The sequence below is a fragment of the Mesoplodon bidens genome (genome assembly GCF_964165515.1).
Source record: "Mesoplodon bidens genome assembly, chromosome: 10".
In the NCBI taxonomy this organism is placed as follows: Eukaryota; Metazoa; Chordata; class Mammalia; order Artiodactyla; family Ziphiidae; genus Mesoplodon; species Mesoplodon bidens.
In genome coordinates, this window is record NC_138172.1 from 95,563,205 (window position 1) to 96,139,920 (window position 576,716).

At 44.4% G+C, this 576,716-nt stretch overlaps 4 protein-coding genes across 13 annotated transcripts; 3 read left to right on the plus strand and 1 right to left on the minus strand.

The window, feature by feature from the left end:
* Positions 1-223: 223 nt before the first annotated feature.
* Positions 224-110,553, plus strand: GFOD1 (Gfo/Idh/MocA-like oxidoreductase domain containing 1; the record flags this gene model as incomplete). 2 transcript variants are annotated; one of them, XM_081246169.1, is made up of 2 exons in its annotated part: positions 224-560; positions 103,419-110,553. In XM_081246169.1, 2 exons carry the CDS (start codon positions 308-310, stop codon positions 104,336-104,338), a joined length of 1,173 nt encoding a protein of 390 aa, XP_081102295.1. In that variant the 3' UTR covers positions 104,339-110,553. The 2 variants fall into 2 exon arrangements, with proteins under 2 accessions (XP_081102295.1, XP_081102296.1); XM_081246170.1 differs by lacking the exon at positions 224-560 and adding an exon at positions 98,517-98,613.
* A 25,226-nt stretch (positions 110,554-135,779) lies between these two features.
* LOC308623579 (TBC1 domain family member 7) lies at positions 135,780-155,759 on the plus strand. 6 transcript variants are annotated; one of them, XM_081246173.1, is made up of 8 exons: positions 135,780-135,948; positions 137,276-137,432; positions 138,487-138,567; positions 141,987-142,174; positions 146,064-146,201; positions 152,409-152,554; positions 153,806-153,935; positions 154,970-155,759. In XM_081246173.1, the coding sequence occupies exons 2-8, from the start codon at positions 137,321-137,323 to the stop codon at positions 155,054-155,056; spliced, it is 882 nt and encodes a 293-aa protein (XP_081102299.1). In that variant the 5' UTR covers positions 135,780-135,948; positions 137,276-137,320; the 3' UTR covers positions 155,057-155,759. The 6 variants fall into 6 exon arrangements, with proteins under 6 accessions (XP_081102299.1, XP_081102300.1, XP_081102297.1 ...); XM_081246174.1 differs by having other exon boundaries at positions 137,313-137,432; XM_081246171.1 differs by having other exon boundaries at positions 135,780-135,934.
* Positions 155,760-155,839: 80 nt separating this feature from the next.
* Positions 155,840-183,253, plus strand: LOC308623580 (uncharacterized protein). Of its 2 annotated transcripts, XM_081246178.1 has the most exons (9): positions 155,840-156,092; positions 156,359-156,449; positions 162,714-164,562; positions 164,862-165,006; positions 174,711-174,878; positions 179,799-180,194; positions 181,220-181,326; positions 182,028-182,210; positions 183,122-183,253. In XM_081246178.1, the coding sequence occupies exons 4-6, from the start codon at positions 164,951-164,953 to the stop codon at positions 179,932-179,934; spliced, it is 360 nt and encodes a 119-aa protein (XP_081102304.1). In that variant the 5' UTR covers positions 155,840-156,092; positions 156,359-156,449; positions 162,714-164,562; positions 164,862-164,950; the 3' UTR covers positions 179,935-180,194; positions 181,220-181,326; positions 182,028-182,210; positions 183,122-183,253. The 2 variants fall into 2 exon arrangements, with proteins under 2 accessions (XP_081102304.1, XP_081102303.1); XM_081246177.1 differs by lacking the exon at positions 164,862-165,006 and having other exon boundaries at positions 162,714-162,835.
* PHACTR1 (phosphatase and actin regulator 1) lies at positions 176,325-427,285 on the minus strand (the record flags this gene model as incomplete). 3 transcript variants are annotated; one of them, XM_081246166.1, is made up of 13 exons in its annotated part: positions 426,835-427,285; positions 385,806-385,970; positions 290,862-290,942; positions 264,056-264,223; positions 261,750-261,956; positions 245,079-245,400; positions 220,931-221,175; positions 219,021-219,177; positions 192,760-192,815; positions 187,794-187,855; positions 183,463-183,603; positions 179,759-179,835; positions 176,325-178,912 (listed from the first exon to the last, which is right to left on the minus strand). In XM_081246166.1, the coding sequence occupies exons 1-13, from the start codon at positions 427,088-427,090 to the stop codon at positions 178,897-178,899; spliced, it is 1,953 nt and encodes a 650-aa protein (XP_081102292.1). In that variant the 5' UTR covers positions 427,091-427,285. The 3 variants fall into 3 exon arrangements, with proteins under 3 accessions (XP_081102292.1, XP_081102294.1, XP_081102293.1); XM_081246168.1 differs by lacking the exon at positions 261,750-261,956; XM_081246167.1 differs by lacking the exons at positions 176,325-178,912; positions 179,759-179,835; positions 261,750-261,956 and having other exon boundaries at positions 183,190-183,603.
* Between the last annotated feature and the right edge of the window lie 149,431 nt (positions 427,286-576,716).

Below are 576,716 nucleotides of genomic sequence, written 5' to 3' on the forward strand. Positions count from 1 at the left end.
ACGCCGCCTGAGCCCGGGCTCCGCGGGGCTTCGGGGCCTCAGGCACGCCGGGGGGGTTCCCTGCCGCCGCCTCCGGGAAGGACGCGAGCCCCGCGTGGCGGACACTGCAGCAGTCACCGTACTGAGGCGCCCGAGCCTGCTCCGCCTGCGGCTCGGTGCGCTCTGGGCACCCGGGCGCCTGGCCCGGTGCACGGCGGCGGCTGGCGCACCGCGGCGAGCCGGCTGCGGGACTGGCTAGAGGGCTGTGCGTGCGCGTGTTCGACCGGAGATCCGAGCTAAAAGCAGAACCAGGCGGGCCGGAGCAGCCATGCTTCCCGGGGTGGGCGTGTTCGGCACCAGCCTCACGGCCCGTGTCATCATCCCGCTGCTGAAAGACGAGGGCTTCGCGGTGAAGGCGCTCTGGGGCCGCACGCAGGAGGAAGCGGAGGAGCTGGCCAAGGAGATGAGCGTCCCCTTCTACACCAGCCGCATTGACGAGGTGCTGCTGCATCAGGACGTGGACTTGGTGTGCATCAACCTGCCGCCGCCCCTCACCAGGCAGATCGCAGTCAAGACCTTGGGTGAGCGACCCCTCCCCCTCCGCCGCCCCATCCCCAGCCTCGCTCCTTTCATCCCCTGCTGCTTTTCTCCTCTTGCCCTCTCTTCATCCCGGAAGCTTACATGGCATCTACGCCGACTCGGGCACCTGAGATCCCACATCCCACTCGGAGCTTTCTCCTTCCTCATCCCTGGCCTTCCCCACACCTACGTTTCCCTCCTCCCTCCTGGCACCACCTGGGCGCGCTTTCACACGCGCGTGGCGCCCAGGCTGCTGGAGGCGGCGTGTGTTCCGGGGAAGTCGACCAGGCTGAGGAAATTCTTAAGATTGGGGACGGGCTGCTCTGAGGGAGAGAAAACTAAGTCGCCGGCTGAGTGTGCAGTGCCCGAGTGTGTGCGTGCGTGCGTGCGCGCGCGCGCCTGCGAGAGGCGAGTGCGCGCCCAGGAACGCCGGAATAAAGGGCCCACACGTGTCTCGGGTTTTCCTGGGGGCGATCAACTGCCTGACCGTCAGCAGCTGCGGCGCCCTGCTAGGATAGTTTTTTTCTTCCTGCTGGGAGTTAGTTTAGTGGGAGATTATAGAGCTGTGACAGTTAGCTGGAATTATTTCTTCTTCGCTGAAAGCAAGGATGGTGAGCGTGGTTGGATGGGGGCGGGGGATCTATTAGGACGTCTTCGTGGCGGGGAGGGGGGTGGTCATAGGTTAGTAAAGACTAATTTGATAAAAGCAGAGGGAGTTAACTTTCGAGTGCGGCAGCCCAAGAATTGTCTTCCGCGCAGATTTGGAGTAGGATCTTAGAATTTTAGGTGATGAGCGCAGTAGTTCCAGAGGCACGGATGCTTTGTGTGGGGAAAGGCCCCATGCTGCCAGTTTCACGTGGAAGCATGCAGTAGTCCCACCTTAATTCCCCGCAGGAATAGTGCCTAGGCCTGGTGACAGGCAGGTTGGGGGTGAGCTTACCAGCCTTCGCCGTCGGGTTCCCCCACCTAACCCAGGCCGACTGGACCATCTCAGGGCAGAGTATCAGAGTCCCTGCCGTGCCCAGAGGAAGAAGTGCATTTTTTTTTTTTTTTTTTGGTCCATCAGCAGTGCTCACACGAACCAGGAAGGCTGCTCACTCCTTAGGTCCCGAGAAAATGGTATTGCCCATCCTTGAAAGTTGGAATTTTTTGTTGGCCAGGAAAGAGACAAAGCTTAGAAGGCAAAAGAGGTAGAAAGCAAGCACTGGGAAGGAACAGAAACCAAGGGTAGTTTATGCAATCTTAGAATGTTTTATTTTTAAAAACAGGCATGGATTTAGGGTAGGTGACATGTACATATATTTTAATTCTATCTTCCGAGAACTATGACCAGGATGTAGAACTCTTTCTCCCTAGAAAACCACTTTCATCAGGCCAAGATTCCTAAGGAGACCGTCCAAGGCTGTCCGTTTTCATGTTAATTTTATTAAGCTTCTGACTTTTGTTGCCTGTTTTCTGTGGCCTTGAATGGAATGTCATTAGGTTCTCGCCAACATTTCTTTTCTGTTTGATCGAATATATACGTTGGGTAGCTTACCTCTGTGCTCACAGTGGATCTGTGCATTTTCAGTAGATGATCACCGTCTTATAGCATAAATCTGTGAGGGCAATTCATGTAAGATGGGTGCTTCTTGAGCCCCGTCTCTGCTAGAGGGCTTACGACCTATCACATTAGAAAGGCCTTGTTGTCACATTCCCCCCCTCACCGCCCTCCCCCTCGCATCCCCACCCCACCCCAGCCCTCCAGGTCAGACCCACAGAGCAGCCCTAGAGCATGTCTCCTGGAGGGTGGCAATTTGGGAAGCAGGGATGTTCCTGTTTTCTGACCATCTCTGGTACTTAAGCCATGAAAGCATTGGGGGGCTCTGGCTTTGGGAAGTGGCACAAATTATACATTTCTGGATCCTTCTTCTGTTCTTATTTTCAGAAACCCCTATGATTTTTTTTTTCCTTGACAAGACTGAGGTGGTTTACCTTTTCAAAACCAAGTGTCAGAGGCATAAGAAATAGCCTTGGTTTAATCATCATGACTGAGGAATAGGGGTTTGTTCATATTTTCATGCTAAGTCTTGGGGCTTTTTACTTTTTTTAAAATTCCTGATTTCACAGGTGATCAGACTACCTGATTCTGAGGTAGTCTCTGCTTGTAGGAAATGTGGAGGCTTTGGATTTAGATGTGGCTGGACCGTAGGCTTGTTCCAGGCTTCATCTTCAGTGGAAAGTCCCCAGACATGGCTCCTCTTCCCATTGTACCTGCGAGTACCCGGTGGGGCGGTCATCTTGGTGTGCTGTGCCGTCACAGTTAGAGGCTCAACACATACGACACAGGAAGTGAAAAACCCCGAACAGTTATTGGGCCGGTCTGGCCGGTGGAGGTTTGTAGATATTAGTGGTTGCCTAATATGGAAACAAGCCAACCTTGACTAGTCCCGGCCTCGTCGTCCTGTCCTTCTTTGAGTTGCTTGCCTGGCAGTGGTGAGAGACTTGTGGCCCTGGATCCATACTGGTCATGGGCCTGTCCAGGTGAGGGGCTGTGACCAGTATGGAGGCATAAAACTTGCAGTCAGTTGAATCACAACATCCTCCTTTGATTTCTAAAAATTTCCTTGAAATCCCTTCCTAAGCGAACTAGGCATTTCTCTGTTGGAGAGACTTTTCTGCAATGTATAATTTCTACAGCATCCAGGGCTGCCTCTTGTTATGTGCCTACTGTGTGCAACGTGGTAAGTGCTCTATATGAAATGTTTCATTTCTTGACTAAAATAATCCTCGAAGGTAGCTGTTTGCCCCATCTTACAGATGAGGCCGGAGTTGAGTTGCTCAAGGACATGTGTCCCCCCCACCCCCTGCTCCAAGGCATTGCTTCCCCTCCCATCCCCTAAACTTGCTCCTTTTGCACTTCCTTCTCTCAGAGAGTGGCAGCCCAGGTGAGATGGTTGAGGGATCCTTTGTTGTGTGTCTACCCCACTCATGGAATCAGTTCCCAAGTCTGGTTGATGCCAGCCCCTCATCCCTCTTGTATCTGTTCCCTCTTCTGCATCATTGCTTCCTCCGTAGAAGGAGCTAGGCCCTGACTGCATCTGAATTAGGCTTCAGTGTGCCCCTCGCCACCCTTGCGTCTATCCACCTTCCACTCTGCTGCCAGAATTACTTTGAAGAACTGCAAACCTGATCACATTACTGCTCCCCCATTTCATCACTTCTAGGAAAAGCCCCAGCTTCTCGGCATGACAGGCAAGACCTGGCCTCTGACGAGCCTGCCCAGCCTCACGTCCTGCTGGTGGTTCTGGAACCCCACGCACTTCAGCTAAACCAAACTGCAGGCGTTTCCTGGAAAGGCCCTTGTTCCTTCATGTGTCCGTGCCTCTGTCAGGAATACCCTTCTGCCTCGTGTGTGTGATGGATGCCTGTTCATCCAGCCTCAGGCCCAGTGGCATCTCCTCCCGGAATCCTTCCCCTTCCTCAGTCCCGCCCCCACCCCCATACCCTTCTGTGGCCTCAGCACTGCGTGCCTCCATCTTTTCTTACACTTAACTTTAATGCATTTGCTTAAAAAGTAGATTTTATTTAGTTATTATAAATAGGTTATAGATTCACGTGGTACACGTTTCAAGTGCTCTAACGCACTTGAAATAGTACACAGTGAAGAGGAAGTGTTCCCCAGCCCCATCCTTCAACTGGAGGCAATCATGGCTATAAGTTCTTTTGTCTCCTTTTGATGACTTTTCTAAGTATGGACTGGTGAATATGTGTGTTGAGAATTTGAAAAATATTTTTCACACAATTAGTAACATCTTATACTTACTGTTATATACTTTGTTTTCATCGTGCATCAATATGATCTTGAAAATTTGTGTGTATATATACACATAGATGTATATTTAAAACTCAGAATGCAAAAGTATCCTTGCTCCTGTTTTTGGCTGTGTAGTATTTCACTGTATGGGATAAACCAGAATTTACTTAAGCAGCTCCCTATTATTCAACATTTAGCTTGTTTCCAACCTTTTGTTTTTGTTTTATTTTATTTTTTTATACAGCAGGTTCTTATCTATTTTATATGTATTAGTGTATATATGTCAATCCCAATCTCCCAGTTCATCCCACCACGTCCCCTCCCCCTTTCCCCGCTTGGTGTCCATACATTTGTTCTCTACATCCGTCTCTATTTCTGCCTTGCAAACCAGTTCATCTGTACCATTTTTCTAGATTCCACATATATGTGTTAATATACGGTATTTGTTTCTCTCTTTCTGACTTACTTCACTCTGTATGACAGCCTCTAGGTCCATCCACGTCTCTACAAATGACCCGATTTTGTTCCTTTTTATGGCTGAGTAATATTCCATTGTATATATGTACCACATCTTCTTTATCCATTCGTCTGTCGATGGGCATTTAGGTTGCTTCCATGACCTGGCTATTGTAAATAGTGCTGCAATGAATACTGGGGTGCATGTGTCTTTTTGAATTATTGTTTTCTCTGGGTCTATGCCCAGTAGTGGGATTGCTGGGTCATATGGTAATTCTATTTTTAGTTTTTTAAGGAACCTCCATACTGTTCTCCATAGTGGCTGTATCAGCTTACATTCCCACCAACAGTGCAAGAGGGTTCCCTTTTCTCCACGCCCTCTCCAGCATTTATTGTTTGTAGATTTTCTGATGATGCCCATTCTAACTGGTGTGAGGTCATACCTCATTGTAGTTTTGATTTGCATTCCTCTAATAATTAGTGATGTTGAGCAGCTTTTCATGTGCTTCTTGGCCATCTGTATGTCTTCTTTGGAGAAATGTCTATTTAGGTCTTCTGCCCATTTTTTGACTGGGTTGTTTGTTTTTTTTTAATATTGAGCTGCATGAGCTGTTTATATATTTTGGAGATTAATCCTTTGTCCGTTGATTCCTTTGCAAGTGTTTTCTCCTGTTTCCAACCTTTTGCTTATACCAACTTGTAATGACTAATCGAGGGCAGATGTCGTTTTGCACACACGCCAGTGTGCTCGTAGAATGACTCCGTGAACTCTTTATCACAGGTGGTGATCATCTCTTTCATTTGTTTGCTTGTTCTTCTCTTTGTTAGTTGTCTCCCCAGTTAGAATGTAAGTTCTTTGAGGGGTAGAGCCTTTGTCTGCTTGGCTCACCCAGTGGCCTTATCTCCCCTAGACGGTGCCAGGCACTGAGTCACCTCATAGGCACACTATAAATATTTCTTGGATGCCAAATGAATGCTTTTCATCGAATGAATGAATGCCTGGCTTATCAAGAGGGTGTGTCGATCAATACAGAACATTTTTGTCCTGCATGCAATAGCACAGTACCTCTCAAACTTTATTTCGCGGTTGCATTACCTGGGGATCTTGTCAAAATGCAGATTGCAGGATGGGACCTGAGATTCAGAATTTCCATCCAGCTCCCAGGTGGTTTGGATGCTGCCGCAGCCAGACGCAGAGGCGTGGTGGCTATCTGCCTTTGGGAAAAGAAGACATCCACGGCCTTGAGTCGTTCACCTGGCAGGGGAGCTGGGTTAAAATACCTGTTGCCTTTGTGGGTCATGTGGCGACATCTGTTTTCATGGTCCCTGCCCTGGTTTTTGGAGATAGTAGCGCAGGCTCCCTTGGGAAAGTCTCTCTGGGGGATGGATGGCGCTTTGGGGATAGAGAATAAGGCTGCAGAGTTTCATTGAGCCTTGACCTTGCTGCGCACTGATCTTGCCCCGACTTGTTTGGCATCATTAGCTGCAGACTGGGAGCTCTATATCCTTTTCTGCCCTACTTCACAGTGTCAGCAAATTGCCCAAGGTTGAGAAGGGCTGCTGGGACAGGCCTGAGGGAGCGGGAAGGAAACGGGGCCGCACTGGTCATGGTTGCCACACTAGCAGAGATAGGGCTGCAGATAATGAAATTGTGTATTTGGACTTGACAGTCACCATCTGAAACTCCAGCAAACCCTGCATTTCCTGTTCTTCCTTCGAGTCTGTTCTCAATCTATGCCTGTCTGAAGACTGTAGTAAATGTGATTGCATTTTTCTCCAAGTTTCCGCCCCTGAACGTGGAGAGAAATGATGTCGGTCTACTGATTTGGTTTAGAGTTGAGGAAGCTCTGGGGCATTATGTAAATGAAAGAAATGACTCTATTTACTGTTAGGAAAAATCAAGCATCACCAGCCTCATTTTACCTAATTGAAATTAGGCTCAGGTGAGTGATTGTTTTGTTGATGGTGTCTGGCTTTGCAAACGTACAATTCTGCAGAAGTTTATATGGGAGCAGGGAGAAGCCAAATGAAGAAGTTGGACATTTTGATACCTGAAACTGGGGAAGAACAACAAAAAAAGTGAAAGTAAATAGCATGTTTTAAGGGTTTCATTGAGAAAGTAATGTACAGGCAATTCGTTCTATATTTTGATTTGGGGAAATCATGGTCCAGCAAAAAGCATCATGATTTAAGATGTGGTGATACGCAAAACTAACTGGGAAAATTTGGCAGTTTACAACTGTGTGGCTTTGGGAGACGTAATGTCCTTCCTGAGTCTCATTTTTTTTTTTTTTTTTTTTTTTTTTTTTTTGCGGTACGGGGGCCTCTCACCGTTGTGGCCTCTCCCGTTGCGGAGCACAGGCTCCGAACGCTCAGGCCCAGCGGCCATGGCTCACGGGCCCAGCCGCTCTGTGGCATGTGGGATCCTCCCAGACCGGGGCACAAACCCGTGTCCCCTGCATCGGCAGGCGAACTCCCAACCACTGCGCCATCAGGGAAGCCCCCTGAGCCTCATTTTTTTCATCAATAAAATGGAGCTAAAGATACCATCATATAGAGTTGATATGACAATTAAAATGAGGGGGGTAGATAAAGACCTAGTCCATGGCCCCCCCTTAGCTGTCTGCATAGACTCAATAAATGTTCTCCTTCTTCCCACTGTGGTCAGTTATTTAGTCTATTCCAAATGGTGCTTCTGGAGATTTATGTTCCCTCATTTTTCTGATGAGACGATTCCTTTCTGCTAGACTCAGAAAATACAGTTAAAAGTTTTTTTTTATTTTAGAAAGGGAATATGCATAAGCCAAGCTTCAGGTGCTGTCTTTGCTGAAAATCTAGCACTTGCTTCACAGATACGGGATCTAGAAAGTGCTGATGGTGTTACCAGGAGCTCACCATCCTCCTGTGAGGCTTCGTCATCACCGTGGGAAGGATGCAGGGCTGTCTCATGGAGCTCGGGGCAGGGATGTAGCTGGGTCTCAGTAGGTACCGGGAAACCATGAACTCCTGGAATTGTACCATTCTGTTCTCTGCCCCTCTCCATGTGTCGCCTGCATCACCCATCCCTCTTTAGAGCAGCCTCCTCTGCGTCCTGGGCTCGTGTGATGGGCAGAACACCGTCCACATGTAGCTCCCAAACAGAAATAGTACTGGTTCAGCCACCTGAGAAGTGCAGTCCTCGCCTTGCTCCCCACCCCCGGTGTCCCTGCTTGTGTCTGATGTTACCTCCCGGCTCAGTCTTTTTGGAGATGATCTCGCAATGTGGGGGACACTCTCCTGGAGGGCAGTGGAGGTGGAGGGGTTGAGTGGTCATTCTGAGCTGGGCCACACTCCACAAAGATGCTGATTAGGAGAACATAGACTTGGGTGAAGACTTTACAGATGTAGACATTTCTTGATGACGTAGGTTCTTTACCCACTTTGTGGAATACACATTGGGCATCTTGCTGCTCTTCTAATGACCGTAGTAAAACAGCAGAGAGAAAGTATATGTCATGATGAGATGATGCCAGCCTCATTAGGATTATTAAATTTAGGGTGTGCGTATATTGAAAGTTGGTGATGGGAGAGCAGATAAACGTGACCCACTCTGTGGAGTTTAATGGTCATCTGGAGGTTTGCAAGCCTTATTGGGTGCCACCTCCTATGTGGCATGTGCCAGCAGAGGACCACTAGGAGACAGAGACCCTTTGAGTTCAAGTATTAGCTTAGGACCTCTAAGGAGCCAGGAAAGACTGGGGTCCCGGAGGAAGAAGGATTTCTGCTTTCAGGCTGCTTTCCTTCTGGAAACTGTGACGTCAGCTCTTCCTGGGTCTCCAGCCTGCTGGCCTGTCCTGCAAATTGCCAGTCCCCATCGTGGCATGAGCCCCATCATGGCATGAGCCAATTCCTTAAAAATAAACCCCACCCGCCCTCTCTATGTATACATATCCTGTTGGTTCTGTTTCTCTGGAGAATCCTGACGAGTACAGATTTTGGCTGGATCAAGGCCACCTGGCCAGGCAAGCTGGGCCATGAGACACCTGGCAGACGTGTCACACAGACGTGGGCTTGGAGAGACTTGGTGGAGAAGCAGCTCTGGGGAGCTCAGCTGATGGGTGTGGGCCCCTAGGAGAGCACTCAGTGAACACTGTTCTCTAAGCCAGAAGACCTTGGGGGTGGGGGGGTTCTTTTTATTTCAGACTCAAGCCAAAGGGAATGTTGGGAAGAGACTTGGCCACACTCACCGCTGAGAGCCACGCTGACCCCTCGCCCTGATGGTTCTACACCTGTCGACAGGGCTTTGGGGGAGTTCGTCTCTCAGGTTTGGGCAAGTCTGGGATGCCTTGGGGTTTAGACTTTCCTTGAGAATTGTTAATGAGTATGAAAAAACGTGGAAAAATGACTTTACATTAAAATGATATGAACTGTTTTTTAAATTTCCAGTTTCCAACTATAATAGCCCTTAGGCTATTGAGATGCTCTTGTAGTTAGCGTAATATCCATAAACTGAAACTGTAGTTTTGAAGCCCCAAATTAAGTTGCAGCTTTAGCACTGCTTTTTAAAAAAAACAAACAAAAAAACCAGCTTAATTGAGATATGCTTTATATATCGTAAATTCACCCACTGTAAGTGATTTCATGATTTTTAGTGAACTTATATGATTGTGAAACTATCATCACAAAAAGTTTTAGAATACTTCCAACATCTCCAAAAGTTTCCTCATGCTTGTTTTTGGCCAATCCCTGTTCTCACTCCTAGCCCCAGGCAACCACTGACCTGCTTTCTGTTTCTAACATTTTGCCTTTCCTAGCAATTTCGTATAAATGGAGTCATATAATATGTAGTCTTTTAAGTCTGGCTTCTTTCACCTAGCATGTTTTCGATGTTCGTCTGTGTTGTTGCATGTATCAGAAGTTTCTTTTTGTTTGCCAAGTGATATTCCATTGTATGGATAGAACACATTTTGTTTAACCATTCACCATTCAATGGGTATTTGTATTGTTTCCAGTTTTTAAGCTATTGTGAATAATGCTGCTGTGAACATTTGCATACAAGTCTTTTGTAGACCCATGTTTTCATTTCTTTTGAACAGATATCTAGGAGTGAAATTGATGGGTATATAGTATGTATATTGAATTTTTTAAGAAACTGCCAAACTTTTCCAAAGCAGCTGTACCACTTTATGTTCCTACTGGCTAGGTAGGGAATTCTAATTTCTCTACATCATCACCCACACTTGATATTGTCAGTCTTCCTGCTTATAGCCATTATAGATAGTGCATAGGGGTATCTCATTATGATTTTGATTTGCATTTCCTAATGACTAATAAGGTCGGGCACCTTTTCATGTGCTTATTAGCCAGTCGTATATCTTCCTTGGTGAAATGTCTATTCAAATCTCTTGACCATTTTTAAATGGGGTTGTTTGTCATCTCGTTACTGAGTTAGTAGCAATGGTTTTACGATTTTGTTATGTTGTTAAGTTAGGGGTAGGTTTCTGGGGGCTTTTAAAGACTTCTCTCTATTTTTGATTTTGGAACTAGATACAGCTGAACTAATTCTCCAACCCAAGTGAAATCAGCTTTGCCAAATATTCATTGAAATGGTTCACTATTTAAAAGAGCGAGACAGTCATGTGAGCGGATGCTGACACTAGCGCTCCTGCATTGCCCTGGGCCCTGATGAGATACACAACACCCTTTGAGGCACATTCCCAATTTGAAGATTTTCAGAAGTGCTCTAGGACCTTTCAGTTACTTATTTTGTCCAGTGTTTGGAGAGTGTTTCTCTCTCTCTTTTTTTTTTTCCATTTATTTTTCTCTAATGGCCTTTACAGATATGGCCTTTGTTCTTGAGAGAAGATAAGCGTACGCAAGCACACGGCAATGCAACAGAACATATGATTAAGTACAGTATGAATCGTTATACTGCAACGGCAGGAAGTGTTTGCTTAAGGCAGTTGAGTAACCCCAAAATATCAGTATTGGGTTAAGGGTTGGCTACCCGGGTAGCTTGACAGTGCCAGTCTGTAAAGGGTGCTAGAACAAAGGGGAAAAGTAGAGAAAATGTTTGAACAGAATTCTCTTCATAAAAAGTGCTGTGTGGGGCTTCCCTGGTGGCGCAGTGGTTGAGAGTCCGCCTGCCGATGCAGGGGACACGGGTTCGTGCCCCGGTCCGGGAAGATCCCACATGCCGCGGAGCGGCTGGGCCCGTGAGCCACGGCCGCTGGGCCTGCACGTCCGGAGCCTGTGCTCCACAACGGGAGAGGCCACAACAGTGAGAGGCCCGCGTACCGCAAAAAAAAAAAAAAAAAAGTTCTGTGTGGATGGAATGGGAGATGCAACAGAGTGAGAGTTGGAAGGGGCTTCCTCTAATAGGGGGTGAAGTATTGCCTTGTTGTCCTCTAGAAGGGCTGGCCCAGGCTCACTGATGAGCTTTTGTTTTGATGAGAGGGGAGCTTGAGTTTGAGGTTAGAGCTAAAACGCACAGCGCCTGTGAGAAGAGGCCACACCGGTCCCCAGCGCCCGTCCCCTCAGGCAGCCTGGGTCCCTGAGGAGGTGGCCTTGCAGATAATGGATGTTGCCTGAGCTGAGGACGGAGGAATTCCTGAGGGCTGAAGGGTTTGGGAAGAACCTTTGGAGGAGGTGGGGCTTCTACCGGACCAGGGAGTCGGATTTAAATAACTGAAAGGGAGTTGTAGAAGCCTCTGTGATGTAAAATCCTCTTCAGGGAACCACCTGGCTCCATAGCAGCACTCTGAGGAAAAACTACGTTTCCTATAGTCGACCACTATAGGTCATGCTCAGTTGCTGGTTTTGTGCTGTGTCGGACGGTGGGCGTCTTTCTGTTACATGGTCGAGGCCCTTGTGGTCCAAGGGGCCAGGCGGGCTGGGGCTGTGAGTCACCGTGTGAGAAGGGATGAAGGACTCTCCTTGGAGAAGGACACTCAGTGCATGAGAGGTGGACGTGCTTGGCAGCACTAGGAGGTGAGAACTCGTGGAGATGACGACCAGGAAGCTACGGCAGAGGACTCTGCCACGTGGGCGATGGTTTTAGGGAACGGCCCCAGTGGTGGGATGTATAGTTCCTTTTTTTTTTTTTTTTGCGGCACACGGGCCTCTCACTGTTGTGGCCTCTCCCGTTGCGGAGCACAGGCTCCGGATGCGCAGGCTCAGCGGCCCAGCCGCTCCTCGGCATGTGGGATCCTCCCGGACCGGGGCACGAACCCACGTCCCCTGCATCGGCAGGCGGACTCTCAACCACTGCGCCACCAGGGAAGCCCCTATAGTTAGTTACTGACTCGGGACCCAGAGTCAGTTAACGGGGCCTTGCTAGGTGAGCACGCTGGCTGGGCTCTCAGAAGATCCCCACCGTGACACTCTGCGTATCCGTTGCTTGTTTCATAAGGAAAAGTTCTTTCCTTTTCCAGGTTTCCAAAAAAATGTTGCATTTGGTGTCATCTGTAGAAAGTAAAGTGAGGTATCCAGATACTTTGGTCATCAGGGGAAAAGTTGACTAGTTTTAAGAGGCTGCCCCGTCCTGTGGATGGCCTGGCATTGAGTCTTGGCCTTTGCCGCATTCTACGTGGCCGGGAGTCCTCCACTTAACTCTTCTGAGCCTGTGTTTCTTTATGTGTAAAACAGAGATAATAAACATACCTAACTCAGAAGGTTGCAGACATAAACAGGGATTTGTTTAAAGTGAGGGCTCAGAAAGCAGGGGAATCCTGCTTCATCAGGACTTACTATGGTGAACTGTCCATTCATTCTTCCCTTGAACAAATCTCCATTGAGCACCAGCTGTATACCAGGCACTCTCTAGATCTATGCTTTGCAATACAGTAGTGACTAACCATACATGGCTCTGTGAAGTTACATAAATTAAAACTAAATAAAGAATCCGGGTCCTCAGTTGCCCTAGCCACATTCCAAGTGCTCGAAAACCATATGTGGCTAGCTGGAGGCTACCATATTGGACACTGCAGCATAGAACATGTCCATCATTGTAGAAACTTTTATTGGACAGCCCTCATCCCTAGGCTGGGGATTCGGCTGTGAACAAAGCAGCCATTTATGCTTGATGTAAACAGGGATTTTTGAGAAATCCAAACTTTTGGGTGTGTTTCCTTTTTTTTCCAGGATTGGGACGCTGGGGAGTCCATAGTGTGGGTTATTGGAGTCTCATAAGTAATTAGGGGATGTTTAATGACGTGTAGGTACCACTTTCCCTATTTGTAAGTAAGGACTTATTAATAAGAAGGAGAAGTGCTGTGGAAAGTCTCCTAAAATCCCCTTTAAATGTCGGGAATGCACAACCAGATAAGTGATACTATGCCCCACCTTGGGGTCCTCCCAGGGGCTTTGGGTAGCAGGTGGCACAGATGAGGCTGAGTGATGCCAGGTCAGGAATGCAGCTTCTCTCGCTAGAGACGCTTCCTTAGCCTCTGAGCAACCCCCTGAGGTTTTCCTTGCTTTGGGCCAATGTAGAGCCCAAAGCACAGAGAAGCCAAAGGACTTAGAGTCTGCACCCGGGGGTAGTGGGGGAAGGGACTAGATTCAGGCCCCTTCATCCCAAGAGAACCCAAGAGAACACTTCCTGCCCGTTCTGGGGCCTGGGCACGGGGGAGAATACTGCCTTCCTCTCCTCTCCGCGGCCAACACTCTGCAGCTCTGGGGGAAATGAACGTTCTCACTCAATTCCTCCTCTCGCCTCTCCCTCCGGCCTCCCTTCCCGCGAGGGGAAAGGCTGTACAGGCACTCAAGCATGAAGCCTCAGCGAATAGGTAATTACTATTTTGGTAATTATTACTGCTTTTTTTCCCCCTTCAAGTCCCATTAACTTTGTGAAAGCAATACCCATCTGTGTGAGTGTTCCTTAGGGAATCGGGTCTGTGAAATTCCAGCTAATTGGAGCTTGGAGGGAGCGGTGAGTGCCTCTGTGAGGGTGTGAGCGCACACGTGCCTCCGACAGAACGTATCTTGACTGAAGTCAAGGGCAACGTCAGGATTTTAGAAGGCTTGTCATTTAAATTTGTCGCTGGCAGCGCTCTCATCTCCTACAAGACTATGAATAATCGAAAGTGGGTGGTGGAAAATGAGATTTTTTTTTCCCTGCTCTGTCTTTCCTCCTTTTCCAATAGAGCTGGGGCACCAGAGGAGAAAAAAGCAGCAGGTATAAACATTTTGCGGAAAAAAAAACCCCAATGCCACACGATTCTGCTTGTTTGAACTTTTGTTCCTTCCAGCACCACCCACATGGGACATTTGTTTACATGGCACAGTGTTGCTCTCAGGGGGTCCTGGGGACAGGTTTAGAGACCCTGGGGACATAGCCTGTCTGACTTAATATGCACAGCCGTTCACATGGAGGGCACAGAGGCAGCCCGGCTTTCCCCGCGAGGCCTGCGGGTACCACAGTGCCGCGTTTGTCTGTGGACCTGAGACGTAGCCACGGGTGCTGACCCCAGTGCAGTGGGCCGCCATCCACAGCCTGCCCATGGGGGCTTCCACGGGGGATGTGCACCCAAGCACCTGGCATTTGCTTTTCTCCTTTCCAGCCCCTGTGACCCAGGGTGGCACTGCCAGGTGTGCTCATCACCTCCAGGTGCCGGGGGAGCCAGTGGGATTGCAGGGGTCGCCCTCCAACAGGGGTTCCCTGAGTGGGTATTTATCAGTTTTCAAACTAGTTCAACACTTGTATTCACAATCCATTTATTAAGTGCCTACAATGTGTATGGCATTGCTCTTGGTCACTGGGGGTGAGAAGAGGTCAAAGACGTATAAGATATGATAAGTATTCTGAAAAGAGCTTATAATCCATCTAGAACCTACCCATCCCTTTTGGAATGAGAAGAGGAACCAACACTTTATTGAGTACTTCATACCGGGTCCAGAGGCAGGCACAAGTGTCACCTCATTCCCACCTCACAACCAAGCTTCACGGTGGGCATTTAGCGTCTCCATCTTACACGTGCGAAGTTTAATTGGAGACGGGTTAAATGTCACAATCATTGATTCTAAGACACATTTTTTTTCACACTTCAACATCTAAAATAGGGACCTGACTTATAATCGATGTCAGGTCGTAGTTTAATTGGCAGTGGCTTTTCTTTCTTGGTCGTAAGTAAAATCATCATAGGTCTTGGCAGTGGTGGCTTAGATTCTGCGAAACGGTGTTTTGTCAGGTGCACCCAGCTAAGGAGAAGTGGAATCAGAATTCGACGTAGGACTGCCTGACTCCGAAGCTTGCGTTTTTTTCCAGCACAATATGCTGCACAATCCGTGCGCCATATGCACAGAGTCCATAGGGCTTTCGCAGACGTAGTATGAAAAGGGGGAAGTGGTGACTAAATTGGAGCTCACGTCATCTATTCCATCACTGTGGGGACAGTAGCTGGGGAACTGCGTGTGTCAAACAGGATGTTGAGAGATTGAGAAAATGTTGTCTCATTGTCTTCCCTTCTCTACTGATTATAACTCATTGTTGAAAGAGGCCAAAAATAAATGGCATGAGGGAAGGGATGTGGGAACAGATGTATATGTATGACTGATTCACTTTGTTATAAAGCAGAAACTAATAAAAAAAATAAAAAATAAATGGCAAACTCTTGTGTGGACAAGGTGGAAACAGGAGCGAGGTAGTCCTCCCTTGGTGCCGTGTGTTCTGGGCTGAGGGCCATGTTCTCACCTGCAGGAACCCATGGGGGATGTGACTAATGGTTGCAGGCACAGCGGCCTCTTTAGTGTCCTGGAGAACCCTGATAGGAGACTCAGGCCAGCTCCCTCCCCTGCATGGCTGAATTCTGGGAAGTCCCCAAGCACGGGCCTGGGTGTGTTTATTGTTGTCACACTGCCCTCTGGTCAGCTCACTCAGGTATGAAGGGAGGGCTGTTGAATTCCACAGCTGACCTGGATTCAGCAAGCAGTGCCAAGGACCGGGGCAGGGGGAGAAACAGCCAATGTGGCTGCCGCCGTTTGCAAGTCGTAGGCTTGGCCTGCATGGCCCCGTCTGCTTAAACGAGTCTGGTCTCACGATGGGCTTCGACCAAGTCCTTCTCCTGAGCAGCTGGTGTGAAAAGCAGACAGATAGAAGGGAGACGAGCCGGTGACTTGGTGTCTCATGGGAGGCTGTGTGGAATGGTGGACAGAGACACCGTGACATGTCTTGGAGCGACTTATCCCCTAACACCCAAGGGAAACTGAGTCTCAGAGGAGTTGACTGGCTGGTGGGTGTTCACACCGCTAATCGTTGACAGCTGAGTCAGGACGGAACCCGGGTCCCTAGAGCCTGTTCTTTTTACCTTATCAGACATTTAATCACTCGGGGCCTGTGTTTCTCCAACAATGAAAAAAAAATGGGAGGTTGACTTCTGGGAAGCTCTCCTGAGGAAATAACCTCGAATAATAATGATGAAAAAATGCGCACACACAATAGTGTTCAGTGAAGTCTTATTTACGTTATGAAACCCTAGAAACAAACATAAATGTTCCACAGTAGGGAAGCAGTTAGGTAAATATGGTAAATATAGCTGATTAAATGCTAAATAGCCATTGGAATTATGTATAGGAAGACTGTAGCAATATGGGGAATTTTTATGATATAATGGTAGGTAAAGAAAAAGGATACAGAAGTATCTGTATATGATGATGATAGCCTTGTTTAAAACACACAGGCCCAGAAAATTAAAGCCTGGTAGGTCATCAGCCAAAATCCTAACGCTGGTTATCATGGGGCTGTGGGATTATGGATTTTTATTTCTTCTCTAGAGTTTCAGTTTTTAAAAATATTGTCTTAATGGAAAAAAATACATCGATTTCTTTTTTTTTTTTTTTTTCAACAGAAAAAGACAGTAACATGGGAAAAAATGTTTGGTTGGAATGACCCTCTGGTTCTTCTATTCTGAGATCCCTTGAATCTGGGACAGCTGTCTCCAGGCACGTGGAGACGTTTGTGATGTGTAAACATGAGTCCAGCCTTGGCTGAAGGGGAAAGGCAGTCTTCCAGGAGGTGGAAGTGGATGTATGAAGGTATAGAAGCTCTGCTGTTGTTGATAGTGTTGGAAGTGACAGAATATGGGGAGAAGCCATAGGCTCTCGGTTCTAGGGTGATTTCTTTGTAATTCTAACCTTGTGCAGCCAAAGGCCAAACGCTGCTGGAAAGAGCCGGGGCAGCCCCATCCTTTTCTGCTGCTTCCTGACTTTGCCCCGGGGTGGGAAGTGAAGCGCTTATTGGCTTCAGCCCTCCAAAGAAATAATAGGGATGGTGCAGTGGAAATATTTCCAGTTTTCACTTACCCTTTTCTCTGCAGGAAGTTTTCGCTTTAGCCAGACCTGTGCTGGTGTAGCCGGTGAGCAGCTTCAGAACCATTGTTCTGGGAAACGCATCACCGTCTTCTGGAACTCCTTCCTGGGCTTTGGTGGGGATGTGGTGCAGCCAGAGGGTGTTGGCCTGGGGGCTTGGACAGGCCATTCTTATCCCAACAGCACAATTAATTAGCTGTGACCTTGGGTGAGTGACCTCACCTCTCTAGACTTTTCATTACCTTCACTGTAAAATGCAGGCGCTGGAGTCAAGTTTATAAGAGTTCCCACCTGGTAGATCTATTCCAACAATTCGCTTTAAAAGCATGGCACTGATTGGGCAAAGTGATTTGGTTTGGTAAATATTTTTAAGTGCCGTTTCATTACTACCGCTGTCATGGTTGATTACTCTGACCTGTTGTTTTTTAATCTGTTACACAAATACACACAGCTCTCCTTTATACCAGGAAGATAAAGTTTCCCTTTATCTGCAAGGGAGATGTGTTCTGGGGGCGAAGTGGCCCGACTGGTGTGGCTTGGTGGGAAGGCTGTTAGCCTAAGTTGTGTGCGCACCTCTGTGCGTGTGTGTGCACACCTCCCCGTGTACATTGTGCCCTTGATGGTGTGGGTTTCTTTTTTTTCCTTTATTATCACTGCTGAGAGCACATCTGTAGGGGTAGCTGCTACTACCAGCTGTCAAGCTAGTAATTCAGCGGGTTTGGTGTGATTCCTGGGCACAAGTGTATCAGCGCAGTCGGTTGCATTAGCTTTGTCTGCAGGTGCCTCGTGAAGCAGATCGTCCTCCAGGGCACTAAGGGAAGATGGAGTTTTGCCCAAGAAGAACTACTGCGCTGTCAGCAGCAGATCGAAGGCATATTCCCTCCAGGCAACTCCAGGCCAGAACTTGTTCTGGGGACAGTTTATAGGAGGCGGCTATAGAGAATGTCACCCTGTCCTTCATGAGCGGTCGTCTGGGTGCAGCCACTTTTCACGCTGGTGTCCGCCCAGGACGGGCGCCCTCTGCACCTTAGTCACCCTTCCTAAAAGGTAGAGCACATGATGGGAATAAACTGGGTGGAAAATCTGGTGTTACCAATCATAACCCTGGCAGAGGAATTAGTGGGCTTCACCTGGTCGGCGTAAAGATAAGCGCAGAGAGGGTTTGAAAGGAAAATAACTCTGTTTACTCCTCCCATCTTTTCTTTCTGTTATCTCCCAACTCAGATGAAAAATCCGTGCCATATGGGAACACTAAGCAGTGCAATAATATCATCTTGTACCTTCCACAGGAATTACGTAAGCAAAGAATCGGGCTGGGGGAAGATAAAGGCGCCAATAGAGAAAGGATCTGTGTCTACAAAGGACATTTTTGGGTCACCCTAGAGCAGGGTGACTCTGTCTTTCCCAGCATTAATTTTATGCTTGGTTTCAATGTTTGACAGTCATTAAAAATGGGAAGGGTTCCTGAGATGCAGCCTAAACTGAGTGGTTCTTTGTGTTCACAGAGGATCCTGTTGGTGCTTCTTTACAGAGGAGTTGCTTGGTGTCACAACAGTGTCTTGCGTCCGCTGGGCGTTGGATGATCCAGGTTTCGTTTTAAATTTGCTGACAGTGCACATGGATCTTTTTCTCTTTCCTTTACGTTTTTAGGGAGACAGGAAACCTTGCGGGGGGCCGGTTCCTGATGCTAACTCACTTTGCAGCCTGACCGTCTCTTGACTTTTCCGGTCTCAATTCCTCTTATAAAATGAGGGGTTTGTTTTATATGATGGTTCTCAAGCTTGGCTACACAGTAGGAAGCCCTGGGAAGGTTTTCAGCATCCTGGGTGCCCAGCCTGTGTCCCCGACCAATTACATCAGAGCCTCTGATGGTAGCAATTGATATTTTTAAAAGCTCCTCCGGCTTTCCTGGTGGCGCAGTGGTTGAGAGTCCGCCTGCCAATGCAAGGGACATGGGTTCGTGCCCCGGTCTGGGAGGATCCCACATGCCGCGGAGCGGCTGGGCCCGTGAGCCATGGCCGCTGAGCCTGCGCGTCCAGAGCCTGTGCTCCGCAACGGGAGAGGCCACAACAGTGAGAGGCCCGCGTACCGCAAAAAAAAAAAAAAAAAAAGCTCCTCAAAGTTACGGAGCTTTGTTTAAAACAGGGCTTCTCAAACTTTGATGTGATATAAACCACCTGAGCATCTTGTTAAAATGGCAGATTCTGGTTCCCTAGGTCTCGGATGGGGATTCTGCATTTCTGACAAGTTTCCAGGGGATGCTGATGCCACTGGTTCATGGACCAAGCTTTGACAGGATTTAGATTCTAAATCTTAACGATGGTACAAGGCTAGTTAAGAATTATGTTTGCAAAAATGCACACAAGGAGTATACTACAGAAATGTGCACAGAAGAAGCAGCAATTATGTTGGCAGAGGAAATCGGGGGTTGCTGCACAGAGGAGGTGGCATTTGAGAGAATGCCTTGAACAACGAGGAGGGTTTTTTTCTTTGGGGCAGAATATTGAATGTGTATTAGTTCGGGAAACTTCTCTTTCTCCAGAGAAGCAGACCAACAGGATGTGTGTTCGTGTGTTTGTATGCGGTTGCCCCTTGAACAATGTGAGGGTTAGGGGTGCCAACTCTCCACAGAGTTGAAAATCTGCATGTAATGTATAGTCGGCCCCCCATCTCCACAGTTCCTCTGTATCTGCAGCCTGCGTGGATTCAACCAACCGTGGGTTGTGTAGGACTGTAGTATTTACTATTGAAAAAAATCTGCATGTAAGTGCACCCACGCAGTTCTAACCTGTATTGATCAAGGGTCAACTGTATGTGTGTATATATGTAGGTGTGTGTGTATGTATGTATACGAATGAGGGAGAGAGAAAGAGTTAAGAAATTGGTTTATGCAGTTGTAGACATTGGCAAATCTGAAACCGGCAGCGCAGGGCCGCAGGCTGGAGACCCAGAGAAGAGCGAGGTTTGCAGTTCAAGTCTGAAGCCCGTCTGCTGGCAAAGTTCCCTCTTCTTTTTTGTTGTTTTTTTTTTTTTTTTGCGGTACGCGGGCCTCTCACCGTTGTGGCCTCTCCCGTTGCGGAGCACAGGCTCCGGATGCGCAGGATCAGTGGCCATGGCTCACGGGCCCAGCCGCTCCGTGGCATGTGGGGTCCTCCCGGACCGGGGCACGAACCCGCGTCCCCTGCATCGGCAGGCGGACTCTCAACCACTGCGCCACCAGGGAAGCCCCAAAGTTCCCTCTTCTTAAGGGGAGATCAGTCTTTTTCTAGTGAGGGTCTTCAACTGATTAGACGAGGCCCACCCACATTATGGAGCATAGTGCACTTAGAGTCTGCTGATTTAAATGTTAATCTCATCGAAACAATACTTTCACAGAAACATCTAGAATAATGTCTGCTCAAATATCTGGGTATCATTTCCTAGCCAAGTTGATGCATAAAATTAACCCCCTCAACGAGGGAAAGGGTATGCTAGTTTCTTTTGGCCTCTGTGAGCAATAGAGCTGGAGTGGGAGGAACGTGTGGTCCAAGGGAGCAAGAATGACTTCTGGGCATTTCTGAAGCTTTGCTGTTGATCTGACTGACAGTTCTTTGCTCGGCTGTAAATGTAGCAGAGCTGGACTTCACAGGCCACAGAACCGGCGTCGGCTTGGCTGTGGGTCTGTCTGCCCACCCTGCTCTCTGCCCCTGCCCGTGTGCGGGCCCTGGCGCCCAGACAAGTGCCTGGGCCTTCCAGCTTCTTGGCTCGGTGCCCAGGGGAAATGGATTGACACGGAAGAGCACACAGGGTAAATCAGGTCTGGAGGAAAACTCGTGTGTGTTGCTCTGGAGCAGACACTCGACCTCACTCTCTCGTGATTTGAGTCATCCAGAAAAGGGGAAGGTGAGTGGAGATAAAAGCACCCAACTACCTACGGACAAGGAACATGCTGTGGTGCAGAGGGTCTCACTTTTTCTGACCCTGACCCCAGGAAGAAATATATTTTACATCGTGGCCCAGTAGATATAAAACTATAAATATATTGATATGCAGAACATACACGTACTTGTGTGTGTATGTAAATAAAATGGAATCAAATTGAAGAAGTTTTATCACCTGGCACTTCCCCTTATGTCCTCAGCACATGATACTGACATGATATTTTCTATTCTCTGCTGTTGCATTAAGAAGAGAAGCTGGTCTGTCCCACTGACCCAGTTTCACAGTGCTTAATGGATGCATACCTGCGGTGAAGGTGAGACGCAAACCCTGGTGGACTGGAAGAACATGGGGAGTCTCGTGATCGGGAGGGGTGCTGTCCAGTAGAACTTTCTGTGCTGACGGAAACATTCAGTTCTGCGCTGTCCAATGCGGAAGCCACTGGCCCCATGTGGCTCTTGTGTATGTGAGATGCAGCCAGTGCAAATGAGGCACTGAATTTTACATTTTATTCCGTTTTAATAAATTGAAAAAGTCTCCGCCGGTGGCTGGTGGCTCCAGTGGTGGACAGCCCAGATCTGGGGGACTGCCCTGACCCTGCTTCTAACTAGCTCTAGGGCAGTGAGCGCCCACCTTCACCCACACCCCTGCGACACCCACACCCACAGGCTGGCCAGCTCCACCTCTCTGAGTCTTGGTGGTCAGGAAAGCCAGGCTAGATGCTTACTTGGGGCACGTAGTTAATTGAGTGCCCTGCGCGGTGTTACAGATAACGTGCTTTGCATTTGTAAGTGGTCCTTAAGAAACCTTTCCCTTCTCCCCTTTCAGTTGCTTAATTGCTCACCTGTGTGGCTTGGCAGTTTGAAAAGAGAGATGCTTTCTGCTTAATGAAATCTTAGCAGCCCATCTTCACCGACTTGCTGGGCTCCGGGTGGCATTTGCGACCTGAACACGAGGTGCTTTTCTTCCACTGGTTGCTTTCTTGGCTTTCTTCTCGAGTGGAGGAAACCTCTCCCCGGACAGGTGTAACGGCCCAAAGCAAGAGAACTGTGGGAATTGGGGTGCAGAGGTTAACCCTCAGGCTGCCTTCTTTTTTGTTGTATGTGGTTTGCAAAGCTAGTGATTACAGTTGAGGTTTGGTGGACAGAATTTGTTTAGATTCAAGCAGCTGGGATTGGAAAAGACCCTCTACTTCACTGACCTCAGGGCACTGCTAGAAAAGATGAAGGGACCTGGGAAAGGATGGGGGGAGGAGTGATGTCTTCCTCACTCTCCAAAAAGTTCCGGTAATGAAGAGTCAACCTTGACTGAGGTGGGGCTTGGCAGGGCACCTAAGTCGGCTTATTTTACTTTGCAGAAAGCGGTTTCTTCTCCCAGGCAGGTCCCCCCACAGTTGACCAGACTGAAGGTGAACTGAGCGAGCAGCTCAAGCCTGTTGCTCTGTGTTGAGCCCGGATTTGAGCCAAGATGTTCTGCCCGTTCATTTCACCTCCGATGGGAGGGTCAAAAGAGGGACAGAAATTCTCGGAAGAGACCTAACTCGTGACATTCAGAAACTGGGATCAAAAGAACCAGCCCCTGATTGGAATTACACGGTGCAGCCTGCTAGGAGCATTCATCTTGTTTACGTGTTGTTTTCTCTGTGGATAGGTAATTGAGAGGAATTTTAAAAGGGTGCAGTGACAGCAGTGACGATGAGCTGTATCAAATGCCACTACACATAAATGCATCCCTTTTTGTTAAAAGTACAGTATTTGTCGTGTGCCAGGCATCTCACTTAATTCTTACCAGCACATTCTGAGGAAGTGACGGTCTTCATTTATAGATGGAGAAACAGAGAGGTTAGGTAACTTGCCCAATGTTACACAGCTAGGAATTGGCAGACTCAGAACCCAGATCTGCTGCTGCGGCTTTAAGCTTCAGGCCTGACAGGCTGAAGGTGGCCTGCTGGGCCCTAGAACACTGATGACTCAGTGCACCGTGCCTGGTCCCCGCAGATGGTGCCTGAGGCACACGATGGCGTCCGTGGTGAACATCACGCCGGGAGCTGGGAATGCCAGTCCTCCACTCGTTGGCTTTCTTGGTGGAGACTGAGCCTGGCTCGTGTGTTTTCTGGGAAGAGCTGAGTCTGGGGCGAGGTGGAGCGATGGAGCCAGGAGCCTTCTTTCTCTCTGAAGGCGGAGGGAGGGAGCTCCTGGTAAAGGAGAGACTGTACCTCATGCATACCAGACAAAGGGGAAAACAGCAGCACACCCCTAGCAGGTTCAGCTGACAGGAAGCAGCTGCCGAAGGGAGCCGAAGGCAAAGCCAGGGCAGAGTGGCACCGCCCTACTCTGGAGGGTGGAAGGTGTGAGCGGACAGTGGATGGAAAAACATGAGGGGGATTTTTGCATCTATGTTCATCAGTGATATTGGCCTGTAGTTTTCCTTCTTTGTGACATCTTTGTCTGGTTTTGGTATCAGGGTGATGGTGGCCTCGTAGAATGAGTTTGGGAGTGTTCCTCCTGCTGCTATATTTTGGAAAAGTTTGAGAAGGATAGGTGTTAGCTCTTCTCTAAATGTTTGATAGAATTTGCCTGTGAAGCCATCTGGTCCTGGGCTTTTGTTTGTTGGAAGATTTTTTTTTTTTTTTGCGGTACACGGGCCTCTCACTGCTGTGGCCTCTCCCGTTGCAGAGCATAGGCTCTGGACGTGCAGGCTCAGCGGCCGTGGCTCACGGGCCCAGCCGCTCTGCGGCATGTGGGATCTTCCCGGACCGGGGCACGAACCTGTGTCCCCTGCATCGGCAGGCGGACTCTCAACCACTGCGCCACCAGGGAAGCCCTGTTGGAAGATTTTTAATCACAGTTTCAATTTCAGTGCTTGTGATTGGTCTGTTCATATTTTCTATTTCTTCCTGGTTCAGTCTCGGCAGGTTGTGTATTTCTAAGAATTTGTCCATTTCTTCCAGGTTGTCCATTTTATTGGCATAGAGTTGCTTGTAGTAATCTCTCATGATCCATACGACCCAGCAATCCCACTACTGGGCATATACCCTGAGAAAACCATAATTCAAAAAGAGTCATGTACCAAAATGTTCATTGCAGCTCTATTTACAATAGCCAGGATATGGAAGCAACCTAAGTGTCCATCAACAGATGAATGGATAAAGAAGACGTGGCACATATATACAATGGAATATTACTCAGCCATAAAAAGAAATGAAATTGAGTTAGTTGTAGTGAGGTGGATGGACCTAGAGTCTGTCATACAGAGTGAAGTAAGTCAGGAAGAGAAAAACAAATACCGTATTCCATATATATGGAATCTAAGGGAAAAAAAAAAGGTCATGAAGAACCTAGGGGTAAGACAGGAATAAAGACACAGATCTACTAGAGAATGGACTTGAGGATATGGAGAGGGGGAAGGGTAAGATGTGACAAAGTGAGAGAGTGGCATGGACATATATACATTACCAAACGTAAAATAGATAGCTAGTGGGAAGTAGCCGCATAGCACAGGGAGATCAGCTCGGTGCTTTGTGACCACCTAGAGGGGTGGGATAGGGAGGGTGAGAGGGAGATGCAAGAGGGAAGAGATATGGGAACATATGTACATGCATAACTGATTCACTTCGTTATAAAGCAGAAACTAACATAGCATTGTAAAGCAGTTATACTCCAATAAAGATGTTAAAAAAAACAAAAAAAAAAAAGCAAAAAAAAACAAAACACGAGGGGGATGCGGCTTTGGGTCCTTAGCCAACCGAGGATGTGCTGGTGGAATCACAGCTGTTGTGGCTGACTCAGGAGACCCGGGACGTTTCAGATGGCATCGTGGTGAGGGTTTGTGCAGGGCTGGGCCTGTGGGTCCAGCTGCTTCCTGCCCCCTCTGAACTGGGACATCCTCCCTTCTCCCAGCTGCTCTGGCTTAGTGACACAAAGAGATGCCAGCCAGCGGGGCAGGGGGCTTCCCGTCATCATCGCCACGGGAGCAGCATTGATGGGCTGCGGGGACCACCATGTACAAGACACTCGGCCAGTGACTGCAGAGGAGACCCAGAACGTGATGAGATGGACACCCTGCTAACAATCAAGTTGGGAGATCAAAAATAGACATTATCCAACAACAGAACAGAAGAAACCAGAACAAAACAAACTGTCGGAGTCGAAATTTGAACCTGCTATTTGGCCTCTTAGGTTGCTCTGCTGAGCTGTCTCTCAACTTCAAGCATGACAAGTTCAAGGTGACCCTCTGTGCATCAGGTATTTGTGACTCACTGTGTACCTTTGACATCCCCGGAACCCGCAGACATGGGCGTCGCTGGTGCCCACCACCCAGAGGCAGGAAACAGAAACCTAAGGCAGATTCTGGGGCCGGCCAGAGGAGTGATGGAATTCCCTTTTTCTCTCCATCCAATACCGGCCATCTGTGGCCTCGGGGGAGACCCACTGGAATTACTCAAGTTGGGCTCAGCAACGACTCAGCAATGGTTTATTTCGAATCTGTTGGAAACAGAGTGAGTTGGGGTCCCTGCCCCCAAAGAACTCACAGTCCCTCGGCTTGTAGGATGGGATAGGCTGCTGGGCAGGAGTGAAATCATCCCTTTGAACCACTGACCCCCCAGTGTGACCTCCAGGAATCGTGTCTGGAACCTCTGCTGTTGCCTGGATAGAAAATGCTTCTTGCTTTCCACCGAAGGTCGTCATGGAAGGAGCCCAAGCGAATGATGTAAGAGCACTGAGGACAGCACCAGTGAAAGCTCTGTGTTCATTCTTCTCGCGAGAACAGGCCAGCGGCCACTTCCGAAGAACCTAAGTTATAGAGTCCAGTTTAGAACCATGTTGAGGTGTCTTGCTTGCTCTGAATCACATCCAGCTGCAGGCATTTGTTACAGTTGGTTGCTGACACTTAGTGGGAAATACCTGCGCTCCATCAATAATCAATAATGTTCCTGGCATAGGAGAAGTATCAAGTGTAATGTTATCCAGACACAGGCTCTAGTCCCAGCTCTGTCATTCCCCAGGCATGTGACTTTTTTTTTTTCTGCATCCGTTTCTCAAAGTGTTTCTGAGGATCCTGGGTTGGGGGTGGACGAGGGGCTTGTTAAAAATGGAGACCCTTGGCCCCTACTCTGCTGTAATGGGGACTGGCAGATGGGAGGGCCGAACTCCTTGGTTGGCTCTTTGCTGGCGGCAGGTTCTTCATCATCATCTCCAAACACTGACTGAGCACCTGCTACCTGTCGGGCATAGTTTTACATGCGGTAGAACTTTCTAGAGACCGTTCTCCATTTTAGGCTCGGGAAAATGACGGGAATTCCAGGTCCCCTCTCACATCCCTAGCAGGTGCCCATTTGCTTCTGGCAGGTCTGACTCAGGATCCATGGGAGGGAGCATGTTGCGGGCGGTTAAGCCCCCTTGGTCTTTCCCACTTTCCATTCGGGCAGCTGTGTCTCTGGTCTGCACAGCTGTGTGCTGTAGGCAGTGTTGCCCCTCCACCTCGTGGTTATGTTGGAAAGACCCATCTTTGACTTTGCCATGTGGGTCACTAAAGTCACCTATTAGTCATGGGAACAGGGAGGCGTGGGAAGGTTCCCCCATGTGTCCGCAGGCCGAGTACCCCGCACGGTGCTCCCCAAACTCCTTGGCTCGGGTCCCCCAGGGTAGGGGGAGGGGCAGAGCTCAGCACCTTCTGCTGGGACAGTCAAGTCTCTTTGAGGTCTCTTGTCCTTGAAAAATTCATGGGAACTTTTCATTCTATTCAGTAGTGTCCCGGTGATTGAATATGGAAGCTTTTATTCCCAGGAGGCTACCATATGCCTGGTATGTGTGTGTGGGGGGGTGGGGGTAGGGGAGGGGTGCAGGCCCGGGACCTCACATTCTGTTCAGGATTGATCATGGGCAGCAATTGTGCTCTTTCTACATATTTATCTCGAGCCTTGCTTATTCTAGAAAGGATGAGAGGTGGCTGCAATATGTAGTTTAAAAGTTAACGTGTCTTTAAATGGGCAAAAGAAAGCGGAATAAGCCTCCTCTGTTATGGCGCTATTCATTACAGTTTTTTAAAAGCTACAACATCCTATAAGAAGCCTCGCTTCCTCTTGACCATTTGGGATCTTGCTGCAAGGCAGGGAGGTTGCGCTTTGGACCACCCTTGACACCCCTGTCTGTTGTGGCATGAGGGCCTCCCCGGGCTGAGCTATGGGAGTCCCCAGCCTTCAGTCCTGCTCTGCCCAAATCTCGCCTGGCACTGCTTTAGGAGTAAGCAGTAGTCAAGCTAGAAGAATGGTCCTATGGGACTCGCGTGGAATCTTTGGCAATGCTGTCCGCAGAGGGCTGGTCAGGCAGACGTTACACCAGGACCAACTGGGGGATCAGGTGAGGGTGCTTGGGGTAGTCAGCCTCCCTTCCCCCATTAGAGCAGGTTCCAGCGGGAGGGTGTACAAAGATGCGCAGGAAGGCTATGGGGCACTTGGACTTTCTGTGTTCTTCCTGATCTAATGTGGTTCTTTGTGTGGATATCTGTGCTGAATGTGGCTGAGACGTTTCTCTTCTGCACGGGCTTCCTTGGTTCAAACAGGAGGCGAGGCGGCCCGGGCAGGGCACTGCTGATGGGCAGTTAGCAGGGCCTCTGGTTTGCTCCTGTTCTGGCTTAAGGATAGCCCTTTGCCTGCAGTTTCAGAAATTTCCCTGTCAATCTGTGGTGCGGTGTCCTGAGGGTTTTCCCTTTAGAAATAACACGTGTTTGCGTCTCGGGCATTTCCACAACCAAATTCAGACCAGAGACAACGTTGCTTTCCCACACACGGCAGCCCCCCTGCCTGGGACGATTCCCCACAGCTTCTGTGAGCTGGGCCTGGCTTCCTGCTCAGGAAACAAAACCCTGATGGGCGTCTGGAATTACCGAGGTGATTTAACGATAGGAACTTCTGAAAGAAGTAACCCTCAGCGTAAAACTCAGTCCAGATGAGGTCAGAAACCTGACCCCCCGGGCACCTCTCGGGGTGTACCCGCTCACTGCCAAGCTTCCAGAATGCCTGAGGAGGCGCGTGCTTCGGCTTGGATGCTGGCAGGGGCCTGGGGGGAAGGCGGGGGGGGGGATGTGTGTGTGCAGAACCCCCGTGTGACGGGCACACGTGAACAGAGATTCAGATCAGAGGGCCTCACGTGACTAAACCGTAAACTCTGGTGGGAGCCACGGTATCAGATGGTATAAAATCTCACCCAAGCGCGTTTATAATCTACTTGAGGTTTTTCATATCGGGGCAGCCGACTGGAAGTTTGCTGTGAGTGACAGCCAGAGGACGAAGCCGGGTCCTGAGGTCTGAGGTCCCCCTCTCCCCAGCACTGCTCTGGCGTCCTCTGTCCGGGGCCACCTCTGTCTCCCTGCAGCCCCCAGAGGGCCTGGGAGGCATTGGCGTCCGTCCCCGGCTGTCAGCTGTCACCTTGGAATCACCGCAGGCTGCGGTCTGTGGGAGGTGGAGAGCTCAGCAGTGGCCTTGCACAGCGGAGAGGGGAGTGCTGCTCTGCGGGGGTGATGTGGGTGTGACGGCACGTGTGCTCCTGGAAGGGGGCGCGTGCGCTATTCCTCCTGCCAGCGAGCCAGTGGGTAGCATGGAAATGTCTTCTCTGGGTTTCTTTTTGGTTGGTTTTGAAAGATGTAGTCACTGAAAGGCCAGGAAGTAGGATTAGGGGATGTGCCAGTGAGCAAGAAGCCCCGCTAGCGTCCAGCATCTCTCGCTCTCCGGTCCCACAAGCATGCGTCACTGTGTCAGTCACTTTGTTACTGCAGGACTATCCCTGAGAAGGAGACGTCAGCCTTGCTGGCTCCAGCCTCCTCCTTTTAGTAGCCTGATGGGCTTCTAGTAGTCTCCTGAGCCCGCCCTAACAAGGTACCACCAACTGGGCGGCTTAAACAACAGAAATTAATTTTCTCACAGTCCTGGAGGCGGGAAGGCTGAGATTAAGGTGTCGGCAGGGCTGGTTCCTTCTGGGGCCCGGGAGGGAGAATCCATTCCAGGCCTTTCCCCCGGCTTCTGGGGGGTTGCTGGCCATCCTTGACACCCCTTGGCTCGTAGAGCATCCCACGTTCAATGGTGTTCTCCCTGCACGTGTGTCTCTGTGTCTAAATGTCCCCCTTTTTACCAGGACACCAGTCATGTTGGACTAGGGCCCATTCAATTACCCCATTTTAACCTGATGGTCTGCGAAGACCTCCTTTCCCAGTAAAGGCACCTTCACAGGTGCAGGGGGTTGGGACTTCAACATCTTTTGCAGGGAGAGGGGGGACACAGTTCAACCCATAAGAGGGGCAAAAGGGGTTTTGTGCTCACCTTACACGAGAAGCCACGGGAGTGTGAGTTATGGGGTCTGATGGCCTGGGATTGAAAGCTGCCACTAAGTAGCTGCGTGTCTCTGGGCAAGTTGTTGCCTTGTTTCCATACAGTAAATTGGGCAAATTAGAAAAAGATGGTTGACGGATCAAATAAGTTAATACACATAAAGTTCTTTAAACGACACATGGCACATTTAGCTCTCACTTATGTAAGTTGCTTCTGCTATTACCTCTACTATTCACTTGCTTGTTTAAAGTTATGAGCCTTTTGTGTTACCGAAGATGCTTTCAAAAGGGTGAATTGAAAGAGTTACGGATGTTAGCCCCTGAATTTCTAGATTCATACGTCTTCAGATGAGGAAATAATTGTCCCCTCCAGGGAATTTGCTAGGATCCATTGTGCTTTGAATACTGAAAAAAATTCGTCTTTGAAACTAGGTTTATTCACTTAACAGACATTTATTCAAGCCTTGCTATGCACAGAATACTTTGCTATGTGCTAAGGTGGATTTAAAAGAAAAATGACTAGGGTGCTGTCTCTGGGTTCTCAGGAACTTGCAGCCAGTGAGAGAGACATAAAGCAAGGCATTCAGGCAGCAACAGACATCCTGCATGGAGCTGCACCCGGATTAACCCGTGTAATCCGTACAGGGACCTGATGAAGTGGATACAGGGCTACGGTCCCCAATCCTCAATTCTGGGGGAAAAAGAACAAAACCAAAAACCTCAACTCTGAAAACTGAATTTTGTCCTTGCTTTGGTGCAGACTCACTCGATTACAGTACCTGAGCTGAACTGCTGTGAGGCAATTTGTTGTTTAATTATTTTCCCATATCACGTGAACATTCACACGTTTCTCTACAGGAAAGCATGGGGGTGATATGTAACATCCAGCAGACGCACCATATTACCTTTTTAAAACCTGGCATCTGGGGCCAGAGATTTTGGAAAAGGGCTGGTGGGCCTGTACAGCTAGACATGTTATGGACAAGGAACGCTGCGGTTAAACTGTGTGGTCAGGTCTCAAGCTTCGAAGGGATGGAGTCGGCCTGGAGAGCCGCACGGCCTGGCTCCAGGGCCCTGAGCTGGGTCACGCGTGATTCTGAGCTGGAGAATCAGGACTGGGGAAGCGCTGAGGGCTAACGTCTGACCTGATGGGCCCTGCCGTCCCCGGCCCCCATCTCTAGACTCCTTTCATCTGGAACATTCCCACAGCCTTTCTCTATCATAGTGAAGAAGTGAACTCTGCAAGCTTGGGTCAGCTGTTGCTCCCCATATTCCTTAAGCCTGTGTTGCTTGCAGGTCCCAGAAGCAGCTCCGGGAGCAGGCCTACAGGGGCCAGGCTGGTTGAGGTGTGATTCAGGTACACGGTGTCTCCCGGAGCCCCAGACGGAGCTGTGGCTCAGCCTTGGCGAGGGGTCCAACCAGGGGCCTAGGAACCAGGGAGCTTTCTTGTTTCCCATCGGAGCTGCTCTCTGTACCGTTGACTTTGCCTGTTTCCCAATCTGCACGTTAGAAAGCAGCTACCACCGCCCAAACCTGCCTTTATTCCTCGTCCATTTAAGACAGTAGCCAGGCACAGCCAGTCTCTTCAGTCCTACTCACACCTCCACGTGTCTGCTTCCCTTTCATGTGTGAGAATGAAGAATGGGGGAGGTGGGGTCTGTTTAAGAAAACACAGCACGTAGGCGCCCTCCTTCCAGGTGGATTTGATCTGGGATTATTATCAGCGACTTTGGGGGACCATCCCCCTGACCTTGGTCCTTACTGCTCGGGTCTGATGCCGTCTGTTCTGTTGCTGATTCGCATTTCTGCTGCTTTGGGATGACAGTCCCGCCCGTTTGCTTGGGGCCAGGGGGAGCTGCTTGGCCTTGGCTACCCTTGACCCCCAAGCTCCTGGCTTCAAATTGAGCGACCTCTGGAGCTGTCATACCGCCACCGCTTGGAGGGCCTTGCTGATGAAGTCTCAAGACACCTGCCGGTGGGCCCCATGTTGATGTGGATGCACTGGGCTTGAGCTGCGTGCTCCGTGGCCTCTTGTTCACCAGGACTGAACTGCTAGGCACCCCTCCCAGAGCTTAGCAGGCCTGGTCACACAACCAGGCCGCTCCCTGGGCTCAGGCCTCCACATTGCCCATCTGTTTCTCACCTACCCATGTAGGCCCATGGGTCATGGCTGAGGGCCATGGATCAGGGCTGGCTCAGTGTCAGAGGCCGAGAGAGTCTGGCAGAGGAAGAAAGCCTTTCAAATGCAGACTTATTCTGGGCAAGTCACTTACCCTCCCTAAGGGTCTCTTTCCTCATCTGTATCCTGAGGGGAATGAAGCAATGTTCTTCCAGGGCGCTTCTTGTCCTGAGAAATTCTGTGATGCCCATCAGGGACTCTGGCAGGAGTTGCCAAGGCTGCACAAAGAACGGACATCACAGCGGATGGAGAGGAAGGCACGCGCGTGGAAGCGGGCTAGCCCTCAGGCGAGAGCCCTGCTAACGCCAAGGCTGGGAGGCACCTTACAAGGAGCAGCCCGGGCAGCTGTGGTCTGGGATTCACATACCTCGGCCTGAGTCTCCGTTCACTCACTACGCAGGCCTGAGTCTGCTCGGCTTAGAAAGGCCGGCTCGCAAGGCTGACCCTTGGCCGGTGTCTGGGAGCTTGAGTGGGTAAACAGTTCCCTACGCTGAGATAAAACTTTCCCTAAGGAATAATCGTGGCACATTGTGCCTGTTTGTGCAAACAGTATGGTTTATACTGAACACCGGCTTTCCTTCTGGGAGTCTGGAATATTGGCCCGTGCCAGGCAGAGGGTGCCTCTGTGGCCAGCCTCCAATAAGACCCTGGACACTGAGTCTCTGATGGGTTTCCCTGACTGTGGTCACCGTTCGCTGCTGGAGGAATTAAGCACATCCCGTGACACTCCGCAGGGAGAGGACTCTCGGAAACTTGTGCCTGGTTCTCCCAGACTTCACCCCATGTGTCTTTTCCTTTTGCTGGTTTTGCTTCTTATTCGTTCACTGTAGATGTGGGTATAACTATAGGCTGAGTTCTGGGAATCTTCCTACCAATTCACCTCTTTCCAAGCCTGGGGGCAGCCTTGGGGACCCCCATACTCATGGACTTTAAAGTGACTGAAAACAAGTAGAGACAAGCCCGACACTGCAGTGTAGCCCCCCTAGTGCTAACTCATGACACACCGGTTCTGGATTCCTCTACCTGATCTAAGAGGAGCTTCAGCTTAGTTAAAATCTGTAAATATTGCCTCCTTAGCACTAAGGTCCCCTCCAGCCACACGGAGAATCCAGATGTTGCACTATCCATTGAGAGGCCAGATCGTGCATGGTCCAGGTGTAAAAAACCAGCCAGGACCTCCTGGCTCAGCCTGACATTCCAGGGTAAGGAAGGAATTTTCTGAAACAGGATTTGGCTGGCATGGCGGCTTATCAGGGCAACTGTGGCAGCAAGATTCTTCATCAAATGAGGTTATAGACTCTCTAGGGCCAAGTCAGGAAAGCCAGTTAGTCTGATATGTTAGGGAAAATTCCTGGATGGGGGAAGATCATTGGAGAGGAAATGCAAGGTCTTAACCTTAGCATATTTAGACTGTTTATGTGAACTTTGAATGGAAACCACATCGCTTTTCCTGAACGCTTTAGGAAAGCATTCTGTTTAGAATAGAGTTCTGTTCTGGGGAAGTCAGGTCTTGCACTCTTACTGGCAAGAACTGTGAGTCTCTAAGCAAATGGAGGAGGGTATGAACTCTTGTGTTTGGCTGTCATATCTTTCATGGACCGTGAGAATCCACATCACGGATTTTATTCTCTAAGCAGCTCTCTTTTCTGCTTGCAGGTAGCCTGGGTGGTTGAGTATTTGGCCCTCTAAGGGCAGAAGATCACTCGACCACATTTCATATTCCAGCACTTAAAATTAGCCCCGGGGCTTCCCTGGTGACGCAGTGGTTGAAAGTCCACCAGCCGATGCAGGGGACGCGGGTTCGTGCCCCGGTCCGGGAAGATCCCACATGCCGCGGAGCGGCTGGGCCCATGAGCCATGGCCGCTGAGCCTGCGCGTCCGGAGCCTGTGCTCTGCAACGTGAGAGGCCCACGTACTGCAAAAAAAAAAATAAATAAATAAAATAAAATTAGCCCCTGCTTCAGAGATGCTTTTGGCCTGGTCTCTAGAGGCAGCGTTGGAAGTCAGCAGCTGTAGGAACAGAGCATCTCAGGAGGCGCTCCAGGCCTCCGCCCACTGGAGCGTGGTGGCTAGAAGCATGGCTGTCAGAAGCAGTACTTAGAGTCTGTAAATCCCCGGGCAGTTCAGTGGGGTGAGACACTGACTTTACCCGTGTGTGGCGTAAGCACGTTTCTCCTTATCCTTAGAAGAGCGGATTCAAGGCATTGAATCATGCAAAAAGCTTCTGCAAGTGACATGCGAGGAGTAGGCAGATCTTCTCCTCTTGGCTTTGGTGAGGAAGTCTGGGTGTTGCCATGGCATTTGGAAACTTTCATTTTCTTTTCAGAATTGTTCACATGGTCCCTGTTTGGTGGAAGACCAATAAGAACACCCTTTCCTTGGGGCTAAAATGACAAAATGACAAAAAAAGGAAACTGTCGGCCAGTGCTTTTATTGAGCGTCTCCTTTGAGCAGAGAACACGCTATGCCACGTGCCTAACAGGGCTGGGGATGGGCACCGGGGAGACCAGGCTTCTCTCCTTTCCAGGGCTTCCCTTCGGGCTGGGTAAGGGGGCAGCCCTGCAGCTCCTACCATTACCTGGGGGGAATGATTGATGGGCACTTGCAAAGCAAAAGTATAAATTAATGGAAAATACCTGTGTACATGAGCATCTTCCCTTACATAGGATGGCTTGTAGCCAGAGTCAGGTGTGGCCAACTAGAGATGTTATTAAGAAAGAGGTTTTCGAAGGAATCGTTAAAGCCAGACATTTATTCAGAACCATCTCCTTTTTCCTGCCAGGCCAGCTGGCCCTGATCCCTTCCCTGGCTCTGTTCAGGGCACCGTGAGGCCCCCCAGGCTCACACACCGGAGACTTGGAAGTCATTCTAGCTGTGCCTCTCCCTCATGCCCACCTACCAGTCACTCCAGATTTTACCCCCTCCTCTCCTCATTGCTGCCAGTGCTGCCCCAGTTCAGGCCCTCAGCATCATCTTCCCCGAGTTTTTATTTGGAATTAATTTCAAGCTTACAGAAAGATTGTAGAATAATAGTGCAAAGAAGAGCATCAACGCTTCACCCAGATTCACCGACTGTTAACATCCCTTTTGTGTCCTCTTGCCTGTGCTCTCTTTCTCTCTGCACAGACACCCACCCCTCTCATCTTCTTTTTAACCACTTGAGGATAAATTGCATACATCATGGCCCTTAACTTCCTAAATATTTCAGTGTGTATTTCCTAAGAACTGGGGTGTTCTCTTATGTAACCACAATACATTTATCAATACATTTATCAACTTCAGTGACTTTAATTATTGATACAATGCTTTAATCTACCTTCCGTATTCCGGTTCTGCCAGCTGACCTGATAATGTCTTCTATGGCACTTCCTCCTCTAAACAGGATCCAGTCTAGGGTCAGGCACTGTACTGGGTGGTCATGTCTCTTTAGCCAATGTCAATGCCAATGTCTGGAACATGGTCAGGCCTTTCTTTTATGATATGATATTTTAGAAGAATACGGTTTCTTCTTTTTTGTTGTTTTTTGAAATAGAACGTCCCTCATTTGAGGTTCATCTGGGTCTCCTGATGGGTAAATTCAGGTTACACATTCTCAGCAGGATCACGTCTGGAGACGCATGATGCCCATCTGCCCAGCGTTGGCAGTGTTAGTTTTGATCACCTGGTAAAGGCGTGCCCAATTTCTCTTCTGTGTGTGACTGCTTTTTTCCACTGCAACTGAGAAGTGATCTGGGGGAGACTCTTGAAGACCATTTGGCCTACCATCAACATTTCTCCCGGGATCCCGCATCCATCAACGGTGTGGACCTCAACCAGTCTGTGTTATGATGGCTGCAAAATGATGATTTTGTGACTCCAGCGTTACTGTCGTCTTTTGCCTGGATCAATGAAATAGACACCCTCCTGACGGGCAGCCCTGCCTTTATACTCACTCATTCACCCCTTGTCTGTTCTGGTTGCATCACTCCCATGCGTAAGTGCTTCCAGTGGCTTCTCTCACCCTCAGGGTAATCCTCAGGACCTCTTCCTCTTCACCTCCACCTCACCCGCCTTGTCCTTTATCATCTAGGAGTACTCGGCTTGTGATGTTGCCTCAAATGTGTGCTGGGTTATTACTGTTATTTGCTTTCTTGACCAGAATGCCTTTTTCCTGATGACTTTGACTGGCAAACCCCTATGCACTCTTCAGAACCCAGCTGGGGGCTTCCCTGGTGGCGCAGTGGTTGAGAGTCCGCCTGCCGATGCAGGGGACACGGGGTCGTGCCCCGGTCCGGGAGGATCCCACATGCCACGGAGCGGCTGGGCCCGTGAGCCATGGCCGCTGAGCCTGCGCGTCCGGAGCCTGTGCTCCGCAACGGGAGAGGCCACAACAGTGAGAGGCCCGCGTACCGCAAAAACAAAACCAAAAACAACCCAGCTGGGTTTCCCCTCTGGGAGGCCTTCTCCTACACCTTCCCCTTCTCCTCCAAGGCTCAGGTAAGTTTCTCTCCTCTGGGCTCTGTCATAGCACGTATCACAGCGCGCTCCCATCCACTCTCCATCACTGCCCAGACCTGATTCCTCAGGTCTTATTTATTTCTGGAGTCTCAGAGCCATAGTCAGTACCTGACATGGAGGAGGCACTTCCTAAATGTGTCTTGTAATAACGAATCTTTAGGATAGGGTTGGAACATTTCTTAAACATACTGGACCAGAGGATTCATCCTTTCTCTTTTACACACACACACACACCCTCCACATATATTAAATATATTTTATCTTTTATTTTTTTATTTTTTTATTTTATTGCGGTACGCAGGCCTCTCACTGCTGTGGCCTCTCCTGTTGCGGAGCACAGGCTCCGGACGCGCAGGCTCAGCGGCCATGGCTCACGGGCCCAGCCGCTCCGCGGCATGTGGAATCCTCCTGGACCGGGACACGAACCCGTGTCCCCTGCATCGGCAGGCGGACTCTCAACCACTGCGCCACCAGGGAAGCCCTATCTTTTATTTTTTAAAGCATTTTATTGACTTATGACTGACGTGTAAAAATCTGTAATATTTAATGTATACAACTCGATGAGTTTGGGGATAACTATATACCTGTGGAAGGCTTCTCTTTTTGCAGAACATTTTTAAAAGCTGGTGTTCCATAAAACCCCCAATGCTTCAGAATGTGACCTTATTTGGAAATAGGGTCACCCAGTTAAAATGAGGTCATTCAGTGGCCCTTAATCTAGTGTGACTGGTGTCCTTATAAAAAGAGGAACTTTGGAAACACGTACACAGGGAGAGCATCATGTGAGATAAAGGCAGAGATCGGGGGGATATATCTACAAGCCGAGGAAGGCCAGCAGTTGCCCACAAACCCCCAGAAGCCCAGGGAGAGGCAGGGGACAGATCCTCCGTCACGGCCCTTGGAAGGAACCAGCTTCGTTAATATCTTGGTCTCTGACTTCCAGCCCCCCGAACCGTGAGACGGTACATTTCTGTCATTTGAGTCACCCCGGTCTGTAGTACTTAGTGGTGGCAACCCTAGCAAATGCATTCACCCTCCAACCTGAATCTTTGATCTTTTGTAGTGATGGTGAACGAGTGGTTTGTTTACTTTAACATCCAGGAAGGCATAGAGGTTCCAGAAACATCCCTTAAACACTCCCTTCCTGATTAGCAAATTTTTGCCAAAAAACTTTGACACCTAGTGTGGATGGACCCAGAATTTGGGATGCCACCTCTGCTTTGGGCCCCTAGGAGGTAGGGGTCTGGTGAGGATAAGGGCTGGTCAAAAGCAGAAAAGCTCAAATGTGTACCTCCAGCCTCTGAAAGCCCTTTTCACCATCAGCAGACCGGTTAGTGGGATCATGTTGGCCTCTTCCTCTTTCTTAGGACCCCCAGTCCTTGCAAGGCTTGCTGTAACTGGCTGCCACCTGCATAGCTGTGTTTGGGGGTGTGGATGCAGCCTGCACATGTGATTCACAGCCAATCTCAGGGGCGTGTCTGCTGGCACTGCTTGAGAACGTCACTCTGGGATTAACAAGTGGCCACAACAGGCCTGGTTTGACAGTTGCCTGTCATTCACACTCTCCCAGCTTCATCCTCCTCCTCTCCTGGGGCTGCGCAGCCAGGCTTTTCCTCTTTAGTGGTTTTTCCAGAAGGATGGTCCTCCCCACACTGTTGCCTCCAATTTAGAGATCAAGGCTACCAGGTGATAGAACTAATCACCCTACCAGTGGTCCTCAGAGTTCTTACAAATACAGCCTCTATTCTGATGCTTTAGCCTCCTTCTCCTGGGGTGGCCTGGGAGTGCTGGATTTTAGGATTCAGTTTTGGGAGTCATAGGTGAATAGATCTGTGTTTGGAGGTTTTAAAGATGATGTGACATAAATCCTGTTTAATGATACGGATACTTCGAAAGCCTGTCCCGTGTTGTGTCACAGCCCCCGGAGCTGTGGCTTCGTTAACTTTCTGTTCTTGGCCTCATCATTATACTAGGAATGGGGCTGTGCTTGGTAGCAAAGTGGGCAAAGTGGGAGGTTCTAACTCCAGCATGGTGGCTTGTGGTCCCCTCTCCCTCTGCTAGTCTTTTTTGGTCTGCCAGCAATTGAACAGATATTCTCCAACCTTCCCTCTGCCACCCTGTGCATTTCTTTTAATCGAGGCTGCCATACTTGGCTGGGTCCTCGGCGTGATGCTGTATTAAGAGATTAGACCTCACTGTGGTGTCCAGCCCTAGAGGCTTAGGATGGCCACAGGTTGGACGTGTGTACCGTGCAACCCAGCAGGACGGACTGTGCCACACGTGGCCTAAGGCTACTGGCCTCTTAAGGATGAGATGTGCACTTTATTATGTTGGTTTATCCTCTGAGCTGCAGCATTAGGATGTCTCGTATTGAGTACATCTCTTGATTGCAAAGGAATAAGGGAGAAAGCTTTCTTTTGAAAGCAAGCTTGTTAGGAAGAACAGAGCTGCCAGACCCAGCTGTCATTCCTGCTTGTTTTGTGCGCGGAGGAATCTTCTCTCCGCTTCAGACTGTGGTTTTGAGAGGATAGACTCCAGGCATTGCCGAAGGACAAGATCTGCTTGTCTTTGCCTCTGAAAAATGTCAAACGAGTTTGTTTTCCTAAATCATTTGAACTCTATGGTTAATCGGGTAGGAAAGGTGGGTTTGGAGCTGCTGCTTTTAGATTACTATGATCAAATAGGAGATTATGATCAGGCGGTCTTGGATCTCATTGAAATGCATATTAGCTTCTCAATATTCACGTATGAATATAAGAAGTGGTGCTCCATGGACATCAGGAAATCTGGCCCTTTATAGAGACGGGAGTTAGGAAGCATCCGCAGGCTTGGATGGCTGCCAGCCGTCGCCTTTACCAGAATCCTGCTCCCCTCCCCGATCTTCCTCTACTTCACCTTCTGCCAGAGGCTGAACTGCTTCTTTGCCTGTTTAGTGCCCTCGCTGTGTGCGTAAGACAGGATGTCACCGCATTACTGGTGATAAACATGCTGCTCTAGGAGGCCTGTCACTTGTATTATTAATTTAGTTACCTTTTAGGGGGTTCACTCAATAATCAGAGTGATTTTTATAGTGGAGCTGAGAAGATGGAAAGATAAATTCTTTGCACAAAGTATGAAATTGAAGAGGACTCTAAATTCCAGTATTTGCCCCTTTGCCCTTGGGTAAGTGTGTGTCTGTGGGCTGTGCCTGTGATGAGGGCTGCATTTCATTTGAAAGAGACCTATCGTTTGCAGTGATCTCAAGATTTGTTGTTTTCCAGGGAGCTTTTCACCAAAAGTCCCACCAGTTCAGAAACAAGGGAGGTCAAAACACGTAGGGGTGTGGTGGCAACACACCTGCGAGCGGACACAGGAGGAGAGCAGATGCCCGCGCTGGCGCCCATGGACCTGCAGAGCTGGCGGGGGTCTCGGTACATAAGGAAATGAGGGCCCCGAGAGTCTTTAGGTCTTAGGTCGCTTGCCTGAGGTCACAGCTGGTTGAAAACCACAATGGTCGTGAGATAAGCCTCCTGGCTTCACAGCCCAGTAGAGTCTGTGACACCATGGACTTGGCCGGTTCTCAGTGAACAGGGCACAACATGTGAACCCAGGGATGGGCAGTATTGGTCTGGGCTACAGACACATGCCTGCTCACCTCTCTGTCCTAGGAGCTGACATCAAACGTGTAGCTCTCTGATGCTGAGGGCGCCACTGTGGGCCCATCGCTGCCCTCGCCTCTGTAGGGAGGGCTCTCGGAGGAGGACCTAATGCTAAATGCTTATCACGTAACGATATCAACAATGGCCATCGTGGATCGTGGAATGACTTCTTCGCAATGGCCTGATTACTTTCTGATCAGCTGATGCAGTAGTCAGTGTACTGGGCCAAACCGTATTCTTTTTATTCCTGTCCATCTGAAAACCCAAAGGTTTGCAGTGGTTCCCGTCTGTCACGTGGGGAGAAGCAGTAGAGAGGAGAAAAGAGGAGAGAGTGTTTCAAGGGCAGGGCAGGCATACACCCGGGCCATTTCGACAAAGCTGAAGCTTTTTTGGAAGATAACAACATAAGCACTTATTTTAAAGTATTTAAAGGGCTCTTTATTTCTTAAAACAAACTAGGGCTGTTTGGGTAATGACCCAAGGGCTATTTACATAGAAGGCTGTTCTCTGATTTAATAGGAAACAGATCTGGTTTTGATTTTTGAAAACATTTGTCGGTAAAATTGCTGCCAGGAGACCAAACCAGTCCGGGGATGGGAGGAAGTCTGAGCTCTTGGTTTTCTAGAAATGAGGAGAGCTGCCCAGGGGCAGCTCTGAGAGCAGACGTCGAAGACTGATTGAATACAGTCCAGGAGGTGGGCACGGTTCACAGAGAACTCGTGCTAACCCTTCAACTGAAAGACCTGAAACGGCATGGAAGACCTGGACAGCCTGGAATGGTGGAGTTGGTCTTGTTTGGATTTCCTCTAACAGTTATTACTGATTGCTAGCACCTGATGGTCTTCATTTCACCATGGAGTATCGTCTAGGTAAGCAGTTAGGATTGCAGGCTCTGGAATTGGAGAGACTTGGGTTCGTATCCTGCCTCCTCTGCTTACTCACCCTGGTGCTGTGGTTCTCAATCTTGACTGCACGTTAGAATCGCCCAGGAAGCTCTGAAAACTCTGGATGCCCAGGCTGCATCCTAGAGCAGGTGTATAAGCATCTCTGGGAGTGGAAAACAGGCGCGGGTATTTTTTAAAGTATTCGCCCTCTTCCCCCATCGTGGATAACTGTGTTGAGAACCACGGCTCAAGTAAGACCGTGGAGAAGTTTACTAGCTCAGTAGCTGTGTTTCCTTGCCTGTGAAGTGGGGATAACATTATCTAACATATATGGTTCCTGGGAAGATAAAAAGAGAACACATGCAAGCCAGGTGCTGAGCCCAGCGCCCAGGACGTAGTCAGAGCTCAGTAAAGGACAGCCTGCATCACTAGCTCAGCTGTTCTCCTTGCAGAGAGAACTCTTGAAATGCAGATGTGACACTTCTCACATCCACAAAGGAAGGCTCGGATGACAGGTCTTGCACTTATTTGAGACAGACAGACAGGCGCGCTCTAAGCTGGCGCCAGCAGCAGAGGACTGTTGAGCGTCGGAGCCCCTCCTGCACAGGTCTGCACAGGGTGGCCGTGCTGCTGGGGTCTCACTTTCTCAGACCTGCAGGCACACCGAATCCATTGGAAATCGCAGAAACACACGTTCTTTTTTTATTCTCAGTTGTTTAGGCTCTCCCCTCCTCTGCCTCGGCACTGCGATGGCTGCTTAACCAATCCTGCCATGTGCTTGACCAGCAGCGGTCTCCAGAAAGCCAAATGTGAGGAAAGTTTGGGTCCTATATCTCAAATCTTCTGCCTGGCACATCTGGAACAGTTAATTCCCAAGTACTGGGACTGCAGGGATGGGTGTCTCTAGAAGTCAAGAATCCAAATCAGGGCTTCCCTGTTGGCTCAGTGGTTGAGAGTCCGCCTGCCGATGCAGGGGACGCGGGTTCGTGCCCTGGTCCGGGAAGATGCCACGTGCCGCGGAGCGGCTGGGCCCATGAGCCATGGCCCCTGAGCCTGCGCGTCCGGATCCTGTGCTCCGCAACGGGAGAGGCCACAACAGTGAGAGGCCCGCGTACCGCAAAAAAAAAAAAAAAGAATCCAAATCAGCCTCTGTTTCTGTGATGTTGTTCTCACTCAGTGATAGAAAATCACATCTACTTATGTGATGTACTTATTTCTACTTAAGTAAAAATTCCATCTACTTATGGAATAAGTACTTATTTCTACTTAAGTAGACATTCCATCTACTTATGGAATATTAATCTGTGTCTTTATCACCTCCATACATATTAATTATAAAATCAATACATCACGTCTGGGTTAATTCTGCTCTCAGAACATGACCAGCTCCTGCCTTCACCTGAGTACTGGCTCTGACACAGATTCACCGGTTCAGGGGGTTTGACTGGCGCCTGCATGGTACTGAGGTGTGTATGGGAAGCTGCAGGGCCGAGGGCTCCCCCCTCAAGTGAAATACAGGGGACAGCACGTCAGTGAGGCCATGAGGAGTGTGGAGGGCGCGGGCTTCAGGCCTCAGGAAGTCTGGGTAAGGATCCTAGGTCAGAACTGGGCCGCCGAGACTCGGTTTCGTCTCTAAAAGGGTGACCGTGATGCCCATATTGCAGGACGGCCGGTGATACAAATTAGAAACTATATGAATTATATATGTCAGGTCCATAATAAAGGCTCAGTAGTGTAGGCAAATCTATTAATATATATAATAAATGTATATTTCATATATTTTGTTCTAATATATTACTCATTGCAACAAGTCATACATGTTTTTACATTTAAATTTATTATGTCCTATTCATTTTTGAGAAGATGTAATTTTTTTTTTTTTTTTTGCGGTACGCAGGCCTCTCACTGCCGTGGCCTCTCCCGCTGCGGAGCACAGGCTCCGGACGCACAGGCTCAGCGGCCATGGCTCACGGGCCCAGCTGCTCCGCAGCATGTGGGATCTTCCAGGACCGGGGCACGAACCCGCGTCCCCTGCATCGGCAGGTGGACTCTCAACCACTGCGCCACCAGGGAAGCCCCAGAAGATGTACTTTTATATTCATAGGTGGCACTGAATTTTCTCAGAGGCTTGTGAACTGGTCTCGGATGGTTACAAGATACCGTAAAAGTCCGTGTGTGATTGCAAGTGGTTTTCCTTGGGAAGAAGGTCATTGCGTCCTAGTTCCTCGACATTTTCACTGCCTCACCTTCGTGTTGAAATGAACTTTCTTTTCTGCCGCTTCTTATGTGAACACTGTGTGCGCAGTTTCTTTATCCTGGGCTTTAGTGGAACAGGCGCAACGTGGGACAGGAGTGGGGAGGTGCAGGGGTGTCCACCACTGGGAGGTCAGTACTGCATCTACAGGATTCCACTTTGAATGGAGGTGAAAGCTCAACTCATGCCCTTTGACTTGATACCCCATTAATATTTTCCCGATTTACAGATGGAGAAAATAAAGCCACAGAATGCTGATGTGCCCCGCAATTCAGCAATGGTAATAATCAAAGTTAAAAACATGCCCACCCTTCACCCCTACAATTCCACTTCTGGGGATTTATTTAGCTATATTAGCATAATTATTTATTGCAGCATTATAATATTGAATAACTAGAAACACCCTAGAAAGTTACTTTAAGGAACTTCTTTTGTACCTGCTAATAACTCAAGTGAGGATGGGGGGAGGGGAGCGACCAGCATTCCAGGCAGAGGGAACAGCATGTGCAAAGGTAACTTTCTCATGATGCAAGGAAAAGATTTATAGCACCCTTAGCACAACCATCATTTTACAAATCAAGATTACATTCTCCAAGGGCGATCTGTTCCTCTACGTTCAAGTTTAGTCCTTGGTTTTCTTTACCAGCACTGTCCTCCCAGGTAGGTAGATAGAGATTGTAGCCCAAGGCTGCAGGCCCCCAGCCCCTTAGATGAACGGGGAGGGTGGTCATGAGTGTAGCACAGCATGTGCTTGGAGGTGCCCCAGAGAGAAAGCCCTAGAAAGGGGCAGCTCTGAGGTTGCCCTGGGGGGTGTTTGGTTGGAGACATGTGCCCCTCCCTCAGGATGTGTGCGTTTATACAGTGACCTTTTGCTGTTACGAGGGGCCTGTTGAAGTGAATCAGATGCTGGTGAACGTGCGGCAAATTCTCCAGGCCTCTGGATTTCCGGCCACACTTTGCCTTGTTTGTTTGCTTCTGATGTGCACTAGCCTCCAGCCTGCTCTTCCAAGAACCCACTGCACTTCCCTCCGCCCTGTCTTAAGGAATCCCGTCCCGCTTCATCTGCCTAGCTGATTCCCACTGGTCTTTTAAGGTTTGGCTTGAACGTCGCCTCTCTGGGGGATGCTGACTCCTCCCTTTTCTCCCCCAAGCTGAGTTGGGCATTTGACTCCTGTGTTTCCATGGTGCCCTACACTTGTCCTGTGTGATTCTGTGAGGCCGGCTGCCTGTGACTTCCATGCTCTCCCAGGACGTGGTACTTCTCAGGGCTGCACATGCTTCCTCTTGGCGTTCAAGGCCTGGAGTGGCCATACAAGAAGGCTCCAAGGATGCTTGTTGAGTGAATGGTCCGCAGACAAGCAGCTTTAGAAACCAGAGCACGTGGTGCTCTGTGGACTGGAGGGACCCGTACGACCCTAAGGGAGGCATCTGTTCTCTGCTGACCCTCGAGGGAGGGTGAGAAGGAAGCCACAGGCACCTGGGTGAAGGCGGTAGAAACGCACTGAAGAGAGAGAGAAGGTGATGTGTGGTGGAGCTGGGGGCGAGAGAAGTGTAGGCATGGTGTGAAAACTCCCCTGTGCGCTTTCCCCCGTGGAGGCCCTCCAGCAGGTCAGCCCAGGTCTCCGACTGGGGGAGATTTCGTCCCTAGGGAACATTTGGCAGTGTCTGGGGACAGTTTTATTTGTCCCGGCTGGGGAGGTTGACTAGTTAAATGGACCATGGCTTAGCCACATGTTGATTATGTGGACTCGGGCCAGGTGAGTAAGTGTTACATGTTTCTAGTTAACTTGTCCATCTGACCAGTGCTGTTGTGCAGGGAGTGTTTTATGACCAGAGATCCTGAGAGGAAGTGGGTTTGAGGGCACATGGCTGCTTTGTTCGTTGAAGCTTTCTGCCTCTCTCATTATGAGGACCCAGGTTTGGTGGGATAGATGGTTAGAGGGTGGGATGAGGGAGATGCATAGGAGGCACAGCCTGCAAATCCTCTGTGCTGCCCACTCCTGAAACAACCATGGCGGCTCGGTCCCATCATGCACAGGCCTTTGACAGGAGTGGATGCACAAGGGGAACCATCTAGGAGGGTGTCCTGACAAGAGGAAGGTGCTATGGACAGCCTGTTGTGCCCCACCAGAATTCTTATGTTGAAGCCCTAACCGCCATTGTGATGGTTTTTGGAGGTGGGCCCTTTGGGAGGTAATCAGGTTGAGATAGGCCATTAGGGTGGGGCCCCATGATGGGATTAGTGCCCTTCAAAGAAGAGACAGGAGAGGGATGATCTCTCTCCCCTGTGTGAGGATGTAGGGAGAAGGCAGCCATCTGAAAACCAGGAAAAGGGGCCTCGCCAGGAATCCGACCATGCTGGCACCCTAATCTCAGACTTTCAGCCTCCAGAACTGTGAGAAAATAAATGTTTGTCATTTAAGCTACCCAGTGTATGGTTTCTTATAGTAGCAGCCCAAACTGACAGAAGGTGAAGGGACTGGATGGGGACACTTTATGACCCTGCCTTCCCTGAATTTCCCTTTGGCAGAAGTGTCATTGTGGACATGGAAACAGGAGTTCTGCCTTGTCTCCCTCATCTGTTTTCTTCCCAAGATTCTTATTTCTTTTGGACAACATTCAGCCAGGATGAAACCTGGTTAACCGTTGTGTGGCGCTGGCTGTCTTCTGTTTTTGGACTGATCATTGTGGTTGTATCTGTAGCTTGCTGTTTTGACACTGGCTGCTCAGGGTGGGTTCTGAAGCCATCGGGTGTGCAGGGGGGCTCGGCTGGGTCCGAGTCATTGAGGGGTGAAGAGCCTCTCTTCATTGAGCTACGTTAAGAGAGCAGAGAGAGGATGCTACTGGGGGAAACAACTTTTGTCTTGGTGATTGTGCATATTGAGTGTGGAGAGAGCTGCTCTTTCCATGAAATCTGCTATTGGAATGATCAACTGTTTCTGGCAAGCTCTGGGTTTTGAAGGCAGGCAAAAGGGAGGCGGAACCTGGGGGAAAGGAGTTTAATTAGAGGTTCTTAGCTGGCGATGTTCCATACTTGGTGGCAACCTCGGAACGAAATATAAATGGTCATTCAAGTTTGTCTTGAGATGCTGGGTTATTGCTTGGGGATGTTCCCCATTATTAATGATATGCTCTATTCTTAAGGTGCAGTTTGCACATTGCTACTTAGAGTAGGGTCGTATGGAGAAAAGAGTGACTGCAGGGTCTTCTGGTACCACCAGAAAAGTGCCACCAAGCTCTGTGGTTAAAAGGCACGTGGCCCTATTGGTGTGGGTGGGAATCGCCTGGAAGGAGGGCTCTTTCTGTGTAGGACTGGGATTCCAGAAGTCTGGAGTTGAGGCTGGGCAGGTCCATTCGCCATGTGGTTTAGAGGTCTGGCAGCCCACGAGGAGGCAGGAGATGAGGTTAGGACATGTGACTTTAAAGAAAGAGCACAGAGGACGTGAAAGTCTGAACAAGCAACGTGAAAGTGCAGCTGCTCAAGGTGGGGTCGGACCGTGCTCTTCTTGAGTCATAGGAGGATGTGAGCAGACATGTGGAAAGAAAAGGAGGTCTGGCTAAGGGAAGTGGAAAAACTGCTTCAAGTTTCTGAGCCTCAGTTTCCTCTTCCTTGGCTAGACTGGTGAAGATTGGAAACCATGACCAAATAACCTCACCACAGAGTTTGGTCTTCTGACCGTTGTCACCCCCGTCACCACCCCTGGGAACTGAAGGTGTCAGTTCCCTTCTCCAGCTCACTTTCCTTCGTGGAGTAGTTTTTCACACAGTGATTCAAAACAAGCAATGCAAAACCCAACTGCTCCAGTTCAGTCCCAACTCCATCACTTAGTGGTTTGACCTTAGGCGAATGTCTTAACCTCTTTCTCTATGCTTCAGCCTCCTTAAGTATATAAGTTGGGCTGTGAATATTAAACAGGTAAAGCATATACAAGGTTTTAGCGCAATGACCAGAAGTAAGGGTTTGAAAAAGTTGGAAGTTGAGACTCCTTAGGGTGGGGGTATCCTGACGGGAGGGAGGGGTCCTGCTGGAGAGGCAGGAGAAGGTGGGAGGGGGGCGTTTGGTAGCGATCCTGAAAGGAGGAGGTGGAGGTGGGGCGGGCACTCCTGAGACTGGCAAGTGCCCCTGGTTTCCGCCGTCTGGAGGTTGTGCTGGAGGCTGCAAGGCTGATGGGCACAAGGACCACTCCTTCCCCCCTGCTGCCCCACCAATCCTGCAGCACGTGGGCTCCAAGAGCTCCTTTCATTTCCTCTCATTTCTGGTGTCCTCTCTATTGTTCACCGTTTGCCAGTCTCCCTGGGAGCCCTGTATAGGAGCATTGGGAATACGGATAACAATGCAGATAACAACTCGGCAAATCCCTTCCCTCTGCTTGTTCTTGAAGGTCACCATCCCATACTGTGGTTCCCATTCCTTTCAGAATAAACTTATTTTGGTCTGTTACTAAATCCCAGACAGGGCTGTTGGAGTGTGGTGGGCTGGAAAGAGGACCAGGCTGCCGACTGGGGTCTTGGGATTTTGGTCCCAACTTGGCTATGTATTAGCTCCGTAAATTTGTGTTTTCTGGAATCCGATTTCTTATCTGTAGAAGGAGGGTTTGGGTTGGATGATTTTTCAAGCCAACTCTAAACTCTAATAAGTTGTATGAGTTCTTGAAAGCTTGCCTTTTATGACAGAGCTTCTCCAGGAAGCAGCCTTCTCTGTTGCATCTCCCCATGGAAAGGTCAGCTCTTCTTCCTCATCTCCCCTTGCCTTACTGTTGCTCTGAGCAGGATTGAGAATTCACCTGTTGTCTGGGGTCAGGGGCCTCACTTGTTCTCTCTCTGTTCAATAGGAATGATAATGAGGTGGGCTCTCCCAGGGTTGCTGGGAAGACTGAACAAATAGCATGTAATATGTCCAGCATCGTACCAGGCTCTGTAAATATTTGTAGAGTAAATAAGTGAATGAATGAATATAAAGTGAGTGATGGTCCAGTTCAGTGTTTCCCAAACTTTTTTGATGTGAGATAGATGTAGGAGCTACATTTTATATTGCAACTCAATGATTCTGCTTCTCTGTTGCTACATAATGAGTCACCCCAAAATCTAGCAGCTTGAAACAATAACAGTCATGTATTTAGCTCTTGAATCTGTAATTTGGGCAGGGTTGGTAGGGAAGCTCATCTCTGCTCTACGCTGATCATCTGGGTGGCTCTAAAGATGGAGAGAGGCTAGAGTCAGCTGAAGGCTCATTTACTCATTTGTCTGGTAACTGACATGGCTCTTCACTGGGATCTCAGCTGGGCTGTTGGCACAAACACCTGTGTGCGGCTTGGGCTTCCTCACAGCATGGTGGCTGAATTCCAAAAGTGAGCATCCAGAGACAGCGTGAGTCATCTGGAAGCCATATCGCCTTTTATAATTGACCCTTGGAAGTCACATAGCGTCACTTCCATTGCATTTTTTTTTCCTCACTGCGCCAGTTACAAAAACTAACCCAAATCTAAGGGGAGGGTCATAGATTCTACCTCTTCATTGGGAAGTGACAAGATTCTAGAGGAATATGTGAGCTCATAAATATTGCAATCACGTTTGAAAAATACAATTTGCCACACCAATATATACATGGATGTGTATATCTAATATAGGTATGATAGCGTATTCATAGTGACATGTATATTACATACATATAATACATGAATATATAAAATGAATGAACTTATTACACAGGATAGCACTCTATTTTCTGTTCTATTCTTTTGAGAAAGATGCTCTTTACCAACCACTCAGTCCGTTTCATGGCACACTGTTGTGTTGTGCCCTGGTCTGGTTCTTCCAGAAACTCCTGGGCAGAGAGCTGTTTCTAAGAAGCCCAGTGTCTGAGTTATACCCAGGGTCCCCAGGCAGCACCAAAGTTTCTGGCCAAGCTTTTTGTATCAGCAGTACCTGAGTGACTCCAAGATCTTGACCAGCAGGAAACACATACTTTTCTGCCTCTGAGGACCATGAAACTCACCCCTCATAGTCTCTGAAATCTTCGTCCTTTGAATCAAATAGGTAGTCGGGCAGTTTTTGAAACAGCAACAACTGGCGGAATGTCCTGGCTGATGGTGTGTGAAGGAACCAGCTCCCGAACGTAGCCACCCTTTCATGTTGGGGCCACTCAGCCCTTTGACAGTGCCGTGCCTGCCGCACGGGGACCAGCTCTGCCCTGCAGCCTGTTGTGGCGCTTCCCGGCCCGGGCAGCCGAGGCCGGTGACTGGGAGGTGGGGTGTGTCTGGCCGGAGCCTTGCATCCTGCATGGAGGTACCTCTGCCTTTCTTGCTTTCCTGGAATGAACAGATCCCCCACCCGCCTTGATTTCTTCTGGGTCTTTCTGCGCGTTTCATTTGTGAGGCACCCGGGAGCACACCTTTGTAGGTTCATGGCTGGGTTCATGTTCTTAGGATCTTGCCTGGGTTTCTAGTGAGCTACCATCCCACGTTCAGGCACTTTGGTACAAATTAAGAGACTTATTTCCACTTTCTGGATGATCAAAAAGATGGATGTCTCACAAGGTACTTGTGAACCAGGTCAAAGACAAAGCAGGCAGTAAGCTGGACATGGTGGGGTCCCTGGTGGGACCTGAGTAACCGAGTAATCGGAAAGTCCTCCGCTCCCGATGGGAGACGGCGGGCGCGCTGTCAGCTTAGAGCTGGGCTGTGGTGTCACGAGAGGCAAGCATCAAAGAGGAGATAATGGAGAGTTGGGGGAGGCCCGGGGATTCCCTCACAGAAGGTTCTCGGTGCTTCAGTTGGACGTAAAGAGAGAACTCTCTACCCGCTCCTGAGCTTCATGATTTAAACACTTGAGCCTTTTTTTGTTTTCTTTTCTTTTTCTTGAAGCTGTCTTTAACGTGCCGGGTGTGAAAAGCAGGGGGAAGTAAAAAGCCGGCACCGTCTCCCTGGGTGCTGGAGATGAGAAGGTGACAGGAAAATGACAGCGTCAAGTTTGCGTCTCCACTGCTGGCCATGGGCTCCTGCGGCACCTCCTCCCCCTCTGCTTTCACACGCTCCCCACTTCCTCCCCAGCCCCCGGTTTTCACACCGCTCGGTGACGAGTGTCACCCTGGACCAGGGCTCACGTTGTGTCACAAGAGGCACCAAGACCAGAGCAAGGACGTTCAACCCGGCTTGCGAGCCAGAGACGGGACCAGCCGTCTACAGACGCCAGAAGTGGGCTGCGTTCCTTTTTCTAACACCAAGAAGGATGCGGAGTTCAGCACTGACACGTGGTTGACAGAAAGGGCAGTTTGTTTCCACCTGGATCTCCTGTCGGTATGGTGCCCGGGATTCCCAGGCCCGCATGTGTCTGAATGTTGATCGTGTTGCTGTAGGTTTGTACGCTGCCAGGCTTCTGTGATCTGGCCGGCCGGGAGCTGTCATCAGCTTCCCATCAGGGGACTGGTCATTGCTGTCTTTTGGCAGAGTTGACCTCAAAGTTTAGTGGTCCCTTCCCATGCTTAGGGGCTGCAGTGTCCTGAGGCTCATCTGGTGTCCAGTGACCTGCCAAAGACAGAGAGGTGCCCATCGGGGCCCCCGGCATGCCCGAGGTGCACCATCCAAGGGCACTCCCGGCCCAGCCCATGTGGTGGCATCAACCCTCCTTTATTATCGAACATGATGGTGGCATCTGTGAAACGCAGGAGCTCAGACCTGTGTCAACTGGTGTCCCAAAGACATCAGAGGAGTTGGCTAAGAAGCAGTACTTTTAAAAATTGTGTTTTTAACTCTTGCTAGTTCCCTCAGGTCTGTTCTCTCCCTTGAGTCTCCCAGTTGGTAATTTGGATTTCTGCACAGTTATTGGATCTTCTGATGGCCAAGGGCCCTCTCCGCCCCGCCCCCAGCACGCAGGCCCATTTTCTCTTCCAAGGCTTGAGGTGAAGACCCATGGCCTGGGTCCTGGGCAGACTCTGCAAAATGTAATGTCAAGATGATTAAGGCAAACTGGAAAAACTCAGTGTGCTGTGAGCCCCCGTTTACTGTGTGTTCGTTCTGTGGGTTCCCACAACACACGATGTCAGGGCCATTTCCAGCTTGCTTGTGGTTTCAAATATGCTTTCCCAGGGTTTTGCTCATCACAAGCACACAAAGTAAATACTGTTCTCGTGCTGCTTTGCAGAGGAGAAACCTGAGGCCCATAGACAGTAAAGAACGTGCCCCAAGACACAGGGAATAAAAGAAATTGCTGAACTTGAACCCCAGCCTCTGGCTCCAGAGCCATGTTCTCTCCCTGCGGACTCAGCCGCCCTCCCCAGAGCAGGAAAAAGCTGCGGAGAACTTGCCGCCTTCGGTAGGGGGCTCTCTGCCCTCTGCTCTAGCTTAGTTCCAGTCCCCATCTGGCTTGTAAGGTGCTGAGTTGTCCCTTGCCCGGGGTCTGCCGCGTCCATCTACCCAGAGTTCTGGGGAGCTGCTCTCCTGCCTGCTCCAGGCTCTCGTGATGTGCCCTCCTTGGGTGCCTGTAGGACACCAGCAAGATGCTCATTCAGCATGCCAGGGGCAGAAGGCAACTTCCCAGGCTTTGACGGAGCAGGCAGTGCCCCTGGGACCTTGGCAGCTTCAGGAGGCTGGAGAGGAGGTGGCAGTCATTTTACTGGGAGTTGGTAGGTCTGTGTCTCACCCCCAGTTAGAGCTCCCATCCCACCTTGTCACCCAGAGGACACAATAGGGGCTGGGAGAGGATGGACCCAAGGTTGTTGGTGGGACATCGAGCCCCATCCTTGGCTGTTTCTGTGGCTTCCTGCTGCTTGTGTCTTCTGCCTTGTAGGAGCAGGCAGGCTGGACCAGAGGCTTGCCTTGTTGTATGTGGCCTTCTCGGCTCAGAACCCTCACAGGAGGCGCAGTGGAGGCAGGTAGGAGGGAGAGAGCTGGAGACCCAGCCTCAGCCTGACTCACCTGCTTCCCCCATCGGATGGCGCCCATCAAACTTGGTGACAGGTGCCTGTGCCCACAGCTATGTGAGTGGGACATCTCAGACCCTTTTCCTCTTTTCTGGGAAGAAATGGTGAACCATGGCTGTCATTTTCAGCTTAATTTCTAGAAGAACAAATGGAGCCTACTTCTGGTTGGCTTTGTCTTGGCAGGGGCCAGGGTGGGAGCGCTCAGGCCATGTGTACTGGTCAGGAAGATGCATGGAGTGGAGACCCGGAAGCTTTCAAACCTGAATGAGGACTGTGACCCTAGTTTCTGTCTCTGAGTAGCCCCACAAGCTCACAATCTTCAGATGGTTTTTATTCATTTTGAACTTTTCTCCCAGAATTTTTTTGTGGTAAAATATGCATAACATGAAAGTTACCATCTCAACCATTTTAAGTGTACGGTTCAGTGGTATGTATTATGTATGTATGTATTTTTTTGGCTGCGTTGGGTCTTCATTGCTGCACGCGGGCTTTCTCTAGTTGCTGCACGCGGGCTTTCTCTAGTTGCGGCGAGTGGGGGCTACTCTTTGTTGCGGTGCGTGGGCTTCTCATTGCGGTGGCTTCTCTTGTTGCGGAGCACGGGCTCTAGGCATGCGGGCTTCAGTAGTTGCAGCACGCAGGCTCAGTAGTTGTGGCGCATGGGCTTAGTTGCTGTGCAGCACGTGGGATCTTCCCAGACCAGGGCTCGAACCCGTGTCCCCTGCATCGGCAGGCGGACTCTCAACCACTGCGCCACCAGGGAAGCCCTCAGTGGTATTTAATACGTTCATAATGTTGTGCAACCATCACCACCATCCGTCTCCAGAATTCTCATCTTGTAGAACTGAAACTCTGCCCCTATTAAATAAAAACTCTCCATTTCCCTCTCCCTCCAGCCTCTGGCAACTACCAGTCTACTTTACGATTTGGACTACTCTAAGTACCGCATGTAAGTGGAATTATATAATGTCTGTCCTTTTGTGACTGGCTTATTTCACTTAGCATGATGCCCTCCAGGTCCCTCCATGAGGACAACTCATGTTGTAGCATGTGTCAGAATTCCATCTCTCTCTCTTTTTTTTGCAGTACGCGGGCCTCTCACTGCTGTGGCCTCTCCCGTTGCGGAGCACAGGCTCCGGACGCGCAGGCTCAGCGGCCATGGCTCACGGGCCCAGCCGCTCCGCAGCATGTGGGATCTTCCCGGACTGGGGCACGAACCCGTGTCCCCTGCATCGGCAGGCGGACTCTCAACCACTGCGCCACCAGGGAAGCCCCCATCTCTTTTTAAGGCTGAATAATATTTCATTGTGTGTGTGTGTATGTGTATGTATCACATTTTCTTTATCCATTCATCCGTTAATGGGCATTTAGGTTGCTTGCACCTCTTGGCTATTGTGAATAATGCTGCAGTGAACGTGGATGGGTGTGCAGATATCTCTTCAAGACCTGGTTTCCAGTAATTGGGGATATACACCCAGAAGCGGATCGGGCGGGTTTTTGAGCCATTTTCTGCTCCTCTGAATCCTATCTTAGCTCAGGTAGAACATGGGCCTTAGAGTCATGGCCAAGAGCCACGCCCCTGGGGTCAGACTGCCTGCATTTAAATCCTGGCTCTGCCTTTTACTAGTTCTGGGGCCTTTGACAAGTGACTTAATCTTTCCGACCTCAGTTTTCTCATCTGTAAAACGGTGACAATGGTAGTATCTAACTCAGAGGGTTGTGAAGAGGTTTGAATGTGTTAATATGTGTGAAGTCCCAAGAATGCTGCTTGGTTTGGGGTAAATAATATAAGTTTTAGAGCTGCTACAGTTATTATTATCATTACTACTGTTATTAATATTGTAATCTTTATATGAATGTGCTTACAGGTAGTTCCCTAGATTGGATGGTTAAATCCAAAACATTTAAGAAAGGAAAAAAAAAACCTTTGTAAAATTTCAAAATGATGCAAAAATATAAAAGGAAGACATTTTTTAAAGCCCTCTGCATTAATCAAGGGTGATCACAATTTTTTTTGTATTTCCTTCTATACACTTTTATGTTTACAGTTTTATTTATATATATATATATATATATATATATATATATATATATATATATATATATATATATGTTTTTTTGTTTGTTTTTTGTTTCGGTACGTGGGCCTCTCACTGTTGTGGCCTCTCCCGTTGCGGAGCACAAGCTCCGGACGCGCAGGCTCAGCGGCCATGGCTTACAGGCCAGGCTGCTCCGCGGCATGTGGGATCTTCCTGGACCGGGGCACGAACCCGTGTCCCCTGCATCGGCAGGCGGACTCTCAACCACTGCGCCACCAGGGAAGCCCCTACAGTTTTCTTTTTGTTTGTTTTTTACAAAATTGTGATTATACTACTTTTATAATCTTCTCATTAACTGTATGTGGTGGGCATTTTCTTACGGTTTGGAGTGTCCTTTGAAACCTGATTTTAATGGTATTATGATATTCCACCATTCAGATGACATAATGTATTAAGTTTTCTCTTTTGTTCACATCCAAATATATCCCCTATGTATTAGATAGGGTGTTAGGTTTGAAAGGGAACCCCTTGACATCTGGCTTCTCTGTGTAACGAGCATTTAAGATGAACACTGATGCCATCGTTGTCATCATCATCTTCCTGATGTTTGCAAAATCTGTTACAGAACTGAGCACACTCAGGACCAACGGATCCAAGTTATGTGAGGGCAGCTTTCAGCCCAGTGTAGAGACAGAACTTTTGACAGTTGGTTCACAACTCAGCCATGGAGTGGCAACTCTGAACCCATTGTCACTGTAATTATTTAAGCAAAGGGTGAATGACCGTCTGCTGGGGACATTCCTGCTTTGGGTGGGAGGTGGGTCATAAAGGATCTCCAAGGAAGGAGCCATCTCTGAGATACTTTCAGAAGGTCCTTCACGTGAGGCAGTGGAATGGAGCGGGAAGAGAGTGCATCCTGGATCCAAGTGGCTCCAGTCCCAGCTCTGCTACTTACTTATTGAATAACGTTGGCACCTTCAGCATCCTCCTCTGTATGGTAAAGTGGCTCTGACTGCCTTGTCAGGGAGACATGCGACACTTACAAGGAGCAGCTGGACTAGTGCTTTGCACATAACAGGTTCTCAGTAAAGGAACCTGTCCTCTTAGGAGCGTCACTGTCACTGTGAATTTCAGGTGTTGATGGGAATATGTTCTCAACTGAACACTGAGATTTATGTCACTTTCTGTCTGCCAGGTACTATGCTGGGCTCTTTAGATTTATTCTCAGATATAATGCTGCCTGGGGTCTCCTTCCATTATTTTCTTTATGAAGTGAAACAGGCTTTCAAAGGCATTCTCTTGGTTAGTTTTCAGGACTGTTTCAGTAGATCAGCTGTGACGGGTATCGTGGCCCCTCAGACACCACTTCTGTGTGAGAATCACATCTGTTCCCACGCATGTGCTTCATCTGGGAGGATCTGCATTTAAAAGGGCATTAGAGGGGCTTCCCTGGTGGCGCAGTGGTTGAGAGTACGCCCGCCAATGCAGGGGACACGGGATCGTGCCCCAGTCCGGGAGGATCCCACATGCCGCGGAGCGGCTGGGCCCGTGAGCCATGGCCGCTGAGCCTGCGCGTCCGGAGCCTGTGCTCCGCCACAGGAGAGGCCACAACAGTGAGAGGCCCGCGTACCGCAAAAAAAAAAGGGCATTAAATGTAGAGGAAATAGCCAGCTAAAGCAAGCTGGGTGTAAACTAGTTCCTTGGGTAAAACCGCTAATCACACACATTCACACAATTTACCCGGCTAGCTGAATGTCCAGAATTGTCAAACCAGGGTAAGGCGTTCCCACCAGAGCCCCTCCTGCTTTCACTAAGAGAAAAATTCTTGCTAAGAATCCTCGGCCTCTGGTTCCCCTGTAGCTTTCAGGAAAGCCTTTGTTTAAACAAAGGAACCAGCCCACTGGTATCTGGGTGAACACATGCTTCCTATTGAGATGGAAATGATCTGAATCAAAAGGAAGGTGGATTTCTTTATTCTGTCTTTTTCTGTGTTCACATCCACCTGAAACAGCTAGTGACTTACTTGGGAAGGGTCACAGTGTAGATGTGGAAGCACGTCTGCTTTTCGGGAAGTGTCTTCTTCTGTCCAATGGAGGCATTATTTAAACCAGGTCCCAAGCAAGCAGGGAAGCGGGAGGATGAAGGAGGGGATTTATTGGGTAGTGACTGGGGTTGGAGCTGGAGAGGGCATGGCATGGGGACACTAAGCATCACTTGGTAAGCCTCAGCATCCTCCTCGGTGGGCGGGGGGGCGCGGATCTCTTAAGTCCCTTCCAGCTGTGGCGTTCTCCGCACCTGCTGTCTTTTACTCTTCGGAGCACATAGCTGGGTGGTATGAGTTCCATGGGCCTCTGGTTCCACCTGGGGTTTTCACAGCATCACACACCATAAAAGTGAAATTCCTGTTCTTTTTGTTGTCATTAGAACCTAAGGACTGAATCGCAGCCTTAACTGCAGAAGGGTATGATCAGAGGAAAGGAAGATCATGTGCGTGTCTGTATGTGTGCATATGTGTGCATTGTGTATTCACATGTGTTTGTATGTCTGCAAGTGTGTGATTGCCATGTAGGTGAGCAGGTCTGTGTGTGTGAGTGTGTGTGTTCCTGTATTGTGTATATAGAGAGGTGAATGAGGGGGGTCCCAACCAGTCCCTAGTTTTCTGAAAGCCTACTGAGTTGCGTTCTTCCTTCCTTAGAACTGTTTCTCCTCGAAGGAAGTATAGCTTATCATTCCAGAGTTTGCGCCTTGGTGCTCCCCAGAGGAAGAAACCAGTCATTGAAGTATCCATCAAAGGTTTCTGTGTCTGTTTGATTGACAGCTGTGGAGGAAGGCCATACGTGCCCAGCAAACCTTCTGGACTCTCACTGGAGAACCTCCTTAGACAGGAAGGGCTTCTGACCCAATAACCTACATAGTCCCTCCCGTGACGTTCATCTCAGTGAAAGCACAAAACGTGGTAGATGCTAAAAATGCTGATTGAATTACAGAATGGTGTTTTTTGTTTTTCCCCATCTGCCTCTCAGAGGGAAGGCTGAAAAAGACTGATAAAGCAGCAGTTCAGGTAGAAGGAACGGAGCTTGTGGGTGGCGTAGCCTTTTGTGCAGTTGTCAAATACAGGGCTTGGGGTGGTAGGAAAAGAGAGATGGGGCTTTTCTGAAAATACAGGTGGATAGACAGTCTCCTGCTGAAGGGTAATTGTCTATTTTTCTTTTCCTTAGATTTTTATAGGCATGTGACTATACAACAGGGGAAAAAAAGCTTTAAAAAGTATCCATCCGGGCTTCCCTGGTGGTGCAGTGGTTGCGAGTCCACCTGCCGATGCAGGGGATGCGGGTTCGTGCCCCGGTCCGGGAAGATCCCACGTGCCGCGGAGCAGCTGGGCCCGTGAGCCATGGCCACTGAGCTTGCACGTCTGGAGCCTGTGCTCCGCAATGGGAGAAGCCACAGCAGTGAGAGGCCCGCGTACCACAAAAAAAAAAAAAAAAAAAAAGTATCCATCCTACAGTGTACCACACTTTCTTTAATTACTCACGATAAAATGTTATATCTACTCCTTATGGAGCACTCACTGTGTGACAGGCACTGGGCTAAGAATTTTTGTTTTGTTTTTATGGTTTTTTAAAAAAATCTTTATTTTATATTGGAGTATCATTGATTAACAATGTTGTGTTAGTTTCGGGTACAGCAAAGTAATTCAGTTGCACATAAACATGTATCTGTTCTTTTTCAAATTCTTTTCCCATTAGGTTATTACAGAATATTGAGCAGAGTTCCCTGTTGGGCTAAGAATTTTACATGCATTATCAGTCTTATTTTGAGATATTTAGGTTGTTTCCAGCTTTTTCCTATTATCGTGCTGAGATGAGTATCTTTGCAAGTAACTTTCTGCCTGATTTGTGACATCCTGTTTAGAGTGGATTCTTCTAAACACAATTACTGAGCATGGAATTTAAAACAACCACTCTTAAAACACATTGCAGCGTAGCTTTAGTGCCATGTCACGCTCCCACACAGAAGAGGGCGGCCCCTGCCTACTTCTTCCTAGACTTGGAAAATCAGTCCTTTGTTGAAGTTAGAGGCATCAGCCAGCTGCATAAATAGAAGCCCCAGAAGTTAAGATAGACACCTGACCAAGTTTATTCCAGAGACTTAGAAAAAAAGACAGCAGCTCTTTTATTGCGTTTCCATGTGATGCAAATTAGAGGCATCGTATTGGGAAGAGAAAACACATACCTTTGTTCTCATAGAGTTGGGGTGTTTGCAGGAGGGCTCTGGGGTCGTCTTGGTTTATGGCAGCGTCTGGCCGTCCTCTGCTCTTCTCTGCCGCTCTTAACTTCCTCTGCTTTCCACACATAAATTAGCTGTGTCTCAGAATGAGATGGGATAGGATCTTCCACTGAGAGATGCCTCAGAGTCGGGGCTGTGCTTGAGATCTGAGCCCCGGGTGGCCCCGTCCCTCTGGGAAGTCCTCGGCTGATGCCGCTCTCTCAGCCTCCCTGCCAGGCCTCCCTGTAGCGTTCCCCGAGGCTTGGTTGTCACTCTTCAAAAGCAGGGCTACGTGGACAGACGGAAGGGTGTATATTCAGAAACAAATCTATGTAGACAAAGAAACCAGAGGGTCCAACTGGCCTTGGGTTTTCCAGCGAAAGTGGTGTTTTCTCCATCCAGACCAAGTAGAAAGGCGTGGGTTCAGTTCCATGCAAGCCAACAAGTATGTATTAAGTTCCTTCTGTGTGCCTGCTGTTGACCCAGACAGGAAAGCAAACAGACAGACCAAGTCCTGCCCACATGGTGCTCAGAGCTTCCAGTGCGGGGAAGAGAAACACCGAAGGAGTGATTGCGGCCCCGCAGCTGGGGTGAGCGCGCTGTCGGCGGGGTGGGGGGGGGGACAGAGAGTGATGGGGCAGGTGGGGATGCGGGAGGGGCTGGCTCCCCTCAGGTGGCCAGAGAAGGGTCCTCTGACGTGTGAGTAGAGATTTTTAGGAAGCGGTGACCATCTGGGGACATTCACAGGTTGGATGCTCCGGGCGGAGGGAAAGCCAGCACAAAGCGGTTGGAGCGAGTTTGACGTGTTCTGTGATGGGGGGAGGCCAGGGGACCATGAAGGGCTGAGCGGGGGGAGAGTCAGGGCAGGGAGGCACCGTGGACACTCGGGAAGCCACAGCGAGGACTCGGATTCTGTGTTAGATGTACTGCAAAGCCCCCGGAGTGTGGGTAGCAGGATGACAACGTGACCTGATGTTCTGCTTCCCACGGCTGGCTCTGGCTCTGGTTTAGCAGAAGACAGGGGCGGGAAGGAAGGAGAACAGCAGCTCCTGCCACAGTCCGGAGGGTAGGAGATGGTGGCAGGGCAGGGCGTGAGGAGCGGTCCCCAGGAGCACACCGTGTAGGGAGCTCAGACATCATTTGCCTTCACTCCATTCCTTGGGGTAGGGCTCTGAAAGCTGTCCCTCCCCCAGGGAAGAGCGGGAACTTCTAGAACAGTCTGTTCCTCTTTGAAATCCTGCTCTCCAAGCCTCAATCACATCCGCCTCTTTTTGGAAAGATGCTTTCCTCTCAAATGGGCACGAATCTTTCTTTCCAAGTTTTCTTCAACAGGAAATGCAGTAGGAAGTCCAACATGGCAGCCCACACTTGAGCCAGGGCCATCTGTTTCTTTCCGTCCATGCCAAGCCTTCTGCTGGGTGGGAACTTAAGAAAACCCCCCACAAAACCAGGAACCACCTGCCAGAGCTCTGCAACTATACAATCCAGCCAGGAAGCACTGAACAGACAATCGTCAGGATGCATTTTGAATGTCCCATCAGCCTCAGCACCTGTTGGACTTCCTTCTAGGGCTTTGCATTATTGATAAGTTTAGTAAAAAGGGCTGAGAAACATTTCCCAGTATAACAGGAAGGCGCTCACTAGACCCGGGCTCAGGAGACCTTACTTTTCCTTCTACCTCTACTAGATGTGTGCCTGTGAGCATCATCCTTGCTAGGTCTGTTGCTTAATCTTTTTTTTTTTTTTTTTTTTTTTTTTTGGCTACATTGGGTCTTCGTTGCGGCGAGCTGGGGCTACTCTTCGTTGCGGTACGTGGGCTTCTCATTGTGGTGGCTTCTCTCATTGCGGACCATGGGCTCTAGGTGCACAGGCTATAGTAGTTGCAGCACGTGGGCTTGGTAGTTGTGGCTCACGGGCTCTGGAGAGCAGGCTCAGTAGTTGTGGCATGTGGGCTTAGTTGCTCCATGGCATGTGGGATCTTCCCCGACCAGGGCGCAAACCCGTGTCCCCTGCACTGGCAGGCAGATTCTTAACCACTGTACCACCGGGGAAGTCCCCTGTTGCTTAATCTTGAACGTGAGCCCTAAACAGCTTGGTTTCTAAGATGCCGTTCAGCTTTAATGTCTTACAGTTCCAAGGAAGAGTTGAATAAGAAATAAGGAGCAGCAGTGACTGATGAAACCAATATTCTGGGCTTCTAGAGAGAAATTCCAAGTGGTGGTCTGGGTTTGAATTTAGGGCAGACTTCACTGTGCCACTTTTTATGGCCTCCACGTTCATAATTTTCAAGATGTCAGGGGCTGCATGACTTGCCTTGTTCTGTTAAAGGAAGGATGAACACACTGAAGGCTGGAATGAAAAAATAAAGCTTCTTCCATGCAAGGGGAATCATCCAGAGGGCTGCATGTTCTGCAGCAGACTCTAGTTTGATTAGCTGTGTGTCCATCAGACCGTGCGTCTGGGTTGGACTTTTGCATCTCAGAAGAGAAATTAACAAGGGAGGGACAATTACCCGCCCAAGAGATGACTGTTTACTGCAACTCCAGCCTTCATTTTTTGGAAGGCGCATTCCCTATTTTGTTATGATTTATAGTCTTGCCCGTCCCCTGCAGTGGCTTTGGTTTAGACTTTAGAGTAGGGGAGTGGCTGGCTTTTAACAATGACAGCCTTAGTCCAGGTGTGGGGTGGAAGCCAGGTCAAGTAAGTCTGATTGATGCCTTTCTCTCTCCTTACCTACAAGTTAACCCATCCTCCCAGGCTCGGGTATATTCACCCAAGGCATTCACCTTTAGAAAGTCCCTTTCTCTTCTCACTTTGTTTTCGTTTCCTCAGTACACCTGCTGCCTATGGTGGTGTAATTCATCCGTACACTGATGAACGTGGTCCACGTCTTCCCAAATGCAGTCTTACTAAAATGAGTGTGTGTGGTCCCCACTGAGGGTGGATTATACTCTTTCAACTTAATCATTTCCCAGCAGGTTCCCAGTCCAGACGTGCATTATTGTTTCAGTGATGATGTGGCTACTGATGGTGTTATTCATGCTGTGGTTGAAAGAACCCTGTGTCCCAGCAATTCTTTACTGCTGGCTTTTTGAGAAGCTGTCCCTGGGCTGAGGGCTTTGTTGCTGTTTTGAGCCGACATTGTTCCAGGTCTTTGTCTGAAAGGCCGCTTGACGCAATAAGAAGCCTTTCACGCTAATGACGCCATCTGTACTAGCGGCACCGTTGCATTGGTAACAGCACTGGTACTTTGTGTCGTTAGGTTTGTCCCCTGGCTTTGCTCTTGGAGCTGACTTAAATCAACTGGACCATCGAGCAGTGGTCAGGTTGTTTCGGAAATTGTTTCTAGACTCACATTGGCAGTAAGTAAAGCATGGAGTACTAGAGTACACTAGAGTGCAGGATAACCTAGCACGTGCTTCTTACGGAACACACTGTCCTTCAAAGTGCCATGTTTATAGTTGGTGCTCTATAAATAAGTTGACTGAGTTCATCTTGTCCTTTGGTTAAATGAGAATCGTGCCTGGGAGATGATAATGATGATGATGCTGTAGTTGGAGAAGCCAGTGGCCATGTCTGAGCTAGTTTCTTCCCTGAGCCCCATTCATTCTACCAGCAAAGCCTAACTGCTGTCTTTGCTCTTATGTACATCTCAAATCTGTCCACTTCTCTGTCCCTGTCTCCATCACCCTAGTACCCATCATTGCTCTGTTGCTTAGATAACGCAAGTGGAATTCTTAGCACAGAGGCTGGCACATACTGAGTACTCAATAATGGACAGATATAAATGTTTGCTGTGAATAAGCGAAGAAAGTGTAATACATCTACTAACACCTTTCAGAGACTCCCAGTCCCTTAGGATAGAAATCAAACGTCCTTTCGAGGCCGACGGCTCTAGCCCCTGCCCAGCTCTCCCACCTCACCCAGTGACACTTTCCCTTGTGATGGCATGCCAGCCGTACTGACTTTCTGCCATTTTTTGGACCTGCCAAGGTTCCACCCACCCCAGGGCCATCATGTGTGCTCTTCCCTCCACTCAGAGGGCTCGGTCTCTCCTCTCTTGCTTTCTCTCCTCCTTAAGATTTTAGCTTAAATGTCATTTCATGGAGCCCTTCCCTGGTGACACTATCGACAGTAAGTTCCCTCTGGTTATTCTCTGTCACAAACTCCATTTGATTCCTTCCTAGCCCTTCCACGACCTGCAATGATGTCTCTCTCTGTTTACTTGTTTATTGGCTGTCTCCCCAACTAGATTCTAAATTCCAGGAGGGCTGGGACCATGTGTGCCTGGCACATGGTTGATGCTAAAAAAACATGGTCAATGTTTGTTGAATGAATGAATAGAAAACTGAACACTAATCATAATAAACATACAGATAATAATGCTAATGATCGGGTAGGCGAGTGGCCGTCGTGTGCCAAACGCTAAACTGCCTGCTTTGTGCTCATCATCTCATTTAGCCCTTTCCATGGTCCAAAACAGATCTCCATGAGCCATCAAACAAGTCAACTTGCCCAGATATTGAAGCCAAACCCACACAGGTTCCGGTCTGTTACTTGATGCCCTGCAGAGGTGAAGCCAGATCCTCACCACCCCCAGTCCGCCCTGGTCCAGGACTTGGACAGATGCCTCACCTTGAGGAAACATGAGGGTAGGAAGGCACCCCAGATCTGTAGCTACCTTCGGGGCTGCACCACGCCCAGTAGCATCCACGTCCTGAGAGCTGTGTTTTGTGTTCTGAGCTTGGGTGGCCAAGACAAGGTGGGTAGCGGGGAGGAGGTGACTCAGCCATACTGCGTTCATTTCAGAAGAGAGGGTGCCCGCCCTCAGAGGGGATGTCGGTGTTGAAGGGGCTCAGTGGGTGGAAGGGCAGGGCAGACTGGCTGGCAGAGAAAGGTCATGTTCCCTGTGATCAGGCATGTTCTAGAATGATCTCATGAGGAGATTTGTGTGTTCAAGTTCTGGAAAAGGTGGAAGAGGGGAGAGGACTGACTTTTTTTTTTTTTTTTTTTTTGTGGTACGCGGGCCTCTCACTGCTGTGGCCTCTCCCTTTGCGGAGCACAGGCTCCGGACGCGCAGGCTCAGCGGCCATGGCTCACCGGCCCAGCTGCTCCGCGGCATGTGGGATCTTCCCGGACCGGGGCACGAACCCGTGTCCCCTGCATTGGCAGGCGGACCCCCAACCACTGCGCCACCAGGGATACCCGGGACTGACTTTTAAGAGGACATGAGAAAGGGACGGTGTGTGGGTCTAGCCTCTGAGGAATAGTCTATGTGTTCTCACCGAGAAGCACGACAGCCCTGGGGAGTGACCTGAATCCAGGCAGTGAAGAGTGAGTCCTTGCAGCAGGCAGTTGGGCTCATTCCCTGCCGCCAGGTGTTCTGGGACATCGTCGTGATGCCCCTTGGCTTCAGGGTTGACTTCAGTTCCCGGCTTGGACGCTGCAGCTGCTGGTCACCCGCAGGAACAGCAGGCAGCCTTCTGTTCCTAACCACGAGCTGGGGTGACCGTGGCCTTCACTCTGACTTACAGCCTCTTCTGACTAACGCCATATTCATGGCACTCTAGGGCCTTTCCCACCCCCCTTCTTTTTTTCATTGAAGTATAGTTGACTTACAATATTATGTTAATTTCAGGTGTACAGCAAAGTGATTCAGTTATATATATATATATATATGTGCATTTTAAAAAATTCTTTTCCGTTGTAGGTTATTATAAGAGACTGAATATGGTTCCTTGCGCTCTACAGTAAATCCTTGTTGTTTATTTTATACATAGTGGTGTGTATCTGTTAATCCCAAGCTCCTAATTTATCCCTCCCCCACTCCCTTTCCCCTTTGGTTACCATAGCTTATTTTCTTGTCTTGGTTTTCTGTGACTGTGAGTCTGTTTCTGTGTTGTAGATAATCTCCCTCCCTTGTCTTGTTTAAAATTAAAATTGCTTTCTGTTAACGAATCTGTCTTTTACCTTAGACTGAATATCCTGACTCCTGCCATGAGCTGGAGGGAAGCCCTTTAGAAGTCCAGACCCATGGTAGTGACAGCTGACACTTATCAGGCACTTCCTGTGTGCCAGGCACTGTGCAGAGGCTCTTCCTACGACAACCCAGTGATGTGAGTGCTGTTTATCAGTCTCCACTTACAGCTGGAGCTCTGGAGGCCCAGGGGGATCCTGTGAGGGGCCCAAGATCATGCACGTAGCAAGTGGTGGTGCCAGAAGTTGCCCACAGACTCACTCTCTCCAACTCTGTGCTGGACAGCGTGTCCGGCCAGAGACAGCCCTGACGACCCTGAGCCACCAAATACACCACCTGCCCCATTTCAGACCAGCAGCTTGGCTCTTCGGCCTCTCCAGTCTTTGCTGACTAGTTTTGTTTAGTTGGTTGGATGTGCGGCAGGGCTGGGTGACTCTGGCGCTCTCCAAATTCTTAAGCACTGATACCTGTGTCACGCGACGTGGCCCTCCGTCCTGTGTGACCGCCCCGCTATCTCCAGTCATTTCCAAATATGCACATCTTTTCCCCCCATCCAGATGGCAAGATGCTAATGAACAGGGGCCGTGCTTTGTTCTTCTCCCGTGGTCTCCCCAGAGCACGTGGCATATCAGTGGGTGCTTAGAAGTGGTTTAATAACACTTAGCCTGACTAGGGGACAGAGTAACCTCCTGTTAAGTGGCAGCCTTCTACAGGTGGATAAAACTTGCATTGGACTGGTATTAACAAGCCCTTCTCTGTATCACAAACGTGGTTTGCTTTGGCAACCGTAAAGCAGAGGAAAACATCACCTGTAAACTCCAGAACGTGATTTCTGTGATGGTTTTAGGGGCTTAGCCATCTCATGCATTTTCTCTTGGCCTCGTTACAGCAAACATCTTTGTGCTGTGTAATTCCCGAAGGCATTGCTGTTCTCAGTAATCTGTTCAAGAGACAGAACCAGAATGAACTGTGAGATTGAACCTGGTTCGCTCAGCAGAGTCTTGGGGGCTGATCTGCCATGTTGTTTGTTTGCTTCTGCTGTGGGTTGGGTCACACACGTGCTACTTTGAGGGGAGCACAGGCTGCTTGCCGTGCCAGGCAGTGGTAGCTGGTGTGGCCCTGGTGGGCGGGGGCAGTGCATGCTTCAGAGCGGTGCTTCCTCCCACTCCCAGTTTGGCCAAAGAATCCTCAGACATTCTTTTCAGGTTTCCTCACCCTTGGCTTACTTTAGATGAGGAGAATAAAGAGCTCAGTTCCAGCCATGTGGGAGCTCCCTGCCTTTCTGGACTGCATGCCCCTGTGGGTACCTTCGATTAGAAAAAGATTGTATTCGTTTTTCGTGGACCAGACCTCCTCTTCTGATGACCTTGGCTGAGGAATGCATGCTTGTCACTCCTCATCACCCTTGGCGACTCTGCCTGGGCTCACGTACCGTGGTGGCAGGAGACAGTGGAGACCCGTAACAGCTAAAGAATCCCTAGCAAGTGGTGACCCACGCCGCCTATCCCCAGACAGATTTGTGAGACTGAAAGGTCACCTCTGCCCCTTTCTCCTGCTGCCCGAGAGAGTGTGAAAGGGTCAGGGCACTGCGGGCAAATGCTCCACCCAATCCTGTGGCCAGCAACCTTACAAGAGAAAGAGAACGCCAGGTGACAGCAAAGCAACCTTACAAGAGAAAGAGAACGCCAGATCATAGTCTCGGGCGCAGACCTTCTGGAGGGTGGGATGGCCAAGGCTAACTTGATGACCGAGCAAGGGGGGCCATCAGCCTGGGTGTGCTCAGTGCTCTGGTACAACTTCTTTCCCAGTTCCGATGTCCCTGGGCTTCTTGCGTGTACAGTGGGTGGCACCGAGACTGCCTGGAAGACTGTGAAAGGTGCTGAGCAAACAGCATTGCGTGCTTGTTGTCATAGCAACCCTGTCACATTCCCCAGACGCTACGCTCTCTGAAGCAGACAGGAACCCAGGGGCTCCTCAGATGAGGATTTGGTGATGGCCTTGCTCAGGGGAGCCCCCTTCACCCCTTCACTGTTGCAACTTCCATGCTTCAAAGAAGGGAGGCAGAGATGCTCAGAGGATGCAGGGCCCTGGACTGTGTGAGCCCAGAAGGGGAGGCAAGATGAGGGGGGTAGAAAGCAGACCCGTTCTCACTGATTCTGTAGCAAAAGGCTGATTCTCTCACACAAGGGTGAGCACCACTGGGCTAAGACTAACAGGAAGTGGGGAGGGGGCGGATGTCAAAAACGTTTTATAACTGATACCACCAATCAGATGTGACACTGGCTCTACTTCCACACGGGGTCACGCCGGCTGAACGTGTTTTAGTTTGCTGGGGATGCCGTAACAAAGTACCACAGACCGGGTGGCTTCCACGACAAAATTTATTTCCTCACGTTCTGGAGGCTAGAGGTCTGAGATCAAGGTGTTGGCAGGGTTGGTTTCTTCTGAGGCCTCTCCCTTGGCCTGTAGATGGCCGCCTTTTCCCTGTGTCTTCACGTGGTCCTTTCCTTCTATACACATCTGTGTCCTAATCTCTCCTTCTTATAAGGACACTAGTCATACTGGATTAGGGCCCACCCTCGTGATTCCTTTACCTCAATGACCTCTTGAAAGACCCTCTCTCCAAGTACAGTCACATTCTGAGGTACTGGGGGTAAGGACTTCAACATATGAATGTCCAGGGACACAATTTAGCCCCTAACACTTATTAAGGGCTCAGTGGTAGTAATGGTCCTCACGGCCCTTCCTGTGTCCTGGAACTGTGCTCAGCGCTCTGCATGGGCCAACTCCTCTGATTCCTGCAGTAGCTCTAAGGTAGCTATGAATATTCCTCCCATTTTACAGATGAGGAAACAGAGGCACAAGGAACTTGAGAAAGCAGCAGAGCCAGAACTGGGCATCCTGGTTCCAAAGCCCATGTGCTGAGCCTCTGTACGCAGCCTCGGAAGCAAAGGCTTAGCCCAGGTCTCTCACCGGAGGCTGAGCTAGTGCCAGGTGAGGAGACGTCTAATCTCAATTCGTTGAGAGAAGAAAATGCCGATGTGCTCTTTTACCCTCAGGCCTGGTTCCTGTCACAGGCTGGGAGGACAGGTCTTCCTATTGGGGAGTCGACCACTGACCTCTGTGTGGGGGGCAGGATGTCTCCCAGGTGACACTCCGTCCCTGCATCTGAGGAGAACGGGCCGCCCGTTGCAACGGGATAAGAACGGACAGCTGGAGCCTCTCTGGGTCCTCCCCTCGTAGTGGAGGAGGCTGGCCAACAGCCAGAGGTTTGATTCCTTCAGGGCCTGGAGCCGCTATTTTCACAGCTGGCGTCTCTGACTTAAGGTGTCCCCTTGCCTGGAACCTTCCTTCTGGCAGTGCTGGGGGGCAAGGACAGTGGCCAACAGGGCTACCCGTGAACTTGGCTCTTTGTAGGGCCCTGGCTGTTCCTGAGCTGGAGGCTTTATCCTACACCTGGGTACGAGGCCCTGGTTACTTTGAAAGCATTTCCCACTGTCTCCTTGAGGTTAAACTGCTTCGCTGTGTGAATAATGATGTGCCCTCCGCTGCCCAGACAGAGCATGAGGGGTGGGGTTAGGGGTAGATAAGGTTTTGGTTTTCAGCGTCAGGGTTGCCAGATGTGTCTTTTTCTCCCACCCCCCACCCTTCCTCCCTCACTCTTTCTCTTCTCTTTTTCATCTTTCATCCAAACTGGTCAGACCTCCGTTGGTCTATCCTGGGAGTCCCCTGGTACGAATTCTGAGCTTTCACATTGTTCCCTGCTTTTCTTCTGCCAGCATACTCAGTGATAGCAACCTCCCTTCCACCTTCCTTGTTACTGTCAGAACTTACCAGCACTAGGTAGATGCTCCCTTCTGAAGAGGTCAGATAATCTACGCAAATGCAGCGTGAGCCAGCTGCGGTGTTAAAGCCAGGCCCTGGGCTTCCAGAAAACTGAGTCCGGAGCAGGCCACCCTATCTCAACTGATGGCATCTCTCCAGAGGGCCAAGGAAAACAGTTCAAATCTCTTAGGGCTTGGGGTTTTATTTCCCCATGCTACCTGCCTTTCTGACGTCATTTACCTCAGTTGGCCTTGGACGTTCACCCTGCCTTCAGAATCCTGCCAGGCTTGAAATCTGTATCTTTTCAGAAATTCAGCAGATTCTGTTTCATTTCAGTTTCTTTCTTATCTGTCAAGTTCAAATACTGAAAGGATAGTGTGTGGTAAAGTCCCTTTTAAATGATTTCTTACCTATAAATCTACCCATCTTCCTAACCGTACATGTACATAAAGATATAACTGGATCGCGGTCACCTAACTTAAGGATGGTTGCTTGATGGCTGGTGGGATTTAGAAGGTACACTTTCCTCTCCAGAGTTTTCTGAGTTAAGTAAAAAAGCAAACAAAGGAATATGTGTCATTTCTCTAAAAGGCAATAAAGTCACCCCAAAATAAATGAACATTTAAATGAACAAGTGTATCATCCCAACTGAGATGGCCATTGGGCACCGATGGTCAGGAACACGCTGAAAGTAGGGGGCCCGAGGCCTGTGCCAGCGCCACTCTGTCTCCTGCTTATTAAATCTTTTGCTTGCTTGTGGCAGGATTTTATTTCAACCCACTGGCCTACTTTTCTTCAGGTCCTAAGTTGTTCACCTGAGCTCCTTTTCATGGCCGCTTTCTATTTTCTCCCTGCCAGGTCACATGGGGAGGTTGTCACAGGCAAATGTACATTTTTACTGGAGGAAAAAGTACCAGTAGAAAAAGTACTTTCTCTCCTCACAATTAACAGCGGGTTTTTTTGTGTGTGTGTGTGTGTGTGTTTTTAAGTGAAATGTGCCCCTTATCAAACTTCTACTTCAAGCCATAGGGAGGAACCAGGGGAAGCTTTGGCCTAGCTGCCGGCTGCGTGAGATAAGGTGCATGCTGTACTGTGCAGAAAATGTAATTAGGCACAAGAAGACAATCAACCCTGGGTCCTGCTGGAGGAGGAGAGGAAATTAACCTCTGCCTGCTACAGCTGGGGCCCAAGGTCAGGTTCAATTGTGTTCTGACCAGGCAGCTATTTCCTGAGCTGGAGAGCGAATGTGTCCGTTTCTAATAAACATTCTCCACATGGAGACAAACAGACCCGTGACAGGTCCCGGGCCACTCTCCCTTCTGCGGTGTCGCGTAGGGGAGGGCACGCTTCTCACATACCGTTACCCGATCACGGTTTTCCTGGGAGCGAAGGCAAGTGCTCCCATCCTCTGGGAGCTGACCCAAGAAGAGAGATTCTTTGAACTTCTGCTCTTGGTTTGGGCAATCTTGGAAAGTCGGTTGGAAGGGTGTGAGGAGGGGAGGGGGTTGAGTCGGAGTCACCCTATTTATTTCATCACCAGCTACATTAAACAAAGGGTTTGAGTTTGCAGTTCTCTCCTGATGAAATTCAGTGACTCAGGAAAAGCCATCTGACTAAATCCGGTTGCAACAGTTTATTCTCTGAGCCCCATTTGATCGTAATTTCCCCCCAATTTTCCACTTTCATTTCACTACATAGAACATCATGACTACACAGAAGGTGGGTTTTTTTTGTTTTTTGTTTTTTTAATTTATTTATTTTATTTATTTATTTTTGGCTGTGTTGGGTCTTCGTTGCTGCACGCGGGCTTTCTCTAGTTGCGGCGAGCGGGGGCTACTCTGTTGCGGTGCGTAGGCTTCTCACTGTGGTGGCTTCTCTTGTTGTGGAGCACGGGCTCTAGGCATGCGGGCTTCAGTAGTTGTGGCACGTGGGCTCAGTAGTTGTGGCTCACGGGCTCTAGAGCGCAGGCTCAGTAGATGTGGCACACAGGCTTAGTTGCTCCGCGGCATGTGGGATCTTCCCGGACCAGGGCTCGAACCCGTGTCCCCTGCACTGGCAGACGGATTCTTAACCACTGCGCCACCAGGGAAGTCCCGACACAGAAGGTGTTTATACAAAAACCCAGTCTCTGCTTTGAAGAAGGTTTTGATGCTAAGATAAGCCATTTGAATTTGGCCATCTTGGACAGTTTTCTTGGCCATTGTAACAGGGTGTTTCAAAAGCACTCCAAAGAGACAAGACAAAGGGCTTTGTTTTCTTTTTTTAAAATTAATTAATTACTTTATTTTTGGCTGCATTGGGTCTTCATTGCTGTGCGCGGGCTTTCTCTAGTTGCGGCGAGCGGGGGCTACTCTTCGTTGCGTTGCACGGGCTTCTCATTGTGGTGGCTTCTCTTGTTGCGGAGCACGGGCTCTAGGCACGCGGGCTTCCGTAGTTGTGGCACGTGGGTTCAGTAGTTGTGGCTCACGGGCTCTAGAGCGCAGGCTCAGTAGTTGTGGCTCACGGGCTTCGTTGCTTCGCGGCATGTGGGATCGATCTTCCCGGACCAGGGCTCGAACCCGTATCCCCTGCATTGGCAGGCAGATTCTTAACCACTGCGCCACCAGGGAAGTCCCCAAGGCTTTGTTTTTAATATCATCCTTTATTCAAGTGTCTGGTCATGGAGTGCTGCTCTATTCCAGCCTAGAGTAGGCAGCATATAGAGGGAGGTGGAGACAAAAGAAGGTGATGAGGGCTTCCCTGGTGGCGCAGTGGTTGAGAGTCCACCTGCCAATGCAGGGGACGTGGGTTCGTGCCCCGGTCCGGGAAGATCCCACATGCTGCAGAGCAGCTGGGCCTGTGAGCCATGGCTGCTGAGCCTGTGTGTCCAGAGCCTGTGCTCCACAACGGGAGAGGCCACAGCAGTGAGAGGCCCATGCACCGCAAAAAAAAAAAAAAAGAAGGTGATGAGAAAGATGAATCTCTGTAGCCCAGGAGCATGTAATCTAGTCAGGGATGTAAGATTCTTCATCAGTAAGAGAGGCAGGACGAGCCAGAGGCTGGCTGTCCAGAAGGAGAGCCAAAGAGTGAGTGTATTAGTTCAGGGCTCTCTGGAGAAACAGAACCCATTGGAGATACATCCAGATCTACGTCTATATCTATCTCTCTATAGCTCACAGTATGGTGTAATTAGACAACGCCTTGTCTGTCTCCCCATTGACCGCTGGCAGGATCGCATCTTATACACCACTTTACCTCCAGCGCCTGGCACGGGTCTCAGCACATTATAGATGTAGCACAGACCCTCGGCTGGCCCTCTCCTCCCCCAAATCAGTTCTCCTCTTCTCTAGTGACAGAACCATTAACTTTCAGCTGAACCCATGTTTGCCAAGAATAAAGAAAGAGATGTATCGTAAGGGAATAGGTCATACGACGATGGAGGCCGAGAAGTCCCAAAGCTGTAGTCGGTAAGCTGGAAACCCACTAGAGCCAATGGTGTATGTAGTTCCAGTCCAGGTCCAAAGGCCTGAGAACCAGGGAAGCCAACGGTAAGTTCTAGTCTGAAAGTCAACAGCCTTGAGACTCAAGAAGAGCTGATGTTTCCGTTTTAGTTCAAAGGCAGGAAAAGACTGATAGCTCAGACAGTTGGGCAGCAGGAGGTACCTCTTACTCAGCCTTCAGACCGAGGTCTTCAGTTAATTGGATGAGGTCCACCCACGTTAGGGAGGGCAATCTGCTTACTCTACCTGTTCAAATGTTAATCTCATCCAGAAACACCCTTCCAGATACTGCAGAATAACGTTTGACCTAATGTCAGGGCGCCCTGTGGCCCAGTCACATAAAATAACCATCACAGTGGGGTTCTCTGTTACAGGGGTATCATCCTTTCTTTTTTTCAACAAATAAATCCTAAGCATGTAATTTCAGCTACCATAACCCAGTTCCAAAATAAGTTTCGTTCTCACACAGCAGCCCCTCCAAAAGCAGTCTGACACTCCACACTGCCTAGGCTCCAGGAACCTGTCTTATCACACCAGCATCCCTAGGGTGTTGTCCTTGATGACATGGCCCAAGATGACCTCACCCTGGTCAGTATTCACACAGGAAGAAGGGAGATGGAGAATTGCACCATGGGAACTTTATATTATATATATTATAAAATCACTTCTACTCATATCCTATTAGCTAGAACTTAGTCACATGGCCACACTTAACTGCAAGGGAGACTGGGAAATGTAGTTTTTATTCTTAGCAACTGTGGGTCCAGCTAAAAATGAATGGTTCTGTTACTAGAATCTCTGGGGAGAGGGGAGGGACGGCCAGGGCTCTGAGCTACACCTGTGCTTTGCCGAGACTCATGCTCGGCGTTGAAGATGTAGGAGTGTGTAAGATGCTGTCCTGCCAACGGTCAGTGGGGAGACAGACCATGTTGTGTAATAAGTCCTACCACAGGGGTAAACACAGGCAGCCCAGCTAGAACAGGACTGTCAAAGATGGCTTCCCAGCGAGCTGCCGTAAATCATTTTAAAGGGCAACTGTGTTAGGCCCAGTGGGTTGAGAGTCCATTTGCTTAAACCCCAATTTCAGCTGGACTTGTATTTTTCCCTCTTTGGCAGTCAGAAGTCTGAATTCAGAAGTTGAGGTTCCGATCTTGGTATTTTATGTCGAAAAAAGAGATCCAAAATATCCCAGGAAGCATGAATTAAAAGCACGTAGGATTCCTTCCCTTTTCTCTCTCTCTCCCTTCTGCCTCCCCCAACACCCCCCATTTGTTTAGTCTAGGATTAGGGAATTCTGCAGCCCTAGCAGGAACGCAGGCGTCCTTTCTGTGCATGTGAGGCTCCTGCCAGCTTTGCGGCAAGATGCCCTTTCAAGGGTTTCAGGCTGGGGGCCGGGGGAGGAGTGGTGGGAGCCAGAGCTCTTACATAACTAGGTAAACAAACAGCACGCGGGCGTTCTGTCTCCCATTAGCCGGAGAGGCATTTTATTTCCACTAGAAATGGGAGCAGATGTGAAAGTAATTAGTGTTAGTGGGTTTACAGTGATGTCCCTGGAGCCAGCAAAATCCTGAGGCCAGGTGGCTGTACTTGCCTGGTTTCTTGTTCAGAGAACATTCGTGAGTTATTTCCACCCCTGCCCATCCCACCTCCTGCCAAAAGGACCCAAAATATCACAGTTGGGAGAACATAATATTCCTTGAAGAGCAGAGGCAGAACGCCTGTTCTTGGGAGATAGAGGAGCTGCCTCAGAAGCTGGGGAGGGGAGGTCAGGAGTAGCTGGAAAATCCTCGCCCCAGGACCCTTCGGGCCACCGCTGAGTGGGGGCCTGAGCTTGAAGCAGATTTAAATATTAGGAGTGCTGCTCCCTCAACCCCACCTACTCTTCTTTGCTTTTTCTTCAACCCTGTCCTATCCCACCCCCCATATGCCTGGAGTAGGGAGGATGGAAGTAGAACCCACAGCAGAAAAGGAAGCCCTGAATATCTTCTCCCACTCCTGCACTGGAATCGCATGATCTCAGTTTCACTCCATCTCAAACTTCAACATGACCGTTGTCACCACCGTGACCGCCAAAGCCCCAGAATCTGCCACTTAAATAGTTTCTAATGTCAGTGTTCTTTTCCTGTAGACCCCCACCTCTTCCTCTAAGGTCTTACAGCGCATGGTTTGTCATTGGTTTTCTATATCTGCACCGTCCAGTTCGCAAGCTGCTGGCCAACCGTGGCTATTGAGCACTTGAAATGTAGCCGTTCCAAATTGAGATGTACTCTAAGTGTAAAATACACACCGGATTTCAAGCACTTAGTTTGAAAGAAGAATATAAAATATGGTTTTTTTACTTTTTTCATGTGACTATTAGAAAATTTAAAATTATGCAAGTGACTTGCATTTGTAGCTTGCGTGATACTTCTGTTGGGACAGTGCTGGTCTATGTTACCTTTTAAAATATTTTAGCGCCATATTTTTTTAAGTTATTGAAAATATTAAAAAGAGCCTTAGAACCTTCCAAAATTTTAAGTCTTTTTTAAGAAAAAAAAAAAAAAAGAAGAGGCTCTCCAAACATTTTTAAGAAGAAAGTTGGATAGCCAACAAAGATTTCACAGCATTTGAGAAAGAGGGTAGAAACAGTCATCTTCAGGAACCAGACTAGGATGTAAACAAGTGAGATATGCCTGAGGTTATACAATAAGGAATGGTTGGGCTTGTGGCTCACTGGAAGGAGGTGCCCCATGTAAAGGCATCCAAATTCAAAACTTTGAAATGCCGGTTCCTCCATAAGCAATGTCTTCAGGTGGGATTTGACCCAGAGGACTCCAGCATGCTACTCTTGGGACCTTTGAAACAAACTGTTTTACACTACAGATCCCATGAAAATTACCCATTGTAGAGAATTCACACCAAACTTTGTAAATTGGAATTTCTTTTTTAAATCTGGAAATGGCATTTTACATTTTGCACCCAAGTCCATACATAGGCTTCACTCTGTAGCTTGCATGTTCTTTTACTAAGAACATGGCTAACAATGAACTCACATAGACTGAGTTCATGTTCTGGGAGATGCCAGTGTTGCCTCATATAGTTCTTGTAACAGCCTCATGAGGCTGATTGTATCTTCATTTTCACTGAAACTAAGTGAAGTTAAGCCGCCCACTTGGCCATAACAAGGAAGTGGCAGACTGAGGTTCAAGTCCATGGAGTTTGGATGCCACGGTCGTAACCTACTAACACAAGGTCTCAAAGTTTTACTCCTATGTTTTCTTCTAAAAGTTTTATAATTTTAGCTTTTACACTTAGGACTTTGATTCATTTTGAGTTAATTTTTGCATAGGGCATGAAGTAAAGGTCCAACTTCATTCTTTTGCATATGGATATCCAGTTTCAGACATCACTTGTTGAAAAGACTATTCTTTCCCCATTGAATGGTCTTGGCACCATTGTTGAAAACCAATTAGCCATAAGTGTGAGGGTTTATTTCTGAATTCTCAGTTCTAAATATTTCATTGATCTATTTGTCTATCCTCATGCCAGTACCACACCATCCTGATTACTGTAGCCTTAAGTTTGAAATCATGAGGTGTTCGTCTTCTAACTTTGTTTTCTTTCAAGATTGTTTTTGCTATTCTGGGTGCATTTCCATATGAATTTTAGGGTCAGCTTATCAATTTGTAAAAAAAAAAAGGGGGGGGCATTGGGCAGCTGGAATTTTGATAGAAATTGTGTTGAATCTGTAGATCAACAGATTGGGTAGTATCACATCTTAACAATGTTAGATCTTCTGATCCATGAACATAGGATATCTTTCCAATTACGTAAGTCTTCTCTAATTTCTTTCAGCAATTTTTTTGAGTTTTCAGAGTACAAGTTTTGCATTTCTTAAATATATTTCTAAGTAACGAAAAACCTGAACGACTTTCTGGCCAACCCAATATTTTATCCTTTTTGGTGCTGTTATTAATGGACTTGTTTTCCTAATTTAATTTTCAGATCATTCATTTTTCTGCAAAACTTTAAATATTTAAATACCATCCAAAATACTGATATGACATTCCACGTGTTGTAAATACCTGAGTTAGCATGTGTTCCCTTCCTTTCTCCCTTCCTTCCTCCCTCCCTCTCTTTCCAATTAGCCACCAGGCCACTATTGGACCCATAACAATTAACAGGAATTCCTTGCTCTCATTCCCTACACAACCCAGATTCACATCTCTTTGATTGTCTCTAGAGTGTCTTCTCATGGTTGGCCTTCTCAAACCAGGATCCAAACAAGCCCTCCCCTTAAACCTGGCAATGATATCTTTCAAGTCCTCTTCATTTTCTAATGGCTCCTCTTTTCTCTTTCTCGTGCATTGAGGATTTAAATTTATATAATTCAGGCGCAGTGAGTCTCTGACCTCATACAAAGCTAACATCTACAGTCAGATAATCTTCATTAACTGGAATCAGAATCCTCCTGCTTCATTTCAGATAAAAAAATTTGAAACATGGAATTATTTCCTCTGGCAGTAGGTCCATTGGTCTACACAGTGTATTATGCTGTTGTTAACTCTCCAGGCACCTGCTGAGGAGAAATAATCTCTGCTGAAGATACTGGACACAACACCATTGTTTCCTATCCCCACCGCCCCCATACTTGAGCAACAAAGACTAATTGTTCTAAGGAGTGACAGAGAAGGCTCTCACTCTTCTCAGTTTATTTAATAGGGTGGAGAGCTAGATTCCCCCAGCCCTGCGGGAAAGTTTCTCACTCAGGGCCCCTTGTGTTCCCATTTCTCATCCCTGGCCTCCAGTCATCAGATGTGGTTTTCTCTCTGTTCTTCCAAGACTCTTCCCTCTTCTCATCATTTAAAATGTTTACCTGGAAGCGAGGCACAAGTCTGCAATTAGGGTCAAAGCTGGGCTTACAAGTGGAAAAACCCCTTAAGAGTTTTTCCATGGCGTGTGCCTAAAAAAAAAATCCCACTTTTGTGTTGTTTCCATTGGCAGCAATTCATTCTGACAGAGTGTGCTCTTTTAATCACTATATGCTTGTGGATTACTCTTAACTCATATTGTTCTTGCAGGGGAGGCATTAAAAATACTTCCCCTCCAGGGTGGCCAGGCACCAGCCCATCAGCCCGGAAGCCACCTTACAACTGTAATAGGGTCTTGTCTGTGTAGCTGCCAACCTTCAAGTTGCTGGACCTTGGGGAGGTGGGAAGGTGTCCTGGATGATGGGGAGATGCTCAGAAATCTCAGGGCAGAGGCTATTGACCAACTGATAAATACACGTTTTAATTTTTTTCCACCTCTAATTGGTTGAGTACTGGCTAAATCTTGGCCCCAGCATTGTGGACGTTTCTGCGTAATAGCCTGTGCTGTGTCCATTCTAGAGCTTCCGCCTTCCATCAAATCTTTACTCTCTCCCCAATATATCAGAAGACCAGAGGTCTCTCCTTTTAAAAACAAAAATCAGCATTCTCATGGTTTCATAGATAATAATCCCCTTAGGGTGGAACTCAGCTTCTTAGTGATTACGTGATTTACTGTGGAGGATTTTAGGAGAAAGAGAAACAATGCATTGGCCTCCTCGAAAGGGAACATGCCATCAAAGACATCAGACACCTCTCTCTTTCTCTTTCTCTCTCTCTCTCTTTGTCCCTTTCTGTTTCTCTCTCTCTTTACTTCATGAAGGTATACTTTATATACAATAAAATGCATTCGTTTTATGTGTATAGTTTGATGAGTTTTAATAAATGTATATACCTATGTAACACCACCCCAGTCTCAGGATGTAGAATATTTCCATCATTCCAGAAAGTTTCCTGAGTTTACCTTGGGGTCCATACTCTACCCTCCCAGCCTCAGCCCGGTACCCACTGCTGTGCTTTCTGTCATGATAGCTTACTTTGCCTATTGAACAAATCTCATAGAAATAGAGTCACAGAGTATGGGCCTTTTTCCATCTGGCTTCTTGCACTCAGTGTAGCATGTCTCAGATTTCTCCACATTGCTGCATGTCTCAGCAGCTCATTTATTTTTCTTGCTGAGTAGATTCCATTTTACGGATATACCACAATTCCTTTATCCATTCAGCTGCTAACGGACATTTGGGTTGTTTTCAGTTTGGGGCTTTCATAAATAAAACTGCTATGAACGTTCATGTTTGTTTTTTTTTTTTACGCAGAGGTCTTCTTAGAAGCCCATATGATTTTAAATTTTTATTTATTTATTTATTTATTTATGGCTGTGTTGGGTCTTCATTTCTGTGCGAGGGCTTTCTCTAGTTGTGGCAAGCGGGGGCCACACTTCATCGTGGTGCGTGGGCCTCTCACTATCGCGGCCTCTCTTGTTGCGGAGCACAGGCTCCAGACGTGCAGGCTCAGTAATTGTGGCTCACAGGCCCAGTTGCTCCGCGGCATGTGGGATCCTCCCAGACCAGGGCTCGAACCCGTGTCCCCTGCATTGGCAGACAGATTCTCAACCACTGCGCCACCAGGGAAGCCCCATGTTCAGGGTTTTTTGTTTTTATTTCTCTTCAGTACATTTCTAGGAACGGAGTTGCTCGGCTTTAGGGTCGATATATGTGGGATTTTTTTAAATATCTATTTTAAAAATTTATTTTATTTATATTTATTATTTTTGGCTGCGTTGAGTCTTCGTTGCTGCACGCGGGCTTTCTCTAGTTTCAGCGAGCGGGAGCCACTCTTCGTTGCGGTGCATGGGCTTCTCATTGTGGCGGCTTCTCCCATTGCAGAGCGCAGGCTCAGTAGTTGTGGCACGCAGCCTCAGTAGCTGTGGCGCACGGGCTTAGTTGCTCCGTGGCATGTGGGATCCTCCCAGACCAAGGCTCGAATCTGTGTACCGTGCACTGGCAGGTGGATTCTTAACCACTGTGCCACCAGGGAAGACCTCGATATATGTTTTACATTCTTAAAAATCTGACTGTTTTCCAAAGTGCCTGTATAGCCCTTTTCTTTTAAATGCCCAACATGATTAACTAGCTCGTGTTTTGTGCTAGAAGAAATAAAGAGAATGAGCAGAGTCCACTGGTGTCCGTAGCAGTTTTGTCAATAGAGAGGCTTTTTACAAAGCCCCTGAGCCCCTGAATGGCCCTCGATGGTTCCTGTTCTGGGGTGCTGCTCTGAACCCTGGCTGGCAGGAAAGAGAGAAGGCGCCATTGATTGAGAAGCACAGGAGGGCTAAGTTTTATATATACATAGATAGATAGATATATGTGTGTGTGTATATATATGTATATGTATATATGTGTATATATATATACACATACATACATTCATAACATTATATATAATAGTATATAATGTTACATATACTGTATATTATATATAATACATAATATTATATAACATGTGTTATATATACTGTATATGATATATGGTGTTATATAACATCATATATGTTATATATACTATATATAATATGTATAATAAATATTATATCACATAATTTATCACAGTACAGTAACTAACATGATACAGCTAGTGGCTAGCTGTGCCCGGAGTCAAACACAGCTATGAAGGCTCCAGTGTTGGCACTTTTCCCTAAACCCGGCTTCTCAGACTTTCTTCTGAGTTATTTGTTAAGAAAAGGGAGTACAGACTTAAGGAGACAGAGTATCTGGGGCCATGGCCTATAGTCGGAAATTTCTTCTTTAAAAATTAATGCAGAATTTGTATTTGGTTCCACATGTGTCTGTGTTTATTTTAACATAAAATATACTTAATATAAAAATGTTCACCCCTTGGGACTTCCCTGGTGGTGCAGGGGTTAGGAATCTGCCTGCCAATGCAGGGGATGCGGGTTCGAGCCCTGGTCCGGGAAGATCCCACATGCCGCGGAGCAACTAAGCCCATGCGCCACAACTACTGAGCCTGTGCTCTAGAGCCCGCGAGCCACAGCTACTGAGCCCGTGCGCCACAACTACTGAAACTCACACGCCTGGAGCCCATGCTCTGCAACAAGAGAAGCCACTGCAGTGAGAAGCCCACGCACCGCAAAGAAGAGTAACTCCCGCTCGCCACAACTAGGGAAAGCCTGTGCACAGCAACGAAGACCCAATGCAGCCAAAAATAAAATAAATAAATAAACTTAAAAAGGATTCCCTGTATAAAAAAAAAAAAATGTTCCCCCACCCACCCACCCAATGGTCAAGTCAAAACACTCCAGGGGTATGCACGTGGGCCGGTGTGTCCTGACACGCCCACTGCAGGACACCACTGTCTTCTCACGACTGCTAGGGCTGAATTGCTGTCTGGCCAAGTGTATTTCCTGTTCCCCACCTGCTCTCCTGTTTTGCGTTGGCTTCTGACCTGGCGGATGGGGCAAACATTTGCCCTGCCAGGTGCTGTCGGGGCCCTCGGTCTCTCCCGTGGTCCCCCTCTGGGTTTTATGATATGTTCTGTCTCCCGTCCTTCTGGGTATAGCAGGGGCTGCCCCCAAGATGAGGGAGGGCCTGGGAAGTGAGGAAGTGAAAGGTAGTGACAGTGCAGATGAATTTCTCACAGAGGCTGGCTGTCCTCCGATGGAGAGCAGAGGGACCTGAAGCCAGACACCCCTTTTCCCTTTGAGGCCAGCTTCCGCGGGGCTCCACAGTCCCCAGTCACTGCTGGATTCTCCCCTGAGGAATTCTCCCCTCTCACTGCTGCGAGCTTGCGAAGTGACGGTCATGGGTGCCCTTGTCTTTCCCTGAGCACTTTCCTCACCAGGCCTCTCTGTGCTCTGAAGGTGTGGGTCTTCCAGTGGATCACTGCACTCCTGTGATCACTGCCACCCCAGAACTTTTTCCCTCCTTCTGGGGGGTAAATATCCCTCCCTCTGCCATGAAACATCTGGTGTGTGAGTTTCCTATGGCTGCTGTAATAAATGATGACAGTCCTAGTGGCTTAAAATAATACAGAGTTATTCTCAGAGGTGAGAAATATGAATTCAGGGTGCTGGCAGGGCTGCGCTCCTACTAGAAGCTTCAGGGGAGAATCCTTTTCCTTATGTTTTCTGGCTTCTAGAAGCTGCCTTGGCTGTGTTTCTTGTTGATGATGTTCTCACATCACTCCAACCTCTTGCTTTTGTGACACGTCCCCTGCCACCCATTCTGATCTCTTTCCTCCTTCTGATAAGGACCCTGTGATTACATCAGGCCCACCTGGATAATCCAAACTAATCTCCCACCTCTAGATCCTTAACTTCGTCCTATCTGCCAAGTCCCTTTTGCCATCATATAAGAGAACGTTCACAGATTCTGGGGATTGGGATGTTGACCTTCAACCTACCACCACAGGGGACATGGAATCTTTAGCACCCACTCTTGGGAGAGGCCACCTGTCCTGTAGGGGATAGTGCTGCTGGTACAGCTGGCAGACACTCAGCGTGGCCGTCACGTGGAGAGGCGCATTTGAAAGAGGGTGGCCACTCAGACCAGAGTTCAAATTCTGACCCTCTTGTTGTTGTAGTGAAGTTGTGACCTCTGGCAGGTGAAATATACTACCTCTGAGGCTCCGTTTCCTCATCTGTAAAATGCAGGCGGTAACCTAACTGCAGCAAAGATCAAAGATAAAGCATCGAACACTGTGGCTGCAAAGAGTAGGTGCTCAATAAATGATGCCTATAATTATTTGGAGAATTTCTAGTGAACTACCTAGAAGTGGGACTGATACAGTTCCCCAGCTTAGTTTGCATGTTGGGTGGTTTCATCGATAACGTCTGTGGTTGTGAAAAACATACTAAACATACAGATGCTGTTCCCCAGGCTCCCAAATTCTAAATCCTCTTCTGCAAGTTTGAAAAGGGCAGGCAATGGTGACCTCCTAGGATTACCTTCCTGCGTTCCCTCCGCCTGCCCTTTTCACCCCAGGCTCAGTGACCGGCACGTTTAGTCCCGGGATCAGATCTTTTTGGAATGAATGAACCCCAAGCTGGGCCTGGAATTGTCCCAGCACCCCCCAGACCAGGGATAACACAAGCCAGAGTGGGCGCTCCCAAGGGAAGGCCCCCAGCTTCCCCTGCTCATGGCTGAGGACTCACTCAGGTGGTAGTGATGCTGGCTGGTGTATATGCCCAAGAAGTTTCTTTTCAGTGGGGAGCCAAGCCCAGGGAGCTCAGGAGGGCTTTCCCAGTGACAGTGGCTTCTGGACCCTGTATTGCTCATTTTTGAGTGAGGACTGGCAGCTGGGCACTTTATAAGTTTTCTTTATTTGCTCCTCAGGATATTACTGCCTGCATTGTGCTGATGAGGAAGCTAACCCCCTGAGAGGCTAAGGCTCTTATCTGAGTTCGCACAGCAGCTAAAGGGCAGGCCTGGCTTCTACCCAACTTCTAAGCCAACCAGCCCGTGATGCCGCAATCTCTGAATTTCTGGATAACTCATGAATCTCTTGTATTACAGGAAAGGAAAGACAAGATTCCCCTGTCAGAGGCCAGCCACGATATGAGAGTTTTATCGAGTGATTTATAGGCTCGTTATCGTGTCCCCAGTGCCTCTTGGTAGAGGGCCCTGTCCAAGGCCCAGCTGTCACACTGCTGGATGTGCCCATGACCCTCCCTCCTGAAGCTTAGGCCCCTACCTCCATCCAAAGGACATTGTAAAGGTTTTTTTTTTTTTCCTTTTCAAACAAAAATTGTAATTTTATCTATTCATTTTAAAATCTGTAATGCACTCACTGGGTTGAAAATTCAAAGAGAACAAAAGCAGACATGCTGAAAAGCCCCCCTCCCATTTCTTGCTCTGAGCCACCCATTTCCTACCCAGAGGCACCCAGCGTTACCGGTTATCAGTGTTCCCTTCCAGAGATATTTTACATAAATACAAGCAAATATTACATTTGTTCTTTGCCTTCTATACAGATGGTAATATAGCAGGCGTGTTTTTCTGCCCCTTGCCCTTTTTGTATAACTTTCCATATCACATGTGAAGAGCTTTCTCATTTTTATGTGAAATACAAAATTTACATAGAATCATGAAAAAGATCATGTTTAATGATAAAGTAAATCTTTGAAAAACAGTTTATATACTTATCAGTTAGCTAGCTAGCAAAATACCTATACATTATTCCTTTAAGGAACTGTCCCAGGAAAATAATGTACTATTCTTGTAGAGTCTAAATTAATTGAATAAGTAATGATGCCTACACACACACAAAAGTTGTTTTGAATCAATTTTTAAAAAAATTTTGAAACTCAAGCAGCACGAGTTGGCATTATTATAAAGAAATGCTTCAGTAAGTTTTGGTGTCACCAGATTCCAGAGAAACAAGAGAGGGATGTGTTTTGGGAGAACCCCATTGCTCCACCTGGTTGGAGAGCCTTGATGCCACTGTGTTCCTTCAGGGCTGCATGGGACTGGTCCATGGGGGCCTTTCCGCAAAGATGGTGAGCAAGGGAGTATGGCCACAGAAAGCCCATGTCACTTCTTTTCTTCCCTGGAAAGCTCCCTGACTTCATTTCTCCTATCTATCCACCTCATCTACTTACCCTGTCTCCCCCAATAAGAAATGAGTCAATTATCTGAGAGGACTCAGGGGCAAAACACACTGAAGCAATTTTTTTTTAATTGAAGTGTAATTGATTTACAATGTTGTGTTAGTTTCAGGTGTACAGCACAGTGATTCAGTTATACACACACACACACATATACATATATCCTTTTTCATATTCTTTTCCATTATAATTTATTACAAGATACTGAATACAGTTCCTTGTCCTATATAGTAGGACCTTGTTGTTTACCTGTTTTATATATATAGTAGTTTGTGTCAGCTAATCCCAAGCTCCTAATTTATGCCCCCCTCCCTCCCCTTTGGTAACCATAAATTTGTTCTCTATGTCTGTGAGCCTGTTTCCGTCCTGTAAATAAGTTCATTTGTGCCATATTTTAGATTTCGCATATAAGTGATATCATATGATATTTGTCTTTCTCTGTCTGACTTCGTTTGATGATCTCTAGATCCATCCATGTTGCTGCACATGGCATTATTTCATTCTTTCTGAGTAGTATTCCATTGTGAATATATATACCACATCTTCTTTATCCATTCATCTGTCGATGGACATTTAGGTTGCTTCCATGTCAGAAGAAGCAGTTCGTAATGAGGATGGAAGTACGCTGCATACCTGGTCAGCAGAGTTGTTTTGCCTCCCACCCCCGCCAGCCTCCCATCCCAGAGTTGTTTCTGGTCTAACAAATTTCAGAACCTCAAGTAGTTATCTACAAGACATGAGCAATGGGCCAGCCTGTTCCCCAGCTATCTACTAAAAGTAACTGTTTGTAACCATTTTAAAGAAACTCCACAACATCCCTTGGTACAATAACAACATGACCAACATTACTGTTTATTGAGCACCTACTATGTTCCAGACCCTGTGCTAAGTTTTTAAGATGATTCTTGCAACTCTCCAATGAAGCTGATACTCTTTTTAGCCCCATTTTACAGACGAAGAAGTTGAGGCTTACAGGCGTAAAGTTACTTGTCCAAATAAGTGGTAGAGCTCTGAGGTCAGACTCAGTCCTTGGTCTGGCTCCCCTACGTGTGACCTTCATCAGTATTCTTTGCTGCAGCTTCACCGGTGTCATCAGGAAGCTTCAGCCAAGACGACTGAAATTTAAGTCCAATTGTCATCTTTTGCCTTCAAGGAGACAAACAAAAAAAAAATCTAATGTTCATCATCCTCTGTAAATATAACCCTTTATATCCTTGAAAACCATAATTAAGTATCCTTTCAAACTTCCTTCCTCTGAATTCTTTCCTCCTTCCCCCTTGGGTTAATTTCAAGGAATAAGGATTTATTGAAGATGGTCATTGTGCTAGGCCATTGGAGGACACCAGGAAATAGAGACGGTTCCTGGTTGTTCCAAAGGCTTCACTGGTTGGTTAATAATAGCACTTATTAAGCACTTACTATGCCAGGCACTGTGTCGAGTAGCTTACATGCATTATCTCATTTAATCCTCATCACAGTCTTCTAAGGTAGGTACTATTGTTACCCACATTTTATATAAACTGAAGCCCAGAAGGTTTGGGGGAACCTTGCTTACAGTTATAGAATTCACAGATGGTTGGCAGCTTCAATATTACATGTGAAAATATGGCTAAGAATCCCAGATGTTCTATAATGAAGGTTCAGAAAGATACACCTGATGCAGGCAGCAAATTAGAGATGGAGAGATACCTGAAGCTTGGAGTCCTCAGGACAGGTGTCTCAGAGGAGGCAGCACTTACGCTGGACCTTGGAGGGGGGGTTGGCACAGTGGAGACTGGAGAGGAAGGGAGCAAAGGTCTGAGGGTGGGAAAGTGTACGGTGAGGCTGAACCTGTTTGAACTTGAGGACTTAGCGGAGGGGAAGTAGAGAATCCCTTTAGAGGGATACATCATGGCCAAGGCGTGGGAAGTCTCAAAGGCCATACGATGGGCGATGGCAAAGATTAAGTTTCTAAACAGGAGGGGGCGTGTGTGTGTGTGTGTATGTGTGTGCGATATGCGTATCATTGTTTGGAAAAGACCAATAGTAAGATAGATTGGAAAAGGGATGTTAAACATTTTTAAAAGCCACTGTATTGACACAGTATGGACCTTTAAAAAATTGATTGCATATCAGCAGTTGGCAAAAGGTCCTCTACATGAATTTTGCGGTGAGTCGTTTAGATGCCCAGTTGCTGAGAATTTTTCTAAACAGTTTACCAAACCTCTTTCTTTTCAACTCATTCAACCTAAAGGTGTGTGTGCAGTGGAGGTTGGGCAGCGTGTGCTCTGCAGCGTGTCCTTGAGTGCTTTCGCAGCCCTGGACGGTAGCTTCTAGAAGGACTAATGTGCTCTCCTCCCTTGAGGCCGTGTGGAGGGCCAGCTGCAGCACCGCAGGTAGCCCTGACTTAGCACCAGAGCCCCTCTGGCCCCCCATCTTCTCTCTATGCCCCCCAAATAAATGCAGATTTGTGATTCACTTAGCAAGGTACCGTATAAAGAATATAAATCGTGGATGTTATACTTGGAGCCCCCCTGTGGAACATCTAGTCCAAACACTAGCTGTCTCTCTTCTCTCCAACATGCTTTACTCTAAAGGGGGAAAGGTTGGATCCCTGGGGGATTGTTCCAGTGTCGTCGTTTCCTTGGAGATTCGCGCAATCATTAACGGCTCAAAGAAGTACTATATTAGAGAAACCTTTTGCTGATGGAGAGGGTGCTTGCAACTTGTATTTATTGCGTGTGTGCCTGTGTAACGGTGCTTAACATTGCTTTAAAAACCATCAAGACAGGAACACACAGAAGCATACGGGGCGAGGGTGGTGATTGGCAAGTCGAATCTCTGCTGGGGCAGTGAGGAGTGAGATCTAGGCCGGGGCTGGGGATGGGAAACAGAATTGCAACTAGTTTGCATTTTTAACAAGCACTTCCCAGACTTCTTAACCCTAGAATCCTTTTCTCGTGCATGGCAGGGCGATGAACACCCTGTGGGGCGAGTGTTCCTCAGAAGAGGGGCTTCAGTCCAGCCCCTCACTTTGTGGATAAGGGAGTGCACAGGGGCCGAGTTGGGGCCGGGGCATGGGAACAGGATCCGCAGGAAGTCTCCACTCCCTGGCCCCGGCCTCGTGCCCACAGATACGGATTACTCAACCTCTGATAGCGAGGTGTGTGTGGAGCGGGACACTGCCTGTTAAAAACCACCAGGCAGGGCTTCCCTGGTGGCGCAGTGGTTGGGAGTCCGCCTGCCGATGCGGGGGACACGGGTTCGTGCCCCGGTCTGGGAGGATCCCACATGCCGCGGAGCGGTTGGGCCCGTGAGCCATGGCCGTTGGGCCTGCGCGTCCGGAGCCTGTGCTCCGCAACGGGGGAGGCCGCAACAGTGGGAGGCCCGCATACAGCAAAAAAAAAAAAAAAAAAAACCACCAGGCAGGGGCTTCCCTGGTGGCGCAGTGGTTGAGAGTCCGCCTGCCGATGCAGGGGACGCGGGTTCGTGCCCCGGTCCGGGAGGATCCCACGTGCCGCGGAGCGGCTGGGCCCGTGAGCCGTGGCCGCTGAGCCTGCGCGTCCGGAGCCTGTGCTCCGCAACGGGAGAGGCCACAACAGTGAGAGGCCCGCGTACCAACAACAACAACAACAACAACAAAAAAAACCAACCACCAGGCAGAGCAGCAGGATAAAGGGTGTTTGGAGAGGGGAGCTTTGTGCTGCCAACGCACTGTTGGGGGAGTGGATGATGGCCCTCGAGAGCAGGTTCCGCCAGGTGAATGACTCTTCTGCTGGCTCTGGATAGCAGGGACAGCCCCGTGTCCCCCAAGCGAACAAGGTTCCTCCTCAGTGTGGGCGGAGCCACTACCTCGAGTCAGCTTTCCAGGCAGTGGCCCTAGAACTGCTGATTCATTTGGCGTGTGTCCAGCATAAACACAGCGCAGGTTTGTTTGCCTGGATTTAACAAGGGGGATTGGGGTGAGCTAGAGACTCTCTGGGACATCAATGTAGTGACCCTTTAGGGCCTGGGAATGAAAGGAGAACAGAGGTCCATAAACACAAAGCTGTTGTTTGAAAAAATAAGGTTACTTGTCCAAACTCACTACCCTAAGGTAACCAACCGATAAGGACAGAGGGTCTTAGAAACTGGTGTTTGATGGAAACGAGGTATGAAAAGAAATCTAGAGAAGGGAGCTGCATAGACAGAGCAGGCATGACTGAGGAGGGAATAGTTCATGACTTTATTCTTATATATTATTGTTTATTGTTATATTTGTTATTATTCTGCTCCATGAGTGATTTAACTTTCACAGAGGACATTCTTTAGGCTTAACGCCCGGAAAAAGGGTGAATGGCTGTGTTTCAGGCTCGGTGCTTTACCTGCCCCTCACCCACACTACTCCCCTAACACTTAGCTCTCTTCTCTCACCCTCCCACCCCCTCAACAGAAATTGACCTGCATAAAAAAGGCACGCAGGTGCCTGGGGGGTCCTCTCCTGCCAGTCGTGTCTGGAGATGCTGACACAGGCCTGAGATGAGAACGTCAGCCTCCCTGTGGACCTATACCTCCTCTGCTCTCCCCCCACCCCAACCAGGCAAGTGGCTGCAGCTGTTGCTAAGCAACCAGTTTACTCTGTGCTCTCCTGGTGAGCAGATACAGAAGCAGCCCTGCAACTCCTGCTGGAGAGTTCCAGCTGGGAGATACCCAAGGGCTGGACTTGAACTCTGCTGCTGCCCACCGCCTCTGACCCTCCCCTCTGTGCTGAGGGGCCCGTCTTCCCAGAGGTGTGGGTTTGCCTTTCGAGACTAGAAAAACTAATCTAGATCATTGACATGATCATAGATTCAGCTTAAATGAAACAGAATTTCAGAAGTTTAAAGTGATGTATACCTAAAGTTTATATCTCCATGTGTCCTTAAAACCCTTAAGAGGCAGTTGATTGTGTTACTTTGCATCAGAAAGCTCAGAAAATTTTATTTATTCTCTAAGGTCGGGAAGGTGCCCTACAGGTCTCTGCCCCCTAGCTGGTGGGACCTGTGAGCTTGGAGTATCAGTAGCCCCTGTATCACTCACACCTTGCTGGACCTCTGTGGATCTTTAAGGGCTTCTGCAGGCCAGGTTCAGACTTCTATTGTAAATTGTGAACAGGTACTAAAAAGTATCTACAGCAAGCCAAGAACTATGCCAAGGGGAAACCAAAGTATTGACCAGTATAAGATGGCTCCTGCCTTTAAAGAACTTCTAATCATGGGTTAGGGGAGAGAGTACATAGAATGTTCTAGAACAAAGGTTCCCAAACATTCTTCATTCATGGTGCTCTTAATGTCTCAGTAATTTTTTCATGGTGCTCCTAGGCCAAAGGAAAGACCTGGCAATTCCATTTAGTAAGTCCAAATAATAAGATCCAAGTAGTATCCAATAGACATATACAGTTTGTCTCAACAGCATAACAGATACGTGAAAAAATAACACATAAATTGAAGGAATAAAAATATTTGTATTGTATTCTTAAATGATCAGAATGAGTTACACTGGGATATGTGTGCCCATTGGGCACCGCACGACTTCTCAAACCACAGAATCAGATAGAACACACCACCCTCGTTTCCCGTCCTGCCTTGATTAGTTTATTTGCTTTTCATCACAGCAACTGCTGAAAACCGAGATTCACAGAGATGGCGTGTTATCGAAAGGAATGTCGTGCCAGTCTGTATTGAAACTGTGAACTTTTTAGAGCGAGTATCTCCCGCGGCATCCGATAGACGTTGAGTACCACTATGTTTTCCTCAAAAATTAAAAATACACTGCAGTGCCCCTGTGAGTTCGGTATGGGGTCCCTGGATGCCTTGAGTGCCGAGACGTTCAGGCTGGGAACTGTGGTTCTAAAGCACAGAAACTAGTAGTGGAAAATACAAGACCAGGTAGAGGCTGGGCACCCCCTCCCACTGCTTCCCCGGGAGGCCCTTACTAAGTGTTTGTGGGATGAGCGAATAATTACATGAAAATACATGATTACAGCTGGGTTCCTCGGCAGCCATGTTTTACTGCCTGTCAAGTTGTATTTAGAATCGCAATGTACTTTTCAAGGTGAGTCACGGGTATGCAGAGGGAACCAGAATATGTGGGTTTGAATCCCGGCTCTGCCACTTACTAGGATGTGAATTTGGGCACTGACTCTCTAGGGTTTGGCTTCGTGGTTCGTGAAATGGGGATGGCAGTGACTCTCCACGGTGTTGGGAGGATCTGATGAGCGCAGCTGCGCTTTACCGGGTGCTTTGTACCTAGTGCACTCGTCAGTCACTACATGGTAGTTGTTTCCGTAACCCTTCCTCCTGGGGGTGGACATTTAGACTTTCTGCGGTTGAGCATGACACACTTTTCCCAGGAGGAGGGGTTCATGAGAGGTGGGTGGGTGAGGGCTGTCGTGGAGGAGGGACGGGGACAAGCCACATCTGCCTGCCCTCCAGGGCCCTTAAGACACCCGCTCCACTGTGGAACAGAGCAAACCAAGCCTGGGTCTCTGTCCTTGTTCTCTGTTTCTGGCACACCTTTAGGGCTCTGCTGTGTCTAAGATATCTGGACATCTCCCCACAGTTCTGTGCAAGTCTGATGTGTGGCCGCGTGTTCACGAGCCCCAGGCCAGGCTTCTTCCAGCGCTGTGCCTATGTAGAGCCCTCCTCTGGGAGTCAGAGAGAGCCCCTTCCGTGTGGGAGCATCCTCCGGACGTATAAAGAGCCGTTATCACCTGTATGCCTGTATCCCGCCTCCTTCAGGGCCTCACAGTAGTGCTGTGTGGAAGAGAAAGCCATTAAGACTTGACTCAGCCCGTCTCCTCATCTGCACAATGGGGCTGCTTCCCCCTGACATCACCAGGCAGCCCACGAGCTTTCTCGCTTTTCAGGCTTGCAGCTAGCATTGCTCAGGCAAACACAGACCCAGGTACGCCCAGTTTTCTGGGAGTTCCTGCCAGCTAGGTTTTTGCCTTTACAAAGAACCCGCATTGTTTGCAAATTGTTGCCCAAACAAAACAACAACAACAAAACCGCCAAAGCTCGAAGACTCACCCTAGCCAGCACCTGGGCCTTTCAGCCACGGTTGGCTAAATTTGCTGAATCTTCATCTGCTCAGTGCAGGGGATTGTCGTCTGGTCCAGAGATGAAAAACTGCACACTGTCTCTTTAAGAGAAAAGGTTGGGGGAGGGAGGAGGTAGCTGGCTTCTCTGCCACTGCTCCGGGGAGGACGGATCTCTGTGTTCAGTTAGGGGCTTCGTAATGTCCCCCTGCCAACCCCACCCTCCCCGAGTCTTGCCCATTTCTGAGGTTCTGAGTTCTGTGGACAGGGCCCTCATCCTGGTGATGAAGGTAGCACAGATCCGTGCAGATATCAGCTGCAGCCAAGGGTGAGGGGTGGTTCTCAGAAAAGGGATTCCAATCTGCAGCCTCGGTCACTAGCTGAGCTTCAGTTATTTACAGGAACAGCTGATAAGGTGCTCAGCCAAACGTCTCGTGCTGCCTTTGCCCTTCCACCTGCCCGGCCTCGCCTCCTGGGCCACCCCACATAGCCAGTGATGCCAACGGAAGTCCCTGCCGGGGTGTGCCCCATGTCCAGTGACTCAGCACCCCCGCCGGTGCATCTAGCATCCAGCCCGGGGATTCCAGGCAGAGCACGCTGCAGCAGATTTGTTTTTCCGGGGGACTTTTTTGCTACTGCATCTCAGCAGTAACTTCATTCTTGCAATAGGCTTATTCCTTCCAGCAGACTTTCCTAAAAACTATTCACTTCGTATTCTCAGCAGTCCTATCAAGCTGGCAGGGCCAGGTATCAGCCCCGTTTCACAGATGGCTTTTGCACATCGCCTCAGGGGCAAAGCCAGACTTAGAACCCATTTCGATTTCAAGTCTTGGTACCTTAACCACTGCCAAAACCACACACCAGCACACCCACCCCTTGCTGTGATGCACTTACCTCCCTGCCCCTGATCTCTTTTGAATTTTTGTCTCTCTCAGAGCTGACATGAGCTGTTTTTATTTGGATGTGTTATTGAATCCAGCAGACATTCATGAGCACTTTTCATGTGTCAGGACAGTTACCCGTTGTCATTTCATCCTCAAGGCAGCCTTTTGAAGAAGCCGTTATTCTTCCAATTTTATAATAAGGGAACTGAGCTCCCTCAACATCAAATGGCTTGGGTCACACAGTTCCAAATGCCAGAATCAGAACTTCAATCCACGTCCCCCCGACCCCCATTCCACTTCCCTTTCCAATAAATCACGCCGGATCTTGGGCTGCTTTATTTATAGGCCCTCAGTGGTTCCTCTGTGCCCAAATCAATCTTTTCAGAAAGGGGTCCAGAAAGCTTGTAAACCTGTTGTACTAGAGAAGCATTTTAACTGCCAACAACAGAAATTGCCTGGCCGATTTTAGCAGAATGGAATTTTTTGAAAGGACATTAATTCGTCACAGAAATGTTCAGCCGCCTGGGGAAGCAGGCTTGGAAAACAAGAAGAACAAAGAAAGGCTTGGCAGCTGGAATCGGTCCAGATCACACAGAGAAACCCAACCAATGTGGACGGGGACCCTGTTGCTTGCAATGATGCTGGCCCTGGGCTGCAGGTGTCATCATTGGCATCACTGCCACCGCAGCCCTTGGAGACCGATGTCGCTATCCCCACTGCCAGCCTGGACTCACCACCTTTCTGCTTTCTCGGGTTCCAGGCCCAGGCAGTGTCCCTGGTTGGCCAAACCCAGGTGTGCCTTCACTGCAAAGACTGCTGGGAAAGCAACCCCTGGCTTGGCTTCCATAATGGGAGGAAGCTCTGCTTCCCACCAAGATGCCCACACGGGAAATTCCCACATGGAGCAGGGAGATGCGGGTGCTGGGCAGCCCCTGGACATTACAAATCTCCAGCACCCCCTGCCCAGACATACACAAACACCTAGTTAATTCTAGGTTACTTCTCTGTTTCTAATCATCACCACCTTCCCACCGCTCCCTCCCCTCCCCTCGTCACAGATTTGGTCTAACACGTGGAGATGCTGTAGGTGAAGGTGCTTTGGGAAGTGGTTTGTTAATGATCATCCCGACCTGATAATCCACAGCCCTGGATCCGGTTTGCCTCCTGGCTGTGGGAAGGGTTTGCTACTGTTGTCTGGTCACATCAGCAGAAACACTGCACTTCTGTTCCCTTTGCTTCTGGGTGGGGCCAAGATCCCTTGTTTCTATGTGAGGAAGCTTAGAGCATCAGGCCGCTTTCCTTTCCTAGGCAGGTTTCTGGCCACACCGAGGTACTTATTCCCCCAAGGATCATGGTGGGATAGGAGTGTGGCCCCGCTGTCGTTTTCTTGCTGCCACACTGTTTCTTAGGGGTGAAGTATGAGGCAAGGCCATTGCTACCTAGTTCCTTCTGCCAAGGTAGCAGGTGCCTGCGTGCAGGAGGCCGGCCCCTTAAGGGCTTCCTTTATTCAATGTGGGAACGCAGTCACCACCGTGTTTCCGCGGCCACTCTCCTTCCTGATAAAATTCTTCCAGTTGCTCTGGCCAGTTCACTGCCACAGGTGTAGAGCAACGACATCGACCTGTCAGGGACAGCAGTGGCTGTGGTTCTCCCATGTGGAGCCTCCAGCCCTTCTTGGTTTTCAGCTCTTCCCCCTCCAAGCAGTAGCCGGCCTCCGCCTTCCCTCCATCACCTTCCTGAATCACTTCTCAGCTCAGTGCTGGGGTCCAGCGGGGCCCAAAGGGTTTGGGCTTCTTTTATTAACCCGCCTGGTGCTCTGAGGCTCAGTCACCTAACGCTACTCCCACCCTCCCACTGGTAGCAATTCCCTACACGGAAGATGGAAAACAGAGAGCTTTGGGATCACAGAAGTGAATTTGCAGCTGGACCTGTGTATGTCTATGATCTTGGGCAGTCGTGGTCTCTGTCGGCCTCCGTTCGCTCTTCTGGACAAACGGGGATAACGATGCCTGTATGATGCTTAACTGAGCCAACGGGAAGCCTGGGCACCTGGTGGGTTCATAACCATCTCAGCTCCCCTTCCCTTCCTTGTGTTCATTCTAGCGCCCAGAGGCCAAGTCTGCCACCTTCCTGGCCCTGTTCCTATTACCACCGCCTACAGGGAGCCCCGAATTGAGGACACAATCTCCATGGTAATGAGGAGACTAAGAATAGGTCTGAAAAAGCCTAGAGTACCTCACCGAGTCCTGCTTGATGGAGTAAAAACTACTGCAAGAGGGCTTCCCTGGTGGCGCAGTGGTTGAGAGTCTGCCTGCTAAGGCAGGGGACACGGGTTCGAGCCCTGGTCTGGGAGGATCCCACATGCCGCGGAGCAACTAGGCCCGTGAGCCACAACTACTGAGCCTGCGTGTCTGGAGCCTGTGCTCCGCAACAAGAGAGGCCGCGATGGTGAGAGGCCCGTGCACCGCGATGAAGAGTGGCCCCCACTTGCCACAACTAGAGAAAGCCCTCACACAGAAATGAAGACCCAACACAGCAAAAGTAAATCAATTAATTAATAAACTCCTACCCCCAACATCTTAAAAAAAAAAAAAAACTGCAAGAACATAGAAGCAAAGGGAGGTCTGCAAGGGATGTTGACACGTGTCTGAAGCGCTTTACCTGGGAGAATACTCGAGAATCTTCCTCTTGGCAGAGCTTTCTAGGGCTCACAGGCAAATGAAGGGACTGGGCTGGAGTAATTTTAAGATGACCTTCGCCCCCTGCTGTCACTCCTGTGATTAGTTGTATGGCCAAAGGGAGATGGTCCGGGTGGACCTAATCTAATCACAGGCGCCCTTTAAGGACAGAGTTCTCTCCAGCTGCTGGCCAAGGGGGAAGTCAGGGAGATTCCAAGCGTGGGAAGGACTGCCTTGCGCACGATGCTCATACTGTCCCGAAGATGGTGCCACTCCTGAGGGATGCAAGTGCTTCTAGAGGCTGCACAGCCAGCAAGGAAAGCAGCAGGGCACCTCAGGCCTGCAGCCCTAAGGAACTGAATTCTGCAGACAACCTTATGAGCTGGGAAGCACATTCTTTTCGGCGGGAGCCTTGTGGAAGCCTGAGCAGAGATCCAGCTGTGCCCACCTGGATTTCTGATCTAGAAAAGTGGAAGGTAATGGGTGTTGTGTTAAGCTGCCACATTCATGGTGGTTTGTTAGGGTAGCAGTAGAAAACCGATATAGGCAAGCAATAGGGATGGGTAGGGACTGTGGTCTACAGAGGCCACTATTCAGCTCCAGCTGACTGCTGTTGTGCGGGAGGCTCTGGAGGAAGAAACCCAATACTTCTGGATCTTTGTCTTTTTTAAAAGAGGCTGGACTGTGTGAAGTATAGTGATCAAAAAAACCCCACAAAACACCTGCTCGGTGAATATACTTATGATCCCTTCACTAAAGCATAACCCCTCTTGAATGAAAAGAGTTTCCTACTTTTTTTTTTGTTTTGAGAAGTTGCCTAGTTTTAAGTCTTGTCTTGCATTCATATTATGTGTACAGTGAGGACAGTGCTTCTCTGAAGCGTGTTAACTTGCGACTGACAGGGACTGAGGTTTTGTCGGGGACTCCGGGGAGCCTTTGGGAGCTACCACGAGTCTCCCACCCTTTGGGATGTGTGATGAGAATTCCCACTCTAAATAGGAAGAGGAAGTACAGGTTTCTTTATTTCTCTGTAGCCATCCTGATCCCCATTCTAAGCTCCATCTTTAGGGGGTAGGTAGGAAATGGAGTCATAGTGCAATCTGGTCATCTCACCAACGCAATCGCTTACATTTTCTTTTAAGCAGCTCGGTCTCTTTTTTTTTTTTTTTTTTTTTGCGTTATGCGGGCCTCTCACTGCTGTGGCCTCTCCCCCTGCGGAGCGCAGGCTCCGGACGCACAGGCTCAGCGGCCATGGCTCACGGGCCCAGCCGCTCCGCGGCATGTGGGATCCTCCCGGACCGGGGCACGAACCCGCGTCCCCCGCATCGGCAGGCGGACTCTCAACCACTGCGCCACCAGGGAAGCCCTGGTCTCTTTTGATGAGTCTGGTGGCCCAGTTGTTCAGTACTCTACCCTTTGCCCACCTCTGCTGCAGAAGGTGGCGGCTTCTATGGGGAAAGTGAGGCTTGCGTGACTGGCTGTGTTCCCTGGATCCAGGTGGTGCCTCTGACTCTGGCTTGTCCAGGTGTGCGGTGGTAGTGCAGGCCGCTCCCCAGAATAAAGACCACTGAGGTGTGGTAGGTGTCATTTGGCTATTTGGGACCAAGAAAGAGGGACTGATGGTCCTGGCCATTTTCCTCTGTCCCCAGTCCTGATCATTGCAGCCACTGCATCCAGCCCCAGACCTCTGTCCTCCAAGGGGCCCTCCCACCACCTCCCTGCCCCTCTCGACACTTGGCTCTGTATGGGCCACCTCTAGGCACGGAGGTTGGGAAGCTGGCTGCCACATACCCACTGCTGTTTCTAAACCTCTCCTCTTGGTTTCCCTGGGCTAGACGTGGCGAGCTTTTCTTTTCTCTCCTGGGGATGCCTAGGCTGGGAGTAGCTGGTTAGAAACTTCCCAACATTATATCCTCAACCTCAATCTGTATGAGCCATAGCGGTGGAGATGTGTGCGATCGACCGATAAGGAAACCGCAAATGAAAAGTGTTTCAGGAGTGCCGTCCCTGTTATGGGTGTTACAGGCTCAATGATTAGATGATACTCCTATACATGAAACCATCTGAGAAAATCTAGCTACCGACAGGGATTCCTGTGCAAAAGGAGGGCTCTGATGACAGGCGCAAGTAGTGGAGGAAAGTCCATAAAAAGGGTTGGTGGGATGGGGACTGGCCTTTAAGGGAGGGTTGTATACAGAAAAGCACTTGAACATCTCAATCAGTTCAAGATCAAGTCCTGTTCATGTTAGCCGTGCTGACTTTCTTTGTTCGGCTGTCCCCCCTCTTTCAGAGCCCACAGAGGGCATCCTTGACAAAAGGAGCTGAATATGGGTCACGCTGACCCATTTCCATCTCAGGTTTGAAATTAGAAGTTGCTGTGGGACTGCGGGCGGTCATTCAGCTGAGCGTTGGGCACACCTGCCCACCACTGGCCCAGTTTCTGGTGCTCACCCCAGCCCATTACACCACCTCCTGGGAGCCCTCCTGTGGTGCCGTGGGCATTGCACATGTGTGCATTGACACGTGGGGCTGGCCAGAACGGGAGCATGTGTCTGAGTTCAAATCCCAGCTGTCCTGGCCACTGAGTTTTGTGGCGCCATGGGCAAATAGCTTCCCCTCTCAGAGGCTCGGTTTCCGTGTCTGTGAGATGGGGACAGGGTTAATACCTGCCTTGTGGGGTTGCGTACACACACAAAAATGGAAAGGAATGTAAAATATGCAGCCTCTTCTGGCACAGAGTTGGTGCTCCGTGAGTGGTGTTGATTGCTATTTTAAATTATGTCAGGATTATAGTGAACACATCAGATGAGGGCTGTGAGTCACGAAGTTGTTTGTCAGGAACTGTCATGGAGATTGAAGATGAGGGATTTAATCTCTCCAAAGGGGCTCTCCTCCCATCGTATATGGAAGACGGGCCAGAGGGCAGAGAGCAGGGTTGAGACAGGTCATTTCTGCTGATGCTTTTCTCAGCTGAAAGAAAACGTGTGTGTGTGTGTGTGTGTGTGTGTGTGTTGGGGCCAGGGGGTCAGGGAGCAGGGGAAGGAGATAACAGGGGTGGGATGGGAAGAAAGGAAGGAAGGGACTGAGCTGGACTGAGTGGAGTGTTACAGTGAGGGGCTGAAACTGACCACATGTCCCACGTCTCCGGGAGCAGAGAAGGAACGATGACAAACAGCCCTGTCTGTTCAGATACTTAGTTCTGTTGAAACCAGAGATCTATCTATCTTGGCCTTTAACTTGTTTTTTTCTTCACTCTCAACTGTAGTTTTGCTTGATTTCCTTTGAATGAGAGACACTTTTAAGACTCTAATGATCTTCTTCCTCAGAAAATGAACGTCGGGTTTCACACAATTTTTTTTAAATAGTCCAATTTTAGTGGTTTCTCAGACCCAGGTTAAACACCCTTGTTTTATTTTATTTTATTTTTTGAACAGTGCAAATCTTTTAAAATTCAAATTGCATTTCAAATAAAGGAATTTTTTTAAAACACCCTTGTTTTAGATCATTTTCTAAATGGGACCCAAAGCTTCTGAAGGAAGAGGTGAACTCTTACACGTGCTTCAGAACCCTGCCCAAATGTCACCTCTTCAGCAGAGCTCCCTACCACGCCCAAGTCAGTTGGGCAGCCCCTCCTTTGTGCTCTCATTGTTTATCCTTCTATTAGATCCTATATCTATTAGATCCCATAATCACTCATTTCCTAGTTGGTTTCTTCTACTAAACTGTGAGCTCCTTTTCATCTTCCTTACTCATTTTTTGGGTTCCAGTGCCTAGCACAGAAATGTTGCAGGAGTGGAATATAAAGGAAGATAATGAGTTCCCTGCTTGAAATGCAGGGAAAGCCCTCTCTGCCTTGGGTGAATGGGGTTGGGGGGGGAGCGGAACTAGGAAGCTGTATCTGATGGGACTTCTTGCGGGGCTTGGCCAACCTGCCGGGACAGCGCAAGCCAGCCGCCAGGACCAGCATCCGTTTTGGCTTTCAGAAGATAAGGGGCTGTCAACACAAGTGGAATCGTCGGGAAGAACTGGTGGGAAAGTAGCATCGGCCTCATAGATCGCCACTGTCGATTAGGTGAGGGAGTGTGTAATTGGATTGTGCTGGCAGGAGGGATGCTTTGAAGTTCCAGGCTGATTTTGCTGAGGAATGACTCTGGGTGGCTGGGTGGCATCCATATTTCCAGGTACCACCTACCTGATCAAGGGCAGGGGAGGACAGCAGCTCTTTGGGACAGCAGAGGGCACGTGTCTTTCCCCGGAGGTGTCAGTGGGAAGCCCCTTGCCCTGCTCCTGGGGTCTGTGGGATGGAGTATCAGCCCTCATAAAAGCTCCAGTCTCTGGAAAGAGAGATGGGTGGGTTCTCAGCCACAGCTTGGAGACCCTGAGCTTGGAGGGCATGAGGGGCACAGCTGCCTGAAAGCTACTTTGGGGTCTGTTGCTTGGAAACTCCTTCCCTGTGGCACTGAGTCCTCCGAGGGCCGTGGATATTTGGACTCAGAGAGCACACACTCAGCAGGCTCTGGAGGAAGCAACTTCTCCATCTCCCTCTGAGGGAATCTCAGGAGGGCAGTAAAACTCCTTCTGAAATGAATTCATGTAAAAACGCCTGACAAAGAACAGGCATACTGCCTTGCACATGACACTTTCACCTTCCAGAAATTTCCCATGATCTCATTTTCTCCCCAGCTTCAGCTCCGTGACATAGGTGAGAAGGCATTAACCCCACCATCCTCCGGACAGAGAGCTCTCACTTTATTTGCTGACAAGGGGTTCTTGTCTTGATAAAGTAAGTTCGTTCCAGCCCAGAGGCTCCCCAAAGACCCAACTTACGTTCTTTGTCCTCACGCAAACGGGCAGACGGTGTGCATGGAGGTGGGTTAGGAAGACTCCCCAGGACACGCAGACCAGTCTCCACACGTCCTCTGCCACCCACCAGAGCCACGTTGTACCCCCTTGACAAATGCAGCAAGGTCCCAAGACAGCCATTTCTGGCGCAGCCACAGGCCCCTGGGTGGAGCCAGCTGACCGCGGGGCAGTGGTGTCCCCGGAGGGAGCGGCAGGGTGACCACCGGCTGCCGTAGCCCAGAGAACCAAGAAAGCTCCCGCTGTTCTTCCGCGTCACTGTGAGAGCCAGTGGGCTTTGCTGACACGCTCCAGCTGCTCGGGAAATGTTTGGGGTTTGGCAGAACCTCCAGCTTTTCCTTGGACACTCGGGATGTTCCCCCGGTCCATTTCGCACTGCCTGTGCATTTGGAGTGAAATCAGGTCCGTATGTTTCAAGTCCCTTTGCTTGATTCTCTGCCGCACGATTTTCGCTAAAGTTTTGGATCTCTTGCCTTAGAAGGAAGACACAGCTTGCCACAAGACGATATGAACCCCCAACCTAAAGGGAGTGTGTGTGTGTGTGTGAGAGAGAGAGAGAGAGAGACAGAGAGAGACAGAGACAGAGAGACAGAGAGAGAGAGAGAGACCTGTGGACGCAGGGCAGCGGATATGGCACTGCTGTACTTTTGGCAAAGTTGTACACCCAGAAGTGACAGGGCATAGGCTGTCCTCTTAGGGTTTGCAGAGCAGAGACCAGGGTGGTCATTTTCCTCTTAGGGGTCAGCCATGGCTGCTTTGAGGGCTGGCTCTGCCTTTCCCTGAGCTCTTCAGTTCCTGTCTCCTTGGGAGAATCGACTTATCTTCATAGCAAAGGAATGTCAGAGCCACGGGCTTGGGGAGGATGCCCCTACTTATTATTTCCTTGCCAGCACAAAATGGAGAGGGCTTTTCTCTGAAGAGCCCATTCCAGCACTTTCTCTGGAGGTGGCAAGAAAGGCATGGTGCTGAGACATATGAAAATCATGAAGACACCAAAGACCTATGATATTTCTGGAGAACCAGACCCAAAGCCCAGGCTGACAGGGGCAATTTGGAAGGCAGGGATCTGTCTGCTTTCTTTGGGAAAAATCCCCGCATATATTCAGTGGCATCTGACACACCCGGATTGTGGGCTGTGTCACCCCTCTGTGCAGACAACACAAGCTCCCCTTATATGGCATGTGATTTTAGGGGTGAGGGGAATGCTCTGTGCCACGCTGATGCACCAACACACACACACACACACACACACACTATCCAATGACTGAAAGTCCACAATTAGAATGGTGTTGCTAAGAACACTGGAGTTTCAGGTTCTGGGCATTTTGGAAGGGCAGATTTTGGTGGGGAAAAGTGGACCAAGAGAACCTAAGGATCTTGGTGGTTGGGGGATGGTCCCAGAGAGCGCTTTGCAGAAGCCCTACCAAGAGGTAGCGTTGAGGGAAGATTGCGTAAAACAGAGAAAACAAACTGCTTTATAAATCTGTGAGCAGTCTGCTAGCTCTGCATTTTGGGTTCCTTTGAAGCTGGAAGCATTATCTTATTTTTAACAATACGTTATATGAGCTTCTAGGAGTTATCTTACAACTTACAATGGAATTGCCTGTTCTGCAGGACCCCAGGGGGCCATGCACAAGCTGGGGATGTGGGTAAAGTTTTACGTGTACGTGTGAATTGACCTTCTGAAGAGAGTCCGTAGCCTTCACCAGAATCATGAAGAAGTCCTGCGGAATTGGAACAGGAAGACGTGAGCCTTGGAAGCATCACAAGTTCAGGGTCAGAGGGGCTTTCGTCAGCTCCCTGGGCACAGGAGCTGGGGCAGGTCCGTGAGTTCTGGAACCCGCCTGCCCTCCCGTGGCTTTGGAGGGCCCTTCTGCCATCATGTTAAGTCTTCGTGTCTCCTTTGGACCTAAAAAAGAAAAACAAATGTTTTTCTGACCGTAAAAGTTAGAACTCATAAATTTGGAAAAAGGTAGTGAAGAAAATAAAAATTGGTCTTAATCCTACTAATCAATTAACCACTGTAAACAGTTTGAGGTAGTCCCTTCCAGGTTTTTTTCTTTTGTCCTTTTAAGAGAGAGTTGAGATCATAGGATGTCTATGAATAGAGCCCTTTTCACTTAACATGACCTCATAATCATCTTGCTTGCCATTAAAAAGTCTTTATAAACATCATTTTCAATGGCTGCACAATACACCATTATATGGAAGTATTACAGCCTACTTACCCATTCTTCTATTGGGCATTTGCATTGTTCTTAGCTTTTTGCTTTAATAAATCACGCAGTGACGGCACCTTTGAGCGAGAAGCTGTGCTTACATTTTAGAGGATTTCTTTATGATAGATTCCTAGAAGTCTCGTTTGACTTTGGAAGATGTTGTGTGTTAAGACGTTGCCAAGACCCATCTGTAAAGTGTGGACAGTGCAGAGGACTGTGGGCAGAGAGGTGGTGTCAGGCAGCAACGATCTCTGGCTTCCCGCACACACATCGCATGCCTCTAGGTGCCGTGGGCATAGAGGAGACTTAAGAAAGCAGAAGGGCCAGCCTTGATTCTTGAGGAAGCTGCTGTCAAGTGTGGGACCACAACATACTTAAATAGCCCAAAGGAAGAGATGCCTGTATCTCAGAACCTTGGGGGAGGCAGGCCTGCATTCTTCTGGAAAGGGAGTCTGTAGCTTTCACCAGTATCTTTTCATCTACAGAGCTTCAAAGAATTACCCATGCGATGATTGCTTTGGGTATGTGGAGGGGAGTGAATTATTTTTCTCAATTTATTTTTTCTTTTACTGTTTTATCTGATAGTTCTTAGAATAGAAAAAAACAAGATAAACTCGTTTTTTCATGTGTCATTAATATGACAATAGCGTGTACTCAGAAGATGGCCATCAGGGGTCTTAGTTTTGTGGACCCTGAGATAGGGTATAGGAGAGGCCACAGCCTATACCCAACAGGTGTGAGGCAGATTTTGGCAACATTTGTCACCTGGACCTGTAGTGACCTACCCATCTGTTTACATAGAAATCTCCTTCCGGCATGATCCCGTGTTACATGAGCCTGATGCCGATAGGACCATATTATCAGAACACGATGTCACACAGGTGCACCCGGCACTTTTGGTAACACAAACCACTGTTTCCTCACCCCTCTTCCAGAGCCTCAGTCCTCACCTGGTTACTCAGAGGTAAAGAAGCTTCTTACTGTTCATTCAGGGTCGTCAGGAAAGCCAGCCCAGCTCTGCCAGTGTGGAGGAGGCCAGGAGATGGGGTCGTTGCGTGGCTCCAGGCCTTTCACTCGGGGCTGGAATTCGATGTGCATCTGGAAACTGACAGCCATCGATTGTATTTATTTTCTCCAGTCTGTTCTGGCCACTTCTATTGCTTGGCGAGCTCTTCCGATGGGAAAATGAGAGCACCACATGCCTGTGGCCTTGCCCAGGCATCTCCACTGGACAGACGCCCACAGTTGTAGGACTTCCACGGGACCCTCTTAGCTGGGCTTGCTGGGGGTGTTCATGGATTTTGTCAAGTCAGGTGCCTGCGGTCAGGACAACTGGGATGGGTGTGAGTCTCGTTGCCCCATCTCCCTTGTGGCGCGTCCCTTGTCTGTGGCTGGAGTGTTCAGCTCTCCATAGGAGGGTCTACGTGCAGAACATGACCGGACAGCAGAGAACTCATAGGCAGGCATGTGCCTTGACGCCAAAGCTCCCCAATCTGGCATCCTTCAATCTGGCTTGCTAACAAATTGGTATACTTTTAAAAAAATGATTACTTTATTTTTTTGAGTTCCAACTGGCTGTTTCTCCAGGTTCAGCTGAGTTGTCTTTCTTCCCTGACTCTTAGCTTTATCTTGGAATAAATCCTTTTCTTATTCCCTGTCACTCTTTTATCCTTGGATCTTTTGTTTTCTCTTGACCCAGAACCACTTAGTTTCCTAAAGGGCTTCCGCCTACCTATAACTTAGGCACTCGGTAGAGTCATCGCATAAGCTTAATTCTTATTTGGCCTCAGCTCCATTGCCAAAGGCACCAACGTCCCCACCCTCCCAGGCCAGTGAGACAGATGAGGGTCGAGTCACTGCCCATCCGTCAGATATAAGGACTATCCGCTCTTCCTGTAAGGAACAGGAAAACATTAAACAAACACTTCTGTGAGCACAGCCAACTCTAATCCATAATGCAAAATAAACAAGCAGGAAAACACTCAAAACATAATCCTTGGTGTTTTCTTGCTTGATTATTGCAAGCAATACACAAGCTTGCAGTAAACAAGCTTGCTGGTTGTGGGAGAGACAGCTAAAAGCTTAGACTTTTGAAGTATATGGTTAAGAAATTCCTCCTCATCCTTAATCAGACTCGTGTTGCCGTGATTTCAGCTTATGTATTGAGGTTCTGTCCAGATAAAGACACTGTTCTCTTCTCTACATATGATATTTTTAATAAAAATTATATTTTACAAATAAAATAAAACATATAAAACATTTCACATGTAAGATAACTTTTAATAAAATACATGTAGAATGTGATATTGTACACTTTAATAGAACTTACATTTTGTATTTAAATATTTGAACTTTACAAGTAAAATACATTTGTATATAAACTGTTATAGATTCATATAAATAAAATATTAAATGAAGCATTTGATATTATATTGGCAAACATTTAAAAACTTGCTAAAATATAGACTATTTAAATGTATGAAAATAAATCTTAATATTTAAATCAGTGTGATGGTTTAATACTAAAGTAATTCGACTTAAATATTTATTTTTATTTTTTATTTATTTTTTTTTTTGCGGTACGCGGGCCTCTCACTGTTGTGGCCTCTCCCATTGCGGAGCACAGGCTCCGGACGCGTAGGCTCAGTGGCCATGGCTCACGGGCCCAGCCGCTCCGCGGCATGTGGGATCCTCCCAGACCGGGGCACTGAACCCGTATTCCCCGTGTTCCCTGCATCGGCAGGCGGACTCTCAGCCACTGCGCCACCAGGGAGGCCCTCGACTTAAATATTTAAAGTAACACTGAAATGTATAGAATATGTTATTTTTGTATAAGTAAAAGGTGTTATAAGATGTTTTAAAAGTGTAGTAAGGGTAGCCGGTCGGGTCTGGTTCCCGGTCCCTAAATTACGATCTGGGGGCCACAGCGCCCCCTGTCGCTCGCTCGGCGCCAGCGCCCTGACGTGCTGTTTGTCCTCCCGCCCGCAGGCATCGGCAAGAACGTCATCTGCGACCGCACGGCCACGCCCCTGGACGCCTTCCGCATGATGTCGGCCGCCCACTACTACCCCAAGCTCATGAGCATCATGGGCAACGTGCTGCGCTTCCTGCCGGCCTTCGTGCGCATGAAGCAGCTCATCGAGGAGGGCTACGTGGGCGAGCTGCTGGTGTGCGAGGTGCAGGTGCACGGTGGCAGCCTGCTGGGCAAGAAGTACAACTGGAGCTGCGACGACCTGATGGGCGGAGGCGGCCTGCACTCGGTGGGCACCTACATCATCGACCTGCTCACCTTCCTCACCGGCCAGAAGGCCGTCAAGGTCCACGGGCTGCTCAAGACCTTCGTGAAGCAGACCGACCACATCAAGGGCATCCGCCAGATCACCAGCGACGACTTCTGCACCTTCCAGATGGTGCTGGAGGGCGGCGTGTGCTGCACCGTCACTCTCAACTTCAACGTGCCCGGCGAGTTCAAGCAGGACGTGACCGTGGTGGGCTCAGCCGGGCGCCTGCTGGCGGTGGGCACCGACCTGTACGGGCAGCGCAACAGCGCCCCGGCGCAGGAGCTGCTGGTGCAGGACGCCACGCCCGTCAGCAACTCCCTGCTGCCCGAGAAGGCCTTCAGCGACATCCCCTCGCCCTACCTGCGCGGCACCATCAAGATGATGCAGGCCGTGCGCCAGGCCTTCCAGGACCAGGACGACCGGCGCACGTGGGACGGGCGACCGCTCACCATGGCCGCCACCTTCGATGACTGCCTGTACGCCCTGTGCGTGGTGGACACCATCAAGCGGTCCAGCCAGACGGGCGAGTGGCAGAACATCGCAGTGATGACGGAGGAGCCCGAGCTGAGCCCCGCCTACCTGATCAGCGAGGCCATGCGCCGGAGCCGGATGTCCCTGTACTGTTAGCCCGGACTGGGGACCCAGCGCGACCTAGGGCTCCCGCCTGGGGCCCAGAGAGGGGGAAAGGCTGGGAGAGAGGTGGCCTCGAGGAGTGTAGGGGTGGGGAAGTGGAAAGGCAGGGTAAGAAAATGGCATCTGGGAGGCTGAGCCCGTGTCCGGGTGAGGGGCCCCGAACGAGACTGTTGGGACGGTGACCCGCGGTCCCTGAGGTCATCCCTGCTGGCGTCGGCTGAGACGGAGGCGGTCAGCCGCCTCTGCTGCCCTTTACTGTGAGAAGCCGGGAGGGGTTGCCGGCCTCCGCCCGTCGTCCATCCCCCTCCCCCCCCCCTTGGCCTCCTTGGCAAGCCAAATGCTCCTGCGTGCTCTGAGCCCCGTTTCCAGGGGCGAGCTCGGCTGGCGGGAGTCGGCACATCTTCACGTGCCCACGCAAGCCTGCAGGTGTGTGTGCGGGGGGGCGCCAGTGGCTAAAGAGAAAGTGCAGATTCCAGGAAGCCACTTCAAGTGTCTGAAGGAAAAAGTACTTGGTAGCAAAGTGTACAGCTTTCTGGATGGATTGGGCTTCCTCCCAGGAAGCCCGAGGGAGGGAGTGTCTTCCTAACTGGCTCAGTGCCCTTTTCCTGGCCTGAGGTAGGGTAAGGGAGGGCCAGGAACAGCAAGCAGAGAATCGGGTTCCCTTGAGCCAAAAGGAGAGAGCAGGGGCACAGCCTGCGCTGAAACAGACGAGGCAGAGAAGAAAATATCCCTTCGGGTTTGCCAGCAATTGAAAGCCCATTTCCGGTGGAGGGGAATTGCCTGTAAGGAGGGGTTCGGTACTGGAGCGTCGAGGTTGTCCTTTCACGGGGCCGAGGAGACAGCGGGAAGGAGGTGTGCGTCTGACCACGGCCTCCTGTGCTGTCCTCCAGGACCGGGGGCAGCCTTGCGCCCCAGGGTCGCAGTGGCAATTCCCAGCAGGAGGGAAAGTGAGCCCTGGACCCATCTCTCCTAGCAAGCTGGGGAAGGGTTCTTAGGAGATTCCCCAGCTTTGTAGATTTTAAAAGGGAAGCCTTCAGGTCCACTCAGATATAATCCTCTCCCCTTTAAAAGAAAAAAAAAAATAGTCAAGGCTCTTTTCCTTAGCTTGGACCTTTGCTTTCACGCATCAAAAAATGAAAAATTTTGAATAGGTATTAAACAAAAGGACAGCAAGCAACATAATTTTCAGTGTTTCTAAATGGGGTTTGAGAGCCCTCTGAGGTGTATAGTTCCCGTGGGCTGAAGAAGGCTAATGTAGGAAAAAACATCTTCTTCCTCTTGGTCTCCTGTCTCTCTTGTCTTGTCATCCTCTGCTTACAGGGAGGGCTTTTACTGGAGATGGCAAACTGCAGGCTTGGAGCAGGCAGTGCCAGAAGGGGACAACCAGATACATACACACACACACACACACACACACACGGGTTTATAAATGCTCACTACCACCATTGTCACTAAAATCGCTCTTAAAAATTCAGACCTAGTCTTGAAAGAAAGCCCAAGTCAAATACATTTTGAAAATGGGGAATTATCCTTTTGTTATCTTTTCTTAATCCTTCACCCCACATAGGACATTTGTCGAGCTTGGCTGTGGAGACTGTTACTTGTAAATGTACACAGCGTTTGTTCACAGTCACAGAAATCCAGCCGTTGTCTTTGGCACACAAGTGACATTTAGACATCTTTTCAGATGGCCCCGCAGTGGAACTGGAAGGGAATTTAAGGGGCTGAGAGTGAACCCCAGGCTCTGAGTGGGCAAAGTCCCAAAATGAACCGTGCGATCAGATGCTCCCTCTTTCTTCCTCCCAGGGCCAATACACCATGAATCCCAGGCTGCCCGTGGGTACTGCGTGGCCATGTCCAAACACCACGGGAATGTGGTATTTTCTAGCACGGAGGGGTAGGGATCGCCTCCCTAGAAAGAATTACCCTGCTTCCTGGTCCGTTACTACAATGTGGGAAGGTTAGTGAGCTAAAACTCTCCCTCGTACGATTGGTCCCTGCTCCGTTGACAGAATCAGCCTGCCAGCTTTCCTAGCTACCAGTTCAAAACTAGAGATTTGGTAAAATGGAAGTCTCCCAGTAAGAATTTGAGCAGAGGGCCATGCCATGGACTGTTTTGGTTCAGATTCTCCTAAATTCCCCTCTGGATAAATAGCTTTTGTGGAAACTGAGTGGAATGAATATTTTGTTTTTCTAGTTGGCCCCGAAAGGCTGTGATCAAGGATGTAGAGAAAGGAAACTAGTGACTCTAAGAGTCTCATTTTTCTAAGTCATTTATAATCTAAGTAGGGCTGTTCCTGGGGTTTCAGTCTTGTTTCTGTACTTAAAATACTTGGGACTTCTTTCCCCCCAAAGATCACTGAGCTCCGTGATAAATATTTAGTGTCTAAAACAAAAATTCTCATTTGAGGCTGGGGTATATGGAAAGAATATACATTCTTAAAAAGAAGCATGAAAAATATTTTAGTAAGTGTTCTTAAATTCTGTCTACTGAAATGCATGTAGTAGGTAGATGCAGGAACAAGTGGAAGAAAAGAGAGTTCATTCTCTAAGTGTAAAAACTACAGTCAATGGGTTCTTTAGTGCTCCTTGGGCCCCAGTCCTATCACTTGCAAAGACTTGATTTAGGAGTCACAATATAAAGCTGAAATCTCAAGCTTTCGGCAACATTCTATGAAAGGACTTTGTCCCAGCCCAGCACCCCTAATAGGGCACTGGGTACCGTTGGCTGGGTTTGAGCTCAGATGAAGTCTCTGGAGTAACCCAGCCCTCTCTGCCTTGTTTAATGTGTTTCAAGGACCCAGGGTAATGGAGGCTCCATTTTAGGGTCATCACATTTAATCCCCACTTGCCTGATTTGTTCCCGTCATGGTGAGGGGGGCCTCTGATGCTGAACATTTGGGCTCATGCCACTGGCGGCCTCTGCAGAATGTTCCAAATTCCAAATTCTGAGATGGGGGGTGGGTATAAGTCAGGGTAACCACGAGTGTTTGGGAAGGCTCTGGGCCCATTTGGAAGGGTTGGATTCTCTGAGTTTTTCTCCCGGAGAGTTCATGACGACTCTCAGCTCCCCTACGACTTCTCCCCCCGATGGAGAGGGGCGGCAGGGGACCACAGATCCTCCTTAGCCCACCAGGCAGCAGATACCTCGGGACTCTAAGGGCAGCTTGGCTGACTCCAGCTCAAGGTGAACTTCTCCCAGACCCTTTCTCCATCCTCAGAGAGCCACGCCAGTACTCTCTGTGCCCCCACATTTCTTGATCATCTACTGCGTGCAGGGTATTTTAAGTACGTTATCTCGCTTAACCCATAAAAACAGCCCTGTAGTATTGGGTATTGTCAGTCCCATTTTACAGATGAGAAGATTGAGGCTGAGAGGAAGAGTAACTTGCCCAGAGTCACAAAACTATTCAGTAGAAGTGGGGTCACCTGAATCCAAACCTTTCTTCTCCTCCAAACCACGTTGCCTCCCACGAAGAAAGGTTTGAGCCTCTGCAATTCCTGCCGGGCAGGAAAGCGCTTCTTGCTCGAACCGTATCGGGGTCTGTGGAGCAACAGTGATTAGAGTTCCACGTGACCTGTGTGGGGCGCCCCTCTGCTGCTGTCGACACCTGCCTGTGGAGCAGGATGCCACGTTTGATGTTCTGCCAGAAGGTTCCTTGTAGAGCTGCAAATAGAAGGAGTCGATCTTTCTTCCTCTTCCAAAATGGAAATATCACTCGGCTTCTTCTCAGATCAACTTCCTAAGTTGATTCTGATTGTAAGCGATGCAGCAAGCCACAGAGTCGGGGATCTTCAGAACGTTGACCGATTATTATGGATGGCCTTGGGTTTTGCTTTCACTGAGTATATAACATAGGAAAATGTCTTTTCTCAGGGAGTGGGGCTTTGACAGTTCATTTGTTTGTGACTCAGGCTTTAGCGGTGCGTTGCATTTGTACCTTTAGACTCTCTTAACTCTTCATCTCCTCGTAGCCGCAGCTGTTGAATACGACCTGTGGTCCCAAAGTAGGTTTCTGATTGCATCACTTTTATTCTGGTGGGTTTGGGGCGGGGGAGGAATTCAGCGTTGATAAGGGTACCCTGGGGAGAAAGTAAAGCCCGTTGCATCTGGAGGGACTTCAGAGCCCAATATATTCACTTCCTTTATCTTTACATCCCCAAGAGGTTGAGTGATGACCAAGGTCACACCGCTTCGTCGTGGTAGAGCCAGGACTAAAATCCCAGTTTTCTGACTCTGAGTCTCATCCTGCATCTTCAGAGCTCTCAGACGGGGAGAGGGAGGCCCTGAGAGGTGAAATGACTGGTCTCAGGGTGCAGGGCTAGTTGGTGCAAGAGTTGCCGTTAGAACTCAGACCTGCAACCGACGGTATTCCCTGAGCTGTTGCAGCTGAATCCATTTTTTAAAAACTCAATTGTGTCTTGAATGTACTCAGAAAACTAGCTGTTTAAAATTTCCCCTTGTGACTGTAATGTGAACATTTATCTCTAATTTGTATGCTATTGGCAGGGATGGGGGACATACGTTCAGATGCTCGCCTTTGGGATTTCCTGAGGCCAGCTCTACTTCCGGGCTCTATCCTGCATCTGCGCACAGATCGAGGTCTTGACTAGCTTAGGATTCCTGCCCCACCTACTGCCTCCATCTTTGACCATCCAAATCCTGAGGTTTATAGGGCAGAGGTCACGACACTGGGGAGGTTTTTGTTTTGTTTTGTTTTTAAATCAACTCTCAAGAGCCCTGCCTTTCAATTCCCTTTCGGGGACAGGGAGACGCGTAATGAAATAAAAGCTGTGCTTGTCTGCAGCCCACGGACCCACCCCGGCCTGTAGCATCCTGGGCAGAGAAGCGGGCGGATGGAGAGTACCCCAAGTTTGAGGGGACAGCCCTGAGTTGGGCTTCAGAACTTTTCCCAAGAGGAGTGTAGACCTTCTGTGCTTAAGGGGTGTTGGGCTCAGTGGTCCCATCAGAGTGTGCAGGTGCAGCCAGTAAGTACCGTGTACCTGAGTTCCACACCAGTTAGCACTGAAAGGCAGTGGCCTACTGACTTTTTCTTCCCCATGTCACGGTCACTATTTGCTGGAGCTCTTGAGAGGGGCACCAAGCGTCTGGCTCTGTCAGGCTCCTCAAGTGTTGCACTACTGAATACTCTTGAATCTGTTGCCCCTTTCTGTTTACACCAGCAGTGAGTAGAGAAATAACAAGGCCATATCCCATGCAGTGGCTCCGTGCTTGGCGTGGCAATCATGCTTGCCTGGGTGGTGTGAGCAGGGCCCCCAGACTGACCCAGGTCCAGGTCTCTGCTGTCCCCTGCAGCCATCACAAGGGCTACGTTGTTGAAGGAGCCCCATGGTTTCTCCCCAGGAACTCCATGACTGATCTTTGATTCTAGTCCCAGGCTAAGAAACACAACCCAAGGAAGCGACCTGCCCGCTCCTTTGCTCTCCTTCCCCATCAGGCATCCAACCATATTTAGTATTCTTGCCCTGTGCCTTGCCCAGGAGAGGGAGAAGTTTCTAGTACTTATGGTTTTCTGTTGGTTGCCTGGTGCTTTTACTGTTGTTTTATTTTGTTGTTGTTGTTTTTAACCAAAAATTGCATTTGTTTGGTTGTCAATGTCGAGTACGTGTTTATTGTTCTACAAACATGAGTATATGTATGTATATGTATAAAAACAAACATAACATATAAAAAGTCAAGGCATGTATACTAGATATTTTAAAGAGTTATTTATCAAGGAAAAAAGATGTGTGTTATAAAGTAAACAGAGTCTATATTTTATATATAATGTAGATAGCAAAAAATAGCTTATAAATTATAGAAGGTTTGGGTTTTCTTTTTTTATTATTAAAGCAAAAAAAAAAAAAAAAAGACAATGAACGCACCTGTTCTTAGTGTTTTAAAAGCCAAACTGCTGTGGGAGGTGGCCTTCCCTACCAGGCCCTCGGGCTGTACAGTCTGTGCTCCAGGCCCGGAGCGGATGCCTCGTGTTACCTCTGCAATGCTCAGGGGGCCATGGTTACCATCACCCTGCCAGCTGGCATGTGCCGCTTCAAATGTGGCTTCCTGCTGTCCTCCCCAGTTTGTGTTGGTGGGATAAAGGAATGGAAGTAGCAAATAAAGACTGAAGAGAAGATATAATTGCAGCTGTTTTCCTGTTTATTACACCTGGGTGCTCTCCCTGATGAGTTAGGTAGCTGGCCAGTTTGTGGGATCTGAATTAAGAATGGGGGTGGGAATGATGGTGGTGCATCTGGGGGGGGTGTGCCTAGTGTGTCAGCATCCATGAAACAGAACAATGGAATCCACTGACCTTCTGCTTTTTGAGGGTAGATATGTTGAATATTAGAACTGGAGGTACTTTAGAGCAGTCTGGTTCAAATCCTGGCTCAAATTTTGGAAATGTGGACATGGAGGGGAAATAACCTGCCTAAGGCCACTTGTTGGGGGTGTGTGTGTGTGTGAAAGCCCAGTCCAGACAAATAGACTTTAGATCGGGGAGCACGTTTTAGAATTCTCTATTATATCAGGATCTTAACCTAACACCTCCCACCAAGCCCTATAAGACACGTTCAAACAGGCCTAGTTGCCTCTTTAGAAGAGCATCTTTGCTTATGTCGTTCTTAGCGGTGTTTCAGGGCCACCATCTTGGACTGAGCTCAGCCGAATGTGAGATTTGCATGGATGACGTCTCTCATGGATGGGCCGGTCTTTCCTTTCTACCCTCTGCTGCCTTAGACAACACACAGGTGATTCTCCTGGTCCATGCTTTCCCTTCACTTAAAAACAGTTAAGAATTGGGAAGAAAAATACAAAAGCTGAGATCCCATTGTTGATTCCTTCATGAGCAGATCATGATGTTAGTGCATTCAGAACACAGCCTGTCCATTCAAAGTTGCAGCTAATCTCTGCAGTCACATGGATTATGACCATGCACACATAACATTCTCATACCCTAAGATCGGTTCTGAAGAAGGCCGTGAGAGAGAGTGCTTTGTCAGAGCTGAAAGCCCCACTTGCCCAAATGTAAAATATGGTTGCGATGAGGTCCATTTCTCTAGTTTCTTCCAGCCAAGTGGCCTGCGAGCCAACCCCTGATGGAAGACTCCACGCTCTTGAGCGTCTATGGACATTTTCAATCCAGTTGTTCCTTCACAGATTTGGAATCTGTGATGCTGGTTTCTCTCAATGTAGGCTTATTTCTTGTTACGTAAACTGGGGATTATGCCTTGTCCTACTAAATTACAGGATATGATCACATTGCTTTCGTAGTCTATGAACTGTTGTTTAAAAAGAACAGTTGCAATTACATTGCAAGTCATTCAGGCTGTATCAGTAGTTTACGGGTCAAACGAAGAAGAATCTATGTCTCCTCCTATGCCAATCTACCCCCTCGCCACTCCCACCCCACCACACACATACACATGCGCACACACAGATACACAGGACCATTTTCCGGTTTCACCTTTTTTTTTTTTTTGCGGTATGCGGGCCTCTCACTGTTGTGGCCTCTCCCGTTGCGGAGCACAGGCTCTGGACGCGCAGGCTTAGCGCCCATGGCTCATGGGCCCAGCCGCTCCACGGCATGTGGGATCTTCCCAGACCGGGGCACGAACCCGTGTCCCCTGCATTGGCAGGCGGACTCTCAACCACTGCGCCACCAGGGAAGCCCTTACCTTCTTTTATCTTGTGCATTTTTAGCACCGGTTTTGACAAGTCTGGGTGATACAACGTGAAGGATAAAATGACTGCTACAATTGTTATGAGAATGAAATACACATCTACAAAGTGTGCACAGTTTTGTATACAAACGAAAGAATAATAATTTCACCTCACTCTAAGTTGTATGCTCCCATTTTATCAACACACATTTACCTTAATCTTGCCTGAGCAGAAAAGATCCCTCTGCCTAGGTATTCCTAGGCAGTCCCTACATGCACTTGTCGGTAGCAGTGCCCCCTGCTGGAAGGCTGGCCAGGAAGTGTAGGGGACAGAAATGGAACAGAGGCCACTTCATAGAGCTGAGCCGTGTCACAACCAACTAGACAGCGCGACAGCTTACTTGAGCCAAAACCTCTACAAAGAAGCTGATGCAAAACATTCAAAATTCTCCACCTTGTTCATTCAAGTTCAGGCTTCCTTTTGAATCCTATCTCTGAGTCTCCATCTGCTGGGTAAATTCCTGAGAGATGACTTGAGCTAGGACAGCCTTTGCAGCATTGCTCTGGTCCAACCACAGCTCTACAAGATGAAGTCATATCTAAGTTGGTTGTTGGCTTCCTCCAAAAATATCCTAGCGAAGGGAACACCTTTCTATTCTAATGTTACACAGATTGTGATCACCTTGGGTCAAACCAAACTCTCCCTTTAGCCACAAGTGAAAATCAAAGACTAACTTTAGAAGCAACTTCCTGGGCAATTGCAGATTCATTCCTTTCTTGGTGGATGATTTGTATATTGATGGGGCTCAATCCCAGACTTACCATCTGGGGTGTACATGTACCGAAGTACCATTGTCTCTGACCATCATTGGCCACCGGCACCTTGGAAGCAGGACACCCTGGGGAGGAGGAACCCTAAGAGGGCTGTGAGTGGCTGCAACAGATGTGGAGTTCACATCCACAAAGCACACGAGGCCCTAGGGAGTCCCCAGTCTTGAAACACCCCCTACCCAAGTCACTACCTCCCTTTTAAAGAGCCCTGAGGGGTCTAAATCAGGCCAAAGACAGACCAAAGCTGCTTGAGGCTGTCTTGGGGATGGTGACTCACTCCAGACCCCTCAAAACCAAAGACCAGGGCTTCCCTGGTGGCACAGTGGTTGAGAGTCCGCCTGCCGGTGCAGGGGACACGGGTTCGTGCCCCGGTCCGGGAAGCTCCCACAGGCCGCGGAGCGGCTGGGCCCGTGAGCCATGGCCGCTGAGCCTGCGCGTCCAGAGCCTGTGCTCCGCAGCGGGAGAGGCCACAACAGTGAGAGGCCCGCGTACCACAAAAACAAACAAACAAACAAACAAAAAAACAAAGACCAAGCAGGCATAATAGCTAGTGAAACTACAGGGTGGGGAAGCAAGGCCAGAGCCCCCGCTGTGTTTCTAGGCCTTCTGAGGCTGCTTATCTGGGATGTGGTGGCTAACAGGGATCCTGGAGCATCAGTCACCCTTCAGTGTGCTGGGCTTAGGCATCTGACTTGGCACTCAGGTTTCCCCCATGAAGCAGAAGAGAGAGTCAGCCTGGGACCAGCAGCTGCGTATCTGTACAGCTGTGAGATGCTGACACGCATGTATCACTAAGAAAGAAGTGAGCGGGAAGAGATGGGGAAAAGAAAAGAGGGAACTGGGGTCAAGGCGGGGCAGGGGAGACACACAGCAGAAGCAAGAATGGAAATTCACGCCAAGGGTAAAAAAGAGGTGAAGGGAGAAAACTTGGAGAAAGGGCAGAGGCGTGCATTTGAGTTATGGAAGTTTCTGTAGATAAGTAAATGTTGCATGAGATAACTGAAACACGGTTCCTCTGTGGCCTAATCTGTGCTCTGAGGACAGCTTGAGGGAGGAGGAGGGGAGCGGATGAGAAGGCACGAGGGAGGAATTCTTGTAGAACTTGGCAGAGTCTGGCTGACTCACTTCGGGAGCTGTTCAAAGCGATCCAACTGTCGGCATTTGCTAGAAAAATTTCCATACCAATCTCTGTGTTAAATGAGCACCAGACCCCAAGTGCACCCTGAGCCCATCCTCCTTTCTCGTTGCTTTTCTTATTTGCAATCCCCGCCCCCAAACCTGAAGTTTTCAAGGATTCACCAGCTGCCATTTTGCCCTGTCCTTTAGTCCCCTCCAGGGACTCTTGGACATATTCAGGAATCTTCCAGAGAGCCTTTTTCTTTTTTTCTGCACACACAGAATCTCTCATCCCTCCTCAGCTTTCAGAGACCCTGCCCACCAGGCCATCGCTACAATCTGTTTTCTCCTTTTGCACTAGAGCTTTTCTGAAGAAAGTCCCCCCCGAGGGAGCAGGCCTGGCCCAGCAGGAGCGGATGCTCATCAGTTACATCCAGCCCTGGCTTCTGCTGTCTTGAGTCCCCTGGCTCAGTCCTTGGATCTGTCCTGGGTCTCGTCAGGTTGCCTGTGAAATCCAGGCTCTTCCCTTCCTTCCTTGTTTACAACACCCTCTTGCTTTCATTTCTCCATTCATCCGAGCGGAGGTCATGTGATGAGAGCCTCTCCACCTGTTTTCCTGATCACCCAGCATGTGTTGTATCTGACCCACTTCCTCATCCGGGCCTGGGGAAGCAAAGGCAGACATCTTTCCCTTCTAAGGCTGCATCTCATCCCTTCCCAGCCTGCTCTCGTTCCCCACCTGGAATCTCTCCCTGTCCACTGAACTCTCCCTTCATCCTTCAGCTGGGCCAGAGTATGGATTCAGGGAGTCTTTGAACTTGGATGGAAAGAAAAAACCAAAAACCAAAAAAGTGCATCTTAATTTTCACTAACTCTACCTGAAATTAGCATTTTCTTCAATTGTAGCATTAAGTTACAGTTGGATTAGCAGTATCTGTGACTTTATCACCAGTAAGAATCACATATAGCTTCAGATCTTATCACTGGTTTTACAGATACCTTGAAATATCATTCATACTCATCACTGCTCTACAATTATGGAAATCATTATACTATAACCAGATCTTTTTATTTAATACTGCAGTTAAAAGCCCGTACATTGCCCTATCACAACTTTTAAAAATTTGGGGGGGTAAATATAACAATGTAATTTGTTACTTTATAGTCATATGTGTCTTATTTTATACATTCAAAACAGTATTCCGAGGCTTAAACACATTACTCCAAAAAGGCATCCATCGGCTCCACCAGATTGCCAAAGATATACAAGGCACAAAAAAGTTGAGAACCTCCGAGTATGGCAGAAATAGCCTTAGCATGGTCCTTGCTCTCAACTATAAACTTTTTCCATGGTGATTGAATATGATTTAAATAATGACACAATTAGTTTAAAAGAGATACTCTGAAATCCGAAGACCCCTTCTGGGTGTCCGAACCTACCATGTCTTCCTTTGGAGAAAGTTCTGACTCCAAAGCCCTGTTTCCCAAACAAAGCTGAGCACCGGTACCAAAAGGGCCATCTTAATATAAGCAGATTTTTGGGCTCTGCACTACACCACCTGAATTGATTTGGGAGGTAGCTGGAAATTTTAAAAATGCGAACAACACAGGCATCTATTAAACAGCCCACACTGTACAAAGAGGTATTATACAATGAAAGTTAAAATCCCTTCTATCCCAGACCCTCATTTCCACTTCCTAGAGGCAACTGCCATCCACAATTTGTATCCTCTCCCTGAAATTATCCCAGCATCCACACAAATATTATATATATACCGTACACACTGTGGGGTCTTGCTCTTTTTTTTTGTAATGTATTTTTAACCTCTTTCCACATCAGCATGTAACATTGACCTCATTCTTTTTCATGGCTGTATCGAAAAAAATCTACATGAAAAATTCTAACTGACATTTTTTTAAGCTCTGGAGATAGATGGTGGTAATGATTGCATAATCATGTGAATTTCTGAGGACCACTGAACCATACACTTAAAGATGGTTAAGATGGTAAATTTTATGTTTTGTATATTTTACCACAATTAAAAAAAATGTTAAGCTCCCCAAGTAATTGAGCTGCAGACCCAGCCCCTACCTCCTCCTCCCACCGCCCTTCAGGTCAGCCAGCCTGACATCCTGGAAACCCCTACTCCTTTTTGCCTCTTTGCTGCCATCCAGGGCCCTCTCGTTCATATTTCTTTTCAGGAACAAAAGCTCTCCTTTCCACGGGTGGGTGTTACCAGAATGTAAGTGGCTGAAAGGTTGTTTCCTAAGCCTGTCAGGAGTCAGCAGAAAGCTGCATCACCACTGACGGTCCCAGCTCTGGTGACGACAGAATCCTTTTCAGCTCTGGAATGTCTTTCATCCTTGGTGTTGAAAGCTTTGTGGAAATTGGGCCAGGGCTCATCAAACAATTCAAGCCTGGTCACAAAGAACCCCAAAAGTCTATGCTAATGCCTCCTTGGACTGTTTTTCACTGGCGTTTTGACGTCCTTGGCCCAGCTAAAGGGCTCGGAAAAAGCCCTTTCACCAGTGGCCTGTTCAGATAAGTTAAATCCCCTGAAATTCAGCACCTTGTGGGGTATCCGTAGGGTTTAATGTACTTCCATTGGTCTGTGGACTCTGGAGCAGTTCAGATCAGAGAGAACAGAAGCTAGTCCAGAGTACAGCATCCTGGAACTGTCACCCCAGGCGGATGCTCCCAGAGCCTTGGGCCATCGCGTCACATCAAGTCCATGGGAAGTATTGCCTTGGCTACAGACGGACTCAGGGCACTGAGTCAGACACTTACCTTAGTCACCTGGAAAAGTTACTGTGACACCACATTCTTGCCTCTCCCTGTGAAGGAATCCCTTAAACTCTCAGTTGATTTTTTTTTTTAACTAGCAGAGAGCAAATTTTAATTCTTTTTTTTAATTTTTTTAATTAGTTTCTGCTTTATAACAAAGTGAATCAGTCATACATATACATCTGTTCCCACATCCCTTCCCTCATGCATCTCCCTCCCTCCCACCCTCCCCATCCCACCCCTCCAGGCAGTCACAAAGCACCGAGCTGATCTCCCTGTGCTCTGCGGCTGCTTCCCACTATCTGTCTACCTTACGTTTGGTAGTGTATATATGTCCATGCCTCTCTTTCGCTTTGTCACAGCTTACCCTTCCCCCTCCCCATATCCTCAAGTCCATTCTCAAGTAGGTCTGTGTCTTTATTCCCGTTTTGCCCCTAGGTTCTTCATGACATTTTTTTTTTTTTAAGTGTCCATCATCGGATGAATGGATAAAGAAGATGTGGCACATATATACAATGGAATATTACTCAGCCATAAAAAGAAACGAAACTGAGCTATTTGTAATGAGGTGGATAGACCTAGAGTCTGTCATACAGAGTGAAGTTAGTCAGAAAGAGAAAGACAAATACCGTATGCTAACACATATATACGGAATTAAAAAAAAAAAAAAACTCTCAGTTTTAAAAGCCTCCAGATGTACCTGCCACATTCAAGTAGCTTGGCTCTGGGAGTTTGTCCAAGCCTCATCAGTAGGGTCCTGCCTGTGACTGTGACTGTACTGGAGATAAGGATTTTCCCATGTCCCGTCCCTCCCTGGAGGGTTTTGCCGTGTCATTGCATACATCCGCATTCCAACACTTCACGGAAGGAGGCTTTGGTTTGGTGAGGCGTGGCTCTGAACGTACAAGTTCATTGGAGATTTCTTTTCAGTTTTCGACTTCTTACATAGTTACTAACGGCTGCATTTCTGGAAGGTCTCCTGGTGCAGCCCCTGAACTTCCCCCGCCCCCGCCATTGCCAGCACTGTCTGTCCATCCACTCATGAACTCTATTCCATGTCCCCTCGATCAGATTTTTACCAGCTCACACATCATTTCTTTGAGCCATCGGGACCTTGCCCAGCCCCGGCGTGGTTCATCTTCGGGCTGGATCATCCAGGGAGCCGCAGAGGCCTGGCTGTTCTATTCAGAGAACTGTGGGCGTGATCACACATCCACTGTGTTTTCATTTCACTGCTGCCTTTCCTCTGAGATCAGATTGCTCTCAGACCTCATTCTGTGACTGAGGTCCTGGCAATTACCCTATAAGGTGAAGAAAAGGAGCCAGGACAAGCCCCACAGAGGTCAAAAGGCCCCCAATCTCCTGGCAAGATGGGTTTTTTTAGATAAAGCCCTTGCTCCCGGTAGCTGGCTTCCCTTGATGCCTGATAATAGACCATTTATAGCCTTTTTAGAACTGTTTCCCAAAAGTTAACTAGTTCTAGTCTAGGGTGAGCTTCGGGAGACTTGACTTTCAGCTAAGAAAAGAAATAGAATCAGCATTCAGTTCTGCTTTTTATGTTCTGGACTCCTGGTTGGCAATATTTTCCTGCAGGACACCTGAGAGACGTCACCAGCTACAATGGGAGTTCTGTGCTCTGTGATCCTTTTTGCTTGGAGTTTTAGTCAGAACTGTCTTCTACCCCTCCTGTGGTCCCCAAGTCCATTCTAGGGGGTACAGCCGACTCGGGCTAGGGACAGATGTGTGTATATATATATATATATATATACACATACATACATATATACTTTATATATATTTTACATATATATGAATTTTACATATATACATACATATAACTTTGAAAAGTTACCTGCAGAGCAGCGATTCTCAAAGTGTGTTCCCTGGTTCAGCTGCATCATGCAGGGAGCTTGTTAGAAACACAAATCCTCAGTCCCACCCCAGACCCTGGATACACAGGGCCTAGGCCCAGCGAGCCCTCCCGACCAGTGTGAGGCGCGCTCACTGTATCACGGCCCTAGGTGAGGCTGTCTTCCATCTATCCCCATCAAGAATCACAGTTCTAGACAGTGGCTCTCAGCCCTGGCTGCATCTTAGAATCACCTGGGGAGCATTCGCAAAATAGATACCCTGGCCCCTCCCAGAAGCCCCAGGCTCTGATTTAACTCACCTGCCGGAGGACCCAATCATAACTCTTCAGGTGACTCTGATGGACAGCCAGGGTTCCAGAACTGCTTCTACTGTTCTCTTTGTAGATTTCAGCAGCCTTGTAAGTGATCACCTGTTTGTTCCCCGCTCCCTCCTCCCAGCACAGAAGGAATTTACTGCTTGTAACTCATCACGATCACAGGGAAGACAGAGAGCATTGCCAGAAGGGGAAACTTGGACTTCTAAACCCTGCTCCATCTTATTTCCTGCTGGACTTCAGGAGAATTAAATCCTTGCGTCCTTCTAGGGCTCAGTTGCCTCATCCCTAAAACAGAAACTAGATGAATAATTCCTTCCTTTCTTCAAGTCAGTGAGCTAGTTGATAGTCTCTTGAAGTCTTTTCCAGAAAAAAACAGAAAAATTAATCTTAGATTCTAAGAGCTTTTAAAAGGTCAGAACTGGTCTTCAGCATAGAATTGCTAATATTTGATTTTACTCCCTCCAGGATGGGCAGAAAATACTGTGAGGTGGTCAGTTTTGTGTTTTTGTAGTGTTTACAAATATGAGTTGAGTCTAAAAGGAGTTGGTACTCAGACAAACAGATGCCAAAAAGGAAGCCATTGCAATGGTTTGTATTCTTACTCGGCCCTAGAATGTTCCAGTGGGCACTCAGCAGTGTATCTGGAAGGCAGCCCACTTTCATGTTCATTCTAGTTCCCCCATGTTCATGGACATCTGACTCTTTTCACTTCTACTCAGCCACCCACCTTTCCTCCCAACTTCTCCCCCCATCCCCCGCTTTTTTTTTCTGGCTCTGCAAAAATTTTTACAATAATCCGCCTGTGATGAATCTTCATGGAGCTTGTCCGCCCCCCATGACAACATACACACTCCTGTAAACACAAGTAGAGTGGGCCAGATTGGAGAAAGTGAATCGGTCAAGTGTTTCCTTAATTTTTCTGGTATGTTCACTTTCTGCTTCCCAGAAGACAAGATAGGTTGTTTCCTCTCCTCCCACTCCTGGCCCCAACAGTAAGTGATGCAATTAGGAGGCTGAGAGAAGATGGTAAATGGTTTCCAGGTGATCCTGTATCAACAGTACTATGTAATTAGCCAAGTAAACCTGTAATGTCTAGGAATTCCTTCAGAGAGGAAAAAGAAAAACTAAAAAAGGAACCCAGGGGCTTCCCTGGTGGCGCGGTGGTTGGGAGTCCGCCTGCCGATGCAGGGGACACGGGTTCGTGCCCCGGTCCGCGAAGATCCCACATGCCGCGGAGCGGCTGGGCCCGTGGGCCGTGGCCGCTGAGCCTGTGCGTCCGGAGCCTGTGCTCCGCGGCGGGGGAGGCCGCGGCAGTGAGAGGCCCGCGTACCGCGGGAAAAAAAAAACAAAAAAAAAAAACCCAGGGACGTGGCCAGAACATACAGTCAAGCCTTCCCAGCCATGGCCTGGGTCACCCTGGGGACAGCACAGTTCTGGATGTGTTCAACATATATGAATCCACCTTCCATTCTTTGTCTACATCCTACTCCACTTCTATAATCCAAGAACTTGCCTTTTCCCGAGGAGATGTGCAGGAAGAGGGGACTTGGACAGCCAGCTCCAAACCCCCAACCCCTTTCTAGACCTGAATTTGGGAGACTCAAGGGCAGCTGGCCAAGACCTATAGCCATGCTTTTTTTTAAAATTTATTTTTTATACAGCAGGTTCTTATTAGTTATCTATTTTATACATATTAGTGTATATATGTCTATCCCAATCTCCCAATTCATCACACCACCACCACCACCACCCACTTTCCCCCCTTGGTGTCCATACGTTTCTTCTCTACATCTGTGTCTCTATTTCTGCCCTGCAAACCGGTTCATCTGTACCATTTTTCTAGATTCCACATATATGCATTCATATACAATATTTGTTTTTCTCTTTCTGACTTACTTCTCTCTGTATGACAGTCTCTAGAACCATCCACGAGCCGTACTTTTTACTAAGTGTTCTGATCAAGGTCAGTGACCACTTTTATTCTCTTTTCCATATGCTCCCCTCGCTGCTGAAGAGATCTGTCTTCTGGATCCCAGGTCTGCAGTCCTATCACGCCACCTAGAAGTTTCTCAGGGACGTTGGTAAGGGTTTAGATGTGTAGATTCTACACACTAATTCTGAGCGTTCCTACTGCTTTTATGACTAAAGAGATTTTTTTTTTTTCTAAACCTCTGACCAAATTAGAGATTAAAGGAGGTTTTTTTTTTTTTGAACTTTTTTTTTTTCAGCAGATGTTGGGGATAGGAGTTTATTAATTTTATTTTATTTATTTTTGCTGTGTTGGGTCTTCGTTTCTGTGCGAGGGCTATCTCTAGTTGTGGCAAGCGGGGGCCACTCTTCATCGCGGTGCGCGGGCCTCTCACTATCACGGCCTCTCGTTGCGGAGCACTGGCTCCAGATGAGCAGGCTCAGTAGTTGTGGCTCACGGGCCCAGTTGCTCCGTGGCATGTGGGATTCTCCCAGACCAGGGTGCGAACTCGTGTCCCCTGCATTAGCAGGCAGATTCTCAACCACTGCGCCACCAGGGAAGCCCCTAAAGAGATTTTTGTACATTGTTTATTTTTCTGGTTGCATCTTTGATTCACTTTTTAAAAAACTAATTGAGGGGCTGTTTTAGCTTCTAACTGTTGTTAAATCCTGATGAGACCAAGCTAGCCTCCAAGACAACTTCTCCTTGCTTTGGGGCATATTTGGAATTCTGTATTCATTTGGATATGTTGAGGTGTATAAAACAGAGGCTCAAAATAACAGGTTTAAACAAGGTGAGAGGAGCTTTCTCTCTCTGTAACAGCTGAAGCTGGAATGGTGGGTGTTCTCAGCCAAGTAGTCAGGGCCTGGTTTCTTTACCTGGTTGCTCTATCTTCCCTAGGAAGTTGTCTTTGTCTGGATGGTTCTAGATGGCTCACAACTGTGTCTGCATTCCAGCTGGCAGGAAAAAGGACATGGGAGAACGTGTTCCTTCTCTTTAAGGGCATGACCCAAAGTTTCACACAAATGTCCCCCTCACGTATTTTGGCTAGGGCTTAGCCTACTGATCACACTTACCTACAGGCAAGGCTTAGAAACGCAGCCTTGATTCTGACGGTCCTATTACATTCACACCTGACGTTTTCCCACTCTGACCCACCTAGACCTAATTTCCATGTTGACCCTTGACTTTCGATTTAGGTCACCCCCTAAAGACTTAACTTCAGCTATCTTCCCACTTGTGCTCCAGCTCCTAGCCCGTCTCCCCATCTCAAGAATGTGGTTCCAGTAAATGCTCCACGTTCTCGCCAGATCAGCAATTCTTCCTTTGCTCCCGTACCATTTCATAACCATACGTACATGCTATTTCTTCCTCTGGACTTTACTTCCTTATCACCCCAACCCCAGCTGCCATCACATTTCTTTGCTTTTCTTTGCAGCAAAACTTCTCAAAATAGCCACTGATATGCCCTGTCTCCAATTCTCTCCCATTTTCTCCTAAAACCACTCCAATCAGGCTTTTGCTGTCAATGATCCTGTCAAGGTCATCAACGACCTCCTGTGCTCAATTCTCAGTCTCATTTTTTACTTGATGTATCAGCAGTATTTGATACAACTGATCGATCCCTCCTCGATATACTTTTAAGAATTTTATTTATATATTTGTTTTATGTATTTGGCTGCATTGGGTCTTCGTTGCTGCACGTGGGCTTTCTCTAGTTGCAGTGAGTGGGCGCTACTCTTTGCTGCGGTGCATGGGCTTCTCATTGCAGTGGCTTCTCGTTGACGAGCATGGGCTCTAGGCCCGCGGGCTTCGGTAGTTGTGGCGCGTGGGCTCAGTAGTCATGGCTTGCAGGCTCTAGAGCACAGGCTCAGTAGTTGTGGCGCACGGGCTTAGTTGCTCCACGGCACGTGGGATCTTCTCAGACCAGGGCTCGAACCCGGGTCTCCTGCATTGGCAGGTGGGTTCTTAACCACTGTGCCACCAGGGAAGTCCCTCGATATCCTTTTAAAATTTGGTTTCCAGGAAAATCTCCTGATTTTCTTCTTACCTCACTGATTGCTCTTTCTTGGTCTCTTACGTGAATTCCTCCTTTTCTCTTGACCTTTTGATGCTGAAGGGTCCTCTCTTTCCTTCTCTCCTTCCTCTGCCCACTGCCATGGTGATCTCATGGCTCTTCAGTAGCCTTTATATGCTGACAACTCACAGATTTTTATCTCCTGCCTGGACCTCTCCGCTGATCCCCATCAGTCTGGACCAATCAGGAGACAGACACCACACAGTAATTTGAGCTGGGACAGTTTCATATAATTATCACAGCAGACTGGAGTAATGGAGGGTTGGCTAGCCAGGAATAAAGGTGACTCTGAAGAATACAGGAATAGCAGCCATGGGGAATAGCCATTGCTCCTAGGGCTGAGATAGAGAGCCCAAGGAGGGAACAAATCTGGAAGAGGGGACCCCCATTCACACCCTAGGGCTGAGATCCAGACCTGGTTGGAGAGGGAACAGCTGTGGTTCATGGGATGGTGGAGAAGTTTGCTCAGCTGCTGCTCTGGTGGGACTCGCTGAGAAATGGCCCTTTTGGGTGCTGGGCAAGCTGTCGGCTGCTTGGTGCTGTACCTTGAAACCTGTGGCAAAGCTGCACAAAAGGGTACTGAAGGAAGCCAGCCATGACGGGGTGTCTGGTGCTGCACCTGCCAGGAGCTGGCTTTGGCTGTCAGCCACTGCAAGAGTCAAGCTCTGTAGATGCCATGCACAGTGCAAGTGACTGCCAAGAAGAGTTCCCCAGAGCCAGGAAAAGAAACCCTTTCTTCTTGCAGTGTCCTGCCAGGGCACTCTGCTGAGAAAACTTAATATCATGCCAGAGGGCAAAGTAAAAATGTTTACAGGGTTTAGCTCCATTATCACAGAGCAGGCACCAAAAGGTGGATTTGGAGCTGAGAGGCATTTAACTGACATCTCCAGACTTGTGATCCATCATCTACATGACATTTCCACTTGGATGTCTGATAGACATCTCAGACTTACTTTGTCCAAAACTGAACTAGTGCCCAAATTCTCCTCCCAAACGTCTACCTGCCATCTTCCCCATTCTTGCAGTTGCTCAGGCCCAACTCTCCAGGTCATTGCTGACTCTCATATCCTAGCAAATCCTATTATGTGGATGGACGTCTCTCTGTGTGATACTGGTCAGGTGCTCCTGAATCAAGGCAGAGCTGAGCATTTTCCCCTTTATTTCCTCAAAGAAGGAAAACATCTGCAAGTGAACAAAGGACATTGCATTTTATTACTCTTTTCCTGTAACAAATTCCACTGCTGCATTTAAAAATGTTACTTATGGAGCTTCCCTGGTGGCGCAGTGGTTGAGAGTCCGCCTGCCCATGCAGGGGACATGGGTTCGTGCCCCGGTCTGGGAAGATCCCACATGCCGCGGAGCGGCTGGGCCCGTGAGCCATGGCCGCTGAACCTGTGCGTCCGGAGCCTGTGCTCCGCAACGGGAGAGGCCACAACAGTGAGAGGCCCGCGTACCGCAAAAAAAAAAAAAAAAAAGAAAGTTACTTATGCCTTGACAAGTTCTTTTTTGTTTATGTTTTTGTTCTCCTCTGAGAAATGCCGCTTCTCCTAGAACCTTTCTCCCCCGACATTCCTAGACAGCAACTTTTTGATGCCGAAGCTAGAATAAGGCCAAGGGCTCATCTTTCAACTGAAAATTAGGTATTTTTCATGATAGGTGACTAGGAATAAATCCTTGTGAAAGCCTGGTTATTTCATGGATCTTGGGATCCTTTGCTGTGTCAAATGTACATGCAAAAGATGCTTCAGCAATACCTAAGGGCAGATGTTAAACAAAATGATTCCAGAAACCATCTGTTTCTTTATAATTTTGTGCTTTTCCTGAGTCATTACAAGAAGTGAAGAGGGTCCTGCTCCTTCTTAAGTCTTATCAAGATTTCTCCTTCCCCTTTCTCCCCATCTCCATTGCCCTCTTCCTCTGCTTCCACCTCGTCCCTCTTCGTTTTATATATATATATATATATATATATATATATATTTTGTGTGTGTGTGTGTGTGGTGGGGGGGTGGTACACAGGCCTCTCACTGCCGTGGCCTCTCCCGTTGTGGAGCACAGGCTCCGGACGCACAGGCTCAGCGGCCATGGCTCACGGGCCCAGCCGCTCCGCGGCATGTGGGATCCTCCCGGACCGGGGCACGAACCCATGTCCCCTGCATCAGCAGGCGGACTCTCAACCACTGCGCCACCAGGGAAGCCCTTTGTTCTATTTTGATCATGACCATCAGTGGAGCTGTTGAAGGGTTTACAAGAGTAGCTCCTCCATGTTTTAATCCTTGTGTGGGGTGTTCATTTCCCTGGTAAAAGGAACAGATCTAAAATCCTACAGACTTTTATGTCCGTGTTCTGAACTCCACTGCAGTGCTTCTCATGCAATCTTGTGGCAAAGAACCAGCTTTAAAAAAAAATTCCAATCTGTTGTGGACTTAACTTTTCTCAAATATGATAAATATGAATGACTAGAAAATGAAATTAAAAAGAAACAAATTCAAGCCCTCAATTTTTATTATTAGATTCAATAGGCATAAAACTACTCTCTCGAATTGCTATCAGAGTGTCTAAGGGTGTGCTCTGGATTTCTGTACTTCCTGGGCTGCACACCCATCCCACACAGTCCGTGGACCAGCACTAGTCAGAGGACTGCACTTTAAGTAGCCCTACTCCAGCAATCTTGTTACTACAGCCTTACAGTGTTTGGGTTTATAAGAAAGATCCAAAACACCTGCAAATTCTCCATCTCACCCTAAATCTAAACAACTGACAAAAACTATGCACCAAAGAGCAAACACGCGTGCACACACACATACACACACCAATAACAGTACCACTTCACAGAGAGGTAACATAATGTAGGTTAAGTATGGGAGCCAGCTATCAACCATTTTTACAAGTTGCATCCACTTGAACTCATCTCCTATAAAATGTGGCTGGAAATAATAGCACCAATTGCTTCCATTTGTTAAAACAGTTAACAGGCGTAATATGCATACAGCTCTTAGAACACAAGGCACTCAATACATTTAGCTGGTATTCTTTTTACTTGATAGAATAAAGAGGTCTTTGTTACCTTGCTCAGCATTTCCATCTGCAAGAAGAAGATGGATCTGTGGTCTACCTGACAAGCCAGGGTCCATCTTCCCTTCCCCGGCATCTGGAAATAGCTGCTAGATCTTGGTGGAGGCAGAATCCCAACACCCCCTTAGGCATGAAGTTCTCCCTAGCTCAGTGCGAGGAACATCCCAACCGCCTACCGTTGCTGCCCTCTGCTGCTCCCATTGAGAATTACACCGAGCCGAGTTTCTACTGCGGAAGGCTGGCAACATCTCACCCCGAGTGGAGGGAGTTATCAGCGTGTACTTTGTTCCAGACTTGATTGAAGGTCCTAGAATTTGTTCTTCACGGTGCCTTTAACAGCATAGCTTTGCACTTTCACATGGGCATGCGGTCTATAACTGCTTCTGGACTTCGCCATCAAATGCAGACTTTTGTTGCCTCAAGCTCAGCCTATTTGCAAGGGTATGAGGCCAGTTCTCAAACCTTGCTGACGCCCTCATCTTGATTTTTCATGCCCCATATCCCAGATGTCCAGTCTTGAGTCCCAAGTTAGCTGTGACCTCTCATAGCCTATCAGCCGCCCAAACCCATCCCTCCTTCCCCCTGCACCTCCAGAGAGGCCCTCCTGCCTCCCAGTCTCTTCCCTTTACAGGTCTTTGAGGCCCATGGTTACAGTCTTCCTGATCTGAGTCACCTGTCTGCTGCCCACACTGGGTCCAAGCTCCTTTGACCTTCTCCATCTGACCCTTCCTGCTCTCAAGCCTTATCTCTTGTGATACCCACACAGCTGCCCTAGGCCAAGTTCTATTTCCACATACACATTATCATTTCCTTTGTGGTTAGTGGGTACTGTTTCTTTTGTCAAAAATACCCTCATTTATACAAAAAATGCCTGCTCTTGATCATTACAAAAATAAATATGAAAAAAGCAGCAACTCTTTAGTGATCGTGGAATTAATCTGACAGCGATTAAATGTGTTTAAGCATCTGGCATGTCTCCTAAATTGCACCAGAAGAATCTGGAAGCACTTGGTTTGGCCTCAGAGGCAACGGAAGGAGGGGAAGGGCTCAAGTTCTCAATACTCAGCTCAAATTCTCTTTCCTCCACGGTGTCCTCACCTACCACTCCAGGCAACAGTATCTCAATTTCTATGGCCTTTCTTATGTGCTACTTAGGTTGCCCTTATCAAATGCATTGTTACTTGGGTAAATTTCTTCTTAACTTATTTTTCTGACAAAACTTTTGTTGAAATTTGGTGAGTGAATAAAGAAAATGGTAAGATTAAAAATAATTTTTGGGGCTTCCCTGGTGGTGCAGTGGTAGAGAGTCCGCCTGCCGATGCAGGGGACACGGGTTTGTGCCCCGGTCCGGGAAGATCCCACATGTTGTGGAGCGGCTGGGCCCATGAGCCATGGCCGCCGAGCCTGCGAGTCAGGCTCCGCAACGGGAGAGGCCACAACAGTGAGAGGCCCGTGTACCACAAATAAATAAATGAATAAATAAATAAATAAATAAATAAATAATAATTTTTGGCCCTCTGTCTCCAGTGAAGGTGTGGAATAAGAAGGACAGGTTTGGGCTTCCCTGGTGGCGCAGTGGTTGAGAGTCCGCCTGCCGATGCAGGGGACACGGGTTCGTGCCCCGGTCCGGGAAGATCCCACATGCCGCAGAGCGGCTAGGCCCGTGAGCCATGGCCGCTGAGCCTGTGCGTCCGGAGCCTGCGCTCCGCAAGGGGAGAGGCCACAACAGTGAGAGGCCCGCATAACGCAAAAAAAAAAAAAAAAAAAAAAAAAGAAGGACAGGTTTATCTCCCACCAACTATCTTTTCTGACCACAATGGTATGAAACTAGAAATCAATAATAGGAAGAAAACTGAAAAAAATACACAGATATATGGAAATTAAACAACACACTCCTTAATAAACAACGAGTGGAAGAAGAAATCAAAAGGGAGCTCAAGGAATATTTTGAGGGACTTCCCTGGTGGCGTAGTGGTTAAGAATCTGCCTGCCAATGCAGGGGACACGAGTTCGAGCCCTGGTCCAGGAAGATCCCACATGCGGCAGAGCAACTAAGCTCGTGCACCACAACTACTGAGCCTGCGCTCTAGAGCCTGCGAGCCACAACTACTGAGCCCTCGTGCCACTACTACTGAGCCCTCGTGCCACTACTACTGAAGCCTGTGCACTGAGAGCCTGTGCTCCGCAACAAGAGAAGCCACTGCAATGAGAAGCCCCCACTCATTGCAGATAGAGAAAGCCTGTGGGCAGCAACAAAGACACAATGCAGCCAAAAAAAAAAAAAAAAAAGAAATATCTTGAAACATGTGAAAATAACACAGCATACTAAACCTATGGGATTCAGCAAAAGTAGTTCCAAGACAGAAGTTTATACTGATAAAGGTCTACATCAAAAAAGATCTTAAATAAACAACCTAGTTTTATAGCTAAGGGACTAGAAAAAGAAAAAATAAATAAACCCAAAGTTAGCCGAAGAGCAGAAATAACAGAAATAAGAACAGAAATAAATGAAATAGAGACCAGAAAAAAAATAGAAAGATCAATAAAACTAAGAGCTAGGTTTTTTTTAAAGATAAAGAAAACTGCCAAAACTTTAGCTAGACTAACAAAGAATAAAAGAGAGAAGACACAAATATTATAAAATCAGAAATGAAAGAATATTGTGAACAATTATATGCCAACAAACTGGACAACCTAGAAGAAATGGATAAGTTCCTAGAAATATACAACCTACCAACCTACTGAAGCATGAGGAAATAGAAAATCTGAATTGACCAATAATGAGTAAGGAGATTGAATTAGTAATCAAAAACCTCCCAACAAAGAAAAGCCCAGGATCTGATGACTTTACTAATGAATTCTACCAAACATTAAAAAAAAAAAAACAAGACAAACCAACCCTTCTTAAACTCCTCCAAAATATTTAAGGGGGTGGAACCCTTCCAAATTCATTTTATGAAGCCAGCATTACCCTGATACCAAAGCCAGACAAGGACACTTCAAGAAAAGAAAATTACAGGCCAATGTTCCTGATGAACATAGATGCAAAAATCCTCAACAAAATACTAGGAAACAGAACTCAACAGCACATTAAAAGGATCATTCATTATGATGAAGTCAGATTTATCCCTGGGATGCAAGTATGGTTCAACATACGCAAATCAACAAATGGGTATACTACTTTAACAGAATAAAGCATAAAGATCACAATCATCTCAATAGATACAGAAACAGCATTTGATAAAATTCAACATCATTTCATGATTAAAAAAACTCGCAATAAATTTAGTATGTAAGGAATATACCTCAAGATAGTAAAGGCTGTACAAGACAAACTCATAGCTAACATCATACTCAACAATGAAAAGCTGAAAGCTTTTTCTCTAAGATCAGGAAGAAGACAAGGATGCCAACTCATCCTGCTATTTGTGACAACATGGATGAATCTAGAGGACATTATGCTAAATGAAATAAGCCAAACAGAGGGAAAAAATTGATATGCATAAGATTCTCCACCCAACAACAGCAAGATACATAGTAAGAGTATATCGAACATTTACCGAGATAAACCATTAAATAATTCCCTATAGTTTTAAAAGAATTCAAGTCATAACAGGTATATCATCTGACCACAATGGAATTAAATTAAAAATCAGAAATAGGAGGATCTCTGGAAAATTCCTCAAATATTTGGAAACTAAATAACCTACTTCTAAATAATCCATGGTTCAATGAAGAAATCAAAGGGAATTAGTAAGGATTATGAGCTGAGTTACTTAAATTTGTGGGATGCTGTTAAAGTAATACTCAGGGAGAAATTATAGTAATAAATGCATGTATTATAAAAAAAAGTCTCCAAGCAGTTTCCACCTTAAGAATCTAGAAAAAAAAAGAGCAAAGTAAACTACAGAAAACAGAAGAAAGGTAAGAATAAAAATCAGAATGGAAATCAGTGAAGTAGAAAACAGAAAAATAATAGAGAAAAATCAATAAAACCTAAAACTGGTTCTTTGAGAAGATCAAGTAAATTGATAAACCTTCTGCCAGACCGATCAGGAAAAAAAGAGAGAAGATACAAACTACCAATATCCCTGAGTGAGAGAGGTGATCTCACTATAGGACATGTAACTGCAAATCCCACAGCCACTAAAAGGATAATAAAGATACATTATGGAAAACTTTACGGCAATAAGTTTTAAAACTTAAGTGAAATGGAGAAATTTCTAGAAAGACCTAAACTACCAAAGCTTAATCAAGAAGAAATAGATGTCCTGCATAGCCCTCTATCTTTTAAAGACATTGCATATATAGCTTAAAACCTTCTCACAAAAAAATCTCTAGGCCCGGATGGTTTCCTTAGTGTATCCTACCAAACATTCAAGGAAGAAGTAACACCAGCTGTACACAGACTCTTCCAAAAAATAGAAGTGGAAGAAGGAATACTTCCCAACTTGTTCTATGAGGTCAGCATTAGCCTGATAGTAAAACCAAATAAAGACTTTACAAGAAAAAGAACACTAAAGAACATCATCCCTCATGAAAATAGATGCAAAAATTTATAAACAAAGTTCTAGTAAATCAAATCCAACAATATATAAAAACGGTAGGGCTTCCCTGGTGGCGCAGTGGTTGAGAGTCCGCCTGCCGATGCAGGGGATACGGGTTCGTGCCCCGGTCTGGGAAGATCCCACATGCCGCGGAGCGGTTGGGCCCGTGAGCCATGGCCGTTGGGCCTGCACGTCCGGAGCCTGTGCTCCGCAACGGGAGAGGCCACAGCAGTGAGAGGCCCGCATAACGCAAAAAAAAAAAAAAAAAAAAAAAAAAAAAACGGTAATACATCATGATCAAGTGATGTTTATCCCAGGAACGCATAATTTGTTTACCTTTGAAAATCAGTCCATGTAATTCACCATATTAACAAAGTACTTTTGAAAAACCACGTGATTATCTCCATGCAGAAAAAGCATTTGGCAAATTCTAACATCTTTTCCTGATAAAAATGCCTTTGGGAGATGTGTTTTGCTGGCTCTGAGGTCTGCAGCTTTGGGGTCTCTCTCTACTTTCTCCTACATGTGCCCTGCTTGCTCTCTACTGCTTTTGGAAATTCTTCAGCTACTTTATATTTTTTTCTAGTTCCACTGAAACTGAAATGGAGTTTTCATTTTAACTTTGATGACTTTACCTGCCATCTTGACACTAAAAGGGCCAAAGATTCATGCAAAATATAAAACAGGGCAAAGGCCAAATAATTACCAGTGGCTAATGGATTCATTATTAGCTAAATGACCCCATGTGCGTGAGGCAACCTCTGACCTCTGACCAGAGGTTTCCATATACCAGGACAATATTGGAAGGCTATAATCACATCCACGTAATACATATCCTACCAGTTTTGACAGGTAAAGTAATATTTCCTCCCTCTAACAGGATAGCTCTGTATACAATCATGTATCCTGAAAAAGGGTCATGAAAACACACCACTAGTGCCAAACGATGCAAGTATAAAGTAGGCTTTATTAGAGGGAAAATTTACAAGTAGAAAATAGTGGAGTGTATGCAATCCTTCGGTCCTATTCCACAGCTTAGGCAAGGCATAGAGGGTCCATGCACTGCGGCCAAACATCACAATCAAGGGGAGCCCCTTCCCCTTAATTTTTCACACATTTACAGTGATGGGGCTGGGTGAAGCACAGATCTGCTATGACACTAAGGGAAGCTCCCTGGTCGGAAAGGGGAGACTCTGGGAGCCTGCAGCTGGTATCTGCCTATGATTAGCCAACTCAGACCTGCTGAACAAGTCCTCCACCAAATGACCAAAATGAAGGAGAAAATGAGCCCCTGGGACCACCCAGATTTGTCCCTCTTCAGATGTTTTGGAGGTATGAGTTTATATGTCAGTCACCTGGATTTATATATTCCCCCAATCATGCTTTAATGGACTTTTCTTACTATGTTAATTTTGCTTGCTGCTCAAAATGAAGACAGTTGCCTTAGAGCCATAACCTCACTGGGTCTCCATTGCCTTATGTCTTAAAAAAGGAGGGGCAGGTGGTGGAGGCTGATGGTATTTGATAATTACTATCCTACCACAGGTGAATGTAAGAAGATGTGATGCCATCTTTGTGCTGCTGCTTTCATACCCTGAAATCTAGCTCTCAGCCCCATCCCATTGAATGGAACGGGCTGACCTTTGAGTCCCTTTCAATCTTGAAAGTGAGTTGACTAGCAGGGCAGTTATTCCCATAATTTGACTAAGAATAATTAACTACCAGAGGGTAGTCAGGTTACAGGGTTTTAAGGGGTGAAGGTAGCAAGGGATACATTCAAACAAAGGGCACCTGTGACTTTTAAAATTCTTATTTCAATTCAGTTTCACAACATGTTATTGCCTGCTAAGATTACAATAAGCGCTGTGGAAGAAAGGAAAAGTGGAGGGGAGTATGGGAAGGTTGAGATTCAGGTGATGGGTTTGCCGTTTTAGGTAGGTGGTTGGAGTAGGACTTTGGAGGGAACATTTGTTCAAAATTGAGGTGAGGGAGTAGGCCACGTGGTCCTCTGGGGAAACAGCATTTCAGGCGTAGAGGACAAACATGAGAAGGACCCTGGTATTTGATAAGGTAAGAGGAGGCAGACGAGGCAGACGCTGGTTTTTACTCTGGGTGAAATGGGGAGCCATTGCAGGAGTTTGAGCAGAGGAAGGACATTTTTAAATGGTCACTCTGGCTGCAGTGCTAAGAATCGTCTCCAAGAGACGTATTTCCCATAGAAGCTTCCAAATATTGTCTGTCAGCTCATCAAAAAGCACAGTGAATGACAGTTAAAGGCAACCATGTTCTGTCACCATTTAGCTAATAGCAGCCAATTCACACAGAACCTCACTGTGTCAGGTGCCAGGCATTGCCAAGAACTTTACACATTTTCTCACTTCATCCTTCCAATACCTCTGTGAGATCATCACCACTGTTAGTTCTACTTTAAAGGTAAGAAAAAGGAGATTGTAAAACTTAGCGACTGGTCCAAAGTTTAGATGAAGTAAATGGAATTCTTGAAAGCTAAAACCTGAAAAACTCTACTTGCTAATGTGAAGAAACACTGCCTAAGCAAGGCTTAGAACCCCAGTGCTGAAGAGCTAAAGATGGTGTTTGCGGGGTCGGGGAGAGAAGCACAGATGTTTGCCTTCAACCATCACGCGCTTCTTTATTAAAGTTCCGTGTAGCCGTTACACCACAAACCTACTGACACCGTAACTGGACTGACTTTGGTGTTGTTGATTTCTAAGAGTCTCTCTAGAGCTTGGCCCCTGTGTGGTCTGCTCTGTACACATTTGGGCTCTTAGGGAAGCTGCTCCCATCACTGAACTGACTTCTCTTTAGGTGGTGCTTAGACCATGGGTCAAATCCATTTCACCTGCCTTCACTCATCAAGGTCGTTTTAAGGCTTGCACGTCCTCCAGGTGGCCCGTGGCCTAAGCAATAAAGTAACGGGGATGGGGCGGGCGCACAGCCGTCAGTGCAAGGGTAAGGCCTTAGTGCACGGCTGTCAGTGGTCCCGCTCCTCCAATGGTCAGCATTGCAGTGGTTCTGGTGGTGGCAGTCACCCTGGGTCACAGTCTGTGGGACCCAACCCTGTTTGGGGGGCCTGAGGAGCCTGAGGGCCGGCTGGGTGCCTGGCTCCCTCAGTGATGATGGCGGGGCTGGTTCTGGGGACCTGGCCCTGAAGGTGCTGCTAGCTGAGACCTGCCTTCTCAGCCGAGTCTGGGCACTGGCCAGAGGACCCACACCCGGGTGCTGGACGAATGCACCCGGCCAGGGTACCCGGCCCACGCAGCGACCCCCTCTTCTTAGTCAGGACCTGGGCCTCAGAGGGTGACAGTTGAGACTTAGGACTTTGAACAAGTAAAATGAGGGGTACTGATGTTGCTTTGCTTACGGGTATTTGTTACCTTTAGGAGTATTACACCTTTAGATGAAAAGTTGAATAGAGAATAACATTTGTTTTTATGGAGGTTTATAGGAACATCGTGACCTGACCATGACCTGATCTACGTGGAGAGCTGCAAGATCGAAGGATCGGACACCAAGAAGTTTTCAACAACTAACCACAGCCCTCCCTCACCTTTCCTGTAAAAGGGGTTTTTAAACCACCCGTCTCCTTGCATGGCCCTGCAATAAACCTTTCTCTGCTTCAAACTCTGACATTTCTGTCTTGTTGGGCTCACTGTGCGTTGGGCACACGGACTTGCATTCGGTAACAGTAAGATGTTTGCCCGAGTTGTTTTGCAGGAACTTGGAATCAGCTGTGTCTAGTTTGAGCTGAGCTGGTTATGAGTGGATGGGACCACCGACCCTCCAGCTGGGCATGCGTGAGTGTCTGCTTGGTGATCTTTTGAACGTGCAAAGGCCTGTAGCTTAGTTACACCTGCGTAGAATGACCTTCCCACACCTTTTCCCAATCACCTTTCCCATGACTCATCTCCCTGCTTCTTTATTGTTTAGCCCATAAGTATCCCAAGCCTCATACCTTTCAGGGAAGCTGATTTGAGATGGTTCTCCCTCTCTTTGCTGCAAACCTTGGTGTCTCAGCGTTTGGCTTGCTATGCATTGGACAAAACAAACCTGGCTCGGTAACAGTTCCTCTCAAACCCAAGTGGTTTCAAAACCCACTCATCCTGGTGCTGCTCAGAGGGCGGTCCCTGAGACCAGTGCTGGTCTGTGACAAGGTAAGCAGAGAAAGTGTTTATAAACTTGAATAGCTATTTTAAAGAGTAATTTTGTCTGCTGAGCCTAAAAAGTTGGGGCTTGTATATCTTGTTTTAAAACTTCAGTTTTCAAAGAATTTATCTTTATAGTGTTTTAACTGAGAGGCTGAATATACAGATAGTGGTCGACCATATATGAAAATAGAATGGACCCACAACCTGCCTAGAAAAACAACCCCTCATCCACAAAAACCAGCCTAGGAAGCCAGCCTGACTGCTAGCTGTAGAAACAACCCAGGAAGTGGAACAATAACTACTGTAGTAACTGGCCTGGACTTGATTAGTAACTTACAGCTGCCCTAATTTGTATCCCTGCTTTTCAACTTAGGACCAGCCAGAGAAAGCCACATGTGGCTAACGGGTCACATAGGACACCCGGCTTCTCCTCTACGTGCAGCTTCCCTATGCCAACAGCCTCCGACGAGGGCACACCTGAAGCCTTCCCTTTTTTTCCCCACTATCAACCTTTCCCCTCCTCCGCCTGCCTTTGAGTTTCTGCCAAAATAGAAATGATAGTGGGGCTGACTCTCTCGTACAGCAAATTCTCAATAAGTTGCTTTACACTTCTCATTTGGTTGGTCATTTATTTCCACATACCAGGAGAAAGGAAATAAAAACAAAGCAGGGGTCTGCCACCGCAGACAGATTAAGGAGCACCATCCTGGGGTCCGCAATCACCTCCAGGGTAGGGTTGGGGAAAGCATCCCGGGCACTCACCGCCCGGGACAGCGGGATTAAGGTAGTCGCGAGATTCTCCAGACCAGGAATGAGTAGGGGGAGCAGGGAGACGGGTGCGGGGAATGGGCGGGGAGCTTGAGACGCTAGGTTGACTTGCATCCCGCTATTTCACGTAACTGGGTTGCAGAGTCTGCGACCCCCCATGGCGTGGGGTGGAGCTTCCGCGCATGCTCTCGGCGCACGCGCACTCTCGGCACCGCCCCGTGGAGCGGGGCTGACGTCACGTCCGGTGGACGCCGCGGCTGCTGGGTATTAGCTCCTGGGCGCGGGTGTCCAGTCGTCTCCCTCCGCCCGGCGGGCTCTGGGCGGTCGGCAGGTCAGCGCACCGGGCCGGGTTTCCGCTGCCTCCCCGGACCACTTAGTCTGAGCCCGGGTGTGGTTTCCACTACTAGAGGTGAAGCATAATAGGTAGAGTGGGACCTGGGGTCTTGGATCAGGGTGTGTTTACTTTTCCCGTCAGGTGGGCGCTGCTGGGCAGCAAGGAAAGTTACTTTATTTCCTCCCTGAGGATGCGTTTGCTGTTGCATTGCAGTCAGGATGGTGTCCTTAGACGGCAGCCACCGAAACGCCTTGCAGCTGTTTGGATGCTGCTTTTAAATAGCTTCCACCTTATTTAGTGTTTTAATGCTTTGGAATCCTGCTTTTAAAAACCGTTTGGTCCTAAGAGCTCAGTACCCTGTAGAATTCCTCAGTGTAAACGAATTCTATTCTTCCCTGTGCCCGAATCGTCTCAGTGAATATCCTGTCAATAAGGAAGAACTTGGCTGTCTGGGACTCAACCCTCCCCTAGCCCCTGGGGACATCTCAGAATTTCTAAAACCTGAGGGTTATACTCTGCACCGACGCTTTAAGCGTTTGGGGCCGGCAGTGGTATACTTTTTGGAAAATGCGTTACATCCGTTCTGTTCTTAGAACACAAACCTAATTTGACCTTTTCCTGATGACTTGCCTTCAGTCTTACTGAAGGTTTATTGTGAAAGAACCAGAGACCAGCGAACTTTTTGAGTTCTGATGCCAGATTCTAAGTCGTTATTTTGTCTCCAACTCTGTGGTATTACTTGTCAACCGGCTACGTTCCTGACCCTCTTCTGGTTTATAATTTAATGCTTAATCTGTTGTGGGTTTTGAATTTTGACAATTACATTTGATAGAATTGTGTTTAAAGGAGGAAACTAAGAGGAACTTGGGTTTGTGGAGTTTTTTGTTTTTTTACTCTTTTTATAACTTAGTATTTTGTTTTACAGAATGCCCATTTTAGAAAAGACAGCTAAGCTAAAGAAAAATTAAAATCATCTGGAATCCTGTTGCCTAAAGATAACCATTGTTAACATTTCAGAATACTCTAATTAAAAAAAAATTAAAACAAAACAGTCATCATGTATATTTGGTAATCCCCTTTGCATGACATTTTGTCTGTCTTCCTATTTCAATAACTTTTTTCTTTGAACATGTGTAACGGCTGCAGAATATACCATTGTGCTAGGTTCTCTCCTAAGTAAAATAAGAGTGCTAAGGCATGAACCTTGTGCCATCTGTTACAGCAGCTCAGAGGACTTTTGTTTTATATCTTGGTTTTTGGCCAAGGTGCAAAGGTGAGGTGATGTTAGGGTGTGTAAAAGGGAAGGTTTAATACTGAGTCCTATGCAAGGGCAGGCCATTTATCATAGTGTATCAGATTCATGGAAAAGTTGGAGAAAATCATTAAATTTTTCATCAAATCTTCATTTGTTTTTAGGGTCACTTTTTTCTGCTCCCTATTTTGTCTCTCCGAGAATGAAACATGACTGAGGACTCTCAGAGAAACTTCCGTTCAGTATATTATGAAAAAGTGGGGTTTCGTGGAGTTGAAGAAAAGAAATCATTAGAAATTCTCCTAAAAGATGACTGTCTGGGTGAGTTTTATAAGTTAAATTTACCTTATTGGTTCTCAGTCATTCCCAGATCTTCTGAAATTAAATGTTACCTTTAAAGATGACTAGAGGTATTGGTTGCCTGCCATATTTTTTTAGTGATAAGATGGCAGCAGAATGGTATATTTTGGGAGAAATTAAGGATTTTTCAAGTTTATATTTCACTGAGTCAGAGCCAGACCTTTTTGAAAGGCCTCTTTAGAAGTCAGTAATATTTTTTTCTCTTATTAAACCCATGTATTTTCTCTTCTCAATTTTCAGAGGTGTCATTATAGCTTCTGGGTAAATTTGCAACAACTCTTGCCATGATTTTCTTTTATGGAAATACTGAAACTGCATTATATATTGATATTTTTATTCTAATCCAGTCATAATAAGGTCTGTTTTATCGCTAATTAAAGTAGAATAAACTGAGCCATAGTTAAAAACAGTAGTTTAAATGCATAGAGTGTCTTAAAGTTTCAAAAACATTTCCCACCTGATCTTTGATCCTCACTAGGCAGTCTGTGCTGTAAGTATTATAATTCTCACTTGACAAGTAGGGAAATTGAGGCCCCAGATGGTTGAATGTGGCTTACTGGTGAATGTGGGGATTTGCAGGCTGACTGTGCCACTCACCGGCGATGGAAACTTAGTCAAGTCACTAAACTGCTCTGAGCTTCAGTTTCTGCATTTTTGAAACAATATCTACCCAACAAGCTTGCGATGTAGATAAATGAAATAAGTTCTATAAATAGTAACTACTGATATTATAGTGAATGTAGTAATATATGCAAAATGCATCTCCTACACCGTGAAACACTAATTGTTTTTAAATAGCTAGTTGGAAAAAAAAAACCACATAGCTAGTTGGAACACCTGGGCTGGAAGTCAGTCCGGTGTTACCTTTCCTAGATTTGCTGATTGTATAGCAGCCTGCCTCTGAAGAGATGTCTTACTATACTTTCGGTTTTCAGACGTGAAATGCATCATTACCTATTGTGATCAGCATGAAAAGCATCTAATCGTTTTTTTTTTTTTCTTTTTCTTCCTGTAGATGTTGAGAAACTTTGTACTTTTAGTCAGAGGTTCCCGCTCCCATCCATGTACCGTGCATTGGTCTGGAAGGTGCTTCTAGGTATGATTTCCAAGAGTTGGAAGCTTTATGTTCAAAAATGTTGAATGATGGGATCATTGGCATCTTATCAGTCAGAAAAAGGATTCCTTTAGGCCTTTTACTGAGTACTGGGTCCAACCTCGGGAGCCTGAATCACCAGTCACTTTGGAAGCCCGGAAGAAGGTGACCTTCAGAGGCAGTCCACTGCGTGTCACTCTGAGTGTCAGGTGACATTAGAAGAGACAGTGATGCACCTTTCTGAGACAAGGTGTGGGAAGAGCATTGGGCCGGGAGAAAGGCGAACTGGTCTGGGCTTTACTGTCAGCTTGGTAACCTTCCAGAAGACGCCACTAGGCCTCTTTTTTAAATTTTTTTCCTTTTTTTCTTTCATCTGTAAAATGAGGCTATTGAGCTAAATTAACTCCTAGGGTTTAGCTCTTGATTTGTTAGTCTGCGACTCCCAGCTGTAGAGGTAGAACTTCCTAAGGAGTGCTGTCAGAATCAAAAAAGGAATTAAAGGGTTTTTACTTCCTAGAAGCACAAATGAATAACTTACAGTGAAGAGTGGCTGAAGGAGAAGGAAAAACAGTCTTGCTCAGTTTCTGTGGAAGAAAACGTGTATTAGGTGCCCGAAGTGACTGGCAGTATGCCTTTTGAGCTAAGGATTTTTTTTTCTGTTATTGCTGAGCCTGCTGATGTATAAAATTACCCATCCATTACTACCCTCCTTTTCTTTCTTTAAAAAAAACCAAAAGTTAGGATAATCCTAGAATTCCCTTGTGAGGTAGGTATCAATATTGCAATTTTACCGATGGGGAAAAAGACAAGCTAAAGAATTTGCCTGAGGCCTTATAGCCTGTAAGTGGCAGAGCTAGGATTTGAGCTCAGGCTTGTAGAGCCCATTTGAAGTTAGGTTACATTTATAGACCTTGTTTCCTTTCCAAAATGTACTGTATTTTCAGGACTTGAAAAATCTGGAGTCCCGAATCTGATTATGTAATGTGGAGCCAGCGAGGGAATGCAAGCCATGCTAGAAAGCACTGTGCATTGCCTTTTTTGCTGTGCATCTTGCCAGCCTTTGTACACTTACTTTTCTAATAGGTCACCGTGCAGTTAAAATAGAGAATGTGTGAAAACGACCTCAGTTTTCCCTGAGCATTTAAAAAATCTTAGTGTTTCCAGTGCCCGTCAAAGTAAATGCCTTCCAGGGGTGCCTTTTAGGTGGGAATGTCGATCATATTTATATCTGCTGAGAAAGAGTATGTGTCTTATTAACTGATAATGCCAGTGGATTAGTATGAGATGGACAGGTGTACTTTGCAGCTGAGCGCCAAGGCCTGTCAGGCTGTTCATCACCTCTCTTTTTCGTGGCTTACTTTATCAGGTGAGTCTCCCTTGTTTTTGCCATTAAAGGCACTCGAGGGACTTCCCTGGTGGCGCAGTGGTTAAGAATCCGCCTGCCAATGCAGGGGACATGGGTTCGAGCCCTGGTCTGGGAAGATCCCACATGCTTCAGAGCAACTAAGCCCGTGCGCCACAACAGCTGAGCCCGTGTGCCACAGCTACTGAAGCCTGCGTGCCTAGAGCCCGTGCTCTGCAACGAGAAGCCACTGCAGCGAGAAGCCCGCGCACCGCAATGAAGGGTAGACCCCACTCACCACAACTGGAGAAAGCCCACGCACAGCAATGAAGACCCAAGGCAGCCAATAATTAATTAATTAATTAATTAATTTAAAAAGGCACTCAAGATTTAGAGCTGCCACGCTATGTTGGGAGTTTGGTTCCAGCATTAACCTCCCACCGTGTTAGTCTTCTGAGCTCATCCAAGTTATGTTTCCCAGAATGTTCTTAAGAATACTGGATCTGTGGTAGTTTGCACCAAAGAGAGATCCATAGTCAAGTGTACTAGCTAATAACACTTATACTAGCTTAGTATGTGCCATGTACTTTTAGTGTTTTATGTATGTTAATTTGTTTAGTCAGCATTACAATTGTGTGAGATGGGTATTAATTCTTCCCATTCTTCAGATGGAGAAGCTAAGGCACAGGAAGATCAAGTAAGTTGCTGAGGGTCACCCAGCCTTTAACTGTAGAGCTAGACTTCAGACCTGGGAACTTTGACTCTGGGGCTTGGGCTACGATACGGTTTCACGAAGTTTAATGAGGCTGGGGTAAAGAAGATGTTTTTCTTTATAGCAAAACTTAAAGCCTTAAGTTCATTGTCAGCACTTCCCAAATCTATTTGACTCTGGTACCCTTTTTCTCATGAAGACCCTTGGGCTCATGTTCTGCAGAGAACATTTGGTGAAATGCTTACCCATCCCATTTCCTGCCTCTGGCAGATAAGGAAACAAGTCCCTGGAGAGACATTTGTGAGCATCTTGGTGTTAAGACCTCTGGGACTAGTTGACCAAAGGCCCATCCAGTGCTCTTTCCAGTGTGTTTTCTCCATGCCATTTGTTTGTATTTAAAACAATGTGGTTCTTGCCCCAAAGTCTAATGAGTAGACATCATGTTTAAATATATTAATGAGCATAAAATGGCATTGAAATGTAATATAAGGTCACTTTGGGAGTGAAAATTAGAGATTTTTTTTCCTTCTAAAGAGACTTTAGGACTTTGAGCAAGTTTTAGTTGTTGGGGAAGAAAAGGATTTGACCACTTGGTGGTGGTTCTAAGATGAAGGAGGCTGTGTTGTCAGCTACAGCTCCCTTAAGAAAATACCACAGACTGGGTGGCTTAAATAATTTATATCCTCACAGTTCTGGATGCTGGGAAGTCTAAGATCAAGGTGCTGGCCGATTTTGTTCCTGGTGAAGCATCACCTCCTGGTTTGCTGTGTCCTCACACGGCAGAGAGAGAAACCACGCCAGCTCTGGTGGCTCTTCCTTTTCTTATAAGGGCACTAGCCCTGTTGGATTAGGGCCCCACCTTATGACTTCTTTTAACCTTAATTACCTCCTAAAGGCCCTGTTGCCAAATATAGTCACAATGGGGGGTTAAGGCTTCAACATATGAATTGTGGAGGTTGGGGGATGGGAACAATTCCATATTAGGGGCCAAGCACAGCAACTGGAGATAGGCCTTTAGCAGCTAAGGGTGGCCCAAGGCTGACAACCGTAAACTTGAATTAAATCATTATTGTAATTGGTGTGATTTATCTTGAATTTATGTGGCACATTTATTCAAAGGCTTTATGATGTCATTTAATTTCTCTTTAATATCAATGATGTAATTGCCACTCGAGTATTGATAGTATTTAAAATTTGATTTATAGTGTGAATTTCTAAAAGATAATCTATATGGTAACTAAATATTTGTGTGAGTTCTAGTCTAATTGTGGTAGGCAGCTTTGCACAGGATTCTCTTTCATAGAAGAGGAGTTTGGATTGGTGCCTCAGTATTTTGCCCTCTTTTCCCCCCGCCCCGGGTCTCTATAGGCATCTTGCCTCCACACCATGAGTCCCATGCCCAGGTGATGATGTATCGCAAGGAGCAGTACTCTGATGTCCTTCACGCCCTGGAAGTCATTCGCTTTATCAGTGATGCCACACCTCAGGTTGAAGTCTATCTCTACATGCATCGGCTGGAGTCTGGGAAGTTGCCTCGAAGTCCCTCCTTTCCACTGGTCAGTGGTGCTTTTGTTTGACCCTTGGTTCAACTTTAGACTGCTCCGTCTGCCAGCCTTTGTTTGCATTATGTTTTACCTTAGAAACTTTCAATGGCTCTTCTTTATAGAATAAAAGCAACACATCTTTCCCAGACATTCATAGCCCTGTACCTTTTGACCCAATCTCTCTAATGTTTTAAAATTCTGTTTTGAAGTCATTTTAAAGTTATAGAAAAGTTGCAAGAATACTATCAAGAAATCCCATATACCCTCTCTCCCGGTTCCCTAGTCATTAACATTTTACCACGTTTGCTTTGTCATTTTTCCTATACACGTATACATATTTTTTTTCCAAACCGGTTGAGAATAAGACGTAGACACGGCATCCCGTTCCTTCGGATTCCTGCAGTGTGTACTTGCTAAAGATGAGCACACTCCCCTAGGTGACCATAGCTGTCATCAACACCAAGAAGTTGACACTGATACAGTATTAACATCTAATCTTCAGACTCCATTCCCGTTTGACCAATTGTCCCAATAATGCCCTTTATCTAAACCATAAAAGTTGTGGTTCAGAACTTATCAAACTTTCAACTACTAGTTTTACCATTTGTTGACGATCTAAAAAATTTTTTTTGTTTTAATTCTTCATTTTAAGATAGTAGAAAAAAGTTGCATAAAGAGTCAAGTGTTCCCATATACCTTCACCTAGCATCCTCAAATGTTACATCTTAATTATACTCTGGTTATTTATCCAAACCAGAAAATAAGCAGTGATACAATACTATGAACTAATCTGTAGGTGTTATTGAAATTTTGCTGACTGTCCCACCGATGTTCTTTTTCTGGTCCAGGATCCAATCTGGGATCATGCATTACGTTTACCATGTCTTAGTTGCCTTTAATCTAGAACAGTCCCTCAGTCTTCCTCTGTCTCTCATGACCTTGACAGTTTTAAGAGTACTGGCCAGTAGAACATTTGTCAATTGGGGTTTGTGTGTTTCCTCATGATTAAAATCTAGTTATGCATTTCTGGCAGGAATTCCACAGAAATAGGATACTTATTACTCTTGCTGCTAACATTGATCACTTGGTTAAGGTGGTGTCTGCCAGGTTTCTTCAAGGTAAGGTTGCTGTTTTCCCTTTGTAATTAATAAGTAACTTGGGGGGAGGTACTTTGAGACTGTGTAATTATCAATCCACTGACTGTTGCCTGAAACAGTTTTTCTGTGCTGATTGCCAAATGGTGATCTTCTAACTCCTTCGTTCCTTCTGCATTTATTAGTTGACTTTTCTGTAAGGAAGAGTTTTCCCTTCTCCCTCATTTATGTATATCAGTATGAATTTATAGATTCCTCTTTTATTCAGTGGCCTATAATTCATTACTACCATTATTTTGATGTTAAAATTGTACCATATTTAGCCAGCGGGAGCCCCTTCAAGCTGACTTCTGTGTCTTTTTGACAAGTTCCCATCATTTTGAGCACTTTCTTACTTTCTGGCACAAAAAGATATTCCAGGCTCATTTTGTATTTTCCCTACCCCAGGCTTGGAATCAGGCTTTTTTTTTTTTTTTTTTTTTTTTTTTTTTGGAGTATTATAGTTAGAAACCAAGAACAGGGTGCTAGGTATGTTCATTGTCCCTGGTGTGTCATTGCTTCTAGGCCCTCTCAGCAGACAGCTAGGAAATATACACACACCTATATGTTTATATATCTATTTCTATATTAAAGACCCTGAGTTAATGCCCAAACTGCCAATTCCTTTCTAATATCACAAGTTCATTTTAGCCCTCACCCTTTTTATGTTTGCAACTTCCTTCTCTGGCAGTTACAGCGAGGCTAATGGAAGCCTCTTCTTATTTGTATTTATTTCTTTGCTCGTTCCTCTGTCTGTAACCAACACGGCCGGCCACCTCTCTGGCCCTGGCCTGCAGGCCGCACAGGCCTTGTAGTCACTGGCGGCCTCCTTGGCCCTGACCCCTCCTTGGCCTCAGGCCCACAGGCTCCAGCCTGCTTTATAGATTTCACCTTTGACAAACTGCTCACTCTAGTTACTTGGACTGCTTACTGTTTATAAAGGGAAGAGAGGGGGAGTGGAGGAGGGCAGGCAAAGTAATGACTAGCTCTTGGGCTTTGGCTATTTTAATACAACTTGCAATTCACTCTAAGCATTTTAACTTCTGGCTAAGACAGAGTGAATTGTTCAGAAGAGGGATTTGCCTGAAAACTGCTGTTCTGTAATTTTTTTGGTGGCTGTTGAAGATGGCAGTGTGCCAGCACAGCAGTTTGAACTTGGACTTGTTCTTTCTTTTCGAGGTTGCTTTGGGTCCCATGGTCATCCACTTTGATGAAGTTTATCAAGAGAGAACATTCCTGAAAATAGTTGGAACCCTCAAACTTTAAATTTTATTTCCCATTGGCAGAATGCAGTTAGCTGATAGTACTACACGAGTTCCTAAGCTGTATGTGAAGTTAGGTTAGATTATCCGTTAGCTCAAGAGATCTAGATGATAGGTTATCGTTCCCACCTCATCCCTGTTCAGCTTTCCAGGCTTGAGGTCCAGGCACCTGTACCGTGGCCTCAGGCTGACATGCTGTCCAAGTTATTTTCTGGGCTCAAGTCTCCTTGGTCACCAAGCCCTAGAAGCTGTATTTTCCTTATTTATTTATTTTTTTTCTGGTACGTGGGCCTCTCACTGCTGTGGCCTCTCCCATTGCGGAGCACAGGCTCCGGACGCGCAGGCTCAGCAGCCATGGCTCAAGGGCCCAGCCGCTCCGCGGCATATGGGATCCTCCCGGACCGGGGCACGAACCCATGTGCCCTGCATCGGCAGGCGGACTCTCAACCACTGCGCCACCAGGAAGCCCTTTCCTTATCTTTTAATGAGACTGTGTGACAGTGCTCGGCACAGGGCTGGGCACATAGAACCTGACTTCAGCTGGAGGGCGCTGGTCCTCTTAGCTGTGTCTCAGAGTAACTGGGAGCAGCGTTGAGATGCCAGGTTCAGGAGGAGCCAGCACAGCGCCACGGCCAGGCGGGAGTCCATGAGAGGAGACTTCCTGCCGTTCTTGACATTTTGTAGAATGTTCGTAAGTGGATAGGAGGCCTAAGATGCAATGCTTCTGTTAAAATAGGTATTTTGATTTTAACTTGGGACTTCTTAGGGGAGTAGAAGGAAACTTTTTAGTTTCTTTTCAATGTTAAAAATCCTTCAGCTGTTAAATCCTAGATGAAAATGTAAAGCTTTTGGTGTAAGGTATGGTGTTAGAAAACAGAGTTTTCAAGTGGATTCCAGTTCTTATGAGATTTCTTTCGAAATTTACTTGAGGGTTTGCTTTCATGCTCTGAGTATTGACACAGGGTTTGAGAAATGCCATTCTTAGTCCTAAAATTCTGATTCCAGGGTCATTTTTAGCTTTTTAGGTGCTTAAAGATAGAACAAAAATTTAAAGCTATGTATGAATGCTTTGAAATAAAATGCTTATTTGTCCTTTTGAGGTCATTTAATGTTTGCAAATTATTGACAGAGGTCTCCAGTTGTTTGCTGTTTATCACTTCTGTTTGAAAGGAATTCTCCTCCAGCGCAGAGAATACTTTTGGGTGTAGAGTCAGCCCTTGCTTAGGGTTTGTGTTGACTCTTTGGCCTTAATGTTAGAAGTTGGAAAATCTCTGAATGTTCAGCTTGAAACCTGAGTGTTCGGAAGTGGCGCTGACTCAGATTCCTCTGGTTACTCATCCTCATCTTCACCTTGGTCATCTTTTTGGTGATGGACTGTGCGCTTTTGGTCCCACTTTGATTTATTGCAGGTCCTTCAGAATCTAGGGAGCAAGGCTTCATTATTATTAAAGAATCCTGTATTCCTCTCTTCTGCCTCCCTCTTGAGAGTTATTATTAATCTTGCAGGAACCAGAAGATGAAGTATTTCTTGCCATTGCTAAAGCCATGGAAGAGATGGTGGAAGATAGCATTGACTGTTACTGGCTCACCCGCTGCTTTGTGAACCAACTGAATAACAAGTACCGGGATTTTCTACCCCAGCTGGTGAGGGATGATGTTATGGCTATTTTGGGGTGGGCGTGAGCAATGGTAATGGGGGTCCTCAGGCAATGGCCTTTACCTCCTGGTGCTGATACAGTTATGCGTGGACCCTCTGTGGTGGGCATCAGCAGATGCCTTCTGTAAAAGGCCAGATGGTAAATATTTCCAGCTTGGTGGGCTAGGTGTGTATGTCTCTGTTGCAAGCACACAGCTCTGCTATTGTCACACAGAATACATAAAAGCATGGTTGTGGCTGGATTTGGCCTCTGCAGGCTGTAGCTTGCCCACCCCCCGCTCTGTAGTATTCCTTATCTTGATCCAGAATCCCCTGACTTTAGCTAGAATTACCCATCTGTACTCAGGTTTAAGTTTGGCTGTGTAGAATGGGAAGCCCAAGTAACAGAGGCTTTGTCTTCTTTCACGTAAGCAGAAGTCTGGAGGCAAGGCAGCCCAGGGCTGGTGCCACAGCCACTGTATGGCCAGGGACCCAGGCTCGTGTCCTCCTGTACTAGCCTTCTTAGGTGTGGTCCTTCCTCTCGTGATCCCATGACAAATGCTGGAGCAACAGCCATGACGTCCCTGTTCTAGGCAGGAAGGGAAAAGCAAAGACGAAAGTAAAGGAGGAGAAGTGACAAGCCAGGCCAGCCTGTCCCCCTTTAACAGACTTGCCTTCTGCATGCCTGTTGGCAGGCAGGACTGTGTCACCAGGCCACCCCAGTTTGCGGTGGAGCCTGGGAAATGTGGTTGGTTCGTTTTAGCCGGGCACACTGTGATCTCACATTAGTCGGGACTCTGTGAGGAAGGCAGCCGGTGGTCTGTACACTCTGACTTGGGAATCCGGAGACCAGCGCTTGTGTCATCAGCACAAGCCAGGGGTCCTTTGCCATTTTCTTTGCCCAGTGTTTTCCCTCATTTTATAAAAACAAGTCTTTTTTCTTAAGTCATTGAATTGTTTCACTTGGAAATTCTGTTGAAAGCAGTAACCGTGGTACAGGATGCAGGGTCAGGTGCGGGGCACACGTCAGCCAAGCCCTGGAGATCCATCCCTGCTCTGTGTCCGTTAGGGTGGTCGGCGAGACTCTGCGGCGCTCAGCTTCCCAGGGCACTGAACAGGAGTGTTTTTTATGTACTTGCATTAAGTAAAATTTGATTTTTAGAATTTTGAAATTTAATTCACTTAATTTCAGTAAAATAAAAACATGGCATTGGAGCACATGTAAATGAAATGTTAGCTGCCTAATTAAATCAAGAGGTCCGAATCATACTGTGATTCGCTTTTCTTATTATTGGAGTAAATGCGGTAGCATTTTGATAGTTTGTTTAAAAATTCATTATTTTTAATAACACAAGTAACAGATACATTCTCGAAGTATTAAGTAATCCAGATGGATCCAGTGTTGCCATAGACCTGCACCAGCACCTCCCCTCCTCCACTTTCTAAGACATAGGCATTGTCATCAGCTTGGTGTGTATTTGTCTAGAGTATTTTATGTGCACTGGAATGGATGTGGATGCGAGTGCATTCACATGATCGTGTGTGTGTATGTGTGTATGTATATAACTTATATATATATAATTTTTTAATGTAAGTATTATCATACTGTTCATATGGCCCTACAATCTTTTTTTTTTTTTTTTTTTTTTTTTTGCGGTACGCGGGCCTCTCACCGCTGTGGCCTCTCCCGTTGCGGAGCACAGGCTCCGGACGCTCAGGCTCAGCGGCCATGGCTCACGGGCCCAGCCGCTCCGCGGCACATGGGATCTTCCCAGACCGGGGCACGAACCCGTGTCCCCTGCATCGGCAGGTGGACTCTCAACCGCTGCGCCACCAGGGAAGCCCCACCATTCTTTTTAAAACAATGTCTGGGAGCTTTTCCATGTCAATACACATAGGTAGTTTTCAGTCCTGACTTCCTATGAGTACCACCTGTGAGCTCTTAAAAATGACCAAACCAGTGAAATCAGAATCTTCAGGGATGAGGCCCCCGAATTCCACTTTTTTAAAACTCCAAGTGATTCTGAAATGAGGCTATGATTGAGAGTCGCTCATTTAGAACCACTTTAAAAAATTCTCATGGTATTTTCTGTTAAGAATTGGCCCGAATGTAATGTAAAGGCTCCATGCTGACCGTCCCACTCCGTGTACGCGATGTGTTCCCATGTGTGTATGTGTGCGTGTGTCTCTAGGGTGGGTTACCTATGCAACAAATGCTCAATTGCAAGAGACATATTTAAATTTGTTAACTACCAGGTTACTTACCAGAAGTTGTACCAATTTTGCTTCCCCCAACAGTTTATGAGATTTCCTGTTTTCCACCCCATTGCCAATACTTGATAGTATCACTCTCTTAAAATTTTTCCGATCTGATGGTGAAATGGTAGCCCATTTTAATTTCCATTGCCTCATTTTTGAGTGAAGTTAAGCAGCTTTGGGTATGTTTATTGGTCATCACATTTGTCTACCTTTCTATTCTGTTTCCGTCTTTCCTTTTTTTTTTTTTGGTAAGAATTATTGCTATACGCTGGATATTTATCCTTTGTTAAATAAGTTAAATATTTTCTCTGAAGATATTTCTCCCTGTTGTGTAAAGATGTAAAGATTCGATACCATTGGATTTATCAGTATTTCTTTTGCTGTTTTGTATCTCAGTTAGAAAGCGCTTTCTAATGCCGAGATTTTAAAACAAGTTTTTAAAAAGCTTCTAACTTTTAAAAATATTTGAACATTTCAAAATTTAGTCCTTTAATTGGTGGGGGACTTACCTTTGTGACTGGCATCGGACGCAGACGTGACTGTTCCTTTTGTGGTTACAACTGTAGCACAGCTTCAGCCAGCACCCCACCACCCTCTTCCTCCTTTGCTCTGGTCAGCAGTTTGAGAACATGATTCGTGCCAACCAAGACTAAATTTGCTTTACTGATGAATTATGGCATCTTAACACATCTGTTTTTACAAATGAGGAAACTGAAGCACAGAGCAGTTAAGTAACTTGTCCAAGGCCACACAGTTAATAAGCAGTAGAACTACCACTTACACTGTTGGTCAGTTCATTTTTTTCTTCACAGATTTGTAATATGCCCTCTTTATCATGTACTAGGTTTATATATATATTTATTTATTTCTGGACTCCCTTTTTTTTTTTTTTTTTTTTCTCTATCAAGGTATTTGTCTGTTTCCTGGCCAGTACCATATGACTTACTTTAACTTCCTAGCATATTTTGATAGCTGGCAGGGACATTTCCCTCTTATTGTTCTTTTTCAAAAATGCCTTGAGCTTTTTTTTTTTTTTTTTTTAAAGAAATGAATGTTAGAATCAGCAAGATACTTAATGTCCCTATGTCCCCTGAACCTTAATTTCCCCATCTTCAGAAAAGGGGGTTTATTTTCGCATGTACATTATAGTGCCTAGCACATAGTTTTTTATAGTTGCAAATTTTTTTTTAAAGTTCAGAATGTATAAGAAAAGCTAAATTTCCTTTGTGTTGCTATTTGATTTAGCCATCAAGTGACTTAAACTTTTTTGTGTGTGTGTGACTTAAACTTTTAAAGTCAAGTTTTTAAAACAGTTGTCTTTAGTTAAACCTTGTTTAGTCCAGCTTAAAATTTTTTATTGTTGTATACTAGATCTCTTCTGTCTAGCTTTTTGTTAGTCTCTATAATCTTGTCTGTCATCTTTTCAAATTTTTGTGATTTTACCAAATTTGTTATCACAAAGCATAGGTTGTTTCATAATCCTGGGGAAATGTGCACATGATAGACAGTGACGGGCTTTTGACATCCAAAGAAAAGAATATTTCTGGTGATGATACCTTTATGTTGTAGTGTTCTGATTTATAGTATTACATCACAGCTTTCCTCTCCATACAAGCTTTTGGAAATTCTCTTTGATGAGGCCTCTGATTGCCGAGGAGAATAGAGGCCAGCTTCAGTGGTGTGACGTGGAAGGTCTCTGTTGTTCTCTTCAGATCAGACTGCCTTTAAGCCATCTCAGTCTTAACTGTGTTTAGTCATTAAAGTGAGTGAGTTTTCTTTCCTTGCCATTGATGTAATTTTTAAAAGCTGTCCTACAGAGAGGGTTTTTTTTCTTTTAGTAAACACCATTAGCAGCCTCTTCTTAAGTTTAATATAAATTCCTCTCAAGGTGGTTAAATCTCTTGCCAGGTTTTGCCTTCTGTTGAGGTATGCTTTATTTCCTTAAAAGTAAGTATATGAGAGTCATGGAAATATTGGAAATAACCTAAATGTTTTACAGTAAAATATAAATAAAATCATCACATCTACCATTTCTACCATTTGCTGTATCCTAAAAAATTTCAGGCAGTATAAATGTCATCTTCCACTAAAAAGAAAAAAAAAGCACACATGGATATGTATTTATATTCACCCTCTTAGATTTAGCAGTAGCATCTGATACATGTTTTTCTTCACCCTGCTTTATTATTTTTTTAGCCTAATATATGCTGGGGATTATGCCATAAGCAGTATATAGAGACATTCCTTATTCCTTTTCACAGCTGCGTACCACTTCATCCTAGTTTATTCAACCCATCCTCTATTGTTGGCTAATTGAGATGTTTCCAGTGTCTTGCTGTTTATAACAGGTGAATAGCTTTGTGCCTGTATCTTTGCCAGTATATTTGAGGGATAGATATCCTAGAAATGAATTGACCTAGATCAAGGGGTAAAGGCGTATGTTACTTAGCTAGGTTTTTTTCAAATTCCTCTTTGTAGAGCTCATACCCTTTTGCATCCTCATGATCAACAGATGAGAACACCAGTTTCCCTATAGCCTCGCCAACCTGGTATGTGTTCTTGCCAGCATGATAGGTGAGAAAGGATACCTTACTATAGTTTCAGGTTGCATTTCTTTTATTATAGCCAGGTTGAGCATCTTTTAATATGGGTTAGAGCCATGTGCATTTTTTTCCTATAGAGGTTTTGGCATTTTCCCTTTTTAGAAGCTCTCTTTATTTAGGGATATTTGTCCTTTAAGCTGGACCAGATGTTAATGCGTGGCCCTCTTTGCCTGGCCAAGTCCCGTCCCTTGTTCGTGGGCCAGCTCAAACATCAGCTGTCCTGGGAAACTCTTTCTGGCTTCTTAAGTATATGGGTTAGGATTCCCACCTGGATGTACGCATCGTCTCTGCTTATTCCCATCATAGCATCCCTGCCTTCAAGGCGCTTCCCACCTGGTTGAGAGAGCTGCAAAGAGCTAACTGTAACACACTGTAATCAAGCTATCTTGCCTTTTACTCCCTTCCCTGTATCTGTAGCACAGTGTCTGGCTACAGTGGACATTGTAAGGGTTATGAATTGCCTCTTTGGTAGAAGTACAGCGGTGCAGGTATTTAGTAAAAAAAAAAAAAAAAAAAAATTGCATTTGGCCAGGTGATGTGGGATCTGGTTGTGCCCTTCTGGATAGAGAGTACAGACCTGAGGGTTTGACCTTAGGATCCGTGCTTTGCCAGGGAACCCTGTAAATACAGCAAACCTGTCTGGGATCCAGCCAGCTTTGTTAGCTGCCATCCCAGTCTTCTAGTGTTGGCTGCTGTGTAACCTTACATGGGAGAGGCTGCCAGACGGAACCCCGGAGCATTGTCCCCCTGTGTTATTCCTGTACCTCTCCGGAATTCTTGTGCACATCTTGCTGGGGACAGAGCTCCTCCTGAGGACATCCCTGTTGTCTGACCCCCCCTGCCAAGTGCAGAGTGCACTCCACGTGGGTCAGCGTAGGTGACATCAGTGACTGCTGGGCCCTTTTCATCTCCATTCTTCCTAGTTCCCTGTCCCCGCTTTAGTCCTGCTCTGTTTCTTTGGTCTTACCCTTGCCCTTTCCCTGAACGTATAACCTACTGCCCTAGAGCAGCCAGACGCGGGCCTTTGTTAGCTTCCCAGAGCAACTGAGTTTTGGTTTGGACTTTTGTCTTAGGTTGTCGAATCTGGCTATAGCACAATTAGGACTAACTAGGGTGACTAGCTGTTCCTTTTAGCCTGGGACTGTCCCCGGAAACCCCTTAGTCCTGGACTGTTGGTTCCTCTGGTTAGTGCTGACCTGGGAAACTTATGCCTCACCAGTGACTTACATGAGTCTGAAGCTTTGTCTTGTAGCACTTCCTGCGTTCAGCATGCACACTTTTTCATCACAGGCTGTAAGATCAGGTAACATTATGTCACAGGAACTGAGTAATCGCCTCCTGTTTAATCATTAGCCAAAGGCTTTTGAACAGTACTTGAACATGGAAGATAGCCGACTGCTGAGTCATCTGAAGACGAGTTCTGCAGTGTCCAAACTTCCCTATGATCTCTGGTTCAAGAGGTGCTTCGCCGGGTGCTTGCCTGAATCCAGCTTACAGAGGCAAGTATTTCTTTCAAATACGGACTGCAGGCTCAGAGGCAGAAAAATCCTGTGTCCTTTTTTTTTTTTTTTTAACGTGATCATCTTGGAATATAAATTTGCTTTAGAACAATACAGTAATTTGATGCTGACTTCTCCAGCAGCTAACATAACACATGATTCTGCTTATTATATATACAGTTAGAAACATTAGAAATATCTCATATTAATATAAATATTAAAAATGTTACAACATATAGTTAGAGAAATTGAAGGCCCTCAGTGTGTTCGATGCTGTTCAATATTCTGTGTGAAATAGTCACTAGGGGTTTATGTGGGCTTTTCCAGAAATGGAGCAGGTCCTAGAGAAAATGTGTATTTCTAAAGTAGCTGAAGTCAGTGAGAGACTTGAGACTCAAACTCAGCTCTTCCATCAACTTCAGACGTGTTACGGGCATTTCGGTGTCCTGGATCACCCCATCCACAACTTTGCAGTTGAGGAGAAAGGTAAATGTACAGAGGACATTACAAGACAATGCATTTGGCATGTATAGAATAATACCAACTGTAAGAGTTTATAGGAGTTATCAGAATAGTTATTTTAGAGTCTATTCAATAACTAGCTCCTTCATTAAGGAATTTAAACCACTGGAAAATGAAATTGAATTTATCATTTCATTTGCTGCTTTTGTTGTTCCTTACCATGTAATAATTATATTAACATTACAAAATGTTAGTAAAATCTAAGCTTTGGTTTAGGACTTTCCTGCTGGAAAATGTCAGTTTTGAAACATTAGGGAATTGGCATACTGGTCACTTCCTAGCAGAGCAATTATTGATACTTTCTAGCGATGGTTCCTTTTTTCCTTCCACTGCTGATTGTGTCTGAAATAGATTTCAAATGGCTGATCTGTGTTGTTTTCCTTGATGATGAGCTCTTCTCTGAAGCTCATGAACTCAGCCCTCTGTATCCGCAGATGTGCATCTGCAGATTCAGCTGATCCTGTGCTGTGTTTATAATTTGTGGTTGGTTGAATCCTTGGATGTGGAATCTGCAGATATAGAAGGCTGACTGTACCACCTCATTTTACACAAGGGGCTTGAGCCTCCACGGATCTTGGTATCCACAGCAAGTGAGTCCTGGAACCAATTCCCTGGGGATAGTGAGGGACGACGGTACTTAACATGTAATTTGATTTAATTTTGAAATTTGAGCTGTTTAGATAAACATAAACTTCACACTCGTAATTTGATTATATCTTTATTTTGCAGGGTTTGGGATAAAGTTATAAGTGGATCCTGTAAGATACTAGTTTTTGTAGCTGTGGAAATTCTCTTAACCTTTAAAATAAAAGTAATGGCACTGAACGGTGCAGAGAAGATAACAAAGTTTCTGGAAAACGTAAGTGTACTTTGTTTTATTTTAATTTTGAATCTAGAAAGGAAGTCAGTTTAGCAAGCCAGATTTTTCTATCGCATTCAATTATTTCAGAGACATAGTATATTTTTACGTCATAAGAAACAGTTTTCCCCTGGAAGTTTCAAGTTGGTCTGTGGATTGTAGTGCAATCCTTTGGGGTCAGTGGTCTGAGCAGCAAGTCTTCATGAGTGTATGCGCCTGGGACTGGAGTCTCATCCCCTGATGTGACCACTAGGAGGCTTGTCAAGAAAAGGAAGAGGTGAGATCTTTACTTTAGGGTGACTGATCTTTGTTGCTGGAAAAGGAAACCTGATGTTTTGAGGGGTTTTGTAAGTCCTTTCATTTCTGTTGCTATCTCTGGTAGAATCCCAGTTGGATTTGTTAATGTGCTGAAATGTAAACTTAGAGCATGTTGAAAAGAGTCTAAATGAATCTGTTTTTCCCTGTCTTTGTAACTTAGAATACCCTTAACCAGGCAAGAAGAGGTGGAAGAAAGAGACTTAGGTGTGAGTGAATTTCACTGGACCCCAAATCTATACATTTTAATCAGCCAATGTTAACAATGGAACAGTGGCCCGGTAAATAAGTACTAAGTGAGGGTATGTTGGATCAAAGAACCGTCATCGTTGTAATAATTAGTGGCTCACAGTGCCAGGGCCACTGCTAAGCATTTTTTTGTGAATTACCTCACGTAACTCGGTAAAGAGCCCTGTGAATTGCAGCTATCATTTGCCCCATTTTAGAGACGGGGATCTGAACCCAGGGAGCTCAGATAACCTGCCCAGGAGCCCGCAAGTAGTGGGCAGTGCAGGATTCGACCCTAGGCGGTATGACACGACTGCTCCTTGCTGTGGCCTCAGGTGGCACGTGAAACGGATCCTGGCACTAGCCTCCCGTGCGATCACTTTCTGAAAAATGGTGAAAACTCCAGTGGAAATGAGATTTGTACCAGAGTGAAAATGAGGGAGATACTGAAGTCGGAAACACATTTCAGAGACTGGTTTGCTTGTTCACAGATCCCCCAGGACAGCTCGGATGCGATTGTGAGCAAGGCCGTCGACTTATGGCACAAACACTGCGGGACCCCGGTCCACTCCGCCTGAATATTCCCGACATTGTGGACAGTCTGCCAGGCCTGCCCAGAGGGCTTTTTTGGGACATGATCTACTAAACCGATAATAGGGTTCTCGCGTTGGTGCTCAAAGTGTAATTGTTTTCCCAGCAAAATTTATTTAAGATACCTGGAGTCGCTGTGTTGTGGAATGGCATCTTCTGATTACACAGAACTAGAGTTCAACTCTGAATAGCATTAAAAAAAAAATTTATTTCATTGAAGTATATAGGTGATTTACAGTGTGTTAATTTCTGTACAGCAAAATGATTCAGTTATACATATATATACATTCTTTTTCATATTCCTTTCCGTTATGGTTTATCACAGGGTATTGAATATAGTCCCCTGTGCTTATACAATAGGAACTTGTTCTGAATAGCATTTTAAAAGCGTTGTTTGAAAATAGCTCCCAGCTTGTAAAGCAGTTGAGTCAGGGCGGGTGGGTGCTTCAGTCAGCCGGGTGTAACCAAGCTTGCCCTGCTCCTCTCTGCTTAGCACCAAGCTAGTTACTTTCTAAGGTCTATTTCTGGAATGACGAACAACTTCCTTACGTTGACAACTGGGATTCGGCTTTTGTTGATACAGTACCTGTTGAAATCTAAGCTGACTTTCTAAATCTTCTGAAATCTAAATCTGCTTTCTGAGACTTTGTCTTGCTAAATAGGTTTAAATAAAGGCCTTACATTTTTTTTGCTCTTTGTGCCAGTTGGCGTGAAATATTACTGAACAAAATGTGTCTAAATTTACCTGCTAAGAGAGGACTTGTTGATATTTTGCTGGACTCATGCTTTTTCTTGATGGGCCATTAAACGTTGAGTGAGCATCTGGGGAGGACTCTGCCACCCCGAATAGGAACGGGTGAAAGGGCAGGTTAATAGCTAATGCCCACCCCCCGACCCCGGCCGTGTCATCCCCTGATGGTAACTGTTGGTTGGACAGTTGCAGGCTTTGAGCTGGGCGAGTGAGACGGGGCCCTTTGTTTGAAAGGGATTCATGCAGCTGTCAGACCTGCAGGAGCCCCATTGGTGAGTTGGATTCTCCACGCCCCCATCCCCCTGCCCAAAAAAGAGGAGACATGGAATTATGGAGCTGTCACTCAGAGTTCAGTCCCTGCCTAATGTGTAAAATAGCTGTAGAGAGAGTTCAGAGCACACGGAGTTGCTGCAGCCAGCTGGCCCATGTGTAAAGTAACATATCCAAGAGTATTTAATTTTTTTAAATCAAAAATACACTCATAAGAAAACTTCTTAAAGCAAACTGTGCTTACAGTTAATACTTTACATTTATCCAGTGATCGCCTGTGCCCCGAAGAACTTTGAATCCAGTGGGGGATGTGAGCAAAAGCGCGAGAAGGAGTTCCTGCTGCACTTGTCCGCTACCTAGTGAGTGAACGTGGGGTTTATGTTAAATTCACAGAAGCCATAAGCGCTTGACTTCTATCTAATTTACAAGCCACATACTGTTACAAACCATAAAAGTTTGCACAACTTTTTGGTAAAGATTATAAGGTCAAGTGATGTTAGTGAGTCCCAACTCCAGAAAGAAAAGAATGAAGCAGTCTCTGAGCAGGAGGGTGGTCCCGAGGTCAGCGATCCTGCTGGCTCCCACCTCGGCACTGGGAGAAGCAGGGGCAAGCCTCATAGAGCAGGGGGGAGGTGGGGGGAGAGGGAGGGAGTGCACCTGGCGGGGAGGGGGCTGAAGTGACTGGAGTAACGCTTAAAATTCTGGTGAGGGTCCAGATGAGCCGAAACGGAAGACTGTTGCCCTACTGCTGCGGGGTAGAAAATTAAATATTCTGCAAGTACAGTATATTCTGTCAAGCCCTGTTTGGCAGAACCTTGCTTGCTATAGGGTGTGGGTCTTGGGTCTTGTTTTGTTTTGTCCATCTGATTGTCATGCGTTTTCCTTATCGGAAAGGGCTCCATCTGGGCGGAATTTAAGGCCCACTGTAGGGACACAGAGTAGGTGAGGATCCAATTCCATTTCAATATCAGAATTTTATTTTACTGAGAGTGCAGTATTTTGAAGATGTTTCTGCTCACTGCCTGCTGTGAGAAGCACAGCTCCTGATGGAAATAGCCCCATGTTCCCTTTATTCGAGACATTTTGTCTGGATTCTGTAGAAACCCAGGGTTTCGGTTGTGGCCAAAACTATGGTGGCTAATATGTGGGGTTCTCCCCCTGCCTTGGAAAACTGGGATTTAACGTTACTAAGTTGAGTTTCTAGTTCTTCCTTCTTACAGTGTCGCCTTAAACATAGATGAGAGAGGCTCTAGATCTGAGGGCAGGGAAGGTTGGGGTGGGGGTGTGTGGCTTTTGCCTGATGACAAATCACACTGACAGATTGTACCTACGCAGGCTTGTGTGTGCGTGTCTGAGGCCACTTCAGGAAATGAGGTCAGGGTTCATTAGAATGAAGTGCTTTTTTTGGTTGTTGTTGTTAATGGAAAGTTTGCCTGAACACTGTGGGCAGCCCTCAAATCCCGTGATGTGTGGAAGGAGCTCTAAAGGCCTCCACCCTCTTGTTCTGGGTGTGAGACAAGCCAGCCTTGAATTGCTGAAGCATCACCCTGGGCCCTGTCATGGGGTCATCAGCTCCCCACTGTGACCGGGGGTTTAGTTTTCCTCCCTGAAAGTGCAGCATGTGGGGTGAAGTCTGTGAGGATGGGGAGGGTAAAAACAGGGCATGTGTGCCCAGGACTAGGTCCGAAGACCAATCTCCTGCCGTAAGTGACAGCCTCTGAGAGCAGCGCTGTGAGATTCGAGCAGGAGGGAGGCAGCGTCCTTCAGCCCGAGGCAGCCTCTGGGAGGGGTTAGGGGTGTGGATGGCTGGCGGGGCCTCTGGCTCTGCCTTCTGCATCCTCCAGTGGTCCCAGAGGAGAAGCAGCTTTTGTCTTCAGCTGGGTGTTCTGGGTTTGGAAGGCCTAGAGGCCGCTTTTCTTTGCCTTGACAGGTGAAAAGGTGTCTTTGTAGCAGGAGTTGGGGACCTTTTCCTGTGGTGGATGGAACAAAGAGATGTTTCTCCTTTAGAATCTGTGCCAAGTGAAACTGCTCGTGGCTCCTGGCAGGAAGCCAGATTGAAGAGGCCGGGGAGGGGTGGGTGGAGGAAGGGGGCGATGTGAACAGAGTGGGGAGGAGCTTTCCCGGAGGCCGGCAGGGCAGGGTGGGGTGCCGGCCCCTCACTGCTTTCCTCACCAGTCACTCCCTTTCCTTTTTGGTCTGCCAGCCTTGCCTTATGGAGGTTAAAAAGTGAGTGAGCAGTTCCTTGCTAGGTGAGGTGACAATTCCTCACTCGGGGCTGGTCTCGCTGTAGGGCCACCACCCGGAGGGGGGTTGGAGAACATGATCAGAGGACAAGGAAAAAACCCTCCAAGAAGCTTGTCCCGACCGAGCAGAACTCCCAGCAGAATAGCACAGCAGGCGATCAGGGTTCAGACCTCAAAATCACACCTAAAGCGTAGGGATTACTTTGTCGTTTACCGGGAACTCATACAGAGGTGCTCGGGCCGGCTGGAGCTCACGCTAACCTCTGACCCTCCTGTTTGGTCTTTTTCCTCGTCTTCCGTCACCCTTCTTTTCCTAGAGTTTTACCAAGTGGCAACCGGGTACTTGTTGGAAATGTTGGCATCTCTTCCCTGCCCCCCCACCCCGCCCTCTGGGCTTAATGCCATGAAGGCTTGTGAGGGTGGCAGTGAGGAGAGCTCTGGATGATTCGCTTCTATCAGAAGGCTGTGTCCACGCCCCGGCGGGCCTGCATCCCCACCTCCTCTCTCTCCCCTTTCCATTCTGTGTTGTTCACTTGTTCTCTTCTTCATTCTCATTCAATCATGAACTAGATTTGAACACACGCCCGTTCATGGCCCAGGTACTGAGTTTAACTGCTAAGTTGTATTTGCCCTGTTGGAGCTTGTAATCATGCAGGGAAGACAGATATTAAACAAGTATGTATTTTGTTTTCTCAGTCTTTAAGAGGACCTCTCACTCCTGACCTGCCACACAAGGGTGGAGGTGACCTGGGCTTGCCCAGAAGCTCTGGGGGAAAGTTAGAGTTACTCTGAAATGCATGGGTCTTTGTCCCCTTCTCTTATTCATGGAAGAGTGACAAAGAGCCTTGGGAGGGGTGGGCGCTGGGGAGGGTCTGAGCCTCTGCGATGACTCGTTAGGCCTGTGACCCAAGATCACTCAGTCTGCGGCTCAGTTTCCTCATCACCTTCAGGAAGGTACTAGAATTGCTTACTCCTCAGCTTGCTGTGAGCATCCGGTGAGCTTAATGTGAAAGCACTTCAAGAAGTACAGGGCTTCCCTGGTGGCGCAGAGGTTAAGAGTCCGCCTGCTGGTGCAGGGGACACGGGTTCGTGCCCCGGTCCGGGAGGACCCCACGTGCCGCGGAGCGGCTGGGCCCGTGAACCATGGCTGCTGAGCCTGCGCGTCCGGAGCCTGTGCTCCGCAACGGGAGAGGCCACAACAGTGAGAGGCCCGCGTACTGCAAAAAAAAAAAAAAAAAAGGAAGTACAGAGCTCTGAGGAATGTTGAACATTTTGAATAGCGAGTTTTGCAAGCCTGTGGCCAGGCTCTGCCTGTTTGAATCTGCCCTGTGCTTCAAGGCCTATCTGAAACTTCCCCTTGTGAATTTCCAAGCCGCACGTGCCTTCTCCTCCTTCTGAGCTTCTGTAATGTTTCATGCATAATGGTTTCAGGAGTCTTTGGTTTGGTGGTCTCGAACTTTAAACTCCACGTGCTTTCCCTCTAAAAAGCAGGCTTCTTGCGTCCAGGCTGTGTCTTGGTCCCTTTTGCACACTTCTGCTTTACCTAGTGTAGTTCCTCATATGTGTTTTCTCCCTGAAACCGTGCTGTCCCCCACCCGTCTTTGGGCACGCTGGTATCATCTTGGTCAGGAACACTGTCTCCCCACTGCAGGGCTGCATCCTCCTATTTCTATGATTCAGCTCAAGCATCCCCTCCTCCAGGAAGCCCTCCCGACTCTCTGCCCCTTGGCTTCTGCCCTAGGCTTGTTTCCTTCCATGGTACTGTGTCTTTTTTACCACATTTAATACATTGGTTTAGAATGACCTGTTTATATCGAACACTAGCCTGTGAGCCCCTCGAGGGTATAGATCATGTCTTATTCTTTTCTTTTCCCTCGGTGTCAAGGACATCTCAGCCTGCCTGGGCTCTCCCTGAGTATTAGGTGAATACATGAATGCCTGACTCCTCTGGTGACAAGTAACAGAATTGTTCTGGACCTGGCTTGCTCAAGGAGACTTGATCACGGGATACAGGGGGTGAGGTTCAGAACCCACCGGGGGTAGGGCTGGAATCTGGGACAGGACTAAAGAGACTCTGGCCCCCTTTATCTTTTTTTTTTTTTTTCCTTTGCGTTACGCGGGCCTCTCACTGTTGTGGCCTCTCCCGTTGTGGAGCACAGGCTCCGGATGCGCAGGCTCAGCGGCCATGGCTCACGGGCCCAGCCACTCCGCAGCATGTGGAATCTTCCCAGACCAGGGCATGAACCCGTGTCCCCTGCATTGGCAGGCGGACTCTCAACCACTGTGCCACCAGGGAAGCCCAGGCCCCCTTTATCTTTGACCTGCTCTGTGTGTCTGCTAGTTCTCTCTCTGCTGTCCGGGTTGCTCTGGTGGAAGATGCCTTACCCTGAGGTCCTAAGATTACCTGGTACAGGTCCAGCCTCTGGAGACAGTCTCTTGGCCCCGTTCCCTAAATCCATGGGGAAGGGCCTGTGGTCCATCTTGGGTCTGGTGCTGCCTGTGGATCGATCATCCATCCCCATGGAGACAGACTCATGGCCACCAGGAGCCTCCCTGTGTCCATGGCAGTGCAGGGCTGGTGAGCAAGGGACACTGTACAGGGGCCACTGTGAATGGGGAGACACTATCAAAAGCTCCCACTCCATTTGACAAATCTGTTGACTGGATATGCCCTGCAGAGGTGCCAGGAGGGAGGGGTACCAGGCGCCTTCCACCATGAACTACATCTGAGTGGTCTTCCTTCACTGCTTATTTCTGGTTTCTGCCAGCCAGTCTGAGGGTGGTATGGCCAACCCTTTCAGATGAGGTGGGCAGAGTGGGAATACCCCACTGGCAGCTTTGGCAAGCAGTGTGTCTGGCATGGCCAGGTGTTTCCTTGGGAACGTTTCCGATCAAGTCTAATTCTGGAAGTTTACGGGAAGTGGGTTTTGCCTGGCTCCTTCCCCTGCACCCGAGTCCAGTGAGAAGGCTGGGGGTGGGGCCAGGGGGGCGGCTGGCAGCAGCGGTGTTTATTTGCCTCTGATTGCTTGGAAAGATGTATGCGTCCCCTGGGGGTGTCTAACATCTGGGTCTGTAGACTGAGTTGGGCTCTGGCCAGACCTGGTGGCAGTTGGGTGAATCTGGATAAAGTCAGGGTCGGCAGCTGCTAAGGCTGACGGACTTCAAGATCAGAAGGGAGGCACACCTGGACTTGAGCATCCTCTGGAGGAAAGCGTGCCAGTCACCTGGTCGACACTCCCCTCCCCGATACTCAGATGAGAAAAGCGAGGTTCTGGGTGGTGACGGGGGTTATACCAGGTCACCACTGGTAGCTGAGAAGCCTTTAGAATGCAGGCATCCTGGCTCCCATCCCTGTCTAGAGCATGCTTCACCACACCAGGCTTCTCCCTCATCCTGAAACGCTGCCCTTATCTGTCCTCTGAGCCTTAACACCCCTGAGGAGCTTGCTGGCTGGGTACCTTGGCACAGCGTCCTCCTGTGTAACGTGATAGTGGTGGTGGCCACCTTACAGGATTGTTAGGAGTGTTAAATGCAGCAGGACACACAGTACCCTCGTGTCAGTGCCTGGCACATGGTAAGCACTCAGTAAACATTAGGTGTTACTGAGTCACAAGCGATAACAGGTAAAATGTGTGCTCTCTTCAAAGAGGTGACACTGTGACTTACAGTCTCACTAAACATCTTAGGATGCTTCCTGAGAAGTGTTCTAGATCAGAGGCCCGTTGCAGGTTCTTTGTCTTTCATTTGTAAAGTTTACATACATGGCAATGCCCTAGGGACCCTGTTAAACTTCGGATTCTGATTTAGTAGCTCGGGGGTGGGGCCTGGGGTTCTGCATTTCTAACATGCTCCCTGATGATGTTGGTCCTTGGGGACCAGAGTGGGAATAGCAAGGAGGTAGGGACTGTAGATTTCACATTGTACCTCGTCAGGGCTTTAACCCGGATTGCTAAAGAAAGAAAGAAGCTACAGAGAATGCTACCTGCCTGTGCCATTTTCTCATTTTTAAATTAGTCTGGCTTCATTTCTAGGTGATGTTGGGGATATTGCTAAAAGTTTATATTCAGGATTTGATGGAGTACCTTGTAATCTCAGTAGTGAGACACAGATGTCCTATGAGTTATTTGCTCTCCTCGCTGGGTCACTGGAGGTGGTTTCACTCTCACCTTATCACAAGTCAGCTCGTTACTGAGGGTAGCTCTGTGGCAGCCGACCACCCATATCTATCCTCCCCTTCCTTACTAACCAAACCTCAATTTTATTTGAGGCAGGAGTGTGTTAACAAAACTTTATTTCCCAGTCTTGATGCAGAGGAATGGACAATGAGATAGAAGCAAAGTCATTAGGTAGGGCTTACAGAAAAGGTTTTTTTATTCACAGAGGATTTACTCCACGGTCAGGTAACCTTTCCTCTTACTTCCTGCCTGGAACACATACAGAATGACTGGAACTCCAGCAGCCATCTTGGGACATGAGGCAACCTCAAGGATGGAAGTCACATGGTAAGGATGGTGGGGCAAAAAAGCAGAGCTGTGGCACATTGATGGTACCACAAGCCCTTCCCTACTTAACTCCAGACTTCCTTTACATTAAAACAAACAAACAAACAATCCAGTTGTTTCAGCCAGTATTTGACAGGTTTCCTATTATGCGAAGGATGCTAAACCCGGTGGTAACTGACCCCACCAGAGCAGGTGCAGTTTAGCAGGGCAGACACGGGTTTAAATCTGTGTCTAAAACTGTCATCCTTCTGAGCACCCTTTGTGGGGATCCCCTAGCCATGTAGAGGCAGGGGAACTGGATTGAGGGTCCGAAGCCCAGGGTGCTCAGCTCAGCTTTGCCATTTCCTAGTGGTTTGATCCTGTTCCTTTAACCGCAGTCCCCACCCCCGTAAAATGGGGGTGACGGGTGACAGAGTCCAACATAGTGCGAGGTGGAGAACTCACTCTGCCGGTGTTGGGTGAGGGGTGGGTCTCAGGATGATGGGGAGGATGCAAAGACCTAACTGGCCGCAGTGGCCGATGCTGATGTGAGCAGCGAGGGGCCGTGCAGGGTGCAGCTCGGGTACAGGCCCTGACGCACCTTTCAGTGCTTGCATCAGAGGTGGCCACCTTGGTGCCCCGAGGGCCCCAGAGCGCTGCGGCCTCTGCTGGAACCGAAAGGGCTTGGACTAAGTGCCGCGTCCGCGTGAATGAGAGGCTGGTTTTGTTCAGAGAAACTGGGGCGGCACAAGTAGCCTCCAGCCGGCCCTTGGGAAGCCCGCCTCAGGCCTTCGTCCGCCAGCTCCGGAGCTTTAAGCCGAGGCCTGCGAGGTGGCCGGCAGCATCTCGGCTCCCGCATTGCTTTGCTGCTGAAACCCGCAGGGCTGTGCCCCAGCTCCTTACTTTGGAGCAGCCGGATGGGCTGGGGGGCCAGCAGTGAGTGTGCGTTCTCTCCTGCTGCCTGGAGCCTGCAGTGAGATGTCTTCAACCACAGCACAGCTGTCCACACCTCCTTCATCCAAACCAGAGCACCTTTTTGCCGTCACTTGCTCTCAACCGTCTTCCAGACCCGAAGCCATCTCTCTCCATCTTCCTCTCTTGCCCACCCCAATTCCTTACGTCGGGCACCTGCACTGTTTCCACTCACGGTGCCAGCCGGTCCCTGGAGGGCAAAAACCATGTCCTTATGATGAACTGAAACTATCAAGAGGCATCTTATCTCCCTGCACACGGAGAATGGAAAGCAGAGGCCGGAATAGGACTGCTGGCAGTTGGGGAGGGGACCGCTCACAGCTGGGCCATGTGGGGCTCCATCTTTCTGACCAGCCGCTAGATGGTCTGAAAATGCCTGCATTTCCATACTGCGGCCTCTTCCTAGATTTTTTGATATGATTGAAACAAGGTCCGTCTGAGTGGACATGGTCCACATGGGTCAGTTTCCTTGCTCAGGGACGACAGAGGCAACCAGCACAGGTATGTACTTTCAATCCCCTGCCCACCTTTTTAAAAAAATGGTTGTAACTAAAGTTTTTAATGGGAAAGGGCTATGTGCACGTGGGAATAAAAGGCAACCAGGACAGGAGGGTGTGTGATGCGCGGCCACTGTTCCTCCACCCCAGCCCCAGTCCCTTCCTCAGAAGCAGCTTCTGTCAGCTTAGACGTGAGCGGGGTATTGTGCACACTTTCTAGGACGAAAGAAGGGACCGCACACGGGTGTGCCCTGCCCGCTCCAGGGCCGTCGTAACCAGGTCAGTGGGAGAGAACTGAGGAAAACCCAAGACAGTTAAACTGCGACCAGGGGCTTTTCTTGTGTTGCCCCGGCTGGGAGGGTTTGGAGCAGGGGCTGAGCCTGGTGGGGGGGCGACAGGAAGCATTTTCATGCTGGCTTGGAACAGTGTCCCTGCGACCCAGATGTCAAGGCAGCACATAGTGTGAACAAGGCCAGCCCCCTGGGGAGCGGGGGCCAAGGCCTTTACCCTAATTCTTTGGTGGGGGGAGTTTGAGATAATAAGCCCAACTCATGTGTAAAATATCTTTATTTGTGTAGCTGAAGACACGGGCTTGCCGCCTCCTGGGTGGAGACTCTGAAACCACAGGCCTCATAAGGATGTAGCCTCACGTGGGACCTCCCCCGCCATGAGACCCGCCCTGGACAAGGTGTCAGTGACAACCATCCTGCTCCAGGCTGGCTGGTAATTAAGGAACAGATGGAATGTTGTGTCCTCTCTTCCATCATTTTGTGTCGTGTGTGTGTGCGCGTGCGCTCGCGCTCAAAGAAATAAAAAACCAGCAATGATCTCACCATGTAGGAAACACTGAATCTCTGCAATCACAAGATGCAAAGTCTCAATCTGTTATGGAGGAGAAAAGAAATGGGTGTGTGGAAGTCCAGCTCAGAGTAGCATGCCTCTTAGCTGGTTGTCACAGCCTGGGAGAAGAGTCAGTTAAATTCTGCTTTTGTGGTTTACTCTTCCTTCCTCTGCAAACGGATTCATGAGTTCACGTAACACCCCTTCGCGTTAAACCTCATGAGTGGGTGATCATGGCTTCCTATCATGAAATGAGGGCATTTTTTGATTAATGGCACATAAGAAGAACTTTTTTTTAAAACCAAAAACAGCACTTAGGAAAGGGCCTGGCTGCCCACCCACGACGGATTGGCAGATGTGTTCTTCCTCTGTGGACCCAGCGGCATGCTGCTCTCTTCCTGCCTCTGCCACGGTGCTAGGTGGACCCACGCCGTGCAAGAGCCTCGTTTGACATCATTTCCCTCGCAGGAAGTCATAAGTACTGGCTGACAGGCTGGTGGTGGGAGGTCCCCGCTGGCGGGCACACAGGCAGGCAGTGCACAGGGGCGGGGAGGAAGAGCTAGGTTAAGGAAACAGCGTCTCCCTACCTGGAGGCTGGGAGGCAGGTGGGTATCTTTCTTGATCTGTGGTTCTCGGTGTCAGAAGGTGATGGTATCACCTAAGACAGGGAACTGGGATGATTGGACGGAAGCTGAGAAAGTGTGAACTCAGCAAAATGGAGGCGAAGCAATGCATGCGTTGGCCTAGCAGGGAGGTTAAGAGCAATGCTTTAGAGCTGAACACACTAGGTTGGGAAGCTGTGAGGCATTGTAAGGATTAGATAAAATTGTGCATGAAAATGGTGCAGCGTGGTGTCAGGGACGCAGTGAGTGTTTAATATTTGGGAGCTGCAGCTGGTGGTGGCAACAGGAATCAAGTGCCCAGACAGCTGCAGTTGGAAACTGGGGTGCCACAGTCAGGTACCACAGGGGACACCTAGTCGTTCATACCGTGGCTTTTTTTTTTTTTTTTTGGTATGTATGAGTGTTCTGGCTCCTCAGTAGCGTTCTGAGGTCATCAAAGTGAAGCCTCTCGGACTCTCTTCAGGGAAGCTTAAGCCCACGAAGCCCCTAGTTAGCACTGGCTGTCCCTGAGGGGGACAGCAGCATGGTCACATGGCCAGCCCCCTCTCAGGGCTCCCGGGCCACACACACCATGGGGGTCTGCTCCGGGACCCCTAGGCAGGAGAACCGGCCACACTGGTTCCGAGGATGGTGGACTGGAGATCAGGATGTTATTGGTCGGATAGTGGGGCCCGCTGCAGGTGTCAAGCAGGAGAGGGGTGCGCGGAAGCTTGTGTTTGGCCAGAGGACTGGCAGCAGGATTGGACTGGCTAAAGCTGCAGGTATGGAGAACCATGAGTGTGACCATGCAGGCAGATGAGGACCTTAATTAGAGCAGTGGAGTAGCTTCTAGAACTAACAGGCAAGTGTTCACGATCAGCTGGAAGCGGAAAGGAGGAGGTGACTTCTAGGTAATGCCATTCACTGACAAAGGAAATAAGAGGAGAATGGGACTGGGGCAGAGGGGTGGGGCTTGAACACAGGAAAACGGTAGTCTGGGACACACAGAGTTTGAGGTGCTTGTGAAACGTGTGTGTCAAGCAGAAGAGCTAACATTTATTTTAAAATTTTTTTACGGAATATCAGTTTTTATTGGATTATATAAGATGAAAAAAATTAAAGACTAAGAGTAAGAAACTTCACATAAGAAAGGTAATTGAAAAAGTAGAATATAAGTGTAAGCACATATGAAATTAACATTTTGTGAAAAATACAAACGATAAAACTTGGTAGGTAACTCAGATATGAAAATCCAATGGGGGAACTACGGAGAATTGTTTCTTGGTTAGGTTCGCTTAGTGTTGCAAATTTTACATTATTTTGTAAGGAAGTCATAAACCATAGTTGCTAAACATAAGATAGCAAAGCTTGAAGTTTAAAATCTAAAGACACTGTTTTCTTTTTGTAGTCAAGAGAATCATGTTTTTGATTAATTAATTAACTTTTGGTACCTCTTAATCCCCTCCCCATATCTTGCCCCTCCTCCCTTCCCTCTCCCCACTGGTAACTACTAGTTCTCTATATCTGAGTCTCTTTCTGTTTTGTTATATTCATTTGTTTTCTTTTTCTTTAAGTTTAGATTCTGCGTATAAGTCATAACAGCATTTGACTTTCTCTGTCTTATTTCATATTACCCTCCATATCCATCCATGTTGTTACAAATGGCAACATTTCATTCTTTTTTATGGCTGAGTAGTAGTCCATTGTATATATATATATATATATACTATATCATCTTTATCCATTCATCTATTGATGGATACTTAGGTTGCTTCCATATCTTTGCTATTGTTAATAATGCTGCTATAAACATTGATTGGGGTGCATGTATCTTTTCAAATTAGTGTTTTCGTTTTCTTCATATATACACCCAGGAGTGGAACTGCTGGATCATATGGTATTCTGTTGTTAGTTTTTTGAAGAACCTCCATACTGTTTTCCACAATGGCTACACCAATTTTCATTCCTACCAACAGTGTTCTAGGGTTCCCTTTCCTCTACATGCTTGCCAACTTTTGTTGTGATCTTTTTGATGATAGTTATTCTGACACGTTTGAGGTGATATCTCATTGTGTTTTTGACTTGCAGTACTCTGAGGATTAGCGATACTGAGCATCTTTTCATGTGCCTGTTGGCCATCTGTATGTCTTATTTAGAAAAATGTCTATTCAGGTCTTCTGCCTACTTTTAATCAGGTTGTTTTATTGATATTGAGCTGTATGAGCTGTTTATATATTTTGGATATGAACCCCTTACTGGTCATATCATTTGCAAATATTTTCTCCCATTCCTTCCTTAGGTTGCCTTTTGTTTGGTCAGTAGTTTCCTTTGTTGTGCAAAGGCTTTTAAGTTTAATTAGGTCTCATTTGTTTATTTTTGCTTTTGTTTCCTTTGCCTTAGGAGACAGATCCAAAAGATACTGCTACAGTTTATGTTAAAGAGTGTCCTGCCTGTGTTTTCTTCTAGGGGTTTTATGGTCTCTGGTTTTACATTTAGGTTTTTAACCCATTTTGAGTTTATTTTTGTATATAGTGTGAGAAAATGTTCTCATTTCATTCTTTTACATGTAGCTGTTCTATTTTCCCAGCAACACTTACTGAAGAGACTGTCTTTCCCCCACTGTACATTCTTACCTCCTTTGTTGTAGATTGACCATCAGTGCTTGGGTTTATTTCTGGACTCTCTGTTCTGTGTCTGTTTTTTGTGCCAGTACCATACTGTTTTGCTTACTGTAGCTTATCTTTTTTGTTGTTGTTAACATCTTTATTGGACTATAATTGCTTTACAGTGGTGTGTTAGTTTCTGCTTTATAACAAAATGAATCAGCTATACATATACATATATCCCCATATCTCTTCCCTCTTGCGTCTCCCTCCCTCCCACCCGTCTAGGTGGTCACAAAGCACTGGGCTGATCTCCCTGTGCTGTGTGGCTGCTTCCCACTAGCTATCGACTTTACATTTGGTAGTGTATATATATGTCCATGCCACTCTCTCACTTTGTCCCTGTAGTATATCTTGAAATCAGGGAGTGTGATACCTCCAGCTCTGTTCTTCTTTCTCAAGATTTCTTTGGCTATTCAGGGTCTTTCATGTTTCCATTCAAATTTTAGATTTTTTCTGGTTCTGTGAAAAATGTCCTTGGTATTTTGATAGGATTTGCATTTGATCTGTAGATTGCCTTGGGTATTTTGATTATTTTAACAACATTCTTCCAATCCATGAAGTGATATATCTTTCTATCTGTTTGGGTTGTCTTCAGTTTCTTTCATCAGTGCTTTATAGTTCTCCAAGTACAGGTTTTTTACCTCCTTAGGTTGGTTTATTACTAGGTATTTTATTCTTTTTGATGCAGTGATAAATGGGATTGTTTTCTTAATTTCTCTTTGATAGTTTGTTGTTAGTGTATAGAAATTCAGCAGATTTCTGTATATTAATCTTGTATCCTGCAGCTTTGCCAAGTTCATTGATGAACTGTAGTTATTTTTTGGTGGCATCTTTAGGATTTTCTAAGTAATAGTATCATGTCATCTGTAAACATGACAGTTTTACTACTTCCTTCCCAATCTGGATTCCTTTTATTTATTTTTGTCTGATTGCTGTGGCTAGGACTTCCAATACTATGTTGAATAAAAGTAGTGAGAGTGGGCATCCTTGATCTTAGAGGAAATGCTTTCAGCTTTTCACTGTTGAGTATGATGTTACCTGTGGGTTTGTCATATATGGCCTTTATTAAGTTGAGATATGTTCCCTCTATACCCACTTTGAGGGTTTTTAATCATAAATGAATGTTGAATTTTATGCATCTATTGAGATGATCATGTGATTTTTATTCAATTTGTTAACGTGTATCATTGATTTTCAGATGTTGAGCCATGCTTGCATCTCTGGGATAACTCCCACTTGATCATGATGTATGATCCTTTTAATGCAATACTGAATTCAGTTTGCTAATACTTTGTTGAGGATTTTTTGCATCTGTGTTCATCAGTGATACTGGCCTGTAATTTTCTTTTTTGCTTGTGATATCTTTTCTGGCTTTGGAATCATCAGGGCGATGCTGGCCTAACAGAATGAGTTCAGAAGCATTCCTTCCTCTGCAATTTTTTGGTATAGTTTGAGAAGGACAGGTGTTAACTCTTCTCTAAGTGTTTGTGAAGCCATCTGGTCCTGGACTTCTGTTTATTGGGAGTGTTTTATTTCTTAATTTCATTTCTGGTAATTGGTCTGTTCATATTTTTTATTTTTTGTTCATTCTTAGAGTGTACATTTCTAGGAATTTGTCCATTGCTTCTAGATTGTTCACTTTATTGGTGTATAGTTGTTCATAGTAATCTCTTATCATTTGTATTTCTGTTGTATAGGTTGTAACTTCTCCTTTTTCATTTCTGGTTTTATTGACTTGGGCCCTCTTTTTCTTGATGAGTTTGGCTAAAGGTTTATCAATTTTATCTTTTCAAAGAATCGGCTCTTAGGTTCATTGATCTATTGTTTTTTAGTCTCTATTTCATTTATTTCTGCTCTGATCTTTGATGTTTTTCATTCTACTAACTTTGTGTTTAGTTTGTTCTTTTTCTGGTTCCTTTATGTGTAAGGCTAGGTTGTTTGAGATTTTTGTTTCCTGAGGTAGACCTGTATCACTATAAACATCCTTTTTATAACTGCTTTTGCTGCATCCCATAGATTTTTGGATTGCTGTGTTACATTTTGATTTGTCTCTGGGTATTTTTTGGTTTTTTTTCTTCAGTGATCCACTGTTAGTTGAGTAGAATATTGTTTTAGACTCCATGTGTTTGTGTTTATTTGCAGTTGTTTTCTTGATTTCTAATCTCATAGCATTGTGGTCAGAAAAGATGCTTGACATGAATTTCATTTTTCTTAAATTTACTGAAACTTGTTTTGTGGCCTAGCATGTCACTATGTAAACTGGTGCAGTACTTTGTCTGATATAAGGATTGCTTACCTGGCTTTCTTTTCATTTCCATTTGCATGGAATGTCTCTTCCCATCCCTTCACTTTCAGTCTGTGTGTCTTTAGATTTGAAGTCAGTCTCTTGTAGGCAGCATATATACAGGTATTGTTTTTGTATCCATTCAAACACTCTGTCTTTTGATTGGAGCATTTAATCCATTTACAGTTAAAAGTAATTATTGATAGGTATGTACTTATTGCCGTTCTCTTAATTGTTTTGGGGCTGTTCTTGTAGTTCTTTTTTGTTTCTTCTTCTCTTCCCTTGTGATTTGATGACTATCTTTAGTGTTATGTTTGGATTCCTGTCTCGTGTGTATCTATTATAGATTTTTGGTTTCTGGTTACCATGTGGTTTTTATATAGCAATCTATATATATATGTAATTACATTGCTGATCTCTTAATTTCAAATACATTTTAACAACCCTGCATTTTTACTCCCCTCCTCCCACACTTACTATTTTTTGGCATCATATTTTACAACTTTTTGTATCCCCCTAACTACTTATCACAGATATACAGATGATTTTACTACTTTTGCCTTTTAACCTTCCTACTAGCTTTACATGTGGTTGATTCACTACCTTTACTGTGCTGCCTTTACCAATCAGCTTTTACCGTTCATAATTTTCATGTTTCTAGTTGTGGCTTTTTCTTTTTCGCTTAGAGAAGTCCCTTAACGTTTCTCGTAAAGTTGGTTTGGTGGTGCTGAACTCTTCTTATCTTTTGCTTGTCGGTGTAACGTTTGGTCTCTACATCACATCTGAATGAAAGCCTTGCTGGGTAGACTGCTCTTCATTATAGGTTTTTCCCTTTCATCATTTTAAATATGTCCTGCCACTCCCTTCTGGCATGCAGAGCTTCTGCTGAAAAGTCAGCTGATAGCCTTATGGGAGTTCCCTTGTACATAACTTGTTTCATTTTCCTTCTTTTAGTATTCTCTTTATCTTTAATTTTTACCATTTTAATCACAATGTGTCTTGGTATGATCCTCTTTGGTTTGGTCCTGTGCTTCTTGAAGGTGGATGTCTGTTTCCTTTCTCAAGTTAAGCAAGTTTTTAGCTACTATGTCTTCAGGTATGTTCTCTGCCCCTCCCTCTCTCTGTCTCTCTGTCTCTCTCTCTGTCTCTCTCTCTCTCCTCCTTCTGGGAGTCCTGTAATGCAAATGTTAGTATGCTTGCTGTTGTCCCAGAGGTCTCTTAAACCGTCCTCATCTCTTTTTATTGTTTCTTTCTGTTCCACCTCGGTGATTTCCACTATTGTCTTGTGGGTCACTAATTTGTTCCTCTGTATCATTTAATCTGCTGTTGATCCCTTCTACTGTATTTTTAGTTTCAGTTATTGTATTCATCTGTTTGGCTCTTCTCTGTATTTTCTAACTCTTTGCTCAAAACCTCTAACTTCTGTATTCATCCGTTCTTCTCCCGAGCTGTTTGATCATCCTTGTGATCATCATCTTTAACCTTTATTGGGTAGACAGTCCGTCTCCATTTCACTTACTTCTTCTGTGGTTTTATCTTGTTCCTTCACTTGTAACACATTCCTTTGTTGCCTCGTTTTGCCTCATCTGCTGTTTTTATTTTTATGTGTCTGGTAGGTTGGTTCTGTTTTCCGACCCTGAAGAGTGGCCTTTTGCAGGAGACGTCCTATGCCTCCCGGCAGTGCACTCGCTTCTGGTCACCAGAGCTGTATGCTGTAGGGGTGCCCCCATGGGGGCTGCCTGGTTCTTCTGTTGTGGTCAGCTGACTGCTGCTGGCAGTCTAGTAGGTATGGCTGGCCCCTGGTCCAGTTCGTTGCCAGGCTGCTGGTTGGTAGGGCTGGGTCCTGAGACAGTTGGCTGTGGAATCTGAGTGTCCTGGGGCTAGGGCTGTCCCACTGGTGGGCAAAGCTGCGTTTTGGGGGTGGGGGACCAGGGTTCCCAGATCTAGTGTCGACCTGCTGGTGGGCAGGACCGTGCTCCAGGGTGTCCTGGGGCTGGAGCTTGCCCACTGGTGTGTGGGGCTGGTCCTGGGGTTAGTGTTGGCAGTCTGGTGGGCAAAGCTGGATCCTGGTGTCCGGCTGCAGGGATTGGGGGTCCCGGAGCTGGTGCTGGCCCACTGGTGGGTGGGTCCCAGGGCTAGTGTTGGCACACTGGTGTATGGGGTCAGGTCTTGGGCCCTCTGGACAGGGCTGTGTCCCTGGGCAGCTGTGGGCTCAGGGGGTCTTAAGGCAGCAGCCCTGCTGGTGGGTGGGTCTGTATCCCTACCCTGTTAGTTGCATGGCCTGAGGTGTCCCAGTACTATTCCTGACAGGCTGACTGGCAGAGCAGCTAAGAAACTGGTGCTAAGAGACTAGACAGGATTCCAAAATGGTGCTTGCCAGCCCCGATGTGCTCCTGGTAGACAAGCTCCCCAAAATGGCTGCTACAGTGTCTGTGACCCCAGTGTGAGTTCCAGTTGCCTCCTGCCTTTCTGGAAGGCTCTCCAAGATCAGCAGGTGGGTCTGACTCAGGCTGCTTTCAAATTACTGCTTCTTCCCTGGGTGCTGGCGTGTGAGATTCTGTGAGCACCCTTTACGGTTGCAGTCTATTTCCCACAGCCCTCTGGCTCTCCTCGAAGTCAGCGTGCTGGCCTTCAAAGCCAAACGTTCTGGGGGCTTGTCTTCCTGCTGCAGGACTCCCAGGGTGGGAGGCCTGATGTAGGGCTTGGACCCCTCACTTCTCGGGGAGAACCTCTGCCATTATAAGTATCCTTCCTCCTGTGGGCTGCCCACTCTGGGGTGTGGGTCTTGGCTAAACCTGCCCCTCCTAACCGTCTTGTTGTGGTTCTTTCTTTATATCTTTAGTGGTAGAAGATCTTTTCTGCTAGATTCCAGTCTCTCTCATCAGCAGTGGCTCTGTAAACAGTTGTAATTTTGTTCTGCCCATGAGAGGAGGTGAGCTCAGGGTCTTCTGGCTCTGCCATTTGGCCAGGTCCTCAAGAGCTAACATGTAGTAAGGCCTAACTCTGTCAGACACTGTGCTGAGCACCTTACACATACTTAATCCTGCCAGGCTTATAAATAGGTGCCATTATTCCCATTTTACAGATGAGGAAGCTGAGGCACAGTGAGATTAAGTAACTTGTCCAAAGTTGCACAGCTAGTAAGGGGTGGAAGAGCCAGAATTTGACTCCAGGGCGTCGATTTGACCCACACTGCTGCTTTGTGACATTTGGACACCTGGGTCAGGAGCTCAGGGTGGATGTGAGTGGTAGCTGTAGACATGGAGTCATCTGAGGCCAGGACAGCACTTAGGCCCCATGGAGCCAGCCAGGAAACATTCCCAGCATCAAACTCATCCTTTGCATTAATAATCAGGGTAAGTGCCCACATCTGAGGTGCCCTTGAACTTGGGGCACTGTAGGGGACAGTGGGCTGTTTCTTAAGCATCACTGCTCAAGCCTACAAGCCCTTCCAGGATGCTTTGCCCAGAGGAAGGGGGAGGCGGGACGGCATAATCTGGTTGACAGCAGCTTTAGGACAAGCCCCCACGAAGACACGTGAGACAGTGCAGGTCCCAGTGCCAAGCAGCCCTCCAGGAGGCCGGCCCAAGGCAGGGAGGGGTGGCAGGCGTGGCATCCAAGCTGTTCTCCGAGAGCCTTCCCCAGCAGGACTTACCCAAAGCTTACTCTTTCCTAAAGACTAAGTTTAGTGTTTTAAAAATTCAGATAAACCCAAATCTTAGAAAGCTGATGTCCTGAAGGACACTACAGGACACCTAGTTCAGTGTCCTCACTTTCCAGAGGAGGACACTGATGCCCAGAGAAATTAAGTGACTTGGCCAAAATTGTCCAGTTAGATGTCGTGGCAGGGCCACCACTTCGTCATACGATGATTCAAGGGTGGACACACCAGGTCCTCTACCTATTGAGAATGTGTAGCCATGACCTTCTTTACTTTGTAAAGAGCTTTCTCTTAGGATGATGGCCAGTTTCCTTCCGTCTTGCAGGCCAGAGCCTGTTGGAGCTGTTCTTATTCTAGTCCTTTCACTCCCCTAGGCGGCTGCAGTCAAGTTCTGACTTGTTAAGGTCAGAGGATTCTGGAGTGAGGAGACGGCAGAATGATGGAGAAGCTCTTAGCCTGCAACCTGCAATCCTTTCTGTAAACCGCTTGCTGCCGCTCTTCTGCTGTGGCCCCGCCAGCTTGGCGTCCCTCTTCCTGCACAGGTGAGAGCTTGCGCAGACTGCGATGCAGTCACACTGACCCCCAATAGGGCTTTGCCGCCGCTGCTCAGCAAAGAAAAAGAGCAGTGCACCCCGCCTGTTATAAAAAGTGGTCACCCCGATCTGCTGAGGCTGGCGATTCCCAGGCACAGGGAAGGCAGCTCGCATTGGATTGATCTCCCACGCCCTTGCTGCTCAGAAGTGTGATTCCTGGACCAGGGCCATCAGCATGGCCCGGGAGCTAGTTGGAAATGCAGAATCCCAGGCCCACCTAGACCTCTAAGTCAGCATCTGCACTTTGAAAGGACGCCCAGGTGCTTCCTGGCAGTGGCGCAGGGGAACGGTGCTGTGCCAGGTCCTCTTTCCCAGAGCCACCTTCCTAGGTTACCAGACCAAGGGCATGTTATCCACAATCCCACCACCTCAAACGCAGCCAGCAAGCACTGCAGCCCTGCCTGCTTCCCCTAAAACCTTCAAAAAGACGAGGGGACCCAAAGGTTGAGCGGAGAAGGTCTTTGTCCTGTAAAGCAAATTCTCAGGTTGCTCAAGAAAGGGGGCAGATGCCAGTACTCAAAGAGCAAAGCTGCCTGGGGCTTTCCCTCGGGGCAGTAATTTATATTCATCGTTCCCAGGTTACTAAGGGACAGAAAGTTGGTAAATACATTCAGATATTCTTTAAACGATGTTTGGAAGAAAAAAACTTTTGTGCGCTAGGACTCATCTAGAAAGTTATTTGTGTCCAACGGTCCTTCCTTCACCGATAATACCAGATAACAAGAGCTGGTTCTGTGTCCTCATAACTCTTGCTATTTTGCCGATGCACTGACCTCCCCCGACCCCTACCCCAGCCAAACCAAGAATTTTCAGTGGTTCCTGCTGGTGGTCGATAAAACAACACAGGAGTCAAGGAAATGATTTGTTTTTAAGACTTTTTTTTTTTTTGGTTTGTTTTAAAGAAACTGCATACATCATTAGAGACAAACAATAATTTAAATACCATGCAGTTTCTGTATGTACAAAACCTAGGCCATAGAGATCCAGTTTAATTTGTGTTCTATTCACACTGTCTTCCTCATACAGCCGTTGGCTGTTAAAGCAGAACACAGGAAGAGTGCTCTGATACAAAGACAAACTATGTACAGACACCCGGGAAGCAACTGGAAAAAAAGCAACCGGTTTGGGGATCAACAGACAAATGGGAAGAAAAAGTTGTTTAAGGTGACCTTCGCCCACTGGCTGTGCACAGGGAGAGCCTGAAATTCCATTCACCGAAGCACACACCATGATTTTCATTCGGCAAATATAAATACACGTTCATAAGCAGGAGAAAAATAAGCTCGGAGGTTTTCATCACATCAACCATCACGTCGTTTGGTTTCTCTAATCTGACATAAAGGCGAAAGTTTTACAGAGCTTTGAAGGCCTTTGAGGAGGAAAATATCAGCAATTTCGAAACAGTAAGTAGGCTGATGGCCGTCTCTTCTGTCATGGATGGGGTGGGGACTTTGGGGCAATGTTGATTTCGAGAGGGAAACATTTTGAGAAATCTCACGTTTTCCTTCTGATGCTAATGCAAATGAAAAAAGGCTCAAACTGCAGCTTTTCCAGAAAAGGGATGCATTGTAAACCAGCCAGCCCATCTTTTCTTTCCCCCTTAATATGAAGTCGTCATCTTGGAAAGAAAGAAACACATTTTTCAATTGTAACAATGTGGCAAAAAGGAAATTTGGATAGATTTCTATAAAGACCTCAAGATTTCAAGGAAGGAAAGACAGCAGGGGGCTCATCCTATGACCTACGGAAGCTGCTGAGCTGCTTACAGCGGGCTTGGAAGAGCCCAGCTCACGGGTGGTGACACGGGAGGGGCACCCTTCCACTTGCAGGGAGTTACTTCGGGAAAAGGCTGCCCTGCAGGAGGAGAAGTGGAAACTGCGTTCAGTTTCTTCCACACACAAAGTGGCTGCAACAATAGGGCACTTTGGGCGGGAACCGGGGACCGCTGGCTAGCTGCGGGGAACTCGATTTAGGCATCGTGTTCCCGGGGAATCTGAAAGGCCCAGAACCAAGGCCAGCAGAGAAGCCACTGGCCTCTGCGAGGCGTCCAGGCAGCGGAGTGAGGGCCCTTAGGACTCGCTCCTGGGCCAGGGGCAGGCTGACTGTCGCTCCAGGCCACAGGAAGCCCAGACTCAGCTCCTGGCCCGGCGGGCACCTCAGCCTGGAAGACGCGCCCGCCGCGGAGGAGTTACACAGAAGAGCCCCACGTCCCTCAGTGTGCCACCTGCACCTTCAAAGGTCAGTAAGCCTTGCGGGAAGAGGCTGTTTACAGCCACGCTACAGCCCTGGCCACATCCTCCCTGAATCAGTCACGCCACCCATGGGCTGGGCGCCAGGCGCTGCGAGGAAAGCGTGCGCCAGCTTGGCACCAGCCAGCGGGCACTGCCTGGAATGCTGCCCCGAGCTCCCGGCCAAGTGCATGGCGACGCCGGCCACAGGGGCCGTGAGCGCCAGCGGGGAAGGAACTGGCCTTACCCGTGGCTGTGGAGCCCAAGAGTAAATTGATCCCACGCGTTTAGGGGTGGGGACCAGTTAACTCTTTTTTTGTGAAGCCCAAGCTTGGCATCTTTCTAAAGCCTGGGCCTGTGTGGCGGGGAGCAAGCCATCACTGGGAGAGCTGGTGGGAACTACAGGACCACGGCAGGACGCCAGGCAGAGCTGCACGGCTGAGGGCCCTACAGGCTCCATCAGGAAGGAAACCGGAAGCAGCTCAAGTGGCCGCCTTCAGAGAGCAGTCAGGGTTTGGAGAGGCCCCTCCTCCACTGCACATCCTACCCTCACCTACCCTGTCACCGCTGCTTTCCTGTGGTCCCGAGAGAGGAGGATGGGCAGAGATACATCTCCAGTCACCCTCACCAGCATCAAGAGGGAGAGAAAGGATCCCCCCTGGAGAAGCCGGCGTGGAAGGTCCAGCACCGCAGGTGTGGCTGGTGTCTGCCCAATGCTGGGGCTTCTGCACAGACTCTTCAGTGCAAAGCAAGCCTGGAAGGCCCTCAGGTGGTTCTGGAGGACCAGTCCACCAGCAGCTGGAAATTCAGCCTTTTCGGGAATGGTTTGTGGCCTGCATGCATCGGTCCTCGACTCGAAGGCCATTAACTGCCAAGCCACCCGGTCACCAGCCCTGGGGCACGCAGAGAAAATGAAGAACATCGGCCAAGCAGTTTGTCACCCCAGCCTTTATGCCCTCAAAAGGGGTCTTATGCTCACACGCATGATACCACCACGCCGCCCATGGCTGTTGGTATGCGTAAGATCACCCGTGACACCGGGCTTTGCTAATGACGACTTTCCCCTTCTAAACCAGAGCTTCCTGGAAGGCAGCCCGGCTCAGCCTGAGGGGACAGGACAGGCGCTCGTGCCAGCCTTCCAGGCCTGGGGCACACACTGTCGACCACAGGCTCCCCCAGCAAAGGGCTCTCCCTTCAGTTCACGGCCTGGGTGACAGCTGAAGAGAGAGGACAGTGCTCCCTCAGCAGCCGCCTCCTCAGGGCCCCCCAAACCAGGTGGCACACCTGGAGCCAGTGTATTTGGCCAAGTCTAGAAGGCCAGCCGGATCGCCCACTTTGCACAGTCAGCCCAGGCCAGATCCACTGCCTCGGCTTTCTTTGGACTCTGCCTCCAAAGTGTCTGTCGCCTAAGGCTCGCCGGAGCCTGAACAAACATGGTACCTGCCAGCCTGGCCGGAGAGGCCCGGGGTTTCTCCTAGTGCTGGAAAGTCTCCGGTGCTCTCGGCCCTGCCCGGGGCAGGGCACAGTCCCTTATCAGCGGTGGCACCAGCACCTCTGACCACGGAGCCGTAACCATCGCAATCCTGCTTGTGTTTCCTCTTCCTTTTCTTCTTCTTCTTTTAAAAAAAGGTAGTTCAGAAGATTTACATCATAATGGGGAAGTGAATAAATACCAGCACTTATGGTTCTTATAAACTTATGTTTTGAAGACAGCATAGCACTCAAGAGGAATTCGACTGTTAAGGTCGGTGAAACCTAGGAAAACAAATAATTCAATCAAGACCCAGCGGCTGCGAAAGGTGTCGGATTTGACAGTCTGAGACCTCCATCCTAGAATTCCTCGTTTCTGACAGCCACAGGGAGGCTTAAACCTCCAACCAAAGGCAAATAAATCTCCACAGTACCCCTCAAGAGCTTTAGACCCACTGAGTTCACCTTTGGTTTTGGAGAGGTTTAGTCTGGAGCTCCCGGGGGCCCTCAGCCCATGCAAGGACTCAGCAGCAAGGTGGGGACCCCCCCAGCCTTGCGTCTCCGAGTCAGGCACTGTTTCTCCAGATGTTCACCAAAGGAGAGGGTCAGAAGAACTCAGTCAATGGCTCTGTCGCTGACTAGCCCTGTGACCTTGTATAAGCCCCTCCTCTCTCTGCTTCAGTTTCCCCAGGGAGCATCACACACGACTGTCTGGGAGAATGACATGGAATCATAGGCATGATCCTGCTTCCGAAGTCCCATGTGGATTTGGTACTTTCTCCTAGTTTGGTCTCGGCTGACTGGCTGTAAATTGGCAATTGATCTTTTCTCCTCAGCTTACGTTCTCATAAATACCCACCATGTTGGTGGTCTGGCATTTAGCAGATCTTCAGTTTGAATGAGTTAAAAACTAGGCTTTGAGAAGGCTGTGTTCAGCCTGGGCCTTTCATGCTCCTTCCCTTACTTTCAGAAACCACAGTGGAACCTGTGGATCCCCACATAGATCTTTCTTTTATCTTCTCCCCTCACTGCACCCACCACACCACTTGTCCTCCAGGAGCAGCTAGGACAGTTCAGTTTGCGGGTAAATGTTATAATTTGAGGGGGAAAAAAACCCCACTTGATACTAACCTTGTTAAATGTCTACTCAATTCGTGAACTTCCATTTCAGTGCTTTTAAATTCGTTGAGCTCCTTCCGAATGGCAGCCTGCAAGGAAGAGAAGCCCATGAGAGTGCAGAGGATGGAAAGCAGCTCACCTTCTATTCCTGTGTCTTCTTTCTTCGACAAAGCCATACACGTGCATAAAGCGGATTCTTCCACTGGGAGAAACAAAATCACCTGAGATCTCCTCCGAAGAGTCCCGTCCCCCTAAGTCTAAGTTGCGAGCAATCTGATTTGGGATCCTGCCCAGAGCTCTTCCACCTGGGCAGCGAGAGGGCCCTTCCGCCTGGCCCACACTCCTGGGGCCTGAGTGCACACTACAAGGCCAGCCTCTCATCTTTCTTTGGTGAATCTAAGCTCATCAGAGGCACAGCGATGCCTCAGGATGGATACTTCTAGAGGAGGTATGTGAAATTCCCCAACCAAATGAAGGGGTGACGGCCGCTTCCCTTTGACTCATGAAGCCTTGGCTGCTTTACAAGTCTGTTGACTCTGAGGTGATATATTTCACCGTGGAATGTATGGAATGTGTTTTGAATAACCTCAAACATGCATGAGATAAACCTGAATGACCTCGTCCTTACCGTCACAGATGTGGCCACCGTCTGTGGCCACCGAGAAGGGGGAAGGAGGGCTGGAGCAAAAGAATGTCCAGGGTTGGAGAAAACCTCACTTCTCCCTCAGGGCTGAAAAGTTACGTGGGCCCTTTCCCATAGCTCTTTCTAAGGCTGATACGTGCTTTGATGGGAAGATATCAGGGCACGGAGAGTCTGAGGATGGAAAAGTCTTTTTTTTCTGTTCATCCAAAAAACTTTGATTGTGTGCAGTTGTACTGTGCTAGGTGTATTATGCAAAGAGGAATCAGAAAAGTTGTCACTGTTGGAGAGTTAACAGTCTAACAGAAGACGTAAGTGCATAAATAATAACAATTTATAAAATGACAGGCATCTCTAGAAAGGAACAGATAAAACAATTTCTACTTCAAGTTGGTCCATTTTTGGAGAGCCAGTTAAGATGCTACCCCTCAGTCAGACTGCTTGTATAAGTAAGATTAAGGGCAAGGCAGAAAGCGATTTAATACTTTTTGTTTTTGTGTATGTGAGAATTTTTATGATTATAAAAGTAATGCATGAGAAAATGCGCAAGGGACTTGAACAGACATCCACAAAAGGCCAGTCAACATATGCAAAGGGGCTTGAGCTCATTAGAAAACAGGGAAGTGCAACTAACCATCCTGAGAAACCACTACACACCCACCCAAAAGGGCTAAGATGATACCACGTGTTCACCGAAATGGGCAACAATGAGAACTCTCATAAGCTGCTGGTGAGTGTGTAAATTCATACAACCACTCTGGGACACTCTGTGGCATTACTACTAAAGCAACTAACCCTCTCCACACTGCAGGACACAAATATTCTACTTCTAGGTTCAACCCCAGCAGAAATGTGCACTCGTGAATGAAAAGACATGGAAAAAGAATGTTCATAGCAGCATTATTCACCACAGCAGCGCTGTCCAGCAACAGTAAAGCAGGTAGATGCATTTTGGAAGATTCATAACTCTAAATGCTAGGCTGTTTCCCTTTACAGTCCTCTTTGTGCATATTTTATATTAAAGATACACACTCTGTGCCCTTCCATTAAAAATGTAATAACACAAGCGTTTCTTCCTAAGGTAAAAAGTTATTTGTAAACATTTTAATGGTCACATGATAGTTGACCGTATTCTTGTTACTGTGATCATTAACATGCACTGTGTGCCAGGCGCTGTGTTCAGTACTTTGTATTCTCTATCCAGCCTCATCCCGGAGCGCTGTGCTCCAGTACAATCATTGTTTCACGTCATCACCTAGGGCTGAAGTCCAGGCAATCTGCTTCTGCTCAAAGCCCCAGCCTCTGAGGCTGCCGGTCCGCCAGTCCTCAAAGCGTTCTTTTATCTCCTTACCAAATCATTAGCAACGAGGGCCACCACCTCAGGCCCACTGGCCTAGCCAATTCCGTCTACCAGAGCAATGCTAATACTTGGGACAAAGTGGACATGGTACCACACTTGCTGCTGGTGTGCTGCTGCTTCCTCCAGTTTATCTATTCCTTTCTGGAAATTTCAACCTTATCATCTCACTCTTACTCTCACAATTCTGCCTCAAAAATGTGACTGAAGACAGGAGATTAAGAGCCCTGACAATGTACTTCCATAATCTTCCTATTCTTTTTTTCCTTCCCACCATCCCCCAGGCAGGAAGGAGCTGACTTGACGTTCCCTCTTCTTGGCTGGAGCCCTTCTTCCTTAAGCCAGTAAAACCACATGGTCTAAGAGAGACGAATGGGAATCTCTTCTGTGCCATGGAAGGAACGCTATGGTCTGAGTCCTCCAGACTTAGCCCTTGATATGGGACCAGAAGACAATACCAGCAATTGGTAAATATCCCGAACAAAACAATACATCGCTCTACTCTTCAAAAATTTATCTCTGTCTTACAATTACTATTTTTAGTGTAGAGTGAGTGCCTGTCTCACATCTCTCCTGACCTGTATTTATGTTTTCGTTTTTAAAAATATTTTTATACAGCAGGTTCTTAGTAGTCATCAGTTTTATACACATCAGTGTAAACATGTCAATCCCAGTCGCCCAATTCATCCCACCACCACCTCCTGGAAAAGCCTTTACATAGGATCAGAATGGCTCCTCCCAAGGGAGGAAGGCACTTGGTTGAAGTGCCTGGCCGGGGGGGGGTGGTGGGACGTGTGGGCACTGCTTCCCAGCAGCCCCGGAGGAACTGGATAGGCTCCCTCACAGCTGCTCAGGATTCTAGCTGGTACCTTCCCTTGACGTTTGCCAGTTCCCTCAGCCTTGGTCAGCAAGCACGCTGCAGTGAGTGTGGACAACAGAGCGAGGTCACATCTCTGTGACACAACTGCCCGGAGCAGGACGGAAGGGCCTGTCTCCTGCCCGAGGTGAGGGGTGCCGGTACTTGGGGCTGCTCACCATGGATTCCTATAGAGGGGAGAGGTGAGGTTTCCACTCATCAGGACCTGGGGGCTGGCCCGCCCCGGGTGGGGGTCGGGGGACGGTTTCTGGGACGTGCCTCTGGCCGCGTCAGTTCCCTCCCCCTCCCCCCCTCCCGAGTGCAGCGGCTTCCCTGGGCTCAGGCTCCAGCCAGAGGCCAGGCTCTGGGTGACCTCCTGCATGGCCTGTGAGGAAGCCACCTGCCCCGGGAAGGGATGGGGCAAAGGCAGGACTCTAGGAGAAGCTTCCCAGTGTACCTGAGTCCCCTTATTGTCACTTGCACACTGCACAGCGTTGTCTTACACTTTTTTTTTTTTTAAAGGCCCTTACCCTCCAGTTCCTCACGGTGCCTGGATAAGAATCACAAAGGATCCCCAAGCAGAGGTCCCCTTAGATACGTGTATGGATGAAAGGCGTCTGTCTTGTGCCTTCTCCGGAGCAGGGGAGAACCAGCCCGGCGCCCTCTCCCCACGCTGTCTGGAGCCCTTGGGGGGAAAGGTGCCAGGAGCAGCGCCGCAGCCTGCCCGGCAGCCACTCAACCTCCACTACCGACCTGGGCACCCCGGCTCTGCGCCCGGGCTCCACACGGTCTCCTGGCGGCAAGCTGGAGACCCAGCACTGGGCTGGCCGTGAGGCCCCGGCCCCCCTTCCCGTCCCGCTTACTTTGTCGGCAGCGGTGAGGCGGGTCCAGGGCTTGTCGGCCCTGCGGTCGTAGTCCTGAGCATCGGCCACCTCCACATAATCGCTGAAGCGGATGAGGATCTTCCGTTCCCTCAGCTCTTCCACTGTGGGCCTCTGGCTGAGCTGCGGGAGGGAGAGATGGATGCAGTCAGCCTGTGACGTTTAGATCACTTGGTCCATCGTGAACTTATAGGTGGGAAGACGAGGTCCAGAGAGGCAGCTGATGCATCACACACATGTGAGGGGCAGGGGACACAGGGCTCCTGATTCCTGGACTTCTCCAGGGCTCTGTGAAGGAGTTTACTAACTCATGAGCTGCCTCCAGGCCTATTCAGACAGCCAGCCAGGCTGTCTCTTAATAACACTGCAGTGTCTCGGTCTGTACACACGGTGTGTCTGTGCATGGGTGTGGATCTTCCCACGTCTGTCCTACCTTTCCCAGCAGGTGACAGAAACCTTACACAACAGTTTTATATTATTCTCGATTTGTGAATCCACATGTGTGTGTCAAATTTAGTGCTCTCTGCAAGATGGGTTTGTAATACTTTCTGTGTGTGTGTGTCTTAGACACAAAGAGAGTGTATGTGCAAACAGTATGCAAACTACGGGGTGTGCAGGAATGAGAATATGTTGATTTATGAGGTCATGGAGACCCTACCCCTCAATAGCTCAAATGAAAGGTGAGTCCACAAAGGCAGAGCTAGCCCGCGTTGATGCCAAGGAAGACCCGGACGGGCCCTTTGGATAGGTCTGTGGTGAAGGAATGAAACAAGTGAATTATTCAACCATCTCCCAGTGTTACCCGCTAGCATCCTTCCTTTGTACTTGAACAACGTAAGGCTGACATTTCTATTATCTCTTCCTGTCACCAGATTTATTTCTTCTGGAGCAACACAGTTGCTCTCTCTTTAGGATGCTGCCAATCTCATGTTCAACCGATGTTAGTTAAAAGCAATTTTTCTCTAAGCCCTAGACTCTATTTAATTCTATTAATAGAAGATGCAGTCAAATAGAATCTTACCACAAAGGCCTATAAAACAAACACACGCAAGTGAATCCAAACCACTCCGGCTGTTCTGACTGTATATCATACACCTTTGGCTGGTGAAGAGCATCATTAGAAACTGCCTGGCTGGTGCTGAGCAGAATGGTCCAAAAGCAGGACCAAAGCAGCCTGCTGGTCCCCCTTGGCCAAGGGAGGAAAAACCTGGGGCTCAGAGGCCTACTGGGCTGTGGCACTGGTCACCTGTCTAGACACCGTGTAGCTCCCCGCTCAGAGTGGCTGCAGTCTGTCCCGAGGTGGCCCTGGTTTTCCCGGGACAGGGCATTTTGGCATCAGCTGTAACCTGTCACAGGAAACCAGAGGTTTCCCAGGCTCTATGGTTAGGGGTGCCGTAAACAAAACTGGTGGCCTGTCCTGACTCCAAGATGTCAGTGCAGGGCGCTCTGTACTGTCCTCAGAGTACACAGGCATTTACCGTAATACCACAGGGCAGGAAGACTTCTACTCCAAGCCCCAGTTTGTGTTTTTAAGGACTTACTAGCTCGCCCTGGGGTGTTAGACAAACAGGACTATTTTCCAAGTGTGCCATGACAGGGGAAAGGTTGTTAAAGTCGAAATTTCTAATTTAAATTTCTCACAGTCATGTTCTAGATTTTATTAATAGCCTGTCTATGGTAGAGTCTGGAGTGGACAGAAACCTAGAGGTTGGCTCTGAAGGTGAGGGACTGTTTTTCATGTCTGAATCTGGTGGGGATTAGACACGACCTCTCCAGATCAATAAGAGACGGGGCCCAAGTGCCACCAGGGAGTGAGTGAGGAAGACTCACTGCTGGGAGCATCTCTAACAACTACCTGGACTCTGCTGTGAGCCAGGGCTCACACCCCTGGCCACATGGGGCACAGGAGAGGTGCCTCTGGCTCATGGATGGCTCTAGCCCTTGGGGTGCGTGAACCCAACTTACGTGCCTGGACACTAAGGAAATAATCTTTGCAGCCAAAGTTGGTTTTCTGAGGATGATGGGCTGGAAGAAGGGGTGGGGTGCAGAGGTTGGTAGCGTTATGTTTCCATCTATGGCAGCAATAATGTCGTTTGCAACCAATTGCTCAACAAAAGGGTACGTTGAGACCCCAATTCCACTGTTAATACAACCTGACCCGGGTCCATTTCTTCCCTTCCTTCCCTTCTTTCCTTCCTCCCTTCCAGCCATCCTCCCTCCAATACTTCTTCCCATTCACCCATCCATCCAGCTAGCTAGCGAGTTTTTGGAAGTGGGAAGCAGGCATTTATCCCAAGATAAAGCATGTAAAGTTTAGGTTAGTCTCAATTTGGCTGAAGAAAATGCCTGGCCTGTGGCTATTAGCATCTGCTACTGTGTTTTATTTTTCTCAGTGTCTTAAATAGAATGATATTGAGGAAATCCTCGGGCTGAGGGTAAGTGGAAAGCATCCCCCACCACTGGCTTCTGGTCTCGGTGTGATAAAGGCTCCCGAGGAACAGAACATGCCCAGAGCCGGGAGGTGATACGGATTCCCTACCTGCTGGCACGCTCCACATCTCTGTTCACAAAACCAGATGTGAACGCTGTTTCTGGTCTCTCCCTCATAAACAGTTTATCCCTTCACTCAGGCTCATTATTTCTAATTCCCCAAGCCAGTCCCAGGGGAGGCAAATGCTGAAATTACAAGGCAGTTTTCCTGGGAGAAGGAAAGAGAGATAACCAGGGGGAGGAAGAGGCATTTATCTTGACTTGAGGACCTGCAAAAACCCCGCCCCTAGCATTACCCCTCCTGGGGGAGACGGGTGAGGGAGGAGACCCTCTTCTCTCACCCCGTCCTGCCAAACTATGCAATTAGTCAAGCTTTCCCTTGCAAAATCAAATGCACTTTTTAAAGACATGAGAATTAGGTGCATGTCCAAATCTTTCCCTATTACTAGTTTTTAGCAAGAAACCCTAAAGTTTAGGAGAATTTTGGGGTCCCAGCAATCAAGTCCAATGAACTTTATGAAAATCTGATTAAACATTTTTTCTGAATGTCTAGGCCTTTCTCTATCAGAAACGAGGGGTCATCACCAGTCTCCCTTTGATACCCTCATCATTTCAAAGACACACTTAGAGTAATGCACCTCCCCCGGTCCCTCTCACTACTCAGTCTCAGGAAAAGGGATGCCCTGTGTCCAAAGGCTGGGTGGTCTTAAGGATGTAAAAGTCAGACCTTGACTGGAGTGAGGGCACCTGGATGAAGTGAGGGCCCTTAGCTCTTGTTCGAGTTTCCCACCAGGGGACACCAGCCCGTCAGCGGCTTGTCAGGCCCTGGCTTATCCTACTCCTTTTAATTGGGATGGCGTTTGGCTTGTCACCATATGTTTGGGATGCTCTAAAGGCAAGAAAGTGTTGAGAAACACAAATCATCACCTTAATAATTGGTGCGATATTTCAGGATCTCTGAATTTCTTCCTTTGCATAATATTTCTAGGGAGAAAAATCCATTAACCTTTAAAAAATTAATTTTAATGGGTCTCTTAACTGTCTCTAAGCTTTGAGTATCTTTCTCTCAAGATGGTCACTGTTGGAGGCTGATGAAAAACACTCTAGTCAGACAGAATATAGTAGTATATCTTCTGTGTCATTAATTAAAGTTGTCAACATCCTCCAAGAGTAGCCTCAAATAAGAGTTTATTATCAAAGAGGCCACTCAGAATTAGATCCACTTGGGTCTACCTTACATTGCCAAGCCATCTATTTTGGGCGTTAAAAACATAAAAATTCTAGCTTTCTGACTTTTATCTAAGTGCTTTTCAAACATCTTCATTAGATTTATCAATACTTTTGCCATTTTCCTAATTCAATAATTCAAATTGGATTTAGCATAATAAATAGTTCTTAGGTAACAGGTCAGGAATAGTATCAGCGGAGACAAGGAAAACTCACACTTCCCCAGGGTCATAGCAAATAACTGATACACTTGAACTTGTGATTTTGATAATGAATTTCCAATCGCCTCATGGGGTTACAGTGAATTTTTAAAAACAAAATATTCACCGTAACTGCAAATACAATGCACCTGACATCAAGTTGCTTGGGGGTAGGCCAGGGTCACCAGCCAAAAGGCTGAGGGTCATGAAGCTGAGTGGACCACTGGCCCCTGGAGAGGTCCTGGCGAGTCCAGAGAGCCGCATGCCCTGACACCCGAGGAATGGAACCATTAATGTCACTTCCAATGGGCCAGGCAGCTGCAAGGCCAACACAGGGCACAGCAGGGGAGGGTGGCCCCCTGTCCCGCCCCAGCTCGGCATGGAAAAACATCTCACCTTCCGAGTTAATCTCCTCTTGATCTCTCGTTTCTCCTCTTGCTCCTCTTGTTCATTCCGAGCTGAAAGAAACATTTAAGACGCTTTAGATTTTGGTAGCAGTGTTGCACAAAGGTGTACCTCTGCAGGTTCTAGGCCAAGCAGCTCAGTTTTTTTGTTTTTTTTTTTCGGTACGCGGGCCTCTCACCGTTGTGGCCTCTCCCGTTGCGGAGCACAGGCTCCGGACGCACAGGGTCAGCGGCCATGGCTCACGGGCCCAGCCGCTCCGCGGCATGTGGGATCCTCCCGGACCGGGGCACGAACCCGTGTCCCCTGCATCGGCAGGCGGACTCTCAACCACTGCGCCACCAGGGAAGCCCCAAGCAGTTCAGTTTGAAAAGGAGGAGAGAGTTCCCGTCCCCTACCCTGGCCACCCTTTCTGCTTGTGGGGACACTTTCCAAACTGCCTGTACTGTTTCAAATGGGTGGTGAGTGGGTTGACCTTATTTTGTTTTACGTCACACGGGGTTTCAAGTCTGCAGGCCGAAACGCTGGGCCAAGAGGAGGGGCTACGAGGCAAGGAGGTAGGTCCTGAAAGAGTGGGGTACCGTCTGCAGTGACGCAGGCGTCCGGGGAGAGGTGGGGCTCCCTTCTGTGGACGAGACCTGGGCCTCACGCAGTTCTGCCTCAAGCCTCACGGCGACCGGAGGGGACTCGCTGTGACGTGGCCCTGGTGCCCGGTGCCCTGCGTGCATGGAACAGAAGCCAGGCCCCGCGGGGGCGCCTGCCACCTGCCACAGGAACAAAACGAGGCACGGCGGACGCCAAACGCAAGGCTGGAATTTCAAAACGCTCACCTTCCACAAGCCCCGATTCCATGAATTCTCTGAATCTTCCAAGAAGTCCACAGAGCACGTGTGAGGCCACAGCGTGGGATACAACTGCCTACATTTAGGCTTCTAAGGAGCGTCTTAGGAGAGCAGACTCCAGAGCTTAAACCTTCTCAGCTCAATATGTGGGGTGACTTAGCATCAGGCGTGTAAAGCGCTGAAGGGAGCAGAGATTCGGAGGACAGAGAACGCGGGAGGATCTAAGCAACGCAGTGACCTTGGGCATCTCACGTTCCTCCCAGGCCTTGCAATGGAAGCACGGATCGCAGCATAATACTGTCTAACTTGAAGAAAAATCACGAACGTCAGCCTGGCTCCCATGCCTCTGTTTCTCGTCTACTGAACTGAGGGTGGCATCAGAGAGAGACCGCCACTGCCGCTTGATTTCGCACAGGCTGCATCAAAAGGGCCCTTGTTCCCTCATTTTGAGATCACCGTTGGAAGTTATGGTTCCATAACTCCATTAACTTACCGTGCGGTGTGCGCTCACCCTTGAGTGGCCTCAGTATAGGACAGAGCTTTAAAACAGGGACCCCCTTGTGCCTAGGAGTGGGGTGCCCTCGCCCCTCCTGCCAGCCTGATGGCGGCAACCACAGCCTCAGCTAACTCACACTGCAGGTAGCAACACCTCCTGCCAGAAGGAACGGTGGTGGTTCAGAGCACAACTCACGTCCTTGAGCGATACTCCCGGGGGCACGGTTTGGCCAGTGTGACTGCCTGTGGCGACCAGGATCTTGGACCGGGACAGCTCCAGAAATGGCCACATCCTGCCGTGGGCCAAAGTCCCCAGGGGTCCCCGCTGCCCCAAACCCCACTCGAGAGCTCCTTCCTTTGAATTGAAAGGTCCTCCCCCCCCACCCCCCCACCCCAGGGTTCCTTTTAAAAATGAGAATGTCTCTTGGATAGAAACCTGTTCAACCAGTCAGCCATTACTATCTTCGTATGAACTAATGTATCAGGGAGACACTGGGAGGCAGACTGCCAGCCCCAGAAGAAGGGAGGCCCCCAAGAGCTGCATTTGCAGGTGGGAGGGAGGACGGCAGGAAAGGTCTCGAGTGGATGGTGAGTGCCCGGGGGGCAGCTCGAGGGCACTGGGTTGAAATGGACAGACTTGTAGCCATATCAGGGCAGGAGGGGCCCACGGGACCACCTAGGCTACTGCTTGTGGCTTGGAAATGGGGATAGGAAGGCCCAGGGGAGTTGAGCGTCTGGCCACACACTCCATGGCTAACAGACAGACAGATAGTCCAGCTTCTTTTCCTGCTTGGCTACGCTGCCTCTCCCCCCATCACATTTTGCTCAGGGCCAGCCCTCCTCCTCCTCACTGGTTACTGGCCTCAGACTCCACTCGAAGCTGCCTCATCCTACAGGCCCCCTCCCGAGCCGTGAAGGTCGGCATCCTGCCCATCGCCTACAGGTGTTCCTGAGGTCCCTCTGAGGGGTAGGAGCCCCAAGCTACCACCTATGGAATCTATACCTTTAGCTCAAAGCCATTTACAAACCCAGGGTCATGGATTCTCAGGCAGTGGGGGCCAAGACAACCCCACTGGGCAAGTGGGAAGGGAGACCAGGAAAAGCCCTCGAGGTCATGGCCGGCTGCCACCATCAGAGAGTGCATTGTGTGCTCAGATGTGCCCAGGGTCTCATTGGCTGCCCAGTGGAGCCAGTACTGCCCACAGGGCCGGGTGGCCTGGGGCAGAAGTCAGACCCGGTTTGCAAAGCTCCACCGCCCAGCCAAGCCACCGCTCTGGGCCTCTCTCCTGCACACTTAGAGATGTGGCTCATCCCTTGACTTAAAGCCCAGATGATAATTCTCAGAATACACTGTTTGAGGGTTGTCTTCTGATACCACTAAGCATTTCTTGTTTAACAATCACACAAGATTTAAAAAAGAGAAAGAAAAAGCTATTTTGGAAAACAAAATTCCAGAACACAGGGAGGAAAAAAAAAATACCGACAGGAAAAATAAGCTCCTTTCCGAAAAGTTTTGAAACTGCGAAATGATGACCCTGTTTGAATTTGGTCAAGTGATCCTTCAATTTGCAACTACTCAAACAGGACAAAGACGCAAGAGGCAACAGAACGAAAGGGAACTGTGGGAACAACTTGTAAGCCCCTGGCTCCCCTGACCCTGAGCCCCCAGGCTCAATGGACGCAAGTAACTGTCTCTAAGACCTGAGTGTCTTTCTGGAGGGTGAGAGAAACCTAACTCGAGAGGCCTGCCCGTCGCCCCCCATGGATCTGGGCAGACGAGGTGTGGAAGCTGGTGCCTTCGGGAAGCCAGGTGAGCTGGGGATTCTCTGCCTTCTCTTTCCAAAACCTGTGCCCTCGCTGAGAGAAGTTCTATCTTCTGAAACCTGAACAATTCCACAGACGCTTTTAGCCTCTTCTTTAAGAGTTAGGCTGGGGACCCCAGGTACCGTGTGGCCCTGTAAGAAAGTTGTACAGAGATTCCTTCAGCAGACCACAGATCTGTGTGAGGCACGTCTCGGGGAGAAGTTTAAAAGGAGAAGAAGAAAGCCCGTTCACCAGATTTCTGGCTTTAGGAACAAATGGACACCTTTTTATTTTTCTTTCTCTCTAACGTAGACAATTTATAATGGATCAGCTATCAAGTTGGGGCAGAAAGGGAGACACGCCGGCCAAATGCTTCCCCAGCCAGGAAAATCATCTGAAAGAATTCTAATTCTGTTTCATGGCAAAGTAAACTTAGAAACTTTTAAAGGTACCCCCTTCGTTAGGAAGAACGTAATCATATGCACAACTTCCTAGAGATCTGGGAAATGGGTGAGGTGCCCTCAGGACTGAGGAAGGTCAAGGCTGAAAGGAACAACCACTGCAAGGCGAGGGTGTGGCCGAAGCCCGGAGCAGCGTGGCAGGATGCTGGTGGAGGCACAGGGCACGCAAGTGGGTGCCCTGGGGTACGGGTGCTGTGGGTCACGACACCGGCCCCCCCATCACAGCCCTCGCCAGTGACATTCAACAGCAAACCATTTGGCACGGACCCAGTCGCAAGGCCACAACGAGCAAGGCGAGAAAAGCAAAATCAAGAACACTTTTGTTTGGTCAAAGTGGAAATACCCAGCTACTCACACAGGGCCTCACGCGACTGGGGCGTGGGTGTGTGCATGCGTGTGTGTGTGTGCATAGCACAGTAGTTCCGTAAAACTCTGCGTAGCATATATTTCTCTTTTCTGGAGCAAATCAGAAAGGGATAGACGTGTGGGGAGAAAGGGTCTGAAGTTAAACTAAACATATCTGTTGACCATCTAGAGGGCAGTGTCGGTGAGACTAGCATGATGAAGCTGAGAGGTTTTAGTTTTCAATGGTTGAATATCTCCCCCTAAACTGAGCCATACTGGTTGGTGCCCATGAGATGCTGGATTTCTTTCAGCATTTTAAAAATAGGTATTTAAGCACCACATGGGCTTTCTGTACCTAGGCAAATATCTCTGATATTTGTCCTGAACCAAACAAGAGGCTCGTCGGCTTTTTCTGTCCACAGACACAGTGACAGCGAGTTTTCCTGAATGAGAGCCTGGGCAGCTACACCAGTGGCCAGTTGTAGGAGGCCTGAGAGGAGGCCAGGGAGGATTTCCCCTTGGAAATGCTCTCTTAGACTTTAGGTTTAATGCTCAGAGGGAGGAGGGATTTTATCACCAGCAGCTGGCTGCCGTGGCAAGTCACGTTTTCTGGTCTTCATTTTCAAATGGCTACTTGCCCTCTTTTAGCCATCAATATCACTCTTTTAGCCATCAATATCATATTTGCAGTTTTTCAGCCAATCTGGGTTGAAAGGTGACCCCAACTCTCACTTACTAGTAAGTCCTCTCGCTCAAACTTTTCAGCTTCTCTGACTTGGCAGCCCACTAAAGGGCAGGTTCTTCCTGCAGACCCCGAGGTCCTCACGAACTAAGGGGATCCGCATTTGCTTGCTCTGTGGGGATGTTCGAACACACAAGGGCGAAGCCTCCGCCACCAGAGAGGGTTTCGATCGTTTCCACACCAGCACAGGGGAGAAACCCTGTGGCCTGCCATCACACAATAACCAAAGCCACCACGAAACGGCAGCGCTTGCCACGGGCTCTGTCACTTACGTTTCAAAATGTTCCTTTGCTCCAACTCCTCTGCGGTCGGCCTCTGGCTCAGTCGCCTGCGGAAGAAATCCAGGAAAAGTTTTTGGACCATGTCATAGCCTCCTTGGGTCGTTAATCTCCCCGGCCGTTGCAGATACATGAGGCATGGTCAGCGGCTGGAGGCCCTCTTCCATCCTGTGCCCTGAGAGACCAGCGCTCACCACCAATGCCTCCTGAGTTCCTCGTTTTCAACCCCAGGAAAGGCACCGACGTGATGTCACGTGGAGCCGAACCCCCTCCCTCCACCGGCCCCTCCCCAGCCCTGCTCCTCCGGGCCTCCAGGAGCGTGGACTCTTCTCACAGAAGTCCCTTTCTTTCGTGTGGCCTCCCAACTTCGGGAGCATGGCCTCTGCTTTTCTCCCCCCGGCCCCCGAGGCTAGAGCTTCCCTCTTGCCATGTTTGTGCAGACCCAGAACACAAAGAGGCTCACGGCCCCATGGAGACGGGAGACAGCACGTCTGTCTGCAGAGAACAATAGCTGCTCTTCTGGTCGCCACCCATCGCCACCAGAGACTTATTAGACACAAGGTGGCAAGTGAACAGGAACAGAAATGACACTTGGTGCTGGCACGTAATTTAGCCACAACAAGTGAAACATCATAGCCAGGATGTGAACTTGCTATGATGCAACAGCAGGGGCCGGGGGCAGACAATGGGCGGGCACTAGGTAGGGACGGAAGTTGCCAGAGAATGGGAAGGACACCGAAGAGGAGACTACACGTTCTTAGAGATGCTTTTAGGGATGTGACTCCAAGGGCAAGGGAAGCAAGAGCAAAGACAAGTGGGACTACATCGTACTAAAAAGCTTCTGCACAGCCAAGGAAATTATCATCAAAACAAAAAGGCAACCTACAGAATGGGAGAAGATACTTGCAAACCATATATCTGATAAGGGGTTAAAATACAAAGTATATAAATTGCTAATACAACTCAACAATAACAAAAAGCAAACAACCTGATTAAGAAATGGGCAGAGGACCTAAGTGTCCATCGACAGCTGAATGGATAAAGAAGGTGTGGCACATACATACAATGGAATATTACTCAGCCATAAAAAGAAACGAAATTGAACTATTTGTAGTGAGGTGGATGGACCTAGAGTCTGTCATACAGAGTGAAGTAAGTCAGAAAGAGAAAAACAAGTACCCAATGCTAACACATATATATGGAATCTTAAAAAAAAAAAAAAAAGGTCATGGAGAACCTAGGGGCAGGACGGGAATAAAGACGCAGACGTAGAGAATGGACTTGAGGACAAGGGGAGGGGGAAGTGTAAGCTGGGACGAAGTGAGAGAGTGGCATGGACATATAAACACTACCAAATGTAAAATAGATAGCTAGTGGGAAGCAGCCACATAGCACAGGGAGATCAGCTCGGTGCTTTGTGACCGCCTAGAGGGGTGGGATAGGGAGGGTGGGAGGGAGACGCAAGAGGGAGGAGATATGGGGATATATGTATATGTATAGCTGATTCACTTTGTTATAAAGCAGAAACTAACACACCATTGTAAAGCAATTACACTCCAATAAAGATGTTAAATAAATAAATAAACATAATATGTTGCTTTACAAGAAAAAAAAAAGGCTAAGCAACAGGAAGAAAAAGAGATTGGCAGAGGATCTGAATAGACATCTTTCCAAGGAAAACATACAGATGGCCAACAGGCACATGAAAAGATGTTCAACATCACTAATTACCAGGGAAATGTAAATCAAAACCACAATGAGATATCACTTCACATGTCAGAATGGCCATCATCAAAGAGACCACACAAAACAAATGTTGGCAAGCATGTGGAGGAAAGGGAACCCTCGTGCACTGTTGGTGGGAATGTAAACTGGTGCAGCCACCATGGAGAACAGAATGGAGGTTCCTCAAAAAATTAAGACTAGAACTACCATATGACCCAGCTATTCCACTTCTGGGTATTTATCTGAAGAAGAGGAAAACACGAATTTGAAAAGATATATGCACCTCCATGTTCACTACACCATTATATACAATAGCTAAGATATGGAAGCAACCTAAGGGTCCACTGATAGATGCATGGATAAAGAAGATGTGGTACATACACACAATGGAATATTACTCAGCCATGAAAAAGAATGAAATCTCGCCATTTGCAACAACATGGATGGACCTTGAAGGTATTATTCTAAGTGAAATAAATCACACATTGAAAGACAAATCCCACATGATTTCACTCCTGTTAGAATCTAAAAAACCCCCAAAGAAATGAACAAACACAATAAAACAGAAACAAACTCACAGAGATCAGATCAGTGGTTACCAGAGGGGAAGGGGACTTGGGGGGGCGGTGAAATGGGTGAAGGGGGTCACTGTATGGTGACGGATGGTAACTAGACTTGTGGTGGTGATCACACTGCAGTGTATACAGCTGTTGAATTATAATGCTGTAGACCTGAAACTTATATTTAAAAAAAAGAAAAAGAGAACCACATGCCCAGATAAAGTTCCAGGAATGATCATACAACAGGCCTCAGCATCACAGAGATGTTTGTATTTCTGAGGCTCTTGAAAATTATTTAACAACCCTGCAGTTAATTATTCAGCATTTTGCTTCCCCCATTGGGATGAGGTATGTGTGAGATGAGAAAACTGTGGAAGGAGTTTGAGGCCCCTCTGACTCCTCCAATGGGACTAAGGGGTAAAAAAGAGTGCTGTCCTGGCAGCAGAGGTTAGAGACCCGCCCCAAACAGTGGCAACTAGCGTGTATTGTTGGCAAGATGTTTACACCCTGGACTCTGGAGACCCAGAGTGAAGATAAGAAGTCCACGGAGCCGCCAAGTGTAACTATTTTAAATCCAGTGCTCACTGACAGTTGATTCTGTGATCCCCCAATATCATCACCACTTAGGCTGTAGATAGGGAATGGGCCTCAATGCCAGAGAAAGGATTTTTGATCAGTTACCTGTCTGCAAACCCCATAGCACCCTGGAAACTGCTGGAAATGGTATTCCAAAGTGTTTTTAAGTTTGTAAGAACATTTTCACGTCTATTCTTCATTTTCTTCTCAAAACATCCCATGAAGGGATTATTTATCCACACTGATAAGGGCCCTCTGGGTATTTGGAAATTCACAATGCTGGAGCTTCCATATTTGGACTCAGCAGTCTTCCTGTCCTTTCTAAAACAGCATTCTCAGACTGTAGGAAGAAACGTGAGATTACACAACTGGGCAAGCTGGTGTCATAGGTCTGGGATGCAACTCCTGACTCCACTTAGAATGAGTTTCTTAGAGGCTCCGCCTCCCCTTTCAATTTATTTTCCCTGAGAAAACTGGTTTCTTTGGTAGGGATGCACAGCCACCTTTCTGGGACCATTTAGTAAAAACCCAGGTTTTTACATGAAGCTTGGGTTTGGGGGCCGTATGTTTTGAAGAAGCCCTCCAGATTCAAGGTGGAGTTTGCATCTCAGAAGAGGGGGCCAGTGTTTTGGAATCTTATGCCCTGAAGTGTCTGCAGAAGGTTCCCTCACTGGCTTGTGCTAAGCAGCCCATGGATCCCACGACCAGATGCGTTGCCTGGTTCTATTCTGGCCTTTTTCTTTTTGTTTTTCTTATGCGACATGTTTGAAGGGGACAAAACAATGAGTGACTGAAATCTAACCAGAGAAAATTCTGCTATTAACTCGGCAGCCTTATCATTAAACACACACGATTTCAAATGAGGCCCTCTATTGATGTTTCACTTCTCTTGAAAGGGTCTGAGAACATCCAGGCTAATCACAGATATAAAATGTAGCTAAGCCGTCCCGAAGGGCATGTATTATAACTAGTTGTTTTGACTTTGAAAATGAGATTCGGTAGGAAAATGATATTGTGGCTTAATGACAAAGTGCTAAACAGCTCAGGAGTTAGGGGACCTGGGTTCCACTCCTGGCTCTGCCCTGAACCCACCTGGACAAGGTATTGGACCCGCTCAGCCCTATGTTCTTTTCTCTGCAAATAATAGGAGTAATTGAATAAGCTAATGCTGATTTAATGCCTAAGAAGCACAGGCATGGTTCTAAGAACTGCATGTATATTAATTCATTTAATCTTCAGGTCAGCCCCTTGAGGAAGTACTATCAGCATTTCCACTGTACAAAGGGGAAAAGTGAGGCACAGGAAGTTGCATACCTTGCCCCGGGTCACAGAACTAGCACAGGGCAGAACCAAGACTTAAACCCAGGCGCCGGGCCTCTATAGTCTGAACACTCTTAACCAGTGTATTAGTCTCCTATTGCTGCTGTAACAAAGTACCACAAATACAGTGATTTAAAACAACACAGATTGATTATGTTACAGTTCTGGAGGTGGGAAGTTTGGAATGCGTGTCTGTGGGCTAAAACCAAGGAGTCAACAGAGCTGCACCCCCTTTGGAGGAAGGGAAGAATCTATTCACTTGCCTTCTTCAGCTTCTAGAAGTGCCCTGCCTTCCCTGCGCCTCTTCCAAGCCCGCAATCTCAGACTGACTGCAAGCGTTCTTGTGATAACACTGGACCCACCCAGATAATCCAGGATAATCTGTTCAACTCAAGATTCTTAATCACAGCCTCAAAGTTCCTTTTGCTATGAAAGGTTACAGGCTCCTAGGTTTGGGGATTAGGACATGGATGTCTTTGGGAGGGGAAGATATTCTGTCTACCACAACCATAATACCCTACGAGTCAGAAATTGCAAACTGATGTCCGGTGGGTTGCATTTGACTCTGCAAGTTCTTCTCCTTGCTCAGAAGTTACAGTTTTTTCCCCCTGAATGCCTTTAGAGAGGGTGTGTTTGTTCTAGTTAGCCCGGTCCCCAACCCTCGCTCAGATAATACCTGTCCTGCTTTCTTCCTTTCCAATCATTCCTGGCCCTGAGTTTGAGACCCCTGGATAAGATCATCAAGTCACAAGAATCCCGACTTCTGTTTTCCTTCTTTCATCCACCAATCTACCCAACACTGACTAAGAACCTCGCTGAGGACTGAGCACTGATAGTTCTTAGGAGCTCGAAGCCTAGAGGTGCACGTTAGTGATGAAAATTCGCAGGTTAAAACTGGAGCCATACTTTTCAGGAGCTAGACTACAAGAGAATACCCTCAAAACGGCCAGCAACTTGGACATGATTTAGACTCTCATGGCAGTTTAGAAGACGCTACAGACTCTCTCAGTGTCTCAGCTTGGCTAGCAAGAGGGTCAGCCAGAAACAGATCAGCAGATGTGTGCAAAGGGGGCTGGGCGCTAGGCAAGATTGTGAAGGGGACCATGTTTTTGTCGGGGTTCTGTCTCCTGGACCCCTCCCCGCTCAGGTTCTTGGAATTACATCATCACTCTTTCTATGTCATTCCTGTCAAGACTGGTTCTTAAAACAGATGCTATATACTTAGCCACATTCAAATGTAAATTCATTCATTCGTTTCCCAAGTTATTTATTGAGTGCCAGCTCTGTGCTGGGCATCGGGGCCCAGTGGTGAGCAGAAACAGATCAAGGTCCTGCCCTTCTGGAACTTAGAGACTGGAAGGGGCTGGGAGAGGCAGTCATTAATCACATAGTGACAGGGGGATAAATTAGGAGATTGGGATTAACATATGCACAGTACTAAACATAAAACAGATAACCAATAGGGACCTACTGTATAGCACAGGGAACTCTACTCAACATCTTGTAATAACCGATAATGGAAAAGAATCTAAAAAAAGAATATATATGTATATAACGGAATCATTTTGCTGTGTACCTGAAACTAACACAATATTGTAATTCAACTATATTTCTTTTTTTAATTTAATTTTTTAGTTTATATTGGAGTATAGTTGAGTTACAATGTTGTGTTAGTTTCAATGTTAGTTAGTACAGCAAAGTGGTTTAGTTATACATGTATATATCTATATCTATATCTATATATATATCTCCACTCTTCCTCAGATTCTTTTCCCATATAGGTTATTACAGAATATTGAGTAGAGTTCCCTGTGCTATACGGTAGGTCCTTGTTGAATATCTATTTCAACTATATTTCAATAAAAATTTTAAAAAATTACCCCAAAAATTAAAAAATAAAAAAAATTCACATAGTCATAGAAAGAAGTATAAAACTCTAGTAAGAGGTTCCATGGTGAGGCATCTGGGGCAGTGATACTGGGACCTGACAAAATTAGGAGGTCAGGAAAGGCTTCTCAGAGGAAGTGATACTGTGTCTGTGTTCAGGTCTGGAGGATGGAGGAGGCCAGGTTGCTGGAATGGACAAAGCAAAGGGAAGAAGGATGGTGGGAAACAAGCCCGGAGCCAGGCCACGTGCCCATGGAGGCTATGTTAAGGAATCTGATCTCCCAAGGAGCAATGTGAAGCCACTGAAGAGTTTACATTTAAGGGTAGGAGAGGGGAGGAACAAATGAACATTTCAGGTTTACAATAGATCACATTGCCTGTTGTACAGAGAATGGGTTGGGAGATGCAAGAGGCAGTTTGGATAGGAGCCTCGGAGGCTACTGCACACCTGGTAGAGGATGACGGACACCTGGGCTAGGCTATGATGGTCAGTGTGCCAGTTTTTAGGGAGTCCAGTTGACAGACCACGGAGACACAGCGTCTACGGACAGAGGGGGAAGGAGGTGTACTGGATATCTCTTAGGTTCCATAACTTATGCAGCTGGACGGATGGTTATGCTACCCACCCAGAAAGCGGGAAACACTGGAAGGGAACTGGGCATTTTGGGGGAGGACGGGGGAAGGGTGGAAGGGAACCATGAGTCTGAGTTTAGATCTGTTGAGTCAGAGTGATTGTGCAACGTCAAAGTGGACGCATCCAGTAGGCAGCTGGATATACAGAGCTCGGTGGAGAAGAGATGGCTAGGCCAGTGCTAGAAATCTGTGGCTAGTTTGCAATTAGATAATATTTGAAGTCAGGGGTATGGAGAGAGCACAGAAGGAGAAGAGGAGAGGGCTTAGGACGGAGCCTTATGGAATTCCAACATTTAATTCTCAGACTAAGGAAGACACACCTGCCAGGGAGTTAGAGGAGGGGCAGGGCACGGACACAGGATGAGAATTAGAACATGGCACCCTGGAGGCAGAGGAAGATGTGCGCGGCCAGTGAAGTGGGCAGATGAGGCCTGGAAAGACTGCCCACTGGGTTTAGCACCGGGGAGGTTCTTAGCGAGCTCACCTGGAACTCTTTCAGGGGGTGGTGGGGAAAGAAGCCAGGCTGGAGTGGGTTGAGAACAGAGGTGAGGAAATGGACACAACAAGTATGAAGGACTCCTCCGTGAAGCCTGGTTTTGAAGGGACCAGAGAGTTGGAGGTGAAGGAGACTCAGGTGAGCTTTATAGTTTTTTAATGGGAGGAGACGGACATGTTTAACAGAAAGAATCCAGATTAAGTGGTGGTGGTGACGGGGAGAAGCTAAATATATAAGGAGGGCGGAGGCTCCATGGACAGTGCAGGAGTCCTGAGAAGGCAGGAGGGGTTGGGATTTTAGGGGCAGAGAAGACCTTATCTTTCAAATGGAGGAGGGACAGCCCTTCACCGTTGACAGGAGGCTGCAGGAGAAAGTGCCCTGTGTGGAGGTTTGTAGGTTTGGTAGTGGAAGAAAAAAGGGTGTTCCCAACTGGTGGCTTTTACTTATTCTTTCAAGTTGGACTGTAATAAAGATGACATACATGAGTTTAAAATATTATCTTTCCTTTAGGGATGTGTCTTTGAACAGAGCCAAATTCACAAAGCAAACGGATAAAGCTCTAGCTTCAGAATGCCAGTCATCAGAATTTTAGGGGCACGCTCAGGGCAGCCTGCCATCTTCACCAGGTAAAGCAGCCATCTGCTTGGTTCCTTTTAAGATCTACCTTGTGTGGAAGATTTGGTTACTAGAAAGCTGAGCAGGAGGGCACAATTACTGTATTAATGAAATGGTCAGGTTTTTGTTTTTGTTTTTGTTTTGTTTTATTTTGCGGTACGCGGGCCTCTCACTGTTGTGGCCTCTCCTGCTGTGGAGCACAGGCTCCGGATGCGCAGGCTTAGTGGCCATGGCTCACGGGCCCAGCCGCTCCACGGCATGTGGGATCTTCCCGGACCGGGCGGGGCACGAACCCATGTCCCCTGCATTGGCAGGCGGACTCTCAACCACTGCGCCACCAGGGAAGCCCTGAAATGGTCAGTTTTATGAATAATCCCGAGGAGCTAATAATTCCGAGAATAAAAGCAGAGATGCCTTCTGAATGCACTGAAACTCTTACACTATCCTCACCTTGATAGATTTAAGTAATTGTATCTGATTTAGACTAACATTAATTTAAAAATTTTCCTGATTAGATATTTAGACATGACCATTCACATGCTAGATGACACAGGAAACTCCTTTTTTGGGAGCTAAACTTTTATATAGAATGAATTACCCAAAAGTAAAGGTTTAATGTCCTTTCAAGTGATCTGTTTAACTAGCTCTGCTATTATATACGGGACCCTGGTTTATACAACATCTCTGAGCAGTAAAATTGTTTCCATGCCTCAAATGATTTCTTCTTTACCACGGATCACGGCTAAGTGATTTCCACTCACTGTGAACTGGAAAATCACAGACTCCCATTTAAATGCCACTTGCCATCCACTGCCACATATGAGCCTTCTATTTTCTTTCAAAATGTAAGAATGGATCTTATTTTTTATCAGTCTGAACAACTCCATCTATACCACTGACCATAAGAGAAAAGCAAACAAACTAACATTTTTCTGTGAAACAAACCAACCAACCCCAAACAAACGGCACTTAGGTGTTGGCCTTGGAAGGAGGAGACTGCTAGCAAATGCAGCAGGAAGATGCTTTAAATATATGCAGAGCAGGGGAGAGCTGTCTTTGAGCATTACAGCATCTCCCCAGAGAAGTGACACAACCCTTGTAGGTTTTGCTGGTTTGCCTTGACGCCGACAAGGACTCGTTCTGCAGCACGAATCTAAGGAGCCTTCTCCAGGCTTCGGAACAGCAAGGTCACAGCTTTCACTAGTATTTACAACTGCTTATGGTTTTGAGGGCCCTGATGTCAAAGTCTGGATCTCTGAAGCTCTATCTGCGTTTCAGGAAAAAAGAAAAGCAGAATTGACTTTGGTTTGTTTGCTGCATCTCAGAGGGAGGTAACTGCCTTTTCAGACAGCTGGAAAGAGAAAAGGCAAAGGTGCTCGTGGAGATGGACAGAAAGCCAGGTCCCCTTTCGTAAGGCAGGAGAAGATGGGGGTTCTCCCCCCATCTTAGACAAGCATGCTGGGGCCAGGTAAAGGGGGGAAGCACTGAATTCTGTCCCCTGCACCTCCTTTGGCATCCTTCCCTAGGACCTGTCAGTGCCATGAAGCCTGGGGCATTTCTGTCTGGTCCTGGTCATTGCTACATCGCCAGTTCCCAGGAGACCACCGAGACCATCACAGGTGCTCATTTAGTAATACTCTAACCCACAACCTACTAGTTCTGATGCCACACATGCTCCCTGGATGGCGTCATCAACACTCACGACTTCAGTTAGCATCTACACGCCAGTGACTCCAGATTCTATACCCCTAGTCATACTTCTGAGTTCCAGACACCTTTCCAACTGCCTTCTTAGACCCCCATAGGCCATCAAACTTAAAGGGTCCCAAAGGACTTAATTTACCTTCTTCCCCTCCTGTGCAGGTAGTTTTGCCTACTGGACAAATTATTTTGTCTACCAATAATATTCTGACCCCCAGGGAGCTGCCCAGGAAACTGGGGAATTATCCCCTCTGTGCTTCACCCCTGGGGGTCACTCAACCACCAAGTCCCAACCATCTTTCCTTCCAGCCCATCACCACCTTCTCCAGAAAGCAGGCCACCAGCCTCTCCCCCATGCTGCCACCCTATCCTCTTCCACCCTAGACAGAATGGTCTTTCTAAGGGGTAGATCTGATGCTTCCACTCCCGGCTTGAACGCTACGCACACCTTCCCGATGCCTGCAGGAAGGAGTCAAAATACCCAAATGTCCCATAAGGTTCTCTGTGATCTGGCCGCTTGCCGAGAATCGCCCCCGCCCTGTTCTTTGGACCTAGCCACCTCCTCTTGGCTCCTTCCAGATTTGCATGCCCTTCCTTACATCTAAATATCCTTTCTCTTCCTCTTTATCTGGCGAACTGACAATAATTCCCAAGATTGCAGCTTAAACCTCAACTATTACTTCCTCTGTTCACCGGCCTTTGGTTAAGGTGCTTTCACAGGCTATGACAATAGTCCTGTATCTCCTGTATCCTGGTGTTTGCTATTCTTTCATTACTGCTCATCTCGTCCACTGGAGCCCAGAGCTGAAGCTTTGTGAAGTGCGACCATGTCTGCCCCATCCACCACCAGGGCAGTTGCAGAGAAACCCCCCACTCAGAAGAGGGTCCTGTGCTTGGAGCTTAATGTTCTTGAGGTCTCAACAGCCCATCACAATCTGGCCTCTGTCCACACCACTCTACTGTGCTGGTTTTCAACCAGGGACCACTGTGCCCCCCAGGGTGCATTTGGAAATGTCTGGGGCCAGTTTTGCTTGTCGTGATGGGGGAGGATGCCTTTTCTGATTCTACCAGGCAGAACGTGTCACTCCCTCTGCTGTGTCCTTGCATCTGGACCACGCCTCGTCCATCACACTGATAACGTCCATTTACACGAAGACCTCCTCAACTAGACCGTGACTGCTTCAAAGGCACAAGTTACGTCTCATTTACCTCTGTGCTTCTAGACTTAGTATAACGCCTGGCGCACGGAAGGGACAAGTCATAAGACTTTAGCCTTGTTGCGGTGCCCCTGGGGACGACCAGAAGCCTGGGCTTGCGTGACAGCCTTCTTGCTCCTGGAGGGGTCCCTCTGGGACGTCGGGCAGCAGTTTGCTTTTACGCCTCCGGACTCTGCCCTCCACCTTTCTTCTCTGTAACTGAGGCAGCACGACTTTTAAAACTGCTGATTGAAAAGTTGATTTCCGGGAATTTGAGTCAATTATTTTCCACGTTTTTCCCCTCCTCCTCATTCCCCTCAAGCTGTTAACAAATAGCCTGGCGACGGCATAAAAAAGAGCACAGGCTGGGGAAACTGGACTGGGATTCGGAGCCCTGCCCGCCTGACCTACGTCCACCGTTAGCCAGAGGCCCCCTGGGTACATCACAGCGCTTCACCTCTCCCTGCACCTGAGTTTCGCCAAATGACAAACAGCCATAACAACCATCTAGCCTGAGAGAACCGAATGAGAAGAAGATATGAAAGTCCCCTTTAAAATTAAGTATAAAGCATGAAATATTATTTCTGGCAACTTGAAAAAACGTCTCTCACCTCAACTAGCTAAACAGGTTACTCATTTTTTTTTTTTTTTTTTTTTTGCGGTACGCGGGCCTCTCACTGCTGTGGCCTCTCCCGTTGCGGAGCACAGGCTCCGGACGCGCAGGCTCAGCGGCCATGGCTCACGGGCCCAGCCGCTCTGCGGCATGTGGGATCTTCCCGGACCGGGGCACGAACCCGTGTCCCCTGCATCGGCAGGTGGACTCTCAACCACTGCGCCACCAGGGAAGCCCTAAACAGGTTACTCTTGAGAGAGAAATGGTTTTGGCTTTATTCACTGGAGGCTGTGGCCCCAAGTGTGAAGCCCCATGGCAAAGATAAAATATTGTAAGGAATAAAACCAGAAACAACATTGGAATAATGCTGGTCGTGTTGAGATGAAATCAGTTTGGGAAAAACAATGGGACTATGTGTGTTGCATGGTTATCAAACTAAAAAAAACAAACAGCACAAAAACTGAGAGCCTACGGCCTGAATACTTTTAGTCTTCTTAAGATTATTAGATATAAGCTCCAAATGAGCAACCAGGAAGATTTCACTTTGAAAGAGTATGTGAGTTGTTACAATAGAAATTAGAGAGTTAAAGAAGTTAACCTAAGAATACACTCATCTCAATAAGGCCATGTTTACATGAAGAATCAACCAAAAGAAATGCTAAAACAATGTGATGTCAAAAGATAAGGAATGTGGGAATAAAAAGAAATGTCCTCTATTCTACTTTAAAGTGACTGAGGAGACTTGGTCACCTTTGGCTTAATCTTATCTGTCTGTCCATCCAGCCGTCCATCTGTCCATTACATACCAGACACTGGTCTAGGCCTTCAGTCAGAGCTAAGCATAACAACTAACAGTATTAACAAGAACGAATGGGTGTGGATGACATGATAAAATTCTGCCATCAAATATATACTGTGTTTTATCTTTTGTCCTTAACCTCTTCCCAAAACATAAAAACTGAAATTTGGCCTTTGTTTTTAATCCTTCAATAGATAGCTCTACTGTAAAAGTTAACATTCTCCCTAGGAACACAAAGCATTTTTTTTTTTTTTTTGTGATACACGGGCCTCTCACTGTTGTGGCCTCTCCCGTTGCAGAGCACAGGCTCCGGACACGCAGGCTCAGTGGCCATGGCTCACGGGCCCAGCCGCTCCGCGGCATGTGGGATCTTCCCGGACCGGGACATGAATCCGTGTCCCCTGCATCGGCAGGCGGACTCTCAAACACTGCGCCACCAGGGAAGCCCACACAAAGCATTTTTAAATAACCTTCCATCAGAATCTTCAACAAGTTTAGTATGATCTGGTAAGAGGTCAAGGCAAAAGACTAAGAGTGGGAAAAAAAAGTGCATCAGTACAGCCCCTAAGCACCACATACCTCACTAGTCAAGTGGGAACAAAAAACATCCTCAAGTTGTTAACTTCAAGCTCATCTTTGGTCCTCTTCCTATAGCGTTTTGTCTATTCTCCTGATCTCTGCCATTTCCATGGTTTCTGAGTCAGTGGTTCTCAATCTTGTAGCACATTAGAATAACCTATATTACCTTAAAAAATACTGATGGCTGGGCCACGCTCTTGACCAATTAAATCAGAATATCTGAGGGTAAAGCACTGTTAATATACTTTTGAAAGCTTCCTAGGTCATTTTTCAGCAGTAGCTGGGAACTCCTTAACTGTGGCAAACTCCTGGGCGCCAGACCTACTGAATTAGGAACGCCTGGGTGGAACCCAGCAGGCTGTGTTGTTTAAACACAGGACATGACGGCATACGGATCTTCAGGAGATCTGCATACATATTCAAGTGTGAGAACAAGGGCACAGGCATCTGGATATTCTTTTCTTAACTTGAGCCTTCCCCCAGGTACCCCTGTACTTCTTGTCCTTACTTCTTTAAAGAATATTGCTTCTGATGAACAGATCTCTGGAACAAGGACAAAAAGTGAGTCAAATGAAAAGAGGAAACTCCGGGGTTCACTGCTGAGTGACTGTCCTGGACAGTATCATGTCCAGGACATGATACTAACCAGGACAGTCATCCTGGTTAGGATGACTTGTGCAGTCTAGACAATACAGAAATGTCCTAAGAATATATACTTATTCATCCACTCATTCATCCACAAAATACCGTGGTTCCAGATTTCCCCAATGCCTTGCTTTGTTGGGCATCAATAAACAATGTACAAAACGCTTGACTACTTTCCAAAGCAAGGCAAGGGATGGAAAGTTGGAAGTAGGTCCCCTGATGCCTCCTCTTGTGCCTGCTCTGACTATGACACCTGGACGACTCCAGGACCTACAGGGTCTGTGCAGCTCATGCTCTTTTCCTGTTCCCCCCAAAGGCCAATTTGTCATCTTGGGGCCATCAGCACGTCCAGAGGACAGGCTGAAGGGTCTTATGTGAGACAGAGGCTGGGAGACAGCTGTCAAGAATCCCCAGCCCCTTCTCTCCTCTTCATTCAACAGGACTACAGCTATTCTCCTACAGCTGCCTCTCAGGGCCTCTTTTGAGCCCCTATTTCTGGAACAAATCACAACTCCAGTTCAGATGAGATTTCACGCTGTTTAGAAACCTGGAGATGAAAATACAAAAAACCTCCAAAGAGTCCTAGATGCTCCAGTAGAGGGGATTTTGATCATCCGATTTTGCAAGGTTTTCTATAATTCTCCTTTGTTAAAAGTCTCATTTCCATACTGTTTCCTGATCTATGACTCCACAACTTTAACATAAAGCTTCATTTTAAAACCAATAGTCCTGTAGAACAAGAGTGGTAAAGAATATAGGTATCCTCATTAAATTAGAAGTGCTTAACCATGATAATATTTCATAAAATACATATATATGATGTAACAGACATCATATATATGTATATATATACACATATATATGTATGTATGTGTGTATACACACACACACACATATACACATATACATCTTTTTCCCCCAGCAGCATGGTGGATTTTAGGAATGTCTAACCAGTTTGGATTTGCACTTTTGCATTTTTTGAAAATCTATTTGTTAATTCTAAAAGAATCAGGAAAAATGGAGTTCTAATAAGGAATGGGTTTATTTGTCTAGGAAAGCATCTATAATATGGGAAAGGCAAAGAAGAAAAAGAATGTAAAAATGGAGCGTGATATGGCTGCTTCAACCGACTTTACCTTGACTATACAGGAAACAAATATAAACGCTTTTACTAATTTCTTAGCCTTATCTATACAATGGATTGGGAGACAGATAGCTTGTAAGAAGAGACTGTATCCCCTCAAGTATGTTCCCAAAAAGAGACCATGAATTCAGAGCACATATCTAACAGTGGGCTATATCCTTTTCTCTCGTGTGTGTGTGTGTGTGTGAGTGTGTGTGTGCACACATACATCAGCATTCTATTATTAATCAATTAGGAAACATACCACATAACACACAATGAAAATGCAGGACAAATTTAAGCTACTTTCTTAGGTAGGCTAAACCTGACATTATATATATGCTTTTTTTTTTTTTTAAACGAATAAGCTTATTTTATTTCTGCCTGGACAAAGTTGTATGAATTTACAGCTCCTTCGTGGGAAACGCCTGAGTATTATCCAGGTGCTGCTGCTGACTGTGGGGGTGAGAATCAGATTTCATAGGCTGTGGCCCCAAATGGCTACATATGGTTAAAGACTGTGAAGAGAGAGGGTAACGCGCGAGAGAAATGAGATGGAGAAATGCTCCGAGGATGTGCTGGGTGGACATAGCAGGCTCCAGGCAGAAGGTACCCACTCAACCTCACTCAGCTTCTGCCAATCTAAAGGAAGTGCCAGGTCACTCAAGGAGGGTGTGCTGAAGGCGTCCCGTGGATGGGACGTTGCCTGGGTGGCTTGGGGTGGAATGTGCAGATGGCAGCCTCATTGGTTCAATCAAATTTGGGGAGGGCAGCTCTCATTTTAACTCACAGGAAGATGTAATGACCTCTCTCAGCATCTTTCAAGGGGGCGCTTGATAAGTTACAATACAAAGATGAGCAACACAAGGAAAATCATAAGAGTCCAAAGGAGGCTTGGATTTACTGTAGGTAAAGCTCTTTTCGACACACTGATCACCTGTCGGTATCCAGTATTTATCTGTCTGCCTGCTGTTTTTTTCAAAGGCACTAATAAGGCTGCCCATTTTGAAGAACTATTGTTTTAATGGTTCAGTGGGCACAGAACATAAAATTTTCATGATCACACTTCCTAAAATAGAAGCGTATTCACTTATATTTCAAAGAAATTGCCTTCGGAATCGGAGGGAAAAGCGATTTTCCAGGGTTTGTATCTTTGGATGATTTTCCTGTTTCTATTCTGTCAAAAAAATGACTGTTTAGTTAGCATATATGCAATTTTCAAGGCTATTCTAAAAATCTTTGCATTCTAAACCAAGAAGAGTGAAATGAATATAATGAAGATAAATAAAATGAATTACTCTTATTAGCATTTTGCATGAGAGTTAGGGGGTTCTTTTGCCAGTAAACAAAGATGTGAGGGGACCTATGAAAAACAACTGTTGTGCAAATGTCTCAGCTGTAATCCAGTTCTGCTATGTAAATATTCAGGACTGTGTGCAAGCTCTAAGGGGAGCTGTTGAAAAATCACCTGCAGTCAAACCTGCAGCCAAAGTTGGTGGATTAGGGAGAAAGTACTCTACATACCATGGAAATTATCCTGGAGACTAGAAATGCCAACTTCATCACTGAAACAAAGATCAAAAAAATCTTTCTAAGTCTAACGGATTAGAGCTTCATTTATCATCTGAATGACAGAATCACTAGAACAGGCCAACTCCAAACTAAGGCAGCAGATACAGAATCTTCAAAAGTACCTGATCAGTCTTCAAAAATTATTAACGAGATTTTCTCAGCTGTGATTAACTATTAAGATGGGGAAATGTCTCTCACTTGGGCACTTAATTTAAATGTTCTTTTAGCTCCGTGGGATTGCGGAGGAAACAGTGCCCATGAAAGAAACTACCTATGAGAGAATTCACAGATTCCTTATTCATGGGCTTTTTGACTTCTGAAAATGTTTCTTAAAGATTTAATTCAAAACCTTTGAGTCATTTCTCTCTCTTTCAGACATGAATTGAGAAAATCAACTGAGATCTATGACTTGTCATATTTTCTAACAAATAACTGGCCTGTTTCTTCCAGTGAGAAGTGAATACATTTCTCCCCTTTCTGGGGGATATTAATTTTTAGCACTGGCTGGGGTCAGAGGTCTTGGTTTCAGATCCCAGTGTAGCCAGATAACTATATGAACTTGGCTAGCAGCTTAATTTATTTTGGCCTCAGTTTCTTTAACTGTAAAATTAAGGGTGCTGGAGGCAGTGACAGTGAGTGTCCACTGAAGTTCTAAAGTGCTCTATTCTATACTTCTTCACATTCAGAAGATGCAATTGTGAAGGAGGTAAAGAAACTCACAAATAGACTCCTTGTGATATAGGTACAAAGCTCACTGTGGGAAAAAGAAAACTCCAAATAAGCTAATCTGAAAGCACCAGACCAGATTTTGAAGTACTATTCCATGTGACAGAATCATCTTTCAACCAAAGTTTGGTGCTTCATAAGATGATTTAACTCATTGTTTATTCATTGCCTCCCAGTAGATTCACAAATGGCTTTGAGAGCTCCTTTCATGAATAAAAGTATGACAGCAAGGACACATCCTTATGACTGCTTTAGTTTATAGAGGGATCAAAAAATTGTAGGAAAGAAAAAAAATATATTACAAGAAAAATGGTCTGACAAGTCAAGTTGAAGTTGTTCCTATTAACACATAAATGCTTAGATTATTCAGTGATTAAATTATCCAGAGCCCTGTCCCATCCCCATTCTTCCAGGAACATTTAAAGGAAAAAAAATGGAAAGAGAAATAGTCTAAAATACATTCCCACCAATAAAAGAATGTGGTCCAGAAGGACCCACACTTTCCCCACAGAACCTGCCATCAGCATCTCTTTCCCAGGCTAAAACAGAGAACAATGGGTAACCTTGACTAATCTCTTTGAAGGATGATTATCCAGCTACCTTTTTTTTTTTTTCTGGCCACATGTCAGGGCTTGTGGGATCCGAGTTCCCCAACCAGGAATCGAACACGTGCCCCCTGCAATGGAAGCACTGAGCCCTAACCACTGGACCGCCAGGGAGTTCCCTCCAGATCCCTTTTAAATGATACCTCACACAGTGTTGTGCACCATCAATTCTAATAGAATTCCAACAGAATCAGTTTGTTGAGGTTCCATGGTCTCCCTTAGTAACTTGTTTCCCTGAAAAGTGAACCTTAAACCCATAGAAAACAAACTTATTCAGCTCAAGGTCCACTGTTCATTTCTGAGATCTCCCAGTTGTACTCAAGCTAGCTTTTTCTTTAAACATAAGCAATGTTTATTTTGGGTCTCATTTTTCTCTAATGGAGATTATTTTCATCCCCTGGCCCCCAGGAGCAGTCCATTCACTGACACAGATCATGGGCAGGTAGTGAGGTTGGCCCCAGCACAGACGCAAACAAACTTTCCACGTGATCTGCTCCCTTCAGATTAAACCATGACTCTGCACAGCAACTGCCAACTGGCTACCTCCTTCCTTCAGCCAACGTGAAAAGCCTTTTATTTATTGTTGTTTTTGCCGAGTGAAAATTTTGTATATTTAAGGTGTACGATGTGATGTTTTCATATATGTCTATATTGTGCAATGATGACCACAATCAAATTAATTAGCATATCATTCTACCTCAGAATGGGAGAAAATCTTTGCAAATGAATCAACGGACAAAGGATTATCTCCAAAATATATAAACAGCTCATGCAGCTCAGTATTAAAAAAACAAACAACCCAATCAAAAAATGGGCAGAAGACCTAAATAGACATTTCTCCAAAGAAGGCATACAGGAGGCCAAGAAGCACATGAAAAGATGCTCAACATCACGAATTATTAGAGAAATGCAAATCAAAACTACAATGAGGTATCACCTCACACCGGTTAGAATGGGCATCCTCAGAAAATCTACAAACAACAAATGCTGGAGAGGGTGTGGAGAAAAGGGAACCCTCTTGCACTGTTGGTGGGAATGTAAATTGATACAGCTACTATGGAGAACAGTACGGAGGTTCCTTTAAAAACTAAAAATAGAACTACCATACGACCCAGCAATCCCATTACTGGGCATATACCCAGAGAAAACCATAATTCAAAAAGACACATGCACCCCAGTGTTCACTGCAGCATTATTTACAATAGCCAGGTCCTGGAAGCAAGCTAAATGCCTCTCGACAGATGAATGGATAAAGAAGATGTGGTACATATATACAAAGGAATATTACTCAGCCATAAAAAGGAATGAAACTGGGTCACTTGTAGAGACGTGGATGGACCTAGAGACTGTCCTACAGAGTCAAGTAAGTCAGAAAGAGAAACACAAATATCGTATATTAATGCACATATGTGGAATCTAGAAAAATGGTACAGATGAACCGGTCTGCAGGGCAGAAATAGAGACACAGATGTAGAGAACAAACGCATGGACACCAAGGGGGGGACAGCGGGGGGTGAGGGGGTGGGATGAATTGGGAGACCGGGATTGACATGTATACACTAATATGTAGAAAACGGATAACTAATAAGAACCTGCTGTATGAAACACAAATACATAAAATTCAAAAACAACTTAAAAGCATGGCCATCAGCAAAAACAAACAAACAGAAGCAGATGTGCAGTTGCCCTTAACTCTCTATCAGTCAGGTCGCGCTGTAGCCTCGACTCAACTCAGCACCTTTCAGAAGATGCCAGCCTTTCTGGAGGGCTTCGAAGAGAGGGTTTTCTATTTTGCCCAGTGAGTTAATGGGCGCTGTCACATGATCCAAAAGCAACTGAGCTGCTGGAAGATTCCACATGTTTGTTATGCAAATGACGCAGGATTCAACAACTCCATTCTCATCATATTTCACCCTGCTTTAGCTTGTTCTGATCACTCACTTCAGGCTTGGTGACTGGTACTTAATGTCAGTGTTGTTCATGGGAGGGTTCAGAATCCACAGACAAAGCCCACGGACCTGAGCCATTCCCTCCCAGGCTTTGCGGATGTGGAGGTGAGCGGACACAAGTGCCCTCTGGCCGCTCCTCTCTCCTCTCTGGTCCCCTCTCCACTCCAGGCTTCATCACCGTCAAAGGGGGTGATGAGGAGGCTGCAGAGGCTGCTGCAAGGCTGCAAAAGCCAGGCGGACAAGGAAGCTCCTCCAAAACTTCACTCGAGTCTAGTTTCCTCCCTTCTTTCTTTCAAGTGATTCACAGGGACACACGTCCAGGGCCCCCTCAGTCAGCCAAAGGTGAATTGAATTCATAGAGCCTTTGATTGTTATTCCTTGTTTTAGAAAGTGCTTTTGCAGCAGAAGAAATTACCTAGCCTGGCAAGGTAGCAGCTCACACTGAGCCATCAGCCCTTAGATTTGTGGGGAGATACCATTTGCCACCTTGGAACTAGGCTTCGGTGTATCGAGACTCATTACACTGATTTTCCCAAACCATTAACAGTATGCAAGCTACAGTCAGAAGTCAGGACTACTGCATTTTATTGTCTGTGTTATAAGCATGAAGAATGGATTTCAAGTTTCTCCCTTGAACATTATATTATGATTTAAAGCAGCACATAATCCTCTGTACATATTATTTTATATTCTGCCTATAGTGTGAACTACTTAGGAGCATAAAATACAGATTTAGGAGTGGCTGGGCCCGTGAGCCATGGCCGCTGAGCCTGCGTGTCCGGAGCCTGTGCTCCGCAACGGGAGAGGCCACAACAGCGAGAGGCCCGCGTACTGCAAAAAAAAAAAAAAAAAAAAAAAAATACAGATTTAGTATACTCTTTCTTTCTAGCATATTAAATTCTGAATAAGAGAGAATAACACATTAGGTTCCATGGGGATGATGAGGTCATCACTTTTCCACCTCCCCTATCTCATTCCCCACCCCCCTGCCACCGCAAAGACAACAGCTATTTAAGGGGTGGCCATCATAAATACCAAGGAGGAAAGAACAGGGAGAATTCTGGTAATCTTCAAAGGCGGGTCCTACATCTGATCTGCCGTATGATGCTTGGTGTGGATCTCATGCTGTATGTATAGATTCAAACTATCTACAATTACCAGTGCTTTAACCTTAAATCCTTCTGATTCCCAGACTCAACACGCATTAAGGAAAAGAAAGCAGTGACAGCTATGTCAACCAATTTCTTCATTCAACTTAATGTGTTTTTCCATAGTCACAAACACTCTGAAAACCAATTGACTAAATTCCTGAAAGCTGGGTCAAAGTTCTTTTTAGGAATAGAGTATATTGCTTTAGTGATTAATCCACATAACCACATTCAAATTAATTTGGATTCTAGAAGATGTTAATTCCCAACTGCTACAGAGAGACACATGCACATGCTCACACTGACATTTATCACACACAGTAGAGCTCTATCTCATGTCATCAGTGTACAGTGCATGCCCACAGAATTTAGGACTATACTGTAGATAGGAAAACCTGTGGTTTCCAGGTCAGAGATTATATCCAGGGGGCACAGGCTGAGACATGATCCCGGGGCTAAACTTAATCCATAATTATATTCTGCTTGGTCTGTCCAATGTTTAAAAATTTTGGAATTTTCATTTTTAAAAAATCCAGATTTTTTTTTAATAAGATCTGACAAACTGGTCTTTCATTTCTCCAAAACAACAGGGGACTGAAGCTGAAGAGTGGTGACCCCTTTTGATAAAGGATGGACTTTCCATCTCACCCCAGTTCCCAGAACTCCCTGTTAACAATCTTAGAACTGCCCGCTTCCCTTATGTTCAATACCTGCCTGGCCCCAGGTGTGCATTTAAGTTTGTGGCTCCTTTTCTAGGTAGACCCACTTTATGCTTCCCCAAATGGTATGGGTTGAATTGTATCTCCCCAAAATACAAATGTCGAAGTCCTAACCCCCAGCATCTCAGAGTGTGACCTTATCTGGAGATAGGGTCTTTATGGAGGTCATCAAGTTAAAACAAGGGGATGAGGGTTGGACCTTAATCTAAGATGACTGGTTTCCTTATAAAAAGGGGAAATTTGGACACAGAGATACACACGCCGGGAGGAGATGAAGGCAGAGACCAGGAAGGCCAAAGACTGTCAGTGAACCACCAGAAGCCAGGGGAGGAGCCTGGAACAGATTCTCCCTCACGGCCCTTAGAAGGAACCAACCCTGCCGACACCTTGATTTCAGACTTCCAGGCTCCAGAACTGTGAGGCCATACATTTTTGTTGTGGAAGCCACTCAGTTTGTGGTACTTTGTTATGGTAGCCCTAGAAAACGAATAACTCCCAGTAGCTGAAATTAAGTCAGCATCTCCTTTGATTGTTGGCAAGAATCATAGGTGAGTGGCCTGAATCACCAGCTATATCTGGTCTAGGAAAGGGACATCACAAGGAGAAACATCCTTTCCAAAACCCAGCAAGGTTTCCAAAGAGTTTCCCTGTAGGGATGCTTCCCATTTTAAGACGGGGCTATGCCTGCTTCAGCTCAGAGGGATGCTGAAAACATCGTGGTCAACCATGATTGCAAAAAAGATGATGACAACCTGCTGTATAAAAAATAAAATAATAGAAATAAATTTAAAAAAAAAAAGAAAAAAGATGATGGCAGTTCACCCCTGAGTGGGACATGGATATTTTAAGGGTGAAGAGATATTTTAGGGGAACAAGTATGTCACGGAGGCAGATTGCCCGAATCCTTATTTATTCCTGAGCTTAATTTAGATGATATACTCCTATGTATACTGCAAGGCACCTCCCATTTTATTGTCCTTCCCAGGCTTTCTCTCCCCCTGTCTGATCCAAACCTTACAGAAGGTATTGGAGGGGACTGAGGGAGGGGACCTCAGGTGGAGAGGACTGGACAGCTGGGTCTGAAAGGCTGGCTGTTCCCAAGAGGAGGCTTAGGCGCACTGGCTATTGAGTAACCAAGAACAGATCACGTTTCAGGGTCTTAGCTCCTTTTTAAAAAAATAAGGAGTCTTAGTGACTTACAGGATGATTCACTTTCTAAAGGATGTTTCAGAAGCAAAAAAACAACTCCTTTAGGCATCAGACTTCTATTTAGTCCCTCAAAACCCCATTCCCAATGGTCTTGAGCGCCATCCTTTAGTTGGGGGGGGTGTCATCTTTTCAACCAATCAATGCCCCAAGCTGGAAAGTGGCTTAGGGCCATATCAGCTGTCCCCTGGCTGATCAAGAGGTCACCCTCACTATGAACACTGAGAAGTATGGCTCCATGTCTAATTTTTTAAATAATGATTTTTTTTGTGTGGGAGGAGGGGTAGTAAGATGTATTTCAAATAAATAACATGGAGTCATGTGGGTTGAATATTAATCTTAGGGGAGGAAAAAGCTTGGTAAATGAAGGGAGCTGAAAGTGGATTGGAGAGCTAAGATCACACAGGCTGACCACCTCCTAGGGTTCAGATTGAAGGGCCCAGAGACGAGACTCAGAGAGAAAGCAGCAGCGTCCTGCATTTGGGGGCTTTGGAGGGGTGAGGGGTGGCCCTGAGGTCTCTACAATTCCACTGACTAGAGGTCTTTGGAGAGGAAAGGACCTGCTCACGCAGCCCTGAGAAGGGACCCTCAGACCTGTGGGCTTGAAGCTTCTTGAGAACTCCGTCAATTTAATTTTTTAAGCATGTATCCCCACACATGCCATTTCTTTATTTAAAAGTTATATACAAGTACTGATACTACTGCATTGATATATATGTGTATTATAACACAGACACAATCGATTTAAAAAGAATGACATAAAATAAATTTAAGTCGAAGTTCTGCTATTTCATCCCTTGGACACCCCAGCGGGTGGATGTGTTGACCCCTTGGTTCTCTCTGCAACCGGCCTGAGTCTGTATACATAAGGAGCAGAGAAACGCACGCCCAGCTGACAACATTCATGTCTCAAGGGCAGCCCTCACTTCTCAAATGGCGGTTGGTTAAGACAGTTATTTACTATCAAAGCATCCAGATGACTTGATGACCGAGGTTTAGGAGAGTTTGCCCAATAGCATCAATGAGAAAACATTTTTGGAAGAACAGTATTTTTGCATTCTTAGGTAGAAACTCTCCCTTAATACTTGATATCATTTTACTGGATGTTTCTGCTCCCTTCCCCCAATTTGGGATTATTCTTGGAGTGCTACATTATTCTTTTATGCTATTAAAACTGTCAGACTAAAATTATGTTTTCTATCTTGCTCACTCCATGAGGACCGCAGACTTGGCCGTAGGCTTTTCAAAGAGCTTGAGATTTCCAGTACATCTTACTACCTCAAATAGCCAAAGAAAGCCGCAGCCTTGTAGCTTCGGACATGCAAACTCTACAACAGATTCCTACATACTTTTAGTTACTTTGGATGATAATGAAGTTCACAGTTTGCACAAAGTGATCAGATGATTGAATCCCCTCAGATTAGGAAACGTAGACCCAGAGTGAGCAAACACCTGCTTAGGAAACCCTCAGAACCAGAGCTAGAAGCCAAGGCTCTGGGCCTCAGATTAGTTCTCCCTCTACCGTGGTCACCTTCTGGTTCTCAGATTTCTCCTTCATTCTGCTCTGGCTTCAGGATAAATGAGTGGCTGGAAGCACCAAGCTGGGTTCTCATTCAAAAGAGAATAGTCCTTAAAATTCCTTTCTAAAGAAGACCTTGAGATGTGGATCAGGCCTCCCCACCAGATTGGCTGAAGTGAACTCTGAACAATTTTGTTGATCTGCTCAACACTCCTGATGTCCTTTCCTTTAGGCCCAGTTCCTATAATCTGGTTGAGATGCCAAGGGTTACACCAGAAGGAAATAAACTCCCTAGTTGAAAGAGTGAACAAAGAAGAAATGGACTCAGAGCTCAACACCTGGAATATGCCCAGCGCTGTCCTCTCTACCTCCATCTTTCTCTCCCTGGTCAGTGTGCCGCCTTCTACTGACCAGGGTGAACGAGGGTTGGGAACAGACGTCACTATGGTGAACGCTCAGTGGATTTTATGAATCCTGAGCAGAATTTAAGTGCTGTCAGAAGAGGAAAGGTTGGCAAAGGGATGATTTCCAAGGATAAATCTTCAAATGCAGAGAACTTCTTGCAGTGCAGGGTGGCCTAGGTCTCTTCCCACCTCTGGGTTGTGTCACCGCCACAGCCACGTGCTCATAGTGGTAGGATGCGGGTATGGATTCAGGCATGAGAAGCTGGGCTGTGTCTTTTTAGGAGTGTGTTCTGGGACAAAGGCCTTTTTCACTTTGTCAGTTTCCTCCAGGTGGATGATGCTCTGTGGTGGACAAGCAGAGTGGCCAGCTGCACACATCTGCTTTCCATATCTCCCACCTTTGTCTCTCTCTCCACAGAAGACGCCACCTTGGGCAGCTAGATGTGTTGGCATCTCACATACATCTGCAGAGAAGTGTTCAATTTTCCCCACAATCCTGGGGCTCTGCTTATACTGTCACAAAGCGGGGAAAATGGAAGTGAGGGAAAGAACTAGAATAAAGGATACCCATGCTCCTTTGTCCCAGTCAAAGGATAATGGAGATGAACTTTTGGGAAGAGGGGCTGGGGTCGAGGGTCTGCTTCTTCTCTTATTTCTAGTCCCCCAGTGGAGAGCCCTATTTGTATCAGGTGTAAAATTGAATGAGCTGGTTCAGGAAGCAGCCTAGAACTCTATCCAGCCAACCCACTGAAACCCAGAGAGAGAATGTGGCTACAGGCAGCGTAAGAAAGGAGACTTGGGGAGCCAGTATCGTTGCCTCCAAGTACCCGAGAGCATGTGTGTTAAGAGGAGTGAGGTAGCTGCAGAAGGAATATGACCCATGGGTGGGAAATGCATGGACAGAGATCTCACTTCAACAGAAGGAAGAGCGTTTAACAGTCAGGCTCCTCCACCATGGGACAGGCTCCCTAGAGGGAGCTAGAGAGACTGTTTTAAGTGCTTTACTTATATTGTTTAATTCTTACAATTCCCCATCTTATAAAGGCAGAAGACACAGGGGAAGACAATAAGTGACTTACACGAGGCTATGGGGCAGTAAGTGGGAAAGTCAGCAGGAAGCCCTGGGAGACCTCTACACACTGCATCCAAACAATGAGCACGGTGCCTGGGCCAAAGTGAGGGCTCACCTGGTGACTATTATTACAGAGGCAGCGTCATATATGGTCAAGAGGGAGCTCTCCACAGCCATTCTGTCTGACATTACGCAGGTAACTAAAGTTCTCTCTCGTGTTCTCGTCTGTGAAATGGGCATAGAAATGTCCATTTCATAGGGAAGCTCAGAGATTAAATGAATGAACACACATAAAACGTTTAGAAGAATGCCTGGCTAATAAGTGTGTCACAGATGTTAGCTAACACCATATAAAGATGCACTAGGTTATACACACATAAATACACACATAAGTGTTTAACATAGTAATATGACATACTGCTTTGCCTGTGTCTGTAATACCCACTCATAGGGGCAATCACTCAAGAAGAGTCCCAGCTCAGTAATGAGGCATCTTTACCCACCACTGATGTCTTCTAGTTGCACAGTCTAGTAGAAATGTCCATTTATTCAATTGCTTTGTGCTTAAGCAAACCACAGTGACTAGGTATATAGGTCCTCAATTCTACTGGATGATGGGGATTGTTCTACAGGTGCTTATTCTCCCTGGAAATCTTCCTCTCAGCTTGAACCTTTAGTCAAGTGACATTTCTAAGATTTTGATGAGTGAGAAAGAGGGGATCATAAAAGCAACCCTGCAGAAGAAATGGAATATTTTCCATGGACTTTTTCTGCAGGGAGCTCTTCAGAGACACTCAAAACAGATCTGAGGATGGAGACTGAATTCTTGCACGGAAATCCATGGAGCCGGGGGCTGCGCTATCCTACCTGGTGAGCTTGGTGCCGATCTGCTGCCTGAGCTCCAGCCGCTCCTCATCCGTCTGCCTTGGAAGGATGTTCTTTTCTTCCAGCTCTCGCTTGGAGGGCCTGTTGCTGAGTTTGATGGCTAAGGAGTCCTTCCTGCACACCTTCATGGCCAGGGAGCCTGCAGGAAGGGAGACATGAGGTAATAAGGCTCCCCCCAGGGACAGCCGTGGACCACAAGGCGAGAGGCGGGGAGACAGATATAAGAGCCCAACACCTGAGCGCGGTCAAGACCTCGGTCAAAGGAGGAAAGCTATAGTATGTGACTTTCGTACAGTTCCTGCAATCAGCATGTCCTTTCTGCCTCGCGGTATGCTGGGCATGCGCGGGGCACATGGAGAGCCTGTGATTGGATCTGTGCTCCCCAGGAACTGCCCGCCCCCCCCCATGTGGGCAACATCAAAAAGGAGGGCGGGACAGACAGCGGAGTGCAAAATAGAATGCAGAGGGCGGAGGAGGGATGGAGGAGGGGCGGCCGGCAGGTGCAGCATAAGTGAGGCCAACAGGCAGCAGGCCGGTGGGCATCTGCGTGCATGGACGCTCAGAGGTGATGGATAGGTGGGCGCATCACAGGAGACAAAAGAGATCAGCTACAGTGGGCCTGGAGGGTACAGGCAAGTAAAGCTGGGCAAAGTGGGGTCCACGTTGGGTGGGAGAGGGGGCCAGCTCACGGAAACAGGCAATATTCTGGGTCTGCTTTTCTTTTTAGCATAAGAGGGTCTGACCACCAAGAACAGGGCTTCCTCACATCTGAAATAAATCCATGATTCTCAATCAGGAGTGATTTCTGCCCCCACCAGGGACATTTGGCAAAGTCTAGAAACATTTTTGGTTGTCATACTGGAGTTTGCTGGGGAGGGTGCTACCGGCACCCAGTGGGTAGAGGCCAGGGATGCTACCAAACATCCTTCAATGCACAGGGCAGCCGCCATGACCAAGAATTATCTGGCCCAAGATGTCACTTGTGCCAAGGTTGAGAAACCCTGGTATAAAGTGTTCCATTCTCCGGGCAGGAAACAGTGAGCAGAGGCTGGGCAACAGCTCCTTCCCTCATGGACCATGTGGGCCTTCGGCTGCCCCTCCAGGGTTCTCTCCTCAACACCAGAACTATTTCCATCACTCAGGTTTAGCGAGCTGTCTGAAGCCTGGTGAATGTGAAGCAAGAGGAAGAGACTGGGAAGCAGCAAGTTTGGGGGCTTCCTTTGGATCTTACATAGTAAGTACTTAGCTTCCTTCTTTTGCCACTGCTTTTAGAACATGGGTTTTGGAATGAGACACAGGCAGCTTCAACTCTCAGCACTGCCACTTAGTAGACGTTGAGTCTCTGGGCAAGTCCCTTACCTCTCCATTTTCTCCCCTCACCTGTAAAATGGGGCAATAGTTTATGCCCCTGATTGTTGTAAGATGTAGATGAGAATAAAACCTTAGCATATTGTCAGGCACACAGTCGGTAAAAGGTTGCTATTATATAAGCTCACGCATTAAAAAGCTGATCACTGAAATTTAAGTTCAGTGGTTGAGGTATGCTTAAAAATGAATTTGTTCCATATACCATGGTTAGTATTTTTATATATTTTGTAGACTGGAATTGAATTTTATGGTGCCTCTCCTCCTCGCTTTTTTTTTTTTAATTGATGGGGTTTTGCATCCCAAGGGAAGCAATCAAAGAAAAAAAGAGACATCTAAAGAGGCAAGAGACGGTAGCACGATGTTGTAATTTTTAGAGCTCTGAGGCTGTTCAGAGGACAGTTACCCTTTCATCTTACTAATGAAGAAACAGTAACCTCGGACCTCAGATTAGAACCCACAGAGGTGGGCAGCTCTTCCTGCCAGCCACGCCCCTCCCACCCTCAGCGAAGTTTGGATGCACCCACTGGTATACAGCGAGCTGTCGTCATCCTCATCCTCTTCCTCCTCCTCTGCTCTTGTGTACAGGCAGGAAGAGTCTTCGTAGTCTGATTCGTGAGGCACATTTTCTTTATTGTCATCACATTCAATCACAACAGTTGGCACTTGTCTTATTTCCGGAAGGCCCAGAGGTCCTGCTTTTGTGACATTGTCACCCGAGTGCAAACCAGAGCTGTGGTAAGAAGTAGAACAGGGTACCCGCTGCTCAGAGCTGTTTAAAGAGAGGGAGAAAAGAGCACATTTATTCTGGCGAACGTGTCATATTAAATGCATCAGAACCTTTTAAAAACTCAGCCGTTCCGTCCTAAGAGACAAAAGGTCTACTGGGCAATTCCAGTCTCATCTCTCACCTAACAGCTAACTGGCTGGGGGCAGCTGAGTTACCTGATGGTGGAATGAGAATTCTACTGCCCTGCGGATGGATGGCGGTCGACGGCAGCACAGTAATGCGACTGTACGTGAACGCCACGGAACTGTATGCTTTAGAATGGGGAAGATGGTGAATTCCATGTCCTGTGTATTTACCACAATTTAAAAAATAAAAAAATTTAAACATAAATTAAACTCTTTTTATTTCTGGTTAAGAGCAACAACCCCAAGGGTCAAAGGAAGGTTCATTGGCAACCCACATGTCTTAAAGGAGTAAAAGGGTTCATTTGATGGTGAAGTGAGAGACCCAGGAAAGAAAGAGACAACACATGAAGTTCCAGCTTTCAAAGCTATACAGCATGACTGGTAGGGGCTGATTGTTTGAAATGTCATGGATGGAGATGCAGAGAAACAGAAGAGGTGGGACCATCAGGCTGGAGACCCACACATGACATCGGGGTGGACATGGGCAAGGGCGACTCAGACCAAGTTCTCTCCCAAGGACCGTGTCAGACCTTCAGCAGTCACAGGTAACGCCAGTCTGGTTTTTCATCAGGTCAATGTTCCCAGCAGCAATGATGATCGTATTTTTGGTTTTATCCCTTTAGTTGAGCCAACTCAGATAAAAAATATTTTTTAATTAAAAATGATGTGCTTCTTAATGTGGCACATATATACAATGGAATGTTACTCAGCCGTAAAAAGAAATGAAATTGAGCTATTTGTAATGAGGTGGATAGACCTAGAGTCTGTCATACAGAGTGAAGTAAGTCAGAAAGAGAAAGACAAATACCATGTGCTAACACATATATATGGAATTTAAGGAAAAAAAATGTCATGAAGAACCTAGGGGTAAAACAGGAATAAAGACACAGACCTACTTGAGAATGGACTTGAGGATATGGGGAGGGGGAAGGGTAAGCTGTGACAAAGCGAGAGAGAGGCATGGACATATATACACTACCAAACATAAGGTAGACAGATAGTGGGAAGCAGCCGCAGAGCACAGGGAGATCAGCTCGGTGCTTTGTGACCGACTGGAGGGGTGGGATAGGGAGGGTGGGAGGGAGGGAGACGCAAGAGGGAAGGGATATGGGAACAGATGTATATGTATAACGGATTCACTTTGTTATAAAGCAGAAACTGATACACCATTGTGAAGCAATTATACTCCAATAAAGTTGTAAAAAAATACATTAAAAATTAATATATTGGGCCTCCCTGGTGGCGCAGTGGTTGAGAGTCCGCCTGCCAATGCAGGGGATACGGGTTCGTGCCCCGGTCTGGGAGGATCCCACATGCCGCGGAGCGGCTGGGCCCGTGAGCCATGGCCGCTGAGCCTGCGCGTCCGGAGCCTGTGCTCCGCAGCGGGAGAGGCCACAGCAGTGAGAGGCCCGCATACCGCAAAAAAAAAAAAAAAAAAATTAATATATTAACAATACCCAACAATTTCTAACTTTCAAACAATTGGCTAAAATGATCTTTCAATATACAGGGGAAAAATAAATGTCCATGAATATACAAGGAAAATATTGGACATGCATTATAATTTAGTATATAATTCACAGTAACAGGGCCACTGAATATTTTTTCCAGTGATTCAATATGAAAATGATTTTGCCAACCATGTCCATTAGCTTTCAAATCTGATTTATTTGTCAGCAACTCAATTATATATACTCACCAACATAATTATTAAAAGTTTTGCTAATTTATTTCTAGTCTTGTTTAAACCTCATAGTATATTTCTTCCTATCATAATTATACTGTCATGACTTTTAAATCTTAGGGACATAAGACTACCAGAAATGGGTTTGTTTATAGGTTCTAAAAACAAATAATAAAGCATTAAAAAAAATGATGTGCTTCTTAACAAAAGCCACATGAGGTTCATTGTAAGAAAATCAGGAAATGTGTATTATCAAAAATAAAGAAAATTAGTTATTTTCTTATTAGAGTCTATCCAAGGTTCCTACAGCAATTTAGAATCCTTTTTAGGACCGGCTCTGAATGAAGTCCAGCCAGAATAATGGAGCCAGAAACACTTGGTTAAATTTTATTCTTTTTCAGATGAACTTGAAGCGGAATTTATGTCTTTCATTTAAGGAATTTCTAAACATAGGAAACTGAATGCATTTTACCATCCAACAGTGTTTGACGTGTTAAGAAATGGAGTGTGAGCCTATGCTATCTAGCAATAATTTTACGTTAGAACATCTTATCCAAAAGAAAACTCTTAAGGACGTATGAATGCATGCTAGGTCTCCTTTAAAACTTTCCTTACACTTTCTTTTTTTTAAATGTGTCTAATGTCTAAATCTCAGCTTTTAAAGAAATTATTTATTTATTTATTTATTTATTTTTGGCTGCGTTTGGGGCTTTGTTGCTGTGCACGGGCTTTCTCTAGTTGTGGTGAGCGGGGGCTACTCTTCGTTTCAGTGCACGGGCTTCTCACTGCGGTGGCTTCTCTCGTTGCGGAGCATGGGCTCTAGGCGCATGGGCTCAGTAGTTGTGGCGCACGCGCTCTAGAGCGCAGGCTCAGTAGTTGTGGCGCATGGGCTTAGTTGCTCCGTGGGCGGCATGTGGGATCTTCCCAGACTAGGGCTCGAACCCATGTCCCCAGCACCGGCAGGCCGATTCTTAACCACTGCGCCACCAGGGAAGTCCCGCATTACACTTTGAATGATTGCTATGTGTAATTTAAATTCAATTCACTTTCTTCCTTCCACTGTTTCCAAAGGGCTGTTTTCCTCTTTGTATTTTTCTCATAACTCTTTAGTGACACAAATGGCAAATCCAGTTGACACGTCATGAGCTATGATGTTCAAGGAAATGAACTAAATCAACTTAAAAAAAAACTGCAACCACTGAATAAGATTAAATCACATGTTTATAAAAATGCAACATCTTAATTAGACATTAGCAGGTGAGGGGGCCCATTTCCCACCTAGTTTAATAGGAATGACAGTGAGGACAAGAAGGTGGAGTACAGAATGGATGGTCTCGCATGACAGATCCAACAGCTGACTGAAAGGTGACGGACTACACTGCCTCCCGAGGCGGCCCTTCCCATCAGACAACGACACTGGGCTCCAACAGTGCTTGGATTGCTGCACTGGGTATTAAGGGAAGTTGGGGTGGAAGAAGCAAAACTGTAATTCCATGGCTCCTGTTTTCCCCACCCCTGCTTTCTCCCCTCCCCCCCATTGCTAGTTTAATTACTGGCTCTAGTGAAGGCAGAGAGCTGGGGATACGACAAGAGCAAGAATGAAAAGAAGCCAATAGCTATTCATGTCTGGTGGGAAAAGTCTTGAGGAAATAAAAGTTGGAAACTAGAAAGCACAAGAATTCCTTAAGGTGGACAACTCCAAACTGCCTCAAGAGGACAGAGAAAGGAGAAATACTATGCAAAGAAAGCTAAGAAACTCAGCTTCCCAAGTAGTCTATGATAAAGAGGAGACTGTGATTTCTCCTCTCTCAAAGATCTACCGGGAGGGGCTTCCCTGGTGATGCAGTGATTAAGAATCCGCCTGCCAATGCAGGAGCCACGGTTCAAGCCCTGGTCCAGGAGGATCCCACATGCCGTGCAGCAACGAAGCCCGTGAGCCACAACTACTGAGCCTGTGCTCTAGAGCCCATGAGCCACAACTACTGAAGCCCACATGCCACAACTACTGAAGCCCGTGCGCCTAGAGCCCATGCTCCGCAACAAGAGAAGCCACCGCAATGAGAAGCCCGCGCACTGCAATGAGGAGTAGCCCCGCTTGCCGCGACTAGAGAAAGCCCGTGCACAGCAACAAAGGCCCAACGCAGCCAAAAATAAATAAATGCATTAAAAGAAAAAAGAAATGATCTACGGGAAGTGTAAACCCTGAGAAGAAGGGGCTTATAAGGCAGATCCCTCAGCCCCTGGGGCAGCTCCTACATATAAGACTGCCAGCCTTGGAAAATAGGGACCAGTCATGGTGACCCGTGACTGCCTGGTTGGGGCATCACAGCAACAGCTGGAGACCTCGCCTGGCCGATCCAGCCAGTCTAGCATGTGACAGAATGTCCAGTTTCCATAAGGACGAAGAAGGTGTTTTCCAGCAAGCTGGGTGAATCCACCAAAAGGGTCTTAACAAATATTCTATTGATAAATATATGCCAACTCTGTGTTAGGAAAAATGCTGAGAAGGAGAAAGACAAATACCCGATGATTCCACACATCTGGTAGCTCTGGAGGACCATAGGAGAGCAAGCACAGATACAAGGGGATAGAAGAGTTAGCTGGGAAGGAGGCCGGAAAGGTTCTGATGGGGCCTCGGTGTGAGCAGTCAAGACACAGATCCAAGTCCAAGTTCCGTCACTGACTCTCTCATGACATTGGTCAGATTATTAACTTTTCTGAGCCTCAGTTTCCTTGGGCGAAATTGGGTAAGTGGTATCTTTTTAGTAGGTCTGGTGCACGTGTGTCCCACTGGCATGGCCTCAAGGGAGCCCCTCACTTGTTATTTATAGAAAGGGCCCTTCAGGTGGTTTCCAAACATTCTCCGTTTCAGTCTATCTCCAGACTGTCGTCAAAGCAACTTTCGGAAACTCAGATGTAGCCATCTCACCTGTTAGAACCCTGAATGCCTGCCTCGGCTACAAAACCAGTGCTTCAAGAGTGATACACATGGAAAATTCAAAAAAATCCACATTACGAGCTGTATTCTTCACAGCAAAGAACTAAATCCACTGAAATGCAGCCGCGTCTTACATCTGGCCTCCACCGCTGGTGGTAATGGGCAGGTAGGGGGACACCAGTCCAACAGTCTTAGTAATGCTGGTTTTCTAGAATGGACTTGTCACTTAGAAGACCTGCTCTAAATAAAAGGTGTCACTGCTAGAGAAGAGGGAGAACCGTTAGCCTGGAAGCAGTAATTCAGACACAGCCTGACACGCAATGCCATGCCTTGCATAATCTGACCTGTATTATTCACCCAGCCTTGCAACCGCTCCACACCTGTGTCCCCATACAACTCACCCTTGGTTCACACGCAGCAAATGCACTGCACACTCTTGGCCTGGGATGTGCTCTCATCTCTCCTTCACCTGCTTAATTTCTACTTATCTTTCAATACTTGTCTTGGGCAACACTTTGCCTAGGTTCTCAGGAGATTCCACAAGTGTGAAAATTGGGAACATCCGTTTTTTTTACTAGCTTCCTCTCCCCAACCAAGCAGTAGATGCCTCCAGGGGCAGGGACCATGTCTTCTTCATGTCTGTAGCAGGTGCCTGACACCATGGCTGACACTAAGTGGACAGTCAGTTATTGTTTGTTGTTTTTGCTGAAAGAAAGATGGGCTGGAATCACTGACATCTAGGTGCATTTTAAGTGGCTGACAAGTCATACTAAAGGGTATTAATGAAGAGATCATTCTTTAATTTTCAGGGAGTATTTTCAGTGTATTGCAGAGCTATAGGTGCCCCTGACTTGATGAGCACTTTTATTAATGGCTTAACAACAGAATCAAATATGTGGAAGAACTAAGGTAGAAAAGGAAAAAAAGTAAACATTTACTGAATGTGTTGCCCACTGTTCTGGAGACTTCCACATCTCATTACATTGTTATAACAACCCTGCAGGAGAGGCATCATTATCCTCATTTTATTAAGCAGGAAATGGAGGCTGTGAGAGGGTAATTAATAGGCCCTTGAGGGCGTAGGTAGTAAAGGAAGGAGCTGGAATTTGAACCCACTCTGTTTCAATATGCTGTACCCCAAAATTGAATTGTGATACTTGTAAGACTGTGTACTTTGGTTAAACACAAACCCCACTAACTGTACACATGCAAGGTGGAGAACACATCACTCTTTGTCCACAACATGTGTACAAAATGGGTATCATGACTTTATAAATATTTTAAATCTTACTAACCAGGGTAAGTTATAGTGTCCTCTCCTGCCACAGTCAGGCCATACCTGGGGCACTGAGTTTAAAGGATGCATCTTAGACACTGGGTTTAGAAAGGTCAGAATGGGAAAAGAACTCAGCTGTTTACCTATTGTCATGGTGACTTTTGTACATGATGGTTGAGAAGTTGCAGCAGAGCCTCAAATATTCACTACCCAGTTTTTTTTACAGAAAAAGTTTTCTGACTCCTTGTCCAAACCGATGGCTTCTAACGTGCATCATCCCACCCTCCTTAGCCATATTTGATGTCCACTTACGCTATTATTTACTTGGTATTTTTAAGTCAACACTTAAAAAAACTCCAATAGTAATTTAGCCTCATCTTAAGCAATAATATCTTCGTAATCACTGGTTTTATGTTAAGTATGTGTTTACAACTTACGTTAAAATAAGCACGTGTCCATTAAAACTTAAAAAAAGCTCGTCTTAAACTCACTTTGGGTACCACCAATGACGTTATATATCACATTCTGGTTAAATGTTGGCCTAGGCCAGAGTCTCTCAGCCTCGGCATGGCTGACATTTTGGACTGGACCCTTCTTTGTAGGGGGCGCTTGTCTTGTGCATTGTAGAATGTTTAGCAGCAAACCTGGTCTCCACTCACTAGATGCTAGTGGCATCTGCTCCAGGGGTGACAACCCAAAATATCACCAGATTTTGCCCAATGTCCTCTGAGGGGAAAAACTGCCCATTTGGGAACCACTGGCCTGGAGTATGCACGACAGCTTTGCCACCTGCTCCATCTTCAGAGTTGTACCACCTGAGTCTCTTCTCATGCAACTTGGGTATTAACTCTCAGGAATTTGCAGTATTTGCCAAAGGATGAACTGCCCAGATCTCATCTCCTAAGTTCCTGACCCGCTGTGTCTCAGGTTGGTGCCCTGGGGGCGGTACCAACGATCTGACACCATGACAGTTCCGCTGAGCATGTTATCTGTGCCGCTGCTCTCGTCCCTGAGCAGCTACCCCATTAATGCAAGAGCTCCAAACCAATTCGCGGGAAGCAGCTTTTCTCATTATGTGGCCCAGATTAGTCATGTACAAAATGACACTCCGGTGGCCCGAAAGAGTCACCACATCTTCCAGAGTACCTGTCCAAGTCCCCGAGGAAAAGCTGACTCACAGAATCAGATCTATTCTAGACCATTCACGTCAAAACGCTTCGGAGATTAAGCACTGAGTTTGCTTGGAATTCAAACGGATCTCATCGCATGGGGGTTGTGGTCACTGTTTCTCTTCCAGGTGGGTGAGCAGGAATTAAAACCGCAGGTAAACGTGGAGCCCCTCATCCTGACCTCCTCGGCGGCGCCTCCCTAACTCTTCCTGGATCACTGCACATAACGGTGAAAAGAGCTAACACTTTAAACGCTCACATAGTGCCAGGGATGGATTCATTTAAGCCTAACGACCACCACCCTATTAGACAGGTACTACTGTTACCCTCCACTTCAGAGAGGAAAAATGGGGCAGGCAGCCACGGTCACCGCGAGAGGGGTGCAGGCATTACTGAACTCGGGCAGTAGGGGCTGTAGAGCCTGAGCTCGTACTGGTGTCATCTGGACAAGAGCAGAGCCCTGAACGGGCTTCAAAACTTACTCTCATTCCAGAACCTTCTCTCCTCCTCACCACCACCCAGTCTTCTCTACTGCTGTCAAACAGTTCCGGTCATGTAATTCCAATTAAAAGACCTCTGAAGGGGCTCATTGTCAACTGGATAAACCTCACCCTCTTTGGAATGGACCGGGGAGCACCTCACCATCTGGCCCCATAAGTCCTCCCCATCTGACCTGTTACCATTCTTTACCGCGCACCCGGTGTTCCAGCCACCAGGCCACCTGTCGCTTCCCAAGCACGTTGTGAGCTTTCCTGCCATCCCCCCACCTCAGAAATAGCCCCTCAGAGTTTGACTGGAGCAGTCCACCCACCCTCAACGAGAGCTCCAATGCCATTTCTTTTGAGCAGCCTTTTCTGATTTTTCAGTGGAAAACAGTCCCTTCTCTGTGCTTCCACAGCTTCCATTCCCACCTCTGTTACAGCATCTGTCGCGTTATGTTACCATCACACATTTAAGCATTTACCCCCTGCCCCCATGGACTGTAAGCCTTTCAAAGACAGAGCCTGATTATTCATTCTTTTCATATCTCAGCCCTGTTTTTGTGCACGTTTTGGGAACTGATGGAAAAGTCAATCAAATATTTGAAGTCTCTAGGGATCAGAGTAGGCCATAATACACTTACCATCTTCTAATTCACTAAAATAATTATCCCTGACCCTTAGATAGTCTTGCTGTGTAGGGAAAATATCCTATGAAAGGAGAATTAAAGCTGTGGAAATAGTGATCTAGAGTTCTTCCTAAGAAGATAATTCAAAGAGATAAGGCACAGAGATCTGTGCAAGGAAGAATGCCAGGGTACCCGTGTGCCTTCCATCCCAGGACGGCGTGAGTACAGAACGTAACAGAGACAGCTTAACGTCAGCACATTTCCTAACTGTACACTCTCAGGCCACTTCAGTTAAGACTGTCCAGAGTTAGGCTGCTTTGTAAGGTGAGGTAGTTCGGCTAGATAAGATCTAGAAGGTTTCTTCTTGTATGACATTCTACGACAAATTTAAATTAACACCAAAAGTCCTAAATTATTGTCTGGCGAGGGCGGGGGGAAGATGAGATTCTGTTCCTCATCTGGGTTGCTCCAAATGATGTAATTTTCCTGAGAAATGAAATAGGGATGAACATGCAAAAACCTGAGAGCATTCCATAACATTTGCAAGATGTTGGCCAGTTGCACCATGTTGGAATATTTCCATTCTAGTAATTAAATACACCAGGGGGCTCCACACATCAGGACAAAGGAGCAGGCCATTTTTCAAAACCACAACAATAGTTAACATACAGGGTCCTTTATGGGTCCTATCAAAGTACTTCGTAAATGTTCATTATCTCATTTAATCTTCACAAACACTTGCAAAGTTAGGAAGGGTATTGTTATTATCCTGATTGTATGGATGAGGATGTTACATTTCTGAGGAAATAAGTGATCACTCAGTTGTGATCACAACAGGGATGTGGACGTGGGTTTTCTTCCTCCAGGGCCTGTGCCCTTTCCATGAACCACACTGTCTTCTCCCAAAGAACCCTCGAGGCCGTTATTTTCTTGTACATGGACATGCTGACTCTGAAGTGCAATTGGCACCCCAAATTTTAAAAAAAACATGGGAATATCATAATTATCGTATAACAAAAAGCAAGGACAATAGAGGTTCACAGAACTCAACTCCTTTTTTGCTATGAATTTTGCTGGGAAGAGACCCAAGGTTGGAGGCTATGATGGGACACAGAGACAGGTCTGAACTCCTGACTTGGGTGGTACATCCGTGTGTGTGTGAGTAGCCCGTGGCTGGGGGGCGAGTAGGCTGCAGAGAGAACAGGATACAAGATAGAGTGGGGCAGAATAATCACCAAGCTGGGTAATCCAGTCTTGCATAGTGGTGTGTCATCAACAAGAAGAAGAAGGGATGCAATGGGTTTACTGTGGCCACATCAACGACGTAGCTCCTCGAGAATAGAAAGGTATCACCATCATAGGTGATGCCCACTCCCCCGCTTTCTATTTTCTTCAGTGTAGAGATGTATATACACAGCATATAATATATTCATTGGTGTATCATCTGTCTCCTCCACTGAAAGGTACGTTTGTGAGGATGTCAACTTTGTCTGTCCTGCTTTATCCCCAGAGGATGGAAGTGCCTGAATATCTTCCTTCATGAACAAAATGAATAAACCAGGAAGAACAAACAGAAGTGTACCTAAAACAGGACGCCTGCCATTTACAAGAGACACACAAAAATAGGATTCAGAAAGTTTGAGAGTAAAATGCCAGTCCTAAATCAGTAAAAAGCACTCACTGCAAACTCTCTTTGCCTTCACTACGTCCCCATGACAAGTCAGGGAAGTGAAAAGCTGTATCCTCTCTCCTTGGTCCCGTCTCCATCAAGAATAACATTTAACGAGTCTCCTTTTTGGAAAATGCAACTCTTTTTTTTTTTTTTTTTAATTCAACTCTCCTTTGTGACTCTACTAAACCAAGTAGGAGAGACATAAATTGAGAACACAATGGCACCCCTCAGGTTCCCCTCTCCCTTCACCACATTTTCCTATCATTTAAACAGTCACATGTTTCTAAGAAATCCCTAGACTTTGAAAATTAAGAGACTGTTTTACCTTTCCTGTTTGTTACTGGTGAGGGAGAGGCAGCTTATTTTTAATAATTCATCAAGAAATGAATGCAAGACATCTACAACAACTCAGGGTCATTAAACAGTTGGCTCCTTTTCAAGGGAGCTTTATAATCATCACTGTATCTCCATCACATGATAATAGGTAGATGCATAGTGGAGCATCGTGACCCATCCCTGGGCAGGGGATTACCCATTATCAAGCACCTTTGATACTCTCCTAGGAAATCAGGGGCAGGTTTTGAAATTAAATTTCCTATTTTAAATCCTTCATCTTCCTTGAAAATACACGGGAACCATTTCACCACCATTTTTAAAGAAAAAGGTGTCATAAAGGGATACTGCTTTCCCGCATATGATTTCAACAGCAACTATTGTTAAAAAAAAAAAAAGAGGACAATAATCTCTTGAAAGGACAGAGAAAATTTATTACCCTCCAATACGATGCTGAAAATGAAATTAAACAGGAACAGCTTTTGTCATTCTGACTGCACAGAGTTATAAAGAGGGTTTTCAGAAAGGAGAGGGAACAGTCAGACGTTTTCTTCTCGGAGCCCAAAAACGTGTGAGAAATTATGCTACAAATTGCAGTGCCTGTGGCTGGAAAATGACGGAAGTAACCTCTGACACCCAAGAAAACAGTTAATCAGCTTCATTTTAGGAAAGCAGGCACACATTGTACGCTTTATCACAGCCTTCTGAGATAAGAAACTCAACATTGGAGCCTTTGTTTTTTTTGTTGGACTTTAGTCAGCAGGAAATGATGCCGTTCTATATATAGACCAGGGGACTGAGCTTCCCTGAGTGGAAGATGTGTTTTGAGCTTCCTTTTTTTCCAGCCATGGTAACGAATGTAAATTAGTTCATTCACATCCCTTTGTCTGTCCTTCCAGGGACCAAGGACCCACATTTCTGAAATAGTGTCTGGGGTCAGGATGTGATGAATAAAACCGTAAGACACCCAGAATCTCACCAATAGCAATCTCCATTTCTGATGGAGGCACCAAACAGTGGTGGCTTTTCCACATGACTTTGTCCCAAGACATCAGCCAATGTCCTAGGTCATGCTTGGCTGGATGTGGTGCCAGGAGGGATGATGTGGAGTGAGGACCATGGTGGGGTCCCAGCTGGGCCACTCACTAGTTGAGCATCTTGCTCTATTGGTTCTTCATCAGGTAAATGGAGAAACCTTCCTACCTACCTCACAGTTGCTTACAAGATCAGAGGATAACACTTTGTAAATGTCAATGTTGGTAGTTGCTGTTTTAGCAAAGGATGTACTTAAACACCAGCGATTTATCAGAAACCATTCATTAAGGATATTATCCACTAGTTTATTAAAACACTTCCTTTATTTTTTTTCTTTTTTTGGTTTTTTTTGGGGGGGGCTTGTTTTGTAATAATTTTTTAGTTTGTAATAATTTTAGGTTTACAGAAGAGTTGCAAAGAAAGCACAGATAATTCCCATATACCTTTAAGCCAGCTTCCCCTAATGTCAACATCTTTCATGACCATGGTATATTTGTCAAAACCGAGAAGTTAACATTGATACCACATTGTGAAACACTTCCTTTCGCTTTTTAACTTTTTTTTTGGCCATGCCACGTGGCATGCAGGATCTTAGTTCCTTGACCAGGGATCAAGCCCAGGCCCCCTGCAGTGGAAGCAACAAGTCTTAACCACTGGACCACCAGGGAATTCCCTAGCTTTTTAAATATTTGTGGTCTGCAAAATCTTTTTGGACAAGGGTTTCCAAGAAGATCAAAGCATCTATACTTATTCATTAAGAAAAGGGCAGGGTTTCTATTGATGTACACATAGGAATCCAGGGGCAGATTCTCTCTTATAAAATTACATTTCCTCTTTTATCCTCTTAAGACTTTGAAAGATGTCAGTGGTTCATCTAGTGTCATTTTAAACTTCTTCTGACCAGGTGGCTCACCAGCCTTGCAGGGGAGGATCTGTCTTGCTCGGGGTGACATTACCTTGCTCTGAAATCTCATTCTGCCTCTTAAAGCAGCAGTTAAATTGCAAAAGAACAGCTACATGCAGCCACTTACAGATGATAAATACATGCTGTAAAGTCAAAGTACTGACCTAAAGTAAGACATTGATAACTCTGGCCTCAAAGGGTCAGGGACGAATGTCTCACCAGAATTGGAGGAGATTTTGAAGAGATGGTCATCAGTATAAGAAAGAGAATCTTTCCCTGGAAACACATTTCATTTGAAAATGCATGCCATTTGCTATACGATGAACAAAATACCGAACTTCCTCAAATAAATGCCATTTCACAAGTAAATAACATTTAGGTATTCAGAGGTTCATTTCTGCTCCGGTTCCAAGGCACAGCTATTCATCATCATGAACACTGATTTGCAGGTGGAAACACTGACATACACCAATGCGGTAATTACGTCAGACTGTTAAAGCTAGAAGAAACCCCAGGGACCACCTAGTTCAGGACCGAGAATCATTCTTTAGACTTTCCTGTGACCCTGGAGGCCACATAAAGTAACTGTCACCCCAAAATGTTTTTATCCTAAGATTAGAAATGAACTGTCATCTTTGAAAAGTCTAAAGATAATTATGGAATAAAAGAATTAATAAAGATTGAAGGGGTCTGCGGGGCTACTGATTTCAATTTCTTCTGTCCAATGCTGAAATTGTTCCTTTTTCAATAATCTTGACAGGTAGTAATTTAATCTCTAGCTAATGTAAGCAGTACTCAGTAAGTGTTGCCAAGAGTTCAAGATGGTTCTGGAAGCCTTTCTGGTTCTGGTTGACCACTGTTGGTCTGGACTATCTGTATTAACACCGATGTACAGCTAACTTCCCAGGAGAGGTAAAACCATTCTACTTCTTTTTTTTTTTTTGCGGTACGCGGGCCTCTCACTGTTGTGGCCTCTCCCGTTGCGGAGCACAGGCTCCGGGCACACAGGCTCAGCGGCCATGGCTCACGGGCCCAGCCGCTCCGCAGCATGTGGGATCTTCCCGGACCGGGGCACGAACCTGTGTCCCCTGCACTGGCAGGTGGACTCTCAACCACTGCGCAACCAGGGAAGCCCTGTAGGGTTTTTCTTTATGAAGACTACAAGTAAGCCATTTGGGACAGCTGCTAGCCTGATCTTTTCAAAAGATCTCTTGGGCCTCCCTGGTGGCGCAGTGGTTGAGAGTTCGCCTGCCGATGCAGGGGATACGGGTTCGTGCCCCGGTCCGGGAGGATCCCATATGCCGCGGAGCGGCTGGGCCCGTGAGCCATGGCCGCTGAGCCTGTGCGTCCGGAGCCTGTGCTCCGCAACGGGAGAGGCCACAACAGTGAGAGGCCCGCGTACCTCAAAAAAAAAAAAAAAAAAAAAAAAAAAAAAAGATCTCTTGTATTCTCTCCAATGGTTCCCAGGATCTTCCTTACAACAGATTACAATCTTCTGTCATTTCTCTCATTCTCTATAATTGTCCCTCTACAAAGCTGGAGAATAACTGTCAACTTCCTGCCTTTTCTTCCTAAAAATCTCATCACCCGTTCGGAGACAGTGTATCATTCCTTCCTCTGATCTGCCTAGAATATTCTCTCATTCCTTTTCCCCATCTTCTCCTGGTTCTTTCTATCTTTGAGATTTCAGTTTAAATGCAGCTCTCCAGAGAAGCCCACCTACCAGCTGACCCCCTGCTGTGCTCTCCCCTCCCCCCAGCTCCCTTGCTGGCACTGACTCGCCCAGGTCACACTCCCAGCAGACTCTAAGCCACGCCGAGGGCAGCCGCCCTCTATATTTTGTTCACCGCTGTATCCCCAGTGCCAAGCACAGAGCCCCATTCAGAAAGGTGCTCAATAAAAAATTGTTGATTGATCTTCCGGTTGCTAAGGAAACACCGATACTTTCCTTTTTCTTCACTGGGCCTGTTTTTCACTCAAGGTGTATAAATCCTTAGCCTCAGCGACTGCATGAAATTTTCTCCTGGGATTAAATTTCCTCCTGGCAAATGTCAGAGCTTTCCTAATCTAACTGTTCAGGGATTCTGGGATAGGAAAAGGTAGAAGAAGAGTGAGTTTATCAGAACTGTCATTTATTTGTCCACTTTTAAGGCTCATATGTAGGAAGTAAATTTCTCTCTCTAGAATTAAATGTATGATACTAAACCAAAACCCAGTGGGTGAAAATAAAACACATTAAAAATATCAATTGGCTGTTGATATACCTAAGTGATAATAGTGACACAGACTCAATATTTGGCTTTTTTAGTTTAAACCCAGAGATTTCAATTATTCTTTCCATGGGGCCTTACCTGCTTTACTATCTAATACACACCCTCCTCTACTCTGCCTAGGGTGTCCCCCTCATTCTCCTGACCCTTCGCCTGGCTGTTCCCATCTTCCAGACTTTGCTGTAAAACTCTGAAAGTTAATTTTAGTTTCAGTCCAAGGATGCTGAACGATCAGTGATAAATCTCTACAACTCAGCAATTTGCTGGAGGAGCTACAGACGATCGTTGTCCCCAACTATATCATATATGCTGGCTAGGCTCCAAGAGGATTAAATAAGGGACAGTGAGCTTCAATGGGAAGCGCTCGTAATCAAAGTTACAGCATCTTCAACTCTAGTTTGACATCACAACAAGCAAAGACCTAGGTTTAACTTTAAAGGATGAACTTTTTTCTTTGCTTCTAATATCTTCAAAAGCAAAACACAACGGGCACAACTGAGCAATGGGATGAAGAGTGTACCCACTGCTAGAGCCTATTTCCATCATTAAGGGAGTTTCCAATAAAACATCAGAGAGGAAGGGGTGGGGGAATGAGTGAAACAGGTGAGGGAAATTAAGGGATACAAACTTCCAGTAACGAAATAAATGGGTCATGGAGATGAAATGTACAGCGTGGGGAATATAGTCGATAATAATATTATATCTTTATATGGTCAAAAGGTACAAACTTCCAGTTACAAGATAAACAAGTACTAGGGATGTCATGTACCACATGATTAATATAATGAATACTGCTGTATGTTCTATGTTAGTTTCTTAAGAGAATAAATCCTAAGAGTTATCATCACAAGGAAAATAATATTTTCTCTCCTTCTTTTTATTCTGTACCCACATGAGATGATGGATGTTCCCTATACTTACTGCAGTCATTGTTTCATGACGTATGTAAGTCAAATCATTATGCTGTGCACCTTAAACTTACACAGTGCTGTATGTCGATTATATCTCAATAGAACTGGACCAAAAAAAGCATTAATTATGCTCACAGATTAAAGTACCTTTCTAGAGAGTGGCATGGACATATATACACTACCAAATGTAAAATAGATAGCTAGTGGGAAGCAGCCGCATAGCACAGGGAGATCAGCTCAGTGCTCTGTGACCACCTAGAGGGGTGGGATAGGGAGGGTGGGAGGGAGATGTAAGAGGGACGAGATATGGGATATATGTATATGTATAGCTGATTCACTTTGTTATAAAGCAGAAACTAACACACCAATGTAAAGCAATTATACTCCAATAAAGATGTTTAAAAAAAAGTACCTTTCTATTTCAAAGATCATAAGAACTTTTGATAAAATTCATTTAAGAAATGTATACTGGGGCTTCCCTGGTGGCGCAGTGGTTGAGAGTCTGCCTGCCGATGCAGGGGACACGGGCTCGTGCAGGGGACACGGGTTTGTGCCCCGGTCCGGGAAGATCCCACATGCCGTGGAGCGGCTGGGCCCGTGAGCCATGGCCGCTGAGCCTGCACATCCGGAGCCTGTGCTCTGCAGCGGGAGAGGCCACAGCAGTGCGAGGCCCGCGTACGGCAAAAAAAAAAAAAAAAAAGAAATATTTACTGAATATTTCCTATATCACGGGTCCTGTGATGAACTGGGGGAGCGGGAGTCGAGTGGGAAGGCAAGGATGGCTCCTGCCCACGTCTAACAGAGAATACACCAAGAAACGCACAACAGGACGCAGTGGGTGCAAGAGGAGGATGTGCAGGCAGAGCTTCCTCTGGGAATCTGAGAAGCGATCCCAAGAGGATGTGGTATTTTACTAAAGTCTTGAAAAAGAAGCAGAATTTTTCTTGGCAAAATGGGGTGAATTCCAGACAAAGGGTACCATTCAAAAATTTTAGGATCATGAGCAAAATTAATACAAAAGGTTAAAGACACGGTTGCCCCACCATCAACACCACTTAATATTTACATGTGTGTCTTGTGAGAACTCAAAGCTCCAAAGTGAGAAAGAACAGCAGAAGCAACCTAAATATCCATCAGGACAAAGTGGGTTAATAATAAGGAAATACCATAGCAGCTACTAAGGGCTCTACATTCATTCTTCATTCATTCATTCATTCATTCATTCCAAGTGGTTCTCACCCTTGCAGACTGTATGTTCTACTAGGTAAGAAAGAGCAACAAGGAAAGTAAAAGGCAAATGTAGAACGTTAGATGGTGAAAAATGTACGCAAGAACAAAGGGGGACTGGGGAATAGGCTGTGTTGGGAGGAGAGTTGTGATTTGACATAGAGCAATCAGCGAGGGTTTCACTGAGGAGGTGACTAGAGCCTCAAAGAAGGGGAGGGAGGGAGACTTTAGGATACTGGAGGGAAGAGCAGTCTCAACTGAGGGAACAGCCAATGCAAAGGCCCTTGGTCAGGAGGATGCCTAGCATGTCCAGGCCTTGTGGTAGGAGAGAGTAGCAACGTGGAGGACAGCCGATGTAGTCGTGGGGCCGACAGGGGCCCAGGCCGTGGTGGGCTTCTGGGCTGAGGCAAGGACTTTGCTTTTTAGTCTCTGTGAACCGGAAAGCCAAGGAGCGTTTGTGCATGTTGTTATGGACTGAACTCCACTCCCACCCAATTCGTGCTTCAATCCTAATGCCCAGCACCTCAAAATGTGACTGTATTCAGAGGTGACTATGTTAAACGAGTAATTCAGTTCAAATGAGGTCAGTAGGGTGGGTTCTAACCAAATGACTCGTGTTTTTACCAGAACAGATGAGGAAACAGACGACAGTAAATTCCTGCTGTTTAAGCCCCACAGTCCGGGGTACTTGGCTATGGCGACCCTAGCGAAGGAAGAGTCATGATCAGATTTTCGTGAAACCTCATGTCTTTGACTGTCATGCTAAGGGGGCAGACTGAGGGGGCAGGAGTGGAAGCAGCAGAGCAGGTAGGAGGGACCCAGAAAACCAGGTGGGACCGCGGGGGCTGAGACCGCGGGGCGGCAGGAGCAGGGGGGAGGTTGCCCAGCCTAGACAGATTCTCAGACCTCTTAGGACCTGCTGACCCATCAGCCACAGGGTACGAGAGAAAGAAAGGCGTCAAGGGTGACCCCGAGATTCCTGGCACGAGCCACTGCAAGCACGAAGTCGCCTATCATTGAGAAGGGAGAGACTTGTCTAAAGTGCATTCCCTTAAGACTCTTCCTGAAATTCTTCCAGGGTCCACATGTGTACACAGCCCCCCTTCATTTTACTAAGACGGAAGCCAGAGCACACAGAACTGATCAACTGAACTAAGGTGGGAAAGAAAATGAACGTCTGATCAGGATTTTCAGTCTGCATTCCAGGATGGATGCCACCTAGATCACAGAGCTGATGGCAGATATTAAAAATAAACATTGAATAATATATTTCCTTTCAAGTCTTAATCATTTAATTGACTAATGCCTTTGAAGGGGACATTCAGAGCTTTTTCATGTGCTCACTCAGGCCTCAGGGCAGAGGGAATGGATTGTACAGACATATCAAAGACGTAAAAATTTATAGAAATATATGTATATTTCTCTAATAGTTTAATGGAAACTAAAAACCAGAGGCCTTTGTTCTCTCCATTTGTAGCAAGTCAAGCTCATGTACCCCAGAGGACGAAGAAGGGTTGCCTCTTACACATCCTCCCTTCTTCTTTGGACCCTGTCTCCACCCAGTAGGGCAGCAAGCTCAGAAGATTCTGAGGATGAGGAGGTCACAGAACACTTGGCAGGGAGAGGAGGGAAAGAGACCCAGAAGTCAGGCTCCCTCCCACCTCCAGCGGCGCCAGGGTTGTTGCCAGGGCCTGGATTCCTAGAGGCTTTGACCTGCTCCTGGCTCCCAAGGGCCAGATTAGGAGCTCTGAGCAGAGCCATGCGTACTGACTGTCCTCTTTCCCCGACTTACTGGGCGGGTACATTACATGTCCCAGAACCATCTCTCCATCACCAAACGGGCAAGGCAAGAACACTGGTTTGCAGCAGTGGGGGGGAGGGCTCTCATACCACACCCCCATGCTTCCCAGCTCTTCTTCTGGGACGGGCTCAATCTCTCTCCTTGGTGGAGAAAAAGCAGCTAAGAGTGAGGGTCCTCGCCAGGCTCAAGCCCGAGTCGCTGCTGAAGAGTGAGGACCAGGACAGCAGGGGTGGCCCAGAGAGGCAACCACGCTGCTGTGGAAGGAGGCCCTAGGGCCACCCCTGTGGAGTCACCCTTAAAAAAGATGTGACTCATCAGTGAAGAGAAAATAAATGAAGATGATCTAATTCCAGGAAACCGACACGAAATTTCCAACAAGATTGGATCAAATCTGTTTGCAATATGCCTTTTAGGGGAACTGAAGGTCAATTCTGTGTGTTGAAGAATTCTGCTTAACATTCACTATCATTTATTGGACACTTACTGTATGCCATGTAATAAGACGACTGATGTATACTGTCACTTGTTCCCCACAAACAACCCTGACGAGGCTGGTGGTGTTATTACTATCCCTGTTTTAAAGATGAGGAATCAAAGGCAAAAAAGAAGTGGTATCTCTGAGACTGAAACCCTGGCCTCCAGATTGGCCATGCTGCCTAGTGACTTTGATAAACCCGGAAGCTGGTCTCTAGTTCCCTCCCTCCCCCCAAATCTGGTGAGCCAGCACTGTAACTAACGAATGTGATTTTTCAATGTCATTAAGTAGGGTCAGGTTAGGTTAACAGTTAAGAACTTCTTCATACAAGTCAAAACAGATTTACAGTAATCTTGGGAGAGCAGGAACAAGATGGTAAAGGATCTAGAAACCGTCTCAACAGACGATTCCATGAACTTGGGATTATCAGCTTGAAAGAGAGAAGCCACTAGATAAAGGGAACAGTAACTATTTTTAAAGATTTGAAAGCCTCTCACAGGAAAGGAAGATTAGAAATAAGACTGGGACAAGGGATTATAGTAAGTAACATTTTTCACTTAACATAAGAAAGAACTTCGTAGTAATGCGACCTTCTGGACAGTGGGGCAGGCTATCTTGGAACCTAGGGAGGGTCCCATTCCCACAGAGACCAGAGGACAAGTCGTCAGAAAGGCTACAACAGGCAGCAGGCTGGCTGCCTTGACGGTCTTAAAGGTCCCTTTCAATTACAAGATGACTATTTATTCAAATTTATAGTCCAAAGTCAGGCATTCATGCTGTTAAATTCATCATTCGATTTTTCCATTACCTACAATGTTTCACCAGGATCAGACCATGGGTCTGGACTAACACCCTGTAGGGTACGAACGCTCTATGAGATCTCAGGTTCTTTGTGGGCAGAATGCCTGTGCATTCGGTAATGTTCCTTCCTTCTTGCAGTGCTTTTTGGGGTCGCTGGAAACTGTCAGGAGAAAAATGAAATCATCCTTTCTGGATGAAACTTGGTCAGAACAAGAGTGAAGTCATGTTGACGGGTAGGAGGGAGAATTTCCAGGTAGTGAAAAGAAAGGTGACATCACTGGAGACAGTGGCAGTTCCTGCACTAAACTGAAAGGTGGCCCAGGACCCTGTTCTGCTCCCAGATCCTTCCAGGACCCCTGGAAGACGACGTGGATCCTCAGAAACATTCTCAGTCTTTGTCTGGCAAGAAGACCTCGCTTCCTCTGTAGGGCTATCTTGATGATGTAGGCATTAATTCCCTGTGTCCTGCTGGTCCACCAGAACAACACTATGCCTTGGCCTACGGTTGGTGGGGAGGGAGACAGGAGGTAAGGAGGGTCTGGGGGTGACACAAAGCACAGGAGATCACCTTGGCTCAGCTGCCAAGACCATGCTGTCCTTCTCCCAATCTCCTCCACCTGCAATATCCCAATATCTCCTTTCCTTCCCCATTTGCTGTCTTCGATTCATTTCAATAAAGAACCTGACCCAGTGTAGGTCCAACAGACCTATTCATTGGTCTACACTCGACTGAAATATTCTATAAATACACACGGAAATTACTGAACTGAGGAATATCACATAACTTATTGGTTAGTACTTTCAATGGAAACTTTAAATGGCATGTTTTAGGTGCAAATGTATTTAGCAATGTCCTACTAATATGCTCTCATGAGTATCTTTTTCAGATGCGTATTATCTCCGGAAGAGATACAAAAATATACTGGGGGTTACGGGAGACGTGAGGGTGGTAAATTATATTCACTGCAAGCTGTCTTTAGGAAAGCAGTTGTGCTATAGTCAGAAGAGTTCTGCATTTGCAGGAGGACAATCCAGGCTTGAAGGCTCGGCCCCTTGACTTACTACCTAGGACAGTGCTTGTCAAAATGTCTATGGGGGTAAGGCCAGACACTATCAAACTCTTAGAGGAAAACATAGGCAGACACTCTATGACATAAATCACAGCAAGATCCTTTTTACCCACCTCCTAGAGAAATGGAAATAAAAACAAAAATAAACAAATGGGACCTAATGAAACTTAACAGCTTTTGCACAGCAAAGGAAACCATAAACAAGACTGAAAAGGCATCCCTCAGAATGGGCGAAAATATTTGCAAACGAAGCAACTGACAAAGGATTAATCTCCAGGTTTACAAGCAGCTCATGCAGCTCAGTAACAAAGAAACAAACAACCCAATCCAAAAATGGGCAGAAGACCTAAATAGGCATTTCTCCAAAGAAGATACACAGAATGCCAACAAACACATGAAAGGATGCTCAACATCATTAATCATTCGAGAAATGCAACTCAAAACTACAATGAGATATTATCTCACACCGGTCAGAATGGTCATCATCAAAAAATCTAGAAACAATAAATGCTGGAGAGGGTGTGGAGAAAAGGGAACACTCTTGCACTGTTAGTGGGAATGTAAATTGATACAGCCACTATGGAGTACAGTATGGAGGTTCCTTAAAAAACTAAAAATAGAACTACCAGGGCTTCCCTGGTGGCGCAGTGGTTGAGAGTCCACCTGCCAATGCGGGGGACACGGGTTCGTGCCCCGGTCCGGGAAGATCCCACATGCCGTGGAGCGGCTGGGCCCGTGAGCCATGGCCGCTGAGCCTGTGCGTCCAGAGCCTGTGCTCCGCAACGGGAGAGGCCACAACAGTGAGAGGCCTGCATACCGAAAAAAAAAAAAAAATAGAACTACCATATGACCCAGCAATCCCACTACTGGGCATATACCCTGAGAAAGCCATAATTCAAAAAGAGTCATGTACCACAATGTTCATTGCAGCTCTATTTACAATAGCCAGGATACGGAAGCAACCTAAGTGTCCATCATCGGATGAATGGATAAAGAAGATGTGGCACATATATACAATGAAATATTACTCAATCATAAAAAGAAACGAAATTGAGATATTTATAGTGAGGTGGATGGACCTAGAGTCTGTCATACAGAGTGAAGTAAGTCAGAAAGAGAAAAACAAATACCATATGCTAACACATATATATGGAATCTAAGAAAAAAAAAAGGTCATGAAGAACCTAGGGGTAAGATGGGAATAAAGATGCAGACCTACTAGAGAATGGACTTGAGGATGTGGGGAGGGGGAAGGGTAAGCTGTGACAAAGTGAGAGAGTGGCATGGACATATATACACTACCAAACGTAAGGCAGATAGCTAGTGGGAAGCAGCTGCATAGCACAGGGAGATCAGCTCCATGGTTTGTGACCACCTAGAGGAGTGGGACAGGGAGGGTGGGAGGGAGGGAGACGCAAGAGGGAAGAGATATGGGAACATATGTAAATGTATAACTGATTCACTTTGTTATAAAGCAGAAACTAACACACCATTGTAAAGCAATTATACTCCAGTAAAGATGTTTAAAAAAAAATGTCTATGGGGACGGACCAGTTTTGTTGGTTGGTTGGTTGATTTACATATTTTAATTTTTAATCCATCACAAACTGATGCTTTCAAAAATATGCTAATAATGCATGACAAATAAAACCCCTTTTTATCATAAGACACAAAATTATCCTGTCAAATTGCTATGAAGGTATCTCAAAGCTTGTTCTCAATTTCTGTACAATTTCTGCAGATGGGCACCAAGTTTGAGTAGCTGGCATTGGGGAACCCAGCCTTCCTTAGTTTCTTTGCTGACTCAAGTCTCCATAGGTGGTGTGAGGATTAAGATAATTATAAAGGTATGTATTAATAATAGACTAAAAAGTGCCACCAAATTTAAAATTATGACTGTCCTCATTAACAGTAGTTGAAAATGATGGCAATGGCCAAATACATTGTTTTTTTCAGTGAAGGGAGATATTAATGTGAACCTATCAAGTCAGAATTCTTAGTGATAACAACTTCTCTTGGAGTCATTAATTTTCCAAACATAGAATACCTGGCTAACACAGAGAGAGGGAAAAGCCACTGAGTCAGGAAACTACAACAGGAAGCTCTCGGCTCTGTCCATCTCGCCCCTGGCTCTCTGACTGGCTGCATGCTTTCCAGGCTGCAGTTTCCCTATCTGGTCTGCAGGACCCAGTTAACTAGACTGGGTTGGATTCATTGGGAAATCTCAGCCACCTCTTGGGCACAAGCGAGGTGGTATTTGAACGCGCACGCGCACACACACACATACACATGCATGCACACACACACGCACGCACACACAGGCAAGCGATCCAGAACAAGCACGAGAGATCTCCCTGGGTGGTGGGGAGTCACGGTCTCCGCTGCAGGCCTGCCCTTGGAATCCCCTTGGCAGTTCTCCCTGCAATGCTACTGGAGGGAGATTCTGATGAAAGAGGGGACTTCACCAGTTGTTGGTAAATATCTGAGGCTCAAACTCGTATAATCAGACCACGTCTGCCGCTTCCTCCATCAGCAAGAAGGAGGGCGTACCGCTCCACCTTTCCCTCTGTTATTCCACCACCGCCCTGCCAGCCCTCATCTCTTCTTATTCTACATTCACATTGTTTTTTACATCATAAAAGTAATATACACAAAGTAAAAAATTAAGCAGTACAGAAAGATACAAAATATAAAAATAAAAGATTTTCTCCCCGTCTCCCTGCCCTAGGTGATACCACATTAATGATGATGTGTACCTGCTTCCAGAACACGTTAAGGTCTACAGAAGCACCATATGTACGATCTGTGTAACCACCCACCCACACACGCATACTCATATGTATACATATGCACTACTTTTTCTTTTTGATCAACGTGACTGTTCTATAGTTTGGCAACTGGCAACAGTTTTTTCTTCCATACTCTCCTTGACATTCAGATTCTGGTCTGATTTTACCTTCACCCCCGTCCCGAACCCCGCCCCGCCAAGTGGGTGTGAGCCCTTGCTTGCGCTGGCCTTCCCACTCCTTGGTCATGGTCGGGTCGCCAAGCCCTCCTCTCCTGCCCTCCCCCCTTCCCTCCATTACCTTTCCAGCCTCTGCATGGTCATGGCCAGCGTTTTGTTCAGCTCATCTATCATCCTGCAGCCCGAGGGGTGCATGGGGAGGGTGCCGGTGGTGGCAGGGAGGTGCTGGCTGAGGCTGCCGTACTGCAGCTGGTGCTGGAGCTGGGAGGGCAGGACGGTGTGGTGGTGCGGGGCCCCGCCCTGCTGGCCGCTCTTCTGGGCCGCGTAGGACGCCAGGGAGAGGTCTGGGCCCCCCATGGGCATACAGATCATGATTTTCTTTGGAGGTAGCGGAGGCGACAGCTTCACTGGCAGACAAGGCAGTTTCACAGGGGCGCCAGGATCTGCAGCAGAAGGAGGGCGAGAGGCAGATGTGAGTTTGGGGGCATCAGAAAAAACGGAGCGCGCCACAGGTGCCCACCCGGGGGCCGTGGTCCTGGAGGCGGGCCCCTGAGATGCAACGCTTCAACCGAAGAACCGGCAGGTGAGCGCGACTCAACAAGCGCCCGCCAGCTCTCACCTCCTGCCCGAAGCACGCTGCCCCCCAGGGCCCTCAGGGACCCAGGTGCCGGTGGTGGCGTGTGTCACACAGCTGCCAGGCTGAAGCTCACCAGCAGGAAGGGGGGATGCGCTCTTCTGCCCATGGAAACCCAAGCACCTTTAAAGAGACCTTTGCTAGGACGTGCGCGACACCGACAACGGCGCCACGGTAATGTGGAAACACCCTCTCAGCTAGCGCTTTCTAACGGGCACGGGGTTAGAAGCCAGCCCTGGGTTCAAGTCCACTAAGAGTGTCTTCCTCCGGAGGTGACTTGAACGCCACCAACCTTAATTCCCTCACGTGGGGATGCTCGTCCCACCGGAGAGGAGGCTTTCTAGGATTCGTGGTCACAGAGACAGCTCAGGTGCCCCGTGCCGGGCCTCGGCGTGAGCACGGTGGCTGGGCTGACCACTCACGTGGCATCCACGGTGGGCTCTTCCCACTGTAGGGAGGCTCCGACAGGCACTCTGGGGGCCTAATGGCACCTGCACCCACCCCACCCCTTGGTTCCATGACAGTGGCACTGAAACTTCCCAGAGATGCTCCAAATTAAGGGGGGGGGGGCTCCAGGTCAGACAGACCAGCCCTCAGGGTGTTTTTGGGATGACCCTGTAGTCCCCCGTCTGGACTTCATATTCCTAAAAGTCACCTAGCCCTGGGGACTGCGGGTCCATGGCTGAGTCCTGTGGGCTGTAGGCCACCTGGGAGAAGCCAGGCCAGAAGGACAGCGGCAGGCGGGGCGTGTGTGTGACCTCACGCCCGCTGTCCATGCCAGGAGCACCGCAGGCTCCTGCCTCTTGGTCTCTGAGGCCTTCGATTTTTTTCCAGCTATCTGCCTGAGTGTGGCTCAGAATGTCAGGTGTCAGAATGACATTCTTCTGGCACACATCTGATCCTGTTGCTCTTCAGTTTGAAACCTACCAATGGCCTGGAAATAAAGCCCAACTTCCTGACACATCATCAAGGCCTCTTTGTGTCCCCACTTTATCTCTATAGAGTCTGTGCTGGTTCCCCCAGCTAGAAATAACCTTGCCTGTTGCACCTGAAAAGCACCTTTTCTCCTGTGACACGTCCTACTTTCCTCCTGTGCGTTTTACTTCCTTGCTGACCCACGCTCAGTCTCCCTCCTCAGCTAAGTCCCTGGCTGGCCTTTGTCCCTCACATGCTCAGAAGGGCTGCTGTGTCTCCACTGGTGGCCTCGAGCCTCCTCACCTCCACAGATTTGCTCCCCTGCTTCACAGAGAAGCCCAAGGAGGGCGCTCCAGGCCCCTCCTTCTCTTTGGATCGGCCTTCTTTTCTCCCCATCACCCCAGGTAACCACCCTCACTCCTGAACTGCTGGGTTCCCCAAACCACCTGATGTTTCAAACCCCAGAGCCTTGGTTACCTGCCCTCAGTTCTCTGGTTTGTCTTCTGGGTCAATCCCTACTCTCCCTTCAAGATTCAGCTCAAACGTTACCTCCACTGAGAACCTTCCTGATGGGTTACATCACTCCCCCTATTCTGCAGCCATGGGACTCACTGTGGGCATGTGGTAGGTCAGTGCCAACAACCATGGTGACGATGATGATGACAGTGATAGATACTGCCAACCCTCCCGCCATGAGCCAGACAGTGTTCTAAGTGCTTTTCTTATCTCACCAGCTTAATCTCCTCAACAAGCCAGTGATGTCACACTATGATCTTCTCACTTTTTACAGATGATAGCCCTGGACTCTGAAGATGCTGTACCGTTCTTCCTGTTTACGCAGCTTTCTCCTCCCACACAGAGCAAGGACCGTGAATAATTTGTCACGATAGCCTCAGCATCTTGTACAGTGCCCAGCTCACCTAGCTAGAGGCTCAACATGTTTACAGAATGAGCCGAAGCTGTGGTGCTCTGCTATGGGATAAATTCACATGTTGTTCAGAAAAAGAAACTCTTAGGAGAATGCATAAAATTGATGGCAATTTTAGGATCATGCAGTTGTAGGTACGTGGACACTGAACTGCTGATCCTACAGCTGAGAGACAGAAAAGCCTAATAATTCCAGGGAGCTGAGAAGACCGCTCCCCTAACGACAAAGTGCGAACCAGTCATAAAACCAAGGGCTCCCTCCCCGACAGCTCATCCCGTTCCTATGAGCCTCCAAGCACAGGACACAAGGTCACCATGTTTAGGACCAAAGCAGGCAGTGCTAATTACAAAGTGGCTGAGATGCAGAAACTCAGCACCCCTGTCTGGGTCCTGTTACTGAAGGGTACGCCCCTGTGGCTCTTGGAAGCCATAGCGCAGACCCAGCAAGTACAATGTGTCCTGAAGTGTTAGGGTTTTCATCCAGGGACCCTTAACCCACGACTCCTTCATTTGTGGGTCTGGTTGTCTAAGGCAGCAGGGACTCATGTGCTTGGGCAGAAGAAAGCAGAGCCAGGAGGGCAGCATGGAATTGTCTGCCTAAGAAGGGTCAGGGATACGTTGATGGATTCCACCCATCTCGCTGAGCTATAACTTCCTGCACACGCAGTATTTCTTGCCACTACCACAGCAAAACTTACTTGGCTTCATCACCAGAAAAGTGGACCAAGTGGATGCCAGGAATTCTAACAAAACAGGCAAGGAAGACATGACCAACAGGATCAATTTAGTGGAGGTGGTTCCTTTCATTGTTCTAAGAAAGACATGCCAGGGCCCATGGAGAACCCCTTTTTCTCCTTTCCTACCTGCATCTCTCTTCTGGTTGTTTCACTGCACATGGTCACCAATTAAATAGGGGCAGAGAAGGAAAGTGAATCATGTCAAATAATTTTTGGCTCAGTAGATTTGGTACAAACAGAGGAAATAAAGAAAAAGGTTAAAGTCAAGTGAAACTGTCTACTTTCAGAGAATTAGCTCTGCAGCCCCCATCTTTCTATAACATGTGGATAACTGAGGAGAGCCTGGGCAGCTCAGATTGGCAGTACCTTGGCAAGACCTATTTTTATATTCTTATTACATCTTTTCTTTTTTTTTTTTTTTGTGGTATGCGGGCCTCTCACTGTTGTGGCCTCTCCTGTTGCTGAGCACAGGCTCCGGACGCGCAGGCTCAGTGGCCATGGCTCACGGGCCCAGCTGCTCCGCAGCATGTAGGATCTTCCCGGACCGGGGCACGAACCCGCGTCCCCTGCATCGGCAGGCGGACTCTCAACCACTGCGCCACCAGGGAAGCCCCTTATGACATCTTAATACCAAGTCGTTCCTCGTAACAGATCTGGAAGCAGGATTCGGAACCAGCTGCACGTGATCTGCTATTCTGCATTTCTGGCTCTTTATCTGTCTATCCCTCTCAAACTTCTGTGCTCTCTGCCCCTCTGACCACTACACCAACCTGGGACCTCAGCTCCTTTGATTGTGTTGACAACTGGGTCCCAGCCCTTTAATCCATCCCCATCCTGTACCAAACGTCTCCCTACAACACAGGTCATGCTTGAAGTCTCCCAACGGCTCCAACAAACACTGCAAGTCCAAGGGCAACACTCCGGGCCATCTCTGTCCCACTCCACCAGGTGTCTCTCACTCTGGTCCATCCTGTTAGGCCAGTTTCCACACAGGGTTTCCCAATAACCACGCTCATCCCTCTTCCCGGCCTTATCTGCTACTCCCTGATGGTAAAAATTGCACTCACCCTTCAAAGCAAAACTGAAGACCATATTCCACATCAACTCCAGCAGGAGAGGCAAATTCCTGGGCCTCACTTTCAAAGATTCAGATGCAGCAGGTTTACAATGAGGCCCAGGGATCTGCTTTGTAAATAAGCCTCCAGATCACTCTGACCTAGGTGGACACCACACTTTAAGAAAGTGCCACAACTTATAGGATGGAGAAGCACAACATGATGACCAAAATTTGTCCTACTAGAAATAGAAGATAAACTATAAAATCACATTCATTTAGCTCTGTTAGCACCAGCAAATTGCTTAACCTATTTGACGTTCAGTTTTCCAATCTGTGAAATGGTGATGAATTAACATATCACGCGATTCATGTGAAAATTAAATAAGATAAAGTACGTAAACTGGGCTGCACAGTGCCTGACACTTGGTTCCTCAATAAATAGTAACTATAATTCTCGTTGCTATCATTTTCATCATTACTGAACTGCTTCCTCAGGAAGCCCATCTGTTTTCCCCAAGGTTGGTTTAGGAGCTCACCCCTGAGCTCTCACGGCCCCCGATTTCCCTTTACCACAGCATTTCATAGACAGTGGATTTAATCCATCTCACTTTTCTTGACTTGTTGCTAATTTTTATTTGCAGTAGGTGGACCTGATGTGTTAATTAAGTCATACTGGGTGGAGCTGTTTCCTCACCTGTTCACCAGCAGGGCCTAGTGCATAGTAGATGTTCCGTAAACATTTGCTGGTTTTCCTTCTCACCATGTCTTTCGAGCAGCGGGAAAAGGTAGAGCTTAGGGAGCAGTTTCTCCTATACAAAGGGTCTGCTAATCAAAGAAAGTGTGGTTCATGGACTAAAAGCTGTGGCAGAACCTCTTGGGAGGAAATGCAGAGTCTCAGGGCCCAGCCCAGACCTCCTGACTCAGAATCTGCATCAAGACAAGGTCCCCAGGGGACTCAGTACACAATCAAGTCGAGAACCATCCTCTAAGAGCCGCCACTTTGTGAAGAGGCTGCTCCCTCCATCGGCAAAATGACAAGTGCCCAGGGCCTCCAGGAGGACAGGCAGCCTGGTGCTTGCTCCCTGAGGGCTGGGCGGGGCCTGCTAGAGGCTTCTGCTGCAGGCTGAGGGTACAATGGTCTGGAGAAGTCACCACCAGCTTAGAACTCAGAAGAGCTGGAGTTTAATCTCAGCTCTAAGACCAAGAAGCCCTGTAGCTCCGCCTAAGACATTTATCCTCTCTGACCTTCAGTTTTCCCACCTCTAGAAAGGGAGCACTGCCCACCTGATAGGTCTGTTATGAGAAGTGAACAGATTAACGTCTACACAACCTCCATGTAAGGGGATAAGTGGGCTGAAATACAGCCTGAGGTCTGGCTTTGAGTCACCCAAGAAGAAGGGGCCGCTTTGTGTAATTCATTTCGTCAAAGGGCACCTTTTCATAAGTTTATAAAATCCCCAAACAAGTTAGCAGAGGGCCTGAGTATAAAATACCCACAGTAGGTGGTGGTGTGATGAAATGGGAGATTGAGATGGACATGTATACACCGATGTGTATTAAATGGATGACTAACAAGAACCTGCTGTATAAAAAACATAAATAAAATTCAAAAATTAAAAAAAAACCCCAAACCCCAGTAGAGTCCTTGATATGTAACAGGAGTTCAACAAATGTAGTGTTAATTCATTGTGAAATAATAATAATATGATATATTCCGGGCTTCTCCCACAGGTCATTGTGAGGGTCAGACAAGATAATGTGGACATGCTTTGTAAATTGCAAAGTGTGACATACATCTGCAGCGGTACAAATAGGACTCTTGCTCTCCCTGTGAGAGTCTACCTCACCTGATGCTTCCCAGCCTGGGAGGGAGGGAGAGAAGCCGAGAAATCAACAGAGTGTGTGGCGGTTCCATTGTAAGTAAGTGGGTGAAAAAACCTGGTGAAAGTGAATCAAGTAGCAGAGCAAAGAGGCTTCCGAGGGACCATCCTAGAAGTCTTCCATGTTTGCAACATGGCACTGAGGAAAGGGAAAAAGGCAAGGCTGTCCAGGTTTCAGCGTGCTGTTCCGATGCACACAGTCCTGCATCAGTACTGAGCTGGCGGAGAAGGATGCAGAACCAGGAGTCAGAAAACCTGGATTCTCTGGGATGCATTAGCTAAGAAATTTAGCTGAGCTTCTTGGGACCCAGGTACTTTTACCTCTAAAAATCCACGGATTAAAAATGCCTTGCTGGGGCTTCCCTGGTGGCGCAGTGGTTGAGAGTCCGCCTGCCGATGCAGGGGACACGGGTTGGTGCCCCGGTCCGGGAAGATCCCACATGCCGCGGAGCGGCTGGGCCTGTGAGCCATGGCCGCTGAGCCTGCGCATCCGGAGCCTGTGCTCCGCAATGGGAGAGGCCACAGAAGTGAGAGGCCCGTGTACCGCAGAAAGAAAGAAAAAAAAAGCCTTCTTTACCTTGATAGCACCTCCCTGAATACAATACTTTGCCTCTCTCTGATGCACAACATTTACGGATTATGGGAGGACACAAACTACCACTTGCATCTATAACGATAGTGGCTGCTCCTGCTGGGGCACACGCAAAGCTCTCTGCTTGCTGACTTCGAAATGGATGAGTCTTTGGCAGCCAAAGCTCTCTGCTTGCTGACTTCGAAATGGATGAGTCGTTGGCAGCCAGACTGATCGAGGTGCAGTATATTCATAAAACTGTCTCTGCTGATGGAGTGGAAAGAGCAAAACCAACCAGTGCCAGAGAACAAGAAAAATAAACCCAAACTACGTCAGAGCCAGAAAAGCCAAGGGGGCTCTATTTCCAAACCTGACACACCTCTGGCTTAGGACTCCACACAAGAAAGTGAAAACCCCCGATTACTTCTGTAGTTGAGACTGGTGCCAGAGGACTGTAGTCTATACACTGAATGAGTCTGGGCTAAATGAATACACCCCTAGCCCGTCTCCTGACTTTTTAAGTTAACAACAGCTGTAGAAGCTGGAGAAGATTTATAACTTTATAATAGACGATTCAGATACACTTGCCAATGATAGTAGCACTTAACGTCTCAATGAACAAAAGTGTTGTAAGAATTTCTCAGTCATTTGTCACCTGGTTCTAGTGGGTTAGAATCTCTGATCTCCTTTCATAGATACAGGCATCCATCCAAGGACATGAAGAGTCTGTAAGAAGTGTACTTAGAACTTAAATAAGAGTCCAGTACCATGAAACCACAGAATCAGATTCCCCTGGCTATAAGAAAGGTGCTTATAGGAGCCCCACTGATCACTTTGGGCCATCCTGGGGATTTTAAGGTAGTCTGGCCTTTTTTTTTTTTTTTGGGCCAGATGCCTGGAAAGGCAAAAATGTGTTGACTGACCAGCCCAGCGCACGGAAACCTCAGCAAGCACCTGACGTTGTGGGGATTGTGTCCTGAGACCTTCCAGAATCCTAAAATGAGGGCCATGATCATATACGCATCACCAGCACCTGACTGTTTCAGAGCCACTTTCCACAAAGACTCATTTTTCTTTTTAAATGGACCCTTCCCAAGGCCACCTGGGGAGATGACAGCAAGTAGGGAAGTGAGTGCCTCCCTGAGATGGTGACACGGGGCAGTGGAGGCGTGGCTCACCAGCTAACTGGGTCACTTGGGCATGTCAGCTCTGCCACAACTACATTCGATTTTGTAAAAGTCAAACGACACCTTATTCCTTGTCGGGAAACTGCTTTCAAAGAGTCAAAACTGCAGATGGCCCTATAATCCCAAGAACAAACACCTGTTCATAAGATCAGTATTTTGTTAGAAATTGTAAGTCATTGATCAAAACACATTCTATCGTTTATTTTTGCAGCAATGCAGACTAGTGCTAGTGCTCCCAGGGAGACCAGGCAAGGAGATGGCCAGGCAATTGATAACTGGGTGGTTGAACCTGAGCCTTCCACGAGACAGGTGTAAAGGCAGGCAAGAAGGTCCAGAATGGGCAACGGAAAGGAGCCTGGATTGGACGGTGCCCACCAGGGAGCACTGCTATCTTGAGCATCCAGGCAAAAGCTGAGAGCGAGTCAAATCAAAATCACAAAGTCAAGAAGGCAAACATACACATGCTCGCCTGGTCTCAGAACACGGGAACCAGGGGATCTATCTGTGAAGTTTTAAGCAATAAATTTAGATCACATACAATGAAATACTACTTAGAGCATATCCCGATTAAGAGGTAGTACATTCATGGTGAAGGTATCAAGAAGTTCAAGCTAGATCCATAAATCTTTTTTTTTTAAGTCTTAATTTATTTTTTATTTATTTTTGGCTGCATTGAGTCTTCATTGTGGCGAGCGGGGGCTACTCTTCCTTGCGATGCGTGGGCTTCTCATTGCGGTGGCTTCTCTTGTTGTGAAGCACGGGCTCTAGGCGCACGGGCTTCAGTAGTTGCAGCACTCGGGCTCAGTAGTTGCAGCATGTGGGCCCTAGAGAGGATTCTTTTCTTTTCTTTTTTAAAAATGTTTTATGTTATTTTATTTTATTTTTTTGGCTGCGTCGGGTCTTCGTTGCAGTGTGCGGGCTTCTCTCTAGTTGTGGTGTGCGGATTTTTCTCTTCTCTAGTTGTGGTGTGTGGGCTCCAGAGCATGTGGGCTCTCTAGTTGTGGCGCACAGGCTTCTCTCTAGTTGTGGCATGCAGGCTTTTCTCTTCTCTAGTTGTGGTGCATGGGCTCCAGAGCACGTGGGCTCTGTAGTTGTGGCACATGGGCTCCAGAGCACCTGGACTCTGTAGTTGGTGGCACACAGGCTCTAGTTGAGGCACACAAGCTCAGTAGTTGTGGTGTGCAGGCTTAGTTGCCCCACGGCATGTGGGATCTTAGTTCCCCGACCACGAATCCAACCCACGTCCCCTGCACTGGAAGGCGGATTCTTCACCACTGGACCACCAGGGAAGTCCCTAGAGTGGATTTTTAACCACTGTACCACCAGGGAAGTCCCTAGATCCATAAATCTTATGAAGGCAAATGAGGACAGCTACAGTTCATCTCTAACCCTACATCCATCTGATGCACGATATTTATTCACTGTCAGAGGACACACTCAGATTTCTTGCATTTATACTGATGGTGGTAGCTGGTCTAACCATCTGCAGGGTATCCCCATATCCCCGTGAAATTCCGAGTGTACTCCCTGACACCTGAGGCTGGACCACAAGTTTGCCCGATGGATGACTGTCGTGTTCTAACTGCTACCCTTAAGGGAAGTTGCTTTTCTACCTAGGTTATCATGTTTCCTTCAGACACCACAGAAGCCACGAGAATCAGATTTCATTTTCAGCAGCATTCAGAGCCGGAGAACAATGTGCACAGCTTCTCCTAAAGAAGCAAGTGTCCTGCTATGAACTCATGGGCAAATGATCATCCAGCTCCTCCTTCAATGCCTCTGCAGTGGGGCTCTATGCCTCTCATGGCCTCCTGTTCTGCTGCTGAACAGCACTAGCTAAGGACACAGCAGGGAACAAGGCAGACTAAATCCCCACCCCCGGGGAAACTGACCCCTGGGACACTGAAACAATGTCCAAGAGGAAGAGCCAAGGGCAGCCGCTTGGTGCCCTCTGCAATTTCAGGTTGACGCTGGGCAGCCCCAGTTACATTCAGCCATCCAGTTGTAAATCCATCCAACAGCAGTAGCATCCATCTTATCCAAACATCAAAGAGACAGGCTTGGTTGAAATCAAGCAAATGCTGCTAAAAGTCCACAAAAGATGCCCTCTTCCTCCTCCAAAGTTAAATCCCTCGTTGTGGTTTTCAAGGTTCTCCACAGTTAACCCTCAACCCACTGCTGGCCTGATCTTTCTTGACTTCCCTACAGGAATCCCACATCCCTGCCAAGCTGCGCTGTCTGCTACGTCTTGAACATGCTATGCCTTGCATGCATGCGCCTCTGTGAACCCTGCTTCCCATTTCCTGGCAAGTTCCTCACCCATCCCTACTAATTTTGCTTATCTTTATGGCCTGTCTTAAACATACATCCTCCTCCGTGGTGCTTTTCCGGATTCCTCCCAAAGGATTTGATCTCTTACTATTTGAATTTCTTTAGAACCATGTTTATACATCTTCACATTAAACGTTTTCTGTAGCTTACAACCATCTACAACTCTGATAAGAAAACACTTTTTGTAAATTACATCAGGGCTGGGAGAGCACTTTGCTCATAGTGCAAAAAACACACAAAATGTAAGTGCCAGTCGGCCTTACGAAGGGAGGAAATCCTGTCACACGCCACAACATGCACGAACCTTAAGGACACTAGGCTGAGTGAAAAAAGCCAGCCACAAAAAGACAAATACTGTATGATTCCATTTGTATGAGGTACCCAGAGCAGTCAAATTTGTAGAATCAAGGAGTAAAATGGAGGTTCCCAGGGGCCAAGGGGAGATGAAAGAGAAAGGGGTGTTTTTAATAGGCAGAATTTCAATTTTGCAAGATGAAAAAGTTCTGGAAATCTGTTGCACAATGTGATTATACATAACATTACTGACTGTATATTTAAAAATGGTTAAGGTGGTAAATTTTATATTATGTGTTTTCACCACAAAAAGAAAAGTGCCAAGTGAATTAAATCTCCAACCTAACAGAGCTCCAAAAAAAGAAAGGTATTTTGTTGCAATCTTTGCCTTGATCATAGATGTCAGAGCAGAAAGCATCCTTTTAATCATGTTTTAATCCATAGATAGTCCTTCGATGCACTAAGAAAAGAATTTCTGCATTTTGAGAAAAGAAAATCAAGACCAGAATACTATGGAGAAATGGGTATAAAGAGTAAATTCAGACAAATTTCCCATTCCTTCAAAATATCAGTTATCAAGAGATTGTGAACCTTAAGCCTCTTTATGAGGCCTCTGGGTTATGATTCATTTTTTCCATTTAAAAGCACAGATGAGGTCCAGGGTCTCAATGGTCTAATCATCAGTTTTCTTGCACTTTCTGAGGAGAATACCAGGAGGGAAGGCAAGGAATGAGACAAAAGTAGTTAGATGATTTTGGAGGGTTGGAGAGGAAGCTGAAAGAGGAGAACAAGGAGGGTGGGGTGGGATATACTGGGGAGAAATGGGGACAGAGAAACCTAATGAAATTACAGATCAGAATGTGGGTATAGAACAGCCCACTGTAGACACTGTCCTCAAAACTAGAGAGACAGGGTTTCCCTGGTGGCGCAGTGGTTGAGAGTCCGCCTGCCGATGCAGGGGACACGGGTTCGTGCCCCGGTCCGGGAGGATCCCGCATGCCGCGGAGCGGCTGGGCCCATGAGCCATGGCCGCTGAGCCCGCGCATCCGGAGCCTGTGCTCCGCAACGGGAGAGGCCACAACAGTGAAAGGCCCGCGTACAGCAAACAAACAAACAAACAAACAAAAACTAGAGAGACAGCTCTAAATAGAAATACTGGTTTTACCTTGACAAGCTCTGCATAGAGGATTCTCATTAGACAAGTGCTGGGGCTGAAAAAATACCATGGGGCATGGCTGCTGTCTGGCAGGGAAATTTGCAGTTGCAAATACTTCGTAACATTGAAACTAGCAATCAACCAGTTCTAATACAGTAAGCTTCCCTGTATTTCAGGTTCTAAAGACAGTGCAACTATACCCTGGGCCCGTCCACAATAGCAGAAGGACTTGTTTCTAAGGATCAGCGAGTTCCCTTTCTTTGCTGAGCTGTCGGTTTCTAACTGTGGTCAAGTGCTTCCCATGTGATCGGCCCCATTCTTGATTCTTAGACTGTCTCTTTCTAGCATGTTCTTTGAAACTCTTTATGATCGAGTGCCTTAAGAACATTACTTATTTTCGAAAGACTGGACAATTTTTTTTATCTTTGAGTTATACAAACAAAGCAGATTTTCTAATTTCTTAAACAGATTAAACACCAAAGAGAAAATAGAAAAGCAAACCAAAACAAAAAATAAATAAACAAAACCCAAAGAAAACTAATGATTCCATTGTTACGAATTTAAGGATAGGTATCTTAGTAGAGATGTTAGAGCATCTCACAACGGAGATCTCTTAGATCTCTTAGCAGAGATTCCATTGTTATGAATTTTAAGAATAGGCATCTTAGTAGAGATGTTAGAGCATCTCACAACGGAGATCTCTTAGTAGATCTCTTAGTAGAGATTCCATTGTTATGAATTTTAAGAATAGGTATCTTAGTAGAGATGTTAGAGCATCTCACAACAGAGATCTCTTAGTAGAGATTCCGTTGTTACGAATTCTAAGAATAGGTATCTTAGCAGAGATGGTATAAACTAATGGCTAAGAGGAGGGCTCTGGGGTAAAACAAAATGGGTAGAGTCTGTCTCTGGACTTACTAGCTACGTCGCCATGACCGAGTAATTTAACTTCTCTGAATTTCATTTTCCTCCTCTATGAAAAGGAAGGAATAAAGAAAATAGTATCTACCTCATAGGACTAAATGGTACATTGTAAATTTCTCCAAAAATGGCAGCTGCCATTATTACCCAAGTGTGACTGTCAGACTGTGAAGCTCAGCTATCACAGAAGTTGATTATCCTTCATTCCAATGGCACTTGTGGGGTACCTAATCACAGGTACCTTATGCACAAGGACTGGATGATTCACGCAATGTTTAACATTTGACTCCTGGAGCCAGGATGGCTGGAGAGGTGACTGATGGAGACTTAGAAAAGTAGGAGACAGTATTTTTTGCTTCCGCTACCCTTTTCCTCTGGGGTCAGCCATTATTCCAAGAAGGATGCGTTTTGAGAATCATTATCTCAGATCATATTCGTTATGTAACCAGCTCTGCTGGGCACTGTCCTTCCAGAATGGAAGGGAAGCTGACACCCAACAACTCCTGACCCTGGGATACAGGCCGCTGTGCATACTGATGTTGGAGGTAAGAAGGATGAAGATGACAAGAGAAGAGGAGTTTGGGAGAGCAAGAGGGCTTCCCTCTATCCGGCTAAAGAACAGAGAAAACGCATAAGGCAAATAGTCTCCAAGTTCATTATGATTTTCCTGATCAAATGGAAGCAAATGCCAAAGCAGAGATATTTCTGCATATCTTTCCCTGATCGTGCACCCAGAGGTAGCCTCAGCCCAGGCTAACGCTTCCTCCAGTATCTACTGGACCAGTAACCACTGTCACTCTTTACCAGCCCTGCTCGGTGCCTTTCAAGTTGTTGTCTGTTTCCTTTCAAAAATGTCAACAGAACGACGGACACTGAGAACATGCTAAAACTCTCAAGTCTCAAGAGTTCTAGAATTCTCAGTTTATTAATTCCTGCTCACATGGCTCAGGTGCCTCTAATGAGTAAGAGAACAGGGTTAAGGGGGCTGCCTCATGGTGATGCAGATTCATTATGACCGATTGTTGACTTAACAAAAATTAAGTACGTCTAATGGAGTTTAAACCCCCAAAGGAAAGCACCAGACTCGCAGTCCACACACCCCTGTATCTGTCTTGCCTTCATCATATTTAAGAGGCTACCAGGTACAATATGGTAAGGATTATCAGCTTTTCTGTATTTTTATCCCTTTGACCCAAGCTCTATGGAGATGAGATGTACAGATAATAGATAAAATCCACTCTCTTGGGGAAAGAAAAACGGAAGCTGGAGAGACTGGGCTAATAGAGCAAGAGAGGCCTGTGGATACCAGGCCACCCAAGTTCTGGGCTCATGGCTGAAGGTGACATGTGCGTCTATTAATTGGGTAACTAGATAAATTAGATTTAACTTAATGTTAGTTTAAAAAATGATGTCAATTCTTCTTCTTTTTTTTTTTTTTGCGGTACGCGGGCCTCTCACTGTTGTGGCCTCTCCCGTTGCGGAGCACAGGCTCCGGATGCACAGGCCCAGCGGCCATGGCTCACGGGCCCAGCCGCTCCACGGCATGTGGGATCTTCCCGGACTGGGGCATGAACCTGCGTCCCCCACATCGGCAGGCGGACCCTCAACCACTGCGCCACCAGGGAAGCCCCAATTCTTCTTTTAAAATGTCTTGTCTACTGGTCCATTCTCTTCCCACTGCCATCAGTCAGATGCTTTGAGCTTCTATTTCAACAACTGGAGCAGCCTCTTAAAGTGTCTCCCTGCCTCAAGTTGTTTGATTTAATTCAACTAGTGATTTTGGAGAACAAGACACAGGGCAGGCCTCGGCAGCTTCTCCGTCGGGCCTTCAACCTTCCCCTCTTCCTGTTCATTCTATACAGTGACCCAGGAGTATACCTTAAAGTCTAGTTTTCATCATACCACCCACTCCCCAGCTCAAAAACCTCCGAAGGCTCTCCAGTGCCACGGGGATAAAATCTAAATCCTCACATGCCCTACCTGGAGAACGCTCTCTCTCAGTACACCCCAAGACGGACCCTCCACCCCAGCTCAGCCTCCTTGTCACCGGCCCGAAGCATGGCCACCTCTGAGCCTTTGTGCAGGTCTTCTTTTCTGGAATGTTCTTTCCTCATTCTCTATAAAAGTCCTTCATGCTTTAAGGGTGGGCTCAAGTTTCAGGCTCTCCTAGAACCCTTCTATCAGACTGTGCTGAACTGCAAGTATTACACCCAACAATAGTTATTCTGGTGCTCTATTTTTGCATATTTAAAATATATATTCATATCTGTATATATATATATCATATACATATACACTGAACCCTCATGTATTTGTACCCACTTTGATACCTAGCACAGAATTCCGCCTAGAGTTAGATGTGCTGAATAAATATGTACCATATGCAGGAGTTTGTTTTTCAACACTTAATCTTTCTCAAGGGAAATCTGGCATCTAAGTCTTAAAAGGTACATAGCCCTTAAAACACACATAATTTATTTCTAGAATTAGAATTAGTGATTCTCATACCAGGAATAAGTGAGGAAAAACTCAGAGATGCTTATAAAAATACATGCACACTGTTGAGATGTTGCGTTTTTTACAATAAGGAAGATGCAAACCTCTTAAGGGGTCCATCATGTAAATCGGGATCCCCGCCAAGTAGCTAACAAGGTCATGTTGTGGGATATGTACTAACATGAGAACCAGTTCATAAGTCATCCCTGAGAGCAAAAAGCAGGTGATAAAAGAAAACGTACAGCAGTATTTGATTTTTATTAGATAAATGATAGATGGACAGTGGTTATGTCTTAGAGGGAGGCTTACAAGGGCTTTTTTTCCTTTGTGGTTTTCTATGCATTTAAATTTGGGGGCACTGTTATTAATGTGTCGAACGGTTCCTTTAGAAGGAAATTTGCCCTTTTGAACCACAAACCCTGACTTGGATGGATGTGTACATTGATAGAGGAGCTTGACAAAAACCTATATTTGAATTGTAACCTAATAAAACTCAGTGCCATGTGAGAGACACCCTGCCACCGTGGAAACAACATTCATTGAACTAGGAGTTGGGAAACACAGGGTCTAACTGTGGCTCTACTGCAGAATTCCTGCCAGCCCTGGAAAAGTCACTTATTTTCTTGAACCTCAGGTTTTTAATGATAAAACAGGTGAAATTCTTTCATCCCCATCCCATCTTACAAAGGTATATAGAGATCAATTAGAGACTATTTATAAAAATAGCAAACATATTGTAAAAAAGGCAGTTGATCAGTGTCAGGTGGGATTATTATCAAGGTTGGAGAAACACCCCTCTGAAATCTTGAATCTCTGATTACACCACAACCTTAAATCACAAAGTCATGACCGATTCGTGTGCTAATGTGTGGTGAAGTGCAATTTCACTGAATGCTCAGTTTAATAACTGTGGGTGCATTTGTTAAATAACACTTGAATAATGAAAATATAAAATCACTTCAGGTTATTACAAGATACTGAATATAGTCCCCTGTGCTAATTCTTGTCGTGTATCTATTTTGTATATAGTAGTTTGTATCTCTTAATCCCGATTATAATCTGAAAGAAATATATAACTGAGTCACTTTGCTGTATATCTGAAACTAACACAATATTGTAAATCAACTATACTTCAATTTTTAAAAAGTTATTTTAGGACAACGTCCTCAGCTTGCTCTTCTCTAAAGGTATTTCCCACAATACCCTGTCTTTGCTTCCCCCCCACCGCAAAAAGAACAGCACAGACCTAAATTTTAATAGAAGAAATACACTGGGCTTCAGATGAATTATTTAAAGACAAAAAATTTAAAGCTTTGGCAAACTCATTATGAAGGGAACAGGCGCTACTCTTTATCTGCAAAGATTTTGATGGTGAATCTAATTCACCTACATGGGCAAGTAATCTTTACTTAGCCACATAAATGCCAACGTACATGTTCACAAATGCACACGACTGCAGCCTCTCAGCCTATGACTGGCAGGTGTATATCGCATGCTTCTAGACACGAACACACAAACCCAGGTCACGACGGCATGTACCAAGACACACACAGAAACCCCCAAATGTCCCACGGAGCAACCTTGCCAAAGAGGTGCATCGGGCCCCAGAGAAAACGAAAAAGCACAAGAAAGGATCCCTTGAAGGGAAGGCACGGCTGCGGGTCCCCAGAAGACATCTTGACTCACCTGTTAAGTGGCTGGCAATCCTGGCAGTGGGTTTGGGAGGCAGGGCAGGGGGCTGCTTGAGGACAGAGAGCTGCTGCACTGGGGTCTCCGCATGGTCTCCAGGGAAAGCAGCAGGTTTTTTGGGGGGCAGGAGCAGGACGGATTTGGCTGAAGGATCTTGGGGCAGGAGGACTCCAGACTCACTGGCAGAGGGACTCTCTTCAGACACTGAGGGGACAACCACATGACACACAGCGACATTACACAAACGCAGTGCAGGTGCGGCCGGCGGAAGCCGGGGGGGCACACAGGACAGGGTTAGCGACACAGCAGAGCACCGACTGCCCCAGGCTGTCCAAGTGGGGTGTTAAAGAGAGGACGCCAGAAATCCAATAAAGCCATGGTGAGGGTGGGGGAAGCAGGGGGGAGGGAGAGACAGAAAACAGAGAGAGCTGGAGGATGAAGAGCGAGAAGAAAGAAGAGGACACTTCCTCAAAGCATCCAAAGCTTCATCCCTTCAACCTTGCTGTTTATAATGCAAATTCTACGGGTGCTCCAAAATGGGACCACAGCGACAACCGACAGACGGCAGGTGTAGTGGATCAAGGACCAGGAGCCCCTTCTGAACCAAACCAGCACCAAACGCCGGCATCTTCCTTTGGGCCTGTTTGCCCTTTGCTGGGAAGGAAGAGAGAATGCATTCTGGGGTCTTGTTTTTGCCTGCTGGGTCTCCTTGTGTCCCTGCTTCCCGGGTCTGAGGACAGCCTAGAGGCTGACACTGGGCAGGTGATCCCCACATGTCTGGGGCAGCGGCTGCTCCTCCAGGTTTGGGGCCATCCGAGCTGGGCAGCAGCATCCAGGGGGTGTTCTGCAGTTTTAGGGGCACCTTCCCGCCCCTGCCAGCTCCGATACACCTGGATAAGGTGCAGGATGCTCCACATCAACACCCTTTTCACTTTCCACCTGCCTCTCTCCTGCACTCGCCAGAAGCGTGGTTTTCTGGGTTTGATTCTGCCCATTTCTCATTGCTCTGACCCGGGCCTGCTTCCTCCTCTCCCCCATGGCGGGGCGGGCGGAGGGTGGGGGGACCTGGACCGGCTCCAGTTAAGAGCTGTCACGGGTGGTAACACAGGCTCTCCTACCATGCTGGCAACCCGGCCAATGACAGAATGAGACTCTACGACTTCCCTGGGATGACAGATCTCACTACAGCAACCACATCCATCTGATCCCAACGTCACAGGGAAGGCTAGGAAGAAGTCTCAATTTACGGCTTTAGTTGGAACGATCTCCCCAGCTTGGGGAGGGGGAGGGAAATGCAACTCAGATGCATATCTGCCCCCCCACCCCATCACGGCTACAGGAAGAAAGCCTCCCCTGCTCTCTTCCTTCTCCCCACTGTGGGTAGCAGTGTTTCCGGCAGTCAAAGCCCTGTACACCATCCTCAGGAGAACCAGGTTCTCCCCTGTCTCAGGGGACGCTATTATCATCAGTGCTGGACACACTGATGGAGCAGTGACTCGCTGGGTCCCAAAGTGAAGCATGGCGCTGACTCGGAAACACCATCCGGCTCGCCTCCCGTCTGAGTTCCGTGACGCAGATTTTGCACACGGTGTGGGGGAAGGCCGTGGCCTCTCCAGCCAGACTCCAGATATTCCCAGAGGCCCCATCCCCCAGGCTTGTCTCCTGACAGCAAGGACCTCTCCTTACTGGCTGTCGGGAGGGTGCCATCTTCTGGCTAATGAGGACCACTCTGCAAGCCTTGCGAGGGGGTGAGTATTGGCCACTCAGAGGACTTTGGACCAAAGAGGGAGTGACAGACAGCATCAAAAATATCTGTCAGCAGGACACTGGTAAACTGTAGACAACTAACACATTAATTGATTTTATATAGTAAATTGGTACAATTTACTAAATTGATATAACTATTAACTGGTATATTGGGATTAGAATTCAAAGGCATACCAGGGCCTTGTGACCAGGTGGACTTAGACAGGTACCCTACAGAAGCACAGGACTCTTTAGCTTTACCTTCACAGAAATGAGGGTTAGAAAACAGACATTTTAAATCATCAGTATTACAAAACAAGACATACCTTCTTTAAAGAGATTCAGATTATAAAAATGTTTTTAAAGACTGTAGAAAAATAAATGGACACATCCTCCATATTTTTACACTCAGCATGTACTAACTGGTCACTTTCATCTCCATTTCCAGGAGATCCTTATGTTCAGGGTGGTTCAAAATAGAAGCCAAAGCCCAGCCAGGCTGAAGGCCCCTAACACTGCATGCTGGGGACCAGTTCCATGTCTACCAGGGGCATTACCTGTCCCATCCATGATGTCGGAAGGCTGGAGCACCTCGTACGAGCAGGGATCCCTGGGCATCGGGACTGGCTCCATCTCGGACAGGGCGGGCAGAGATAGCTGGCTGGAGCTCAGGGACTGTCCGTTTTCCAGGGAGTCATCTTCATTCGATATGGAGAGCTCCCCGTCTGTCAGAGCGAGGAGATCACAGAGTTAGACCACGCCTGCCTTCCAGGCACGGGTGACACTTACAGCCTGCTACCTGAGTCTAGATGCTTTTGAACAATCTGTATCAAGGCCAGTATGGAAAGTCTACACTTGTTCTTTTGCTTTTAAGGCATCTAACCACCAGGGCAACAATTTCCAGTGATCTTCAGCAATACGCCTGTTTTCTCTCCATTCTTCTAATTATCGACAGATGAATGGATAAAGAAGATATGGTACACATATACCATGCAATATGACTCAAGCATAAAAAAGAATGAAATAATGCCATTTGCAGAAACATGGATGGACCTAGAGATTATCATACTAAGTGAAGTAAGCCAAACAGAGAAAGACAAATATGATACTGCTTATATGTGAAATCTAAAAAAAAAGATATGAATGAACTTATTTACAGAGACTCACAGACACAGAACACAAACTTATGGTTATCAAAGGGGAAAGGGGGTGGGGAGGGATAAATTAGGATTTACATATACACACTACCATATATAAAGTAGATAGACAACAAGGACCTACTGTATAGCACAGGGAACTAGTCTCAATATTTTGTAATAACCAATAAGGGAAAAGAATCTGAAAAAGAATATATATGTATGTGTGTATATATGTGTACATACATATCTAAAAACGTGTGTACACATATATGTGTATATACATATATAAGAATATATGTGTTTGTGTGTATACACACACACACACACACAAACACACATATATATGTATAATTGAATCACTGTGCTGTACACACCTGAAACTAACATGATATTGTAAATCAACTATACTCTAATTTTTAAAAACTTAAAAAATTGTAAAAATCATTATCTACCATATTTTCTATGTGTTTTTTAAATGAAAATGAAAATAAATTTTTCTTCATAATTTTTGAAAACTTGGAAAACCTGAGCAGGACTCAGAGATTGGAAAACCAGGTCAGGAATTCCTCCTTTGAAGAGCAAAGGGCTTCAAGCACTCAACAAGCACCAGGACACGGTACACCAAGGCCCTAGGAAAAACTCACCCTGTCTTCTCTTTATCTCTGCACACATCCAAGTTCTCTAAATGTTTAGGAGGGCTCTAAGCTCCAGCAGAAGGGCTGCAGCAGCTCAAAGACTCTGGGAGGTGCCAGGATTCTCCCAGTGCCCACCAGTGATCCTGCCCGGTGGGGTGCAGACTTTTGATCTTGCTCAAAGCTCAGCAAGACAAGGGGCAGCTAGTTAACACCATGGTGGAGGATCAAAGGCTCCTGCACAATGGCCGTTTGTCAAATCAAAATTCCCCCAGTGTGATTTCATCCTAGCCCAGGGGAGTCCTAGATAACTAGACATTAAAGTCAAATTAATTTTTAAAGAGGACTGAAAGCTATTCCAGTCAGATGAATAAATATCCAGATGAAAGACTCTAAGTTATGTTTCAGCAGAAACACAGAAGCCAGCAAAGCAATTACCTGCCTTAAAATGGGAAGATGGATAATTTACTTGCAGAAATAAAACAGTAAAATGACTCCAAGGTTAATCTTGGATAAATAATCCTTTCCTTTTGCTTTGTTCCTCCCAAGGCTTTAATTTTATACACAGTGATAAGATGGCCGCAAAAGATTCCTCTGCCTACCCCCTTTGCCCCCAATTAGAATTGGCCTGATGAAATGTATGTTCAACAGAGCAATTTACAAACCAACAGGCTTTAGATAGCATATGGTTCAAGGACATATGATATTTGACCTGAATTTTTTATAAATATAGAAAATATATATATATAATGGATACCAAAAAATCTTCTGAAGCAGACAACATAAAGCACTGATTCTTGAAGATTGTGGGTTTTTTCCCTTCTTTTCACTTGACCTTTTTATGTGTCTCAAATGGTAATAGCAGTCACGATAATTGTGATTAACAATATGACTACTTCTTATTAATAAGAGAAGATCAGTGCAGACTCTCAGGCGAATGCTATGGAAAGTACACAGCTGAACTGAGCGTACCCAGGATGGGAAGGGCTATGGGTGTGAGCGTTCGTGCATCAGCATCCCATAATGGATGGTCCCTGGTCCTCTTCACATGCTTTGGTTTAGCTTGTTCAAACTGACACCGTGGGACGTAGCTCTACTTCAAATTCCCAGTTGGTGGAATAATGATGTAGTTGCCATTAGGTTTAATACATCTCTGGGAAACCACTTTGATTTCTGATGTTCCAAGTGTAGTAAAAGTCTTGGATAAGACAACCAGAGGAGGAAGGGGTTTCAGGGTGGTTGCCATGTTCTGCTTCTTTGGGGCAATGACGTGATGGAATGATTGCTATACATTTTAACTGTTAAAAGTACCATAGATGCACTATTAGGAAGAAAAGATGCAACAGAAGTTGCATTACGTTAGATTCTATGAATCTCTGTTTCATCAAGGCAGTTAGCTAGCTTAGTGCTAGAAGTTTTGGTGGTAACAGAGAAGCAATATTATTCACTCCTCTTGGGACTGATTAACTCTTAAAAAATTTAGCTCCCTATGGATTAAAAGTGCCTTTACTAAATCACAAAGGCTCAAACCACTTGGGAGAGGAAACAATCTTGCAAATTCCACTGTCATAATTTCTAAATACACATTTCCATTAAAAAAATGAAAATAGGAGAAAAAAAAGAAGAAATAAGACACTGATCATATCTCTACCCTAACAGAAAATTTGTTTTTCACATTTTCCATAGTTGTAACAAATTTTATTTTGTGTTTTGTTTTTTAAAACTTTTATAAGCATTATAATTTGTATAGTTATCATTTAATAATTATACTGAATGAATATACATATGTTTATTTAGTTATCTCTCTGTGGTTGGTCACAAAGGGATTTCCAATGTTTTATACTATTATGAAAACAGAAATCTCTGCTGACTACCTTCCTGTATAAAATCTTTTCTGCAATTAGAATTCTCCCCCTTTAGGAGAGATTCCAGCAAATGAAATTTATGCGTATTACTATTTTAATGTTTAGTGACACATACCTAGATCTCGTGAAATTGTTTTTCTACAGGGTTTGTCAATTTACACAGCAGCAATATACAGACCACACAAATTTCTTAACTTTTGGTCATTTTCTCAACATTTACATTGATAACCATGTTTTATCTATTGACTTACCTACTTACATACATTTACGTATATACATATCTAGTAGAAATAAATTAAAACCATGCAATAGGTACAAATTTATTATTATTATTATTATTTTTTTTTTTTTTTTTTTTTTTTTTTTTTTTGCGGTAGGCGGGCCTCTCACTGTTGTGGCCTCTCCCCTTGCAGAGCACAGGCTCCGGACGCGCAGGCTCAGCAGCCATGGCTCACGGGCCCAGCCGCTCCGCGGCATGTGGGATCTTCCCAGACCGGGGCACGAACCCGTGTCCCCTGCATCGGCAGGCGGACTCTCAACCACTGCGCCACCAGGGAAGCCCCAAATTTATTATTAATATCATTTATGACTAACTAAGATGGGAAGTGACAAAACTGAAATCTGATTTGGATTCATATAACATGGAGATAAAATGATACTACTGTGAAGTAACTGTTATTTTAAAATTCTTATGACATTTTCAAATGTACACAAAAGTAGAAGCATTAATGTAATGGACTCCTTATACTCATCACCAAGCTAAGGAATTAGCTGGGAATTCCTAATGCTTGGTAATTCCATGTTTGATTAATCTGAAGACTATTTATTTAACTGACATATAGTTGATTTACAATGCTGGGTTAATTTCTACTGTACAGCAAAGTGATTCACTTTTACATATATATACACATTCTTTTACATACTCTTCTCCATTATGGTTTATCACAGGATACTAAATATAGTTCCCTGTGCTACACAGTAGGGCCTTGTTTTTTATCCATTCTATATAGAACAGTTTGCATCTCTAAGACTGTTTAGGCTCTCCATGTCTTTTTACTATTTGCCAGCTCTGTTTATCAGCATCATGAGAAAAACTGTGTTTTCCCCCCAGGAAGAATTTAACCCTCCTGAATAAAATGCGTCTTACGGATTATTTGTACTTTCATCTATCTAGATCATCACCATCTCTTGCTATGATGAACGAGAAAGAGCTCACTGAGTACTGGAAATTATTTTGATGTTTTACATGATCTTCTAAAATTATCTGGAATAATGGCTTTCAAAATGGTGCAATTACCTCCAAGCATAAAACGTTTCCTACTAGAATTAATTAAGTGTGAATAGGAGGAAGGGAGAAGGCAGGAGACTAGATGGGTTAAGGCAATGGTTCTCAAACTTTAGTGGGCACGACAATTTCCTGGAGGGCAGTAAACACAGATTACTGGGTCTCATCCCCAGAGTTTCTGACCCAGTAGGTTTGGGGATGGGACTGAGAATGTGCATGTCTAATAATTTCTTGGGTGATGCCAAAGCTGCTTTTGCTGCTCAGGGTTCCACACTCAGAGAACCACTGGACTGGAGGTAAGGATCGGACAGGCAGGAGAACCTGGAATAGCAACAGTGTCTTTTCATGATGAGGTTTAGGGCAGGGAATGTTGTTCATGTGGCTAACATGGAACAAATATGGTTGGTTTAAATCTCAAAGAGAAAGCAGGAGGTTGTATTGTCTAACCATGGATCATGAACTTGTCCCAAAGACAATGGGACTGGAGAGAGCAACAGGGTGGAGAAGAAAAGTAAAATGTAAGCCAGATGCAGACAGATCTAAAAAGGTCAAATCAGGTCACAGAACTGGTAGAGAAAAGAATGCAGAAGTGAGTGCGGGTCAATGTCATGACTTAAATGATGAGCGGTAGAAGGCAATGGATTAAGATAGAGAACTGGCCATGGCCATTGTCTTCTCTTTCTTGTGGGGCACAAGAAATGAAGACTCTGGTACAATCAGGCTAACACCAAACCAAGAAGAGTGAAGGGAAAGGTGAGAGTGAAGGAATTCATTCAACTGACAAACACCTGCTGAGACCCGATCACTAACAACAGGGATCACATACCAGAAACCGCCAACCGTCAGAAATAGGTTTGCTATTAGCTCCTTAGGATATACATGGAGAAACTACTGCCAGGTCTGCTGGCTCCAAACCCTGGAGCTGAACCACACCCTGCCCTGCCTCTCCTCCCACAAGCCAGGCATGGTGCTAAATGCTAAGGAGAAAACAGACATGCCTTGGGGAAAGAGTGGGCCAAGACATGATACAGAAAGGCAGACGGGGAGGAATTGGTGCAAGTTAGCTCCTGTGAGAGTTGAGAAAAAGAAGCAGGAGTGAGAAGTTAAGCCCTGAGAAATGGATGAAGAAAAATAAGAGGTGAAGGAAGGTGGAAGCTGTGCGTGCTCAGAATAGATGGAGATCATGTAGAGGATCTCGTCTTGCATAAAGTTCTCTTAATGTTCTAAAAATACAGTCTACATAAAAGTTGTGTTCCAGAGGATCGGCTCAAAAGATATATTTCAAAATATTGTTTTTGCTCTAATTCAGTTTATTGAGGAATTACATCCACCTATAACTGGATGTCACCTTTGTGACTATATTCCAAAAAAGTTTTGTTTTGCTATTGTTATTTGTTTTGCTTTAGGAATACTCTCAGTTTTAGGGCGACTGACATTAACTTCTGATCAGTTAAATTTCTCAAAGCTTAAGGTTAACAAGTTTTTTTTTTTTTAATAAGTAGATGAATGTTGCCATCGGGAATGGGCAACAGGAATTCTTTTGGGTTCTCCTGGATACCTCCATGATAACAGTTTCTACTTTGTAAAAATTGCATGAAAGTTAGACATTTTGTTCTGATAGAGCTCAGGGTTCATGGCCCTTTGAAGCTTAAGATAAAAGAGTCTCAATTTTAATTCTGAAAACCAAAAATACTTTAATATAAACTTAAGCCTGTAATAGGGAAGAACAAATCTGACTCCCTATTGGATCTGTTTCTTTTAACCTTTGTATTCCATTGCTTTTGCTACAAGTTAAGAATGTTGCCTAGCACCTGAGATATACAGGACAGCCCATTCTCAAGACTCTGACCTTTAAAGGTGTAACATTCTTCCAATCATAAAGAGATAAAAAGTTGCAGAACAGAGAACAATATTTGTCTTGGAGGTTTACAGGAACATTGTAATAGGATGTGGACCTATGTGGACAGCTGCAAGAACAAAGGATTCTGGCACCAAGAAGTTTGCACCACACAACTACACCCACTCCCCTTTGCCCCCTCCCCTTTGAGTAGGAAAGAAACCTGAATTCTAACTTGGGGAAGATGTTCTTTGGGACACGAGTCCACCATCTTCTCAGTCTGCTGGCTTCCTAAAAAATGTTGTTATTCCTTGCCCTAACAACTCGTTTCTCAATTTACTGGCCTGCTGTACAGTGAGCGGTACAAACTTGGACTCAGTAACAAGCTCACCACCGAATTTGATTTTCTAGGATATGCATTATGGTTTATATAAAAGCCTATGCTTAGAAGTGTATTTCTAGTTGGATAAGAATTGCTTACTTCATAAATAATAGTTGAATCTGAGTACAAAGAATTGCTTTACAGCTGTATATTGAACCATTATTGCAGAAATTTCACACAGATTAAAAAACTAAAACTTTAAAACTAGGATAGCAGATGGCAGAGAGCAGAAGCAAGAAGAACTACAATCCTGCAGCCTGTGGAACAAAAACTCATTCACAGAAAGATAGACAAGATGAAAAGGCAGAGAGCTATGTACCAGATGAAGGAACAAGATAAAACACCAGAAAAACAACTAAATGGAGTGGAGATAGACAACTTTCCAGAAAAAGAATTCATAATAATGATAGTGAAGATGATCCAGGACCTTGGAAAAACAATGGAGGCAAAGATCGAGAAGATGCAAGAAATGTTTCACAAAGACCTAGAAGAATTAAAGAACAAACAAACAGAGATGAACAATACAATAACTGAAATGAAAACTACACTAGAAGGAATCAATAGCAGAATAACTGAGGCAGAAGAACGGATAAGTGACTTGGAAGACAGAATGGTGAAATTCACTGCTGCGGAACAGAATAAAGAAAAAAGAATGAAAAGAAATGAAGACAGCCTAAGACACCTCTGGGACAACATTAAATGCAACAACATTCGCATTATAGGGGTCCCAGAAGAAGAGAGAGAGAAAGGACCAGAGAAAATATTTGAAGAGATTATAGTCGAAAACATTCCGAACATGGGAAGGGAAATAGCCACCCAAGTCCAGGAAGGGCAGAGTCCCATACTGGATAAACCCAAGGAGAAACAGGCCGAGACACATAGTAATCAAACTGGCAAAAATTAAAGACAAAGAGAAATTACTGAAAGCAGCAAGGGAAAAATGAAAGATAACATACAAGGGAACTCCCATAAGGTTAACAGCTGCTTTCTCAGCAGAAACTCTACAAGCCAGAAGGAAGTGGCATGATATACTTAAACTGATGAAAGGGAAGAAACTACAACCAAGATAACTCTACCCAGCAAGGATCTCATTCAGATTCGATGGAGAAATTTAAAACCTTTACAGACAAGCAAAAGCTAAGAGAATTCAGCATCACCAAACCAGCTCTACAACAAGTGCTAAAGGAACTTCTCTAAGTGGGAAACACAAGAGAAGAAAAGGATGTACAGAAACAAACCCAAAACAATTAAGAAAAAGGTAATAGGAACATACATATCGATAATTACTTTAAACGTGAATGGATCAAATGCTCCAACCAAAAGACACAGGCTTGCTGAATGGATACCAAAAAAAGACCCATATATATGCTGTCTACAAGAGACCCAATTCAGACCTAGGGACACATACAGACTGAAAGTGAGGGGATGGAAAAAGATATTCCACGCAAATGGAAATTAAAAGAAAGCTGGAGTAGCTATACTCATATCAGATAAAATAGACTTTAAAGTAAAGAATGTTACAAGAGACAAGGAAGGATACTACATAATGATCAAGGGATCAATCCAAGAAGAAGATATAACAATTATAAATATACATGCACCCAACACAGGAGCACCTCAATACATAAGGCAACTGCTAACAGCTCTAAAAGAGGAAATCGACAATAACACAATAATAGTGGGGGACTTTAACACCGCACTTACACCAATGGACAGATCATCCAAAATGAAAATAAATAAGGAAACACAAGCTTTAAATGACACAATAGACCAGATAGATTTAATTGATATTTATAGGACATTCCATCCAAAAACAGCAGATTACACTTTCTTCTCAAGTGCGCACGGAACATTCTCCAGGATAGATCACATCTTGGGTCACAAATCAAGCTTCAGTAAATTAAAAAAAACTGAAATCATATCAAGCACCTTTTATGACCACAACACTGTAAGATTAGAAATGAATTACAGGGAAAAAATGTAAAAAACACAAACACATAGAGGCTAAACAATACGTTACTAAATAACCAAGAGATCACTGAAGAAATCAAAGAGGAAATCAACAAATACCTAGAGACAAATGACAACGAAAACACGATGATCCAAAACCTATGGGATGCAGCAAAAGCAGTTCTAAGAGGGAAGTTTATAGCTATACAAGCCTACCTCAAGAAACAAGAAAAATCTCAAGTAAACAATCTAACCTTACGCCTAAAGGAATTAGAGAAAGAAGAACAAACAAAACACAATGTTAGCAGAAGGAAAGAAATCATAAAGATCAGAGCAGAAATAAATGAAATAGAAACAAAGAAAACAATAGCAAAGATCAATAAAACTAAAAGCTGGTTCTATGAGAAGATAAACAAAATTGATAAACCATTAGCCAGACTCATCAAGAAAAAGAGAGGACTCAAATCAATAAAATTAGAAATGAAAAAGGAGAAGTTACAACAGACACCAAGAAATACAAAGCATCCTAAGAGACTACTACAAGCAACTCTATGCCAATAAAATGGACAACCTGGACGAAATGGACAAATTCGTAGAAAGGTATAACCTTTCAAGACTGAACCAGGAAGAAACAGAAAATATGAAAAGACCAATCACAAGTAATGAAATTGAAACTCTGATTAAAAATCTTCCAACAAAGAAAAGTCCAGGACCAGATGGCTTCACAGGTGAATTCTATCAAACATTTAGAGAAGAGCTAACACCCATCCTTCTCAAACTCTTCCAAAAAATTGCAGAGGAAGGAACACTCCCAAACTCATTCTATGAGGCCACCATCACCCTGACACCAAAACCAGACAAAGATACTACAAAAAAAAAATTACAGACCAATATCACTGATGAATATAGATGCAAAAATCCTCAACAAAATACTAGCAAACAGAATCCAACAACACATTAAAATGATCATACACCATGATCAAGTGGGATTTGTCCCAGGGATGTAAGGATTCTTCAATATAAGCAAATCAATCAATGTGATACACCATATTAACAAACTGAAGAATAAAAACCATATGATCATCTCAATAGATGCAGAAAAAGCATTTGACAAAATTCAACACCAATTTATGATAAAAACTCTCCAGAAAGTGGGCATAGAGGGAACCTACCTCAATATAATAAAGACCATATACAACAAACCCACAGCAAACATCATTCTCAATGGTGAAAAACTGAAAGCATTTCCTCTAAGATCAGGAACAAGACAAGGATGTCCACTCTCACCACTACTATTCAACAAAGTTTTGGAAGTCCTAGCCATGGCAATCAGAGAAGAAAAAGAAATACAAATTGGAAAAGAAGAAGTAAACTGTCACTGTTTTCAGATGACATGATACTATACATAGAGAATCCTTAAAATGTCATCAGAAAACTACTAGAGCTAATCAATGAATTTGGTAAAGTTGCAGGATACAAAATTAATGCACAGAAATCTCTTGCATTCCTATACACTAATGATGAAAAATCTGAAAGAGAAATTATGGAAACACTCCCATTTCCCATTGCAACAATAAGAATAAAATACCGAGGAATAAACCTACCTAGGGAAACAAAAGACCTGTATGCAGAAAACTATAAGACACTGATGAAAGAAATTAAAGATGATACCAACAGATGGAGAGATATACAATGTTCTTGGATTGGAAGAATCAATGTTGTGAAAATGACTATACTACCCAAAGCAATCTACAGATTCAATGCAATCCTTATCAAATTACCAATGGCATTTTTTATGGAAATAGAACAAATCATCTTAAAATTTGTATGGAGACACAAAAGACCCTGAAGAGCCAAAGCAGTCTTGAGTGAAAAAAACGGAGCTGGAGGAATCAGACTCCCTGACTTCAGACTATACTACAAAGCTACAGTAATCAAGACAATATGGTACTGGCACAAAAACCGAAAAACAGATCAATGGAACAAGATAGAAAGCCCAGAGATAAACCCACACACCTATGGTCAACTGATCTGTGACAAAGGAGGCAAAGATATACAATGGAGAAAAGACAGTCTCTTCAATAAATGGTGTTGGGAAAACTGGACAGCTACATGTAGAAGAATGAAATTAGAACACTCCCTAACACCATACACAAAAATAAACTCAAAATGGACTCAAGACCTAAATGTAAGACCGGACACTATAAAACTCTTAGAGGAAAACATAGGAAGAACACTCTTTGACATAAATCACTCACGATCGTTTTTGATCCACCTGCTAGAGTAATGGAAATGAAAACAAAAATAAACAAATGGGACCTAATGAAACTTCAAAGCTTTTGCACTGCAAAGGAAACCATAAACAAGACGAAAAGATAACCCTCAGAATGGGAGAAAATATTTGCAAATGAATCAACAGACAAAAGATTAATCTCCAAAATATATAAACAGCTCATGCAGCTCAATATTAAAGAAACAAACAATCCAATCCAGAAATGGGCAGAAGACCTAAATAGACATCTCTCCAAAGAAGACATACAGATGGCCAAGAAGCACATGAAAAGCTGCTCAACATCACTAATTATTAGAAAAATGCAAATCAAAACTACAATGAGGTATCACCTCACACCAGTTAGAATGGGCATCCTCAGAAAATCTACAAACAACAAATGCTGGAGAGGGTGTGGAGAAAAGGGAACCCTCTTGCACTGTTGGTGGGAATGTAAATTGATACAGCCACTATGGAGAACAGTATGGAGGTTCCTTAAAAAACTAAAAATAGAATTACCATATGATCCAGCAATCCCACTACTGGGCATAAACCCAGAGAAAACCATAATTCAAAAAGACACATGCACCCCAATGTTCATTGCAGCACTATTTACAATAGCCAGGTCATGGAAGCAACCTAAATGCCCATCGACAGACGAATGGATAAAGAAGTTGTGGTACATATATACAATGGAATATTACTCAGCCATAAAAAGGAACGAAACTGAGTCATTTGTTGAGACGTGGATGGATCTAGAGACTGTCATACAGAGTGAAGTAAGTCAGAAAGAGAAAAACAAATATCGTATATTAATGCATGTACGTGGAACCTAGAAAAATGGTACAGATTAACTGGTTTGCAGGGCAGAAGTTGAAACACAGATGTAGAGAACAAACGTACGGACACCAAGGGGGGAAAACCGCGGTGCGGTGCGGATGGTGGTGTGCTGAATTGGGCGATTGGGATTGACATGTATACACTGATATGTATAAAATTGACGGTTAATAAGAACCTGCAGTATAAAAAAACAAAAAACTAGGATAAATTGTCTAAATAAATACATGTATATACATACATATGCATATATACTCATACATATTTATTTATTTAGGTTGCATAAGAAGGAAGCCAGATGGATAGTTTTAACTTACTCATAAACGTTTACATTTTTAATTTACAAAATAAAATGCTGTACACCCAATATAAGAAAAAAAAAGGCAGCATAATGGGGAAATATGAACTAAACATAGCTAATAAAATAATGGCTATTCCCAGTATGCAGAGTATTTGTACAAATAAATAAAAATCAAGTCCCAGGTGCCACTTGTGAAATGCACAGCCTGGCTGGGAATGAAAGAAATGCAAGTGAAATGACCCTGTGGGTGATTCTGAACCCTAAAAATGTGCTTGAAACAATGTCAAGTACAAAAGCAGGAATGGAGAACAAAATGTACATGTTGATTACAATGCCCTCAAGATGAAATATGTATGCATGCTGGTAAAGTTCTGAGGTGAATTTGGCTTGATATGAGTAGAGCTTAATGATCATTAACTTTTTTTTTCCTGTGGAGATGCTTACATATATAAAAAAATAAAACAAAAAATGGCATGCTACCTTGTAAGTTAAATGAAAACATAATAGTTTTGTTGGAGGAGAAAACCTTCCTCACTCCTCTGATTTCTTGAGGAGGTATTTTCCCTGATCCTGGCTTCCTATCCCTTCTCCACAGTTAGCTCATTGCTAGGATGCAACTTCTGCATGAAAGACTGTTAGTATACTTGTAGTAGAGGAGAATAATGAAATAGTTACATAGTTACATTGATGCTTCCACTATAAAGAAAAATGATTATATAAGTGAAGCACCATGTGAGAATTTTAGAGTGAAAACATTGGGAAGTGTTCACTATGCTGCATCTCTGCTGTTAACGCAAATGTGTAGAATTCACACATGCAGGCCTGTGAAAATTCAAACATGTTTTAATTGACTGGCGATCACCAATGGCTATAATTAAAGCAAAATCAAAAAGTGAAGCTACCTATGTTAAAGCAAACCATCATCTTATGAGGACATGGAAGAAGAGCCCTAATGCAAGTGTTTGCTAATTGTTTTTTTCCCTTTGAGACAAGAGCTGCTGTTGTAGCTTCCCAGACATGCACTTTTTTTTTTTTTTTTTTTTTTTTTTTTGCGGTACGCGGGCCTCTCACTGTTGTGGCCTCTCCCGCTGCGGAGCACAGGCTCCGGACGCGCAGGCTCAGCGGCCATGGCTCACGGGCCCAGCCGCTCCGCGGCATGTGGGATCTTTCCAGACTGGGGCACTAACCCGTGTCCCCTGCATCTGCAGGCGGACTCTCAACCACTGCGCCACCAAGGAAGCCCCCAGACATGCTCTTTGACCAAAAAGGGCATCTCCACTGAGTGGCCGAAGGGTTACCCCACAGAGCCGAAGGTGTTTTCCCAAGAAGTGTCACTCTGGTGGTGGTGGGCTATGAAGCAAAGACTTCATTCAATGTCTTTTTTTTTTTTGACACTGATATACTTTTTTCATTACAGTACAAAAAAATTCACCCATTAAGGGGGCACAGCTATTGTTTTGTAACCCACAGAGGTGTCATTTTTGCAACAATATACAGAGTTTTGAAAAGCTTCTGTTAATCCCAATGACCTTTTAAATCACTGCAATCCAAGCCACTAGCTGCTCGCACTGTCAGTGAAATGATGTGTGGAGCAACAGTTAGCTAAGAAATAATTTATCTAAGGATTTCATTGAAAGATTAAAAGCTTTGAACCTAAGAAGTTGGAAATGGCTCCCTGGCCATTGGAAATATTTTCTTCAGTTTGCCTGAGTTCAGGGAGTTGATGTCATTAAACTAAATGGCGCTACAGATACCACTGTGTAGAATTTTAAACATACATGGAAAGCCATACATTTCTAATAACACTGCATATTTACTACTTAATGTATTTGAATCTTGAGCATTTAAAAAGACAACCTGAGAGTCTTATTTACAAAAACATAAACTACAGCGTGTGTCTCTCTGTCTGTGTCTCTTCTGGTGCATTTTCTTTCCGAATGAGGAAAAGTCATTATAAGTGTGTGTCTGTGTGTCTAGAAGTATCTCTGTGCCACCTAGGATTTAAGGCAGACACTGCAGGATTCTGTAGGATCACTGAACCTGTATTTCCGGAATCCGTAAGTTATCTTCCAGTTTATCTTTCATGTCTGTTCGCAGCCAGAAGTCTTTGGATTATTCTGACCAGTTTACATGGAAGAACAATTTTGCAAGAGCCATGAGGTCCCTTTGTGTCTGAACAGGCACCTTGGCAACTCAGAGAATCCTTCTGAACCTAATACCTTGAAAATCTATGCAAGATGGATTTCAATCTCAGAATGTAATCAATTCCGTGATACTCTGATTGGATGATTTTAAAAACAGAATGGAATGGTATATGTTTTTCTGCTTGGGGAATCACCTTATTTTTTTTTTTTAATAGTTGCTATTGTTCTGGATTTAATATCCATTTTTTTTTTTTTTTTTTTTTTTGCGGTACGCGGGCCTCTCACTGTTGTGGCCTCTCCCATTGAGGAGCACAGGCTCCAGATGCGCAGGCCCAGCAGCCATGGCTCACGGGCCCAGCCGCTCCACGGCACGTGGCATCTTCCCGGACCAGGGCACGAACCCGCGTCCCCTGCATCGGCAGGCGGACTCTCAACCACTGCGCCACCAGAGAAGCCCTAATATCCTATTTTGATGTTAATAATATTTCCCTTCTTGTTCAGAGGCCTTTGCCTAAAACCCTTAAGTGTGTGAGTTGCAGTGACTTCCTATCACAAAAGTGCTATTGACCTTGGGTAGCTTGTTTTAGTTGCACTTCCCTGTGGCTGTACCCTGCTGGATTTATCAGCATTTTCTGCCTTTTACTGGACCTCATGGTCAGCAAACCACAGCTCATGTGAATTCTCAGCTGCTTCCTCGATCACAAACACCTCATTCTATCAAACTGTGGTGTCTGTTTCCCAGAGGTGTTTCTTTCATCTTTCTGGGTACAGTTATACCTCCTCACCAGTCTTCAAGCCAAGCCCATTGGTTCTTACATCATCTATCCTGATGAAGTATGATGGTTCTGACCACTATTTCCAAATAATTCCTCGTCTCCAAGGTTTGTAGATGAAAGAGGATTTACCATCTTGCTATTCCTGGGCATTTTGATATCAAAAGTGCAACTGGGGCACAGACTGGCTATAAAATCAATGGAATGACACAGTTTCTCTCCTGTGCTATTCTGTGAGAGTGTGAATCTCACAGACTCATACCTTGTTGTGCAAGGGGCCCTTCAGAGTTAATAGGGAATCCAAGATTTTTTAAGAAGACTTTAATGGCTAGAGTTGGAGAAGGAAAGTGATACGGGCTGGCCATTTCAAAATTTAAGCGGCTCTGTTTCTCTAGCTGAGCTCTCCAACAGCGTACTCACTTACCACGTACAGTTACTGTTTTAGTTAAAATAAAATTTAAAATGCAGTTCCTCAGTCAGACTAGCCACATCTGAAGTGCTCAAGCACCACATGTGGCTGATGCCTGCTGTACTGGCTGGCAGAGATGATGGAACATTCCTGTGATTGCTGAAAATTCTACAGGACCGCACTGCTCAAGACCGACTTAAAAATTACAGTAACGGGCCTATGAATATGCAAAAGTGAACCCATTTCTGGAACTGGAAGATTAACATGATGTTGCTAAACTGGTCCACATCACAATGAATGGTCAGTTCAGTGGATACTATTTCCTTTAGAGAAGCTGCAGTGGTGGGAAGGCTGCAGCACAGGGAGGAAAGACGTGCTCTAGGGCACGTGTGCATGTCGGGGCCCTGCGAGTAGCAACACACAGCTCCAGAGGTGGGCGTGGCCTTCGGAGAAGTCCCGAAGCCTCAGGATAGAATCTCAGCTCTGCCTGGTGGAAGCAGTGAGAGTCTAGGCTTGGGTGAAGGGGACCCGGGAACGGGAGACAGGTATCTAAGAACAGAGGCGCAGTCCAGGTCACACGTCTGGTGGAGACCACCACTGACATTTACTGAGCACGTGCTCTGGGCAGGCCACGGTCTAAAAGCCCAAACTGACCCTCCAACAACCCTAGGAGAAGACAAGCAAGGGCAGACTGGAGTTGAAGAGTATGCGTCCATGGGTGTACCCAGAGACTCTAGGAGGACCAGCCGCTTGGCAACAGACTGTCTTCAATCAAGCGGGCTGGGGGCTGGGAGTAGTGAGAGAGGATAAAAGGAAAGCATGGTTCTGCTGGTCGGAGCAGAGTAAGACCCTGGGGTTACGTTCAAACCAAAAGCAGAGTCCAGGGAGGTAAGAGGCTGCCCGGTACCTTCTACAGACAGAAGATGAGGGAGCTGGGACCCGAATCCTGGGCTTGGGGCTCCTAGGAGAGTTCGGTTGTTTTATAGATATGTATGTGGGGTGAAGGCTTGAATGCCCCCCTGACTTCTTTGACTTAATCTGAGTCCTAGGCAAACGTATGAAGTCAGGAAAAAATTTTTTAAGTACGACTAGCTTTCCTTTTATTAGCTATTACCTTCCACAGTTTGGCTTGCCTTCTCATGACAAACACCAGGGCAGGTCAGTGGTTGTGGAATCAAGCATCAGACGTGGGCAGGGATGCTCACCATGCCTGAGGTACCCTGCCCTGCCCTGATTTCGTCGGCAGGGTCCAGGACAGGCAGCTGGAAGGGTGATACCGTGGTGGGTCGTCCAAGGACAACTTACACTAGGTAGCAGCTCTCAGGAGCTGACTGTACCTGCAACACTTTGGTTTACGGAAACCTCTGTCAACATTAGGGAAAAAGATATCCAGGGGTTATCTCTAAAAATTCTGATCAATGAGAAATGAGGGTAATTCTGGAGAACCTTTGGGGCAAGGTTTGCTTGCTCTTAGAAAGAGATACCAAGAAGGGGGCTAGCCCTCTCTCTCCCGTCTGGATGTTGTATCTGCATGTAATGCTGGAACTACTGCAGCCATCTTGTTACCATGAGGGGTGATAGCCTCAGAATGGCATCCCTTTGCCATGTTACTGAGCTGATGAATTCACCAGCTCTGGAGCTGCCCTACCACTGGATTTTATGACGTGAGATTCATTCATTCACTCATTCACTGATTCAATAAAAATTAATAAGTGCTGACAAATGCCAAGCATTGCTCAAGGCATTTGGGAGTCACTAACAGCAGGGGTCCCCAACCTCCGGGATCTAATGCCTGATGATCTGAGGTGGAGCTGACATAATAATCATACAAATAAAATGCACAATAAATGTAATGCACTTGAATCATCCCGAAACCATCCCCCTTGCCCCAGGTCCGTGGAAAAACTGTCTTCCACGAAACCGGTCCCTGGTGCCAAAAAGGTTGGGGACTGCTGCAGAGGACAAAACACAGGAAGATCATTGGTCTGAATTTGCTTATCGCTGCAGGCTCCTTGAGTTAAGTTTTTAGTTACCTGAAACTATAGGCCTTCTAACTTACACCCTGCTGACTGCACACTGGCTTCACAGGTAACTAAAGAGCCTATACTTAAACAGCATAAACATAATCAAAAGGACACTTCCTATCTTGTTTGATGTGTCTGTATTTGACACTTTGGGTAATTTTTTCCACACTATGCCACTGTCTCTGGACTTCCATAATGCCACACATTTCTGGTTTACTTCCTATTTTTCTGTCCACTTCTCAGTTTTTGAGGGTTTTCTTATTCCCAGATCTTTTTTTTTTTTTTTTAACTTCCAGATCACTCAATGCTGGGGTGCCACCAAGGTGTTTTCTATCAGGGCCACTTAGTTTCTCGTTTTACGTCTTCTTTGAGAAATATCATCAAGCTATATGACTTCATGACCATTTACACATGCACAATTCCAAACCTGCACCTCCAACCCAGATGTCCCTCTTGAGTTTTAAATCTGTACACTTAGTGCGCTGCTTAGCCATTTGGATATCTCAAACTCAATGTGGTCAAACCATCGCGATATTCTGTGCTCTGTAATTGCTTCTCTTAGGTCCCCAGCTCAGGGGACCTGTACCCGTCCCCCGTATCTGTCCACCAAGTCTCCAAGCCAGAATCCTGAACGTCAGCCGTGCCTTCACCCTCCCCTGCACTCCCCAAATCGAAGCAGTCACAGGCCCTCCTGACTCGACCTCCTACAATTCTCCAGTCTCTCCTCTCCCCCTCCCCCCATTCCGACTGCCCTCCTTCCTGCCATTTACCATCACATCTTCCGAATCCCAGCAACAGTCCACCAACTGGTCTCCCCGACTCATGCCTTGGGGTCCCTCCAAGTCCTTCTCTCCCACGGGCAGAGGGATGAGGCTGCAAGTCCGATTGTGCAAAAAAAAAAAAAACCCTTCCAGAGTTCCTCCTCACTGCTCTCGGGACAAAGAATAAGCAACTAATATCATATCCCTGCCTGCAAGCTCTGCCCTGACTTCCCCTCACCATATACACATGCTGGACACCCTCTATCTTTCATTATCCCCAACTTGGTGCCTCCCCGTGTGCTAGCCCTTCTACTTTAACATTTTCCCAACCCATCCCACCTTCTCCAGGATAATTCTCATCACCCTTCAGGTTTCCTCTAAGACACTGTTCCTTCCAGGATGCCTTCCCTGAGTCTCCAGGCCTCTAGGAGGGTGACGCTTCCATGCACCCCCGAACATCCTGTACTTTCCTCATCATAAATGCCAAGCACCTGAACCCATTACGGGACCGTAAGTGCTGTTAGGGGAGCCCACCTTGACCCTCCTAGCATTCCTGGAGCCCGGAACGATGCCTGCAACCTAACAGGTATTCAACAAACACGCAAGAGACGAATACTTTTGCTGGGGAACACTTGCTCACCGATATAATAATAACTTCATTAATGTTTTGGCTTGGGATAGTGATTTTCTGAAAGAACGCTGTTGCTTAAGAGAATGTGGACCACAATTTCTCTCTATTCGCTTTCATTTAATCTGCTTTCCATTTACCCCACTAGGGCAATCCACTGCATTAGGCGCTGAGATGCTACATAAATGATTCTATGTCACTGAGGCTGAAAGTAAACAAACACTCTTTTCATTTTCACAGTAACTCCAAATCACAGCTTCTCACCTAGAAGATGCCATTTCTAGGTGAGACATGAGAAACAGCTAAAAATGTGACAAAATAACAATGTCCGGTAAACGCTGTGAAAAGCATTTCCCATCAACTTCAAGACTTTAAAAGTCTACACAACTGGGACACCAGATAAACAACGAGACTTAAAAGGCTCAAGTCTAAGAATTAGTCTCCTCTGATACAGGGGAGAATTGTTATTTTTATTTTTAAAAGATGATGACCTTTTAATTTAAATACCAGGCTTTTTTCTCATAAATGCCTGAGAAGGGGGGAAATGTAGCCTCTGCATAAGAGAGTTGTCCATTTCAGGGAGCTTCTGTTTGTGTTGATAATTAAAAATAACACCTTCCTGGGGCTTCCCTGGTGGCGCATTGGTTGCGAGTCCGCCTGCCGATGCAGGGGACACGGGTTCGTGCCCCGGTCCGGGAAGATCCCACATGCCGCGGAGCGGCTGGGCCCACGAGCCATGGCCACTGAGCCTGCGTGTCCGGAGCCTGTGCTCCGCGACGGGAGAGGCCACAGCAGTGAGAGGCCCGCGTACCGCAAAAAAAAAAAATAAAAAAAAAAAAAAAAAAAAAATAACACCTTCCAAAACGTTGCTCTAACTCGATAAAGGAAAAAAGCACACCTCAGTGCACTTTATTATTTGCTGTGAAATGTTATCGCTAATTCCCAGCACACAGTGAAAAGGGAATTTGCTCATTTGTACACAGTCAGTTCTGTTCTTCCGTGACCCCTGGTCTTCCTCCTCCGCTGGGGCTAGCTCTCCCCCCAGGTCTTCGTGTGATTGCAGTGAGCAACCACCTGGTGACCAGGGGAGCCGCAGCGGCCTCAACTCCATCCCTGCAGGTGGCCACACCTCCCAGCTCCCTGCCCCCATCTGGGGTGTGGTGGTGTGTAATATACAGGGTCGACAGCGTGTCCTTCCACGCAGAGAGATGGTCTCCTTTCCCTCTTCTTCCCCCCTCATAAGTGATATATCCACTCATGTGAATTAAACACACCCATACTGTACAAAGCACGTGACAGGACTGTGATAGAACTGAGGTTTCACTGGAAAACCCAGTGTTGAAAAATACAGAACAACTGCCATTGTTATCCCCAACATTCTTTATATACATCATGCTTATTTGTAGAGATCATCTGCAGTAACCACTAACAGCATTATTTACTAATATCCTCTGATGACCAATAGGCAATATATTACAAAGTCTTTTTTGTGTGTTCCTATAAATTCCAAACAAAGGACAGATGGTCTTAGCAGGGGTTTTCAGAGTCCACACTCGCTGGCCGTGAACTCTTAGGCAAGTCTATAACCTTGCTGGGCTGCAGTCGCTCCTACTCTACTTTGGAAAAATAACAGAAGCCAGGTCAGGTGACCTCTTGAGATCCTTGCTAAGCCTGAGAAATATCATCACGATTTTACTAATGGCCAAACAGTCCACTGTCTTCAGGATATTTTTCTCCATAACACCTAATAACCACTGTTTATGAGTATTTGGCATCCATATACATGAACATGCACCCAATCTAATACTGCCTATTTAAACAACTGGCAATAACGTTTCATGAACCACAAAATGAATAAACAAGACGGACCAGGGTTCTAGTGCTCTGGATTTTGCCAACACAGGTGTACAGACCAAGTCGTGTGTACATGCAGATAGCCTCAGGCTGGCATTTGTTGTTTCTCAATAAACATACTGAGCATTGACTATGTCCCAATAGGACATAGTGCTACTGTAGGCAGTCGGATGCCACAACATCCGTGAACAAACCAGACAGAGATCCTGCCCTGCCTGGTGGAGCTCACCTTTCCGTGAGGAGAGACCAATGAGAAAAAGGCTAATACAACACATATGTAATTTATAGATTGCAGGTGATAAGAGATAGAAGGAAAAAAAGAGAGAAAGAAAGAAAGAACACAGTAGAGCAGGGTCAGGGGATTACAGACCTATGGAAGGAGGTGACAATTTAAAATCTGGAGGTCCCAGGGAAGCTTCATTGAGAAGGTGGAATCTGAGCAAAGACTTGAAAAAGGAGTGAACCACGTGGATGGATTATCCGGGGGAAGAGGGTTCTAGGAAGAGAGTGGAGCCAATGCCAACGTCAGGGGCTGGAAAGCAGGGTTAGCAAGATGCCACAGAGAGGACGTTATGAGGAAGTACCGCCAGGGAGTTGAAGCAAACTTAGGGGTTGGAGGGCAGATCGTGGAGGGCTTCGTAGGCTGTCGGAGGAGCTTGAAACTTCTCTGAGTGAAGTGGGGAGCCACTGTAGGCTCTGAATGGGGGGTGCTGTGCTCTGATTTACAGAGAACTGAGAGACAGGCAAGTGTAATACAGAGTCTTTAATTTAAAAGAAACATACTGAGTCAATTTAAGGAACTTAAGGGCTCACGAATTAGGTTACAGGTTGTTTAGAAGTAGTAGTAGGACCAATGCTCCTGTTTCAGCCACCCGATCACTGCATTTAGGTCTCTGTGCAAATATCACCTCCCCCAGAGGTCCTCCATGATTGCATTTATATAAAATCGTGGCTCCCCCTCTGAATTTATCTCCTTACCCTGCTGCTTTGTTTATCTTCGTAGTGCTCATCACTCCTTGGCAATATATCATAGGCTTCTTTAATTATTTCCTATCTCTTTTAGTAGAATGTGAACTCTGAGAAGGTGAGAATCTTGCTTTTTTGGTTATCACTGTAGCTCGACACCTAGAGCACCTGGCAAAGAGGGGGGATTCAGTACCAATTTGTTGAATGAATGAATAAATGTTCCAGGAGTCTAGGAGAACCCTTAAGTTCTAATTAAAAAAAAAACAGACTACAGGGCTTCCCTGGTGGCTCAGTGGTTGAGAGTCCGCCTGCTGATGCAGGGGACGTGGGTTCGTGCCCCGGTCTGGGAGGATCCCACGTGCCGCGGAGCGGCTGGGCCCGTGAGCCATGGCCGCTGAGCCTGTGCGTCTGGAGCCTGTGCTCTGCAACGGGAGAGGCCACAACAGTGAGAGGCCCACGTACCGCAAAAAAAAAACAACAGACTACAGAACTGGGGACTAAATAGTTAAAAATAAGCTGTCTACAAAATTATAGACCATTTTCCATCAGTAGTTGGTTTCACATTTTTACTCTTTAGAGTGATGACAGTTCACTGTAATGTTTCATTGTGTTTTTCATGAAATTTCTATATCCATATTGTGGAAAATATGGAAAATGAGAGAAAAAGAATTTAAAATTTTATGTTCCTCTACATCGTGATTAACAATTTAAAGTCTTCTTTGTAGTTTTTAAAGTCTGCTGCATTTTTACATGGCTTTGATATATCCAGAGATCAAACGATTTTCTCTGATCTTTAATCTAAACTTTCTTCTGAACTTTATTTTTTTCTATAAATTTATTTACTTATTTATTTATTTTTATTTTTGGCTGCATTGGGTCTTCGTTGCTGTGCCCGGGCTCTCTCTAGTTGCGGTGACTGGGGGCTACTCTTTGTTGCGGTGCAAGGGCTTCTCACTGCGGTGGCTTCTCTTGTTGCGGAGCACGGGCTCTAGGTGCGCGGGCTTCAGTAGTTGCGGCACGTGGATTCAGTAGTTGTGGCTCGTGGGCTCTAGATCTCAGGCTCAGTAGTTGTGGTGCATGGGTTTAGTTGCTCCACGGCATGTGGGATCTTCCCTGACCAGGGCTCGAACCCGTGGTCCCCTGCATTGGCAGGCGGATTCTTAACCACTGTGCCACCAGGGAAGTCCTCTTCTGAACTTTAAATGCATGTGGTTGTATATAGAAACCAATAAGAAAACACAAGCCATCCAGTAACTTAAGCTCTTTACATCTACATTCCATTAAATGAAGGATTCCTGAACTAGTTTCTAGAGATATTGAGAAAATGTCCCCTCTTCAACCCAAGCTCTCATTTTTCCTGATTTAAATTTATTGACTAGTTTGGGATTTTAACCTGATAAGAAAAACATAAAGAATTTCGAGGAGAACTGTCAGAATAATAAAACCTCATTTGTTCTGAGTCTGCCAGGCCAAGTTACAAATCTCATATCCCTAGTTTATCTTAATACTTTCTACAAACGAGTATGGCATTATTAAGCAAAATCAATCACATAAAGAGTTGGAAGAGAAAAGCTCATGTACTAAAGATAAACTGCTTCCCACCACCTTAGCAATATCATATACAAAACAGTATAACTGCAGCATGAACAGGGGTCGGCCCCTGTGGATGGGCTGACACAGTAATTGCAAATTAGGGACCATACATCTCTGGTGGAAACTGTTTTGCTGCCAGGTAACCAGACTCATGGGTGCAAAATGAGGAATGATCAGCCAGGCAATGTGGAAGGACTGCTGAAAATCTAAGAAATTTATCTTTGAAACAAACAACTTGGAAAATGATGAAAGGCTCTTTGCCTCTTGCTGTTCACTCAGGATGTGGCAATAAAAGTTTATTTGTTTTACTCCCTAGAATCCCAGACACAGCAAGTTGAATGATGCTGTAGAAAGGGGAAGGATGAATGACAGGAAAACGATGTTTAGAGACTAAAGAGGAGACAGGGTGGAGTGGTGAGAAGGTAATTAAATCAGATACCAAGGGGCTAGGTTCTCAGCCACCCACATTGGTAAGGCCATTGTGAGGGGGGGTTGAAGATCCTTGCACTTAAGATAAAAGGGGTGGGCTTAAAAAAAAAAAAAAAAAGGTGGGCTTCCCTGGTGGCACAGTGGTTGAGAGTCCGCCTGCTGATGCAGGGGACACGGGTTCGTGCCCCAGTCTGGGAAGATCCCACATGCCGTGGAGCGGCTGGGCCCGTGAGCCATGGCTGCTGAGCCTGCGCGTCCGGAGCCTGTGCTCCACAACGGGAGAGGCCACAACAGTGAGAGGCCCGTATACCGCAAAAAAAAAAAAAAAAAAGATAAAAGGGGACAATGATGTCCCTTTCTAACTCGTGGGCCTGAACTAGGCTAAAGCATATAAAGGGTTTTAAAAAATATAAAGGATGATGATGATGATACTACTACTACTAACGGGGTGTTAACAATTTCTTGAGAACTTATGGGATGATAGCCACTATTTTACTCTACATGTTGTTATGGACGGAACTGTGTTACCCCCTCTCCCCCCTGCCCAGATTTATATGTGAAGTCCAAACCCCCAGTGTGACTATATTTGGAGATGGGCCTTTACGGAAGTAATGAGGTTGAATGAGGTCCTAAGGGTGGGCCCTGATCCAACAGGACTGCATTCCTTATGAAAAGAGGAAGAGACACCAGGAGTGCTCACGCACGGAGGGAAGGCCATGGGAGGACACAGCAAGATGGCAGCCGTCTGCAAGGCGAGGAGGAGGCCTCACCAGACACCAATCCTGCTAGCACCTGAGTCTTGGACTTCTAGCCTCCGAAACTGTGAGGAAATACACTTCTGTTGTTTAAGTCACTCAGTCTGTGGTACTTTGTTATGGCAGCCCTGGCAAACTAATACAGATATGTTATCTCACATAACCCTCATTACAATATTATCCACACTTTCAAATACAGAAAGAGAAGCACAGAGAAGTTACGCAACTTCACTAAAGTTGCACAGCTATACTCAGTAGTGGAACTGGAATTGAATCCAAGCAATGATTACAGGGCTCACGTTCTGAACAGCTGATGGAACATAATACAAGGTAATGTGATTAATATCCGCAGTGATACAAAATGGATGCTTTTATCAGAAAAACCCGCAGCAAATACAAACTTCTACATCGACTATGTGCAATTTTAGTTTCCCTCTACTCCCATTCCCATCATACAAACAATAAGCATTTTTTGAGCCAATCTATCTCAGCCACTTTCTGAGGGGGTCTGGCATCAAGCCTTACGAAGTCCATGTTCTCCTGGAGTTAACGTGCTAGTGAGGAAAGCCGGCCAACAACAGAACAGAAAAAAGCAGACAGCGATAAGTGCAAAGACAAAAATAAAACCAGAAGTTGTGGTGACAGGCGGCGGCTAGCCTGGTCCTTTCCTCCACAGCTGGTTACTGAGAGCGTGCTGTGAGATGACCACAAACAGGACACAGCTCCGAATCCTGGGGCAACTCCTAATGGGGGCTGGCAGGCCCCAGACTCAAGGTCCCCTGTTTCTTCCTCTGTAAAATGGGCTTTTGCTCTAACAGTCTATGGCTTCTTTGATTAAGTCAGGAAGTTACTCCGGCAAGATTTACCCTAACTCAGTTATTAGGTATGATGGAAATAATAAATACTATAATACAATGTATCCCCTCCTTTAAAGGATTCCTGAAATTTTCCTGGGAGAGACATAAAGTTTGCAGGAAGAAAGGAGGGAGGGGGAGGGATCATTTAACTGGATCTGAACAGGCTTTAGCTAGGACAGTAATCTTTATTTAAGCCCTTGGATGCTGGCCATGTAATACCATACCTGCGGTCAGACACTTCCCATCTTCACCAGGGAGGGAATATAGAGAAAGGAGTTTGAGATGAAACATGGGAACTTAAGATCAGTATAAGGGAGGGTTTGGGGGGCCCATACAGAAATAAGACATTGCAGAAAAGTGACAAAATGGTGCATTCTTTTTCTCTGGAGAGCTTCATCAACCAAAGAAACTGTATCTTGGTATGTCTCGCCCAGAAGTAGAAGGATGACACGTGACTCGCCATAGGGATGCCTTGGAGGGGCCAGGAGGCTCTGCTAATGAACAAAGGCGGTTTGAAATAGTACAGCTTCACACCCTACCTGCTGTATCCCCTGCCACAAGGGCGAGAGCAGTGCTACCTCCTACTTGCAGCGTTTCAGGGTGGCAATGTGTGCTAAGAAAAAATACTTCAAAAGTGCCATCAGGAAGCTCCATGGCAGGAATGAATGGGGTGAACTGTACCACCAGAGGAATAAGGACCAACTCACTGAAGACAGTGGAATCAGACAGAAGCACCCAGGTTAGAAACACAACCTGCCTTTCTGTATCAGAACACAAACCAGGCATGTAGAAGACCTACAAAAACATGGAAAACTGACTGCACTGTCAGAATTACAGGATCACTTTGATGATCAGGGTGGATCTTTAAAGTGGAACATGTGATTTAATCATCTGGCCCAGCAAATAATACTGGCCTCAAATAATAAGATCTGGAACAGACAATTATTACTGATGACTGTAACAAGACTGGAATAACAGTTCATCATTTCTCTTAAAGCCTTAAATGAAGGCTGGTGAGAGGAAGGGGAGGGGGTGAAGAATAGTTAATATACTGGGTAAACCACTGCATACCTTCGTATTTAAAGGCAGTAGTTCAATCAGCAAAAGACACAGGACAAGTTCACCAGCAAACACTTTTGGACACGTTCACAGCGCATTTGTAATCACTGGAAATATTATCATTTGAAATATGTGTACATTTATATAAAACTATATATAATTTTCTCCACTTTGATTTCTCCTATTGTTGGGAGATGGACTGCCCCCAAAAATCTGTTAGAGAAATTCTAGATGCTTGTGAATTTTTAACATTTGTCCTGGGAACCCCTAGCGCCTGAAAGAGCCTGAGCAATTAAATTCACCCCAGCTGTGTGTGTTCAGACACCAACAGGCTCACCACCAGTACTGATACCATTTCTCGGGCCACGTCATTTGTCTCAGCAACCTATGGTTTGATTCCAGTGCTGAGAAAAAGGGAGCTTTCGTTCCCTCTATAACAGCAATCACTTCAGCACTGTCTGCTACATTCTCTGATCTCTCCAGAAGTGTGGAGTTTTAAAGGTTCAAACTCTGATAAAGTGATACAGAAAACTGAATCCAACTCCAAGAAATATGCACACAGATTCCACGCACAGCTTTTTTCTGGCTCATGGAGACTGGAGTGGTCCCCTTACCTTTATCATAGATTTCCTTCAAGACCCCTCGTTTTATTAGCTCCTCTCTGCTTTGCCTCATCGATATTTTCCTTTCCAGGGCTGCGAGCAAAACACAGAGAAGCAGGGGTGAGTAGGTAACAAAGACGTTTCTAAAAAGCATCATATTTTAAGATGTATTGAAATGTAATATATGGGAAAGCTTCCGTAAGTGACATTTTACTAATGTAAGCTAATGATACCAGTTAATACGTTTTGAAACTATGATCAGCATTTTAATCCAATTATTTCATTTAATCAAATCAAATTACCTATGAGGTAGGCATTTTTAATCTCATTTTATTTAACCGCTATATACGGTTGAGGAAACTGTACCACAGAGCAGCTCAACAACCTATCAGAGTCATACTGAGAAGAGCATCCAAGATTCAAAGCCAGAAAACACGACCTCTGCCCTCGGCTTAACCTCTGCATCACACAGCATCTTCCTGAGTGTGGCCTTTCCTCATAGGTGGGATTTCTTTTATTTTTTTTTAATTTTTTATTTTATTTGCGGTACGCGGGCCTCTCACTGTTGCGGCCTCTCCCGTTGCGGAGCACAGGCTCCGGATGCGCAGGCTCAGCGGCCATGGCTCACGGGCCCAGCCGCTCCGCGGCATGTGGGATCCTCCCGGACCGGGGCACGAACCCGTTTCCCCTGCATCGGCAGGCGGACTCTCAACCACTGCGCCACCAGGGAAGCCCGGGGATTTCTTTTTTAATTACCTAGTTCATACAGATCACATCTCACTGAGGATTTTGTTGCTTCCCAACTATTTTAAAAGTCATTTGAAAATATCTCCTAAAAAGCTCCCTGGATTGGTACCCAGGCTCCCGAGGAGAGCCTAGGGGGCGGCGGGGACCTCCACGTGACACCCACCCACCGCTCTCCTCTCTTGGCTGCAAAGGAGGAATGGACTGTTCAGTTCCCAAACACACTTCCACGTGACCAGCCATTCACCTGAGCCAACCGTTCAGGCAGGTGGGAGCTGCAGGGGGGAAGAGGGAGCGCTTCCTCTCGGATCCGCGGGTATGATGGAGGGCAAGTCAAGTGGAAACAGAGCCCCAGGGTGGGGAAGTGAGGGAAGCACCAAAGGGCAGGCCTGTGGCCCCAGGTGGGGCAGGGGAAACCAGCAGAACCTGCAGAGGAAAGAGCTATTCCAGCAGCTGACATTTCAGTAAACACAGAATGGAGGAGGTGAGACGTGACGGCAATCCCTTTTGTCAACTTGAGATTCTTTATATCCTTTGGATACACAATTATTCGGGGGGGGGGGGAATACCAGTTATAAAATAAGGAAACAATTTTATGCAGACAAATTTAGATGCAGATTACACACACACACACACACACACACACACACACACACCTCTCAATAGAATTTAATGCAAAGAATATGAGTAAGAACTAGAAAGAAAGCAAGGAAACAAGAATTGTGATTGCAACTACGTTACCCACTAGCCGTGTGCTCTTAATCAAGTCACTGTGCCGGTCTGGGAAGACACTGATGCCTCCACCCCAGCCACCACGATTTACCCACAGACGTGAGGGCAGGAAGGCTGTACGCAAGGGCAAGGGTTAGAGGTGAGTGGGAGGATTAACGGAGCGCTGTTCGTTTTGGGAGGTGAAGGAGTTTTATGTCCCAACCCGAAGAGTACGATATGGTGGGAAGAGGGCAGACGGGGTTCTCGTGCAGGAGAGGGATGCCCGGGGGAGGGGAAGAGAGGTACGTGCACTTCGGTGAGAAAGTTCTGCCTGATTTTAAAAAAGATTTGCTCAGCAGCGCAGTGGGAAAGACTGAACAGGCAAGATGAAGCGGGGGTTTTTAAGTAAAAAGTTTGTTACCGATCTTTTGGGCGAATAAACAGGTGCTTTGCCATCCTGTACTGAACCATGGAAATGAACAGATTTCTCTTCAGCAAAATGAGGTTTCCCAGGGGCTTTTCAAAACCGTGGAGTAAAGAGGATGAACCTGACCCACGGCACTAAGGGAAGGATCTGCAGCGAGCCGGAAAGAGCCCTAGACGCAGAGGTCCGAGATCTCAGGTATCATCAGAACATGGTCACTGTCAGGCCAACCACTTAGGTATCCAGACCTCAGCTGTCTCTCCGCACTCATTCAACAACTGACGATCAGCTGCCTGGAGTGCAAAGCTACTCTGGCAGGGGCTGGAGATGATGGTGACCAAAGGGACAGCCCCTCCCTCACAGGGATTATAGACTAATGTGTGATTCAGTCATCAAATGATGATATCGCCTAATGTGTGACTGCAAATTGAGATGGGCCTCATAAAAGAAGACATGGTTCCTTGGGGCTTCCCTGGTGGCACAGTGGTTAAGAATCCGCCTGCCAATGCAGGGGACACGGGTTCGAGCCCTGGTCAGGGAAGATCCCACATGCCGCAGAGCAACTAAGCCCGTGCGCCACAACTACTGAGCCTGTGCTCTAGAGCCCACAAGCCACAACTACTGAGCCCGTGCGCCACAACTACTGAAGCCTGCACTCCTAGAGCGCATGCTCCGCAACAAGAGAAGCCACTACAATGAGAAGCCCACGCACGGCAACGAAGAGTAGCCTCCACTCACCACAACTAGAGAAAGCCCGTGTGCAGCGACGAAGACCTAACGCAGCCAAAAATAAAATAAATAAAATAAAATAAAAAAAAAGAAGAAGACATGGTTCCATCAGAGCGTATGATAAATAACCTCCTCCACTGGGGAGTTAGAAAAGGCTTTTCTGAGGAAGAAACCCCAGAGCTGAGTTTGAAAGACAAATATACCTTATCTTAGCCCAGGGCAGTTGGGTAGGAGCTGACGGAAACACTCCAGATAGAGCAAGCTTGGCAACGGCTCCTGACGGAGGAATCTGGGTGCCGTGGACAAGCAGAATGCAATCTGGTGTGACTGTACCACCAGGACCAGGTGTAGAATGATGGTTTAAGATGTGGCCAAAGGGGCAGGGGGCCTGGGCCATGCAAAGGCCTTATTGACCATGTTATTCTAAGGGAAATGGGAAGAAGTGATCAGATTTAAGTATTTGAAAGACCAACGCCCATTTTAGTGTGGAGGATGGATTGGAGGGAGGCCAGTTACCAGGTGATTACAGAAGTCTGGGCAGAAGATGATGGCAGCTACCCTAAGATGCTGAAGACAGACACAGAGACAAGGGATACACTCAAGACATGTGAAGGTGGCAATGTTGCCACGACCTGAAGGTAAGGATTGGGCATGGGGTGTGCAGGGGAGAGAGGGGTCAAGAAGGACTCCTTGGTTCTTGACTTGAGTAACTAAATGGACAGTGGTGTCAATTACTAAGGCAGGGGACACAGAAGGAGAATCAGGCGTGGAGGGAGGATGCTGAGCTCAATGTCACCAACACCCAGGAGGAGATATCAGCTATGTGCTCGGGAAGTGTACTGGGATACATCATGAAACAGGGATGATGAGACTGTCCTATACATGCCAGTGTTTCTCAAACTTTTCCATGTGAATACGCCTAATAGTAAAGGAGTAATGCCAGGGGCTCCAAGGGTATGACTGAAGTTGCCTGTCCCAAGCATGCCATTTCTTTAATGTATTGAGTTTTTCCTTAAGAACGAAGGTAGAGCTCACATACTATATCTGCCTCTTATTTAAATAAGAAAGTACCCCCCCTCCACCCTCTCCCGCATGCACACCAATTTCCACCTTTAACTGACATTCTGGGAAGAGATGGCTTATTTACGCTTTGGCTTTGTCCATTTCCTGTGCAGAACCCTGTGCCCAGAGAGGATGCACAGATCATTGTGAGAAGGGTGGATGTCATGTCATTTAATTTAATCTTCACCACAGTCCTGTGAAGTGTTATTATTCCCATTATACAGATGTGGCACCTGAGGCCCAGCAAAATTAACTTGCTCAGAGTCACAGAGCAGTAAGTAGAAGAGCAGAAAGAGATTTTAAAGTCTGTGGGGTTTTTTTTTTTGCCTCCACAATACCACTTTATTATGGAGATTGTTATTATGTATATAGGCTCTAAATATAATCTAATGTATACCGCTTTAAAAATGGAAGGCAAGAATAAACAACAAGGTCCTACTGCACAGGATACTATCCTCAATATCCTGCGATAAACCATAATGGAGAAGAATATGAAAAAGAATATATATATATGTATAACTGAATCACTTTGCTGTACAGCAGAAATTAACACACTGTAAATCAACTATACTTCCAGGGAATAAGTTTTTAAAAATAGAAGGCAATTTATTACTAGTTTATTTGGGGCTGAGTATCACAGTAAAATAACATAATTACACTTTGGTTCAGGAGCTTCTTCTTTCTAAGGCACTCTTCACCATCTCTCTTAACAAGGTATACACGATGCCTCTCTGCTAATCTTATTTTCAGCAGTTCCTCCAAAGTTGGAGCTAAGTCTAACTGGGGTCAAAGACAAGCTCACCCACTGCCCCAGGGAGTGAAATAAAATGGACTCTAGGTGCAGCAGGAGGAAAACTCAACTCACCTGACCTGGTCTATTACTAAGCCATAAACCCCGGGGGGAAGAGGATTCCATGTGGGGAGAAAGAAAATATAACAGTTTCCTTTTCACCAACCAAAGCTAGGTCCAATCCTCCCTCTCCAACAATTTTGGCTTTGGGTAAAACAAAGACAAAAAAAGAAGAGAAGAGATTATGAAAAGTTAAGGAAGTCAGAAGATGAGGAGCAATGCATCGGGAAAGAGAAGGTATAACGTGCACTGCATCTGTCCAAAGGGTAGGAGGAATAAATCAGGTAAGTGAGTACCGAGGTGTGAGAGGGAGCTGATTAACTGGGGGATGTTGGTCTCTGGGAGATGGGAAATGGAAGTTAACAGAACAACATCATTTATCTCTTAAAAGGAAAATAAAACTGAAAAGCTACTTCGTTAAACTTGTGGCAAAAACACACAAGTAGGTAACATTTTTTTTTTGTGTGTGTGTGGTACGCAGGCCTCTCACTGCTGTGGCCTCTCCCGTTGCAGAGCACAGGCTCCGGACGTGCAGGCTCAGCGGCCATGGCTCAGGGGCCCAGCCGCTCCGCGACATGTGGGATCTTCCCGGACCGCGGCACAAACCCGTGTCCCCTGCATCGGCAGGCGGACTCTCAACCACTGCGCCACCAGGGAAGCCCGGTAACATTTTTATATAAAAAAATAAAGTCAGTAAGGACTTAATTTAAAATAAGAAAATCTACTATATAAGGATCACTCCAATATTATTCCGTTATTAAAGCACAGGGCAATATAAAATCTGAGTGACCACACATGGGAATGTGCTGTGTAAACTTTTTGGTTATGAAATTGGAATGCAGTGATGGTTGCACAACTCTTCAATTTTACTAAAATCATTGAGCTGTACTCGTCCAAAGAGTTAATTTTATGTTGTGTAAATTATACCTCAATCAAGCTGTTATGAAAAAAAAAATAGTGACCACCAGGGCAAAAACATGAGTTAAAAACAAATATAGTAAATCTAAGCAGACGATTAAATTTAAACTTTCGGCCACAGTCAGCAAGAGGACAACAGTAAAATACAAGGATTAGATACATAGCATACAAAAGTCACTTTCTAAAAACAATTATTTTAACCTCTAACAGAATAGAAACAAAACAAAAAAAGCAAGAAGCTGGTTTCCCCCCAAAATGAAAATACAGCTCAGAGCACAACAATGCAACTCCTTGGATCTTTAGAAAAGAACCAAATCTCCAGGCGGTAGTAGGCGCAGAACACTGTAATAGGCTTTTGAGACGAGCCTGTGGTGACTGAAACATCAAAACCAAATTGCATAAACCAGCAAATGTGCCAAGGCTACTGCAGGGACACCCGGTCTAAAATTCTATGCCAGCATATGAGACAGCCTTTAGAGGAAAAGGGGAAAAATGACTGACGGGCTTTTAGAGATAAACAAAGACAAAGAATTAGTTGAGTAGGTCCAAACACATTTTAAAAAGCTTCACATACCCCTCTTTCTCGCCTGAAATGAGTGAGAAGTACTTCTCAATTACTGTACCAAAAATGGCCCCAAATGGCCCCCCAAAATTATATTAAAAGGTTGGCATGTCCAAGGAAGGCTCTCGAAGCTTGCCATTAATCAAAATATTCATATAAAAACCATGCAGAAAACCTTGAAAGGCCTTTTTTTTTAAACACCTTCATTGGAGTATAATTGCTTTACAATGGTGTGTTAGTTTCTGCTGTATAACAAAGTGAATCAGCTATACATATACATATATCCCCTATTTTCTCCCTCTTGTGTCTCCTTCCCACCCTCCCTATCCCACCCCTCTAGGTGGTCACAAAGCACTGGGCTGATCTCCCTGTGCTATGTGGCTGCTGGCATAGGTATTCTTGAATTTTTCACCATCTATTGACCGTGCCTTTTTATTTTTCATACTTCTGATACATTGACATCTTGGAGCCATGCTGATCCTAGAGACAGACAGCCCCTCCCAGGGCTAACAGATTCCTACAGATAGTAAGTGACTTGCCTATGAGCCTGCCTTTCGTATGCAAACCAACCACTCCAGAGTCCCTATCCTCAATCAACTCCTTTACGGAGTTCTTACACTACAGGCCAAGGTTCTCTCGCCCTCATCACCCCAGGGCCAGGTACCAGACAACCAGAGACAGTCCTTATGCCCAGAGCCACTAAAATGATTCACACTAGCCAGGCACACCTGTTAACCCTATCCTGCACATTCCTTCCTGTGGAAACCACAATAAAGGCTCTTGCCCACGTTCTCCTCCCTTTCTGCTCCCTGAACACCCCTGGTGCTTCTCCACGTGGCTCTCCATGGCCTGGCATGACCCGTTCTCTTCAGGATCTGTGAATATACTAGACTCTCTTTTCAATGGCAATTGTCTCTTGATCTGTGGGCTTCACCATACCTGAATAATAATAAAGCCTACAGTTTAAAACACACCTATTCTTGTACTGGTTTGTAAACAAAGGGAAAAGCTAATGAGGGTTTTGGTTTTCACAGCTTTATGTTCCATTCTATTGCTCTGAAGTCTGTTTACATTTGAGCCAGTGCTTTATTAACAGAAAGTTGGGTGAAGGACTGATCCTCAGCAGTAAATTCCACCAAAGCACAGAGACTAACTCTGGTAATGGAGTGACACCAGTTCTAATCACTACTGTGAACCTCTTTTGAGCCACCACTGCAGGATATGCCATATTTACTAAAAGCCAGTTCCCCATCATCTCCCCCTAATTATTTTTTTCAGTCTCCCTATCCACATGGGTATGTGCTAAGCCAAGGAATCCTATGCTTCTTTAACATCAATGAATTTAAAACGGGCATCTTGGATGGGCTTGTTCTGCTTAGTGAATGCCTGCGATGGATGATTTTGTTAAAAATAACTGGGACATTCTCTCTTTTTTTTTTCATGTGCTCACATACACGTGTTCTTTAATTTTTTTATTTATAAAAATACATGAAACATGTTCACTGTTAATAATTCAAGAAACAGAAAACAAACTCCTTTATTATTGCCCCTCTTTCCATAGACCCAACTCATCAAATCTCACTGCCGCCTTTCTTTGATATTTTCATTCTCTCTTTTCTTTCCTCCCTCTCTCTCTCCCTCTTTCCCACACACTCCCACACTATATAAATACAGTTTTTAAAACCACAAATGGGATCATTCTGCTCATATTGTTCTACAACTCTTTTTTTCTCCTCTCATCTATAAATATGTTTTAGAGACCTTCCCATCAGTACATACAGAAGCACCTCATTCTTTTTGAGTACCACATACCATTACATGGGATATAAGTGCCAGAACTGATTTCACCATCTGCAGCTGAAGAAAATTTAAGTTGCTTTGCATTTTTGGCCTACAAATATTGCTACTGTGAATATGCCTGTTCAGGCACCCATGTGAACAGGTAAAAGAATTTTTCTAAAATATATCACCAGACTTACTGGGCAGGGTATTTTCGCTGTGCTCCCCGTACTGATGGAAGAAAGAAACTCTTACATTTCATAAAATGAGGAAATGGGGAAAAAAAGCAATATTGATGCTTTTTCAGCCATCTGGTTCTCAGAGTACCAGAGCAGGGAGTTGTTCATATTTTTCTCTAGGATAATCTATCTCTGTTGAATTCTCTGCTCAACTGCCTTTAACTTACATTCTGTATGGGACAGAAGTTTGAAGGGGGGGAAACAATTGAGAAATGATGAAATCTGCAGTAGCTTCCTGCAGAGTCTTATGCTTTCAGTGGTTAGAACAGTCAACTTGCAAGTAAAATCTGTAGCTTTTACCCCTTTAAAATTTGACAACTCCAGTGAAAGTGAATTTATGCTAGAGATCTACAAGTAACCAATGGAATGAGCCTCCAGAACCTGGAACCTACCTCTACTTCCCAGCTGACATCATAAATAAGGAAAATGATTAATATGATGCAACTACATCCTAGAAGGACCCAACATGAAACAACCAACCCACATTTACACTATCTCCAGAGAAAATGCATCCATTTCCCCTAAGATGAAGAGACTCTCTTTCAAAATTAAATGTATACATACAATATATAAAAGAGGGGAAAGGAGAGCAAGGATTTGGAGGAAGGGATAAATCCAGAGGTCTTCCATTTCAAAAGATCAGATGACAAATACCAGTTGATCTTCTATTTCATAAGGAAATTAAGGAGAAAAGCAACAGGGTTGTCAATCTAAATGCTGGGTTGAAGAAAGAAGTAGAAAAGAATGCAATTTTAAACGTCTAGTTTCAGACAGAATGGTATGATAAACACATTCAAGAAGAAGTCCTGTTAATCTAGAAGCAATTTGTATGAGCACCGACTTTTACCAACTGAGATGATGTTGAGGGGTCCTATGAATAGCTAAACATTTTGCTAAATGTAGAATCACTAGGCAAGAAGGTTTTTGATTACTTGATTATTCAAAGAAAGCTTATTGAATTACTAACTCAAAATGAAAAATCACTTTTAATATATTTGGCAATTAAGGCCAAGTGATCCTCAAAATCAGAAAGACTGAACTACGTCCAACTGTATAGCACAAAGAACTATATTCAATATCTTGTGATAAACCATAATGGAAAAGAATATATAAAAGAATATATATATATATATATATATATATATATATATATATATATATCAACAGAATCACTTTGCTGTACAGCAGAAATTAACACAACATTGAAATCAACTACACTTGAATAAAATTTTTTTTAAAAACCAGAGAGACTGACCAGTTTAGAACTCTTTTCCCCTCTAAAAATCTAAACCATGTGGAAATTTCATCTAAAAGATTGAATCTAAGGTGTAACTGTCCTCATCACATAATAAGCATAGATCCTGATTCACATTGTTACAATGTGAACTCCAGCGATGGTCCAAGTGGATGGGGTGCATGAATAAGGTTCCTCATCTCTAACATGGTAACCTACCCAATGTACTCGTGCAACGCTGAGTAGCTAGCTTACATAAACTCTTCCGGGCCCATGAGGTAGGAGATGAGATTGTTTATTTACTGTTGTTTGTGATTACATCCAAGTTATCTAGGTCAGCACTTTCTACCGTCTGTTCTGCAGAACAGTATCCCCCAGAGATGCTCTGAGGAAAGGGTTTGAGGACAATAGTTTTGGGAAATGCCATGTACCACTGGAGGATCACAGTGTTCATTAGCAGGAGAGGCCCTAAAGAAACCAGTTTAACTCAGTTTAACCCAGTGTTTCTCCCAAATTCATTTGACAGTATGACCCTTTCATGGAGTACCATGGGTCTTTCATTCTGAGGAAAATCTTCTGCGAAACAATGATCTAAATTCCAGGTTGCAGGAAGCAAATGTGGTTGTTCTGTTGTAAAAAGGAACCAGGGAGGTCAGCTTTTCTAACTCAGCAGGGACACAGAGGGGCCAAGATCTTTCATAAAGAGCTTTCTGGTCAATGTTTGAATCAAACACAACAGAAAACCTAAAGTCCTGCAATATTAAATGAGCAAGGCATGATTGAAAGATCCAGAAAGACCCTAATGGAGCAAAGTGACCAGCCATCCATCTACCAGTCCTCCTGTGGTCCTGGTAGAGACTTCAGTTGGTAGACATCTGCATTCCAGTGACCTCCCCAGATGGGCAGTCCCCCATCCGTTCTCCAGATAAGTAAAGACTAGACTTAACCTTGATCAGCTCAATACTACAGAGTATCTGTCCAAAACAACAATCTGGGTTTTGACATAATTGGTATTAGGTACTTCTTTCTGACAGTAATGCAGACAGTTTAATTTCCTCTGGAGTCAGAGAGCATGAGAGTTGGACATGTCATTAGCATGGACAAGGCGATCTATTTCCCTCTTCCTGTGGGAGAAGTACCTGCAGTCAGGTCCCACAGGAGCCTTATCCACTGATGAAGTGTATGAAAAAAAGGATCACAGACTCATTGTAAGCTGTAAATCGTGCTGTTAAAAGCACCTTTTTCATGGATCTTGATTGGATCCTGGTTTGAACAAACTAGCTATTAAAGCGTTTGGGGGTCAGTTGGGAAAATATGAATATGGACTGGGTATTAGACAATATTTTAGGGAATTACTATTAGTTTTGCTACCTATGATAATGGAATTGGTGTTATAGAGGACATTTTCCTGAGTTTTTAGAGACGAATGATTAGAGATGTCTGTCATTTACTTCAAAACACTTCAGGAAAAAAAAAAGCAATGAATATGGCCACATCTTAGTAACTGTTAGGTAACGGCTATATAACTATACAATTAAACTGTGCAATGATATCATTATACAATTCTCTCATGTTTGAAAACTCTCAAAATGTCAACGCACAAGATGAATGAATCTTACAAGTAATGCTGAGTGAAAAGAGCAAGACAAAAGAACAACACACTGTGATTCCATTTATAGAAAGTTCAAAACTGGCAAAACTAAATATATGGTTTAGAGATGCATATCTCTAAACTTTAAAACTACAAAGAAAAGGATATGATGACAATAAAAAAATCAGGACAGCAGCCACCTCTGGTGGGGAGGGAAATTGCAATCACAGAGGCACATTAAGGGGCTCCCAGATACTGTCAATTTTTTTTTTTTGATGTGGCAACAGTTATATGCACTTTATAACCATCTGTTAAAGTGTACATAGATGCTTAATGCATTTTCTCAATGTATGTTTTATTTTCCAAAGCAAAAGCATTCAAAGGACCTTCTTACTAATTCTGCTTCTCTTTTCACTGATGTATTAGCCTCTGAAGGGGAGTAAAAAACTCAGCCACCATAGAATGAAATTATACAGTTGGCCAGCAGACAACTCTTGCTAATGAAAGAAAGGGTGATCGTACGCAATAAAAGGCACAAGTTCTTTCCTGGCCATTTCTTTAAATAGTTCAGATACGAGCACAGAATGATTGCTCTTAATGCCTGCAAGTATCTGGGCAGCGGAAGAGGGACCTGAAGTTTGAGGGGGAGAAAGCTGGCAGAAAGTTTTCGAGGTGAGTAATTTTGCAGAAGTAAGTATTCTGATTTTTTTTTTTTTTTTCTTTTTGCGGTATGTGGGCCTCTCACTGCTGTGGCCTCTCCCGTTGTGGAGCACAGGCTCCGGACGCGCAGGCCCAGCGGCCATGGCTCACGGGCCCAGCCGCTCCGCGGCATATGGGATCCTCCCAGACCGGGGCACGAACCCGTATCCCCTGCATCGGCAGGCGGACTCTCAACCACTGCGCCACCAGGGAGGCCCGTATTCTGATTTTTGAAAATAGGTTGAACTGTTCTTGGAGTCCATCCTTGAAGTGGCATGTAAGAAGCAACTTAGGGGAATTCGTTTTGCAAGGATCAGGCTCAACCCTCTTGGGAGGGCACTGAGGAAAGTTTGTGTTACAATTGGCAGATTCCATCTTCTCTCTCTCTACCCCAATCTGCCCAGGAAAACTTCAGACCAAATTCTAACAGAATAACTATCAGTTTTCTCTTCGGAGATTTACAAGACATGGTAGAAATAATTCCTTCTCCATTTATTGGTCCCCTCTTATGGGAACATGGTTTAATAAAACTAAGATCTGAAAAGTAATGTAGGTTAAGCCCTGTTTACAACCTTCACTTTGTCTTTTCACCCATGTATCACCTATTACAAGGGACTTTATTTCATTAAATGTGGAACAGGTGGCCCTACAGTGATAGAGAATGCAATGTAATGAAAGTATTTATGTTAGAAATAAAGGTTCGATGCTCTGGGGTTTGCTTCTTTTACTTGCAGGGAAGTGTGTCCTAACATCTGTTTTTTTTTGTGATTGTGTACCAAGCTACAATTCACATTTCCATCATGTTCTCTGCTACCTCTAACACTCCGGTCAGGAATAAAAAAGAAAATTCATTGATTTAGAGCCAGTTAAGTGACTTTCTCTTCCAGAGGTAGGAAGCATAATGCTGTTCTGTATTTCATTCCTGACACCTAATTATTACTGATCGCTTTAGGATAGAAGGGTATCGCCCAAAGCACTGAAGAAGGAAATCTGAAATCCTGCCCAGAGCAGCTTAATAACCCAGCTACCACCTGTTACCCAAAAGATAATAGGGCCCTTGTTCAAAGGGTTTTGTACTTTCAAGTTAATGGAAATAGGTTTGCCTCTGTCACCGCTTGTTTTTCCTCTCATGGTCCAATCAACTCTGCTGCAATGAAGTCTTTAGAAGGCGGTGTTAAGATGTTTAGGTTTTAAAAATCTTACTTCTCTGATTCTTTATAAGACAGAGAAAGACAGCAGCGTTAGACTGAGGGAATGTATTTGCTCTTAGTATCTAGTCAGATTAAAGTCAACTAATGATTTTGAACAAAAATTTTAAAAAACGTAACTATGTACAGTTATGTCAAATGTCTACTCAGACAAATATTTTGTCGGAAAGGGACATTTTTGTGTGAAGACTTGATTTCTCCCTTCCATTGCCATGGTAACACTCACGATGTATTAGGAACTGCTTACTGTGCTTTCCATGTAGTACTTTATTGTAAGTTTCACAACAACTCCAGAGGCTTGATTATCACCATTTTGCAGATAAAGAAGATGTTAAGTAACTTGCCCAAGGTGCAAAATTGGACTTGAACCCAAGCCGTGTGATTCCAGTGTGTGAAAACTTAAGCATGACATTATACTGCCCATTGCCTGACAACTCATCCAGACTATCCACAAATAAACAAACGTGTACAGGTAGGCTACAGTGCAGAGACAGAAGAACGAAACATATGCTTTTTGCTATTTTCTGGGCCAAATTTTGTAGCTTGTAAACTCTGATCATTTCTTAAATCACCTTATTAAAGTTTAGCATAACTTAATTGTCACCAAATGAGGTTTCACAAATGAAGACAAAGCATCCTGCCTCACGCATAAAACTCAATAAATGCTGTGTGATTGTTTTTATGATCACACTGTACTTTAGGAAAAAGTTAAACTGGCCAAAGGAAATACAGAGTCACACAGAAATTTATAATTTCACTCTCTTATATGTGTATGTTAAGTAACATCCATGTTTTGGAAGGTAAATATCCACTCAGTTACTTCCCATCAGTCATTTCCAATGGAGAGAATTATAAAGGTAAGAAATGTGCAGATTTGCTATATCCTTGAAAAACTGAGCTACATCAAGCCTTTTATACCAAAGCAGAACAGAGATGCTCATGAAGAAGAAATGCATAACTGCATATAATTAAATAACAAAACCTTCCAATCCAAGAGAAAGTCCAAGTAATTTAGGAACATCCTTTCCTATTCTGCACTCCAAACACATATTTTCATTTCTGTCTCGACCTTCTCTTTTTGCATGATAAGATGCTTCACCCAGAAACAGATTGGGTTTGGCTCTTCTTTATCTAAGCACTTGCCAGCTAATGATAAAAACAATATGGCCAAATAGCCATGATCTACAAATAAGAGAAGTGAGTTATTAAGCTGTATTAGGGGGGAAAAAATCAACCATTAGTACCTAGATATTATTCCCTGAAAATCCCAGAATATTTGAATAGCAGGTGTGTGAATCAAACATTTACCCAAGCAGCGATTGGAAAAATTGAAAAACATAACCACTGCCGAAAGAAGAAGAAATCTCTCAACATATGCAATGAAAAACAAAGGTCTAGAAGCACAGTGCTGCTCAAAGCTTTCCTTGAGACTCTGCTTGTTCTTACAGAGGCCATCAATACCCCCTTCCCTTTATGACAAAGGGGTGAGACATGACAAGCAGCATGTTGCTCCCCTAAATGAACACCAGCCTTCTCTGTTCCTCCTTTGTGATTGCAACTTCTGAGTTTTGTTTCTGATGGGTATTTTTGCACTCCCTTTGAAGCAACTGTCGCATGCAGAGAGAAAGGTAACAAATGTGCAACGCTTACTTCACCAATGGAAATAGCAGAAATCAATGTCTTTCATTTGCTTGACACTGATTCTTTATGACATCATGAATGGAACTTTTTTTTCCTCCATAAAATTACCCAGCAGTCTCTTAATTCTAGGGGACTGACTCTGAGTGATGAGTTGATTTGAGGAAATGTCTGGGCCAGGACAGCAATTTAGAATTCAGATGTTGATTCTTAGTACCATCTGGGCTTGAGGGAGGGAGGGGATGAAGGATTTGATGGCCGTGGTCCTGATGGGAATCTAGCTGATCTCAATGGTGTTCAAAGGCGAAGTAAACCATCAACCCATTTTCTTTCTTCCTCACAAACCCACAGAAGTGGCTTCGCTGGCCTCATCGACAAGTTAATAGAAAAATCTTGCCTGAGGTTGTGCCTATACAATATTACAGGAATGAGCCATGAAAACAGATCAATCAGCTTGATTTGATTTCTCTCCCTATCAAAACATCCTGTCACCTGACAGAGCTAACTAGATAAACTAACCGCTGTGAAACCATGAAGACAGAGGCAAAATAGAAACTGTCTGGACTTTGTCACACATTCTGTCAAAGCTATCGGCTCAGGGATGCAATCAGCTTAGTATTTTTTAAATTGTGGTAAAATACACACGACATAAAATTTACCATTGTAACCACTTCCAAGGGTACAGTTCAGTAGTTTAAGTATATTCATATTATTGTGTAACCAATATTTTCATCTTGTATAACTGAAACGCTATACCTATTAAACAATAACTCCCCATTCTTCTCCCCTGCCAGCCCCTGGCAACCACCATTCTACTTTCTGTATCTATGAATCTGACTACTCCGGGTACCTTATATAAATAAAATCATACAATATTTGTCTTTTTTTGTGACTGTCTTATTTCACTTAGCAAGGTACATCTATGTTGTAGCATGTGACAGGACTTCCTTTTTAAAGCTGGATAAATATTCAATTGTATGTGTATATATCACGTTTTGTTTATCCACTCATCTGTCGATGGGCACTTAGGGTTGCTCCCACCTCTTGGCTACTGTGAATAATGCTGCTATGAACATGTGTGTGCAAATATCTCTTTGAGATCTTGCTTCAGAAGTGGGATGGCTGGATCATGTATGTAGCAGTTCTATGCTTAATTTTTTGAGGAACCACCATACTGTTTTCCTTACTGGCTGCACCGTTTTACATTCCCACCAAAAGTGCACAAAAGCTCCAATTTTCCACATCCTCATAACACTTATTATTTCTGTATTTTTTGTTTTGTTTGTTTTTTTAAATAGCTATCCTAATGGGTGTGATGGGATGAAGTTAGTTTTAAGATGTCAAAACTCAGGGAGAGGAAAATTATGAGAATCTAATGCCTAATGTTTGGCTGTGAGCTTAAATGCTTTTAAAAGTTGCCATTTCTTCACCTCAGGTCACAGAAATAATATCACAAGCTACAGGTCTCCTTTGACCCTCTGGGATTATAAGACTTGATTTCTTTATAGAGGAAAAGTGGGGATAAATTTAATGGAAAGGATGAATAAGTTAAGAGGAAAGTTTACATTTTTCAGAGAAAAAGTTTTGTTGTTAGTGTCATTTTTATTTCCAAAATAGAAACTTATCCACAAATGCCTTCATAATTCATGAAGGACAGTAGCTTCACCGCAAATATCTGTACCTCTCTCCACTGTGCGTGACGGAAGTCTTTAAGTATATGAGCTAAAGTTTCTAGTTTATGAGGAAACCTAGCTACCTGGTATGCACATGGTTGCTTTCTTTGAAACTTCCATGGGGCTTGAAACAATTCTGTCCATTCAACTTGAGTTCCTCAAATGAAAATTTGGGGGGAAATACAATTGCGTTCAAAGGTAGCAAGTATGGATTCTGTAAGCATTTCAACTCTATGTTTCAAACAGGTAGAGAATATATTCCTAATGAAAACAAGAATTAGTTTGTGAATGTGTAGAGCAGGTGTTGGCAAACTTTTTCTGTAAAGGGCAGACGGCCACCCGTCTCTAAGAAACTACTCAATTCTGTCAGAGCCGCTCTAGACAGTACACAAATGAATAAGGTGGCCGTGTTCCAATAAAACTTTATTTACAAAAACAGGGTGGGAGATGGATTTGGCCTGTGGGTCATAGTTTGCTAACCCCTGTTATAGAAAACCCAAGAAAAAGAACTTTATCGAGTTTTCCCATAAGTTGAAGGAGGAAGAACAAACCTTCAAGCTGTGTGGCAAACAAACAAACAAACAAACAAAAAAGACAAACGGCAAAAGAAACCTTCTAGACATCCTTGCTTTCAAAACTAAGTATAAAACTGTGGCTTTCACATACAAAAATGCATTTCAGGGCTCCATGTCATGTTCACACTTTTGATCCTTGAGCTAAAGAAGCTTATGATACATGAGAATCAACATAACCTCGGATGCGGAACCTTGAAATCCTAACTTCCTCAAAAGCTAAAGTTTAACTTCACAAAGAAGAAAATCTCAGGTAGAAATGGCACATTTCATCATAAGTCACTTAACAAATTCTTGTTGTCAGGGTGAGGAAACGACGTTTTCCTCACTAACTACAATTGGAGGCTGCAAGGTAACCACTGGAAGGAAACGCTGGACCAATCCCTCTGACATCCGCCTCATTTTCCCCTTGGAGTTTCTCCCAAAGTGGTGAGAAAGACTCTCTCCTTGACCAGACTCTAGTCCAGAGGCTCCTCTAAGCCTGTTCTTGACTTGGCCTCTAAGAACTCAATTTTCAACACTAACGATTTTGTCCACCCCGACACTAAGAGACTTGAAGCGACACATATAGTTTCTAGCAGCTCAAGGCTGCATCCCTTGGGTGATGACTACAGCCCCCGAAAGTACCTGCCTGAGAAAGCTGAGTACTGCCCAAAGGACGTACTGTTTGTTCCAGCCGAAACCTGACCTAGGCCCCTGGGCTCCCTTGTCTTTGGGCATTTACTTCAGAAAACGGACAGTAGTAACTCCTTTCTTTGTGCCTTTGAGACAGAGGCAGATGTAGATGTATCTTCTACAACCCAGGAGTGTCTTTCTCAAGGATATGGAAGCCATTCCTTTTTTTTTTCGCGGTACGCAGGCCTCTCACTGTTGTGCCTCTCCCATTGCGGAGCACAGGCTCCGGACGTGCAGGCTCAGCGGCCATGGCTCACAGGCCCAGCCGCTCCTCGACATGTGGGATCTTCCCGGACCGGGGCACGACCCCGTGTCCCCTGCATCGGCAGGCGGACTCTCAACCACTGCGCCACCAGGGAAGCCCTTTGATAACTATTTTACATTAATTTCTTTTCTTAAAGAAAAGTCTAGTGCACTATTTTACTTATAATGGTTCTTGGAAAGGATATGGAAAGAAAAGAGATTAGGGAATTTCATGGAAGTCAAATTTTGAATGGCAACTGACTTTAAGCTCCTTCTTCTAAACTTCTGGCTTTGCGAAAGCTCCTTTCTACATTATTAAAAGAACATGAGAGGATTACATGTTTGTGTTTGAGGTTTAATCAAATCATTGAAATGAATCCTTAAAAATATTTAACAGGTCTACCCAACAGATCTAACAAGCTAAGGAAGCTTTTAAAATATTTTAATTATTATTTTAAAAAGCACAATGCTACATGTTGTCAAATAAAATGAAGTTAAAATTTCATAAAAATTTGAATAGGCTTTTAAAACAGGGTAATAGTAACGGAAAGGATTTAAAAATAAATCTTGACTTAATTGAGAGTAATAGAAATTAAATGTAGCATCTACATAGCTTGTGACTGAAGTTATTTTTAGAGAAATACCAGGGACAAACCCCACCACATGGGCTCAATCTCAACGGAAGATTCCTCCCAACCAGAGGCTGATTCTGCTTGCGCTCCAGTGCCCTGAGTCATCATGGGATTTTACACTAACAGGAAGGACAACCAAACCTCAACTGTCTGCTCTGCTTCAAGTCAAGGAGCAAATTTTGAATATTTTATCTGTGGATTTCAGTCATTCTTTCTTCCAAAAAAATGTCTTGGTGTGTTTTGATTTTAGCACATCCTATGTTCTAGGCACACAGGTAGGCATCTGGTATTAAAAACTGTGTCTAGGGCTTCCCTGGTGGCGCAGTGGTTGGGAGTCCATCTGCCCATGCAGGCAACACGGGTTCGTGCCCCGGTCCGGGAAGATCCCACATGCCGCGGAGCCGCGGGGCCTGTGAGCCATGGCCGCTGAGCCTGCGCGTCCGGAGCCTGTGCTCCGCAACGGGAGAGGCCACAACAGTGAGAGGCCCGCATGCCGCAAAAAAACAAAAAACAAAAAAAACCTGTGGCTAATCCTGCTCTGCCCAAGTATTCTGATCCTGGAACCCCAGTTTCAGTAACTGAGTCCTTTTCTCAGTTTCATCCTTGAACTCTATTCTTAAGGACTAAGATTCTCTTGTTTCTTTCACTTTTGCTAGGGGTTTTTCCCCTGAGGATTTCTGCTAGGGAATGCAATCATGTACTTGAATCCTCAGGCCTGTGTCTGAGTTTCTGCTGTGTTCTTTCCTGACTCTGATGACCCACCTACCTAAATGGATTCAGGTAACTTCCCACTACCTTTTCATTCTCCTAGTGATGTAAGCACCTAATTTCTTATATCATATCCCTTCCTGCACTGAACTGGAGTGATGCCCCAACCCTGATGGGGAGGTTAGGAAGGGGTCTGCTTTGGGCTGGGGGTGGGATCGATTCATCTTTTGAATGAGTTGGGATATCCCAATGAAAATGTCTTACGGTCAAACTGAATATACGTAATTGGAGAACTGACAAGAAATCAGAAGCAAAGGGACAACCAAAGAGGTCTCAGTATAAAATTAAGGGAGAGAACGGGCTTCCTAGGGAAATTGGACAAGAAACAACAGAAAGACAACGACTGAGCCTTAGAGACTATCACAGTGATGAAACTGGAAGAAAAATATTCACCAAAAGTGAGAGGGGAAAAGTAAAGTTGTTGGAAAGTGGGCTGTAACAAATTCTAGGTATTTTGAATGTTAAGGAGTACTACTACTCTATTTCCTAGAGGTCCTCTATTTCATATGAGGGTTGTTTGAACTATTGTTTGAACAACACCTTAAGGATTTACTATGTCATTCATACTCAAAGTAGAATTTTTACCTTCTTAAATGCTCATGTTAAAGTTACTGTCATTTCCTAATTTGCATAGCTGAGAAAAGACACTTTAACTTTCCAAATAAGGAAATTACACATTCAAAACTTGTATGTATATGTCTATGAACACTAGCCTACAATTGACTTATTCAGATATAGAGAAAATCCAGTCATATTCTCCTATCAAGACCCCAAAGATAAGAGAGAGATTTTTCTAACCCCTTTTTCCTCTTCAAATCTAAGTCTCAGCTTACAAATTTGAGGTGAAAATTTTACAGGACTAGCTTCCTTTAGAGCATACCAGGTTTTGTTCGTTTGGAATACACCTAAAAGGTTATTTTCAAATGCACCTGTCTAAAATCACAGGTTGGATGAATTTTCTAATGAGGTCATTAAACTATTTTCAAGCCTCACGTTGCCAGTTTATGAGAAGGTTCAGTTAAAATTTCAATTTGCCTCAATGGAATTGCCAAATTTATAATGGGCTCATAGTTGCTTAGCAAAAATACGCAAGAAAGAAAAAAAGTCCTTTCAGATTGTGAGCTGAAGCTAAAGGAAGAAAAACCTTCCACACGTGTCAATTTCTTCTCAGTTTAAAAAAACCACTGGAATAGCTGGTAAGCCAGTTACATGAGAATATGATTCTGAAACTCAGATAATACTTTTTCTTCATATTGATGTATTTTAATTTAGAGGGCTTTCGCCTTTATTAATTATTTGAAATAGATTCAACAAATTGTCTTCCTCTGTATGAATCCAGGCATTACTTTAAAATACTTTCCAGAGTTTTAAGTCACGAATCTAAATCAGAGTCAAGTTTCTAGCTAGCAAGAAGCCAAAAAAGCAACGCAGCCAGCAGTAGGGATGGCACAAATCCATGCATTAAAACTCATGCAGTTAAATCATTTTGAGGGCTCCCCAAGCTCCCACTGCTAGCTAGTTTACTTTAATTTTAGTTACAAGTTAAATGGGCTTGGTTGTCTGGTTTTCTAGACCATAGAAACATAAATTACAAAGCAAGAGGCAGCTTGATAGGAGAAGTACCATCTCAGAGAAATGGAGATGGGGGACAGGATTTTAAAGCAAAAAAGACCGAATTGTCCTACACCCTTAATAGCCCCTGAGAGCATCATTATTCAGGGCACGCATAGCAATAAGTGTATTAATAAGGACCCTGAAGCATCAAGAAAATATAAAATTAGGTTTACTGTACTCTAAGGAGAAATGGGAAAGCACATACTTCAGAGAGACTTCTACTGAAGATTGATTTTTTAAATTCTTTAAGGCGTTTAAGAGAGATAATCTTTTGGTAAAATCACTAATGCAGAACACCTAATTTCCTAATGCTTAATGAAGCATTATGATATTTCCGTAATGATGTAAACTGACATAAATCACATGGAGACAGGATTATGTATACAGCTATGTAACACCGTGTGCCTGTGCTTGATCGAAAACATCAAAGAAATTAACAATTTAATAAAGGCATGCTGATGTTAGTATTTTCTAAGCACTTCAACAACTTTAGTATGTATTTTTGAAGTTCAGAGTAATAACTCAAAGTGACGAAGCCAGAACACAGTTCTGATTCTACAACATCATGACCATCACGCCTAGTTCATTTACATCGAGATCCCTGAAGGCCAGTGGTAGTTAACATTTCTGGGAGCTGTCACTAAAGCCATCTACCATTTAGAGAGTAAGAGGATACCTTGGGGGTCCCACTTGTCTCTGATTTTGAGTAATATCCTCTTTGGTCAAACATGACAGAATGCAAATATGGCTCCAAATAAGCCATTTTTTTGTACAAGCCACTCAACCCCAAAACGGGACAAAGACTAGCACAGAAAAAGAAACAAAAAACATGGCCTTCAAGTATAATGAATCATCTATATGCAATACAACATCAGAGATACATATACGTTTATATTTTCATACACATGTCACTTTAAATTTTTTCTATAAGTTATAAGCTAGTTTACATGTCTTCACATTATATTAATATATGGCAAATATCAAAGAGATATGGAATCATATATTTTACGAATGGATGAGAAGTCAAGGACTTCCTATTCTAATCTTCTAAAAAACAGAAGCTGAGAGAGATTCCAATGATGTACATGCTGAAGTTTAACACCAAGCAACTATGACCAAAAGCTAAACTCTAGGATACTTTTCAACCACACCAAGAATCAATCTCAGGAAGGTCAGATGCATGTACTACACAAATCTCTCTTACTTTGCATTTTCATCCTTCGAGTCTTCTTATTCCCTCAAAATAACCAGGTAGGCATTTCATATGGACCTTATACTAAGAAGTCAGGTGGGAGAAATGGAAAAGGAAGAAGGATTTCCCAAAGGTTAATAGTTTTCTCGAGGTAGTCAATATCTGCCAAAATTAAAAAAAACTTCTGGTCAGACAATTTACTTCTACTTCTATATGATTCTTTAGAAATAGTGTCAATTGTTTGTGTTGTATAGAGCATTTTAAAATACATTAATTTATGCCCCCTACTTTCAGCACCTACTACAGAGAGAAAAGGCAAATAAGAATATTGATGCTGGGACTTCCCTGGTGGTCCAGTGGTTAAGAATCTGCCCTCCATTGCAGGGGATGCGGGTTTGATCCCTGGTCAGGGAACTAGGATCCCACATGCAACAGGGCAACTAAGTCCATATTGCAACTACCGAGCACATGCGCTCTGGAGCCCGTACACCAGCTAGAGAGAAGCCCACGTGCCGCAACAAAGAGCCCGTGCACTGCAACGGAAGATCCTGCATGCTGCGACTAAGACCCGACGCAGCCAAATATAAATAAATAAATATTTTAAAAAATATATTGATGCTTATCTCCAACAATTCAAATGCAAATCCAGAAAAATGGGTGGATGTATATGGGAAAGTTATGACATACACAGACTGAGGTGAGGAACACAGATTTTGGAGTCCAATGGACCTGAGTTCAAATTCCACTGACCCTGGACAAGTTACTGGGTCTCTCTGAGCCTCAGTTTCCTTGTTTGTAGATTAGAAATGATGATGTTTGCCACATAAGGTGGCTCTGATGTTTAAACGAGCAGGAAGATACTGAACACATGCTGGACATTTAGCTTGGATACTGTGGTGGGTTACACGTTTTGGTTCTAGGGCTAAGAGGCTTATTCAAGGCCATCCCAATTTTTAGTGGGAACCAGGCCTCCATCTCTTGGTATAAACCAGTCACCCATTCTCCTAACCTGAAGAGGTTTATCCAGCATTTAGCACACTTCCATTAGCAAGCAGTATTATAAAGGCATCTGTGGTTATTTTCTTTCCTGCCCATTTGAAGAAACAAGTAGCTAAATTCCTTCTCTTTTATTCTCTCCCTTTCCCCTTTTTTCCTCTCCCACCCCAAACACTGATCTGGTACTTACTAGATTCAAGATACATTGATGTTTATTATTACTTAAACATAAATGTGATAATGCTTCTTCACGATTTAGTAGACTGAGATAATTTCTACTTCACATACACATATAAAAGGAGCTAACTCAGTCATATCATTTATGCTACTTTTGTGTCTTTTTCTTTTCTTCTTGCATGGTTATATGGTGGTCCGAACCCCAAGAAGGAAGTCTTATTTTCATAAGAGAAATGTTTTTAAATATTATCAAATTCTTAATATTAAATATTAACCAGGCACAGATGCATGATCTGAACATCTTCCATGTAGAAATATCTTCACACAGAAGTCATTTATTGAACCTGGACTATGTTCAATGTAATATTTTTTTAAAACACAAGAACTACGCCTCTAAATGTTGGAAATATCTCATTTAAATCCTTTACTACAGAGTGAAATTTTAATGGACTTTTAGGAATGATGTATTTCTTCCTCCATTGGAGGGAGATAGAAGATGAAGTCATGGGACTAACTGATTTTTCAGTGGGTTTCTTCCATGGACAGTAACATTAAAAATAACTGAATTTGTAACAAGGTGGATAGACCTAGAGTCTGTCATACAGAGTGAAGTAAGTCAGAAAGAGAAAGACAAATACCGTATGTAACACATATATATGGAATTTAAGAAAAAAAAATGTCATGAAGAACCTAGGGGTAAAACGGGAATAAAGACACAGACCTACTTGAGAATGGACTTGAAGATATGGGGAGGGGAAAGGGTAAGCTGTGACAAAGCGAGAGAGAGAGGCATGGACATATATACACTACCAAACGTAAGGTAGATAGCTAGTGGGAAGCAGCCGCATAGCACAGGGAGATCAGCTCAGTGCTTTGTGACAGCCTGGAGGGGTGGGATAGGGAGGGTGGGAGGGAGGGAGATGCAAGAGGGAAGGGATATGGGAACAGATGTATATGTATAACTGATTCACTTTGTTATAAAGCAGAAACTAAAAAAAAAATAATAATAATAACTGAAAGGTAAACTAGAACACCCTCAAAAAGCTGCTGGCCTTGAAAACAAGATAAAATCAAGTTATAAAAATAATTGTAGGGGGCTTCCCTGGTGGCGCAGTGGTTGAGAGTCCGCCTGCCGATGCAGGGGACACGGGTTCGTGCCCCGGACCGGGAAGATCCCACATGCCGCGGAGCAGCCATGGCCGCTGAGCCTGCGCGTCCAAAGCCTGTGCTCCGCAACGGGCAAGGCCACAACAGTGAGAGGCCCACGTATCACACACACACACACAAATAATAATAATAATTGTAGGCCATGTCCTGCCCACCTTCTGCCACATATAGTGGGGGGTTGCGCCAGGACCTTGCTTCAGACAGGATGAGGTAACAAAGACTTTGGAGCCAGATTTGCTGGGTTTGTACCCCAGCCCCAATATTTATGTGCTCTATGGCTTTGGGCAACTCAGGCAGCATGAATGTCTCAGCACAGAGAGAAAGCTTCACTGAAAACTCACTGCAGAGCAGCGGGGGAAGCCGGAAGCCATGGCAGCAACAGCAGGGTTCGTGGCAAGAATCACGGCTTGCAGGGCACCCGAGGTGGTCTCGCCTTCCTGCAGCTAGTAGACCCTCAGGCTTAGGAGCTGTTTCAAGCACACAACCTTGAGAGAGTAAGGTGTTCTTGAGACCACCTGTACCAAATCCATGACTGAACACAGTGAAGACCTCTATATAAACGTTTAAGGTTCTGGCAGCACATGCAGAGACCTACTCTTTTCTCCACCAGCTGCTGGAGACAGCCTCATAGACAAAGGGCTCCCAAGTCAGCCTGTTCTAGCTGAACAGCTATTGTAGACCCTTATAATCTGACTTCATAGTGGAGACTGCCACATTCACTGTCATGCGGCTGACAGGGTCTGGGTGCTCCGGCTGGGGGCCAGGTCTGAGCCTCTGCGGTGGCAGAGCCAAGTCCAGGACATTGGTCCACCAGGGACCTCTCAGCCCCATGTAGTATCAATCAGTGAGAGCTCTCCCAGGGATCTCCATCTCAATGCTAAGACCCAGCCCCACTCAACAACCAGCAAGCTACAGCACTGGACACCCCATGACAAATGACTAGCAAGACATTAACACATCCCCACCCATTAGCAGACAGGCTGCCTAAAATCCTAATAAGGTCACAGGCACCCCAAAACACACCACCGGACACGATCCTGCCCACCAGAAAGACAAGATCCAGCCTCATTCACCAGAACACAGGCACCAGTCCCCTCCACCAGGAAGCCTACACAACCCACTGAACCAACCTTACCCACTGGGGGCAGACACCAAAAACAATGGGAACTATGAACCCGCAGCCTGTGAAATGGAGACACCAAACACAGTAAGTTAAGCAAAATGAGAAGACAGAGAAATACACAGCAGATGAAGGAGCAAGGTAAAAACCCACCAGACCAAACAAATGAAGAGGAAATAGGCAGTCTACCTAAAAAAGAATTCAGAGTAATGATAGTAAACATGATCCAAAATCTTGGAAGGAGAATGGAGAAAATACAAGAAACGTTTAACAAGGACCTAGAAGAACTAAAGAGCAAACAAAGAAGAACACAATAAATGAAACTAAAAATTCTCTGGAAGGAATCAATAGCAGAATAATTGAGGCAGAAGAATGGATAAGTGACCTGGAAGATAAAATACTGGAAATAACTGCTACAGAGCAGAATAAGGAAAAAAGGATGAAAAGAATTGAGGACGGTCTCAGAGACCTGTGGGGCAACATTAAACGCACAAACATTCAAATTATAGGGGTCCCAGAATAAGAAGAGAAAAAGAAAGGGACTGAGATGATATTTGAAGGGATTATAGCTGAAAACTTCCCTAATATGGGAAAGGAAATAGTCAATCAAGTCCAGGAAGCACAGAGAGTCCCATACAGGATAAATCCAAGGAGAAACATGCCAAGATACATATTAATCAAACTATCAAAACTTAAATACAAAGAAAAAATATTAAAAGCAGCAAGGGAAAAGTAACAACGTACACAGGAATCCCCATAAGGTTAACAGCTGATCTTTCAGCAGAAACTCTGCAGGCCAGAAGGGTGTGGCAGGACATATTTAAAGTGATGAAAGGGAAAAACCTACAACCAAGATTACTCTACCCAGCAAGGATCTCATTCAGATTCGACGGAGAACTGAAAACCTTTACAGAAAATCAAAAGCTAAGAGAATTCAGCTCAATTAAAGATGATACAAACAGATAGAAAGAGATACCATGTTCTTGGACTGAAAGAATTAACATTGTGAAAATGACTATACTACCCAAAGCAATCTACAGATTCAGTGCAATCCCTATCAAACTACCAGTGGCATTTTTCACAGAACTAGAACAAAAAATTGCACAATTTGTATGGAAACACAAAAGACCCCGAATAGCCAAAGCCATCCTGAGAAAGAAAAACGGAGCTGGAGGAATCAGGCTCCCGGATTTCAGACTATACTACAAAGCTACAGTAATCAAGACAGTATGGTACTGGCACAAAAACAGAAATATAGATCAATGGAACAGGATAGAAAGCCCAGAGATAAACCCACACACATATGGTCACCTTATCTTTGATAAAGCCGGCAAGAATATACAATGGAGAAAAGACAGCCTCTTCAATAAGTGGTGCTGGGAAAACTGGACAGCTACATGTAAAAGAATTAAATTAGAACACTCCCTAACACCATACACAAAAATAAACTCAAAATGGATTAAAGACCTAAATGTAAAGCCAGACACTATAAAACTCTTAGAGGAAAACATAGGCAGAACACTCTATGACATAAATCACAGCAAGATCCTTTTTGACCCACCTCCTAGAGAAATGGAAATAAAAACAAAAATAAACAAATGGGACCTATGAAACTTAAAAGCTTTTGCACAGCAAAGGAAACCATAAACAAGACCAAAAGACAACCCTCAGAATGGGAGAAAATATTTGCAAATGAAGCAACTGACAAGGGATTAAAATCCAAAATATACAAGCAGCTCATGCAATTCAATATCAAAAAAACAACCCAGTCCAAAAATGGGCAGAAGACCTAAATAGACATTTCTCCAAAGAAGATATACAGATTGCCAACAAACACATGAAAGGATGCTCAACATCACTAAATCATTAGAGAAATGAAAATCAAAATTACAGTCAGGTATCATCTCACACTGGTCAGAATGGCCATCATCAAAAAATCTACAAACAATAAATCCTGGAGAGGGTGTGGAAAAAAGGGAACCCTCTTGCACTCTTGGTGGGAATGTAAATTAATACATCCACTATGGAGAACAGTATGGAGGTTTCTTAGAAAACTAAAAACAGAACTAACATACAACCCAGCAATCCCACTACTGGGCATATACCCTGAGAAAACCATAATTCAAAAAGAGTCATGTACCACAATGTTCACTGTAGCTCTATTTACAATAGCCAGGACATGGAAGCAACCTAAGTGTCCATCGACAGATGAATGCACAAAGAAGATGTGGCACATATATACAGTGGAATATTACTCAGCCATAAAAAGAAACGCAACTGAGTTATTTGTAGTGAGGTGGATGGACCTAGAGTCTTTCATACAGAGTGAAGTAAGTCAGAAAGAGAAAAACAAATACCGTATGCTAACACATATATATGGAATCTAAAAAAAAAAAAGTGGTTCTGCAGAACCTAGGGGCAGGACAGGAATAAAGACACAGACGTACAGAATGGTCTTGAGGACACAGGGAGGGGAAAGGGTAAGCTGAGAAGAAGTGAGAGAGTGGCACTGATATGTATACACTACCAAATGTCAAATACATAGCTAGTGGGAAGCAGCTGCATAGCACAGGGAGATCAACTCGGTGCTTTGCATCCACCTAGAAGGGTAGGATAGGGAGAGTGGGAGGGAGACGCAAGGCGGAGGGGATATAGGGATATATGTATACGTATAGCTGATTCACTTTGTTATACAGTAGCAACTAACATAACATTGTAAAGCAATTATACTCCAATAAAGATGTTAAAAAAATAAATAAAAATTAAATAAATAAATAATTGTAATAGAAAGAGTGTCACTGAGTTTACTAGTTACAATCTAAGAATACAAATCTAAATTAGAGCACAGCAAGTACACAAGAATGTTCAAAAACGATTCCTCCTAAAACCACCATAAATCTACACATATAGCAGGAAGTAATTACAGTCAATGCCCATTATATGTTATGTTCTGTAAGAACACTGGATTAATGAACAGTGAACCACTGGGACTAGGGGAAATACAGGGTTAGTTCCTGCGAGCCTCTGTCACAACGTTTTTGTCAAGGGATCAATACATGATTGTGTTTCACGTGTGTTTCTGGGTTTTTTTTTTTTTTTTCAGCTTTACTGAGGTATAATTGACAAATAAAATTCTAAGATAGTTAACGAGTACAAAGTGATTATTTGCTATATGCATACATAGTGAAAGGACTCCATTACATTAACTCTATAGTGAAAGGACTCCATTACATTAACACATCCATCACCTCACATATTTCTTTAATATATGTTGTTGGCACATTAACCTTGTACTCTGACAACAGCACTATAACTCATACTTGAAAAAAATCTTATCAAACACCCATATTTCCTCCATAAAACATATCACAACCCTCCTGCATTGAGGAACACTAGATAGCACTTCAGCAGTATGCTTAGGGGCCATCTTAATCAGAGAAACCACCAACAAAAAGCATTAAAACACAAAAACGTGGCACTACACAGACTGTGAAAAGGACACATGCACCATACGAGAGCTGAAACAAGAAGTCAGATGATTGCCTTGTTTGCCTCAGCTGGGAATGTGGGTGTTGAGGAACTCAAATTTTTCACTGCTCTGCAGATGTCTGCAGATGACTGCAGATGACTGCAAAAGTGTCCCGAGTACTGATCTTGGGGTTACAAATAAATGTTAGTGAGTAGGTGAATTCGCAAACATCATATCTGTGAATATTTCTCAACTGTATTCTCGTTACAAATGAAGCCACAATAGGGTGATTATCAAATTGCCCTAGTGCCTTAAGTATAATACTTGATTACAGGAACGTGATTTGGAAGGAATCGTGCCTTTTTTGTAAGATGAGGCCCAAACGTATAACCACATAAACATTAACACATGGAATCTCGAACCCAGATGAAGGATTACTCATTCATAAATAGATGATGTCACACTGACGCAGAAATATGGAAATCCAGCAGTGGTGGAAAGGGTTTGAAAAGAGGGAATTAGAACGAGATCACTGACTTACACAGTAAGTGTGTTCGCCTGGCAGAAGGAAAATTCCTCAGGAATTGTTTGGTGGGTATAAAACTTAATACCGCTGCTTCAGTAAAAATTGAGGTCAGAACCTTTAAAAAAACTAAGTCAAATTCTCAGTTGTCCTGACCTGTGCTGTCCAGTATCGTAGCCCCTACCCACCTGTGACTAGTTAAATTTAAGTTCATTCAAAATTAAACACAAATAAAATCCAGTTCCTCAATCCTACTAGCCACATTTCAAGTGCTCTGTGGCTAGGGTCAATGTACTGAATGGTACAGAGTGAGGTGGGTGTCAGGTGAAGGGCTTCAGGCAGAGACCCCTTTGTTTAGTGGAGGAGCCCAGACTGTCCACATCTGGAAGACTTTCCTGTGGCCTGAACACACCCCCTGCTTGAGTCCTCTAGTCTTCTTGGAAAACACAAGTCTTGGCTGCTGGTACCCTAGCCCTTGGGGGTGGGAGAAAAGATGAGCCCCATCACAGGTCAGTAGGCAGACATGCATTATTCATTATGGAGCCCCTCTACCCTAGTGGGCATGGCCCATATGTCCACAATCACTTTGGTTCAAGCTCCACAATGACTGAGTGTCATTTCTTTTACCAGGATTGCAGGGGAGCAGTTGCTTCTCTGCATGGGGTAAATGAGGGGATCCAGAGATCTAATCGCTTCTTATATGATCTTTCAAAGAATCTCCCTTTTCTAACCCCACCTGCACCCCTGTCTTTAGAGGTGCCTGAAGCCTCCAGCTCCTGAACCTTTCTGGGGCTCTGCAGGAAGGACGGTCTGGCCCATGGCTTCCCCAATGCCAGGAGTTAGTTTTCACCTTTCTCTGGTCTGCTGAGTACATGCATCTGCTTTTCAACCTTGAAACTTCGTTGGATTTTACCTCTGCTATTCTGTCCTCCACTAGTTTGTTTGTCCCAGGAGGTTCATGTCTCTGCTGCCCTTTAATCGCATTTACTGGTGTTTCACGAGGGCGTGGGGACAACGTCACGTGTTCAGTCCATCATGTTACCTGGATGCCCTTAACTTGCACTTCAAGATTTGGGTCTTGTCACAGATTAAAAATTTGTGTCCCCTCCTCAAATTCCTATGTTGAAGCCCCAGTATGATGGTATTTGGAGGTGGGCCTTTGGGAAATGAGGTAACGAGGGTGGGGTCCCCATGATGGGATTAACGTCCTCATGAGAACTTTCTGTCTCTCTCTCTCTGCCATGTGAGGACACACCAAGAAGGCGACCATCTGCAAGCCCGGAAGAGAGTCCTCACCCGAACCCAGCCATGCTGGTACCCTTATCTTGGACTTCCAGCCTCCAGAAATGAAAGAAAATACATTTCTGTCTGAGCCACCCAGTCTGTGTATTTTGTTATGGCAGCCTGAGCTGCCTGATACAAGATGCTGTCTTTAATCAAAAAGCCTTTATAGATATACATGAAACAATATTTGACTAAGAAGCAAAACAAATTTGAATTGCACTAGTGGCCACAAGGCACAGAGGTAAGTGGGGTACCACTGACAATAAACTGAGCAAGTAATTGAGTCATAATGAGCCTGCACACTGGACTACCACTGACATGCTTGCTTGAATGATCTCAAGTGGTTTCATTTCATAGGGAACACACATAATTATTTCGTTAAGAAAATAAATGGAAATAGACGTTACAACTGCTTTCAATGAACTGAACCTGGGTGAACACCACTGGTTGGGGAATCCCACGGTATGGGGAGACATGCTCTGTGTTTCTTCCAAGTTGGTTAGAGATGCAACCCTGCCCCAGGATCCACACCTCAAGATCCCAGTGGTATGCATCTGGTTAAAGCACTGGGCAGAGAGAGACCCACACAGGTGCTGGAGCACTGCTCACAAATGAGCTCTTTGCGGCTCAATTCCCCTCAGACGCTTTGATGAAGATCTTAGCCTTTTAAATGCTGGGGCATCTCCTTAGGTTATTTGAATATGGGGGGACCTGTCCCCCTCTTAAACTCGAGATAGCAAGCTCTCTTGCCCCTTTGAGACTTGGGCTGTCTGACCTCTGAGCAGGGTTCAATGCCTTCATCTGCAAACCAGCAATTTGAAACACTGCCCGTCAGGGCTGTCTGAGCCCCCAGCCCCTGACCACATGCTACTGCGATGTCCTGAATGCAAGTGACGTCTACCCAGCGTGGGATGCAGGTAATGAAAGGGATGTGATAAGGGCCAGCATTTCTAGCAACGTTTACACATGCAATTCATGATCGTTTTCTTGATTTCAACTTGATATTCTTTTATCTGTTTCAGAGGAACTATGGATGCTGGGACTCTTGCCCAAACTTGAGATTAAAAACAAAACACCCTGCCTGTGCCCAACCCTGCCTCAAACCAGCAAGGACAGACAGAGGTCTGCCAATGCGATGGAAGATATTAACAACTTTCATGTTCCCCCGCCAGAGCTGGCTGTAGGATCTGAATCTAAGTGGCCTTCCAGCTCTCATTCTGAGAGACATGCACCCATTATAAGCCTTTAAATGTTTAATGCTTTGCGCCTGGGGGGAGAGAGCGAGACACACGCTGTTAAGCTTCTCCCTCCTTGTCCTTCATTTATATTCTGGTGACAACCCCATTCAGTGCTCACTATTTTTCCAGTTATAAGAATATGCAGGACTTCCCGGGTGGTGCCGTGGTTGGGAGTCCACCTGCCAACGCAGGGGACACGGGTTCGAGCCCTGGTCCGGGAGGATCCCGCATGCTGCAGAGCGGCTGGGCCTGTGCACCACAACTACTGAGCCTGCGCTCTAGAGCCCGTGAGCCACAACTACCGAGCCCACGAGCCACTACTGCTGAAGCCCGAGCGCCTAGAGCCCGTGCTCTGAAACAGAGGGGCCACCGCAGTGAGAGGCCCGCGCACCGCAATGGGAAGTAACCCCTGCTCGCTGCAACTAGAGAAAACCCGCGTGCAGCAACGAAGACCCAAAGCAGCCAAAGATAAATAATTAAATAAATTTATTTTTTAAAAAAGAATATGCAGATTTCGATTCTCCCAACATCTTTGAAATGTTCCCACTACTTCATTCTGATCCCTTGGGAGCTTAGCTGTAATCTGGCCACTCAAGGAAAAGGCAATAAAACTCTCTTCTAAGTCATTACCTGCACCCAGGAGCTGGAGACAAGCTGAGCTGGCTTTAGTAGAAATTAGAAAGAAACATTTGTCTTCAGCATAGAAACTACTTACTCTTTCACTTTTTTTTTTTTTTTGCGGTACGCGGGCCTCTCACTGTTGTGGCCTCTCCCATTGTGGGGCACAGGCTCCGGATGCGCAGGCCCAGCGGCCATGGCTCACGGGTCCAGCCACTCGGTGGCATGTGGGATCTTCCCAGACCCGGGCACGAACCCGTGTCCCCTGCATCGGCAGGCGGACTCTCAACCACTGCGCCACCAGGGATGCCCTCTTTCACTTTTTTAGGTCCTTTTTTCTCCTTCCAAGTTCTGGGAGCCACTCTCCTTGGGCAGTTTGCTCCGTTCTTGATCTTTATGTTACTTCTTCAGAATTCATCCCATGAGTCATTTCCTGCGAAGCCTAAATGTCACACCTCTGGCTTCTAAAGGAGCCTGTTCATTAAACAAATAAACCAGAGCAAACTGCCACTGTCTAATGAATATTTGTGCAGCACTGTGCAAACTCACAGATGGTAACCCTTGTTCATCTTCAAAAGGGCTCAAGGCATGATGTGAACTGATGGAGTCAGTATCAGCCTGGCGGGAACATCAGGCTGAAGGATAAGGGGTCTTTCCAGTGGCCCTAAAACCATCCCATATCCTCTCTCAGGAATGGTTCCTAATAGCATCTTCCAACTCCTCAAAGTGTAATTCTCCTTCAAAATGAAAGAAAAAATAAGATATTTTTAGAGTATTTAAAAATGGGGAAATTAGTACAGTGAAGCCCCATCTACTCACCCCGTGTTTTCAAGTGTCACTAAAATTCTCACAAGGTTGATAAATAAGTTACCACATCTCTGGAGTAAAAGCCCTGTATTTGGGTGGAACAATAGACAGTTTGACTCTGTCAGGGTGTCTTAACCTTTAAGCACAGGGTTGAGGTACACAGGTGTTTTTAAAGCTTGCTTGCTTTCTTCTGACAATTACAAAGCTCTTTTCAGATCAGGCGTGGAGGAAGCTCACCACACCTTCTCTTCATTAGTCTAATTACAGACAAAAGCGGAATATGTATTTGGGGGTTAAATCAGTCACAGGTCATGCAACCCTAATTAAAAATAACTCCTAAAAACACAAGGCACCGAGATGTAAAAAACAAGCCCTTATGCACTGAAACTCTTCAAAGTAATTTTTTAAACTCTTCAAACATTTTTCGCAGTGTTTTAATTGTCACTGGATTTTTTAAAAATATTTACAAAATGCCGGCAAATATTTCAACACACGATGAGCGAGGGGTGGCCGGAGGGCTCAGGGTCAGACTGTTCCCATATTCCACAGAGGCAAACACACAATCACACCATAAACACACGGCAGGTCATACTACTGCCTGTAACTTCTCTTACAAGACTCTGTGTATATGGATATATACACACACACATAGATACAGAGACACAGTTATATATGCACACACACATATATACATGCATGTAAATATATATATTTAAAGCCCAGAGTAGCCCTGAACTTCATGTTACAGGATACAAAACTGAATCCAGTAAGTCCCCCTCCACCTGCTCCCCGCATCCACTCAGGGTGGAATCTTGTTCATACGCTCTCCATCACTTCGTCCACAGCCCTGCTCCAGGTGGACGGCCGCAGCCCTGGTTACGGACCTTTTGAAACCCTGTCTCGAGGGAGAGAGGCATCTGACATGTATCTTCCTGCACCCAGTCTCACCCGTTTCCACTCTCCCTCACACTGCCGCCAGAGCTATTTTCTAGAAACCACATCAGACCATATACAATGCACCTTGAGCCCCTTTTGAGACTCCCCATCACTTACAGAGTAAATTGACATTCATCAGACTGGCATATTAGGCCCTATGCCACAGAACCTCAAATTATAATAGTCAACTATTACACTATACTATACAGTATTATATAAAATTATACAATTATTACATATTATATGATCAATAATATAAGATCTCTGATACATTCGAGTGCTTACTACACAACAACCCTATGAAGGAGGTACTATTATTTCCATCTTACTGAGGGGGAAACTGAAGCACGGAGTGGTTAAGTAAATTTCCGAAGGTCACCCAGCTATTAAGTGGCAGAATTGGGAGCTGAGCCCAGGCCGTCTGGCTCAGGAGTCTGGACCCTAACCACTATACTCTCCTGTCTCCCCTGCCAGGCCTCCCTCTTGGTGCCTCCACCCCTAACCCCTCCAGCACGCCAGTCACTCCCTCTGGGCACACGGTGCTTCTGGGCTGGCACTGCCTCCCTCACCTGGAAAACCTCCAACGCCAGGGAGTAAAATTTCTTTCTCCGGACTGCCCCGACCTGAGTCAACATCATCCTCTCCCACTCAGCACTCCCCCAGAGCCTCTGTACCGTCTCCCGGTCTGCCCGGTGTTGCCATCCACTGCACACCTGTCTGGACACCCCACCAACGATTCGTTCTTTAGTCTGGGGAGCACGGCTTGCTCTTTATCACCTGGAGGGCTGAAGCTGGCTCTCAACTACTGGTTACTGATCTGAATTATGAAAATGGGAAGGAACAGGGTGACCCCACGGGCCACAATGCTGGGTACGTTTTCTTTAACAGCAGCAAACACAGACTTTAAAATAACATCCAGGGCTTCCCTGTTGGCGCAGTGGTTGAGAGTCCGCCTGCCGATGCAGGGGACGCGAGTTTGTGCCCCGGTCCGGGAGGATCCCACGTGCCGCGGAGCGGCTGGGCCCGTGAGCCACGGCCGCTGAGCCTGCGCATCCGGAGCCTGTGCTCCACAACGGGAGAGGCCACAACAGTGAGAGGCCCACGTACCACAAAAAAAAAATAAAATAAAAAATAAAAAAATAAAAAAATAAAATAACATCCATAACTCAAGAACTACATCAGTCCTGACAAACTAGGTCTGGTCTTTCCTCAAGCTCTGATTTTCCTACAAATGACTGGTTGACGGCAGGGAGGAGAGGAAGGGCACCATGTCCTAGGCCACCGTCTCCATCCTTGTCCCGCAGAGTTAACCGAGACGTGCACACAGCAGTCTGCGGAAGAGGAGGTGAGGCCCGGCGCTGCGCGCTCAGGAGGAAGAAGAAAGGAAGCCAGCTCTCCCCACGTGTATCCTTCAAACCACCACCCTCCCACCCCCGCTCACACCACGTGCCCCATCCCAACCCGACGGGGACAGAAGTGGGCCGGCGACACACTTCAACAGTTAGACCTTCCTGACTCCACGGAGCTCATTCGAGCCATCATTTTCCTATCAACCCTGCACGCCGAGAAGGTGCATCTCAGCATCTCAGCAGTGGGGGTGTAGGATGCCCCAACAGGCCACCTCATCACTCAATTTTACTGGGTCTTCTGTTTTCCTAGTTCGTTTAAAGGGATTCTTTTCCTCTTAGGAAAGGAGGACAGAAGGGAGGGAGGGAGGAAGAGGTTATTTTAAAACACTAGACCGGGGCGCTTCCCTGGTGGCGTAGTGGTTGGGAGTCCGCCTGCCGATGCAGGGGACACGGGTTCGTGCCCTGGTCCGGGAGGATCCCACATGCCGCGGAGCGGCTGGGCCCGTGAGCCATGGCTGCTGAGCCTGCGCGTCCAGAGCCTATGCTCCGCAACGAGAGAGGCCACAACAGTGAGAGGCCCGCGTACCGCAAAAAAACAAACAAACAAAAAAACAAAACAAAACAAAAAAACACTAGACTGTAGACCAGGAGAGAAAGCTCTTTATTCTATTTCTGTATTTATCCTTTATGTGTGGGAACAAGTCATACAAGATCTGTATGCCCCTGAAGCACTGCCAAGGGCAAGTGCTTCCCCCATGGGGAACAAGAGAAAGGAATTTCCAGAACTAAGACTAAGCAGAAGTTAGCATTAGAGATGGGTCATGTGACTGTGGCCCCGAGCTGGTGTTTGCTGTTGACAGGGTGCATCTTCACTAAGCAACCTCGTCATCAAATAGAGGTGAGGTTTGACTTGGGTGCCTTCATAAAAGAAAGATCCTTCAGCATACTCAGGGTTTCTCTCTACAAGTTTAGATTCCTCAGAGATGACACGGGCAATAGTGAATGGGAAAAAGAAAAATAGGGGTCAGCTTTTCAGGCAAATGTCAGTATTGCTGGAAGTGTTCCTGTAGCTGAAGGTGTGGCATTTGAGATCACAGGGGCTAATGCTTCAGCACGTGCAGCCACCTGAGACTTCTCCTTGGTGGGAAGTAGAGAAGGGAACACACTCAACCACATGCTGTAGCTATAGCTCCTGTCCTGATCCAGTGGCCCAGGGAGGTCACCGTAGGCGGAGATGTGTGTGTGTGTGTGGGGAGCCCTCAGCACTCCCTGTGCATCAGACAGCATCAACTTCCTCTAATTTGGGGTTCATAATTAAACTAAAAAGGTTCATGGGGCTTACCCGGTGGTGCAGTGGTTAAGAATCCACCTGCCAATGCAGGGGACATGGGTTCGAGCCCTGGTCCGGGAAGACCCCACATGCCGCGGATCAACCAAGCCCATGTACCACAACTACTGAGCCTGCGCTCTAGAGCCTGTGAGCCACAACCACTGAGCCCGAGTGCCACAACTACTGAAGCCCGCGCGCCTAGAACCCGTGCTCTGCAACAAAGAGAAGCCACTGCAATGAGAAGCCTGCACACTGCAATGAAGAGTAGCCTCCACTCACTGCAACTAGAGAAAGCCCGCGCACAGCAACGAAGACCCAACACAGCCAAAAATAAATTTATTTTATTTATTTATTTTAAAAAAAGGTTCATAATACGTGCAGGACTCTATGGTGGCCTTCCAATGTCATGAGAAAAGTGACCTATGATCAGGAAACTGCTCATCTCGATCACTGAAAAAGCTCAAGTCAATTCCAAAGTCAACGGGTGTTTTCCAACCAGTATTCCAAGCTTAAACTAACCCCCTTGGGTTCTCACAGACACATTGCATGACACTGGGATTTCACTAGAAGAGATGCTTTTCCTCCCATGCACAAGGCCCAATTTGCTATGATATCTTCTGCCACATGAATAATATGCTTGGGAAGGAAAAGAGGGGATGTTGAAAAAAAAGTACCTCACTCTGTTCCTTATGAGTTAGAAAAAACAAAGAGAAAGCCTGAAAAGGGAAAACAGGGAAAGGAGGTTTCTTACAAACTCTCCAATAAAGGGAGAAGAACTATTTGTTCAGGGCCTATTATGTGTTAGGAGCTTTTAACTCATAGGTACCCTCACTACCAACTAGCATTATGAGAACTCTAGTTACCGCTTTACAGATGGGGCATCTGAGGCTCAGCATTGCAGGAACAGTGACAAAAGACTGAGTCTAGAATGTGGCTGAGCAGAGGTGCAACCCTAGTGGTTCTAGCTCCAGTGTGTAGGTTCTTCCCTCCCTACCATACTGCCCTGTGAGAAAGGGCCCTGCTGGAGCATGCATCAGAGCAATGACCTCATGGAGAGGTACAAAAGCCACCAGGACTTGGGTAAAAGTCCCAGGAAACTGGCTTCTTGGGTTCTTGCTTTCCTGAGGCCAATGCCTCTGTTCTGGCCTTCCAGAAGGATAGAGGGAGCCACAGTGCTTGGGTGTAACTGATGGAGAATGTGCAACTCTTCATCCATATCCAGGAAGCCTAGGTGCTTCCCAGCAGTAAAAATGGACAAAGAAGAAGATCTATCAACACCATCATTTCACTTTTCCATTTTAGAAAAGTTTAAAATATTTCTCAGAAGTTTTGATTCATAGGTAGAAACTGACTGAATACTGAGTCTGTCGTTTGATTCCATCTAGCTTCGAGGACCAGCACTGAGGATGGCATCCTGGTTTAAGTAAGAGAGTAACGTGAGGTTCTACATGCAACATGAATATTTAAAATTCTCCTCCTGCTCATAAAAATCAAGCATTCAGTGGCGAGGCTGTGGTGTGCATTAATTTATTTGAGACATCTGTTGAGTACTTACCAGGTGCAGAGCTCTGTGTGAGGTGCTAAAAGGGTGACGAGAAAAGGCAGAAAAAAGAAGGTAGCTAAAAATGATTACAGCACCCAAAGGGTGACAGAAGGAGAGAGTGCTACAATCACCGATGAACATAATGGAGAAATGCTGTGATGCGCATGAGCTAAGATGACCAGGTGAATGACTGAAAATTATGTTATATGTCCATGTCAAAGCCTACCTCGGCGGGATTTAAAATATGTACACACATTCATGCATACCCCATCTTCCTGACCAAAGACCACATTTCTGTGAAACTTACAACACGTACCAGCTTGTCATAAAACAGATGCCAAATAAAAACTTGCTTGATTGCATCAAGCAAGTCAGGTGGCAACTGGGATTCAAATTTTAGCCCTTTAAGAGCTTAGGATGTATTTTAATTTGATATTTAAACTGCCCTTTATTAACAGGCACCTGAGATTATTCACAGACACCCATTTCACAAACACATCCACATGATGTTGGTACTGAAGAAAAGATTGTTCCCAAAAAATGACCAGACCTGACAGGATGGAAAGGTTATCACCTGAAACCAAATCCCAAACCCAGTCAACATGGCACCCTGCTGGGGGGGAGGCAAGCCTACAGAAACTAGATCAAGGGGTCTCTTGTCTTTGTAGCTACAATTAACTGGTGACTTTTAGTGTAAAGGAAAACCCGAGAGATGAGGAGAGTGGCTGGTTTCTGCAGAAAAATGTCAGCTGCTCTGAAACAACATGGTGGCCAAGTTCTTCCCATGGGGCACTGGGCCACTTGGCTCCTGTCATGTTGGGCCACAAGGCTCCATCAGTGAGTGGCTACGCTAGTGCAGGTTGGCTCGGGTTTTGAATAAACCAAGAAGCTGCTGAGCACCTCTTCCAGGGGACAGCTCTGACACTTTAAACAGTGAAAGCACCATGTCTAAATAACAAAACTCACCAGCTGGTAATAGTGTAACTGAGCCGGGACAGACCCCTCCCCCATATCCTCTGCAGTAGCTCCACCCTGAAGTACCTAGGGAACAGTATCTGATGCACACTTGCTGAGTTGTTTTACAGATGCTAAAACCACCATCAAATGGACGAAGTGAACTACTTGATGATCGCGAGTCCCCAGACCTAGCTGTGCCTAAGGACTGATAATGTTAACACCTGTGACACCGCCCTGTTACCTCACCATCAACCAATCAGAGAATTGGACATGAGCTGATCAGATACCCTGTGACCAGCCCCTCCTTACCTGGTGTTTAAAAAATGCTTTGCTGAGCGAGAGAGAGGCATGGACATATATACACTACCAAACGTAAGGTAGACAGATAGTGGGAAGCAGCCACATAGCACAGGGAGATCAGCTGGTGCTTTGTGACCACCTGGAGGGGTGGGATAGGGAGGGTGGGGGGGAGGGAGATGCAAGAGGGAAGGGATGTGGGAACAGATGTATATGTATGACTGATTCACTTTGTTATAAAGCAGAAACTAATTAAAGAAAATGCTTTGCTGAAACCCACTGGGGAGTCTGGGGTATTCTGAGCACAAGCCACCTGTTCTCCTTGCTTGGCCCTGCAATAAACCTTTCTCTGCTCCAAACTCTGTTTCAGTTCATTTGGCCTCACTGTGCTTCAGGCACATGAACTTGCATTCGGTAACCATAGTGTGACTTGGGACAAGTAATTTGATCTCCCTGTACCTCAGTTTCCTTATCTGACAACAGGTATAATAATACCGTCATCTACTTCATAGGGTGCTGTAAGTATGAAATGGGATAATGCAAATAGAAGCCTTACAAGTTTCTCATTATTTCTCTCCTCCTCAGAAGCTATAGTTTTTCTATCTAGTCATTAAACAAATGTTTAATATTTTAACTTTCTTTCAATTGCAAAAGGTCATGCACTTAAAAAAAAGGTATATAAAACATGGATGTATTGTATATTATGAAGAGCACATTTGTGTAACCACCACTTGGAAATAAGAAATAGAACCTTGTCGGCTCCACGAAGGACCCTCACATGGCCCTTCTCCACTCCAAGTGCCTCTGTGCTTCCTGAAAATAAACACTGTTCTGTCTTCTAACACACTACCATATTCTCTCAAGGCGGCCTTAAAAGACTTAATGCACGATAAGTGCTCGATAAATGTTGGTTACTGGTTTTTAAAGAAAATACAAGGTACACTCAAGCAGTTTTCTGCTTCCTTCTATCTCATTCCGTAATTGCATTTCTATGTAACGTCTCTCACTCAGCCTGTCTCAGGGCATAACCAGGTTGCATTTGCCATTCTGAATATGGTCTTCAGACCCCACAGCACACCGGGTTTGTAAAACTGTATTAATTGAAGGCATATGCTTCCAATTTCAGTCTAGTTAACTACTATCGTGAGCATCCTCAAGAGCAGCCATGAGGAAATGTAGCCTTAATATTGCCTCTTGTTCACTGGATTTGTCCAAGACTTTTATAGAAAAACCAGATAATTCCAGCAGCATTTTGAAAAAAAAAAGTGAAGAGAGAATGTGTCAAGAAGAAAGTCTGTACACAGGGACCCACCTGATCACATACTCCACAGCTCCATGTCACACCAGCAGATCTTTTTCTATTTGTCTGAAGCAGAAGACGATTCAGAGGACTTAGTGGAGAAATCACTGTGCATCTGCTGTGCTGTCACTGGGCTTAGTGAACCTTTCAGAAGAAATGGGTTCATATCCTCTGGCCTAATTCTGAATTCAGCTGTAGCTTCAGAGTACAGTTTCACATGAACTCAGACCCAACTTCACTGAAATCATCCCTTCTCAAGGATACAACGCTTATCTGCATCATCCCATATCTGTCCCAAGCCCTTTAATGTTCAACCCCAGTGCAAGAGGAGCCTGAAATGGGTGGAGCTAAAGCAATACATACAGGAGCTCCCAATGCACATGCTGGTAATCTAATAACACTTATACTTGCTTTTCTCTCTCCCTGGCGTATTCTGCCTCATTCCCATTTCCTGAGCTCATGTCCCCAATAGAATACCTGCACCCAAACCTTTGCTTCAGGCCCTGCTTTCAGGCTATCGCAAACTAAGACATGGATGTAAGGGAAAAGGAGTAGCAGCTCTGGAAGGCATTCCTCTGTGGGGGACAGAATCAAGTGCCATAAAGACTGATACCTGGGAGTGTGTGCAGGGGTTGGGGGAGGGCTTTTCTCAGTTCTACCTTTAACCGGCCACAGAGGTCACTGTATGTTAAGTCATGTATTAGTAAAACAAGATCGTTAACCAAACAGTTTTCTGGGAGCATAAAAATAACTCTGGGCTAAACGTGCCCCACATCATTAGAGCATTTCACTCTAAGGACAGAGGAACAAGCTTACATTAGGATCACACACAGCTCTGTCTTCTATGAAATGAGGGCACTGGTCCTAACTTGGGAGGCAGGTAAGCCTAGTTAAAATTTCTGGCTCTGGGGTCAGACAGATCAGTTTGAATTCCAGCTTTATCACTTAGTAAGTGATAATCTTACAAGGCTTTTGTAAACTTTGTAAACTTTTTGTAAGGTAATCTTACAAAAGTTTTTAAACCTCTTTAAGCTTCAGTTTTCTCACAGGTATAAGAATAGTACCTTCCTCATAGGAATAGCTGTGGAAGTTCCATGAGAATATATATGCGATTTATTTAGCACTGTGTCTGGGATATAGTAAGTGTTTAATAAATGTTCGTTGTTATTATTGTGATTATGGTTTAAATTTATAACCTTTCTAGGAGAAGTTGTTGGATTACAGCAGGGTTTCTCAACCTCAGCACTACTGATATCTTGAGGAAGAAAATTCTTTGTTGTGGGGCTTGTATTGTAGGATGTTTAGCAAGATTCCTGGCCTCTACCCATCAGATGCCAGTCGCACCAACACCTGCCACCACCATACCCTCATACTGTAACAACTAACAGTTTTCCAGACATTGCCAAATGACCCTGGGACATTTGCCTCAGTTGTGAACTACTGAGCTCGAGAAATTAGATTCTAACTCTAAACCTGTTGATTACTGATTCTGAAATGTGTCATGTGACAAAATGTCTTCCTGCTGTATATATATTTATATATTTGTTTCTTAACACTTTTTTTATTATTCAACTTTCCAAATGCAGCATATATGTCATAATGTTTTATTGAAATATAGTTGACATATAACATTGTGTAAGTTTAAGGTATACAACACAGATTTGATCATTTATACTGCAATAGGACTACCACTTGGCTAACACCCCTATCCAGTCACATCATTTGTTCTTGAGGTGGCAACAACTAAGATCAGTCTCTTAGCAAGTTTAGTATTTATAATACATCTTAATACTTATGGTATCTTGATCCTCTCATCCTCTAATAGAATAACATTTCCCAGGGGGAATTAGATGTCACTAGATGCTCCACATCAAGTCAGAGAGGAGCACCTGAGCCTGGGAGGACCAAGCAATTATTCTTATGTAGGTACCAAGACCAGGAGCTCTAGGGATGAACTCAGACCAGTTGCTTTCCCTACTCTGGAGACCACTCTCAGTGGTCTCAAGGTAACAGAGAGGTTTTGGAAAGAAAAGAACTAGTCTTTCCTGTTCTTGAGCTAACCCATGAGAGTAGCGGGAACAGTGCCTGGCAAAGGGAAGAGAAAATGAAGCCACCGGGAAGACTCTGCTTATGGAATAGAGGGCATGAAGGTTAAGCCTGAGTGGTACCAGCAACCTGTGCCTGGCACTCGGCTACTTTCAGCATCAGAAATCTGTGCTGTGCATGGCTGTTAGTGAAATGTTTTTGCACGTCTTTCTGTTTCCATTTTGGATTTTCCTATATTTTTGTTTTTCTAAAGTTAATAAAGTTTTATTGCTTTTTATCCAGTTGAAACCTGATTACTTGTCACTTCTCTTGCTCAATACTTTTATTATTTCTAATAACTAGTCTAAGAGCTGTGTGTGTGTGTGTTTACCTAAACTATCACTTAATCTGCAGACAATGACAGTTTGTTACCTCCCTTCCAATCCTCATACTTTTAATGCAATGTTCTTACTACACTGACTGAGGCCACTAGTACAGTGATGAAACAGAAGGCTGAATAGTGGGCATCCTTGCTTTTTTCCTGATTTTAAATGCTTTTTTAACATTTCAGAAAAAGGGAAGCACTCAATAAATATAAATACGCTAGAGCTAAAAAATAAAATTATTTTAAGGAAGACATTGTAGGAAGAGAAGAAAAACAATTTAAAACTCCAGGAAGGCAAAAAGTTTTCTAAGATGAGAATTGTAGTAACATATCACCTCTGCAGAGAACATCATTACACAGACACAATAATGTAAACAGTGTTTACTGATTTAACTACACAAGTATATTGAGAAGACTGGGGAAGGAAGACAGAAGACTGGAGTAAGAGTCTAACCTAAAAGAATAAGAAGAGTAAATATTAATACTAATAGTAGCATTATATTACAGTAGCATTATAAGATCTAATTTAGAAATCCAGAGTTAAAACTGGTTTCCTTTGAGCAACAGGACTGGAATAATGAAGTCTGGGACAGGAGATAGCTGTTTTCATTGTAAGACCTTCTCCACTATTTGATACTTTATTTATTTATTTATTTATTTTTAGCTGTACGCGGGCCTCTCACTGCTGTGGCCTCTCCTGTTGCGGAGCACAGGCTCCGGACACACAGGCTCCGCGGCCATGGCTCGCGGGCCCAGCCGCTCCGCGGCATGTGGGATCTTCCGGGATTGGGGCACGAACCCGTGTCCCCTGCATCGGCAGGCGGACTCTCAACCACTGCGCCACCAGGGAAGCCCTGATACTTTAAAACATGTACATAATTTAACTTGATGGGACTTAAATAAATGGCCAATAGGTATTATGCAAATTCAAGCATAGCAATAATAAAATAATGAATGTCCAGATGAATGATGTTCCAACAATAAGAGAGCAAGTTTTACTTAAATTGAAGATTCTTTTAAAAACATTTTAATATCCAGCACTAGCAAGGTCATGGTGATATGCACAATCTCATATAGTGATGTTGGGTTTAAGCTAAAATAATCTTTCTGGATAGCAATTTGGTAATCTGTGCAAAGAACCATGCAAATGTCTACTTCCTTTGACATCATAATTTCATTTTATCCTATGGAAATAATTTTTAAAATGTACATTAATATTAATGCACTACAACTGGGGTCAATGTTCTTGTGTAAATTATGGGCGATTCTTACGTAAATGATGGTATATCCACTCGAAAGACTGTTCTCCAGTCATTCAAAAGAGAATTTCTGAAAAGCATGGAAAAGGTTTAGAATATGAAGAGAGAAAGAAAGAAAAAATTAGAGAACAAAACTCTGCAGGAAGGGCAGAATTTCAGCTTTCAGACGTGACAGAGAAATCTAACTTGACCTTTGACTGTAAAAAACCAGAAATCTGGACAAAACTTAAAAATCAACTGTCTTCAAATAGTTAAAACACACTGAACAAGGCTGGGGTCTATGAGGAAAGGAAAAAAAAAAAAAAAAGACCTGAGCCCTAAGATCTCCCCAGATTCCTGTCTCGAAGCTCTTTACAGATTTGGTACTGATACTTGGATATCAAGTAGAGCTTAGTGGTCCTGTTGAGTTGAAGAGACAGAAATTGAGGAAGCTGAAATATGAGAATTAGAGTACCAGAGATGAGAGAGCTACACAGAGCAGAGGTGCAGAAATCCTCTTGAGTTTTTAGCTGATACTCAAAGCTTTGAGCAAACTACAACCTCTGGGGAAAGAAAAATTACTGGAAAGGCAGATTCATTTAAATTCTGATCATTAAGAATAGAGAAAATTCACTGAACACCTGTAGCATTCTGTACAGATTCCAGAACGCTGTACTAGAAGGGCTAAACTAGCCCTGGAGGAAAAAAATACCCTAGACCCATCCAAAACAAATTTGAAAACAAGCTTTGGAAGGATTGTGCAAATAATTGCTAGCTAGAACAAAACTCAGTACTCTACAGTGGAGTAAAACAAAACACAGAGAGTCAACAATGTGACAGGACAATGCTCAGTATTCAATCAAAAATTACTAGGCAAATGAAAAAGTGGGAAAATGTAAACTATAAACAGGAGAAGAATCAATCAACAGAAACAGACCTAGAAATAATGGAGATTTGCAGACAGATACTTAAAAACAACTATTTTATTTATACCCAAGGATTGAAAAGTAAGCATGAACATAAGAAAAACTGAGAAAAATTTAAGATCTAAAAAAGAACCAAAAACTTGGAAAGCTAAAAAATACTATATCTGAATTAAAAGTTTCACTGAATGGGTTTAATAGAAGATTAAACAAATGCAGGGAAGAAAAGATCAGTGTACTTGAATACATACGAATAGAAACCATCCAAACTGAAAAACAGAAAAGAGACAAAAAAATTGAACAGAGCCTAGAAGTCCTATGGGACGATTTTAAATGTCCTAGTACACCTATAATTTGAGTTCTAAAAGACAAAAAGAAAGGAGAAGGTGCCGAAAATTTTTGTAAAAATAATGGTTAAATTCTTCCAAATTTGATTTAAAAAACTATAAAAGTATAAATTCACAGATCCAAAAAGCTCAAAAAACCCAAGCAGGTTAAAATAAAGTAACACCAAGATACATCACAATCAAATTATTCAAAATTAATAATCAGGAGAAAGTCTTTTAAAAAGTAGACAGCTAAGGAGGTATCCCACATACAGGTAAACAAAAATAAGAATAATCTCTAACTTCTCATCAGAAATAACGCAATCCAGAAGAAAATGGAATAATACCTTTAAATTGCAAAAGGAAAAAAATAAGTCCATCACCTATAAATCTATACCCAGAGAAAATATCCCACAAAATTGAAGGTAAAATAAAGAAATTTTCAGACAAGTAAAAGTTGTATGAATTCATTGCTAGTAGGCCTCCACTATAAAGCATATTAAAGGAAGTTATTTAGGCTGAAGAAAAGTATATCAGATAAAACTCAGATTTACACAAAAGAACAGAGTAGCAAAATGGAAACTATTTCTTTTTCTCAGTTTTTAATTTACTTAAAAGATAAATAACTGTATGAAAAAGTAATAAAAATATACTGTGGGGTTTATAATATAGGTAGAAATAAAATGTATTTCAACAGTAACATGAGGATTGAGAAGAGAAATGGTATTGTTTACTGTTTTAAGGTTCTTATATTACACATAAAGTGCCATAATATTACATAAAGGTAGTCTGTAAATATAGTAAATCCTAGAGCAATCAAAAATAATAAAACAAGGGAATATAGCTAATAAGCAAAATAAATGTTAAAAAAAGACTCAATCCAAAAGAAAGCATAAAAATTGGTACAGAGAACAGATGGGACAAATGGGAAATAAGCAAGAATGGTAGATTAAATCCAACCATACTGATAATTCCACTAAAATAACACCCAAATTAAAATGCAGAGACCCACTACACACTATCTACTACAAACAAAACACACTTTAAATATAAATACAAACATTGGCTAACAGTAAAAGGATGGAAGAAAGATACACTATTCAGACACAAATAGTAGGAAGCTGGAATGGCTACACTGTATCAGACAAAATAACTAACATTCAGATATAAAGAATGCCATTACATTATGATACAGGTCAACTTTTGAAGAAGACATATATAACAATCCTAAACAGCAGAGTTTCAAAATACAGTCATCAAAAATTGACAGGGACTTCCCTGGTGGTCCAGTGGTAAAGAATCTGCCTTGCAATGGAAGGCACGCAGGTTCAATCCTTGGTCAGGGAACTAAGATCCCACATGCCGCGGGGCAACTAAGCCTGCATGCCACAACTACTGATGCACCTCAACTAGAGCCTGCAAGCCGTGAACTACAGAGCCCACACACTCTGGAACCCACACATCACAACTAGAGAAGAGAAAACCAGCACACAACTAGAGAAGTCTGCGTACCACAAAGAGCCCATGCACCTCAATGAAAAGATCCTGCACGCCTCAATGAAGATCATGCATGCTGCAACTAAGACCTGACACAGCCAAAAATTAATTAATTAATTAATCTACAAAAAATTGACACTATGGAAAAGGGAAATAGACAAATTCATAATTTTATTTGAGAATTTCAAAACTCCTTTTGCCATATTTGCTAGGAAAGTAGATTTACAAAAACAAACAAAATTTGAACAGTCAACCAGCTTGACCTAGTTGTCATATATAAGATACCTTACCCCACACTGCAAAGTGCACATTCTTTTCAAGGGCACGTGAAACATTCACCAAGATATTCTATATACTGGTCTATAACGTAAGTCTCAATAAATGTAAATCAGCTGAAATCCTACAGAATGTGTTCTGTGATTATAATGAAATTAAATTTGAAATCAAAAGCAAATTATTTTAAAATAGTTATGTATTACAAAATTAATACCAATATACATAACCGATAGATCCAAGAAGAAATCATAAGGAAATTCAGAAAATATTCGAAACTGGATAACAATGAAAATATAGCCTATCAAGCTTGTGGGATGCAGCTGACACAGTGCTTAAAGGGAAAAGAATAAAACTTTAAATACTTAAATTACAGAAAACAATCAATAACATAAGCTTCCCATTTTAAAGGAACTGGGGAAGAAAAATTGAATTGAAAAAGTAAGTAGAGGAAAGAAAATAATAGACTGGAAATCAATGAGAAAGAAAATGACAATAAACAAATAAACAAAAATCAAAACTAAAATCTGATTCTTTGAATAGATCAGTAAAATTGATAAGCCTCTAGTAAAACTGATCAAGAACAAAAGAGAATTTTAAAAGTTATCGATATCAGGAATGAAAGAAAAACTAAGGAATATCATTAGATACTAAAGAATAACAAAAGAATACTGTGAAAAATTTTAGGCCAAAAAATTCAATGACTTACATGAAACAGATAGACTGCTTGAAAGACAAATTATCATAACTTATATAAGAAAGAAAAAATGCAAATAGTCCTATATGTATTAAAGATATTGAATTTGAAACTGAAATCTTTCCCACAAAGAAAACTCTGGTTCAAGTGGCTTCACTGATGAATTCTATAAAATGTTTAAAAAGGAAATAATAACAATTTTAAAAATTCATTCATAAAACAGAGGAGAAGGAAACCATTTTCAACTCATTTTACAAGGTCAGCTTTATCCTGATAACAAAACCAAACACAGACATTTCAGGAAAATTACAGACTAACATCTCTCAAGAACATAAATATGAAAATCTTTAATAAGTCCCACAGTATCTAAAAAGTGCAATACAGCATGACCAAATGATGTTTATCCCAGGAAATGCAAGGTTGTGGTAACATTCAAAAGTCTTTAAATTGCAATCTATTGTATTAACAGAACAAAGAAGAAAAATCAAATGATCATCTCAAAAGATAAAAAAAAACTGTTTGACAATATGCAACATCCATTTATGATTTGAAAAAACTCACAGAAAACTAGGGATAGAAGGAAACTTCCTTAATAATAAAGGGCATCTATGAATAACCTACAGCTAACATCATACTTAATGGTGAAAGACTGAACAATATCTCCTCTAAGGTTCTCTAAGGATGTCCACTGTCACAATTTCTATTTAACATTGTACTGTATTGTAAAATGTGCTTTAAAATATACTAGGTAGCCAGCACAATGGAGCAGGACAAAAAATTAAAAGGAGTACAGATTGGAAAGGAAGAAATAAACTTTATTTGCAGGCAATATGATTGTATGTTTAGAATATCCTAAGGACAAGGTCAACATACAGAAATTATTTGCATTCCTATATACTAAAAGTAAATGGTTGGGAAATGAAGTTTTCAGAAACACCGTTTGCAACAGCATCAAACATTAAATACTTGGGAATAATTTAACAAACTGTAAAAAATCTATAAACTAAGCCCCCATAAAGCAGAGAAAAAAATGATAAAAATGTATATGAGAATATTCAGTGGTGTCATCACTGTGTAGGATTATGGGTGCTTTTTATTTTTTTCTTAATACTGAAACCGAGCAGGACCCTGTGGGGCTCCTGGGTATGCAAGCCTTTCTGTGGCCCCCATTTCTTATTTGTAGGGAACAGGCTTCGACCTCCATGACCTTCCCTGAGTTCCAAAGGGCAGGTTCAAACAGTTGCTAATCAGGGAAGGGAGGGGATGCAGAGACAAGAAACTACAGTGCAGTCTTGGGACAGGATCTGCAGAACTAAGACCCCCAACAAATGGCAGATGTTAACTACATCTTAACATCTTAAGATGTTAACTACATCTTAACATCTTAAGATGCTAACATGATGCAGCATTCTTCATTCCAGAGAGAAGATCAGGAGACCACCTGAGGCCAGATTAAAGGAAGCACAGAAGCTCATCAGGAGATCACCTGAGGCCAGATTAAAGGAAGGCAGGCCCTGCACACACCCTGATCCTTATCAGCAACTCCACCCTTGAACCATTCCTATAAAACTCCTCACCAAATCCCCCCCACCCCCATGTTTGGGACACACAACTTTGAAGGGCATGAGGCTGCTGTGTCCCCCTTTGCCTGGCAAAGCAATAAAGCTATTCTTTTCTACTTTACCTGAACTCTGCCTCTAAGATTTGATTCAGCACTGGGGCACAGAGGCTGAGTTTTCGGCATCGATACTTTTTGTATTTTCCAAACAGTATGCTATATCACATATTTTACTCTCAGGAAAAAAAAAATTAAGAAAAACAAAAACAAAACAGAATTTGGCCTTTGTCCTGGGAGAAAGCCTCTGAATTCTTGCAATTTTCTGAGTGACAGAAGTATCTTTGTTATTCATGGTTGGCCCTGATAGTTTATGATAAAGAGGTGACCCACAGTGGGCCTCTGGATAGTTTCAGGATAGCCATGCTAGAAAGACCATATGATTAGAGGATTGAAGCTTTGAGCCACATGGTATCAGCCTGACCTTCCAACCTCCAGGGAAGGAAAATGGGGTTAGAGATTAAGTTCAATTAAGTGGTCAATGTTCCCTCCTAATGAAACCCTAATAAAAACACCACTCAGTGGAGCTTTCTGGTTGGTCAACACATGGATGTGCTGGAAGGAAGACACACCCTAATTCCAGGAGAGGGCATGAGAACTCTGCATTCAGGACCCTCCCAGACCCAACCCTATGCTTCTCTCCATTTGATGATTCCTCATCTGTATCCTTTATAATAAAACCATAGTCATAAGTGTAAGTGCTTTCCTGAGTTCTGTGACTCCTTTAAGGAAATTATTGAACTGGAAAGGGGCACTCCTGGATTTGCAAGGAGTCAGTCAAAAGTGCACGTGGCCTGGGGGTCCCACTTGTTGCTGGTCTCTGAAGTCGGGGCAACCTTGTGGGTTGTGCCCTTTAACTTGTGGGGTCTGAGCTAACTGTGGGTGGTTAGTTCAGACCTGAATTGCAGTATACCCAGTTGGTGTCAGAATAGTTGGAACAGAATGGAAGAATAAAACAATGTTTGTGGGACTGGGGCATGTGTGTATCTCCATTCAACAGTCATATACAAGAAGAGGTGCAGCATTGAGAATTCCTGAAATTTTTACCCACTCGACTAGTTCATAACCCTCATGTATACTCTGTGCTGGGAGAAAACAGGCTGAGGACCAAGGTACTAAGATGAACAGATTAGGTTATAAATGGTTCAACTGCTCACCAAAATCATACTTTAGTAACAACTTTAAGTTTTTATATGATAAAAACCTATTAATTTGAATCACTAATTTGAAATTTATAGAATATGGGCAAGATTCTGATTGTGGTTTATCTCTGCTTAGTCAACATTTTTTTATAATTAAAAAAAAAAGATAAGATCCTTCTCAGGGAGAATATTTAAGGAATAAAATTATTTTTTGAAGCTGAAATAATCTACTACATACAAATAATACTTATGCTAATTATAAACTGGCCTTACATGTAATAATATCTCCTAGACCACAGTTAGAATGAAAAATCTATATCAATTTAGAGTTTTCTAAAACGAATGAAATGAAACCCAATCTATTTTTAATATATTTTAAAATTCAAATTCAACCTTTTTTTTTAACCAAATCTTGGTGGCTTTTAAAAAATTAATCTGAATTAGTAAAGTTTATTGAATAAAACTAAGTCATCATATATCATTAATGTATTGGAAAGGCCTCCGGAATATTTTTGTTCAAGCAAACAAGGAGTTCGAGTGTTTCCTATTCAACTATCATACCCACCCCCCAAAACTCACATATGATCTTCCCACATATATTTCACCAAATACACACAAAAAATCTAAGAAACATTTTTATGAGAAAGACGAATGGAGTGTTATAGATTACAGGAGGCTAAAGAGAAACATCAGCTCAATTCAACTTGAGGGCCTAGAAAAGAAAAAATCCATAAAAGAAAAAATAAATTAATGGAAGAACAGATGGAATTTGAATAAACTGTAGTTTGGTTGATAATATGATACCAATGTTAATACCCTGTGCTGGATTGTGGGCTATGGTTATATAAGATGTGAACTTTAAGTAAAGCAAGGTTCAGGATATAAGGAAGCTCTGTAGGTGTGCTATTCTTGCAACTTTTCTGCAAGCCTAAAATTAGTTCAGAATTAAAAGTTCAAATCAAAGAAACATTTCTACCCCATATTAACATTCTGACATTTTTTAAAAGTTCAGCTGGTTCTAGAAAGAGAAAAGTTCATTTTAAGAAGCTACTATAGGGACTTCCCTGGTGGTCCAGTGGGTGGGACTGCGCTCCCAGTGCGGGGGGCCTGGGTTCGATCCCTGGTCTGGGAACTAGATCCCACATGCATGCCGCAACTAAGAAGCCCACATGCCGCAACTAAGACCCGTTGCAGCCTAAATAAATAAATATTAAAAAAAAAAAAAAAAAGAAGAAGCTACTATAGGTACTGGGGTGTCGGTGAAATAATGGTAGTCCTACAAATTGTATCACTTGTTATTTTTACTACAATTTCTTATTATAAAAGTAATATAATCACCCTTCAAACTATGCGGAAAGTATTTGCAAATTCTCGCAACAATGAACCAACCACTGGTAAGGTTGTGTTTGCATCTCTCCTGTTTTTCCTTGGAAAAGAATTCAGATGCTATCCTGTATCTAAAGCTGGTACAGAGCTTGTATTCTGCAGTGGTCACATCTAATTTCTAATAGGCCTCCAGTTAGACCGACTGCTTAACACTAATATGCTTGCCAGAAAAGCAGTAAAATTAACAGCATGGCACTTTTTCCAACAGGGCAAAGTAATTTACTTAGAATGTTTCCAAGCCATATGTGTGATAAACCTTAGTAGATAGAAGTAAGTAGAAATGTATGTTTTTTTGTTTTGATAGTATCATAAAATGAATTCCAATCACATCTGATCCTGGGCAGGCTGAGCCACTCCATGAAGAAATAAAATAGCACAGTTTGGACTGCCTTACTCTGCAGAGTGAAGTTAAGGCCGTGAGCTCCTTTAGTGAGCAGCCTTCCTGGATAGAGGCTGACTGGCCAAAAACTAGGCAGTGGGTGTCCGTCCATCTGTCACTTTAGAGATTACTTTAAAAGGCACGGTTTGCTTATGAGTAATACATAATGAAACATCAACGACATTTTCCAGGTTGTATACATTGCTATCACCCCAGGATGTTTTGTGAACTTTTCAAAATAAGTTTTTGCTGCTAAATGCAAGTATACATATGGAAACAATTTCTTTTCCCTCCAACCCAATTCTGTACGTCCTCAAGTTTGCACTCAATCTATCCAGACATCTACAACTGATGTGGGAACAGCTCTGGTTGCTCTGCAATGTTTCCAAGCCAAAAAAATAAATAAATAAAAAAGACAAAAAATACACATACTTCTAGCGTAACTGCTGTGAACTCACAAGCAATGCTGTTAAATACTAATATTCTTCCTGTCTTTCAGTTCTAATTACAAAACCTACTGTGGAGATCTACGATTTCTATTCATTTCATTTTTGATCTTTGAGAATAAGAAAATATTCCAAACTGCTGAACCGTGGTTTTTCACACTATAGATGACCCGTTCCAACAAACCCAGAAACTCCCATACTCCAAGCCAAGGAGAGCGGTTTTAATGAATCTCTGGAACAAGTCAGTCAATGCTGAATTCTGATGATTAGTCTGAAACTTAAGTGTACTTGCTTCTCCTCCAGCCCAATCGATAGCTCCTTGCATGGGGCTTATTAGAAGCTGCTTGTTAAATACTTGGCAACTGCTTCACCCTCCGGGAAAACAAAAGAAAAGTGCTATTCTAATTGCAGAGGCGCAGCTCTGGGTCAATGAGCAATACCAGCGTTTTCCCAGTTAGCCCAATTTTGACAAGCTGGTAAGGAAAGCCTTTTCAGAGGCTCTCTGGGATATCTAGAAAGTGGATGTCCAGCAGGACCTCTTTGAAAGTGGGGGTGTGAACCCATGGGCAGCAAGAACCTTCCGGGGAAACTCAGCATTCTAAGCATCTGTCTCCCCCAAAGAAGCTCCTCCAAGGATAGGGTGGGCCTCCACTGGGTTGAGAGCTCTGTGTTGATTTTAAGCAGCACTGTTGAGCCTTACCATTAAGTTTGTGATTGGCATTCCTATTGCAAAAGTTAAGCTCCTTTTTTAATCTCTTCAGAGATGTCTTGTCCTTTCCCACATATTCAGATTCTGGCAACATACTTTCTGCATCTGGATATACAATGTAGTTTCCACATGGTCAGTGTGGGTGCTGCTTGGACCAATGGTGAAATACCATCACTACCCAATACATTGTTTGAAGTTCCATGCCCACCATATTCGGACCACACAACTCTGTGAGTTACATAACTAGAGGTTCTCCTATGTTTTCTCAGCTATTCCTCCTCCTCTGTGAGCACAGATGGATTGCAAAAGTGGCAAAAGAATGGAGGGAGGAAAATTATGTGTCAGCTGCTCCTGCTGTTGGCCAGACTAAACCAGTTCTGCTCAAAGTGTGATCAGAGCACCGGTAGCAGCATCGCCTGGAAGCTTTTAAAGATGACAATATATGGGCCCTATGTAGGATTTACTGAGTTAGAGTCTTTGGAGGGTTGGGGGGTGGTGAAGCCCAGGAACATGAGTTTTAACAAGATCTTCAAAAGATTCAGATGTACATTAAAGTTTGAGAGGAACTGGGTTAACCAAGCTAGAACCATTGCAATTGCAATCTGGGGGCACCTCTTCACCTCTTCTCTCTACCCTTTTCTTTATCCCAGTGACCCGAGCCTTTGTTAAGTAACTGGGGAGGTATGAACAGGGCTCAAGCATCTTATCACCTGCAGAGTCCTCATTTAAAGCTCATAGCTGCACAGTAAGTGCTTGTCAATTTATGAGTTCAACCTACAGAGGGTTTCCTGAAGCTGATAATCACATACTGTGGTAAGGACAGTGACGTTAAAATACCAACCAACCAGCCAGTTCACAATTTGGGATTTAAGAAGCTGAGAAATAAGAACATCAAGAGTGCCATTATAGGGTAGAAGAGGAATCAATAAATATATACAAAGTGCATAAATGTGGGGCTAGGGTACAGGGACACAGAATTTTGAAGGTGAGTAGGCAGAGCTGAAAAAAGGATTTTTCTCCAATTCTTTACAGAATAATGTGTCTCCATAGTTTGGTGATGTACCTCCCATAGGCAGACAATTCATTAGGTTTCAGGGTTGAGAATTAAACTGTTGGCCAGGTTTCTGAGGCTAGTAGTTCTTTTTTGCAAATCCTAGAAAAATATTTTAGAAATCTTAGGCTCTTGGGAATAATGTGACTGTTCAGATATTTCAAGCTGTATCTTGACTGAATTGTTTGTATTAAATGAGACAGGTACAAAAAAGATTCAGAACAGAAACAATCTGAAATGTTCACAACCTTGCTTAATCAAGAGAATATGAAATATTCTGCTGGTGAGTGGCCTTGGGTGTAGTGCTATTGCCAAGGGCTTCAGTCTTTTGCATTTGTGTACAGCTTCCTTTTCTTAATTTTATTTCTATTATTCCTTCCCTCACCACCAGGATTTTACAGCACAGTGTTTGCTTGTTTAAATATTCCTGATTATTATGCAGTCAAGGAAAGTAGAACTGACCCTGGCTGTGACATTAAATCAGCCACCCTTCCTGATTTACCATCTTCCATAACACTTAGAAATTATAGAGGACTTTCTTTGAGGCAGGTGATAATTTTCAAATGTGTATTTTATTTCTTTTCCCAATTAAAAAAAAACCTATGTACTATCGTGGTAAAGTTAAAGCTGAAAAATGTGTTTAAGCATGAATAGCTCTCATTGAAACATTCCAAGTTAATGCCATTTTACTGGGCCGATATAACTATGTTTGGATTTTAGCAGATAAGTTATCTTTCATGTCTATTTAGAAATTCTTAAAGGTTCAACACTCTTCAGAGGCAGAAGGTAAAAGGGCTCACATGTTTATATAAACAGAATATCTCCATTAGGAGTGATTTTTGATGGGAAGCAGGAACACTCATTAATATGCCTCAGACGCAACACCATGGGAACTGGGCTCAGCCCATCACTACCAGCACCAAAAGGCGCCAGTGTGAGCCCCCGGCGTCTAGTTCAGTTCCGGGGGAGGGGGTGCGTTTCTATTCATCACTCACACACTGATTCGTTCAACAACTCTCATGGGGCACCTACCCTATGCCAGGAGCATCTAGGACTGAACAGTCAGAGGGCCTATAGCTTGCAGTTTACTGGGGGTTACAAATGTTAGGTCATCAGAAGAGGAGACCTATGACTGTAAATTGAAAAAGTTCTATGGAAACAAAAATGTATGATGAAGACCTGTGACAGTGGTGCCTGATTTAAGTTGGAGGATATCTGAACAAGGGACGTGAGACGAGACTGAAGGGATATGTAAGGTTCATTCAGATGAAGACTGGGAAGGTGTGTGCCAAGGCAGTGGAGTAGGAGCAATGTGCATAGGGTAGGCTGTGTGGCTGGAGCAATGGGGACAGGGAAGGGTGGCAGGGAGTGCAGAAGGCTTGCAGGTACGACTAGCTCAAGCAGAGCCTTCCGGCCACGCCAAGAACTCTGGACTCTATAAGTGTACTTGGAAGCTACCAAAATGTCTTAAAGAGGGAATATGACCAGGTCTTCACTTTTATGTCACCCCTGTTGCTAGAGGGCAGAGACATGATTGCAGAATGCCGAAGTGTGTGTAGAAAGACCATCGGAGGCTATTGTGAAATTCCAGACCGATAACATAGTAGTTGGCCTAGGAAGGAGTAATTGGAACTAGAAAAAAGTGAACATGACCTTTCAATAAATAGGAGCTGAAATGAACAGGATTTAGAGATTGACAATGTGAGAGGTGGTAGACAAGTAGGTGTTCAGAATCGCTCTCTGTGTATATCCTGAGTAAGAGAGGCAATGGAGGACAGGAACACGGAAGATCAGGTTTGGGAGACAGATGATGAAGGTGATTGTGGTCACACTGAATCTGTAACAGGGAAGAACACATCTAATTCTAATTCCATACTGGATCTGTTTCTTTTACTTTAACCTTTATATTCTATTACTTTTGCTACAATTAAGAATGTTGCCTATAGCTTGAAATATACAGGAGAGCCCATTCTCAAGGCTCTGACCTTTAAATGTATAACACTTTTCCATTCATATAGAGATTAAAAGTTGCAGAACAGAGAACATTTGTCTTGGAGGTTGATAGGAACGTTGTGACCGGACCCACAGGGACAGCTGCAAGAACAAAGGTTTCCAGCACCAAGAAGTCTGCAGCAACTAACCACACCCCCTCTCCTTTTAGTATAAGAAGCAGCTCAAATTCAGGTAAAATGGTTCTTTGGGACACTAGTCCACCATCCTCTCGGTCTCCTGGCTTTCTGAATAAAGTCGCTACTCCTTGCCCCAACACCTCATCTCCCAACTCACTGACCTGTCCTGCGGTCAGCAGTATGAGCTTAGACTCGGTAACAAATTTGAGGTCCTCATGAGACACAGAGGAGATATCAAGTATGAGTCTGGAGCTTAGAAAAACATCTGGAAATATAAACTTGGGTTTTGTCACAGCATGTACCTGCAGCCACATGTGTGATCAAAATCCTCTAGAGAGGAAGTGCAAGAAGGTGATGGCTCAGAACCAAACCCACAGGGGCTGTAGCAGTGAAGGACTGGGAACACATGGAGGAGTGGCCAGGGAGAGAGAAGGAAAAGCAAGAAAATGCAATGAAACAGAAGCCAAGAGAAAAGGACATTGAAAAGGAGGGATGGGTCAACTGGACAAATGTCTTTGGGATGTTAAGGTAGAGGAGAGCTTAGAAGGGGCAACATGGATGGTGTGAACCTTTTAAAAGAGCAGCTTCAGAAAAGCAGGGAGCAGCTCCAGAAGTTCAGCCACGAGAGGGAAAACGCCTGCACTGGTAGCTACAGGGTCACGTTCTCAATGTGAGGTGCTGCAGCATCTTTGACTGGCTAAGGCAAAGATCCAGTAAGAAATGAAACGTGAATTCTAGGAGAGAAAGGAGATGAAGGAAGATACTGACTAGATGGGAGACTAGTATCCAGACACTGTTCTTTAAAAGGTAAAGTGGAACTTCCCTGGTGGCGCAGTGGTTGAGAATCTGCCTGCCAATGCAGGGGACACGGGTTCGAGCCCTGGTCTGCGAGGATCCCATATGCCGCGGAGCAACTAGGCCCGTGAGCCACACTACTGAGCCTGCGCGTCTGAAGCTTGTGCTCCGCAACCAGAGAGGCCGCGACAGTGAGAGACCCGTGCACCGCGATGAAGAGCGGCCCCCGCTCGCCGCAACTAAAGAAAGCCCTCGCACAGAAACGAAGACCCAACACAGCCCAAAATAAATAAATAAAGGTAAAGGGGAACTTCCCTGGCAGCCCAGTGGTTAAGACTCCACGCTTCCCATGCAGGGGGCGCGGGTTTGATCCCTGGGCAGGGACCTAAGATCCTACATGCCGCATGGCATAGTCAAAAAATAATAATAATAAAAAAAGAAATTTAAAAGGTAAAGGGATGTTTCTTTTATCACAACAGGACAACGCAGAGAACAGGTAGATTAGACAGTGGGAAGTTGGGAGCATCCCCCCCTGAGGGCTACCATTCTCTGTATTAGGCTCAGAAGGTAAAATTGCATCCAGGAGACGAGAGTAGGGGGCTAGGAGCAGGGAGGGGAATACGAGCAGGGAGGCACTGAGATACTCGAGGAAGGATGAGTCACTGAGGACAATGGGACCGTGGACATACTAGGGAAACTCAACAAGGTTGGTGAGTGGCACTGAAGCCACTGGGCTTACAGGGAGGCGTTCTGCCGTGGTTGGATGTGAATCTGGTTATGAACGACTCAGTGCCCATTCTAGCCAGCTAGCCAGGGCATGAGGGACATTCTTCAGTTTTAAGCCAGCTGCCTTATAGCTTTCTGGTTTTGTACAGCTCAAAAGTAAAATAACTTTCTGTTGCTCTACAACCAAGGAAATAAAATCTCAGAACATTACTACAAGTGACTCATGATAAAGCATAAAAATAACAGTAAATTAGCCCTCAATGAATTATCTTAGAGTACAGTCACTGCTTTACATTGTTCCTGGTGGCAGCTGGGCAGGAGGTGAAGAAGGCTGCACGGTTTGGGAGTGGTAGGACGGGGGAAAGGATCACGGAGGGCAAAGCCATAGACTAATTGGCCTCAGCCTGGATAATGTTTTCTTAGAAACAAACTCCTCTTTAACAGGTGCAATGCTTCCCATTCTGCATGGAAAACATAAAACGAAATCCAGTAGGCCATTTGGAGATTTAGAAACAGCATTCCTTAACCAGAATACCAGCAGAACTCAAGGACACTCAGACGGACCCTATCTGCAGCCTTGTGGGTTGCAAGGAGCTAACTTTGTTCTGGAAAATTAGTGTATACCTGACTTGTCTAAATTTGCATTGATGGGAAACACAGTTTCCAATTATGAATGCTTATGGCAACGAACAGGCTGAGTCTTTGAAACATCAGATCAGCTCTTCCCTATGCATCTAAAACTTATACTACCCTGCCTTTCTCTACCACCTTTGTTTATTCCTGTGGAGCACAGATGCAATGAAAGACCTTTTCAGGCTTCCCTGGTGGTACAGTGGTTAAGAATTCGCCTGGCAATGCAGGGGACACGGGTTCGGGCCCTGGTTCAGGAAGATCCCACATGCCGCGGAGCAACTAAGCCCGTGTGCCACAACTACTGAAGCCTGCGTGCCTAGAGCCCATGCTCTGCAACAAGAGAAGCCACGGCAATGAGAAGCCTGTGCACCACAATGAAGACCCAACGCAGTCAAAAAAAATAAATTTATATTTTTAAAAACCCAAATACTTTATTTGAATGTCTAAAATAATACTTTTTAAAATATTTTAAAAATAAATAAAAGACCTTTACACGAGACTTCCCTAGTAGTCCAGTGGTTAACAGACTCCATGCTTCCAATGCAGGGAGCATAGGTTCGCTCCCTGGTTGGAGAACTAAGATCCCACATGCCTCGTGTCGTGGTCAAAATAAATAAATAAATAAATCAATCAATGAAAATAAAATAGACTGGAAAAGTGAAAATGAAGGAAAAATTTTTTTAAAAACTGTATGACCTTTGATCCAATAATTGCCGCCTAGAAATCTATCCAAAGAAAACAGAAATTCAAGCATAGATTTAAAAAATAAATAAAAGAGCTTTTCACTATTCGAGAAGTCATGCATGACAGCAGGGAGAAACTACATGCCTCTTGAAACTATTCACAGAATATATCCAATCTACTTGTTATGTCTCCTGGCACCTGTATATCTGGAGCCCTTCCCTAAAAGTAATACAAAAAGCTACGCGTAATAAACAAATCTGTCAAAACACTGACTTATACTCCAAATCCAAATATTTTAGAAACAAATGAAAAATGAAGATCACTGACGTTTCTGCACAAGCTTCAATTCTCTGGGTTTTGTCATGTCCTCGGTCTTTTACTTGCTCTTTTTCTTGCAGTGCATATCTTTTTTTATAATGTCTTCAACCTCACAAGTCTAACTACTAATACTGATTTGCACCCAGTGTCATTTGATTTGCTTTCCCCAAATAGGATTTCCCTATGTCTGAAGAGTAAAAATGATGATGCATACGTAAGCAGCCTTCCCTCCCCATGCTCTGCTTTCTAAGGGCTCTCCAACTGTTTCTAATTAGGCTGTGTACTTGAAGGATCTGAAGCATTAGTTTAATCTCTCATCAGAAGAGGAATTTCTCTTTTACCTTTAGAGTCTTGTAAATGAGCCCATCACTTATTTACTCTTAGGATAACAGAATTAATACCAGGGGAGTGGAGAAGACATGGTCACATTTATTTCTTTAATTTACCAATTTGATTTCTATCCAGGAAAGCATGTTGGGATAAAGAGGGAAATAAAAGTGTGGGTTAGAAAGACTCTCATTTTAACCTCTGTAGGTGGCCTAATACACTGGCTGACTGTGGAGTGGCATAAAAAACTCACAACTTCACATCATTTGTGGGGATGAGTTTTAAAAAATAGGGAGCACAAAGGGAAAGAATGTCATCCCAAGTTGTGATTATTTCAGACTCTAGCTATTGGAAGGCATGTAGTTAAAAAAAAAAGACACATAGATCAAAAGAGATCTCCCCTTCTACCTTTTGAGTTTCAAAAACTAATTGTTCCTATCCACTCAATTTCTTCTACTTACATGACTTAACACACAGACATGAAATGAGATAAGCCAATAGATCAAAACCCAAGTCTTCTTTTTGATAAGTCATCCAGTTAGTTTTACGAGTCTCTGATCTAACGGAAAGCTTCAAAATAATCCACTTGAACTGTTAAAGTTGAGTATCAAGTACATTTCCAAATTAAGTTCAAGGTCATCTCTCTCCATCCACTCTTCACCTTCATCCTTCAAGCACATAAATCTTTGGATGACCTTCCCATTGTGGGTAGGTTTATTTTTTCAGTCTCTTTATTCCTGCATAGGAATGCCACTCTAGAGTCAGGATATTTTGGAGATCCTATAACACACATTTTCTTTATTCAATGACTAAAATAAACCAAAACCCAAGGAAGGCAGAGACCATGCCTGTTCTACTTCCATCCTGTAGACCTAGCAGAGCAACCGGAGAGGTCAGCCAGAGAGAGTGTCAAGGATGGTGATGAGATCTACCATCGACACGTAATTTAAATCACTCACACTGAAAGATAATATGTTCTGTTCTTTATTTGCTTGTTTTAGGACTTCAACATATGAATTTGGGGGACACAACATTTAGTCCATACCAAGGAGAAAGAAGGAATGAAATAATGCTGCAGACCTTTGTGGTACACGAGTGTAACCAAATGTACAGAATTTTATCCTCCCATCTGTGTCAAAACTTTGTAGTTGATTTGTGTTCTCAAAAACACTTATCAGTTTGGTGCTTCCATCTCTCTTATCTTTAGCCTTTTTTCTGGGTTCCTTACCTATATCCTGGCTCCCTCCTCTAAACCATGAAGATGCATCACCATTTAAAAAAATACAATTATGGAAAAAAGTAGGATGCAGATAATATGTTTTAATTTTAAAATGGAAAGTTTGCTCAGCTAACTTTAACCTAAAATAAAAATAGCAGACCCTGTTGGAAGAATGGCTCTTCAAAATCAGATTCAGCCCTGCCCCCAAGCCTATTTACTGGACTATTTTAACTTCCATTCTGGTTTTCAGTCCATGGTTGTTTTTTTTTTTTTTTTGTCTTTGCCTAACAGCAGTGCTTTTCATCAATGTAATAATAACAAAAGAACCTGACTAAAACCCAATACAGATGATACAGACTGAAACACCAATTTTAGTCACAACTGAATTAATTTAAGGCATGGAGGCTCCTGTTTTCAGTTTGTTATCTTAGTGTCTTATTTGCGCTAAGTTGGACAAATCAGTGCTGAGGGTATAGTTACTAACGAAATTGGCCTAAAACATGGAACATGACTGCAATTTTCCTGTCATAGTGCTTGGTGTGGCATGCTGGCTGGAATAGCAATAATAGTGATAAGGTGAAGGAATGATGATAACAATTAGGTATTGAACATTTCTAATAATTGGAAACGTTATTTTTTCACATAACTTTTAACTTCACTCTTCATTTATGGACTTGGATACATTTGGTATTCTTCTGGCTAAATACAGCTAAATACTAACATATTTTTAAACTATTGTAAAAAATATATGCACATAAAATCATGTGGCTGGCTCAGAAGACACCTCCTCTTTGTAATTCATATTAATGCACTAAGAAGTAAGCATAATAAAAAAACTAGGTGCTTTTGATTTATTTATACCTCACCAGAGCTCACAGAAATCTTACAACAGTTTCCAGCACCCCTAAGGCCAGTTTCTAAATAACAAAGTAGATACATATTGCTCAATATCATCAAGCACTCTGTCAACCATATAAAGGTAAATCAAGTTTGGACTGACCCTGAGGGGCTTCCCAAATTCATCACTCAGAGACACAAACAAGATCCTGGCTAAACCACTCTAGGCTACTGGGTCTGTTTTAAAGTTCGTCAGATAAAAATATTCCATAATCTCCTCTAGACATCTGTTTCCTATTCTAAAACCTTTTGAAATATGGAAATGTTATTCTCCCTGTGAGTCTCTCAGGCTGTAGTTCACCATGTTCTCAATGAAGGTGAAAAACATTTGCCATGTTCAGCGGCAAAGCATCTAGCATCTCCACCACCGCTTGCTAACAGGCAGAGTTCGTTCATTCATTCAACTGTTCCTTCCTTCCTTCCTTTTCTCTCTCTCTCCTTATAATTTTACTTTATTTATTAAGCTACAGTTGATTTACAGTATTGTGTTAGTTTCAGGTATACAGCTTCAGATTCTTTTCCATTATAGGTTATTACAGGTTACTGAAAACAGTCCTATGTGCTATAAAGTAAATCCTTATTTTATATATAGTGGTGTGTATCTATTAATCCCACACTCCTGTTTATCCCTCCCCCTCCCCTTTCCCCTTTGGTAACCAGAAGACATGGAAGCAACCTAAATGTCTATCTACAGATGAATGGATAAAGAAGATGTGGTATATATACAGAGTGGAATATTACTCAGCCATAAAGAAGAATGAAATACTGCCACTTGCAGCAACATGGATAGACCTACAGATTATCATACTAAGTGAAGTAAGTCAGGCAGAGAAAGACAGATATCATATGATATCACTTATATGGGGAATCTAAAAAAATAATACAAATCAATTTATTTACAAAACAGACAAAGACTCACAGACAGAATTCCTTTTTGTTTCTTGCTCTACCAGGTGCTTCTTAAATCTTGGTTTAGCTTTTTCACACACTTCCTTTCCCTCTTGAAGATCTCATATAATTCTCCTCATTAGATGGAAGTTACTTAAGAGCAGGGACTGTATCTGCCTTGTTCACCTCGACATTCCTGTTACCTAACACATGATCTAGTACATACAAAGTATTCAATAAATATTTGTTGAAAGAATAATATATAAATGAAAAGAGACCCAAGCTATGTTCCTCCTTCTCATCTCACTTGACTAAAGAATATACGCAGTGAACCACAGCTATAGCATTCAAGGCTGAGCAATGGCTGACCTATGATGCCAAGTTGGATCCAGCATAGCTGTCTTGGGGATGCTACTCTGGAGAGATCTTTGAAGGGATAAAAATGGATTTTAAAAGAAGCCAACAATGCAGTGCTACTCCCTTCTGTTGTATTACTTGGCTTCCGGCATTACAACCTATCTGAAAGTCCATTGGTGCCCACTTCTGATTCTAAAAGACATATCCCATTCATCACATATTTCACAATTAGGAGAAACCTAAATTATGTAGATGCTGCAGGGCATGTGGGTTCATTTTCCTCTGCCCTCCCCACATGCGTTCATTCCACTGTGGTTACAATTTGCCAGTTTTATTCTCTAGCAACATAGTTTGCCACAGCATTCTGGAACTACAGTGATAGGCACTGAACACATAGCTAGAAGGACAGGAGTGAGAAATACCATCTGGAATCTGGAGACATGGTTTTCTATTACTTATTTAGTGCTGACCCCACTGTATGACTGTTGTTGGCAAGTCAGTTCATTTCTCTGGCCTTGGTTTCCTCAGCTGATGAAAAGTTCAGATAAGATGACTTCAAAGGTCTTTTCGAGTTCTTACATGTTATGATTATACCTAAAAAGATGGCAGTATGTTGAGCCAGAATTCTTCAGGAAACAAGCTGATCTATGCCTGATGCAGGAAGCAGAGAAAGCCTGTCCTAAGCCTGGTACCCAAGAAGACCTGCCCTCAACTCTGCCCCTCCATACAGGTAAGATGTCTGGGCCAAGGGAGTCTGCCCACCTGAAGTCTGCATCCCCTTTTAAATCATATTCTGGGTATTGGGGACTTGGGACCGTTTAATTCTTTGCCTAGATAGCCAAGACCTTCAAGAAGATGGATCTTGGGCAGGTGTTCTGGTGGGTGTCCACACCTGTGCCCCAGAGGCTTCTCGTGGTGGGGGGATGGGCCTAATGTGGGAAGAGAAGGAGTCAAGCCAAGGGCCAAGGGGGAGGGCGACTGCGTTTGTACTCTTGTCCAGACCTGACAACTCACAGTGGAGGACTCTCCTTGGAGGTCACTTTATGACTGAACAAGGACAGCAAAGGTAAAGCAGAGAGGGGGGATGAAGCAGCACCTTCCTACCTGCTTGTGGAAAATCTAAAATAAATCACTCTGTTTTCTGGTCCTCTGAAGTTCTGTATATTTAAAAATATAATTGGTACCCTGTTTTTGCCAGAGTCTCTGTTAGGCTCAGAGGATACAGAGTTGAATAGTGTCACACTGTCCCAGCCCTGAGAGCACATGAGGAACTGTTTTATTGTGTATTACATTGTATCCTCTGTCCTCCTGCGGACGAGGGAGTCATTTAAATGTTGAAGTTGACTTTAGAAGGTCTTTTCCAGGATTCCTGGGGGGACAATTTTACGATATCCAAAAGGCTCAGAATCAAAGGTGGGCAAAGTTTGGGAGGAAAGAATGTTATATACAGAAAGTAGGGTCAAACCAAAGACTATTTGATCCATGTTTAGAAGGCCATGGAGACCAGACATAGGGAGGAAGTTTTCCAGATCTAAAAAAGCAAACCTGCTAAACAGGTGCTGGATAAAAGTGAGTGCCTGAAACATAGTAATTATTTATAAAGATTTGGGAATAAAATTCAAGGAACCAAGATATACACACACAGAGGACAGAACTGGGAAACAGATGTTTGTAAAGAAGTCAGAAGACTCAGGTCCTTTAGGGGTGAAATGGAGAATCAACTATATAAACCAGAATCAGAGCTCCCAGTGGTTTTTTTGGGCTGTCAAGAATAGAATCTCTAAAAGTTATCGTTATGTTTTGTTATTACTTTTAGCTGATATATATGACCTCTATTGATTATATATATACACATATATATCAATATATATATATACACATGTATACATATCAATATATATATACACATATACATATCAATATATATATCAATATATATATACACATATATCAATATATAAACACACACATATATTAATCTTATATTCAGCAATCTTGCCAAATCTTCCATATTAGTTCTAAGTTCTCTATAGATTCTCTTGCACATAGATTCTCTATGTAGAAATCATCATATCTCATTTCTCTAGGTAGGACCTCGAGACTAGGTTAAATAGAAGTAGTGAGAGTGAACATTCTTCTCTTTTAGCTATCATCAGAAAAAATGTTTCCAATATTTCACCATTAGTGTGGTGTGTTTTGTAGGTACACTCTACCAGGTTAAAGAAGTCTGCTTTTATTTGTAATGTGCTACTTTTCTTTCTTTAATATCATGAATGGATATTAAATTTCATCAAATGCTTTTGCTTCTTTTGAGATAATTATAGGATTTTCTCCTTAACTTGGTCATATGGTAAATTACATTAATACATGTTCTAATGTTAACCCATACTTGGATGGATAAACCCCAACTGGACATATTTTCCCCACTTACTGGATTTAGTTTGATAGTATTTATTCTATGTTCACAAGTAAAATTGATCTACAAATTTTCCTTTCTCACAATGTGTTTTTGGCATTGTGGTTATACCATAAAATGATTGGGAAGCTTTCTCTCATTTTCTGTGGTCTGGAATATGTATTTGCAGTTGTTCCTTGACAGTTGGGTAGAATTTATCTAAATTACCACCCAGGCCTATATTTTCTTTCTTTCTTTTTTTTTTTTTTTAAGAAGGGTGATTTTAAACTACTGTAATTTTTATCCAGAATATATAAAGCAGTCTGAAAACTCAGTAACAGAAAAACAAACACCCCAATTTAAAAAAATGGTCAAAAGATTTAAATAAAGATATAAAAATGGCAAGTAAATACATGAGAAGACTCTCAACATCATTAATCATTAGGGAAATGCAAATTTAAACCACAGTGAGATGCCACTCATACCTAGTAGAATGGCTAAAGGAAAAGAATGGACAATACCTAGTGTTGGTGAGAAGGCAAAGCAACTAGAACTCATTACTTTGTTAACAGGAATGCAAAATGGTACAGCCACTTTGGAAACCAGTGTGGCAATATCTTATAAAATTAAGCATACCCTTACCAAAAGCAACCTCACTCCCAGTTATTTACCTGGGTGAAATAAAAATATGTTTATACATAACTGTCAAAAACTAGAAAAAAAACCCAAAAGCCCTCCAACTGGTTTGATGAATACACTGCAGCATATCCACGCAATGGAATACTGCTCACAGGAAAAAAGAACGAATTACTGGCACACATCATAACAGGGATGAATCTGAATACACTCTCAAAAGGCTACAAACTTTCTGATCCTATTTATGTAACATTCCGGAAAGGACAAAACTATGAGGACAGAAGACAAATCAACTGTTACTGGGGCCTAGGGTAGGAGAAAGAGTTGTCTACAAAAGGGTGTGAGGGAAGTTTTTAAGAGCAATAAAACTGCATTATGAATTAACTGTGGTGGGGTTTACATTTCTATACTTAATTATCAAAACTCATAAAACTGTACATGAAAAAGGGTGAAATTTACTGCATGTAAACTATACCTCAATAAAAAACGTTTTAGAAAAGGATGATTTTTAAACGACTAATTTAATTGGGATACTGGTTATAGTTTATTCGGGTTTTCTATTTCTACTAGCTCCTATTTTGGCAACTTATATTATTTTCTGGAAGTCTTTAATTTAGGTTTTAAATTTCTGGCATAAAATAGTTCAGCTTTTTCTTCTGAATAAAAACCTGCACTCTGTAGTTATGTTCTTTTCATTTCTAGTATTTTTAAAATTTGTGTCGTCTTCATTTTTATGTAATTACTTTTGCTAGATTTTTATCTAATTCAGAGGTCTTTTCAAATAACTGTTTTTAGGTTTTATAGATCTTTTTTTAATATGTAATAATTTATTTATCATTTACTTCTTAGTATTCTCTAGTTTTTATTATAAAGTTTTCTTTAATGCAGTAATCATTTAGAATTGGATTTTTTTTTGAAGTTTATTTTTCTATACAGCAGGTTCTTATTAGTTATCTATTTTATACATATTAGTGTATACATGTAAATCCCAATCTCCCAGTTCATCCCACCACCACCACCCCCATCCGCCTGCCACTTTCCCCCCTTGGTGTCCATACATTTGTTCTGTATATCTGTGTCTATATTTCTGTCTATAGATCTTATTTATTGTTTCATTATTTTCTTTTTTAAAATTTTATTTATTTATAAATAAAAATTTTTATTTTTGGCTGCGTTGGGTCTTCATTGCTGCACACGGGCTTTCTCTAGTTGCGGCAAGCGGGGGCTACTCTTCGTTGTGGTGCACGGGCTTCTCATTGCGGTGGCTTCTCTTGTTGCACAGCACAGGGTCTAGGCACACAGGCTTCAGTAGTTGTGGCATGCGGGCTCAGTAGTTGTGGCATGCAGGCTCTAGAGCACAGGCTCAGTAGTTGTAGCACACAGGCTTCGTTGCTCAGCAGCATGTGGGATCTTCCCAGACCAGGGCTCAAACCTGTGTCCCCTGAATTGGCAGGTGGATTCTTAACCACTGCACCACCAGGGAAGTCCCTGTTTCACTGTTTTCTGATTCATTAACTTTGGCTCTTTTCAATCTTTCTTCTTTTCTAAGGTATGCATTTAAGGTCATAAACTTCCCTTTACTGCTTTAACTATATTTCACATATATCTGACATGTAATATATTTTCAGTCAGTTCTAAATATTTAATATTGAGTATAATTTATTCTTTCATCCATAAAGTAAATTTGTATTTAATCCACAAAATATAACTCATAACATATTTAATCCATAAAATAATCCATGAAAGATGTTAATTTTTAATGGCCTTTGCCCATCTTACAGCTTGTTAATTGTGTATTTTTGTTTTCTTCATCCTTCTTTTCGTCGGCCTGACCTATCAATGATCGACATAGTAATAGGTTTATTCATTTATCTTTGTGTTTGACCAACTTTTGCTGTATATATTTTGTGACTATGAGGTTAGATACATACATATTTTGAATTGTTACATCTTCCTAATGAATAGCCCTTTTATCAAATACACAATGATCTAACTTTGTTTCTTGACTTAGTATTTTTGCCTGATATTAATGTAGATAAACTAGCATACTTTAAAAAAACATGGCTTTGTATATCTTTTATGTCCTTTTATTCTAAACTTTTCTTATGTTTTAGGTATATTTCATAAAGAACTTATATCCTAATTTTGTTATATACTTTTTAGCAACCTCTATCTTTTAACTGGTATATATAGACCATTTACTTTTATTATAATCACTGATATACTTGGATTTATTTCTACTCTTATTCATGCTATCATGATTTTTCTTTCTATTTTTCCTTCTTTATAACCTTCTTTTAGAGAGATGAGGTTTCTTTTCTTTTTCCTTTCCTCTCTTCACTAGTTTAAGTTATATATCTACTTCTGTTCTTTTAGTGGTTAGCCTTAAATATTTAATATGCTTACTTGACTCTGAAAGTTCAAAATGAATCTCTATCCTCACCTCCCAAATAATACTGTAAGCTTAGAATGTCTTTACTTAGGTCTTGCCCTCCTTTTTTATATGTTGTTATCTAGTATACTAGTTCTGCCTTTATTTAATTAACCCTCCAATTGCTAATAACAATCATGTTTATTCTTAAACAGTCAGTGCTTATTTATATTTATAAGGTTTTACCAACTTATTTGCTCATTATTGCTTCCTACATTCTACTCCTTTTTTATGCGTTCTACTTTCTTCTTCCTGAATTATATTTTTTCATTTCTTTTTGTGATTATCTGTTTATAGTAAACTCTTTTAGATTTTTATTGCTAAAAACGTTTTTATTTCATTGGAATGATAGGTTCCCCAAGCATAGAATTGCTGGTTAACAGTATTCCCCCTCAGGACTCTGAAGATACAATCTTCAATAGTCAGACATCTCTAGTATGTTGACCTGGAGCGAAGTGATGCCTTATGAGGGCCACTGGTGACTGGGTGGAGGAGAAGGAAAGCATGGAGAGGGCACCAGATGAGGAGGAAGGGAGGAAGAAAAAGGATGGCAACATTATGATAAACAGAGGTAGGAGGTAGAATAAAGGGGAGTGGATGATAGAGGGCCATCAGTGGTATCCCCAAAAGTCTGTGCCTAGACCTTCAACTATCCCTTCTTGGCTTTAAGTATTAACATCTGCTCTGGCTCAAAAGAAAGGGTGGCAAGAATTATCTTACCTGCAATTCTTTGTGATTTGTTAGCCAAACTAGGAAAGGAAGAAGCCATGACAAGTGGGCCATCATTTGCTATCATATTCCTAAATTCCCTGTAAGGGTAGCCTACTGCAATAGCATTTAAAGGGCCAAACCACACTTCTTTTGGGCTGCTTATTTGCATAAGTCTTCAGATAACATCATACAGCCTTTTCAAATAGTTAGAACCTGGAACAGCAGCTGGGGAAGGTGTTGTGCAAAGAGATATTTTGCTAATATCTGCAAATATTTTGTCTATCTTTTCTGCTGTTACTAAATTTGAATGTAACAGAAAACTTAATAAAATTTGACATGTTTTTCCCGTATGTGTTGATTTAAAACCAAAGAGTATTAGGGCTGGCAAGGGCCTCAGAGACTATCTATTCTGAACCCTTCACTTTATGCATGAGAAACAGAACTCAAGGGGAGTTAATCTAGGAGAACAACCCAATTCCGGAAGGAAAATGGGGATACACCAAGGACATCAGGCAGGGCTTCACTCATAAAAATTACTGCTCTACTTTTTTTATTTTCAACACTTTTTGGGTACATGAAAGGAGTGACACTCAGGATTTTCTTACCCAGTATTTTAAATACTGCACTCTATCCCACTCTCTCCTTGTGTGGGGAAATAATCCATTGCTATCCAACACATTTTGATTTAATGTTGATGTAACAAATTGTACTCCAAGTGCTCGCTATATTTTTCTAAAAATATTCTCATTTTTAGCTCAGCTTGAAAAATCCTCTGGTTTTCTATTAAGGAAGCAAGCCATTACAAACTTTTACAAAGGGCTTCCCTGGTGGCGCAGTGGTTGAGAGTCCACCTGCCGATGCAGGGGACACGGGTTCGTGCCCCAGTCTGGAAAGATCCCACATGCTGTGGAGCGGCTGGGCCCGTGAGCCATGGCCGCTGAGCCTGCACGTCCAGAGCCTGTGCTCCGCAGCGGGAGAGGCTACAGCAGTGAGAGGCCCACGTACCGCAAAAAAAAAAAACCCAACAAAAAAACGTTTACAAAAAGTTCTAACCTAAGAGGACATAAAATTTGGGTGAGGACAGTTCTAACACTGCTGTACTACCTAATCCCTAACACCTCTTTATCCTCTTTCCACCAGGTTTTCTTTTGATATTTTCCTTCCTGTGACATTGTTTATTGTCCTCAAGGACAATGTAAGGGAATTTCAATTTCACAGACAGCATTTCTGGCTCCTGATCAAAAGTTTACTCCCAAGATAACTACTTCTAGACATCAGACACAGGCAGTGCACAGTGCTGAAAACAGGGCGGGGGGGAAAAAAGCATTTATCCTATTTTGTTCACTGAGCATTTGAATTATTAGGTCTTGGAAGACCATCTATATTTTTGGAAGGTTATCTCATCTTAGAGGACTTTGCAGAAGGAAATCACGTGCACCAGTGATTTAGTTACTTTAGCATCTTGAAAGCCTTATCCATTTGGACCCTGTACACACCCCACTTCCAATTTAGGCAATTGGGTAAAGATTTCAATAAGGTTCATTTTACCAATGGAGCATGTTCGTGCTCTCAGAGCCTCTAGGCTTATTTGAGAAGTCTCTGGCCCACTCTTGTCCTCCTATAGAACGTGAAACTCCAGCATTTGACATAACTTTTTAAAATATCCCTAAAGAAAAGTGTTCAGTCTTCTAAATCAGGAGTGAAGGTTGTGGGTCTGGTAGGAAGGAGGGCAGGGAAGGTCAGGAGACGGTTTTCAGTGTCAAGAGCATTGGCAATGGAGCTGTTCTAACAGGAGGATTTCTATGGGGCATGTTTCTTACATAAAGCTGGAGGCCAGTGAATTTTTTAGCCTTCCAACACATAGAATCTGTTCTTGGCTAGAGAAATAGTGACAGGGAGAGAAACCAGTTAAATGATTTTCTTTATACTCGTAGAGAGGAATGCCCGGCTGCTGTCAAAATGAGAGAAGGCTTAGATGTAACCGACATTTGGACATGGTCCAATTTAAGCCTCACATTTTACAGATGAAGAGAGAAGGTTCAGAGAGGGGGACTCACTTGTCCATGGTCACACAGCTAATAAGAGCTAGACCCGTGACCTTGCTAATATATGGCACTGCTACTCGTAACACCCAACTGAAAAAAGAAAGAGCAAATCACGGCACACCCTGATATTGGGATATAGTGCAACTTTCTCAAGGACTAATGGGAGCCCCAGAATTAGAGTGTGAGCAGATTCTGGGCATTTCACTTGTCAAAATCCCTTGAGGTATGTTTCTGAAACCTATCACTGGGCACAGAAGTGGCTTGCCAAACATGCTTTGGCCTGCAATCCCAGTACTGCGTATCTGTGCATCTCCCTCAGGGAGAGAAGTGAAAAACTAATGAGCAGCTCAGAAAAGCTCGCTTTCAGGGCTATAGAGATTGGAAGGGCAATGAAATTGGAAGTGGAGGGAAAGGTTTAAGCTATCAGCCTCAAGCCTTGGAAAATGATATACATGGGGTATAAATGTAAATATACCAACAGAAAAATGGAAAACCACCAAAAAGCTATTTAGGAAAGGACTGGATCTGAATTATAAACACCCAGGGCAGAGCTCTTTGTGATTCATTCATGCGTGCCCATCCATCTGAGATGCCCAAACTCATAGCCATCTGATATACAGAGCACAGCCAAGGTCTCCTTGGGTTGGCATTTCATGAGGAAGGGCCATGTATCTTGATCCAAATGTGTTTTCCTCTGATCCTGCTTGGACACACCAGCCTATAAGCCTTATGAGGATGAGTGTGAATTTGGAAAAACCAGATACCTTAACAAAATTTTTGGGGAGGATATTATTTTTTTTTCAACACGGTGAAAGAATTCATTTTCCAAGAAGAAGAAAACCAATTTAAGTTAAAAGCCGTAAACGATTTAATTGACAAAGCTTGATGTCCGAAGCAGAACAATATGGGCACGAATCCATTTCTACTGGGTACTGACTGCGGGAGTCTCTTTGCACCTGAACACCCTGGGTCCTCCCAGCTGGGGCTCTGGTTTTCACCTGTCCTTTCTCTCAAGCAGTTTATTCCCAAGTGAGAGTACTCTAGCTATGAACTACTTTTCCTGGAGAAAAAGTCCTTCTTGGGAGAAGGACTGTCATCACTTAGAAGTGCTCTAGAGCTGAGAAGCCAGGAGGATGCTGTTCATGGGAATAAGTGAGGTACTGACATTCTTCTGCTAATTAAAAATATCTGTAAGTCCAGTAAGGAGTCGCCACGAGACCTCAGCTCTTACTGACATGATAAAAAATGTTAAGCCAATGATGACTTGCTCACAAACCTCCAGAAGATGCCTAAGGAGAAGAGAAACCTGGTTATCTTTTGAGACAAGAAGGCCTTCATCTCTTTCACTGTTGGTGTGGGTTGAATTATATTCCCCCCAAATTCACACGTTGCAGTCCTACTCAGTATCTCAGAATGGGTCCTTACTTGGCAAGAAATCCATTAGAGATGGGATGAGTTAGACTAAGATGAGTTGGTGTTCAAGGTAGGATGGGCCTCTAATCCAACCTAACCGGAATCCTTATACAAAGGTGAAATTTGGACACAGACACACACACAGTGAAGATGAAGGCAGAGACCAGGGTGATGTACCCACAAGCCAAGGGATGACAAGGGTTGTCAGCAAACCATCAGAACCTAGGAGAGAGGCACGGACGGGACAGATCTTCTTTTCACAACCTACACACCACGCCTGCTGCTCCCTCGACCTCGGTCTTCCAACCTCCAGAACTCTAAGACCATAGACTTCTGTTGTTCAAGCCACTCCGTTTGGGGTGCTTTGTTGTGGGAGCCCTAGAAAACACACACCACTGCCTCATGCAGTTAAAGCTGTTCTCTCAAGACACAACGGAACCCAGCCTGGGCACCTGGTATTCCCAGGAGATGGCCTCTCCTTCCTTGTGTAATGGGGGCCTTCTAGGCCCTCTCTGGCCACGAGGATTCCTTGTCAAAAATGGAATGCCCTTTCTCTTCTCATCGCCTGAATTCAACTCTTACCTATTCCTGTTAAAAAAAAAAAGTACCACCAATCATGAGGCACCCAGGGTCAAAGCTCCAACGCTATCTTTGATTTCTCATTCTCCCTCGCCCCCATATCTGTCTCCCAAGTCTTGTCATTTCGACTTCCTCCGTGTCTCTCCAATCTCTCTTCTCCTTTTCCTTCGTGATGACACCACCCCGTGCAGGCTCCAATTATCTCTTGGCTGGACTGTTACTAACTGGCCTCCCCCTGCAAGGTTCTCTACTGCCCCCGTCGGTTATATCTGTAACTGCCAGTGAGTCACCCACAGACCAGCTGTGATTACGTCACCTCCTTGCTCAAAACACTGCCAACAAACACATGAAAGAATGCTCAACATCATTAATCATTAGAGAAATGCAAATCAAAACTACCATGAGATATCATCTCACACCAGTCAGAATGTCCATCATCAAAAAATCTAGAAACAATAAATGCTGGAGAGGGTGTGGAGAAAAGGGAACACTCTTGCACTGCTGGTGGGAATGTGAATTGGTACAGCCACTATGGAGAACAGTATGGAGGTTCCTTAAAAAACTACAAATAGAACTACCATATGACCCAGCAATCCCACTACTAGGCATATACCCTGAGAAAACCATAATTCAAAGAGTCATGTACCAAAATGTTCATTGCAGCTCTATTTACAATAGATGGAAATGGAAACAACCTAAGTGTCCATCGACAGATGAATGGATAAAGAAGATGTGGCACATATATACAATGGAATATTACTCAGCCATAAAAGAAACGAAATTGAGCTATTTGTAATGAGGTGGATAGACCTAGAGTCTGTCATACAGAGTGAAGTAAGTCAGAAAGAGAAAGACAAATACTGTATGCTAACACATATATATGGAATTTAAGAAAAAAAAAGTCAGAAAGAACCTAGGGGTAAGACAGGAATAAAGACACAGACCTCCTAGAGAATGGACTTGAGGATGCGGGGAGGGGGAAGGAGAAGCTGGGAGAAAGCGAGAGAGTAGTATGGACATATATACACTACCAAACGTAAAATAGATAGCTAGTGGGAAGCAGCCACATAGCACAGGGAGATCAGCTCGGTGCTTTGTGACCACCTAGAGGGGTGGGATAGGGAGGGTGGGAGGGAGACGCAAGAGGGAGGAGATATGGGGATATATGTATAACTGATTCACTTTGTTATAAAGCAGAAACTAACACACCATTGTAAAGCAATTATACTCCAATAACCATGTAAAAAAAAAAAAAAGTCGGCAAGGGAATAAAAGTCCAGCTCCGCAGTCTTTACTATTTTCCACGATCTAATCCTAACATATGTCCCAGCACCTGTCTGTTATGAACCCTCGCTTCAACTAAGTCGAACTTGTAAAACACACTTCTGAATTTCCACCGCTGTGTCTCTGTTTATCCCATTTGCTCTGTTTTGAATAGCCTCTCCCCTCGTTCTCTCTGTCCAAAGTCTAGCCATTGTTTAAGGACTGTGGCTGTGGTGCTGTGGTTAAGTCTGCAGGCTTTGGAGAGCAAAGAACCAGCTTGATCCTGGCCCCCCTACTCACGAAGACGTGACCTCAACAAGATACTGAACTTCCCTGCATTTCACTTTCTACAAATGCAAAAGGAGGACGATAATACCTTGTGGGGCTACGGTGAGAATTAAATAAGAACATGCATGAACCACATCGAGAATAACAGTACCTGGCAGATTAAGTACTCACTAAATTTCATCTATTATTCAAAAACACTTTTGTGGGAGTTGAAGGTAATAGCTTTCTCCCCTGACCATGAATAGCATTCCAACTAATCTGCTCTTAAGACACTTAAGTTTCTGGGACTTCCCTGGTGGCACAGTGGTTAAGATCCACCTGCCACATATACCCTGAGAAAACCATAATTCATAAACCCACAATGTTCACTGCAGCACTATTTACAATAGCCAGGACATCGAAGCAACCTAAGTGTCCATCGACAGATAAATGGATAAAGAAGATGTGGCACATATATGCAATGGAATACTACTCAGCCCTAAAAAGAAACGAAATTGAGTTATTTGTAGTGAGGTGGATGGACCTAGAGTCTGTCATACAGAGTGAAGTAAGTCAGAAAGAGAAAAACAAATACCATATGCTAACACATATACATGGAATATATTTTAAAAAATGGTTCTGATGAACTTAGGGGCAGGACAGGAATAAGGACACAGACATAGAGAATGGACTTGAGGACACAGGGAGGGGGAAGGGTAAGCTGGGATGAAGTGAGAGAGTGGCATGGACATATATACACTACCAAATGTAAAATAGATAGCTAGTGGGAAGGAGCTGCATAGCACAAGGAGATCAGCTCGGTGCTTTGTGACCCCCAGAGGGGTGGGATAGGGAGGGTGAGAGGGAGGGAGACACAAGAGGGAGGGGATATGGGGATATATGTGTACATATAGCTGATTCACTTTGTTATACAGCAGAAACTAACACAACATTGTAAAGCAATTATACTGCAATAAAGATGTTTAAAAAAAAAAAGAATCCTCCTGCCAATACAGGGGACACGGGTTCAAGTCCTGGTCCAGGAAGATCCCACATGTGCCACAGCTACTGAGCCCGTATGCTGCAACTACTGAAGCCCGCGCACCTAGAGCCCGTGCTCCGCAACAAGAGAAGCCATGACAATGAGAAGCCCACGCACCACAATGAAGAGTAGCCCCCGCTCGCCACAACTAGAGAAAAACCGTGCACAGCAATGAAGACCCTACACAGCCAAAAATGAATAAATAAATTAAAAAAAAAACTCTTTGAAAAAAAAAAGACACAAGTTTCTTTTTTCATTTCTTTTGGATCTGTCTCTCTATAACTTTGCAGCATTCTTCCTGTACCTGGAATGTCCCTTCACTCTTACAGAACTTCAACGCCCATTCCAAAGTCTTTATAGAACCTTACTCGGTCTTCTTTGCCCCTCCGTGCTCTACTACAGTCTCTCCTCCGGCACCAGTGGTGCCAGGCTCAAGTCCCTAAGGGTAGGAACTGGATCTTTTCATCTTTCTGTCTGAGGGCCTAACTCAGTGCTTAACATTTAGTAAATACAAAACAATGCTCACAGAACAAATAGAAGACCAAATATTGAGCCACTAGAAGGTTGAACATCTCAACGGGCAATAACTCTATCATATTGTCTTCATATAGCTGCCAGTGCTTGCGTTTCTAGGTGCTACATAAGTGTCTGTTGCATGCATGCAGGCACAGGTACTGAAATAACCCAAGTATTTCCCAATGGAGACTTCTGGTCATTTCCCCATGCAGTAATTCTCAATTGGAACTGAATTAAGACAATCAAGGAACTACCTCTTTTGTGCTTCCAGACACTCTGTGTATACCTCATGATCACTGATTTGGCAGCCTTGGAATTACTGGTTGCCAGTTCTCTTTCTTCCATTAGGGTGTGTTCAGTGTAGGCAGACTTTTGTCTTATTTAGCTCTCAATTTTCTGTGCCTGGCATTTAGGAGATCTTGGGTAGGTATTCGTTGAAGAAAGGAATTTGGAGGAGAAACCTCAGCTACACAGCAATGGGGCACCATGAGCCATTAAGTAGCATCAGACAGTCAGAAAAAGAAAGATGTTTCCTTGCATTGTTTTTTCAAATACTCCATTGCTAAGAAGGTTTACCTGATCAGATATTACTGTCATTTCCATGACATAAGTTTGAAAAGAGTGAAATTTTAGCTGGATTCATCTTATCACCCTGGCTTCAGATCCAGCTTAAGTTACAATATTTTGTTTTCCAAGCTTGATGTAGGTAGACAGAAAGCCAAAAGACCCCTTATAAAGCTTTCTGCATTGGGGTAGTTAGGAAGCTGAGGCTGGGAGCCTGCAGCTTGAGATGATAGAAGACAGATGTGTGTCCTAGCCAACCCATTGGTGGGGACTCACAGCATGCCTGGAAGGGATAACTGTGGATTTCCCTTTTGGAAAGCAAAACCAGGGTTGATAAAGAGGAAGGAGGGGCTTCCCACCTTATATCACGGCCTCATTGTGGGCAGATGAAGGCTGAGCAAATTCTACATCTGGAAAAGAGGTACTTGTTGGAATAGAGGCCAGAAACAACCTCAGTCTCTTAATAAATAAAACTGTTTAGTGACTAAACAAAAAGTACTACAATTTAGTAAGAAGTAATGGTATATATTACCAAGACCTTACTCTAGGAAACAGCTTCCTGTTTCAATGTCAACAAATTAAAATGATTGAACAGAGGTACAGTGGGCTGGGGTGCCGGGCTACTGGAGTTCGAGTTCTGTTTCTACTCTTTAAGAGCTGTGTGACCTTTGGGCAAGTTGCTGCTTAACCTGTCTGCACCTTTGTTCCCTCATCTGCAAAATGGGAATAAAAATAGTTCTGGTCTTATATGGGTCTGTGATTATTAATATGAGTTAATAAATGTTAAGAGCTTAGATAAGTAAATGGCACATTAGTGATATATGTGTTGATGAACTAAGATTAAATCAGGCAAAGATGATGTCTGTTTAAAATTCACTAAGAATGTATCTTTTATAATTATTTTGCATAAAAGTAACATATACTTAGGGCAATCATTCAAATGCAAAGAAAGGAATACGATGAAATGCCAAGCCCTCCTCCTTCATCTAACTACCATACTCAGTTCTGTTCCCCAAAGCCCACTACACTCCTAAATGTTTCTTCCATATTTTTGCAGAAAAAAATTTTATTCAGAAACCAACATGTCTACATATAATCTATCCAGTATTTAATAAAGTATTATTAGGGGAAATTTGCTAAGAGTAAGTTTTAGGAACTCTCATCACACACACAGAAAAATGGTAACTATATGAGTAGATGATACGTTAATTAGCTTGACTGAAATAATCATTTCATCACATGTGTATCAAATCGTGTTGTGCAACTTAAATATATATAACTTTTATTTAAAAATAAAATTTAAAAGATGAAATATAGAAGTAAAAAAATAAAATTATCATGAATAAGATCACAATACACCTACTGGTCTGCACCTCACCTGGCTTTTTACACTTAACTGTACATCTTAAGGTTCTCTCCATATCTGAAGATATGAATCTACCTTAGGCTTTTTTTGTGGCTCACTGGCACTTTGTGTAGAAAGACCATGATTTATATAACCAGTCCTCCACTGATGGCATTTGTCTTGTTTCCAGTTTTCTGATATGATACACAATCTGTAATGAACAGCCTTGCACATCCATCTTACTGCAAACACACATGTAGGTTAAATCCCTGGAAATGTATGACTCCTTCTGGGCATGCTCCTCCTCAAATCTGTAACTTTGCGGCATCTTCTGTCTGGAATGTTCTTCCTGCCTCACCATCCTCTGTTCGGAGGATGAATTGTAAGGTCAAGGGTAAATGCATTTAAAATTTTGATTACTTTTTTTTTTTTTTTTTTTTTGCAGTACGTGGGCCTCTCGCTGTTGTGGCCTCTTCTGTTGCGGAGCACAGGCTCCGGACGCGCAGGCTCAGTGGCCATGGCTCACGGGCCCAGCCGCTCCGCGGCATGTGGGATCTTCCCAGACCGGGGCGGCACGAACCCATGTCCCATGCATCGGCAGGCGGACTCTCAACCACTGCGCCACCAGGGAAGCCCAAAATTTTGATGACTTTTGCCAAACTGTCCTCTAGAAAGCTTGCACTGATTCATCCTTCCACCAACAGTGTATGGGAGTGGCTGTTTCCCAACCTACTCTTGCACCTGCTGACACAGTGTGGTCATCAATTTCTTTTATCTTTGCCAAAATCATAAGCGAAAAATGGTAGTATCTCACTCATGTCAATTTGTGTTTATTTATGAGTGAGAGTGATATAGTTTTATATTTATGGGACATTTATACTTTTCCTTGATTTGCTACTTATTTCCTTTGCCAATTTTTTTTAAATTGAAAATATGAACTGTGCTTAAAACCCTGCTTAAAACCTTTAATGGTGACCCACTGCCTATAGGATAAAGTCTGGAATCCCTAATATAACAAAAAGGGGCCTGTGGTCTGGTCCCTTCTAAGCCTCCTCTCTCATGTACTTGTTACCCATGCCTCAAAATTGACGGTCTAGTAACACCCAGTTGCTTGTGGTTCCGAGTCTGCATCACTTCAACTTCAGTAAAGACTCATGGGATGACTGGTTGAAGGAATTCCAATTTTCATACAATTCACCTTAGATAAAGAACTATTATGAAACTTCCAACAATTTCTTGGAGTATTTTCTGTTTCTTATTAATCCTATTATCAGAGACCATTTATAAATAATACGTCTGTCATGGTTTCTGCTAGTTTATACTGGTAATAATATCTAGATATCTTCCAGCTGGCTCTCACTAAATTCTCACTAAAGTTCAATCATTTGATGGGGAAAATGTTCAACTACAAGTGGATTGCAACATTCACACCAGGAGTTTAAAATTAACCATAAAAGAAGAAATTAGTCCAAATAGAGGCCAAAGATCACAAGAGCTTCCCTGAGGGCCACTCTGCACAGACTGTCCCATGCTGGAATATCCTAGACACCCCAGCCTACTCGTCCCTGCTTGATTTCTCACTGACCACACTTAGAACTTAACACCACTACACATCCCTATATTCCAACCCTGCTGAGGGTGAAGTCATTACCCTCCACATCACATTACAACCTTTCTGGAATGCAAGGGCCAAAAAATATTTACCCCCAATGTGTTACAGAACCAATTCTCTACCCTAAAGACAAAAGTACAAAGGAAAGAAATGCTACAAACACAGATGTCTGTGGCAGGGTTATTTATAACAACACACACCCAAGGGAATATTTTACAGTCATTAGGAAGGTGACTTGGCTATGAGCAAGAGTTCTACTACAACATAACATTAAGTTAAAAAATTAAAATGAGAGTGAGATCAAATTATATTTATGTAATAGGGAAGAACAAATCTGACTCCATATTAGATGTTTCTTTTACTTTAACCTTTGTATTCTATTGCTTTTGCTTTGAGTTAAGAATTTTGCTTATAGCCTGAAATATACAGGAGAGCCCATTCTCAAGGCTGTGACCTTTAAGGATATAAGACTTTTCCATTCATATAGAGATAAAAAGTTACAGAACAGAGAATAGAATTTGTCTTGTTGGAAGTTTACAGGACCTACTTAGACAGCTAAAAGAACAAAGGATTCCTATACCAGGAATTTTGCAACAACCAACCACACCCGTCCCTCACCTTGCCTTTAAAAATGTTTTGCTGAAACCCTAAAGGAGTTCAGGGTTTTGGGAGGCACGAGCCACCCATTCTCCTTGCATGGCCCTGCAATAAACCCTTCTGTGCTCGAACCTCTGCATTTCGGTTTGTTTGGCCTCACTGTGTGTTGGGTACACGAAGCTGAGTTCGGTAGCGCTTATATTTTGATTTCATCTATGTGAAGTCACTATGAATGAATGTAAGCAGATATGTATAAATGATCATAATTTGTAAGCATGCAAGGATGAAGGGTGAATTTTCTATTTTCAAGCTTTAATGGAATCTTTTTAATTAAAAAAAAACCCTCAAGTTTTCTTATTTAGAATCTAGATACAAAATTATGACACTAATTACCTTACATGGGGAGGCAGTTTGTGATAATACCATAACATGACTCTTTCTCATTTTAGAGATATTTATATATCTACGATTAGCATTCAACACACAAGAGCCCAGTTGTCTTTACAAAACAACCAGAAGCCATCATGGAAGGCCCATTATCGTGAGTATCTCTGTAAATATCGACCTGACCCCAATCTATCAAGTGTCAGTCATTCACGAGGCAGGCAAGAATGAGCCTCATTGTAATGGCAAATTTTCCGTTAATGAATCTTTCCAGTTATCCATGCATGAAACAGAGTTTTGTGCTACAGTGGAGAAACTGTATAACTTTTTTTTTCACTTAGGAATATATTACTATAAAATGATGTTGTAAAGTGACAGTTCATAGTTGCTTCACAGAATCTTCATAGAAACACCTGGAACTGTAATTACCATGCTGCTCAAACAAACTACCTCATTAAACAACCCCTTCCCGGAGGCTGGGAAGCATTTAAAGGCCCTTTTCACGTGCGCCCTTGACAACCAGGTGCAGTGGTAGGAGGCAGCTTCCTACAATTTCAGAGCCTTTCACGGCTCCCAAGAAGCCAGAGAACATAAATCCTGGCACTATGGAACAAAGCAGCCTTTCCAAGGACACGAAGATGTTGCTATGCCACAGAAGAGACATTCATTCTCTTTAGAAACTCACGCTTGGTTAATTGGAGGACAAAAATAGACTAAATGTTACAACAGTCTTCTATGCCGAAATTACATCTGCATCTGAACATCATCAGCTCTCCTCTCTGACTTGTACTCCACAAAGACCTCTCAGAGCATCGCTTAATTATAACTCACTGGGACTAGACAGGAAAGTCCTCTGTGGCATTTGAGGTTATCACCCAGGTCCTCCCTCCCCAGGTCAGACTGCCACTCAAGGCCGGTTCTCGGTACACAATGCTTTCTTTCATTCATATGATTTCATGAATACCTCACACAGTTTATATTCTATTCACGCACTGCCCCCACTCTAACTCACCCCGGGGCTCACCAAAAGAAGGAGGAAGACCTTTAAAACTGACCTTCAGAAACAATTTGATTCATGTGTGGGCTGTGTATTTTCTTATTAAGGTTACTTGACATTGGTTTTAGTCAAACAAGCCCCAAATCATAATTGATTCACTGCCTAATGCCATTCCTCTGTCTCCTACAACTTTACGAGGAAACCAACGCCACCACAAATCAACCAACACACAAAAGAAATCATTTTTTTTAAAGACAAGTTAATATACATCACAGAGGTATTGTTCTCTGCCTGAGAAATGCCAGCATTAATCATTGAACACCAAGTCTTATTTCCAATATTATTTTGTTTTCTTAATGGGATCTGCTTTCTGAATTCAAGTGTGTTTAATATCTGTCTACCTAGATATACATACATCTTAACCTTTTCACTCTTTCTGCTTCCAAGTCACGTGTAACGGTGAAATTTCCGAGCAAAGCCTAGAAGACTTCGGTGTGAGACGGGCTTGCATTCAAATCATTTAGGGCTTTACCACTGACCAGCCAAGTGACCGTGGGAAGTTACTAGCCCTAAGCCTTATTATCTTTATGTATAAAACAGATATTCAGAGTAACTGCCCAGGACGGTTAAGGCTGTGAGAACTATATCGAAATTCATTCAGTATCTGCCATGCAGTGGGCACTCAACTATCCCCTACTACCACTGTTATTACTAGTGGTAATATGTTACTATTGTGTTCACAGTGAATAAAGTCCAAGGGAAAAGCTCAAAGAATTCTGGGGAAACACAGAAGATGAATCTCTACAGGCAGACTTCAGAGACACTGTGGTTCGGTTCCAGACCTCTGAAGTCAAGCAAATATCACAATCAAGCAAGCCACATAAATTTTTTGGTTTCCAAGTGCATATACAAGTTATGTTTACATTATACTGTAGTCTATTAAGTGTGCAATAGCATTCTAAGAAACAACATTTAATTTAAAGATACTTTATTGCTAACCATCATCTGAGCCTTCAGCAAGTCGATCCCTGATCACCGTAACAAATAATAAAGAAGTTTGAAATATTGCACCAAAGTGTGACAGAGACAGGAAGTGAGCAAATGCTGTTTAAAAATGGTGCCAATAGACTCGCTGGACACAGGGTAGCCACAAACCTTCAACCTGCAGAAAATGCATCACCTTCAACACGCAATAAAGCGAAGCATGATGAAACGAGGTGTGGTTATATAATAAAGAGGTAGTCGTGAGAGAAGAGTGCACACTGTAATTGGACTGAATAAGGAACTAAAATAGATGCTCGCTTTCCAGTGTCCCCAAAGTGAATGATGATTCATTTCAGAGAGTCAGGGTGCTTCCGGACTGGAAGCCTGTTAGGGCAGAAATGAGGCATTTGGTGCACACATACTTATTTAGGTGATGGTGGGAAGGTCCAGCCAAGGGCTAGCCTCAGGGCAGAGGCTGAACCTGCCACCAGAGATCTGAGTCCACTGCCACCATATCGATGGAGCCAGCAAATGACTACGAATGTAATGGACTCAGGAGACATCAGAGCTTCAGATGGGACGAATGAGCGCTCCCAGAAGGAAAGGGGAGGGAAAGAATGAGAAGGGAAGGGACCCGAGGAAGAAGCATAAAGAAAGAGTCTGCCATACAGAGTGAAGTTAGTCAGAAAGAGAAAGACAAATACCGTATGCTAACACATATATACGGAATTAAAAAAAAAAAAATGTCATGAAGAACCTAGGGGCAAGACGGGAATAAAGACACAGACCTACTTGAGAATGGACTTGAGGATATGGGGAGGGGGAAGGGTAAGCTGTGACAAAGCGAAAGAGAGGCATGGACATATATACACTACCAAACGTAAGGTAGATAGATAGTGGGAAGCAGCCGCAGAGCACAGGGAGATCAGCTAGGTGCTTTGTGACCGCCTGGAGGGGTGGGATGGGGAGGGTGGGAGGGAGGGAGATGCATGAGGGAAGGGATGTGGGAACAGATGTATATGTATGACTGATTCACTTTGTTATAAAGCGGAAACAAACAAACAAACAAACGAATGAATGAATGAATGAATGAATGAGGAATGTGGTGAGCCCAGCAGGGAAGCGCTCAGGGTCAGTGCAGCACGGCCGTCAGACCTGGTCCAGGGAGAAGTAGTAGTAGAGCGTGAGGTGTGCTCCTGGAGGGCCTGGAGGTGGCGAAGGCCTCGTGCTTGCTGGCCTGGGAGCTGCCCAGGGGCACAGACAAGAACTGCAGGGAGAGGTGTCGAAAGAAGACAGAATCCACGATTAGCCAAAGAAACTGGCCCTGGGACAAAATTTCCAATCAAGACACCCAGCAGAAGTGCGGGAGAGGAGAGAGACACACAAAAGGAGGGCTGGGAACAAAGAAATTTACTTCTGTAAAGATGCTAAGGGACTCAACCACCATTAATGGTTTCAACTGAAATGGCAGGCAGTTGAGGGCTGTTTGAATGTTTTTATGAGTCTCAGTCCCAATGGCTCTTTCTGCTATGCCTTGCAAGTTAACTGGCACTTCTACTGTGTTTGCACGACAGAACTGGCCTCAGGGTCTGCAACTTATGTCCATGTGGCTTTAGAGTCTCCATTCTCCCTGCCTTGCCTGGCGCGGGCCCACCTCATGCTTATTACCCCGGCAGAAATAGTAATGGCATCTCATTTTACTGTCAAAGATGCCCAGGTTTGGAAAATAAAGTACATGGTATCCTGCCTACGTCTTTCTCTACTTTTGAGCATTCTGACTTGCCACAGAGACCTGATTTTCAGGAGGTTACATGCTCATTGTTTTTTCCCCCAAGAACACCTCTTCATGCATCAGTATTTTTGCCTACGATGCAGCAAAGGAAAAACAGGATGAAGCACTTCCTCAGGGGCCACTGTGTGTGTCCACTTAATTGTAAATTCTTGGAGAAGGGGAAATACGTTAGTGACCTAACTTGTTGGTACCTAGGAAAACACGGCATAAACTCCAGCTTTGTGGGATTGTACGATGTGTCTAAAAGCAAACTCTTACACCCAGTACCTAAATAAACCTTCCCAAAATCTCAGAGGAGCTCATCACAACTGTCATCTGAGACACACACACACCATCCAAAAACTGAAACTATGAAATAAGAAGTCCTTTGTTCCTCTTGGATGTTTGTCCACTTTTTAATGCATTTCTAGAAAAGGAATAACGGTAGATAAAACTTACAAAAAATTTACGATGTGCAAGGTATGATTCTAAGAGCTTCCACAACTAATTTTTTTTTCCACCCTCACAGCTTTACGAAGTGTCCGTTTTATTCCTATTTTAGCTGAGGGAACTGAACTCAGACAGTACAAATAACCTGCCTGAGATAACTCAGCAGTCAGGCTGTGGGGGGCTGTGCCCTAACCACTGGTCCACACGACCTCCTCACATAGAACTCCAGATTATCTTGGAAGTCAGTGGCCAAGCAGACACCTTATGACAAATGCTGTAAGGCTTGTGTCCTTTCAGAATCAGTTCTGCAAATGTCTAGCCCTAAAGCTAGCACCTGCTCCAGAGGCCTGTGTGGTCACTGTCTCCTTACCTAATCCATGCATCTTTTGTTTCTACGTCCCAAAGAGCAGAAAGACATCTTGTTCCACTGCACACATAAATGTAATGGTTTTGAACGGTATTTGTTTGCAGCCAGTGTCAATTTATTCTTTCTTAGCCATTAACAGACAAGGAGTGTCTGTGGTGTACACGGCATTGAACTAGATACTGTGTGATACAAAGATGGGTAAGCTGTTAACCGCTGCCTCTACGGGCGTTCAGGAAAGACGTTATGACCTCCAGGGTCGGTGCGTACTGATGAGATTCTCTTCCTTCACATTTCAGCCTCCTAGAGATAAGTCAGAAAAGGAAAGTGTCCTGTCATACCACTGTTAAGTGCAGATGAATGATACGTTTTAAAGCATCTGAATTATGAGTTCCCGCACTCATGGACCGAAATGCAACGTTACGTGACAAGATCCCAGGTTAAGTTCAAGTTGCAACTCTTCCATTTGTAACTGGAAAGTGTTTAGCTGCTCTAAGCCTCAGTTTCTTCACCTGCCAAATGGGCTTAATAACACTATGTAGGTCTGTTGTGAAAGTAAAGTAATAACGCCTGGATAGGGTCATGCATGTGTCACATTCACAGAAAACCCAACAGATTAGAGCAACTGCTGTTGTTGCTGTCAATATACAATTGTTAAAGCACAGTCTACCTGGAAAGAAGGGAATAAGGCGCACTCGCAGTTTTCTTAGACCTCAACAGTGGAGGGAGCTGGCTTCCAAAAATGGCACCCAATGAACCACGCTCCTGGCACTCACACCCTTGTTTCGTTTGCTCCAACAGTGAGTCTGGGCTGCTCCTGTGACTTGCTTTAAGCAACAGAATACTGCAAATGGGATACTGCGCCAATTCTGGACTTGAGTCTTAACAGCTGGCAGCTTCTACTTTCACATTCTTGGGGGCCCTGAGTCATCCTGCTGGAGAGACCACGGGAAAAGACCACATGGACTGGCACTGAGAATACCTGGAGGAGAGAGGCCTAGCTCTCCCCATGGCCTGGTGAGTCTCCAAATGACTCCAATCCCATCTGCCTGCAAACACGTGACAGACCCCAAGCGACACCAGCTGAGGAACCACCCAGCTGAGCCCAGTCACAGGACATAATACAACTGAGTTTCTTCCTTTAAGCCACTAAGTTTTGGGGTGTTTTGTCCCATAGCAACAGATAACCCAAGCAACAGTGCTGCCCAAATATCCTGACCTGTGTACAACTCACAAACTGAAAAGCATTCGTGGATGATGGCGAGTTCTTCCGAGGCCGGGACCTTCCAGCTTCTGCTTCAATCACTGTCCTTACCTCTCCCCTTTCAGACCTATTAAACAGAGGACCTCAACAATATGGCTGGCTGGCCACCGCATGCGGGTACCCACTACATCAGGTGCTCTCCTTAATGCTGGGGGACAGAGAGGCAGAGGCAGCGTCGCTGTCATCAGGACCATATAGTCTTGACAGGCAAGCAAAGAGCGCTGGATAACATTCACTTTGAGAGGTAACAGTGCTATCTTTACAATCCCCACTCTGGGAGGGTGCCGATTCCCACAGCCTTTAGCCTGTACCTCCTAGAGATGTCCTTTAAAAATAGGGCCTCTACACTTCCCTGGTGGCGCAGTGGCTAAGAATCCACCTGCCAGTGCAGGGGACATGGGTTTGAGCCCTGGTCCGGGGAGATCCCACATGCCTAGGAGCAACTGAGCCCATGCACCACAACTACTGAGCCTGTGCTCTAGAGCCTGAGAGCCGCAACTACTGAGCGCTCGTGCCACAACAACTGAAGCCCACGTGCCTAGAGCCCATGTTGAGCAACAAGAGAAGCCACCGCAGTGAGAAGCTTGGGCACCAACACGGAGAGTAGCCCCCGCTCGCCACAACTAGAGAAAGCCCGCGAGCAGCAACGAAGACCCAACACAGCCAAAAATAAATAAATAAATAAATAAAATACATTCATTAAAAAAAAATAAAAACAGAAGAAAAAAACTCTTAAAAAAAAATAGGGCCTCTAAGTCTGCTTTGCCTTCTAACCCCTAGATGTTCCCTTTGTGGGTCATGATGGATACGCAGGTAAGAAGATTCTGTGCCTGTCCATGCTCATTCTTTTTTTTTTAAAGAAACTGAGTTTTCCAATCGTACAAAGAGAACTGTGATCCAGCCAGGTGCTGAGAGCTACACAACTTGATGATTTCTTATTAAAGTCAGATGTTCAACAGCGCTCTGATTATTTGCATGCCTGTTTTTCCTAGTCATGAGACTTGTCATCACTGAAAAATGTGTGGAAATATAGCTATTTGGCCTCATAGTCAGCGCGCTGGTGTTTCTATTCCCCTTGGAATGCCAAAGCCGTGTTAAGATGAACTCTGCATCTTGACACAATCCAACCAATCTCAAACCAAAAAAACACCTCCCTCAAGCTCTACCCCCTTTTGGTGATTACTCTATATTTCTCCTTCTCCCTCCCAGCCCAACTCCTTAAAAGAAGAAGTCTGCTTCCTCGACTCTCACTCACACCATAACCACATGCTTTCTAAACTCCCAGCCATACAGCTTCCCTGAAACTGTTCTCCCCAAGGGCACCAGTGATGAGCTGTCACTGAACACTCCGGACACTTCTCAGTCCTGCCCATCTTGCCGGGATCTGGCAGAGTGGACCCTCCTCCTTGCTTGAACTCTCTCCTGCTCTGGTCAGGAGATACCAATGGCCCCCTCCCGGTTTTCCTCCTAACTCTCTGGCGGGCCTTATCTGCCTTGCCTGTAGACTCTGCTGCTGCCTGTGTTCATAACTTACAGGTCAGTGGTCCTCAGGGGGCTGCCACAGCCCCTCTTTGCTTCCCATGTCAAATTCTCCTTTGGAGTTTTCAACCCATGGCTTCAACAAATATCCCTCCAACTGGGGTATCTTGGAACCACATGAAAGCCAGCATGCCCCCAAACAAAAGCTCATTTTCCCCATAAACCCGATGTAGTGTGTGGTACCTCCATCCATCTGACGACATGTCACCGCTCAGAGAGAAACAAGAGCATGGTTCTTAGTCTTCCTTTATCCTCCACATCCGACCTGTAATCACGTCCTGCTCATTCTGCTTCCTAAATATCCCTTGCAACTGTTCACAGCCTGTAGCTCCTAATGCCACTCTTTCAGCCTAGGTTATCTTCATCTCTCCCCAACAGTAATAACTAACCACCTGCTAACCAGTTTCCTTGTTACCAGAATCAACAGACACACTTAATATTCCGTTGGCTGTGACAGCTATGAGGTATCTTCTTAATTCTCTCACAAGTAAAGTTTCTCTCATTACAGACACAAATATATGGAAGAAGTTATATTAACAACGTGAAAATAGCATTGGGTGCCACTCCAAACTTTTCCCATAGTATAGAGAATGACCTTTCAAAAAGGCAAGTCTTCTGATAGCTTCATTAGGATAAAGCATCAGGATAAAGCCCAGACTCCACGACGTTCTACCAAGAACCTTTATGAGCAGATCCTTGCCCACCTCTTCAACCTCATCTCTCAGTACTCTGTGTGCCTCCCTGCCCAGCAATCCTTTCCAAACCACCACCTCTTTCCAAGCTATAGATTGCCAATCTCTCCTCCTCTCTTTCCCAGGCTTTCTTTTTTTTTTTTTTTGCGGTACGTGGGCCTCTCACTGTTGTGGCCTCTCCCGTTGTGGAGCACAGGCTCCGGACGCGCAGGCTCAGCGGCCATGGCTCGTGGGCCCAGCCGCTCCACGGCATGTGGGATCTTCCTGGACCGGGGCATGAACCCGTGTCCCCTGCATCGGCAGGCGGACTCTCAACCACTGCGCCACCAGGGAAGCCCTCCAGGCTTTCTTACATCCTGTTCTTTCCACTGGGAGAGAAGACTTCCTCACATTCACTGCCTAATTCCTTGGTTAAACATTCATTTCTCTAGGAAACCTTCCCTGGTAAGTTATAGTTCAGTTGGGTTTGTCTCCTTTGAGTTCCTGGAGCCCCTGCGCATCTTCTGTCGCTTATACTTTGTTGTAAGTATTGGTTTAACTACCTGTTTTTCCCTCAAGACCATAACCTTTGGGAGATGTCTGTCTGCACTGTTACCTTTTTTAGTGACGGTGGCAGTGCCTGGCAAATACATAAGCGCAACATGCCAAGTGGGTATCGTTTCTGAACTCCCTATGGTTTACAGAAGTCTGAAATCCTAACCTCTGGCCAGGTAGATATCCTCAGCCCATCCCATATTCCTTGCTTTCCATTCTCCAGCCATTGGTCATCCTTGCTTTCCTAGCTTGCTCACCCCTGCTTCTTCCACCACAGGGCCTTTGCACATGCTGTTTCTAAATTCCGACGCCTCCTTCAGATCCCAGCTCAAACTTCTCCTTCTTAGGAAAGCTTCCCTACTCCCTCAAGCCCCACCCCCCTCATTCTTTCAAGTAGCTTCCCTTCACTGTCCTTATCACAGCTGTGACCTTAACCTTTACTCTTGTAATTTGACTGTCTCTCCAGAGACACCGTGCATGCCATGAGCTCACCGACAAGGTCCGGTTTCCGCTCGCAGGCATACTCCCACGGCCAGTTTCAGTAAATGGTAGGCACTCCGGAAAAGGTTTTTATTTTTTACTTTTTTTGCTCAAGGCCCTAGGGGTGCAGGAAAGCTTAGAAGCACAAAGCGAATTTTGGCACGTTGTAGACCTCCAGGGCCAACTCTTGCAGCTTATGATTTTCTTTCAAGAGGAAATAAAAGCATAACTCAGTGGCGTCTTCACAGCTTATTCCTGCCAGTTCTGCTTTTCTATAAATACAAGCCTCATTTTCAAGGAATCTGGATAAGATGGCTGCAGCTGACTATTTTGGGGAGGCCCTGTTGATTCTATTTCAGAGGGGATGTTGTCATCTGTCTATACTCCTGGGGCAGGGGTGGAATGTGTCGTGGACCCCTGTTGCTGATTCTACAGAAGAAGTTGGACATGTCAGGCTAATTGCTTCACAGGCCCTGGACAGAGCCTCTGAGGACAGGCTGAAAGGCATGTTGAGATCTCCCCGAGGACCCATTATTTTATGTTCTATCCATTACTGTTTTACTCCTACTGTCGTGTGATGTGGGGATGCTTCTGAGAGAAGCTTTTTGTCCTGTAGTGTTTTCTCCACCAGAGTTCAGTGCTGAAGGCTGTTTAAGGACACCAGCCTCCAGCTTACAATAGGAAGATGTCTGAGCAGCATGGGACACGGAGATCAGTCTTTGAAAAATTCATGTAATTGCTGATGCCAAAGTTAAGGAAAATGTTGACATCATAATTTTCCAGTGTAGTTTTCTTACTGCTACTACAACTTACAAAGCAAGATTTCTGGGTGCACCTTTGAAAATGCTGCATACACAGACACATACATCCTGTAACTTGAGTTACAGTAAAACTACAGTATAGCTAATTCTGGCAAATTTTAAAGGTAACTAACTCACTGTGGAAATAATAACAGGCCAAGTATGCATTGTATTAATGTCCTTTTGTGTAATCAAGAAAGCACACAACTTTAAATACAAATACATAATATAAATGTAATATCTGGACTTATTCTTTGTATTTAAAATTGTGGAAATTATCGTACATATGAAAGGACGTTACAGACACACACATATAAGACAAGTAAATGCATAACAGCTAAAACTGGCCAACCAATTAATATTCCCACAGTCAACCCTCTTGTGTATTTAATATTTGACTCGTATCCACGCATAGGAAAGTCTGTACTTCAAAGTACTATTTGAACATATATACAATTTATCATGTTAAGCATCCTTAAATTGTCAGTATTTTTCTCCTTGGAGCTAAAAGCTAGCACAGAAAGTCTCTCCTTATTTCCAAAAATAAGGAATAATATTTCTGAATCCAGTTAAGAACAAAGAATACTACAGTGTAAACCACTGACTTTAAAAAACCTAGAATAGCTTGTTATATCATATAACCATCCAGCACGATAAACAGATATGCTATAGTCTATCCTCTATTTAATTCAGGAGCTGAATATGTCTCTTTAAAATAAAACCACAGGGGCTTCCCTGGTGGCACAGTGGTTAAGAGTCCGCCTGCTGATGCAGGGGACACGGGTTCGTGCCCCGGTCCGGGAGGATCCCACATGCCGTGGAGCGGCTGGGCTCGTGAGCCATGGCCGCTGAGCCTGCGCGTCCAGAGCCTGTGCTCCGCAACGAGAGAGGCCATAACAGTGAGAAGCCCGCGTACTGCAAAAAAAATAAATAAAAATAAAACCACATACAAAAAAATAAAATACAATAAAACCACATACAAATATGGCATTTGGTTGCCAAATTAATCAGTTTGGCCCTCGAGAGCACAAGAACTTGCTAAGAACAGTTAATAATAAGAAGGATTAAAGCTGCAACTTTGCCTGTCTCATGTTTTAATTCTCTCAAAAGTTTTAAATGAAAACATTTTCAGACTTTTAATGGTTCATGAGTAGTTTGATGTCATTGTACTTGCATCCATCAAAGGACAAGTTCTCCAACCTCTTTTTTTTTTTGGCTGCATTGGGTCTTTGTTGCTGTGTGCGGGGCTACTCATTACAGTGGCTTCTCTTGTTGCAGAGCACGGGTTCTAGGCGCGTGGGCTTCAGTAGTTGTGGCTTGCGAGCTCAGTAGTTGTGGCTCGTGGGCTCTAGAGCACAGGCTCAATAGTTGTGGCGCACAGGCTTAGTTGCTCTGTGGCATGTGGGATCTTCCTGGACCAGGGCTTGAACCTGTGTCCCCTGCATTGGCAGGTGGATTCTTAACCACTGCATCACCAGGGAAGCCCTCTGACACCTTAAAAAGTCTGCACGATGGTTCAGGTGCCATTTCACATGAGAAGCACCAGACCTTCACCCTGTGGTCTTGCCAAATGGACTAAGCAAAGCTCTTGAATGCCAGGAGGAAATGCATCTACCACACCGTCATTCAGGAGTTCATGCTGATAAATGGCAATTATTTAAATGGATGTTTGTATTATTACAAACCATTTTCATAGCAAAGTCAGGAAGACCATCGTAAAGGAACTTGTGGAATCTTTGTTGTTATTTTTTTCAGTGCTTACAGAACATTCCCTTCTTCTTTCCTGTTCACATGTCTTACCCCTCACTTTGCCTGAAAATATATTTCATTTAGATTTCTCCTCTCCAAGGCAATGATATAAGTGCCCTATTCTGTTTCACTCTTAGGGGATACAGAGGAGTCATCCATTTAGAGTTTTCCTTGCATGTACATCTCTCAGTAGTGTTTAGAAATATGTAAGTGACCTACACATTTTATGACACCTTAACAAGTCTGTACAATGATCAAAAGGGAGAATGCAGTCAGGTGAAGAGTGGGGTGTAGTCAGGTAAATGTCAGCGGGGTGACAATTTAGAAATTCATGGAATTCAGAGGTTCATTGTAATCTCAGGAATGAACAAATTACATACAGCCACAGGGCACTGAGGTTTCCATCTCAGAAACAGTCAGAAAGCATGAAACTGGGGATGTCTACCATGAGACCTGTTTCAGATTCCAAGACTTTTCGCAACTTTCCTAAGTTTGTTCTTCTCTTTCATTCCCCAAAGCAGCTAGCATGAAAATTCTCAGACTTGTGGACGAGTATTCATGTACAAGAAGCGGATCATCGCCTATTTCAGTTTAGACGTGAGCCAAAGCGGGGAGAGGACCAAGAAATAAAGGAGGTGATGACTCTGAGGAAGAGGGAGAACAGGCTGAACTTTTGAGGACATAGAGGAAGAAGGAAATAAAAGCCCCAGAGTATCCCTGGAATGACCCGGGTACATAAATACCAAAATCAGGACGAAACAAACAAAAAGAATCTGCACGGCTCCTCCATCACCTCATGTCAAACCCGACAGGGTCAAATCAGAACTCTTCACGTTTCTTTCCCTATACATCTCCCTCTGCAATACTCTTACTTATTAAAAAATATCCACATAACGTGCCACCATAAACACCCCACAAATATTAAGTCATGTAAGGTACTATTCTCACCCCTATCTTACAGGTGGGAAACAGGTACAGAGTTAAACTGAGCAAGGTCATGCAACTACCAAGTTTCAGAGCTGGGACTTGAACTCAAACAGTCTGACTCCAGAGTCTGTGCTCTTCACACCACTGCCATGCTGACTTTACCCAGATTCCTTTGCTGTCCACTAGGCTATGAACTATACAGTTATCTTTGTCATTACAATGATGCTTCACTTACTCAAGCTTTTGTCTCCAATTAATAACCTATTCCTATCTGCCAATAACCATATATAACTTAGTTTCTGCTCCTGTGTTGATTTTTATGGGAGCGGGGAAAATAAGGATGAAAAATGGGAGACGGACTGTCAACGCTAGAATGAAAGCATACAGCTATGGGAAAGGTGGAGTTCTAAGTTCAGCTATTTATAGATCAAATACAAGTGGTGGTTTTATAAATTGAAAAGCAACAACCAAAAACCTGAGCCATGAGGACACACATAGGATCTAAAAACCATTCTCCATCATTCTGAAGGATTATTAAACACAAGAGCAATCCTAAGGCTCGATTCTCTTCCTTTGGTTCAGACAGCCTCGGGTAATTAAATTCTACTAATGAACGTACAGAGCTGAAGTCAACAAACGCCCAATGAGAAACAAAGGAAAACATAATCCTACCTGCAGACGTGTGTTTGAACTTTTCACTCTTCTTCTTCCTCCATTTCCAAGGCTTGAAAATCCTTCCCAGGTTGGCAAACTTACTCCTCCTCCGGATGGGTGGGGTGTGGGTACCTGGGACAAGGGAGTCAGATCGCATTGCCGCCAGCCTCTCCACTTCCTCAGCTTGTTTCCCCGAGAAAGAGATGGAAAAGAGCGAGAGAAAGAAAAGTGTTAAAATGGGAGCCTCACAGATGGCCAATGCTTGCCATGGTTACAGATAACAGAAACCACATGACCCAACTTCCGTTTCTCTTTCTGCCTTTTGGAATGGAAGTCATACCAACGTGTTCTAAAGGCTGGTGACAGTCAGCCCAACCCTAGGAATGTGGAGCACCCCAACCAAATTTGCCCAGCCTTCACCTAGGCTTGAGCAGGAGGATGAGGGGGTGGAGGAGGAACAGAGCGCCCCTGACCCATCGGAGCCTCCCCTACGAGGCAGGGACAGGGCATCCCAAGAGTCAAATGACAGTCAGTGTAGCTATTGGTCCAGCACTTTCTCAAATAAGACTTGGCAGATGCCATCACTATAACACCATCAGCTGAGAAAAGAGGAGGGAGAAAACATTGATCAACCGTCTATTCCAGTGCCAACATCTCCACCACCCACAATGCTCTCTCCTACAACCATGCTTCACCCAGACCTGCAGAAGCACTAGAATCTACTGAATGAGCGCCTCCACCTTAAAATCCACTGACCATTTTTAGAAACACTTACACTTCATGAGATTTTACAATTGCCTTAATTCCTCTAGGTCTTTTTGTTCCTGGTGCTTTGCTTTAATAATAATAAAAAAAAATTCCTTTAAATTGAGAGTTGAGCGTGACATTAGGTACCATCTAGACTAATCCCAACAGCTTGACATTTTGAGGACATGAAGACCTTCAAACTCATAATGCCCAGGGGACCCTTTCTTAAGGGCCACAACCACTCTGACCGCTTATCACTTGGAATAAAACTCTTTTCCAACGTACATGAGCATCTATAGATCTCAGTGAGGTAAAGAGACCCTGACTTGAATTTTTATGACAGGCATAATCAGAGAAAATAACCTCCTTGGCGAAATCAAGGCAGGTGGGAGGGACTTGCCGTTCCAGAAAGTCCAGTTACATCTAGAGCTGCGGCCAATCCAGAACCACTCTGCTGGGCCTCTTGACACCATCCTTCAGAAAAATTTCCTGGACTTTGCAACACAGGCTGTTCTTGGAATCTCGATCTTACAGCCTGATGTTCTACCTGCTACCATCCAATATGGTTTTAACCAGGAGATTCAATCATTCAACAGATACATATGGAACCCTCAACCATATGCCGGGCCGTGTGCAATGGTGACAGACGATGACATGTTGGCAAAGGCTCCTGGGCAAGACAGAAAGGAAGTAGATGAATTTGAGTGACATCCAGGAAGCCAAGAGTCAACAGGACCCAGGACTGACTGGGTGGATGAGGGAAAGGAGGCAGATCATTCCTGATGGCCACGTTCCTGTCAGCGGAGTGGCCCCCTTCATTCATGGAAGCTGGGAACGTGGGGGGTATAAATTTTGGGGGGGGGAAGGCAGTAACGATTTGGACATATTGCACGGCGAAGGCACTTTGAACTTTTTAAAAAATTAATTAATTTATTATTTATTTTTGGCTGTGTTGGGTCTTCATTGCTGCACACGGGATTTCCCTAGTTGCGGCGAGCGGGGGCTACTCTTCGTTGCAGTGCGCGGGCTTCTCATTGCGGTGGCTTCTCTTGTTGTGGAGCACGAGCTGTAGGTGCGCGGGCTTCAGTAGTTGTGGCACACGGGCTCAGTGGTTGTGGCTCGCGGGTTCTAGAGCACAGGCTCAGTAGTTGTGGTGCACGGGCTTAGTTGCTCTGCGGCATGTGGGATCTTCCTGGGCCAGGGCTCGAACCCATGTCCCCTGCATTGGCAGGTGGACTCTCAACCACTGCGCCACCAGGGGAGCCCTCTTTGAACTTTTGACTTGACACGGTTCAATGCATGGGTAAGCGCCTCTTTTCAATCATTGTCTTAAGTGACCACTTAATAGTGAGCCAGACACTGACCATTTCTGGAGCAGACGCACAGAAGAGCTGGATATGGTTGAGCAGACTCTAGCAGAAGAGACAGAGGCATCAGTGTGGAAAACTGCTGTGACGGGGAACTCCGCCAAATTCCACGGAGGCAAAGAGGAGAAGCTGACTCTGCTTCACAGAGTTGGAAAACACCCCCGGGGCGTGCCATGTACCACGTGGGGCTAGATTTTGAAAGAAAAGGAACTGTTCTCCCCACGTGAGGAAGAGAGAGGAGTGGATTCCTGGAAAGAGGAAGAGGTCCAAAAGGAACAGAGAGGCATGAAAGAACATGGCATGTCTGGGAGCTTCAAGAAACCCAGAGAAACCCAGAGTGTCAGCCAAGATGGGGAACCAGAGGTGACAGGTACGAGAGGGGGCTGGAGCCAGATCCTGCAAGCCTGGGGGAAGTTTATTAGGCGTTTGGGTTTTATCCTATACCCAGAGGGAGAAGGAAGAGAATGTGAAAATGGGGACTAACATTATGACATTCAACAAATATGTATGGAAAGTCACTCTGCACCAGACACTTAGGCTATGTCCGTAAGCAAAACAGATAAAAATGCCAACTCATGGAGCACTACTACCCTGGGAGGTAGGGTGAGGTGCAGACATTACACAGTCAAACTAAATCAACTGTCGAGTATGGTAGAAGATACTTGCTTGGGGGAGAAAAGAAAAAAAGTGGCTATGATACAAGTTAAATGAGATCAAGAGTGCCTTGGTGAAGGAGGGGCTCAATTTTAATTAGCCTGACTGAGAAGACCTACCACCAGGACACAACCAGATGTGCTTCTTAGGAGTATTATTTTCACAGCAATGGCATCTTGAACTGGAGCGTGAAGAAACAGGTGGCAGAGAAAGTAACGAGGAGGCCACTGCACTCGTCTGGAGGGCAGTGACAGAAGGGACACAGAGAAAAAGATGCAATCCAGCACGGGGAAGAATTATCTTGGTAATTTTCTGGATACACATGGGGGAGGACAAAGAAGCAAGAATTAAGTTTTTGCTTCCCATGACTGGGGAGATAATGAAGACTTTACTTTTTTTTTGCGGTAGGCGGGCCTCTCACTGCTGTGGCCCCTCCCGCTGCAGAGCACAGGCTCTGGACGCACAGGCTCAGCGGCCATGGCTCACAGGCCCAGCCGCTCCACGGCATGTGGGATCTTCCCGGACCGGGGCACGAACCCGTGTCCCCTGCATCGGCAGGTGGACTCTCAACCACTGCACCATCAGGGAAGCCCAAGACTTTACATTTTTTAATGACCTTTGAGTATAAAGGGAAGAAGCCAGCTGAATAGGATGGTCGCTCAAGGACAAGGGTTTTGGAACCAGGTTTTGCAAACCTCTTTAGGGAGTCGGATTTTATTTCTTAAGGTAACGGAGCACAACTGAAGGAAATGTGTCAGGATGGGGATGGGGAGATGGGATCACGTCAGTAGGATGAGCTGCAAGAGCCAGTGGAGAGTAAGAGGCTGAAGATGTAGGGAAGAGATTGAGAAGTTTGTGAAACAAGGTTCTTCGGGAGAAGAGGTGGCATCACAAGTACTTATAGAAATTCGTCATCGGAGGACTTTACTCTGAGTCACTGAACGTCTGAGCTGAGATCTCTGGTCACAAATGGCACCGATCAGATGGGAGCCTCAGAAGGATGAATCTGGTAGCAGTGGATAAAATGGATTACTGGAGCCGGATGGGAAGAAGATAAAGATTGAGGTGACTTTAAGTAAGTGTGGATTACAGAGAGGCTGAGGAGACTGTTTTAAAAAACCAACCGCAATGAGTAAACAGAAGCCAAACAGAGCAAGTAAACAGCCTCTGGAGCAACACTGAATTTGGAAATTATTCTCTTTAAAGGGTATCAGCTGCTGGAGTTGGTGCTCCCTCAACAACGCTCAGTAGCTGGGAAGAGCCACACAGTGACAACTGTGGGAAACCACACCAGGGAGGTTTTGAGTCCAGGATGGAAACCAACTCAGGAGAGTCCGGTGATCTGATTCCCACAAGATCCCTTTGTCTTTTGTACGCATCACCTTTTAAAAATTTCTTACTTCAGTTGCTAATATCATTGTTACTTGTCCAGATTTTGCAAGTCTCCAAACCTACCTTCCCAACCCTAACCTCCTGCCTTCAAACCTGTATTTGAAACTGCTGCTAGCTTACTCTTCCAGAAGCCCACTCTTCCCAGAGACTTTCAAGGAGTCCACACAACTTACAGTAGAAAGTTCTCACTTCTTGCTTTGCCCTTCAGGAACCTCCGCCTGAGCTCCTGCCCAGAATGATCTTCCAGTACCTCTCTAAACATATGCTGCAGCCCAAATGAAACACTGTCTGAGTCCCAGTGGGCTTTGGGGGTGGGGATCAAACCCCTGAAAAAATAGGCAAAATTTCATGTCTATTTGAGTATCTACATTTGGTTGGAAGAGTTCCCATCTTTGAGTCTCCAAATAAACTAAGACACAAAATGTAAAAATTTTTAAGTATCCAGGTTGAGGCTTTTTATGAGTTCAGCCAACTTAAAACATCCTCTGCTATGGATGAAAGGGAGAGAGTATATAAACAAAATTGATAAACCATTAGCCAGACTCATCATGAAAAGGAGGGAGAAGATTCAGATCAATAGAATTATAAATGAAAAAGGAGAAGTAACAACTGACACTGAAGAAATACAAAGGATCATGAGAGATTACTACAAGCAACTCTATGCCAATAAAATGGACAACCTGGAAGAAATAGACAAATTCTTAGAAAAGCACAACCTTCCGAGACTGAATGAGGAAGAAATAGAAAATATAAACAGAGCAATCACAAGCACTGAAATTGAAACTGTGATGAAAAATCTTCCAACAAACACAAGCCCAGGACCAGATGGCTTCACAGGCAAATTCTATCAAATATTTAGAGAAGAGCTAACACCTATCCTTCTCAAACTCTTCAAAACATAGCAGAGGGAGGAACACTCCCAAACTCATTCTATGAGGTCACCATCACCCTGATACCAAAACCAGACAAAGATATCACAAAGAAAGAAAACTACAGATCAGTATCACTGATGAACACAGATGCAAAAATCCTCAACAAAACACTAGCAAACAGAATCCAACAGCACATTAAAAGGATCATACACCATGATCAAGCGGGGTTTACCCCAGGAATGTAAAGATTCTTCAATATATGCAAATTAATCAATGTGATAAACCATAACCACAAACTGAAGGAGAAAAACCACATGATCATCTCAATAGATGCAGAAAAAGCTCTCAACAAAATTCAACACCCATTTATGATAAAAACCCTCCAGAAAGTAGGCACAAAAGGAACTTAACTCAACATAATAAAGGCCATATATGTCACACCCACAGCCAACATCGTTCTCAATGGTGAAAAACTGAAACCATTTCCACTAAGATCAGGAAGAAGACAAGGTTGTCCACTCTCACCACTATTATTCAACAGTTTTGGAAGTTTTAGCCACAGCAATCAGAGAAGAAAAAGAAATAAAAGGAATCCAAATTGGCAAAGAAGAAGTAAAGCTGTCACTGTTTGCAGGTGACATGATGCTATATAGAGAATCCTAAAGATGCTACTAAAAAACTACTAGAGCTAATCAATGAATTTGGTAAAGTAGCAGGATACAAAATTAATGCACAAAAATCTCTTGCATTCCTATACACTAATAATGAAAAATCTGAAAGAGAAATTAAGGAAACACTCCCATTTACCACTGCAAGAAAAAGAATAAAATACCTAGGACTAAACCTACCTAAGGAAACAAAAGACCTGTATGCAGAAAACTATATGATACTGATGAAAGAAATTAAAGATGATACAAAGAGAGAGATATACCATGTTCTTGGATTGGAAGAATCAACATTGTGAAAATGACTATACTACCCAAAGCAATCTACAGATTCAGTGCAATCCCTACCCAACTACCAATGGCATTTTTCACAGAACTAGAACAAAAAATTTCACAATTTGTATGGAAACACAAAAGACCCCGAACAGCCAAAGCAATCTTAAGAAAACGGAGCTGGAGGAATCAGGCTCCCAGACTTCAGACTATACTACAAAGCTACAGTAATCAAGACAGTATGGTACTGGCACAAAAACAGAAATATAGATCAATGGAACAGGATAGAAAGCCCAGAGATAAACCCACACACATATGATCATCTTATCTTTGATAAAGCAGGCAAGAATATATAATGGAGAAAAGACAGCGTCTTCAATAAGTGGTGCTGGGAAAACTTGATAACTACATGTAAAAGAATGAAATTAGAACACTCCCTAACACCATACACAAAAATAAACTCAAAATGGATTAAAGACCTAAATGTAAGGCCAAACAGTATCAAACCCTTAGAGGAAAACATAGGCAGAACACTCTATGACATAAATCACAGCAAGATCCTTTTGGACCCACCTCCTAGAGAAATGGAAATAAAAACAAAAATAAACAAATGGGACCTAATGAAACTTAACAGCTTTTGCACAGCAAAGGAAACCATAAACAAGACAGAAAGACAACCCGCAGAATGGGAGAAAATATTTGCAAATGAAGCAACTGACAAAGGATTAATCTCCAAAATTTACAAGCAGCTCAATATTTTAAAAAAAGAAACAATCCAATCCAAAATTGGGCAGAAGACCTAAATGGATATTTCTCCAAAGAAGATATACAGACTGCCCACAAACATATGAAAGGATGCTCAACATCACTAATCATCAGAGAAATGCAAATCAAAACTACAATGAGATATCACCTCACACCAGTCAGAATGGTCATCATCAAAAAATGTACAAACAATAAATGCTGGAGAGGGCGTGGAGAAAAGGGAACCCTCTTGCACTGTTGGTGGGAATGTAAACTGATACAGCCACTATGGACAACAGTATGAAGGTTCCTTAAAAAAAAAAGTAGAACTACCATACGACCCAGCAATCCCACTACTGGGCATATACCCTGAGAAAACCATAATTCAAAAAGTCATGTACCACAATGTTCACTGCAGCTCTATTTACAATAGCCAGGACATGGAAGCAACTTAAGTGTCCATCAACAGATGAATGGATAAAGAAGATGTGGCACATATAGACAATGGAATATTACTCAGCCTTAAAAAGAAATGAAATTGAGTTATTTGTAGTGAGGTGGATGGAACTAGAGTCTGTCATACAGAGTGAAGTAAGTCAGAAAAACAAATACCTGGGCTTCCCGGGTGGCGCAGTGGTTTAGAGTCTGCCTGCTAATGCAGGGGACACGGGTTCGAGCCCTGGTCTGGGAGGATCCCACATGCCACGGAGCAACTGGGCCCGTGAGCCACGGCTACTGAGCCTGCGCGTCTGGAGCCTGTGCTCCGCAACAAGAGAGGCCACGATGGTGAGAGGCCCGCGCACCGCGATGAAGAGTGGCCCCCGCTTGCCACAACTAGAGAAAGCCCTCGCACAGAAACGAAGACCCAACACAGCAAAAATAAATAAATAAATTAATTAATTAAAAAAAAAAGAAAAACAAATACCATATGCTAACACATATATATGGAATCAAAAAAAAAAAAGAAAATGGTTCTGAAGAACCTAGGGGCAGGACAGGAATAAAGATGCAGACGTAGAGAATGGACTTGAGGACACAGGGAGGGGGAATGGTAAGCTGGGATGAAGTGAGAGAGTGGCATGGACATATATACACGACCAAACGTAAAACAGATAGCTAGTGGGAAGCAGCCGCATAGCACAGGGAGATCAGCTCGGTGCTTTGAGACCACCTAGAGGGGTAGGATAGGGAGGGTGGGAGGCAGATGCAAGAGGGAGGAGATATGGGGATGTATGTATATGTATAGCTGATTCACTTTGTTATAAAGCAGAAACTAACACCATTGTAAAGCAATTATACTCCAATAAAAATTTTTAAAAAACAAACAAACAAAAAAAAATTATAAGAAATTAGGAGTGCCTTTTAAGAAATTTAGAGTGGCAAAGAGCTCACAAACATTATAAAGGCCTAACTGTAACTCTATCATTAAATGAAGTCTTAAGAAGTAGATTAGTAAATTCAAGATGTTCAGCCCTTAAGTCCAGATTTTTGAACAGACTGGATTACTTTAACTGGTTGATGTTTAATCATGCACATGACTTCTTCCCCCAGTCCATCTGATGAGAGGGCCTAGACTTGAACCTTTTTTGCCACCACATAACGAATGTGGAAGGCTTGAGAGTGAGGAAAGAGACCAACTGCAAATACAGCTTGAAGAGGAAGAAAAGTAAGAAAACAGAACAGGGCTGAGAATAAAGTGGTCTCTGTCCGACCAGCCGCAGGGCCATGAGAGAACAGCATGAAGGTGGGCAGAAGAGCAAAGGTGTGTTTATGAAATCAGCTTCTTTTGAAACAGATCAAGAAAAAGCTGCTTTGCCCAAGCCCACTGCTCTCAAAGGTGGCTTCCTCCTGCTGCTGCTGAGAGAGAACACGGCTGCCTGGAGAAAATGCTCACTTAGACACGAGTCAGCTCGAGTGTCCACTGCCAGGACTGAGAATGCTGACCCCCAAAGGTAGGAAGCTAGGCAACTGAGCTCATTCAGAGAGCTGAGGGGGGCAGGTGAAGCCTGGACCAGATGACCTCTGGGGTCTTTCTAGTGCTTCCATCCAAAAAAAACACCCTCCTAACAGACCAGACGGTCTGGCCTCCCTTTCATGACATGACGGGTTGGCTTTATCATAGGGAGGGTAATGGCTGGGAGGTGATTTTTCTTTCTCTTTAGAAAAGCAGGAGACAAAATACCTGAGGGATGCACTATTATAATTACCGAGAACCCAAGTAGCTGTGTCTGTGTGTGCCACCCGTCGTGGGGGCCCGGGGTTGCTCCTGGCGGGCTCTTAGAGGATGCAGTGGGGAGGAGTGGGCAAGAGGCACTTTAGCTGGCTTTACCTTACCATGGTATTTCTCACGGTGGCTTAGTTTTCAAAAGGCTTATGCAAAGAAAGCACCAACTTTGGTGTCCTGCTGGCCTAGAATGTGTTAGTCATCCAGTGTCCCCCAGAGAAGTTTGGAAAAAAGGAAGTCGCAGTGTCTGGGCTATCTGATGTCTAGTCAACAGAAGAGGCAAAAGGGCCAGGACATCTGGGGCCCCTGCTCTAGATCTCCCCATATGCCAAGTGCTCTTAGGATTCTGGGGGGACCTGAGATGCTCCCAGGTTGGACATTTGCTTCTCAACCCAAAGCAATGCCCCAAACAGAGTGCTTATGTAGCAGGATCTGGTAACATTCACTTTTCCTTCCAATATCATGGGAAGGGATTATGTTTTCATGATATCTCACCAGCCCAGGAATGGGAGCCAAAGATGGGGGTGGAGGTGAGGATAGCTGTCAGTTAACTACACGGAGCTGCCCGGAGCCTGAAACTGTCACCTTTCTGCCTCAAGCAGCATTACCTTTGCTTACAGTTGCAAAACGATGTCACACAAGTCCCTAGCCATTTAGAAAGTTCTCAACGACTATGGCTTTCCCCTTTTAAAATGCACTTTCAGTTCTACAGAGACATCTTATCACAGGGAAATGGAGAATTGCTATGAATGAACAGGCATAAGAGGGCAGTGGTTTCCCTTTTTCACCCAAAAGAAGTCATGGCACACTCTCCTACAGAGGTCAGATCTCTTTGAAGAGTTTCTGTCCAGCCTAGGACTCATCTGTGCTAACTACGAGGTGTCTTTAAAAAACAAAAGAGTGGGGCTTTCCTGGAGACGCAGTGGCTGGGAGTCCGCCTGCCGATGCAAGGGACATGGGTTCATGCCCCGGTCTGGGAAGATCCCACATGCCGCGGAGCGGCTGGGCCCGTGAGCCATGGCCGCTGAGCCTGCGCGTCCGGAGCCTGTGCTCCGCAACGGGAGAGGCCACAACAGTGAGAGGCCCGCGTACCGCAAAAACAAAAACAAAAACAAAAGAGTGATGTATTTTTATTCTAAAAATCCCGGGACTGCCTAGTCCCAGGAGGTAAGGAATGGGATGGAGATGCGGGCGCAGAGGGGAGGAGACTGGGCATTAGAGGCGGTGCCATGGGGGCAAATGGAGGCTCCTTTGCCCAAAGAAGGTTGCCCGGTTTAGAGAACACATGTAAGCCTATAAGGGCTGAGAGGTAAAGCAACACTGCCACGTTGCCCATGGAGCTACTGAAGGGTTCAGTGCAAACACAAACACGATGCCTGAAAACACACCAGCATTAACACGGCTGAGGACGAGGATGTATAGTGTTCACACCTTCTCTTCTCACTCTGGCCTTCCCGTGACCTTCACTATCCTTACACATTCTCCACCCTCTGTGTACCACCCTCCTCCCCCCTATATCCCTCACCACCAAGTCAAAGATGGATCCCATCTGCATATTAGAATTAAGGTACAGACACTGATACTGGAGTAGCCGGATGTTGATGAGAACACAGCTGCATTAAACAAAGGCTTTTGTCTGTCTTAATCTAAAGGCTGGCTAACCTGAGTAGTGCAGGCACCAACGAGGAGGGGAAGAAGCTCTGGAGCCCCTTGGCTACCTGGACACACAGGTGGCTGCCTTCTCTACTTGGGTCTCCCCAAAGGAAAAACCAATCACATGCACCTCAAAACAGTACCCATACTCCAGATGCAACCATCACACACCATGAGGACATTTGAGTCTTAGCCACTGTACCTCTGGAGGGACAAGAAAATATTTATATTGAGACGGTTGCTGATCAGTCCTGTTATAGGAAGGGTATTCCTCACAGAGGAAGAACCATTAAGGGGTGTGTCTTAATGGCACAGGACAACACAGTCCTGAGGGCTGGGAGCAGGTAGAAAAGGAAAGTGAGGCTGCATGTACCTGGGCCCATACTTCTCAGCATATCTGCTCAGGCACCAGCCAACTTCCTCCTTGCTTTCTGGCTCCAGAGACTTCTGCCTGGTAGGGGGTAGTCCACCCACTGCCGGAAGCGAGCCCCAAAGGGCTTTCCCAGGCTTGCCACTGCCTTCCACACGAGGGACAGCCATCCTTTATCGGCACCTTGGCAAAAGGACGCTATAACAGCATGGAATGGAGGGAGGAGAGAGGGGAATTCATGAATCCCATGGGACCAAAGACGGCCCAAGTCATGTTTCTGTTAATCTGCTCTTGAAGCAGTAGTTGAAATCCAAGAGGAATATGAGACTGTCCCTACATCCTGTGCCCTAAGATGTACTGATTCTTGAAGAGGGTAGCTCTACTGGTTCTGAAAGTGTAGGCCACTGTATAAGCAGCTATGACGAACATGGTCTACAGAACTCTGCAGACTGTGAACAGGGTATCAGTTCCTTGTAACAGGAAGAGAGATTCTGAACAGGATGGTGCTTCCGTGGGCATTCACGTCAATGACGACAGTACTCATGATGACAACAACAGTATTAATAACAGCAGCCAGTTTTAGTCGCTTAACTCTGCCAGGCACTTGACCCTCAATATGTATTACCTTATGTCATCCTCACATTAAGCTTATGAGGTAAGTGTTATTATTATCCCCACTTTACAGGTGGGGAAACTGAGGAGAAACTTAATGAACAGGAAGATGTGATTCTCAGGAAAGAGAAACCCAGGCTTTAAATGAAGACTTGTCTATTTTCAAGAATCCCTCCTTACACTATGAAAGGCTTGCTTTTCAAATCCCTGTGTTAGTGACTAAAGTAATAGGAGGGCTTCAGGGACAGGGAGAAAATGAGCTGCTTTTTGTAAAGGCTACAAAACAGATGCCAATATAAATCGATCCCACTCTAGCAACAGAAAAGTGGTGTCACCAGTCTTATCCTAAAATATCATAAAATATACGCATATATAAAATGCATATGCATAAAATACAAGCATATATGCCCTGGAGAATACCCACCCGAGGTCACCAGCACATTCAGAGCCATGTGTAGGAGGTTCTCTATTAAGCACTTATGCCACAGGCTACAATTAAGAACTCAGCAGGTGCCAGTTTGGCCTGGAAAAGGCTCAGATCTGCTTCACTTAGAAAAGGCTATACGTTGTGTACGGTGGTGGTAAGAATCTTTGTTTTGAAACCAGGAGGATGTGGGCTCAGATCTAGAATCTACTGCCTAATAGCTGTTGGTGGATAAGGGTTCTTTCTGCCTTCCAGGCAGGAGGCCTGGGCTTCCTGATTTTCCTCCAGAGGATCCATCACCTCTCCTCCATTTCCAGTCCTGGCGGTTCAGTAAAGGATGATCTCACTCCTGACACCAGAGGTGGGCACAGGACCCAGCATCAGCGAATCAGAACATTTCATTCTCCATCCACCCTCCCACCCCTAGTAATTCATTCGGGGATGAGCAATTGAGTCCCTCCAGGCAATGAGACTCAATTACAGATTTTGTTGGGGCTATTGATAGACGTGCTCTTTCAACTGGGACTGCATATTTGGCTCTAAGTCTGTTCGAAGCAGGGGCCATAAACTTTAAAACCTTCCCTCAGACCTGGTTAATGTTAAAATAATTTCTAGGGCACAATGGTAATTCATATGCTTTGAAAGGAAACAATTCTATTACATCAAATACTTTCTATTTTCTAAGAACTGTGCTGAGAGGATATTCACATTCCACGACCACAGACAGTCAAGGGACAAAGAACATTGCTAATAGACTAGACAGGTGGGGAAATGTCTTATTTAAATTTACACAGGTCTGTGTTGTATTTATTGAGATAGTATATGTTATCTGCAAAGTTCTTCCTGAGATATTCAAAACAAAATTTCTGTTTCACCTCCCAGGAATCTAACGCTCAACCACCAAAGCATGCAATGACTTAAAAAACTTATAAAACATTCTATCGTTCCTTTAATCTACACATTTGCGCTGGGAATGGAACTTGTATATTTAAATTGTAAACGAACTCTCAAGTCTTTTGTTAATACAAAGTAATAGTGTTTAAATAATGTAAATTCTTTGTTCATCTTAAAACCTCAGACCCTCGGTCTCAAAGTAAATAAACAGTGCCTCTCAGATTCAAATCAAACCGCAATGAAACCTGGTTTCTCCTGCAGGGGTCAGCAAAACTTTTTCCATAAAGCCCAATCATAAATACTTTGGGCTTTATGGGCCACACACCTCTGCTACAAATACTCGATTCTGCTGTTGCGACATGAGCGCAGCTTCAGACAATCACGTACAGATGAGCATGGCTGTGTTCCAAAAAACTTTTATTTACCCAAGCAGCCAGCCTTTGGGACTACGGTTTGCCAAAACTTGCCCTATAGCACGGAGCAGCTGGCAATCTTTCTGCCATCTTGAGGAGAGAGGCTGCCTCAGAATTGAGCCAACAGAGAAAGAAAAAAAAAAAAAAGGCTGAGGGAGGGATGGCTCAGGTGAGAATGAGACCTCATTATATCATTTGGGCCCCTGGATCCAGCCATGCCTGGAACCATTCTAACCCTGGACACTTGCCTTACATGAACGAATAAATTCTCTTTTTTTACTTAAGCTAGGATGGGTTGGGTTCGCTTTCACTTGCAATCAAAAGAGTTCTAACAAATTAACTGTGTGACCACCAGTCTGCTCCCCTATAAAATAAGGACAATACCGACTTGTAAGGATTAACAGGTATGTACTTAAAAACACTCTTTGAGGGCTTCCCTGGTGGCGCAGTGGTTGACAGTCCGCCTGCCAACGCAGGGGACACGGGTTCGTGCCCCGGTCCGGGAAGATCCCACATGCCGCGGAGCGGCTGGGCCCGTGAGCCATGGCCGCTGAGCCTGTGCGTCCGGAGCCTGTGCTCCGCAACGGGAGAGGCCACAGCAGTGAGAGGCCCGCGTAGCCTCACCAAAAACAAAAAACAAAAACAAAAAAACACTCTTTGGGGGCATAGAAGAGGAGCTCAATAAAAGTTATCTAAAAATGAAGTCTCCCCTGGTACCAGGCAGACCACCTGGCCAATGAGGGTTCCTCTAGGGCTACAGTCCCTTACCTCTTCGCCCTAGGATGTCCGTTAAGGAATTACATGAATTTTTAAAATTCTGGAATCTCTTGAACTATGCTGAGACCCTCCAGACTGATGTAAGAATCAACTGAAGTAAGTATCTATGAAATTTTTGATTGCTGGGCTCCATCTTAAACCTGCGGAACCAGAATGTGAATGCATAATACACAGCCCAAGTAATTCTGAGGCCAGCATTCCGAGAATCGCACTTGGAGAAACATACTAGATAGAGCATTCCTTCAGAAGCCTAGAATCCTACTCCCAGTTGAATCCATAGCCTTCAAGTGACTGGCTAAGGAGAATGATCCCTAGTGTAGAAAAGTAAGTCATACTTCAGTGCTATCAGCCGGCCCCCAAATCCTCAAATCACTGAGAATTCTTTAAAGATGTCCAATGTTCATGGAGTGCTTTATTCTTTCCAAGTGCTTTTACATCTGTTAGCTCATTAGATTTTCATAACCTCCCCATTATGTAGGTAGGGTATCAAATTTCCTAACTTTGTTTCCTTACAATTATGATTAACACACTATTTTCTCATCGCAAAGAATCACATCACAATTTAGACTTGGAGAAGGTCCGGGATAAACCTTTTCTTTAACCCTTTGTTTCCCAAACTTAATTTAATCACAGATATGGTTGTTTGGTGTTTCCTTGTGGGACACGATTGAGGTCTCATCAGAGACTAGTGCTCCACAGAACAAAATTTGGAAAATGCCAAGGCAGTGTCTTTTTTGTCCCTTTTTATGGATGCAGGAAGTTAGACACAGAGGGGTCAACTGACTTGCCCGGAATATGCCAACTCACGCAGGAATTAAAGTGGTCCAGGGCTCCTGAGTCTAGAGATGGGTCAACTGTCAGGCACACCTCGTTATCTCTTGGATGGCTTGAGAATGCTCAAGACCAGGGTGTGTAGGTTACTGGATTCAATCCTTTTCAAACAGTCTTTCCCTCCAGTAATACCATCAAGGTTCATACACTTCTCAGCAATTTTCCTCCCTTGAGCTCATCCCGAGATCTCATAATAAGAGTCACTCAGTTACCTATTGAATGTAGGATGACAGAGAACCTTATGAAACCTTACGTTCCACTGAAGAATCATTTCTTGAGTCTGCTTCCTCTTAAGCTCAGATTTCTCATTTTCTTCCACTGACGACATTACACCGTTTTCTTATTTACCTCCCATTAGCTCATAGACCAATTCTTCAGTGCCATTTGCCATCTGTGTAGTGACTGTGTGAAATCTAAATAGTACTTCTGGAAAAATAATATTTTAGCAAGAATGGAGGTCCCTGATAAACATCCCTGTTTTCTTTCCCTTTTCCATGTGTGAGTAATTACCATAAGCAGCTCTAACTTGGGCCTTGCCTTGACCCTTACTCAAAAAGTAAGAAACTGCTTATATATTTTTTGCCTCTTTCACAAGGAATTCTTAATTTCACTTATTTCAGAACACAGAAATTAAATTCCATTAGTCTTTTTTCAGAGGTAAATGGCCTATTCTTTTTGTCCTGTCAATAATTCCTCTGAGGACCTTTGATTATTCTTCTCCATGAAAGATGTTCAATTTCTACAGAGGTCTCAGCAAGGAAAGTCATTGGTTCATTTTTCCCCATAAGAAGTTCTGAATTCACAAAGAATTTAGAGTTTATTTTTAAATTCTTACTTCTTTTCCTAATGACTGAGGGACACGAGCTGCCCCACTCACTGACTCCAGCCCAGCTCGTCTTTGTTTTCTTCAGACACAACAAGAAACACATCATTTCTGCTTCAAGGCCTTTACACCTGCCATTCCCTCTGCCTGGATGATTATTTGTTTCACTTCTGAACGCCACTTTCCTCCTTAACAGAGAATGTTGCACTCCTTTCTGCCCATCTTCCCTTCTAACAGAACCCACATCATCATGCTCACCTGTCTATCCCTTCTCCACAGGACCACAAGCTTCCTGGAGGCCCTGCCCCCAGCACTAGTGGGTGGATCTCTGATCAGTGACTGACTGAAGGGTGGGTAGCCCGCGCATACCTGGCCATTGAGATCTGTAAGGGGTGCCTATGTAGGCGGTCGGGCTTCTAAGAATGGCTTCTTTCCTCTTAGAGAAAGGCACCAAGAGACAGTCCTATTTCTACTCTGATCGCTGTGGCATCAGGATGTAAGGTCTGAATGGTTATAAGCATCTTGCAACCAGCCTGGGGATGGAGTCCTGAAGCAAAAGAGGGCAGAGGAGAGAATCACAGGGCAATGGAATCACGCTCGAGCCTGCCCCACTTAGGAATTTATTATGTTAGACAATAGATGATCTAATTGTTTAAGACCAAGATGTCCAGGGTCTTTCTTCCCTTACTGTAGCCAAAAGCATCCTAATTGACCTTCCCCTACTAGATTGATTATGCTGGAGAGCAAGGGCCATTTATGACACCTAGGAAATGATCAGTGAATATTTTTTTTTTTTTTTTTTTTTTGCGGTAGGCGGGCCTCTCACTGCTGTGGCCTCTCCCCTTGCAGAGCACAGGCTCCAGACGCGCAGGCTCAGCAGCCATGACTCACGGGCCCAGCCGCTCCGCGGCATGTGGGATCTTCCCAGACCGGGGCACGAACCCGTGTCCCCTGCATCGGCAGGCGGACTCTCAACCACTGCGCCACCAGGGAAGCCCTGATCAGTGAATATTTTTTGAGTGAATAAATGCATGAATGCTTCTCAGAAAGACATTATAGGAAATATTATATATACGCAAACCAGAGCCTATCCCCTGGGATGTGCATGGTGAGGACAAACAACTGTAGTTGAGATTCATTCTTTATTTACTTGCAGGCAGAGCCATGGCTGGACGTGGGGCTGTGGCAGAGGAGACAGTGTCTACCTCTAAAAGCCATAGGGAAGAAATGACGCAGGGAGATTTCTCTCACATTTTCCTGTTTCTTAGAAGAGTTGTCTTAGTTGTAAGTGTTGTCCCAAATCTAACTGAACTGGGGATTTTGCTTCACCTCAGTCACTGGCTTTTCACAAAAGTTTGTCCCATATGCCACAAGAGATATGTTGACCTGGGTCAAGTTTGATATATCATTGAAGGGTAACATCACAAACTAAACTCCCTGTGCATTTTATTAGCATAAAAAGACAGTAACCCAAATGGTCCAGTCACTAGGGATTAACTAAATTAAGGGACAAGCATTGAACATAAACTATGTGGCCATTAAAAATGATGATGGACACCTCTAATTACTGACATGAAAGCTGCCATGGTTTCTTATTCAGTGGAAAGTAAGTTGGCAAGTATTATATATGGTATAATTTGATTTTTCTAAAAGAGGTTTACTTACCTATCTATCTATGCATAAGCATAGAATCTGGAAGAAGAAACTTGGCTAAACAGTGGTTCTATTTGGGTCATAAAGTCAGAGATGATCTCAAATTTCTCTATAATTCTATTTTCTGATCGGGGGGGTAGATAAGATGTAATCCCATCTCTGCCATCTACAAGCCACATACAAAGCCCCAATATCTTCCTTTGTACAAGAGAGGAAGTAAGAGAAACTGTCTCTTGAATTGTTATGAAGAATGAATATATGTGAAGCATTTATATCTAGCATATCAGCCATTGTGATTATTAAATTATGAAAAGTTTATTGCCATTATTGTAATGTGAATATTGCATTTGTGGTTAAGTGTAACAGAAATCTACAAGTGGTACTTAGTGGAGGTGTGGTTGAGTGTACAGGGCATAAAGGAATTACTGATAACTGAACGTCACCTCTCCTGACAGAGGCTATCACTGGGGTATGTGTGATGCAGCATTTAAAAGCCTGACTTTGGAGTGAATAGACATGTGCCTCATGAACTAAAGCAAGTTTCTCCACTTTAAATTGGGAATAATATCATCTTCTTTACAGGTTTTTGTATTACATAAGATAATGTACTTACATGTGGAATACAGTTCCTGGCCATAGTTAAGACCCCAACAAAAGTTACTATTATTATTACAAATTCATCATAAAATTATATTTTAAATGTAAAAATATTACCTTGACATTCCACTAATTATAATTCTTACCTAGCAAATTTATTGCATTTTAAAGAAGAGTTGTAGGAATTTAACCAAAAACTGGAATAGTGTATTAAAATGGTTTCCTGGGTTAAAAGAAAAAAAAAATCTATCACATTTAACTTTTCTGGAATATTAATATTTTGAAAGGAGATAATCAACTCCTTTCTAAAAAGTGGATGGGGGAGGGAAGGGGCTCCTCCTTTATGAGAGGAGGGTACATAATAAGTTCAAATTTAGTTGGATGCCGAATTCATCTTTATTCTATAGGATTTAATTTACATGAAAATGGCACTCTACTGAAAAAAGGAAGTATAGTCTTTATAGATTAATAAACAACAAAAAAACCCACTAGCTAAAAACCCACTAGCTTATTAATCCACTAGGTTAATAAGACATAGTTAAAATTAATTTTTGTCTTGGGGAAAATAATTTGGATTTTTATCTTAGAGTTAAATTGACTACAAAAGCAAAGAGTAATTCAAATATATTCACACCGTTATCATGCAGTGCACAAAGCAAACACTCCATGCATCCTATGAAGGCTTCAGGGGCATGTATGTAAATAGAAATTGCCTGAGATCTGGGGTAGATCTACTAAGGAGAAAGAAATATGACACCATAAAGTCAATATTTTCATAGATTTTCTAACAGTATTTGATATTTGTTGAACTGTCCTTCAAGGAACATTGAAGGTAATTTCTTCATCTGTTTCCTGGCTCTCTGCTCCCCAGAAAAGTAAATTTTTGCCATTCATACTGGCTGAAATGCAAATATAACTGTTTTCTTTTACGTTTACTTAAAAATTAGATGCAGTAACAGAATTGAATGTATTCAAGAAGACTCAACTCAGGAGGACAAACCAGGTTAAAAGAGACATATATACACTACCAAATGTAAGGTAGATAGCTAGTGGGAAGCAGCCGCATAGCACAGGGAGATCAGCTCGGTGCTTTGTGACCGCCTGGAGGGGTGGGATAGGGGGGGTGGGAGGGAGACGCAAAAGGGAGGGGATATGGGAACATATGTATATGTATAACTGATTAAATTTGTTATAAAGCAAAAAATTTAAAAATAAATAAATAAATAAATTAGAGACAGAGGGAAAAAAAAAAAAGAATCCTTATTCGCAAATGGAGAAGACACAGGAAATTTAAGTCTCACAAAGAAGTCCTCTCTGTAACACTGAGATGCTCATAACCACAACCCCAAGACCAGTAACAGGATTTTAAAAAATATTATCTGGAGAACTCAGCTACATACCCACTGGGGGAAAAAAACAGCTGTTTATTTTTAGCTCTTTCTCAGCTCACCAAGAGAGCAATAACTGAACTTCTAAGATAAAGTATGAGGGGAAGTGGTTTGGAGGGGAAAAATTTCTATACTAAGTACTTTAACAAAAATTGGTTTCCCTATCAAACCACCTTTTATGAATTCAGTTCAACATTTATTGAGCATCTGTACTCTGTGCAGTTTTGTGAATTAGAAAAAGATGAGGCTCAGCTCTGCAGAAGTACTCACAATATTGTGAGACACACACACACAATCATCTAATGGCTTAGATATGACATGGAGAAAACAATTTTCAGATTTTCTTGAAGGTAGGTTGTACAGAAATTTGAGCAGAAATATTTCTTGAGACAGTTTTGCTCTATCATATTTAGTATAGACAATTTTATTAAAAACCATAAACTAGCACTTAGCGAGCTAAGGGGACAGGAGTAGGCAAGTGAGCTCTATCTTTATAGCACCAAGAAAATTCTTTTCGAGAACAGTTCAAACTGTAAAAGTTGAAGCAGAATGACAGTAGTCAGATTTGCATGAATTAAGCTTCAAAAATCCTGACAGATTGAATCAATACCGTATACAGGATTTTCCTGTCTGGTTCTGAGCTTGACCAAGGAGGATAAACAGCTGGAAATAAACAACATAACGTGTTGGTCCTAAAATTTTTTTTGTCTAATTGTCAATAAATGCTATGTATGGCTGTTTATAGAAAGAATCAATGATATAATGGTACATTTTAACAGAATGTACCCATACAAGACAACTTGTCCCTAAAACTCTGGCAATACTACTTCTGTGTTATATGCCGGCCTGATGTCATGATATAGCGCTAACATGTTAACAGCAACTATAATAGGTCAAGTGTATCCTGAAAGTGAAAAATAAGTTCAAACAGTTACATGTCTACAATTTATTTGGGGCTACAAAAAAGGAAACATATCCTCTATTATCAGTTCCCTGCCAAAAAGCAAGGGTAAATATTTTGCTGACATTAAAAATCTAATGTTTAAGAGTTTGAAGATGACTTTGAGTTAGTCCTAATTTGGGGGCATCTGGTGGATGGAGGGGGACATTGAGTAACAAAGCCACAGGCCCTTTTGATGACACAAATACGCACCAATGCTGTGTGTATACGACTGTGCAGAAATGTTAGCTCATTTGGTTAATCAGCTGCTGTTCTCCACAGATTTTTCTCCTTATAAATGTAGTTGCCAGTTAAGAGTAGAGGTCAGGATGTTGCTAAACATCCTACAATGCACAGGACAGCCTCCCATAATAAAGAACTATGTGGCCCAACATATCCATAGTGCCAAGGGTGAGAAATCCTGTTCCCTATAACTTACAACACTGACTCAGGAGAAGGCAGGCGCCGATCGGCAAGCTCTGCTTTCGCCTCTGGCATATATTACTGCTGGATCCTTGGCTCAGCACATACGTGACTGTTCACAGTGAGTGCTCCTAACATGCAACACAGACTGTGCTTCACGACCAACAGACAGCTGTTTTGCCTGTGTGATTTGTCTTGGTTTTGCTATAATATAAACAAATCATTCTGAAAAGCAAGTATCTCGACTCGTTTCAAAGTTCCTAGTTTATGAGCACTGGGTTCCACTTGAGGAAATCACTGATTAACAGAGCCAAGCAATTAATTGATTCCAAATGTAAAACTAAGTCATTTATGCACAATGAATGCTAAAATCTTCCCCATCAGAATTCCTATTTAATTGAAATTCCAGATTTCTAATTACTGAATTTCTTTACAGTCTTCATTTTAAAAACTTACATTTTCAACTTCTTTTCTTCCTCTTTCTATTAGCTACGACATATCGAGTGCCACGTCCGAGGCACCGCGCGCATTGCTACACGTGAATTTTATACTTACAACAATCCTCACAGGTAGGAACTACAGATACCATGTTTCTTATTATACTTTAAACTCAAAAATCTGCAGATAGAAAAAGAGGGCTGCAAATAAAACATCTGACCATAGCACTCGCAAGCATGAGTTCAATGTGAATTCATTTACTACAATGCAAAGCAAGAAGGAAAAAAGCCAGGAGGATATAAAGAATACTTATGATAATTACAGTAATGGCCACAACCTACTGCACGCTTACTTTATTCTAGGGTCAGTACCAAGTGCTTTATTTATATTATCTCATTTGATCCCAGCCCTAAGTGTGGGTGCTGTTAAGAGTCACCATTTTACAGGGGCTTCCCTGGTGGCGCAGTGGTTAAGAATCCGCCTGCCAATACAGGCGACACAGGTTCGAGCCCTCGTCTGGGAAAATCCCACATGCTGCAGAGCAACTAAGCTCGTGCACCACAACTACTGAGCCTGTGCTCTAGAGCCCATGAGCCACAACGACTGAGCCCGCACGCCTAGAGCCCGTGCTCTGCAATAAGAGAAGCCACCACAATGAGAAGCCTGCGCACCGCAAACAAGAGTAGCCTCCACTCGCCACAACTAGAGAAAGCCTGTGCGCAGCAATGAAGACCCAATGCAGCCAAAATAAATAAGTAAATAATTTTTTTTTTAAAAAGAGTCACCATTTTACAGATGCAGAAACTGAGGCGTACTCTGAATTAAACCACTCAGTTAGCAAGTGGCACAGCTGGGACCTGCACCCTCTCTCACACTTGAGAGTCTACACCAGGGGTTGGCAAACTATAACCCTCGGTTTAAATTCAGCTTGCTGCCTGTCTTTGTAAATAAAATGTTATTGGAACATAGTCACACTCTTTCATTTCTTTATTGCCTGTGGCTGCTTTTGGGCTACAACAGCAGAGCTGTGGAGTTGCCACAGAGATCTTACGGTGAAAGCCTAAAATGTTTACTGCCTGGCCCTTTACAGAAAACGTTTGCTGACACTGTCTAAACTCTTCAATAGTAAGTAACATCAACTCGACGCTTGTGCTCATACTATTAGGCACTGAAGCCCTTTGCTTTCTACTTCCTAGGTAAGAAGCTTCCTTTCCTCTCAATGTGACCTCCTGTGTCATCTATTTTTGTAGCCATCCTGAGGGCTAATACTATTCTTTTCTTCAGGAAAGAGCTCACTTGAATCATGGTAACGTTATACCAAGTGCAATGTATGAAACCTGATTTCCTTGGTCTGAAATCATTAAAAAGCAAAAACAAAACACAAAATTATTGATCTTCTACTGGGAACACGTTATGAGCCAGGAATACAAAAAATGAATAAAACACCATCTTGCCTCAAGGAGCTCACAGGTGAATACGAGAAACAGATGCACAGAAAGCAGAATGGCTTTCCATGAACAATGCTCAGAGGCCTGGGATTCCAGGGAAGGGGTATCTCTTCCTGGGCCAACCAAGGCCTCAGAAGGAAGACATTTGAAAAGGAAGACATTTCTTTTTAAGAAAAAGGTCTCCATTATAATAAGTAACAGAATTCGGTCTGACTTTTTTAATAAGTAGAACTATTACTCAGACATGGAACGACAGAGCTACAAGGGATTTACGAGCTCAGCCCTTTCATTCTGTAGTTGGGAAAACCAAGAAGTACGTAAGTGTACCCAGTGATGATAGGAGATAACATTGCCCAAATGCCTAGCAGCTGGGCATTAATAACGTGCTCCAGAAGCTGCAAAGCTGAGAACGTAAAGGGCATGACTCTGGAGCCAGATTTGGGGCAAGCTATTAAACCCTTCTGAGCCTTGGTTTCCTCATCTGCCAAATGGAGACTGCCTTCAGAGGTCGTCGTGAGGGATAAGTGTGTTCATATATGGAAAGTAAAAAGAGCAGTGCCTAACTCACAGCAAGTATAACAAGTGGTCACTACTATGAAAAGTAAAAATGGGGCACAGAAATGAACTAAAACCAAGATCTTTAAGTGAGCCCATATTCTACCCTGTTCCTGAGACCCCAGCCTGCCTTTCTATTACACCTGTGCCCTTCCCACTGGGGAGAAGGGGACGGGAGAGGACCACCGTTCTTCTAGGCTTTTGTCTTAGACGCTATGGCGTAACCTTCCTTTCTTCATCTCTTCAGCCTTTAGTTCCTATTGTCAAGAAACATCTCTGACACCCCTTTCTGCTCCAATCCTACTGCCACGACCCTTGGCTAAGCACCGATCATCACAGCTCTACTGCTTGATCCTGCTCGGCACCACCCTGCCTCAGCCCACCTGCAACTAATTCCCTGTGTCTGCTGCCGAGCTGATGCCACGCGCTGAACCAAAAGACTCTTTGCGGGCTTTCCTGGTGGCGCAGTGGTTGAGAGTCCGCCTGCCGATGCAGGGGACACGGGTTAGTGCCCCGGTCCGGGAGGATCCCACATGCCACGGAGCGGCTGGGCCCGTGAGCCATGGCCGCTGAGCCTGTGCTCCGCAACGGGAGAGTCCACAGCAGTGAGAGGCCCGCGTACCGCAAAAAAAAAAAAAAAAAAAAGAAGAAGAAGAAAAAAAAACAAACAAAAACACAAAATACTCTTTACACGTTATCACTCCTCTGCTGAAGAACCTACCATCACTGCGTGTGGCACATCCCTTTAAGTCCAGGCACTTCTGCCTATAATTTAATATCTTTTAACTTTACCTCGTATTAAAAAGAGACCTGATTTCAAATCCTAACCTCAGCACTTATTACCGGCGAGACCGGCATGTTGCTTAATCCCTCGGAGGCTCAGGTTTCTTTTCTGCCAAGCTGAAATAAATAGTACCTATCTCATGGGGCTCTTGGGAAGATTAAGCCCGTATTTCCCATCACTGGCACAGGGCTTGGCATTGAGCAAGTGACTAAGGCATCGTTGTTATTATCTAACAACGATACACTTACGCTTCCTTCCCCTCCTTGCTCCTGTTCTTGGGAACCCTTCCACTTAGGATCTCCTCCTTCCTGACTTCTGCCAATCCACATCAGCCCCTTCACACAAACCCCCCTCCTGGGATTTAGTCCACACTGATTTCTTGCTTTGTTGAACCCACTCATGGTTGGCACTGCCCACTCTGGCCGGTAATCAGTGATTCTTTTTTTTTTTTTTTTTTTTTTGCGGTACGTGGGCCTCTCACTGCCGTGGCCTCTCCCGTTGTGGAGCACAGGCTCCGGACGCGCAGGCTCAGCGGCCATGGCTCACGGGCCCAGCCGCTCCGCGGCATGTGGGATCTTCCCGGACCGGGGCACGAACCCGTGTCCCCTGCATCTGCAGGCAGACTCTCAACCACTGCGCCACTAGGGAAGCCCAATCAGTGATTGTTAACCCAGGAGCAACTTTGCCCCCAGGGGACATTTGGCACGGTCTGAAGACATTTTTGGTTGTCACAAGCGGGAGGTGGGTGTATGAAGCATGTTTTAAAATATTTTCTGTACTTGATGAGGCTCTGACATCCTGGAGCCTGGAGAGGCTGCCCCTCCCAGAACTAGCTAATTCCTAGAGATAGTAAACAACTTGCCTGCCAGGGCACCTTTCCTATGCAAACCAAGCAATCCGAAGCGTATCCCCCCAGCCATCTCCTGGATCGAATTCTCACACAGCAAGTGTGTATTTCCTCTGCCCTCAATCACCCCAGGGCCAGGTACTGAACAACTAGAGAACCACCTTTACAACCCTGAGCCGGTCAAAATTATTCAAACTAACCAATCCGAAACTTGCTCACACTTGCCAACCTTGATTCACCCATTCCTTCTCTGTGAAAAACACAATAAAACTCTGGGCTACGTTCTCTCCTGAGCCCTTCTGCCTCCTGACCAACCCTGGTACTTCCCCAGGGGGTGCTGCATGGATGCTGTGCCCCTTCCCCTTAGGAGTTGTAATAAACTCTTCTTTCAAAGGCAGTTACCTCCCTGTCTGTCCCCTTACCATACCCGATTAAAACAAATCCCAGGTACATTTTAAGATAGTAGGTGCTACTGGCACTTAGTGGATAGAGGCCAGGGATGCTGCTAAATATTCTACAATGCACAGAATACCACTTGCCACCCCAAACAAAGAATTATCTAGTCCAAAATGTCAATAGTCATGAGACTAAGAAACACTGACCTAAAATATTCCACATTGAGATCACAGGTCTCTAGAAATCCCAGACCTGCCATATGGTTCTATCACATAGCCTAACTAGGGAAATAGAGAAAGTACCTAATTCCTGGATTGACTGAAACAAAGGTATAATAATTTGCATTCAAAGCTCTTCGAACCAAAAATCACTAAACATGTTCAGCAAAAGTGAAAGTATTTCTTCCCAATTACTATGAAGTTTAATGCCAATAGCTTCTGGTCAGAAAGAAGAATTCATGAACAAATCTCATTGTTCTGTGTGAGTCTGTATCTTTCACAAGTGGGAAAGAGTCAGTCAATGTAGTATTTTCTATGGGAGGATTCTGAAGCCACACATTAATTTTTTTCTAGGGCGTTCATCACCTGTGAATGCTCCCCACCCCTCGGAAAAAAACCACTGTGTATGATAAAATAAATTTGGGTAAAGAGGTATAAACACTCTGTTCTTGACGTTTCACTAGGCACATGGGCACACCAAGGGCTCAAAAATCTTTAAAAATCTACTTAACTTTGTTTATTAGCTCAGTTTTCCAAGTTAGTTTGATCTTGAAAATTTTCACATACCATCTATTACCATCCCATGGAGCACGTGTTCTATGGAACACATTTTGGAAAACAGCTCATTAAAGTTGACAACAATTCCCAATACTGAACTTCAGAACCTGAGTTTTAAAATTTCTCCCTCTGTAATCAGAGCTGCTTTGGGAAGCTCAATAGCAGAGAAGCATGACACAGCCTCCTTTACCGTAAGAGGTCTTTGACAGGAAGATGAGTGCTTCTGCAGGTCTCTGTTGGAATGGCACAGACCCTGGAATTCGGGCAGGCCATATTTCCAAGAGGCATGGGAGAACTTGTCTTTTTTGCCTTGCTACCATGGACTGGTTCTAAGAGTACAGACCTCAGTATATGTAGATGCCAGGCAGAAAATTATTATTTTCCTACAAGCAATACAGCTAATTTAAACTTTTGTGCGTTGGGGGAACCCATCAAAATAGGACCCTGCATGTCCATAAGGAAGCAAAAGGAGTAAATTAAAAGCAAAGGTGAAGGTACAAAGTACCCCGATTTTCCCACTCACTTCCTGACTAGTCCATAATCCACTCTAACATCTTTAATGCCTAAGTCACGGACATATTTGTACACTTAAAAAAATGCTGTGATATCTATGGATTTAGTCAGACGGCAGAGGACTGAATTCTGAAGAGGATCTGTATTCCTTAGGGGCCTCAGCCCACCCCCTCTGGCTTGACTGGGCAGCTTTTGTCTTTTGGGCAGGGGGACCGGCCATGGGCAAGGTACTTGGGTTTCTGGAATAGCCTTCAGGAGACTGCTCTTCAGAGCTCACAGCTCTGTGACCTGCAAGTCTGAAAAGGGCTCGGCTGGGTATGGGGGGAGGCCACACGCAGCCAGAAGCAGATGGCAGAGTCATCTGTTCATCTAGCTCAGGGGATCCCTCTGCTCTTTCACCTTGAGAGAAAGTGACTATCGTTTTCCCCGTCCCACAAGCCATGAAGCCTTTTCGGTGCTCCATCCTTCCACCGACCATCACCACGAATAGAGAGGAGAATACAAGGAGAAAAGAGAAACCCAGTTCCTCCATCCCTTTAGAATGTGGAAGCTAGCACCACGGATTTAAAAGCACAAAACCCCCTGTGTTTTCTGTTTTTGAAATATTTCCAGAAGCCTCCTGAATATTCTCAACACCCTCTGGAAAAACAAGCACGATCCTCCTCTCCTTCACCCCTTTTCGCAAGAAGGAAAACAAAGGCCAAGACTGAAATTTGTCTGAGGCCCGTTTGTACCAAGGTTACTGGCACCAAGACTTAGGAGCTGGATTCCCAGAGGATGCTTTGTTTTCCTAACTCTCCCCTGGAGGCTGCTAATTCCTTCTCTCTGGTAAACACTGCCAGGAATTGCACTCTTAGGATTGTGCAATAAAAATAAGCCATGTTTGCTTTCTAAAAGCATGGTGGGAATCCTCCCAGTTAAATCTTACTGTAATTTAGGCTATGATATTTTCAAAGTAAATTTGTGTTATTTCATTCATGGCGAATTCGGTACTTTGAGCCAGTAACTCACACTGACCCATCTACTATGGTTTAAATGCTAAGTGTCATTCCTGTTTGGTCCTCAACACTTGCTTATAAATCCAATGGTGAATTTCAACAATGTTCCATCAACAATGTTAAGGAGGAAGCAAAAAGGACTGTACACCTTATCCAATTTTATTTGGAGCAGTTGCCTTTTTTAAAGAGGTGATTATTAATGTTGGCACGAGATTAAACATTCCTCGTGAAATAATTTGAAGCTAAAGATGTTATATTACTACCCGTTTATATGTGATGTAATACAAATCTGAAGCCAATATATACACTTTCCCCCAAATTAGCTCTATTCTAGGGTGTACCATATACATACACATGAAAAACCTACACCTTATTTGGTTATACCTTATTTATGTCACAAGCTGCTCTATTAGATGTTCATCATCTTCACAGGATAAAAATTTGGGATATAATGTCCCCAGTTATGAGCTGATGTTTACCTTGTAGAAATGCAATTAATCATTCTACATTGTATCTCACCTAAATGGAGTAGAACAAAGAACAACTTTAAAACTGTGGTTCTGGAAAGCTCTAGGACTCTATGGCCCTCTGTGAGGGCAGGCCCTCCCCCGGCCTAAACCAGCAATCCCCCTTTTACCTGGTTTATATATGGGGGTCTAAGATACTCATAAGTTTCCTCTTCCAAAGAGTAACTCTTGTCTTTGGTTATGTCTCTTGTCTTTACTTTTATTTCTTGAACATAGATGCTCCTTTTTCTATGTATTCCCTCTTCTGCCTTCTAGAAAAACTTGAAAAATTAACCTAAGCACACAGCCCAATGACTACTACACTCACCAGTATTCCAAGCTACTTCTATTGTCTTACCACAAGAAATCTGCATTTACGTTCCCGATGCCACCTCAAAGACCGGGGCAAGGATGGGAGGGGTCCAATAGCGCATCATTTCTACTTCCACTGCAAAGGGCTCTTTCAGCTGCATATATTAAAATCTGTTCCTTTGTCTTCAGTTTTACTTTGGGTGGTGGTGTTCTGACCACAGTCTGCTTAATAGTGCATGAAAAATTCATATCATGGCTAGTTGGAAACTGCAGCATACTGTTCATTCTGGCTATGAAAACATTAGGGCTTTGGGCAAGCAAAAAGGTTCACTGAGTGTTCATTTGGGGGATGATAAGCTCCTGTCGGTGGCTTGTTTGGCTTTTTTAGTGAGCTGGGGAAGGGATCCATCAATCAGTGAGTTACTGAGATTTGGAGGGGGCGATTCTTTTTTTTTTTTTAATTTTATTTATTTTGGGCTGCAGTGGGTCTTCATTACTGAGCACAGGCTTCCTCTAGTTGTGGTGAGCAGGGGTTTCTCGTTGCAGTGATTGTGGCACACGGGCTTAGTTGCTCTGCGGCATGTGGGATCCTCGTGGACCGGCGCTCGAACCCATGTCCCCTGCACTGGCAGGCTGATTCTTTTTTCTTTTTTTTTTTTGCACAGGCTCAGCGGCCATGGCTCATGGGCCCAGCCGCTCCGCGGCATGTCAGATCTTCCCAGACCGGGGCACGAACCCGTGTCCCCTGCATCGGCAGGCGGACTCTCAACCATTGCACCACCAGGGAAACTCTGGCAGGCAGATTTTTAACCACTGCGCCACCACGGAAGTCCCTGGAAGGGGCGTTTCTTGAATATGTAGCAAATCCATCATGGTGCCCGTAGCCAAGATCTGCTTCTGGATACACTTCCATCCTGTGGAGTAGCCCAGTTCATCAGACAAGTAAGTTTCCAAACATATAAACATTATCTACAGTATCTGCTGCACGTGTTAGACAAACATTTGCCCATAAACAGACTCTAAGTCTCTCAAGAAATAGGCAGATTCTGGTATGTGCCCAGTCTGTCAGTGATGGATGGTCGCTAACTGTGTGGCAGACTGCATTCCTCACTTTGTGCCAGGAAATCGTAGTGCCAACTCTTCCAGAGAACACCTTCAGATCTGGAGGCCTCACCACAATGCAGCTCCCAATAATTCCAACCAGCCAGGCATGGAGTCTGGTAGGCTGTCATTCCTTTTTAAAGTTGATTTCCTATTACTGGAAGAATTAAATCAGGCTTTGCTTTTCCTTTTTCTTGCTTGCTTCTCTGTCTTTCCACTCATAACCTTGGAACAGTACTACTGTTTAAGATGGTTGCCTCAAAAGCAGCTAATGCTTCATTGAAGACTGCTACTCGACTTAAAATACCTCAAGAACTGAGGTAAGGGGGCAAGGGAAGCAGAAGCTGACAGTCCTAAAAATGAAGATTAAAGAACAGGAACTTTTCTCCCCTCCCAAGAGTCACTGCTGGGGTTACAGCTGGTTTAGAAGCTAATTATTTGATTTTGTAATTACTTTTGTGGGTTGCAAAATAATTACTATGGAGGCAAATCTCCATCTGCCAAAATAGCAGAGGCGATTGTTCTAAAGTTCACACGGAAACAAAAGCAAGAGTCAGGATGGTTAGCTCTTAGGTGGGGATTAGAAATCCATCCCCTTTTGTCACATGTGCCAGCCTGAAACCCACATAAAGGTCAGAGTAGGAGTGGGGAAAGGAAAGATACTCCACAAACCCAATTCGGAGGAGTTGTTTCTTTTTAGCTTGATTTGCATTTTAAATCTGTCCCTCTGCATACATTTAGCCTTTGAAAAGGACTAAAACTGCAGTTCTGGTGAATGACACTGAGATGTGATTGAGTCCCTTTCAATCCTAAGATTAGATGTGGTGTTAAAATGGTCAGTATCGGTATCTCCTGATTATAGGAACTGTGATGTATCAGGGGTCAGCAAAATTGTTCTGATAAAAGCCAGAAACTAAATATTTGAGGGTGTGCGGGTCTTTGCCGCAGCCCCTCAACTCTGCAGCTGTGGTGCAAAAGCCACCATAGACTGTACGCAAACGATTACGCATGGCTGTGCTCCAACAAAATTTTATTTATGGACACTGACATCTGAATTTCATATGAGTGTCTTGTGTCATGAAATATTCTTCTTCTTTCGATTTCTGTCAGCCGTTTGTAATTGTTAAAAAAAAAAAAAATTCTCCACTACAAAAACAGAGGGAGGGCTCAGGGACCACTGCTTACCAACCCCTGATCTATATGGGTTTTAGGCATCGCAACATCTTCAGGGAAGAGAAATAATTATCTCACAGGTGGAAGAAACTCAGGACAGAGTCCTGAGAGCAGAGAGAGGGTATCAGCGGCCCCTGAGGTTTCCCAATTCTAACCAAACGCGCTCTCCACCATATAATTTCCTCTTTTGCTTTTTACTGAACGGACAGTTTGCTTTTGGTGTTCCTTTTTACCTGAATTTTCCTGAAAGAATCACTTTCATATTTAATTAATCACTTGAAGATGTTAAACCTCATTGGCCAAAACACGTAGTCTCTTCTTAGAGGTTCACATCTCAGAAGCAGCCGACCATGGCTGCAGAGATGGAAGCAGAGGGATGGCCCAGGCACAGTAGCAACAGCAGGTGACACGGAGGAAGCCATGACCACTGATCCTCTGTTCCCACCCCCCTAAAACGGTCACAGTAGCATTTCCAACCTTAAAAGGAAATTTGATGATTACAAGGAAATAACATGTGCAAATTATAAAGTGTAACATAAATAGAGTTATGTGTCTACGTTTTCTAAACTTATCGGTTTTCTTAAACAGACTGAATCAACTCTCTTCTTGACCATCAACTCAGAACCTTCTCACTCTCTCTCTTAATAATCCTCCGGGGCGACAGAAATCCAAAACACAGATAATGAAAATCACTGGAAAGACGTAGAGAAATGGGACTTTATCTTCATTGCTGTTGGGAACATACTATGGTGCAGGCACTTTGAAAAAGAACCTGGCAGTTCCTCAAATGGCTAAACATGGTGACACAGGATGATCCAGCAATTCTACCCCTAGGTATATACCCAAAAGAAATGAAAACATACATCTACACTAAAACTTGTACATAAATGCTCAAAGAAGAATTATTCATACTAGCCAAAAAATGGAAACAACACAAATCACCATCAACTGATTAGTGGATAAGCAGAATGTGTCATAGTATAGCCAAGAGTATACAAGGAGGAAAGGACACTCTTCATAAATGGAAAACTAAACACCTACATGCAAAAGAAATTAAACTGGACCCCTATTTTACAACCTACACAAATCAAATCGTCATGCCCCCTCCTTTCAGCCATGTCTTCAAACTCTATAAACACCTATTCACGTCCGAAAAGTTCTTACCATTTGGATTAACTAGCAAACTACAGAAATGAATATTTGGGGCTAGCAAAAAAGTTTTGATCCTTCCCCTCTCAATACAGTTGTATGTGTATATTTTATCTATTGATCTCTTTAAATTTCCTTTAGACATATGGGTATATTTTAAGCTATAGATTTTACAAATATTTTAAACATTTCTTCTCCTAAACTGAGTGAATATTTATAGATGTCTATAAGTCAGAAAGATATTAGAGCAGAAGGGGAAATTATTTGCAAAATTACATATGAGTTCAAGTGAGGCTGAAAATAAAGCAAACTGACTTTGAATTGCTGGTGCTTGAAAGTGTCACTGGGCCTTTTTATGAGTCTGTAACAGAACAGCAGAATCTTGGTCTTTTGACACTTACTGCTTAAGGTCTTGAAATGACCTTTCTTGGCTATGAGTGTCGGACCCAGGCCCTTTCTCGTCTGGTCCCTGCTTAAGCTCTGCCAGCAACACCATCACAAAAACCTACTCAAATTTGCTCCAATATAATATAGGAGTGGGGGAATGTGGCTGATGAATCTATAGAGATCATCATCCTCTCCTGTATACTTTTGTATACGTTTTTCATAAGTTTTTTTTTTTAAGGTAATTTAATCATGCTACCTCTGCTTAAAAATCCCTGTGCTACCTTCGGTGTCGCTGACCTAAAACAAACAGACTGCCAGTCACTTCTCCAGCAAAAAGATGGATTTATTCAGGATCAGCAGAGAAATACAACTGGGAGTCTACAACCTGTGAAGGTCCCCAAACAGCAAGGAAAGGAGGATGCTTTTACAGACGGGAAAAGGAAGTTGGGGGGGCTTAGTAAACAAAGAGTCCCTGGCTTTTCATTGGCTGAATCCTTGCCAGGCAAGAAGAGGAGACTTTCTTTCTCCTGTTGGGCTCTGCTATCCTCCCAGGGCATGAAAGCTCCCCTGTCCGGTCTCCCAAGTCTACTTAATTGAGACTTCTGTTTATTAATATTTTTACAGTGCTCACTGAATGAAATATGAACTCCTTCATAAACTGTACCGGGATTTTCCTGATTTCCCTCTTGCCCAAGTCGGGCCTGACACTCTCTACTTTCTGCCTCCAAAACACCTGCCTCGGGCTTCCCTGGTGGTGCAGTGGTTAAGAATCCACCTGCTAGTGCAGGGGACACAGGTTCAAGCCCTGGTCCGGGAAGATCCCACATGCCGTGGAGCAACTAAGCCTATGAGCCACAACTACTGGGCCTGCGCTCTACAGCCCGCGAGCCACAACTACTGAGCCCATGTGCCACAACTACGGAAGCCCACACGCCTAGAGCCCATGCTCTGCAACAAGAGAAGCCACCGCAATGAGAAGCCTGCGCACCGCAACGAAGAGCAGCCCCCGCTCACCGCAACTAGAGAAAGCCCGTGTGCAGCAATGAGACCCGATGCCGCCATAAATAAATAAATTAATTAAAAAACCACACACACACACACACACACACACACACACACACACACTTACTTCTCTCAAACACTTCTTTTTTCTCATTTTTGTCTCACTGTTGTGGCCTCTCCCATTGCGGAGCACAGGCTCCGGATGCGCAGGCTCAGCGGCCATGGCTCACGGGCCCAGCCGCTCCGCGGCATGTGGGATCTTCCCGGACCGGGGCATGAACCCACATGCCCTGCATCGGCAGGCAGACTCTCAACCACTGCACCACCAGGGAAGCCCTCTCAAACACTTTTAAAACTTCTGTGCATGTATCCATCTAACTATGTCCCTGAGCTACATTTAAGGTCTTTGAGCACAAAGACCGTACTATCTTACCGATTTTTATATTCCCAACACTTAACCTGGCACATAAAAATGCTGCAGAAATATATCATCAGAAAAAAAAAGACGAATTGCCCCTACATATGTTTCTAGACTACCTCATGTCATTTTCCCCTGCATTCCACCAATTCTACCTGCTGAACTTCTCCCCTTTTCTGGGCAAGCTATGCTCTTTTGCAATTTATATCATTTGCATTTTTTTTTCTTACCAAAATGCCCTTCCTTATTTATCTGAGAAAACTCCTTCGTTAGGCCCTAGTGCAAATATCACCTCCTCTGGGAAGCCCTCCTGCCTTACTCGCAAAGTTAATGGCTTCCTCCAATAATTTAGCAGTTTACCTTCCTGCTGCTCTAAGGTCGATTCTTCAAAGGCAACAACTGGTTATTGTACCTCTTGGTATCTGAGGGGGCCCTGCACACACAACGTGCTAATTTTATAAGCAAACATAAGAGAATCAATCAATAGGTCAGTTGTGTGAGTACCGTCTGCCCTCTGTATCCGCAGATGCAAAACCCGCAGATGCAAAACCCACAGATGTGGAGGGCGGACTGTATTCATTGCACTGGCCATTTTATATAAGGGACATAAGCATCCCTGGATTTTGGTACCTGCAGAGGGTGCCTGAAACCAATCCCCCAGAGATACTGAGGGACGATTGTACGTGGATACTTTAGCAGAATTTTAAGAGCCCACCTTCATTAGAATTCCCCCCCTCTTTACACCTCTTCCTAACACCCCACTAAGCCCTTCTTCACTCTCTTCACTACTGTCTGAGCACATGCTTTTCTTTTCAGGGTTCCAAACAACCTTTACGCCCTGCCCAAGTTAGAGCCTTTCCTAAGCTCTCCTGACTTCATGGAAGCCGTTTCCCGCCTCTACCCCTTGCTTCAGGTCACGTCTTTCCTAGCTGTCCCTCTTATTCTCAGTGTCCACTGGGCCCATATCGATAGAATTCTCCAGTAATTATTGTTCTGGAGAACAATACAGTACAACAGTAACAATACTTCATCCAGCTGTTCACTTTTCCTCTTCCGGAGAAACAACTGGATCTCACCTTGCCTATTTTCTGGAATATCCGACTGACCAAAAAGTGCTTAGTCATTGTAAACTTAGACATATACGTGAGTCCTTTTATCTAGAATGAACTGGTCATGATTGTTAAAATTCTAAAACCAGCACGACAAAATACTTTTGACATGCACAATGTTGAAGGCACTCTTCCCCAATCTCACTTTTACTTGCTTTTATTAGAAATATGTTTTCACTGTTAAACACAGAGTAGAATTGGTGCGTTCATCTTGGACCCAATCCAGGGATGTTTAATTACGGAAGAGACCAAAGAGCACACAATAGCAGGAGGAAAAATCCAAGACAAAATTGAACTTGGCAGTAACAACACAGATGACAGTAATCACAGCTAATATTTCTCCAGCACTTTCTCTTGCCAGGCACCATGCTAAGTGCTTCGTGCTAATTATCTCATTTAATCCTCACAACACCATGCAGTAGATAATATCGTGGTATCCTAAAGTCACCCAGCTAGCAAGTGGAGGAGCCATTATTTGAAAACAGGCAGTGAGGTTCCAGGAGCCACCTCTGGACCACCACTAGAAACTTCTTCATGAAGGAACAGTTCTGTTAGTAGCCCTGACACCAAATGGTGGCTGAATTTTGGAGGACTGCTCACCTAATCTTTATGCACCTCAGTTTTCTCATCTGCAAAAAGAAGGATTTGACCCACAGAAACTCATAAGGCATTCTTTTCTAAAAAGCTGTCTTGCTAACACATATATACGGAATTTAAAAAAAAAATGTCATGAAGAACCTAGGGGCAAAACGGGAATGAAGACGCAGACCTACTTGAGAATGGACTTGAGGATATGGGGAGGGGGAAGGGTGGGCTGTGACAAGGCGAAAGAGAGGCATGGACGTGTATACACTACCAAACGTCAGGTAGATAGATAGTGGGAAGCAGCCGCAGAGCACAGGGAGATCAGCTCGGTGCTTTGTGACCGCCTGGAGGGGTGGGATGGGGAGGGTGGGAGGGAGGGAGATGCATGAGGGAAGGGATGTGGGAACAGATGTATATGTATGACTGATTCACTTTGTTATAAAGCAGAAACTAATTAAAAAAATGAATAAATAAACTTAAAAAAAAAAAAAAAAAAAAAAAAAAGCTGTCTTGTGGAATGAACCCTACAGAGTAACAGAGAAGTATTAGGGCAAATTGTTTTTGTTCTAAAAGTTCACACTGGGATCCATTAGAATAACGTGTGAAATATTTCTAACTCTGAAAACAAAATTTGGAAATGCCTCTAGTGAGTCAATGGGTTAGTGAATTTGTCTATGAATATTTGAAGAATAGAAATCATATTTAGTGAAATGAAAACAACCTTGAAATATTGATTAATCACATGTAAAAGGCACTGAGTAGCAGCTACAATCAATATGTCTTGTTTCAACACCATACACAAGGATAAACTCAAAGCGGATTAAAGACCTAAATGTAAGCCCAGACACTATAAAACTCAGAGGAAAACATAGGCAGAACACTCTATGACATAAATCACAGCAAGATCCTTTTGGACCCACCTCCTAGAGAAATGGAAATAAAAACAAAAAGAAACAAGTGGGACCTAATCAAACTTAAAAGCTTTTGCACAGCAAAGGAAACTATAAACAAGATGAAAAGACAGACCTCAGAATGGGAGAAAATATTTGCAAACGAAGCAACTGACAAAGGATTAATCTCCAAAATATACAAGCAGCTTATGCAACCCAACATCAAAAAAAACAAACAACCCAATCAAAAAATGGGCAGAAGACCTAAATAGGCATTCCTCCAAAGAAGACATACAGATTGCCAACAAACACGTGAAAGGATGCTCAACATCACTAATCGTTAGAGAAATGCAAATCAAAACCACAATGAGGTATCACCTCACACCAGTCAGAATGGCCATCATCAAAACACCTACAAACAATAAATGCTGGAGAGGTTGTGGAGAAAAGTGAAGCCTCTTGCACTGTTGGTGGGAATGTAAATTAATACTGCCACTATGGAGAACAGTATGGAGTTTCCTTAAAAAACTAAAAGTAGAACTACCATACGACCCAGCAATCCCACTGCTGGGCATATACCCTGAGAAAACCATAATTCAAGAAGAAACATGTACCACACTGTTCATTGCAGCACTATTTACAATAGCCTGGACATGGAAGAAACCTAAGTGTCCATCGACAGATAAATGGATAAAGAAGATGTGGCACATATATACAATGGAATATTACTCAGCCCTAAAAAGAAATGAAATTGAGTTATTTGTAGTGAGGTGGATGGACCTAGAGTCTGTCACACAGAGTGAAGTAAGTCAGAAAGAGAAAAACAAATACCATATGCTAACACATATACATGGAATCTAAAAAAAAGAAAAAAAAAAACGGTTATGAAGACCCTAGGGGCAGGACAGGAATAAAGACGCAGATGTAGAGAATGGACTTGAGGATGCGGGGAGGGGGAAGGAGAAGCTGGGATGAAGTGAGAGAGTGGCATGGACATATATACACTACCAAACGTAAAACAGATAGCTAGTGGGAAGCAGCCGCACAGCACAGGGAGATCAGCTCGGTGCTTTGTGACCACCTAGAGGGGTGGGATAGGGAGGGTGGGAGGGAGACGCAAGAGGGAGGATATATGGGGATATATGTATAGCTGATTCACTTTGTTATACAGCAGAAACTAACACATCGTAAAGCAATTATACTCCAATAAAGATGTTAAAAATATATATATGTCTTGTTTCTAAATCTATCATTTGATTACTTTTTAAACAGGCCACTGTAAGAGGCTTCAAAATATTTCTAAAAACTGTTTTTAAAATGTTTCATTTCTATTAAAAATTACTTGAAATTACATTTTAATACACAATTAATGACACTGTAATTCCTACAATAATTCCTCACTTCTAATAGACTCAAAAGGAATTCAAATAAGAATAGCAAATATATATGAAATTATATAGAGAAATACCTTGCTTTCTAGAATAGATTTCTCCCTAGAGTTGATTTTTATCTATTTGTAAATTAAATCATATTCTCCAATTGACTCCCAATATAAGTTAGGTGATACTTTAGCTATGTCTCTTGCAGCTTTTTTTTTTAATTAATTAATTTATTTTTGGCTGCATTGGGTCTTCGTTGCTGTGCGCAGGCTTTCTCTAGTTGCAGCGAGCAGGGGCTACTCTTCATTGCGGTGCGCGGGCTTCTCATTGTGGTGGCTTCTCTTGTTGCGGAGCATGGGCTTTAGGCACCCAGGCTTCACTAGTTGTGGCACGCGGGCTCAGTAGTTGTGGCTCCCAGGCTTTAGAGCGCAGGCTCAGTAGTTGTGGCACACGGGCTTAGTTGCTCCACGGCATGTGGGATCTTCCCAGACCAGGGCTGAAACCCGTGTCCCCTGAATTGGCAGTCGGATTCTTAACCACTGCACCACCAGGGAAGCCCTCCTGCAGCTTTACAGTGTTCATAACTTCTAATCTATTTAGCTAAAAATTTCTCTCTGTCTATTCCTACCAATGCCAGCCTATCAAGTATGTAAGGCAGATAAAATTAAAGGTACTAGGAAATTGTGTAGTTCCTTCTAGTTCTATAGCTTAATAAACCTGGCTTATCAAGACTGCACATGTATATAACACAGACACACACACACAAAACAGTACTTAATTTTCTACGTTCAGTATAGGTGCCATATAAAAAAATAATCAACTTGAGGCACACTGGAAAGCACCTTAGTTTCAAAGATGAACAGAGAAGGATTTCAGTGTTTTTTCTACCCTTCACTTGTTTGTGGCCTTCACACCAAAGTGCTACATAAGCTTGTTTCTTCATCTGAAAATGGCTTCGGTATTGAACCAAAACAGCAAAGGTGAAGCAAACACAAACTGTCTTTGGCCATTAATGGTGAACTGTATTCTACAATTTTTAAAAGTAATTTTCTACTTAAAAATAAGGTCAGCAAAGCATCTTTGGTACTAGTTAGTGGACACCCGGAACTTAAAAAAATACTCTTAAGTAAAATGGCAAGCGCCAAAATGTAATTTCAACTTTCATATGTTCACTGAGCCAGGGATACTCTTTCTTTTAAAATTTATTCTATATCAGCCAAATACTTTTAGTTATAGATCGTCTTTAGGCTGAAAGTTATTAAAATATGCTTTAAATATGTTTCAATATATTTTATATATGAGGAAATTAAGAATGAGACTCAGTGAGCAATACCTCTATAAAATTTCAAGCGAGCGCTTTCCAGCTGGACCAGTATTGTCCTTGGTTGCTACTAAATGACCTCAGTGGTGCCGAGGAGAAACCTAACATATTTATGGTGCTGGACACAATGCAGGTACACCCCACCGCAAGAAATGTCCTCCTCCATGGAGCCCTACCAAAACTGTGAGCATTACTACAATCTTTACTACACATTTCCTTTAAAAGAGCTGGCTCTCCTGGCATGCAGACAAGATGACTCAAATTGAAAACAGCTTCTGGAGAGCTTAGCTCACAGAACATCCACTCCTGACAAACTAACATTCAAGGTCAATCTCTGCAGAAAGTGAAATTTATTTGAACTTCTTTTCCTTTCACAGTGGGCAGTGCTGCTTTGGGCCCTGGCAGTAAAAGTAGAAGGGTTAAGCTCCTGATCTCATTTTATTTCAGTGACTAACGAAGCACACCCCACACTGGAAGGCAGGATTAGCAAGTGTAGAATTCAGCAAAAATTAGGCGCCACAACATGAGGTCTCCCTTAAACAAGAATGCTTTGAGATTAAATGCTTTAGTCCTATCAGGTAATATGTGAACATCCGTAAGTAGCCCCTTAAGACATTCTGGAGTGTTTGAGGTGGTAGAGATGATGTGTGTTGGAAGCGGAAGCATGGTGTTCATAATTACACACATGAACACACATCCTTGAGTGTAGATACAGACCTTTCCTTACTGTAGCAACGTTCAGAGATCCTAATTTAAATAAACCCCCAAGGTTGTGGAAGTAGCCCATTTGGGAAGCAATTCAGTCATCAGAGCGGCTCATTTAATAAATATTTTAGCCTGCATCTCATGCTCTATTACATTAGATGGTAAAAGTCTGGCTTTAGATCACCCCATTAATCCATTTATATTGCCTAGGCGTCAGCAGCTTATAGAGTAACCAAAGGACCAAACACATGTCAGTGTGTGCTTCTCATAAACAGATATCCTCCCCCAAACCTAACAAGAGCTGCCTCAGCGTGTTTTGTGCGCCTTCCTTTCTCCTGCACGATTTTCCCCTCGGATGCCTAGCGCCATCCTGCACAGCCTCTCTGGCAGTTTAAGTAAACAAAAGTATAATTACGCTAACAGGACTCTAATTCTGAAAAGACATTAGCCAAACCAGTCGCTTCATTGCGCTGCACCTCAGAGGCCAGCAGGAACCGGAGAAATACTCTAAGTGATAACGCGTTCTTCCAAAGGCAACAAGCGAAGCGGCCTGGTGGATAGGAAAAATCTGCCTGCCCAAGCAGGTGTGAGTGTCAAGGCAGGCGATGAGCTTCAGGCTGGCCAGTAGCTAATGCTTTCCCTGCAAAACCTGCTGCCTACAACTTTTCCGAGACCTTCAGTGGCCCTCTGGAGTCTGCTCTTTGAGCTGCTTCGAACTGCCTGGGAAGTGCACCGCCCCACAGGCGCGTCCACGTCTGCGGAGGCTGCTGCCCGGTCCGCGCAACGCCGTCCCTCCTCCGTGGCGCCTTCTGCCCAGAGCCGCCGGCAGCCCGGCCCCCTTTCACCGCCCCGCTCCGGATCGTTCGCAGGGAGCTCTTTGGCTCGCAGGGCACACCTGGAGGAAGCCGCTGCCGCTCCTCCCCCACCTCCCACATTTTGGCCCTTAAGCATCAGTGCAAGAGGGACCAGCGGCGGCCCTCCAAAAATCCCGGCCATGTTCCACTCGGAGCGGACGTCATTCAACAACTCCACAAGTCTAGTCTCCAGGGCGCTGTGGCCGAGGCCCAACCACCGCTCCAAAGTGAATCCACCCGAAGGCCACATCTGTAACGCAGCCCAGCAAAGCTTATATCCTATCTAACGCAACGATGGGAGAAAAGCTAAGCCGAGAAAGCTAAGAAAACTGCGGAAGCACCTTCTTAAAGCTAATAATCTTTCCCCTGATGAAGCCCCTAAAGCCCCACCTTCCCCAAGAGAAAAATCCTAGAGTTGCCGCTTTAACTGTTTCAAACCCCTCCTGTAGGGGAGCATTTCCATCAATGGTCTGTGCACGGATGCGGTCCGGGTTTGGCTCCGGGCGGCACTCTGCAAAGTGCCGGACGGGCGGGCGTCACGCCTGGGTAGAGGGCGGATGTCCCCGCAGTTCTCCGGGAAGAGACGCCGGCGGCGCCCCCCAAACTGGGGACCGGCAAAGCCGCCTCCCGCGCTCGCCGCCGCCCCGACGCGCCCCGGCACTCACCGTCCCGGGCGTCCTCCCCACGACTGCAGTTGCTGCAAATGTGTTTGATCTCCTTGCCTAGTTGACAATGGATCACAAAGGACACGTTGTTGTTGTTGTCGTTGGGGGCGGGCTCCTTCAGGGGCTTCAAACTCAGCAAATAAAAAGCTTTCTTTTTGGGTCTCCGGGAGCTCGCGCCTGGCACCGCGCCCTCCCTGCAGCGCGGCGAGCGGAGCGCAAACCTCCCCGGCTCCGCGGCGCGCGTGGGCTCCGCCATCCGGCCCCCGGGCGTCCCGGGCCGGGCGCTGCTCCGGCCCCCGCGCGCTGCCACTCGTGCCCCGCCGCCTGGCCAGCATGCCCCTGCCACGCCCCGCACCCGCGTCTCTACAGCCGCGCGACCGCGGCGGGGCGGGTCAGAAGAAGGCGCCGAAAGGGGCTTGACCTCGCCGACCTCCCTGCCCGAGCCAATCCGGATCCCGAGGCCCGAGTAGGGTTTCCGGAAGGCACTCAGCGGTCCCACCTGGGATGCTCCACTCCCGCCTCTCCCGCGGCCTCACGCGCGCACCCTCCACGGGCAGCCCCACCCTCCGTACGTCTCAGCGCCAGCGACCTGAGCCTGCCGGGTTTGCAGCTACCTTCGCTCTCTTCGAGCTGCAGGTCAGAACGCTAGCCTCCCCTCCCCCTTTTCCTCGAGCCTCCCGCCGCCAAATGAAAGCAAGATACACCACACAGAAGGCAGCTACGCTGGGAGCCCTCGGGGTGCAAGCGCCTCTCTGGGACCAGAACAGATTACCATTCTCGGGTGGGTCCAACCCACAGCCCTTGACTTTCACTGGAGCCGACAACCTGTTACAACATAATTGATGTTTTCACGTTCAATAGAAATTCCCCGACCTGAAGGGGGCCCTTACACCAGTGTCATCAAAACTTAGAGCGAAAAGGGACAGAAAAGGCTGCTTTCGTGAATCCTCAGGAACGACAACCTGCAACTTGGTCACCCCAGCTAATTTGGCTGAAGATTCCCCGCTGTCTTCACACAGTGAATAAGGCTTAGCCAGGCAAATGACATCAATTGAAAGCTCTAAAGAAAGAACAGTGTCTTAAGGCAAACCCATGGCTCAGTAATAATAACAGCTACAAGTTTTCGAGCCTTTGTTTGATCTGCATGTTTCCTGAGGTTTTTTTTTTTTTTTAATGACGCTATATCTACACAATAATCCTGATTCCGGTATTGTGAATCCTACGTCACGTTTTGGAGAGCTAAGGCTTAGAGAAGCCTCGTAGCACAATCACCTTGTGTGCTTATTTTAAAAAGAGACTTTGGGGGCCTCAAGGCCTGAGATCCTGGCTTAGTAGGTCAGTGCAGGGCCCAGGAACCTGTAGTTTTAACAAGCTCCCCAGGTGATCTTGATGCAAAGCCTAAGTGGGGAAACAGGTGTTTACAGCCAGGTGTGCCTGACACCATGCCTGTTATTCCCTCCACGCCCCATTCCCTGTGAGCCCTTGTCCTTTCCAGACGCTGAAACAGTGTCCGTTAAAGGATGAGATATCACCACCAATTGTTTCCAGGAACTTCCCCAAAGTGAATTTCATAATACCCTGTGTCTTCCACTACCACAAAAGGCAGGTCATTGCTACTCTCTCCTCCCACTGGGCAAATTCTACACGTACAACTCACCTCATAGAGAAAAGAGTCAACCACCTGCTGGGGGTATTAAATTACTGTGTTATAATATGCTCTGATTACCACAATTCTCCCACCCGGTCATTTACATTACTTCTCATCTGCAAAGCATTCTGCCCAAATCAGCACATTCCAAGCTTCATTTGCATTCTGTAGTTAGGACCACCAGGCGTCCAGCTGCCATGGCTGCTCTAGAAGGAGATGTCAGGGAATCCTAGGGTTAGAGTTCTGCTCTCTTTAATTACATCACAACCCAGTCTCTCCCTGTGCCCAGCGGGGCCTTCAGGGACCCCTCCCTTCTCGCCTGGATTACCAGCCAAAGCAGCCACAGATAAATCTCAGTTTCTTCTCATGTCTCATTCACATCACTTGGTCCCTGACTGATTATAAGCCTCATCTTAGAGGTGGCCAAGGACGCATTTGCTCTGCTGGAGAAGTGTATGAAGGAATTTATTGCCTTGTGTTTTGGGCAAATATTTGTTTTTCTCTTTTTCAAATCCTAGATCCCTCTCCCAAATTGTATCACCTCTTAACTACCTTCTGAAAAGAAAAAATATACATATATCTTTTTCTTAAATGAGTTTTTTAAAATTGCATGCCTTTCCCACCTCTCTGCCCACAGATAAGAACAACAGACCTGCAGAAACCCTGCAGGGTCTTATTAAAACAACGGAGCCCAAAGCAGTCTCATTCGCTTGCTGAATACTAAACCACACCTAAGAGCTCAGGTGTCTCTACCTTAACTGGCCAACTTATGCTGTAGTAGAGAGAACACTGACACGACCACCAGCTTAGTCTCAAATATTGATGGTGATGCCCTGCAGCTCGGGGGCTCTTTATTCAAGTTTAGTGTGTAGTGGCCTAAGGTGAACCTCAGAGAGCTGTCCCCTTGTTCGGTGGTTCATCTTCCTAAACAGTCTTCCCTGAATCTGCAGCTTCTAACTCTGCTGGCCAATAATGGTATCCACTAGTCTCATGTGGCTACTGACACTTGAATAAATTAAAATTAAATGAGATTAAATCTCAGTGCCTCCGTTGCACTAGCCACACTTCCAGTGCCCAATAGTCACATGTACGTAGCGGCTACTGTATTAGGCGGGTCAGGTGGTAGAACATTTCCATCCGCGCTGCAAGTTCTATAAGACCTTGCTCCTCTTAGAAGAAATGAATATTACTGTCTCGGGCTGAATTTGAAAGCTGAGAAGCCCAGTCTTCTATTGGTACCACAGAAAGTGGGTGGAGAGGGGAATATACCTTAGTGCTGGCTGCAGTTTGGAAGAAGACGCCTGTGTCTGGTGGCTGCCAGCACCCCCTTTCCTCTGACCCGCAGCAGGCAGAACAGGTGTGCACACATCTGACATTTTTTTCTTGATCCGGCTCTGCACCCTGAATGCTGCCTCAGCGAAGCCGCCTTCTGCCACCCATTACTCTAATGTCCCTATGGCTCTGGATGCCAAGACATGTCATACAGAGTCTGTGTCGGTCGCATCCCATAAGACAAACCTGTGTTTAATTACGATCTTGTAATTACGGCTCAGCTCTATTGCTGCCTTTGATAATCATCTCCCTGCATTGACAGTGGGAGAGAATAAATGGTCATCCTACGGCATTCTTGGAAAATATAGATGGTATTGTGGCTTTTTTTTTTTTTTTTTTTACTTTTAAGAGAAAGGAGGGAAACTTTGAAGGGAAAGGCAGTCCAGAGCGGTTCTATCACCTACCTCAGGGGTTCTCAACAGACAGCCTGTGTAACTTGCATGTGATTTTTTTACCCAGATGATCTAAATGGGATAGAAGAAATGCAGCCTCTCAAGCTCTACCCCAGAATCTGCATTTTAACAGATCCTCCTGGTGATTCAGAGGCACATTAAGGTTTGAGAAGCACCTGCTAGGAATCAGCCCGGTAATAGTACGAATTGCCTACCAGTGGAGCCCATATTTTGATTCTGAAGAAAGTAGCAGATAGGACCCCTGATCTGGCAGAGCTTAAAATTTAAGAGGAGAGAGGATGCACTCAATGAGAGGACATATAACACAACACACCCAACTGAAAACATGTGTGTAAACTTATAATTAGGAGCAGCCATGGAGAAAAGTACAGTTACTATCTGAGTGTGAGCGTGTGTAAAGGGAGTTCTGCAGTGATTTAATGTGGACGAGGTGGAGTTGATGAAGGAGAATTTCCCTGGGTAAGTTCATCGGCACCAGTTGGGGTCAGAATGGTGGCAGTGGTGGTGGCAGTGGGGTGAAGGCAAGCTCACTGGCTAGGAGGAGTTCATAATGGGGGAGGGGATAGTCCTTAGTCTGGCAGGAGAGTTACACTCAGCAAGGCAGGGGGTGAAAACTGAGCTTTCCAGAAGACGCCACCATTAGTATGATGGGAAGGCAACTGCAAACAGATTTTGTTCCGCTTTCTGCTTGTCTGTGCTCCATCCTACTTTGAATGCTCAACAGTTATTAGGCTCAAAGGAAGTCAGAATCAAAGTTAAGGGTAGAAATTTGGAAATGCTCATATAGTGCTTTAACTCTTATGAAAAAGAGTCAAAATACAAAATAGTAGTGTCAATACAAGACAAAGCAGCGGAACCATTCAGAGAGATGTACTTAGAAGAATATCACTATATATATCTGATGGAAGAAAAGATTAAACATTTTTTTGCTTCCTTAATTTTTTTCCTTTGATTTAAACTCAAGCTATCCGATAAATTTTCTTCCTGCTTCTGTCCGTCTGTCCGTCTCCTTTCTTGTTCCTATCTTCCCCACAGTGGGTTGAATGGTGGCCCCCAAAAGATATGTCCATGTCAAATCCCTGGAATCCATGAATATGAATTTATTTGGAAAAAAGGTTCTTTGCAGATGTAATTAAGTTAAGGATCTCATGGTAAGGAGATCTTCCTGGATTATCTGGGTGGACCCTAAACCCAATGGCAAGTGTCCTTATAAAAGACACACAGAGGAGAGACAGAACTGGTCTCCAGAACTGTGAGAAGATAAATGCCTGTTGTTTTAAGCCACCAACTTTGTGGCAGTTTGTTACAGCAGTCCTAGAAAACTAACACACTCCCTAATTATTAACTCTTATATAAGAAGATCATCTATTACATTTCTCACAGAGGAATAGCATCTATTTTTTTCTAAGTTTGATCTAAATGTGTACTATGTTAAAGCCAGAACTGTAAGCTAATCTACAAAGTACAAATTTAAGAACAGCTTTAAAAATTACTTCCAAATGGATCACAAACACAGAATTGTGCAACATTACTGCTACGTCTGTGTGTGTGTGTGTGTGTGTGTGTTGTTTTTGTTTCAGTGTTTTGTTTCTATTTTTGCTGATGCTGGAATGGAAGTATGAAATGGAATGGAAGTAGACTGTCATTTAAGACGGGGATACAGCTTCCAGGCTTTTCTACATTTAGTATACGGCATTTATATTCTGAGCAAGGAGACGTGATCAGAGCTTGCTGTGGGAGACTGGTAAAAATTCTTTAGGCAATTCAGTGATGTATCAGTAGAGCTCATATTCAGCCCTTGTGCACTGGTACAGCTGTATGGATTGTTCATGGCTGATATCTTTTTCTAATAGTCTCTTTGACTCTTGCCAAGTCTAGTTATTAAATATTTTGAATATCACTCCTACAGATAGAGGTTAGAAACCAGCTGTACAATTGGCAAGCCTTGATTCTCCTAAAAGAAGCCTTTCTACCCAATGTTTTTCTTCAAACTGTGTTTAAGAGCCTATAGCAAAAGTTCTTTTGGCCCAAGCTTTTCCCTTATTATTTCTTAATCCAACCTGACGGGTTTTTGGTATAAGAGCCAGGAAGAGGTCAGTGGACAGTAGGTTTGAAGAAACAATTTCATATCTCTGTTTTTAGAACTTAAGCTCTTAAAAATATAGTTAAGACATCTAAATGATGTGAGCAGTTTTTTGGTGTGTGTGTGTGTTTTTTTTAATTTTAGCTAAGGATTTGTTTTTTCTATTTTTCTCCTAAAACACTGAATAGAACGCAATTTTCCTTCTAGGCTTGTGATAATTATGCTTACTAAGGGATTATTCTGTGCAAACTGTTCTGCAAATACTTAGCAGATAGCAACCTAATGAGAAGGGGAGATTGGAAGCAGTTACATAAAACAGGTGGAAAAAGAGGTGATCAAGGGGAAACCATCAGAGTGAACTCCTGTGGTTTCTTGATTACAGTGTTATTTTGGAATGTTTCTTTCTTTTTCTGCATTGCCATGGGTGGGAAGAGGACTGGAGTGGTCTAGTTCTTTAGTCCAAATAAGAGGATCTTCTCCATAATGGGCCATATGCTTTCAGAGTGAATAGAATTTTTGCGACTGATTAAAGAAGGCAGGAAATTTTCTGCAAAGTCTTGTTTAAGTCAAGCATCTTTAAAGGCTGTATTGCCAGTGTCCAAAGAAGGCTCTCAGTCTAAATTTAAAAATTTGGGATCGGATATTTCTGCTTATTCCCAGGGTAAAAGAGAGGATAGATAGGTGCAGGTTGTGGATTGTTAAAGTTTAGTTAAGTGAGAGGTCTGTTGTTCTGAACTATTTAGTTTCTTTACATTTTGCTGCAAATGACAAATCCCATTTAAACTGAGACTTATAGGCTTATACACATAGCCTTATGCTTTCCTTTCTGAACCAGGTTAATTTTGGCAGATTTAGATACTTCTGGATATTTGGCTTATAGAAATAAAAGCCCCAGAGTATAAAGATGTTATAAATACAACATAGGTGTGTTTATATTGCAGTGGAATAAAACAAAGTCGACCAATAAAGAAATGGCTGCATAGATTATAGTATGTTTATAGCATGATGCCACTAAAAGTCATGAGTTATATTTAAACAAGTTGGCTTGGAAGGACTTCCACAATGCATTGTTAATAAGAAAATTAATGTCCAGAGAACTGACTACAATACTCTCTCATTTTTGTAAGACAAATATTGTAGGCATTAATACTGTCCTCCAGATATTTCTGATTTACTATCTTCAGGCTTCAGGTACATGGTTGGACTGTAGTCTGTACATCTAGATCCCCTTGAGGGTGGGTGGAACCAGGTGACCAGTTCTGACCTATGTGTGATGAGCTGAAGTTCAAGGTGATGGCTGCTGCTTCCTTTTGGGTTATGGAGTGAAACGAACCTGCCTGCTGACAGGCAAGGGACATGTAGTATGCAAAATGAACTTGTGTTGCTTTAAGCCACTGAAATTTTGGAGTTGTTTTTACTGAAGATTAATCTAGCCTATCAAGACTAATACATCAATGACAAATGTGTGTGTGGATGTGTGGGGATGCATCTGTATATTACAGATCACCTCATTTAATCATCACACCAACACTGTAAGATGGAACCATCATTTCCATTTCATGCTTCAGGAAACAGAATCTCAATACAATGAAATAAATTCCCCAGGTTACACGATTAGCATTCTGCCAAGTAGAAATCTGATCCAAAATATGTGTAACAGCCAAGCACACCTTTCCTTCTCCAACCATCCTGCTGACACACAGAGAACTGCTAGGTAGTTTTTCTTCAGAGGACCCTCAACACTATTTTAGCACAGACGCATATGGCATCATGAAACCCAACCAAGAAAGGGTATGAGACGGCAGGCACAGGATGCAGAAACCTTGCCTGCCATGCAGCGCTTAGCTGCTGGTAGTAAAGAGAACAGGGGTAAAAATAGGACACACAGGTTCTTACCTATCATCTCTGTTGGCAGATTTGTGCCCTTTCCATCTTGAAAACAGACAGCAGCTAATACTCACTGTTATCCTCTTAGGGCAGGATGGTATCAAGAGTGTGTTGAGCCCCTCAGGGCTGTTTAACAAAAGCTCATGATCAGCTAATGATAATTGGCCATTAGGACAGAATCACAATTGTGTTCGTACAGAGCAGATGCAGGAACAGGTACTAGGATAATGTAACACTGGCAGGAAATGCAGATTGGCCCTTTTTCCAAGTGGGAGAACTTCGGTTATACATGAAACACAACTGAGTGTGCAGGGTAACTGTCAGTAGCCCGTTACAGGGAGCTTCTAAGTGGGTATCGCGGGCACGTAAATGTGTGACATGCAAATTATTTCTCTCTCGGAAAATAAGATGGTCTAATTCACTGAGGGAAGCATTACAATATGCACTAAGACTTGTGAAGTGAATGATCAAAGGAATATCTCTGCTTCTAACAAGCCAGGTTGTACTCATCTTCCCAACAAGCCAGGATCCTGTGATCTCATGAGCTTCCAAAACAGTTTTTTATAAGAGAGAAGCATGCTGAAGAGGAATTCTATTTATTTTTGTACATCTTATGTCAATAGAGCTTTTTTCCTCTGTGATACATATTTTATCCACACAAATTATTGAAATAGTTTGTTGCCCTCTTACATGTAAAAGGACATGTTATTTACAGGAAGGAAGGGGAAATTAAAAAGCTAAGAGGAGTCTAAAGAGAGATCACATTAGAGCAAGTTATTGGAACCTAAGAGTAGAAGAACAGATACACAGCATACATAGATAAAGATATACTTTCAGGGCTTCCCTGGTGGCGCGGTGGTTGGGGGTCCGCCTGCCGATGCGGGGGGCGTGGGTTCGTACCCCCGTCCGGGAGGATCCCGCGTGCCGTGGAGCGGCTGGGCCCGTGGGCCATGGCCGCTGAGCCTGCGCGTCCGGAGCCTGTGCTCCGCGGCGGGAGGTGCCGCGGCAGTGGGAGGCCCGTGTACCGCAAAAAAAAAAAAAAAAAGATATGCTTTCAAAGCCATTCACAAAGGATCACAAGGATTAGTCTGCAGGGGAAGACAGTCCATTGTAGCAGGCAGGCAGAGAGAGACATAGCACTTGGTGAGCTTCTAGTATGTTTTAAAAACTCTGCTGGGCTTTTTACTAATGTATATATTAAATATTTTAATGTATGCATTCATTTATAAAATATATTTTCATGATAATAAATATAGTAAATACCATATATGAACACTAAATGTCATAAAATTATATATTTTTTAATATTTTTAACTAAAAAATTAGCATTGAATCCTCATAACAATTCCAAGAGTTGAGGTGTTCTGACCACCACCTGACAAGGAAGAAGGCAGAGAGACGAAAGAAGTTGCCCAAAGCTGTCCAATGCGGACAAGGTTGGGCCCCAGACCTGAAATGAATGCAGATTTTCCCATTCAGAGACCAGTCACTCTCCACGATTTCATGCTACTGTCCAGAAATTTGCACATAGGAAAGAGGCTATATTGAAGGTAAAAATACCTTTCCAAGCCAACCTTGGAAGAAATTCCTGCAGGACTTCCTTAAAGATGAAGGGCAAACCTGTTACATTCACTAGGATCTACCCATTTACACTGGAAGTAAATCCATCTTTCCATTTTATGGATTAAGAAAAATTACTGAAATGAACATTCTTTCATTTCCCAATCTGTAAGTTATTTTTAAGACCATTTAAAATCACGTCTTTTTTTCCTTGAAATTCAGCAGGTGAAAAAAACAAAATTATTAAACCTTGACAAAAATGATCAATTTTTAGAAAATGTGTGAGTTATGATAAAAAATGAAGGAGACATTCAGAATCCATGGATATTAAACCAATATACTGTTATATTTTACCAAACCTAATGAATAGAAACTAATTAAAATAAACTTTTCAAAAATTTTAAGTATGCGAATTCCTTTTTTCCACACTCCCTTTCTCTTTCTTTTCCAAAATTGACAATATGTCAGGGGAGCCCTGGAGAGCCAGGTTAAGCTCCCCTGATTTCAAGGAAACAACCATGACTTCTCAGGCTAGTGCCCATCCCCCAAATCTATCAAGTCCTTAAAGGCAAACAAGCCTTATACTCTCCTAAATCCTAACCTCAACTTTACATTAAAAATTAAACACTCCTGCTTTGCTTGCAAGAGAATGGTGTAGGCATTGCTCTGTAGCCTGCCTGATGTTCCAGAGTTCTCAGACATGCACAGAGGTATTAATGCATATGAATTACAGGCATCAGTCATAAAGCTTTCCTGCTAATATGCTCCTGAGCCCATACAGGGCACACTAGCGTATTTGTAGATTAGCATCTGTTTAAGTTTTTTTTTAATTTATTTATTTTTTGCTTATGTTTTTTTAAAATGGCGCCTATTAAGTCAACTTGAGTTGTTCAGAACATTTTGCACATAGTTTGGGAACTATTACCCATCATTCAATTCATTTAGACTGAACTCCCAAGACAGGTATTGGCACCACTAAGCTTAGATTTTGACAGTTGCACAGAATGAACCAGTAGCTGAACATTGATTGCTTCAATCTTAGGGATACCTTCTGTCAGAAACAGGCTTTGTAATTTGTGTTACTGTGCTTTTAAGCATGAGAGTAATACGGGAAACACACAAGACTCATAGGAAATGCTTTTTGCTTAAATTTTTCGTTAACATGTAAATAAGGATAGATACAGATATTTCCACAAGTAATATTGGAATAAAGAGAGAGCTGAGCTATTTTCCTTCGAATAAATATTGGCAACTAAGAAGGAAAGCAAGCAAAAATGTATAAAATGCTTTGCAGTGAATGCTGGCATCCTGCCAAGTCAAGAAAGAAATTGGACAGCTGAGCTAAAGCAGTGGGCATTTTTGCCTTTACCTGAGACACTGTTGTTTGCTAAAGATGAGCAGTGTGCTGCTGTGTTTTCCAAAATGACCTTAGCGCAAAATTGTATAAAGAGGAGAGAGATCGGTAACCCAGGAAAGAATGGGTCCATTAACTGCAAATGGATAGTTTTGGGTGTTACATATAAATATAAGCCAAAGTTTGATAACATGAAGAGACTGCCCAGAACTGTTGAGATCACTAATTGTTGGAGCAAAGAAGGAATGAGTCAATAAAATCTTCATCTTCAAACCCAGATTAATGCTACTCTCCACCGTAATCACCTGTCAGTTTTCACCTGGACCGAGTCTTCCGTTATGGTAGTTTTATGAACTAGACGAATTCTTCACGGACATTCTGATTTACCTATGGCTCAGGCATGACACGGAGGATCAGGCAACAAGGATCTCGGACCAAAGTGACAGGAAAAAAGACCAGAAACAAGAGAGCACTTCCCTAAAGTGAGCGCATTCTATTTATTAGATTTCACTTTTCAGGCTGCCAAATTTTTCTTGAGAGATGGAATTTGAATCAAAAAAAGGAAGAGATTGTCCTTTTATGGTAGAAACGTATTTCAGAACATTACAGAGAATCCTTGAGAAGGACTTGATTATGGTTATCTGAGCCACTGCAAGCTGTAGTGCCGTGGAAGGGGCATGAATCAAATTGGAGTGTGTAGTCATATTCTGAAATTCAACAATCTGAACGCAAACCATTCTCACTGCCTCCTTGTGCAAACCATTGCTCCTTCTCAGGTCCCCCATTCCTCCCAGTCACCTAGACTGGAATCCTCTGTGTCATCTATGATCTTCATCTTCTGCATACAGTGACCAAGACTTATGCATTCTTTATCTTAATTCTCTCATTTATGATAAAAATCCCCAAATTAGGGGTAGAATGAGATGGCACCCCATCTCATTCTTCAGAAAATGAATTAGAGACTTCTTTTATTAATTTTCACAATTAAGAATCCATCAAAATAATTTGTAATTTATTAAGCACCCATCTGTAGATATTACAATATTACTTTCATGAAATCCTCCACCAGTGAACAACTTCTCTGGACACAGTCTTTCCCCTGACTCTTTCCTAAGTCTCTCCTAGGAATCAGTTCTTCCAGAGAGCCAACTGAGTTAACTTGGATGGCAAAGATAAAAACTTTCAGAGTGGTTTGCCCTCAAAGTGACCAATACGTTCTTTGGTGGATAAAATGAAGGGATTGGACCAGTAGATGATTTGCTAAGGTCCTTCCAAAAATGCAGTTCTTTGACTCTAGGACACGTTAAATGCAATGATTGGAAGTGTCGAGGAAGAAAGAAACATAAAGAATCGATTGTGTTGGAAAAGGAAAATGACACTCTAAGTAAGAGCTTTCAGTGAACGTTTAACCTTTCTAAGATATCAAATCTCAACCAACAGCTAAGCCAGGTCTGATCTTCCTCTGTAGCCACATCTTCCACCACCTTGCGTATCTCCTACCACTTCGCGGTTAGCTACTCCAGGGCACTCACAGTTCCCACAATGCCATGCCTTATCCCACATGCTATCTCCTGCTCGAGCTTCCCCTTCCCTCTCCCAGGAGCCTCTTTCTCAGTCTTCGTATCACAGCGTTGAGTGCTCAGAACACTTGGGCAGACAGAGCTACCAGCTCTCCCCTCAGGGACACCTTGGAACCGACTGCTGATGGAAAGCTTACTGTAACGTCCTGTAAATATTAAACTCTTAATTATGATGTATGTCAAAGATACAGAAAAAGATAGCGAATACTATACTATCCACGTGTGCATTATTCAGTTTTTAAAATGTTGACACTGTGTTCTAGGCTTTAAAAACATAAAGGGTTAAAAATTACCGGTATAGCCAAAGACTGTCCATCTTCCCTTTTCCCACCCTCTTTCCCAGAGGCAACTACTATCCTGAAGTTGATGTTTGTGTATCCCATCTATTTTTATATTTTTACCATATGTGATACATTTGCAAGCATTATGTAATATTGCTTTGTGGGTTCAAGTATACATAAGGGGTATCACATTTTAAGAATCATTTTGTAATATTCTATCTTTAATTCAACATGGTGTTTTAGGATTATTGCATATGGATTCATGTAAATGAAGTCCATTCATATTTCCTGCTGTATTAGTATTCCAATATAGGATTATATCACAATTTATTTATGAATTCCCTCATGGAAGATTATTTAGCTGGTATCTAAGTTTTTGGCAATTGTAAACAATCCTCCAGTGGGCATCCTGATGAAGTTCTCTTTTGTGCTCTTCTTATGCAATAGTTTCTCTAGGGAATATAACTAGAATTGGAATAGCTGTGTCATAGGATATGCACATCTTTAGCTCAACTAGATATTGACAGATAGCTCTTGAGGTGATTGTAACAATTACCATCTCATCAATAGCATATGAAAGTTTCTATTTCCACATCACTGTCACTTGGTATTACCAATATTTTAATTTTTCAGCATGCTGAGCATGATTTAATCTCTATATCCCGATTATCTGTTAGGTATTCATATTTCTTGTTCTGCAAATTGCTTGCTCATATTTTTGTCCATTTTGATCAGTTGTTTATGTTTTGTTCTGTTTTCAGAATTTTAAAGAAATCCTTTCCTGCGATGAGGTTATATACATTTGTCACCTATGTTCTGTTTTAAAATTCATATTATTTGGGCTTTCTGCACCTCTTGGTCTCTGATTGATAGGGTTTTCTTTATTCCTCTTCGCCCTTCCTTTGGTTTGGAAGTTATATGTTTTATTTCTATTCTCTTTATAGTAACCATTAAATATTTAACATACTCTGGCCTTATCAGGCCAATATATCCTGAATAACCCCAGAATGCTTGAATCCAATCACCCCTCTCCATCTTCCATGTTATTATGGCCTTGATCTTACCTTGTTTATAATCCCCCTTATTTAAAAAACATTCCAACATTCCAGCATTTTTGGTTTTGTTTCACTTTTACAAACATACTTGTCAACTTCATATCTGCTTCTCGAATTCCACTCTTTGTTTGTTGGTTCAATTTCTTTCTTTCTGAATAATATGTGATTAGTTTGTTTAGTGAAGGTCTATGAATAGTAAACTCAGGGTCTGTCTGAAAACATCTTTAGCTCAGCATCAATCTTGTATAACTGAATTATAATTATCCAAGAAGTATATGTAAATAGCTTACAATTTTTTTTTTTTTTTTTTTTTTTTTTTTGCGGTACGCGGGCCTCTCACTGTTGTGGCCTCTCCCGTTGTGGAGCGCAGGCTCAGCGGCCATGGTTCACAGGTCCAGCCGCTCCACGGCACGTGGGATCTTCCCAGATTGGGGCACGAACCCGCGTCCCCTGCATCGGCAGGCGGACTCTCAACCACTGTGCCACCAGGGAAGCCCAATAGCTTACAATTTTTAATACTGCTAAATGTAGCAGTCTCACTTCCCCAGAAATAACAATTTTCAACTTTTGGGGGAGAATTATTCCTTACGGTATTTACCTCCATGGTTTTAAATAGTGTGCTTATAATACTCTCTTAATTCACTAATTTATAATATTTTTAAATCAATGATCTATTATGGTAGACATCAATTAAGTGCTAACAATTTATCTCAAAGGTACAAAGCCAGGGCTATAAGAGTGATAAAAGGGAGAAGTAAAGCAAAGAAGGGGGCTTCCCTGGTGGCGCAGTGGTTGAGAATCTGCCTGCTAATGCAGGGGACACGGGTTCGAGCCCTGGTCCGGGAGGATCCCACATGCCGCAGAGCAACTAGGCCCGTGAGCCACAACTACTGAGCCTGCGCGTCTGGAGCCTGTGCTCCTGCAACAAGAGAGGCTGCAGTAGTGAGAGGCCTGCGCACCGCGATGAAGAGTGGCCCCCACTTGCCACAACTAGAGAAAGCCCTTGCACAGAAACGAAGACCCAACACAGCAAAAATAAATAAATTAATTAATAAACTCCTACCAACAACATCTTAAAAAAAAAAAAAAAAAGCAAAGAAGGATGGGAAGTGATGTTAAATAATGCATTGCTGCACTGGCTACTGCTTCACAATGAGCCAAAAGGAGACAATGCAGGTGGATCCCAGTATGGGGAAATGGGACTTTGGAGCAGTTCATTGGGAAGAAGATGCCTGGTTCCCTCCTTGACCCTAATTCCCATCTCTTTACTTTACTCTGCATGAGTTTTCTCATCTGTAAAATTGGGGCTAGTAATAGTACCTCCCCCAGAGGGTCATTATGAAGCTTGAATGAATTATTAATTATTAGAGAAGCGATGTGAACAGAGCCTGGTATACAGTAAGGACTTAACAAGTTAGGCATCCTTATTATTATTATTTTCCAGGTCTCTTAATACATCATATTTTTCTTCTTATTGCTCTAGGTTTCCTTCTGAGTGATTTCCTCAGATCCTTCAGTTTACTAATTCTCTCTTTGGCTGTGTCCACTCTGCTATTTAATCCAAACACTTCATGCTTAATTTCAAAGACTATATTGTTTATTCATTTCTAGATGTTGTATTTTTTTCCTTTTCTAGTCTGTCTTTTGTTTGCTTGTTTTTTCCTAGGGGGTCTATTCTTTCATGATGACTTCTAGTACCTCTTTAATTTTCCTATTGTAAGTATCTACATTTTACAATAACCTTTAGAAATGGATTTTTCTTCTATTTCTAGCTCTTCCTTCATTGTATCTGCTGACTCTCCTTATTGTGGTCTATTTCTTCATGTGATTTGGAATTTGTCACTGTGAATTTATGCTCAACAGGATGGTTTTTAATTCCCTATAGAGTAATTTTTCATTTGCTTCTATCAGTATCCCAGTGATTCCAATGGCCCAGGACGAAATGTTATGTTCACTTTTGGTGCTGGGGTTCCCGAATCCTATCAGCAGGATATATTTGAATACTACATAAAGAGTGGCACGGGCTTGCAGTTTGAATTTCTCCCAGGGCCCTCCTGCCTCTACTCACATTCCCAGAGCTTAAAGTTCCTCACTACCTCCCTGCCCTTACAGACAGTTTTCTTGTCTTCATTTTCCTATTTCCTGATTTAAGTTTGGGCAGACCCTTGAGGAAACTTCCCTGAAGCAGGGTCTTATCTCATGGCCTCAAGCAAGGCCAAGGACACTTCTCCTGTCCCTGAATTGGGCATTGAAACTCCAGCCCTCAGTGTCTAGGGTGTATATGCAGGCCAGGTGCCCCAGTGGAACATCAGTTCAGCCAGCTGTGCTGCTAAAAGTCCTTCTTGGGCTTCCCTGGTGGCGCAGTGGTTGAGAGTCCGCCTGCCGATGCAGGGGACACGGGTTCGTGCCCCTATCCCGGAAGATCCCACATGCCGCGCAGCGGCTGGGCCCGCGAGCCATGGCCGCGGAGCCTGTGTGTCCGGAGCCTGTGCTCCGCAACGGGAGAGGCCACAGCAGTGAGAGGCCCGCGTACAGCAAAAAAAAATAAAAAATAAAAATAAAATAAAGTAAAAGTCCTTCTTAGTTGAGTCTCTATATGTTTGTCTCCCTCACTGGTCAATAAGCATCTCTAAGGCAAGGACCACAGTTTATTACCCATCCTTTGGCTCTGCTCTGCTCTCGTAGTTTCCAAGACACAGATAAGAGGTGTGTCTGAGAATTGGGAGGACTGGAAAAAGACACTTGGAGACATATGTGGTACCTGATTGTTCTGACCGGGTATCCAACTAATTTTCTTCCTCCACTGTTTGAAACATTGTTGAAATTAAATAATTAAAACTGTATCAAAACCCAAGAATAGCACTCAGGTGCTACATATATCTTCTGGCTACCTAGTTGGTTATGCAATACACTGAAATGAGGCAAGAAGCTTTTTGGCGATATAATTAACATCTTTCCAGATCTTCAATTTCTTAAAAATACCAGGGTGCTTCATTTTCAAATTGCGTACAGTGCAAGAGGAAGGCGCTCTGATTTGTCCTTCAACATCTATCATAGGGGATTGGGGCGGGGAATTGGAGGAGGGAGAAAGAGGGAAGAAAAGCCTTGTCCTTTATTAACCTAGAACACGCCCTTTTCTTGAACTTTAAGTTAGTTGTTTACCTTTTGAACATGGTAAATAACAATGCATGTGTTGTCACTGAATTTTGGATGCAAAAAAATAGCAATACTAATCGCTACTGAAAGACCTTTCATGATAGTAACACACACACACACACACACACACACACACACACACGCACGCACGCGCGACCATAGTTATGTCAATGCCACAACTGAGAAAGGCCATGTATTCTGATGTGAAATTTGCAAGGTTTATCAGGTTAGTGCTTGATATTTTCATTATCTGAGCTCCTTGGCTCAGATATGATAGTTTAATCTAATTAAACTAAGTCCATTTCCTTCTCAGGCTCACCATAGTGTGCTGGCCACTTTGGATAAAGTGCCTTGTCATCCAAGTCTCGTATTATCCCTTCGAGGCTGGCCAGCTCCATACAGCAACACAATGCTGATGAAGTAGTTTGAGTTCTTTAGTTATAGTTATATTTTTGTTTGTGGGTTTTTTTAGAGGAAGAAAAAGATGTACAAACAGGACTGTGTCAGAGAATAAACCAAAGAGCTGAACTGAATATTTTTAATGAAATCAGAGAAATGGCAAAAGCCAACTTTTCTGTATTGCTGGCCTCTTCAGAAAGCATTCTGTTGGGCAAGTATTTTCGTCATAATGGACTGAGCTGTTGTAATTACTGAGCATTGACATATTGGTCAGCTCTGTAAGTGGAAAATTTTCCCATGTGGGGCAAGCCTGTGGAGACACATGCTACTGCCTTGCAAACCACAGCCATCCCTAGAGCATGCACGGTCCTTGCCTATAGAAACTACTTGAGTCACTTCAAATCAGCACATTAGCACTGATCTCACCTGATTTACAAAAGAAATAGCTGGCCAGTGGGAGGAAACTGTTAGGCAGGTCACCCTTCTGGAACAAGGGACAGGCCACAGGGCCCACCACCCACCCATAAGTGGGAGTTTTGAGCTCCTTGGGACATCTGGTCAACCTCACATGCCAGGCATGGGATGGCATGGAGTTTGAGGGTTGGAGAATATCCCAAAAAGGAGAAACAGGCATCCAAGGTCCACATGGGTTCTGGTCCAGGTCCAGGGCTCCCCATTCAGATACCCCTCCAGTCCCAGGCGCCTAATGAGGTCTTAGAAAATGTCAAGAAAAATGCTCCAAAGTGGGGGTCGATGAGGTAGGGGACTGAAGGGATTATCCTAGGATGGAGGACCTGAGTCAGGCACCCAGAATTATATTGCTGTAAACAGCCCACAGTCTTAATATCCTATCTAGCTGGTCTCCTGGATATTGGTATGACCTGCAGCTCAGAGGTCATCCCCCAGATGAGACTTTCATGCCCATGTGGACAGTTATTCATTCTTCCCTCTGTGCCTCAGCTCTCACTTGGCTTTGTGAATATGTGGTTCTCTCTCCCTCTCCCCTTGTAGGCTTGGAGACTCTACGGAGAATAACTACATAGTGTGTTTCTTTATATCTCCAGTGCCTGGATGCCTGGAATAGCAGTGATGTTTGGAAAACGAACGAATGGTTTGTCCACCTGGTAGTCACCTCATGTCGTAGTACTCCATATGCTGATTGCTCATCACCATGTATAGGACACAAAGCTCTATGGCAGGCATTGTGATGCCGTGTTAAATATTCATACTGAGTGGTTAAAAACATGAGTTTCCTTTAAAGCCTTTATTGCAGCAGCAGGTTGATCAAGAAGCACACTGTTCTAGGGGATCAATATCTCTTAGTGGGCTGTGTGAAGTTCAAACATGTATACGGGAGCTTTCCATCTAGTCACACTGATGGTGTCTGGCATTTGAACCCTGCTTTCATATCCATCATCTCTCTGATCCTCTCAAAACCCTGTGTGATGGGTACGCGCTCTTTTATTGTATAGCAAAAGAAAGCAAGACAGACGACTGGTTAATTGATGCATCCCTGGTCCCCCAAATTTCGAACATGACCTTCTTGGCCAGCTTAGATTTTTTCCTACTATACATTTGCTGTCCTGATGTTGGCCAAATTGTTTAACCTCTCATCAATCTTTTTATTTTTATTTATTTATTTTTTTGTTTTGTTTTTTGGGTTTTTTTTTTTTTTTTCGGTTTGAATTTTATTTTATTTATTTATTTTTATACAGCAGGTTTTTATTAGTTACCTATTTTATACATATTAGTGTATACATGTCAATCCTAATCACCCAATTCATCCCACCACCACCCCCCACCCCGTCATCAATCTTTTTAGATTTCTTATCTAAAAAAGAGGGAAGATGTACTCTACACAGTGAGGCGGTAAGATCAAGGAATTAAAAGGATACATAAATACTTTGCAGATATTATCATTTTGTATCTTGGTGGTAGTCTTCCACAACTGTCTCATGGACGTGTCATTTACACGCATTCATAATACATCACCCCCGTCAGCACTGTTGCAATTTTGTAGCTGAGGATTCAAAGGGAACCTTCTGCTTCAAGACTTCATTATGAATATTTAACATGGCATCCAAGCACTTTTCACACCCTTTTGCTACCTACCCATGGTAGCTGGTTATCTGTGTGATGTGACTTTGTGGCACAAAATACTTTGAGATGATTTCTAGGTCATCTACAACAATCAGCCTGGATGAAGACTATTTAATTTGTAATCACTTACATAATTCCTCCATCTTTTAAGAAGCTCTGAAGGAAAGGGTGCCTTTATTCCCTGTGTCTTTTGCCCACAAATATGCACTGCAAATGGAGCCCAAACCATTGAATTTCCAATATTAATTCACATTAATTACCTTTGTTGGCTGTCACATGGTATACATACGATTAGAGTTGGAGATATGCCCTATGATCAGATAGGTTTGCACTTTCCCATGGTCATAGGCTAAATGACCCTTTTATAAATGCCCCACCATGGGCCACCAAGGGAGTGGTTAATCCAATCCAGCACAATTGCTGAAAACATCCACGACATTCAGGCCCACATGATGGGGATGGGTGTTGCCCCTTTCACATGACTGGGATACTATGGTAATTTATAGTAATCTTCAGGACTCTAGAATTCTGTTCTACAGTGGAAGCACCACGAGCTCTTTGCTGTCATTCGATCTCTAGCTAATCTTCGTCCACTCAACTGATTTTTAATTTTAAAATGTGCTGCCTCTGCTGCTCCATTCCTACTGCTGCCATTGTCATCACCCACATGGAGATTATTAGTGCTTCTCCCACCCCATCTCCTGGGACACTGCTGCCGAAGGAGCCCTATTTGTTCAAGAACTATTTTTATCCCATCATTCTCCTGCTCGAAAATCTCCCCTGGCTTACACAATCAAGTCCAAAACCTCTCTTCTGGAACTAGAAGCTGTCTTGATCTGCCATGATTTCACCTATGCAGCCCAGATCTCATTAGTTCCAAACAGAAACATTTGTTCTCATCACTTTGCTTTTGCTCACACTTCGCTTCTGCCTAAAATATCCTCTTCCCTGTTTTTAACCTCTATCTACACGTCACAAATCTTTTCAAGATGAGCTCTGATTCCACGTCTTTCCATAAAGCCTATCATTCACATTCTGGTCTGCAATGCTATCTTCTTTTCTGACCTATAGCATATGTTGATATAACACATTTTGGAGCTGAACCAAATACTGTTTTGAATTGTTCTCCATGTGTTTCAGTTGGTAATTTACTCTTCTTTAAAAAGGCCTTTCTCATTTCTTATTTCCCTATAGAATAAAATCCAAGTCTTTAGGATTCTGGATCCTTCTTAACCCAGTCACAATAGATCACTGACTGTGAGCTAATATTCCAAACTACATTTCTTTTAAAAGCATATATATAGATTTTTTCTGATTGTGAATACAGTACATTCTTGTTGTAGAAAATATGTAAAGGATAGTCTTATATAAAGAAGTAGGAAAAACCTACCCCTCTGAGGCAGCCCCGTTTAGCATCTTGGTAGGTGTCCTTCACATGTGTCTCCCACTACCGCTTTCACACCCTTTGGCCTTTACTCACATCATTCCCTCCGAACGTTATGGCGCTGCTAGGTCCTCTCAAATGAGCATGACTCAAGCGCTGTCCAAATACCACCTCACCTGTGAAGCTCTCCTTAAATCCTATCCTCACAGGTAAGACTAATCCTGCTCCCCAGCCCCCATCTTCCCTGGGTTTCTAATATACTGGCATCATATTGTTCAGGTCAAAGTGACTTGGCAGTTACTGGAACCCTATCAAATTGTTTGCATCCCCAGAATTCATTTTCCTACATCTATTTGGCCTCTCTCTTTTTTTTTTTTTTTTTTTTTTTTGCCCCAAATCTCAGTAAGCCTCTTTTCTTGACTGTGTTTGGAAGGAGATTAAATGTTTGCATATTGACTTTCAATACGATCACTACTTTTGATTTTGTCATCTCACAGACACTAACCAGGTTATACCTTTCATTTATAGAATATTGGATAAAACTACTTTCTACATATGTTTGTACATATCTATATCTCCATGGAGGTGAATAGTATATTGAAAGATACTCTTTTTTGGAACACCGGGATGGGGGGGAGACAGATTAGAAGTGAGCAATGATATATGTTCCTAAGGTTAGAATTGTGAATTTACATTCAGGCCTGACATGGCATGTTTCTACAATCTACCCTCTTCTCTCCATTACCACCATCCATGCCCTTTGGCCATTCCAACCCAACCTAGACTAAATTTTTAGGTGTTAAATTATCTCATACCCCAGCCTCCTCAAATACCCACAATGCCTGTCCATTTACCTAAAGGACCAAAGCTCTTGATAATACGGCCCCAAACTGTTTATGTTTTTAATCTAAATTCTAAATATATCTCCTTAGAAATCCTATACTCTACTTAACAGTAGTCTATGTTCCAGTCCACACCATGCACTTTCAAGTCTCCAGTTTTACTTCTGTAATTTCCTCTGCCTGGGATGCACTTCCTACCCCCTACTTCTCCATGTATCCAAATTTTTCATAACTATCAAGACCCCATTATGCCATCTCCTCTTTGAATTAAAAAAAATACAAACATATTTTGCCTTTATTTAGCATTTCCTTCATCCTGCCTTGTATTAGTTAGCTGGTGACATATTTGTCTCCCCTAGTTGTTCATAATCTTTTTGAGAGTGGAAATTAGGCTTTCTTCCTTTCTATTCAGTGCTTAAAACAGTTCCTTGCAGCAAGCACTAAATTAATTTGTATTGACTTGCATCCACAAACTCAGAATATTATATAGGAAAAAACCCAATGGACTGGAAATCTTGGGGCATGGGTTTTGTTCTCAGCTTCACAGGTAAGTGTCTGATTTGATTGTGGGATCTTGGGACATCATGTTCCTCACCTGTGAAAATCAAGAAATTGGTCTTCATTATCTTTAGGGGCTCCTAGCTTTAATGATCAAAGAAGAAATTTAAAACTCTCTCATTTACCTTGAATATAAGATCTTTACTTACACACTTATTGTGAATATACACCTCATTTGTTGCAGCTACAAAGGAAGAACTTTTGAAGGTCAAGAATTGATGCACTGGACAGACGAGAAAATAGAGGCTCTAACAGCAGTAAAATCTGGAGTTTGGACCTGAGTTGGTTGATTTCAAGTCTAGTGTTTTTTTATGCAGGTAAACTATCCCTTGAGAGCAAACCTAGAAAGGGAGCTATAGATAGGTTAATCTTTACAATAAGTAAATAGCTGACAGGCAGTAGAAAAGTCATCATTCATGTCCCAGAGGAAAAAACTAAAAATAGATTTAAGCAGTGGTTGAAAAAATTGTGTTGGGGAATGAATTTGGGCAGTTCCAGGTGGAAGAATATAAGGTGCATGGTGTTACAAAAGCAGCAGCACATAGCAAGAAGAGGCCGGATTATTCAGGATAAGTTGCACGATGAAAAGGTTTAAGAATTGGGATGTTGGGATTAATACGTACACACTACTATACATAAAATAGATAACCAACAAGAACCTACTGTATAGCACAGGGAACTCTACTCAATATTTTGTAATAACCTACAAGGGGAAAGAATCTGAAAAAAAATAGAGATATGTATGTATAACTGAATCACTTTGCTATACACCTGAAACTAACACAACATTGTAAATCAACTATACTTCAATTAAGAAAAGAAAAAAAAAAAGAATAGGGATGTTGGGACCCGCCATTTAGATGAAATGTGACTTTACAGTTTACTCAATTTCAAGTCAATATGCTATCATTTAATCTCCTTCCAAACACAATCAGGAAAAGAGGCCTATTGAGATTTGGAAAGAAAGAAGAGAGGCCAAATAGATGTAGGAACATGAATTCAGGGGATGCAAAAAATTTCATGTGGGTCAAGTAACTGCTAAATTTTTCTGACCCGAACAAGACCCTGGGGATAAAACACAAAGGACTAAAAAAATATGTATAAAAATATATATGTCAAGACAAGTTGAGGCCCATGATTAAGTTACTACAACAGTCCACTTCTCTGTGGTTTGTACCCTGACGTTTCTTCCTTCTGTAGTTCAGGAACTTTCTGGTCAACCAATCATGAGATGCCCAAGTGAGGACTGGACATGAACATGGGTCAGGACAGCTATCCCACAGTAAGATTCTGAACTGGAGAACTCCTAACCCTTTAACTGGGGTGAAAATGTCTACAATTTAAATAATACGTAAAGAAAAGTACCTGTGCTTGGGGATGCTTTGCAGAATTTTTCCTAAATAACCAAAATAGAAATCTTTCCAAGGTGCGTTTTTCTCAGATAGCTTACATTCTAACAGCAGAAGGGACTTATATGCCATTTCTTTTCGTCTAGAGGTTTTCCTCCTATTCATGGGAGAAACCAGGAAGAGCCAAGTCATGCAACAATAAGAAGACATGTGGCTGAGCAACCCACAGTAGTTCGCTTTGCAAGGAAGGCAGAGGTGGGGAATAGTGTTGATGGTATTGTCTTTAGCATCTTCATTCAGGTTCCTTTTTGCCTGAGTACTTTATACAGTTATAGTCACAAAACCTGCCCTGAAAAATCACAAAGTTCTTGGCAATTCCAAAATTAGCCATGGAAAATGCCAGGATTAACACCATTTCCCAAAATGTAGCACTTATGCGGGTCTCACCATTGCCGGCTACATGGCTAAGGACTTCCAGTTTGTAACCCTGTTCGAGAGGGTTCCCACCAGTAAACTCGGGGGAAGCTGGTCAGGTTTATGTCAGACAGAATGGAAGCACATCCCAGACATCTGTATAACCTGCACACGGCTCAAAAATGGGAGGAAGAGTAGGTGGAGCTATGAATACTCATGTGCAAGTGTAAGTTTAAAGAAAGTGTGTAGGCAGATTCACTCCTACCTGGGAATGTCTGAAAAATTAAAATAAGACTAAGGAAAACTATTTTCAAGCACATAAATAACAGCAAGACTATCTCCCGGCCATCTTTATCTTTGGTCTGCACCCATGTCTCTAGGAAACAGTAAAAAAATTTGTATAAGACTTAGGAGATGGGAGTCTCAAGTGACAGTTTTCATGGACGTGCTGTGGGCATTTTTTAAAAAACCTGCCCACTTCATCCTGTCCTCCCTGCAACGACCACACATAGAGGTCTTTCTGCTTAGAACTCAGGAATCATGAATCCAAACTCTCCACAGTTTCAGCCCCTAACTCTCCTACACACTCAATCCAATATTTATTGGACGCTGCTAAGCACGTGCCAGGCACTGTACTGTGCTGTTCTGGTGGCAGAACCCAAGGAAAGCTCATTCCCTTCCAGAACGTACAGTATGAAAACGAGAACGCAAATAGCAGAATAATAGCAGTGCAAAGAATGACTATGATTAGCATAGTAAGAAAGACCCAAACCAACTGTTATTGGAGGGGAAAACATCTGGCTTGATGGATCAGTATGTAATCCTGGGGAAGGTTGCACTTAGACCTGGGCCGGCAGCCTTGGGGAAGAGGGAAAAGGAATATTCTTAGCACAGAGCAAAGTGTGAGCAAAAGCAGAGAGGCCGCCCGGCACAAAGCACATCCCCCTCTACGGGGAGCGCATCACATATGCTGCCGGGCAGTGCTGGGGTTGAGGGCAGGGTGAGGGGTGGGAGATAATGAATCATCCTGTCAACCTGGTCACTTTAAGGCCTCTGGGGGGATGGATGTGTAGGAGCAAAGCAAGTGAAAGAGGCAAAGTGATAAACCCTTCTAGCATTTGTCACACACGCACACACACATGATTTATGATTTTTTTTCTGTAAGCTTTTAGAGGCCCCAGCATTTTCACACTGTAGATAAGAAACTCTGTTACATCAATGACTTCTCCCACCTTCCTTCTGCTGCGACACAAAACAACTCTCCATAATTTGGCCAGGCTATCATAATTATGTTATCATTTTACCAGCAGTCGACTGAATGTTTCTATCTATCGTGAAGAGTATTCTCTCCACTCATGGCTAAGAAATCATGCTAACTGTGAAAATGATTTCATTCCTGTGCAAACAGAAAGGAACAATTTGGAGAGCCATCCTCAGAGGGAGAAACAAGTCTTAAATCAGGCATTCCAGATCAGCTGTGTTATTTAGCAAGCATTTGACAGCTAAAGGATGGGCAAACTTTCATCCTTTGATTTTGTTTTGGAGAGACTCACAGTGTCTTACAGAATTCCCAGAATACACTCTAACATTGGTTGCTTGGAGGTTTTTTGGTGGGGGTCATTTACTTGAAAGGAAAACTCACTGTCTTGGATCTCCTCCAGCACAAACATAGAAAGGGAATGTTTCTTGAAACAATGATGCCTGTGTGTGAGGCTCACAATGCTACCCAACTTATGCCAGCACCACACAGTGCAAGCAAGGAATGCTTGCAGGGGTACGCAGGCTGGATACATTGCCAGTCTTTGGGGGGGGGCGGAGTCTCTCCCCACATCTGAGGACCCACCGCCAACTGCAAAGCAGAGCTCAGGAGGGCCCCCTGGACCTCAACAACTTTTCTCTCTTAAGCCCATTTGCACTATGAGCTCCTGAAGGTAAGATCCACTAGCTGCTCTGTGTTCTTAGTTTGTGCCTAGAACAGCATTGCCACATTGAGAGAGGCACTTAATGGATTCAGAAACACATTTGATGATTATCGTAACGATTAGAAGGAATCAGTGCAAAGGGAGAAAGTCGGGAGCAGGTGGAATTTCTCAAGCAGCAAAAAGAAAAGGAGGGCTCACTCTGCTTCTCCCCCCACCTGAAGAAAGAGAAATACAACAGTTCCTGGCCATGGCCGCCCCTGATCCCTCAGGAACAATGTGCTCAGTGGCTGGGTTCAGGTGGGAAGGGGAAACAGCCATCTGGCCTCACCTTTCAGGTGAGAGGTCTCCAGGCCACTCTCTTCTTCAACTTTTTTTTTTTTTTTTTTTTGTGGTACGCGGGCCTCTCACTGTTGTGGCCTCTCCCGTTGCAGAGCACAGGCTCCAGACGCGCAGGCCCAGCAGCCATGGCTCACGGGCCCGGCCGCTCCGCGGCATGTGGGATCCTCCCAGACCGGGGCACGAACCTGCGTCCCCTGCATCGGCAGGCGGACTCTCAACCACTGCGCCACCAGGGAAGCCCTCTTCTTCAGCTTCTTAACTCCTGTCCTCAAGCTTTGTAGGGGGAGAGATGGAGAAGTTCATCAGAACAATCAAGTGTCCCAGGAGTTAAGACACAGGTATGTGAAGGTGAGCGCAGTGAGGGAAGGAGGACCCATCTCTACTGGGGTCCTGGAGAGCCCTCACCATCAGATGATCTGGGAGCAGGACAGGCAGGCACGCAGGCAGGAGAGCCCGATCTGCTTCAGGAACAGCAGCCACTGTGGATGGCTGGAATGTGGAGGTGAGGCTGGCAAAAAAAGTACCAGAGGAGCAAGTGAGACAGGGTGGCACCTGGGGTCCTTTGCTGCAGGGCTTGCGCCTGGACAAACGTCTCCTCCGGCAACAGAATACAAAGAAACTACAAGGGGCTAAAGATAACTGCACACATGCACAGTTGGGGCAAATTATGAACAATAAGATACAGAAGGACTTCCCTGGTGGCACACTGGTTAAGAATCTGCCTGCCAATGCAGGGGACACGGGTTCGAGCCCTGGCCCGGGAAGATCCCACATGCCGTGGAGCAACTAAGCCCGTGCACCACAACTACTGAGCCTGTGCTCTGGAGCCCACGAGCCACAACTACTGAGCCCATGTGCCACAACTACTGAAGCCCGTGGGCCTGGAACCCCTGCTCTGCAACAAGAGAAGCCACTGCGGCGAGAAGCCCGTGCACCACAACGAAGAGTAGCCCCTGCTCGCCGCAACTAGAGAAAGCCCGTGCACAGTAACCAAGACCCAATGCAGCCAAAAATAAATAAATAAACTTATTAAAAAAAAAACCACAAAAAAGACCAAAAATCCAACTGCCACTTCTGAGGTGCTGGGAGCAAAATCAGGGTCCTGCACATGATCCCTGCACACAGCACCACCAAGGGGGTGGGCAGACCACCTAAGCCACCCTTCTGGCCCGACCCACGGGTCAGCCCCTACGCTCACCCCATTTAAGGAACGAGCTTGCCCCCTTCTCTGGGAGCGAGCAAGGGAACCTGTTACTGGTTTTTCACTCTCTTGCACTGCAGCACAAGTCCCAGTAAAGCCTTGCCTGAATTTCTCATCTGGCCTCTTCTCAATTTCTATTGATTAAAGAAACTGGTTCAGTAACGCAAGGACTGGCTCCTTCCTGAGGGCCTCGGACGCCTTTTAGGAATTTGGGCTTATCCTTAAGATATTGGGGAATCAGCGGAAACTTACATGAGGCTGTGACATGATTAGATTTAGATTTTGAACACTTACTTGGGCAACCAGTGCGGGGTGGACCCATGCAGTGGACTCCAGGCAGGCAGGGGACAAGCCAGGGCGGCTGCCCTCAACCCAGCCAGACAAGATATGGGCCAGATTTCCTGGGCTGGAAGGAAACATGGTGGAGGACAATGGGACATAGGGGCAGATTTATCGTGGAGGTTATGATGCTTAAATTAGGCAAGGGCCCCTTCCAAGGTCCTGGGAGGGGACCTAGCAAGGTGTTCACAGGGACACAGCATTTCCTAAATTTCCAACGTCAGACATTTTTGTATGTTTTCTTAGAAAGACCCCTCCAAAACAAGATGTATGATTCAGACACAGGGAGACTAAGGTTCAGAAATGTTAAATGACAATGACATTGGAGCGGGTCAGGGAACGAGAAGCTGAGAGAAGCAGGACAGACAATACAGAAATGTTGCTTTTTTAAACTAAATATTCTATGGTATGTTGTGGAGATCAAACAGAGACAAGGTCTGGAAAAGACTTTCTGTGACCTCAGTCCGTTTCTCTATTAGTGGCACGCTCCTTCAACCTCTGTCTTCCGTAACAGTTATTGTGTTCTTAGTGTTAAACAGATTCCACAGCACAAAGCCTCGCAGACCTTATTTGACTGGAGGATTTCAATATTTTACATTTATCATCGTAAAGCCAAGGGCAACTTCATAACTTTCTTGGGGGGTTTTGTACAAAGCTGTTACATGTAGGGATAAGGTGAAAGAAATAAATCCTAGATCCTTGTCCTTTCAAGTTAGCTGTTTTGCTGTTTAAATGAACTTCGTGTGTGTGAGTGTGTGTGTGTGTGTGTGTGTCTGTGTCTGTGTGAGAGGGGTGGGGGTGAAGGAAGGGTGATGGGGGAGGAGAAGGAAGCGGGGGAGATATAGAGCCATGTGGTGGAGTAGAAAGAACACTGGACAAGGTGTCAGAATACTTGAATCCATAAGCTCTGTGGTCCTGATGGATGAATCTCTGAACCTTTTAAGGTCTTGGTTTCTTCTTGAGTCCAATGAGAGAGTCGAAATAGATGCTCTAGAAGCTTTGTTCGTATTCTAAGAGTCTAAGTTTCATGTAAGTCAAATCTTATGTAATATTCACCCAAGGAGTTTCACTTTTTACCAGATTGACTGTTTCCTAAAGAAGTTACACCTATACTTGGCTTTATCAGAATATTCAATATGCCCTTCACATACCACCTCTCAAAGGAAATCTAACAGTCAGCAATCCTGCTCTCTTGTCCTGAAATACAAAATGATCGAAGCTTAGAGTTGCTTGGCCAGCCTTCCTCTTCCATCACCTCCTCCCTCGTGATTGATTGCTAAGCCTCTTCTATATTTCATAGATGTTGGCAAGTCGGGTTCTCAGAAAGTTCAGAAGGGGAAGAATGAATTGAATTATCCTATTTCTAAGAGCATATCTGAATGCTGAAGCTTTTTAAGGAGCAATGGATGACCGTAGAACCAACTGGCCCATTTTACACAAAGCATTGGCTATGCACTAAAGACCCATAAGACATGAGAGAAGGTTCTTGGCCAAACTGAACTTTCGATACTAAGCAATTAAAAATGAGTTCCTTGTTAGTTAAAATGTCACAGCATCATAACATTTTTATGTGATATCCTGAAGAATGGGTAGTGAGAGGAAATTTCATTGCAGATTTTTGCAATGTAGTGGTTTTTAAAAAATATTTTATTTATTTATTTATTTTCTATCTTTTTTGGGGGAGGCTGCATCGGGTCTTCATTGCGGCACGCGGGCTTCTCTCTAGTTGTGGCATGGGGTTTTTTTTCTCTCTCTCATTGAGGTGCGTGAGCTCAGTAGTTGTGGTGTGCGGGCTTAGTTGCCCTGTGGCATGTGGGATCTTAGTTCCCCGACCAGGGATTGAACCACGTCGCCTGCATTGGAAGGCGGATTCTTTACCACTGGACCACCAGGGAAGTCCCTGCAACGTCGTTTTTTAAGAGTATTTCTATGTAAATGATATAAAGCATCCATAATTTACTAACATACACCCTTTTCACTCTGGTCAGGATTTTGGTGAGCTCTTCTTTAATGTTCAGCTACAAATTTATTCTCTTGTCCACGCCCACTGTGAAGGTAGCATGCACACACTGCTAAACATTATAGAACAATGGCTTGGAATTTCTGGTACATTCATGGCAAGTTTAAAAGAAACCAAAACATCAGACCACTGCTTTCTCATTTCCCAATTGACTGTTTCTTTCCCATACTTCCCCCACAGGTCTCACACACATTGTAGCAGATGTAGTCAGCACCCTGCCCATATCCTACTGGTAATTAGAAAACTTACTGGGAAAGCCTGCAGCTCTACACAGAGGGCTTTTATCTGACTATAGGAGAAAAGGAGCAAGAAGTGCTGGAGAGGCAACGACCCTCAAAGCAGCATTTAACCAATGATGGAGAAAGAGTACATGAATAAATACCCAGTTTCCACATCTCTCACTTGGAGTAACTTGAAGGTGTGTTGCATACAATGGTAACTGGCTTGATAATACACCTTTTATTGCCTTCTCTTTTCTCCTTCTCTTTTCTGTCTTATTTCCCCAAACTTCTGCCAGTACTTCCTGAGTGCACCTCCCAAACTACTTGTACTCAAAATCTTATCTCTGCGTCAACTTCTTGGAAACCCCAAACCAAAATCCAACACATGGTTCCCATAACCACTACACGTTCTCAGCTTCTAAGATATTGGAACTGAAAGGCACCTCACAGTCCTATTACACAACCCTGATAGGTTTGATTTTCATGTGGAAACACTGAGATCCAGATAGACTGACCCCAAGGTCACCTAAGCAGTCAATGGCAAAGAGCAAACACCTTGAGCCCCCCAGGATTCTATTTGGAGAGTAAGACTTAAATCTGGCTAAGGACCAAGGATATTTTTGAACCAAAATACTACTTTTAGCAGAAGTCTGTGGCAGGATTTGAATTGAAGAGTAGAAAAAGTCCATGGTGACATGCTGAGTGTAAGAGAACCAAAAATTAAGAGGATGATATATTCTGTGAGGGTGACAGGAGTTATAGAGAAAGGTATCAGTATTAAAGTAGAGCTGAGAATATACAGGAAAATCATCATAAGAGCTAAGGGAACATCCCCATCCTCTTCAATTCTCAAACTCCTACCACTCAATATTTTGAATGTATATGAAAAATATGGTAAGTCTTCCCACCTTTGGGAGAACAATCCTTTCAAGCCCCAGACCCTTGGATCATAGTAGAAAAACCCCTTTCTCTGTACTCTGCTTTTGGTCAGCAGGGTCAAGGTTTTGCTCTTCATCTTCTGTTGGAATTTGGCCCTTGACTTTGACAATGTCAGCTGTTGCTGTAGGAAGTAAACCTAGAGCCAAACAGACACCAGAGAACCTTTAAAAACTAAGACCCTGACCTATTTAAAAAGTGCCTTATGAAGCACATAGTCGTCTTAAATGACACTGTAGAAGAGAAAGCACGCCTCGAAACAGTTTAAGAGCAAATATAAATATTATTCTACGTGTGCATTGGTTCTCATTTGTCCAAACATCCACATTCCTTTGATGTGAGATCCCTCTGAGGGCTTGACGTATTAAAGCAATCCTGCAATTTATCGACTAATAATAACACCTTCAAAGGAAAGTAATATACTTAATGGCACCTCATCAAGTTTTTAATTTATTTGATTCCTCTAAAGTTTCAAGAGACAAATTGGAGACAAATAACTAGTATTATTTGATTCAAGTCTTGATCTTGGCTGTTATGAATAAAGAGCAGCTTTTGAGTTTATGTTCAAGGTCAAAATATGGAAGATTACATTTATTCCGAGATTCCTTTCAAACATAGGTTTCTAGGGTGGGTGTGGGGTAGGCAGAATAATGCCCCTCCCCCAATGATATTCACATTCTAGTCCCCCAACCATGAATATGTTACTTTACACGGTAGAAGGGACTTTGCAGTTGTGATTAAATGAGGGCTCTTGAGATGAAGAGATTATCCTGGATTATCCAGATGGGCCAATGTCATCACAAGGGTACTTATAAGAGGAAAGTGAGAAGGTCAAGTCAGAGAGGAAGGAGATGTGATGACAGAAGCGGAAGTTGCAGTGATCCCATTGCAAAGAAAGAACCAGGATCCAAGGAACGCTGGTCTCCAGAAGCCGGAAAAGGCAAGGATATGGATTCTCCCCCAAGAACCTCTAGAAGGAACCAACTCTGCCTTTATCCCATTGAGACTGATTTTGGTCTTCTGATCTCCAGAACTGGAAAGCATAAATTTGTGGTTCTGTAAGCCACTAAATTTGTGGTAATTTGTTACTTGAGCAACAGGAAACTAATACAAGGGGTCTGTGAAAGTATTAATGCTGAACAATCTACCAAGGGGTTCCTTCAACCTGTGCCGTGCATTCTAATTTGCCCAATCTCAGGGCAGCAGGGTGGAGCGGAAAAAGCAAAGCCTTAGATCAATCAGACATCCTCTGAGTTCCAATCCTGGCTCTGCCGCTTACTGTCTGTGTGCTTTTGGGCTGGTTATTTCACCTCCTTGAGTCTTAACTATCTCACAGGTAGAGCAGAGGTTGTCTGCATTTCAGATCCAATAGAATTACATCTCTATGGCAACAGGAATAAATCATCCAGCTAGAATAAAGGTACCAGTAGGTTGTCGTGAGGTTTAAATGAGATGATGTGTATAAAGGGTCTATGCAGCGTTTATTTTACAGCAGATGCTCAACAGAGGCCAGTTCTCTCTACTTCACCTCAACCTTGCACAGCAGAGGTTGATCCCACATGGAGCTTTCTAAAATGCAGGTGTATGAATCTCATCATCAATACCTTCCTGCCTCAACTGGGAGAACATCAAAACTTCTTATCAGGGTTTATAAGATGCCTTTTGATTTTTAATGGCATTATTGAGACATGATTTACATACCATAAAATTCACCCATTCTGTGTACAATTCAATGAATTTTAGTATATTTACAGAGTTGTACAACCATCACCACAATCTAATTTTTGAACACTTCCAACATTCTAAAAAGAAAACAAGTGTCCGTTTCCCGTCACTCCTTATTCTCACCCTAGCCCTACACAACCACAATCTATATTCCCTCAGATGGATTCCAAAAGCGGTTCACCCTTGCCTCAAGAAGAAAACTTTGCTATTTAAGCAAATAGACACTCATAAGCTTACTGGCCATCACTTCAAAATTCTATACCAGCTTTTCTCAAAAATGAAAAACAGGGTCTTTTTTCAGTATCCCTGAAGGGACCTGGGTTTTATTGGTTAGAACTTCCAGTATTACAGGGAACTGAAATTTAAAGGGTACACTTTCAAATCATGATTTTTCAAGAATGTACAAATTTAAATGCTCCCCTTTTCACTTCTCCTCCCCAGCCCCACTCCAAAACTCTGGTCTCAGTGGTGAGAAGGCCCACTGTCCTCGAGATGAATATACATGGACCCAAAGTCCCCGGGGGCCCATCAGCTCCCTAGTGCATGGAGGGTGGTTCCCATGCCCCTTCCCCTTCTCTCCCTACCCCATAGGTGTCTTCAGTAATCTGAGGGCCAGATCCTTTGCATTTTGCTTACCCCAGGCTTCTAGGTGGTCTATTGTACTGTTGCTGGTGGGCCTGGCTTTTGTCACCATGAGAATGGGTTCCCTGGGGATACGTTTGGGCAGGAAATTTCTAACCTGGGCAGTAGGGGATGTTGTAAGCCACAGGGTGGCCAAGCCTGCCTCTGCGAGAGAATCTAAAGTCTAAGTACTGACAAGAACACAGGTAAAGTATGATGTCCAAAGAGGTCACGAGATGAGTTTCAGGCCCTGGAATCCCAGGCGTACCAGGCGAGCATTGGGAGAAGATGAAACCAGAGAAGAAACAAGTGACAGTGAGACAGGCTGGGACCTGGGACCCTTTGCTGCAGTGCTTGCAACTGGATAAATAACTCCTCCAGCAATAAAGTACAAAGAAACTATAAGGCACTAAAAATAGCTGTGCTCATGCAGCAGTTGGGGCAAATTATAGACAACAAGATACAAAAAGACTAAGAACTCAACTGCCACTTCTGAAGAGCTGGGAGCAAAGCAGGTAAGGAACCACCTCGCCCACCTGCTCCCTGAGTGAGCAAGCAAGGGAACCTGCTACTTGTTCTAGCTCCCTCCTGATCAATTTCTGTTGACTGAGGAGGCCAAAGAACCCTGGTTGGTAACAAAAGGGATCCCAAAATATTTCCTCCAGCACAAGCGGGTTTGTGCTGCTCGCTCTGGTACGTGAATGCATTAAGTTAACTCCAAGGGCCAGGGCAGAGCACATGGGCTCAAAATAGTGGATGGACTGCATGGAAGAACAAGAAATATCTCTTCATGACTGTCCCAGCCATGTCCATTCTATCACCGACCATTCTACCGATCATTTCTATAGTTTCAGTTCACGGAGATATGGTTTAGAAGACAACTTTCGCAATGATCGTTGTTTTTGTCATTCTTAGATTCATGCCCACGAACTACCCATTGCATAAAATGGGAAACATTTATATGGCATCCAAAATCTTAATGCTTTACCGCCTGTCATCATAATACTACTGGCCAAAAAATGGGATGGGAGAAGAATGGCTTTGGGGAGGATTAATTCAACTTCTAAAATATGCTGGGCACTTAGGTCCTCTTCTTTTGGATTTAATATTTAAATAACTTGATACAGTTATTAGACAAATTGGGTCTGTAAACATCTACCAGGATAAATAGGGGTACATCCTTTTCTACCTTGCCATAGTTTGGATTTTCTTTTTTTTTTTTAATCAGAAATGAGGAGTGAACTTAAGAAGTAACTGCACCTGGGACTTCCCTGGTGGCACAGTCGTTAAGAATCTACCTGCCAATGCGGGGGACACGGGACCCTGGTCCGGGAAGATCCCACATGTCACAGAGCAACTAAGCCGGTGCACCACAACTACTGAGCCTGCACTCTAGAGCCCAAGAGCCACAACTACTGAGCCTGCGTGCCACTACTACTGAAGCTGGCGCTCCTAGAGCCTGTGCTCTGCAACAAGAGAAGCCACCACAATGAGAAGCCCGTGCACTGCAACAAAGAGTAGTCCCTGCTCGCTGCAACTAGAGAAAGCCCGTACACAGCAACGAAGACCCAACACAGCCAAAAATAAATAAATTTATTTTTTAAAAAAAGTAGTAACTGCACCTGTTGGCTAATTATTGTGAGAAAGAGTTCAGCTTCAACTAGGCTACAACTGAAATAATTGTATTTGGCAGCCGGTTCCTCATGTTTAAGTGTACGATATTTAATTACCCAACCACAGATAGCACCTTCAGCTACTTATGGGTGCGCTTTGCAAGTGACTCATCCAATAAGGTCCACTGGGGTGCAGTTATAACCAGAATCAGATGTTCCACAGAAGTAATATTATGTTTATTTTATGCTGGAGACAAGTGGATTGTAACATCTGCTCTTGACGTTTTTAAAGCAAATTTTTGACTTGATTTTTTTTTGTGCAGGGTTCTGAGTTCTCAAATATATGTCTAAGTACTCAAGCATATACACATTTTTTGTTGAGTATCAAAATGTTGGTTGTACTCCCTAGTTATATCTGTAGCTCACTTAAGATTGTAAATAGGGAGACCCTCCATAGGGGAGAGAATACAAGACCAGTTGTTAAAATTTCATAGCTGAACGTCAACTCTGCAGTCAGCACATCAGGAATCTAAAGCATCTGGCTCTTTCTTTCATCAGCAACATAGAAATAGGCACTCAGGCTCTTATTAGAAAAGTCAAGTATGAATTCCCTGCAATCTAATACTCACCAAAGACTCAGGTGAGACATCTGACTTTGAGAGAGGCAGCCTAGAAAAACGAACTCCGCTTTTCCAGGTCAGAGCATCTCAATGCTGGCTGCACACTAGGATCACCTGGGGTGCTTTAAAAATACTTACGCCAGAGTCCTACCCTGAACATTTGATTTAGAATGTTTTAAGGGTTTCCTGGGGTTGTGAACCACTATTCTAGAACCTTGCTTTTCCAAGTGTGGATCATGGACCAGCAGCATTAGCATCTCCTGGGAGACTGTTAGAAATGAAGTGCTTTGAGCCCCACTCCAGGCCAGCTGAATCAGCATCTGCTATTAAAAAGGTTCTCAGGTGATTCTAATGCATTTGCAAGTTTGAGAATCACTTTTTAAAAGAAGGTTCTAGGAGCTCTTCATATTGTCAGCTCATCACAAAGCAGCCCACCAGCAGACCTCTCTGGTGAAATGCCTTAACTGAGCCCCAGCTTCATGATTTGCCTGAAGATCACTCTAGTCCATTAGTGTCAATTATGCAATTCTCACCAAAGACATTTTCCCCATGATACGCCCAATATTCCCTAATCAAGAACCCATGCAATGAAAGTCCTCTTACACTTTAATGACAGAAAAAGCTCATGTCACCACATGCATTTAGTTCCTACTTACATATAATTTTAAAGCCTGTAGACAGTCTAATTCACAAAAATCTCTGAAAATTGTAGGTGTTCTATATAAATGGGCTTGGTGGTACTCTTATTTCATAAACTAAATCTCTGTAGAGGCCACAGAGTTACACAATCATTCCAATAATTATGTAAACTACTTCATTTCTTTGGCCATCAATAACGGTCCACAGGAATTTTGAGAGATGGCATCCTTGTTAAGTCATTAAAACACATCTCCAAGTAACCATTAGTGGATGCACCTGGAACACTCTCCACTTGCTTTAATACCCATCTCCCTGCCACTCAACTGCAAGTCAGTGGTGAGAAGTGGGAAGAGTATAGACTAATGGTTCTTCAAGTGGGGTCCCAGGACTAGCAACATCACCTGGGAACTCGTTAGAAGTACAAGTTGTCAGGTCACACCCAGACCTACTGAATCAGAAACTCTAGGGGTGGAACTCAGCAGTATATATTTTAACAAGGCCCTAAGTGATTCCTATGTATGTGTGATTTGAAAACCACTGGGAGCATTCAGTGTGAGGGGAGCTCACAGAATTTTCATTTCTAACAATTTCCCAGGTGAAGCTGATCAGTAAACTAAAACACCACTGTTGAAGACCATTGAGAGAGAAAACAGCATAAACATTATTTAAAGTCATTTTAGGAGGCTTTTTAAAAAATTCTAAGAATTTTAGTTTATTTTTCAAAAACTCAAAAATAGGCCATCTTGAGTTGAGTGTCCTGTGAAGAGCTTCAGCGCATGTCCTGAGCTGAGGTGTTGGCTCAGCCGTTTCACAAGGGACTCTGGTCTGAAGGGCTGGGGCAAGGCCTCTACATGGGGCCCACTATGAGCAACAGAAACAGACTAAGCACAAAGCGAAAAAAGCTGGCAGGGCTAGGCCTGAAGTGAGATGGCCGGATTTATGTCCTTTCCAGAGGAAATGTGGATCTTCTAGCAACAGGAGCCGTGTGGCTGACAGCGTCCTGGTGCTCCAGCTGGGTGTCAAGCCTGAGCCTCTGAGGTGGGAGAGCCGAGTTCAGGACATTGGTCCACCAGAGACCTCCCATCCCCACGTATTATCAATTGGCAAGAGCTCTCCCAGAGATCTCCGACTCAACACTAAGACCCAGCTCCACTCAATGACCAGCAAGCTCCAGTGCTGGACACCCCAAGCCAAACAACTAGCAAGACAGGAAAACATACCCACCCATTAGAAGATAGGCTGCCTAAAATCATACTAAGTTCACAGACACCCCAAAGCACACCACCAGATGCAGTCCTGCCCACCAGAAAGACAAGATCCAGCCTCATCCACCAGAACACAGGCACCAGTCCGCTCCACCAGGAAGCCTACACAACCCACTGAAACAACTGGGGGCGGACACCAAAAACAATGCGAACTACGAAACTGCAGCCTGTGAAAAGGAGACCCCAAACACAGTAAGTTAAGCATAACAAGATAGAGAAACACACAGCAGATGAAGGAGCAAGGTAAAAACCCACCAGACCTAACAAATGAAGAGGAAATAGACAGTCTACCTGAAAAAGAATTCAGAATAATGATAGTAAAGATGATCCAAAATCTTGGAAATAGAATGGAGAAAATACAAGAAACGATTAACAAGGACCTAGAAGAACTAACAAGCAAACAAACAATGATGAACAACACAATAAATAAAATTAAAAATTCTCTAGAAGGAATCAATAGCAGAATAACTGAGGCAGAAGATCGGATAAGTGACCTGGAAGATAAAATAGTGGAAATAACTACCACAGAGCAGAATAAAGAAAAAAGGATGAAAAGAACTGAGGAGAGTCTCAGAGACCTCTGGGACAACATTAAACACACTGACATTCATATTATAGGGGTCCCAGATGAAGAAAAGAAAAAGAAAGGGACTGAGTAAATATTCGAAGAGATTATAGTTGAAAACTTCCCTAATATGGGAAAGGACATAGTCAATCAAGTCCAGGAAGTGCAGAGAGTCCCAACACGATAAATCCAAGGAGAAACACACAAAGACACATAATAATCAAACTATCAAAAATTAAATACAGAGAAAAAATATTAAAAGCAACAAGGGAAAAGCAACAAATAACATAAAAGGCAATCCACATAAGGTTAACAGTTGATCTTTTAGCAGAAACTCTGCAGGCCAGAAGGGAGTGGCAGGACATATTTAAAGTGATGAAAGGGAAAAATCTACAACCAAGATTACTCTACCCAGCAAGGATCTCATTCATATAAGACAGACATATTAAAACCTTTACAGATAAGCAAAAGCTAAGAGAATTCAGCACCACCAAACCAGCTTTACAACAAATGCTGAAAGAACTTCTCTAGGCAGGAAATACAAGAAAAGGAAAAGACCTACAATAACAAACCCAAATAATTAAGAAAATGGTAATAGGAACATACATATCAATAATTACCTTAAATGTAAATGAATTAAATACTGCAACCAAAAGACAGAGACTGGCTGAATGGATTAAAAAACAAGACCCGTATATATGCTGTCTACAAGAGACCAACTTCAGATCTAGGGACACATACAGACTGAAAGTGAGGGGATGGAAAAAGACATTCCATGCAAATGGAAATCAAAAAAAGCTGGAGTAGCAATTCTCATATCAGACAAAATAGACTCTAATATAAAGACTATTACAAGAGACAAATAAGGACACTACATAATAATCAAGGGATCAATCCAAGAAGAAGATCTAACAATTGTAAATATTTATGCATCCAACATAGGAGCACCCCAATACATAAGGCAAATGCTAACAGCCGTAAAAGGGGAAAACGACAGTAACACATTCATAGTAGGGGACTTTAACACCGCACTTTCACCAATGGACAGATCATCCAAAATGAAAATAAACAAGGAAACACAAACTTTAAATGATACATTAAACAAGATGGACTTAATTGATATTTATCGGACATTCCATCCCAAAACAACAGAAGACACTTTCTTCTCAAGTGCTCGTGGAACATTCTCCAGGATACACCATATCTTGGGTCACAAATCAAGCCTTGGTAAATTTAAGAAAATTGAAATACTACCAAGTATCTTTTCTGACCACAATGCTAAGAGACTAGATATCAATTACAGGAAAAAAAAACTGTAAAAATTACAAACACCTGGAGGCTTAACAATATGCTACTAAATAACCAAGAGATCACTGAAGAAATCAAAGAGGAAATTAAAAAATACCTAGAAACAAGTGAAAATGAAAACACGACGACCCAAAACCTATGGGATGCAGCAAAAGCAGTTCTAAGAGAGAAGTTTAAAGCAATAAATCCTACCTCAAGAAACAAGAAAAATCTCAAATAAACAACCTAAATTTACACCTAAAGCAATTAGAGAAAGAAGAACAAAAAAACCCAAGGTTAGCAGAAGGAAAGAAATCATAAAGATCAGATCAGAAACAAATGAAAAAGAAATGAAGGAAATGATCACAAAGATCAATAAAACTAAACACTGGTTCTTTGAGAAGATAAACAAAATTGATAAATCATTAGCCAGACTCATCGAGAAAAAAAGGGAGAAGATTCAAATTAACAGAATTAGAAATGAAAAAGGAGAAGTAACAACTGACACTGCAGAAATACAAAAGATCATGAGAGATTACTACAAGCAACTCTATGCCAATAAAAATGGACAACCTGGAAGAAATAGACAAATTCTTAGAAATGCACAACCTGCCAAGACTGAACCAGGAAGAAATAGAAAATATGAACAGACCAATCACAAGCACTGAAATTGAAACTGTGATTAAAAATCTTCCAACAAACAAAAGCCCAGGACCAGTTGGCTTCACGGGCGAATTCTACCAAACATTTAGAGAAGAGCTAACACCTATCCTTCTCAAACTTTTCCAAAATATAGCAGAGGGAGGAACACTCCCAAACTCATTCTACGAGGCCACCATCACCCTGATACCAAAACCAGACAACGACGTCACAAGAAAAGAAAACTACAGGCCAATATCACTGATGAACACATATGTAAAATTCCTCAACAAAATACTAGCAAACAGAACCCAACAGCACATTAAAAGGATCATACACCATGATCAAGCGGGGTTTATCCCAGGAATGCAAGGATTCTTCAATATATGCAAATCAATCAATGTGATACACCATATTAACAAATTGAAGGACTAAAACAAATGATAATTTCAATAGATGCACAAAAATCTTTCGACAAAATTCAACACCAGTTTATGATTAAAAACTCTCCAGAGGGCTTCCCTGGTGGCGCAGTGGTTGAGAGTCTGCCTGCTGATGCAGGGGACACGGGTTCATGTCCCAGTCCGGGAGGATCCCTCATGCCGCAGAGCAGCTAGGTCCGTGAGCCATGGCCGCTGAGCCAGTGCGTCCAGAGCCTGTGCTCTGCAACGGGAGAGGCCAAAACAGTAAGAGGCCCGCGTACTGCAAAAAAAACAAAAACAAAAACTCTCCAGAAAGTAGGCATAGAGGAAACTTACCTCAACATAACAAAGGCCATATATGACAAAACCACAGCCAACATTGTTCTCAATGTGAAAAACTGAAACCATTTCCACTAAGATCAGGAAAAGGACAAGGTTGCCCACTCTCACTGCTATTACTCAACATAGTTTTGGAAGTTTTAGCCATAGCAATCAGAGAAGAAAAAGAAATAAAAGGAATCCAAAACAGAAAAGAAGAAGTAAAACTGTCACTGTTTACAGATGACATGATACTATACATAGGGAATCCTAAAGATGCTACCAGAAAACTACTAGAGCTAATCAATGAATATGGTAAAGTAGCAGGATACAAAATTAATGCACAGAAATGTCTTGCATCCCTATACACTAATGATAAAAAATCTGAAAGAGAAATTAAGGAAACACTCCCATTTACTACTGCAACAAAAAGAATAAAATACCTAGGAATAAACCACCTACAGAGACAAAAGACCTGTATGCAGAAAACTATAAGACACTGATGAAAGAAATTAAAGATGATACAAACAGATGCAGAGATATACCATGTTCTTGGATTGGAAGAATCAACATTGTGAAAATGACTATATTACCCAAAGCAATCTACAGATTCAGTGCAATCCCTATCAAACTACCAATGGCATTTTTCACAGAACTAGAACAAAAAATTTCACGATTTGTATGGAAACACAAAAGACCCTGAATAGCGAAAGCAATCTTGAGAAAGAAAAACAGAGCTGGAGGAATCAGGCTCCCTGACTTCAGACTATACTACAAAGCTACAGTAATCAAGACAGTATGGTACTGGCACAAAAGCAGAAATACACATTAATGGAGCACGATAGAAAGTCCAGAGATAAACCCACACACATATGGTCACCTTATCTTTGATAAAGGAGGCAAGAATATACAATGGAGAAAAGACAGCCTCTTCAATAAGTGGTTCTGGGAAGTCTGAACAGCTATGTGTAAAGGAATGAAATTAGAACACTCCCTAACACCATACACAAAAATAAACTCAAAATGGATTAAAGACCTAAATGTAAGGGTAGACACTATCAAACTCTTAGAGGAAAACATAGGCAGAACATTCTATGACATAAATCACAGCAAGAACCTTTTTGACCCACCTCCTCGAGAAATGGAAATAAAAATAAACAAATGGGACCTAATGACACTTAAAAGCTTTTGCACAGCAAAGGAAACCATAAACAAGATGAAAAGACAACCCTCAGAATGGGAGAAAATATTTGCAAATGAAGCAAGTGACAAAGGATTAATCTCCAAAATATACAAGCAGCTCATGCAGCTCAATATCAAAAAGCAAACAATCCAATCCAAAAATGGGCAGAAGACCTAAGTAGACATCTCTCTAAAGAAGATGTACAGATTGCCAACAAACACGTGAAAGGATGCTCAACATCACTAATCGTTAGAGAAATGCAAATCAAAACTACAGTGAGGTATCACCTTGCACCGGTCAGAATGGCCATCATCAAAAAATCTACAAACAATAAATGCCGGAGAGGGTGTGGAGAAAAGGGAACCCTCTTGCACTGTTGGTGGGAACGTAAATTGATACAGCCACTACGGAGAACAGTATGGAGGTTACTTAAAAAAGTAAAAACAAAATGACCATATGACACAGCAATCCCACTACTGGGCATATACCCTGAGAAAACCATAATTCAAGAAGAGTCATGTACCACAGTGTTCATTGCAGCACTATTTACAATAGCCAGGATGTGCAAGGAACCTAAGTGCCCAAGACAGATGAATGGATAAAGAAGATGTGGCACATATATACAATGGAATATTTCTCAGCCATAAAACGAAACGAAATTGAGTTATTTGTAGTGAGTTGGATGGACCTAGAGTCTGTCATACAGAGTGAAGTAAGTCAGAAAGAGAAAAAATACCGTATGCTAACACATATATATGGAATTTTTAAAAATGGTCTGAAGAACCTAGGGGCAGGACAGGAATAAAGACGCAGACATAGAGAATGGACTTGAGGACACAGGAGGGAAAAGGGTAAGCTGGGACGAAGTGAGAGAGTGGCACTGACATATATACACTACGAAATGTAAAATAGATAGCTAGTGGGAAGTAGCTGCATAGTACAGGAAGATCAGCTCGGTGCTTTGTGACCACCTAGAGGGGTGGGATAGGGAGAGTGGGAGGGAGACACAAGAGGGAAGGGATATAGGGATAAATGTATATGTATAGCTGATTCACTTGGTTATACAGCAGAAACTAACACAACACTGTAAAGCAATTATATTCCAATAAAGATGTTAAAAAAATAAAGTCTAGAGAAAGAATGCTTGGTTGTAGGTAAAGTTTCGGGAGAATGAGAAAAAAGTGGGTAATCCCTTACAAAGGAGTATTTTCAATAAAGGCTTTCCCCCTCAACTAGTAAACCCAGGCTTGTATAGTACATATACATGTACATAATGTTGATAATCACCAGTTTATCATTAAATGTCTTCTGGATGATTGATACTGTATGGTGAACTTGCCAGGGAAAGAAAAGGAAAAAGAAAAGTAGAATAAAAAGAAAGAGAAGCAAAAAAAACCAGCCAAAAAACTCGAAAATAAAGAGAAACAATTTTTGTCTTATTCATTCAGACAATGGCCCCTTCAAAGCCGCTGTTTTCTAAGAAATTCTACCTCAGGTTTGTAAGGGCTCAGATACTAACATTATAATTTCAGTAGAGAAGTTATCTCCTGAATTATCATTTAGCAAATGGAATGTGGTGAAAGGAATATGAAATTCCATGAAAGATAATGAATTTGAGTGGAAATCATGGAAGCCAGCAGTCACCTTCCCCTCAGGTTATCGTTCCTGAAGGATTTCTGTAATTAGTGAGTGGAGCACAGATTCCCCAAAACCCATACGAAGTCTGCTCTGCCGTATTTGGAAATCGCAGCACCCAGGGCTCTGCCCCTACTACCAACTCCAGAATCTCTGCTCAGGCATCTGTTGGCTCTTGGCAAAACAGGGCTTCCTGTTCTCAAGATCATGTTTAAAATGGCTCATAAAAGGTTTTTTGGACATAACCAGTCCTTGCAAAGTAATATTTTGATGATTAAACTGTAAATAGATCAGAAACATATGGAGCTAATTTCCCTTGGGTTTGGCAAAACACACGTTGGACTTTTTTCCGTCCAGAATATTTGAAGGATGGTTTCAAGTGTTTGTCAAATCAAACATGGGCTTCATTTTCCCCAGTTCCCTTTCAGGCCATGGCAGTTTAAGAACAAGACAAAGATTCCTTAAGGTTCCTTTGTCTTCGCCTTTGTTCCTAAATTACCAGATGTCTATACAAATGCAGAATTTGTTCACCTAAGAGTCACATTTGACTATCTAGTACAGCTGCCAGCAGCATTGCAACCCTCTCTCTTTTGGTTTCAGAATAGTTCAAGAGGTTTCTTTTTAATTTACAAAGGAAGGGTTTCAGACTTGGGTTATTTCAAAGAATAGAAACTCCCTTGTAGGTGAACTCTTTCCCACTTACCTACAGAGATCCAAGCTATCTGTTCTCGAAACGTCTGGCCTTTGAGCTCTGTGGGCAGAAGCATTTTTGATGGAGTTCACAGCTCTGGAGGGCACTTTCCCTGTGGCCAGAAAGAATGCTCACCTTCTGGACATCTTGAGGGGGGGCATTTTACAAAGAAAGAAGGAGCCCAAGATTCCGACAGGAGGGTTTTTTTTCCCTATTATATACTGTTTAAAAGTTTTTTTAATATAATAAACAGCTCTGGCACTTCTTAAATGAAACACCCTCTGTTTTTGGATACTATTCTATCTCCAGGCACAGTACTACTAGGAGCCCTGTGGAAATAACCCTTAATACCTAAGTGTTGAGGGAATGTTTAATTTCTTAATGTCTCAAGGACATAGGCAAATAAGTCTCGATGATACAGATTTGGGAAACAATGAGAGACTTTATATCTTTACAAAAGTTCAAAGGTAACTGATATCCAAGATGAAACACAAAACAAGGATCATGTTATTTTATGCCAGGTTATCCAAATCTAATACACAAATAGCATAATCATGCTCCCTCTGTTAATGAGAACATCTGTAAATAAACCATAACATTATTAATGTGAAATGTATGAATGATTATGAGAACGATTCTTCTTTTTTAAATTGAAGTATAATTGACTTATTATATTAGCTTCACGTGTACAACATAGTGATTCAATATTTTTATACATTGAAAAATAATCACCACGATAAGTATAGTTACCATCTGTCACCACGCAATGTTATTACAATATAGTCCCCATGACTCATTTATTTTGTAACTGGAAGTTTGTACCTTTTATTCTCCCTCACCTATTTCACTCATCGCCCCATGGCAACCACCAGTTTTGTTCTCTGTATCTATGAGTCTGTTTCTGTTTTGTTATGTTTCTTTATTTGTTTTTTTAGACTCCACATATAAGTGAAATCATAGGATATTTGTCTGACTTATTTCACTCAGCATAATACCCTCTAGATATATCCATGTTGTTATAGATGGCAAAATTTAATTCTTCTTTATGGCTGAGTAATATTCAGAGAATAGTTTTTCTTAAGTAACATGTATTACATTCTAGGAATCCTTGAAATGTTCAAACTTTTTCAATTAAACAGCACAATATAACATAACATAAAGTGTCCAATTTCTGCAGCTACCAAATAAGTTTACCCCTCTGCAACATAAAAAGACAAAAAAGAATAAAACCTAAAAGCTAGGAGAGAAGAACAGCATTCCTGTGGGAGAGAAGAATTTGAACAAAAACACGAAAATAGGAAAATATGCAGTGTAAAGACAGAATATTGGAAAAAATAACATTAAAAAGAAGAAACTAGAGAACAAGATAGGGTATTATTAACATTAATGCTTCTCTTCCTCTAAGATCTTAAATTCCAAAACTTCTCTTTGTTATTACAACCTCCAGGGTCACTCTGCCTGGGTTTGAATCCTGTTCTGTTGTTTATAAGCAGGGTGTCCTTGAGCAAGTTACTTTACTTCTTTGAGCCTCACTCTCTTCATCTGTAAAATGGGCATAATAGTTCCTGTCTTATAAGGTTCTTGTGAGGATTAAATGAGATCATTTAGCTAGAGCCACTTAACAATACCTGGAGTAGAGTGAGTGCTCAAAAACTAAAACTGGCATTTCTGTTCTCAAGCCCCAGCCCTTAATCCCAGTTGAACCTGCTGTTTACCCTTCCTACAACCATCCACCCTCAGGCTCTCCTGATTCCAATAGGTTATCACCTCCACCTGACTTCAGACTCCTCTCAGACCTCTTCCTCCTCTTTGCCCTCCATGTGCAATCAGTGGCCAAGTCCTGTTGACTCTACTTCCTAAATCATTTGTAATTCACCTCCTCCCTTCCATTCTTCATTGCTACACCTGGTCCAGGCCTTTGTTAAGTTATTACAAATGTATATCATCACAATATGACATTCGAATCTGACAGACTGGGTTTGTGCCTGTTGTGTGGCCTCAGGCAAGGTCCTTACCCCTCCCTCCCAACCCCAGTTTACATTTCTGCGGAGAAGGTGTTACCATTGTCTTATTTATTTATTTATTATTTATTTTTGGCTGCACTGGGTCTTCATTGCTGCACGTGGGCTTTCTCTAGTTGCAATGAGCAGGGGCTACTCTTCGTTGCAGTGTGCGGGCTTCTTATTGCGGTGGCTTCTCTTGTTGCAGAGCACAGGCTCTAGGCACGCGAGCTTCAGTAGTTGTGGCTCGCAGGCTCTAGAGCGCAGGCTCAGTAGTTGTGGTGCACGGGCCCAGTTGCTCCGCAGCATGTGGGATCTTCCCGGACCAGGGCTCGACCCCGTGTCCCCTGCTTTGGCAGGTGGATTCTTAACCACTGTGCCACCAGGGAAGCCCAACCAGAGTCTTCTTGATATTCACAGTAGCCTTGTTCTATAAAGTCACTGTGAAAACGGAATTAGTGAACACTGAACCACTGTTCCTAGGAGAAGTACAGGGTTAGGTTCCTGGGAGCCTCTGGTCACAAGGTTTTCATCAACTGATCAATTTATTGTGTCTTATGTGTGGTTCTGTTTAAAGACACCTTGTTTAGTATATATTGTTGATCCATTAACCTTGAACTCATGGCCGACAGCACTATGACATGTCTGAACAAGGCATGTCTAACACACATATTGTCTCCCTAAAGCACATCACAGTCTCCTTGCATGGAGGGACACTAGACAGCACTTCAGCACTACACATGGGGACCATTTTAAACAGAGAGATCACCAACAAGAAGCAAAAAAAAAAGTGAAAAGCATGAGACTAAGTAGACCACAAAAATGACACTTGTTTACAATATGAGCTGAAACGAAAAGGCAGAGCATCACCTTCTTTAACTTCACCGGGAATGTACACGTGGGGCAACTCTGCACACGTCCATGGATGACTGCGAAAGTACCACGAGTATTGATTTTGGGGTCACAAATAAATTTTAGCGAATAAGCCGGATTTGCAAATACAGAATCTGTACATAATGAGGATTGACTGTATTTGCACCTGTCTTGAGGTTTGCTGTGCAGGTTAAAGGCAATAATCTAAAGAAAATACTCAGCAGCTACTAGGCACTCAACAAGTGAGACCTGTTTATGATCACTGTCATTACTGTTAACCTTTATCCTGTTCTCCACCACCGCAACAGCGATGTAACCGCGGGGTGCACTCACCATCTCTCTCCATTCACCCCGCCCTGCATCTAGCTTCAAGCTCCGACCCTGCCATTCTCTGCTTGATATTCAAGTTCTTTCCAATGCTTTCTTCACCCCCTCCTCCAAAAGAACTGACCTGGCCTCCTGGCCTCACATGCAGTCCAGGTGTGCCTTCTTCTACAAGTTTGCTTCCCGCTTACTCCCTCTCCTCTTTCGGAAATGCCCTCTGCCTCCTCACCCTTCACGCTGAAATATACCTTTTCAGCCCTCAGGACTCTTGTTAGAAACATTTCTAAAACCTTTTCTACCTGGAATTAATATTTCCCTCTTTTCAACCTCAATAACCATTTTTTTCTGTTCTCATGAAGTTGTCATTTTCTATACTTTGTTAAAACTTGTATGGACGTGTTTTATTTCTCTAAATAGGTGTGGGTAGATCTGATTCATCTTACCTTGCAAAACTCTCTGCATAACACCCTGTCCTTAGCTGCAGTAGATAGTAAGTGCTTACTGATTAAATAGAATAACAGCAACAACAACAAAAACTCCAAGGTAGTTATGTTTTATTTTGTGCTTTACCAAACACATTTTTGTTTGAGAAAGTCTACATATGAACAAACCAACTTAACTAAGAGTTCCTAATCTCTGTTATTAATTTACATGAAAGCCAAAGGGAACCAATACTGGTTTTCTTAAAATCTGATGGTTTGTTCCTGAGTCTGCATCCTTATCCTTTTGAGCCTTTAGGTCCTTTTTCTGGCAAGTCATGAACCTTAAAATCAGGGCTAAATAATACAGGCACTGATATATTCTGAATTACATCATCGTTCCTTTCAACAGTTCCTTTCTAATAACCCAAATGACAGTACTTGACACTTAGCACATTGCATCCAAATAGTCTGAACGTTGGGCAGACTGATTTGGTGCACTAACCCATTACTTCCCCTGCCTCTGGAATGGATCCTGGTGAAAGAGGAAAGCTACTAGGAATGGCGTGAGTTCTTGTTTGTGCTGAAACGGTACTGGGAAGGATCAGGAGGTATGATCATGATGCTTGGGGAACTGATTCTTTCCTCTTGGGCACTGGAAGCACACCTTATTTTTAAGGAAAAAGGACACAATGGGGTTTTTACAAGTTACTAAATATGTGCTTCTTTGTTCCTCCCAGTATAATTTTTCACCACCATCAGTTGTTTAAAAAGGAAAATCAAGGTACGTGTCTTGCTTGCACGATGTCCTCATGTGTCCTGTGTGGCTCTAGCATCCACACTGCTAACAGGGAAGCTACAATGTGCCCCACCAAAGGATGCAAGTGGTCCAACTAAAGAGGCAGCTGCGAGTGGGGAGGGGGAGAGGAAGGCAGGGGGCACACCCACCCTTATCCGTGTACACCTGCCAATCACCTGCTCTTCCCCTGACATCACTTTCTCCTTCATGCCTTTTCACGTGTGTGAATTTAGAATAGGCATCACCTCCCCTCACTTCCCATATCTGTGGGGTCACCTCAGCCACGAGCTGGGCCCCACATCCCTTTCTCTGAAATCGAAGATCTGAAATTTAGGAAGAAAGTGATGTGTACGTATCACTGACAAATCATCTTCCTCTCTATTCACAAATTCTGTTCGTGGAATAAATAAAGGTGCGTGTGTGTATGTGTGTGTGTGTGTGTGTGTGTATTTCAGGTAACCATATCACTGAATACCATGGTTCCTACTGAATGGGAACTGGGAAAATTGGGGACTGACTGAGGAAATTGTGGAACGTATGCATGACCACACTACGCGTGGCAGGAACCCGGGTGGTAGGATTGATTTTTGACTTCCTTTAAGAGACAGAATAGTGAAAGGAAGTGGGAAACTAGCCCATGAAATGCCATAATCCTTCTGACGTCAGAGAAGCATCTAATCCCAAACTATGTTAAATCCATCCTCCAAGAACAGCTTTCACCATAGAGATGCCACCTTGCTAGGGACAATCTGCTAGTTCTTTGACAGAACACCCAGGTGGAAGTGAAAAACACAAGGTCCTCACTTTCCCTCTGAGTTGAAATATGCCTGAAAGTCAAGTTTCTCCTGAATCTTGGCCCAGGTCTACCAGGCTACCTTCCAAGGCATGGTCTCCCTATGCTTATTTAGAGATATCATTTTCCTTTAGACAGATGCCATTTTCTTTTATAAACCTTGTAAATTCCTAGAACAAGAATATACCTTTTAATTAATAGCTGTTAGAGGATGAACTGTGTTTCCCCCAAATTCATAAGTTGAAGCCCTAACCCCCAGTACCTCAGAATGTGACTCTATTTGGAGATAGAGCCTAGAAAGAGATAATCAAAGTTAAATGAGGTCATATGGGTGGGGTCCAAATCCAATAGGACTGGTGTCCTTATAAGAAGAGGAAAAGACACATGGATTTGCATACACAGAGGAAAAGCCATGTGAGAACACAGCAAGAAGGTGGCCATCCTCAAGAGAGGCCTCAGCAGACATCAGCTCTTCCAACATCTTGATCTTGGACTTCCAGCCTCCAGAGATGCGAGAAAATAAATTTTTGTTGTTTAAGCCACCCCAGCTAGTGGTATTTTGTTATGGAAGCCCTAGTATAATAGTAATTGGTTATTCATTAGCTATGGATTATCCAAAGTGATTTTCTTCTGCATTATTAAGAAGAAAATTCTGTTTCTTAGTAACACACACATTCTTTCCTTTTGGGTCAATTTTCCTTAATACTGTATAGTTAGGGACACCTGCCTGATAGGGCCAGATGGAGTTCAAGTTCTCAGCATTGTGGAGGGGAATGTTCTGAGGGTCTGTCCTCTCTCTAGTGTTGACACAGTATCTCATCTGTTCCTCTCAGTAGCCTTGGGTGTAGGGTAGGAATTATTGTCATCTTTTCATAAATGAGGAAACAGATTCAACTGAGTGATTTACCCAGGATTGAACTCATAATCAATTCTTTCATTCCCACTCTCTCTGCTGTTTCTCTCACGTCCCACTCTTTTTTTCCCCTTTTTCCTTAGCATTATAATATTTCCAAGTTTGGGGTGTTTTTACATTTCAAAATTTGCTTTGTTATTTTTGAATCTAGAATCTTATTTTTCTGAAATTCCATTGGATTTTTTTTCTGTTTCTCTTAATTTTAGACGTTGGTGTTGTCTTTGTGGTAGATTTCTTAGAAGTTGCTCTATGCTATTCTTCACTCTGCCATTTTATGACCTATCCCAAGTGGGATTTTTTATTCAGTTAGTTTCCTTGAGAAACCCAGGCGATACCTAGAAGACCTTTTATGAAATCCCTTCTCTTAACCCCTTCCTTGTACCAGTGGATTCTGAATTTTACAGGAAACTGAATACCTATGGAAGGCAAAAGTAAAGGTCTTTTGACATCTTTACCCTTTAGATTAATTAATGACTGTCTTTGGACTTTATAGTATATGATGGGGAGTTTGTTTTATGGGAGGCATTAAATCCCTATGTTAGACGTCTTCAAAGAGAAAATAGAAACACAGTCTTTAAGGGGTTGGACAAGGGTAGAAGATTCTGTATTGTCCCCAGTGGACACTTGGAACTGGGTACTCATGGTCACGACCACCCATTAGCATGAGCTGGCCAAGTAGGAGACACCTGTAGGGACTCTGCACTCAGCAAGTTCAGGAGGAGAAAAGGGCAGAGTCACAACTAATAGCAGGGCTGAAGCAGGGAAAACCAAGCCTTCAGCACCAAACTACAATACTTCCCTGGGAAGGTTATCTGAGGCTTTCTAGAGACAAGGGCTACTTTGCTCTTGTTAAACCACCCCTGATAAAACAGGAATAAAGACACAGACCTACTTGAGAATGGACTTGAGGATATGGGGAGGGGGAAGGGTAAGCTGGGACAAAGCGAAAGAGAGGCATGGACATATATACAGTACCAAACGTAAAACAGATAGCTAGTGGGAAGCAGCCGCATAGCACAGGGAGATCAGCTCTGTGCTTTGTGACCACCTGGAGGGGTGGGATAGGGAGGGTGGGAGGGAGGGAGACGCAAGAGGGAAGGGATGTGGGAACAGATGTATATGTATGACTGATTCACTTTGTTATAAAGCAGAAACTAATAATAAAAAAAAAGAGGGAAGGGATGTGGGAACAGATGTATATGTATGACTGATTCACTTTGTTATAAAGCAGAAACTAAAAAAAAAAAAAAAAAAACAAAAAACCCACCCCTGATGTGGACCCCCAGCAGGACCATCAGGAGTGGTGTGATCCAGGGGTAGGGCACAGAGTCTGGGGACAAATATCCCCCATCTGATGCTGCCACTGATGTCCTGTGTGCCTTAAACTACTTCAATGGATTCTTCTGTATAAAGCATGGGCATAACGATGCCTCCTCATATAGAGGAATAGAAGTGCTAATGACTTAATTCCAGAACATTTTGAGGATCACAAATGTTGATCTAAAGTTGCACAGCAAAGGGGAGGCGGGGACGAAGTGAGAGAGTGGCATGGACATATATACACTACCAAATGTAAAATCGATAGCTAGTGGGAAGCAGCCTCATAGCACAGGGAGATCAGCTCGGTGCTTTGTGTCCACCTAGAGGGGTGGGATAGGGACGGTGGGAGGGAGACGCAAGAGGGAGGGGATATGGGGACACATGTATACATATAGCTGATTCACTTTGTTATAAAGCAGAAACTAACACACCACTGTAAAGCAATTATACTCCAATAAAGATGTAATAAATAAATAAATAAATAAAGTTGCACAGTATATGCTTTGTCTCTGGCATATCAAAAGGTACCGTAAGTGATAACAACAGTAACAGCAGATACTGATTATTAGACACTAACAGTGCCAGATACCATACTAGGTGCTGTTGTATTCACACGGTATTTTATTTACCCCCATATAACCTCTGAGGTAAGTACTACCGCTATCCAATTTTACAGAGGAAGAAACTGAGCCTTAGAAAGGTCATGAAACTTGCCCAATGTCACTCACTGAATAGGTGGCAGAATTGGAATTCGAACCCAAGTCAATTGGAACACCAAAAAACTTATGCTCTTAACCAAAGCCATCTATATTTCTATGAGAACTGGATTTTCAAGAGCTTCTCAATTTCATACCTTCTGACCAGTTGTCCCATAAACTATTTAACTGTCCCGGAAATGGACACCTAAACTGCAACCTGGCATCTGAACTGCAGTTCCCAAACTGTCCCTCACACTGAAAGTAACATTAAAAAGCCTCCGTAAGACCACAAGTCCTGAGTCTTGGTGTGAAAAATGTGGGCACCACAATTTAAGCAGATTACCAAATTTTAGAGAATTAGAGAGGAAGAAAGTGTACTCAACACTAAAAGCGTTCAGAGCATCATGTACTCTTCTGTGATTTAGAAGGCACTGATGGATCTTGTGGTGTCTGGAGGTTACCCTTATGAATTTCCATCCTCATTATATTATTGAAGTGCAGAAATGCAGATTTTCACCAAGTTTCAACAGATAGAAATCTGGATAAAAGGAACTCACTGTGCTGACATTAATTATTTAAGCGGTGCTTTCTTGAGGGGCTACCATGGCTTGCAAAAGGGGCTCCACAAACTGTTTTCTTACATTATGAATATTTATAATTTTATGCTATCGATATTTCAAAAGTGGGCTTTAATTAGAAACCTCGTTATGCTATGCCTTTTGGCTTTGCTGTCATTGTTTAGTTTTGTTTGTTGAGCATCAGAAGATGGGGGTGTCAGGGCCACAGTAGAGAGAGGACTCTAGAAATTCACCATCAGCTAAGTTTTTTCAATTCCCAAATATGGTCCATGATCTAAAAGATTTAAGAACCACTGACTCAAGATCATTTTTATTCTAGTACCCAAATATCCTCTGGCAGTGATAACTGTATCAGTCTAAGGAGTTGTTTATATTAGACATATTCAAATCACATAATTTGCCCAAAACTGGGAGTAGGATGGGAAAGCGGGGAAGGGACGGGCAGCAGAAACTTGAAAACATCTTTGTAAGCATCATTCTAAGCACATTTTCCCTCTGGTTCTAACATCCCCACATTTTGTTTAGAGCACCTTCTGTGGTCAAGAAGAATAGCAATTAGAAATGAACTCTTGCATCCACCTCACTACAAATAACTGAATTTCGTTTCCTTTTATGGCTGAGTAATATTCCATTGTATATTTGTGCCACATCTTCTTTATCCATTCTTCTGTTGATGGACATTTAGGTTGCTATTGTAAGTAGAGCTGCAATGAACACTGTGGTGCATGACTCTTTTTGAATTATGGTTTTCTCAGGTATATGCCCAGTAGTGGGATTGCTGGGTCATATGGTAGTTCTATTTTTAGTTTTTTACATAACGTCCATACTGTTCTCCATAGTGGCTGTATCAATTTACATTCCCACCAACAGTGCAAGAGGGTTCCCTTTTCTCCACACCCTCTCCAGCCTAGAGTCTGTCATACAGAGTGAAGTAAGTCAGAAAGAGAAAAACAAATACCATATGCTAACACATATATATGGAATCTTAAAAAAAAAAGGTTCTGAAGAACCTAGGGGCAGGACAGGAATAAAGACGCAGACATAGAGAATGGACTTGAGGACATGGGGAGGGGGAAGGGTAAGCTGGGACGAAGTGAGAGAGTGGCATGGACATATATACACTACCAAACGTAAAATAGATAGCTAGTGGGAAGCAGCTGCATAGCACAGGGAGATCAGCTCAGTGCTTTGTGACCACCTGGAGGGGTGGGATAGGGAGGGTGGGAGGGAGACACAAGAGGGAGGAGATATGGGGATATATGTATATGTACAGCTGATTCACCTTGTTATACAGCAGAAACTAACACACCATTGTAAAGCAGTTATACTCCAATAAAGAGGTTTAAAAAAAAAAAAAAGAACTCTTCCAAACTGACGGCTGCCTATTTCTCAGGTTCTCTAGGACCCAGTAGAAAAAAAAAAAAAAAAAAAAGAATCTTATTCATGCCAAGTGAGCTGTTATCAGTTTGCTTATTGATTTTTATCCCCATGCTGCAAACCTCAAAACGCCACAGCCCCAGCTGGGACCACACTAAACCCATTCCTTTACTTATCCTTTCATTTTCCCAGTCATCTTTCTTTTTGATCCTTGACAACTTCTCCCTGCACCCACCTTCTGGGAATTAACAATTGCCCATTCAATTTTCCCTCATCCTGTCTCTTTAAGTCAGGAACTTCCCTAGGTTCCTAAGCGCTGGCGGCCTCCGCAGGCGTTCAGGACTCCCAGCAAGTCTCCATGGCAGTGAGATTTGCAAGTGAATCTCCCTGATCTGAAAAAAAAATAGCACCAGTTTCCTAATCGATCTCTGACTTCCAGACATCTACAAGGGCACCAGTGGGTTTCAAGACATCCAGTGAACCAAGTCCGAGGACTGAAAAACCAAATCAATTGACAGTGGCAGCTCCAAAAAGGGAAACGCCCCCAAACTGAACAAAATACAAAACCAATATAAAAGCCAACTAACAAGCACACAAACAGCAGTGAAATGCTTTAAGATTCAAATGCCTACCACACAGATTTCCCAAAGCTCCCTGCTCACACAGGCATCCTCCTCTGCCTCTGCTCTCTGGCTCCCCAAAAACTATGCTTTCTTAGCCTGAGCAACAGTCTTCTCAAGTGTCAGGCTCTGAAATACACACGCTACACACGCTCAGACAGCCTCTCCGGGCCAGGTAGCCCCTTCTCCTTCCTTCCCAGCCCCGGGCCAGCCCATGCCGATTCCCCGACAGGAGAGCAACTCCTCCATGGGATGGAACTGGGGAAGGGAAGAGCTCAGACAGGAGTTGGGGATCAATTCAAGTCACCAAGGACTGCGGGGCCACCCATCCAGGCAGGAAGAGTCCATATTATCCCTTTCCTAACCTTAAAACCCCTCCACAGAAGGTTTCTCCAGCCTCGTTCAGATCCCAGAACAAGTTGGCAGACTCCTCCCCTGCTCGCACCCAGACCCCTCCAAGGCGGCAACCCCCAGCCTGCACGACGCGGATAGCTTCTTACCTTTACAAAGCCCCGGTCCTTAAAAGCCTGGCTGGAGCCTCCAAGGAGTCCTGCGTTTTCCTTGACATTGGAAGCCACCAGTTTCAGAAACAGGGCACATTTCTAAATGAAACAGAAAGTAACCCGGGAACCCAGGCCAGACCCCCGACCTGCACTTGGCTTTGGCTCTCCGCAGCCTCTATGAGCACTGGGACTCAGCCAGCCCGCCCAGCTGTTTCAGCCCGGAGAGGAAACTGCAGCTTGCAAGTCTGGAACTCACGGCCTGGGCTTTGCTTTTTTTTTTTTTTTTTGAGTATTTGTTGAGCTTTTTAACATGCAGTTTGTCTCCTTCTGCAGGGAATTACTCAGTGAGCCTGTCACCTGACTCACAGCATCTCCATTATATAATTCAAACTGTGCTTCTTGAGTTCTGATCAGAAAACCACACTCCCCTTCCCCCATCTCCCCTCCCCCGCTTCCTTGGCGTGGAGGGAGAGGCACTCAAAACACCAAACAATGAAAATTAATCTTTCTTGAAATTTCAGTGGAGGGACTTCCCTGGCGGTCCAGTGGTTAAGACTTCGTCTTCCAATGCAGGGGCTGTGGGTTCGATCCCTGGTCGGGGAGCTAAGATCCCACATGCCCGGCAGCCAAAAAACCAAAAAACCAAAAAAAAAAAAAAAAAAAAAAAAAAAACCAAAAACAAAAACCATAAAAAAACAGAAGCAATATTGTAACAAATTAAATAAAGACTTTAAAAATGGTCCACATCAAAAAAATGTTTAAAAAGAGAAGACATTTCCGTGGAGCTGCTGCATTTTTGCAGTGTATTTTTATTTCCCTTTGGTTTGATTTTTCTCCGGCAGAGGACTTCCTAAATGCCAATGCTGAGTTAGCAGGGATTTCTCAAGATGTAACATCTCAAGATGTAACTGTAGCAGTTTCCTTGACTTTGATTTAGGGTGGCTGTCTGTAGATTAGGTAAACCAGCCAGTGGGCTTGCAAATGACAGAGTGCATCATCAGTTGAAAAGCCTCAAGTAGATTTATAGCACCTGTGCAAATGAAATCCAAAGCCTAGAATGTTTATTACTTTAGCCACAGTATCTAAGTTCCGTGAAATGTCAAAGGGTTAGATTGGGTTGAGAGGTCTTTAGCCAACGCCCTGCCCTGACCTTGATCTTCCTAAACCCTCTCCAGCCACCTCAAATAAGCATACCATCCAACTGAAAATTGCATGCTTGCTATGCAAACACCACTTAATGGCCAAACCCCATTCTCTACTATCAACAATGTGGAAATCCTTAAGGCCAATCTAGATGGATATTTTGGAGCCAGCACTTGGGTGAAAGGAAAAAAATTATTTCAGTCCCATTTTCCCCTTCTTATTTTCCCCATCTGTCATCTCTGTTCAGATAATACATACTGAGGAATAAGTATGTTAAAACAGAATTGACCCACGAATGAGATCTTTGAGAAATTTAGGTGGCATAAATAAGCATAACATTTAAAGTATCACAAAATAATCAACATTAAAAAACTCCAGGGCTTCCCTGGTGGCGCAGTGGTTGAGAGTCCGCCTGCCGATGCAGGGGACACGGGTTCGTGCCCCGGTCTGGGAAGATCCCACATGCCGCAGAGCGGCTAGGCCCGTGAGCCATGGCCGCTGAGCCTGTGCGTCCGGAGCCTGTGCTCCGCAAGGGGAGAGGCCACAACAGTGAGAGGCCCGCCTACCGCAAAAAAAAAAAAAAAAAAAAGAAAACTCCAACCTGTTTGCTTTTTCCATGTCAAAGCCAGATGAACTGTGTGCCTTGGAGAATCTGGGCTCCCAGTCTCCTCCCAGCCAGTGGAGACATTGCTGAATATGGGATATACTCCAAAAGGGCTGTTAAAGTCTAGGGGAACAAATGCTAACATTGGTCACTTTCTTTTGGTTTCTCCTGGTCTGAGCTCTTTTCTCCCTTCTGCATTTCCTCACTTATACCTATCCAAGGAAATTACCTTGTCTTTCCTGCCAGACTCCAGCAGTGTACTAACAGTAGATACCATTGCTACATTAAACTGTGTGACATTAGACTGATACTGTGCCCAAAGACTAGCTTGCAAAATACTTTGTAACTATCTATCCACATATCCCTCTGAAGTGGGCATGGGATAATTATTCTTCTCTTTGTCCAGACCCAAAGAAAGCCAGTAATATAGGTGAGAATTAGAAGTCAAGTTTCCTACTCTCAGAGCTCTATTTTACAAAGGAAGACCAAGATACACATGAAAAAGCAAAAACAAAAACACATGAATGTGTAAACCTGAATGACAGATTGATGTCTGTTTATACCTTTCTCTGCAGGTGTGGTAAATACAATGTATTATGGCAGTTGCTATGGTAACTACTTTCTTAATGAGAATAAGGCTACATAGTAAAATATTAGAAAACATCAGGTGGTGAGTGTGGTGCTCCAAGGACAATGGTGCTTCAAGGACAAAGGACAACCCTGCCTGAAAAAGTGTCAGCGTCACACCCCGTACCGGACTCCCTGCCATGTTCTGATGGTTACGAAATTCCTGAGCCCACCTGAGTGATGGGACCTGCCCCAAATAAGGAAAGGCATCTGCCCTGTCCCACTCCCACCCTATAGAAGGAAGACATATATGCCTCGACCAATCAGTAAATGAAAATTTCACCTCAGAGCATTCCTTTGTTTTCTGGCTATAAAAACTGATCAATGGCACATGTTCAGGCTCGTCTCTCCCAGACTACTAGGAAGTCGGCCCGCTGTTCTGACAGGGACCCTTCCCTCTAATAAGTTCTATCTTCTTTACATTCTGCCTAGTGTCTGGAAATTCTTTTCCAACCCACGTTCGGACCACAACAGTGAGACCCATACTAGTAATGGGAAGAAAAGCAATAACGCAAAATATACTTTTGGTCTGCATATAGTACTTCAATATTGACACTGCAAAAATCAAATTTCCTAGACCAGTGTTGTCCAGCAGAAATACAGTATGAACCATGTATGTAATTTAAAATTTTCTAGCTGTTGCGTTAAAAAAGAAAAAAAACTGGTGAACTTAATTTTGGTAATATATCTGCTTGACAAACACCAGCTGTCCAGCCCAGGGGCCCATCTACCTCCTACCTCAAATCCAATATATTCAAAATATTGTTTCGGACTTACCTGGTGGCGCATTGGTTAAGAGTCTGCCTGCCAATGCAGGGGACCCAGGTTGGAGTCCTGGTCCAAGAAGATCACACGTGCCGCAGAGCAACTAAGCCTGTGTGCCACAACTACTGAGGCTGCGCTCTAGAGCCCGGGAGCCACAACTACTGAAGCCCGCGCACCTACAGCCTATGCTCCGCAACAAGAGAAGCCACTGCAATGAGAAGCCCACGCACCACAACGAAGAGTAGCCCCCGCTCACCGCAACTAGAGGAAGCCCACGCACAGCAACAAAGACCCAATGCAGCCAAAAATATATAAATTAATTAAATTTTAAAAAATCTTTAAAAATATTGTTTCAACATGTAATAATATAAAATTATTAACAGAGTATTTTATATTCTTTTCTTCATACTAAATCTCTGAAATCTGATATGAATTGTATGTGTTTTACACTTGCATCACATCTCAGTTAAGAGTAGCTACATCTCAAGTGTTCAATGGCCACAAGGGGCCAGTGGCTACCAAATTAGATGGCCCAGCTTCACACTATATTCGGTCATTTCGGCTTAAAATTTGTTCTGTGAGTACATATTTGTCTATCTCTACTTGGAACTTTTAGAAAAATGAATTGCATTCATTTGGTTCTAGCTTTATGGCATAATTCGAGTGGTGTTCTCTTGGGTGGAGCAAGAAAATATCAAATAAGCTTGGAATTGAAATAGTATTAAAGATTCAGCTTCTTTCATGCCACCAGAGGAGCGTGAAAATTAAAAAAATAAACCTCAGGTTTATAAAAAGTTCCTTCCTTGGGTTGTCCCAATTGCCTAAGTTACGGACCTCAGAGTCATGCTGACTGTCCTTTCTATGTACCCCCTCTCTCTGCCCTCTTCTATCAGCCCTTCACCATTTTTCAAGTCCGAGGACCTCTGCGATAATCTAGATGAGCCCAAGAACTCGTGCCTGGTCTCCCTGCCTCCACTCTCCACCCATTCAAGTTCATATTCTATCCTGCCTTCAGCGTGAACATGCACTGAAAGCAGACATTAATCATGGAACTTCTCAGGACTTCCCTGGTGGTCCAGTAGGTAAGACTCCACGCTGCCAATGCAGGGGGGCCCGGAGTCGATCCCTGTTCAGGGAACTAGATCCCGCATGCATGCCGAAACTAAGAAGTCCGCATGCTGCAACGAAGATCCCGCGTGCCGCAACTAAGACCTGGAACAGCCAAAATAAGTATTAAAAAAAAAAAATTCATGGAGCTTCTCAGCTTAAAGCCTTTAATAGCAACCTGCTAACTTTCAAATAAAATCCATACTATTTGTCATGATATAAGGCAATCATCAACTGGCCTTCTGGGAACTTTCTGGCCCATCTCCTGGCTAACCATTCTTTGATTTTACCCAGGTCTACATTCTTGACTGTGCCATGATTTCCATGACTCCATGACTTTGTTTAAAGTCTGTTCCTTCTGCCTGGAATGTCCTTCCTTAAAATGCCTAGCCCTCACCAAACAGCAAAATCCATCCAGCCTAGCTCCAATATTTACTGTAGCTTTCCTTGATCTTGCAAAATTAACAGCGAACTCATCTATGTTATCATGGCACTTTTATAAATAGATGTGTTATAACATTTATCACGTTCTATTATAATTATATGCTATGCTAGACAAAGGTTTCCTCAAGAAGGGGAACCACATACCACTTACTTTTGAATTCACCTCGGGACATAACAGGATCTCAATAAATGCCTAAGGAATTCCAATACTCTTTTCCTTCCATTTCTCCTTCTTCTAATTGTCTAACCACATGGTACATCATCACCATCATTACCATCACCATCATTACATAGCAGCCGATATTTATTTGTACTACTGTGTACCAGACACTGTGTTAAGCATTTTACATAAATTTCATTTAATTCCAACAACAAATCTACAAGGTAGGAACTTAGCCTCGATTTTTAATAGCGGTGGTATCTCGAATGCCATTTCATTCTTTCAACAGGTGTTTTAAGGTCATTCTTAGAAACACTGGTTATGACAAGTAGATATGCAGGTATGCTTCTAAAGAACGCAAGATTGCATACTTGATTGTTAACTCATTTGTCAACAGGCTATTGCATGTGTCTTGTTTTACAGTTTTAGTCTCTCCATCTCTTCAATGCTTCCAATTCTTAGTGGGCTGAGAAAACATAAAACCTAACTTAATAATATTTTGTGCAGAATAAGAGTATGGTGGCTTTGAGTAAGGGCATGAGAAACCCTGCCCCATCAATATCACAGGATGTGACATTTAGTTTTGTTGCTCAGTCATTTTGGGGTTTATATCTGGCTCTTGAGTCATTTCCACATAACTCAGTTTAGTCGTGCTTTAAAAAGTAGGGGGATCGACACCAAATGCTGGTGAGGATGTGGAGCAACAGGAACTCTCATTCATTGCTGGTGGGAATGCAAAATGGCACAGTCACTTTGGAAGGCGGTGTGGTGGTTTCTTTCAAAACTAAACATACTCTTGCCTTGCAATCCAGCAATTGCACTCCTTGGCATTTACCCAAACGGACTGAAAACTTATATCCACTCAAAAACCTGCACACAGATGTTCAGAGTAACTTTATTCATAATTGTCAAAACTTGAAAGCAACCAAGATGTCCTTCAGCAGGTGAAGGAATAAATAAACTGTGGTGCATCCAGGCAATGGAATATTATTCATGCTAAAAAGAATGAGCTACGAAGCCACGAAAAGACACAGAGGAACCTTAAATGTCCATTACTAAGTGAAAGAAGTCAATCCAAAAAGGCTCCTTAAGGCACGATTCCAACTATATGACATTCTGGGAAAGGCAAAACAATGTTGACAGTAAAAAGATCAGTGGTTGCCAGGAGTTGGGAGGACGGGAGGGGTAGGTGGAGCACAGAGAGATTTTTAGGGCAATGAAGCTACTCTATATGATACGATAATGTATGTCATTATACATTTGTCCCAACTCATTGAATGGACTGCACCAAGGATGCAACCTTATGTAACCTAAGGACTTTGGATGATAGAGACGTGTCAGGGTAGTCCTTGTAGTCATGTGTCAGTGTAGATGCTTCAGTTGTAACACATGTATCACTCTGGTGCCTGACGCTGACAGCGGGGGAGGCCAGTGCCTGGGTGGGGGTAGGGTATACGGGAACTCTCTGTACTTTCTGTTCAATTTGCTGTGAGCCAAAACTGCTCTAAAAAATAAAATCTATTTTTAAAAAAGTGGAGGGACCAGAGGATGGCTTGCCCATGGGTGCCCGGGGACTGTGCTCACTGGCTTCTGGCTTGATGTACAAGTTGTTTTCCTGCTAGGTTGTCAGTTGCTCAGATTTATTCATTGCTTTCTCCACTGTGTTTCCACAACACCACTAAATAAACGGCATATACTCAGGGATTAATAAATTCTCGTTTAAATGAAATGAAGGGAAAACACACTTAATGCTTCCAATAATAAATACGTATTTCCACCCACAGACACAGCATAATGGCCTTAGTGTCAACAGAAAACCTCTTACTGAGGCGGTTTCTGGAGACTGTGGAGCCTGGGACGGCCTCAGGCTTGGAGGAGGGGTTGCCCTGGAAGGTCTGGCGGTTGGCGGTGGGGGGTGGGGCTAGAAGAGCGGCTAAGTTGAGAACATTTAACTCTCTCTTTGACTCAAGCCTGGACAGGCTCTCTGTGCCCTCAGGGACCAGCCCTTGGTCACCACCTGGCGGATTTACAATACGTTGCCCAGAGCGGGGCTAACTCTGCTGAGCAAAGTACTTGCCCTGCGGTCCTCAGTTTCTTCATGTGTAAAAAGGGATGAGGATATGGTGGGTTACCGTGGGTGTTACATGAGATCATGTCTATAATCACTCTGACACAGTGACAGTCTTCACTGATGGGCAATGTTTACTCTTAGTATTCCATATTATTAGATATTACATGATGATAATAAAGCACTGGAGAGGCCGTTAGGGAGCTCAAAGGATGGCAGTGCCTGTGTGAGCCCCTCTTCTGCTATCTCACCACACCTCCTTTCTACTCAGTTTGCTGTTGGCACCTATTGAGATGGTGAATTTATCGACTTCCATGACCTCTGTCATCCTTCCTTCCCTCCCTCCTTCCCTCCCTCTTTCCTTGCTTCCTTCCATCCATCCCTACCTTCTTCCTTATTTTCTTTTTTCCTCCCCCACCTCTTCTCTTTTTCTCTCTCTTTCCAGTTATTATTTTTTAAGCGAGCTTATTTTGTCCCTTGCTATTCTTGGCCAAATAACTAAGACTCTTTGTATTGAGATCTTCTCACCAAAGCCACATTAAGCTCACCAGGTTGCTAAACTTAGACCAGCCTGTGTCTGTTCTCTCCGAAGACCTGCAATACCGTAAATAAGGGAAGTGGCAGGTCAAAAGATTCTTGTTCACGGCTAAGGGGGCTGCTTCACATAGAGCTTCCCAGAAGGAAGACAGAGCCTGACAGGAGGAAGATCTCAGGCCTCAGGCATAATCTATAAGAGAGCAGTTAAGACCTCACTCCCTGCCAAGTCAAGGCGACTGCCAATCTCAAAAGCCATCTTTCAAATTGCTTTTTGGCCAGCTCAGCGTCGTGTTCATGTGACAGCTCTACTTTGTGAGAACAAGAGAAAAAAGCAGTTTCCCAGAGGGGTAGGCAGTTTCCTTTTCTTTCTACAAGATAGATACCCTTTAATTCTCTCCAAAGTACCATGTGGAATTTATGTGATGACCTGTGTCCAAAAAGGACTAAGACCCAAGAAAGACACAAGAGGGGAGAGGGGACACACAGTGGCCTTAAAAACGGGGCGAGTGAGGTTTTGAAAGGCGGAGAATGCGGTGGAGAGAGCTCTGGGATTGCACTCTAGTCCTGCCCCCTGCTCCCTGGAGGCAAATTAATTAGCCTCTGTTCTTCCCCTCTGAGATGCTAATGATAGTAAACTGGGGGGAAGTCTGGGGTGACATCTGTAAAGTATATATCAGGTGGCCTGGTGGAGAGCAGGTGCAGAGTGACCCAGCCAGGTTGGGTAGAGCCTCCATTCTTCATGTCTGAAGTGTAAAGAGACTGTCGTGTTCCTTCTGTAAAGTTCTTTGGTGGAAGTTAAATGAAACCTCCAGCGAAGGGTAAAGACCACATGTGTGTGTCTTCCCTCTTACACCCCTGCCCCCCTGCCCCGGCCCCAGATCTCCATGCTGCAGATTATATTTTCCACAGATGGACACAACTATATCTCCCGTCCCACATACTGGTCTAGAACCTCGCCACTCCCCTGTCAAGTGGTGGGATGGAATTCCTCTCCCTCTGAATCTGGGGGAGGGGAGGGGTGCTTGGATCTTGCTTGTAGCCTGTGCAGTAGAGGTCTTTCTGTGGGACCACAGAGGCTAGGTCATAAAAGGCAATGCAGCTTCCACCTTATCAGTTGGAATACTTGCTCTTGAAGCCTTCAGCTGCAGGTAAGCAGGTGACTGCATTGGGGCCACCATGCTATGAGGAAGCCCAACCTGGCCCATGTGCAGAGACCATGGAGAGAATTTCCAGAAGCTCCACCCTCTCCCCCAACCCCACATCACTGACTGACAGCAACCTCAAGAGAGACCGGAGCCAAACATCACACTTCTGAGCCCTTCCTGAACTCTCGATCCATGTTGATGGAATGCAGATGATAACACGCAACAAAACCCAACTGGGGAACATCCCCAGCGGTCCAGCGGTTAAGGCTGTGTGCTTCCACTGCAGGTGGTGCAGGTTCGATCCCTGGTCGGGGAGCTAAGATCCCACATGCCATGCAGTGCAGCCAAAAAAAAACAAACAAAAAAACCCCCAAAACAACCATGATTGGAAGAGAATCATGGCCTCCGTTACACTCTCCTAGAGCAACGTGACATAGGGTTCAAGGATCAGACCTGGGAACTGGGGAGAGCCAGGGTTTAAATTGACCCTACTACTTCAGCTTGTGACCCTTAACAAGTCCACATGTCTAAAAAGGTGGTAAAAATAATGCCTAGGGACTTCCCTGGTGGTCCATTGGTAAAGAATCCACCTTCCAATGCAGGGGATGCAGGGTTGATCCCTGGTCAGGGAACTAAGATCCCAGGTGCCGCGGGGCAGCTAAGCCCGTGAGCCACAACTACTGAGCCCGTGTGCCTCAACTAAAGAGACAAAACGCGCACGCTGCAATGCAGAGCCCGTGCACTGCAATGAAAGATCCTGCATGCCACGGCTAAGACCCGATGCAGGCATAAAAATAAAATAATAATAATAATAATGCCTAGGTCATAGGATTATTGTCAGGGCAAATGAGGTGGTCCATGTTAAGTTCTTAGTATCATGACGGGCACAGAGCAGACACACATCTTAGATATTGTTTGTCATCACCCTCATCACTACCCCTAACTCTGTTCTAATCATTACGATGAGTTTTGTTTCTAAGGCCTTAGGGCTGGCGAGAATATACCCCCTTTTCCTTTAATCACGCTTTCTTCTATTTACACATGTTCCCTTCAACCCATAATCTGTACAATTGCATTTCTCAGCCTTCATGCTAATGTCACAATCATGAGGAATTGTTTTAAAAAATCCAATCAGTCTTAACTCCTTCATCCTGCTCACCCACAATCAGCCATCACTTTGCCCTCAATGTTTTTGACTGTCTTAGTCAGCATTACCTAGGAAACGCCAAATATTCTGGAGCAGGAAGTCTGTTTTGACTAAGGATACAGACCCATCTATCTACGTCTGTTGGACCATTCAACTCAGCATTTCCTTCAGTGATGTGGAAGGGCTCATCCAGTACCTACAATGAGCCAACAGAGGAGGAAATTAAGGTCCAAAAAGATTGGAAACAGCATTAGAGTTTCATTGTTCATTCACTAACTAATTTGTATATTCATTCGATCATTCAACAAATAGCTATTAACAGCTTTCTCTCTGCCAGGCTCTGGACATACAAACATGAACAGTCTCACTACTTTTGATTTTGATTTTCCCCCAAGTCATTAATTCAATACATCACTCATTCAAAAATAAACATTTTGTTTTTCCATGTATTTTTTTCCATAGTCTCTACTGTTATGAAGCTTATAGTTTTGCTCAAGGGCACATAATTAAACATACAACAATGGTAAAGAGTGCTAAGAGCTATTGGAGGGGAAACAGAGAGTTGTGCTTAGTAATAGGACTTAGTCTGGAGGAATGGTGAAAGAGGGCTTCCTGGAGGAAGTGGCTTTATATGGGGACTGAAGAAGAAGAGGGAGTTAGCCACATGGAAGGTGGGCAGAAAGGGAGAGTGATGTAGGCAGGGTCAACTGCTTGTGTGAAGGTCCTGAAACCAGAGCCAGTGTGGGAATAACTGAGGAACTAGAAAAAAAATCTCAACCCAAAGGTCACCAGGAAGTCTTCAATATCCCTTTGATCTCCACTCCCAGAATTTTCCTTTGTCCTTTCTACTTTATCTGGCTTACAAAGTGCATGTTTAATAAATGCTCATGGAACTGCTATTTCCCTTATAGTAATCTGATGGCACTATTCTTTTAAGGGGACAGATATGGTTTGTTGAAGCACACAGCTACACACACACATACATACACAAACCCCCAACACTTTTAATAAATTCAAAATAAGGGAGTTATTCTCAGTTTATGTTTTTTTAAAAAAAGATGTTTTTTAAATTAATAGACATTGTTTTATTAATTTTATTTCCAATTTATTTTTTAATTAAAAAATTAACTATAGATATGTCATTGTGAATGGTGAGGTGATTTTCTTAATTAACTCCATTGCTGTTTAATCCTCTTTAATATGTTTTCCATTCCCAGGCAGCTGGCTTTTGTCATCAAGCAAATAGAGAAATAAAACTGTAATTGGGCAGATTGAACTAGATGCTTAGAATTGAGCGTACCTAAGAGTCCAGAAGTTGGAATCAGCCTCTCTCCCTGTACCCACTACACTGGGATTTCTGCTCTCTATCACTACCTTAATGTCCAGACACACTGTGATTTCTGCTTTTCTTTCTGTGGCTGCTGTCTGGTAGTAAAAGAAGAGCTGTCCGTTTTGTCATCTGTAGAACAGAGGGTAATGTCTCTTAATTAATGAAAGGAAGTGGTGCAATGTAGTGAGAACATTGCAATTGTTTCCAATTAATTCCATGTGCAGTTTGGCAAAGCTAATAATCCATAAAATGACCTAGGATCTAAATATGGAGAACAATAATCTTTTATCAGTCATTCTTCTATCTTCCCAGCAAAAGCAAGAAAAGTCCAAGGCCAGATGCATAGAAGGTCTACAGATTTACAGTATCATAAGTTCCTGACTATAATCTTAAATAGAAAAGAAATTTACATGTGCCATTCAGATCTTATGAATTCCCACATGTTTTACAACCTCTATAATTCATGATGTATTGACAGGTGTCAGTTCAGCCACCAGTGGAGTAGTTATTTGACTGCTTACATCATTTGTCACCAAAGCAAAGACATCTTCATGGTCATGGAAGAGCAGGAAAGACCTTTCCATTCCATCAGATATTGCATTTCTAAATCCTTCAAGGATAGAGAATGAGTGTGTCATGCACATCCATGAACCCCTAAAAAGTATCTCATGGAACATCTTACTCCAGCCCCATAATACCTTTTTAAAAAATTAGGGTAAAATACACATAACATCAAATTCACCCTTTTAAGGAGTATAATTCAGTGCCATTTAGTACATTCACAATGTTGTGCAACCATCACCGCTTTCTAGTTCAGTAAAATTTTAATCAACCAAAAAGGAAACTGTGGAGCCAATAAGCACTCACTCCCCATTTTCATAATACTGTGTCCCTGACTCACGTTGCAATGGCTCACCTGTCTCAACATAATTCACAACTCTGCAGCTCCCCGGAATCCCAGGGTTACACTTAAAGGATTTTTAGCTCCCACCCGCTTTAGAAGAGATTCAAGCAGAGAGGCAGGAAGTGGTGAGAGAGAAGGAGTGGCATCCAGCTGCAAGCTCCCCACAGGTCCTGGAGAAATGAGCTGGGTGACAAGACTGCTTCTCTCTCCTTTCCTTTCAGTCAGCCCTCCTGCACCAGGGTTTTCTACATGCTTCTGTTCACAGTTATACTGTGCAAGGAAGACCCTTCCTTTACTTTACAGGGGAGATTTATTATGCCATAACAAATGGTTATTTAGAGCACTGCATGCAATGGGCCAAGTGATGGACACCATATAGGAGGCTGGTTAACCATCCCTTACTTGTCATGAATTTGCTGCCACTCTGGGGATACTCCTTAAAGGGATGTTTACTGCTGGTCTGGTTTAGCATTTCACCAACTGAAGGTTTATCCAAATGTACTGGGGGCCCAAGGATTTTCTGTAGGTGAACTGGCATGGGTGAGTGACCTTGGCTGTAAACCTCGCCAGTAGCAAATGATGGCTCACATGGAACTGGTGCCATAGGGACCCCAGTAAGCATAACATCCAAGTGAAAACTATACGCTTGCTATGCGAACACCTCTGAAAAACCAAATCCCCAGCGAGCCTCTATGTTAAACCATACTGAAATTCCCAAGGCCCATCTATATAAATATTCTGAAGCCACCACTGTCTTGGGTGAAGGTAGTAAGAATCATTTCGGTCTGCCCCTATTTTTCTGTGCCAGCACCTGCAATGATAGGACAGCAAGTGTCTCTGTCCAAATGATACATATTGGGGGCAAGTGTGTTCAAACATTGGAATTCGTCTATTCATAAGAGGCTGTGAAATGTAGATGGCATCAACAAGCATAACACAGACTTTCATTAAACACGGCCATCATCATAAACATTTCCAACCTGTTTGCTTTTTACATGGCAAAGCGAGGATGAGCTGTATGCAGGACATGACACAGGGAGGCTGGGAGTGGGCGTTTCAGTCCCTTCTGGCAGCACATGGTCCCCAAAGCTCTGTGAGAACTCATCTCTTCTTCCATTCAAGGTTTGAAGTGTATTGAAATTCTAAAGTGTTTGAATTCTAAACTGAATTCCGGCCAGCCATCTATAAAGCAATTTTATCTCCACTGAATATTTTACCATCCTAAATAGAAACTCTTCCAGCCTATTACTCTGTTATTTAAATTGTTACTAAAGAAAAGTCACTCTAAAACAAATATATTGAGGCTTCCATGAGTTAGAACGCAAACCTCTTACAACTGCGTTCTGTATGAGAAATTCATCTTTTAACACTGAAAGATGAAAGGCAATTTTAAGAAGCCTGAACAATTCCATCCTACACTGTGAGTTATTTAATTGTGGTAGGAATACATGTACCAAGAATCATTCCTTCATTAGTCTAAACCTAAAACAGCAGTTGTTAAAAACATGAGACTTGAGCTAATGCAACAGGGTGTGCTTTTGCCGTGTGGGGCAGAGACCGCGATGCTTTTCAGGTTTTATTTTTAACGTTTGGGTGACTATAACTTAAACCAATAGCAGAGGGGAAAGGAATCATTTATTTGTCTCTCTTATTACACCTCTCAGCAAAATGTTTCCTTTTTTGTAGCATTTACCTAGCTAGCAAGGTGTTAGTCTGTGTTCTGAGGACTGAAGCATCTGCAGTTTGATCACAGATTGTATAGTAAACAAACTGAGACAGATGATTGCCACCCTAATTCATGATAAAATGGGAAAAGAAACGGCACTCATTTAATTCAGCACCCTTGCTTGATATAAAACTTGAACAAGAAACAAGCAGCAGTTTGGTGTAGAAGAAAAAGTTTTGGACACGATGTCAGGACACCTGGATTTGAGGTCCCCCTGCCACCTCGGGCACGGCCCTCACTCCCTGGGCCTTGGTTCTCTTCGGTGCTTTCTTAGGTTGCATGCATTTCTGAGATGCTAGGACCCAGTGGTCAGGAGGGTACAGCAATACAGAGCAGTGGGGTGGCATGAAGATTGGCCTTGGCTAATCTACGGCTTGCCTCTAATCAGTACGCGCCATGAGTAAGCCTTAGACTTGGCTGGGATTTTACTGATGAGGAAAGAGTTCTGGAGAGGACAAGTGACTTGTCGACAGTCACACACCGTTAGTAAATGTGGGAGAGAGTGCAAACCAGGGATTTCTGTGCTAGGTCGTCTAGGGCCATCTCTCCTCAGATTACAGAGAGACCAGGTGACATCTGAATGAAAGGCTTTACACCTGCACTTTTCAGTGGCTCCTCACTAACCTTGGACTAGCAAAAGATCATAGCTTTTGGAATCGAGAATTCTCGGTTCTGGTTCATCGTGATTTCGCCACACAATGCAGCCTCTATGTGTCCTATTTTATCCTTTTTTTAAGAGAAGCTGTATTATGTAATGGTTAACAGTGTGGGTCTAATACAAAGACTTGTACGTGAATGTTCATAGCAGTTTAATTTGTAATAGCCCCAAACTGGCTATTAATATAGCCCAATGTCCACTAACAGGTGAATGGAGAGACAAATTGGGGTATATCCGATACAACGGAACACTACTCAGCAATAAAAGTGAACTGTCGATACCTGTGATGTGGATGAATCCCAAGCTAATTATGCTGAGTGAAAGAAGCCAGATGAAAAAAGAGATCATACTATATGATTCCATTTGTATAAGACTGTGGGAAATGCAAGCTCATCTATAATGTCAGAAAGCAGGCCAGTGGTTGCTTAGAAATGGGAGTGTGAAAAGGGATGGATTGGGGAAGAGGTGGTGAAAAGGAGGCATGAGGAAACTTTTGGGAGTGAGACACATTCATTATCTTGATGATATGATGGTTTCATGAGTATATACGTATGCTAAAAATTCTCAGATTTTACACTTCAAATATGTGCAGTTTATTGCATAGCAATCATACCTCAATACAGCTGTTCCAAAAAACAACCCTCCCCCAAACCTCAAGGGGCCTGGAGTTGAAACCCAGCCTCACGACCCACTAGCTATGTAACCCTTGGTGAGTTACTAACCTCATCTCCAGGAGGACGATAATCATTTCTATCTCACAATGTTGCTGTGAGGATTAAATGAGTTAATCCTTGTAAGGTACTTAATACAAATTAGCTCTTATTATTATTTTCCCAGAACCACGGAGAAAGGATTCTGTTTTATCTTTTGCATCTCATTCCCATAAGATTTGAATTCATTAGTCTATTTAAGCCATATTAAAGTGAGGCTCATTCATGCAGGTTTTTCAGATCTCTACTCAGCAACCCTTTGGGGAGCTTTTTCCTGACCACACTCTAAAATAGCACCCCTTCCCCAGTCACTCGTTAGACACTTCTCCTGATTTATTTTCCTTCCTGACACTTATCGCCATCTGATGCTACTTTATACATCGCCTTGATTATTTGTCTCCCTTCACTGGAACATAAGCTCCCTGAGACTAGGGAACTTGGTCTGTTTGGTTCACTGACATAAAAGTCACTCAAGAAGTGTGTGTTGAGTGTTGAATAAATGAATGACTGCATTATCTCCAAGAACCTTCCTTGGAGATGGTGGCAGTATGGTGGTAGCTGGCCGTCCCCATGGCACTGTGCATACTGGTAGCGTGTATATGTCCATGGTCCCCTGCGATCGCTGCAGCTGGCCTAACCCCATAGATAGCTGGGCAAAAAGAAGACCGGAAATTGGTCAGATCAGTGAGTCCTAATCTCACTTCATTCCTGGCTCTGCAGAAGTTAGAGACTGCATAGGCTGAATAATGTATTTGAAAAAAATAAGATCAGGGCCTGGGACTGTTACTAAAATGATGAAGAATAGAAATCTAAAGTTTTAGAAAGTTGTGAACATGTAGGCTTTGATGGAATCCATCCCTAGACTCTTTCTTTTGAGAGTCAATAAGAAGAGAAATTGGATAAAAATTGGGTCCAGGGTACAAAGTTACCCTTGCCCTCCAGGGGCCCTGTAAAGTGAAACCAACTGGTTTTGGCTTGGGTAACTCAAGACCTACCCAGACTGTCTTTTTTCCTTCTTTTGAATTCTATGAATGCAGGTTACATGTCTAAGCCTCAAAGAAGTTAATTGTTGACTTGCTTCCATTTGCCTGTCTTGTTCTCCTCCTGCCATGTCCTGTAGATGCTATTTCTGCAAGTTTGAAGCTTTAGGAGAAATGTGGACACGGCATTAAGGTCAGTTCAGTGTTATATCTTCTAAAAAGATGCATCTAAACAACACTCTGTGGAAGGTACGCTTGGACCTGCAATTGTATTGCAATCAATCCTTGTGTGAGTACGTTTATTTGATATCTTTGTATAAGCAGATCACAGAATTTATTCTGTCTTGAACTCTCTCCTTAGGAATCTCCAAACAATGCCTTATAAATAAGTAGCACGTTTCAATGCATACAAAAAACTTCCTGAATTAGCATTTGTCATCTTTTATGTTTTAATTATCTCATTTGATCTCTTTATTGTTGCAATTACATTCTAATTTTGTGTGCAGACACTTGAGTGCCCTGGGCTAGATTAATCAATTAATATTATAATTACTATGATAGCAATAGAGATATAAGTGGATAGGTGGCTACAGTAGCTCCAGATCCATTACTTTAATTCTGAATAAAGGGAGTCTGGCTGTGGAAAATTCTTTCAGACTATTTTGAAGTTACAAAAAAACAACGAGATTCTTCCTCAAATCCTAAAGGCACATAACGCGTTTGGATTTTTTTTTTTCCGGTTTTGTTTTGTTTTGGTGCTAAGTCAATACTTTTTTTTTTTTTTTTTTTTTGATGCAAGTATGCATAGCTTTTTAAGGAACAACGCGAATCTCTTTATCTTGTTTTCTACAACCCTTAGTCTGAAATCTCACAGCAGAGGCCTTGATCAATGGCTCTCAATGACCAGGGAGTTTGAGCCGGTTGTCAGGGCATTAGGGTCCAGGCAAAATAAGGAGACATATCTCAGCCATGGGGTGACCTCCCTGTTCAGGGCACAAGTCTAAGAGATTTTCCAGAAGCCCACTGCCTCTCACACAAGACACACAGGCTGGCAGCCACCATGAGTGCAGGGCCCAGCATGGAACCGAGTTCGTTCTTGCAGCTTTGCAGGAAGCCTATGGTTAGAGGGAAATAAAATGAGGAAGACAGGGTCCTAAGATATTTTTCAGTCCCAAGAAAGATATTCATCCTCCAGATTACTGCTCCCCTAACAAACTACCCTCAAACCGACACACACACACATACAGAGTTACCAACATCTACACGTTCACATGCAAACACATGCATGCCATAAATAAGATAATAAATCAATATCTGAGATGCTCTTTTCCCTTTATCTGAACTTCTATATTGTAACATCAATATATAGTATATTGTGCTTTTGGTTCTTATTTGTTCTCTAAACCATGGGTGCATTTTGTTCACACACTGGTTTGAAGCCATCCATAACATTTATTGAGTCTTTGCTATGGTCCACACAGTGACTATTATCTCATTTAATCCTTGTAGCAACCTTGTGAGGAAGATGCCACAGATAGGGAAACTGGGGCACAAGAGGGGTACATAACCTGGTGAGGTAGAGACAGGGTTTTGTACATCTTGAGTGTCCCTCAAAGAGCAGTACAAACACATACAAGGGGGCTAGCAGAAAACTATTCATTAGAGTTTAAGCCATCTGGTGAGTAAATGCATGCTTTGTCAGGGTCCTTGGGAGTTGATGCAAATCTGAAATGATCCTCAAAACCATGGCTCATCAGAGCCATGGAGTAAGTCTTACGGACTGTCATGGGTTGAATTGTGTCCCCCACCAAAATATTTGAAATTCTAAGCCCCAGAACCTGTGAATGTGACCTTATTTGAAAACAAGGTCTTTGCAGATATAATCGAGTTAAGATGAGGTCATTAGGGTGGGTCCTAGTCCAATGTGACTGGTGTCCTAATGGGAAGAGAAGAAAGCCAAAGACAGATGTGTACATAGGAAAGATAATGTGAGACCCACAGGGGAGAAGGCCATGTGACAATGGAGTCAGGGGTTGGAGTAATGCCTCTACAAACCAAGGAACACCAAGGGTTGCAGTCTGACACCAGAAGCTAGAAGAGGCAAGAAAAGTTCCTTCCGTAAATTCTTCAGACAGAGAACATGGCCTTGCTGACACCTCGATTTTGAACTTCAAGCCTCCAGAACTGTGAGAGAATCAACTTCTGTTGTTTTAAGCCACCTGGTTTGTGGTACATTGTTGCAGCAGCCCTAGGAAACCAATACACACACCAACCCGTATTTTCCCATTTTATACAAGATCAAAGAATAAATGTCCTCTCTGACTTCTACAGCCTCCTTAAACAAGGCTCACGCTGAGTAAAGAATTGCCCAGCTGCAGCTGGGACCCCAGTAGGTGTGGGCTAATGTAGTTTATGTAGGAGCTCTCTTGAGGAGTCCATGGTTTCTAGGGAACGCAACTCTAGTCGAAGGGTCCACTCAAGGTTTGGCACTGCTGGTCCTGAAACTGAGCAGGACCCTGTGGGGTTCCTGGGCACAAAAGCCTTTCTGTGTCCCCCACTTCTTGGAAGTTACAGGAAATAGGCTTCATTCAGCCTCCATGACCTTCCTTGAGTTCCAATGAGCAGGTTCAAACAGTTGCTAATTAGGGAAGCGAGGGGATGCAGAGACAAGGGAGGAGCAGTCAAGAAACAATAGAGCAGCCTTGGGGCAGGGTCCTGCTTCCCCCTCAAGGGATACACAAAACAATATCTTTGAAATGTTTTGCAGATACTGAAACTCCACCAGGTGGGAGAAGTTAACTGTCTGCTGCCCACAAGCATGTAGGTCCCAGACCAGTTGGAACCAGAAGGTTGATGATGTTGACCCCCAATTACCTCATCACCAACCAGTCAGAAGAATGTCCACGAGCTGATCACGACCTCTTTGAACCATTGCTGTAAAACTTCTCACTACCCCTTCCAGATGGGGACACACAGTTTTGAGGGCATTAGCCCACTGTGGTCACCTTTGCCTGGCAAAGCAATTCTTTTCTACTTCACCCAAAACTCTGCCTCCGAGATTTAATTCGGTGTCAGGGTACAGGGGCCGGATTCAGCTTCAGTCCCACTCTTGCTTCATCTGTATTCCCCAAAAGGGAAAAGTCTGGACCTTTTGGGAATATGAAGACATTAAGATGTAAATCCAGATCAGAAGGAGAAAAGCTATCCTGAGGTGTAGTCAGGTATCTAATATCCTGGCATGAACCTCATTTGTTGGCTCTTTCTGATTGGGCTCTGGAGTTCCAGACTCTGTCCTGTGCTGGTCCATTAAGAATCTTCACAGATCTTTAACAAAAACGGTCCTTTTGGGGGATATAGTTTTTCTATTCTGAGATTATGCTTTTCTATTTTTAAAATGTTAACATGTCCTTTGTTTTATGAAATGAAGGTGATTCTAGATAGTAAGTTTTTTTTTCTTTTAATAGCCATCCTGGACAAAATAAACAAAGTTGGTATTCCTATGCCAATCCCTGATTGCTTATTGAAATTTTATAATTTGTTCCATGGAAGTTCAAAGTCTGACCTTCTTAGTTAGGCTGTTTGTAGCCCAGAGCTGTATCAGTTACCTTCTTCCTGATCTACTGTTTAGCAGGGAAATATAATGGAAGAGAGATGACAGAAAAACGAACTGAGAAAACTGAGGGGTTTTTTTTACATATAATTTACGTACAGTGAAATGCACGCAAGTTAAGAGTCATTTTGTTGAGTTTCGACAAGTGCAGAACCCATGTAGGAAAGCTGAGTTTTAATTCCAGCCCTACTCCTATTCACCTATAGGACACTGAACATGTTTATGTAAATTTATGGTCTCAGTTTGCTCATCTGAAAACAAAGAGGATGGACTAGCAGGTGTCTAGAGATAATTCTCATCCCAACAAGCAGATGTTGAGGGCCACCTGGCTCTGATTTTTTTTTTTTGGAAGTCCTCTTTGAAGAGGAAGAGTCAACTCCATGTTTCTTTTTTCTACAAGTACATGGTGAACACATGCTAATAGCATGTCCCTCTTCTAGAGCTGGGGACATAGCAGGGAATTGTCCATGAAGTAGTGTGAAAAGAAAAAAGTACTTTGATTCAGGTGATACTGTTGGTGCTCATCTCAATGAAGATAACAGAAAGAATCAGCTTGGAGACGTCCATTCGTGTCATGGATTCTAACAGATCTATTTGCTACCTTTGTCTCCTCTTTTCTCCTAGTTTTCATGGCATTTAGATGCTCAGATTATGATCTGACCATCATTTTTCGAAGTATCCCTTTAGAACAACTAGTTTTATTAAGTGAAACATCTTTTCCCGTGAACATTTTAATTCATATAATCATTCTCGAGTATGCAGATATTTGTGGGACATTTACAGCTTGTAACTTACAATTGAATTTCCAACCGTAAGAAAAATATGAAATCAATACCTCATTAAGATTTGGAATGAATGCTAGACATACAGATAGACACGTAAGATCAAGGGTAATGACTCTCAGCTTGTGAATTTCAGCCCCCCGCCATTTCCAAACTCTGTAACCCCAGGCAAGCAGTTGAACCTTACTGAACCTCAGTTTCTTTATGTGTAAAATGGGATAAAATAACAGTGCCCATTTCTTAGGGTTATTATGAGGATTAATGAGATAATGCTGATGAAGGATTAAGGAACTGTCTTAGCCCATTTGGGCTACTCTAACAAAATACCACAGCCTGGGTGGCTTATAGAGAATAGAAATTTATTTATCACAGTTCTGGAGGTGGGAAGTCCAAGATCAGGGTACCAGCATGGTCAGGTGAGGGCCCTCTTCCAGGTCACAGACTTCTCATTGTATCTACACAAGGTGGAAGATGCACAGGGATCTCTGTGGGGTCTCTTTTCTAAAGCACTAATCTCATTCATGAGGATTTCACCTTAATGATTCCCAAAGGCCCCATCTTCTAATACCATCATCTTTGAGGAGTTAGGATTTCAACATATGAATTTTGGCAGGGGAGGTAGAACACAAACTTTCAGACCCTAGAGGAACCATCAGGATCACTGAAAGAAGTTTATTATTTGAGGAATTGGAATTGTTTAGCTTAGAAGAGAGAAGAATAAACAATGATTTCACGAATGTCTTTGAGTATACAAATGATAACTAGAATGACAAAAGATTTGGAAATCTCTTGAGAAGATTAAAGAATACATGGGCTTACATTATAATGAGAAGAGGTTTGGTTATAAAAAAAACAAAAGAAAGAAAGAAAGAAAAATGTATTGCCTAAGTACTGATTACACTGGAACTAGCTAACAAGGAGAACTTATGATTCCCATCCTTGGGGATATTCAGGAATAGTGCTGGCCACAATTGTTATCTTGGATTGTCTGCATATTTACTATAGAGACAGGCAGGTGAATAAGAGGGTTTTTGAAATTCCATACTGAACTAGGATTCCAGAACAGGATCTGTCACTCACTTCCTGTGAGATCCAGGCCAAGCCAAGCTACATCCTGGGCTACACTGTTGTTCTCAGAAGACACCACGTGGTAATGGCTCCGTAACAGGCAGGAGAATACAGGTAATCAAAGGAAAGCAGTTACCTAGAGTTGTGGTCCTCAGACTTGAATATGCATCAGAATTATCTGGAGGGCTAATTTAACACAGATTTCTGGGCCCCAGCCCCAGAATTTGTGATTCAATAGTTCTGGGGTGTGGGACCTGGGATTTGCTTTTCTAAAAGTTTCCAGAGGATGCTGATACAGCTGGTCTGGAGACCATACTCTGAGAACCACTGATCTGTAGAGAAAGGGATGCTGAGAGGGGAAGAGTCCTACTGTCTGAGTGATGTCTGAATGCCAGAGTGGTGGCCTTGGTCCCAGCTGACTGAATCTCCCAGTGACGAGTTGCTGAGATCACCAATGAAATGAGTGATAAACCCTTTCCTCTCTGTCCTCAGCACACACCTGCCAACCTCTGCTGGCCTGCACTTTGCAGGAAGTATACAAGGGCAAGCCAGAGGGCACACTCCTAGGTCTTTGTGCTTATGTGAATCTGTTTGCGTGGGATTCTGCTTTGTGAATATCACCTCTATTTAGCTGGAGTCTCTGGATGCTGACATGAACATTTTCATTTCATTCATCCCTTAACTCATTTGCCCATCAAGCCAGCCTTTAAATATGTACTCACTGCTTATGAGTACATAAACTATGTACTATGGTGTATGCTTACTTAGACTCTATTTCCAGTCTTCTCCTGGATTTATTTTGGGTCACTGGGCATTTATATTAACTTGCCATGGTAAAGACTGCTGACCACTTTCTTTTAGTAAGAGAAGCCCCTCAATTTAGTAGGACATATAGCCATTGTGCTCAAAACTAAGTCTGCCAACCCTCCATGCAGCTAGGTTTGACCATGAGACTAAATTCAGGCTAAAAGGGGATGAATCAAAGTAATGTGTATGGCTTTGGGGTTATCTACTTTAAAGAGAAACGTGCTTCTCCAAACTTCCTCTCTCCTGTCCCACTGTCTGAGAAGTGAGAGTGGCTGGAACAATCCTGGAAGCCACATGTTGAAGATGGCAGAGCCACTCCACCAGCCCTGGACCACTCCTTTCTAGGCTGTTATGTTAGAGAAAAACAAATTTCTATCTTGCTTAAGCCACTGTATTTTGGGGCCTCTTTGTTACAGCAGCTTAGCCTCTACTTTAACTAATACAATTGCCTACATTGCTGTCTTTTGCATTCGTTTGGACTCAAGATTCGGCTCAAACTTTTCTTTCTTTTTTTTTTTTTAATTGAGGTATAATTGTTTTACAATGCTGTGTTAGTCAGCTCAAACTTTTAGAATCATGGTACTGATACATTCTTTCTTATACCTAGAACTGGCCTTGAATTGGTATTTTTTTCCACCCCTTCCAATCAGAGTCCCAGATTGAGTCCCCCGTGCCCTCCTCTGTAGTGACTTACAACCTAGAGCACTTGTCCAAGGGACAAATAAATATTGAAGGACAGATGTGGCTGATAATCCTGATATATAAAAGCTGTTATAACAATCCAAGCAAAGACAGTGATTACCAAATACTTGAGTAATTGTTTGAGAACCCATCATCGGCTCTCTGACAGTTCTCTTTCTTTTTGTATTGTCCTTAAAAAAGTCCTCCAGACACACAAAAAAGCTCTGTTTGAAGGGAGTGTTTGGAGTTTTCATCAATAGATAGAAAGTCTTTTGCTTGCAGCATTTTAGAGATAAAATATTTTATTTTAAAAAAAGTAGTGCAAAAATATTTAAAGGGAAGCAATAGCCATGCTGGTGACTCAAAAGATATTGTCATTTGCATCAACATTTTAAAACAATGATTACTCAGCCAAGAAGTGCCACGAAGGCATTTACAGAAAATTAAAATGATTACTTCCGACAAGCTTGAATGAAGGAGCAATCTCAGTAGAGGCTGATCAGTTAGAAACTATTCAAGAATATCATCTGGGGATCCTGGATGTGTTTTTCTAAACTAAGGTAATATAGTGAAGAAGCTGAAGGCTTTGGATGTGAATAAACAGTCCTCAAAAGAGGTGAGCCTGGCAGCTGTTTATGTGGTGTGACAGAAGAACCATGAGTCATTGGTTCTTCAGATTTGTCTGTCTCACACCTGAGAGTCACTGTGTTGCCTCAATCTTCCTTGGATGAAACCACTGTCCACCACACTCTTCCAATAAAGGGACAATGCATCATTTGCAGATAATATTTTAGAGTCCATACATCCTCTGTCTGGGAAATTTTACCACCCTCACTAGCAATAAATCCACATCGAGTGTTAGTATGGATAGTTTGAAGGACGGGGGGATCAGCAGAGCCTAGATGGCATTTCAGGTGTGTGTGACTTGCTAGGTGAATGCTCTCAGGAGAGAGAGTGAGTAGGGGCAGATTAGGGGCTAAAGGCAAGGATATGATCTCAGAAGGATTGTGGCGCCATCCTGACCCACGGGGAGGCTCTGAAGCATGAACAGCTCCACAGAGTTGGTCCCACCTTTAGGCCAGGGGGCCAGCCCTTTGTCCCTCTGTGCCAGTCATTCATTCATTGCTGCCAGCTGCCCTGGCTGGGGCATGAGTGGAGGGTGAGTGCGTGGGCATAACTTCGCAGATGGAGCAGTTCTACTTTGCTTAGGGCAGGTCTCCAGAGCAATGCTTCTCAAACTTTGCTACCCACTGGAACCTCCCGGAGAGCTTTAACACATACCACTGTACTTCATCAATACTCAGGCATCGAGATTTAAAGAGTATTTGCCTGACTTCCCCCTCTGCTCCTTCAAGACCTGTGCGCCCTTCCTCCGTGCAGCTTTTCTGTATCCCTCCTCGGGGTGGGTGGACACATCAGCTCTGTTCTCTTTTAGCACTTTTGCCTCTCTCTGTTATAGAATCCATCACCCTCTATGGGAGTGGTCTTTCTACCCATCCACCCTGCCCACTGGACTGGGCTCTCCCTTGAGGATATGGACAGTTTTAATTTGTCTCTCTCTTGGCCCCTATCCCAGTGCCTAGCACAGAGGACAATGTCAGGGTTTGTTATGTGAATGAAGGGATGAATGGAACTGCCATGTTTCAGATGAGTGGTACAGACACAAAGGCTCCAGGGCCTCTGAGCAGGAAGCGCAGTCCTTCAGGGCTGGAGCAGACTTTGAGGGAAAGGTGTAAATTAAACCAGGATTCTGAAGAGAAAAGATAAACAAATTCCTGTACTGTTCTAGTTTCTCCATCATTCTAGAATCTTGGAGGTTAATTTCAAGCCAGTTTGGGGGGTAGGTTGCAGGATGGAAGCTGGATGAACCAGGTGTTTTTAGTGCTGCTCTCAGCAGCCTTCCAGAAGGACTAACTGTGGTTTTTAACACACGTAGTGAAAACTGCTTTGGAAAGAGATCCTGCCATTCCCCTGTGGTTGTCTGAAGACGATCACTCACCCATCAGTGGGCCTTCCTCTCAGGAGGTGTCTGTGCTTCTCCCCCTCAACTTGTTAATGAATCCCGGGTGAAACAGTGGGGCGTGTGGGAACGGAGCCAGCCCGCTGGCAATTATCAATGGCTCTACCGTCCCTCCTCATCTGAGCCTGACAGAGGGGCTCCAAAGCTTACACAGAGCCTGCATGTGACCATGACTTGGATGAGAGCCAACAACCCAGCTGAGGTTCATTGCTGGTAAGAGTGAGATGTTGCCAGTGGCAAGAGCCAGAGCAAGAGACACCCGCAGGCAGCATCAGAGGCCTCGCCCTCTTAACTCAGACATGTGCTAGTCTGCCGGGAGGATGATTCCTCTTAGACTCCCAGGAGACAGCAGGGGCTGAACTCACCCTTTTCCTGTGCAGAAAGGTTACGTCTACCTTCTTACAGGTGGGCTTCGGGATGTCCCTGGGTTTGCCCTTCATCAGACTGCTTTCTAGAAAAACACTTCAGATTCTCCAATGGTCCTCAGCCCCAGGCTTTGTCATCACGGGCATTTGGTGTAGGCATGCATGTACCTATTCTATTCCCCATGGTGTATAAGGGACCAGGCTTAGGGACTTCCCTGGTGGTGCAGTGGGTAAGACTCCGTGCTCCCAATGCAAGGGGCCTGGGTTAGATCCCTGGTCAGGGAACTAGATCCCGCATGCCGCAACTAAGAAGCCTGCGTGCTGCAACTAAAAGACCCCATGTGTTTCAACTAAGACCCGGCGCAACCAAAATAAATAAAATAAATAAATAAATAAATACATATTTTTAAAAAAACGGTTCAAATCCTGGCTGTGTGACTTTAAGCAAATAACTGAGCTTCTTTGAGCCCCAGTTTTAGGCTCTCTATAATGGAAGTAATAATAGTAATAATAGTACCTTCTTCATAGGCTTATTGTGTTAACTACATGAGATTATCCATGCAAAAACATTTAGAGTTTTTCCTACAGCATTATAAGGGATTTAAAATGTTGACAGTATTTTTGTTGTTGTTACTATTATTAATCTTACAAAATTGACAATCTTTGCAAGTCTATGAAAGAGACTGTACATTGAGGAAAAAGGCAAAGGAGACCTAGTTCTAAAGAATTCATAGTCTAGAGGGACAGATGTATTCAAGAGCACTAAACAGATGACCCTTTTGACACTGGGTCACCACTAGCCTATACTGAACCTTTATGTGAATTAGAAAAATAGAAGCTGGTAGAGTGGAAGGACGTGCACTCACTCCCTCTTGTGAGAGCACTGGAATCACAACTAACTGCTGAACAGTCATCCACAGGAGGACACTGGAACTCACCAAAAAAGATGTCCCACATGCAAGGACAGGGGAGAAGTTGCAATGAGACGGTAGGAGGGGTGCAATCACAATAAAATCAAATCCCATGGCCCCTGGGCGGGTGGGTGACTCACAAGCTGGAGGACACTTATACCACAGACGTCCACCCACTGGAGTGAAGATTCTGAGCCCCACGTCAGGCTTCCCAACCTGGGGGTCTGGCAACGGGAGGAGGAATTCCTAGAGAATCGACTTTGAAGGCCAGTGGGATTTGATTGCAAGACTTTGACAAGACTGGGGGAAACAGAGACTCCACTCTTGGAGGGCACACACAGAGTAGTGTGCGCGTCAGGACCCAGGGGACGGAGCGGTGACTCCATGGGAGACTGAACCGGACCTATCTGCTAGTGCTGGAGGGTCTCCTGCAGAGGCGGGGGGTGGCCGTGGCTCACTGCGGGGACAAGGACACTGGCAGTAGAAGTACTGGGAAGTACTCCTTGGCGTGACCCTTCCCAGAGTCCACCATTAGCCCCAACAAAGAGCCAGGTAGGCTCCAGTGCTGGGTCGCCTCAGGCCAAACAACCAAAAGGGAGAGAACCCAGCCCCACCCATCAGCAGACAAGCAGATTAAAGTTTTACTGAGCTCTGCCCACCAGAGCAACACCCAGCTCTACCCACCACCAGTCCTCCCATCAGGAAGCTTGCACAAGCCTCTTAGATAGCCCCATCCACCAGAGGGCAGAGAGCAGAAGCAAGAAGAACTACAGTCCTGCAGCCTGTGGAATGAAAACCACATTCACAGAAAGAGAGACAAAATGAAAAGGCAGAGGAATATGTACCAGTTGAAGGAACAAGATAAAACCCCAGGAAAACAACTAAATGAAGTAGAGATAGGCAACCTTCTAGAAAAGAATTCAGAATAATGATAGTGAAGATGATCCAGGACCTCGGAAAAAGAATGGAGGCAAAGATTGAGAAGATGCAAGAAATGTTTAACAAAGACCTAGAAGAATTAAAAAACAAACTCTTAGAAGAATTAAAGAACAAACAAACAGAGATGAACAATACAGTGACTGAAATGAAAAATACACTAGAAGGAATCAATAGCAGAATAACAGAGGCAGAAGAACGGATGAGTGACCTGGAAGACAGAATGGTGGAATTCACTGCCGCAGAACAGAATGAGGAAAAAAGAATGAAAAGAAATAAAGACAGCCTAAGAGACCTCTGGGACAACATTAAATGCAAAAACATTCACATTATAGGGGTCCCAGAAGGAGAAGAGAGAGAGAGAGGATCCGAGAAAATATTTGATGAGATTATAGTCGAAAACTTTCTTAACATGGGAAAAGAAACAGCCACATAAGTCCAGGAGGTGCAGAGAGTCCCAGGTAGGAGAAACCCAAGGAGAAACACGAGACACACAGTAATCAAAATGACAAAAATTAAAGACAAAGAAAAATTATTAAAAGCAACAAGGGAAAAATGACAAATAACATACAAGGGAACTCCCATAAGGTTAACAGCTGATTTCTCAGCAAAAACTCTACAAGCCAGAAGGGAGTGGCATGATATATTTAAAGTGACAAAAGGGAACAACCTACAACCAAGATTACTCTACCCAGCAAGGATCTCATTCATATTTGACAGAGAAATCAAAAGCTTTACAGACAAGTAAAAGCTAAGAGAATTCAGCACCACCAAACCAGCTATACAACAAATGCTAAAGGAACTTCTCTAAATGGGAAACACAAGAGAAGAAAATGACCTACAAAACAAACCCAAAACAATTAAGAAAATGGTAATAGGAACATACATATCGATAATTGCCTTAAATGTGAATGGATTAAATGCGCCAACCAAAAGACACAGGCTTGCTGAATGGATACCAAAACAAGACCCGGGCTTCGCTGAAGGCACAGTGGTTGAGAGTCCGCCTGCCGATGCAGGGGACACGGGTTCGTGCCCCAGTCCAGGAAGATCCCACATGCCGCAGAGCGGCTGGGCCCGTGAGCCATGGCTGCTGAGCCTGCACGTCCGGAGCATGTGCTCCACAACAGGAGAGCCCACAGCAGTGAGAGGCCCGCGTACCACAAAAAAAAAAAAACAAGACCCACATATATGCTGTCTACAAGAGACCCACTTCAGACCTAGGGACACATACAGACTGAAAGTGAGGGGATGGAAAAAGACATTCCATGCAAATGGAAATCAGAAGAAAGCTGGAGTAGCAATACTCATATCAGATAACATAGACCTTAAAATAAAGAATGTTAGAAGAGACAAGGAAGGACACCACATAATGATCAAGGGATCAATCCAAGAAGAAGATTTAAAAATTACAAATACGTATGCACCCAACATAGGAGCACCTCAATACATAAGGCAAATGCTAACAGCTCTAAAAGAGGAAATCGACAGTAACACAATAATAGTGGGGCATTTTAACACCTCACTTACACCAAAGGACAGATCATCCAGACAGAAAATTAATAAGGAAAGACAAGCTTTAAATGACAGAATAGACCAGATAGATTTAATTGATCTTTATAGGACATTCCATCTGAAAACAGCAGACTACACTTTCTTCTCAAGTGCACACGGAACACTCTCCAGGATAGATCATATCTTGGGTCACAAATCAAGCCTCGGTAAATTTAAGAAAATTGAAACCATATCAAGCATCTTTTCTGACCACAAGGCTATGAGAATAGAAATCAATTACACGGAAAAAAATGTAAAAAACACAAACACATGGAGGCCACACAACACGTTACTAAATAACCAAGAGATCACTGTGTAGATCAAAGAGGAAATCAAAAAATACCTAGAGACAAATGACAATGAAAACTTGATGATCCAAAGCCTATGGGATGCAACAAAGATAGTTCTAAGAGGGAAGTTTATAGCAATACAATCCTATCTCAAGAAACAAGAAAAATCTCAAATAAGCAATCTAACCTTACACCTAAAGCAACTAGAAAAAGAAGAACAAAGAAAACCCAAAGTTATTAGAAGGAAAGAAATCATAGATCAGAGCAGAAATAAATGAAATACAAACAAAGAAAACAATAGCAAAGATCGATAAAATTAAAAGCTGGTTCTTTGATAAACAAAATTGATAAACCTTTAGCCAGACTCATCAAGAAAAAGAGGGAGAGGACTCAAATCAATAAAATTAGAAATGAAAAAGGAGATGTTACAATGGACACTGCAGAAATACAAAGCATCCTAAGAAACTACTACAAGCAAATCTATGCCAATAAAATGGACAACCTGGAAGAAATCAACAAGTTTTCAGAAAGGTATAACCTTCCAAGACTGAACCAGGAAGTAATAGAAAATATGAACAGACCAATCACAAGTAATGAAATTGAAACTGTGATTCAAAATCTTCCAACAAACAAAAAGTCCAGGACCAGATGGCTTCACTGGTGAATTCTGTCAAACATTTAGACAAGAGCTAACACCCATCCTTCTCAAACTCTTCCAAAAAATTGCAGAGGAAGGAACACTCCCTAACTCATTCTACGAAGCCACCATCACCCTGATACCAAAACCAGACAAAGTTGTCACAAAGAAAGAAATTACAGGCCAATATCACTGATGAACATATAGGCAAAAATCCTCAACAAAATACTAGCAAACAGAATCCAACAGTACATTAAAAGCATCATACACCATGATCAAGTGGGGTTTATCCCAGGAATGCAAGGATTCTTCAATATACACAAATCAATCCATGTGATACACCATATTAACAAAGTGAAGGAGAAAAACCATATGATCATCTCAATAGATGCAGAAAAAGCTTTTGACAAAAGTCAACACCTATTTATGATAAAAACTCTCCAGAAAGTGGGCATAGAGGGAACCTACCTCAACATAATAAAGGCCACAGCAAACACCATTCTGTTATTTTTTTTTATAATTTATATTTTATTTATTTATTTATATTTTTGGCTGCATTGGGTCTTCGTTGCTGCACGTGGGCTTTCTCTAGTTGCAGTGAGTGGGGGCTACACTTCATTGTGGTGTGCAGGCTTCTCATTGCAGTGGCTTCTCTTTGTTGTCAAGCACGGGCTCTAGGTGTGCAGGCTTCAGTAGTTGTGGCACTCAGGCTCCATAGTTGTGGCTTGTGGGCTCTAGAGTGCAGGCTCAGTAGTTGTGGTGCACAGGCTTAGTTGCTCCATGGCAAGTGGGATTCTCCCAAACCAGGGCTCAAACCTGTGTCCCCTATATTGGCAGGCCGATTCTTAACCACTGTACCACCAGGGAAGTCCCAAACATCATTCTCTATGGTGATAAACTGAAAGCATTTCCTCTAGGATCAGGAACAAGACAAGGATGTTCACTCTCACCACTATTATTCAACATAGTTTTAGAAGTCCTAGCCATGGCAATCAAAGAAGAAAGAGAGATAAAAGGAATCCAAAATGGAAAAGAAGAAGTAAACCTGTCACTGTTTGCAGATGACGTATACTATATATAGAGAATCCTACAGATGCCACCAGAAAACTACTAGAGCTAATCAATGAATTTGGTAAAGTTGCAGGATACAAAATTAATGCACAGAAATCTCCTGCATTCCTGTACACTAACAACGAAAGATCAGAAAGAGAAATTAAAGAAACAATCCCATTCACCACTACAACAAAAAGAATAAAATACTTAGGAATAAGCCTACCTAAGGAGGCAAAAGATCTGTACTCAGAAAACTATAGGACACTGATGAAAGAAATCAAAGATGACACAAACAGATGGACAGATATACCATGTTCTTGGACTGGAAGAATCAATATTGTGAAAATGACTATACTACCCAAAGCAATCTACAGATTCAATGCAATCCCTATTAAACTACCAATGGCATTTTTTACAGAACTAGAACAAAAAAATCTTAAAATTTGTATGGAGACACAAAAGACCCCAAAGAGCCAAAGCAATCTTGAGGGGAAAAAAATGGAGCTGGAGGAATCAGACTCCCTGACTTCAGACTATACTACAAAGCTACAGCAATCAAGACAATATGGTACCGGCACAAAAACAGAAATATAGATCAATGGAACAGGATAGAAAGCCCAGAGATAAACCCACACACCTATGGTCAACTAATCTATGACAAAGGAGGCAAGGATATACAATGGAGAATTGACAGCCTCTTCAATAAGTGGTGCTGGGAAAACTGGACAGCTACATGTAGAAGAATGAAATTAGAACACTGCCTAACACCATACACAAAAATAAACTCAAAATGGATTAAAGACCTAAAGGTAAGACCAGACACTATAAAACTCTTAGAGGAAAACATAGGAAGAACACTCTTTGACATAAATCACAGCAAGATCTTTTTTGACCTACCTCCTAGAGTAATGGAAATAAAAACAAAAATAAACAAGTGGGACCTAATCAAACTTAAAAGCTTTTGCCCAGCAAAGGAAACTATAAACAACATGAAAAGATAACCCTCCGAATGGGAGAAAATATTTGCAAATGAATCAATGGACAAAGGATTAATCTCCAAAATATATAAACAGCTTATGCAGTTCAATATTAAAAAAACAAACAACCCAATCCAAAAATGGGCAGATGACCTAAATAGACATTTCTCCAAAGAAGACATACAGATGGCCAAGAGGCACATGAAAAGCTGCTCAACATCACTAATTATTAGAGAAATGCAAATCAAAACTACAATGAGGTATCACCTCACACCAGTTAGAATGGGCATCATCAGAAAATCTACAAACAATAAATGCTGGCGAGGGTGTGGAGAAAAGGGAACCCTTTTGCACTGTTGGTGGGAATGTAAATTGGTCCAGCCACTATGGAGAACAGTAGGGAGGTTCCTTAAAGAACTAAAAATAGAATCACCATATGACCCAGCAATCTCACTACTGGGCATATACCCAGAGAAAACCATAATTCAAAAAAACACATGCACCCCAATGTTCATTGCTGCACTATTTACAATAGTCAGGTCATGGAAGCAACCTAAATGTCCATTGACAGACAAATGGATAAAGAAGACGTGGCACATATATACAATGGAATATTACTCAGCCATAAAAAGGAATGAAATAGAGATGTGTATGGACCTAGAGACTGTCAGAGTGAAGTAAGTCAGAAAGAGAAAAACAAATATCATATACTAACACATATATGTGGAATCTAGAAAAATGGTGCAGATGAACCAGTTTGCAGGGCAGAAATAGAGACGCAGATGTAGAGAACAAACGTATGGACACAAAGGGAGGAAAGTGGTGGTGGTGGTGGTGGTGGTGATATGAGTTGGGAGGTTGGGATTGACATGTATACATTACTATGTATAAAATAGATTACTAATAAGAACCTGCTGTTTAAAAAATAAATTAAATTAAATTAAAAAATAAATAAATGCAATGGCCAGCAAAAATAAATAAATAAAAGCCAATAAAATAAAAGAAAAAGAAAAATAGATGCTCCCTCTTGCCAGTGGACTGGATTTTAGATGCTTTCTTTCTTGGCCAGGTATCCTTGCTCAGTGAGCAACCTGAACAACCGTACATAATGACCATATGTTATGGGCTTTGCCAGTAGCATTAGCAAAACTCTGATTATTATATTTGGGGGTGGGAAAAATAAAATAAATTTTCACAGGGATGGTGGCATCCAAGCTGTATCTTAAGCAATGAGTAGATTTAACAAGCCTTGTAAGATTTGCCAGAAAGAGCAGTGAAACAAAGGCACAGGGGCATGGAAGAGGTTGGTGACTTTCTAGGCTAGAAAGCCTGGTGGCACCAGAGTGTGAGGAGCCTTGAATGTCACACAAAAGAGGTTGATGTTTCGTCTATAAGCACTGTGAGCTCGTGATCAGCTCTGTTTGAGCTCAGTGCCTGCGGGGTATTTGTGTTATGGATTTGTAAACAGAGAGTAGAGAGAGAAGGTCACTCTATAAATCCTGATAAGAGGAATGGGGGCCCAAAGCAGGCTGTGATGGAGAAGCAGCCACAGCAAGAAATGCTACAAAGGAAGAATCTTCAGGACTTGACGGGCAACTTTCTATGGAGATAAGGAATATGAGTCTAAGGTGAGTCTAAGTCATCTAACCTGGGAGGCTTGATGCGTACTGATGTTGCAAGACAGAGAAGGAAGCAGGTGGGGCAGGGGTTGGGGGAAGCCAAGGACCTGGGTTTGGAGGAACATAAAGTTTGAGGTACCTGTAGTAAATCCAAATACAGACATGGATCTGGAATTCAGGTGAGGATCAGGGCATAGATTTGGAAGTCATCAGTTCATGGGGCAGAACTGATGCAATGGGAATAAATGAGATTCACCAGGGAAAGTATGCAATGGAGAGAGATGATCCAAGACAATATTTTGGAAACACAAATAAAGGACTAGAAGGGAAGATGAGACAAAATTTGGGAGAAAATAGATCCAAAATGGTAGAGAAGATCCAGGAGAGAGAACAGAAGGAGTGAAAGACATCAGGGCAGCCGTAATTCTAGAAGCAGAAGTTAGGCCAGTAGGGCTAACAGCTGCAGAGTTCTAGCAGTACGAGATCTGAGAGGTAGCATTTAGGAATTCATGGGAACCTAACTAAAATGCTTCAGTAGTGAGGTAAAGTCAGAAGACACACTGCAGAGGGAATGATATGTGAATTTAAGGGAAGAAAGTGAAGAAGGAATATAGACTATCTTTTCAAAGATATTAGTGAAGAAAGGAAAAAGAGACGTGATAATAGCTCGAGGGGAAGGCAGGGTTTATCAGTATGACTTTGAAGATATATAAGAGAGAGTCTCCTAGAAATGGATTATATATTTCTGCTGTGGGTGGCAGAGAAATGAGAGACCCTTTATTGGATAGTAGAGAAATAGGCCATTTTTGTTTACCTTTGGATTTTAAGTCTAGGCTTCTATAATTTCCATGTAATTGCAAGATGGGATGCTCTTTTCATGTGTTTTTCTAGTGGGAATAGTCATCAGCCAAATCTAGGACTTCTGAAATAAAATATGAATGCCAAATATTAAGAAGAATAGGGAAAATATACCAATATTTATTGTACATATGCGAAATTCCACTCCATGGACTAAAAGTTTTATGTACATCATCTAACGTAATCTTTAGAATCACTCTATGATGTAGGAATTTGTCTCTCAGAACAGGGGTTCTTAACCTAGGAATACATGAAGCTCTTGATATTTTCTTAAACTCTCTGTATATGTACATGTGGCACTTGGGAGAGTGTTCATAGCATTAATAAGATGACCACAGGGTCCAAAAAACTAGAAAGTGTTGACTTGGATGACTGTTCATCCCCCAAATAGTATAACATAGTAATGAGCATTATTTCTTTCTGTTTACATTGATATTCTTCTAGAGTAGTTACTACATCTTATACCCTTTCTTTAACCCAGCCTCCATAGTCTTGAGCAACTAATAGGCTCTCAGTATTTATTGATTAATTAATAGGCTCTTGTCTTTACTCAAATATATTTTTAATCTGGAGGAAAAAAAGAAAATTTCACTTTCAACCTATAGCTGATATCACAACTTAACCTCTTATATCAACAGGTTAGTTGAGCCCACAAGAAAAAGGTGATAAAATTGTTGGGAGCTATTCATGCTTGAAATCTGCATCACACATTTCCTATGAGATATTTGATTGTATATAAAATAAAAATGACATCTGTGCATCTGTATTAGCAACTACCGCTAGGAAAGCATATGCCAAGATAAATAAGCAACTTAGGTGATATATCTGAAAGAGAATCAAACCCAGAGAAACAATCCATGCTGTCATAATGAGCTTCTCACAGATGATTTCTATCATAAATGGTATGTATTGAAGGGTAATGCAAAAAGAAATGACTTGAAAATGTCTATTTCCATTGTGATCATCAGCTTGTAATATACATGCATAATAAAAAGCACTTATGCATTTTTAAGATGGGTCCAAACGAGTGTAAGCAACTGCTGAACATGCTTACTTACTGTAATTTAACAATTTTCATCTCACATTATATCTCATTAAGAATTCATGGAAATTAGCGCATTGTCAAAAGCTTGGCAAATCAGTGTTAATGTGAAATTTAACAAGTTTAGCGTGGCTGCTTATAGAAACACAGAATAAAACCAATAATAAACTTATATTTTTATTTGTATATGGTTTAAATAACCTAAATAATTATGAATCTACATATGTTGGTATATATGTGTGTACACTCATAAACACATTTATCTATATCTATATGTATCCATATCCATAAAAATATGTGTGTATATACGTGTTTATATACATACACACATTATCTGAAACTCATAGTCTCTATAATCTATACTATAGGTCAATTTAGCTTGAAGGACAAATCTTTTCTATATTCTAAAATACTTTCAAAAAAATAAAAATCACAATTTGCATTTGGTGATCACATTTTTCAAGATTGAATTAATAAATTAAAGAGGTGCTCCTTATTTACTGAATGTACTTTCCAGAAAGCAGAGCATGATTACCCGAGCAGGTACCCAACAGAGTGGTCAAAAACATGAACTTTGGGTCAGATCTAAAATCTTCTTTGATGTGGGGATATATGTATACATATAGCTGATTCACTTTGTTGTACAGCAGAAACTCACACAGCATTGTAAAGCAATTATACCCCAATAAAGATAAAAAAGAAAAGATTAATTTGAAAAAAATATCTCCTTCGACCATTTTCTTTTTAGTTGTGTGATCCTGGCAGAGTGGGGACCAGAGTGAAGCAAGCGAGGTACCTGGGGTGCAAAATTTAAGGAGGCACTCACTTTCCAATGGCAACTTGCACAAACCTGAGAAGTAGTGCCTCCTTAAATTTTGCACCCTAAGCACCTCCTCTGCCTCTGTTTCGTCCTGGTCTGGACCTTGGACAAATTCCTTCATTTCTCTAAGACTCTTCTATAAAAGGAGCTAGTTAGTACCAAACTCAAAATGCCAAACTCAATGTCAAGCTCCAAAGATTGTTTTAAGGATAAATGAGGTGTTTTGCACAGTGTTTGAAACATAGCTAATAACCCCAAATTGGGAGCAATTAGTATTAGGGGTACTGTTTTCAGGTTCCTTGGACTTGAAGGCATAAAGCTCCCCTCTTTAGATTTAATAACATGTCCAACATGGTTTAGGCACTGGCCAGGCTTGCTTACTGAGGACATGCAACACGATATAATAATAGCTGTGACAAGTCTCACAAAACACGGCTAATTTTATGTACAATGGCAGCTCAATGTCAACAAACACAGTTATAAATGCGCTGTCAAAATCTGTGCTCAACTTCTTTCACTAAATGAGGTGTAATTATGTGTAAAACAATTTGTGTTTGCAATCTGAGGTTATGGATCTGTGTGCGTGATGACAATGGCTACAGTATGAAAAGTAATTAATTCTGGCTGCTCAGAAGGAGTAATGGGCGTTTTTAAATGTCAGCCCCATGTTTCCTTAGAGCTGGCTGACAATCCCTAGATTGGAACTGTCAACAACTCCTAGATAAGGAGGAAACCTCTGAGGAGATTTGTGACTGGGCCAAATGGATAGCCCTTCAACTAAGACCCTGAACAAGTGTTGTCTGGTGGAGACCAATCTGTGGCTTCTGGTAGGAGTGATTTTCCTGGACTGACTTATAAAGGTGGTCCACTGTGCAGTGCTTTTGTTTGGCAAGGAGTAACAGGGCACATAGGGAGAACCTGGGATGAAAGCTCTGAGCGGGTATGCTCTTCTTGTACCTATCATGATAGGTGGTGCTAAGCTTCATGCCCTAGAAGACAGGATCATGTTTTTGTAGTTATTTTTGCTTCGCATCAAGCACAAAATTGAATTCTATTTTTAGTGCTACCATCAGAATAGCAATGCCTGGATGCCAGTCACCTCTGCATCCCTGAGTTCTGGGTTCCTGAGCACAGCTCAGTGCATGAGGGTCGGTGTTGAAATGAGTGGCAACATCCAGCTCTCGGTCTGAACTGCCTTTTATTTGTGGGTCTGTCCTTGGAGTTGACCAAAGGCAGCAAGCTCACAATGAACACGGATGATTCTGCTATGGCTAAGTCCCTCCTTAGGGTCAACCTGAGAAGCTGTAGGTCTTAGCTGGGCTCCAACCTGTCCTGTGCAATGGCATGAAACAAGAAAAACCCCGGCTACGCTACGCTGCCCGTCTCCCTGAGACAAATTCATTCAAGAATACTTATTAGCACTCTCACTCACACGGAAGCTGATCTGAAAATAATACACTGGCGTGCTACTTGAAGAACTGTCCCTAGTCACGGAAAAAGGGATTGATTAAACCAATGTGAGGATTAAGGGAGAGAATCCATGTGCAGCACTGAGTTCCTGGCACACTAATTTTTTTTTATTGACGTATAGTTGATTTACAATATTGTGTTAGTTTCAGGTGTACAGCAAAGTGACTTGGTTATACATATATACATATGTATATATCCATATTCCTTTTTTCTATTCTTTTTCATTATAGGTTATTACAAGATATTGAATACAGTTTCCTGTGCTATACAGTAAACCCTTATTGTTTATCTATTTTATATATAGCAGTGTGCATCTATTAATCCCATATTGCCAATTTATCCCTCCCCTCTCCCTTCTGCTTTGGTAACCATAAGTTTGTTTTCTATGTCCGCAAGTCTGTTTCTGTTTTGTAAACAAGTTCATTTGTACTATTTTTTAGATTCCACATGTAAGTGATATCATATAATATTTGTCCTTGTCTGGTTTACTTCACTCAGTATGATAATCTCTAGGTCCATCCATGTTTCTGCAAATGGCATTATTTCATTTTTTAATGGCTGAGTAATATTCCATTATGTGTGTGTGTGTGTGTGTGTGTGTGTGTGTGTGTGTGTGTGTGTATATATATGTACATATACATACGCTACATTGTCTTTAACCATTCATTGGCTGATGGACACTTAGGTTGCCTCCATGTCTTGGCTACTGTAAATATCTGGCACACTTACTTATTATTAGCGGAAGCCAGAATTATAACCACATATGTGCACTCTCCTTACCCCTGCTGCTCATTTTCCACCTAAAGTTTAAAAGGTCATAGAACTAGAAACCACCCAATTTCTGAGTTACTGTGGGTGAAGTGCCACAACAGCCTCTAATGCTGATATGTTGAAAGTAAAAACCATTAATCACTTTATCACTGACAACTTATTCTACTCAGGAGCCCAGGCCCAGAAGCATCCAATTCTCCTGAGAGTTAGGAGTTATTAATCATTTTGAGTTAGCAATTGTAAATTTCCTGATTATCAATGTTATACTTTTAAGGGTGCATAGGTAGGAATGTCTAGCATTTTTACTTTGATCTATTATTCCCCCAACCCCACAAGACACGTATCCTGACTCCCTAAATGATACTGTTCGCCCAGCTGCATGGACGTGGCAATAACCGTGTCACCCAGACTCTTGATGCTCCTCTGATCGCCCATTCATTCCCCCTTCATCATTCAGCAAATGTTTATTGAGTGGCTACTCTACCCCAGACAGTGTACTAGGTGTTGGAGATAAAGAGTTGAATAAGAAAGAGTCCCTGCCCTCGAGTTTGTAAACCGATGACAAAGTCTGACATGTAAACAGGTAATTTAAAATAGTGCCTGTGAAGAAATAAAATGAGAGCAGAGGGAGATAAACAGCTGGATTGCCCTGGTGGCTGGAAAGGTTTTGCTGAGAGTTAACATCTGAGCTGGAACTTGAAAGATGAGTAGAAATTTTCCAGGGGAAGGAAGCGAGGAAAGGTATTCCACACAAAGGGAAGGCCCTGTTTCGAAGGAGAGCTGTGGGAATTCAGAGCTTGGTATGGGAAACTCAGTCTGGTGAGAATGGAAAGATGAGGCTGCATGACATGAAGGTTGGGAATGACCTGATGCCAGGAGAAGGAGTTTGGCAAAGGAGGACCACAGAGGTGGGTTTTTTAAGTTAACAGACTTTCTTGTTTTTTTAGAGTCGTTTTAGGAAACTGAGCACAAAGTACAGCGAATCCTCATATTCCCACCCCAACGGTTCTTCCTGTTATTAATGTCTTACATCAGCCAATTAGGCACCAGAGGTTTGTAAGCAAGCGCATAATAAGGATGCTTTGGTTATTTTAGGAAGATTCCTGGTATTTGTGTGCTGATAGGACTGGAGTCGGGATATACTAGCGGCAGGAAGACCAGTCACAAGGCCATGGCCAAGGTCCATGTGACGGCCGAGGAGAGGATAAACCACAGCAGAATTGTTAGGGGTAAGAGAGAGGATGGATTCTATTCTGGAGACATTCATCTGCTAAGTGCTTAGCAAGATTTGGTAGCTGAATGTGAGGGAGTGAGTGGGAGGGAGTTTAGTTCGGGCAACCATTCCAGCCATCAATCTATTACTGTTCAGCTCCAGAGTCACCCTTCAGTACCTGCCCTGCCAGAAGGAACTGGCCTCTGTAAGTATTTCTCCTTTACCCTGTGAGTAGAGGGTGCTGGAGGGACACTGCAGGAAGAAGGAAGCTTCTCTCCCTGGTGTCGAATGTTGAGTTGTGCTTTTTCTCCTCTTGCTACGTGCCAAGCAGTGGTACAGATGTGTGGGGACATCCAAAGGCTCCCTGCCCCAGATGCACACCCAAGATATGCAGTCTCTGGCTTGGCTGGGTACCATATATCTGTAGCCCTCCCTATTCACATGTGACACGCTCCAGGTCTCATGCCCATCATGGTGTCCTGACTCCCTCTGTGACCTGCCCATCAGACTGGGCTCACCTGCACCCCAGAGAGTCGATTCCTCTACCCAGTAACTGTTGATAAGCTCTGGCATGGACATTCAGTCAACTTCTCCATCACCCAATGGGCTGTAACAATACCTCTCCAATGAGACCTGAGCCCCAGCCCTGGGGAGGAAGACCCACCGCCAAATCTGTCCTTCCTTGGGTATTCTCCATCAGCCCTAGGCTGCCTTGCAGAGTCCTCTTTACATTTTATAATTACTCCCCTATCCTAGTTTCATAATTCTTATATTAAGCTTCCTCTCTTCAGTTACTGTAAGGTTTCTGCCTTATGACTGGACTGATAGAGCAACTGAGTGGATGGTGGTCTTCATGGAGTCAGAGCAGGAGGAACACCTTTTGGTGGTAAAGACAGTGAATTCAGATTTGCGATTGCTGCATTTAGGGTGCTTGCGGGACTTCCAGGTGGAGAAATCAAATAGGTGATTGGGGCAGGGGTCTGGAACTCAGGCTGGTGATACAGATGTCTTGGGCACATATGCGGTAGGTGAAGTGAAGTCATCCAAAGACATGTAGAGTCTCAAAGGTGAGAAGGATCAAGAATGGAATCCTTAGGATTCCCAAAGTCCAAGGACAAGGCAGAGCAAAGGAGTCAGCAAGAGATGTCAGAGGACAAGTCCCACAGGTAGGAGGAGAACTAGCAGAAGCCCAGGAAGAAGACAGTGTCTCAGACCACTCAACAGAAGCAGTTCATCTTCAGAGTTTGCTTGGAAGTTCACGACGTTCTCAGGAACAACAGCCCCAAGAGGGTCAAAATGTGTAGGATGTAAACTCGTCACCTCCACGAACACGTCTCGTTTGCTAAGAGTGAACAATTATTAAGGGATAGCTGGCGCGTGACGGTCTCTGCTTCACTGTGAAATACACCCACAGGCTCACAGCTCATGGTGCCTCTGGACTATAAGAAGCACTCACATCCCTTGGGATATGAGGCCCTGAGATCCTCTCAGACACTGAGAAGGCAATGGGAACGAGTGTGCCATGCCTTTTGCCACTCCAGCGGTGGAGTTTAACAAGGATACCGGAAAAATAACTCCACCCCTTAGGAGTCTGCTTGGACGCGGGGGCGGGCAGAGTGGGTCTGGAGTCAGTTGGATGCCGCTGGTGAGCTGTCTCCTCATTCAGACATTTCCTGGGGGGATCTGGTCTCAGATGCAAGCTGTTGGCATTTGATCAGTCGTACCAAATACCAAGCTGCCCAGTGCCTAACTGGCATACGGCTCTTGGATTTGTAACGAGAGGGTCTTGGGACTTTGAGCGCTAAAATTTGCATGCAGTTTTTGACATTTTACGTGCCCACGGGACACAGTGAGAACTCACGGTCAATTTGCCTGGCAGCATAGCTGCAGAGACAAGTCACTTGACAAATCTCCGGATCCAGTGCTGTTCTGTATTCTGTATGATCTCTCCATTGACACCTAGGAAATCATCTTCTGTGCTCTTATTAGATGGGGCCATTTGATTTTTATGTTTTGGTCATAGGTCTACATTAGGTTTTTCTGTAGGATACTTGGTTTCTAACCTGATATGCTCAACTATGCATCCTAGGGATTGCGGGGACAGATACGAAGCCTTTTGAAGTAGGATGGAGCCATCCTATGAAATGTATTTATGATGGCTCTAAATGCCAGTTTTAAAAAATTGTCATTTCTTGAGACACAAAGACTAAACAGAAGCTGTGTATTAGAGAAGGCCAGCTATTGGGGTTGGGGAGGCGGAGGGTGTGGCCAAGATGACCTGGGCATGGACAGTGGCTGCTTCCCTAGCATCTCCTTTCTTACACGGGCATATCCTGGCTTTACAGACACGTGTAAATACTACCAGCCGACAAAACCTTTTTAAAACCAAACAACGGGGACTTCCCTGGTGGCGCCGTGGTTAAGAACCCACCTGCCAATGCAGGGGACACGGGTTCGATCCCTGGTCTGGGAAGATCCCACATGCCGCAGAGCAACTAGGTCCGTGTGCCACAACTACTGAGCCTGCAAGCTGCAACTACTGAAGCCTGTGTGCCTAGAGCCCATGCTCTGCAGCAAGAGAGGCCACCGCCGTGAGAAGTCCGCACACCACAACGAGGAGTAGCCCCCACTCGCCGCGACTAGACAGAGCCCTCGCCCAGCAATGAAGACCCAATGCAGCCAAAAATAAATAAGTAAAATTAAAAAATCAAAAAACAAAAAACAAAAGTAAAACCAAACAACGGATTCTCTCTTTGGATAACACAATCTGTGCATGTACCACATAGAATGAAATAAAACCACTCACACGGACCCTCTGATTAGTTTTAGAAATGGGGTCCCCTAAAAGCCTGCCCTTGTCAACTCCTGAGATTAAACGCTTTGGGGGAAGGACAAGACATAAAATGTTTCTTTGTCCTCAATTATGTATTTTCCTTTGATCTTCCTCTCTCATCTGTTAGTTTTCAGGTAGTTAAGTTAATAGAGCTTTCAGCTGAGCATTTCACAGTTGGTGGTGGAGAAGGTTAGCTGCCTTGAATCATGTCGAGGTTATTGTGTGAATCTGTTTGGAAAGTGGACAAAATCAATGATAAAGGTGTCCACTCCTTTGAGAAACAGCAAAAACTCAAATGCTGCTGTTTTTCCAGTGAGACGCCTATGGGTTTTGTGGATTTTGTTTTTTAAACAAAGACCCATCTGAGTATCCTATAGGCTCTGGACCTTGCTTTTGAACTAAAACAAAACAAAACAAAACAAACACACAGAAAAGCAACCAAACAAACAAAACCAAACTGTGTCATCCCCCAGAAAAACAGCCACATTATTATTTACCATGCGTTGCCCTCTAGCAGATGATTCAGTATTGCAAGCATTTTATTCAGAAAGTTTTTCCTTACCAGCTCTCTGGCATATATATTATTATGTCTATGTTATGGACCTAGAGCTGGTATTAAGAAGACATGTGGAAGAGAACCTGCCCAGTCCTCCCTCTCGGCCGGCCGGGGCCCCCCTAAGTGTTTACAAAGGCTGGACTGGGCTCTAATCTATGCAGAATTGAAGAGCAGATGGGCACACACTAAGGGACCAGGCCAAGTGAGATTAAGCAGCTCCATTCCACAGATCTCACTGCTATGACCAGTAGAAGGGCTGCACAGCTTGCCAGGGCAGGGCTGGATGGCTACTGAGGACAACTGGGACCTTAGGATGAGGGACCGGGAAGGATCACAAATGGTTGTTTGTTTTGTTAGAGTGCGGGGCATCATGGGGGCCAGACGATGGGCACGTGTGAGTGGTGAGCTTAGATGCTACAGAGCATAACTCCTGGGGAAATTTCAAGTTTTCATTGGTGATGTCGGAGGGAACGCTCCCAAGCCTCAGCAGGACAACCAGGATGCCCTCCTGTTGCTGTGGACATTGGTCCATTTCCAAAGTGACTCTCGTGAAGACTCCACGTGGCAAATGCCCTGAACAGTCACTGAACTTGGGGGTGGTGGTGCATGGGTCATTGTATCGACATGGCCCTATTACAGATGAGCAAGGTGTGTTTTCAGCTACTGGTAATACTCATTTCTTTAATCTACTGATTCTGAAGACACTGCAACAGGCTCAATGTCCTGCCTTTCAAATTTTTTGATTCACTGCCATGTTCAATTAACATGATTACAAAGATGAATTTAAAACGAATCATAATATAATTCTGTATATAATCTGCCTATAATTCCGTATCTCACAACTCAGCATTTGCAGTTACAGGAACCCATAGCTATTAGGAGAACAGTTACTAATAGCCTGGAAATGTGACTTAATTGCAGTTTAAGTTGACACTGTGATATAAATAGTGGCATTGCTATTATTTCAGGATCATTACACTGTGAGGAAGAATAGGTTGCAATTAAGCTATGGTAGAAGGGTCATCAGGTTCCATCAGTATCAAGACAGTAACCAAAATGGTGAGGAGATGGGAAACAGTATGATATGGAATGGTTGAAAAGGCTGGAATCTAACAAAAAAAAAAACAACCTTCCTGAACATGCAATTTATTGACACCCAGTCAGGTACTGGGTCCCAAGGATTTTACCTGCTTGATAATTTGGGCCCCCTTGTTGCCCCTCCATCCCCATTGCCCAGGTACGTTACACACCAATCTTTCTGCCTTTCCCCTTGTCCCACCATCCCTTCTTCTCCTCTCTACACAAACATCTGACATATTTTCCTAAAGTGAAAATCTGACAGTGTCATTTCTCTGCTAAAAGTCATCCAGTGGCTCTTTATGACTTGTAGGATAAGTGATTATCACGTTGCCAAGCAAACCTATAAGTACCTTGGAGATGCTGTTTCCTTTGTATCAGGTACCATTTCTTCTCTCCCTTTCCTCCTACCGCCCAGATGCTGACTTGCAGTTCCATGAGAACACTGCTCTTAACCCCACCCCCTGCCCCAACCTGTGACTGCATTTGCCTGCATTCCCTCTAGATGGAGAGGCAGCCAGGCTCTTCTCCCTGCCAAGCTCCATCCCATAGGCACCTGCCCAATTCCTATCTGCCTTTCAAGACTCAGTTCAAACTCATCTCCTTGGTGATGTCTCTCTTGACTCCTCCAGGAAGGGTTATCTCCTCCATCTTACTGCCACACAGCATCTTGCTTTTAATCTCTGCAACTGTACTTATCGTATTTTTAATTCGTTTTGATTATGCATTGTGTCCTATGCTGAACTCTAAACTGTTAAAGATAGCCACCAATCTTTTTTTTTTTTTGGATAGTGACTCCTTTCTTTTTACTTTTTAATTTATTTTTAATATTTATTTATTTATTTATTTGGCTGCGTCGGGTCCCACTTGCGGCACTCAGGATCCCTAGCTGTGGGCATGTGGGATCCTCAGTTGCAGCGTGTGGACTCCTAGTTGCGGCATGTGGGATCCAGTTCCTGGACCAGGGATTGAACCTGGCCCTCCCCCCCAGCATTGGGAGCACAGAGTCGCAGCCACTGGACCACCAGGGAAGTCCTGCCACCAAACTTTACGCCAGAACTCAGCTCACTGCTTGATCTATAGGCAGTCTCTATTTGATCAGAAATTCTATTTTTGATAAAGAAAAACTTTGGTCTAAAGAACAGATGGGGCTTCCCTGGTGGCACAGTCGTTATGAATCTGCCTGCCAATGCAGGGGACACGGGTTTGAGCCTTGGTCTGGGAAGCTCCCACGTGCCACGGAGCAATTAAGCCCATGCACTACAACTACTGAAGCCCGCACGCCTAGAGCCCGTGCTCTGCAAGAAGAGAAGCCACTGTACCACAACGAAGAGTAGCCCCCACTCACCACAACTAGAGAAAAGCCTGCACGCAGCAATGAAGACCCAATACAGCCAAAAAAAAAAAAAAAAAAAAGAACAGATGGACGAGGACTGGGTAACTGTCTTGCAGTATTTGAATACTGTCATATGGAGAAGGATTCAGGCTCATTCTACCTGGCCCCGTGTGTGAAGCTTGGTCGATGCATGGAAGATACAGTGAGACAGATAGTGGATCAATATAAAGAACATCCTAAATGTCACCTGTTCAAAGACAGAATCAGCCGTCTCTTGAGACAGGTACTGAGTATGTGATAACTGAGGTATTTAGGCTAAGCTGAAAATTTTGTAGGAATTATTCCAGTATCAAGTGGATGACCACATTTGTTGTCTATCTTGTGACATAATGATTAAAACATGGCATGGATGTTCCATTATCATAGCTGTCTATATCTCAAAGAAAATAAAACCATAAATGAAATTGTTGGGATCCAAATCTGCCTATGTCATTCCCTTCAGATGCTTGATAATAATTATTGAATATTAAGGATATCAGTACTTGTTTTTACCAGGATAGTTACTGAATATATGATGTAGTTCCAGAAAGGTTTGTAACATACTTTAACATTTAAGATTTTGATTTTTTTTATATGATGTTTCACATTTACTGGAGTGTGGTCTAATGATTCTTGAAGATGGAAGAGAAAAGAAAGTTTTCACTTTCCTAACTTGATCCTGAGATGGCATCAAGATTGTGGTTACAGGGCCTCCCTGGTGGCGCAGTGGTTGAGAGTCCGCCTGCCGATGCAGGGGATGCGGGTTCGTGCCCCGGTCTGGGAGGATCCCATGTGCCGCGGAGCGGCTGGGCCCGTGAGCCATGGCCGCTGGGCCTGCGCATCCGGAGCCTGTGCTCCGCAACGGGAGAGGCCACAACAGTGAGAGGCCCGCGTACCACAAAAAAAAAAAAAAAAAAAAAAAAGATTGTGGTTACAGTTTTTACTTTCAATTAATAGTTTGAATTCATTCAAATGTTTGATTGAGACATTTGCTTTTGCTGAGTTACCTGTACATTTTGAGAAACAATAGGAATTCATACCACAAAGTTTCCAAAGACTTCATTACAGTTGTGAAAGATCCATCACTATACAAGATTTCATATATTACATCATTTTATGCTGCTTTTATTTTTTTCTGCAGTAGTATGGGATGGACAAAATGATTACAGTGTATTTTAGATGCTGGAACATAATGGTAGTACAAAGCTAACTGATCATCTTTCCTCTCTTTATAAACTCCAGTTTTATTGCAGCAGCCAAACCTTATATAGTCTCCAATTTAGCTTCTTTATATTATTAAAACCACATAAGAACAAACTTCTGTTATCTAAATTAAGCCCCAGAGGAAATTTGACTCACACTAGTTGGAAAGTGTCCTCTTAAAGATGTCTATGGGGGGAGTTTCAAGATGGCGGAGGAGTAAGACGTGGAGATCACCTTCATCCACACAAATACACCAGAAATACAGCTACACGTGGAACAACTCCTACAGAACACCTACTGAACGCTGGCAGAAGACCTCAGACCTCCCAAAAGGCAAGAAACTCCCCCACGTACCTGGGTAGGGCAAAAGAAAAAAGAATAAACAGAGACAAAAGGATAGGGACGGGACCTGCACCAGTGGGAGGGAGCCGTGAAGGAGGAAAGGTTTCCACACACTAGAAGCCCCTTCGCGGGCGGAGACTGCGGGTGGCGGAGGGGAAGCTTCGGAGCCGCGGAGGAGAGCACAGCAACAGGGGTGCAGAGGGCAAAGCGGAGAGATTCCCGCACAGAGGATCGGTGCCGACCGGCACTCACCAGCCCGAGAGGCTTGTCTGCTCACCCGCCGGGGCGAGCAGGGCTGGGAGCTGAGGCTTGGGCTTCAGAGGTCAGACCCCAGGAAGAGGACTGGGGTTGGCAGCGTGAACACAGCCTGCACGGGGTTAGTGCACCACGGCTAGCCGGGAGGGAGTCCGGAGAAAAGTCTGGACCTGCCGAAGAGGCAAGAGACTTTTTCTTACCTCTGTGCTTCCTGGAGCGCGAGGAGAGGGGATTTAGAGCGCTGCTTAAAGGAGCTCCAGAGACGGGAGCGAGCTGCGGCTAACAGCGCGGACCCCAGAGACGGGCATGAGACGCTAAGGCCGCTGCTGCCGCCACCAAGAAGCCTGTGTGCAAGCACGGGTCACTATCCACACCGCCCCTCCTGGGAGCCTGTGCGGCCCACCACTGCCAGGGTCCCGTGATCCAGGGACAACTTCCACGGGAGAATGCACGGTGCGCCTCAGGCTGGTGCAACGTCACACCGGCCTCTGCCGCCCCAGGCTCGCCCTGCATCCGTACCCCTCCCTCTCCCCAGCCTGAGTGAGCCAGAGCCCCCGACTCAGTGGCTCCTTTAACCCCGTCCTGTCTGACCGAAGAACAGATGCCCTCCAGCGACCTACACGCAGAGGCGGGGTCAAATCCAAAGCTGAACCCCGGGAGCTGTGCAAACAAAGGAGAATGGAAATCTCTCCCAGCAGCCTCAGGAGCAGCGGATTAAACCTCCACAATCAACTTGATGTACCCTGCATCTCTGGAATACCTGAATAGACAACAAATCATCCCAAATTAAGGAGGTGGACTTTGGGAACAAGGATATATATATATATATATATTTTTTTTTCCCCCTTTTTCTCTTTTTGTGAGTGTGTATGCGTATGCTTCTGTCTGTGATTTTGTCTGTATAGCTTTGCTTTTACCATGCGTCCTAGGGTTCTGTCTGTCCATTTTTATTGTTTTGTTTTCTTTGGGGTTTTTTTGCTATAGTTTTTAGCGCTTGTTATCATCGGTGGATTTGTTTTTTGGTTTGGTTGCTCTCTTCTTTCTTTTTTTTATAACTTAAAAATTTTTTTTCTTAATAATTATTTCTTATTTTTTATTTTAATACCTTTATTTTTTATTTTAATTATGTTATTTTATTTTATTTTATTTTATCTTCTTCTTTCTTTCATTCTTTTTTTCTCCCTTTCATTCTGAGCCGTGTGGATGACAGGCTCTTGGTGCTCCAGACTGGCATCAGGGCTGTGCCTCTGAGGTGGGAGAGCCAACTTCAGGATACTGGTCCACAAAAGACCTCACAGCTCCATGTAATATCAAATGGCGAAAACCTCCCAGAGATCTCCATCTCAATGCCAAGACCCAGCTTCACTCAATGACCAGCAAGATACAGAGCTGGACACCCTATGCCAAACAACTAGCAAGACAGGAAAACATACCCACCCATTAGAAGAGAGGCTGCCTAAAATCATAATAAGGCCACAGACACCCCAAACCACACCACCAGATGTGGACCTGCCCACCAGAAAGACAAGATCCAGCCTCATCCACCAGAACACAGGCACTAGTCCCCTCCACCAGGAAGCCTACACAATCAACTGAACCAACCTTAGCCACTGGGGGCAGACACCAAAAATAATGGGAATTATGAGCCTGCAGCCTGTGAAAAGGAGACCCCAAACACAGTAAGTTAAGCAAAATGAAAAGACAGAGAAACACACAGCAGATGAAGGAGCAAGGTAAAACCCCACCAGACTAACCAAATGAAGAGGAAATAGGCAGTCTACCTGAAAAAGAATTCAGAATAATGACAGTAAAGATGATGCAAAATCTTGGAAATAGAATGGAGAAAATACAAAAAACGTTTAACAAGGGCCTAGAAGAACTAAAGAGCAAACAAACAGTGATGAACAACACAATAAATTAAATGAAAAATTCTCTAGAAGGGATCAATAGCAGAATAACTGAGGCAGAAGAACAGATAAGTGACCTGGAAGATAAAATACTGGAAATAACTACTGGAGAGCAGAATAAAGAAAAAAGAATGAAAAGAATTGAGGACAGTCTCAGAGACCTCTGGGACAATATTAAATGCACCAACATTCGAATTATAGGGGTCCCAGAAGAAGAAGAGAAAGAGAAAGGGACTGGGAAAATATGTGAAGAGATTATAGTTGAAAACTTCCCTAATATGGGAAAGGAAATAGTTAATCAAGTCCAGGAATCACAGAGAGTCCCAACAGGATAAATCCAAGGAGAAACATGCCAAGACACATATTAATCAAACTATCAAAAATTAAACACAAAGAAAAAGTATTAAAAGCAGCAAGGGAAAAGCAACAAATAACATACAAGGGAATCCTCATAAGGGTAACAGCTGATCTTTCAGCAGAAACTCTGAAAGTCAGAAGGGAGTGGCAGGACATATTTAAAGTGATGAAGGGGAAAAACCTACAACCAAGACTACTCTACCCAGCAAGGATCTCATTCAGATTTGATGGAGATACTAAAACCTTTACAGACAAGCAAAAGCTAAGAGAATTCAGCACCACCAAACCAGCTATACAATAAATACTAAAGAAACTTCTCTAGGCAGGAAACACAAGAGAAGGAAAAGACCTAAAATAACAAACCCAAAACAATTAAGAAAATGGTAATAGGAATATAAATATCAATAATTACCTTAAATGTAAATGGATTAAATGCTCCAACCAAAAGACAGAGAGACTAGCTGAATGGATACAAAAAAAGACCCATATATATGCTGTCTACAAGAGACCCACTTCAGACCTAGGGACACATACAGACTGAAAGTGAGGGGATGGAAAAAGATATTCCATGCAAACGGAAATCAAAAGAAAGCTGGAGTAGCAATTCTCATAACAGACAAAATAGAGTTTAATATAAAGATTATTACAAGAGACAAAGAAGGACACGACATAATGATCAAGGGATCAATCCAAGAAGAAGATATAACAATTGTAAATATTTATGCACCCAACATAGGAGCACCACAATACATAAGTCAAGTACTAACAGCCGTAAAAGGGGAAATCAACAGTAACACAATCATAGTAGGAGACTTTAACACCCCACTTTCACCAAGGGACAGATCATCCAAAATGAAAATAAATAAGGAAACACAAGTTTTAAGTGATACATTAAACAAGATGGACTTAATTGAGATTTATAGGACATTCCATCCAAAAACAACAGAACACACTTTCTTCTCAAGTACTCATGGAACATTCTCCAGGATAGATCATATCTGGGGTCACAAATCAAGCCTTGGTAAATTTAAGAAAATTGAAATCGTATGAAGTATCTTTTCCGACCACAACGCTATGGGACTAGATATCAATCACAGGAAAAAAATCTGTAAAAAGTACAAACACATGGAGGCTAAACAATACACTACTTAATAACCAAGATATCACTGAAGAAGTCAAAGAGGAAATCAAAAAATACCTAGAAACAAATGACAATGAAAACACGACGAACCAAAACCTATAGGATGCAGCAAGAGCAGTTCTAAGAAGGAAGTTTATAGCAGTACAATCCTACCTTAAGAAACAAGAAACATCTCAAATAAACAACCTAACCTTACACCTAAAGCAATTAGAGAAAGAAGAACAAAAAAACCCAAGGTTAGCAGAAGGAAAGAAATCATAAAGATCAGATCAGAAATAAATGAAAAAGAAATGAAGGAAACGATAACAACGATCAATAAAACTAAAAGCTGGTTCTTTGAGAAGATAAACAAAATTGATAAACCATTAGTCAGACTCATCAAGAAAAAAGGGAGAAGACTCAAATCAGTAGAATTAGAAATGAAAAAGGAGAAGTAACAACTGACACTGCAGAAATACAAAGGATCAGGAGAGATTACTACAAGCTACTATATGCCAATAAAATGGACAACCTGGAAGAAATGGAAAAATTCTTAGAAAAGCACAACCTTCCGAGACTGAACCAGGAAGAAATAGAAAATATAAACAGACCAATCACAAGCACTGAAATTGAAACTGTTATTAAAAATCTTCCAACAAACAACAAAAGCCCAGGACCACATGGCTTCACAGGCGAATTCTATCAAACATTTAGAGAAGAGCTAACACCCATCCTTCTCAAACTCTTCAAAATATAGCAGAGGGAGGAGCACTCCCAAACTCATTCTACTAGGGCACCATCACCTTGATACCAAAACCAGACAAGGATGTCACAAAGAAAGAAAACTACAGGCCAATATCACTGATGAACATAGATGCAAAAATCCTCAACAAAATACTAGCAAACAGAATCCAACAGCACATTAAAAGCATCATACACCATGATCAAGTGGGGTTTATTCCAGGAATGCAAGGATTCTTCAATATATGCAAATCAATCAATGTGATACACCATATTAACAAATTGAAGAAGAAAAACCATATGATCATCTCAATAGATGCAGAGAAAGCTTTCAACAAAATTCAACATCCATTTATGATAAAAACCCTCCAGAAAGTAGGCATAGAGGGAACTTCCTCAACATAGTAAAGGCCATATATGACAAACCCACAGCCAACATCATTCTCAATGGTGAAAAACTGAAACCATTTTTCACTAAGATCAGGAATAAGACAAGGTTGCCCACTCTCACCACTGTTATTCAACATAGTATTGGAAGTTTTAGCCACAGCAATCAGAGAAGAAAAAGAAATAAAAGGAATCCAAATCAGAAAAGAAGAAGTAAAGCTGTCACTGTTTGCAGGTGACATGATACTATACATACAGAATCCTAAAGATGCTACTAGAAAACTACTAGAACTAATCAATGAATTTGGGAAAGTAGCAGGATACAAAATTAATGCAGAGAAATCTCTTGCATTCCTGTACAATAATGATGAAAAATCTGCAAGTGAAATTACAAAAACACTCCCATTTACCTTTGCAACAAAAAGAATAAAATATCTAGGATAAACCTACCTAAGGAGACAAAAGACCTGTATGCAGAAAATTATAAGACACTGATGAAATAAGTTAAACATGATACAAACAGATGGAGAGATATACCATGTTCTTGGATTGGCAGAATCAACATGGTGAAAATGACTATACTACCCAAAGCAATCTACAGATTCAATGCAAACTACCACTGGCATTTTTGACAGAACTAGAACAAAAAAATTCACAATTTGTATGGAAACACAAAAGACCCCGAACAGCCAAAGCAATCTTGAGAAAGAAAAACGGAGCTGGAGGAATCAGGCTCCTGGACTCCAGACTATACTACAAAGCTACAGTAATCAAGGCAGTATGGTACTGGCACAAAAACAGAAATATAGATCAATGGAACAGGATAGAAAGCCCAGAGGTAAACCCGTGCACACATGGTCACCTTATCTTTGCTAAAGGAGGCAACAATACACAGTGGAGAAAAGACAGCCTCTTCAATAAATGGTGCTGGGAAAACTGGAAAGCTACATGTAAAAGAATGAAATTAGAACACTCCCTAACACCATACACAAACATAAACCCAAAATAGATTAAAGGCCTAAATGTAAGGCCAGAAACTATCAAACTCTTAGAGGAAACCATAGGCAGAACACTCTATGACATAAATCACAGCAAGATCCTTTTTGACCCACCTCCTAGAGAAATGGAAATAAAAACAAAAATAAACACATGGGACCTAATGACACTTAAAAGCTTTTGCACAACAAAGGAAACCATAAACAAGACAAAAAGACAGCCCTCAGAATGGGAGAAAATATTTGCCAATGAAGTAACTGACAAAGGATTAATCTCCAAAATTTATAAGCAGCTCATGCAGCTCAATATCAAAAAAACAAACAACCCAATCCAAAAATGGGCAGAAGACCTAAATAGACATTTCTCCAAAAAAGATATACAGATTGCCAACAAACACATGAAAGAATGTTCAACATCATTAATCATTAGAGAAATGCAAATCAAAACTACCATGCAATATCATCTCATACCGATCCAAATGGCCATCGTGAAAAAATCTACAAACAATAAATGCTGGAGAGGGTGTAGAGAAAAGGGAACCCTCTTGCACTGTTGGTTGGAACATAAATTGATACAGCCCCTATGAAGAACAGTATTGAGGTTCCTTAAAAAACTAAAAATAGAATTACCATATGACCCAGCAATCCCACTACTGGGCATATACCCTGAGAAAACCATAACTCAAAAGAGGCATGTACCAAAATGTGTCATTGAAGCACTATTTACAATAGCCAGGACATGGAAGCAACCTAAGTGTTCATCAACAGATGAATGGATAAAGAAGATGTGGCACATATATACAATGGAATATTACTCAGCCATAAAAAGAAACAAAATTGAGTTATTTGTAGTGAGGTGGATGGACCTAGAGTCTGTCATACAGAGTGAAGTAAGTCAGAAAGAGAAAAACAAATACCATATGCTAACACATATACATGGAATCTAAGAAAAAAAAAGTCATTAAGTACCTAGGGGTAAGACGGGAATAAAGACATAGACCTACTAGAGCATGGACTTGAGGATATGGGGAGGGGGAAGGGTAAGCTGTGACAAAGTGAGAGAGTGGCATGGACATATATACACTACCAAACGTAAAACAGATAGCTAGTGGGAAGCAGCCGCATAGCACAGGGAGATCTGTTAGGTGGTTTGTGACCACCTAGAGGGGTGGGATAGGGAGGGTTGGAGGGAGGGAGATGCAAGAGGGAAGAGATATGGGAACACATGTATATGTATAACTGATTCACTTTGTTATAAAGCAGAAACTAACACACCATTGTAAAGCAATTATACTCCAATAAAGATGTTAAAAAAAAAAAAAAAAGAACCTAGGGGCAAGATGGGAATAAATACGCAGACCCACTAGAGAATGGACCTGAGGACACCCTGCAGGTGGAAGGGCAAGCTGGGACAAAGTGAGAGAGTGGCATGGATATATATGTACTACAAAATGTAAAATAGATAGCTAGTGGGAAGCAGCTGCATAGCACAGGGAGATCAGCTCGGTGCTGTGTGCCCACCTAGAGGGGTGGGATAGGGAGGGTGGGAGGGAGAGAGACCAAGAGGGAAGAGATATGGGGATATATGTATATGTATAACTGATTCACTATGTTATAAAGCAGAAACTAACACACCATTGTAAAGCAATTATACTCCAATAAAGATGTTAAAAAAAAAAAAAAGGATGTCTATGGCTACTTGAAATGTGATGTGCCTGAAAATCCATTTTGCCTGCAAATTAGACAAAGTCCTTCAAATTAGGCTCTGGACAGAGAAACTGGCTTTCTGAGTGAAGTTTGTTGCATTATTGAACAGAACACTAATAGTGTTTTCCCATTCTCCCAGTCATTCTAGTGATACACCACAGTATTGGAGAAACACCCTTCAAGATAATGAATCTTCCGGATCACGAAGCAGGCAACAGCCAGGTGGTGGCATTTCATATTCAATTCACATCTGTTGTCACCTAGGGACATATGACTCCTTTGTGCCACTACCTATAAGTCTGATCACAGTCCAACCAGCTAGACAGGGCAATCAGTCAACAGAAGGGCCTATGGAAATGACAGTATGTTAAGGCTTATCTTTAGAAGTTACTGTGAAGATGGGTTAGGATAGCTCAGGATTTTGGTAGATATTTGAAGTGTTAAATCCTTTTCTCCTGCTGCCCAATTTCTGTAAGGTTCTATGTGTTATTCGTAAATCTGTTTTCTCTTACAGTGATTTGTACTTCTTTGTACTTGCGTCTTCATCATACCATCATTAACAAAGATTTATGCAGCAGAGTCCAGATACTATTTTAGACAGTATAACATAAAGGTCTCACTGGGTCAATTAGTTAAACTAGTTGAAATCCATGCATGAAGAATGGAATCAGATACATATATAATATTTTAAAGGTTATTATCTATCTGTCTAGCATCTATCACCTATCTTTCTATCTAATCTATATTATAATCTCCTTAAAATTATCTTTTAAGGCTAAAATTGGAAAAATAGTGTCCAACTGGTTCCATTACTATTTCTAAAGAAGAATACACCAGCAGAAGGGATATGGTAAATGTGAATCTTAAAAAAGTAGAATTAAGAAAAGGAGAGGGACTTCCCTGGTGGCGCAGTGGTTGGGAGTCCGCCTGCCGATGCAGGGGACGCGGGTTCGTGCCCAGGTCCGGGAGGATCCCACATGCCGCGGAGCGGCTGGGCCCATGAGCCATGGCCGCTGGGCCTGCGCGTCCGGAGCCTGTGATCCGCGGCGGGAGAGGCCACGGCGGTGAGAGGCCCACGTACCGCAAAAAAAAAAAAAAAAAAAAAAAAAAGAAAAGGAGAAATTCAGAGTTAAAGCCTTGAGAAGATTCTCTAACTAGCTGGCTTAATGATCCAGTCTACCCACAAAGAGGATAGGGATGCATCAAACTGGCATAGATTGTCACCACTAGCCATTAAGATTATCCTAGTAATAGATCTCGCTAATGTTTCATGTTCCCCAACAACATTGAGATTAAAATTTGGCTTCTCCCAGAAATTTCCTCTGACAGAGAGAAATCGTTGATTTTCCCCTCTCTTTGAAGAGCCACTGCAAAGAGTAGTACCATTTCAAGTATTAATTGAGGACCTGCTTACTTTGTCCCAGTGTTCCAGGCTAGGAAGTCCATTTCAGATTTACATTTTGAATGTGGATATTGACTTTAGTGTGAAGAATGGATTTAATAAGGATGAAGGATTGAGTTGGGATATCAGAAGAGTAGAACCATAGCCTAGATTAGAGATTATGAGGGTCTGTATGTGGTAGAGGCAAAAAAGAGAGGATGAGGAGGGGGAGAGGGGTTATTAAGAAGACCGAATTAGGAGGGCTTGATCACTGTAGATATCTACATGAAGGGAGGTTTCCAGAAAATTCTCAGGTTTCTTCTGTGAGTTTGGTATTAGCCAGATTTGGAGATACTGATAATGCTTGAGTGTATTGGGGGAAAACAAAATTTCTGGATCTTCAAAGCTGAAGACCATCCTTAGACCAAAGTTGACCTTCCCAAGGTAGTTCTATCCTGTTACAAACCAATGATTTTCAAACTGCAATAACTATACAGAAATACAAATACATTAACAACTTTTTAACCTTTTTTTGACCACGCTGTGCAGCATGTGGGAATCTTAGTTCACTGACCAGGAATCGAACCCATGCCCCCTGCAATGGAACCGCGGAGTCTTAACCACTGGACGGCCAGGGAAGTCCCTACATTAACAACTATTCATAGAAGTTTTACACAATGAAGAGCACAAAAATAAAATTGCTTATCATTTTCAACCTTATCTCTTTCCTCCCCAACCCCCATCTACTTCTCTGGAGAAATAACAAACTCGGGTAATTAGGTTTGGTTTATTTATTTTTCAGTTATAAAACCATAATTCTTTTTTCTGATATACTAGTTATAGGAACTACTAAGAATTTTCTCAGCAATTGAATAATGAAAGAGTTTGTGGTGTTATAGAAAAAGCCTATTGTTCACTGAAAACAAATGTGTCAGTAGCTGAAAGGATTTTCAAAAGGGAAGAAGTCCCACTAAATGTAGTAAATTTTTCTATTGGAGCTTTATTTTTTACTTAGTGGAAATATTAAAATTTTGAAGGCAGAACAAGAGAAACACTATAATAAGGAGGAAGGCTACCAGTAATGGTCATCTCTTAACTTGTCTGCCCCCATGTCCTTTCTCAAGGGAACTACTCTTTTCCCCTCCTATGGTTCTGGTGGGCTGGTCCATCAAGGATGCTGTTTCACCACAGTGGTGGAGCCAAGGGTCAATCAGAAAACATCATTTTCCTAGACACTGTGATTGGTCCAGAGTAGGCACATGGCTCAACCAGGGCCAATCAGAGTTCTTTTGGGGACTTGGAAGTTTCCTGGAGAGAGTTTCTCTTTCAGCTACCGTGAAGTGTGTTCATCTTCAGGCCTTGGACCTGTCAGGGTCTAGCTTTCCCTCTGTGTAGAGAGAAATTGCTAGAGAATAAAAGCAAAACTGAGAGATGAAGAGACCCAGACAGAGTCTTAATGACATCGATTGAGTCTCTGCATCCATCTTTGCCGGAACTATTACTATCTCCTGAGCCAATAAATTCTCCCATTTTTTACAGTTAAGTTTGAATTTCAAAGGAAAGCATACTGACTACTTATATATCCTGCACTGAATTGTGTTTTTTAGCTCTCAAAGCTATAACATACAGATTATCTGAGGGAAGGAAATATCCTAGTTTATTATCAATAGCACTTTTCATTTACAGATTTGGAAGCGTCTTTAAGCAGGAGGTTTTGGAAAAGGGAAAAAATTGACCCCTGAGTAATCTAACTATATGATAATAGGAGATGAGAACATGGAAACATAATGTATGTGGAGTTTAAGTCGAGTGTCAATTCTGCAATGCTTTGATGTCCTTCCCAATTCCTAAATTCAATTATTTATGGTCGAATACCACTGAACATAGGAGGTAATATATTTCTAAACCATTCTGACTAAATGGTTAAAATCAGAGCTGTCAACAGGCCAACTATCTGGGAATTGATTTTACACTCAGAGCACAACTGACCTTTCCACTCTTCTGTCTCATATACAGACAATGATAGGCACATAAAAGCTGTCTTCATTAGCCTATCAGATAAACAGAAAGGTGGGAATGAAGTAAGAAAAAAAATTTGCAAAGTCATTCTACCTGTATTCTAGAACTTTAAAAGTTAGAAACAATATTAGAAGGCATTTATTCAACTTTTAAAAACATACTATGTCAGGATGTTGACACATATATTTTCCAGGAAATATAATTAATAGGATGTTGCTGTGTAGTGATACTCTAAACCCCTGTTATCCAAATACTATCCCAAATGTATGATAGGTGTCCACAGACTTACACTAATCATTTTAAGACAAATTAAGATAAATCATGCTTGTTATATGAAATTGGCAAACTCTCCTTCCCATCCGTGCCACCAACATCCTGTGTTTGGACCTCTCTTCTCTGTTCAGGTAATTCCTATTCATCCTTATCATCACCTTCTCTGAATTTGCTCTCAGGCCCTCCCCTTCCTTAACCCTGGGTTAGTGGTACTTCTCCAGTGCACACCGATGTGGGGACATATCACACACAACTGTCACTGTCCTTTGTTTTCTCTGCTAGACTGGGAGCCACATGAGGCAAAGATTGTGTCAGGCAAAGATCCCACAAGAATAGCACAGTTCCTGGCACATATGTTCAATGAATTATGTGTTTACATGAACACATGAATGCTGATTCCAGCTCTAGAATCAGCACTGAAGACCTTTCTTAAAAGATATCCAACACACTACATCCAAATGGATCTCACCATAAAAATGTGCTTGAGTGGTTGCTTACCACCAAACCTCTGACTTACCAGAGTGTGGGTACCCTAGGTCCTGATCACCTGTTAATTCTGTAGTTCTTAGCCTTGGATGGCCATTAGAATCCCCTGGGGAGGGACTTCCCTGGTGGCGCAGTGGTTAAGACTCCGAGCTCCCAATGCAGGGGGCCTGGGTTTGGTCCCTGGTCAGGGAACTAGATCCTACATGCATGCTGCAACTAAGAGTTCACATGCTGCAACTAGGGAGCTGGTGAGCCGCAACTAAGGAGCCCGAGAGCCACAACTACAATCCAGCACAACCAGACAAATAAATAAAATATTTTTAAAAAAATCCCCTGGGGAAACTTGAGAAACATATAGATCCCTTGTGCCCATTTAAATCAGCCTCCCTGGGAGTGAGTACCAGGCATCAGAAGTTTTCAAAAGTTCAGTCGGTGATGTCAACATTTAGTCAAGGGTTGAGAAACACCGAATTAGCCAATGGGTGAGAAGCCTCCCTACTATCAAATCTGCTCCCCTATGACTTTCCCGTTATTTCTGTGGAGGTGACTGGGATCATGGCCTAATAAGTAACATAAATACTGAAGGCTTACCATGTGCCAGGCACTTTACATACATCATCTCCACAAAATCACAACTGTTTCCTTCTATGCTAAGGAAATGAGCCTTGGGGGTTACGAAGGAACAGAGCCTGGATTAGGATCCCCTTTTCTCAGAAGCCAGACCATGTCCTTTACATAATGGTATATTGAGCTGGTTGGATGGGATTCTGATTATGCTAGACTGAGAACTGGTCAGTGACCTCGGGGTATATAATTGGTTCACCCTATAGGTAATGAGCTATTTATCCTTCCCTGGGTCAAAGAGGCGTCAGAAAAATAAGATGGAAGGTTTGATGTTTAATGTGATTCTTATGCCAGGGAAACTACTGCGATAGGCAGTTTCTATAAAAGAAGCTAGCTAAAAAAATACAGCACCACCAAAAAAAAAAAAAAAAAACCCTAGCTATGGCTTTTCTCGTTGACTTGTTAATCCCTATGTATGTTTTATTCATTCAACAAACATACACGTTCGTTGTCCCAGATGTTCCAGTATTACACACTGGGAATATAAAAAAGGATAGCTTGATTATCCCCTAAATCCTAAAATAAATGTAGGTATTCTGTTAATCAACAAACTTTCCATTAAAAAAATATATATTTGGGGCTTCTCTGGTGGCGCAGTGGTTGAGAGTCCGCCTGCCAATGCAGGGGACACGGGTTCATGCCCCGGTCCGGGAGGATTCCACATGCTGCGGAGCAGCTGGGCCCGTGAGCCATGGCCGCTGAGCCTGCGCGTCCGGAGCCTGTGCTCCGCAACGGGAGAGGCCACAACAGTGAGAGGCCCACATACTGCAAAAAAAAAAAAAAAAAAAAATATATATATATATATATATATATTTGAAGGTTCAAAGCAAGATTTTATCCTTGAAAGTTTTAAGGCAGTTACCTCCTTCAAAAGATGTTAAATTATGAAAACATGCAGTATCACGAAGAAATGAGAAGAAACCAAAAAGTCCACAGATATTATAACTGAATTCTTGACCTATTTAGAACTGTTTAGGAATGTTAATAGGCTGAAATCTCTCTTCATTCACCCCAGGCTTTTCACATATTTTAAAACGCAACTGGTGGGAAAATATCACTATGGCCAATGATTTTAAAACTATTTTGTTTTATATGACCTTTGGGGATTGCTGTATTTCTTCCCTTTCATAAAATAATTAAAATCCCATTTCATTTGTGTTTCAGAATAATTAGGTGCTGAGTTATGAGCGGGAAGCCATGAACTCCCGTGGGGCCAAGGAGAAGGTGCTGGGACGAAGGCGGCGGGAAGTGTAGAGAACTGTACGCCGTGTACTCACTCTCAAATAGCCAAGAGGACACAGAATCAGGAAGTAGGACGAAGTCCAGTCCTGTTGCCCTTGTAAGGAGGTGAAACTCCTTTAGCTTTTCACTTAACCTTGGAGAGAGGTAACCTTTGGCCGTGCTGACCATCTGGCTGAGATATTTGCAACACCGCTGTCTAAGGGTGGTATTGGTGACAAGGACATTCACTTCTTGGCTACTGATTCACGGCACATCCTCCCTGGAGTCACCTCTACCTTTCCCAGGCAGTGGTTGTGCCTGACCCTGTTCTAAGTGCTGCCCTGGTCCTGACTCACTTGAGCCTCACAACAGCCCCGTAAGTTATCCCCACTTTACATCTGAGGACCCTGAGGCACAGACAGGTGAAGGAATGTGCCCAAGAGCTGGGCGTGGACTGCAGGTGCTGTGGCTCCAGAGCCCATGTGCTTCACCCTCTCCTCCCTCATGTCTGCTTCCCTTTGTCCATCACTCCTCATCCCCTTTGCCTCAGACCTGTGAACTGAGTGGGTAGGAGCCGCTGGGAATCTTCAGAGCTGGTGGAAGAAAGTAGTCACAGAAAACCTACTGGGTCTGGAAAAATGGAGCTGTTGTCCTTGGGAAGCTCAGGGTTCTCCGGGGCTGGGCTGCTGGGGAGTGACCTGTTGAGATGGGCAGTGGGGGTGTATTGGGCTCTCGTGAAAGCACAGATAGTCCATTCTGTGTGGTGAGAGAAGCTGCATGTTCCCTGGGGCAGATAGGCCTTCTCCGTGGGAGTGGGCTGATTAAACTACAGCTCAAGAGGAAGCAATGGATGCTGGGCAGAGACAGTCCAGGCCTAAGCTCCTCGGCCTGGGCAGGTGTGTGGAGAAAGAATTTGTAGAGAAATAAGAGACACACTGGGGTATCTGAGACATGGTTGGTTGACAGAGCTGATGCTGTGTTCACTAGAGGGGATTTGGGGGAAAGAAGTCATCAAATGGGAGTGAATAGAAGACTGTAAGACGGGAGGAAGGTTGTTAGGAAAACTGTCCTTAGAGCAAAGTTTTCTCAGCCTCCACTCTACTGGCATTTGGTGGTGTGTGGGGTGGTGATTTTTGCTGAGTGGGGGACTGTCCTGTGCAATGTAGGGGGCTTAACAGCACCCTGGATTCTCCCACTAGATGTGACAACCAAAAACGTTGCCAGACGTTGTCAAATGTCCTCTGGGGAGCAAAATCTGCCCCCTCCACCACCTGTTGAAAAACACTTCGTTCAGGCTTAGACACTAGAGTTTAATCTTCAGGGCCTGGGTCTATCCAAGGTGCTGACTCTCTTTCCTCTCTTAGGCTGTACAATCAGAAGGCTGGTAGAAAAACTCCTGAAATTTCATTTTCAATTTTTCCCTCCCTTCATCCCTCTCTTCCTTTGCATTAGCTGTCCTCCCCCTCTTCTTCTTCTTCTTTTTTTTTTTTTAACATATTATCATCTTTTGGGGAAGATTATAAGAGGACCCTCTTGTTCTTAGGTCTCCTCAACTTTCTTCACTTCCTATGAAGGCCGAGGTGCCTGCGTCTAAACCAGAATTACCTGTGATCATGTTCTTGGTACTACTGTGTAGACATTGTTGCAAAACTGCTCTTATAAGCAGAAAAGAGAATCCTCATTAGCTAGCTTCCCAACTCGGAGTGTCAGGGCCTCCGAGAACCCCTTCTTTGCCTCACTCCTGACTCAGCGTCCTTTCTTTCTTTTATTTTTTATTATTATTATATTTTTTTGCAGTACGCGGGCCTCTGACTGTTGTGGCCTCTCCCGTTGCGGAGCACAGGCTCCGGACGCGCAGGCTCAGTGGCCATGGCTCACGGGCCCAGCCGCTCCGCGGCATGTGGGATCTTCCTGGGCCGGGGCACGAACCCGTGTCCCCTGCATCGGCAGGCGGACTCTCAACCACTGCGCCACCAGGGAAGCCCTCTTTCTTTCTTTATTCACACAAAAATCTAAGTGAAGGCGAGCCACCGGCATGGGCTCCTGCTGCCCCTCCCCTCTGGCTGGGGGAGGACAAGCATCTTGTCTGCTCTCCCTCAAAACACAGGGCAGCCTCTGACAGTCTCCTTAATCATCATGCCTCTTGAATTGCCCCTGGCAAAATCAGAGGAAAAAATATCAATTTAAAAATAAAAATAGAAGATAACACTTGTCTGAACGGTATAAGAAAAACAAAGCAAAGGAGGCGTACTCGTCAAGCTGGCAAGCAAAATGTTGATTTAAAATGAAAAACACACACACAAGAGTTAGGAATGATGAATGAAAAGCAGATAAAGTAAGCACAAGGCAGAGACATTTATTTATGGAGTCAAATAGAGAAACTGGGCTTCAATTGAAAAAAAAAATGGATAAAATACTACAATAAACAAAGACCATATAAAAGGGATAATAATGTAAGCAACCAGGAAATCTAAAGTCTGAAAGCCTCTCAGTGAAAAGATGAGAAGTAAAAGTAAGGTTAAAATAATAACAAATCGGGCCTCCCTGGTGGCGCAGTGGTTGAGAGTCTGCCTGCCGATGCAGGGGACACGGGTTCGTGCCCCAGTCCAGGAAGATCCCACATGCCACGGAGCGGCTGGGCCCGTGAGCCATGGCCGCTGCGCCTGCGCGTCCGGAGCCTGTGCTCCGCAACGGGAGAGGCCACAACAGTCAGAGGCCCGCGTACCGAAAATAATAATAATAATAACAACAAATCACTAGATAAAGTGATCAGAAAAAAAAAGAAAGAAATAATGAGAGAAAAGCAGGCAAACACATTAATAGAAAGTAAAACAATAAACTAAAAACAAAGAATGGGGAAGGGATTAAGACAACTTTTTTTTTTTTGAAGTTCAAGCACTTTAAGAGACTAGTGAACTTCAAGAGGAAAAATCAAGTGGGTTGAAAAACTGAAGCAAGGCACCAACAGGGGACCAGAAGGTGGTATAGATGGGTATGTTGGAGATGGGGAGGCCAGATAAAATAAAATATTTGCCAGAGATTTGCTAAATCTGGCAACCAGGCCTCTAAGAAAGCCAGCCGGGCAGAGGTGATCCCCAGACTTGGTTTTTCAGCTGCCAGGGCAGAGGCCACTGGCGGTGAAAGGGCCGGAGTGTGTGCCCAGGGGCGAGGTCTCCGTGGGGCCCCCCTGAAGCCCACACCTCTCAGCTGGAAGGACAGAAGGCAGAGCTCTGGGGGTGTAGACCAGGGAGCGGGGCTTCCTGCAGAATGAGCTCGCAGGATGCTTCAGGACAGCACAGTATCCTGACTAAAGGTAATGTCACACACTTTCCTCCCCGGGTTTTCAGCTACTCATCAAAGTCTGAGTTGCTGAGAACCTAGAACCATGCTTTTAGGTGGGTCCTAAACATTCCTTATGGAGTCTTTTCCACACTTAAGCTGTTCTCAGTCCATCCAGAAGAGGGCGCAGGCAAACACGCGTTGATCCTTAAGAAATGTTAGCTTGCCTCCTCTAGTTGGCTGCTTAATTTATTGTCAGAATTTTGTGAATGGCTGCAAGTACCTTCATAGAGAAACACCTTCATTTATAATTTCATTCACTTGGACAAATTAAATGAAACATATTCGTTGGGTTATTTTAACAGTTTATGGTATGCAGACATGACTAAAAATTATCAATCCAGTAACTAGGGTAACAGGTAAAGGGCTGATTTGTCATCTTTTTTTTTTTTTTTTTTTGCGATACACGGGCCTCTGACTGTTGTGGCCTCTCCTGTTGCGGAGCACAGGCTCCGGACGCGCAGGCGCAGCGGCCATGGCTCACGGGCCCAGCCGCTCCGCGGCATGTGGGATCTTCCCAGACCAGGGCACGAACCCCTGTCCCCTGCATCGGCAGGCAGACTCTCAACCACTGCGCCACCAGGGAAGCCCAGTCATCTTTCTTCTGGGGGTGTAACAGGTAAAGGATTGATTTGTCATCTTTATTCTGGGGGTAATTTTATTATTTTTATGTCTTTAAAATGATCGTTTCCATCAGGATTCCATATACCACCCGGCACTAGGAAAGTAAAATCATGCTGCCTTTATTCAATTGATATTTATCCATCACTTACTGTACATAAGGCAGGTGATAGATTTGTGTGATGAATAAGATTCAGACTCTGCCTTTATGGAATTTACAGGCCTCTTAAAGTGAGAAGACACAGAAAAAGAGGCCATTTCAGTCCAGTATAATAGATGATATGATGGAATGACACATACATGCTCTGGGTTAACACAGAAGGCAAAGACCTCAGCCTTGGGGGATACAGGAGGTTTTTACTGGGGAGGCCGTATGTGAGGATATGTAGATGGGAAGTAGGCAAAGCAGCGGAATGGATGGGGAGCTCTGTTGGAGGGGGTGTTTCAGATCCAGGGAACAGCATATGCAAAAGGCTTGAGGTGACACACAGTAAGGCAAGTGCCTGAGTCTTCAGTGCAGTGGTGCTGGGTGACACAGAGGGCTGGAAAGACAAGTTGGAGGGAGGTCAGAGAGAATCTTGCAGAGCACATGCCAAGAGGTTTGTATTCTACAAGCAATGGGGAGGTCCTGATAACTAGGATGGATTGTGCTATAGAGAGAGTGTTCTGGCTGCACCATGGTGACTGGATCAGCAAGAATGGAAGCGGGATACAGCCACTATGGAGAACAGTATGGAAGTTCCTTAAAAAACTAAAAATTGAACTACCATACGACCCAGCAATCCCACTACTGGGCATATACCCTGAGAAAACCATAATTCAAAAAGAGTCATGTACCATAATGTTCACTGCAGCTCTATTTACAATAGCCAGGACATGGAAGCAACCTAAGTGTCCACTGACAGATGAATGGATAAAGAAGATGTGGCGCATATATACAATGGAATATTACTCAGCTATAAAAAGAAAAGAAACTGAGTTATTTGTAGTGAGGTGGATGGATCGAGAGTCTGTCATACAGAGTGAAGTAAGTCAGAAAGAGAAAAACAAATACCATATGCCAACACATATATATGGACTCTAAAAAAAAAAAGAAAATGGTTATGAAGAACTTAGGGGCAGGAGAGGAATAAAGGTGCAGACGTAGAGAATGGACTTGAGGACATGGGGAGGGGGAAGGGTAAGCTGGGACGAAGTGAGAGAGTGGCATGGACATATATACACTACCAAATGTAAAACAGATAGCTAGTAGGAAGCAGCCGCATAGCACAGGGAGATCAGGTTGGTGCTTTGTGACCACCTAGAGGGGTGGGATAGGGAGGGTGGGAGGGAGACGCAAGAGGGAGGAGATATGGGGCTATATGTATAGGTATAGCTGATACACTTTGTTATACAGCAGAAACTAACACACCATTGTAAAGCAATTATACTCCAATAGAGATGTTAAAAAAAAAAGAAATAGCTATAGCAACTTCAAAAAAAAAAAAAAGAAATAGCTATAGCAACTTGCAAAAAACAAAAAAAAAAGAATGGAAGTGGTGTGTCCTGCCAGCAGGTGACTGAGATGATCCCAGTGCAAGACAACACTAGCTGCCTAGATTAAAGCAGTAGTCATGCTATAGACTGAATGTTTGCAACCCCCCTCCCCCAAGTTCACATGCTGAAACCTAATTCCCAATGTGATGGTGTTTGGAGGTGATCAGGTCATGAGGGTGGAGCCCTCATGAATGGGATTAGTGCCCTTATAAGAAGAGACCCTGGAAAGCCCCCTCATCCCTTCCAACATGTAAGGTTATAGTGAAAAAACAGCCATCTGGGGACTTGGAAGTAGACTTCTACCAGATATGGAATCTGCCAGCACCTGAATCTTGAACTTCCCAGCCTCCAAAATGCTGAGAAATAAATTTCTGTTGTTTTATAAGCCACCCAGTCTTGGTATTCTGTTATAGTGGGATGAATGGACTAAGATAGTAGCTCAAATGAAGAGAGGAGTCGTGTCTGAGACATTTAGAAGGTAGGCTTGACAGGATAGGGTGTTTTTGTCATCAAGGATGATTGCCAGGTTTCTGGTTTGGCAAATGGGCTTTTGGGGTCACCACTCACAGAGACATGGAATATGGAAGTGAGTGGGAGAGCCGAGTTTGGGACATGCTGAGATTGTGGGGTCCAGTGGATACATGGTTTTAGGGCACAGGAATGCAATCAGGGCTAAAGTGGAGTTTGAGAGACATCAGCTCACAGCTGGTATTTGGAGACATGGGGGTGGATGGAGCCCCAGGCAGAGACCCTGCAGAGAGAAGAGAGAAGGGTAGAGGGCTGGGCAGTGTGTAACCACAAGATGTAGGGGCACAGAAGGAGGCACAGGGGGCAACACAGGGCCCCAGGAATGGCCAGAGAAGTGAGAAAAAAACCCCAGAGAATGTGGTGGCCCGAAGTTAAGGAAAATGGTGTTTCAAGGAGAGAAGGGTCCACGGTGCTTCATGCTGCCTGGAAAGTCAAGTAGTAAAGACACCAAAGTGCCCCTTACAGTTTGGAACAAGACATAACGGGTCATTGGGGTGGAGAGGACTTAGTGGAGTGATAAAGGCCAAAGCCAGATTGAGGATGTAAGTGATGGAGGATGTAAGGGGAGGAAGTGGACGCTATAAAGTAGGTGAAGTGTCTGTGTGTGTGTATGTGTGTGTGTGTGTGTGTGTGTGACGGGTAGGCGGAGTTAGGCTGAGAGCCTGTGGCAATAATAAGAAGATGTGGGATTGAAGGGGGCTTTATTTTTCTAGCGTGGGAGGGATTGGGCATGTTTAATGCAAATGGAAATCTTCTAGAAGAAGGGAGTAGAAGGCGAGGTTGTGAAATATCTTCTGTGTCCACTACGCAGCAAAGGGACACAGAAACCAAGGCTGACGATGACTTTCATTTATGATTCAGTTCAATTAGGTGCTGTGTTCAGAAAAGGCTCCTTTAAGAACATGATCGTCTTGACTTGAGGACTTGTATTTGAATCCAACGCTTCCACATCTGCTGCTGACCCAAGTGACTGGATTTAGGTGGCGTTCATTGTGACAGCGCGCTGCTCAAGAAGGCATACTGGGACCTTACAGTCCAATGTCAAGAAGGGATCAACAGAAGTTTCGGCTACTTCCCGTTGAATTCTACCCTTAGCCCACAGGAGATAGATACAAAACGGACCTTGCCAGTTCTCTCGAGAGATCTTCCCATCACTCCCCTAAAACAAAGGAGTGGTACTTAAAAGACAAGATAGAATTACAGAGATCAAAACCAACTGCGGGGGCTTCCCTGGTGGCGCAGTGGTTAAGAATCTGCCTGCCAATGCGGGGGACGCGGGTTCGAGCCCTGGTCTGGGAAGATCCCACATGCCGCGGAGCAACTAAGCCCGTGCGTCACAACTACTGAGCCTGCGCATCTGGAGCCTGTGCTCCACAACAGGAGAGGCCGCGACAGTGAGAGGCCCGCGCACCGCGATGAAGAGTGGCCCCCGCTCGCCGCAACTAGAGAAAGCCCTAGCACAGAAACGAAGACCCAACACAGCCATAAATAAATAAATAAATAAATAATTAAAAGAAAAAAAAACCCAACTGTGTAGGAAGAAAAACATATAAGGAACAGTCAGTTCGCTGGAGTTTTAAAAACGAGACTTTTATTCCCTAAAGAATTATGGTTAGAACTCTTTTCGGCACTGAAGAATGTTTCTCTGCTGTTTACGTCTATTTTTAACTACAGTCTCCCAGGGAGTACAGACTACACCAATGCCTTTATCTGGTTTTTGTCCCATGGGACTGTCTGGCATTTTGGTCCCATGTGAAGCGTTCACTGTACCTTGGGGTGGGGTGGGAGTGGGGCAGGTGATCTGGACATGCTCAGTTCAGAAAAGGATGCTCAAAAGTCTGGTGTATGTAAAACGAGAGCAACCAGTAATCAGGCTGAGAGAATTGTCAAAGGAATATGTGGTCTATATTTCTAAAGAAAAGGGAAGAGAAACTCCCTCATAAATCTACCAAATGGTTCTAACCCAATTACAACATATGTGCCGTCTGCGGTTCCCAGGTTAATTTCCTCTGCCTTGCAACTGAAGCCTCATGTTGAGTTATAAGGTAATGCCTGCTGAAGGGTTTACTATACTACAATGGAGAGAGGCAGTCCACATCTTTATGCACATAAGGGTTATGATTGATGCATGTAAAGTCACTGTGGTATTGGAGGTTATCTAACAGATATTTACCTACTTGCATTACTTCTGTTAATTCCCTACAATAGCTCTGAGTGGTTCCAATTAGCGTGAGGATACAGAACTTGCTTTGTTGTCTCTGAGAAATATGTCACGCTGGGCGTTCTGGATTCATCTTCAGACACACACTCACCGAGGGCTTCTTGATTAGGCTGTCTCCCCTCTCGTGAGGTCTCGCTGACATGAACTCTGTGGGTAACTCCATTTAAAGTAGAGTTTCTCTACCCTGGCTGCATATTAGAATTACCCTGAAGTTCTGGTAAATACACCCTAGTGAGATCCACCTGAGACCAATTAAATCACAATCTCCAGGGGCTGGGACCCAGGCATGCTTAGTGCTAAAATTTCCCCGGGTAATTCTAATTTGCAGACAGACTTAAAAATCATGGATTAAGGTTTGGAACAAGATGATGTCACTTTGGTTGCACGTTGATGGGTAAATCTGCACACATACAGACACTTCTGCATCAGAACTTGCATTTGAGTTAGAAAGCAGTCACCACCATAATTGCTGTTGATCTTATCATCACAAGGTTGGCTGAGGGAACCTTTTGCCACTATGTAGTAAAACTCAAAACTCAACTGCCTTTGCTTATTATAGTTTTGTTAATAATAAAAAGAAATGTATTATCAGATGAGAATAGATTGGTTAAGTAAATATGGGGTAGCCCCAAAGTGGAATATTATACAAGTATTAAAAGCAATTATGCAAACTGTTTATTCACATTCACTTATTTAACAACTGCTTTTAGAGAACCCCTTGGGTACCAAATATTGTTCTAGGCTCTAGCTATATAGCAGCGAGCAAGAAAGAGGCATTAACAATTTTTAAAAAGAAGTTTAAAAACAGAATGCGTGTTATGATACTACTATTATAACATGTCCATAAAAATATGGGAGATATATATTAAAATGTTAATCGAGACAGTTATCTCTGTGTGATGGGATTAAAGACAATTTTAATTTTCTTTCATGTTTTGGATTTTTTCTCTATGCTGGGCATTTATCACTTATGTAATTTATGTATATAAGGTATATTCCATTCTGCTTCTCAGATACCCCACAACTCTAATGGGAACATGTTAAATGACCTGTCACATAGCAGGACTTGTCTAGCTCTGTAGGGGCTGAACCGTCTGCTAGAGGCTGCAGAAGTTCAATGTCTCTTCAGACCTGGCCATACAAACCTGACTGCTGAGGATTAAAGAGTATTAAATACTAATTTCAGTAATAATCATAGGCTTTCTTACTCTTTCCTTTTACCAGCTTGCTTTTCTGTGCAACGCCTGAGATATTAGGGGCATAAAAAGTACTTGAATAAATGAGTGAATTGATTGCAACAGCGGGTTAACCCGCGCCGAATCATTCACATGCAATATTGAAAGAAGCCACGAGATGGCGATAACGTTTAAAAAGTGAAAGTTAAAGGATTTTTTTTTTTTTTTTTTTTCAGTAAAAATTCCACAGGTCAGGAGTGGAAGCCGCGTTCCCATGCAAATTGCCATCTATGTGAGCTAACTGTCACACGTGCTATCTTTCTGCCTGGGGTCTTCCCTCCCTTACCTCTGCTGGGTGGAGGGCATAGCTGGCCTCAAGTAACTAAGAAGGCAGGTTCTTGAATCTTCTCTGCCTGGAGCAATGGGGCTGCTTTGAGGAATCTGGAGGCCCATGTGACTCCTGATGCAGAAAGGGGTTTTGGTTTTGAGTGAGCTGCCTGTGTAGAGAGGACTTCAGCTCTTTGTCCTCAAGAGGGGAGAAGATGAAATTGGTTTCTTTGATCAGCCTGAGTCTGGAAAACAGGGGCTGTCACTTGGGTTGAAAGCTATTGGTGTTATCACACAGGCTGCAGAGGCCCCAGGCACAGCGGGTCACAAGGAGGAGGAATGAGGGGGACCCCAAAACATTTTAAAAATCACACATATAACAATGAAGGGCTCCCAGGGCCACCTTGACATATCTACAACCTGTCCTGGGAGCAGCTGGCCAGTTTGTGACTTATCTCTCTACTTACTAACTTTTAAGTCATTCTGTTGTTTATATTATCCTGGTAGCGACTCCTATGGAGAATCTGGAGAGGGAGGGACAGCAGAACCTTAAAGCAGCAATTTTCTACTGTTGACAAATCCAAGTTCATTGAAAGATAACAGCAAAGTCTTGCTCCCCTTGACTCTAGTTTTGGATTTCAGTTTCCCAGCCTACCTAGCATTTGTGTATCTGATGCAAAGAGCATAGGCTCTGGAGTCAGACAGCCATGGATTTGGCTTCAACTTTGCGCCTGACTGGCCACGTGACCCTTTTTGACCTCTCAGAGCCCTGGTTTCTCACCTGTACACTGGGGTTTACAGGCAGAGTCAGGAAATCATGTTTATAAAGTGCCCACCACAGCCCAGCACATAGTATGGGCTCAAATAATGGAATCTTCCGTCCTTTCCAATCTCATTTTCAGCCACATTACTGGCCTAAAAGTTTTGCCTGGATGCTCTTTATACTGTCAAGACTGTGTACTTTTCCAGTTCCTCTTCCCTCTCTGGAAGCCTCCCTCCTTTGCCTTAAGAAATCCCAGCCTTACCTGAAAGCCTGGTGCAGGTAGGTCTGACCCTTCCTCAGAGACCTATCACCCCATCCCTGAACAGCCTTCCAATAAAGCCTGGAATCCTTTCCTGGCATTATTCACATCACCTGTAGAATTGTTCTCCTCTAAGCCCACCCTCCCTTACTCCACATTTTGTATTTCTTGAGGACAGAGATATGACAATGTCTTTTTTTTTTCCGTTTTTTAAAATTAGGGTATATTTGCTTTACAGTGCCGTGTTAGTTTCTGCTGTACAACAAAGCGAATCAGCTATATGCATACATACATCCTCTCCCTCTTGGGCCTCCCTCCCACACCCCCGCCCCCATCCCACCCACCTAGGTCACCGCAGAGCACAGAGCTGAGCTCCGTGCGCTGTACAGCAGGTTCCCACTAGCTGTCTGTTTTACACATGGTAACGTATATATGCATGACAATGTCTTACAGGATCTCATATCTCTGGATAAGTAGCAGGATGAACTTTGATTACTCATTCTGTTCTGTCTCCATGGAAAGGAAAAACGTGTTTGTCAACGTGTCTGAAATGGTAACTGCCGTTGCTGCTGCTCTGCTTCACTATCAGCTCAAGATGCAGTCAAAGAAAAGGAAACATTTTAATAGACGCTATCATTTTGACAACCAAACTGGATCCTATACTTGAAGATTTTGCAACTAGGTCCAAAATAAACCCCCAACACAGCTATAAATCCATATGGGTGTGTACGTTTCACCACTTCCCTCGGACAGATCCAGATGCAGCTCTACCTTAATTTGATCCAGACCTGAAGAGCCACTATCCAGGCAAAAGAAGTTATGCATGTGCAGTCTATTATTTGCATGAGGTGCAGCCCACATTAAATGCATTAAAATGATCTGAACACTGTCCTGGGCCTTTCAGGTTTTTTTACAAAGAGGACAATTTTCTCTAGTGTGCTCCTTTGGCAAAGACTACTAACTTTGACAAGAGACTTGATTCAAACTCAGTGAAACTGCTTGCCTGCTCCTATCATTGGGTCTAGCAAACAAGAGGGGCTCGATTTTTCAGTACTTCGTTTGGAAAGGCTGAGAGTTCGAGGGGAGTGCTATATCGCTCATGTACCCAATATGGACTTTTAGCATCCCCATTTAATAAGCTGGCCGCTTTATAGGGAAAATGCATCTCTCTCATGTAGACTATTTACATTCTACGTGGACAAGGTTGGTGGAAGAACTAACAGAAGGCATAAGTGTATTATCTCATTCAATCCTCCACCAACCCTAAAGTATGCCCATTCTACAGATGAGGAAACTGAGGCTTGGGGAGCTGAAATGACTTGCTGAGGGTTACGCACCCAGCAGGTGGATGGAATTCAAGCCCAGTTTGATTCAGAGTGAACTGTTATAGGTGCAAACCTTGTAAGACTTAGTAAAACCAGACTCTCTTTGGTTCATTGTTCATAATCTAATCAAGGTTGGGTTGTATGTTTGTAAAATACGGACTCTGAAAAATGCTGTCAACAGCGGGGCACAAATGCTCTAATAGAAGCACCAGGCATTATGGAACTTTGTGGAAGGAGCAGGGGGATCAGGAAAGCTATTTGGTAGCAGGGTAGGTTAGGTCATGAAAAATGGGAGTTATTTGGAGCAGCCATTGGTCAGATTTATCCATTGGAATTTATCCAATTCCAGTTCTTTCTTTCTTCATGATAAAATGCAGATATTTCCCAAACCAGGCAGTAACAGCATGCCAGGTTTTGACTTTCTGTAACAAAGTCAAAGCATGAGGGAGTTTTCCTTCCTCTATTTGGCATTCAACTCACGTTTGAGTAAACCACTGGGAAGAGGGTAGTTTAAAAAGATTAGGGTTTTCATATGGATTCAATTACAGGGGACATCATAGCTACCCCTTGCGCTCAAGGGTATGATCTGTAAGATGGGAGGAGTAAAGTCTAGTTTTTCACATTGATCACCGGAATGTTACACAATAATGTTCACATGCTGGGGCTTTTTTCCCCCAGGGGAAATTGACACCACTTCGGAAATGGCTCCTTACTCAGCCATGATAAATGAAGGCTTATGTTAGAATATTTCAGGTACAAAGTAAGTTTTTATAATTTTTGTTTGAAAAGCAAGTCAAATGATGAAAGGAGTAACCTACTGATCTAAAAGGATTCTTTCCATGTTTTTATTCCAAGGAATGAAGATAGGGATTTAACTGGTCATTCAAGGCATAGCTATTGAACATCTGTTCTGTGCCAAGCATGCACATTGGCAATTGGGATATTTTTCAGTGAACAAAATAGTCCAAGACGCCTGGTCTCATCAAGCCTATATGAGAGAGGGAAGGCAGGTATTTAAGAGTCAACATAGTAGGCAAACTACTAAGAAGGTTAAAAGGTGATAAGGTTGCTATTGAAAAAAGAACAAGCAGAGGAGGGTCAGGAAGACCTGACGGAGTGGGGCAGTTTTCATAATCAAAATTGGTGACCCGCGTATTCGAGTAAGGGAATTAACCAAGCAGATATCTAGGCGGAGATCACTGCAGGCAAAAGGAGGAGGAATGCCTAGAGCAAAGGCCCTAAGATGGGGACATATTTGGTTCCAGGAGAAAGAAGGCCAAAGAGGCTGGAGCGGAGTGAGTGGGGACGGAGGGAAGGAAATGGCAGGGGTCAAGGCCCAGGTCAAGTATGACCCCGGAAATGATTGGAGGTGTTGCCTTTTGCTCTGAATGAAACAGGAGCCCTTTTAGGGTTTTAACACAGGAGGCATGCTCTGACTTCTGATTTCCAAGGCTCACTCCGGCTTCCATGCTGAGAACTGCAGGGGGCAAGGAGATAAGCAGGAGAAGTACCAGGGGAAAGAGGCAAGAGCCCAGGTGATCTGAAGGTGCCCGGGACCAGGTGGCAGCAGAGAAGCCAGAGAACCCGACAGGCCAGAGCTCCAAAAGTGGGATCCTGGTAGCTTGACGCCAGTCAAGCTCTGCAAGTTTGGGGAGACTTAAAAAGAAAAACTGAACCATGGAAGATTTTTGCTGTCAACAGGTGTCAAGTCTAACTTGGAGTTATCTCATTTATTAAATGAATGGATCTGTGAAAATTAACACTATACATGCATCAAGATGGCAATGGAGGACAATGAAATACTGGCTAAAGGAAGATCGTTTAGCTCATGAGTGGATCTGTCTCGCTGCCCTCTGCCCCCAAATGACACAGACCTTGAAGAGAAGGCTGACAAAATCACTTCAGTTCCTTTCCGGGCCTCCAGAGTGCAAGGTGGAAGCACGTTAGCACCCTGGTGTCAGATGAGCATACATTCTCAAGTATCATGTTTTCTTGACATTTGTGATTCTCTCAGTGTGCACTGACTAGTACACGTTTGATCATTGTATATCTTTGAAATAGACATAGATATAAATACAGGTGCAACCTCATCCAGCCAGCAAAATAGGCTTACAGAAGCCCTGGGAATTCAGTAAACATTAGCTTGCCTCCTCCACCCCTTGCCTGTGGGAAGAATACATCCCCACCCCACTGATTTTGACCTTGATGTTGTGACCTGCTTTGGACACTGAAATGTGATTGAGTATGACATGCACCTCATGAAGGCATTTGGGAGACATTGTATGTTTCTACTAGTCCTCTTACTCTTTCTCTCTCAAAAGCTCAGCAGAGCCCAGATACCGTTGGCACGGGTTCTGAAATCAGAAGAGACATGGAACAGAGCCACAGCTTCTAAGAGAGCCCACATGTACCATGAGTGAGAAATAAATGTTACAAGCCACTGAGATCTTGGAGCTGTTTGTTACTACAGCCCAACTGACTAACATAAAGTCGTTCTGGAGAAGTGCATTTTCTAGATAGCTAAAGGGTTTATTTCTTAGAGTGCAAATCTAATTTAAAAACACACGTTTTATTTACTAGAAATAGGTTACTCAATTCATGGTCTTTAAAAAGAGTCAAATGGCTGAGTTAAATAAAACTCCTTTTTTGATCACTTTGGCTTTTTAAACTTTATGATTAATTATAAAGTGTTAACCTAGATATAGTTGATTAAAATTTGGATTTCTGTTCAAAACTTTTCTATTAAATGAGAGACTTCCTGAGATTTGGAGTAGTGTAATAGACATCTTTGTATCTCCAGCACTTAGAAAAATGCCTGGTACATACCAGAATGCATAAAGTTTGTTAAAAGCACGTGGCAAAAGAATGAAAGAATAATAAAGTGCTAATATCACGTTTTCAGTGCTGGAGAATTGCTGCTCTTTGGACTAGAAATGAAACATTACAAGGATGGGCAGTACTGGATAATGAGGGTCAGTAATGCAGTGGAGGAGAGAGGGCCTGAGTGCTTAGCTTTGCTGGTGGGTTTTGGATTAGCCAGGAAGACTCGGAGAAAGGAAGAACAGAAGCCTTGAGCTGCACTGCACAGTTCTAAGGACTCAGCAGAAAGCTGCAATGTATTAAGCTTATTATAACATCAAAACACCCCTTCACTGTCTGCAGTCACTGGCTGCTCTGGCATGGAAGTCCCTTCCTTCTTCCTGTTGGTGCATGTTCAAAAGAGCCCAGAAGCCCAAGAGGAGAGGGACAGGTGGACATGAGAGCTTGGGGAGCTCAGGAGATGGCTTCATCTCCCAAACTTGGGAGGGAGGCACCTGCTAAACCAGAGGAACAGGAAGTCCCCTCGTGCATGGCTGACTGAGAAAGTCTCCAGCTCATGAAAAAGAGAAAGTGAGGAGAAGATGAAGGCAGAGGAGAGGAAACATTTTATCATGTGGAGCTGAACGCTGGTCTGAAGCCCACCAGCCACTTCCGTTGGGATCCCAGGCTTGGAACCCAACTTTCATGCCTCATGATCTCCATCCTCTATCCTTCCCTCTACTGTTTTTTGAAGTGGCAGCTAAAGCATAATACGGATCTGCATTCCTTAAGTTTCCACCTGCCTCAGACTCTTTTTTTTTTTTTTTTTTTTTTTGCGGTACGCGGGCCTCTCACTGTTGTGGCCTCTCCTGTTGCGGAGCACAGGCTCCGGACGCGCAGGCTCAGCGGCCATGGCTCACAGGCCCAGCCGCTCCACGGCATGTGGGATCCTCCCAGACCGGGGCACGAACCCGTGTCCCCTGCATCGGCAGGTGGACTCTCAACCACCGCACCACCAGGGAAGCCCGAGTGTGACCTTTTAACTTGCAAAAATGTTCCTTCATTTTCAGGAAGTAAATCTGTGACATTTGAATATGTTTTTTTTAAGATGCTTTTTTTTAGCAATAAGACAACATTTTTTTTTTTTCGGTATGCGGGCCTCTCACTGTTGTGGCCTCTCCCGTTGCGGAGCACAGGCTCTGGACGCGCAGGCTCAGCGGCCATGGCTCACGGGCCCAGCCGTTCCGCGGCATGTGGGATCCTCCCAGACCGGGGCACAAACCCGTATCCCCTGCATCAGCAGGAGGACTCTCAACCACTGCGCCACCAGGGAAGCCCAAGACAACAATTTTAACGTGAGGGTATATGCACTTGTGATTTACTTTAGCACAAGGCTACAATGAGCCTGTATCTTAAGGTCATAGTAGAATCAGAGAACCCTTTTCCATTCCATTTTGCTTCCCCAGACAGGGTTTTAATGGTCAATTGCATCCCCAGACCTTGTTCCTCGTGTCCCTGTCATTAGACGAGATCCCCCTAGTTTCCCACGTTTGTAAGAATGTATGTAGAAAATGAACAGTATCTTCTCTTAGGAACACCATTGACAAGTGGCTGTGTCATTGTCAGGGAAACTTTCAAACAACAATCCTGGGGAAGCGATTCACAAAACAAAACCTGCAGGAGGAGAGGCAAAGAGAGAAGGAAAATGCATCTCTGCCATTTTTAAAGCCAGACTACGATTTTCAACTTCAAAGTGAAATAAAAAGGCAAAGCCTCAAACACCCCACCCCAGCTTACTAGAAAACCAATTCAGATAATAGGAATTCTCTGATCAAAGGCAAACAGGTATTTCCCATCAAACGGTTCAAACTGCCTACATTAAACACCCAAGTTCATAAATTCTTCAGCATTCTGGGAGCCTGCAAGGGATTTGGACAGCTTGCAGGCAACCATCCCCAAAACACTTTCCCAAACAGCACCAGATGAAGCAGAAAGGCTACTCTGGAGATGGATGAAAGCATTTCTTTACCATGGGGCTGTCTGGCCCTGATGCAAGGGGATTCCAAGGAACCCCCCTGTATTCCACAGGGATGTGTGGTAACCTCGTTCCAGCCTGTGACATCAGCGGTGACTGCAGATTTGCACTGTCTTCATGTGAGTCAAAGGATGCTCCTATTCACCCCTCAGGACCCTACTCCCCTATGACTAATGCTTAATTATCAAGGCAAATTCAGTGGTTCCTTTATCCACCACTTTTATTAGCATATGTTAAGCCATCCTGTAATTATTTATGATTAGTCATTTTATTTATTTATTTTAAACAAAACTGAGTTACTAGAGAGCAGGGATTTGCGTGCGTGTGTGTGTGTGTGTGTGGGTAGTGTGTGTAGTGTGCACAGTGCCTGGAGATAACAGGCACTCGTGGTGTTGAATGAATGAATGAATGAATAGATGATGTACTGGTGCCATTTTGAGGTGTAAGAAATTCCAAAATTTCAGGGGCTTCCCTGGTGGCGCAGTGGTTGAGAATCTGCCTGCCAATGCAGGGGACACGGGTTCGAGCCCTGGTCCGGGAGGATCCCACATGCCGCAGAGCAACTAGGCCCGTGAGCCACAACTACTGAGTCTGCGCGTCTGGAGCCTGCACTCCGCAACAAGAGAGGCCGCAATAGTGAGAGGCCCGCGCATCGCGATGAAGAGTGGCCCCTGCTTGCCACAACTAGAGAAAGTCCTCGCACAGAAACGAAGACCCAACACAGCCATAAATAAATAAATAAATAAAATTTAAAAATCTAAAGATTAAAAAAAAAAAGAAATTCCAAAATTTCAACAATCTAATTCTGCAGTTTTCTGGAATGAGTCATGAGGTTCCTCTCTGCGTGTATACGATCCCTTTAATGAACGTTGTGCTAATTGACGAATGTGTAAAAAGAAATGAAAATGGAAGTAAAATTCATAAAGATTTCCTGGGCACAGAACCGTGCCAGGTCCTGGAAGATAAAGATGTCTGGCATAGGTCCTTGCCTTAAACGCTTACGATCAGCTGTGAGAATGCGTGCAGATGAAAACATATATAGACTGTGATCTTATAAGACAGGACATGATGAGGCCAAAGGACTGGTACAAGTGAAGAGATAAAGATGATATTTAGGAGGAAAGAAAAAGGGCTAGGAGAAGACATGAAACCAGAGAGAAAGAGTGGGATGGGATCACCATCAAGTTGCCATAATCCATCAGCCCTAAAGCCCCAGCTTCATCAACCTGGGCCAGCTCCGACCCTGTAGGGGAGGACAGGACAGCGGGAAATAGACCATCCCTGGAGAGCCTGGAACTCTGAGAACTCAAATCCCTGGGGGCCTGGAGCTTGGGGGCATTTCTTTCTCTCCACTGTGCACATTTTTAAAAAATCATCTTATACCTTTAAAAAGAAACTTGACATTCTTGCTTTGATTTACCTAAGCATGCATGCTCTGGAGCTGGCTCTCCCTCAGGCAGGCCGCAGTGGGTGTCCTCCTGTCAGGTTCCCTCTCCGTAACTTGGATTTATCACTGGGGTGACTAAATAAGCGGGGAGGACCCCACTGCTGGCCACGTTGGATTCCTGCCCCCGGGGCAGGAGCATCCCACTAGAGACATTAAGCCTCCTGTTGGTCCAACGTTTCCTCTGAACAGGTGCTTTCAAAGTTCTTTGCAGGAGGCTGCTGGAGACCCATCAATCACCTCTCAAAGGGTGTTCACAATGCTGTCTTGTTACATCTGGGATAACGAAACCACTTTTAAGCATTACTGCACCAGCTCGCGTTCATTTATAACATATTTCTAAGAGCCTTACGGTTACTGCCTTACGGCACATTATTTTTCTGTTGATCTTATGCAAAAACCTGTCAAAGAAGGTAAGAGACCGGGAACCATCTCACTTCCCAGAACGGATGGCCACAGTTCCAGAAGGGCGTGGACCTTGCTTCTACCAGGGAGCTACAGCCAACATGCTGGCGAGAGTCCTGGTACTTCTCTTTCCTTCCTTTATTTTAACTACTTTTTTTTTTTTTTTTTTGCGGTACGCGGGCCTCTCACTGCTGTGGCCTCTCCCGTCGCGGAGCACAGCCTTCAGACACGCAGGCTCAGCAGCCACGGCTCACGGGCCCAGCCGCTCCGTGGCATGTGGGATCTTCCCGGACCGGGGCACGAACCCATGTCCCCTGCATCGGCAGGCAGACTCCCAACCACTGCGCCACCAGGGAAGCCCTATTTTAACTACTTTTTTCTTTCTCAAATTATTTTCTCATTTTGTTTCTGATGCTCTATTTTGCCCCTAAATTGATTTTAAGCAGGTGAAAACATTTCTTTCCATACGGCAATGGCATCGGTTAGTGTTTGCTTTGATGTCTTTTTGTATTTCTCTTCAGAGGTCTGACTATATGGTAACAAGACAGACCTCCACAAGTCATAAAAAGGTCATGATGTGGATTTCGGTTGTCAGTTTCATGTCTACCTCTCCTGTGGGGACATGTCCTTGCCTTGTCATCATTGTCCCTTTTTCTTAAGCATCTTCAATCTCTCCCTTTTCATGCTTAATTCTCTCCTGTCTAGGAAGTGCTTTCTCTTACATTTCTCTCCCCTCAAGCTACTATCTTAACTTTTCCACCCTGTTTCCCATTCAGAGATGCCCAGGGATGGGCGGGTAGCAGTACCTGCCTCTCTCCACCACACTTGTCTCCCCCTGTGCTCAGGTGTGTGTGCAGCATCCAGTGGAGCCTAAGCCCCCAGGAGAGGCCTCGCTCTTGCAATTCACTTTCCTTGCCGTCTCTGCAGTATTCGACCATGTTGAATTTTGTATTATTATTATTATTTTTTGGACATACTCGGCCCTTGGTCTTCAGGACACTTCTGTATCTTGCTTCTTTTCCTACCTCTCTGATCTCTGACTCTCTCTTTATCTCGTCCCTGCCTCCTGCACAGTGAATATTTCCAAGGGATTGGATTGTAACCTTCTGGTCTTCCCTCTCTTCCCTCTGCTTACATCCAACATTATAGTTTCATTTATTCAAATATGTTTATATTTATTGAGTTTAACAGTGCTTAATACTATTTACTAGGAATCCTGAGTCCTGCTATGTCCCCGAGACCTCTCTAGGCTCTGGATCCAGTGGGGACAGGACCAAGCCTCCTGGGAGCCAAAGACTGTGAACAAGTAAACAGACACATCACAGCTGCCAACAGTGGTAAGGGTCATAAACTAAGTAAAGCAGGGTAATGGGATAGAGAGAGTGCAGGGGGCTGCTACCCTACCTGAAGGTCAGGGAGGGCTCCTCTTAGGAGGTCACATTTGAGCTGAGCCATGAATGATAAAGAAGCCGTGGCATCTCCAGGGGGAGAGTATTCAGGAAGCGGAGCAAGGACAGATGACATTTGTACAGATGACCCTGAACTCAGGGCCACAATTCATGGCTCCTTAAAAGAGCGCCCCTTCCCCCCTCCCCCTGCCTCCTGGCTACACTCACTGTCACTGCAGGTACTGCTTGTCTGCAGCTAAACTCAGTGCTTCACAAACACTGGCGCTCTCTCTCTCTTTCCTGATTTCTCTGCCTCTCCTGTTAGTGCCAGTTTGGCTGGAAACTGAGGAGTCACCTACCACCTACCACTGCCCTCTTTTCTAATATTCAGCGTCAGTAGGAGTCCTTAGCGCCCTTTGCTTCCTAACCCTCCGCCCTTTCGTGCAGCCCCCTGTTGCTAGGTTGCTACGTACACAGTTCAGCCTGTGACCCACAGTCAGATGAGTAACTACCATCTATTGGGAACTTAATATTATTCCAGGCATGTGCTTGGCACTTTGCACACACTGGCTCACACCACTCACAGGGTAGTATGAATGGCTCTGTTTTACAGATGAAGGAACTGAGGCTTGGTATATCCCTAGATCGTGGCCTTCACTATGGCTTTTCTTTTCTTTTGAAAAGATTATCATGAAAAAGACCACGTTTCTCAGCTTAATAAACAAAGGCCCCCAACTCTCTTTTGAACTCACCCGTCCCTCTCAACATCAGATCTCTGACCCTCCTAATCAGTAAATCCATTTCACTTTCTCCCGTCACTTTGCTCGTTCAAATCTCGCCTCACCTTCACTCTTCTCCTCAATGACGTGTTCTCCATTCACTTAGGTCATGAAAACCCACAAAAAATAGGGTCAATTTTTTGGGGGGTGGCTCTTGAACATGCGTAAGTCTCCTCAACGTAACCGTGAGCAAACCTGTCTTGCAGAAGAGCATGATGCCTGAAAGTGTGAACTCTGTGGACAATCTCAGAGTTCGAATCCCAGACCTTCCGCGGCAGTCATGTGATCTGTGGCTCCATTTCCTTGTCTATAAGCGGGAGCTGATGCTAATAGTCCCCACCTCACAGGGCTGTGACGAAGTCAAATGAGCGAATGCACATAAGCATGTCGTTAGTCTAGTGCGGAGTGCACATTCAGTGATTGTTAGCTGTTTCCATCCCAGCCTAGCATGGTATTTGGGGAATAATGTGGCCTCCATGAATATCCTTTCAATAATGATTCATTCAAATCAATAAATACATGCATAGCAGTCTTCTAACTACTATGAAGATGGAGAGAAGGACCCACATAAGAACAGAAGAACTGACACGGCGGACCAGATTCATCACCTGCTATTCATGTATGAATTGGGGTAGTAAAGTGGGCGTTGTGGGTTCAAATCCTGATGCTTTGCCTCTGTGTTGCTTGGTTTTACCATCTGAAAAGTGGGGATGATAATATTATCTGCTTCCGAGAGTTCTTATGAGGACCCAATAAAGATAACTGTAAAATACTTAGTACTCAGTGATTGTTGGCTTTTGATATCATTATATTTTGTTGTTGATCCGGCCCTGCATATGGCTCTGACACGGGCACAAAGGTCCTGAGGGAAGGGGCACAGATCAGATTTGAAGGAAATCAGGAGGAAGGAAAGAATTAGAACAGGAGCTTTGAAGCGTCTGGAATATTCTGGAAGATTCCAGAGGATTCTGGGCACCTGGGAAAAGTGAGGGGAGGATGCAGAAAGGAGCCTCCCTCCCGGTCGCCTGATTCAGAGGCTTCCCTGCACGGGTTACATTTAAATTGGTTGAGTGGCCCTGGACAAGGACATTCCTCTTGACTCCACCCTCCTGCTCAATTTCCACATTCAACTGGGCAAAACAGACCCAGGCTCTCTCTCCAGAGAGCTTGACCCTCTCCCAGGTCTCTCCCCTCCCCACCTGCCCCACTACCTCGGCCTTGTTTCCAACTCATCGTGCAAGTTTCCTGCTCAGATGATTGCTCCAGCCCCCAAAACTCGCCATAGCCTCCAGCCACACCTCTCTGAACTTGAGCAAAGTTAACCTGCTTGAAAAACATGACTGCAAGCAAGAACTGTGTTAAAATACTGAAACTGTGAACCGTCGCACAGCATCCCCAGACTATCAACAACCCCCTGCGGCTACATGTGCCATCGCAGTGCTGTTGATCTGAGCAGAGGCAGAGGTGAAATTTTAAGTGGATGAAAGATCGATTGCATGGAGCCATAAATTCCAAACGAGTCCACTGAAAACAGTGCGTCTGAATCTGTCTCGAGGCTCTTTATCCACCTCCTCCCGTTTTAGACAACGGTTCCAAAGGATAATATATAATACTTCCAAGGCCCAGGGAAGTTAAAAGGGAGAGAAGACGACTTGATGAGGCTGAGTTTGCACAGGTGCTCTAAATATTGCAGAAGTGATTTAATTCTCAGGGGCCTCCTCTTAACATCCTCAGGGCAAGCACATTACCAGGCTGAGATCCAGCTGCACTTGTACTTGTGGGCTCCCCACTCAGCCCTTGGTTATACACAGTATTCCATGTGTAAGTTAGCTCGGCATCCCGTCCCTGCAAGATGGTCAGTTCCTCGAGGACTGGAATCAGGGACTCAATGTCTATTGCCCAGTGATTCTATGACCCTGGTAATAATTTCAATCCCAATTTCCTTCTATCTTTCAATTATAGGGGTTGAATTATATCTATAAGCCCCTGACAAACAGCAGAGGTCTTTCAAAAGTCCTTCCATAAGAAAGTTCATCCATTCATGCATTTGGATCAATAAATTCACAGCACCTTATTATTTTCTCAATCTGCAGATATTTCAAGTATTTATGATTTTGTGGGCACCATCGAATTATGATTTATAAAGGGGATCCTTATACACATGGCAAAGCATTAGATAAAATCCTCTCTGAGATCCTAATGTTTATTCATCCCTTTATTTACTAAATATTCATTGAAGACTTCTTCCGTGAACTCTGCTAAGTGCTCTGGAATCAAGGTGAAAAGGTATGATTTTGACCTTACGGAGTGACAGACATTAAAGAGACAACTATGCCCAACATGATATGAATAGGAAACACAGTTGGAGACTTCCTGAAATTGTACATGAGTAGTTCACTTGCACTTTCCCCACTGTAACATGGGTACACTGATCATCCTCATTTGCCCAAGAGTCAGCTGATGCTGGATAGTGAATGAGCCTGGGTGGGAGAAAACTCCATCTGACTCCAAAGCCTGAATTCTTGACCCTAAACCCAAACTACTCTGGTGAACCTTTGGAGGGAGACAGGAAAGGGGTCACAGGGTGGTGACGTAAGAGTCACCCAGTGACTGAGGAGCAGTTTGCCAGGTAGACAAGCTGATTCCAAGGAGGGAGAGCAAATGCAAAGCCACATGAGTGTGAAGGCCCAGAGTACACGCAGGGAACGTCCAGGGTGCTGTGTGCTAAACAGGCTGATGGCCGTGAAGCAAGGCCGAGGGGTAGATAAAGGACCAGACTCTATGACTCTATGCATTTGGTTCCTCTGTATACTGGAGGGTCTGGTATACAGTAGGCGCTCTCTATTCTCAGTTGGTTAATTAGGACTGGATCATGTGCCTCATTCCATTATGCAGTGTTTCTTAGTATTTTCTTCCAGGTGATGCATTGTCTCAAAGACTACTCGACTTTTACTCTAAATCAACACCCAAGCCTTTGAGGATCGTATGCTGAACTTCAGAAGGAAACAGCCTCCTATTCCCCAAAACACACACATCATCAGCTTGACAATAGCACAAGCATACCTACAAGTCATTTTACTGCAGGTGGTTGGTGGCTTTCGATATCCACACAGATGGCTTTGCTATGAGCTTAGGCTAAGGGTGCTGCACGTTTGGGGCACTTTTTCCCATGATGTAAATTTTGGAATCAGTATTTCTGAGCCTGGGTGGAGTCTCTTTAATCTGACTGTACAGAGTAAGTATCTTCATGCTCAGCCTTGCAGGAGACGTCTTTCCTGACAAGACAGTGACGTGTTTTCATTCCTACAGGCAGGGATATGCTGAAGCTCAGAGCATCGTTTTCTCACCAGAGCTGAATTCTAACTCTGAAGTTCACTAACTGTGTGACCTTGGGTAAGTCTCCTACCTGCTTCTTGCCTCAGTTACCTCATCTGTGAAATGGGCATAATAATGATGCTAATATGAGTATTGTTACAACTGTCAATAACACATCACTGGATTATTATGAAGGTTACAAAATTAATATATGCTTTCACTTAGGACAACACCAGGCATGTTGTAAGCAGCATTTAAATATTTGTTCTTTGTATAAGAGGCTCTACAGAAAGTATGTGTGAAATCCAGCCTTTGCTCTGCTCACGCAGCCCTGTGCGTGCAGAGGGGTGCCTTTTCCTAACTGGCACAGAGCCACTGGATGGACTAGCAGCAGCCCTGCTTGTAGAGGTGATGAATTTGTCCTTATTCACCTGCACTTCTTTGCTCTCTTTCCTTTCTGTTCATCGAGAAATATTTGTGAAACAGACGCACTGGAAAGCTTTATTAGATTGGTTATGAAGTGTCCCCAATCTCCTGTTGTGTTTCTAACCTCCACAGCTTTATCGTAACATGTAGCCAAGAAACACACAGTGGACCAGACCATCATCATCATTCCATGCATGGTCTCTGGTCTTCCTCTGCGCTTGTACACAGAATGCTGGTACCTCACAAGCGACACTTAAGGCACCTGTTGTCATGTGGTCACGCTGGGTTTCTTCAGTTCCTCTCAAAAAAGCTTGAAATACACAACAATGCAAGCCAAGCTTATTTAGCAATCTCCCCATTGACCTGAACTAACTGAAAGTCTCCATTGCTGCATGGGAGCAGACATAAATACCCACAATGGTGATTTCCAGTGTTAGCCCAGAAAACAGAAGAACAGCTGAATAACACTAGGGGTTATACTCATAGGTCAGATTGGACTAGGCAGCTTCCATTTACTGGTCTGTCAAGTACAAGGTACTAAATGGATGATTTTTATTCCTAGAGGCAGCACTGAACATTGAAGAAAGCCCTTGACCTGATATCAGAAGGCTGAACTTGAGTCTTGGCTCTACTAGGCTCTCAGAGCCCTTGGGCAAATCCAACAATTCTGCTCTTAGAGCTAGAATGGGCCTCAGCAGTCATGATCTTGAGCTGGTGAGTTTCAGTGACTTGCCAAACATAATTGAGTTAGTGACAGAGTGGAGACTCTCACTCTTGGCTCCTGGCCCAGGGCTCCTGGAGAAGCAAGAAACCTTTGCTGTCATGATAAGGGATAAAAAATTTTTCCAGATAAATTGTAACATGCACTCTATTGAACACACTAAGTATAAAGTCCACATGTAAAGTTTCTGTGGGAATTCAGTCCTTATGTTTCTGAGTCATTTGGAGTTAACTCATCTAAATGTTATTCTTTTGAGAGCTATTGATGTCCAAAGTGCCCTTTAAGCTTGGTTCTTTACATAAGTCTTTTTTCTTTCTTTTTTTTTGATGAAAAAATAGGAAATTCTTTGCCAGGAATAAACACATTTGAATGCCAGGTGCTTTAAAATTTTCTTTCAGACTCAATATCTGCCAAATCTGAGTTAGTTCTAATGCTCTATTTTTTAAATAAATTTATTTACTTATTTATTTATTTTTGGCTGCGTTGGGTCTTCGTTGCTGTGCGCGGGCTCTTTCTAGTTGTGGCGAGCGGGGGCTACTCTTCGCTGTGGTGCGCGGGCTTCTCATTGTGGTGCCTTCTCTTGTTGCAGAGCACGGCCTCTAGGTGCACGGGCTTCAGTAGTTGTGGCACATAGGCTCAGTAGTTGTGGTGCACGGGCATGCTCTGCGGCATGTGGGATCTTCCTGGACCAGGGCTCGAACCCATGTCCCCTACACTGGCAGGCGGATTCTTAACCACTGCACCACCAGGGAAGTCCCTAATGCTCTATTTTAAAATAAGAGGAGAGTAGGGGTTGGTCCCAACTTCAACCCCCAGAACAGCAAGCTGAAATAAGCAAAGCATATCTTAAGTCATTCAAGTATGCGTTCTTATTTTTCTGTAATGTTTATAAGGGTTTTGGAAAGGGGTAGGGGGAAATCAGGATTGCTATTCTATGTGTTATGGTTCAAGGTAGAGACCCACTGGATTTGCTCTTCTTATGTTTTACAAGAGGTCCTTTTAGTTTGATACTACATTTGGAAAAATGTCTGGGCACCATATTATTGTGGCTAAGAGAGGCATGTAGATGGGTGGTCCAGTGGGGATGAAGTAAATGGGAGGGAGCCTTATGTAGCCCACCAATGAGGAGAGCTTTAGCTGAAAAGGAAGAGAAGTAGAGAGAATGGATGCAGGCATATGGTACTATGGCATAGCCGTGTTTTGAGGATGAAGAAAGACATGATTAATGACCATTTGGTTTCTAAAACTGTTCTTCTAACAGCTTAAGCTGTAGTGACTGAAACAGGGCTTTGCATCTCAGTGAACTGCAGTAAGTCAGGTTGTGTCCAGAAATCAGGTCAGCTCTGTCTATATCCTCAACTCTCAGGTGCTTTCTGATGGATTGTCCTTCCAGAAGAACAAGCTCTGAGAATCCAGAGTCTCTCTAGACCTTTGCTACTCAGAGTGTCCCCAGCTGTCTAGCAACGTTGGCATCACCTGGAAGCTTCTTAGAAATTCAGAGTTTTAGGTCCACTTAGTCCTACTGAATCAGAATCTGCATTTACACAAGATTCCCAAGTGATTTACATGCACATTAAAGTTTGAGAAATACAGTTCTGGAGAAGAGGTGGGGAAACTATTTCTGCAAAGGACCAGATAGTAAACATTTCAGGCTTTGCACACCAGAAGGTCTCTGTTGCAAATACTCAACTCTGCCGTTGTAGTACAAAAGCAGCCATCAACTCTCTGTAAACAAACTGGCGTGTCTGTGTTCCCATAACTGTTATTTACAACACCGGGGGTGGGGGGGCTGGATTTGGCCTGTGGGGCTGAGAGTCACAGACATATGTTGTTCCTGAACAAAGCAGAAAACAAAGTCCCTTCCCTTATGTCCTTCTTTGTTCATACTCCTCTGCCTGTGGACATTCACCTCCCCCTCCCTAAATAATCCTCTCCTCTTCCCTTGATTCCATTTCCTTTCCCTGTCTGGGTAATTCCTACTCATGTTTAAAGGCTCATTTCACATACTACCTCTTTTCTAGGCTTCCTGTGCTTCCTCAGAATTAACTGGTCCTCCTTTATGTTTCAAAAACCCTTTACAGGAGCATCTAATGCAGTGCTTGTACTTCACACAGAAAGTTTTTCTCTTCCACTAACTTCCAAGCTACTTAAAGGCTCTGTGGGCATCTACTGGTTTCCATGTCTTTCTTTCCCCCGAAAATATAATCTCCTTGAACAGGCACTGTGTTTTATTTATGTTTGCACATTTGGTGCCCAGCACGGTGATATAGTGTGTACCAAATAAATATGTACTACATTTTCATCTCTGATCTAACCTGGTCTTACTTTAAGAAATACATTTAGAATTAAAGAGAAAAATGGACCTAGAAGAATCGCACAACATGGGAGTACCAGGCACTGAAAATACAAAGATGTGGTCCCTGCCCACCTTGAGGAGGATATACCTGGATCCAGCACATCTAAAGAACTAGAGCAAAGAACAAGAATGATGAAGAACTGCAGGGGCATCCTCATAACATGAGGGAAAGTTGAACTAAAAAAGTCACAGGATTGAAACAAACTAGGTTCACAATTCATTAATGTATAATAGGGGATTCTCCTTTTTAGGGACTAAAATATTCACGCTGTGTATCCCCCTACTTTCTTCCTTGTATCAAGATACTAGGAGAACTGAGTGGTTAAGATGTTGCTCTATGTACATGAAATCAGAAAAAAAAGTGAAAAGGTAGGAGTGTGTGTGTGATATAACCCCTTTTCAAAACTTTTTATCATGGAGATGTTCAAACATCCAGTAAAAGTGGAGTAAATAGTATGAAAAACATGCCCATCATTCACTTCCAATAACATTTTCCAAACCCTTTTTCCACCCCTCTGCTTTTAAAACATTAGGATTTTTAAAACAAATCCAAGCCATTGTGTTATAATATATCACTAATAAATACTACAGTGCACACCTTTAACAGATCAGTTTTCTTTCTATTGCAGTCACAATACCCTTATATATTTCTTAGTTCTGTCCAATGATAAAGCTTAGAAGCAATGAAGATCCAGTAGTAATAAGCACCCCTAGCATCTCAATTGTGGTTTTAAAATGTCACTTCCCATTAAAAAGGAATGAGGGCTCCTTGGAGAGACGGGTGACACTGGGAATAGGATAGGAAATGTGCAAAACGAGCTCTGGACATATTATTCCAGAAAGCAAGGATGCTATCGGAGACTACTGGAACCATTTCAAAAGGCACAGGAGCTAACTTGAAGGGGCTCCTACTGGCCAAACATGACACAGTTTGAGCATCAAAAGGAATAATGACAGCAATGGATTAAAACACATTTGGTATTTTAAAACCCATGTGTTCACAATGGTACAAAAACTCATGGTGACTCACTGGTCACCAACTCATTATTCTGACTATTTATAAACAAAAGGGAAAATATAATGAATCATACAGCCCGCCTTTCATACATCCTGAAATTGTATTTCGAGGTAACCAAAAGTTTGATGAGGGAACATTTTTCTGTAAAAAGGAAATTCAGCTAATAAATGCAGAAGAAATGAACGAATTATAAAAAGACCATTTCAACCTGAAATAAAATAGTGAATCTCAGCAAGAACCATTAATGGCTGTTAAAATATTTAGATGTAAATTTGATGAAGAACTTCAGAATGGATGATAATACCTAACAGTACTTGACAACTTCAGGCTGATGATACCTAAACACATTAATCAATCTTAACATCACTAAAAGTAGGACAAGCAGATATTCCATGACTACCCATGAAGTACTTATGGCAAAGGACTGAACCTGAATCTAATTGAGCCAGTTTACAGGAAATATGAGGAATGGAATCACATGTTAAATGACACCACAGGGATGAAGTGAACTAAATCTAGAATGTGGGGAATTCTACAGATGAAAGAAAAAAAATTCTACTGTTATTTCCACAATAAATGGAATGATAAAGGGGGGAGACTTATGAATGAAAAGGGGCTTACAAACCAAATGCAATGTGAGATTTTTTTTTTGGATCTTGATTAGAACAAACCAACTGTAAAAAAAAATTGTGAGATAGGACATTTAAACACAGTGAAGAGTTTTGAGGCATTTTGGCGGTGGGGGGGTACATCTGAGACATGTAAAAGCCTAGTGAATCAGGTGTCAGATCTACAGACTCATGTGCCAAGGTCAATGGCTCACAGAGCTGAGTGAATGCTGGCAAATTCTTTATCTGTCCCTTTTGCTTGAATTTGGCTTCCTATTCTCTGTTAGGAAGCCTTCCTTCTTTTTTAGGCTTCAACTTTCACAGTGACCATCCTATACCTTTGATTCCTCCCTGGATTGACTGGATTTGGGTCTCTGTGTTTCAGCCACATATTTACTGACAGTCTCCTGTGACTCCTGTGACTTCTCCATGAACCTAAGTTCATTTCTTATAGATGATAATTATAGTTTTAGTCCCAAGATGGTAATTTTATTTCCTGGCTCTGAGAACTACTTTTCCACAGGTAATGATATTAGCACTTGGCTTTGAGAGCAATTGATTTTAAAAAATCACTTTAATGAAGACCTTTAGAAGATTATAAAAGCTAGCTTCCAACTTTTACCAGTCCAAGGATCCCCATCATCAAATGAACATGTGTGGCTCTTTACTTTCAGATGGAAGGGAAGGTGTGTGTTATGAGGTTGTATGTGTTATGAGGATGGGGTTATGAAGCTCTGACATACTCAGAAGGGGAGACCTCACGTTCTTCAGAAGAGAAAGAGAAGAATGCATGTGTGTTACGTGTGCAATTATGCATGTACCTGCTGTAGACCCTCCAGGTAAAATTCCCAAGGGATCGGGCTCCAGTGTGTTTTCTGGATGATGATCATTTTAAACTTTTCAGAGGCTGACATTTTCTAATAAAAATCATTGTACCAAATCCCTCTCCAAAGAGGGGATTGATAAAATCCCCTTGATGAAACATGTAATCATACATTAATGAATCTTCCATTTAGATGAATGGAATTAGGTTGTACAGCAACATTCTGAAAAAAAGGGGAAAAAAAGAAAAAGAAAAGTGTTCTAAACCAGATACACATTTCCCTGAAATCAGTGTGTCAAAGAATCTCTTTGAATTGACAGAGCAATGTGTTATTACACCTACATGTACTGCCACAGTCTCTGACAACTTATTGAAGAAAATGTGTATGTTTTCTTTGAGCCAATTAGGGATGCTGTTGATGCATGGGAAGCATTGGAGTTTTTTACTGTGCCCCTCCCTCTTCAGCTACAGTGATCATTCAGCCAGCTAATTTGTTTTTCCCCTTTCATTCTAGCCAACAAAATGTACTGAGGATCTGTTACTGGCACTTTGTCAGATGCTCTAGGGCCATATCAATTCTCAGACTATGAAATAAGGTCATACATGGCCATGTCTTAGTCACCCTATAAACCTAGCACCTAGGACAATCCTTGGCACAGAGGAGGAGCTCAGGGACTTTTCATTAAAAGGATCTAAGGCATTGCACCCAAGTTCGCCTTTAAGATCTTGTGTGTGTGCGAAAGATATACACGAATGCATATAATTATTAAAATAGAATGTGCTAACTACTCCAAGCAGGGTAAATAAGAAGAACCATAGACAGAGAAGATGGAAGGAGGAATTCTAATCCAAAGGAATCTCACACAGGTGGTAAAATGTCAAGAATAGAGAGTATGAAGGGCATTTAGGCAGAGAAAACATTATTAACAGAGGCACCATGGTTGGCAGGAAAGAGGAGGATGGGTTTGCTATACAGCAGAGTCCAGTTTAGTTGAAATGAAGGCCATAGGGCTGAAACTCAGGCAGAGTTTCAGGGGATGTGAGATAGTGCTGGACCAGCAGGTGGGATTACAGTAGGACCATCACTGTGGTACAGGAGTGGGAGGTGGGTTGGACTATTAGGTAGAGGTGCAGGGGGGTGGGGATAGGGCTAGATCATTAGGGAGAAGTACAAAGGATGGGAGATAGTGCTGGACCACCAGGGAGAGGTACAAGAGGTTGAGATGGGGCTGTAATATTAGGCGGTGGAGATAAGGCTGCACATCAGGTAGAGGTTCAGGGGGTGGGAAATAGGACTAGACTATTAGGTAGAGGTCCAGGGAATATGAGATTGGCCTGGGTTATTAGGAAGATAGTGCAAGGGTGGGAAATAGGGCTGGGCTGTTAGGCGGAGATAGATGAGAGAAAGACCTGAATGTCATAGTACATTTGCTCCTCATTCTGTATGCCCCGGGGAAGCACTGTCAGCTGCAGGCTGGGAATATATCACTGCCTTGTGATTATTGCTGAAGTACAATCATGGCTTCAGATTTGAAGGAGGTGGATGCAGATCTGAAGGAGGATGTGGGTGGCAGTGGGAAGGGGCTTGGATGAAGAGGAGAGGATGCTGGACCCTTGCTACTGATTATATAATGAATTCATGAGGACAAGTTACTCAAGACCTGGATCTTAATAGGGGGCATGTTCTAGGTTACTCTCACTGTTAAGAGGTTCTAGATACTCTATGGATAGGATTGAGGTTCCTGACTTTTGGTGAAGGGACTACTCAGAGATATTAATTTCTCATCGTTCTAAATGAACGGGATGACTGCCTGGGATCTGGATCCTGGGCATGTCTTAAACTGCCCTTAAGTTTTCATACCCTCTTTCTAACTCTCTGTGTGATCCTCTGGGAAAAGGCCAGGATGGTAAGAAAGAATTTGATAGCTTTCTTCTCTTTTCCCTCCCCCGCTTCTTTCTCTCTCTTCCATGTTGTATTTCTATTCAGTGTGTCCGTTATCTGCCCCTGGTGCTATTTTGGTGAAATTTGATGAGAAGGTCTTCATCCACATGTCTTGATAGACTATAGACTTTCTCCCACCCCCTCTGTGTTTCATGCATCCTCTCCTCCACCTCCCTATTGAGTTTGCCACCTCCAGAAATGTCTTTTTATACAGAATACATCTTTAAAGTGTAGGTTCAGATAGCATCATGAAAAACAATAAAAAAAGATGGCTTAAAATAGACAACTAGGGCTTTCCTGGTGGTGCAGTGGTTAAGAATCTGCCTGCCAATACAGGGGACATGGACGGGTTCAAGCCCTAGTCCAGGAAGATCCCACATGCCGCAGAGCAACTAAGCCCGTGCGCCACAACTACTGAGCCTGGGCTCTAGAGCCTGCAAGCCGCAACTACTGAGCCTGCGCACCTAGAGCCCGTGCTCTGCAGCAAGAGAAGCCACCGCAATGAGAAGCCCGTGAACTGCAACAAAGAGTAGCCCACGCTTGCCTCAACTAGAGAAAAGCCCGCGCGCAGCAACAAAGACCCAGTGCAGCCAAAAATAAAATAAATAAAATAAATAAATTTAAAAAAATAGACAACTTATAAAAACCCACTCTATAGCACAGGGAACTCTATTTAATGCTCTGTGGTGACCTAAATGGGAAGGAAGTCCAAAAAAGATGGGGTATATGTATATGTATAGCTGATTCATTTTGCTGTACAGTAGAAACTAACACAGCATTGTAAGACAACTATATTCCAATAAAAATTAATAAAAAAATATGGTTATCACTCTTTAAGGAATTGAAGAGATAAGTGTTCGAGGGGTCCTCTCATGCACATGATCAGCATATAAACTCACTCCAATCAAATATGCCATTTGAAATGGGAACATTAATTGCTGTGGATTGTGTACCAAGAGGGCTTGGTACACAGACTCTCCCCTGCCTTCAACCCCACGTGAATCGTGGGCCGGTTCTTCCTTCTCCTTCCTTCATTTTTCCAGTAATCTAGCTAAATCAAGCAAGAAACAAAAGGAGTGAAAAAAAAGCAACCTGCAGCTCTATTTTTCCCTATTGGCATTCCAGGTCAATATGATTCCAAAACTCTTACTGTTGACAATGACAGTGACTTCAGGTTTCATGAGGAGCTGCTCTGTGCCAGGTGTGGGAATAGGGATGAGCTACTAGGCTGGGCCTCTTGAGTGACATTGCTGGGGTTAAAATCCTAACTCCCCCATTTTCTAGTAGCTTGTTCAACATCACATTAATTAACCTCTAGCTCCAGTCAGTTGCCCTCTTTGCACCTTGATGTCTTCATCAATGAAGTGGGGACGATGACTGAGCCAGAATCATGACTGTACCTATGAGGGTAAGTGAATTAATACACGTTAAGCACTCAAGAGAAAATGGCAAAGAGGAAGGGCTCAACAAGTATCTGCTAAATGACTTTTCATTTAATCCTCGGAAGAGCCTGACCAGTGAGGTATTGTTATTTCCAGTATGCAGTGAGCCTAGTGAGGTTCGGCTCTCCTCTGGTCCCTCGAAGCAGCCAAAGACCCCAGGAGACACACGGGGTAGAGTCTGCCGATATGACCAGAGAGCTGCACGTGGGTGACATGACCTGGCTTTGGGTCTTGTCCTCCAAACTGAAGGCCAGAGGGCCACCAGTACAAATGACCAAGCTGGTGGTCAAAGGGAGCCCTGGACCAAACATGTTGCAAATCCCCCTCTGCTGGGGGTCTTATTGTTTTTCCACCAGTGCCTGAAACAGCTTAGTAGTCTCGCAAATTGTACTGTTGGTAATTAACTACGTGAGTCCACACAAGCCATGAAATCTCTCCTAGATTCTCCTCTCACTTCACCTACAAAGGCTGGTGGTTAAACTATTGATAGATGACCTCCTCCTTAAATTCTGTGATTCTCCAGACTGTGACTTACATGAGTCAGGTTCAGTACCTCCTTCCGGTTTACATCCTGTCTACCCTGCCCAGAAGAGCTGTCCACATAGAGGTCATCTGTCATTCCCAGGACAGAGGACATTTGTGTCCAGTTCTCTCTCTCTCTCCCCTTTCTCCTATCTCTCTCCCTATGTCTCCCTCTTACTCTCTCTCTGTATCTTATCTTCTCTGTCTCTCTCTACCTTTTTCTTTCTCTCTCTCTCTCTGGATCTCTCTATATATCTTTCTCTTTTTCTGTTTTCTCTATCTCTATGTTTCTCTTCTCTCTCTCTGTATCTGTGCCTCCTATGCCCCCTCTCTCCTTTTCTCTCTATCTCTATATCTACGTCTCCTATGTTCTCTCTCTCTCTCTCTCTCTCTCTCCCTCTCTCTCTCTCTCTTTCCCCACTACCAGTTCCTAACGATTTGCTACGCTCAAGATGTTGTAAACACAACAGGTAATTGAGAGGAGGGGATAAGAGGAGAAATAACAGCATTCTGCAACGTGGGACTCGAGCTCAGGAACCCATGAGGGACCACAT

Bases quoted from the DNA above. Each gene is read 5' to 3' on its own strand.
- LOC308623579 (XM_081246173.1), top strand. From the start codon at position 137,321: ATGACTGAGGACTCTCAGAGAAACTTCCGTTCAGTATATTATGAAAAA. The intron at 137,433-138,486 runs GTGAGTTTTATA...TTCTTCCTGTAG, and splicing joins CCTAAAAGATGACTGTCTGG to ATGTTGAGAAACTTTGTACT. The intron at 138,568-141,986 runs GTATGATTTCCA...GGGTCTCTATAG, and splicing joins GGTCTGGAAGGTGCTTCTAG to GCATCTTGCCTCCACACCAT.
- LOC308623580 (XM_081246177.1), top strand. From the start codon at position 162,774: ATGACTGGAACTCCAGCAGCCATCTTGGGACATGAGGCAACCTCAAGG. The intron at 162,836-174,710 runs GTAAGGATGGTG...TCACTCCCCTAG, and splicing joins TCAAGGATGGAAGTCACATG to GCGGCTGCAGTCAAGTTCTG. The intron at 174,879-179,798 runs GTGAGAGCTTGC...CTTCCATTTCAG, and splicing joins GCGTCCCTCTTCCTGCACAG to TGCTTTTAAATTCGTTGAGC.